This window comes from Sarcophilus harrisii, chromosome 4 (genome assembly GCF_902635505.1).
Source record: "Sarcophilus harrisii chromosome 4, mSarHar1.11, whole genome shotgun sequence".
Taxonomy (NCBI): Eukaryota; Metazoa; Chordata; class Mammalia; order Dasyuromorphia; family Dasyuridae; genus Sarcophilus; species Sarcophilus harrisii.
In genome coordinates, this window is record NC_045429.1 from 132,665,209 (window position 1) to 133,241,924 (window position 576,716).

Below are 576,716 nucleotides of genomic sequence, written 5' to 3' on the forward strand. Positions count from 1 at the left end.
GGGTGTTTGGGGCAATTACACCTACACTCAGGAGTCACTCCAAATCACATACAGAAAGAATTTATTAGAATCTCGAAAAGCAGACCGTCCTGGTCTGTGGGCCCGAAAGGACAGCAAAGATACCCACAGGAAGAGAGTCATTCACTTGAATATGCTTACAACTTTTATACATTTCAGACAAAGAATCCCCAAAATCCCACCCTCTATAGGTTGTGATTGGTTAAATAAACCTTTATCTCCCTATTTGGTCAGTGGAATGCAGTGACAAAGGTGATATACACCTTCGGCCACTTAATTCCTTCTTTGGACAATGGAATGCAGTTCAGGTAGTGACTGGGGCCTATAGGCCTGATCTACTTTAGTTAACAGTCTCTGATCAATATGTGCTTAATCTGTAAGTTCTTCACCTTTCCACACAAGGAGAACAGGCTTGCAGATTCAGTTGCCTTTGTTGCTGTCCATTTGCCCCTAAACTTCACTCCATTGACTTACAATGCAGAAACTAAACATTATTTTAAAATATGGTGAAGTATCTGAGCTGCCATCAAGTCAATGTGTTTTTTACATCCTGGTGATTCTCAAAGATATGCTTCCTTAGAAAATCGTATGTGCTGGTCAACTACTTGCTGTAAATGGCAGTGAGTACACTGCCAAGTACTATAATTATTTTAAATTGCTTTGCCATATAGACTGCACATTGATTGTACAAAATAAAGCAGTGTGTATCACCATGACCTATTTTTGACTGAATAAGATAGTCTCATTTAAAGCTGAAAAATTCAAAAGCTCCATTTTAGGAATCAGTTTAAAGAAATCTTGTGGAGAGAACTAAAAAAAGTGATAAATATGCTAAACAAAAAAAATCAAAATATATCAATAATATTAATCAAAAAGAGGCAGCCTGGTATAGAATATAAATTGTATTTGTTTGTGTTTGTATAATTAAATTAATTTGAGGTTTAGAGACAGGAAACAATAGATTTTTGTTTATTTGTGTTTATATACGTATATTGCTTTAAGGTCTGCAAAATATTTTACAGATATCTCATTGTATCCTCACAACTTAGAAGATAGATGCTATTATTTGCCCATTTCATGAATGAGAAACTTAAGTCAAACAAAAATTAAAGAGTTGCCCGGGGATGCACAGCCTAATAATTGTAGAAAGATTTGAATACAAATATTCCTAAATCCAGGTCCAAAGCTCTATCCACTGTGTCACCTACCTCAAACATTCAGTAGTTGGGAAATCCTGGGTCAGTGATTTAAATTTGTGGTGCTTAAGACATTAACTATTAAATGGATTTAATGATGAATGAATCCTTATTCAACTGGGAAGAACTAGGAAATTCATCTCCTGTCTTTGTACCTTTGTGCTGATAACCCCTATGCCTGAAATTTCCTCCTTTCTCACCTCCACTTCATAAAATACTTCTCTTCAAAATGAACCTTGTATTCAAAGCCTTTCCAGGTCCCCCAATTGTTTTTCTGAATATTTTGAACTTATTTTGTATCTAATATGTACATATTTGTTCTATATTTACTTATAATACATACAGATTGATTAATTCGATAGAATGCAAACTTCTTGATATGAGGAAATATTCTTTATGTTTGTATCCTATATTCTCAGAGCTTAGCATATCCCTTGGCACAGTAGACTCTTCATGAATTCTTGATTATCTACTACTGACAAAATCATAGATCCTGCACAAACAGACCTAAAAGTATTATTAATTCATTTTGCAACAACAAATTAAAAAATATTTACTGCTATCTTTTCTATACATAACACTGTATAAAGTCTTTGAGAATATACAAAGTTTGGAGAAATGTTTTCTGTCATCAGGGAGCTTACAGTCTGATAATTACGTAGATAATTATAATATAAATTATAAAGTTACAATTACATAAAAAAATACATTGGTCAACTGTATCCATTTATCCATTTATATTTCTGCCAGTGCATATATAAGAGGGAACAAGTGTATATAATTCTGGTTACTCAGGTAGCAATAGATAAAATTTAAAGTTTAAAATTAGGCAAGATGAAGAAAATTGGCACTTTGGATATTACCAGAATAGAGTCAGTCAATAAACATTTAAACACTTATAATGTGCAAGGCACTGTGTTAAGTGCTAGAAATACAAAAAGAGGGAGCCCTTGCCAAGATAATTTTTATTTCTAACTTAGCAGCTACACTTATGACAAACCAATAAATAGTCAAATTGTCATCTTCTAATGAATCTACAATTTTAACATTGTGGGAATTCTTTCTATTAGCACAAAAAAGCACAAATTGTGTGCTTCTCATCATAAGCATTTTAAAATCTATGTTCTTCAGTAAATCTTCTATAGAAAATTCATCAAATATGGCAAAATTTTCAACTATATCTTTTATTATCTTATGGATACCAGTGAATCACTCATAAGACAGTTCATATGTTTTACCTTGCTGCTTTTGTATCACCAACTCTGTTTCTTTTTGGTCACACATGTATTTCACAATGTCAGGAACAGAAGATGCTGAGCTTGCAGAAAAGAAGACTTAGTAGGGACATGATAGTTATATTTGGAATGCTGCTAGAGTGGGGAAAGGATTAAATTGGCTTTCATGGGCTCCAAAGATTTAGGCATAATGTTAAGAAAAAATTTTCTAACAACTCTAGCAATCCAAATATGGAAGAATGGATGACTTGGCAGGTTATCTCTGCTGTATTGTAGCAACATTTGTGGTTGTGTATGGATTGGATTAGATGGTCTTTGAAATTGCTTCCAACTTTGTTTCTATTACTGTATATTTTTTGCGCCATTTCAAGTCCTATTCTTGGAGAATCATAGACTCAGAAATGAAAAGGACCTTAGCAGAAACCTAGTCTATTCCTAAAACTATATTATAAAGCAGCAGTCATCAAAACTATACTGGCTATGAAATAGAGTAGTTGATCAGTGGAATAGGTTGGGATCACAGGACAAAATAGTCAATAATTATAACAATCTAGTGTTTGACAAACCCAAAGACCCCAGATTTGGGGATAGGAACTCACTATTTGACAAAAACTGCTGGGAAAATTGGAAACTAGTATGGAAGAAACTAGACATTGGCCCACACCTAACATTACATACCAAGATAAGGACAAAATAGGTTCATTATTTAGACATAAAGAGTGATACTAGAATTCTACAGATAATTGACTGCCAGATGCCAATCTGTCAGTCTGCGATGATTGGGTTTCCAAGACACATAGTGGGGGTTGGTGGAACTGGGGTCTGTGGTTTCTGCTCATTACTTTAAGTAGCATTATCCTGTCATCTGCTTGCTTATTCACTTAATCATTATAATAGTTCAAGATTTCTTAGCTAAAGTGGTCCCTCAAAGGAAGTGACAGGAAGTGACGTGATCCACAGGAAGCAGCCAACATTGCTGACCATTGGTTAATAATTGTGATGACTGTATTTTAAAATCAGCTGGAGTCAGGAATTCAGGTTAAGGGAAAATCTTCAACCTTTATTCTTTTTGAGGTGAAGGGGGATTGTGATAGCAATATGGGCAGCTGTGACAGGAACCAGTCAGCAGAGTGTAAAGGGGGATTGTGATAGCAATGTGAGCAGCTGCGACAAGACGCCAGCCAGCCATCTCTTTCCGCTCCTCTCTCCGCCCCCTGCCTCCACCCAACAAAATCGACATTTCCTATACAACACATCAAAGAGTGGGCGGGGGCCATTCTTTCTCCAAGCATATATATTAATAGAGTATGGTCCAATTACTATTTAGCCTCACGTGCTTGGGACTTCAGTGCATCAACTCGAGCTTCAGCCCATTACAAATAATGATTATTTCCTTTTTAGTCCATCCAATGAAAAGACTTGGGTCTTTTGCTAGTTAGCCAGATTGATTATTTCCAGCTCCCCAGGCCAGACACTTGCTAGGAGATGGGAGCTATCAGGCTCTATATCTGCTCAGGTATGTTTGGGCTTCTCCTTGCAAGGACTTAATAAATGCTTTCTCTTTGTATGTGAAGATGTCTCTAGTTAATTTGGGTAAGGGGAGTGTCTATCACCTGTCCCACACATTACTTAAGACTTTCTTCTGGGTCCTCATCTCCCTCGATACCAAATGAAATTTATAAAAATACAATAAAACAATGTTAATTCGGTTCTTTTCTTTTTTTAAAAAAAATAAAAGCATGGCTCACAAAAATTTATTTTTATTTTGATTCCTATTTGATATTTGATATCACTAACCTCATGTACTCTCATGATCGCATTACCCCGTGGATTCAACTATCATTTCTGTGTAAAAATTTGTCCATATTTGACCATATATATCCAGTCCTAACCTCTCTCCAGACCTCCAGTTTCATATCTCCAACTGCCAAAAAACATCTTGAATTCAATATGTCTAAAACAGAAAAAATTATCTTTCCCTCCAATCTCTCCCTTCCTCCTAACTTCTCTACTACTGTCAAGGGACCACTATATGCCCAATCACCTGATCTCACACACTTGGTGTCATCCTCAAATCCTTAATTCTCTCTCACCCTTACAAACCAAGTTTTGTCATTTTTGCTTTTGAACATCTCCAGTATACACCCCTTTCTCTTCTCTGACACTGTTTCCACCCTGGACAGGCCTTCATCATCTCATGTCTAGAATGTTAGTAACCAATTAGTTGATCTCCTTGACTTGTCTCTCTCCATTCTCTCTAATCAGCTGTCAAACCGAAGTGAAGACCTTACCATGTTACTACTTCTATTTGATAAACTCCAGTGGTTCCCTATTGCCTGTAGAATCAAATACAAAACCTATTTGTCTTCTAAAATCCCCCAAATCCTAGTCCTTATCTTTTTCAGTCATCTTATGTTTTACATACTATTCCCTCTACCTCATACTCTGGAATACAGTAATACTGATCTTATGTTTTTCACCCCAAGACTCCATTTCCTTACTCCAGACATTTTCACTAGCCGTTTTCTGTGCCTGAAAGTCTCTCTATTCTCACCTTTGTCTTCTAGCTTCCTTGGCTTCCATCAAATCTGAGCTAATGTTTCACTTTCTTATGCTTAGTATCTTCCCTCTGCTAATTATCTCTAATTTATTGCATTTATACCTAGGTTAGCACATACTTGGTATATTATCTCCATTTGAATATAAGCTCCTTGAGAAGAATTGGTTCTTTTTCCTTTGTGTTCCCAAGGATTAGCATAGTGTTCAGCACATAATAGGAACTTAATAAATGCTAGTTGAATGACTGATCATAATCTTTTATCAAACATCTTTCTTTATGATTTACAATTCCTGGCTCTGTCCTTTATCCTCATTGTGATCTTTATTCCCATTATCCCTCTCTTCTTTACCAGGCTATCCCCACCTACCCTAATTGCAATTTCTTCTCCCTAAAAAAGACCCCTTGGGGAACCAAATCAATTCTACACATTACTCCATTCTTGCATCCCTTGTTCCTTTGTTCTATCCCTGATCCCACTTTACCAAAAGCCAACTCTGGATTACTCCATCATTTGTATTTGTTCTCACTCATGAAGATGAACAGAATTAGGCTGATTGCACACACAACAAATGGGTACCACATAATTCTAACTGGTCTTTCGCTGCAGCAAGACAATTCTATAATCGGTTTTCTATTTCGCTCCTTACAGCGACTATCGCAAACATTATCTTTCTTCAAGTCTTCCAAGGCAAGATGCTCAGCTAAGGTACTTCACTGAAAAAATTGAGACTATTTGCCAAGAATATGCTCTTCCTGACATCATTCAAAAAAAAAAAAATCTTCCTGCAGATTTCTTCACACAAATCTCAGAGAAAGTGACCCTTCTCCTTGCCCGCCAGTCTCTCCACTGCATCCCGTCCCCATCCCTTCCCCGGCAGAGCCAGCCCAGCGCGCGGCCCATTGCAGGCTTTTGGCCAACGCTGATTGGTCGGCCAGCACTACACAGGTGGCCTCGCCCGGATGCTGCTTGTATTGAGGAAGAAGGAGACTTTCTCTCCCAGCATTTCGCTTTGCCCGCGATACCGTGAGCCCCCCGAGCCCAGAGAGACCGCGGCCTTTCTGAGAACCCCCCGCCCCCCGGGCCGCGGCCCCCCACTCGGGGGAAGGTAAGCGGCCCCGCCCTCCCGGCCGGTGTCCTGTTGCGACTACTCCCGGGCAACTTGGCAACGCGCGGAAGCCGTTTCCATGGATCCCAGCAACTCTCCTGCCCCTCCGCCCGGCCCGGCCGCCCCGGGGAACTCCGGGAAGGGAAGAGACTCGGCCGGGAAAGCCGCGCCTGCGCCGAAAGTCCCGGGACCCCAGCCAGCCACGGGAAACTGACAGGTGAATGGGAAAGTGCAGCATCATAAAGCGCCGAGCCTGAGCCCGCCAGCCCATAATGCCGCGAGGGGCGGGGCCGGGGCTCCGGGAGGGGCGGGGCCGGGGCTCCGGGAGGGGCGGGGCCGGGGAAGGGCCGGGCTCTCGGAGAACGGCGATCAGTAGGCACTGCGCAGGCGCAGTAGGTTGTACTCGCCCAGACAGCGGCGGCTGAGCAGAGAAGATGGACGATATCCAGGCTTCTGAGGAGGTGAGGCGTCCGAGGTCCGGGATCCAGCGGCTGAGGGAGGGAGGTGACGGGCGGCGGCGGCGAGGGCCGAGGGGCAGCGGCGGATCTTGGCCGGGGCGGGGGCCGCGCAGTCGCAGTCCTTTGTCGGGGACCGGACCGACTCTGGCGGCCTCCGCCCCTCTAACCTCCTCCTGTTCTCCCCCCCCCCCCGGCCCCGCTCCTGACTGGGAGAGCGCGGCTGCGGTCCGGGCCCCCCCCCCCCCTGGGGGGGGGGTGAGCGCGTCCGAGGAGAAAGCGGGGGTCTTCTCGGACCCGCGGCCTCCCGCCCCCCGCCCCCCGTCCCCCGTTCCGGGCAACTGGTGTATGGAGAGAGGCTTGTGGGGAAGCGTTCGTTCCTTTACTCACGGTTATAAACATAGTTTAACCACCAGCTATTTTTAAAAATTTTTGTTTTTACATCTCCATGTACCCTAGCGCGCCGTCCCTTATAACCAAGATTATTATTATTTTTTATTATAATGACTTTTTATCGACAGAACCCATGCCAGGGTAACTTTTTTTTACAACATTATCCCTTGCACTCACTTCTGTTCCGACTTTTCCCCTCCCTCCCTCCACCCCCTCCCCCAGAGGGCAAGCAGCCCTATATGTGTTGAATATGTTTATAACCAAGATTATTAACACAAAACAGACCTCGGCCAGCCTGGGCAATCCGTGTGTGACCCTGTGTGCAAATGTGCACCGCGTCCTATAAAAGGGACCCGCTCCGAACTCAAAACGGTCTGGAAGCGGGGAGGTGCCCCTAGTGAGCTCCGATCTCCCGGGAAGCCGGCCTGGCGCCGTGATTATTGGTGCCCTTTCCCTCCTGCCTACAAGGGGGACTCGCCCACTTCTGCCAGCGCTTGGCGTGCTTAACCCATCCATTCATGTAAAGGAATAATGGAAGGGAAGAAATTACTCCTTTAACCCGAATGCTGAATCTTACCCCCTACACTTCCCCCCGCCCCCATACTCCTTATTTTTAGGGGCGTGGTAGCACCAAGCACCTGTGGGCTAAATTAGTCTTAAAAGTAGACTATTCCTCTAAAAAAGCCTTTCTCAGTGATGCTCTTTTTTCAAGGGTGTGGTCTCACAAATCATGTCAGGTATTGATCTTAACCTAGACTACCCGCAAATGATCCCTAGCTGTGGATTTGCCATCTAATACAGTGCAGAAATGCTTGATATGAAGGGCTTCCTTTGTCTTCTTTCCTGGAAGGTACATCCAGGATTCACCGGTAGATTTTTGTATTTCGCTGTAAAGTTAACCCATGCATATATCCTGTAAATAAAAGGCTATTAAATTAAAAAAAAAAAAGATTTTTTGTATTTCAATGTTTTTGACTTTGATAATAGCACAATCTTTTACTGATTCTCCCCAGAAAATGCTATAAGGATTCATTTGCATAAGAAGATAAGGGTTTTTTTTTGTTTTTTTTTTAACCATGGTGTCTTACTATGGATTTGCTGCAATGTGTGATGAACACTTACTGTAATGGTAGATCTTAACTGTTTGACAGTTACTTATTGCTTTTTTTTTTTTTTCTTAAAATTCAAGCAAAATTTATGTTCTAGTGAAATTTACAAGTGATTTTTTTTAAAAGTGTTTGCCACTTTTTTCCACTTGAAATAATTTGTATTTTCATAGTTAAGATTGAATAGTCAATTTTCTATCAGTGCAACATTTCTTAATGAAATATTAATGATAATTTTAATATTTGTGAAAATATTTAACTGAGGACCTTTGATGATGTGCCTTTATAATCTTGGGAAATGGCAATGATACACAATATGGTCTAATTTTTTGAAAACTGAATTTTTAACCCGGATATTCATCCATGGTCTTTTACAATTGGACTATTAAGTTATTCCTGATGTTTTGTAGAAGAAATTACCCAGTAAATTTAAGAAAGGCCTAGACTCAAGTCCAGTCCAATGTATTACATTTTTGAGTGGCTTTTCCTTCTCCCTCCCTTTCCCTCCTTTTCTTCTCTCCCTTTTCCCCCTCTTCCTCTCTTCCTTATCTTTTCTGGTTCAGATTTCATGAAAACTATTTCTCAAGGAACTTTTTAGACTTCTTGGAATGAGAAAAAAGTCTGACAGGATCATAGAATCCTGTTATACTTGCTTAGGAATGCATGTGGAAAAGTAATAATTAAGTTCTGCTCCAATATCTTGTGGCATGAAGGGGACTGGTTTGTCAGAGTTTTGATGCTAGCACTTCCTAAGCTGTGACAGGCCTAACAAACTAGAAAGGCTTTTAGTATAAGCTTTTATGACAAGTTCCATCAACAGATTGAGTACAGGGTAATTAATTTTTTTGATCACTACAAAAACCTTTTCAAAGACCTTCTACTAAAGTATAAAGCAATTGATTGAATTCAGCATCAATCAAAATAGAGACTTCTAATGCTTTTCATTTTCAAAAAGATTGCTTAAAGCTAGAGTATCAAAATTTACTCCATCCACTATTGCCTATAAATGCTAAGCTAAATAACTTAAAATAATTGAGCCAGTATAATTATAGGTATAGGTTGGTTAACAATAAAATCTGATGGTCTTCAGGTTTTGTTGTATAATTAAAAACAAAAATAAAACCACATGAACAGAAGTCCTGTATTCTAGTTCAGCCACTAATAATAGCACTTTGGGGAAGTCATTTTGCTTTTGAGTGTTTTCTTCCATCAGTAAAATGGGAGGAGGGGGAGAGAAGAGAGTGAAAGAAAGAGTTTGACTCAGATAACCTTAAAATCCCTTCCATTTCTAAAAATTCTGTAATCATTATCCAACTTCATTTTAAATGTAAAAACTTATGTAAAATGGAATCAAATCTTTTACACAATTTTAATTTTACTCATTCTTTTTCTTGTCAGACTTCTTTTGTGGTTGATGAAGTGAGTAACATTGTAAAAGAGGTAAGATATAAACAATAAGTTTCTAAATTTTAAATTTAAATAGTTGGTAAAGTAGCAGTGTTAATGGTTTAACATTCTGCATTAATTAAGAAAGAAAATTTTACAAATTTTTTTGAAGTTATTTAAAGCAGTACTATATAATATTAGCTATGACCTTCACAACTTATTGTTACATGAATTTCTAAATTATACATGATGCTTAACCCCCATACATAGGATGTAAATTTTGTATTTAAAAATGACAGAGGTCAATGGAATAGGTTAGGTTCAAAGGACAAAACGGCCAATAACTTTAGTAATCTAGTGTTTGACAAACCCAAAGACCCCAGTTTTGGGAATAAGAATTCATTATTAGACAAAAATTGCTGGGAAAATTGGAAATTTGTATGGCAGAAACTAGGCATTGACCCACAATTAACACCTTACACCAAGATAAGGTCAAAATGGGTTCATGACCTAGGCATAAAGAATGAAATTATAAATAAATTGGAAGAGCATAGGATAATTTACCTCTCAGACCTGTGGAAGAGGAAGGAATTTATAACCAAAGAACTAGAGATCATTATTGATCACAAAATAGAAAATTTTGATTATATCAAATTGAAAAGTTTTTGTACAAACAAAACTAATGCAGACAAGATTAGAAGGGAAGCAATAAACTGGGAAAACATTTTTACAGTCAAAGCTTCTGATAAAGGCCTCATTTCCAAAATATATAGATAATTGACTCTAATTTATAAGAAATCAAGCCATTCTCTAATGGATAAATGGTCAAAGGATATGAACAGACAATTCTCAGACGAAGAAATTGAAACTATTTCTAGCCATATGAAAAGATGCTCCAAGTCATTATTAATCAAAGAAATGCAAATTAAGACAACTCTGAGATACCACTACACACCTGTCAGATTGGCTAGAATGACAGGGAAAGATAATGTGGAATGTGGGAGGGGATGTGGGAAAACAGGGACACTGATACATTGTTGGTAGAATTGTGAATACATCCAGCCATTCTGGAGAGCAATTTGGAACTATGCTCAAAAAGTTATCAAACTGTGCATACCCTTTGATCCAGCAGTGTTACTACTGGGCTTATATCCCAAACAGATCATAAAGAAGGGAAAGGGACCTGTATGTACACGAATGTTTGTGGCAGCCCTCTTTGTAGTGGCCAGAAACTGGGAACTGAGTCGATGCCCATCAATTGGAGAATGACTGAATAAATTGTGGTATATGAATATTATGGAACATTTTTGTTTGGTAAGAAATGACCAGCACAATGATTTCAGAATGGCCTGGAGAGACTTATATGAACCAATGCTGAGTGAAATGAGCAGGACTAGGAGATCGTTACATACTTCAACAACAATACTATATGATGATCAATTCTGATGGATGTAGCCATCTCCAGCAATGAGATATGAACCAAATCAGTTCCAGTAGAGCAGTAATAAATTGAACCAGCTACACCCAGCAAAAGAACTCTGAGAGATAACTATGAACCATTACATAGAATTCCCAATCCCTCTATTTTTGTCCTCCTGCATTTTTGATTTCCTTCACAGGCTAATCGTACGATATTTCAGAGTCTGATTCTTTTTGTACAGCAAAATAACTGTATGGACATGTATACTTTATTATATTTAATTTATACTTTAACATATTTAACATGTATTGGTCAACCTGCCATTGAGGGGAGGGAATGGGGGGAAGGAGGGGAAAAATTGGAACAAAAGGTTTGGCAATTGTCAATGCTGTAAAATTACCCATGCATATAACTTGTAAATAAAAAGCTATAATAAAAAAAAAAGAAAAAAAAACGATAGAGTTAAGATGTGTTTATTGATTGTAGGTTTGACTTGAGTGCCATAGATGGGAAATTTCATATGTACAAAATAAATTTGTTTTTTAAATAACTTTCTGTAATATGGAAACTAGTTTGCCATCAGTAGCACCTAATTTGAATATAAAATGGGGTTAAAAGGAAATGATAATTTAATAAGTAAATGATCTAATTTCATGATTAATCTTAAAAATTAAAAATTAAAAATTAATCTTTTATTCTTGATTTTTCCAAAGTGAATTTTTAATTTTACTTGTTCATTTCTTTGTTTCACTGATAGTTTTTGAACTCTCAACTTTTGCCAACTAACAATATTTATTAGTATTTTTACTAAAAGTTGATGAGGGTAAGAGAAAAAGGAGATTATGAAAATCAAAACTAGTCCTAATTGTTAGATTTCATATCATGTTTGTTAAAGTGATTGTAAGTTATCTAAAGTTTATTTTTCTGTTTCTCTTTTCTGTCACTACACATAATTTAGAATTCTAACATTAAATAATTGGTAAAATATACTTGAATTATAAGAAGTTACACAAGGTAAACCTGAAAAAGGCAAATTCTTTTTTCCTTAATAGTAGTTAATTATTTAGTTAAATTAGTAGTTAAATTTGTCATGTCCTACCATTGAAAAATCAGGCATTTGGGGCAGTTAGGGGATGCAGTGGATAGAGCACCAGCCCTGAAGTCAGGAGGACCTGAGTTCAAATGTGGGTTCAGACACTTCATGTTTCCTAGCTGTGTGACCCTGGGCAAGTGACTTAACACCCCAATTGCTTCAGTAAAAAAAAAAGAAAAGAAAAATCAGGCATTTTCATGTTGCCATCACAATTTATTGTTTTTCTAAATATCTAGACTAAGACACTAACTTACACAATTACTAAAATAATGGAAATGAGAGCAAAACTAAAATGTTAGCTGAACTGTGATTAATTGGACTGACCAATATTAGTCCTGGAGAATATGTCATCTTTCCAGATCATTGGAGAAGGGAGAGACTACAGGTAGATAGAAGGTTGTATATGTTATTCCCCATGGTCACGATGTTGTTTTTCTGTAGTTTTTCTTTGTGATAGTGAAAGGTTCAGTGGGGTGAGGAATATGGGGGAATGGCAATTCTATTTAAAAAAAAAAAAAGGTGTTAACAAAATTATATAAATGCAGTATCAAGGAGTACAAAAGTGAAATAACACCGATACTTGGAAATGGGTATTATGCTGTAAAAAGGAATTGTGCTAAATTAATTTTTTAAAAGTCAGGCATGCCCCAACTTGTCTACTTTATTGTGATGGTTTTTGGTAACTAAACAACGGGCAAAGTTTAAAAAAAAAAAAAAGCACGTGTTCTATATCATTGTTGTCAAACTGAAATACAAATAGAGCTCAGTGATTGTATGTTGACTTAGAAAACCACAAATTATTATTGACCATGTTGTATTTCATCATTTTATTAAATATTTCTTTAAATATTATTAAATATTAAAATTAAATAGTTAATAAATTAAAATAATATAAATTATTAATTATTAAATAAAAAGAAATACTAATTTTAAAATTTTCTGAATTATTAAATAATTCAGGCCTGTTCCAATGATCTTGTGATGAAGAGAGCCATCTCCATCCAGAGGGAGAACTGTGGGAACCGAGTATGGTTCATAACATAGCATTTTCATTCTTTTTGTTGTCGTTTGCTTGAATGTTATTTTCTTTCTCTCTCTCTCTCTCTTTTTTTTTTTTTAACCTTTTAGTCTGATTTTTCTTGTGCAGCAAGATAATTGTATAAATATATATGCATATATTGGATTTAACATATTTTTACCATTTTTAAACTATATTGAATTACATGCCATCTAGGGGTGGCGGGTGAAGGGAACAGGGGATAGAGGATTTTCAGTGATGAAAAAGTGATCTTTGCATGTTTTGAAAATTAAAGTTAAAAAAAAGAAAAATTTAAATAATCAGAATCTTGAACTATAACATCTTCAGCAGTAGTCTTCTATTGCTTAACAGTAACACAAGTCTTAGACTATAGTCTTTTATCTTTAGTAATGGACCTGCTTGCTCTCAAATTATTTTTAATCTCAAAAATTCCAACACTGGGTTACTTTAATCCAAAAAGTAACCATCTCTCCTGTTTCTAAACTAGCAACTGTGTCCCTTGTCTATTGTTCCTTGATTTGATCATAAACTGGATTAAAATGAGGTAGTTACACCAAGTCATCAGCCTCTCTTCTTTCAAAGGCACCTCTGCCTAGTGGCAGAACACAGAGTCAAGACCACTGCTGATGACTCAAGATGAAGTGGATGACTTTGGTGTCCCTGATGTCTAACCAAGCTCTAAGCATACCACAACACCTGCTTCAGCTGCCTTCATGGCCTTTGGAACAAATTGTTCTCATCCTCCCATTACCTCAGGGAAAGTAGGATTTGAAATCCCTTGCTACCCTCAAACCTGGTTTAGCCCATGTGCTAAAATGGTTTACTAGATAGGTACTATGCTTTACAAAAGGATTAGCTTGTATCCTAAGGCAAACATGCAAAAAACTAGCAATATTAATTTGATCTGGAAAATATGCAAATGAACTTTCAAACTGTGTTGTGGCCTTTTTACCACAATTCTACACTTAACTCTGTATGTCCATAGACATACTGTGCATGTTCTTGAAGACACAGGTAAGAGGTTAGGTGGACACCAAAGGTGTAAAGTAGCCTTCACCCCAGAGGAACTAGTTTTTCCTGAACACACCCTACACTCTAGCAACTATGTAGAGTCCTGTAGATAGTTGAATGAATAATAAAATAATACCTAAGCACTCATTATTTTCTGGCCACTGTACTAATACAAATAAATACAAGAAAACAAAACAGTCACTGCCCTCAAAATGTTTCCTTCCTAATGAGGCAAGAAGAAATAAAGAGGGGCTAGAAGGCTGGGAGAGTAGAGTTGGATGCTACATGGCAGAATAGTTTGGAATGACTTATGCAGGCTTGATTCTCTGCAAGATAAGGGGAAAGAACCCAGAGTCTCAGAAGCAAAGGATGTAGAATGTAAATTAGTTTGCTGGCTTAGGTTTTGGAAGAACTCTTAAGAAAGAGCTAAGTATATTAGGGTACTTTCTGGTCATCAGACTCCATTCCCTCTGTGCTCAGCCTAAATTTTTGGAATTTGGATGGCTGATTCTTAAATGTGACAGCTTGGAAATGGAAAGAGTATTGGTCTATGGACATACAGAGTTAAGTGTAGAATTGTGGTAAAAAGGCCACAACACAGTTTGAAAGTTCATTTGCATATTTTCCAGATCAAATTAATATTGCTAGTTTTTTGCATGTTTGCCTTAGGATACAAGCTAATCCTTTTGTAAAGCATAGTATCTATCTGTAATGGGCTAAAGCTCCAAGTGATGCACTGAGGTCCCAAGCACGTGAGGCTAAATAGTAATTGGACCATACTCTTATTAATATGCTTGGAGAAAGAATGGCCCCGCCCACTCTTTATGTAAGTCCTGATGTGTTGTATAGGAAATGACGTAGAGACGATTTTGGTGGTTGGAGAGAGAGGGGCTGGGAGAGGCAGAAAGACTGCTGGCCGGGTTCTTGTCGTGGCTGTTCACATTCCTATCGCCATCCCCCTTCACCTCCACAGAGAATAAATATCGAGGATTTTCCCTTAACCTGAATTCCTGACTCCAGCTGATTTTAAAATAAGTGGTCATCACACCAATCCTTTAATAAGTGTTTAATGTTTGAACTTAAGTCATCCAAGAGCAGCTAGATGGTGCAGTGGATAGAGCACCACCAGCCCTGGAATCAGGAGGACTTGTTCAAATCCAACTTCAGGCACTTAATACTTTCTAGCTGTGTGACCTTAGGGAAGTTACTTAATTCCAATTGCCTCAGCAAAAAAAAAGAATTTAAGTCATCTAGTTTAATCTTTTATCATTAAATTGAGGAGGAATATTGTGGCCGATTCATCTCTTTACTAAATTCAGTTCTAATGTGTATGTATGAGTGAACTCAGTGGGTAGCAAGCTACCTTGGAGTAAGAGACTTGTTCAAGTCCTTTGCTATGTCTTGGCTCTGAGATCCTGGACAAGTAGTAATCTCTCTGTGTCCCAGGCATTCTTTGAGACTCAAAAGTTACAGATTAGTTGCTGGTCTTAATTGGAGAGAGTGTGCAAAGTATACTCTTCACATGCTGGGAGTAGTGGAAATCAGGACATGGACCCCAGAAATAGTTACATACTTGCAATTGAGACAACTTGATACAGTAGCAAAAGCACTTGATTTCTATAGAGCTAGAACTGATTTAAAGTTTGAACTCTGCCACTTATTATGTACATAAAAGATGATACAACTAATGCCACCTTATCTTTCGAATTCTTAAGATAGGATAATAGTAGCCATACTAACTTGGTCATAGAGTTGTAAAAAGGTTGAAATGGAATTAGGTATATACTATGTTATGATTATCTTTGTATCCCAACATCTAGCACACTGCCTGCAGGTATCAATAATATATTAATGATTGAATGTGCTTGCATTCAAACAAACCTAATCGAAAAAGCTTTAGAATAGAAAGGTAGAAGGAGAAAACAGTGTGGCCCCAACACCTACACACATTCTCTCTCTCTCTCTCTCTCTCTCTCTCTCTCCCTCCCTCCCTCCCTCCATCCCTCCATCAAGCTTGGGTGTCCTAGGGACAGTAGCTACAAAAATAGGAAGAATAGCAGAAATGGTCCAAAAAACAAAACCCAAGAAAGCCAACAATCAAACCCATGTCCTTGGATGTCTACACTAAAATGTATCTTAGTATAAGAAAACAAGCTAGGTTAATGGACTGGAAAGTCTAAGGCAAAGGAGAAAATTGGATACTTGTATGTGTCCTTGAGGATTAGAAGGAGATTCATGACTGGCCAGTGGCTTGAGAAGAGCCATAAAAGGATTATAGGATTGTCAGTACAGCTGGAGCAGACTTTTGTTTGCATTTGTACAAATGAAGCTGAAGCCCAGAGAGCAAAGTGGAAAGGGCAGGTACAGATTAGCAGGATATATGAAGATACACATAGAAGAGAACATTTGGGGCATCAGTAGAGGCAAAACCAGAAGGAACATTGTAACATAGCGACATACTATGGACCATCTGACCCAAAAAGGAAAAGTGCAAAGAGCATTGAATTTGTAGTTGAGTACTTGGATCTCACAGGAGGAATTCTTGACCTCAACATTGTTTTCATCTGTAAGATAAGAAGTTTGAATCAGATGATCTCCAATGTTCCTTTCAACTTAAAAAAAACCACCTCAAACTTAAGATGCTGTGAGGCATTTGGGGTTGGGGGGAGGTGGATCCCAAGCCTCTGCTTAAGGTCATGATCATAATAGTGAGGGAGACTTAAATTATTTGGACATCTGGTAGTGTTCTATACAAAGCAGAACAGTTGATTTCCTTTTCTGATACTTCCATCCTTCAAAATGTGGATAAGGGACAATTTTATTGTGATTTTGAGTTTCACCAATAAGAAAGAACTGGTTTGCAGAGAACTTGAGTAAAGTGACCATGCCATCTAAAAGGACCAGATTCTTATAAAGCTATATAATGGCTTACTTGACAGATCTCACATGGCACAATGTTAGGAAAGATAGCCATAATGGATGAAAGCTAGGATCCCAGCACATCTGTCAGGCTATAAAATTGGGCTCAAACAAATAAAGATATTTAGGATTACAAATTTAAAGCTGGAAAAGAAGCTTTGAGGTCATCTAGTTCATTTTTTTTTTTTTAAGGATGAAGAACCTTAGGGTAAGAATTTAAATGACTTGGCCAGGGTCACATAGATGGAGTCATTGTTCAAAACCAGGACTTCTGACTCCAAATCCAGTGAGTCTTAACGCTGGAATTTTTTTTTTAAATTGGCTTTAAAATGTACAAGATGGGGTTTAGAAAGCAGTGTATCTGCAAAAGATCTTTTGGTTTTAGTTTACAAGCTTCATTTGATATTTTAGCTGTATTATGAGGAAGATATTGTGTTTAGGACTTTGGAACCATGATTGCCCTACTACTATGGCCTGACATATAATCAGTTCTGGGAATATATTTTAGGAAGGACATTGATAATAGAGCCAGAGCAGGTCAGCTAGGATGGTGAGTTGACTTCATACTTAAAGATCATTTGAAGAAATGTAGATTGTTTAGCCTGAAGAAAGTAAGTCTTGGGGGGGGAGAGTCACAGTAGCTTAAAGGATGGTGACTTGAAAAATATTGTACTTGGTCCTAGAAGATATAACTAGGAATAGTTAGTGGAAATTGCAAAAGAGGAAAATTTGAGGTTTGAATAGGAAAAATGTTCCTAATACTAAAAGCTGTCTAAATGTGAAAGGAGCATCTTTGAAAGGTAGTGGATCTGGTCTTTAAGGAAAAGCTGCCTAATTATGTAGGGTATTTTCTTTTTTGAAAATTTTATTTTATTATTATAGCTTCTTATTTGCAAAACATATGCATGTGTAATTTTTCAACACTGACCCTTTCAAAATCTTCTGTTCCAATTTTTCCCCTCCTTCCCTCCAGCTCCTCCCCTAGATGGCAGGCAGTCCCCTACATGTTAAATATATTAAAGTATATGTTAAATACAATATATGTATATATATTTATACATTTGTCTTACTGTACAAAAAAAATCGGATCTAGAAAGAAAAAAAAACCTGAGAAGAAAAACAAAAATGCAAGCAAACAATAACGGAAAGAGTGAAAATGCTGTGTTGTGGTCCACACTCATTTCCCAGTGTTTTTTCTCTGGGTATAGCTGATTCTCTTTACTGAACAATTGGAACTGGTTTGAATCATCTTGTTGAAGAATCATGTCCATATGTAGGGTATTTTCTAGGTATTTCTTGTTTAAGTAGAAGCATAACTTAAGCTGCCTCCAAAATCCCTTCCAACTCTGAATTTTTTGAATATATTTGGCATATATTCGTTATAACTTTTCTTGAAAAATAATGCTAATGTTTACTTATGAACTTTTATGTCATTGAAATTTGCAAATGTTAGATTTGTCATAAACTACTTGGGTGGTTATGTTTAACTGTATTCTGTCCACTGCTTCCTTAGGCCATAGAAAGCGCAATTGGCGGTAATGCTTACCAACACAGCAAAGTCAATCAGTGGACCACAAATGTAGTGGAACAAACTTTGAGTCAACTTACCAAGTTGGGGAAACCTTTCAAGTACATTGGTAAGAACTTTTAAACAATACATTTAAAGTGGATGCACAGAGAAGCAATGTTTTATTGTCACATGGGTTTTCCTAATGGATGTTTGTTTCTCTTTTATTAAGTGACCTGTGTGATTATGCAGAAAAATGGAGCTGGGCTACATACAGCAAGCTCTTGCTTTTGGGATAACACCAGTGATGGTATGAAATTATTTTAATTTTCTTGCACAAGAATTGTCATATTTATTCTTATTGAAAGTCTAAAAGATTAGGTTAAGAGAATTTTGATAATTACATTTTTATTACAATGTAAATTACATTTACATGGATGTGATTAAATTGAAATTGTAAATTAAATAAAGTGAAGGAGACAATGATGACCTGAAGTGTTGGCATAGTAGAATAAAAAGATTATTATTTTTTATTTTAAAGAGGAGACCCAGGCAGTTAGTTAAGATGGAGAGATCAAAAGACCCATTGAAAAAGTGGTTTCTTGGAACCAGGTTATAGAGGGAGATGGGATGGAGATATTTTAACAAAGAAAGAACTAAAGATAGAAGAGGTACAAAGGAGACAAAGTGCTTAAATATATCCCAAACTTGATAATGTCAAATAGAAATACCAAAATTGTATTATATGTACTTCATTAAAACAATTTTTAAATTTAAAATGCTAAATGTGCTTTTTTTATTGTTTCCATAGGAAGCTGTACTGTGAGATGGGAGAACAAGACTATGTACTGTATCGTCAGTGCCTTTGGATTGTCAATTTAACTTTGTTCAAATTGTGTAGCCTCATGTTTTTGTTTTTGTTTTCAACCATTTCCATTCTGTAGTCTACCTACATACTGTGAATTCATCTTCAAGCTTTTAAAGGGTTTGAAAAGTATCTTCTACTTTCAAATTGTAGGGGAAAAAAGTCCAATGGCCACACTGTTACATGGGTTGCATACTTCACTTTGTTCACTGTAAGTTGACATATCCAGTATTGTTACCTTGTCTTAACTCTTCAATATTTCCAAATATTCAAAGGTGCTAAAAGATGAAATCTGCTGCAGCATGACTTTTTCTAATTTCTGAAATGATTTATATAACACACTAACTTCCCACTTTATACTTTTCTTAGTAGAATAATAAATTATTAAAATTCATAAATTGTGTTTTTTTAAAACCTTCTGGAAATTCTATATAGTCCTAGGTATCGAGTTGAAAAATCATTTGTAGTAGCTTATTTGACTAAATACTGTAATAAAGGGATAGGTAGTGCCTAGAAATGGGATGTCGACTTTTGGATAAGGAAATGTTAACATTTTATTTGTCTGAAGGCTTAAGATAGATGGTGGTAAGGGGCTAATACTAAAGCAGTCAAAAATATTCATAGACTGCTACTGTGACAGCTTTTGAACTGAGATCAACCTTATGTGAAGGTTTTCCAATCAAAATAGCAACAATTGTAGTATTAGAACTAGAGGCTGGACCTGTAAGGCTTTTGCCAGGTAAGGAAAAGTCCTCCCAATGTGTTAAGACCTCTCTGCAAGTTTGTAGCTTAGTAGCCTAGAAGCAGTGCCCAGGGCAAGTTTAAAGCCAGCCTTCCCACTATAACAAACATAGTACCTCTCAACATTAGTGAATGTAGTGTTATGTCCTTTCCATTCCAAGTAGATTAAACCAAGTAGAAATGAAATAAAGATGAATTCAGTTGACTTTACAGCTGTCAAGAAGAGGTAGAAATATTTATGAAGCCCCCACAAACAAATATACAACTCTGAATCTTTAAAGAAGTTTTCATTTTTCAAAATTTTCTTATTCTGAATAAGTTTGCAAGGATTAGAAGTAACTATGTAGAGACAGACAGCTTCCTTCTTAATCATACCCTAATCTCACACCTACTTTTTAGGATCTTAAAATAATTGTTTCTTTCAAATTGTAACACTGCAAAGACAAGGGTGGGAGGGAAACTACATTTTACTGAATCAAAACCTGAAGCCAATATTTGTAACAATGATATCAAGACTAGTGACTTTTTTTCGTAATGCCTTTAAATCTTTCATCTTGAGTGGGTCAAATTAATTTCTTATACAAAAAAGGGAAATAAAATCTAGATACAAATTTGATGGCAGAATATATAAAAGTTTATGAATTTAGAAGCTAAGATAAAAGATTTGCTAAAAGCAAACTATTTGATATGACAGAATGCCATTTCTTGAATGTGATAACCCTCCTTAAAAGTTGTGTTGAGAACTTTTCATTAACACAGTTCATTAACATATCACATACAATCCTTCCTTTTGATAGACAAGTTTAAATATAATTTTATTTTATAAATATTACAATTTTATTTAAAAAGTTTGTAATAGTACAAGTCCCTTCTGTATTTCACAGCACTATATGTTTAGAATCAAGATCAAACAAGAATAAAAAGATGGCACTGCATAAAATAAATTCCCTTTGACCTAGAGAAGGAATTATTAGATTCTTTAAAAAAATCTAACTTAAAAGGTCAATTTCAGAATATTCCCTTATTTAAGAAAAAGCATAGACTTGCACATATGCAAAAGTGAGAGCTTATACACTGGCTTCCCTGGATAACAAGAGTAGGAAAAAAGTAATTTCCCAAGCAGTATTTTAAGTTAAATTTGTATACTTTAGTAAAAAGTGTTAGTCCAAATATTAGACTGAACTCTACTAAACTGTAGTTTTTCAAAGTAATTTATAAGTAAACACTGAAAAACATGTATTATAAACCAAACTAATGGGGAGTAGGAAAGAGAAAGTGGTTGGGGAAAAAGTCCCAGTGTCTTTAGAGTGATATACTGTGATTCTATCAACATCTGGGGCCAATGATATTGTTCCTACATGGATTACAATTGGCAAAACTGCTATCAAATATTCAAGGAAACAGCTGCAAATATGGCAGCACTATAGCCTTTATTGAAGAGAGTTTATTAGGCTATTCCATTATGTGAGGGAAAGATGATTAAACCAGGAAGGAAAAGGTCTTTATTGCTGTGATTAAATAAAACATATATAAAGTGAAAGCTCTATTTTTCTTCTATTATCAAAACAAAACTTGAGATGTTGATGTCCATCTTCTAGCACATAGCATTATTCTGGCCTAAAGTGCAAAATTCTGTCAAATTTTCCAAAAAAGTCTCCATCTAAGCTGTTACTAAGGAAGAACAAGAAGAGCCAGTTCTTTGGCTTTGTAGTATATATTTGCAAAGTTTGGATTCATGCCCTCAACCCTGTGAAAAAAAAATCAGAAAAAGAGTTCCAAGCAAAATGTAATGTCTAGCTTAATTACTAGGTGGTAAATATTATTCTATGTGTTAAAAGCTGAATAACAGCAAATTTTCTACATGACTGGATAATATAATACTTGAATATAAACATGTTACTCCAAATAAATGGAAAGTGCCTGGTTTAATAAAAAGAGCATTTTCCCCATAAATAGAACTCTTTCATAAATAGTTGGAATGTGAAAAAAAAATTGACAGTATTACATTTGTCAAGTAGGAACTCTATGAAATATGCAAAAATGTAAATATATATCCATTCTCCCACATTTAAGTTCAATGATGTTGACATTTGAAGAATAAAATAATAAAGATGTCAATGGAAAGCTGAATTTCACCTTGCAAGTAAAAAATGATCTTTTCAAAACAGGGCTGTACATGTGGATTTCAAAATCCCCTCACTATTTACATGAAAAACAAGAGCATTCCAAATCACAGATGACAATTATTTATAATGAAACTACTAAAATACATTCTGGAATCTATTACTGGCACAAGCCTTATCTTACCTAAAATTATTTTAAAAGTAGGCCTGATGAAAGATATATTAAAATTCTATTTTAAAAATTATTCATATCACTGACTACACAATAAAATACCAAGTAACTGACATTACAGATAAAAAAAAAACTGTAAACCTTGAATCATCTTTGTGATCTTACAGTAATTTTAATTCCAATATTGATTTTTTTTTTTTAACAAGACTTATAAAAACTACAGAAATCTAAGTGGAAGTCCATATTAAGCAATAGAGGTAATTGACGGTACCATCACATCACTAAAGGTTAACTTATGAAAAAAAGGTAATTGTAGTGTATCACCATGAAGAACATTCCCATGGACAACTGAAGTCCTAGCACTGCAGGTTAAAGAGCATAATTGTAATTGCACACAAGAGACATGTGAATGTGGGTACACAGGAGGAGAAGGGTACTGGACTACTAAGCATGCATCATACTCTTTAATCTATGCCTATTCTCCAGGACATCATCTGTTGGGTTTCCACAGTGCACATCAGGTCAAAGATTAGGAGGAAGATGCAGAAAGAAATGGGAAAGTCATCTGTACTCTGCTTTTAAATTAATCCTTCAGGAAAAGGGGAGTTGAAAATTCTTGAGGACCTTCCACACTGTGTTACCTATGGCACTGGAACTTCAAAACTGACCCATAAATAGTGACTTTTGTTAACATGAAGCTCCAATTGAGTTTCTCGGCAGAATTTTCCCTGAAATTGGTTTTCTGAACAAACTTCGTTAAAAAATTGACATGAAATTTTTAAAATTTTACTGTTTTTTCAATATACATCAGAAAAAACTTTTCAGTATACTGTTCTAGTAATTGTTTTATTTGTGTAGTGGGGCTCTGAAGTTGCATAGCCTCTACTCTATTGGATTTGTCACATTTTCCCTGCCTTAGCCCAACCCCAACATGAGAAGGGAAAATAATGTGCAGGGATCATTTTGCACTTACATGTCCTGGACTAACTGCTTAGCAGTAATACCTTTCCTACTGAAGCTATCAATGATTTAGAATGCCTATATTAGGGGGGGTGGAAGGAGCCAGTCTCTGAGACTAGTGCGTACTTGGAGGTTACACAACCCTCCTGTTGGTAAGGCGGCAGCTGAGCCTCAGCTGAATGCTTTATTTCTAAACTGGAGAATAACTTAACTCCAGCTTCTTAGTGTTTGCCACCAAATGGAGCATACTCCCCCCATGAGGCAGTCACGAGTTCTTAAGTTTCCCTTAGAGTTAAAGAAAAAAATGTCTGTGGAGAGAAGAAAGGAGAACATTGCTATTTTCCTGCATAACCATCCTATCCGGCATTTAGGAAGGGCTGCAAGGTTTGCACAGCATTTTCTCTACCTCGGATCCTTCCAGCCTCACAACCACCTTGTGAGGTAGGTGCTATGACAGGAGCTCCAAGAGGGGATGGGACTTCCTCAGAGTCACACAGCCAGGAAATACTTGAGGCAAGACCCACATGAGCTCATCCTGTCTCCAGCATTCCCTCCATTGGGCCATTTAGTGAGCTTTAAGTGCTTTGACATCACTTTGAGAGAACATGCTACAAAAGACTAGTGCATACAAAGTTAAACTCAAAATGAGGGGGACTGAGAGGCATCGGCAGCTCTGGGACACCACAGGACTTTGAAACCTTCAGTTCAGGAGCAGCTACATTGGCTCCAAGAAAATAATGCTCTGACTTAGGAGTATTCCAAGAGGCCCCCTCCCCCTCTCATCTGGCTATCCTGGTGATGCCGCCTTTGCCCAGCGCTGTCGTTTTTCCTTTGGTCCTGGTTGGTCTTTTAAAAATCAGTAAACACAAAGAGGTAAATGGAAAATGCCTTTGTTGTGAGGAAACCTTCAGCTTTTAGGCAGATGGCTAGGGAAGGCTGGAGAGCTGGAGCACTGATGGAAAACTGTCCAAGGCCTTCTCTAGCCAGCCACACCGGTCTTTGCTGGAGCACCATCAATCGCTGTCAGATTCTTCTCTGTACTTGGCTCGAATGGCCTGGCCGTTCTGCAGGGGCATTTCTTCATAGTCACTCCTATTAACAAAGAGATCTTTGAAAGCATTCCCTTTCTAACAACAGGTATATATTTAATTCTTAACTCCCCAAATGACTCAGCATTCTATGTAGTGCTCATTTCAAGGAAGACTTTGTCTCTTTTTTTTTAATATTCAATTTATATGATCTATATTCTCACCTTCCAACTCATTATACCCAATTCCATATATTCCTGAGAAAATGGCTACTTCTAGTAATCATCCATCTGAGCTTGTGTCAGTGCCCAGGGAATACAAACAGACTGCCCACTTTGTTTCTTGGGGAAATGGCCATTTTAAGTCTACTGCCTAAAAAGTGGAAAATTGTGGAGAAGAATGAAATCACATCACACAGCCTTGCTGGCTTAAGAATGTCTTGAGAGTGATCGAAAAACAATGGAGACATAAAAATGGCCAACAGAATTGCAGTGCCCAATGTTATTTCACAAGAGAAAATTACCTTACCCATAAATCACATCATCATCAGAGTCATTAAGCATGGAAAAGGCTGGATTATCTTTCAACTGTGACTCTGGAAAAAATGAACAAAAATGTCTGTTTAACTAGAAATTCTTATTACTGGTCTAATGAAATATGCAGATACTTAATAAATATGTGGCTATCTCAGCTTCTGCTGATACCTATGCAGTTACTTGGCCAAGAACCCAGAACTGAGGTCACTTACCATAGAGTGCATTCTTAGATGGTGAATACACAAAGGCCAAAGTATAGAGATAAAAGTTCAGCAAGCCATAGAAAGATAAGAATTCCGCTGGTGAGATCAGTCAAGGTTAGTAGTTCAAGTCAAGTAGTTCAAGGACACAACACAACATTTCTGTAAGTTTTCTCCTTCCCAAGCTGGGATGCTTGCTCTCTGAGCTACTCTTCTCAGTGAAACACTCAGAATTAGCCAGGACCATCGGCTTTGCTCAAAACCCCAGTCACTGATTAGGTAACACAGGGCACTGCAACCATTCAAAGTCATGCTAAATAAGATCTCCTCGTGCCCGGTAACCTATCCTCCCAATAAGATAACAATGCAGTGCCGCCTTCCACGCTTAACCAAACAACAGGGCACTCATATGGCAAAGGCACACGTGGTACAAGGTGAACCCATGAACATGCTGGTCCACTCAGCCCTTTAAATGCAATAAGGAATTCTAGGAAAGATAAGCCCTTAAATCACTAACCTCAAATAAGCCCTACAAAGTTTCCTGTGGAAATAATAAAGATATAACCCATCATAAACATTACTAGTTGTGAGATTAACAAGTTATCTTAGAGTCTATAACCAAGTACTTCAATAGCTTTAAAATGATTTCTTTAGCTCTGAAAGGCACAAAAGTGCTGTGGATAGAGAGCTGGCTGGGAGCCAGGAACCTGAATGCAAGTCCTGCCCCCTGACAAGTCCTGATATGACTTTGGGCAAGTCACTGAACTTCACAAAATTCTAGGCAACTTTACAAGGCTCTTAAATTTCACAAAAGGTGCTAACCTGCACTAGTTCAAAGTTCACTTGCCTGGGAGTTGCTTAAACCAGTGAAATCATAAACTTGGTCCCAATCCCTAACACTAGGAATAAAGTTAACTAACTGTCTAACCAGTTAGATTTACATCGCTAATGATGGCCAATACTGTAAAAATCCTTCATTTGAATAATAAAAGAAAAAATATGGAATCCTCAGGATTATTATAATTCAGTCATTTCAGTCATTTTTGACTCTTCATGATCCTATTTTGATTTTCTTGGCAGAGACACTGGAATGGCTGCCATTGCCTTCTCTAGCTCATTTTACAGACGAGGAAACTGAGGTAAAGTTAAGTGACTTGCCCAATATCCCACAACTACTAAGTGTCCATGACCAGATTTAAACTCAGGTCTTCTTGACCCCAACTCGGTACTCTATCCACTGTCAGGATGCCATCCAGTAAAGATCAGAAATTAATCAAATTAGTCCATATCAGTACTATTTTCCCTCAGTTCAAATAATCCAAAACTGAATTTATTAAACTTTTTTTTTATTCTCACAGTTATAGTGGAATTGGAATAACTCACAGTTGGAATAACTGTAACAGAGTCCTATAGACTTAAGGACTTTTGATTTAAAAGGATATAATTCTGGTAGTGATTTGATAGTTCAGCTACAAAATTGTCCTGCAACACTTGTGATCCAAACCTTAGATAAAGTATAACAATGCTGCAAAAGAAGAAAAAAGGAAAACCAAGGAAGTAAACATGTAAAGAATTGGAGTCAGAAGTTTCCACACCAGTAATTTCAGCATGCATTTTTCTCTTTTTTTTTCCCCCAATGTACTGAATGTTCAATTTCCTGAACTCTAATTTTTTTAAAAAAATATCTTTTTATTTTCAATATACATGCAAAGATAGTTTTTTCAACATTTACCCTTGAAAAGCCTTGTATTCCAAATTTTTCTCCCTCCCTTTCCCCTACTCCTTCCCCTAGCTCTAGATAGTAAGTAATCCAATACAGGTTAAACATGTGCAATTTTTATACATATTTCTACTTTTATGATTTTGATCAGTATTTTTTAACATGAGAATTTTTCTTTCCTCCTTTTCCATGGAAGTTTATCTATCTATCTACCTATCTATTTATCTATCTATCCATCTGTCCTCATATCTTTCTCCTCTCTGTACTGTCCCCCTTCATCCCACATATCACCTGTTTCTTTCTTAGAAGATGACCTTACTTCCTCCTTTATTAAAGGAGCCCTCAGTCTTAAATCAGTGTGTAGGAAGATGCTGCAGACGTTTTATCTTTACTAGGCCTTTTCTCCTTTGTATCCTCCACTGGAAAACAGGGTAGCTCTCTTCACTGTCAACATTAATCCTTCACTTGTGTCCACAATTCTATCCACTCCTGTCCCTTTCAAGACTGACCCATTTATTCACTTTCTTAGATCTTTCAATTTCTTTTTCTATCAGCTACTTTCCTACTACCTACAAACATTCTCAGGTCTCTCTAATACTAACAATCTTTACTTGAGCCTTACTCCCTTAAAACTATTTTCAATGTCTTGTTTCCCTTTCACTGTCAAATTGCTTTTTAAAAATCATCTATCCTAACTTTATTTTATTTCCTCACTACCCTCTCATTCCCTTAACCCCTTAAAATTTAACTTTTGACTCCACTACTGTACTGAGATAATTCTTTCAAAGGGTATCAATGGTCTTTTAGTTACAAAATTCTGTGGTTCTTACTCAGTTTTACTTTAATGCTATATACCACTGACCACCCCATCTTTTAATCTTTAGGAATCTGCCCATGGCCCTCTTCTCATCTTCCTCTATATTGTCTCTTCACAAGATTTTATCCATTCCCATTGTTTCATTTATCACCTCTTTGTAGATAAATTTATAGACATCTTGTTTTTCAGTATCTGCCCTGACCTCCATTTTCACTTCACCAGCTGCCCACTGGATAGGTCCACCTATATATTCTACGCTAATAGAACAATTGAGGTATTGATCTCAATTCCAACACATTTGTTCATTTGTATATTCTACCAATACTGCATTCTTCAACATTTGAAATAGAATTCATCTTCCTTTCCCTCAAAATTAAACTTTCTTGACTTTCCTATTGTTGTTGATCACTACGGTCAAAAAAATCCTCAATTATCTTTTGGTTTTTTGCCTTTCCTCTTCCTTTATATTTAATCACAGAATTTCAGTTAGAAGGGACTTTTGAAAACCTAGTTCAACTTATACCTAAATAAGAATTCTTATTACAATGTGACAGACAGCTTCTGCTTAGTAAGAAAAACCTCTTATAGTATTAGGAGGCTAACTTCTAAGGTAGCCCATTCCACTTTTGAATAGCTCTACCAGGAGCCAAGCCAGGTCAATTCTATCTTCACTATATTTTTTGCATGTACCATTCCCCCTCCACCATACTGTAATTACCCTAGCTCGACCTCTTGTCAAATAGTTCTGTGCCTGGTCTCTCTGCCCCTCATCTCTTCCTCTTCAATATTCTTTTATGTAGTTGTCCCTGTAATCCTAAACTTTCATTAACTCTCTACTGTTTCTAGGAAAAATGCATAATTCCCAGTCTAATGCTTAACATCTTTAACAATTTATTTCCTAATTATCTTTTTAGCCTACACTCTGTTCCTTTGAACAGTCTATGTTCCAGTCATACTCAATTTCTAGCCATTCCCCAATTTTGTCCCATACTTCTCTATTGGCATTCATGCCCTTCGGCTCCAGTGACTAGAATGTACTCTCTCTGTGTCTGCGTACTGAAATCCTTCTTTTCTTTCATAGCCCAGTTCAGGTACCACTTCCTCCCATCACAGTCTTCTGCAGGTCTCTGCTGAAAGTGATTTCTCCATTCTCAAATTTCTCTACAGCTTATATCTAGATTTCTTCTTTAATCTTTGTCATGTTCTGCCTGGTTATTGTGCTTATTTATGTCTATGAAATAATCTCCATTACACTGTAAGCCCTTGGGGATCAGAAGAAACTCCGTATTTCTAGTGTTTTGTCCCTAGTAGACATTTTGTAAACATTTGTAAATGAATAACATACATAAGCTTCTACTTCACTAATATCTCATTGTCTGGAAGTAACTTAGCAGAGCCAAACTCTACTCAAGTCAGAAAATGTTTGCATGTAAGACCGGGAACAGATAGATGCTGAGTATGATCTCTGAGGACCAAGCTACCTAAACTCAGAAAGGCTTGCTACCTAAAGCAGGACCCCAAGTAATGATGCTTTTGGTCACAGCAACGTGAAGAGATTCAAATTTGTAGAAACGGAAGGAATACCCACACCAAGGAAATTGCATATCTTTCAAGGTATCATCAAAATGTATGTGCACGTGCATGTGTGACAGAGAGCTCTGATAATCTGTTTCAAATTTTGTTTTGAGGGTAAAGTTCATTCTTTTCTACTCCAGTGTTCCATAAAGAGAGGTTCTATGCAAAAACTGTGATGAGAATAATGGTTTATCTTTTAAAATATTACATATTATATTATGTATCAAAAATAGTTCACAGGGCAATTATCAGAATGAATAAAGGCTTTCATCTCTATTTTGTTCCAAAATTTTCTCAACCCTTTGTTTAAGGAGAATGCCAGTGCAGCATTTTAAATTTCTGTTGACATCTTTTAAGCTTCAAACTGTCTGCTGCCACAATGGTTTACTCAACTACATATTATATGTAGAAGGATACACTAAAACACTGAGCCCCACATTCCCATATGGATGTCTTTACCTTTACATACCAAGGGAATCAGAAGTGAGAGCCACTTCCTTTGAATCCTAGCTACCAGAAAACCATACTGTTTTCTTTTTTTTCCTGTATTCTACTCTGATGAGGAAGAAACCATTGGCAAAAGAATAAGCCAAAACCTGGAAATGATTTTTAAAAATACTTTTGGGGACACTATACTTAATAATCCAAAGTATCACATTTTAGAAAGAAGGCATGATCTAGTGATAGAGGGCAAAACTAAAGTCCTGCCTCTGACACACACTGGCTGGGTGATCCTGCACAAGTCACCAAAGTTTTCAGCACCCAAGAAAAGTCTCCAAAAGGATAAACTGCATAGCAACAGCAGGAGGGAAATTCTTTCTTGAGAGATCTCTATGCTCTTGAAATCCCAGTTCAGCCCTTTCCCTTCTATCTCCCCTATCCACACCCACTCCTCTGCCCCAACATATAACCATATGGTGATAACTAATGTTCAGGATGAATGAATGAATGAAAAGCTGATTATTAAGTGCTTCCCATGTGCCAAGCTAAAGATAGAAAAAGAAATTAGTGTAACTACAAAGCCCTGAAGAGCCAGGAGTGTTCAATGTATTTTACTAGGATTGAATCTTTCTGAAAAATCACTAGGGTACAGAGAACAATTCTTGTAATATTTAATGAATGAAAACATCCTATCCCATGATCATTCAGAATGCCAGGGAGGTGAATGTTCTTGGTTTTGCCAGATGGATGGCAGCGGGCGATGGCTTTTCCTCTCTACCACCCACCTGCTTGGCACCTGGCATTTCTCCCATTTGACATGAGGGAGTTGGAAATCCATCAGCACACTATGACATATCTAGCGGATGAATAAGACACCATTTAGCCCTATGTATTGGGCTAGAACTTTTATGTTGAAACATTATTCAAAAGGAGAAAAGAGAAACAAAAACAAAACAAAACAAAGATTTTTTAGTTATTTTTCTTCTGAATAAAAGGTTTCCTTACCTAATGACAAGTACTACGAAGGTCAATGCAGTCAAGAATTTTAACCTGAGATCTGGAAATGACAAGTCAAAAATGACAATTTAAGACAGTCTCTTAGCAGTAAACATTCCCCTATCATAGAAAACTTTTCATTACAAACTATCCAAATTTGGGCTTTGAACATGCCTCTTTATATCCAAGAAGTATTACTTACTCAAGAATAATAGCTCAATTTTATACTTCACTTTAAGGTTTACAAAGGTAAAATATCAGCTATGTTTGAAAAGCATCTTATAGGCAGGATTATAATTTTTGCTTTGGCAAATATTTAAGTGAGGGAATCCTTGGCTGCTCTTAAAGCAGGAAAAGCTCAGAAATGGCCCCTGTGTTCTTTCAGCATCATGCTGCAGCAGCAGCGGCAGCAGGTATGTGACAACTTTAAAAAGGTCATTGATTGTTTTAAAAAGCATCAGTCCAAAAAGGCCAAGTCTAAATGGCTTCCTCTGGATCCCTCCTGTGCTTCATAATTGAGCATTGTCTAGAACTCTGAGGGTTTCTTAGAAGCTACAGTACTCTGACCCACCTGTCTTGCTCTTGATAAGACTGGAACTGCTCAAAAGACTCCAGGAAAAAAACCTTCATTCATCTGGGCAATCATTAGCTCCCCCAGGCACCAATTTAGGTGGTAACCAATGTCAGGAGAAGACTTACCAACATAAGGCATATGGCGAAGTTCTGAGCAAGCCCTCACAATCAAGAACAAAAGGTATAAAATATACATGCCAGCAACCACCAGAAAAAAAACCTTCATCCCCTGAAAACAAACAAGACATAAGTATCATTTAAACTTTCTCAGCACAGGATCACAGGAGTACCAACTCTTACGGTGTTCAAAAAGGAGGCCAGGAGAAGAGATTTGGGGACTTTGTTGGACTCAGTCCAACATCTTTATTTTATGAATGCATGGAGACTCTTAAAGACTGTTCAAGCTCATATGGTTCTATGCAGTAGAGTCACACCTATACCTCACAACTTCCTGTTCATTAAAATAAAAATGGATTAGGATGTTTAAGAGCAAACTGCAAAAAATAATGACCTTATGTTGGAATGTTGCTTGAGTTTTCTGCATGGCTTTTGGCAAATCATGTAATACTTCTCTCTATGCTAACTGGGAAGAGCAACAAAAATATGTGCTTACAATTGTTGGACATTTTGTACATCATTAGCATCTTTAGAAAAAGCAGACCTGAAACAGAATGATTTGTTTTACAGGAAAGAAAGACAAAATATCCCTTAGATCACTCAGGCCCAGAAACCAAAACTCTCTGGCTTTAATGAGTAGTAGATGAAGGAATCTCAAAAATTGAGAACCTTGTAAAACTTATAAAGAGGTTAGACGATTTAAATAAGGTAAAACCTCAAATTCTTGGTTTGTACATAGGAAATACAGGGTTTCAAATATTACCAGAGGTACTATTGAGTACTATTAAAAAGAAAGATTAGACAGAGAGGAAATTCCTATTCCTGAGTTTCCAGCTTTTCTCCCAACTCACGATTCTCCCTTACTAAACCTCTGTACCCCCATTCTCAACTCATATTCACTACTCACACACTTCTAAACATTTTGTGCAATGAGTGCCTTTCTTCACACCATTTGTCTCCCTTCTTCTCTTCTCAATACAAAAACAAAGTCAAGTATTGCATCACACGCACAATGGAAACATAAATAATGCTGGTGATGACTGCCTATCTCCCAGTCTAGGACAGACCAAAGGAAAGGTTGAGCCCCTGGGACCCCAAGAAGCCTGGTGTCCTATTCTCAGGGGAAGGAGATGTGTCCTTGGCAACATGGCAAGTAAGGAGCATAGAGATATGGAATTGTCTATAACAGGACTTTTTAAACTTTTCCCACTCAAAACCTCTTTTCACCCAAGAAATATTTATGCAACCACAGGTATATAGGTATACAAATCAATCATTTATTGATTACAAATCACAATTTTGTGACCCCCCACATTTAGTGACATGGGGCTGTGAACCACAATTAAAGAAGCTTTGCTCTATAAAAGACCTAATTTACCATCTTGCCTTCCCCCCAAAACCTGAAATTTGGGGAGTTACATTCTCATACTGTAGCATAGTAAGAAAGAACACTTATTGTTATAAGAAATCTGATCTGGAATCCAAACTCCTTATGAAATATGTGACCACAGACAAGTGATTTCACATCTTCCTGAGCCTCTATTTCCTCATCTGTAAAACTGGGATAGTTAACTTGTGGAATCACTGGGATGCTCAAATGAGATACTATAAATAATATACTTGGCAAAACTTAAGACATTACAAAACACACAAGACTTTGTAATTAAGATTTCTACTTCACCTGACGAGAGGGGAAGGAAGCGGCTGGTCACACCTTCACAGGACAATCCTAAGTCTTTCTCAGCAATTACCTGGAGCACGCTGGGTTTATGTGACAGAGAGGTGCCTTGGTTCTGAGGCTTTCCCTACAGTGAGGACAAATTGCTAGGCTTGGCCACAGGGGACATAGCTCTCCGGCTGGCAAGGAGGTGGAGAAAAGCCGAAGATGGAAAAAGGACTTGTATAAGGCATCCTTGCCTAGGATTACAAAGAATGTCTTTGGTCTCAGCCCAATAACTATGGCTAAAAATTCTCTTGATTGTGTGGGTACTGCTTTTCCTGACCAAGTGGTAACTGCCTGAGGACAGACTAAGTGTCTTTGGTTCTTTGCCTTGCTTGCGAGAATGACTTCCCTGTGTAGCTGAAAGAACACTGGTTTGGGAGTTGGGAGGGAGCAGGTAGTGAGAAAAGGAGGGATAAATGATAAATGGGAAGGGGAAGAAAACAAGAAAGGGAAGGAGAGAAGGAAGGATTTGTTATGTGTTTGCTATGTATCAAGCCCTTATAATATTATCACATCTGATTCTCACAATAACCCTGGAAGGCAGGTGCTGTTATTGTCCCCATTTTACACTTAAGGAAACTGAGGCAGAGAGAGATTAATTCTGTTCAGGTTCACACAGCCAATAAAGGGCTGAGGCTGGATTTGAACTCAGGTCTTCCTGACTCGCTCAATCATCTTTCTAGTGTATATACCATATCACCTGGCTGTCTAGGAAGAGGCAACCTTGGTTATAATTTTGGTCTTTGTGATCTTTCATAAATCACTGAATTTATCTGGATTTCAAATTCCTCGCCCATCAGATAAGGGAATCCCTAAGGCAGCTGAGTGGCTCAGAAGAGACAGCACTGAGCCTGTAGACAGGAGTTCAAATCCATCCTAGCTGGGCAAGTCACATCCTCTGCCTGCCTCGGTTTCTTCATCTATAAAGTGGGGATAGATGATGGCTCCTCCCTCTCAGAACTGTTGTAAGGACAAAACGACATAAAAGTTGAAAAGCTCTCAGCCCATAGTAGATGCTTGAGGTTTCTCCTCTCCCATTTCTTTCTAAGTTGAATATTCTATGATTTTCTTCTGAAAAGGCCATACTCTACTGCCAGAAACAGTCTGGCAGCAGGACCCAGATGACTGCTCAGGCGCTCTGCCGTCATTCACATGACAAAAACCCCAGCAACTGCTTCAGAAGCAAGGCCTTGCATCCCCAGGAAACGTTGGCTTGGGCTCAAAGGATCGTCGGGGAATCTGGGGCCCTCTAATGGCCTGCTTTTGCTTCGCTGTCTGAATGGCAGGAAAATCGTAGTTTGGCTTAACTCTTGAAAGTTTACAAAATGCTTGCTTCAAAATCACCTCCTAGAGACAGGCAGTAGGTATGTGTGGCTACCTGGGTGAATGGGTGGGTGGATGTAAGTGTATGTGTGCGCAAGCATGTCTGCATGCACATAGGTCTGTGGGCATGGGTTACTATCCCGATTTTTTAGATTGTTAAAGTGAGTGTCAGAGAAGTTGGGTCTTATTCATGGTCGCACAGCTAACAGCCCAGATCTGAATTCCAGTCTCTTGACTCCTAAATCCAGCCTTCTTTCTGCTACACAATGGAAGAACATACTCTAATATAAAGCAAACTTCTCCCTTCAAGACTGTGAGCTTTAGTAGCTAAAAGTCTCATTTGACCTATTACTGAGCTAAGATCCTGGCACAGGAAGGCTCACACCAATTTTTCAAACAAACTCATCTTCCAATGAAGAAAGGTCTCCCCAGATGCTCAAGCCACAGAATCTCAAAGCATAAGAGGCTCAGAGACCATCTAGCCCAACTCCTGTCTGAACAACACTGCAGACAATCCATCAGCCACCCTTTGCTTGCAGGCCTCCAGTGAGGAAGAGCACATCCCCTTCCTGGGCAACACACTCCACTTGTAAAGAGTCTGGTTTGTTTTTCTTTATCAAGCCCTCTTGAGTCCAAGCAGGACTTCTTCTTGACAGCACTTCAAACACCTGAACCCAACTCTTATATCCCCTCTGAGTCTTCTCTTTTTCAGGTGAAGTACCCCCAATTCCTTCACCTGGTCTTCATTTGGCTCCTTTCTTTGGAATGTGCTCCAACTTACTGTCCTAAAAAATGACCCCCCAGACACTAATACATTGTTGGTGGAATTGTGAACACATCCAGCCATTCTGGAGAGCAGTTTGGAACTATGCTCAAAAAGTTATCAAACTGTGCATATATCCTTTGATCCTTCAGTGTTACTACTGAGCTTATATCCCAGAGAGATCTTAAAGAAGGGAAAGGGACCTGTATGTGCACGAATGTTTGTGGCAGCCCTCTTTGTAGTGGCCAGAAACTGGAAACTGAGTGGATGCCCATCAATTGGAGAATGACTGAATAAATTGCGATATCTGAATGTTATGGAATATTATTTATTTATTTATTTTTTAATTAAATAACTTTTTATTGACAGAACCCATGCCAGGGTAATTTTTAAAAATTTTTTTTAAATTAAATAACTTTTTATTGACAGAACCCATGCCAGGGTAATTTTTTACAACATTATCCCTTGCACTCACTTCTGTTCCGATTTTTCCCCTCCCTCCCTCCACCCTCTCCCCAAGATGGCAAGCAGTCCTATACATGTTAAATAGATTACAGTAGATCTTGGATACAATATATGTGTGCAAAACCAAACAGTTTTCTTGCTGTTCAGGGAGAATTGGATTTAGAAGGTATAAATAACCTGGGAAGAAGAACAAAAATGCAAGCAGTTTACATTTTTTCCCAGTGTTCTTTCTTTGGGTATAGCTGCTTCTGTCCATCCTTGATCAATTGAAACTAAGTTAGATCTTGTCTTTGTTGAAGAAATCCATTTCCATCAGAATACATCCTCATACAGTATCACTGTTGAGGTATATAATGATTTCCTGGTTCTGCTCATTTCGCTCAGCATCAGTTCATGTAAGTCTTGCCAATCCTCTCTGTATTTGTCCTGCTGGTCATTTCTTACTGAACAATAATATTATTATGGAATATTACTGTTCAGTAAGAAATGACCAACAGAATGATTTCAGAAAGGCCTGGAGTCTCTTATGAGCAGGGCCAGGAGATCATTATATACTTCAACAACACTATATGATGATCAATTCTGATGGACCTGGCCATTCTCAGCAATGAGATGAACCAAATCAGTTCCAATAGAGCAGTAATGAACTGAACCAGCTACGCCCAGGGAAAGAACTCTGGGAGATGAGTAGGAATCACTACATAGAATTCCTAATCCCTCTATTTTTGTCCGCCTGCATTTTTGATTTCTTTCACAGACTAATTGTACACGATTTCAAAGTCTGATTCTTTTTATACAGCAAATTGCTGTTAGGACATGTATACTTATATTGTATTTAATTTATACATTAACATATTTAACATGTATTGGTTAACCTGCCATGGGGGGGGGGGGAGGGAGGAGGGGAAAAATTGGAACAAAAGGTTTTGCTATTGTCAATGCTGAAAAAAATTACCCATATATATATATCTTGTAAATAAAAAGCTATAATAAAAAAAATTATAATTGAAAAAAAAAATGACCCCCAGGTCTGAATACGACTTTCAAGGTGTGCTACAATTGAGTCAAAATTCTAAGGGACTAGCACTCTGCCTTTCTTAACACAACTAAGATTACATCTGAGTTTTTGGCTACATTGACTTACACTGACCTTATAGTTCTCTAAATGCCCCTTTTAGGATGAATTGATTTCTTTCTCCATATTGTATTTAGGAAGTTTTGTCTTTTTTTTCCTAACCAAAGGTAAGATTTTAAATTTATTCCTATTAAATTTCATCTTCTTAGCCTGGGCTCAATATTTGGGCCTATCAGGATCTTTTGGAGTATCTCGTTTTCCAATATACTGGGTATCCTTCCTCACATTTGTTCTCTGGCTTTAAGTTTGACCATTAAAATTATAATCAATTAGTCAATAAGTATTTATGAAATGCTTGCTATGTACCAGGCAGTGGAGTAAGTGTTGGGAGTACAAAGAAAGGCAAAAACATGATCCATGCCCTCAAGGAGTTCACATCCTACTGGGGAAAACAATATATAAATAACTGTACATATAAGGCACATACACAGTAGCAGGAGGAGAAATCAGGAAGGACCTGTTGCAGAAGGTGGGATCTGAGCTGGGTCTTGAAGCAGTAAGAGGACTTTGGGAAGAATATTCCAGGTATGAGGGACAGTGAAAAGACAAAAGTCTGGAGGTAGAACACTTAGTGCAAGTAGGTTAATATGGCTGGATTGGAGAGTGTGTGAGGAGGGAAGTAAAGTGTTAAGGAGATTAGAGAGTAATAAAGGGCTTTATTATTTGTTCCTTGAGTTTTTAGTAAGCATGAGGAGGTGGGGAGACAATATGGTCAGATCTATGCTTTAGGAAAATCACTTAGGCGAAAATTGGAATGGGAATATCAGAGTCATGGGGGACCAGCCCAACTCTGTTTATATGCTCAAAGGGAAGGAATGAGTGCCTGAAATCTGGCTAGCAACAGACAACCCAAAGGAAGAATCACAAAATCTGACAGTTATGCACCCTTCCATTCAACTAAAAGACCAATTCAATGAACAATAAAACAAAACTTGTTTTTAAGTTGGCTATGACTGGATAAGAATATAAACAATTTCTTTCTCTTTCTTGGTATATCAGGAATGACCTATCCAAAATCCTGGGAAATGAAAAGCCCGGGTGGAGGATTACATTTCTTACACACTTTTCTCAGGAAGTTTCCTTTTCTGAAACTTTCCTTAACAATTCTAGATATAAAATGACCCCATTCCAAAAGTCTGATTTAAAATTACTTTCTAAGTTCTGATTTCACAAACTACCTTTACCTGAAAATTGCCAGTGTCAACTCTATACTGGTACATTGGGTCATGCAATTCATTTACCCTAAAAAAAAAAAAAAAAAAAAGATCAAACATTATTATATAACCAAATCCTAGATTATTCATTTTTAATAACTATCTGATTTTTGACTGGCTAGTATGACAAAAAATGAAAAATGATAAATGTTTAAAGGGATGTAGGAAAACTGGGACACTACTGTACTGTTGATGAAGTTGCAAAGTGATGCAATCATTCTGGAGAACAATTTGGAATTGTATCTAGAAGGCTTTTTATAAAACTGTACTTATTGAGGTGATTCAGGGCAATTCCAACAGATTTGTGATGGAGAGAGCCATCTACATCTAGAGCCAGAACTATGGGGACTGAATGTTGGTCACAACATAGTATTTTCACCTTTTTTGTTGTTGTTTGCTTGTTTGCTTTTTACTTTGTCATTCCCCGCCCCCCCTTTGATCTGATTTTTCTTGTGCAGCATAATAAATGTGGATGTTAAGAAGAATTGCACATGTTTAACCTATATTGGATTACTTGCTATCTATGGGAGGGGAAAGATGGGGAAGGAGGGAGAAAATTTTGGAACATAAGATTTTGTAAGGATGAATGCTGAAAACTATCTTTGCATGTATTTTGAAAAATAAAACGCTATTATTATATTACAAAAAAACCTGTACATATTCTTTGAACTAGCAATACCACTACTAAGTCTATATTCCAAAGACATTAAAAAAAGGAAAGGATCTATTTGTACAAAAAAATTTATAGAAGTTCTTTTTGTGGTGGCTAAGAATAAGAAATCAAGAGGATGTTCATCAACTTGGGAATGGCTAAACAAGCTGTGGTATATGACTATGATAGAATGTTATTGTGCTATAAAAAATGACAAATGGGATGATTTCAGAAAAGCCTAGAAAGAACTGTAGGAAATTGATGCAAAGTGAAGTGAGCAGAACAAAGAGAATGTTGAACACAGTAACAGCAATAGTGAGCAATGAAGAACTGTGAATGACTTAGCTCATTTTAGCATACAATGACCTAATGCAATCCCAAAGGACTCATGATAAAGCATGCCACCTGTCTCCAGAGAAAGAACTGATGATGTTTGAATACAGACTGAAGCCTACTATTTTTTCTATTCTTTCTTATTTGAGTCCTCTTATACAAAATAACTAGTATTAAAATGTTGTTCATGATTGCTTACCATGTCAGAGAGGGGGGAGAGAAGGAAGGAAAGGAAGAATAGAATCTGGAACTCAAAACTTTAAAAAAATGTTTAAAAATCGTTTCGACATGTAATTAAGAAATATATGTGTGTGTATTTCTAATTATTTGACTTTAAAAAATATCAACACTATCAACAAATTTAAGACTTTAAAAGCAATCCCAAATTTTCCAGAAATCTTAAGCCTCATGCTTTACGTTAAAAAAAATAGTAATTTTGTTAACTCAGGAAAAGTTCACACAATCAGATAAATGTTAAGTGAGTATTCTACAGCCAATAGCAGAATATGGTTTTCAGTGAGAAATATAGCATTTTATCTCATTAAAGTTTCCAATTAAAAGATTATTTCATCTGCAGGTCCTATATTTGACAATTCTTACAAATACCCTTTGATAATATCAGTGTCCCCAAAAAGATAGGTTCAGCTTTTCAGTAGGTCTGAAGGATAAAAGACCATAAAGAAAAATGATGAATCAGAGGAAACATCTAGAATAATTGGCTAACAATAATAATCTTATAGACAAATAAGAACTTAAAGGGAATGAGTTTAGAACTCTGTAATATTATTTGCTATGACATTACATTGGCTACATGATTAGCCAAAGCATGTTCTATAATCTAACATTTACCCTGAGTGTCTCTAATGGCCAACCTATAAAAAGGAACACTATAATTGTACTATGTTTGTATAAGGGTATAAATACTAATGAAGAACATCCACAATAATCTGATTGAAAGAAGTGCTACAGACATAACAAACAAAACAATACCAAGCATGTTAATAATTGACATGGGACAACATCTTTTCTCAACTAAAGCATTTTGCCTATACATCAGAGAGACTCAAATAAAGCTGGTCTTCTCCATCTCTGGCTACCACCATTTCATGTGTCCCTTTAATTCTGAGAATAAAACAGTCATTTAGTAGACATATAAAATGTAGCAGGATCCTTTTAGATGATCTAACACCATATGAAGAGACCACAGATTTTTATGATGGTTGTCTTCCTTTCTAAAGAGAATTTGGTATTGCATTTAGTATACAATGAAATTACTCACGTTTGCCATATTCCTAATGTGACAGAAGCCAACCACAGAAGTCCAACAATAAAGAATTTAGGAAAATAGAATGTTAAGCATTTTCTTTCTCCCTATTGAAATAAAAAGAAAGAAGAAAAATTTTTATCAATGATATTAATTCTAGCCAAAACTTGCCTTTAGATAATTTTACACTGTTAAGCAGAGTAATGAAGATGGTCCCTATAGATGTCCTTGTTTTTGAAAAGCCTGCTCAGAGCAAGAGGGGGGAAAAAAGACCAATGTGGCAATGTTACCTCCTTAGCAGTAAGAAAGGAAAGAATGGCTGGCTTTTTAGAGCTTCCTGTGGGGTAGCTGACTGTCCTCTGCTCACCTGTACCCGGATTCCATGATATACACAGAGCCAGAAGAGTAACAATGCACAGAGGAACACAGACTGGAAGAGGTCATCCAGCATGCCAGGAAACCAACTGTTCACCAAGAAGGAAAGGGGGAAGAATGGATCTGGAAGACAATATTAAAATATCTCATTATAAAAGAGCCAGTAATAACTCACATATATAAAGTGCCTTGTAAAGCACTTTCTTCATAACAAACCAGGGATAAAGCAGGCAATGAAAAGTGTCATTATTCTCATTTCATATATCATGAAACTGAGGCATGGAGAAGCAACGTGTCCAATGTCACATGACTCCATGCTCAGAACCCTTTCTAGTTAACCATGTTGCTTTTTCTAATCATTATTAAGAAGACAGGAGAAGGATGGGGAAAACTCACCACCTACTTTTTATCCCCAAGGCCGATTCAAAGGCTCTGATTTTTTTTTTAAACCTGAGAGCAGATTAACAGATTGTTCTAGCAATAATCACTGAGTGCCGTATGCTGTCGCCACTGGATCCTCGCTGCAGGCTTGGGAATCCAGAATGCTGTCAGCACCAGGAGCATACAAATTTTGGAGCAGATAATGAAGAGCAGACAGCAGCACTTGGCTACCTTCAGCAAAAAATCTTAGAACTGCTGTGTCTGTAGCTCTTCCAAATTTTAACTACCAAAAATGCCACTCATTTGTTAAGGATAATGACTATCAGCTACATGTTGGGCTAAACATGAACCACTACAAGGCAACACATCAGGGATTCAGGCTGGGTAACCATAAGATGAACATCTTATTTCTGAGCCCATGAGTTGGTATTGGAAAGATGAGAGATTAACTGACCTCTAAGGGCCCTTCCAATGCTACATTTTAGGATGATAGGTTCTATGAGATTTGTTAAAGTAAGTCATAAAAATGGGGGAGAAGGGGAGAAAGGTACCCACCATTATAGAGCAGTAGCAGGGGCAACAATATGGACATCCATTTCTGTTCAATTCCCCAGTCTCTCATGGAGAATTTCCGGAGGGAATGTGCAAACAGGCACTGTAAACCAGACGAACAGTTCAGGTTAACTGCTAAAAACAGACACATCTCTGTTCACATCAGTCATGGTGCTCATTACAGCTGTCATTCTTTTCTGAGAGGCATGGTGCCCTATTATTGTTCTAGCCTCCTGAATCAATCGATGGTTTGAGTGTCAGGGTAAGACCTCACTGAGTTTGGTCCTGCAATAAATGAAACACTGTCATCCCCTGGAGTAACCAAATGACAATGGAGATAAGATGGCAAAATTATTGCTAATGGGACCCCCTAACATGACAGGGCATAAATGGCTATCATAAGGGACACAGATAGAATCTGAAATATAACAAACAAATCACTCAGAACAAAATAATCATCCCTCACCACCTCCCTCCTGAGGCAGGCCGATATCATTATTCCTGACTCAGAGATGGAAGAGGCAAAGAAAGGAGGAAGGGCTATGTTCAAAAGCTTAGATACTAAATGGCAGGGCCAGTTTTACATGGTACTGCTTAACTAACTGAGCCACTTTGTCTCCCAAGACAGTTATCTGCAGGGTTCCCTAAACAGCTCTCATGAAAAAGAAACATCAGGGCTACTACAGGAAAAACTTCAATGAATCTGCCTTAGTTTAGCGATTTTCAAAATGCCTCCTTGAAAAAATCTCCAAATTCTCAAAGAATTGACAAAGCTATCCTACCCGTACTACTTTTAAAGAGCAGTGTCTTATAATATGTTGGTCCCACTGACTTTAACAAGGCTGAACCTATACTATCTCCCACAATGCCAACAGAATCAATGAAAATGGATGATCTACTGGCTTTGTGAATGAGCAAACTAAGCTGTTATCAAAGTAGCTCACTTGTTGGAAAGAATGAGAATTTTGTTATGAAGCAAACTTTTTTTTAAAACTATAATTTTGTAAAAATAGAGCTGATACTGACCAATAAGGAGAAACTAGTTGTTGAAGTAGAAGTGGTAGGAATCTTGGGTAAAATAATTATGTCATCTTGGGGTTTGGGATGGAGAAGGAAAGGAAAGCTAGGCATAATTTAATACATATCCAATATGTTATTAGAAGAGATTTTGAAACAGTCATTGAAATATCCAGAGAAAGGACAGAGAGGATCCTGTGGCCTACGTGGATGATCATCAACTAAATCAGATTTAAAAAAAAAGTATAGATTCTGGAAGCTGGGATAAATGACTGAGGATTGGCCTTAATGAAAGAATGATTGCATAAAGATGATGACAAAAGCATTTAGGTTCAAAATGGCCTGAGAAGGGCAAATCATGTCACTTAAGTGGATCTGTAATCTCCCTAATTCAGGAACTCCATTTTAGGATACAGATCAAAATCCAAGTCATTAGTATCTCAAAAGTCTGCTGCAACCAAGGCTTTCTTGCTTCCTCTTGATATCATGAAAGTATTATGCAACATTGCTGCCATGTAACTAATCCATTTTCTCTTTCTATCCTACTTAATGATATAAATTAGTCTTGTTCTCCAGAGTTCCTCATTGATTATTTTGGATCCTGCTCATACCCACCACATCCTTCACTGCCCTTTGTGTAATGTTAGTTTTTAATTCTTTAGGAATAATTACATTCCATGTCTAGCTGCAATGTTGTAATGCCAATAGAATGTTGGTATTAAAAAGATAAGACTTCTACTTTAATGACAAGCTAAGAATCATTAAGGAAGCTTTGCAATTTCTTGAGAGCAATCCAGTCTATTCTCCTCCCTCTCCAACTTTGGATCCAACTCGCTGTCCATTTGTACTATTTATTCCATACATATCTACTGATGGACAAACTTCATGGTGCACCTATCCAAATGAATGTTGAAATGTGGGCAACATTCTTCATTAATTCAGTCTTTCCTGTGTGGATGAACAAGCTAAACTCCTCTGATACAAAGAAAAAAGAGAAACAGTCTCTCTTCTCAAGGAGCTTATAATAGATAGATAGATCGATCAATCCAGCACAATTACCACTCACAATTAAGAATCTCTGGAGGACTCCACCATCCATAAGGAATCCCTCTACTATTTGGATTCTGCATTGAGTCTCCTCCATTATAGTGGTGAATATCTTTAGCAAGTATACATTTACCTGTTTATTGTTCATCTGATGCTTATTATCAGAATAATGTTGAATAGGGTTCTTTCTGGGTTTATATTTTCAAAGAAATCTTAAATATTGTTTATGTACAAGATACCTTGCTGTCAAAGAGCCTATATCAGATGGTATTTTATTTTCCCAAATCAAATGCCTAAGAAAAAAATGCTTTTTAATCATAACAAATAAGTACATTAGGACTTCATATTCATCTCCCTTTTTTAGTTAATTATTAAATAGTTACAATATGGTTCCTTGTTGAATTCTGCTTAGGAAGCCCTGCTTATGAATAATCCTCATTGAAGATGCCTTATGGTTGTACAGAAGACTCATAGATTTTGTATAGATGGGAAAGGAGGCATAGTAATTAGCAGCCATAGTCTTCTTTAGTGCCCCCTTTTTTCCTTCCTATATTAATCAGGTCTGCATCCTTTCATCCTCTGAGACTTCATGTATCAGTCCTTTGATGCTTTCACAACTGCTCAATCTCCAGCACAGATCTTTTGTCTCTCTATTTAGTCCAGTTCAGCTATTTCCCCCCATTTTTGTTCTCTGCAATGCCAGTTCTATTCCTTCTATAAGTATGTGAATTACTGTGATATCTGGATCCAAATGTGGCATTTCCATGGTCTTTGATGGGAGAAAACAGTTTGTTAAAATGACTTTTGCAAATCTTTTCCTTTTGTTTGAAGTCCTTTTATATCCTTGAATTCTCTTGGGATAATTTTATTTAACTGAATATCTAGTCAAGCTTTCTTTAAATTGTCTTTACAATGAAGGGTTTTTTCTCTGCTACGAGATGAGATGGTGCTGCTCAAAAAAACATTTCTTTCCTTCAAAAGCTCTTACCAAAAAAGTTTATTTTTTATCTCAGTGATGTTTACCCATCTTTCTCAGTTTGACAAGAAAGCACTCAAGTATTTTCTGAGATCTTTTGTTCTCCTTTGTTCTGGCAATTAATTTACATTTTTCTACGTGAAAAATGAACCTAAGCTGTGAAGACTGAGTATTTTAAAATCAGCCGGAGTCAGGAATTCAGGTTAGGGGAAAATCGTCAGTCTTTATTCTCAGTGAAGAAAGATTGGAGGTGGAAGAGAATTGGCGATAGCAATGTGTGCAGCTGAGTCAAGAAGCTAGCTGGATCAGCAGCCACACGACCAGCAGCTAGGAGTATGGAACCTAGGCCAATCTCTCCCAGCTTCTCTTCCTGTCTCTCTGTCTCTACCCACTAAAATCGTCATTTCCTATACAACACATCAGGACTTGCACAGAGAGTGGGCAGGGACCATTCTTTATCCAATCATGTATATTAATAGAGTATAGCCCAATTACTATTTAGCCTCACGTACTTGGGACCCTCAGTGCATCAACTCAAACCTCAGCCCATTACACTAAGCTAAGTAAAGTTTAAGTTAAGTTAGGGACAAGAGGAAGACAGAAGAATGTGATAAACTCCCAGATTAAGGTAAATAGGACAGTGATAATGGAGTTAAAACAGAATTAATTCAATTCTTACTCCATTTCTGTTTTCTTTACTAAATTAAATGAATGATTTTTAGACTCCCAGAAAGAATTAAACAACATTGGTTAAAAGAAAAATGAAATTCAAGAGAAGTGAGGAAATGGAGTTATCTAATTGTCCTCAAGGAGTTCAAGTCACAGACCTGGACAAGTTACATCCCAGAGTACTAAAAAAAACCTTGAAGAATAGTGTTAGGAAGTCTTTTTTTGGTGGGTTTCAAGCTCAATAGGAAACAATGCAATAAATTAGCTCTCCACAAAAAGCTAATGTCATCTTGGGCAGCATCAACAGAAGCATAGTGTTGGTCCACAGCCAGGTAGTCCCAAATACTTTGCCTTTATTTGGTGATATCTTAGATCCCATAAGACCAAGGGTTCAGGGATAAGGGAGATCTTGCAGTTTGTCTAGAGCAACCACCTCATGCTAAAACTAAGGAAATAGAAAGCCAAAGAAGTTAGTTAAGTGATTTGCTCAAGGTCACACAGGAAGATGTGGCAGGGATGGATCGAAAGCTCTGACTCCTCAAATAGTGCTCCTTCCATCACTAAGTCCCATATACGAACCAATGTCTGAGATAAAACAGATTTCAGAAATCCTCTAATCCAGCCTTTTCACTTGAGAATAAAGGAAATAAATATGCATAGAGGAGACTTAACTAAAATCCTACAGCAAGTCAGAAATAGAGCTTGGGACTGGGAGCTAGCTCACCAAATGACACTACACTATGCAGCCTCTCTAGAGTAGATACTATCTTAAAAAAATATATGGTTATGTCACTTTTAAAGAGTAGCTTTTGGCTAAGAAGATACATTTGTATTCTTAGTTTAAAATTTTTTATTATAGTCAGCTAAATTGTAGAACCAATATGACTTATATTAAAAAAAAGTTAAAAAAAAAATGTATCTGTTAGCCTCAGGTTTCATTAATAGAAGTACAGTATCTGCAGCTAGGAAATAATAGTCCCCAAAGTACATCTTCATATATACAATGTTAAAACTAGAAGGGACCTCAGAAATCTAGTCTATTCTCCTTACATGAGAAGTATGGAAATCACTGTCTAAAAAAAAAGATCAAAAGTCTTACCTATGAAATATGGCATAGAAATGATATATTTAATGAAATTAAGAACTCAAAGACTATTAGAGTAATGGTTTATGTTTTGTTCTGCTTTCTAAAATGGTCTCTAATGATTTCCAAATGTGTGCTGATGTCAGTCAGAAATAAAACAAAATTGATTTCCAGTGGATTCTTATTTCTTACAATATAATTTCTAACTCACTCCATGTGTCTTTTAAGTATCCTTATGTGTGGACATGATTTTCAGTTCTTTTATCATCCTCATCAGCCAAAAAATAAGAATACTGGGCCCAGCTGTAAAGGCGATGTGAGAACACTTGGCTTTAAAGCCTACTTCATATACTTACTAGTGGTGGATCATGGAAAGTCACTTATTATATTAAAGCCTCAGTTTTTCATCCATAAAATGAAGTTAATAATGGCTATACTACCTGCCTTGCAGCCCTGTTGAAAGAACTTCTGAAACCTTAAAGTGCTCTACAAGCCTGATTATGATGATGTTCTGGCTTGTCAATGTCCTCTTCAAAATGTACCACCCATGACTGAAGATATGCTCTGCCCCCAAAACTGGGGGGATGGTCACTTAGCATCTATACCTGCCCAGGCCCTGGTTTATGGCCCAGACACAAACAAAAAGGCAAAAGCGATCGCTTCTGACAGAGAAGGCATCAGGGACAATGCTGCGTTCCTAGAATTATGCCTATAACACGCTGTAGAAGTGAGGACTTGATCAGAAGCTCAATCTCTCTTGTACACATCCTCAACTCCCAAACAACTACTATCAAATGAGTTCTTTAATGAGGAGATATCCAACATCATAGAGTCCATCACATACTCACATGGGACCTTTGGGTTTTTTCCAACTCTTAAGACTATTTTAGAATGAGAAAGAACCTTAGAGACTGCAGAACCAAAGAACCATAGATTTAAAGATGAAAGAGACCTAGAAGCCATTAAACACATCCCCCTCATTTTAAGGAAACTGAGGTTAAAAGAGTTTAAGTGACTAGCCCAGAATCATACAACTGATAAATATCAGAGGCAGGATTTGAACACAGATGTTCCTGTCTCCCAATCCAGCATTCAACCATTCTACCATACTGTCTCTCTTCAAGAGCCCCTCATGGATATCACCAGAGCAGTGAAGTGAAATGGATCTGAAGTCCAGGGCCTCAGATTCCCAATCTGATATTCCTTCCATTACATCATGTTGCCCACTTTTAAAGAACTTTATGAATATCCCTTGTCTACCATGTTTAGTGGCATCTGAAGGCACATCCACTACTACTAGATGTGTTTAGGGAATGATCCCTGCTGCTCATCCTGTATCAGAGAAAAAAATAATAAAGACTGAAAGACCTCATTTGCAACCTCTTGCAATGTTATTGGGTCAGGGAATATCATTCCACTAGAAGGAATATATTCCTTTCCATTTGTTGTGTGTTTACTTCTTAAAGAATAGGTCATTATGCTCACCTGTTACTTCCAGATTCAGATTCCTAGAAATATTGTTTGTGTTTCCTATGTGGTTTTTGACTTAGTGTAATGTACGGGTTAGCTTTCTGGAGGTCCTCTGGATGGGCCTTGATCTCAGCAGAATAGACACCATGAGGATGGTCAGGAATAGAGTCTAAAGTCTTTATTGTCTTCTTCACAATCTGAGTCTGCCACAGTATGACCCAGTCTTGATCTTATTGGAGGAGTGCAGGAGGCAGGAGAGCCACCAGGAGGATGGTCTAAGATGAAATATCTTGTTTCTAGTCCTTTCAGCCCTCAAATACCTCAGTATGATTACATCATTACAGCACACTATGTATGTGTGAACTAGAGAACCATTATCTCATCAATCACACTGAGTTAACACCTTGTAAGTATCCTTGTTTCAAGTATACTTCTCCAGAGTTCCGGCCCTCTACAACTTAGGAAACAAATTTGGCAAAGAATTCTGCAATGCACACTTTCTAAAACTACCTTTCAATGCCTCATTTGCCATCCAAGTAAAGGAAAGAGTTTCTGGTTTAGGAATTCCTTTCAAATTTGCCAAACCGAAAGCCAAAATGTAGTAGATTCAGATTTGAATTACAGGCATAATTCTTGGAACGCTGCAATGTCTCTGATGCCTTCTCTGTCAGAAGCGATCGCTTTTGCCTTTTTGTTTGTGTCTGGGGCTTAAACCAGGGCCTGGGCAGGTGTAGATGCTAAATGACCATTCCCCCTCCCCCCCCCCCCCAATTTTGGGGGCAAAACATATCTCCACTCATGAGTGGTTGAATCTAATTATAAAATAATTAGGGGATGGGTTCTTAACCTTTTTTTTGTTTCATGGATCTTTGGCAGTTTGGTGAAGCCTACTGACAATTTCTCAGAATAATGTTTTAAAATACATAAAAACAAACTACATAATATTACAAAGGAAATGAATTAAATTGAAACTAGATATATTATGATTAAAAAACAAGTTCACAGAGCACAGATTAAGAACTCTTCCTACAGGAGACAGAGGTAGAAAATAAGGACTGGATCTGAGATTTCACTGTTAACAGAGAATTCCTGAATAAGGAATTCCCTCCACGAATGGAGATCAGCTCCTTTGGTGAAACTCACCATCTTAAAGAAAAATTAAATTAATTACCTGGAATCACACAAATAAAACATAATCAATGTAGAACTTGATCCAAATTCCTTTGGGCCATCTCTCTATCCAACATGTCATACTGTCTCTCCTAGAAATTATGGCCATATTAAGCCATAATCCTCACTAATAGAAACTGCATTACTCTTTACTTGAGAGTCTCTTTTCTTTGATAAGTTGCAGTTTGCTACCAAATACATATCAAATAATGAATTACAAAATACCATTTGGCAGAAGACTCTAAAGAATTTAGTTATACCTTTTTGTTCTTTTTTAAAAATCACTAATTATACTAATTCTATCTTTATTGGAAAAATTTTCAAATGCAGGCTTACAGAAAAGTAGTACTTACAGTGACCATGAATGTAAACACCACAAAAACAAATCGGAACCAAATTTCCATTTGTGAAAAGGATGGATTGTAAGTCCTCCACTGTAAAAGAAAAAAAAAAAAAGAAATTAACAATTTTAAACAGGTATTGCTGAAAATAATTCAAAAATGGTATTTCATTAGATCATAGACCTAGAACATGAAAGGTTTTCTAGATCATTTGGTCCAAACTTTCTTATTTTATGGAAACTGAGGCTCAGAAAGTTTAAACAATCTGTCTGAGATTGCAGTGTTAAATGGCAGTGCAGTCAGGTCAGGTCCTCTGACTCTAAATTCAGCATTCTTTCCACTGTACTACCCTAACTTTGGCAAATCAACTCTCATGTGGATGTGGCATTATTTAAATTTCCAAATACTAAGAGCATCTGTATGTCAAATATTTCACCAGAAAATGAACTCTCCCTGCCCTTTAAAGAAAATATTAACTAGTAAGCAATGGCCAAAAGCCTCAGTGTACTGCCATTTGGTGTAACAGAACAGAACTTCCTGATAAAGCTGCCTCCTTTTAGTTGCAATATCACAAAATACTATGGGAAAAAACAGAGGTCTTTTGTTACAGCAGAAATGCTACTGAAATTAGAGACCTTGCTAAACATGAAAATTACTGGCTTTCTTATGTATGGACATTTCATAGAAATGGGATATTACTGCATTATTTAGGCACCAGTGCAAAAGGCAGGACTGTAGCTAATTTTCTGTTTGATCACCAAATTTCTTTTCTTTCTTTCTTTTTTCTGGGGGGAGGGGTGATGATGGTGGTAGTGGTTGCAGATAAACCTATAATTTTCTCAATATAGTGAACTCTCAGTGAATACTGTCCTTTAACCTGCAGTTTATACTCCCAGAGTAGCCTGGGGCACCAAAAGGTTAAGTGACCTGCCCAAGGTCACACAGTCCCTATGTCAGAGGTAGACTCATCTCCCCGCTGACACTGATGCAAAATCACCTATTAATCACCAAGTGTCTATCCCAACCACAGATGTCAATTCTATCTGAATTAACAGCAGATGCATCTGAGCTATATAAACCCAAGGGCAGTAGTTATCTTTCTATAGTCATTACTCCTCACCAACACTTAGTAAAGAAGTGCTACCATTAACTACTATGGATTTTCTAGAAAGATGCTTAGTATCACATTTCTTACATAAAAAAAAAAAAGTCTCTAATCCAAAAAAGGGGAGGGGGAGAAATAGAGTCAGAAGCTTCCTATCTCAGAAGCAGGTAATCATACTGATGAGGTTTAGGTTTTGGATACTCTTTCATAGGGAACCAAATGATAAGGTCTAGATTTATAGTTATTTATCCCTTGGGAGAGGTCCCTCACTGAGGCAGAGTTGAAGGAGATTTTCTCTTTCAAGGATTTTCCATACGAGGGTAAAAAGTCCTGCTTTTGCATACTCAGTTTTAAGAGTAATAGTGCTGAAGCTATTTCCTCTCCAAGTAAGTGCTCACCTGATGGAGAGCTACAGGAAGGAAAAGGAAAAGAAAAGGAGAAAGAAAAAAGGCAGGGAAAAAAGTCAGGGAGCAATACTTCTGGTACTTGTCCTGGGAATTACACTTATGACACGTTTTAAGAAATATCATGCCTTCCTGGGTTTATCATCTCTTTTTCCCTTTATCCTAAACTTCAAGAATTTTTTCTTCTATCAAGAAGCAGCTTCTTTTGTGATGGGAGAAAACTAGTTGGTCTGAACCAGCTCCTCTAGGTTCAAGGGCACTGTACCTCAACTGAGTGTTTATTTGTGCCCCAATTCTAAGTAGGCTGCAAAATGAAAGTAACAACAGCTTGTTATCTGTGTTCACTTGGGCTGTGGGCACCAGAATATATCATCACAGCCCCATGGAATACAAATGAAGTCTAGCTTAGTTGCCCTAAGTCAGAGGGTATTAAAAATGGAAAGAACATATTTTATAGATGAACAAAGAGAGGCCCAAAAATGTTAAATAATTTGCATAGAATCATACAACTCATTAATATTAGAGTCAGAACAAGAACTTAGAAATAGTACTTTCTGTGTTAGAAATAGACTCTCTCCTTTTACTTTTGAACTTCAAAGATTATTTTAGAAACAATGAATTTTTTCCAAGGAATATTTAGATTTCAGAAAATCTGTGTTAAACTCTGAGAAGCTTCAATTTGCCAGCTCCAGTTTCAGAGTCCCAATGCTATTCAAAAACTATAGGAAAGTTTTCACTTTGTTCTTAAGGGAAGAGAATCAGTTCATTTCATTAGCCTGAAGATCCCTTTTGAAGTCAACGTTTTACTTCATATTTTGAGCCATTCTTCAACACCACAACCCTCAACAAAAATCTTTTTGGTCTAATTGTATTCTTCTGGGGCAAAGGAATCCCCTAACAGGATGAGTAGAAAACACCTCAAGGAATAAATAGGTTAATTGCTATGCATGGCTCTTCAAATGCTTTCATCTAACCTTCAGAAAGTCTGCCCTGAATAGGAAAGCCACAGAGCTACCAAGGGAGTCAATTATGCTTCCCTCTAGAGCTGCTGCCAATATGAGCTCAGAGCTTCTTGCAAATCAAATTCCTAATTTCCTCATTCAGAGATTTCAACGGGGAAATACCACAGTTTGAAGGGAAGTAAATAGATCTCAAAGGAATATCTAAAAAAAATCCACCATACCACATCATTCCTGCCTTCTGAACTCTAAACAACCCTCCCTCCTACCCAACCATTTCATCCTGGAACTTCCCACAGGACCTGGGGCCTGCTCACACTCCTCAGGAGCCCGGTCACCTTGAAAGATCATTCTGTAAGGCCCACTTCCTGTCTCACTTAGCAATGCCTCCGTTTTGTGCAGGGAAGCCCTGTTGCCCTTCGCTCCCCTCCTAGACCCACTCCTGGCTTTCAGACTTCACAAATCATGCTCTCTCTCATGCTGGGCACCCCAGGATTTCACTACCCCCCCCCCTACATACATCCCTCCCCTTTCAGCCCCCTTTGGTGCCTAGTCTTGGTTCTCTTCTTGTTTGTATTCATACCCCCAGCATTTAGTACTTACATGCCAAGTGCTTAATAAGTTTCCTTCCTCCTAAATTTACACCCCTACCCTGTCTTTCCCTTACCCAAAGCTTCCATTGCCAGTGCTGCGTCCTGAAAGCCTTGCTCGGTCCTTATCCAGGCCCTGAGAACTGAAAGTAATAGTAGCACTGACAGGCCAGAAAGTACCCCAAGCCCCGGATGCTTGTGGCTGGCTGGAATCAAACGGATTGCACACTGTCAACAGTTCTGCTCTACCAAAGGCCTCTCCAAGATGGAGCCGGGGGAGATGGGTACTTACTGTGAAGTTCACGTCTTTGATGTGGAGCTCCAGAGCTTTCATGTCCTCAAAGCCCACAATGACAGTGTACTGAGTGTAATTCAAATAGCCAAGATGAGCCACAATGATTTCAGCACATTTCTGCAAATAAAAAAAGAAGTCCTTCACCCAAGATCTACTTCATAGGTAAAGAGAAAGTTAGGTCTCAAAGAGAAGGCACAAGATCAGAACTGGACTGGCAGGAACAATCAGCAGCAGAGCGATGCCATTCAGTTGCCAGATGGCAGCAAAGTGGTGAAGTGGCTACAGAGCCAGGCTCAGGGTCAGTGAGAACCAAACTGAAATCCAACCTCAGCCATTGACTAGTTATGGAACTCAACTTGGGCAACTCAAGAAACCCGTTTGCCTCCATTTCCTCAACTGCAAAATGGTAATGACCACACTACCTCCCTCACCAAATGGGATAATGGTCACAAAGTGTCTGGCACATAGTAGATGTGTCTAAATGCTTATTCCTCTCCCTCTCTCCCATCCTGCATGATTACTGCATCTTCTTAAGTTTAAATTTTAGAAGAAAAAACAAAATGGGGAGGGAGGTTAAAGCTGCAAATGACAGCATTTACAGTTTCTTGAGACTCTAAAATGCATAAATAATAAAACAGATATTTAAAAATCATCAGGGGAATGTTTCAAGCAGAGGCTGGGAGAACAGTTGTCAGGGATAATGTTGAAGAGATTCATGTGTCAAGAAAGGGTCAGAATAGATTGATTCTAGGCTGAAAATAAAAATGCAGATGGGGAGTTTGGACTACAGACTTGTGATTTCATCCAAAACTCAGTGAGGAAACTCTCTCTCAACCAGTGCAAACCAATAACCATTCTAGAACTTCAAGGCTTAAGGAAGTGCCTAGACTGCTGAGATCTTAAGAGATTTTTATTCAGAGGCATAGAGCCAACATGCATCAGAACTTAGTCTTGACCTTAGACGTTCAGGTTTTCTTGAATGCAAAATCCACTCTTTATCCACCACCCCATGCTGTCTCTATACATTTCATATACAATTTTTATATTTAATATTAAATTATATATATATATATATATTTCATTAATGCACTAGAATGCGGAAGGACTGAAAATATATAATAGTTAATCAACAAACTATCACAATCAGTACTGTTAGCCTCAGCTTGACCTTTTCTCCTAAATGTATTTTGGCAATTATAAATTTCATTTAGTAACACGTCTGATGATTTTGTCTCCCTTATTAGGGAGACCATCTTGAATTCCCTGAGCTAAGCCATCCTATGTCTTGACCTGCATTAGATCACCTAGTTTTACCCAAAACAAAAGCTATATGAGCATGACCAGAATCTCTTGACTAAGCATTCTGGGGTATTTATTATGTTAAAATTAAGAATAAGAGTAATTCTTAGCCTCAATGTGTCTATAAACATATCTATTCCAGAATTCAGCAGGGGAGAGATTTAAAGCCAATAAGAAAAATGGAGTACTTAGTCAAGGATACTCACATCTATGGACAAAAAAAAGGGAGGTGGGGAAGAACAAACTGTGAATTGTTGTTCAAGTTGTTTCAGCCATGTCTGACTCTCTGTGATCTCAGTTGGGATTTTTTGGTAAAGACACCGAAGTGACTTGCCGTTCCCTTCTCTAGTTCATTTTACACAAAGTTCTGTGACTTGCCCAGGGTTACACAATGGTAAATATCTGAAGTCTAGTTTGAACTCAGGAAGATAAGTCTTCCAGATTCTAGGCCCAGCATTCCAACCACTGCTCCAGGCTGTGAATAGGAGTAGAATTAATTGTCCCTTTCACTCATAAGCAAAACCAGAGTCCCAGGCTATCCCGAGTAACAATAATTCCCTACTTATCTGAGGACTTAGTCTACCCAGGAGAACGAGAGAAGTAAAAAAAAGGTGGGAAAAGGTGATGGTGAGAAAAGCGTGATGGTGAGAGAGGCCCCAACTCTAAGAAAGTTCTGTGACTTCTCAAGGATACCCAGGAAATACATTCTGCTAGCTGTCTCTGAACATCAAAGCCTCAGTTCCTAACAAAGAGCAGAACCACCCCCTCAAAGTTCAGATAGCAGCAATTAACTTAGGTGATCAAAGCTTCCTCAAGCATGGTAACAAAGAGACCTAGAGAAGAAGTCCATGAGCTGGGAAACGCACAAAACCCCAGTAAAATGCTCTGTGTTTATCAAATGCTCATTCATTTGGGGGGCGGGGGGATAGGAGAGCAATGTGAGTGCAGGGAGTGAGGGAAGGCCAGTCCTACAAAGGCCCATTAAACTGGTGCTCTTTCTACTGCGCCCCAGGTGGGCAGGCATGAGAGGCAGCAGGCAGGCAGGAAAAAAGGAAGGATTTATTTTTATGCCGATCAGAATCAGACTGTGCTAATAATAAGTACTATACAAACACCTTCACTGAAATGGGACAATATCTATACAGAAGCACATCAAAATTAGAGAATGTGACACAGAATTAGAGAATATAACGTAACAGAATTTGGGAGAGTGCTTGGCTTAGAGTACTCCTGATGACAAACGTTTTCTGCTTTAACTTTGGACTCCTGGACAAACAAGAATGATGGATAGACTGGTCCAGAAACAAGCTATAGGAATAGAGGTTCTTTGTGAAGGGAAGGCCCATGCTGAGAGTCTCTTTGGATACTGAATCTTCAAGAGAGGAAACAGCATCTTGAAGTGAGACAATTTAACTGTCATTCGGTGATAGCAAACTGCCACAGCTAGAGAGAAAGTATGTAAGGCACCGAGGGAATTTACTAAGAGAACTTCTTTAATGAGGGAATCACTTAAAACTGAAACCATATTTTGAAAGAATAGAATTTGACTCATCCTATGGAGAAGACAAACCAGGGAAAATTTATCCTAAAAATATTTGGGAGATTACCTGTCATCTTGAGAGCTATGGCATCAGTATCTGTGGAGGAATCCACAGCCCAATTTGATGGTCAGAAGTAAGTTGTAATCTTTACATTGTTACACTGCTAATAAATTGTATAAGACAAAAATAATTATATTTATTTAAGATTATAAGAGTCTTAAAGGGCTCTCTTAAAGAGAAATAAAGTTTATTAAAAACAAAAGTGTATGTATGTTCAGAGCTAATTAATGGAAAGAAAGGTTGCCATTAGTTTTCCAATGTGTAAGTCATCCTTCCCAACTTCACACTGGCAAATTTATAGAGATGCTATTTACATCTTCCTGCTAGTAACTGAAAAAAAGGTCAACAAGTACAATATGCCTACCTCCTCATAACACTAGCAGTTAGGGAAAACATTTTCACAGTTAAAGGTTCTGATAAAGGCCTCATTTCCAAAATATATAGAGAATTGACTCTAATTTATAAGAAGTCAAGCCATTCTCCAACTGATAAATGGTCAAAGGATATGAACAGACAATTTTCAGATGATGAAATTCAAACTGTTTCTACTTTTATGAAAGAGTGTTCCAAATCACTATTGATCAGAGAAATGCAAATTAAGACAACTCTGAGATACCACTACACACCTCTCAGATTGGCTAAGATGACAGAAAAAAATAATGATGAATATTGGAGGGGATGTGGGAAAGCTGGGACATTGATGCATTGTTGGCAAAGTTATGAATGGATCCAACCATTCTGGAGAGCAATCTGGAATTATGCCCCAAAAGTTATCAAACTGTGCATACCCTTTGATCCAGCAGTGCTACTACTGGGCTTATACCCCAAAGAGATACTAAAGAAGGGAAAAGGACCTGTATGTGCCAAAATATTTGTGGCAGGTCTCTTTGTAGTGGCCAGAAACTGGAAAATGAATGGGTGCTCCTCAATTGGAGAAGAGTTGGGTAAATTGTGGTATATGAATGTTATGGAATATTATTGTTCTATAAGAAATGACCAGCAGGATGAATATAGAGAGGCTTGGAGAGACTTATATGAACTGATGCTAAGTGAAATGAGCAGAACCAGGAGATCATTATATACCTCAACAACGATACTGTATGAGGATGTATTCTGATGGAAGTGGATTTCTTCAACAAAGAGAAGATCTAACTCAGTTTCAATTGATCAATGATGGACAGAATCAACTACACCCAAAGAAAGAACACTGGGAAATGAATGTAAACTGTTTGCATTTTGGTTTTTTTCCCCGGGTTATTTTTACCTTCTGAATCCAATTCCCCCTGTGCAACAAGGGAACTGTTCAGTTCTGCACACATATATTGTATCTAGGATACACTGTGACAGATTTAACATGTATAGGACTGCTTGCTATCTGGGGGAGGGGAGGAGGTGGAGGGAGGGAGAGAAAAAAATCGGAACAGAAGTGAGTGCAAGGGATAATGTTTTTTTTTTTTTTAATTTTTATTTTTTTTAATAGCCTTTTATTTACAGGTTATATGTATGGGTAACTTTACAGCACTGACAATTGCCAAACCTCTTGTTCCAATTTTTCACCTCTTACCCCCCACCCCCTCCCCCAGATGGCAGCATGACCAGTAGATGTTAAATATATTTAAATATAAATTAGATGCACAATAAGTATACATGACCAAACCGTTATTTTGCTGTACAAAAAGAATCAGACTCTGAAATATTGTACAATTAGCCTGTGAAGGAAATCAAAAATGCAGGTGGGCAAAAATATAGGGATTGGGAATTCAATGTAATGGTTTTTAGTCATCTCCCAGAGTTCTTTCGCTGAGTGTAGCTGATTCAGTTCATTACTGCTCCATTGGAAATGATTTGGTTGATCTCATTGCTGAGGATGGCCAGGTCCATTAGAACTGTTCATCATGTAGTATTGTTGTTGAAGTATATATAATCATCTCCTGGTCCTGCTCGTTTTACTCAGCATCAGTTCGTGTAAGTCTCTCCAGGCCTTTCTGAAATCATCCTGTTGGTCATTTCTTACAGAACAATAATATTCCATAATATTCATATACCACAATTTATTCAACCATTCTCCAATTGATGGGCAGCCATTCAGTTTCCAGTTTCTAGCCACTACAAAAAGGGCTGCCACAAACATTCGTGCACATACAGGTCCCTTTCCCTTCTTTATGATCTCTTTGGGATATAAGCCCAGAAGTAACACTGCTAGATCAAAGGGTATGCACAGTTTGGTAACTTTTTTGAGCATAGTTCCAAACTGCTCTCCAGAATGGTTAGATTCGTTCACAATTCCACCAACAATGCATTAATGTCCCAGTTTTCCCGCATCCCCTCCAACAATCATCGTTATTTTTTCCTGTCATCTTAGCCAATCTGACAGGTATGTAGTGGTCTCTCAGAGTTGTCTTAATTTGCATTTCTCTGATTAATAATGATTTGGAGCATCTTTTCATATGGCTAGAAATAGTTTCAATTTCTTCATCTGAGAATTGTCTGTTCATATCCTTTGACCATTTTTCAACTGGAGAATGGCTTGATTTTTTATAAATTAGAGTTAATTCTCTATATATTTTGGAAATGAGGCCTTTATCAGAACCTTTGACTGTAAAAATATTTCAAGGGATAATGTTGTAAAAAATTACCCAGGCATGGGTTCTGTCAATAAAAAGTTATAATTATTAAAATAATAATAATAATAAATGTAGTGCAAAAAAAAATACACCAGTAGTTAACAGATCAAAGTATGAAGTGTCTATACATTAAGAGACACCCTGTTTTCCAGAGCTCAAGTTCAGGAAGCAAGAGTTGTGCTCTGAGCTTGGCATAACAACAAGCCTTTGTGCTCACCTTCTAAATTATCTCAGTCATAGCAAAATTCCAGAATTGTTTGTGGTCATGAAGCAATGAATCAAACCTGTCACACTCTTACTGTGTAGCCACAGATATAAGTACACTGCCTCAGGTCCCTCCCATTAGGGACAATGCTCTGGCACATAGGTCCTAGCTTTCAAGTCATTTCCTTCACTTTGAAATTAAACTTCTGTTTTACTTTTGAATCTTTACTCTCTAGCCTGCTTTGTTTGGCTCTAGACATCCACGGGTTCAAATCACAGAATTGAATGGTTCAATTCAGTTGACAGAAGCTTTTAAGTGGGGGAAAATATGTCATCAGCCCTTGGAATACAAAGATTAAAAACAAAACATTTCCTCAAGAAACTTAAAATTGTTCTAAAGGAGGGCTTCTTAACCTGGAGACTATGATTTTGATTTTTTTTAAACTAATAGCATTTTGGTTTTTTCCAATTACATGTAACTATAGTTTCCATCATTCATTTTTGTGAGATTTTGAGTTCTAGATTTTTTTCCTTCTACCCCCACTACTTCCCCCTTTCCCAAGACAGCCAGCAATCTGAGATAGATTATACTTGTATAATCATCTTAAACATATTTCCAAATCAGTCATCTTGAGAAAGAAAGATCAAAACAAAAGGGAAAACCCAAGAGGAAAAAAAGGGAAAATAGCATGCTTTGATCCATATTCAGTCTTCATCATTCTTCCTCTGAATACAGTTGAGATTTTCCATCCCAAATCTAATGGAATCATCTTGGATCATCGTATTGCTGAGAAGAGCTAAATCTACCATAGTTGATCATCACACAATCTTTTAACTATGTACAATATTCTTTTGGATCTGCTCACTTAACTCAGCAACAATTGACATAAATCTTTCCAGGTTTTTTTTTTTTTTAATCAGCCTACTCATCATTTCTTATTGAACAATAATATATTCATATTCCATAATTTATTTAGTCCATTCCTAACTAATAGGCATCCACTCAATTTCCAACTTTTTGCCTCCATAAAGAACTGCTACAAACATTTTTGCACACATAGGCACTTATCCCTTTATTTGTGATCTCTTTGTGATACTCAGTAGTAGTACTGTTGACTCAAAGGGTACACACTGTTTTATAGCCACTTGCACGTAGCTCCAAATTGTTCTCCAGAATGGTTGGATTGACTTTGATTTTTAAAAAAAATTTGATATTTGAATTTCAGCATAACTGCTTTCCTTGGTAATCCTGTTAAACTTTTAAAAATCATCATGAGAAGCAGTGTTTTAGGTTTCACTAGAATTTAAGAACCTTTGTTATAGAGGAATCTAACATGAATGAAAGCAAGTAAATACCACGTAATTTTATGTGACAGCCAATACTAACAATTCAGGGGAATAGAAATTAGACCTTGTCTAGGTAGCAGAAACTAGGGATTCTATGAAGCAGAGGTAAGAAGAGACCTTGTCCTAGACCACTTGAGTAAAAGACATGTAAGCAGGAGTTGGAACATCATATACAAGGAATAGATGAAGTTAAGGATTCAGTTTCCATATAGCATCATTAGCACATACCCCTGCACAGTTGAGGGTCCGCGTCCGATTATGAACATTTTTAGGTACAAATGTCTTGCTTGCCTCTTGGGGTACACCATCTACTTTCACAGTCATAGAAAAGCTTGTCTGGATTGTGGTATCTACAAAAAGGAAAATGAAACAGAAGGAAAAAAGGAGTGTATCAGTAAGCTTTCAGGCCCCAACATGAGAACCAAATTTTATAACCTTGCTAGTTGGCTCAAAGGGTACTAGTGATCTCAAGGTGGTGCTATTGAGATAGTATTAGAAAGCTATACTCCCATCCCCCATAGATATCAAATGCAATGCACTCAAAAGCAAATTATTTCATAATCAGTGAAATTAGATTCTGCCCCTTTACATAATGTTTTCCCACAAAAGAGGGTTATTTTAAGTCTTTGTAGTACTAGCATATGATACTTTACAGAAAAAAAATCTGTCCCCCAGTCTTACCATCTGAATGATCCAGCTGAATAACACATGTCAACCATAACTGCTGATTATAAGTAGAAAGTGGTCCTGACTTGAGAAAAAATGGCTTTAGCTAAAGGGGAAAAAAAAGAACTGAGAATCAGCCACACAGCATCACTTCCTGATTCTATTGAACAAATCACCCTAACATATAGGACTTCCATTTTACATTTCCTGTTGAGGGCTCCAGTTATTGTTCTGAAAACAGAAAAGTATATTTTTCCCCTTTGATGGTATAAATTAAATTGTGCATCAGTGACAAGGCTGGGGGTCTAAAACAAGCTCCAATCAATTTTCTTCCTTTATTAGATCCTGAGAACAGTTTTCCTATCCTAGAGCTCCTAAGAATAAGGGGGAGAGTCCTATTTTTAATCCAGAGAAAATGCAATATATAAAGGAAACCAAAAAAGGGGGAGAGAAAATAGCAAAATGATGAAAAACTTTTAATAAAAATATACAACCAAGAAAATTTTTCAATAATTTATATCAAATTCAGTTTCTTTTCAGGACCATCAATTCTGTACACCATTCTAACCACATCTCTGATGATGTCTGGTTTTTTGTTTGTTTGTTCTATTAAAGATTTGGCATTCTCACCTAAGTTTACAAGGATTAGGGTCATGGTCACGTAGCAAGGTAATCAGAAGATTGGAATTCAAGTCCTAACTCCAACAAAAATGACTCAAATTCAAACCCCAGCTCTGTAATTTATTATTTTATTTTATTACTATTTATTATCTGTATGACTCTGGGCAAATTGTTTAACCACTATGGACCCTCAATTTCTTTATCTATTAAATGAGGCAGTTGGACTGAATGGCTTCTAATATCCCTTCCAGCTTTCACTCTATATTCTAAAAATCTCACTAGTTAAAACTGTAGGCAATTTAAAAAATCTCTATACCTCAGTTTTCTCATTTGTAAAAGGGGTTAGTAATTGTACTTTTACCTATTAATTTACCCATTATAACCAGGTACCTACTAAAGAGGAAAAACATTCTGAAAACCTTAAGAAGAAAATTCTGCTATAATGCTTTTGAAAACGTGAACTTGCTACTGTATTAGGGAACAATTTGGGCATAATAGGAATTTCTCATTTATTTGTACTCTATTTCACCCTTGAGAAAAGGTGTGTACTACCTCACAATAATTCACAAGTTGCGACTCCAATGATATCCCAACCCAGACTGGGAGAACCTCCAGCAGCAGCCTGGAGTTGTGGGAATCAATTCAATGGAACATGAACGTATTTCCTAAACAATTAACACACATAAAACTGGACTACTATTTTTATTAGGATCCTATTTATTCCCTATGTGTCACTGACAAAATTTTTGAGTGTTCTGCTCCTAACCCCATTTTTTCATAAGACCTAAAATTCTCCCTGTAAGGTTTTTCATAGCATGGTAATTTTTAGGAATTTGTGTCACTTTACAGTAGAAGTGACTATATATAAGTGTGAGTTTTTCAAAAGACATTGTATACTAGTAACAGTATTTCAAAACTGAATCTTTTACTAAGTGTAAACTTGATGAAGTTGATCCAATTTTAAAGAAAAAGTTTTGTGGGTTTTTTTTGTCTTTTCTTGGCTTTTCTGATAAGAGATTTATTTTAAGGTATGGAAATACATTCTGAGTCATAGAGTGGCTATCTCTTTGTAGTTTGATTCTTACCTAGAAGCTTCTGTTTCGAGAGGAATTCTCTCTAAAAAGATATCTAAGTATTATTCCATTTTTCCATAGGTCTTATATCCTCTTTGTTCTTCATTTTTATTATCACCTCTAATTTCTGCACCTCTCAGTTCTTTCCAAGATATCATTCATTCACAGAATAGCCTCTACAACCTTCCCCTATTTTGACTTCTTGGTGAATCAACTCAACTCTAAAATATGTTCTGCCCTCAATTTCTTTGACTCCTGGTACTATGTGATCACCCTTAGCAAAGCACCAGCCCTGAATTCTCCCAACATCTACCTCCTTTGTTCTTGTGCACATGCTACTGAATGGAGCTAATGGAGGTGATATATCTTGTGAGAGAAACTATAAGATTAGTATGGCTGGATGATAGATTGCATGGAGGGAAGCAAATGGAAGAAAGAGAGTGAGTTTTGTTTTGGACATAGTAACTTTAATATTCCTATTGGACATCCATTTTGAAATGTTCAAGAGGCAATTGGAGATGTGTGACTACAGCTCAGGAGAAAGACTAGAACTGATAATATATTTATGAATATGACTGTAAATCATTTGTGCAGAGATAATAATTGAACTCATGCTACCCTACAAATGTATGCTATCTAATCTCAAGTAGGTTTCCACTACAGCCTTCTATTCCTCCCTAAACAATTCATTATCCCACTCTGTTCAATAGATATTGCAAACCTTGCTCCATTCACTCTTTTAGCTCACCAAATATTTCACTGAAGAAACTGATCATTTACCTACAGCATTTCCAATATCTCTTCCTCTTCATTTCATTATTCAGACATATTCTTCCAACATATTTTACTTCACAAAGATCTTAGGTGAAGGAGTGGCTCTTCCCTCCAAGGAAAACTCATCAAGTAAATAAATGCAATAAGCATTTGCTAAGTGTCTATTACATACATGCATGCAGCCTTGATACCATCTCCTCTCAAACTCTCCAGCAAATTGTTCCTACTATTAACTCCACTTTCTCATCTTCATACTCTCTCCCTAGCTATCGGTTCCTTTCCTGCTGTCTGCAAATATGCCCATTATCTCCCCCATCCTTAAATCCCTCACTTGATCATTCCATTCCTGCCAGTTATTGTCCTATACACCTAAATACCCCTTCCTGACTAAACTCCTTGGGAGAGTTATCTATATCCAGGGCCTTTCCTCCTTGTACTCTCACAAGATACTAAATGCTCTCAATCTGGCTTCTAATTCTCCAAAGTTACCAATGATCCCTTCTAATTGCCAGATCTAATAGCACTTCTCAACGAACTCTGCAGCATTTGACACTGCTGTTTTGACCTTCTTTGTTCTCCAAGTTTTCCTGACTCTACTCCTCTCATCTACTTTCTTGGTCTTCCTCAGTCTCCTTTTCTGGTTCCTCCTCCCTGCCATCTAAGTTCTGTCCTGAGCCTCTACTCTGTTCTCTCCCTACTCTCTTCACTTGGTGAGCCAGCTCATCAACTCCCATGAGGTTAATTATCATCTCTGGGCAGATGATTTGCAGGCATATGTATCCAGTTCTAGTCTTTCTCCTGAGCTATGGTCAAAATTGCCTGTTGAATATCCCCAAACAGATGTCCAACAGGCTTGTTAAACTCACTCTGTCCAAAACAGAACCCGCTCTTTCTTCCACTTGCTGCCCTCCACACGGACCCTCTTGTACTTCTCTCACCAAGCAATTGCCTCCCCACACTATGCTTTTGCACACCGTATCTGAAACGCTCTCCCCTTCATCTCACCTCTTAGATTCTCCGGCTTCCTTACAGACGCTGCTCAAACAGGACCTTCTAGAAGAAGCCTTTAATGATTCTGGTCCCTCAGAGTCTACCTACACTCTAACTATCTTGAATGCACAACGTTATTTACCTGGGATTTCCTCCAATGTGAGCAGCTTGAAGCCTGGGACAGCATTTTTGCCTTTTTTAGTATTCTCAGCACAGCCCAGCACAAAGTAAGCACTTAACCAATGCTTACTGAGTGAAAGACTTAGGGTATGGGGTTTTACAGACAACAAGGAAGGTTGTGTGATGGTGAAATAAAGGTTAGGGCAAAAAAAACATCGGCTTCTGAGGCAGTTAGTGAAGGGGGAGCACACTAGCCTCAGAGTCAGAAAGACTTGGCTTCAACTTCCACATCACACACTTATTAAATGTGTATCTAAAACAACACCACATCCTTGAGCCTTGGTTTCCTCACCTACAAAATGAGGAGGCTAGACAAGATGAACTGTAAGGCCTCTTAAAACTTTAAATGGATGATTCTAAATGTCAATATTTCAAGATCAGTAATTCCCTCTTTGCTGATTCTGCCTCCACTGATATAAAATAAGCCTGCATTCATAGCACTTCCAGACCAATAAGACTGGCCAGAGCTTGAGCTTCCTGAACATGGTCCAAAGGTCATACTAGAACTAAAAAACAGTGCCTCTGTCTTAAAGGTGGAAGTATTCCCAGTTCTGAGAGGCAGTCTTCTCCTCATGCAAACTGGCCAAGAGCAGCTCAGAATTTCCAAGTTCTCATTTGGCTTGTCACTACCTCCAGTCATGATCATAGATATTAAAATTATCCCAAGTAATTTATTCCAGAAAATATTAAGAAAAGAAAATATGACAAAGCCTTTTAAAATTTCATTGTGGACAACACAAAGAAAAAAAACAGATGGAAAATAATACAATTAGGTGAGGAAAAAAGAAACAAGTATCACCACCACACCAGAATGAGATGCCAGAGTAAGACTTTTGCGGAGAAAGTAAAATAAAATGTCATTTTTAAAAGGTGGCTTTTTAAACAATTGTTCTTGAAAAGTAGGTTATTTGGAAAAAAAAAGTAGGTTAGTTGGGGCAGCTAGTTGGCACAGTAGATAGAGCACCAGCCTTGAAGTCAGGAGGACCTGAGTTCAAATCTGGTCTCAGACCCTTAACACTAACTAGCTGTGTGGCCCTGGGCAAGTCACTTAAACCCAACTGCCTGGGGTGGGGGTGGGGGTGGGTAGGAGGAAGTAGATTAGTTTTTAGACAAGTTGCAGGGTTCACACTAACATTGTACCCCTCATTAGGTATCTTTGCTTCCTAACTCAACAAAGTATGAGAAAGAAAACATCATCCCCAATTCCTCCTACTATGACTTCTATAACACATCACAAATAGCACTGCATCAGAGATAAGGAGTTGGAGTCAAAAGATCAAATTTAAACCTTATTATGCAATTGTGTAAATTCACTTGGCTTTAATTTAGAGATAAATACATCTGACCCAGAAAATCAATTTTAAATTGTACAGAATTTATTCAACAATTTCCAATAATGACACATTTAAATAGCAATTTCAGTTCTACAAAACTCAATCTTCATAACAGCCCTGTAAGGTAAACAGTGTGACCCCCTCCAGTTTATAGATGGGAAAGCCAACAGCCCAGGGGCACACATTCAGTGTCAGAGTCAGCATCAGAACAAAAAACAGACCTTAAGAATTGGAATCCAAAACCTTTCTATGAATCACCACAAAGAATTGCTCATGTTAGAAACTAGAATTAAATTCCAACTCTGAGTCACTCAGAGACAAAAGTTATAAGGAATCAAGTATGACATTGTATAAACTGGAATAGTTGAAATTTGTTTTCGCCTAAAATTCAAATCTTTTTTGAGCCAGGGCATGTTCTCCACAATGAGCTGGTTGACACTGAAAAAGAAAAGGTAATTTTAACCAAAGAATATGACAGTTCAACAGTTAATTCTCCCCAAGGGATAAAAAAGCCCAAACTATATTGAAAACCAAACTGCAGATTCAGAGCTGCTCTGTCTTCAGCATGCTCCAGGCTGACACATTATTTACTAAGATGACAGTTTACAGTCCCCCACTGATCATTACTTAGACAGTCTTACCTTAGAGCTACTGCTATTCACTTGGTGATCTTGTGAAGTAGACTGAATTGCCTGGGGACCTAAATTTTATCAAAACAGGAAAAAAAACAAGTTGTTGAAAATGGATTTGATTAATTGATTCCAATTCAGACTTTTGATGACAGGGGCCAAGATGTGGTTCTTTTCCTTCTGGACTGACCCATTTCAAAACCAAATTCATTTGAACACATTGAAAACATGGCCAGAAGAGTAAAAAATATCTAAGGAGCAACAATGGTGATATGTAGTCCATGTTACTGGTCTTCTGGCCTTCTGCAAAGAATCAAGTAAAATATGTATCAATCCATTTAATTATTGTACTGTGATATATGACAATGTTTTATGTTAACTTTGATGGATCTTTGCTTTGGGGTGAGAAATATCACTTCCTTTTCCTTTGGTAAAGTTTCTCAAGAAGCTGAGCACAATATGTGTCAGATCCATAGGATGCCTAGATTTCAAGTTGTGAGAAAGCAAACAGCAGTAAAATAAAAAGATTCAATGAATATTTACTGGTGCCTACAATGCACATAGTACTGTATTACATCCTATGAAGAATATAAATAGAACTACAGAAAGGGTTGTAGATAGGAATTAGAGTTGATAAGACTCTAGGAATAATTATGCATCATCCCTCTGTTGTGAGTTAGCCAAGGTACCAACCAGGTACCATCACCAATTTAATGCTGACCTGCAGTTTGGCCAGTAGAAAAAATGTCTTGGCCAAGCAGTCTAAGAATGTAAAATATCTACAGCTACAAGAGAAATACCAAAATAATAAGAATGAATCCTTATTCTATTTTTCACTTCCTCCCACCTAAGTGGAATTAGGAGCTTAGTTATAGCCCAGGCATTTCAAAATGAGGCAATGCCAGCTAACATTCCAATGTATTCATAAGCCTGAATACATAGTTCCTAAACTTGAAGAGTTTATAAATAATCAATCAAGGTTTTTCTTGAACAAAAAGATTTAAGTGTACTGAAAATTTAATCTTCACAGGTAGGTACTATACAAATTAAAGCAGAAGTCCAGTGGACAGAATGTAAGGGTTTGGAGAGCCTGGTTTTTTTGTTTATTTGTTTGTTTTTCACCTCTTCTCTTCTCCTTTGCCTAAGTCTTTTTTTTTTTTATAACTTTTTATTGACTGTACGTATGTATAGGTAATTTTTTTACAACATTATCCCGAGCACTCACTTCTGTTCCAACTTTTCCCTTCCCTCCCTCTATCCCCTCTCCTAGATGGCAGGCAGTCTCATACATGTTAAATATGTTATAGTATATCCTAGATACAATATGTGTGCAGAACCGAACAGTACTCTCATGCACAGGAAGAATTGGATTCAGAAGGTAAAAATAACCTGGGAAGAAAAACAAAAATGTAAACCTTTCACACTCATTTCCCAGTGCTCCTTCTCTGGGTGTAGCTGATTCTGTCCATCACTAATCAACTGGAACTGAAATAGATCTTCTCTTTGTTGAAGATAACCATTTCCATCAGAATACATCCTCAAAAAGTATCATTGTTGAAGTGTATAATGATCTCCTGATCCTGCTCATTTCTCTCAGCATCAGTTCATGTAAGTCTCTCCAAGCCTCTCTGTATTCATCCTGCTGGTCATTTCTTACAGAACAATAATATTCCATAACATTCATATACCACAATTTACCCAACCCTTCTCCAATTGAGGAGCATCCATTCATTTTCCAGTTTCTGGCCACTACAAAGAGACCTGCCACAAATATTTTGGCACATACAGGTCCCTTTCCCTTCTTTAGTATCTCCTTGGGATATAAGCCCAGTAGTAGCACTGCTGGATCAAAGGGTATGCACAGTTTGATAACTTTTGGGGCATAATGCCAGATTGCTCTCCAGAATGGTTGGATCCATTCATAACTTTGCCAACAATGCATCAATTTCCCAGTTTTCCCACATCCCCTCCAATATTTATCATTATTTTTTTCTGTCATCTTAGCCAATCTGACAGGTATGTAGTGGTCTCTCAGAGTTGTCTTAATTTGCATTTCTCTGATGAATAGTCATTTGGAACACTCTTTCATATAAATGGAAACAGTTTGAATTTCATCATCTGAAAATTGTCTGTTCATATCCTTTGACCATTTATCAATTGGAGAATGGCTTGACTTCTTATAAATTAGAGTCAATTCTCTATATACTTTGGACATGAAGCCTTTATCAGAACCTTTAACTGTAAAAATGTTTTCCCAGTTTGTTGCTTCCCTTCTAATCTTTTTTGCATTAGTTTTGTTTGTACAAAGGCTTTTTAATTTGATATAACCAAATTTTTCTATTTTGTGATCAATAATGATCTCTAGTTCTTCTTTGGTCACAAATTCCTTCCTCCTCCACAAGTGTGAGAGGTAAACTATCCTATGTTCCTCTGATTTATTTATAATCTTGTTCTTTATGCCTAAGCCTTAGATCCATTTTGATCTTATCAAAGATAAGTATGGTGTATGGTGTTAAGTTTGGGTCCACGCCTAATTTCTGCCATAATAATTTCCAGTTTTCCCAGAAGTTTTTGTCAAATAATGGATTCTTATCCCAATAAGTTGGGATCTTTGGGTTTGTCAAACACTAGATTGTTATAGTTATTGACTATTTTGTCTTGTGAACCTAATCTATTCCACTGATCAACTAATCTATTTCTTAGTCAGTACCAAATGGTTTTGGTGACCGTTGCTTTATAATACAGTTTTAGATCAGGTACAGCTAGGTAACCTTCATTTGATTTTTTCCCCATTAATTCCCTCAAAATTCTTGACCTTTTGTTCTTCTATGAATTTTGTTGTTATTTTTCTAGGTCATTAAAATAGTTTCTTGGGAGTCTGATTGGTATAGCACTAAATAGATTTTAGGAAATATTGCCATCTTTTTTTATATTTGCTTGACCTATCCACAAGCACTTGATATTTTTCCAATTGCTTAGATCTGACTTTATTTGTGTGAAAAGTGTTTTGTAGTTTTGCACATATAATTCCCGACTTTCCTTTGGTAGATAGATTCCCAAATATTTTATGCTATTGACAGTTATTTTGAATGGATTTTCTCTTTTTATCTCTTGCTGTTGGATTTTATTGATGAGGTATAAAAATGCTGAGGATTTATATGGATTTATTTTTGTATCCTGCAATTTTGCTAAAGTTGTGAATTATTTCTAATAGCTTTTTAGTAGAATTGCTGGGGTTCTCTAAGTATACCATCATATTATCTGCAAAGAATGATAATTTGGTTTCCTCATTACCTGCTCTAATTCCTTTAATCTCTTTCTCAACTCTAATTGACGAGGCTAGTGCTTCTAATACAATACTGAATAATAATGGTGATAGTGGGCAACCTTGTTTCACTCCTGATCTTACCTGGAAAGGTTCCAGTTTATCCCCATTACATATGATGCTTACTGATGGTTTTAAATATATGCTCCTGACTATTTTAAGGAAGAGTCCATTTATTCCTATACTCTCAAGTGTTTTTATTAGGAATGGATATTGGATTTTATCAAATGCTTTTTCTGTATCTATTGAGATGATCATATGGTTTTTATTAATTTGGTTATTGATATAGTCAATTATGCTAGTAGTTTTCCTAATATTGAACCAGCTCTGCATTCCTGGTATAAATCCTACTTGGTCATAGTGTATTATCCTGGGGATGATTTTCTGTAATCGTTTTGCTAATATTTTATTTAAGATTTTAGCATCAATATTCATTAGGGATATTGGTCTGTATTTTTTTTTTCTCTGTTTTCAACCTACCTGCTTTAGGTATCAGTACCATGTCTGTGTCATAAAAGGAACTTGGTAGGACTCCTTCAATCTCTATTTTTTCAAATAATTTATATAGCATTGGAGTTAATTGTTCTTTAAATGTTTGGTAGAATTCACATGTAAATCCATCTGGTCCTGGGGATTTTTTCTTAGGGAGTTGATTAATAGGTTGTTCTATTTCTTTTTCTAAGATGGGATTGTTTAACCAATTTACTTCTTTCTCTGTTAATCTGGGCAAGCTATATTTTTGAAGGTGTTCTTCCATTTCATTTAAGTTATTGAATTTATTGGCATAAAGCTGGGCAAAATAATTCCTAATTATGGCTCTAATTTCCTCTTCATTAGTGACGAGTTCTCCCTTTTCATTTTTAAGACTAACAATTTGATTTTCCTCTTTCCTTCTTTTAATTAGATTTACTAAGGTTTTATCTATTTTGTTGGTTTTTTCATAGAACCAACTCTTAGTTTTATTAATTCAATAATTTTTTACTTTCTATTTTATTAATCTCTCCTTTTATTTTTAGAATTTCAAATTTAGTGTTTGACTGGGGGTTTTTAATTTGTTCCTTTTCTAGCATTTTTAGTTGCAAGCCCAATTCATGGACCTTCTCTTTCACTATTTTATGCAAGTAGGCCTCTAGAGACATAAAATTTCCCCTTATTACCGCTTTGGCTACATCCCACACATTTTGGAATGATGTCTCATTATTGTCATTTTCATGGGTGAAGTTATTATGTCTATGATTTGTTGTTTCACCCAATCATTCTTTAGTATGAGATTATTTAGTTTTCAATTATTTTTTGGTCTATTTTCCCCTGACTTTTTTATTGAATGTAATTTTCATTATTGCTTCATGGTTTGAAAAGGATGCATTTACTATTTCTGACTTACTGCATTTGAAGTTGAGGTTTTTATGTCCTAATATATGGTCAATTTTTGTATAGATTCCATGAACTGCTGAGAAGGAAGTGTACTCCTTTCTGTCTCCATTTAGTTTTCTCCAAAGATCTATCATGTCTAACTTTTCTAGTATTGTATTTACCTTTTTGACTTCTTTTTCTTATTTATTTTGTGGTTTAATTTATCTAATTCTGAGAGTGCAAGATTGAGATCCCCCACTATTATAAGTTTTGCTGTCTATTTCTTCTTGCAGCTCTCAATTTCTCTTAAGAATTTAGATGCTACACCATTTGGTGCATATATGTTTAATATTGATATTGCTTCATTATCTATGCTACCCCTTAGCAAGATAAAGTACCCTTCCTTATCTCTTTTAATTTGCTTTTGCTTGATCTGAGATGAGGATGGCTACTCCTGCTTTTTTTGACTTTACCTAAAGCATAGTAGGTTCTGCTCCAACCTTTTATTTTTACTCTGTATGTATTACCCTGCTTCAAGTATGTTTCCTGTAAACAGCATATTGTGGGATTCTGGCTTTTAATCCAGGCCTGCTAACCATGTCCTCTTTATGGGGGAGTTTACCCCATTCACATTTATGGTTAAAATTACCCATTCTGTATTACTTGCCATTTTTTTTTTGTTTTTTTTTTTGTTTGTTTTTTTTGTTTTTTTGTTTTTTGTTTTTTTTATTTAATAGCCTTTAATTTACAGGATATATACCTGGGTAACTTTACAGCATTAACAATTGCCAAACCTCTTGTTCCAATTTTTCACCTCTTACCCCCCCACCCCCTCCCCTAAATGGCAGGATGACCAGTAGATGTTAAATATATTAAAATATAACTTAGATACACAATAAGTATACATGACCAAAACATTATTTTGCTGTACAAAAAGAATCAGACTCTGAATTATTGTACAATTAGCTTGTGAAGGAAATCAAAGATACTTGCCATTTTTTTAACCCCTGCTTATGCTCTTGTCCTTTCCTTCCCCCTCATCCTCCTCCCCAGTATTAAACTTATGAGCACCACTTGCTTCTCAGTCCTCCCTTTTTAGTATCCTTATCCCCACTTTAGAGTTCCTCCCCCTATCTTACTCTTTTTTCTCACAATTTCTGTATTCCCTTCCGCTTAGCTTACTCCTTCCCTTTTCACTTTTCTCCTCCCACTTTTCAATGAGGTGGGAGAAGTTTCACCATAAATGGAATGTCTAATATTTTTCTCTTTAAGCCAATTCTGACGACAATAAGATACACACTATGTTCATCCCCCTCCATTCTTTCTCTCAAATATAATAGGTTTCCTTTGCCTCTTCGTGAAATGTAGTACCCCCACTTTACCCTTTTTCTGGTACAATTTCCTTTCCACCTCTAGTTTCTAGAACGAATTATACATGTGTTCTTTATATATCTTTATATATATATAAACAGAACGTTTCTGGAGAATTTTGAGGATGTCTCCTCTTGGTAATTATTTGTGGGTTTTTTTCAGTCAAGCACAAATTCCAAGGCTTGTCATGAAGTAAATTATTCTGAGAGAAAAGACAGAACTTAAGTAGAGGTGTGCATCCTCTCCGCCATCTTGGCCAGAGTCCTGTTTTTTTTTTTTTGTTGTTGTTGTTGTTTTATTTTTAATGTTAAATCAACCTTGGTACATCAATCTATTAATCTATGCCAATCTTTTTCCAAGTGGAAAATGAGAACTATAGAACTTGCCACCTCCATACAACAGAGTTTCTGTGTAGTCTAAAGGACTACACAGCATTTTGATAAATGGGCAGTCTCCAATGTAAAAACAGGTTATATGCACCAAACATTCTTCATAAACTACTTGCATAGCACTCAAAAATATATTTTCCCATGGAAAAAGTATTATAAAAGGTATCACTGTTGAACAATAACAAGATTTCAACTACCCACCATAAGACTGTTTTGAGACTCAAATGAAATACTGTATGTAAACTGTTAACCTAACTCCAATAATGGAGATCACATGCCTGCCCATTCTGGCAAGTCTTGTCCATTCTCGTCACAAGGCTGCCACAGTCTCCCCCCTCCTGTTTTCATGTGCTAAGGCCATATTCTAGATCTCTTTATATCACATTTGAACAATAGTGGAGCAAACAGACTGCCCATTCAGTGATTAAGGCTAGGTAGCAACTGAGGCAAAAAAAAAATTTCCTCATTCACCTAGTCCAAAAAATAAACAAAATAAATCTGGGAGAGGAAGTCCCTCAAGGTTTCTAGCCAAAGTGGAAATGAGTGCAATTGACATTCATTCTGAGTCAATCAGAACCCTTTGACTTTTCCTCCCCTCTTCCTTTCTTCCTTCCATTCCTCCTTTCCTCCCTTCTTTCTTCCCTCCTTCCCTTCCTTCCTTCTTTCCTCCCTCCTTTTCTTTCTTTCTTCCTCCCTCCCTTCTAAGGCAGCAATGGTGAGTGAAGTGGTCAATGCACTAAATTTGGAGTCAGCAAAACTTGGTTTCAAATCATGTGTCAACAAGCTAGCTCTGTGACTGTGGGCAAAGCACTTAACCTCCCTGTGCCTCAATCACCTCTTTTGTGTAAACTAAAGGAGGTAAAATCAATGTACTTCAATATTTCTTCCAACTTTGTATGTAATATAAATATAAATAAATATTATATATAAAGTTTCCTTATAATTTTTCCTGATAACCAAAATTTGCATATGAATTTGACCCAGTACCCCCTCCTAGAGTCAAATAAAACTAATCTTTCTTCAATATGGCAACATGAGTATTTTAATTAAGGAGTCAGTCTTTCAACTGATTCTCATATTTAAGTTTCAAAAGGTACTGCCTTCCTGGATGCTTTCTTTTATTTGGAGTTCCTTTTCCCTCCATTCTAATTCTCAAAATCCCTCTGCTATAATGCCTTATTACCTCTCCTTTGCTCCAATATATGTATATCTTGACAATGTAACTCAAGTACTTGGTTTTGTGTGAATAGTCAGGGAAATGTGAGTAGTCATTTTGCCTCTCTCTGAGCCTCAGTTTTTTCATCTGTAAAATGGGCATTTTTAAAGTTTGAGAAGAGAAAAGATTAAAAACTTATGGGTTGAGTAGTGTAAAAGTTATCTCCAGTGTACAAACCAGAAAACTGACAGTCAGAGAAATTAAGTGAATTTTCCAAAGTTAGCAAGTGTTAAAATCAGGGCTCAGAATTCCCAGACTTTTTTCAACATTCTTTTCACTATTTTTACTGAACATTCTATGACAATGATCCTAAATTATTATGTCCACTAAAAATTCCCTTACATTTTCATAAAACCTTGAAATTACTGAGTGGAAAGAAAAGTAAAAAGTTTAGGATTGGAAGAGAGCACAGGCCACCATTGTTATCCTAGGACTAGAAGTTTTCATCCCAAGTTGGGTTTCTCACTATACCTATGGTATGTTTTCAGTAAGAGACTAAACTACAACACATTAATCAGTCAAATACCTGTCATACTACAGAAAGACAGAGGTGAGAGGGACGGGGAAAGGAGGAGATTCAAAGAGGAAGAGGACAGTATGAGGGTTTTTAACATTTTTTTTTCTCATGGAGACCTTTGGCAGCTTTGTGACGCTTATGGACTCCTTAGAATGATGTATTTAAATGAATAAAATACTGAAATAGAATTGTAAAAAAAAAAAAAAAAGGTTTAAACTTGTTCACGCCTGTCTCTTAGCAGTCTTCCTCCTCTTCAGGATGCCTTTGTCCCTCTGGCTCCTTCCTCTGATTGGAGAATTTGTTCTGGAACAGCCATGTGAGGAAGTGTCCAAGTTAGCCATGTTCATTCCTATTTCAGTTCCACTAGTCTTCTGGACTTCTGAACCTTGTTCCTATTTGAGTTTCACTGTTCAGCTCCCTTTAACCTGTTGTTATGTTCCCCTATCAGAATGTAAGCTCCTTGAGATGAAGGTCCTTTTCATCTTTGCCTGTGTCAGAGTTGATTAGAGTGCTTACTAAATTCTTGGTGTTTTAACTATCTTACTATCTATCTTTCTAGAGATTATCTCCCTAATCAGAACTTAAAGGACACTAAACATAAGAAGCCCTAGAGAGGAAGAGGTTTTATACCACCAGCAGCAATGGCCCTAAGCACATGGTAAATGCTTGAAACCACAGCTGATATTAGTAACTGACATTTAGATGGTATTTTCCATGTACTATCTCATTTAATTCTCACAAAAACCCGGCAAGGGAGACAGGGTGAGTATTACCCTCATTTTACAGGTATAGAACCTAAGGATTAGATAGTAAATGATTTGTCTGAGGTTATACAGCAACTTAGGGCAGAGACTTAGACTCTGAGTCTAGTGCCATTTTCATTATACTACTGCTGACTACTTTAAATTGTTTGTATGGCTTTATTAACCAGGAAATGCTATAATTAATCTTAAATGCTACTTTTTCCTTAACCATCATTCAACATGATGAACAAAAAAAAATCTATCAAATGTGAAATTACATATAGCCAAAAAGACAGTATATTTGTTGTCTTTTATTTCATCTTGCCATTATACAGCTTTCTTCTCTTCAAGAAAATTATAAACTATAAATAAACCAACATAGGAAATCCTAGAAAGCAATATAACACACTTATGAATGAGTTATATTCATAAAGTTCATTTTAAAGTCAATCACTTTGAATTCAACAGGAATTTTCTCACAGGAATTTTCTCACAGAAATTGTATCATAAATAATTAAATGCTCAGGTCAGTCCCACAAAAGCCTATTTAAATTTAACAAAGAGTAAAGCTGAATTAGCAGTGTTACTACGGATGGTGCCTTCTGAGTTCCAAATAGAAATAAAGAATATCACCCTATTACCATCACAGTAATAAGAATCCATTTCTACCCAAAAGCAGAGACACTCAAACTATGGAGGGGGAAGTATCTAGCAATCAGCTATTTAAATGTTACTAATCCTTCCTTATGTTCCTCATTAATGGAATATTTTTAAGGAATATAAAGAGATACATAAAAGTTCATTTCTGACCACAATTTCTTCAAAACACCATTGAGGTCAAAAGACACACAAGCAGAGTTGAAAGGGACCTCAAAGTCCATCCAGTGCAACCAAATTCATCAAAAGAATCCTTACTGCAACACAGTGAGTAGGTAGTGAACCAAACTTTACTTGAAGACTTAAATAAGAAGAAATCTAATTCCTCCTAAGACAGCCAATTACCCTTTAGCATAGCTTCCAATATTGGGAAATTTTTTCCTTATTATCAAACCTAAATGTGTGTATACACTTTACATAACATTCCTAGTTCTATGCTCTAGAAACTAAAAAAATTAGTAGAATTTCAAGTAACTGAAAATAATAGCTCTCATAACCTCCTCTCTGCTCTTCTCCAAGTTAAATATATCTTAGTTTCTTCCCCTAATACTCACATGACATAGACCTGAGGTCATCTGTCATTCTAGTTGCCATTCTCTAGACACTCTTCTGCTTACCAATGTCTGTCTTAAATTCTAGGGGCCAGAATTAAACACGATAAGCTACATGTAATCTCCTTAGGACAGAGTCCAATAGAATTAGCCTTTCATTATTCCTAGAAGTTGTGCCTCTCAAGTAGCTCATGTTTTTTAGCTATCATATCATATTGCTGACTTACACTGAGAGCTAGCATTCCATTAAAACTCCAGATCTCTTTTAGAAAAACTTCTCTAACCAAACCTCCCATTTCTTATATTTGTACAGTCAATTTTGTAACTCAAATATAAGATTTTACATTTTTCTCAAACAAATCTATTATTAATTCAGATGTTAATTTCTATGATGTGGAGCATAACTTATCTATGTCTGTCCATCCTATTCAACTCTTGCATGTATCCTACAAATTCACTACAGTGTAGGAGATAACCATCCTCCTCAGTACTTCCTCACATTTCTATTACTGTAAGGATATTACCGAAGAATTCAGGGTAAAAATTTATCTTTTCCTAATCACCATGTCATCAGTCCATCTTAAAAAAAAATCATAAATGATATCCTTTACTCTGCTCTTCAAATTTCCTTATTTGTTATATGTTACAGCCTACTCACATCCTTTCCATTGTTTTCTATGTGCTATTTGTTTTCAATTTTTTAATTACCTCCTATTCCATGACTCACAGTCATTGTATACCAGAAAGCTAATTTTTTTTAATAAGTCTTTTGTTTCTAAAAGAAAGGTAGGCTCAATAAAGAAGCAATTTTCTGAAGAAAACCCAATTTTCTCTCTTCTACCTCCTCTTTAATTCTAGGCCTAACTCCTTCTCTGCTGGCCTGCTGATCCCGGATATAATATTAAGAGAAATTCTTCAAGACCGTGCATGTAGTTGCATGTCATTATCTGAACAATAGACTACATCCATTTGGTTTTTCCTGGGCTGGATAGTGAGGGGAAACTCTTGAGTAATTACAAATCTCATCTGCATAATCAGACAGAGGCAACACCCATTTCCCTTTCATGTTCTCTTATACTGGCAGTCCCCACTGCTTGGAATACTGATCTTCTGGAATTTCTGTTTTTCTTTAAGATTCAGCTCAGGTATGACATCCCCCTCCAGGGCACTTTCTGCCCCAAAACATTCTCTGTTCATTCCACACATGTACTTACCTTCCATTCCTATAAAATGGTAATTGCTAAATCTTTTGGTACCCAGGAACATGCACTTCTTTTGCACTTTTTCCCTTTGACCTAGAAGGATTCTGGCTATGACATTCCTAGGAGTTCTGAGTTAGGAGTTTCTCTTCCTAAGTGTCTGGTGGATTCTATCTTTACTTTGACCCCAAGAATGTGGCAGTTTTCTTTCATGACTGATTGAAAAAAATGTCCAGAGCCTTTTGAGGGGCAGCTGGATGGCACAGTGAGCACTTGGATTCAGGAGAGCCTGAATTCAAATCTGGCTTCAGACCACATTAATTGTGTGACGTCACTGAATCCTATTTACCTCAGTCTCCTCATCTGTAAAATGAATTAAAGGAAATGGGAAACTGTGAAGACTGCGTATTTTAAAATCAGCCAGAGTCAGGAATTCAGGTTAGGGGGAAAATATTCAATCTTTATTCTCAGTAGAGATGAAGAAAAATTGGAGGTAGAAGGGAATCGGCAATAGCAATGTGTGCAGCTAAGTCAAGAAGCTAGCCAGACCAGAAGCCACAAGACCAGCAGCCACCAGAACAGAACCTAGCCAGCCTTCTCTCTCCGCCTCTCTTCCTGCCCCTCTGCCTCCACCCACCAAAATCATCATTTCCTATACAACACATCAGGACTTGCACAGAGAGTGGGCGGGGGCTATTCTTTATCTAAGTATATATATTAATAGAGTATAGTCCAATTACTATTTAGCCTCACGTGCTTGGGTACCAGGTACAAGCCTCCGCCCATTACAGGAAACCAATCCAGTATGCTTGCCAAGAATTCCAAAGGGGTTAAGAAGAGCTGGACACAACTGAAACAACTCAACAGCAACAAAATGGGTCTTCTTTTGGATGGCTTAAGTGGCAAAAAATAATTCATTTGGATTCTTACTCTACTCCAATCAGTATTAATCAATTTGATAAAATCATATTAAAGTTATGTATATAAGGCCCTGAGCTGTGAGTTGCAGATTTTAAGTTCACTTACTTAACTATAGGAAGTTAACTAAAGGCCCTCCACCCTTGTTTTTCCTTTTCATGGTGATCCAGCCCAGCCTGGCTAGGATGACAATACATGGAAAGTTCCCCAAAATATGTTTGAACTTCTGGACCAATCCCTTGTCCAACAGGAGCAGGGGAACATCTCATGACCACTTAGGTCTGTGATAGCTTGTACCATTTTCTCCTGTCAACTTAAGGAGAAGCCTATCCTCCTTGTGTGGAGATATTCCTTACTTCACCCAACTTGTGACTCTGCTGTTACTTGGCTTGTGTCATATGTCAATCAATGGAATTATTTTATATTTGGTATAACTGTTCTTTAATGACTGGATATATAGCTCTATAAAAGGGCCCTGGAAGGAAGAAGCATCTCAGATCATGAGAAAGATTTGAGGTCTACTTCACTGGAGAGGAGCATGGACCCTTTAATAAGGTGCCATTGAATCAGAGCTCTGCTTTAGTCTGTTTTAATATAGATAGGATAATTTTAATCTCTTATCTCAGATAGTCTAAAGATTCTTAAATCCTGAATGAATACATGTTCCAAAAAGCTGTACTAAATCTGTGCAGTTTTCTCCTTCATAACCTTTAAGAGAACAAGAAATGTATCAAATACACTAAAAGAAAGACAAAGGAAAAAAGAGTGGAACAGGAAAAAATTTCTCATTAGGAAACCTCACAAAGTTAAACAGGATTTTGAAAATGCAAACTCAAAGGAACAACCCTCCCCTCCAAAAAAAAGTGTAACAAATATTCATCCACAGAAAATGAAACAACCAAGTAATGAATCACTATTTACATACAGGGACATAGCAAGACCAACATCCCTTAGAAGTCCCACCAGCCTAGGGATAGTTCGAATGAACAAAAAGAGAAAAGTTATGGATTCTGATGTTCAAAAGGAAGTGTTCTAGAGGAAGGAAAGGAAGTGGGGGCACAGAAATGAAGTGACCTTTTTTTTTTTTTTAAAAGAAATCTGGGTTTTATAGGTGAAGGTCACTCAAACAATGAGGTAGAGGGTATGGGGAAGAAAGAAGGCTCATGACTCATAGTCTTATTTATACTACACAAAGAAAAAAAAATATATATATATATATAAATCAGTTAAAATACACTAAGGGAAGGAAAAATAGTGTCTACATAAAATAAAAAGTAGACTTGACTTTTTTTTTTTAAAGCATGAACAAGGGTCTGGACTGATAGACATGAGAGGTAAGATTTTAGAGAGGAAATGGGGAGATAAAGATTATTACATGTGTTTCAAGCAAAACAAGTAATAGCAATTTCGTTTTGATTTTTATCTTTAAAGAGAAAATTTAACAGAAATTAATCGAGGGAAAAATAATTCTATCCTTGAATATTAATAGACAATTCTACACACACACACACACAGCAAATTACAGAATAGATTAGAAAACAGTCCAATTATTTACTTTAGCCAATAAATAAATAATACAAGAAACATAGCTAATATACAAAGGATCATACTTAAAGTGACCAATTGGAGCAAAATTTATTATCCTTCATCTGCATCTAAAAAAAAAGTAGCTATGCAATTTCAGATAAGGTTACAAAACAAAGATATACTATGTTAACAAAGAAATTCAATTGTGCTTAAAAGCATCATAGATAAAACAAATCACAACTATCCTAGTTGTTCTAAGATAAATTAAAATCACAACAACCCCGAGCTTCCACCTCACATTCAAAAAATTGGCAGAAAACTGGAAAAAAAAAAAGTGGAGATGGTTAATGTCTGAAGATTGCGAAAAGATATTATGGCACACTAATTTCTTGGAGGTAAAATTGTGAATTAGTACAATTCTGGAAAATGATTTGGAATGATGCAATTGAAGTGGTTAAAATTCCATCCTTTGACCCAAAGATTCCACTATGGGGTTTATATAGCCCAGTGAGGTCACTGACAAAAAGACTCTGCAAACACCAGAATATTTATAGCAATACATTTCCAGCAAAGAACTGGAAACAAAAGTTAAAGGTTATCTCATTGAGGAATGGCTAAATAAATTATGGCACAAGAATGTAGTAAAATGCTACTATACTGTTTAAGAAACAATAAATATGAATACATAAAAGTTTGGAAAGAACAAGAAACAAGAAAGAAGCAAGCAGAACCAATAAAACAGTATTACACAACGATTATAACAATGCAAATGGAAAGAACCACCACAGCAAAATAATCAAAAATGAAGGCTGTGAAATTATGAAGAACAAGTTTGAAGCCAAATTAGTCAAAGCAACAAGCATTGAGTAAGTACCTACTAAGTACCTATTTATGTACCAGTCACTCTCCTGCTAAATACTGAAAATACCAAAAAAAGGCAAAAAAACAATCTCTGATCTCAAAGGGGTCACAGTCTAATGGGAGAGACAACATGCAAACAACTATATATAAACAGGATATATAAGGATAAAGGGAACATAATCTTAGAGGAAAGGCATTAAGATTGAGGAGGACTGAAAAAGGCTTCCTGAAGAAGTTGGAACTTTAACTGAAACTTAAAGGAAGCCAAGAATAAAGAGATAAGAAAGACATCCTCCCCCTCCCCTGGCATAAGTTGAGAAGGGGAATACACAAATGTGGGACACTGCATATAAAGTCAAGACTTGTTTTTTTCTGATATGCTGACTGGTTTAATTTTTTTTCTTCCTCTATTTTTGAAAAAAAAAAATTATTGGATGGGAGAGCCTTCTGTAAGAGAGAAAGGGAAAAATCTAGAGGATGCAAAAGCAAAATATCAATTAAAATCTGTATTTTAAAATGAAAATAATTGTACATTATGTCAATTCAACTTTATAAAAATAAGCCAATGTAACAGAAAAATAAACAAGAAGGAAATTGTGGCTCTGAATAAATATAACCAACTTTTATAGATTAGTGAACAGAAATATTAATAACTATACATATTTTTTCAGTCTCATACGAGAGCTTTACCAAAATGATCTTGTGCTAATAACTAAAAAATAAATCCAGTAAATTGTGATATACATTCAGAGCTTTTTTATTTTCTGCTTTGTATATGAAAATGGTCATTTTATTTTGTGTTTGCTATAAGTTCAGAATGAAAAAAATAATTGCAAGAAAGACCAGATATAGTAAATATACTGTACATGATTTAAAAATCATGTGATTTTAAAAAAGAACAGAAAGATGGAGTCAAAAGAATGCTATCTACATAATGAGAATAAAGAACAAATTATAGAAACAATAACTACATTACAAGAAAATTATCACTATAAGGAAAACACATCAAAATTTCTGGAATGAAGTCAAAATAGTCCCTAGAGAAAAACAGATTTCTCTGAACATTTATATTGTCAGGAAAGTAAGAAGACAAATGAAATGAACATTCAAATTTTTAAAATTAAAAAAACAACAAACTGATGATCACAAAGTAAATACAAAAGTTGAAAATTTGAAAGCCAAAGTAAGCTAAACAAAATTCAAAATGAGGAATAAACCTGAAATTTTTTTTGGAGGAGGGAGTAGGGTGGAGAACGGGGAAAAAAACAACAAAGCTGATAAATCAAAAGCTAATTTGAACAAGAAAAAAAAACCCAAACTGCCAAGCTAAAAAATAAGCATAGGGAATTAACAATAAATGGAAGAAAATAAACTATATGAATATATGAACTTCAACATATAATGCAACAATGATTGATATTTACATATTGCTTTAAAGTTTAAATGTAAAATACTTTTATACTTTCACTACAATCCTATAAAATAGGTACCAAGGAGGAAATTAAGGTTCAGAAAGATTAAATGACCTGCCCACTGCCATACAGAGTAAACATCAGGGGTAGTACTTGAACTCTGACTCCATACCTAAGACTTTATTTCACTAATTATTTCTTGTCTCCTTTTTAATTTTCTTTCTGTAAACTAATCATTCTACATACTTCTGAATGTATTTTTCCACTTACACATTTGTAGTCATTGTATATCTTGTTTTTCCAGTTACTTTGTTCATTTCACGTTATTTCACATACATCTTTACAGGTACTTTCATGTTCCTCATTCGGCTTTCTCCCTGGGTTCTGATAACACTACCTTTATGGTTTCCTTTTTATCTTGCTGACCACCAATTCATCTTAAGCTTCATCTTTGTCTGGTTCTTCCCTATATGTGGACATATCAGAACTTTGTTCTAAGTCCTCTTCTCTCCCTTCAGCTTCAGTGATCTCATCAGCATCCATGAGTTTAATTATAATTTCTATGCAAATGACTCCCAAATCTATATATCCAGACCTCATTTCTCTCTCTCTCTTTTTTTTAATCATTGGGTGATTACTTTATTTATTTTATTTTTTTTTTAATTTAATAGCCTTTTATTTACAGGAAATATGCATGGGTAACTTTACAGCATTAACAATTGCCAAACCTCTTGTTCCAATTTTTCACCTCTTACCCTCCCCCCCTCCCCTAGATGGCAGGATGACCAGTAGATGTTAAATATATTAAAATATAAATTAGATACACAATAAGTATACATGACCAAAACGTTATTTTGCTGTACAAAAAGAATCAGACTCTGAAATATTGTACAATTAGCTTGTGAAGGAAATAAAAAATGCAGGTGTGCATAAATATAGGGATTGGGAATTCAATGTAATGGTTTTTAGTCATCTCCCAGAGTTCTTTTTCTGGGCATAGCTGGTTCAGTTCATTACTGCTCCATTGGAAATGATTTGGTTGATCTCGTTGCTGAGGATGGCCTGGTCCATCAGAACTGCAGACCTCATTTCTCTTCTGATATCCCTTTCTATCCTCAATTCAACATAATTAAATCAATTCATTTTTTCCCTCTCAAATCCCTCACTCCTTTATTGTATTAAAGGCAACACTGTCCTTTTATTCAGTCTAAAGCAGCCTTAGAGTTACCTTGAATTCTTTACTCTCTCACCCCTCAAATAAAATTAGTTGCCAAGTCTCATTGATTCTGCCTTTTTAATATCGCCACTTCACTCACACATGGATGGTAACTGCCTAAGTTTGGGCCCTTGTCACATGTTCCCTGGACTATTGAAACCACCTCCTAATTGGACTCCTTGCTTTCCAGTTTCTTCCTTCTCTAAATTAATTCACCCTACAGCTGCTAGACTGATTCTACTTAAGTACAGGTCTAATCCTGGCACTCCATTACTCAAGGAGTTTCAGTACCTGTCTACTGCCACTAGAATCAAATTCAAACTCCTATTTGATCTTGAAACCCCTCACTATATGTTTCAAGCCTATCTTACCTGGGTGTTTCAAACATTACTCCATCTCATACACATTAAGTTTGCCAAATTGGCTTACCCAATGTCCACTGCATATAGAATGCCCTCCCTGGGGTGGGGGAAGGGAAAGAAAAATTGGAACAAAAAATTTTGCAAGGGTTAATGTTGAAAAATTATCCATGTATTTTTGTTTGTTTGGTGGTTGTTGCTTTTTTTTTTTTTTTTTGCTGAGGCAATTGGGGTTAAGTGACTTGCCCAGGGTCACACAGTTAGAAAGTGTTAAGTGTCTGAAATCAGATTTGAACTCAGGTTCTCCTGACTTCAGGGTCAGCACTCTATCCACTGCACCACCTACCTGCCCCTCCATGTATATGTTTTGAAAATAAAAAGCTTTGATAAAAAAAATTGAATGCCCTCCCTCTTCACTAAAATTCTAAGATCCCAGAAGGTTCAATTCAGGTATGACCTTCTTCAAGAAGCCTTTTTTCTGATTCTCCCAGCTATTAATTCCCTCCCACCCTGTCCCCCTTTATATGTTTTAATATATTCTCTATTTTCTCACCTTTGAACATACTGTATTTCACACACACACACACACAGAGAGACATAGACACACAACTCAAGCAGAATTATAAGATCTCTTAGAACAAACACTGTCTTGATTTTGTAATTTTATTCCAAGCACTTTACAGAGTTCCTGATACACAGCAAAAGCTTAATAAATGCCTGTCAATAGATCAACTTAATTATTTTTTAGCATTCCATTATGTGAATAGGTTACAATTTATTTAGTTATTCCCCTGGACATGTAGACATTTCAGTTCTTCCTATTTCTTTGCAATGATAAATTGATGCTGCTGTTTGCACTTTGTTCTTGAAGAGGACCAATGACATCAGGAAGGTGATGTCTTTGACTTGCAAGTGAACTAGATTTAAAGAAGGCAGGGATGTACAAAGTCACCAGCCTCATTCTTTCCTCAGGAGTCACCTGGATCTAGTAGCAAGACATAGATCAGAATGACTGGAAATGGTCCCAGATGCCAGTGGGAAACCTTGGTACTTTTAAGCTAAGGTCTTTCCCAGATCTCAGTTTGAGGCAATATCCACTCAATGATTAAGGCTGTGTGCAATAATAAATAATGATGTTATAAAGATATTTGGCTAGATCACATTTTTTAATACTCTTGGTACTTTCATTATCTCCTACATCTCTAATTTCTCAAAGTCCAGTTTGTGAATATTCTCTTGAGGCCTCTTAAGACTATAATAGCCTTAAGATGACAGAAAAAGATAATGATAAATGTTGGAGAGTATGTAGGAAAAGTGGGACACTGATATATTGTTGGTGTAATTGTGAACTGATCCAACCATTATGGAGAGTAATTTGGAACTATGACCCAACAGTGTTTCTAATGGGAAAACTAGAAAGGGACCTACATGTGCAAAAGTTTGTGGCAGCCACTACAAGTGGCTAGAAACTGGAAACTGAGTGAATGCCCATCAGTTAGAGAATGGCTGCGTAAGTTATGATATATGAATGCTATGGAATATTATTGTTATATAAAAAAATGATGAGCAGAATGATTTCAGAAAATCCTGGAAAGACTTGCATGAAGTGATGCCAAGTGAAGTGAGTAGAACCAAGAGAAAATTGCACACCGTTACAAGAAGATTAAGTGATGACCAACTGTGATAGACTTGCCTTTTCTCAACAATGAGGTGATTAAAGATAATTCCAATAGACTTGTGATAGAAAGAGCCATCCATATCCAGAGAGAAGATTATGGAGACTGAATTCAGATCAAAGTATAGTATTCTCATCTTTTTTTGGTGATGGTAGTGTTAATTTGTTTTCTCTCTCATGCTCTTTTCCCCCCCCTTTTGATCTAATGCTTCTTGTGCAACAAGACGAATATGGAAACAGATTTAGAAGAATTGCACATATTTAACCTATAGTGGATTGCTTGCTGTCTAAGGGAGGGAGAAGGGAGAGAAGGAGAAAAATCTGGAACACAAGGTTTTGCAAAGGTAAATGTTGAAAACTATTTTTGCATGTATTTGGAAAAATAAAAAGCTTATTATAAGAAAAAAATTAAAATTAAAATAATGTGTGACAGCCTTAGTAATAATGCAATAATAGCAGTTAACAGTAAATAATAGAATGAACTAGTTGACAGTTAAGGCTTTCATTGACTCTTCAATTTGGAAGAAGTCAGGTCACTCAATCAAACCCCTACCTTGAATGTGAATTCCAACCACAACATTCTCAACCTCTACCCACAGATTTTCAGGGAAATTATTATGTAATAAGGCAGTCCACTCCATTACTGGGCAACTCTAAATAGTAGGAAATTTTTGTCCTTAAGTCAGCTCAAACCTGCTTTTCTATAATGCTTTATATATATATATATATATATATATATATATATATATATATATTTTTCTATAACACTTAACAGGGCTTCACTCTCCCTAATATGGCCAAGAAAAACTACTTTAATCCCTTAGCCAAAAGTTAATACAACAGAATCTTACCTGCAATTCCTATGAAGACAGTCAAGCCAAAACAAATGAAGAACACCACAAAGACCAGAACGAAGTGGCGCTTCGATAGGGTGTACAATCGCATAGGTGCCAACCTAGAGAATGCAAAAGTTAGTAAGTCAAGCTATTAATGGTATACATACAAGGAAATTATACATAAAGACAACAATAAAGATCAAGCACACTGAAACACAAGAAGTGTTTTGTTATCAGCAAGAAGTAAGAGTATAAAGGAATGCAGTCAGTGAAATCTCAATAGAAGGAAGAAGACAGGGTATCCCCAAAGAGTTCAGTTTTAAGCTAGTAATGCTTAAAACTGCACTAAAACTTTTTGGACACCCTGCTATATGAACTGACCCTTCTGTATGTAATTAATGTTATTATTTCTTTGGAAGCACTAAATCAAATGTTCATTGTAAAACTTTCATACTACTTCAACTAGGAGAGAGCTCAAATGTCATACTCTATTATGATGCTCTTTGACAAAAAGAGCAAAATAAAAGAATCCCTCACGTGGACACCTATCTTGAAGTAAAAGGCTTTGGGCTATTCCTAAAGCCACAATCTGCCTCATAAGGGTGTGGGGAGGAAAGTGCTAAGAAATCAATGTAAATTGTTATTATCATAAGCATCATAAACTACATGATAATGCTCCCATGTAAATGCAACTAACTCCCACCACTTGAGAAAGTGCTCACAGTTTTACTGCTTGGTAAATACTAATTCGTAATTTTAAATTAGTATTCTCTGAAAAATTATTGTTGAATTCAATCATTTGGTCCAGTCTTTCACAATTTAGATTAATCCTCTTCTATTTCTTCACTCAGAATGTTACATTCGAATCTTAGGAACTGTCCTCTACAGAGAGATAATTAAGCTGGTTAAGTGGGAGGGTAGAGGTGGACTGGACTCTTTAAAAGGCAGTTGCCTGGATGCTTCACTGGAGGAATTTTGAAGGATATGTCAAGTTTAAATAATGACACGCTTGTTGTGCATAAACTAGTCTAAATATCATTGGATGAAGGGACTTTTTAAAAGGACAAAGATATTTAACAGCAAAAACCAATGCTTGGCAAGAATTCTAAAAAGTGAATATGAGGCTAGGAACCAGCAAGTCCTTCACAATCACATTCTCACCCATTTGTTTACTTCCTATGGCCCAGTCAAACTGGCTGACTTGCTACAGCTCTATATAGGACATTCCATCTCCTATCTGGCAGGCCTTTGCAGAGGCTATAAAAAATTCTGGCTTAATCTAAACCCTCGCTGCCTCTGCCTTTCAGAATCCCTAGTTTCCTTCAAAATTTGAATCATGGACTACCTTCTACATGAAGTCCAGATTAATATTCTCCCTGCCCCAGTAGTTTTGTCCTCAATCCCCAATTTTCCAAAATAGTGCCTTCGTATATATACTTTATTTATAGTGCATTTATGTACTGTTTTCTTCCTCTAGTCTTTTTCTCCCTTCCTTAGACCTTAGAATATAGCTCCTTTAGATTGTTTTTTTGTTACACATATGCTTAATGAATTTTCTCACTTCTGTTCTCAAGGAAACTAAAAATTTGGCAGAGTACAGATGTCTCTAACCAGCTGTAGGAAAACCCCTGATTTGAGGGGCAAAAGGAAAAGAGAATAAAACAAAAACTAATAATAGATGAAATGGAAAATGGGAGGGAAAAAGAAAATATGAAGTAAAAATATGCAAGAATGGGAGTTACCATTCTCTATGCATGAATGTTTCTGTATTAAGATAACTTGTATTAGGTTGTGAAAGAACTTGAAGGCACCAAGATTTTGAGGTCCCATATCCAAGCATAGGGTTTCCTGTCACCTACCACCTACCAACCCCACAATTCAAACAGATAAGGTTCATGAATATAAACCTCCACAAACACAAGTGCCTTCAGCCTTCTGGGTAGTACTAAACCTCACCTTGGGTAATAAGATAGTGGTTTTGAACAAATAGAGATACTCCTGCAGGCCAACCAAGATTATACAGTTTACATGGTCTGGGAAAAAAAACCCAAAAAACTTGTAACAATATCTCTATTCTTCTCAAATATTTTTTTTAAAAGCATGACTTTCTTATAGAAAAACTTCTGCTTTTTAAAAAAATAAATCTGATTTTGGAATCTAATGGGAGAGTGAACAGAAAATAAATCAGCAGTGAAAAGGCTAGCTTAATTAAGAGCAAATCCATTGGTCTTTTCAACAACAAGGTGATTCAGGCCAATTCCAATAGTCTTGTGATAGAGAGAGCTATGTGTCTCCAAAGAGAGGATCTAATAGTTAACATCTACTGGTCATCCTGCCATCTGGGGGAGAGGGTAGGGGGAAGGAGGAGAAAAATTGGAACAAGAGGTTTGGCAATTGTCAAGTTACCCATACATATAACCTGTAAATAAAAGGCTATTAAAAGTAAAAAACAAACAAACAAACAAACAAAAAAAACAAAGAGAGGATCTAATGGGTCTGAATATGGATCACAACATAGTATTTTCACATTTTGTTGTTTTTTGTTTGCTTATTTTTTCTTTCTTATTTCCCCCCTTTTGATATGATTTTTCTTGTGCAGCACAATAAATGTAGAATTATGCTTTAAAAAATTGCTTATGTTTAACCTTAATTTGGAACACAAGGTTTTCCAAGAATGAATGCTGAAAATTATCTTTGCATATATTTTGAAAAATAAAAAACTATTATTATAGTCTAAAAAGACCGAGTCCAGCCCCATATTCTCAAACTTCCTTCCCTTTCATTCCTACAGCACTATTAAAAATAAGTTGGCAGTAAGGTGTTTTGTTTTGTTTTTTTTTTTGGGGGGGAGGTTGTTTTGTTTTTGTGCCAGAGAAGTCTATAGTCAATCAAGAAACATTTATTTAGTGTTTACTCTGCCCTAAGTATAGCTAAGAAAAGAGACAAATAAACCCAGAATAATTTGTAAGGGCAGCTTTTGAACAAGAACTCTTTCACAAGCATGGGTTTTTAACTGAAGTCCAAGGGATATAGGAACCTTTTAAAAATATTTTTTAGTAATAATCATTTAATATTCTAATAGTCTATTTTTAAATGTTCTAATATTCAATATGAATGTTTCTTTTGTAATCCCAGATATTTTATTTTGTGTATTTAAAATCATTACTCTGAAAAGGAGCCCATAGCTTTCACCAGCCTGCCAAAGGGATCCATGACATTAAATAAAAAAAAAAAGTTAAGAATGCATGTCCTAGTGATACTAAGCTATAATAGCTCTCTTAATTGGAAGAAACTGACACTTCCAGGCACATTGTTTATCAATGGCTTCAAAGTTTCACTGGCAATCATTTATGTGTGTATCCATAAGTGTACATGTGTATGTATATATACACGTACATTAAGAGACTTTTTAAGAATGAAGTCAGTGACTCATTTCCAGATTTGTTTATTCAGTGCTTCATAATGACTAGGGTGTGTCCTTTCTGACATTTTCCCTCACTAGAGCCCCAAGATTTAAGATTGAAAGCATAACCTCCTGTGCTTTCTGCCCAGATTGCTATTGCACCCAACAAATAAATAAATAAATAAATCCATGTTGAAGAAGCTGAGAGAATACCTACCCAACTGAAAAGTAACAAAAATTTCTATATCTTCCCACCCACTAAATTAATATGCTTTTCTCTCAGAGGAAAAGTTTTTATGGTATAACTTTCATGGTATAACTCCTTGGGAGAGGACCAAGCTGCCCAAGGTAAGCAAAGTCTGTAGGTAAACATGACTAATGTCAACTTTCCGCTGGACTTTACTATTGGTGCCAATAGATTCTGTCAGCTCTAGACACAATTCTAACCTCCGTGGGTGTTAGTTACCTGCCATTATTTTAAGTCCATGTGTCTCAAATATAGGCTGAGACTCAAAACTTTGATATCAGAAAACTACAAACATTGCTAGCTTGGGTGAAAATCAAAGGCAATTTAAGTGACTTGTTTTTAAGACTTCACACAAAATAGATAAAGGTACAAAATCTCACAGCATAGGATATTAGAATCCAGCTCCTTCATTTTACAGATGAAGAAGCTAAGGCTTTGAAATGACTTGCCTGATGTTAAACAGTAACAAAGCTGGGAACCAAAACCTGAAAGCCAAACACTGTAACTTTTTTCCTAAGAAAAGGCTGAGAAGCAGAAAGAGGTGTTTTCAGGTGAATTCATAAATTGATAACTAGAAGGGACCTTAAAGGTCATCTAGTCCAAATGCCTCAATTTATAGGTGAGGAAACTGAGGTCCAGAGAGATTAAATGACTTATCCCAGGGTCTCACAGGTCGTAAACAGATGAAATGTCAACCCAGGAACTCAAAATCTAGTACTCAATTCTACAGTACCACCTACAGATGGGCATAATCAAGTTGAAAGAAACTGAGATCACACAACTTCCAAGGGGAAAAGGAAAAGTTAGAATTCAGCCAACTCCCCAAGCCACCTCTAGGTGACTTTGCCTTCCTCAAACATTAAGTCTATTTTCTTGGGTGAAGAATTCAACACTTATTTTCAATATTCTGCAAAAGGAAGAATTTACAACTTCTCAGATTCAGGAAGCATGAGTTTACTTTCATTTTGAAAAAAATCACATAGGCAAAGTATCTTTTATGTGCACTCACGTTACACTATTCTCAGGATAACCTGCCGCTCTGGAACAGATACTGTACCAAGATTCTGAGGAACACCAAGAGTTCCCCAAGCAGAGGCTGAAAGCAATAGGAAGAAGAAAACTGAATGTGAAATGGAAACAATCACTTTTTACAGTATAGTTTAATTAAGGTTTAGAATAGAACTCCAGCACCTAGAAACATTCTCAGCACCAAAGTAAAAAGATATATTCACAGAAAAGAAATTAGCAAAGAAAATGACACAGTATCACAACATACATTTCCGGGAAAGACTATACAATACATTTCCTGTTAAGTCTCAAGGAAGCCAATCTTTGGTCTCCTTTGAAATTCTTCCAAAGCATGAATGAATGCCCAGGTTCATCTAAATCTGTGCTAAAAAAGAGGCAGCATGAGTAGTACAGCAGAGTGAGTGCTGGCTTCTGAGCCAGGAAGACATGCATTCAAATCCCAAAGCTGACACAGAGTGAATTCAGGAACCAGACCAAGTCTCCTGACTTCTCAATTACTCCCCAAACTATTTTCTAAGGATGTAGTTGCAGATCAATTGCTGACCTGAATTAGTGGAGGGGAATTCCTTCATCAGGAATTCTCAGAACCTGTGAAATCTCAGGTTGGGAGAAAAAAACAAAAACAAAGAAAATTGAGAAAAGAGGAAAACCAAAACAACATTAGGTTAAAAAAAAAAATCTTTTTATTCTGAAATATTAAGGTTGTTGGGGCCAAGTTGTCCACAGGATTAAATTGGCTGAAGAACTTGACTAAAGTATCTGACCAAGAAAGAAAAAGCAAACTCTTCCCCTGAGCACTACCTTTATCGCAACCAAATCTAAGCTCTAATTCTTGCAGGTTAGTGGGGAGGACTTTGGACAGGCTGTAATAATTATATCAGATAGCATTCCCTGTACTCTATTGTTCTCAGCATCTTACAAGGCTAGTCTGAAAGGATTACAAAGGAAAAAAAAAGTCTGAAATCTCAACATCATTCCTTTATTTAGAACGGCAATAGGTTTAAACTGCTCCCTATTCCCCACCCTCGCACAGTGCTTTAATGAAAAATGTTCTTTTAAAATCTCAAACAATTTTTAAAAGAGCAGGAAGAACCAGAGGTATTTTCACCAGCACTATCCTAACTGCTGTGAGATGTGTGCCTCTGTCCTACAATAATCAGATCTGTGCTTTCTCCAGTGTATCTAATTCATTTACTGCACTGAGCTAGGATACTTCATCTATTGCTCCTGGAACTCTACAAGTCAGGCTACTTGTATCCCAATGCCCAAGCACATCCTGATAACCAACAAAACCTCTGTCCTGAAATTGGCAAAGTGCCTCATGGCTTGGGGTCACAGGACCTACGATCTCATAGTAGGTATTTCCTCCAAGGAGACAAACCAAGATCTATTTAATTCAACAAGCATTCTTTTTTAAACTACTTTCTCAAATACTGGGATTACAATGATAAAAGAAATGAATAAATTTTGCACATCTCCCTTCCCTCAGGAGCCTAGAGCCTCTCCAATACATATTATTTATTCTACCTGTACTTTTTCACCCTCAGTCTCACATTCTTTACATTTTATTACCCTGGCCTACAATATTTTCCTCTTCCTTTCTCTCAATCCCTTAAGACCCAATTTAAGCCTTATCAATCCATGAAGTCTTTCCTAATCATTTCATTCATCAAGATTCTCTCTTCTGATTACCTGTAGTACTTACTAGTAGTGCTCCCATAGTCAATAGCAGTCTTCCAGTATTCTGTCCTATTTTTGTGAATATGTTTATTCAGAAGGGTTTTTAATTAGGTGCAAAAACTATACTTTAGACCTTAAGTTTTAGGCTTTCCATAGCACCTAAAAGAGTAAGTCATGGGAGGCAACTGCTTTACAAACATTGGCTAGCTCATACATCCGGGGTGTGCTGGATCCAGATCATACTGGCTCAAGAGAGCTAACTGTTATATTTTTAGTATAAGAATTTATACGTTGGAAATTGGCAAATGCTACACATCAGGACTTGGTTTGTTGATTTTCTGGGCTTAAAGAGAGCATCAGAGAGAATGTTAATAACGCATATAAAAACTTTGAAGTGTATCATGCTTTTTTCAGAGAACCAATTGTTAAACATTTACCACTAGCCCTGGATACAATACATAATATAGGAGACTGCAAACTCTTTTAGATGGAGGTCATACAATCACAGGTTAGAACTGAAGGGAATCTGAAGAGATTATATAGTTTAATCCTTTTATTTCATAGATGAGAAGAATAAGACCTGGACAGGTGAGGCAAGTGCTAAGTAGAAGCATAGAAAAGAGCCTCTTTCTCCAAATCAGTGCACTAAAGTGTTCTCTCTTGATACTAACTAACCACTTAAATACAGAATGCTTATCATGTGCCAGCATCCAAATTCCTGGCTCCCAATCCAGTATCAAGTATTCCAAATACCCCAGGCTTTATGTATAAAGAATACCTTCTCTTAGCAATAATCACATTTATAATAGAGTTTTAAAGTTTACAAAATGTCTCCTCATAACACTGAACTACGGATAGTACAAGTATGATTAAGCCTCATTTCAGGGAAGAGAAAACTGAAGTTGAGAGCTATAATGAGGACTTGCCCAAAGGTCATACAGATAAATGATAAATGATATGGGTAAGAAGTCGTATTTGACTCATTTAACAAGACGGAAGAATATGCATACAACAGGGAAGACAAATGGATTTAATTCTGCTATTTCATTCCCAAAAGCCGATATTCTGTCTTCATCTTGAAACCATGTCTGGGAGCATGTGAAGACTGAAGCGTCCCTAAGCAATTTTCTTGCAAAGGAATTAAGAAACAACATCTCTCAGGAAACCAGAAAAGGAGGCTGAAAAGGATGTGAATATCCTCTGAGACCTCAAATAGAATAGCAAATGAGGAAAGACAGAATTAAGTATAAGGTAGTTAGGTGGCAAATACGAGCGCTGGGCTTGGGGTCTGGAAAACTTAAATTCAAATCTAGTCTATACTTATATGACCCTGGGCAAATCAATTAACTTCTCCTCACCTCATTTTCTCAAAATAATTTGGGAACAATGATATTGCTGAGGTGAGGATCAAATGAGATAGTAATTGTAAAGGGTTTAAGCATGGGGTAGTTCATAAAAAGAACTATATAAAAGTTAGCTATAATAATAATTACCATTTTATTTTTGCAACATTAACTATCAGGAACACAGCTAAGCACTGGGAAATATGCACAAAAGGGCTCAGAATAAAAGTCAGAAAAATAGTTACACTATTAATATACTAAAGCCTGTCTAGTTTGCTCAAGGGAGATCCCCTCAGAGCCATTTTACTCTTGTTTGATGTATATTAAAAAATGGGAGAAGGAAGTGAGAAGCAATAATTAACAGGCTGAAATAACAGAGGAGGTAGAATGATGTTTAAGAAGGGAAAGCATATATATGATACATGTTAGAAAGAACCCCAATCAAAACACATAATGTATTTTGATTGACTGAAAACAGTTAAAATATCTGTAAAGAAAATTTTGATCTTTATGGAGTAATCTTCATTACTTGAACATTTTACTTAAACACCTTAGTCTCTAAGTGATGCCAGAGAAAAAAAGGTTCATTCTATCTTGATCCTCTGAATCTTCCTCCCCATAACTGAGTCCTAACAAAATTACCCCCTTGTTTGCAATAAATTGTATTGCAGTTTTTCTACCTCTAAAATTAGCCAAGCCATTTCAATCCCAGCAGAGCATCCTCACAACAGAAAAGGTAAAGACTATGTTCTTTGACTTTATTCTAACTGATAGGAAAATAGAAGAAACTGCTGAAATACGGTGATTGTTATCCTTCATTCTCAAAGAGGACCGAAAATGACATTGCTATGTTAGAGTTGAATTATAGTATGTCTAACTGTGGCTGATCAGACCAATATGAGCTCATATTGATAATGATGATGATGATTTAATTCTGCCACAGGTCAGACACAAATAGTCCAGATAAACATTTGAGGTAGCTTCTCTAATTTTGCACATCTCACATTTCCTCTGAGCTAATTCAATTCTGCCTTGCTCATAGAGCACAGCGTCTTCTTTGATGAGGGCACACCATGCTGGGCAGTCCTGTGACCCATGTCATACAATCAATTCTAAAGTTCTTAAGAGAGACCTTGAGAGTCCTTGTATCACTTTTTCCTGATCATTTTGTGAGTGCTTGCCCTATGTGAGTTTTCCATAAAGTAATTTTTTGGCAAAAAAAACAAAAATCAGGAGGGGAAAAAATACTTGTTGACTTTACTGAAATATACCAAGTCACCCTCCATGAAAGACTACTATTAAAATATTTCTCTAGGTTTAGCACTAACTTATATCCAATAAGCATTCAAGGGTCCATTTTTATTGCTACTGTACAAATGACACAATCCCTAAGTTTTTATATCACATTCTTGTCCCATCTATCTGCATCATTTCAATGAGGGCAATCAAGAGGAAGTTGTTTTCTTTAGGATACTTGCATTTCATCTCAGTTTCCTCATTTTTAAAATGAAGGAATAAAATTCTACTTAATCAACTTCATATAGTTGTTTGTAAGAAAAGGGCTTTTGTAAAACTTAGGGTGCTCTATAAATGTGAATCATTATTATCATTAGCACCTTACCTTGGCTCTCACCATACTCTTTCCCATTCTTCTTCACAGACCTAAATTCTGTGCATCTTCCAAATCAACTTTAATTCTTCCTCTTCCTTCTTCAACTTCCCAAGAAACTTTTCAAGCCCAGACTCTCCAGGAAATCCTTTCCCATCCTCACCACTCTTTTATTTCCCAGAATTTCAATTTATCTTTACATATAAAAATGTCTCATCTCTCAAACTAGACTATAAGTTCCTGAATCTACCTTATGGGTTTCTGCATTCTCTCTAATGTCTAGCAAAAAAGTAGGTAGGTGCTCAATAACTTAGTTAATTTTATTTTTATTTACTGTTCATTTGACTTAAAAATAGAGAACATAAACAAAATCTTGGCCCATCATATTAAATACCTAATTATTTTTCAAACATACTTTCCCAACCCCTTATTCCTATATTTGCACTCTGTACCTACTTAGAGGACTTCTGAACACTTCTGAAGAAAGTTATACAATTGGGTGACTCAGCTGACAAAGATTTGTTATCTAATTTTAACTGAGCCCTCATTTCTGTATGCCAATCTTTTTATTCTTCTCACAGCCTGATAGCAACTATTATTGCAAATGTTAACCTCTCTCCTCAGAAATGTCTTCCTTGATCATTCTCAGAAGACCCTGCCTTCTCTTTACTGAAAAAAAGAGATTACCCCACAGAGAATGAGTTCTATACTGTAAAACCCATCTTCTTTCATTCTCTATTCTCTTCCCCTTTGTCCAGTTTTTTGGAAGGGACAAGCATTCTCCTTGGCAAGATAATTCCTCCATTGGTGCTCTGGGTATCTCCTTTCTCTTCCAGATGTTTATCCCTTCTCTCTCATCTTCAACATTTTCTTATCCCTGACTTCTGCTCTGCCTTCTATAAACAAACCATGATCTCTCCCAGTTTTAAAAAATCTTCATTTGATCTTGTCATGTCCTCTAGTTCTCATCCTATCTCTTCTCTGCTTCATAGCTAAATCCCCAGAAAGGGAATATACACTTATTGTTGCCATTTCCTTAACTCCTACTCTTTTCTCAATCCCCAATAATCAGGCACTCAAATAAAATGTATCTAGGATTAATAGTGATCTCTTAGCTGCTGAATCCAATGGTCCTTTTTGGATTTTCATCACTCCTGGTGTCTCTGTAGCTTAGCTTGTCTGACCAACCTTGACTTTTATGATACTATTCTGTGATTCTCCTACTTGCCTAACCACTGCTCAGTGTCCTTTTCTGAATCATCCTTCTTTTGCACATAATGGGTACTTCTCAAGGCTCTATTCTCCCTTGGTGATCTCATAAGCTTTCATGGGTTCCTTCATTTCTCTGGAGATGATTACCAAATCCAGGACTAGACCAAATCTCTCCTGAACGTCTCTCTCACATTGCCAAAAACCTGAGACATTTCAATCACAAAATATCTACATTATGTATTTCCCCTCAAGCCTCCCCCAAACATGCCCCATTTCTATTGACGAAACTATCATTTTCCTAGTCACCTAGGTTAATAAGAGTCATTCTTGATTTCCATCTCCCTCAATTCTCATACCTCATATCACTTGCCACAGCATCTCTCCTATCATCCCCTTATCTCCATTCATACAGCCTAATTTGAGCCTTGATTCTACTGCAAAGGTTATGGTAACAAGCACCATAATGTCTTAACTCCCTCCAGTCTCTCTCTTGAATCAATCCTCCACATACCTGCCAAATCCAAATTCCTAAAATAAATCCATGCATGTCACTTTCTACTCAAAAATCTTCAATGGCTTCTTACTGACTCACAAAAAATGCATTTAGAGCCTTTGACAATCTTTTCCCACCTACTTTCAAGTCCTGTTTCTCTTTACTATCCTTCAAACACTCTTCATTCTAGTCCAATTAGCCTATACAACATTCTGTCTCTGGGCCTGGCACAAGTAGTCTCCCATGAATGGAATATGCACCCCACCTTTCTCCTCTGTCTCATGGAATCTTTAACATCATCAAAGTTCAGTTCAGGTACCATTTCCTGATTCTTTCCTTCCCCTAGTTATTAGCACTCCCCGCCCTTGAAATTACTTTATATATACTTGCATAAATACTGTACTGCTCCCACAGTAGAATGTAAACTCTTTAAGGTAATGAAGTATTTCATTTTTGTCTTTGTATTACCAGTACAACACTGTCTTGCATATAGTGGGCATTTCATAACTGTTTGGAAGTGGATGCTGTAATGCATATTAAATGTATAGATGTGACAAAGGAGAGTTAACATTTTGGATAACAGAGTCAGAATTTTTTTAAAAATCTCAACAAGCTCAACTGTTGGATCAATTTTAATGAGATGAAAATTTAATTGGTAAAAATGTCAAAGTCTTACACTTAGATTCAAAAACTCTACCAAGCAAGTACAAGATAGGAAAGGTAAGTCCAAATATTGGTTCCTATTGAAGACAGCCAAGAATTTGGAGGGTTTTTAGTTGACTTAAAGCTCACTAAGAATCCACACTGCAATTAAGTAGCTCAAAAGCCAAGTTAGAGGGAATTGAGAGACATAATTTCCAGGGGATTAGGGAGGTAATAATCCTGCTATACACTTCATCTCAATCAGAATACTCCTGTGAATTTTGTGTTCAGATATGAATATCATATTTTGCGAGAGCAATTCAATGTAGAGTGACCAGAATGATTATGTCACAAGGGATGGGTTGGATAGTGATATTTGCCAGGGAAAATATATTAGGGAAGTTGTTACAGCTATTTCTAGTATGTAAAAAAGATTTTAGATTTGATCAGCTTGGCCCCAAAGGGTATAACTAGAAGTACTGCTTGAATGTTATAGAAAAAAATTTAGCTTAACATAAGGAAAACTTTCCTAACAAATAGAGCTGTCCCAAAGTGGAATGGGTACTCTCCTTCACTTGAATTGTTTTTGCAAAGTCACAAGGACTATTTTTCAAGTATGCTAGAGAAAGTATCCTTATGCCAACGGTTAAATTAACTACCTGGCCTTTGAGGTCCCTTCCAAGCCTGAAATTCTGTGAAAGAAAGGAAAGAGTAGAACTATCAAAAAGACAGTGTTTAGGACAAAAGAGGAGATTAATGCAAGGCTTTATTCTTAAGTGATGGAGAAGAAAGAAAGAACAGAAAAATACTAAGCAACCTAAGTATAATACTTTAAAAAAAGAAAAAGAAAAAGCAATGAGAATGGTTGTATTTAAAAGTCCTTAAGAGACATGCAGGTAATCTTTTAAAGAAAGTATAATTTCTTATTTTTTCTCTCAGATTCTCAATGAAGACATTCACAGGGTGTAAGAGAATTCTGTGTGGTTTCACAAACTGCTGACACTTTTCATATCCCAACATGCCCTTTAGAACTAACATCTTAGGCATTTAGAACTCAAAGTGACTAAGGGCACATCAAGTCTGACCACTTCACTTTACAATCCAGGTTTCATGTTTTCTAATCTAGTATAAAGAAAGCTACCTTCCTTGGTGTCATTTTTCTCCTTTTTTTCTTTAAAAAGCGTTTTAGTTACTATTATTTCTTAATGCCAACCTTCTATGCATAAAGTTCCACCCACTATGACTAAGAACCAACCTGGTTTGAGCACAGAAGGTTAAACATTAACTCAATCACTAATAACTGAGTCGTTCTAAGAAAATCTCTCACTTAAAAAAAAAAATCTCACTTGGAAGTGTTAAGGACACAACTCAAGACAAAGAATTCCCAAGACTCAATGTGCAAACACAAGCTTTTCCACTGGTGTCATATCCTTTAAATCATTATTTCTCAACAGTCTCTCCTCAGTGAAGTCTCTTCCCTATCTTAACATCTCCCTGCACTGCAGTGAATAAATGTCTGATGTACTTTGAAGTTCTTGATTATTTCTCCACCTGGCTCGAAGTCTCTCCCATGTCATCTCATCTTTGGCTTTTATAATCCACTTCAATAACCCTTCAAGCACCTTGGCTTCAAGTTCTTCAATTTCCTTGACTCATTTTCATCTCTCCCCTATCAACCATACCCTGGCCCTTGGCCATCATCACTAAGACCTGTTCCACTTCCAAAATCTCAGAAGAATGCATTGTTCCAACACTTACTAGTGTAATAACAAGCATGTCATTAAACTTTTTGGAGCCTCAGGTTCCTCATCTGTAAAACGTAAGAAATATTTGTACCACCTTCCTCCCAGGATTTTTTTCTGGGAAAACCATTCTGTAAACTATCAATATAAGACATTATTGTTCAAGCTAGTCTTCACATCCACTGATGATAACAGTTCTTTGATTATTTTTTCTTCTTTTTCTCCCTTTCTTCTTCAGCTAACTTATGGTTTTTCCTCTTTCCCTCTAATCAGCCTTTACAAGAATACTGTGTCTAACACCTCAAACACCCACATTCTTTTTCTTTTCATCAGACCCACCGCACCAATCCACAGATTCAGGTAAACCACACTACCCACTTATTCTATTCCTGCTGTCTGGAATTACTGAAGGAAGCTACTGTGAACTCCTTGAAAGTAAAAACTATCCTTTGCCTTTTTTTGTTTCCCTAGGGCTTTACACAGTGTCTAACACATAAGAGGTTGTGAATAAATAAATGCTCACTAATTAGTTTGAGCTGAAGCTCCACATGGGATTAGATATCATGAGTCTCTAGTATAGTCAATGATGTTTAGGATCATCTCTGGTTGACTCCCTATCCCATTCCCCATAGCTGATGTTCCAACTTATTTTATTCTCTTTTATGTTTGTATTCATATTCCCCAGAACTCAAGACTGCCTAGCACATAATAAATGCTTCCTAAAAGATTAATGAGAAACAGACATAGTGAGGAAAGGAAGAGTGATGATGCAGAATTTATAAGATGGTTGTGGAGCTCACCAGAGATGGTCCCCGGCGGCTCTTCAGTGAAGTTGTGGACTAGAAAATGGGCCTAAGTGTCAGCATTAGAAGATGTGGTAGAATGAGAAGACAAGTGTTTTGTTCAGCTAAAAACATGTGGGACAAGCATCTGGGAAGATGCTATCCACTATGCAACATGTCAATTATTATTCACATCGGTTATTGTTGTTGCTGTTGTTATTAATGAGAATTTAAGTCCAGTGTTCCCACTAACAGTGATATGCTTTTTACAAGTTTAAAGAACACTAGACTAGCCCTAGATTCAAACTTTGTCATAAGTAACTGACAGATGCATAATACATATGATGCATGCATATATATCACCTCAAAGTTTTTAAAGCATTTCGCATATATTCTTTCATTTGATCCAGATTCTGTTGGAGGTCCTCTTCTCTCTCTATACTATTTCACTTGGTGATCTAATCGGTTCCCATGTATTCACTTAGTATCTGTGTGTAGATGGAACCATCTACTTCTATTACTCTAGGCTGAACCTCTCTGGCTCTTTTCTAGCATCTCTGACTGCCTATTGATCATTCAAATTGAATGGCTCATAGACATCTTAAACTCGGCATATCCCAAACTGCCCTCATTATCTTTCCTCCAAAACATCTCCCTCTTTCTAACTTCTCTGTTACTGTTGAGGATGCCATCATCTTCCTAGTCAACCAGACTCAATACTTAAGGGGCGTTCCCAGACCTCTCACAGTCTCCAACCACTACCTGCTCACAGCCACCAAGTCCTTCACCTGTACCTTTAGAAGATCTCTCATGAAGGAAGCCTGGGAAGTCTTAACCTCACTACAACAGCCACTGGTTGTTCTAAATGCCTCAAGTCTCTCCCAACTCCAGTCCATCCTCCACTCAGTCATCAAATTAATCTTTGTAAAGAAAAAAATTCCAACCATGTTACCTCTCTACTGAATCGACTCCAGAACTCCCTGTTATCTCCAGGATCAAATACAGATTACTGTTTCACTTTTAAAGTCCTCCATAGACTGATTGGTTTCTTCCTAATTTTCTAATCTTTCCCCTGTACTGGCTCCCCTCTTGTATTCAGCAATCCAGTGGCCTACTTGCCAGTCCTCCATCTCCTGATTCTGGACACTTTTATCTGCTGTTCCCCATCCCTGGAACTTTTTCATCTCTGCCTACTCACAGGCTCCACTGGCCTCCTTCTAGCCTCAGCTAAAATCTTGCTTTCTGCAAGAAGCCTTTCTTGACCACTTAATAGATTGCTATATTTTCACAATAACACTGTGAGGTCGGTAATGCAAATATTAATTTCATATGACATGAGAAAACATAACCACCAGGAAGTAAAAATGACTTGCCTTGAATCCAACACCTAGAAAATAAGAGAGCTGAGATTAAAATTGAGATTAGGATTTCAAATTCAGTGCTTTTGTACATCTGCTTCTATTTCTTACCACAGTTCTAATAGCTGCTCCTATCCTCCTTTCATCCTTACCAATGCTGCACTTGCTCTCTGAATTCAATTTTAAATTAAAACTAACAAAATCTAGTTAGAACAGCTCCTGATAACTAGTGTGGTGCTTTATACAGCTTCACAACAGACAAAAATGACTCCTCCATGGCAAAACTCCTGGGTCACTGAGTAGAGACAGACACAAATCTCTCTTTTGGTAACATGGACTGGCAAAAAAAAAAAAAAAAAAAAAAAAAAAAAAGATCCTTTTTATGTGTTGGCTTCCCTCACTGGAATCTAAATTATGGGACTGTCTTTCTTTTCTTTCTTGCATTTATATCCCTAGCCTTAACACAATGCCTGCCACAAAATAAGCACTTAATAAATGTTTATTTATTTGGTTTAATCAAGAATGTTGATTCAACCAAGAATTTGCTTCCCTGACAAGATCTTGCACACAGAATCTTGCATATCAGTATCATTGAGATGAAAATTCATTACATTTTTAAAGGTAGTATCAAAATCAGAGACACACATGACATCTTGATTTTATGTCACAGAAGCTACTGCACATAATAACCAAAAAAAAAAAAAAAAAAAAAAAAAAAAAAAAAAAAAAAAAAAAAAAAAAAAAAAAAAAAAAAAAAAAAAGCACAAACTCAAATTATCACATTATTTGTAACTTCTCCATACTCAATGCACTGTGGAATCTCTTAATTCTCTGATCTTCCTTTCTGGATGTTTGCTGAGGGAACCCAGGTGACTCTGGTCCCTTTCAATTAACCTCCACTTCCTGACAAAAGAGTTTTAGAAACTGACACTTTGGGGCCTCAGGGAAGCAAATCAAAGAAACCCAGGAACTTTACAGATGCACTCAGCTCAAAGCAAGCCTCAAAGTCAGCAGTACTTTTAATAGAAAAACTAATAAAACTCAGGGTTTTTCTAACTCCATAAGGCTTTGGTTAAGTTCATCCAGCCCATCATCATCAAAAAGACATTTACAAAGTACCTAATTGTACCTGATGCTGGGTTAGGCACATATGTACAAAGAGTTACAGAAAGCAAATTATGGCATGATGTGTTATGAATCCACCCCTACTCAAAAGGAAAGCCTAAAAATCACTTTGAAGCACAGGAGGTAGGGGAAAGGGATTAAGCAATGAGAAGGAAGAAACAGCATAAAACAATTGATCAGTTAAAAGTAATACAGGAAACAAGCTGTAATGATGCAGGATGCATGAAGGAAATGGATGTGTATAATAATTTTTTTCATAACACCAGTTTACATTTAGATTGTGCCACTCTGACTATTTCCCCAAGGCTTCTCAGGAAATTACTGGTACATAATGATTACCTGCAGCACTTTATATTCACTAAATCTTTTCAACCGATTACTTTTAAATATACAAACTCTTGATGATCCCGGGTTTCACAAAACATTCCCCAACTTCAATCCACATCATCCTATTTTACAAATAGAGTAACTAACAGAGTTCACAACTCCAAAAGAGGAAAAACGAAACCATAAACTTCCCTAGTTCCTCCTTTAACTACTAAATCTACCCTGGATTGTGAATATCAGATTGAAATAAACATCTTAAAAGAGAGTTTTGTAAACATTTACATAGTAAAACACCAAGTATTGACAATAACATCCTCTATCCACATAAACCATGTCCTATCCTTCAAATCTCTCCTCCAAACACCTACTTCCTCAAAATGACATCTTAACCTTAAAATTTCTATTATACTTTGTAGTCAATCAATCAGCATTTATTAAGAATATTTTGTGTAAGGCACTATGCTAAGAGATGCAATTATAGAAAGAGGTAAAAGGCAGTCCCTACTTTTAAGGAGCTTAAAGTATAATGGGAGAGAGAATATGCAAACACAAAGTTAAAGACTTCCAACAGAAAGAGGAATTTTAGTTAGGATTTAGAAGCCAGGTTTTGAATGTCAAACAAAAGAGTTTGTCTTTAATCCCGGAAGCAAGAAAGTCACTTGAATAGGGGATGACCCGATCGGACCCGTGTTTTAGAAAAATGGCTGAAAGGAGGATGGACTTGGAGTGGAGAGAGACTGGCAGTAGGGTGCACAGGTGGAAGGTGATGAGGGCCTGCGTTAAAGGGGGAATACTTGAGAGATGCTGCATAGGTGAAACAGACTGGATATGGAAAGCAAGAGGTAAGTGAGGAGTCCAGGATGCCTACTAAATTGTGAGGCTGAGGGATTGGTGGCAAATAAAGCCCTGGGACCATCACAGATTTTGAAGTGGAAGGAAATTTAAGTCATCAATTCCAATATTTTCATCGGAGTCAGGATTTGAACACAAGTTTTCTTCACTCCAAGAGCCAAGCCCTAAACAACGCTGCACATTATATACACGGTAAACGCGAAGGCAGAGATCGTGTCTTTCTCTATCCAGGGCTTTACACATACTTTTCGTCCTGGTGTAGAAACTCCCCCTACCAATACGAAGCAGCCAACTCCTTCCTGAGTGTGCTCTGAAGCACGGAAACGCAAGGGATTTGGCCCGGTCTCATCGTCAGCGTGATAAATTCCACATTCAAACCCAGGTCTTCCTGTCTCCAAAGACATCCCTCCACTCACACTAGTCCCTTAATAAATGTCTGTTGCCCCTCTCCCCCAATGCTGGACCAGCTGTCAATGAACATCTCCAACACCCAGGGATTCACCACCTGGGCGTTCTTTTGCCCCCACCTTGTCCTCACCCCCATCCCTGTCCGGATCCCCAACTCTTCTAGTCCCAGGAGGTAGGAAGGCTCCACGTGTACACGGAGTCGCCCCTGCCCCATCTCCCTCCCCACCCCGTACCCCGGGTGTGTGCGCTTGCGCGGGGGAGGGGCGCGCTGCCAACCGAAGGCCCCGCAGCTGGGGGCGGCTCAGCAGCGAAGCCCCAGCGGGTGGGGGTCAGCCCCATATGGAGGGAAAGTCATTCCGGACGGAGTGAGGGTAAGGGTGGGAAATGAAGGGACCGCGAGCGGGGTTAAGGAGGGAGGAGGATTCCGGGATAAAATAAGGGTGGGGGTGGAGAAGGAGGGGCCCGCGGGCGAGGATGGGGGGGCGGAAAAACAAACTTGCCTAGGAGCCCCCCACAGTTAGACCCCCGAGACACCCCGGCCCTTTTCCCTCTGCCCACGCCGGGCCCCTTGCGCCCTCTCCCCCTCGCTGGCACTCACGGTTCCATCTCTAGGGCTGCGGCACTCACGCCCGCGGGCGCTCCCCCGGCCCAGGCCCCGAGCGGCGCAGCCCGAGCCCGAGCCGCCGCAGAGGTGGCAGCGGCAGCGAGGGGAGCCCGACCAGCCGGTTCCGCAAACTCATCAGATCGCGACGCCCTCACGCCCGGAGCCGCGGCGTAGCGAGGTCACGTGGCACGGAGGCGGCTCCGGGAGGGGAGGGATGGGGAGGGTGGGGAGCCCCATCATCCGCCCCTACGTCTCGGGCTTCCTTGTCCGCAGCTGCCTCTTACCGGAGGCCCTCCAGAGAGAGAGCCGGGGGGTGAATTTAGATGCCAAAAAAACCCGAAACAAAACCCAAAACTTACTTTCCTTAAATTGTAAACTGGAATTTAGTCTTTTCATGATGAATTTATATAAAAGTACATGATTTAGACATATACTATGAACAAATTTAGGGGAACAAGGAATTAGTTGACTTGTCATCTAGGGAGAAGGAAAGAATCTGTGATCAAATGAGATACAGTACGCAAAATGAATCGTTTTGATTAGACTATATTACAAAAGTTTTGCACAAACAAAAGCAGTGAAGCCAAGATTAGAAGGGAAGCAGAAAGCTGAGAAACAATTTTTATACCGGTGTTTCTGATAGATACTTTATTTCTAAAACATGCAGAGATCTTGATCAAATGTATAAGAATGTATGTATGTAAATGTGTGTATAAGAATATATATGTAAATCATATCTATTGACCATTGATAAAGGTCAAAGGATATGAATAGGCAATATTCAAATGAAGAAATTGAAGCCGTATTCATGTAAAAATGTTCTAAATCCCTATTGATTAGGAAAATGGCAAATTAAAATAACCCTGAGTTGCGACCTCATACTTATTAGATTGCCCAATAAGACAGAAAAAGGAAATGATACATGTTGGAGGTGTGGGGAAATTGAAACATTAATGCATAGTTGGTGGAATTGTGAACTGATTCAACCATTATGGAAAGCGATCTTAACTATAGCTAAAAGAGTATAAAACTGTGCATACTCTGTGATCCAGCAATAGAAAGTATGTATCCCAAAGAGATCTTTAAAAAGGAAAAAGGATATATTTGTATAAAATTAATAGGAGGTTGCTTTTTCTTTTTCTTTTTTTTTTATGCTGGCAAAGAATTGGAAATTGAAGGGATGCCCATCAATTGTAGAATGAAATGTAATGGAATATTATTGTTCTATAAGAAATGATGAGCAGGCTGATTTCAAAAAAAGCCTGGAAAGACTTAAATGAACTGATGTTGAGTGAAGTGAGCAGAACCAGGAGAAGGTTGTACACAGTAACAAGCAACATTGTGAAATGATTAATTGTGATACTTAGCTCTTCTCAGCAGTGCAACCCCAAGGGACTTGTGATGGAAAATGCTGACTAGATGCAGACAAAGAATTATTGAAATTGAATCCAAATCTAAGCATACTATTGTCACTTTTACTTTGCTTTGATTTTTGCTTTCTCATGGTTTTCCCCTTTTGTTCTGATTTTTCTTTTACAACATGCACTCCATTCACTTCACAAAGACTCATACAAAACAAGCTATATTTCCTCCCTAAATTCTAACTAGAATTTAGTCTTTTGGGGGGATGAATTTATTTAAAGGTAAATTTTAAAACATGACTCATATATATGTATATTATATATATATATATATGTAATTTTAATGAATATACATCAGTGTATGGAAGTAATTCTTGATATAATAGCACATATTAATAAAGAAAATAAAGAGGAAATATGACATGGTAGATAACTGGTAGAGTTAGGAAGACAAATTCAAGTCCTGTCTCTGACATATAGTGACTGTGTAACCTTAAGCTAGTCATTTAACCTCTAAATACTCTAATTGACTTTAATTCATTCAATAAACATTAAGTACCTTCTATGTGCCAGGCAGTGTGCAAAGTACTGGACATACTAAAAGTGACAAAAGACAATCCCTTTCCTCAAGGAGTTTATAGTCTAATGGGGAGGAGGCAATAAGCAGACAAATATATACAAAGCAAGCTATATACAGGATTAAAAAAGAAATAATTAAAAGAGGGGAAACACTGGAATCGAATCTAGAAAAGGATTCTTATAGGAGGTGAGATTTTAGGTGAGACTTAAAACTTTAAAAGACTAAGTTACAGAAAAGATGCCAACTTGCATTGGTAGAGGGAACTTCTTACCCAGGAGTTAGCTATGTGAATTAAATCACTAGTGCTTCAGATTCTCCATGAAACACAGTCCCAAAGATAATGCTACTCTTTTCTAATTAGACTTTTAAGTCTCCTATCTCTTGAGCTCATAGTTTGAGCTCTCACAAAAGCATATTAGACATCAAAATCAAAGCATGAAAGGAGGCAGTGAATTGGTGTTATTAACCTATTATATTAAGATGCTAGTGATTGTGCACACATGTAAAAATAATCCTTTATTGCAAGAGCTGATAGTACTTGAGATAAAGTTCATCAATTTAACATTATTCTGATCACATTAAATGAGCTGTCCCTGAAAAAAAGCTATTGAAAGCCTGCTTTTCTATAACATATGGAAGCTGGTATATTTTTTTAAATTGAAATAGTACAACTTTGAATTGCTTATGACATTAAAAAAATATTTATGTTTAACTCATTTCCTAGGAGACAAAAGAAAACAATGTCTTTCTAGGCTTACCTACCCACCTCCCTTATGTATCATGTATTCAAGGAGCAAAAATCATTAACTTATGGATCTTTCACATCTGGAGATTTGTTATTGGAAATGGATGATTCCATGACTCATTAGATGACTCATTTTTCTTCACCCAAGGACATTTCTCTAACAAAATTGCATGGTGTCCCCAATGGAAACTTTAGTGTTCTCTTAAATTATCCAGATTTTAGTGTATTAGCTACGTCTTCATAGTTACTATTACCTAAAATATTTAAAGATTCTCTACTTGCCTGCTTTTCTGAACTAGTTGAACAAGGTTTTTTGTTTTTTCCCCTGGAATCATCTAAAAGTATACTTAGAAACTCAAGCAAATGTAAGACTTTTTTTTTTCTTCCATGAGTTTACTGTCTATGCTCTCAATGATATAGATGCAGTTAAGACAAAACTAGTCATAGCTAGCCTGCTACTTCTAGAAAAGGATGCCATCTTGGTGGAAGACAATGTGAGATAAGCGTCATTTTTCTAATCACTGACATATTCCTCCCTCCATAGTATTACCAGATCTACTTTATGGGACACTGAAGCTGGTTGGAGGCCACTTCTCTGACTCCATTTCACACCTCCTGCCTAACGCCTTAGTTTTGTTGATCAAAATGAACAGTTAATGAAGGAGGCAAAGTACAAAGATAATGAGATCAATTTTGGACATAAACTATTTGAGCTGCTTATGGATTATTCAAGAGATTTGTCCAGCAGTCCATTTGAGACTGGAGCTCAGGAGAGGGAATAGGACTGGATATATAGATTTAGAAGTCATTGACAAACAGATGATGCTTGAAATCATAGGTGCAAAAGAGATCATCAAGGACAGTTTCCCACATCCAAGTAAGGAAAGACCTTGGGATTAATAAGGAATCTACACAGTCATAACACTAGTAAAGAACAAGGGCTAGATATGTGTTTCCTCACTTAGGTTTCTGTGTCTTGTCACTTTTTAACTCCTGTTTCAAAAATTCTTCCACTAGATATAGAGGACTTGATTCAGAAATTCCTCTGAATCTAAGGAAGTTTGGTTAAGGAATTCCTTGGTTAAAGTTCTCTCTCTTCATCTATTTCCTAAGGGGCTATGTGCACTCTTCCATACAGCTTTACTACAGAGAATCAAGTTCTTACATGTATTAAACAGCTTCTCTCTGCTCTCCTAAATCTATTCTCTCTCCCCTTCTCTCTGCTCAGCCTTATAAAAAAATTCAAGGGTATACGTTAGAGGTATGAACTGACCACAAATCAATATTATCCCCAATGGGATATTGGTGGAACAACTTATTTTGAAGATATCAACACAACAGAAAAAAGTCTTCATCTGTGGAGGCAATGTGATATTTAAATCTTAGATAGGGAAATCAGTTTCAGAACAAAGTCTCCATCAGTTAAACAAAGTAGAACTTTTGTACTTTGTATAAAGATGCTAGAACCCATGCTAGAACAAACTCTTCATTAGTGCAGGCAATAAAGGCCCAGGAAAAGATCTAGATGCCCTTCCTACTTCACATTTAAAGGACAGAGACAATTCTACAACAAACAAACAAGAAATGAAAGAAAGTATTAAAAGAATCGGTTCTAGGGAAGGAATGATTTGTATCCTCACAAGTAAACAAATCAGTGATTTGACAGATTCTTATTAGAGTAGAAACTATACCAAACTAAAAAAAAAATCACCTATAAGTAACATAATTCCATTACATATACCATAGAAGGAACAGCTGTCCTCTGGAGAAATGCCAAAGAACAGCTGTTCTCTGGGGAAATGCCTCCTATATAGGCCTTTTGGAATTTAAGAAGCAACCCAAAACATCTAATAGAAACTTACACACTATTTCACATTGGCTAAAGTGGAAATGGATCTGAAAGAAGCAACAGAGTAACACTATGCTAAAGTAATATCATGATTCCACTAGGATACCATATGGGTGATTTCCGTACTAACATGCTTCTCTCCAAAGCAAAAGACCTGCATTCAATTTCCTGACCATGCTTACAGAATTTTCCCAGTGCCTTGTATATAGTGGGCACTTAATAAATGTTGGTTAAGTTGATTTTAATGTCTACCTATGTGGAAATACTTAAGACTAAGAATGAAAGCCTTTGGGTGAAGATAGACTATAAGTATAATATAAAGAAGTTTCCTTAATAGAATGCAGATTCCTTAAAGGTAGAGACTGTTTTGTTTTCATCTTTATGTCCCCTAGGATAACCCTGTGTCTTGCATAATCTAGATATTTAATAAATGTTTGTTGAGTTTTATGACTTGAAAGTTTTTTTCAAATGTTATTGTGGGAGTATAATATATGCCTCTGAGACAGAGGATATGAACAATGTTTTCTAGATATAGATAGCTAAAATAATAAGAGATAAGATTTTTGTAGTAATAGAGTATTCCAAACATCAAGACATTTGCTAGAAGTTTCATTCTATGAAAAACAAAATATCTGAAGAAATATTGACTATTAAATGAAAACAATTTCATTTAAAATGTGGGAAATGAGCGAGATGGATGAATTTAGGAGAGAGATAAGTTCTATTTTTGAACAGTTTGAAATACCAAAGGACATGTGGGTGGAAGTGTCCAGTAAGCAATTGATATGTGGGACTAGAGCTTTATATAGAGATTTGGGTTTCATTATCATAGCAATAATCACTGAATTTGTGAGAGAAGATAATATAATTGAGATAGAGGGAATATATATTCTCTATAAAGAAGGGAAGGGGATACAGGACATAACCTTGGGATCTAGTTACACATTAATGACAGAACCTGAATGATGATCCATCAAAAGAGAATGAGGAACATTAACTATTCATGTAGAAAGAAAACCAAAAGAAGATAGAGTACATAGGAGAAGCTGGTGATCAATATTACCAAATGTTGCAGAAATCAAGAAGGATTAAGATGAGGGGAAAGGAAAGGTCATTGGATTTGTCAATTAAGAGATCAATATTTGCTTTGGAAAGAGAGCAGACTTACTTGAATAACAAGGATTGAATTCAGAATGCAAGGGGTCAAGAAAAGAGTAAGAGAATTTCTGGCCAAAATAGCTGACTGAACAGCCCCCTAATAGCCAAATCCTAGAAATCATAGCAGGCCAAATAATGATCAAGAAATCAAATAATAAACTACTCTAAGTGACTTCTTCCACACAATAACTACACAGCCAGAAGCCTTCAGGCAATCAGAAAGAAGATGTGGGCAATAAAACTAATTCTAGCACAAGGTAACAAGCCAGAAGCCTCTCAGAGTAACTAAAGGTTTGCCAGACATTTGTAGCCTATAGATCTCTGTATCCCAATGCAATATTGGGGGGGGGGGGGAAGAGAGAAAGAAAGAGAGAGGTGGGGGAAGGGAGGGAAGGAGGAAGGAAGGAAGGAAGAAAAAGAACACCTCAAAGAATTCAACAACTTAAAAACAATGTTAAAGGGTCAACAAATTATAAACTCCATAAACTCCAACTAATACTAAATAGAAATTCTGAAAAATCAAAGAAAAGATTCATAAAATTGAATTCAAAAAGATATTGTATTAATTTATAAAACAATATTTTTATAGAAATAAATATAAATATATAAGTAAATATATGTATATATATAATCTAATTAAAAAGAGAAAATTTTCAAAAATAGAAAAAGGAGCAATCACAATAAAAAATAATTTAAAACTATTTTGCCTAATTTATGCCAAAACAACTAACAATTTAAACAAAATGGATGAATATCTATGGCAATGTAACATACTCAGATCAATAAAGCAAGAATTAGGAAATTTAATTGTTTCAGAAAAATAAATAGAATAAACCATAAATGAAATCTCCAAGAAAAAATCCCAAACAAATTCAGATCCAGACAGAATTCCAAATGAATTTGTCAAACATGTAAAAGAGCAATTAACTTCAGTACTATATAAACTGCTTGCAAAAATGGAAGTGGAGGGAGAGACAAAGGAAAGAAAGAATCCTTATCATATTCTTTCTATTATAAAATGCGGTCTCAATAGTTGAACCAGGGAGAGACTGATGAGAGAAAGAAAAACAATGAATATCCTTGATGAATATCAATGCAAACATGATAAATAAAATATTAGCAAAGAGGATACAACACATCAAAAGATTAAATACTATGGCCAGATAATATTTATAAAAGGAATGGTCGAATATTAGGGAAATTATAAATATAATAGTCCATAAATCCCTTCCACACAAAATATAATTAAAAATCACATTAATGGCATGTTTTAGCTATTAGGAAAGAAAGAAAGGAAAAAGAAAGAAAAGAAGGAAGGAATGAAGGGAGAAAGGAAGGAAGGAAGGAAGAAAAGAAGGAAGGAAAGAAGGGAGGAAGGAAGGAAGAAGAAAGAAGTTAATGCAAAATTAATATTAACAGAAGTAGAATGTTCTGTTTTCAAGAGAATAATACTAGATTCTGTGCTGATTAGACCACATGTCTGAGGTATTATGTTTAGTTCTGAGTGGGGTAAGGTTAAGAAAACTTTTTGATAAAGGTGTCTGGGAAGGTGAGAAATTTGAAAATCATATCATGAATGGGTATTTGCTGAACTGGAAGTCTTTGGTAGAGAAGGGAAGATTTAAAGAGTTGGGTATAAGTGTCTTTAAAATTCTGAAAGATTTTCACGTGGAAAAAGGAATAAACTTGTTTCTTCTCATGTCAGAAGACTGATCTAGAACTAGTAGGCCAGAAGAAGACACATTTTGTTCTAACATAAAGAAAATACTAAATAGAAATAACAGTATCTAAGGATACCTTGAGAAATGAGTGAGTTCTTAATCACTAAATGTGTTTAAGTACAGTATAAACAAATATCAGTTCAAATGTATAGTACAAATGATAGTTCTTTATTAGAAAAGTTATATTTGAGGTCCTTTCTAATTCAATTGTATAACCCCAAACTAAATTGTAAGCTCCATGAGGAGAGGGATAAAACTTTGTATCTCACTGGGTGTCTGTCTAATACATAGTTGATGCTTAGTAAATGTTTACTAAATTGAATTGAGCTTTGAGTCTATTCTGTGAGCAGAAAATATGAATAGCAATATCACACCTTAAAATAAATCTTGCCTTTTTAAAAGGTTTTTTGTTGTCATTATATTTGCTACTTGTTTTTCACACCTCCCTAAGAAATCTAATCTTCAAATAATTAAGCTGAAATCCAATTAAAAAAAAAATCCATTATCTCACCATGTAGTCCTCTAGTAGTAGATATACTAGAGGATATCTGTGAATATCTAGTCCATCTAAGAACATGGACAAGAGAAATTACTCGCAATTCTAAATACAGAACATTAGGCCTGAAATAAATGGGAATTGTACACACAATCAGACCATCAACAAGCTGTCAGATCACAGCTAGAGCACAGGAAAATCCTGCTAACTTTTTTATTCCACTTGTAACATTCATTCTTAATGTTGGCTCTCCCTTACTGGCAGAATTGCCAGTCCCTACTGAGCCTGGCAGAGCAGCAGGGCTCTCCCAAAGAACTTTGGATGCTTCCCACACAAGATAATTTATTTTCTCATGATTTTCATGTAGGGAAGACAAAATTTGAAGGTAGTTTTAAGTGCAATAATATTTCCACTTTATGGCAATCAAACTCCAAAAAAAAAAAAAAAAAAAAAAAAAAAAGAATCAGAAACTATGTGACCTGAATATGATAATCTATGAGTCAGTGAAACATATAGGATTTTAGTTCAAAATTTCTTTATATGCCCAATTGCAAGATACCCACAAATATCACTGATTTTGAACTGGCATCTAACGGTTGCTATGAGGCTAGGGCTCCACTGATTACATTATCTCTTAATTAGTTTTGAATTTGAATCATTATTGATTAGAGAAATGCAAATTAAGACAGTTCTGAGGTACCAAGTCACATTTCTCAGATTGGCTAAGATGACAGGAAAAGAGAATAATAAATGTTGGAGGGGATGTGGGAAAACTGGGACACTGATACACTGTTAATGAAGATGTGAACTGATCTAACCATTCTGGAGAGTAATTTGGAACTATTCCCAAAGGACTATCAAACTGCATACTTTTTGATCCAGTGCAGGGGTCCAGCCTCTGCAGGGGATCCAGGGGGTTGAGCAGGAGGAATAGGGTCAGCGTCAAAGGAAGACAGGAGTCCTGGGGTAATTTGAGTGAGAAACTGTTGGAAGTGATGCTCCCACTTCTCTCAGGTTCCTTCAGGCTTTAATTTTTTTATTCTATATCATGATCATATACTTTTCTTTAGGTCAACATAGTCTTCAGACATATGTCTTTCTTATTGACCTTTATATGTTACTACATTTGACATTTAATATTTGAGTAAGTTTTTATGGTTAAGTGTTAATTATTGATTACATTACGTGAAGCCAATAACGAAAGGTAAATGTTATACAAGGTTAAATGTCAGTGAATTTGTTAGTTTATGTCTTCTTTGTCAATTCTATGGATTGTTTGATTCCTCTGACTTGAAACCATATACATAAGCATTTAGGGCAATTCCTAGTTATACTTTAACCATCTTTTGGTTCCCAAGAAAATTGGAACACAAGGTTTTGCAAGGGTTAATGTTGAAAAATTATCCATGCATATGTTTTAAAAATAAAAAGTTTTAATTAAAAACAAAAAAGAGTGAATGTTGAAAACACCTTTGCATGTATTTTGAAAAGTAAAAAGCTATTATTTTTTAAAAAGGAAAAAAACAGTTTTAAAAAAGAAAAAAAATAATTACTTTTGTTAGGTAAGAACACTTTCAAATTAAATCAATCATTCAGCACTGAGGGTGAATGGGACTGAATCAGTCAAAGCCAAAGCCTTTGTATGAAGGAATTGGTCATTCCCTAAAGGATTTATATAAAAGGAAGGAGGTTTCAGAGCCAGATATCAAGATTCCAGGGATCTGGAATCATAGTCAAAATGAGATAGGAATTGGTACATCTAGAGCTGAGCCAAGAAACAGGAACCTAAGGACAGAGGGAAAAGAAAGAGGTCATAAAACTAAACTTTGGCAGAAAAGGAATGTGTCAAGGAGGGTCACTAGCTCTTTAGATACCTTGGAGCCCAAGACCCAGATTGATATTATACTATGAAAAAGTATAGCAGTGTCCTTATATTAATATCTGTTTGAAGGTCACTTAATAGCTTTTTCTGGACATCCAAATTTCCCAAGAAAATGGGAAAAACTTTCATAATTAAAGACTGAGTGAAATCTCCTTAAAAGGCATACTTTCCACCAAAATTACACTTTCAATGCCTGTCTAGCCACACACAGCATAAAATAATCTGGTGTTTTGTTAACAGTGTTTCCAGTGATCTTACCAGAGTTGAACCTCTTAAATAAGAACAATCTTTTCTCAAATGAAAGCTCATAATGATTTTAATTGAATGCCTAACTTTTGTTATTTGTCCTTTTTTCTTGAAGAGGACCATGATATCAGGGAGGTGATGCCATGACATGACAATGAATTGCTTTTCAGTGATGGAGGGCTGGGCAAGGTTACCTACCTCATTTTATCCTCCAGAGTCATCTGAATCCAGTGGCCAGATGGGAGACTTTTAGCTTAAAATAAATTCCCTACAGCTAAAAAAAAAAAAAAGAAAAGAAAAGAAAGAAAGAAACCAAGTGGACTTCAACCAAGTGGATATCACTCCCAGACTTAGTTGAGTTATAATATTGTACAAAATTGTTAAAGAACCAAGAGTAGAAATTTGGATGTCCAGAAAAAGCTATTAAGTGACCTTCAAACAGAAATTAATATAAGGACACTGCTAATAATACAATAAAAATTGCCCACATGATAGTAGGATTCTACAATTTTGATTTCACAAGCATTAGGAGCCTTGGATGAGAATTGTTTTGTTTCATACATGATAATTCAATCCCATCTCCATGACCTTGCACACTCTGTGGTCAATGGCTAGGACATGAGAGTTTCTCACTTTTGTTTCTGACTTCTAAATTTGCTTCAAAGCTCAATTCAACCACAGGACCTTTTGTGATTCCTAAACTGCTAGTGCCTTCTCCCCAAATTTTCTTTCTTTCATTCTGTATAATGGAGAGATAATTGGCCTCAGAGCTGGGAAGACTTGCTATAAACTGATTGCATGAGCCTAGTAAATCACTCAACTTATCATTATTCTGGCAACTTTTAGGTCTCTGATGTGTAGAAAAAATGCTGACTGTGGCAGAGGGAGTTTCCTCATTCATTACTGGATCATTGGATCACTATATTGCTGAGAAGAGCTAAGTTTATGATAGTTGATTGAATCCAATCCTTTCTTTATTCCTATTTGCATATATTTTGTATTTTTACATATGTGGTACCTATATGTGATATGTATGCATACCTAAATGTGTGTGTATATAGATATATGCTCTCTCCCAAAGAGAATGTAAGATCCTTGAAGACAGAGATTTTCATTTTTTTTTTGTCTTTGTGTCTTCAATATTTAACTCGGTGGCAGGCATATAATAGACATTTAGCTAATGCTTGTTGATTGATTGATTGATATGGAAGTTTTCCATATCCTAATCTTTGTCAATATTTTTCTCATGTTTATTTGGGAGTACAGAATAAAGTTACTGAATTATAACTTTTACTGCTTTGGTACATTGAAAGTATAGCAAAAGAAGAAAGAAGAAAGGAAAGAAGGAAGGAAGGAAAGAAGAAAGGAAGGAAGAAAGGAAGGAAGAAAGGAAGGAAGGAAGGAAGGAAGGGAAGAAAGTTGGGAGGGAAAGAGAGAAGGAGGGAGGGAGGGGAGGAAAGAAAGAAGAAAATGTTTCAGCAGCAAAAACTAGCTTTTCAATGTGCTTTCTCCAATTGGTCATGAGGGAGCAATATGGCAGACTAAAAAAGTTCCAGTGTCTAGGGTCAGGAATATCAGGTTTGAATTGAAAAGCTGTGTGACTTTAGGCAAGTCTCTTATTAACTCCTGTTTTCTTACCTGTAAAAAGCAGGATTATGATACTTTCACTTCTTATCTTGTTAATAGAATCATAGATGTCAGAATTGTAAGGTACTTTAGAAATCATACCTAAAGAAAACTCCTCTTTACATCATACTCAATTATTGGTGATCTAGCTTTTACTTGAAGACTTTAAGAGGAAAATATCTACCTCTTGAGGGAGCCTATACTTTGGGATATCCCAAATTGTTAGTATTTCCTTGCATCAAACCTAAATGTGTTTGTCTATAACTTCTACCCAATACTTTGGCCCTTGGGGTAAAGCAGAACATGGTTAATTCAATCACCTTCCAGATACTAAAGAAAGCTATTTTGCTGTCTCTAAATCTCTCTTCCAGGTTAAACCTCTTCAGTTTCTTCAATCAATCCTCATGAAACTCTCTAGGTTGTTCAAATGCAGTGCCCAAAACTCAACACAGTACTCCAGATAGTGCCCAGAGAGGTCAAAGTAGGGCAAGATTGTCATATCACAGGGATCACATCTAAATGAATCAGTGGTGTTTCTCTCTTTGATCCATGTCAGTGTACCCAAAGAATAAGTAAACCTAGTAATAGAAACAGAAAAAAAAACTCATGATTCCTTTTTTTTTTTTCCAATTATTATTAACTCCTGGCTTTTTTTTTTTTTTTTTTTTTTTTACTACCATCTGAGACCATGCCGTGAAGTGGGGGGAAAAAACAATGACTTTGGGATCAGAGGGCTTGATTCAAATTTCACTCTTGCTTCTTTCCACCTTAGTTATTTATAGCAATTCACTTAACCTCCACAGATCTCAGTTTTTTCATCTATAAAGTGTTAGAACTAGCCTTTTAAATCCCTTCTACCTTTATATCTTGGGGTCCTATGTTTGTTTATCTACTCAAGTGTTCAGTCTTGTGAGGACTTGAAATTTTTTCTGGACAAAATGAAATAAAAAAGCAAGTTCTCTTACTGAATCTGGTTTGCATGTGTAATTTTTATATTCCCATGCATTTATAGCCTAGTGAATAATTTTACTGTCTTTGAAGTGACGAGAAAGAGTAGAGAACTCCAAATTTCAGAAACAACGTAAGGGACATCTACCAGGAGTGTATATCCTGGTAGATATACACTTTTTTTTTTGAAAAGAGAAACTTGGAGAAAAAATTATGATACCTGAAGATGAAAGTGATTGGGTTAGTAAAACTGTTGGCTTCAAATTACCCAAGAATAGAGGGTCATGGGAAAAAACTGCTAATTAAATTTCATAAGTAACTCATGTGCATGAATAGAGTCAAAAGTTCATATTAATTTCATAGGACTAATAGATCCTCCAAAGGCTTTAGTAAAAGCAGCTTGAAAGTAAGGTCCAGTCCACATGTACAGAAATTTTTTATAGAAGCTCTTTATGTTACGACAAAGAATTAAAAATTTAGGGGATGCCCATCAATTGGGAAATATTGTATCCTGGTTTCTAGAGCACCCAAGTTGGAGTGACAAAATGTACCATGCTTTCTAGAGCCCCCATGGCCAGGTGATTAAAATATACCGTTCTAGTGGAAAAGTGATGAGGCAGCACTCCCAAGGATGGTGGAAAAATGGAGTTCATTTATTTCAAGGACTTTCCCTTTTTTATACTCTCATACCCTTATGTAACCAAAACAACACTGCGCATGCACCCAGTATATACTGTGTATGTGGGACCACATAAACATTTGCTATTGTATGTAGTTTGCCACCTAGTATCACTCTGCTTCAATCTCAACACAGCTTGTCACCGCCCCCTGACTTCTCAGGAAGGCTGAGAGCCCTTAGGGGAGATGGGGAACCGAACCAGACATTGTCAGCAGGTTCCCTCAGGGCTGAAGGGTCTTATACCTTTCCCAGAGTTCCCCCACTGTCTGTGGCCCTCTACAGGGAAATGGCTGAATAAGTTATGGTAAGTGTAATGTTCTATAAGAAACTATCAGCAGGATGATTTCAGAAAAGCTTTGAAAGACTTATGTGAACTGAATTTGAGTGAAGTGAGAAACAGGGGAACATTACACAGTAACAGCAAGAGTACGTGATCAACTATAATAGACTTAATTCTTCTCAGAAATAACGTGATTCAAAACAGTTCCAAAACTTGTGATGGAAAATGCCAGAGAAAGAACTATGGAAACTAAATGCAGATCAGAGCATAGTATTTTTATTTTTTTAATTTGTTTTTTATTTCTCATGATTTTCCCTTTTTAAAATAATTCTTCTTTCATAATATGACTAATATGTGAACACATTTAACATGACTGTACATGCATAGCCTAAAAGAAAGAAAGTAAGGTCCAAGAGTCTTGGGTTCTAGTTCTAATTCTGCAACAAATTAGTTGTGTGCTCTAGAGAAAATCACTTCACCTCTCTGGTCTGAGGGTCTCCATTGATAAAAAGGAAAAACTTGGATGAAATGACCTTTAAGGTTCTTTACAAATCTAACATTATATGACTGAAGAGCAGAAGAAGTAGCAGTTTTACTTTGTAGCCAGACTGCACACTCTCCAAATAGAAACACAGTAATACATACAGTAGTTGTTTACATTTAATTTAACACTTTTTTTTGCTCTTGTAATTAAAATATCTGCCTAACCCTAACCCTTTAATACTGTGTATTAAAATTATGGCTTATTTTGGATCTCTGATAAATTTTTTTCCTTCTACAAGCCTACATTCTTTGTTGGCTAGGTTTTTTTTTTTTTTTTTTTTTTTTTTTTTTTTTTATTTAAAGAATGACCATTGATGAGAAGTTAGCACTTTCTTTTCTCGCTAAGGACAGTTTTCAATAGCATTGAGATAATTGGTGATATTGATCCTATTGTCTAAATGCATCTTAAGATTGAAAAAATTCAGAAATTCACATGATATTAACCACAAAAATTAGGTCCAAGTTGATGATTAAATGAATAATTATTTAAAGGAATAGGTTTTAAAATAATTTACTTCAGTTCCCTAATGTATTCAGCTTTGGTCGCTACATTTTAACTGATGTTAAAAGTTTCAAGAGATTATCAGGGATGTAAAGAAATTTACATAAGATACAAAGGTTGATTATTGCAAGTGGATACTTTTAGGTTTAGAGATGAAAATATTTGGGGAAGGGAGGCTATTCTAATAGTAAACCTTCAAGTACTTGAATGGACTGCCTTGTAGAAAAGAGAGTAGACTGATGTGTGACTTCAAAATAAGAATTTCCTATCCATTAAAAATATCTGCAAATTAAATGGGCATTTTACAGTGTACTTTATACCACTGAAAGTGTTGAAATAGAGATTGGATACTTTTTGAAAAGGGTATTCATGTATCAGATAGAGTTCTACTATATAACCTCTGGAATACCTTCAAACTCTGAGCATGTATGATTTCATGCTTTTACAACAATTCTGTGAGGAAAGTTGTGACAGTATTATTAGCCCGTTTTATAGCTAAAGAAACTGAGTTACAGGGAGATTAATTGATTTTCCTAAGATCACAAAATTCATAGGTAACAGAGTCAAAGCTAGGAGTTCTTAGTTCCGAGTCTAGTGTTATTTTCACACAATGTCTATTAAGAGAAAACATTTGGATAGTAGATGAGGTCCTTTTTTCTTTATTGTAGAGATTTAAATGTGAAAAAAATGTTCACGGGGTAAACCCATTAGAAAACCAACTGTATTTGGAGTCAGAGAACCTAGATTCAAAACTGGACTCTGCCATTTTTGTGGTCTTAAGCAAGTTACTAAAACTCTATGGACCTTAGTTTCCTCATCTATAAAATGAGGGAATTAGACTAGTTAACTTCTAAGGCCCTTTCTAGCTCTACACTCATTATATATGGACCTAAGAAATCCTAAGGGGCAAGATAAGATATATTCTTGTATTTGCAGGAAGAGGAAAAAGATTGGCCAAAGAAATACATGTGAGATCCTTCTAAGATTGAACCTAAACCCATAGCATTATAGTTGGCTATAGATTACATTGAAAGAGAGTGAATGTCTTATTTTGGGGTGATCCTTAATGAAATGTTTAAAAAGGATGATCATAAAATCATAGATTTAGAACTAAAAGGGATCTTAGAAGCTATCTATTCCAAACCCATCATTTTATAGATGGAGAAACTGAAGTCCTGAGAAACTTACTCATTAGTATATGTGGCCATTAAAATTGAAATTCAAGTGCTGTGACTCCAATTCTAATACTTTCTCTACTTTCTCAAGATCATACCTCTACCCTGTGGGTACCTTTCCCAGAATGGGCAGCTAAGTGGTACAGTAAATAGAGTGTGAGGCCTCGAGTCAGGAAGATTTATCTTCCTGAGTTCAAATCTGGCCTCAGATATTTACCAGCTGTAGCATTCTAGGTAAGTCCCTTAACCCTGTGTGCCTCTGTTTCTTCATCTATAAAATGAGTTGTAGAAGAAAATAACAAACCACTCTAGTATCATTGCCAAGAAAACCCCAAATGGAATAATAAAGAGTTGGACACAACTGAACAACAAAATCAATTAATTCATTTCTCATCTCTAAAAAAAACTATTAAAATTAGATTTGTAGACCTGGAAGAGATCTTGGAAACCATCTAATTCAAGTATTTTACATATGAAGAAAGACATAACTTGTATGTTTATCATAGATAATAACAAAATAATAGGTAACACTTTTATAGCAATTGAAGGTTTGTAAAACATTAGTTTAGATTATATTTGATCCTCACAATGACTTCATGAGGTAGATTACAGATGACATAAAACTGGAAGAGACAGTTAACACACTAGAAGAGAGAGGATCCAAAAAGATTTTTAACAGGCAAGAACATTAATATAATTATAAATTTAAGAAGAAAAGCTATAAAGTGAAGAAAAGATATAAAGTCTTATACTTGGTTAAAATAATCAACTATGCAAGTATATAATGTCCGGACTAGATCCCTGGAGGGCTTCAGGAGCAGTCAGAGTGAGGATCAATCAAAGTCCTTGGTCTTTAGGGAGAGAAATGATGGAGGCAGGCAAGCTGCCACTCCACTTGCCAAGGATGTATCCTGGATTCTGGAGCCTGGAGTTTCCAGTCTCTCTCCTCCTAGTCCTGCAGCCAAGTGACCCTGACCTCTTTCCCTCAACCCTCCAATTTTTGCCTATGATTACCTCACCACCACACAGTCAGCAAATGCCAATCATGAGGAGAGCCATCACATTACCATATCATCTAAGGATATGCTTATGGAGCCATTATCTCACATGGAATAGATAATTAGCCATAAGTGCTCTGCTATCTGATTCAAGTACACCTTTCCAGAGTTTCAGCCCTCTATACAAGTACAAGAAGTAAGTATGATTAGGTCATATGAAAAAGATGTAGAGGTTATAATGGATTGCATAATCAAATAACTCCACAGTGTGATGAAGCAGACAAGAACACTAAAGTGATATTAGGGAGCATCAAGAAAAGCATAATGTTCAGGATTTAGCAGGTAATAGTGCCACTGTATTTTGTTCTGATCAAAACATATTTGGAGTATTCTTCAATGGCTGGGAATATGATTTAATTCTCTGAGCAGCTAGTTGACATCGCAGATAGAACATTGAGCTTGGAGTCAGGAAAACATGAATTCAAATATGGATTCACACATTAACTGTGAGACCCTGAACAAGTCACTCAACACTCTTTGCCTCAGTTTCCTTATCTCTAAAATGAGCTGGAGATGGAAATGAAAATCTATTCCAGTATTATTATCAAAGAAACCCCAAATAGGATCATGAAGAATTGGATACAATTGCACAACAATATTCAATATTGTTAAGTGCATGCCATATCAGGATCAGTAAAAATATTAAAGGATGTTTTAGCCTGATAGGAAAAAACTTAGGAGAAACATGATACAAACATCAATTATTTGAAGGGAATCTAATTATCTTGCTTGTCCCAGAGGGCAGAACTAGGGCAATTGGTTAAAATTGCAGACCAGCAAATTTAGACTTGGTGTAAGGAAAAACTTAATTTGAGGTCTCTGAAAGTGGCGTGGACTGCCTCCAGAGTTCCTCCTCTCTAGAGGTCTTTAAGTAAATGCCTGATCTCCAATATTCAAGTCTGTTGTAGTGGGGATCTTGTTAACATGTAGTTTGGACTAGATGGCCTGTGAGGTCTTTTCCAATTCTGAAATTCTGTGAATTTTAGAAAGGATTTTATTATCATTTAATAAAATTTTTTATTAGGATCACATAGATCTGGAACTAGAATGAAGCTCTTGTCTTGTATCTAGTAGAATGCTTTGTTCCACTATATCAGCCTGCTGTACTGGAAAAATATTCAAGCATTTGTATGGTAGATTATATTATAACAAGATGGAATACTAAACTGAGAAATCTTAAGAGTTTATGGCAATGTTCTACAAGTTCTGACCTTGGATATTACCTTAAATAAGATATCAATAAATAAGGACAAAACACAAAACACAAGGATAACCAAAATAATCACTCTTCAAATATACCCTATCACGGGCTAACCGTATTCATAGGTGGCTGCAGCAAGAATAAGACATAAGCAGGGAACAAGGAAACTAAAAGTGATAGGAAGGCAAAAGAGAAAGAGAAGCAGGAACTGACAGCAGAAGGAAAAAGATGGTGGGAAAGTGGTTAGGGACCCTCCACAGAGATTGTCCAAAGGAGGCACCCCTGACACCCCCACATACTTTTCACAAGAATGAAGAATTGACATTTCGTAGAGAACACAGGGGAGGAGGGGAAATGACTGCAGGATTCCTAGACCAAACCTTCCAGCCTTAGAGATATTCTGAGAATCCCAGATGGGCGAGGACTAAGTCCAAGCTCTGTAACCCTAACATCAGGATAGAGAACTGCTCTCATTCCCAGACATGCCTTGGCAATTCAAATGGTTGGAATATGGTTTCTCCTTTCTGAGCGCCATTTCCCCCCTCCCCTCCCCGCCCCCTCTCCCGGAAAAGAGGTTGGGCCTTTTATCAACCCCTACAGAATCACTAGATTTTCGATACACCTCATTTGCACGTCTATCGGTGTTCTATACATCGCACTGGCGAACAGCAGCAGCAGCTGCCCGACAGCCTCTCTCCCTCCCCTTCCTCAGCCCATCTCCATCTTTCCCTGATGGTGGCAGCTGGCAAGGCAGAGAAAAGCTCTTGTATTGGGGCCGGGTGGGGCATCGGAGAAGGGCACTCAAAGGGCCGCTAGCTCCTCAGGCTTCTTTACCTGTAATAGCGATCATCTTTGTAGGGAGTGAGATCCTCCTTCAGCTCTTGGTACGCCTCACCGAGCCTTTTGCAGAAGTGCTTGAGCTCTCTGCAGAGAGGCTTCTCAAAGGCAGGGTAATCCGCGTCCATCCTCCCCCAGGTCTCCGCCTTCGCCTTCTCCTCCGTTTAGTGTTCTCTGCCTCTAGGTTCGCTCAGCTTTACCCTACCAGTCGCTAACCTGTCCAGGCACAACCAAGTTGCCCTGCTTAGTCCCCGTGGGAACCGCCTTTCTCTCGTCTTGCCTGTGCAGTTGATTGGGAAGCCCTCCTTTTTCTTCTCTTTTTCTGCCTCTGTCCTTCCCTCTTTATTTCTTTTGCCTCTGAGGTCTGGAGTTCCACTGAACAATTAGACTTAAAGGGGAGGAGAAAGAGGAGGAGCAGGTAATGGAGGAAGGGAGGAAGGAAGAGGAGAAAGAAGAGAATCTGTACTCAAAAGACCAGCATCCTTTTTCTCCAGTTCCAGCTTCACACTAAAAGCGTCGCCTCTGGATAAACCTGTAGCCCTAATAAGGGTTGGGTGAAGAATAGGGGGAAGACACTGATGTCCCAAAGAGGGGGCGGACTGAGAAGGGGAGAGGGGCTGCGCCAGTTGATGATGCTGTATCTATCTGCAGAGAAGAGGAGGGGGTCCGAGGGATCAGTATCAGTCCGGCGCAAGTTCATTTTTGCCGCTTTCATTATCATTAGACCATTTACAAAGTAACAAGAGACATTAATACTACTCGTGCTGAAAGGAAGGAAGAAACTAGGGAAACTAAGGCAAGAGAAAGGAGAGGAGAGTACGGAAAAAAGACCTTTTCCTGATGGGAAGGCTAACTACCCATATGTTTCAGCACCATGGACGGAGCCTTGAAGCCTACATTCATTAGCGTTTCTATTCCTGCTCCTCGATTTATGATTATCATCATTAAAAAACGTGTATTAATTTTTTGCTAGGACTACAGGTTTATCCAGAGGCGACGCTTTTAGTGTGAAGCTGGAACTGGAGAAAAAGGATGCTGGTCTTTTGAGTACAGATTCTCTTCTTTCTCCTCTTCCTTCCCAGAGAGGCATTTCATATAACAAAGCTTTTAAAAATATTGTCATTTTAAATAAAGGAGAATAGTAAAGGAAAATAGAATACTAAGGAAAATAAGCAGTATCTAGAAGTCTCTTAACAAAATATCCCAGTTACTGCCTATAAACCCAGACGTATGGGGAAAACAGGGAAAGAGGCATAAGATGCACCATTTTACTAGATTGTTCCACCCTTAAACAATTGTTGTAATTACAAAAGATACAAATACATCTCTATAGAGATATATTTTGTAAAGCTCGGGGTAGTGGGAAGATGGTGGGTTTGGGAGCCAGAGAATCTGGGTTCAAATATCAAATCTGCCTTTATTATCTGTGACTTTGGGTGAATTGCTTCATCTCTCTAGACCTTAATTTCCTCATCTGTGAAATGACATTGGGTGACAAGATGGCCACTAAGGTTTCTGTCAGTTCAAGATCCATGATTTTAAAGCATAATGAAAAGAAAACAAAGCCTGAGTTCAGATCTATCCTGATATCCTTCAAATGTCTTCGTTGGGATGATTAACAAGTTTTGAAATACTATGTTTTTGTTTCCACTTTCAGAAAAGAGTAAGGAGACAGTTGTATCAAAGTTCTTCATGGATTCCCATTTGGATGGACAGTATGGATGAAAAGACTGAGCAATCAGAAGATATTTTATTATGTACATTACTCAGTATCATTATTCTTACCTATTCATGGTGGCCTTCATGTTTTATTTCTTGTTTTCCAACATATTCAGAATAAGTTCCTATTTATTGTAAGAGAGCCTATATTTTTTTTGCTTTTTTTTTTGCTAAATTTCCCATAATTTCTGATTGTTTTGAGTTATACTTTTTAGACTTGAATTATTAACATGAACATTTACACTTCAGGAGGGTTGAAATGGAGAATGGAGTGGACATTATCCAAAAGATGTTGAGAGCAGTGAAAGCACATTGAAAGCAGGGACAGGGGATACCTAGAAAAAATATTAAGCAGGAAGTCTGTCTACGATAAACTCTTAGCTCCCAATTCCATTTATACAGTCTCACCACTACTGACCTCCACTCACTTGCTCTTCCTAGGCAGTGGGTGTCCCATGCACTAAAGATGTCTTTCTTCTTCATCCATCAAAATCCTTATTCCTTAAATATAATTATCTCAACTAGATTTTGATAAGAAATATTTAGTTAATCCACATTATACTGTGAATGGCTAATAGTACAATAAGTTGATACTTCATGGGCTATTTGCACTTCATGCTTTTTAACATAAAAGAATATCTAATGATGAGATTTCAGAAGGCAGCTAAAGTGTGTTGTGTGTGTGTGTGTGTGTGTCTGATACAAACTCACATACAATACTTTGCTTAGTCAAATGCCTTCTTGACACTGCTTTTCAAATCACATTTATCAAATTTACTTTGCTTACCTATGAGGTTGACTACGCTAGAAACTACATCTCCTATTTCTTCTAAATACTAGAACTGGGTACAATAGCAAATACCAAAAAATACTCTTTAATTGACTGATTGAATGTTATAACTTGTCCCCTTTGATTGGTATAGAAATCTAGTTGTAAATAAGAGACTAAAATAAATCAGGGAGTCCTAGAAATCAGGCAGTAGGCTTACAGAGAATAAGAGGGTACAAAGTTTTATCATCACCTTGTGTGTATTTCTATTCCCACATCACCTAGCTTTGTTAGGGATTTCTATTTAAAATGCCATTCAAGTTTGCTGGAGGAAGATGATTTTGTTCCTTAATTTATCCAATAATAAATGCTTGAAGGGATAGAAAGAAATGAGTGAATAGTGTGGAGGGAAATGTAAATTTTATAGGCTGAAGAGTCTGGGGAGACAAATGTTTTCTGAAGATATTTGAAGGGAGATTTCAAAGCCCATATATGGAACTCCATATGGAAGCATGCAGTTGTCTGAAGAAAACAAGATCGATTTTCACATTCAAGCATATAAACACTCCTAATCCTCATCCCAGAAGTTGGGCATAATGAATCTCCCTCACTGGTAGTGAAAGGAAGAAATATGATTAATGTAACAATCATAACTGATGTTTTGAAAACAATGCCCCTAGGAAGTTAGTGGGAGAATTTCCTGATTCAGGGAACACATGAAAAGATGTCACTGTAACAAACAGGGAGTGAAAATAACTAGTAGATAGTAACTTTTATTGATGGACTTACAGGTCTCTTTGTTAAAGTAGGTTCTAAATTGCTTCTAAAGTATGTATTGATCAATGCACCAAAATATGCATCTTTACCTTTTTAAAAATACTCTTAGTTTATAAAACCTTTAAAAAAAAACTGGCATCATCTCTCACAGGAATTCTAGTTGAATTTGAGCTCAGACTATTTTTCTTTGAAAATATTTTAAATGTTTTAGAATTAAGCTTTTCTAGGTTTATGTCATTGAGTATCCCTGTCACATTAAAAAATTGCTTTTTGTGGTGGAATTCTGTTTTTGTATGTTCATTTTTTCAACATGGGATTGATGTTAGGAACAGACTCTCAACACTTCCAGAGGGAAGGTCTGGACTTGTCCTGTTGCTACTTTCTTAGGGGTATTATTGCGTTATTTCAGACTGAAGAACACAACTCAGACTGGGAATCTGCAAGCTTTCAATGTTCCCAAAGGAGTATGATTCAGGCATATGCGTATAAATATTTATTTAACAACTGGCCCTCCTCTCTAAAATGTAAATGATGCATTTTTTTAAGTTTAAATTACATTTTATTAACATTTCCATCATTTTCTTACAATTAGACAACCAACAACAATAAATCCTTGGTTGTAGTGTCTATTTCTGAAGTGTAAATGATCATGTTGTATGTGTTATGCACAAAAGAAATTTGTGTACAATTAGAAGAATGCAATAGGTTATATTCTCTCTGCTTCCTAAAATAAAGATTAATCTTGTCCTTTACGGTCAAAATAGGAATATCTTTAAAACATAAATAGATTCTGGAAAATGTATATATCACTTCAGTCCTACTAATATTTATCAAATTATTAGTCTAAAAGAATTATAGGGAAGATAGATTTTAATAATTGTTTGAGTTAGAAAGAGAGTATAAATGATTTTAACTGAAAATTTACAAAAATGTACCAATTTAAGTATTTGTTGTTCTTTATGTTTGTTATTTTGTTATTTATGTTTGACCAAGGATTCTTAATGTTATTCTGAGAAGTGTACATATATTTCATCAAACTGTCAAAGGGATCTATGAAACAATAAAGGCAAAGAACAGCAATATTAGATGCTCTTTAAACCAGAGAATCTTATCTTTATCCTCCCAACCTCCCTTCCCCAAAGCTTTCTACCCAAATCTCAAACATAACATGGTTCTTTTCTTCTATGAATTTGCATCATAATGGCAAGGGTTTTAAAGTGCCATGGCACATATAGTTCCAAATGTTTTAGATTGTAATCGCAAAATATTAGGTACAAGTTATGGGATATTCAAGAAATTTCAATGAAAATGATCTATTTTAAAAAGGATTTAAGACATTAAAAAGCATTTCAATTCTATAGTTATTAATTTTTCTATTCTGCAAAATTTTATTAAGCAACAGCTGGACAACTCTTACAACTCCAATCATCAAGGAAAAAAAATAGGGCAATTGATCCATCTCAATAATAAAGACAGTAAAGAATTTAGACAAACCACATCTTTTAAAATGGAAACCATTAATACTTTCTTTCTAGGATACATCCTCCTTCACAATCTAATACACAAAATACATAAGGAGAGGCAGATTAGGGTGAGTTATCACAATGTAATGCAGGGTCTGAACAGCTCTTGGTTCAGGAAGTAAAAGAAAGCAAGGCAGTCAACTAAAATATAATGCTATATAATTATGGAAGAGCACACAGCACAGGTGTCCTCTGTTTCCCGAAGGACTGAAAATAGCATGCTGGTCTTGTTTTGTTTGGGACTTATGCACCTTCATAACTGCACACTTAATTTGAAAGAAAAAAGAAAGGAAAAAAGACGAAAACAGTTGTAATAAACTCAGAAATAATGTACAAAGTTACAGTACCAAAGTAATGCATTTATAAACAAATGCAAAGAATATCCCTTTTGATAAACAATAATGCCTTTTTCAGTCAAATGCATACCCATGCTATTCCACAACACTATACATATTTTTATCTACAACAAACAACAAGATCTTAAAGCCCCACCCCACCCCCAAACAGAAATTACAAGAAAAAATTGGGGAAAATATAATTGAAAGTGAACACAAAATTTAAACATATGCACATATATATGTACATATATATTTCTGGAAAAAGAAAACCTTTAAAGTTTTATAAAGCAGAGACAGAAATACATAATGGAGACAAAGTTATGAACTGTGTGCTATTATGAAATTTTATGAACTCAAATATTATTAGTTATATGAAAAAAATTTTCTTTACAATTAAAAAAATTAGAATTATTTTGACTAGCCTTTTAATGAACATTTACATGGCCAAATGAAAAACTTCAATCTTCAAAGCTTCTGTATGAGGAAAGAATCCTCTTATAAGCCAGTGTAACAATGGAGCGAACATTTCAGGAATTCCAGATCTTCTTGGAGATAGATACATGCAAACACATATATATACACATACATATATGTGTGGTGTGTGTGTGTACATATGTGTGTGTGTGTGTGTGTCTGTGTGTGTTTGTGTATTCCCCCTCCCCCCCCATTCTACAACACTATTTTTTAATGGAAATGAGGCAAATAAGGAATGGTGGTTTATCTGCCTTTCAGGCAGGGAAGTAAGCTACACAGGAGACAATTAGAAGGAGACTCCTGTGACATCCTCTTTGGTTCAAGGTCCTGGAGAATTTTTAGAAAAGAAACAATTTTTCAAATCAATTCTTTCCTAGTGACAAATTGTTTAAAGGGATTACATCTTAAAAACAAAATGGATGGATTCCATAGATAGCTCATTAACAGTCCTGGAGAAAGATGTTTCTCTTGAATAAACCTGTATTTCAAATCACCTAAGTAGAACCTTAAAACTGTACCACTTGAAACAAGAGACTCTGTTAAAACTGGAAGGGATCTATCTTCTTTTTACACTGAAAAAACTAAGTTCCAGAGAAGCCAAGCTAGAAAAGGAATAAAGCCAGCATCAGAAGCCATTAGAAATTGGCTCACAGTTTACTGCTCTTTGCATCTTATCACAAAACAATAACACAAGTTTTGGCTTATAGTTCATTCAGTAGGACTACAATTAACAATAGTCTAAGTCAAGAAGAATTAACCTGAAAAACATTTTGGTTTATAATACAATCAAAACTCAGAAAAATGTTTACTTTATTGTTCTCAGTATCATCATGGCCCACATGTAAGGTGTGTGTGTTTGCACAGAAAATCTTATTTTTCTTTGACAATGTTAGAGTAAAATAAACTCAAAATTGGTTCCTAGGTCAAATATATGCACTTTCTTCCATTATATTTTTCTCTTATAATACTAATAATTTTTTTTTTAATTTAGAGCTCCCATTAGGAATTTTCACGTGTGTGTGTATGTATTTATGTATACTGTATATACACACATATAAACTTCTTAACAATAAAGTAATTAGGTCTCTGATAAAAATAATTCTTTTATGAGTAAAAGGATCACTGTTAATCTAAAAACACCCTAGGGTTGAGCTACTATAGACATAAATTTATGCTCTATTTTGGTACCAGGTTATTCTGCCCCTACACTTCATAGAGCAAATGATAAGTGGTAAATGTTAGGTGCATATTGTTTGGTACCTAGACACTGAACTGCAGAGGTCCCAAATGAGAATAAAGCACTAAAAAGTACACAAAGTGATTTGGGGGCAGAACATATTTGTCTTTTGGGGAGCAGACTGAGAATTTGCTAAAAAGCTAATTATCTTTGAAACATAATTTACATACTTATCTGACATAAAAGATTCCAAATAATTCTCTTGTGTATTGACCTTCATTTAGAAAGGCTTTTATTACATAATCCATATATTATCTTTTTATGTCACATTTCAAAAATTAAACAGCGTTTTTAAAAATCTGAAGCAAATTACTTAAAATTCTCTTCTTACTGATATTCCCACTTTCTCATTTTTACCCACTCATAATATTCTATTTTTATTTAAAAAGAAAATTCAGCACAAAAGGAAAACATCTAGGTAAATTACATCATCACATGGAGACCATAGTTTTAATGGATCATATTCAAAGATATTGTTGTTGTTTTTTAACTGCCAAATTAATAACATTTCTTTCCTTAAATTATAAAAAGTTGCAAATTGTCCAGCAAAAACAAAATCTTTCTATACACATTCTGCAATTCTTGCAGCAAAATGTACTGCTATCAAATAATTAGTTACAAGGATGCTCTTTTTATATAAATAAGAAAGTGGGTATAACTCACCAGTACATAGTAATAAAATAATCCCTAAAAACATTTATTCCATTAAGCAAGATAAATAATTTGTCTCTAGGACAATAAGAATTTGCATTTAAATTATTTAAAAAACTAGGCTGTAACAATTATTGCACAACTAAAAATAAGCATTGAAAAGCCATCATCAGGCTACAGAAAACTAATGTATAAAAGAATTAGATAATTCTGGACACATTGCTAAATTCTTCCTAGAAGAACTTATCTATCAAAAAACTGGTTTTTAACGTTTAAATATAAAATGTTATTTCAGTTTTGGCTGGCAAACAGTAACTTTCATAATGTCTTAAAATCATATCAATGTTTTTTAAGGGCCTGAAGAGAATGGCTATTGACAATCTCTTGCTCTGAGCAATGGATAAGTCAGTTTTTGTTTCTAATTTTTATGCCTACATGCTGTTTTAGTGTTCATAAAACCAAACAGGGAATTTAACAATAAATGCTTAAGTCTTGAACTTATTTAATTTTTTTATAACATTTTCCACTTGTCTGTTTCCAAACAAAATCCAAATACAAGACCCTCAACAAGTTGACAAGTTAAAACTAAAATTTTGCATGTTCTCAGGAACACTGTTTAGCAATATCAAACTTGTGTATTCAGAAAAATCAATTAAGATCATGATTTCAGGGCCCAAACATTGCCCAAGAAATCATTCTTCCACTTGGTGGTAGAAAGAGGTACAGAATGAAGGTGATTAAAAAAAAAAAAAAAAAAAAAAGGAGCACTCTGCTATGGAGAGCCATCTTGACTTTGAGTTAAAGGAGGAAGACCAAAAATGACATTTATACTAGTGGTACAAATGGAATGCCCAGATATTCAAAATCATATTTAAAAGAAGCATTAGTGATGGATCTGTTTTGTACTTCACATAGTCATCATTTTATCCTCCTTTCATTTAAGAAGCTTTCATTCAAGTGAATGTACAAAGAAACCCGGGGTGGGTGTAATAGCTTTCTTAATAGCAGCAAACTAGTGGAATAGAAATCCATTGAAAAAAGTTTAAGCAAGTTGTTGATAGTAATTCCTAAGGCTCTCAAAGTGTTGTTGATTTTTGTAAAGGCTTTATTCCTCTGCAAAATACTCTATACTATTAAATAAGTAACTTTATTCATGGGGAACAACAGGACAACTTTCAAAACTTGGTGAAACTAATATCTTTTACTACCCTGCTTAATATGCCCTTATAAATACATGAATTAACAGTTTCCATTCTAATGGAAAATCACTTCAAGGATTTAAAAATTTATATGTAGCAGAGAATAGTAAAGCATACTCTCAAAGGAAAAAATACTTAGGAACACTTTTCTCTTTAAGAGAGAGCAGTGAAGAGACAAATCTGGAGGATGAGGAAATAAATACAAATCATACAGTAACATCTTCTCCATAACCCTGTCCTACCTTCCAGGAGACTGTTGTTGGTTCTCACAGGAATTACAACTACTGACTAGAGAACAATCAATCACTCTTTTCTAACTACAGAATCCCAGAATGACAGAGTTGGGAGGGATCTCGGGAGTCATCTAATCCAACCATCCTGTTCAAAAATATTCCCAGCATAACATACCCGGGGAAAGGGGATTACTAGATCTCTTAAGTTCAGCTTCTGCACCTCCTTTCAGTCAATCATGACAAACAATTGCCATTGCTTTTAGGAAAGAAACTTCCATATTATGCAACTCCTAAAATCACTCACCTTAAACATTAATCACTCAAAGAGCAGTACAGCCCTTTCACTTCATCTACACCAAGACTCAACAGGCCTCTCACTTACATGTACAAACAATACTGTTAACAACATTAGAAAATTGCAGGCCATTTCCTCTTCATATTTCATTACAGAGCAAATTATATTTATCTCAGATCACTTTCAGAAGCAGATTTCTCTCACATAGAATTATTACCAAAATGTCTGTTGGTAATCAATTATTCTCTTGGTAGTAACAACCTAGAATTTAGAAATCACAGTTTGTTCCACCCATGTCAAAAAAGATGCCTGCATTATTCAGGTGCCAATGAATAGAACCTGAATTTTCAAGTATTTTCTGTGAGAGTTTGAATTTTCTTTTTTTGGCTTTTCTTTTTACACCATTGTCAATGTTGGGGGTAGTAATAAAAGGTAGATGCAATGAGGGAATGAAAAATTACATGTATGTTCCTTGTTTTTAAAAGAATAGCATGATACAAGGCAGTCCATCCAAAAAGGATAGTTGTCCTGTTCTCCCACCCCACCCCATTTCCCAGCCCTCCCCCTTCCCTACTAGCTTTACATCAGCAAACACAATAAAACCATTACCACAAGCCAAAGCTACACTTTCCAAAATAACACTGAATGGTTCCAGCCCTTTGCTCTCAAACACCAGCACTATATTTTGCTTTTGTTCTTAAAATAAAAAGGATACTAAAAACCCAAATAAACAATAACAATTACAGTTCAGTGGCCTCTCTAGGGGGCCTGATAGACTTTTCCAGTTTGCTGTTGTCTTCTGGTCCATGCAGGCACCTCTGTTATACCCAACATTGGGTCTGTCAGCATTTTCTGGATTGGACTTCTTTGAAAAGGTTTGTGTTTCTTTTTCCTTTGAGTCATTTTTTTTTTTCATTTGAGGCGCTGAGTCACATTAGCCAGAGCAACTGCAAATGCCTGGACAGCAGAAAAGGGGTATTGAAAGTCCAAAATGTAAGCATTGCCATCAATTCTTCCAAACTGCATTACCTATAATAGGTTAGAGGGGAAGAGGAAACAAAATAAGAAAAAAGAGTTCAACATAAAAGGATTTCAAAATTAGATATACTAATTATGTGATCTATGGGGGAGGGGATAGTTCTAGTCTTGAGTGCTTTTCTGGTTGTCCCTATCACCAAAACTTTCTGAAATTTGACATATTCGGTACTTTGTCCTTATGAAAGACCGAGAATGAAAGTTTACATGGCAATTGCTTTTCATACTCCCTAGCAGGTTTCTACTTTATGCTACTGCAATAATTGCAACTTTTTTTCTTTTAAAATGAAGGATCAGGAACTATGACTAAAAGATTTTAGTAAACAACAGGCCTAACTGGGTCATGATGATTATAATTATAATGGTTTATAATAATTGCTCAATTACAATGTGATCTTACATTTGTTAACAGGCAATTACAACTTCATGAAACTGATATGAAAACTAGGTTTATTACAAGAGAAATGAACATGTATATAGAACCCAAGAAGTTCACAATTTATATAGAAGTTTGCATATTTATGACAGCAAGACAAAGGAAGGAAGAGATATCAGAATCATTACTTAATAGGGCTTGGCATGGGGGAAGAAAGGTATAGTAAAGATTGGAAAGGTTGGAAAAGGGGAGCGGCAAGGCAATATGGAAAAGGCTTGGGAACTGCTCCAGTGGTCCTCAAAGTGTAGTCCAAAGAATTGTTGGGGTCTCTGAAACTCTTTTCAGAGGGTCTACAAATTCAAAATTATTTTTTATTTCTAATATAGTAAATAGCTATAAATATAACCCATGTGAACAAAAACTCTTTGAAAAGATCCTCGATAGTTTTTTAACAACATGAAGATACTGAGAACAAAAGTTTGAGAACCACTGTGCTAGACCATACAGACATGATGGCCCTCCTTATCTACCAAGGGCTAGTTGCACAAGCCTGGTGCAGATTAGTACCTGTCAATTCATAGGGAATTCATTTCGTAATTCAAATAACAACTTATGTCAACTGGGAAGGGGGAAAAGGAAGGGATAAACACTTTGATGCATTGAGGACTTCCTGCATGGTCTAAGTATGAATCCAGTGCCTCTAGAAAATATGGCAATTCAAAAAGATAGGTTCAGAGAAACTTTTAATAGTGAACATTCCACCAAAGATATTCTTACTGTAAATCTTTTATAAAGATTATATAAAAATGAAAAGGATTTAGAGGAAGTTATGAATTAAGTCAAAATTTGAAGTAGATTACCTGAAGTGATATGAAAAATAATTGAAAAATTCAATTCAGCAATTAGATACCAGTAAATATTTAACAGTAGCAATTAAGGTTTTATTTTCCCTAAGCTTGAACAATAATAAAATTCAATTATATGGAAAAGGAATCTCTTTCTCTTCCCTCCCTATTCTCCTTATCTAGGACAATTTCATAGTATTTCTGAGAAACTTGCAAGCTAAACAAATCAACATATAGAATTATAGGATTTAGAGCAAAAAAGAAACAGTGATCACCTGGATAAGTGTATTTTAGAGATCAAGAAACAGAGGTCCAAAGAAGTCAGGTGATTTTTCCTAGTCAGACAGGCCACAGATGAGTTAGTTGAACTCTGAACCTTTGTACTCTTGATTTCTATGATGTCATTAATCATAATATGCCCATTTTGTTTCCTCCCTAATAGAGGAGGCAATATCATAAGCTAATTTTCCTTTCTCTAAAAGATAACTCCCAGTCAGTCAAGGAACAATTACTTGCTGTGAAAATTTTATGGAATCTTTGTGAAAAACTGTCCCTTAAAGCCCAATATCCTTTCAACCCAATTTTTAAAAGCCCCACTGATATACAAGATGATTTTTGTCTTATTCAATCTTGAACAGGATTCTTAAGGGCAAAAAATATGGCTCAACAAGATTGGATGTGGTTATTAATCCTCAAGGAACTGAAAAGGTTTCAGAACCTTGAAATAGACAAACCACTTGAAGAGAAAATACTTTTAGTAGAGCTCAGCCAATTCCTGACATATAAAATCAATCTAAGAAATTCCAAATTTTGATGGAAGTAGCTCATTTATAATAAATTGGCATTTCTATTCCCTTTTCAAATCTAAAAGTACAAAGCAGGGCAGAAATGAAAACTGAATGGGGAAAACAAAAGCAAGCTGAGACTTTCAGAAGCTCAAAATACATTTCTGATGATAGTTTGACAACCTTTCATTTTTGCTTACTGGTATGTCCAAGAAAACTTTTCTACTTTGAATCATTCAGTGTTCAAAGAAGCAGTAATTCTATCAGTCTGCTAACGGTCTTAACAGAATTTCCTAGAAACAAAAAAATCAAAAGCTGACTCATTTTTTCAATCTAGTAATATAGAATCTAATATAAAAAGTTTAATTGGATAAGAAGGCTGTAAAAAGGTAGAAAAGATTTTTTTTTAATTTGAGGTTTAACGTACAGATTCCATGAATGTCGAAGTAAAATCTCACTGCCACAGACCATCTGAGTTTGACCACGTTCAGTCAAAGTCAGCATGGAAAGGAACTCTGCCAGATGAAAGATAATTAGTTATTCAGAAAGCTATAGAATTTCTTATATTGCCAGTCTCCTTTGTGCCCTATTTAATTAATGGTTCAGTTATTGGCATGTAGAACAAAATTCTTGGGGTTTGCTTTTGTACAAAGTTTTATGAACTGTCAATGTTACTAAAGATAATTCACTAAAGCCTTTTCATTGCAGACATTAGTATAAAAATATGTACTGATTTTTCATTCTTATATATTTAGTTTAAATTCATAGTCTGTAATACTAGTTTTTAAGTCACTCTGCATAAGGATTTTTTAAAATTAGAAAGTAAAACATTTCTGTTTTAAAGTGAATCCAAGATGTGGCAGATGCCTGTGATCTGTATTACCAAGTAAACTGAAGCTGATGGATCACTGGAGCTTAAAAGTTCTGAACTGCAACAGAGCTAAAGCTGAACAGGTTCTTACAGTGATGTAGGGAACCACTGGGAACAGGATCCACAAGGTTGCTAAAAGAAAAGGGAATTGGCCTACATTAGTAGGTCAAAGTTTTTGTGCCAGTCAACAATGGATTGGGTTCCATGAGTGGCTGCTGCATTTCTAACTTATGATAAAGAGTGATGGAAAGGGAGGAAAGGAAGAAAGGAAGGAAAGTAAAGAAGAAGGAAGGGGGGGGGGAACGACACAAATTTCTTGATAGAGAAGTAATGGGGTATACACAAGGAATTTTTTTTGCCTGACTATACTTTGGAGTTATAAGGATTCTTTCTTTTCCTTTTTTTCTTAGTAGGTAGTGGGGAGAAAGGAGAGAAAATAACTTTGTTAATTAAAATTAAAAAGCGAGGCAAGAGGATTTCTGGGACTGCACATGGTTTTTCAAAATGAATTAGCTACCACTTTTAAAGCTTTCTTACCTGTCTCCCTTCCAACTCAATCTGAAAGTTTTTTGCTGATTCTTGAGTCACCCGCCCTCCGAAGTCCAGTTGGTACACCTGTGTTGCTTCATTCCACAAAGGCTGCTTGTTAGCCATAACATACACAAACCCCTGACTCCCCAACCTCCCATCCTCCTTTTCATTAGCTTTCCGGCACTTGAATTCCTCCAGCTCACTGGCTGTCCTCAAACTCCTTTTGGTTTTCCATCCCTTTTTGCTACCTTGGCTCTGGTTCATCAGCTCATCCCCACTGATAAACAGTTCTGGCTCACTCTCTGAGCTGTCCTGAAATTCATTTGTCTTATTGAGCTTCTTGGACTTCAACTGATCCTTCTGGCTCTTCACTTTCTTTTTTTCTCTCCCAAGACGGGGGCTGGAGATGAGAGAGTTGAAATCACTCAGAGTCCTGGCCTCCTTTTTCCCTTTGCCCTCTGTGATGGCCTGGACATTCCCTTCTTCAGCACGGCTGTCCAGGTGCTTACGATTCTTCTTCCCAAATTTATCTGTCCGCTGTGGGATAGGACTTTCTGTCAAGGAAAGAACTTCCTGGAAATTGTCTGCAGTCTCCACCATCACTTCTGTACCCAGGTGGCCTTGGTGCTCAGCTGGAGGTGGGGATACAATGGGCTTTTCCACAACCAAGTGTGATTTGGGAGGAAGAGTGCCTTGGGAGTTCTGCACAGGTGGGCACGCACTGTAAGAATTCCAAGGATGCAAGGCAATGGGTGGCAGCTGTAAACTAGAACATGTGCTGCTTCCTGGGTACATGGGTGGCAAGGGGCAATAGGAAAGGTTGGATGAGTACCCTGGCTGAAGTACGACAGTGGGCTCCTGTTGTGCAAATTGTGTGGAGGACAGGGCTTCTTTAGGGGAGCAGGGAGCCTGCATTCCCTGCAAAGGGGGATTATTATAGCTTCCTGGAAAAGGTACTCCCATCCCATAGCCTGTTTGGAAAGTGGCAGTAGGGCTGGTTGGAGACTTGGGGGAAACAAAGGGCACTCGGGACACATCCAGGTGCTGAGCCTGACCAATCATCAGAGGCGGAGGTTTCAGAGGGTTGGGCACTGAACTCTGTGCTGTCCTTTCCTGAGGAACCCAAATATCCTCTCCCAACATAGGGTCCCACTGATAAGGGGGTGGCCGTTTCACTCCCAGGGTTGCCTCAGCTAGCGCTGCATGCCTTACAGACTTTTCTACCTGACAGTGCTGGGATAGGGCCTCATCCTCTGTGAAGGCAGAGTTGACATAGTCTGTCCGATCACGAGAGTTGTCAGGGGGGCTCAGCAGATTGTATGAAGACTGGGAAGTCAAGGGTGAAGTGCTGACCGAGTGTGCAATGACCGAGCTGTGCTGGGAGCTGCCCACAGAGCTCAGATCAGGCCGCACACTGCCACTGAGGCCAGAGGTGCCGCTGTTGGCGCTGGCGCCACTCACACTCCCTCCACCACTGTTCGCCCCACTGCCACTGCACTGGCTGCAGGTGTACAGAGCAGCGGGTGGCCTTGGCTGGTACTGGGCAGTCACCACACTACTCTTGGGTTTTGGCGGGTGCTGCAGAGTAGCCCGCTGACTGTCTGCCAGTTGAGCCATCTTCTGAGCCACCTCTCGGTTGTTTCTGCGCAGAGTTGCATGGATAAGGGTGCTGTCTAATCTCTGGGCAGCTCCTCGCCCGTGTGCTAGCTGGTTAGTAATTTCTGGATAAGGGGGCGGGTCCCCAGATGGGATGGAGTAGCGGGGAACAGTTAACCGGTTGAGGGTCGCACTGGAACAGGGTTGTGGGGCCTTCTTTTGAGTGGCCGTGATCCTCAAGGTGGCTGAGCTTCCAGGACCAGGAAGGGTATAAGTGTTCTGGGCACAAAGCATCCTAGTCCGAGGACGACAGACTTCCTCCACATTACCACTGCTGTCAAATGTGGTGATCCTCTCATAGCCAAGAGGGGTCTGGTAATGTCCCGAAGAGGGGAAAAGAGAGAAATCTCCCTTTTTCAAACAAACATCCACAGGAGGCTGAGGTGGAGGCAGAGGGGGAGGAGGGGCTGCGGTGGTGGGAGCAGCTGGGATAGTTCCTGGGTAAGGAGGTGGCGGGTTCAATTTATTCATCTGGATCTCTTGGGTAGTGTTGAAGACCACAGCATCCCCTTCTGCTGCTAACTGCTGTACTGGCCTTAGGACCTTTGTTGCCTTCTGGAGGTGCTCGTGTTCTCTGTCTCCATGATCGCCCATAGATAGCTGGATTGCTCCCTGTGGTGGCAGGGAAAGCTGAGGAGGTGCCTGAATCATTCGTCCCATTTCTACTCCTCCAAAAATTACCTGTCCCGGACTAGAATACCTATTGGGGACTGGGTATTGGAGAGTGCTATCGCTTGCATGGTCGGCTGCTCCCACAGATGTTGTTTGATTGGTTAGGACATCCAACTGCACATTCTGGTTTGCAAGGAGGGACTGCACCAACCCTATGCTCTGTGTGGGGGACATAGCTTGTGCTGAGCTGTGAATAGGAGCAATGGGAATGTTCACGGTGCAAGGAGGATTGTTCTCAGGTACTCCAGATGCTCCAGTAACTACAAGAAAGAGGAAAAAAACTGGTTACAAAACAGTGAAATGAAATTAGTTCAGAATAAGAATTACATGTCAATCAGGGCAAATTTTTTTTCTTAAAATTACAGAAAATCATCATGACTTGATACTTAGTATCTTAAGACAAGATGAATTCTCTGTGAATGACAGCCCTATTTTTCTTTGTTAGAATGGCCCATTAGGGAATATAAGGAAGCGTCCTTCTTTGTGATTATAAGCCCCTCAATAAAGGAATGCTATGTTCAAACTCTACACAGGGAGGACATTAATTTCATGGATGCATCTTTTCACTCCAGACCTCCTCTGAAAAAAAGAAGCATGCAAGTTTAGTCTTGTTAGCTAAAAACTTTTGCTGTTTCAGGGAAAAGAAGAGTCAACTGGGGCCAGTAGTGGTTGACAATGTGCCACAAGAAAGAAGAGTACTAGATGAAAGGGGGGAAAGAATAAGCATTTATAGTGTCAGACACTGCCCCTTTGACTTTACTTTAAATGCCAACAAGCAATTAGTAGTCAAAGAATGAAGACCAGTGAGAAATAACAGAAAGCTCCCTGGAGTCAGAGTAAAAGCTGGTATTCTAGTGCTGGTGCCAGTGTGTGTTTGCTGTGTGACCCTGAGCAGATCATATGGCCTCTCTGAGGCTATTTCCTTAATTGTGGACAAGCCACCTCAAATGGATTCTGGGAAGACCAAATTAGTTAATATCTGCTTTGTCTTCTTCACTGGAAGGTAAGCTCTGTTAGGACAGGAATTGTTCTGCTTATATTTTGGGATTCTTAGTTTTCTTGAAGTCTGGCACATAAAAGGGACTTTATAAATGTTTGCTGATTGATTGGTATGAAAAGTACTGAGCAGCTTCAGAATGCTATGAAATAGAAGCTATTTCCAACCACAAGCTACTTCCATGTGAAAGTCTGATATTGGTTATATGAACAGACTGTGGAACATGAAGACAATTTTGTCTCAAGGCAGAAGTGCGAATGCATCCAGCACAGAGATAAGTACCACTTTATAGCTGAAACAAGTTTCTGGATTTTTGAAGTGAAATGAATTTGAGATACAGATTGATATTTATGTCACCTATCCCTGTCTCCTCCTGTTTTTCATATAGGACAAAAAGAGTTTTGAAAATGTATACTTTCCTTTGGAACAAAGAATTTTTTTATAAAGAATACTGTCATTTCAGATTTTAGGCAATTCTATACACATAACAACATAAAGAATTATTACAACTCCATCCATAATCTCTGCCAAAGACTAATTTTGAGAATTTTCATTTTTAAAGGGAGTAAATGACAATTTTTTTTAAAAAATGCAAGAATAGATGCAATAGATTTTGTGTAGTTGAGTATATTCTAAGAACTGTATTTTCAATTATATGATGTCAACAAGAATAATGGATTTCCCATAAAAGATGAAATTATTTGCTTGATCTTTCCACACATCTGACTACATCAGGAAATAATATCTAATGCTTCACAATAGAACAGATCTTCATAACTTACCCAAGTGGATAGCAAAGAAGAGAGGGGAAAATTAAGAGAGTGGATTATATATGTCAGGCAGAATACAATGACTATTATACCATCAAATCAACTCCAATTTTATTAGCAGACAAAGAGCTTGAAAAAAGTAGTCATCATATATTTGGAGCTCTAAGGATTGTTTAGCCTGAAACTTTAAACAAGTCAGTCATTCTTCTTTCTAGTTTTCAATTTCCCCAGAGTATATATGTGTAAGGGCTCACTTGTGTGTAGATATTTCTGTATGTATGTGTATATATACATATACATGAAATCGCATGGGTGTTCTTTCAGAAAATCATTACAGAGCAACAATATAGAAATGTAATAGAAAAGACCAAATGTAAGGCCAACAACTATTCTGGCTGAATAATTCACCTGTTAATTATAGTAGATAAAATTTATAGGAGTAAACATTGCATGAAAATTGTTTTGGTCCAATAGCTGTGATGATGTCTGTTCCCACAATAAAAAGTGATGGATTTAGACTCTACAATGTAATTCTGCTTCACGAGAATTCTTGAGGATTTCATCATTTAGCATCAATTAATTTATAGGTAAAGTTTATTCTGTGAGGATCTTCTTAACTTGGAATATCCAACTCCTACAGCCTGCTAATCCTGGAACACCTGTCTACCAGGCTAGACTTCTTCTTTTGTTGGTGAATTCCTCCAGGGGCCTCCATTTTGTAGAAGGATTCAGACTGGCTTTCCCACTCTGCCTCTTACTTTCACACTAGGCTCCCACGTAAGTACTTCTTTTCCCACTTTTTAGTTCTCCTTTGTGGACTACTTTCTTCTGTCAGAATGTAAGCTCCTTAAGGATAGGGACTGTTTTTCTTTTTCCTTGTATTTGCATGCCTAGTGCTAAGCACAGGGACTGGTATATAGGAAGTGCTTAATGCTTTTATAAAGTAGCCATATCCCTGAAAATACTGGATAAATTCCATTTTTGCAAATTTAATTAACTGTATTTGGGAAGTTGTTATTTAAAAAAATAAAATGGTGAATCAATCTGGGTTTGCAGAAATTAATGTTGCTAAAATGAGATTGTTGTTGATATCTAGTAGTTTCAGCTGTTTCTCCTTTTTCATGATATCATGTGGGGTTTTCTTGGTAAAGATATTGGAGTGATCTGCCATATCCTTCAGCAGTTCTTTTTACAGATGAGGAAACTTAGGCAAACAGGATTAAGTGACTTGCCCAGGGTCACCCAGAGAGTGAGACACATTTATTTAACTGGAAGAGAATTATTTAATAAATCTTTTTTTTCTAAATTTCTTTTGGTTTTGTTTTAATTTTTGAGAGGCTTTATTAGGGGTTAAGGGACTTGCCCAGGGGTTATACATCTAGTATCAATTGTCTGAGGCAAGATTTAAACTCAGGTCCCTCTAATTACAGGGTGGGTGCTCTATCTACTGTGTCATCTAACTGCCCTTTAAATAAATCTTTAAGCGCTATACCAATCAGACTCCCAAAAAACTATTTTAATGACCTAGAAAAAATAACAACAAAGTTCATATGGAAAAACAAAAGGTCAAGAATTTCAAGGAAATTAATGAAAAAAAAATCAAATGAAGGTGGCTTAGCTGTACCAGATCTAAAATTATATTATAGAGCAGCAGTTACCAAAACTATTTGGTATTGGCTAAGGAATAGATTAGTTGATCAGTGGAATAGATTAGGTTCAAGGGATAAAACAGTCAACAAATATAGCAACCTAGTCTTTGACAAACCCAAAGATCCCAGCTTTTGGGATAAGAACTTACTGTTTGATAAAAATTGCTGGGAAAATTGGAAACTAATATGGCAGAAACTAGGCATTGATCCATACTTAACACCGTACACCAAGATAAGGTCAAAATGGGTTCATGACCTAGGCATAAAGAATGAAATTATTAATAAATTAGAGGAACATAGGATAGTTTACCTCTCAGACCTGTGGAAGGGGAAGGTCTTTATGACCAAAGCAGAACTAGAGATCATTACTGATCACAAAATAGAAAATTTCGATTATACCAAACTGAAAAGTTTTTGTACAAACAAAACTAATGCAGACAAGATTAGAAGGGAAGCAATAAACTGGGAAAATATTTTTACAGTCAAAGGTTCTGATAAAGGCCTCATTTCCAAAATATATAGAGAATTAACTTTAATTTATAAAAAATCAAGCCATTCTCCAATTGAAAAATGGTCAAAGGATATGAACAGACAATTCTCAGATGAAGAAATTGAAACTATTTCTAGTCATATGAAAAGATGCTCCAAGTCATTATTAATCAGAGAAATGCAAATTAAGACAACTCTAAGATACCACTACACACCTGTCAGATTGGCTAAGATGACAGGAAAAAATAATGATGATTGTTGGAGGGGATGCGGGAAAACTGGGACATTGATGCATTGTTGGTGGAGTTGTGAACGAATCCAACCATTTTGGAGAGTAGTTTGGAACTATGCTCAAAAAGTTATCAAACTGTGCATACCCTTTGATCCAGCAGTGTTACTACTGGGATTATATCCCAAAGAGATTATAAAGAAGGGAAAGGGACCTGTATGTGCACGAATGTTTGTGGCAGCCCTTTTTGTAGTGGCTAGAAACTGGAAACTGAATGGATGTCCATCAGTTGGAGAATGGCTGAATAAATTGTGGTATATGAAAATTATGGAATATTACTGTTCTGTAAGAAATGACCAACAGGATGATTTCAGAAAGGCCTGGAGAGACTTACACGAACTGATGCTGAGTGAAATGAGCAGGACCAGGAGATCATTATATACTTCAACAACAATACTAGATGATGACCAGTTCTGATGGATCAGGCCATCCTCAGCAACGAGATCAACCAAATCATTTCTAATGGAGCAGTAATGAACTGAACTAGCTATACCCAGAAAAAGAACTCTGGGAGATGACTAAAAACCATTACATTGAATTCCTAATCCCTATAGTTATGCACACCTGCATTTTTGATTTCCTTCACAAGCTAATTGTACAATAATTCAGAGTCTGATTCTTTTTGTACAGCAAAATAATGTTTTGGTCATGTATACTTATTGTGTATCTAAGTTATATTTTAATATATTTTAACATCTACTGGTCATCCTGACATTTAGGGGAGGGGGTGGGGGGGTAAGAGGTGAAAAATTGGAACAAGAGGTTTGGCAATTGTTAATGCTGTAAAGTTACCTATGTATATATCCTGTAAATAAAAGGCTATTAAATAAAAAAAAAAATTAAAAAAAAAATAAATAAATCTTTAAATCATTGAAGAGAACTACTTCAAGAGAAAGTTATGTCTTTCCACTATTCATTTAAAGCTTAAATTTGAAATTAATAAGACCCCCATAAATAGATACATGAAATATTTCTAGGAACAAAGCTATTATTTCATACTTTGAGAATCCTTGAGTGAATATTTTGTCAATTTGGTGCATTTAAGTTTACCAAGCTACTTTAACAGTTTCTTCTTCATAGCTAATAGTACTTATCAAAATATAAAATTCACAAAATAGTAGAGTAAGGAGGGACCTTTGAAGTTATCTAGTCTAACTCTTCAATTTATACATGAAGAAAATGAGATCCAGAAAAGTTAAGTCATTTTCTCAATGTTTCATAATTAGCTAGCAGCCAAGACAAGCTGAGAATTCAAGATGTCCTGACTATCATACTTACTGCCCCATATTGTGGTTTGACTCAACACAACAAATACTATGCTTATGGGCAATTATGCACTCACTATAGTGGATGTGTGGGACAAAAGATAAAAACACAAGTTCCTGCAGCAAAGTAGTTTCCATTTGAAGCTGTACCATCCCAGTGCCAGGGGCTTAGCAAATATTCAATATTATCCAGTGACTATTAAAGTCAGGAGTCCTCACCAAAGGTGCCTCCAGAATGAAGGAACAACAGATTAGTTTACTAAAACAGATTAAGAAGTTTAACATAGATTAGTTTAACAAAATTCATATCTGTAGTATCCTTCTTAGGGTCCCTGTTCGGGCACCAAAATGTAACGTCCAGATTAGCTCTCTGGAGGATCTCTGGACGACTCTTGGTCTTAAGTGGAGAAGTGATGAAGGCAGGAGCCAGCAGGATGGTCAAGGATGGAATCTCTATTTCTGTCTCCACCTTCTGTGTCTCTTCTGTGTCTGAGTACTTCTCTGAGCCTGAGTTCTCTCTGTCTCAGTCTCCAGTCCTCTCAGTCCTTAAATATCTCAGTATGATTACATCATACTAAGTATATACCAACTAGAGTGATTACATCATTACATCACATTAAGTATATGTGGACTAGAGAACCATTATATCATCACATCACACACTGAGCAAGTACTAATTATAAGCACCCTGTTTTAAGAATCCTTTGCTTCAAGTGGAACATAGGTGGTCATGCCCTCCTTGATTTCTCAGGAAGGGAGGTAAGAAATTCTGAAGGGAAAATGGGGAGCCAAACCAGATACTGTCAGCGGGTTTCCTCTGAGCTGAAGGGTCTTATACCTCACTCAGAATTCCTCCACTATCTGCGGTCCTCTACACATATTAATCTTTTAACTCTACAACACTATCTTCCTCTTTTATTTTTGTCAGTGTGATCACGATCACAGCCAAGGCAGGCTTGCACTTTTTTGGGGAAAAGGAGTCTCACCTCTTTCCCTAACTTTCCCTGTCTTCCCTTTTGGATATATGATCAGTTCTTCACCAACCTGTATCTAAAATTTAGGGTAGGCACAGTTCTCTGCTAAAGGAAAGGCACATTATTTTGTCTTTTCACCATTATCAGAGATGGGGCACTATGCTACTTTGTTTCTGGACTAACAATGCAAGCCTCAAGGGTCTGTAATTGTGCTGTAGGGGGTGCTTTCTCCTCTGAGGTCGATCACAACCCCCTATAAACTCTGCAAACAGTCTTGCTGTGATTAGAAATAACAGTCAGAGTCCAAGCTTGGGATGAGGCTCTCTCAACGCTGCCAGACTGATTCTTGGGCAAGAAGCAGTACACTAAGCAGTCGACACCTCAAGGTATTGGGTTTGGATTTTTCAGAGCCTGAGCTCTGCTTGTAGACTAACTTTTCATTTTACAAATAGGAAAGCATAGCCCAGAAAAGTAAAGTGATTTTCTCAGTGTTTTTCTTTTTGAGAATGGGGGTCATCTCTGGATAAGATAGCACATCCAAGTAGGCCTTTAATGGAGGCATAACTGATAAGAATGGAAAGCAAAAGCAAAGCATGATGATGGGGATGATGAAAACTATATCTGCAACATTAAAAACATCACAAAGCTACAACAGCCATAATTTATTGGGGAATGAAGGAAGAAGTAACAAAATACTTCTGAATCCACGACACCATCCGAAGTTGTTATATTTTTGCTTCTTAAGTAAAATGATACCAACATTCATAAAAAGAATACTGGGTCGTTTCATTTAAATACTGGGTCTATCTCATCCATATTGGAAGTAATGAGGCTCATATGGAAACCAAACTTATGTGCATGTCCAATGTGCAGTTCACAACTCCTAAGCTTAAGAGATCTATCAGCCTCATGAATAGCCAAACAATAAATCATGTAGGGGGTATGCAAAAAATTCAATTAATAAGAGTTACTAATACAAAATAAGTAATAATTTAGTATCTAGACTTAAGTTTTCCTTTATGTTAATTATAAAAGAAAGTCTTGCTGGAAAAAATGAAATACCTTAAGGAATTGTTTTTGCCTTTTATTTGTATCCCCAATGTTTAGCATAATACCTGGTACATATTAATAATTGAGAATATTATTTTTCTAGGACTTTCAAGCAATTTAGATTTAATACCAAAAAAATCTTATAGGTCAATTTGAAATCAGTCTCATTATAATATCTCTGTCCCCAATAGCAATAATAGCAGCAATAAGAGCAATAGCATTATTTTTATAGTAGTTTAAGATTTCTAAAACACTTTATAAATATTACTTCATTTTATCCTAAGATAAAAACAACCTAAAAACCCTAAGAAGCAGGTCCAATTATTACCTCTATTTTGTAGACATGAAAACGAAAGAAGTTAAATGAGCTGTCTGGGATCAGACAAACTAGGAAGCATTTAAGACATAATTTGAACTCAAGACTCCTTGGGTTTAGTCCAGAGCTCTATCCACAGTGCTATCCAGTTGCTCAACTAATAATATAACTATATTGTATATATTTGTATATATTTTGTATTTACTTGTATAAGTTCCTTAAGAGCAGGGGCTTTCATTTTTGTCTTTGTACTCCCTATATTTACATTTCTAAAGACAAATCATTTAAGCAATCCTATACTAGTCAATACGGTTTACCTAATTCTAATGACGTATTATACATACTTAAAATAATAAAATGATTCTTTTCTTGAACTAGTGTAGCATCACTTTACCCAAGGAACTGAAAGGTACCTGGGAAAGGATGCCAATATGGCAAGGCAAAAATCTTAAATGCAGTTCGATCCAAGGACTAAAAGAACTATGACTGTGTTGAACAAAAGATTCAGCCTTTCTTTCTTCAAATTTTCAGATTAATAAGGCTAGATATGAAAAAGCTTAGAGTGACAACATTTTCTAACAGAAGGGAAAGTAGACTTGTAGTCATAAGGCCTAAGGCCAAAGCCTAGCTCTATCTTTTATCAGTTCTTTGAATAAATCATTTAACCTCTGAGTCTGTGAGGTGAAGAATAATTATACTTGCAATCTCGATCTCAAAAAGTTGCTGGGAGAGCCCTAACCCTGAAGTCAAGAGGACCTGAGTTTAAATTTGGCCTCAGACACTTAATATGTTTTGGTTGTGTGACTGTGGGCAAGTTACTTAACCCAACTGCCTCAGGAAAAAAAAAGATGCTGTGAGAAAAGGACTTTATAAACTATTAAAACATTATATAAATATAAGCTGTGGGAGGTCAAGTCCTATGCAATGTAAAGTATCATTATCATGATTTCTATATCCGTTCATCATCATCTTGTAACAATTTCTCTTTTTTATGGTAGACACAACATTGTGTGATACCTACTGGAGACTGGAATGGCCTGCATCCTTGCTACAGCTGTGGAGCAGTTTATGGTTTTCCACAATACTTTAAATCTATCATGACATTAGTAGATGTGCTATTTACCCTCAGTTGTATTATTTTCTCCTCTTTTCAAAATCCTTGAGTAATGTTTCCTATTTTGGTATTCTGTTATTAAGAAAGAAAATGTGTCTTTGATAAATGAGATAATGGAGTAAAGACAATTATAAATACATGCCCACACCAAAGACCTATACAACTATATAGAAACTACTACATTTTGCATACCTGGCAAATCATCTTCATCTTCACTGAAAACATTAGGGTTGAAGACAGGCAAATTAATATAATCCATGGAAATCTTGCGTACTTCTGGGAGATATATAGTCATCTGTCTAGGTTGAAGATGTAGTAGGCTGGTTTTATAGATTACTAATGGGAAGAAAGAATACAGTGATTAGCAGACATATCATATGAGCAGATTCCAAGTATCAGACCATTCATGAAAATACAAAGAGAAAGGCTGTTGGTTCTAAACCAATGCTTACCAAGGAACTGCAAAATTTCTAATCTTGGTTCTGACACTGACTATGATGGGACTTAAGACAACAATGAACTAAATCTCTAAATTCAAATTTAAAATTGTGGTTCTAGTTATCATTTATCTAGTAGTTTCACACAAAACCAGAGTTTATAATTTTTTTTTTTTTGCTAAAGCAATTGGGGTTCAGTGACTTGCCCAGGGTCACACAATTAGGAAGAGTTAAGTGTCTGAGAACAGATTTGAACTCAGGTCCTCCTGACCTCAAGGCTGCTTCTCTATCCATTGTACTACCTAGCTGCCTCCAAGTTTAGAATATTTTAAAAAAACATTTATAGGAAGACACAAAGCTTAGGTAAAATAGTCAAAACTTCAATAGGTACAGAACCAATAGATTTGATGAGAATGATGTAAGAGAATAAAATAACTAAACAGTATAATTGTGCATTCTCATGTTTAACAAAGATAAGAAACCATGAAAATTACAATGTAGGATGGAAATCATTAGGATCATAGTTGCTTTTTACTATGTGTAATAACTTTTATCTTGATGCTTTGTATACTGGATTGAACACTTCTATCTAATGTAAATTAGAAGATACTAACAATTCTTTCTGATGTGCTCCATCAGCAACCTCCCAAAAAGGGAAAAATGTTGGTAGGTTGCTTACTGGAAGTGTCAAATAATATTTCGAAGCCAAAATATTGGTTCTTAGCACATCTCAGTGATGAATGAGTCCTAGAAAAAGCAGGAAGGACTGGACATTCTAAGGTGGTGGCAAGATTTTGCTGAACATCAATTGATTTCTCTCTTTTGAAAAGGATAACTTCTATCTGAGTGACCCAAGGACATATTACTTATACTCTAAGAAGGATTTAATTCATGTTCCACAAATTGTCAATTTGAAACTGCAATTTCATTCAGACTATTAAACAGAAATAATGTAATCATTTTCTTCCTGTGTTAAATCATAGTTTCCATTTCTTCTTTTACAGCTTGCCTATGTGTATCTTTTACCACTAGTTTAGTGAGGAATGAATCTTATTTTATATATTTATATTAGACTGCACATATCTTGGATTTCAGAAATTTGCTACAAATACTTTTCCTTCTTCTAATATTAACTATATTGATTCAATTTGTACATAAACTTCCAGTGTCATGTAATCAAAAATTTTTATTTTACCTCCTAAGAGCTTTGTTATTATCCCTTGTTGGATTAAGAATTTCTCCTTCTAACCATACTTGTGAAAGGTATCTCTACTGTCTGATCCTTTAATTTATGACATAATCTTTTATAATTAAGTCATTCATTCATTTGAAGTTGTGTGAGATGTTACTTTAAGTCTCTTTTCTCAGAAAGTTTTTTATTTTTCCAAGTAATTTTTGTCAAATAATGAGTCCTCATTCCAGTAGTTAAGTTTTCTTCAATTTTAAAAAAATAAACACCATGTTATTATGCTTTGGGAACTTGTATACCTAATCTGTTTCACCTATACACTTAAAATATGTACATATTTTAATGATTAACAAGTTATTTTGATGATTAAAGCACTGTATGACCATTATTTGAGATCTAGAACCTTTCTTCCCATATAAAAAATTCTTTCTCATAAGATTCTTGATCTTTTGTCACCTTCAGAAAAATTCTATTATAATTTTATCTTGCATAAAGTAATCACTTAGTACATTATAGTAATTGCATTGTATCTGTAAATTATTTATGTAGTAATGCCATTTTATTACATTCTGGTTATGGCATAACCAGAACAATTAATTCTTCTCCAAATATTTAAATAGTTATTTCCATAAAGAGTGTTTCAAAGTTGTATTCATGTAATTTCAGTGCATGTCTTGATGAGTAGACTTTCAAATATTCCTTTCATTTTATAGTTATTTTGAATAAAATATCTTTTTATTTCATATCTAGATTTCGTTGGTAGTATAAGAATGGCTGAAGAGATCTGTGGTATTATTTTATATCTGCTACTTCATTAACATTATTTCTGCTGGTTTTTAATTGAATTTTTAAGGTTTTCTAAATAAAATCACATCATCTGCAAAAAAAGCAATTATTGTTTCTTCTATATATGTACTTTCTTATTTCTCTTAATTGCCTTACTGATATAAATAAAATTTATAAAATCATTTCAAATAATAGCCTGAATAACAACTATTCTTACTTTACTCCAATCTAATTGCAAAGGTCTCTTAGCAGTTTTCCAGCAATGATAATGCTGTTTATTTAGGAAAAGCCCACTTATTCACTTCAATATCTTTTAATATTTTTTTTTTAACATAAATGTGTTACATTTTGTGAAAAGCTTTTTATGAACCTATTATTATTATAATCATATGATTGAGTGTTTTATTATTAATGTGGTTTATTTCATTTATAATTTTCCTAATATTGAACCAAGCTTATATTCTTGGTATAAACACAATCCTGAAAAAAATGTGTTATTGTAGCCTTTTTGCTAATATTTTAAATTCTTTCTATTTTTTATTCAATATTTTCCAATAAATATTCATTAGAGATAATGATCTAGTTTCTTTTGCTAACTTACTGCTTCCTGGTTTAATTATTAGGAGTACTGTATTTGTCTCAAAGAAGGACTTTGGCAGTGTAACAGCTTTCCCTATTTTTGCAGACATTTTATATAATTTTCCTTTGCACATTTGACAGAATTCATTTGCAAATGATTTGTCATGAGATTCTTTACAAAAAAATTTATCTATAACTTACTTTATGTTTTTTTAAGACTGGGCTATATGCGTTATCTATTTTTTAATTTGGATATTTTGTATTTCTGTAAACATCATTTTATTTTATTTATGAGATTTATTGGCATAATTGTGCAAAGTAGTTTCCAATTATTTCCTTTATTCTTTCTTTTCTTGTGTTTCAACTGTCCATAAATAAGCAATAATGCCTAACATATTGAGATGATTGCAGAGAGAATGATATATGAAAATTATCCTATAGATTTTAATTATGCTGGAAGATAGCTTTTACTTAGACAGACTCAAGATTTGAAAATCACACTGAACAAAACTAATAAGAAATGAAGAAAGCAAAACACCAAGAATGATAAAAAATAATGAGCCAATATTGTGAATAAAAATAACTTTAAAATGACAACACAATTTGGATAATATAATAGTCTTTAGAAGCTATAGCTTCCTTCATACTTCCCTCATCAAGATAATACCAAAGACTAAGATTATAAACTGCATTATATACACCATCAGATGCAAGTGCTATGAGATTTGTTTTACTTAACTCATTTTCTTTGTTAAATAAAAAAGTTCTATAGGAGATATAGGAAAATATCTAAAAATTAAAATCAATAAAACATTTTAAAATAAAATTATAGAAACCTTATTAAGACCATATAGGAGTCAAGTCTTCTATATGAGAACTGTGGTAAAATGGTGTCATGTTACACTTTGTTGAAGACCTACATACTCTTGAAAGAATCAATTAAGAATAATCATGCAATATAACACGAAGACCCTTGTGTTATAATTTGTTGTTTTGTTCAGTTGTTTCAGTCATGTCCGCCTCTTTATGACTCCATTTGGGGATTTCTTGGCAAAGATACTGGAATGGTTTACCATTTCCTTCTTCAGCTCATTTTACAGAAGAGGGACTGAGGCAAATGGGGTTAAGTAAGTTGCCCAGGGCCACACAGCTAGGAAATGACTGAGGCCACATTGGAAGTCAAATTTTCCTGATTCCAGACTTAGCCCTCTATCCACTACACTACCTAGCTCTAAACTGCCCTTAAAAAATGATCCTTTGTCATAAATCTTTATATTTAAGGTACATACCTATTTATTATCATTAATGAAACAATCAATCGAGACAGTGTTGACTAAAAAATAATATGCTTGAGGCAGCTAGTTGGTGTAGTGGATACAGCACCAGCCCTGAAGTCAGGAGGACCTGAATTCAAATCTGACCTCAGACACTTAACAGTTTCTGGCTGTGTGACCCTTGACAAATCACTTCACCCCAATTGCCTCAGCAAATATATATGTGCCTGAGATCTCTGTTCTCTACTCCAATTTTGTCTCTAATTTATTCAATGATTCTTGGATAAGTTTTCCATCTTTCTCTTAGACCACATCTAAGGCAAAGAATAAAACTTCTCCTTGAGAAGATTAATTATTAAGCTCAAAACTATATTTATTAAGAGCCATCACTATACTATTTGGCCACACAATCTTCTATTACTGTTTTCTTTCTTACTTTTTTTGGTACTATGTTTCTTTTAACTTACAAGCTTGGAAATAATAATACCACAAAGATATCAAAAACAAAGGTTCAAAAAAAATCCTAAAAGTTTCTTGTGGCTTTAATAGGATATTGTTTCTGTAACTTTAATTATAATCAAGTATCAAAAAATAAAACTCTAATAACCCCCAAAATGCCCTTTCTAAAATTAATTTATATCATTTTCGTTTATGAGTTTTGAGAAACTGTATTATCTAAAAAGGAAGGAATAGGCATGCAATGCCTGCTACGTGCCAGGAATTTTGAGATTAAATACTCATATTATCCTTATTTTATGGGAGATGAAACTGAGGCAAAAAGTTAAGTGACTTGCATAGCATCACAGAGTCAGTAATTGTCTGAGGCCAGATTGTGAACTCAAGTCTTCTTGACTCCAGTTCCTGCTTTCTATCTATTGTACCACCAGCTCAAGATCGAAGGGAAAATAAGACTACAGAACAACAGCAATCCATTTTCCATTTCAAAACCAGATTTGTACATTAACAAATAGAGAACATCAAACAAATTTTTACCTGCACCAAGGTTAGTTGGCAGGAAAGTAGCCAAACCTACAATCTTAAATTTGGTTCCCCAGATATTAGATGTAACCTGAGCAAGATAGTTGTGCTGTGAAGAAAAGAAAAGAAGAATCACAAATCTTTTTATTATTTTCTTATTTGCCAGGAGCACTGAATACATATAATCAATTTTAAAGCAAACTATTTCTCAGAACAAATATCAACTCAAATATGTTCTTTTACAAGCTTCTCCTTTGGGGGACTCTTGTCTAGTGTATTAGGTGTTACAGAAAAATGTCCTCTTCCTCTGGAGCAAATAGAAAAATACTCTTATGTGGGAATGTGTTTTTAATCTTTTTGTCTTGTCTTCCCCACATTTCCCTTATCTGGCCACCACAATGCTATCTGAAAAAACAGCCAGGAAATGTATTTTGACTTTGGAGTCTATTCCCTTATGAAAACTACTTAAAATTACCATTACATAATAAATCTTTTTTAGTAAATCTACATGGTTATTAAATATCAACTCAAATACTACACTGCTAACATTCTTAGAATAGTTACCTTGTAACTGCCAAGGCCAGTCTCAGGGCCAGTTTATATCTGTAATTATCAGCCAGATTTTCAAAGAACATTTAACATCAGTACCTTCTACCTGGAAATAGCATTTCATTTGCAAACTGGAAATGGAAGGACTAGAAGAAAGCCTTTTTCTCTCTGAACACATTTTATTTTTGTTCATTCCATAATTACCTCTCTCTACCCCACCAGCAGTCATCAAGGAAAAAAAAAATACATAAGGAAATCAAAAGACGTATGTAGAGTTTATAAAAACCAGACAGGTGTCATAGATACAAAAAGACAATGTGAGCCTGGGGCGCTAACATTACCTGAGTGATATCTTCTAGTGGAAACTCTCTCCGAGTTAGGCTTGGTGAGCCAATTGATGGTTTCCTAATTGGTAACCGTGGGGACCTGGATATCTCTTGAGCAGCTCGGGTTAACTTTGGAGATTTTCGGGCTTCAATGTTGATTCTGCCAGAAATCAGGGTTAAATATGATTAGACACTTACAGGTAGAAATATTTAAACTACAAAACCACTTATCAAATATTTGTCTCAAACCTATAAAATGTGACTTTTAATACCTTCCTCCCGTGTTAAATAATCATTTGTTTTTCTCATCTATGGACAGTCCTAAAGGCTAGGCTGTCAATTTAGCAAAAATATATCAGTGGCATGATATCCTATTTCCTTTGTTTTTATAAAGAAAAGAAATCAATAGTTGAGTTTATTCAAATAAATGACATCCATATATACTTATTGTGTATCTAAGTTATATTTTAATATATTTAATATCTACTGGTCATCCTGCCATCTAGGGGAGGGGGTGGGGGGGGGGGGTAAGAGGTGAAAAATTGGAACAAGAGGTTTGGCAATTGTTAATGCTGTAAAGTTACCCATGTATAAATCCTGTAAATAAAAGGCTATTAAATAAATAAATAAATAAAAAAATAAAAAAAAACAAAACAAATAAATGACATCAACAATTCCTTCCAAATGTTTTGATATTCAGTGATACAGTGGATAGAGCACTGGATCTGAAAGATACAGTTAAAATTTGAAATTGAATGAATTATCATCTGACTTCAGATACCTACTGTGTGATCCTGGGCAAATCATTTAACCTTTATTTACCTCAGTTTCCTTACCTGTAAAATGGGGGTAATAATATTGCCCACCATCAGAATTGTTACAAGGATCAAACAAATTAAGAATTTTAAAGCACTTAGCACAGTGTTTGGCACACACTAAATGCTAAATTATTACTGTTGTTATAATCTCATCAATTGCAAAGGAATGTATAGAGCTGGACACATTATAGTTGCTGATAAATAATAGAGAAAAAACAATAGTTTTCACTTTTAGTCATATATGTGTATGCACATGTGTATTCATGCATGCATGTGACCTTTGTGGCAAGTATCACATAAAAATAGAATTGAAGCAGATGAGGAAGAATGTGGGAAGACATCTCAATATAGAAAAAAACAAGACAAAACTTTATGTCCTTCATTGTTACACTGATACTTTATTTACATCTTGATTTCAACAGACTGAATTAATAGTGTTTACTACTAGCAACATTTTAAGCAATAAACCTTAAATTATTCTACTATCTGAAGGCAGTTGAGCAAATCCCTGAGGGCCAATTTCTTCATTTAAACATGAAGATGATAGTAAGTAATGTGAATCTTTCTATAAGAAAATGTTATAAAGTTTTAAATAATAGCTACAAAATACAATAGGGAGGGGCTGATAGGTGGTGCAATGGATAGAGCTCTGACTCTGAAACCAAAAGTTCCTGAATTCAAATTTAGCTTCAGACTTTTGACACATATTTGTCATGTAGCTATATGAGACATAGCTGTGTGACTCTGGGCAAACTAAAAAAAAAAAAAAAAAAAAAACAATTCAATACATGATGTTTTAAGAAAAGGAAAGTCCTTTTCCTCATAACAGTCCCATGAAGTAGGTTATGCCACATTACTCCATTTTACAGGCGGAGAAACCGAGTTTCCAAGAGGCTAAGTGACTAGCTCATTATCATACAGCTAATGAGTTTCTGGGCAAGCCTTTGAATCCTGATCTTCTGACTCAAAATTCTAGCACTCTACCCACTACATCCGATGTTCTTGAAATCAAATTACAAGGTAATAAAGGTTTACAAAAAAGGTATAGCCATGGTGTAATAGTGTTGAGACCAAGCCCTATACTGATGATGTCAGAGCATTTTAAAACAGGAAAGGATTTTTGTGATCCTCTAGTACGACCTTCTCATGTTAACAAATGAGTAAACTAAAATCCAAGGAAGATAATTAATTTGTTGCTCACTATCAGACAGCTAGTTAGAAGCAGAATTGGAACTAAAGCTGAGGGCTCCTGACTTCTACTGCTTTGCTCTTTCCACTAACAGTACTTATTCCCATAATGCTTTTATCAGTCTTTAAGAAAATTCCTTAGGGAGCCAGCTACTACTAAACTTTTTTTTTAAATTATATTTCTTTCAATTAGAGGGTTATAGGTATTTCATCTAAATATTCTTCATAATTCTGAACAAATCATGACCTATTTATATTTCTAATTTAAGTTGGAAAAAGTGATTTAGAGGAGTATTCCTACTAAATACAGAGTGGAGTTTCAAGAGCTAGATAGGTCTAATTCTACTCGGTAGAATCTTTCTAATGAAAGATCTTATAAAATCTTTCTCTATCCTAGCCCTTATCCACTCTTTCTTGTAGTTGCTGTAACAATCACAATGACAAGTAATAATGTTTGCATATATATAAATGTACACAGAGATACTTATACAATGACACACACAAAAGCTTATAAAAAGCTGAGATTACCTGGGGAGTTTAGGTGATTTGCTAGCCCTAGAGATTTTGGGAGATTTCTTGGCAGCCCAATCATCACTCAGCTCAATATCACTGGAGTCTGAACAGTTGCAGCTGTCAATCATGGTAGAAAGCAAACTGTTTCCATAGATTTCATCTAGGAAGACAGAATATCCCATCAAATTTAAGTGATACTATGTTAATGTTATGATCATACTCTATTCAAAAACATGTATCAAGCATCCAACAGATTATCTCTATAGGGTAAATCCTTTTACTTACTAAGGCTGGATGTAGAGAAGGGTGTATCCTTTGGGAAATAAGGGTGGTGATTTCAATTTAATGCCTCATAGAATGTGCAAAATAGTATGGCAGTTTTTATTCTATTAACTACTGGAACCAAAGGGGATGACCTGTCTATTATAACTCAAGCGTATAGAGGAAATTCAATTGAGTTCACACCTGGCTCTTAAGACACTCCACTGGAATTTGTGCTAATTCTAGGGACCAATGGAGCCTTCAGGATTTGCCCCAGAGAGCTTGCTCTCTTGTTAAATGTTGTGGGAGGTTTGGTTAGCCCCAGCTCATGCTGGGGATGCAAAAGAAAAAAAGGTCAAATTCAGGGATTCTCAATTTTGAGTTTCTCAATCTGAAAATGTATTTCTTTATAACATCACAAATTATGAAAAGAACAATGAAACTATTTGCTGATAATGAAGCTGGAATGGTAGTAGGTTCAACCTATACTAATTGTGGTGGGATATTTGTACAGAATGCTTAAATAAACCTCAGCAGCAGCAGCAGGAGTCAAGTACATCTTAAACTTTTTCCACTTGCCCAAGTGGATTTTTGACCAAGAATTTTTTGGCCCAAGAAATTTTTATGTGATCTTGGATCTATAGGTATACAAATTAAACATTTACTGATAATAAATCACACTTTTACCACCCCCACATTCAATTGTGAGACCTCACATGAGCTTGCAACTAGTTGGGCTTTGAAGTAATTGTGCTTACCCAATTCCAAATCACCTTGCTAGGTAGCTAATTTTAATCTAAGTAACATACTACTGAGGCAGAGCAAGATGATTTTCAGTGGAAGCAGCTGTGAGCAAAGTTACATAGTTTTAAAACTGTCTTTAGTATCCTTTCTACTACCTTTTCTGCACTTTCTACTCTTATCTCCAGATCTCCAGTACTGTTCAAAGCTATCTACTTCATTTTTGCAGCTTACTCAGGTTGGCCATCCATCCTCCTAAGAACTCCCTTGTAATTAACACTACCATTATCTCAAAGACAATAAATAATCTTAGACAGCCCTAGAAGGAAAAGAAAACAAAAAGAGGATTATTCACACTAAGATTCAAATGACTGAAAGGTTTATTGGGACATTTGAATTTTAAGTCTCCCTCCATGATGCTCAAAAGAATTTACAAAAAATTAGAGGGAAGGATAGTTACTGAGACCAAGGACTTTCAGGTAACCTTTGTTTAATCCAGATTTTCTTTCCTCCCCAAAAGTCCAAATGAGGCTTTGCAATTTGTTATATAACTTTTAAAAGGTTGAAATACTGCTCAAATCAAATTCATCACTGAATTAGAACTTACCCGATTTAGGTTTTGTATATTTTCAGTAGACAAGATGCAAAAATTCATAAGCTTTCTGAGTCTTAAGCACACATTCCAGCTTCCATGGGAGAAGTAATAAAAGGAGAAGAAAGCTAAAGCACTTAGGAAGGCTTTGGAATTTTCAAGAGCAGAGACTGAATATATGAAGGGAAAATTCAGGAGAATTTAACAGAAATTGAAGAAAAATGTAAAGTAGGAATCCAAATGAAAGAAAAGGGTTAGAACTAAAGAAAGAAAAGGAAGTGTAACTGAAGAGTGCTAGGGAAATGATGAAATACTAGTACAGAAGGATATGAAAAGGAAGAGCAGGAATAGGATTAAGAGGTCTTTAGCGAAGGGAGAACAATGAAGATTTAGAACAGGAGATATAAATCTGTTATAAGAATTTTTAAATTTCCTTTTACTAATTTTTATTATGGAGGTTAGCCACCTGTCAAGGTGATTTGGAATTGGCTAAACAGAATTAACTTGAAATCCAACTTCTTAAATTTTGAGTTGCAAGCACATGTGAGGTTTCACAATTGAATGTGGGGGTGATAAAATTATGATTTATTATCAGTAAATGTTTAATTAGTATACCTATATATCCAAGATCACATAAAAATTTCTTGGGCCAAAAGGGTTAGCAAGTGGGAAAAGTTTAAGAAGTACTTGATTCCTGCTGCTGCTGAGGTCTATTTAAGGCTTTAAACATTTCTCAGAAAAGAAGCCAAAAGGGGAGTCAAGACCCACCTCATTTGAGGATAGCAACTCTCTCCAATAGTAGCTACTCTGAGACATCCAAATCTCACCCCTCAAGTGGCCCACAGTTAACCCTCCAAGTGTATTTTAATCTGTAACCTTAGTTAACTACACACTATTTAAGTAGGTCTGTTCCCTCAGAAGAAGTAAGAAATTGTGATCCTGTTTAACTTTATTCAGCTTTTACCACCTAAGATTATATAAAGTTGCTGTATGTCAAATATTATTTTTCTTCCTCTTTAATGTATTATTATTATTATTTTGTCTTTAAAAAGGCTCCTTATGTTGGAAGGGATATGGGAAAACTGGGACACTGATACATTGTTGGAAGAATTGTGAATACATCCAGCCATTCTGGAGAGCAATTTGGAACTATACTCAAAAAGTTATCAAACTGTGCATACCCTTTGACCCAACAGTGTTACTACCGGGCTTATATCCCAAAGAGATCTTAAAGAAGGGAAAGGGACCTGTATGTGCACGAATTGTTTGTGGCAGCCCTCTTTGTAGTGGCTAGAAACTGGAAACTGAGTGGAGGCCCATCAATTGGGGAATGGCTGAATAAATTGTGGGATATGAATGTTATGGAATATTATTGTTCTGTAAGAAATGACCAGCAGGATGATTTCAGAAAGACCTGGAGAGACTTACAGGAACTGATGCTAAATGAAATGAGCAGGACAAGGAGATCATTATATACTTCAACAACAATACTATATGATGATCAATTCTGATACACGTGGCCCTCTTTAATAATGAGATGAACCAAATCAGTTCCAATAGAGCAGTAATGAATTGAACCAGCTACACCCAGCGAAAGAACTCTGGGAAATGAATATGAACCACTTCATAGAATTCCCAATCCCTCTATTTTTGTCCACCTGTATTTTTGATTTCTTTCACAGGCTAATTGTACACTATTTCAAAGTCCAATTCTTTTTGTACAGCAAAATAACTGTATGGACATGTATACATATATTGTATTTAACATATACTTTAACATATTTAACATGTATTGGTCAACCTGCCATCTGGGGGAGAGAGTGGGGGGAAGGAAGGGAAAAATTGGAACAAAAGGTTTGAAATTATTAATGCTGAAAAATTACGCATGCATATATCTTGTAAATAAAAAGCTATAATAAAAAAGGCTCCTTAAAATCTTAATCTTTCTTTGATCAGGGTTATTCTTCTGAATGCACAAATATAATAAAATCTAAGTGTATTTCTCTATGCCTTCTGTGTTATGATAGATTTATTCGATAGCAGTAACCTATCATACAAATTCAGGAAAATATTCTTCCCAGTTTGTAAACTATCTCTTACAGTTTGTAAGAGAAGGTAAGAAGTAAATGAAACAAGGTTTTGCAAGGGTAAATGTTGAAAACTATCTCTGCATGTATTTTGAAAATAAAAAGCTATTCAAAATAACTGTATGGATATGTATACATATATTGTATTTAACATATACTTTAACATATTTAAATGTATGGATCTGCCTGCTGCCATCTAGGGAAGGGGGATGGAGGGAAGGAAGAGGAAACTTGAAAAAGAGAGTTTTGCAAGGGTCAATGCTGGAAAAATTACTCATGCATATATCTTGTAAATAAAAAGCTATAATTTTAAAAAAAAGAAAATAAAAAGCTATTGTTAAAGATTAATTATTTTTTTAAAAAGTGAGTGAAAAAAGGAAAAGGAGGCTACATATGACTGTCAAATTGTTAACAAAGTGCTGACAAGTTGAGAAGAAAAATTAGTTCAAGAGTTAAAGAAATCCACAAGTGATTAGTCACAGCAATTCTCTAGCAAGGCAAAGACTAAGGTTCTCACTTTCCAAAACAAGAGCAGGGAGAATTCTATAGTGATGTGTTGAATGTATGCTTATATTTCTCTCATGGCCAAGTCATGGCTACCAGTGCCATAAGTATAGTTTCATAACCATCTCAGAAAAGATTAAGGGGCTCAGGGATTCCTTTCCCTTTTATGTGTTCCAGGCAAAAAATGATAAGGGCCTGGAATAAGCATGATTGTCATGTAAATGGAAATAAGGAGATGAATATGAAAGATCTTGTTGGCAAATGACAGGATAAGAAAATGAGGAAGGAGAAAGAAGCAAGAATGAATTTGAGGCTGCAAACCTGGGAGATTAGGAGGATGGTGCAAAGAAGGCCCAAGAAGAAAGGAGAATTTGGGGTGGAAGTAGGAGGGAGAGAAAGGGATAGAGAAAATAATTTGTTCTATTTAGATACACTGGATTTGAAATACCTACTTGGAAACATCCAAAGGTCAGGTGGTGATGTGGAACTGATGCTCAAGAGAAAGGGCTGGATAAATAGATCTGAAAGTCAGGTGTATAAAAATAAGAGCTGAACACATATAAGCTGATGAATTTAATGAGGAGGAGAAAGTTGGGAGAGAAGAAAGCTCTAAACTTATACATGGAAGATGAGATATAGGTGATAATCCAGCTAGAGAGACCATGAAGTAGAGGCTAGACAGATAGGAAGGAACTATGTCTATCCTTCTCTATCTTGGCATAAAATATTTAAAATCCTATAAAGCCAGAATTTGCATTTTAAAGCAGCTTTTTATAGAAACACATAAAAATAAACAAGGATTTGGGGGTTCAAATTTCTAAAGACAGTTAATTATCTGAAGTGAAATTTGGTTTTGAATTTCAAATACAAAATAATATCATCATTCTTACTGTACAACCACTGTAGTCTTCCTTAATCAGAAAATTCATGCAACTGCAAAAGCCACTAAGCATGTTACATGTTATGTTATTCCTTAGACTCTACCAGCATTTTAAAAGATCTTAAAACAAAAGCCTACCCAAATTTGAATAAAGTAGCAGAGCTGAGGAATTTACATATTGGTACTAAATTTAAAGGCAGCAAGATGGCTTAGCAAAGAAAGAATTGGGCCTGGAGTCAGGAAGACTTAAGTTCAAATCAGACCTTAGACTAGTTGTAGGATCTTATGCAAGTCATTTAACCTCTGTTTTCCTTAATTCACTAGAGTAGGAAATGGCAAACCATTCCAGTATCCTTATAAAGAAAATCCTATGAATAATATGGTCCATGGAGTCATGAAGAGGTAGATACAACCAAATGAATGAAGTTAATTTTAAAAATGAATATTCTCCAACTGAACTTCAAAAATTATAGTGTACAAAAAATCTGAAAATCAAGTTTATAAGGAAAATTATATTAAATCATTCTAGCCAAAATGTGGTAATAATTCTTAGAGTGGAACAGTTCCTATTGCTATTATCAAAGGCAATGCTGAATAGGTACAATACTTCAATAATTAAAATATACTCAAGGGAATGTGAAAATGTAAATCTGATGAAAAAGAGGATATATCAAACTTTAATTTTCTGAAAGTACATCCAAAGAAATTCTTGGTCAGAGACTGTATATTACATTTTGATGCTATGATTTATGATCTAGCTTTAAGGATTTTTTTTTTGTCCTTAGCCTTTTAAGAGCTTACTTGTTATGAATAAATACTTTTATATTAATAAGATAATCTTAACAGAGTAATTTCTTCTGACCCTTTATTACAATAGCATTTTACACATATATTACTATAACTCTTTAAGGTTCCTAACAACACCCTTCTCCTAAAAAGGCATCCCACCTGTTTTGCCATCTGTTTTTGGATCCATGATGACAAATTCTGGTCGAAGCTTGCTTATACGACGCCCTTTCAGAATGGGTACTAATCCACCAAGATATTCCAAGTAGAGAGTATAACAAGGCCCCCCTACTTCTGGATCATCTTCTGTCCGCTTCATGGTACAATGGAGTCTTTCATTACCGGCAGTTGGGTAGCTGACAAAGTCTCTCATATTGTTGGGGTCTGGAATAGGGGGCTAAAGGTGAACATAGTTAAGAATAGATATTACTTTAGTGAAGGGAGATACAATGGCAGCTAGGTTGTGAATATTAACTTGTAGGTATAACCTAAAAGAGCCAACATGGAAAAGAAGAAAAGGTGCTAGATTTTTAATCTGGAGTTTAAATATCAGTTCTTACCTTTCCTTTTTTCCCCAGGTGACAAGCAAAATTTCTTTTCTTTCCCTTACTTTCCTACAAACCCGAATTATATGATTAAAAAAGGAAAAATAAAATCCTCATAACAACTTAGCACAAATAAAACAAATTCCCAAAGGGGATATGCACTTCTCTGTCTTCACTTTAAGGACATCAGGCATCTGAGAGGAGATAGGGAGCATGTTTTCATCACAGTCCTTCTACTAAGGAGAGTTCTAATTCCTACAGTTTCTAGCTGAGTCCATTAAAGCTGGGTCTCAGTTTCCTCTTCTATAGAATGAGGATATCCCTTATACTTCCGACTTCACCATCTGATCCTCACAATAATCCTTTGAGGAAGATGCTCTTATTATCCTCACTTTAAAGATGAGGAATTTAAAACAGAGAGAAATTAAATCACTTTCCCAAGGACACAGATATTAAGTGCAGGATTTGAACTCAAGTTTTCTTGACTCCAACTCCAGCAATTTATTTACTGTGAAACCCTGCTATTTCATGAGAAATAAGGTTCAATATTGATGTTAAATGTAGTAAGCAATGAAACACAATAGGATTTTGTTACTGTGCCTTTGCCCCTGGCTTTCCATTTTTAATTTGCTCTTTCCTTGTTGGCATCAGCAGGTAGATCTACTTTCTTTGTTCCATGAAGTGCTCCTGTCATTTATTGGAGAGAGGAACAAAATATGAGTGCCCAGAGGAGTGAGGTGTTAGGTTTGTTTTACCTTAATTGTTGGAATGAAGGCAGTAGTGAGGTATGAGCACAGCCTTGGTGGCAGGGTTAACTTGCTGATATCCTTGTCATCCCTAATGGAGCTGGAAATAGCTTGCTGGCACAGGAGTTGAAGACTAGAGACCCGGTGTTCTACACGAACCACGTACAAGGCAGGTCCAGATGCCATAAGTAATCGTGAGTCTCGGTGGCCCCAACAAATTGAGATTATGGGACGCTATAGAAAGAAGATATTATAAAAGTTCATTATTTTATTAAGCAAAGGGGTCTGTTTCCCAGATCTTTTCATAAAACATTATTTAATCAATAATGTTATCTAAACAGTGTTATGGCCCAATATATTTATAATTTAAAATTTGGTCTCAAGAATATCTATTCATTAACAACCATAAACAAGAGAATGGGTGTACCTTAGGTTAGGAATTAAGAGATTTTAAACTTTGGTCTACCTCAGTGCCTGGTACATACCTGGTACATGTACATCCTAGGTACATGTACATGTGTATGTGTATACATATATTGTACTCCAAAGCTCCAACAGCAAAAGTAGAGTTATCATAGCTTCATGGTACTAGTTTCTATTACCTGGGGAAGGGTCCTGGGAGGGAAAGGCAAGGTAATGAGAAAGGATAGATATTTTCTTTCTTTTTACTGAAATGGAAGGGGAAGAGTTAGAAGCAATTTTTTTTTGTTCATTTGCTTGCTATAAATTAATTAATTTACCTATTTATTTCTAAATAGTGCTTTAATTTCTTCCCCGTTGCATGTCAAGAAAAAGTTTATTTTTTTTTTAATAAAACTGTTAGTCTTGATTTTAACATACAAGATTTTGAGTTTCAATTCCCTCCCCGCCTCTCCCCTCCCCTTGTCAGAAGATGGTAGGCATTTTGATGTAGTTATACATGTGCTATCATGTGAAACATATTTACATACTAATCATAGTTGTGAAAAAACCAATTAAAAGGAAAAAATACAAAAAAGAACAAAATTAGTGAAAAAATAAGGTTTGATCTGTATTCAGAGTCCATCTTTATCTGGAAGTGGATAGCATTATCCTTTGTGAATTCTTTGTATTTGTCCTTGACCATTGTGTTACTGAGAAGAGCCGAGTCAGTCATAGTTGATCATCTCACAATGTTGCTGATACTGAGTACAATGTTTTCCTGATTCTGCTCATTTCACTTTGCATCAGTTTATACAAGTTTTTCTAGGTTTTTTTTTTTTTTTAATTTTACCTGTCCATTTCTTATTGCACAAGAGTATTCCATTACATTCACATACCACTGTTTAGTCAGTCATTTCCCAATGAGTATCCCCTCAGTTTCTGATATTTTGCCACCATGAAAAGGGGTTCCTATAAATCTTTTTGTACATATAGGTCCCATAAAAAGGGAAAACTTTTTATGATCTCCTTTTTAGGATACAAACCTAGTTAGCAGAAGTACTGCAGAATCAAAGGGTTGCTTGTCCTTTGGGCAAAGTTCCACATTGATCTCCAGAATAGTTGGACAGGTTCACAACTCCACCAATAATGCATTAGTGTCTCAATTTTCTCACATCCTCTCAACATTTGTCACTTTCCTTTTTTGTCATATCAGCTAATCTGATAGGTGTGAAGTGATATGCCAGAGTTGTTTTAATTTGAACTTCTCTAATCAAAAGTGATTCAGAGCACTTCTTCATATGCCTATAGATATGTTTGATTTCTTTATCTGAAAACTGCCTGTTCATATTTTTTTGACCATTTATCAAGTAGGGAATGCCTTGTATTCTTATAAATTTGCCTCAGTTCTCTATATGAGAAATAAGGCTTTACCATTGTTTCCAACCTTTTTGCTTCCCTTCTAATCTTGGTTGCATTGGTTTTGTTCATACAAAAATTTTTTAATTTAATATAGTCAAAATTATCTACTTTGTATTTTGTAATATTCTTGAGCTCTTGCATCATCATGAATATTTCCTTTTCCCATAGATCTGACAGAGAAACTATTCTTTGCTTTTCTAAATTACTTATGGTACTTAATATTCTATTTACCTCTTCAGTTTCCTGTTTATTTTGTGAATTGGATTTATTGAGTTCTGAGAGGAAACAGTTGAGATTTCCTACTAGTACAGTTTTGAGGTCTATTTCTTTATGTAATTTACTCAACTTCTCCTTTAAAAATCTGGATGATATACCACTTAGGACATATATGTTTAGCATTGTCTATGATAATTTTTAGTAAGATGTAGTTTCCAAAAAAAAAGGTGTAGTTTTCTTCCTTACCTCTTTTAATTACATCTATTTTTGCTTTTACTTTATCTGAGGTCAGGACTGCTGCCCCTGCTTTTTTTTTTAAGTTTCAGCTGAAGCATAATGGATTCTGCTCTAGTTCCCTATCTTTATTCTTTCAGCTTAAAATATGTTTCCTGTAAAAACATAGTGTAGGATTATGGTTTTTGTTCCACTCTGCTATCTACTTCTGCTTTTGAGAAGAGTTCATTCCATTCACATTCACAGTTATGATTATTACTTGTGTATTTCCCTCCACCCTTATTCTTCCTCCTGTTTGTTCTCTTTCCTTTCATCCTTTCCTTCCTGTTAGTAATCACCCTCTACTCTCTTTACTTGATCTTTTCTCTTCCTACTTCCATGATGGATAAGATAGATGTATATATTCAACTGATTGTGTATATTATTCTCTTTTCAAGTCAACATTGATGAGAGTATGGTTCAAGTGATGCTGCTCATTGCTTACCCTTCCATCTTCCCCTTTACTGCAATAGATTTTGCGGCTTCTTCATGTAAAATAATTTACCTCATTCTATCTCTTCCTTATTTCAGTGTATTCTTCTCATCCTTTTTTTTTTTTTTGATACCATTTACTTAACTTCACCTTATACCCATATACCCTATGTATATTCCTTCTAGCTGTACTATTAGTGATACAGTTTTTAAGAATTATAGATATCATCTTCCTGTACAGATATAAACAATGTAGCTCTTCTGAATCTCTTATATCTTCTTTTCCATTTTTATCTGTTTATGCTTTACTTGGGGTCCGGATATTAGAAGTCAAATTTTTGATTTAGTTCTGGTCATCTCCTTATGAAAGCTTGAAACTGTTCTATTTCATTGAATGTCCATTTTTTCCTGTTGATGCATTATTCTTAATTTTGCTTGTTGTTGTAGTCTAAGTACTATATTCCATGACCTTTAGTCCTTTAATGTTGCAGCTGCCAAGTCCTGTGGAATCCTGATTGTAACTCTCTGATATTTGAATTTTTTCTTTCTGGCTACTTGTAGTATTTTTCCCCTCAGCTGATAGTTCAGAAATTCTGATATAATGTTCCTTGGAGTTTGGGGGGGAATCTCTTTCCTTACATGATTAGCGGATTCTTTCCATGTTTATTCTTCCCTCTGGTTCCAGGATATCAGGACAGTTTTCCCTGATAATTTTTTAAAAGATGCTGTCCAGATCCTCCTTTTGATTATGGCTTTCAAGTAGTCCAATGATTCTGATATTGCCTCTCCTGGATCAATTTTCCAGGTCAGTTGTTTTTCCCATGAGGTATTTTATATTTTCTTCCATTTTTTCATTCTTTTGAATTGTTTGATTCTTGATGAAGAATCTTGATGACTCTTGATGAGTTATTAGCTACTACTTGACCAATTCTAATTTTAGGTATTGTTTTTCTTAAGTAGCTTTTGTACTTTCTTTGCCATTTGGCCCATTGTACTCTTTAAGGAATTGTTTTCTTTAGTGGATTTTTAAAAATCTCCCTTTCTATATAGCCACTTTTACTTTTTAAGCAGTTTTCCAAACTGCTGATTCTTTTTTTCCATAATTCTCTTGCATCACTCATTTCTTTTCCCAATTTTTCTTCTACTTCTTTTATATGATTTTTAAGCTCCTTTTTGGGCTCTCCCATGAATTCTTTCTAGGCTTGCGTTCACTTACCATCTTGCTTTGGGGTTTTACCCACTGATGTTTCAACATTGTTTTCTTGTTCTGAGCTTGTTTGGTTTTCCCAGTTACCATAATAACTTTCTATGGTCAGATTCCTTTTTCTTTTCTTTAAAAAATTTTTATCTTTTGACCTTTTACTTTTCTTTTAAATGTGAGCTTTGCTTCCATGGCAGAAGGAGTACTGTCTTAGACTTCTTGTGCCAGTGGCTTAGCTGTTTACCTAGTGCTGCACTGATGTTGCTCTAAGGCTCAAGAAAGGCCTTCAAGTTTGATGCTATGCTGAGAAATTGGGATGGAGGCTGGTTGGCTTTGCTGAAGGCTGTAGAAGTCTGGCAGCTTATCTGTTGCTAAGCTGAGATCCTGCTGGTAGTAACTGGCACATGCTGAGGCCTACTGCAGTGTTTCATGTGCTTCCCTGGAATGACACTAAAGCCCATGGTGGTCCGGCAACTGGAGGATGCTCACCTGTGCCCTTAGTTGTGCCAATGAATATGGTGGTCTGGCATCTAAAGGACACTCACTCAGGGCCTCACCAAAGCATGTGGAGGCCTGGATGCTGAAGGATGCCCATCCACCCAGAGTGATGCCATATCCCCGAGGTAGCTAAGCTTCTGGAAGAGCCATGCCCATCCCAGGGCTACATGAAAGCCCATGCTGGTTCCCTGGCCATATCAAGGGACACAAGGAGTTCTGGTGTTGGTGGTCATCCCCTCTACCACATAGGGGCTCAGAAGGTGGGGCTAGCTGCTGGCTCATGAGGAAGTTGCCTTTCTTGGACTGTGGCTCTCCTAGTCGAATGAAGAAGACCCCTCCTGCTTATCCTCGAAGTTTCCTGGGCTAACATATTGTTTCACCTTCTTCCTCTGCTGGTTCCACCATTCTAGGATCTATCTTGTAGTGCTTTTTTATGGTTTCCGAGAGATGAACATGGAAGAATTACAGCAATTCACTGCTTACTCTGCCACCTTGGCTCCTGGAAGTTTTCTATTGGGATCAGTTTCTAATGTTTCACTTCCTATCTTATGTCTCTTCTTTACAACTACTGACAATGTGGTCACAGATGGGAGGGAAGATTCACAGGGTCAAGAAAATCTATGATTCCTATAAAAATCAAGACTGTTTCTTATAAGAAAATCCAAAGCTCAAAGTTGATATTTGATAAGATTAATCCAGAGAGAAGAATAATGTGAAGAAAATACAGGATAATTTACTAATTCTCATCACAGCCTATGGAATTCTAACTTCACTAAGTCCTGAATGGAGCTCAAAGATGAGAAACTGGGCACCATATATTTTTTTAATTAAGTTTTTATTGGAGTCTTTTAACTTTTCACATCACCATAATTTCTTCTAGTACACTTCCTTATCCCTGCTCTTACAGAACCATTCCTATAAGAAAATTTTGTAAAGACAAAAAGAAAAAAAATCAGCATAACTGATAGATTTCCCCCCCCCAAATCACATGTATGTAATGAATAACACATGCAAAAAAGATAGGGTTAGGCTATCTTCTTGTATCTTTCCTTTCCACGTATGCTTTTTTTTTTTTTTTAAATAATATTGAAACACTGAACTTTTGATATCTTTTCATGGATGTTCTTTTTGCTCACAAAGCTATAGTCATTGTGTGTGTTGTTTTCCTGGCTCTGCTTAATTCACTGTGAAATCAGTTCCTGTAAAAATTTCCATGCATATTGATCATATGCATCATTTCTTACATTATAATCCATTCCCCAACTGATGAATATTTACTTTGTTTGAAATTTTTTATCATCCCAAAATGCTATTACAACTATTACAAAGGTTTTGGTGGATTGGGGACTTTTCTTCTTAATACTTATAAACCCTGTAAAGGACTCTTTAGGTCAAGGAAATACACATTTTAATCACTTTATTTGCAGCATTTAAAAATGCCTTCCAAAATTGCTTTCCTGATTCATAGCTCCAGCAACAATATACTAGTGCATCTATTTTACCCAATCTCTAACATTGATCACTTTCAATTTTTTATCATTTTGTCAATTTGCAGGATGACATGAAATTTCAGAGTAGTTTGGATTTTTTCATTCTTTTTTGTTATTTGTGACATAGGGCATTCTTTCATAAGGTTGCTAACATTTTGCAACTTTTCTTATGAGAAGTGTTTATTCATATTCTTTGACCACTAGTCAATTTGGGAATGTTCTTTGGTTTCACATTACTTGCATATCTTAGATATCAAAGATTTTTTCCCCTTTTAATCATTTCTTTTTTTTATACCAGATACATTAATTTTGTTTGTGCAAAAACTTTTCACTTTCATGTTATCAAGTTATCTACTTTACCTTCTATAATTGACTCTGTCCTCTCAATTGTTTAGAATACATCTTCTACCCATAGCTATGAGATATGTGCCCTCTTGCTCTTCTAATTTCTAATAACATATTTACTTAGAACATAGTATGGAATATGATATTAATTATAATGGTATTAATCATATTGGTCTAAATGTAATTTCTACCAGACTGCTTTCTAGTTTTTCCAGGAGTTTTAAATAAAAAATGTATGTATGTTCAATTTATTGAACACTGGAATACTGCTTCTGATTCTCCTTTGTCTAACAGTTTCATTGATTTTTTATCTTTTCCCACTTGGCTACTATCCTGGACCTGAAGATTTTCAGAAACTCATCATTCTGCATAATGAAATCAACTCTACAATTCTTATCTCTTCAGAATCTGCTGCCACTTGGTACCATCCCTCCTCTCTACCTGGAGAGAATAGAATATGGACACTAGCAACATCATTTCTGGTCCTACACTTTTAAAGAGAAGACTCAGGGAATTCATCTAATTATTTTCCATCTGCCTACTTTCCTGGACTTAAAAAATCTCTAGAAACTAATCATTCTGCAAAATGAAGCAAATTTTGAAATTCTAACCTCCTCAGAACATTTCCTACCCTGGCTGCAGGAATTCATATTGTCCCCAAGTTGGGTAATCTTTTCTTCCTTTTCAGTTTTTTTATATATTGTATTTCTCCATTAGAAATGTGAGTTACCTGAGGGCAGGAACTCTCTTACCCTTTTCTTTGTACCTAAATATTATACTCAATTGTACCTAATTCTTGACACTGTGCCTAGCATATAGTAAATACTTAATAAATGCCTACTGACTCTTATTCCAATCTACTCTTCTAGTTTTTAAACCACACCAAATGGCTTTAATAATTCTTGCATTATAATATAGTCTGAAGTCTTGAAGTACTATCCTCCTTTCATCCCTACCTGTTCTCACAATTTTCTTTGATATTCAAAATCTTTTCTTTTTCCAAATGAATTGTTATTATTGTATTGAATTCTATAAAATAAACTTTGAGAGAGTAGTAAAATCAACTTTGGTACAATTGTCATTTTTATTATTTGAGCAAGTTCAGCTACAAACACTGAATAACTTCTAGCTATTTAAATGGATCATTATTTCTTTAAGGATCTATTCATACTTGAACTCATATAAGTCTTTTGGGTGCTTTGGTAGAATGATTCCCCAGTTTGCAAAGTTATTTAGAATGGGATTTCCCTTTCTATTATTGCTTTTGTGATTTAGTCATTATTATGCTGAAGTGTTCTTCATTTTTAAGGATTTATTTTGCATATAAAATATTTGGGAATTTACTTGCTAAGACAAACCCAGGAACTATATAAACATAATTACAAAACAGCCTTCACAAAATAAAGGTAGATCTAAATAATTAGAAAAATATCAATTGCTCATGGGTAGGCTAAGTGAATATAAGAAGAGTAATAGTTCTGTCTAAATTAATTTACTTATTTAGTGCCATACGAAGTTTCAAAATATTATTGTATAGAGCTAGAAAAAATAACTAACAAAATTCATCTGAAACAACAAAAGGTCAAAAATATCAAGGGAAGTCATGGGAGGAATGGAAAGAAGAGGGCCTAGCTGTAGCAACTATATTATAAAGTGGCAATCATTAAAACTAGTTGACTGACTAAGAAACAGAATGGTGTATCACTGGAGTATGCCATTCACAAGAATAATAGTCAATGGCTATAATAATCTACCATTGATAAACCCAAAGATTCCACCTTCTGAGAAAAACTCACTAGTGACAAAAATTGCTAAGAAAACTGAAAAATAGTATGACAGAAACTAGGCACTGACTAACATCATATACCCTATACCAAAATAAAGCCAAAATGGGTCCATATAGACATTAAAAGATAATATAATAAGCAAATTAGGAGGGCAAGGAATAGTTTATATATTGATCAATGAAGAAAAGAAAAATTCATAACCAATTAAGAGATAGAGAACATTTTGAAATGCAAGACGAGTAATTTTGATTATATTAAATTTAAAAGTTTTTGTACAAACCCAATACAATCAAGATTAGAAGCGAAGTAGAACACTGGGAAATAACTTTTATAGCCAGTTTTCCTGATAAAAGCCTCATTTCTAAAATATATGGAGAACTGAGTCAAATCAATAAGAATACAAGTCATTCCCCAAATGATAAATGGTCACAGAATATGAACAGGTAGGTTTCAGATAATTAAAAATTAAAAATGTTCCAAATTGCAATTTATTAGAGAAATACAAATTAAAACAAATCTGAAATATCATTTCACAACTATCAGATTGGCTAATATAACAGAAAAGGAAAATGATAAATGTCGAAGAGAATGAGTGAAAACTGGAATAGTTAACACATTGTTGGAGTTGTGAATTAATTCAACCATTCTAGAAAACAATTTAGAACTGTGCCCCAAAAGCCATAAAATTGTATACACCCTTTGACTCTGTAACACCTCCAGTAGGTCTGTATCCCAAAGAGATCATAAAAATGAAATTATATACAAAACATGTTCAAAAATGTTTTTCCATCAGCTCTCTCTGTGGTGGCAAAGAACTGAAACAGAAGGGATACTCATCAATAGGAGAATGGCTGAATAAGCAGTGGTTATATATAATAATGTACATGAATGTATAGGAAATGACCAAGATGGTGTTGGGAAAACCTGGAAAGACTTTACAAGAACTGATGCTGAGTGAAGTGAGAAGAACCAGAAGAATATTATTCAGTTATAGCAACACTGCAGATGATCAACTTTGTTAGACTTTGCTATTTTTATCAAGATAGTGATCTAAGACAATTCTAAAATAAGCACCACATGATGGAAAATGCTTTCTACAAAGAAAAAACTACAGTTTGAATGCAGATTGAAAACAGTATTGTTTTCACTTTTTAAATTTTATTCTTTCTCATGGTTTTTCCTTTTTTGTTCTGATTCTTCTTTCATATAACATGACTAATGTGAAAATATATTTTAAATGATTGTATGTGTATAACCTATATCAGATTGCCTTCCCCATCATCATTTTCTATTATATAGTTTTATTCTTCAATTCCTGGTTCTTATACTTATTTATTCCTTCCTTTATTGTCAATATTTATCATGGAATTAATGTTTCTAAAGTAACTATTCTGGTCTCCACTTTGTTGTGCCTCATTATTAACCTTTTCCCTCTCCATGCTTATTTTCCCCTATCTGCCATGCAATCTCCCCCCTACTCCATTCCCATCCATGCCCTCAGGCTCTTCTGGGTGTTGGTTGCCCCAGGACCTCTAATTCTCCTTGTCTTAAGGCATGATAAGTAATCCTTCTAAAAATTTTATTCTTGAAGATTATATCCATATAGAACATCTCTAGTCCCTCATGGAAGCACTGATCGAAGGTAGGTATTCTCTTCCTGGGCAGCTAAGTGATACAGTGGATACAGTGCTTGGCCTGGAGTCAGTAAGACCTGGGTTCAAACCTGACCTCAAACTCTTACGGGCTGAGGGACCCTGAACAAGACATTTAATCTTGTTTGCCTTATTTTCCTCATCTATAAAATAAGCTGGAGAAAGAAATAGAAAAATACTCTAGTATCTTTGCCAAGAAAAAGAGGTTATAAAGAGTTGAACATGATTGAAATGACTTAATTCCCTTTCACCACCAAAATTTCTACTTTTGTTATTGTTTCAATCCTTCCTTTTGTCTCCCCACATATTCTAGAGGCCCTCTTCTTCCTGAAGTTACATGTATGTATGTATGTATGTATGTATATATATATATATATATATATATATTTTTTTTTTTTCCTGCTTTACTTTAGTGTTAGCCTTTTGACTTTATTAGGGTATTTCACATATTCCTCTCTCCTCATATATGTGCTCTCTCCCCCTTTTCTAGTTTAGTCATATATATGCATGCAAATATACTTAGAAGTTGGATGACATAAGATTACTTCTGTTATAAAGGAGTGATTCAGAAACAAATAATTTTGCTTAGGTCTGTTCCCCTCCCCAGAAATATTTTGAATGTCTCTTTATTGAATGTCCTTCTTTTAAAAAATTAAGTACTTAGGCTCAAGTTAGCAGGATAGCTCATGCTAGACTGCCTCATGAATTTCTTTGCTCTTTGGAACTTATTACATTCCCTCCTATGATTTCTGGTGATTTTAAAATAATCTTAAATTACTCAAATTTCCTTTCTTTTATAATTTTCTTTCTTATTATATCTGAAACTCTTTCTTCTGGTTGCTTAATTTGTTGCTGATGGAAATCTCATATTTAACACTATCTTGGAATTTGCAGAGTGTGTGTAGAAGACAATTGTGATTCTTTCAAAATAATAAAAGAGATGACTGGGAGGGAGAACAGACATTTAAGTACCTTCTATGTATCAGACACTGTGCTAAGAATTTTACAAAGATTATCTCGATTGATTGACACTATGTTCTCTGCATTCAAAAGCTATGGACAACTTTTTTAGTATTACAATAGGTTTTTTGATTTGTGTTCTTCTTGGAGATCTGTAATTCTTAAGTTGTTTCTGGATCCTATTTTAAAGATCAGTATATTTTGTTTATATGGATATCATTTTTTCTTTTACTTTCATCGATTTTTGCTTTTTTTCTTCCATAATGCCTTTCACTTCTATGAATCTGAAATCAGTTATTCTTTCTGTTTCTTTGAAGAAACTTGCTTCTATGGATTCAAATTTTTCTATTCTTTGCTAAGGTTCATAAATTCTATTTTCAGAATTCTTATTTCTTTTTAAAACAATTCAGGAACTGATGCTGAGTGAAATGAGCAGGACCAGGAGATCATTATATACTTCAACAACAATACTATATGATGACCAGTTCTGATGGACCAGGCCATCCTCAGCAACGAGATCAACCAAATCATTTCTAATGGAGCAGTAATGAACTGAACCAGCTATACCCAGAAAAAGAACTCTGGGAGATGACTAAAAACCATTACATTGAATTCCCAATCCCTATATTTATGCACACCTGCATTTTTGATTTCCTTCACAAGCTAATTATACAATATTTCAGAGTCTGATTCTTTTTGTACAGCAAAATAACGTTTTGGTCATGTATACTTATTGTGTATCTAATTTATATTTTAATATATTTAACATCTACTGGTCATCCTGCCATCTAGGGGAGGGGGTGGGGGGGGTAAGAGGTGAAAAATTGGAACAAGAGGTTTGGCAATTGTTAATGCTGTAAAGTTACCCATGCATATGTCCTCTAAATAAAAGGCTATTAAATAAAAAATAAAAAAATAAAAAAAACAATTCAGGAACATCTTGTAGTGGTTCCATGATAGGTTAGGACATCATAGGATACTTTGCCTCATCATAAATATTATTTATTCAATGATGACTACTCTTTTAGGTTATATGAAAATCATATTTTCTTCTGTTATTAATATTTTCAAAGTTAGCTAATCTGCTTATGACCAAAATTTTTAATTGACTTTTCTTCCTCTTAAGGTACTTGACAATTTTTTTTGTTATTATCTATTGTTTACTTTCTGATTTCTTCCCCTCTGAGACCATTTTCCCAGGTTACAGGATCTCAAAGTCGAATCTTAAACTAAGCAATTCACATTTCAACAGACTTAGTCTCTGCCCCAAGTAATTTCTGTAGGAACAGAATTGGCCCTATATGAATGCTGGGTTTGATACAGTATATAAGTGTACTGTTTCAGTTTCCAATGTTCCTCAAGCTTTTTGACCAAGCATCGTTACATTAAGAAAGCAGTTTTGTTGCTGTCACAATATAAGTGAGTTTCTGCCTTTAAATTTTTCCCAGAATTGGGAAGCAGAACATTATATTCTGTTGCAATCCATAGGCAGACTTGTGAATCCCTGTCCATTTCTAGGTGAGTGGGGAAGGGGTTGCTGAGTGGATGCATTAGGAGTTAGGGATTAGCGGTCTCTACAATTAGTTCACTGAGTTTTTACATCAATTGAATATCTTGGTAGTCTAGATCATTGAGACAGTTGAAATAGTTTCATTTCTTGTGCATAATTTCAACCTTGAAGAAATATGGGAGGTCATGAGGATCAGAGAAAATGCCCAGTCCTCTATCCTAATGGTCATGACATTTTATATTCCTAAGTGTGGGGTCGACTGAATCCATAAATTATTCTACCTCTCCTAAAATAAGTGACAAAATGCTATAACTCTGATACCTTTTTAAAGACTAAGTAAGAAGTATGAACTAGTTGTAAACCAGTTAGTATCAATCAATCATCATGGTTTTAACCAAGCTTGAAAAATCCTCAAGAATTTCAAAATCCATCATAGCCATTAGATAAAGTGAAATGATATCCCACAGAAAGTACATTTAGCTTGACTAAGGAAACTTAGTCATACCCTATTCTTTTATAAAATAAATATAAAATAAATGTATATATAAGTGAATAGATAAATAAATAAAACAGTAAAGCACTTCAGAACATAGAGAATTAAGTATCTGCCAGCATAGAGGGAAGCATCTTGACAAATTTCTGGGAATGAGACAGAGAATTCTGGTCTTGACCTTCATTTCTTCTCCTTTGACCAAAAGAGCCTGGAATTTTGAACTTTCCATCAACATCCTACCCAATTGGAACAAGTTACATTGTTTGTGTTGGGAGTCAAGGACAAACTAAACAAATGAAATAAGGTAGCTGTAAGACATTAGAAGAATCCCAACAGAGAAGATAAACAATGTTAAAGGACCTTTATTAGTGTCCCACAAAGAAAAGTACTATCAGCAACTAGGAGGTATGAGTTATCTCTGAGTCATGTGAGTTTTCTAGTCTTTGGTCCATTTCCCCCAGGATTTTCTCTTATGGGAGAGTATACGAGAGACGTTTGGCAGGGAGACTGATATTTTGTGACAACTGTTCTTACCAAACATTCTAAGTACACCTCTTTTAAAAATGTAATTAAGTTTGGCTGACTAGCCAATATTAATTGACAAGGGAAGAACCCACTTGTAGGGATACATAAATTAGACTATTCAATAACCTCTCTAGAATTTCTTAGTTATTCTGAAAGCATAGTGATAGAGTAGTATACCAGTCACATTCAAAGGCCTCAAGCCTAGAGTGGTCCTAGAGCATGTGATATAAATGAACGATGATTAAGAATTAATTATATAACACTTCTATGCCAAATAACAGAAAAAAAATACAGGGATGAACATATCTCCAAAGAGTCCCCTATATCAACTAATCCTGCTAGTAACTTGTAAATAGAATATAAAATTTAAGAAAGCATCTTTCTATTTCACTACATAAATCATTACTAAGTCTTTGGGCTATCTAATTCACAAATGGAGAGTATCAATTTGTAAAGTTTCCAACATGGAAATTGTATTATACAGCAATTTGTAATTAGATGTAATACATGATAAATCTGTCTCCAACCTTATTTCTAATTTCTGAACTACCCCCATTAAAAACAAAACAAAAAACCCCAACCCAATCTCAAATCTCCTTATAAGTTAATTTAACCTTCACAATGGGTCACAGAGGGAGACTAAAGGCCAAGGAGTAGTTCTGTTATGACTTAAGAATGGAGAGAAGAATAGGATTATACTGTAAGGGAAGCTAGAAGAAGGTCTTATGAACAAGGAGGAGAAGATTGGGTGGGAACAACTGATACTTGATCCTTATTTTCACCAAAACTGGTCAAAGGAGAAAAAAATACACAAACACACACGTAAAAAGAGTTTGGTACAGAGATACATTTCACTCAACAGTTAAATAGAAAGCAAAAGGGAGAATAGAAAAGGGAAATTAGAGCAAAGGGAGATTGAGGGACTGAATCCTACCTAAAATAAATTCTATATAAAGATGTATGAAAATAGCTCTTTTTGGAGTAAAAAGAATAGGAATATGAAGGGAATGCCTATAAAGCAGAGAACAACTAAGTCATTCCCTACAAGTGATATATAAATGTAATATAATGTTATTGTGCTATAAGAAATGATGAAGAGGATGATTTCAGAGTAACCTGAGAAGACTTGTAAAAACTGATTAAGAGTGAAGTGAACAGAACCAGAACAATTTATATAATGACAACAATATGATAAAGACAACTCTGAAAGAATTAGGAATTCTGAATAATACAATGAACAACCACGATACCAAAGGATTAATGATGAAACATGCTACCCATCTGCTAGACATAATCTTCCATTAACATCTTAAATTCAACATGTCCAAAATAGAATATACTGTCTTCTTTCAAATTCACTGCCATCCAAACTTCCTTATTTCTACTGAAGGCAATATCATCATTCTAGTAACCTGACTTCATAACCTCAGTCATCTTTAACATACCACTCATCTTCACTCCAATATCTAATCCACTGACAAGTCTTGTCATTTCTACCTCTGTATCACCTGCAATATACATCTCTTATCTTTCTGTTCATACTACTTTATTTAGGACCTCTTTAATTTCTGTATGAACTACTGCTAGTTAAATTATTAGTATTTATTTTTAAAACCTGCTAAAACAATCTTCTTGAAGTGTGAGTCTGACATGACTTCATTGGCTCAAGAATCTTCAATGTCTTGCTAATAAAACACATTTCCCCATTTCACTTTTAAAGCCATTTACTGTCTTGTCTCCAGGATACGCTTCCTCATCTATTTCACATGAATCCATCTTTTTATATTTATTCTGTTCTGCTCAAACTGCCTTTTTTTCTGTTCCCTGAATTTTGTGTTCCATTTTCTGTCTTCGTGTTTTTGTATAAAAAATTCCTCATCCTTAGAGTTCATTCCTTTCTCACATCCCCCTTTTAAAACTCTTGGCACTGTGGGAGAGGGAATTATGATTATCTTGTATTTACTTATCTTCCTAAATGAAGAAAGTAAACTCCTTGTGAAAGTTTATTTAAATTTATTTCTTTATCCACAATGCCTGATATGCTTTGCATTGAGTTGTTTAACAAGTACAAGATGAACTGAGTAGAAAAGAATTTAGGCTGAAAAAATGAAGGCTGTAAGAACACTTAATAACAGTTTTGAAGAAATAAATATAGAGAGCAGAAATTCTTGATCTTTTATTTTTTTTGTCATACATAGCCTTTTGAGGAAGTATAAAAAAGTTACAGACTATTTCTCACAAGTGCTTTAAATACATACATAGGATTAAAAAGTTAGCTATCAGTTTCCCTCCATCTCTATACTTAAGTTATTTGATAAGCAATTGGTAAGCAAACAGCAAAGAAATTTTAACCCAGACTCTTCTGAATCCAACGTTAGTGCTATTTCCAGTGTATGAGGCCCTTCTAAGACACGTTACTGGAAATTTTAAATTAATTTTGGGCATCCCAATTGCCCGTTTATACATGGATATACTAGAACAAAGGAAACAAATGCTAATTTAATTTGTTTCTCTTTGGAATGAATCTCCACAGAAAAGGGCAAGCTAGCAAAAATGGTAGAGAGAGAGCATTTTTCATAATGCTTTATAATTATAAGGAAGAATCTCCAGTTGGTTAAGATTACTGTCTCTAGAAGTTTCTGAAAATTCAATATTGATAAACAAACTAATATACTGTCTTAGACAAAGGGATCACTGATTTGGGAATAATCCAACTTCATTTTACATATGAAGAAATTGAGGCCCAGAAAGAAAGTGACTTGTTCAAGGTCATGTAGCTAGTAAACATCAGATGAAGGATTTGAAATCATATCTTCCTGACAATAAGCACTCTATTCACTACCCAATGGCTCGGTGGACAGGGATTCACATACGATCTCTCCACTCTTATGATTTCATACTGAACTAAATTCATTATATAACAGGCAATCCAGATTTTTTTCATTTATTTACATTTTATTGTTGGCTATCATTTTCTTGGGTTATTCATTTGTTAATCCAATTGGATCACCTTATGGAGTTCACAATTTGATAGAGCTTTCAAATACTGTGTGCTCGTGGTTTTAAAAAAGGATATGAGTTTTATAAAACTTTTTGTTACATCAGGATTGCAGACAGCAACCAAGAGCCTAGATAGAACAAGGTTCATATTTTACTTTGTAATCTTTTATTTTATTTTGTTAAATTCATTTTATTTTCAATTTATTTTATTCAATTACCCAAGATCAACTATTAAGAATACTTATCAGGTGCTGACTCATCATTAAACTTAATGCAAACTTAAGTTTCCTAGGAAATTCTCCACATAGTAAGATTACCATTTACATAAAAGGAAGAGTACCAACAATTGCATTTCAATCAACTCTGTAGAAGTACAATAAGAAGGGATTAGTTTTTGTGTTTGGACAGCTGCTGCCTGATAGGGAAAAATTCAGCTATAAATTTTGAAATATACTCTTTTCCTGAAATCATACAAAGCTTCTATTTTCAGAACTGATATCTGAATCTATGAAGCTGAAAATATGCAAGCTTCTGTGTGACCAGGTAAGATAATAATCCAAACACATTGAAAACACACATTAAATGCAAGAAAAAAAAAACTTACAAAATGAACTACATTTTAGTTAAGTGTTTACTTGGATCTTACATAAATTTTTCCTATTTTTAAAAGGATCTCTGGGAATAATGAGAAATTTTTAAAGTAAGAGATATTAGATTTTTTATAAAGCAAGATATATTTTCATTAATAATTTGGAATGGGAGAGAGTTTGTGTTTTAATAGAGCTATCAAAATACTTACAAGTCATTCCTACCCCGCTTTTATTATTTCTCAGAATTTTGAAATTTAGACAATTAAATAGATTGAAAATCACTATGATACAATTTACTTGCAGAACTAGGGAATTTGAAGCTTATTAGTAGATGATTCATCTAAGCAATTAGAGCTATGAAAATGGCATTAGATATAAAATGTTAATAATATCATCTTAGTTCAATAAATAGAATGTTACCTGATGTTCATTAATATGTACAATGTCACCAGTATTAAAATATTTACAGTAAAACAAGATAATATTCATGATTCATATATGATGGAGGGAGTGCACACTAGGCATGAGAGAGAGCCAGTGAAAATGTCTGGAGATGATAATTGAGTAAAAGATAGTCTGAAGTGGGGAAAGACTTATTTCTCTATTTTTCAAAAGTGCACTCAACTGAGTTATTTGCTCTTCTTTTTCTTTTGTTACTTAATTTTTAGAGATAGAGATGTTCTCTAAGGTAGCAGTGTCACCCAGAATCACATTAAAGTGTAATAGAAATATTAAACAAAATAAAAATTAAATATAGCAGAAGTAACGTTAATTTGTCGTTTTCTAAATTAATACAGACCCACAAAGGATCTGTTTCTTTTTGAGTATGACACCACCACTCCACCAGGAGTTTCAGCTGCAGCCCATATTATCTCACTATTGTAATTTTATTTCATGAAGTTTTCTTTTATTTCTAAGATTTGTTCTTCAGTTATTATTTCTTTAAGCTTGTTATTTAATCTCAAATTAATTCTTTCTTCAAAGATTTTTCATTGACTATATTTTATCACATTGTAATCAGTAAAATATGAGATTAATGTCTTACATTTTTGTTAAATTTTTATGTCATAGAAAGTATTTAAACTTTTTCTCTTTCCAGTCAGTAATCACCATAGATCTACCGTATGCAATAATATCTAATAAGTTCCACTTAGATTCTTAACTTCTAATCTTTTCTGTTGAATTTGTCTCTCTGAAAGGAATAAAACTAGTCAGTTTCACTGGTTTTCTTCTCCTTGAATTTTAATTAACTTTTTGGTTAACTATATATATTCTATATCATTTGTGAGTTTATGTGTGTATTTATATATAGGATATTGATTTGTTATATGATAGCTTCAGGCATAATGTATTTTTTCTGCTTATCTTGTTTTATCATGTCTGTATTTGCCAAAGTCTTATCTGAAATCATAATTGCTTCTCATTGTTTTTGAGTTTACCAGAAGCATAATTCTAGTACCATATTTTAAGTCTCTTAGAATCTTTATGTTTCTAGCATTTACACTCTTTCTGTTATTGCTTACTTGCATTTTTGCTTTTCTTCCCAGGTTATTTTTACCTTCTTTCTAAATCTAATTTTTCTTGTGCAGCAAAGATAACTGTATAAATATGTATACATATATTGTATTTAACATATACTTTAATATATTTAACATGTATGGAACTATCTGCCATCTAGGGGAGGGGATAGGGGGAAGGAGGGGAAAAGCTGGAAAAGAAGTTTTTGCAAGGGTCAATATTGAAAAATTACCCCTGCATATGTTTTGTCAATAAAAAGCTATAATAAAAAAAAAGAACCTTTTACATTTCAAGTGTGTTTTTTGTAAAAATATTATAGGATGATGACTTAAAAATTCAATCAGCTTCCATTTTAGGGATGAGTTCATCTCATTCATATCAAAGTCACTACCATTAATTTTACATTTCCCTCCATTGTGTCGTTTTTTTTTTCTAACTTTTTCTTCTGTATCCAATGCCTTGTTTATAAATAAGATAAAAGAGTAAGAGTTTTGCCTAACTCTTTTACTCTACAAACAAGCATCTGCTTCAACTCCATGGTCCTTTTTCTTTGCCTCACCCTGGTCACAGGTTCACTCATATTTATTTTTTCTTTTAAACCTCTCCTTACCTTCTTTAAACACTTGAGGTTGGAGTTTGTTTTGCTTCTGACTAATCCATTATCTGCCTGCCTTTCCTCTTCCCCCTTCACTGTCCTTTTCTATTTCCCTGTTGAATTTAATGTATTTCTATGCCACAATTCTTGTCTCTGTATATTTATTCAATTTTCCTTTGTGTGGTTGAGATGAATGTGAAGTTCATGAAATGTACACACATACACATACCCTCCATATCCAAATACTCTTTAACTCCATGCATCCTTATAAGGACACAGTGATTTTTGTTCCCTTTCTCCTCTTTTCTTCTCCAAGGTAGAAATCCACAATATCATTTCCATTTTCTATAGAGATGATCAAAACAACAAAAAAACACTTCCAGGTCCTCTTGTCTTTTTTACCTCTTCAAGAAACTGAATTTTTTTGGTCATAATTTCAGGTAGTCTTTTAAATTCTGATCTGACTTTTTGATCTGACTTTATAGTTACCTTTTTTTTTTTTTAGTAGAATAAATTCCTTACATTTTTTTGATCAATCTTTTAATTTTGTTTTTACTATTTCTTACTATCTCACTTAAGTCATTGTTGTCTCTTTGGTCCACTCTAATCCTCAGGGCAATTTAGCTCATGCAAATTTTCTGTTTTAGGATATCAATTCTCCTTGACATTCTTTTTCCCACTGCACATTTCATAGCTCATTTCTTTCACATACTCTTACAATTTTTGTGGTCATGACATTTTTTCTCTTTAAGGCTATATTTGTATTTGCTATAGAGTTTCTTTCTTCTTTCAGACTTGCCCGTTGACATTCTCTCATCCCAAGGAACTTTTTCACTGTGTTTAGCATTTCTGTTTTCTGATATCACCTGCCTTACTTTTTAGACCAGGTTCTTGTATTTTGGTCAAACTCTGCTTATATATTAACTGAATGAGTGATTCTTTTTGGTTCTAATTTTGGTAGACTTGTCCATAGTTTGTCTCTTGCTGTTTTAGGCTCCCTGAACACACATCAAATATAGGATGTCTGAATGTTACTTGAAACCCTTTTCTTGGAGGGAGCTTTGAGACATCTGTGAGCTAGCAGGGGGATGCTCTTAAAAACCTTTCTCTTGCTGGATAATCTGTGGATGCCCTGGCTGCAGACCTGAGTTGCTTCATACTGTACCTTCCAACGACCCTGGCTTGCATTTGTTCAGGGTTTCTTCAGGATTCTGGCATTTTTTGTGTGTGTAGTCCTGGATGAAATGGATTTTTAAAATTACTTTCTTTAATTTTTATCACTGTTTACTCCTTCAATTTTAAAATTTATCAGGTTGTCTGTAGGAGGATTTGGGGCCTTTTAGATCCTAATACATCTCTATCTTTTCTACCTTTCATTAATTCTCATCTGGACTATTGCAGCAAATACCTGATTGGTCTCTGCTTCAGGTCTTCCCTGTCACATAATCAACAAAGTAATTTTCCTAAAAGGAAAATCTGATCATGTAACTCACTTGCTCAATAAACTCCAGTAGCTTCCTATTTTTTCTCTAGAATCAGACATGAACTCTTCTCTTTTGCACTCAGTGATCTTCACAACCTGGTCTCTTCCTAACATTCCAATCTTCTTACACTTTATTGTTCTCCTATAACCCAATCTCTACTCAATCTGCACACAGGACATTCTATCTCCCATTTCCATGCTTTTCCACTTGGCTTTCCCTCATACATGAAATGCATTACCTTTTAAACCCTTCAACCCTACATCTTGAGAACCCTGGTTTCCTCTAAAATTCAACTTAAGTGTCAACTTCTATATGAAACCTTTGTTAGTCCCTTAAAATGCTAGTCACCTCCCTCCTATAAGCTTTTGTATTAATTTTCTTTACATTACTTACACCTTAAGAATGTAGATTCCTTGAGAACAGATACTTCTGCTTTTATATTTCTAATCTTACCAATTAATAAATGCTTAACAAATGCTAACTGATTCAATAAATATGACAGTGATGAAACTGTTGCAGGATTTAATTATGACAGCTAACTATAGAAACTCTAGTTTTTATAGCTTCATTAAAAGTTAGAGACCTCCACTATTACCTATGTTTTTCTTTATTGTTTTAAGTTGTACTGGTATGAAAAAAATTCTTTAACCTTCCAAGTAGCATGCTGGCTTTTTTTGATTCAGTTCTCTTATATAATCGTTTAGTAGAACAGAGTGACATTTTCCCATATTCTGTGTTAAAGAAGAAAATAAAACACCATATGTAGGATTTGCCTGCATTAGAATGGTATTTGAATGTAATAAACTTGTTGATCCATGAAGCTATACTATGAAAACCAGATTGTCATCTTGCACATATATTTCAAATTTAGGATAAATTTTATTCTGAATAGCTCAGATCAGAATTAGATGCAATGGTAGAAGCTAAAAGAGACAAGTTTTAAAATATAAACCAAACTTCCAAAGGGGCTAATTTTTTTTTCAATAGAACATATTAGGAAAATAATGAGTACCCTGTCATTTGAGTTTAAGGAAAGACTGCATGATGTCTGTCCACAAACCCCAATCAGCGATTTGGATGATAATTTAGGGATCCTTTCTAATTCTGGATTTGAGATCTCACTGTGGAGTAATGATTAAGGTACTGAACAGGGAACCATAATATTTGGTTTCTAAGACTTGTATCTGACAATAATTACTCATCTGACCTGGAAACAAGTAATTTTTACCTCTCAGAGTTTCAATTTTTCTCACCTACAAAATTGGCAGATTCAACTAAAGGATACTTCCAAATTCTGCCCAGCTCTTCAGGTCAATTATTCTGTATTTTCTTTGATCTTTACAAATATTTACAACTTGTAGTGGTCATTCCCACATAATGCAAAATAAATTCTATTCTCAATTTCTAGATCCTTTCTTTTCTATTTCATGATGTTTTGAAAATACCGAGGACTATATAAAGTGAAGTGAGCAAAAGCAGGAGAACACTGTACACAGTAATAGAAATATTGTAAAAATGATCAACTGTACAGTGACCTAGCTACTCAGATCAAGACAATGACTGAAGATAATTCTGCAGCACCCAGGATGAAAAATGCTATTTGCCTCCAGAATCAATGAACTTTGAATGAAGACTGATACATTCTTTTTTTTTTTTTTAACTTTCTTTTTCTTTTGCCAGTGTTTTCTTTTACAATATGGCTAATATGGAAATATGCTTTGCATGAGTTTACATGTATATTTGATTTCAAATTGCTTTCCTTCTCAAGGCGGGGAAGAAAGAGAATTTCAAATTCAATTTTTTAAAGTGACTGTTAAAGAATTTTACGTGTAATTGGAAAAGATTTAATGAAATAAAAATACATTTTAAAAATATATTTCTAAAAATAATGAAGAACGAAAATGGATTATATGAAACTAATTTTGGTGAATCATCAGAATTCCATTTATTGAATTGTATAAACCTACTCTTTAAATGTTTTTGTGAGAATTGTGAATAGGCTGTAGAGATCCTGAATTCCTTTATTTTTCTTACATCTTATTGCAGCAAAATAAAGACTGTATACAGTATACAAATATCCTCAGTGTACAGTATCTAAATATTCTCATTGTAATTCTGATATTGCATTCAAATTGAGATGAAAGTAAAGTGGTCTTTTCAGAAGTTTGTGTCTTCAGAAACCTGGTCTTCAGGTTGCTGCATTGTGGCTACACTCTTTTTTGTAAAGCTTCACCCTAACTAGCACAAATCTGTGTTGCTTTTAAAAGTATATTTGAGTCCTTTTCCTCTGTTTGACCTCTTTTCTGTATATTTGTAAGGGGTATTTGTCAAAGGATACTTTTAGTTTAGTCACATTTTTAGTTTAATTTCAGGCTGTTTTCCACAATAGCTGGACCAATTCATAAATCTATCAACAATGCACATTAGTGTGTTTGAATTCCGGCAGCAATTCCAATACCCAGAGTAATGGCTATGAAATGTCAGATTCATTTTTAATTTCCACTTCTCTTAGTCTTAGTGATTCAGAAGATTCTCTTATATGATGATTGACAGCTTAATTTTCTTCTTTTGAAAATTGTTCATTTTCTTTAACCACATCTACTGAGGTTTATTCTCAAACTTTAGATATTTAAAGGATTGCCATATAGAACAGGGATTGGTATATATGTAGTAAATCCACATCAATCTTCTCGTACCCAAAGCAGCCAACCTGAGTCAAGAACCAACCTTGAGAAGTGACATGCTTGACCCACCTGAGCAGTGAATCAGTCTGGCAGCAGAGATACCTTGTACTGCAAGTAAGGAAATTACTCTCATCTAATAGCTATGTGATACCTAGAACCAGGAGAAGAGATGTAGCCAGTAAGACCCAATCTACTAGTATATATAAATACAGAGCCAAGATATATATTACATTTCTGTTAGATGTATATACTCTAAAATATAATATTTTATCTCGATTATTGATATATTGATGGTAAGAGATTAATGGATGATAATTACATATAAAATAGAACACCATTATGTCATGGGGTGGCAAGGAATAAATTACTGTCTAATCCTTAAGGAAAGCTTCTGCCATAGGTATCATTGTTATGAGTAAATCAAAAGATCACTTTTCAAGTATATAGTGCCATAAGTTTGTGCTGAGCTTCAGTCTGTACATAGTAATTTACAATCTACTTAACTTTGATATAAAAAATATTATCTAAACTGCAATATGTTTCTTCTAAATAGGACATTAAATTACCTTTCTTCCTGCCATAACAAAGGCCCCAGGCTACCTATAGGGCATACCACTACTGTGATACAGTTCTAAATTTTTTTCTTCAGTAAATTCAACTGATCCAACTCTTTGTGACCACATTTGGGGTTTTCTTGGCAAAGATGCTGAAGTGCTTTGCCATTTCCTTCTCTAGATCATTTTATAGATGAGGAAACTGAGGTAAACCAAGTTAAGTGATTTGCCCAGAGGACTAAGTGTCCAGGCCACATTTGAACTCAGGAAAATGAATTTTCTGGCATCAGATCCAGTACTCCATCCACTGCACTACCATACCAACTACTATAACTACCAACTACTATAGTTGCCTATAGATATTTAAATATTTAGTATCTTTAGTATCAAGACTTTAGTATCATTAAAGAAGCAAGCCATTAACACCTAGTCAGAAAGCAAATTAACTTTTAAATCAACTGAATATTTAGATAGTATCTACCATATGCAAGGCATGAAAGCCTTTGGAGAGAAAAAGACAAAAATAAGAGTCCATATCTTTAAGCAGCTAACATTTGAGAAAGGAGACATGTACAGAAGTAAATACAAAGTATGTTAATTTAATAACCTAATTCCAAGAGGGAGAAAGTGCTAATTGGAGAGGGGTGAGAAGAGAGAGTAATCAGAAAGTGCCTCTTGTAGGAGTTGATACCTTGGCTATTTTAAAGGAAACTAGGGATAATATCAGGAAGTGAAAAGGAGAGGCACACTGGAAAGAAATAGTAGGCGATGTATGGAGAAGAGTTCATAATTCAGTTTGCCTCTAACCCTGATTTCAAGGGGAACAGTAGGAAATTAGGACAGAAAGGAGACTGAATGTGGCTTTTTTTTTTAATAGCTGAAGCTCAGAATTATGTGTTTCATCCTTTTGATCAGGGATTCTAAACCTAAGATTTGTACTTTAAAAAAGATAGCATTTTGATAACAGTATTTCAATATAATTGTTTTTTGTTGTAATGTTATATATTTAATCTTGTGTTTAAAAAAAAAATTCCAAAAAAGTACAGAGACATTGTCTGACTACCAAAAAGGTCAAGAAATCCTGCTATAAGTTTAAAAACATGAGATACCAAAGATTTTTGAGTATGGGAGTAATAAGAGTCAGAACTATGTTTTAGAAAGATCAGCGTCAGCTTTTTTGGAGGTTGGGTTGTTGAGAGAAAAGAATAGAATAGAGACAAGTGAGCCAATCAGAAGACTTATGAAGTAGTCCACATGAGAAGAAATGTGAGCTATAATTAGCAGAATGACTTAGTATAAATAAGGGGGAAGATAAGAGAAGTATGGAGGTATGATCAGTAACATTTGAAAACTAATTAATTACATTTTGAAGCTGAACCAAAGTAAAAGGTTCCTCCAAAATTATGAACCTAAGTAACTAGAAAGATGGTGGTCCCATTAATGGAGACAGGTTTTTGTATTCCAAGAGGCTAGAAGAATGACCTGTAGATATGAAGCAGGCAATGTTTATTTAAGTCAATGAAACTGGAAAATCTCTTGTACAACAAACCAACTAGTAACCTACGTAATCTATTTACCAAAAAAGTGATGAAAAATGGGATATATTCAAAATAATAATAAAAATAGCAAACTTTATATAGCATTTACTATGTATCAAGTCCTGTACTAAGCACTTTACAATAATAATTATGTGATTTGATCCTAACGACAATTCTAGGAAGTATGCACTATTATCTTAGCCATTCAAGAAATAAGGAAATTGAGGCAAACAGTGGGTAAGTGATTGCCCAGTCATATCGCTAGAAACTATCAGACCTCAAATTTTTTAATTTGGTCTTCCTGGTTCTGGGCCTAGCATGCAATTGAGTATGCTACCTAGCTACTCCCAAAAAAATGAGAAACTGGTTATCTTACTTTCATACGTAAGTTCAAACAACGTAAAACAAATGCCACAATAGAACTATCAAAAGACTCTTAAAAGCAAACACCTGACCTTCTTTTAAGACAGATACACAAAACAACCAATTAAAATAATCAGTTTTGAATATTTATTAATTTGTAAAATCTTATGAAAATTGCTAGGTGGTATAGTGGATTGAATGCTAAGCCTGAAGTCAGGAGGATTGGAGTTAAAACCTTGCCTCAGACATTTATACTAGATGTAGTATAGGCAAGTTAGGCAGTAGACAAGTCTTTCTGATTCATTTTTTTTTCCTTTGCAAAGTGGTAATAACATACTTTCCAGAGTTTTTGTAAGGATTAAATGATTATTATCTGTAAAGCACTCTGTAAATCTTGAAGTACTCTATAAATGCTAGCACATTCTCTCTCTCTCTCTCTCTCTCTCTCTCTCTCTCTCTCTCTCTATATATATATATATATATATATATATGTATATACATACACACACACAGACAAATTTGTATATATGTATGAATGTACCCATAATTATGAACACTGCTACCCCCCCCACAAAGTTTTGAAAAGCGGTAGCAAGAAAGAACAGTTTAAAGATTTGGTGAGAGAGCCAACAAAAGAATGTCATTAAGGGAGGAGCTCAAGAAGACAACAAAGGATAGAAGAAGGGATCTTCAATGCTCTAGAAGCCTTCTACTGTGCCACTTAGATGCCCTATTTCATTGGCATAGAAAACTTACAAATGAGGAAAACCTACTTGTTATGGGCCAGAACTCTGTACTTGAAACAAGGCTTCTTACAAGATGTTAACTCAGTGGAATTGACGAGACAATGGTTATCTAGTTTAGCATGGTCATTAATAGTTCTCTAGTTCAGTATGATTGATTTAATCTTATAGCAAATCATGGTTTCCTAGTGATATAATGATTGGTTTGTATTTAGTATATATAAGCATATAAGCTGGGACAAACTCAGTTGGAATCATTTCATCTCCCACCTTTGTGGGAGTCTGCAGCACAAGGCCCCAGACTGAGACAGACTTCAAGACAGGGATCTGTGTGGTCCTCCTGCCTTCCCCACAGAAACCAAGACACATTCTGGAGCACCTCAAGAAAGCTGGCCTGGACCCCAGGCAAAGAAACTAGATGTGAAGGAGATAATAAAGAACTTGGACTTTATCCCTGGATATTCCTGTGGTGATTACTCAGCTAAAACGAAGACTGGTGCACCTCCAGAAAACCAACCAGAACACTACACTTATTAATGTATACCTGTACCTCGTTTGTACCTTACTAAGTTTGTAACTAGTCTAGAATATTGATAGGTCACGTGAATTGCCCAGGATCACAGAGATTTATATTCCAGAGAGGTGACTATATTACTAGCAAAAAAAGGGGGGAGGTAGAGCAACTGAAAGGAAAACAAATACTATTAACCTATATGCCCACTTTCCCATCTGTGTTAGGAATACAATTATCTATAAGAATTCCTTGCCCTTTGGGTTAGATTACCCAGGTAAATATTTCTTCATGGAATTTCTTTTATATGGTATAGCAAGTAAATTTTTTGTTAAAAACAGAATGACCTATTGAGTGTCATTTTGTTTCAATCCCAAACTTGCAGCCTGGTACACCATCTATCTAAAATTTTTATGAAGATAATTTATATACACATCAAGGGCATTCTCAAGGAAGATATTAGTAGAGAATAAGCAGGTTTTTTCTGCAAATGATATTCCATAAGGGACCATATTTTTACAATCAATTATTAAAATATGTAAAACACAAGATACCACTATACTTACTGTCTGATTACTCTAAAAAGCTTTTGATTGATACAGTAAAAGAAACCTTTAAAAACTGTCTCACATGCATATATCAAAGTTATTATTTGAATGACCTGAAAGATAAACTTTCTTAATTACTGTCTGCAAGATTATCAATAAGCAAATAAGATAAGATACATGCTCACCAAAGATGACGGACACCGTTACAGAAAAGATCCCATGCTGATGTTAAATTAAAAGGGGATTTTCTATGGATGATGATGTTCATCAAATGTTTTTATTTTATAAAAGATTCGTAATTGGTTGTATCAAAGCCCAAGACAGAGCAGAGACTCTGGATGAGATCCATACCATACAAACCAATTAACAAACCCTATTTGTCCAGACTATAATTTTCACCTAGATGAACAATGCTTGGGAAACAGGCCCACCATTAATAGATACTGGTGGACAAAAATTACAAATGAACAGAAATTCTACCTGTAATTAAATAGAGATTGGATGGACTTTCAAAAATTAGTGAGAGCTCATGTGATGATTTCAAACTTCTCCCTAATTACAAAGTCTACCTTTTTTAAAAATTAAATTTTTATTTATATCTTTTATAATATCATTTATTTTCACATTGAATCACTACTCTCCTATACAGAGATCTATCCTTTATAACAAAAAATTTAAAAATGGGAAAAAAATTCGGCAAAACTAACGAACATATCAAAAGTCTGATATTACCTGCAGTCTTTCATATTCATAGGCCTCAAGCCCACCTTTTTAATACCAATAGTCTCCTGGTCATTTTGTATATCTGTGGGTCATGTAAAACTATTGCTTCTGAAGAAATAAAATTCAAAATTACTGAGGGGACAATAAAAGTACCTGGGAACAAGCTGCAACATATAACATATTGGAATGACAAAGAAGAAAAGGGGGTGGGATGTCATCATGGAAAAGCATTACCAAAAAGAAAGAATGGCTGGTCATATGTCAAGACTAAAGAATAAATTGTGCATGTTCCTATGATATCCTCATACTGTCAGAAGAGTAAGGTCTCCAGGGGCAAAATTATGAGAGAACACAAAGAAGAGATACATCATGTGGGTAAGTAAGGATGGGTTAAAATCTGAAATACTGGAAGAAATATTCACACTGACAAGGTCACAAATTTATTTGAGTATGAATCTTCCCAGCATCTGGTATAATGTCATATAAATGCTAAATGCAGAATAAATTCTTATGATGAATGAAGAAAGATATTGTAAACAGAAGAACAGTTAAAAGATCATTAGAGCAAACTAGGAAAGATGTGAAAAGAAACTTAATGATAGATCTGGTATAAAAAAGAAAAGAAATGTTGAGAAAAATATTGAGAGGCAAAATCTATATTATTTGACAAATAATTGGATAAAGAAAAAGAATGAAAAGATCAAAAATGGCTCTGGAGTAACATGAGACATGTTAGAGAAGATAGTGGTGAAAGATGGTGTTGACACAAATAGAAACAAAGATTTGAGGGAGGGCAAATCTTTTGAAAGCAACTTAATTTTGGAACAGATTTACAAGTATAATTGGGCATCTAAGTGGTGATACCCACCAGGAAGTTGGACATATGGAACTGGCATTCTAAAGAAAAGTAAGGAGTATAGAGAAAAAATTTGGAGTCACCTACTTAGATAGGATAAATGACAACAGAAGAGTTGGTGAATTTACCTTAATAAGAGAGAAAAGGACAGGAAAATAAGAGGATTAAGTGAAAGACCCCCAAATTTACGTAGTGTGAGAAAAATGAAAAGCTAGAAAATAAGATAAGAAACAGGTAAGAAAGTTTGGAAGAGAACTATAGGATTAAAATGTTACCAAATTGAGGAAGGATAAATTTAAAGATGGAAAAGGTAGCCAAAAGGATCAGATGCTGTAAAAAAGCCAAGTCTAAATAAGAACTAAAAAAAAAAAACCACTTTGGATTTTGAAATAAGAAAGTCATTAAGACCATTAGGAAAAACAATTTCAGCACAGTGGTGAAATGGAAACCAAAATGTGACAGGTTAAGGAGTGAACTGATTTTTCTAGAATTTTTCTAATGAAAAAAAGAAATTACATATTAGATATATCATAATGCAGCTAATCTATCAATATTTATAGAGTTAAGTTTTATTAATCATAAAACACTATACAGTTGTGAGACATTTAGTAGGCTAATTTTTTCTACTGTGACAAATAACTGGAAGACAATGGCATTGACAACAGCATCCTCTTGTTATACATTTCCTTACTTGCACAGGTGTATCCAGAGTGAAGATGTGTTCTCCACGAACGTTATAAAATTTGACCAGAGCACTCTTCAGAAAGGTTCCATTGGCAATTTCAACTAGTTGGTTCTGTTTCTCCATACCAGCTACTGCAAGCAAATCTCCCTGTGTGCACCACTGGACAACCACTTCTGAAATCACAAAAACATATCCAATCGAATTAAGAACAGAAAATTGATTCACCCTTAACTTGTATACAAAAAAAGAGTTATAAGCTTCTTAAGTATTTTTTAAAAATGAAGAATCTATGGAGGAAATGGGAGGAGGAGAAAGAGAAGAGGAAGGAAAGGAGGATGAAAGAAGAGAAGAAAAGAAGGGGAATAAAGGAGAAGGAAATGAAGGAGAAAAGGAAGGGAGAAAGGAAAGACAAAAGAAAGGGTGGAAGAAAAGAGGGAAAAGTGAAAGGAAGTGAAAGATCATGACCTTACCAAAAGTATACACTCTAGATAGTTTTCATTAACATTAGAATTCTGTACAAATTATCTTTCAGTCAATATGGACACCCCATGTTAAATTATACCTCTGAAAAAATAACTATAAAAGGCAAAAATCTGATTTAATATAGTTAGTCTATGTCACTGTGATTCTTTATCTTTCAGTAGTATGTTTCAGGAACTCCATTATATTTTTTAGATAGGGACTTTGAGAATCATTAGAAAATAGCAAGACACATTGTGAATTGTAGAGGTTACAGAATAATTTTCTCACCTTTTTAAGAGATACATTTAGAAATCATAATTAATACCATATAAGAATGGGCTATGAAAAAGAATGACAGAGTAGACATATGGCCACCATGTTTGATCATGTGCATAATCACTTAATCTCTTTGCGTCCAAAGCGACTCTCTGCCATCTTCAGTTATAGCAGACCTGCCAATTTATATTTGTGGAAATTCTAATTCATGTGACAAACTCATTAATGAACAAGGCAAAATATGGCCCTTATCACTATTTGTAAAGCAGGATATGAGTTCAATGCTAAAAATAAAAATAAATAAATAAGAGTACAACTATTAATAACTTCATGTTAACCTATGGTCAGATAAGCCATGTTGTAAAAGATCTGGCCCTGGGCTAAATGTTTAAATTTTTCACAAAACATTTACAAAAGAATGTTAAGTATGCAGCTAATTCTAGACGTAAAAAGGTCTCAGTAGCTAGCTATGATTTTAGTAATAAATATATCTTCTGTCATTCTTTGTAATTCAGTGCTTAGCAGTATCTAATACATAGTAGATGATTAATAAATGTTTGCTGATTGACTAATAAACTATAACAGTTGGGAAAATCCAGAAACAAAGACTGATGTGAAATTCATATTTGTTATTTATCTGGAAAAATGTTTTAAGGTAGCTTTGTCTACAGGAAAAGCTGAAGCAGCAATAATGCCACATACCAAATGTAGAGATAGGATGATCTGGGTTTCTCTGACTTCTATGAGTGTGTTACTATGGGCAAATCAATTAAACAAAAATTCAATTTTTTTCATCTGAAAAAGGAGATATTGTGTACAGTACCCACTTCATAGGGATGTTGTGAGGCTGAAATATGAAATGATTGTAAAGCACTTTGCAAACTACTTGTTATTTGTCTATTATTTTCTTTCTTAATCCTTAAATGATATCTAGCTTAGACCTGTAATTTCCCAAAGGGAAATGACAGCATATTCAATAAAATTCTCTTCATTTTTATTCAAGCACTTAGTGTAATTCTATATATCCATGATAGTTCAAATGAGGTTTAATGAAGTTAGACAGATACCAGTGCAAAGAAAAAAAAATGAACTGGAAAAAAGCTGTTATTTTAAAATAGAGCAAAAAACAAAATATACAAAAGATCTAAGGTATGTAAACAAAGAAGGAAAATAATGGAGCATGGTATACATAAGAATCTTGGGAAAATACAAGTATAAAACATAAGTAGTAAGTTCTACTCAGACCTTGGATTTCTGTGAAGAACCTCAAGTCAACTGAACTCAACATGTACTGACCAACCAACTACCTACAATGTATGAAGTGCTGTGGCGAAGGCTGGACATATATTATTAGTAAATACTAAAAAACTTTAAAATGGAATTTATGAGAAGAGAAAATGAACTTAAATTATCCTTTAATATACTACATTATGAGTTGACCAGAGATGATCATTTGTATACCATTTCTACTTCCATCTTTTCCACTGGGAAAAAAAAATGTAGTATTGAGCTTATTAAAGAGAAAGATAAGAATAATAGGCCTACCATGTTAAAAATATTTACTGATCTCTTCCTGGATTTTAGGAGTTTATTATTGAATAAAGAATTCTTCAAAACTAAGTTTTATACTAGAATGAGATATCTAAGAGGGATACTAAAATAAAGTGTTTTTCTTTCACTTTTGTATGCCAAGAACTTGGTACAGTGCTTAAGTGTTTACTGATCAACAGAGTTTATTGAATTGTTTTTTAAAAATTGTTAAAAGATGTTGTGATGTATTTCTGCCAAAAAAGAAAGACAGTAATATTTGTAGCAAATTGTAATATTACAGTGTAGGGAGTTAAGAACACAACTACATGACAACAAGCTAAGAAGGGACATGTATGGTTCTACCCTTTATCAAAATCTAATCTGGATCTTGATTTTCCAGAGACACTTGAGGCTGAGGACAGAAGGCAAGTCAGATACACAATATTTTTTACATTCCTTCACCCCCTTGATGGTATCATGTAATTATTACCCTCCCATTAAACAGAAAGAATTATCTTCCAAAGATCATGCAGTGTATTGTCAGTAGTAACAAATCTCAAAATGAAAAATATTTTAATTGAAATATTTTTCATGACTGATTTATTCTTGAAACAATAGTATATTTTAAAATTTTATTTTTGAGGGCCACACTACTTTCTCATCAGTGTTAATCTGGTAATAGATAAAAAAAATAAAATTTCCACAAGCATTTCAAGACTACTTTATAATAGCATGAATTTTTTCCCTTTAAAAAACATCAACTAGAATCTTAAAATTATAAACTAATTCATTAAAAATTAATTCTAAAATTAAAAATTTTAAGTTTTATATAAATGAATATTGAAAACTATCTTTACAAGTATTTGGGGAAATAAAATACTATTTTTAAAAAAGAAGGAAGCCAAGTCATTATTAATCAGAGAAATGCAAATTAAGACAACTCTAAGATACCACTATATACCTGTCAGATTGGCTAAGATGACAGGAAAAAATAATGATGATTGTTGGAGGGGATGCGGGAAAACTGGGACATTGATGCATTGTTGGTGGAGTTGTGAACGAACCCAACCATTTTGGAGAGTAGTTTGGAACTATGCTCAAAAAGTTATCAAACTGTGCATACCCTTTGATCCAGCAGTGTTACTACTGGGATTATATCCCAAAGAGATTATAAAGAAGGGAAAGGGACCTGTACGTGCACGAATGTTTGTGGCAGCCCTCTTTGTAGTGGCTAGAAACTGGAAACTGAGTGGATGCCCATCAGTTGAAGAATGGCTGAATAAATTGTGGTATATGAATATTATGGAATATTATTATTCTGTAAGAAATGACCAACAGGATGATTTCAGAAAGGCCTGGAGAGACTTACACGAACTGATGCTGAGTGAAATGAGCAGGACCAGGAGATCATTATATACTTCAACAACAATACTATGATGACCAGTTCTGATGGACCTGGCCATCCTCACAATGAGATCAACCAAATCATTTCCAATGGAGCAGTAATGAACTGAACCGGCTACGCCCAGCGAAAGAACTCTGGGAGATGACTAAAAACCATTACATTGAATTCCCAATCCCTATATTTATGCCCACCTGCATTTTTGATTTCCTTCACAAGCTAATTGTACAATATTTCAGAGTCTGATTCTTTTTGTACAGCAAAATAACGGTTTGGTCATGTATACTTATTGCGTATCTAATTTATATTTTAATATATTTAATATCTACTGGTCATCCTGCCATCTGGGGGAGGGGTGAGGGGTAAGAGGTGAAAAATTGGAAGAAGAGGTTTTGGCAATTGTTAATGCTGTAAAGTTACCCATACATATAACCTGTAAATACAAGGCTATTAAATTAAAAAAAAAAAAAAAAAAAAAAAAAGGAAGCCGAAGAGAATAAGATTTTCTCCCACATGAGAGTAATGTGAACTAATACAGTTAGTGAAAAGATTTTGTATTATAGAAAAGTTCCTAAATGGACCAAAGTCCAAAAAGGCTGAAATACAGAGTTGTAATTTACTAAGATAAAATGATCTCTCAGAGGCTTCTGTGTCAGGTTTCCTCTTTATATAATGAATAGATTGGTAAGAAAGGGGATGCAGGCTTACGTATGAGTTACAATACATTTCTCATATTTGCATTTGATTAAAAAAAAATCATATGTTCCTTACTATTTGTAGCTATGAAGCAATGACAAGCCAGAGTCAACTGCTGGTACAAGTACAAGTAAGTCAGGTACAGAGAAAGAGTTGTACACTCAGGAGACAAATATTTTAATATTCTTCCATTAGATGAGAGGAAGAATGAATGAAATTAATATGTAATTATCAGAAACATTTCTAGAAAATGAAACCATTACTAATTCATCATGATCTTTATTTAGGTTCTCTTAAGAAAAAAACAAGTCACACCAAATGACAGGAATCAATAAATATTGGATCTAAGACACTCTTAGGAAAGTAAGCATACACGTGATTTGTGGGGTGTGGAAGCTAGAAAGTAATACAATAATGGAGGCAAATTCATTTTTTTGTACCTTTCAACCCCGAGCGGATGACAGTAGGAGACAAATCATCATAGTTGTTCATTAAGCTAATGTCTCCTGACGTGAAACTGACAGTAAGAAGTGGTTTGATATTCTGCACCGGTATGGGATATGCTGCTGGACCATCTACAAGAAGAAGAGTGCAGAGTAAGAAAAAGGTGACAATTATATGACACAAATCCAAAATCAAAGTGCTATAATTTAGTATGGAACCACAGAAAAAATTAGAATCTTAGAATGAGCTCTGGCTCAAGCTGTTTTTATGAAAGGCAAGTTTAACATATTTTGGCATTCCTCATTTAGTATAAATGCATACTGCCTTTCACTGTAAACTAAACTGCAAGGGAAAAAGGAGGTGATATAGTGAGATATGTAAGGGTTGCTTAGAGAGAGGGAAGCTGCTCTTATTTCTGAGGGTCCTAAAACCAATTCAACTTAGAAGCTTTCCTAGACAAAAGCCTTGAATTAGATATCTCCCAGTCTACATTCGAACTCCTGGAGAGGTCTTATAGTCTCCCCAAGTACCTAGCTTTTGGAGCACAGGCAACACGAAGGACTTTAGTAATCTAAGTCCTTTTGGCATAAAATGTAGAGGACTATTTCAGAAGCCCATGGGGAATCTCAAAATAATATTGTATTTTAGTAAGCAAAACCCAAAGAATTTATACAAAGAACCACTTAGAAATTATGAAAATTTAAGATCCTCATATTAACAAGAAATAGTTTTCTAATGTATAGTTTCTCCCATGAAGAAAATTTTTTATTCTTATTAGGAATGTCCCCCCAAAGGAAGAAAATGAGAATATTATAATAGCATCAAAAGCACAAACACAAGAAACAAACTAACCACTATACAGGAGAGCTCTGACTGAAGTGCTTACCTACGGCTGTTTCAATCCCATAACCACAAAGAAGCTGTAGCTTTCCACACACAAAATGAAATATATTGCCCTCATTATTCTGGAATTCTCTCACTTTGATATTAATTTCTCAATTTACATATTATGACTTGTAAGAAATAAAGAGAATTCTTAGGCATCAGGATGGGTCTGAGAATTCAAAAAAGCCTGTATACTCAAGATAACTTGAGTTATCTTCCCAAAATATCCTTTTATATAGAACCTAAATAGCCTACTTTATGATATTTCTGTTTCTAATTACATGAAAAAGTGATTATTTCAATTCTTTAATATAAAAAAGACAACAGAGCCAAGATAAATAATTTATTTAATCAAACATTCTGTGTTAAAGTTGTAAAACAACTTTAACATAATGATTAATTTACTAGATGTTAGCCTATATAGCAGCAGCTGTAGTCATTATTTCTCTAATGATTTTCAACATATGACATATAGATTATAGATAGAGTTACAGTTGTATTCCAAGACATTGGTTCCTAGCCCAAATCATGATGTTTCATGTAAGCCTGTCAGAGGGGGTAAAATAGTTTCAAATACTCACAGGGGCTACAAACAGATTTGAAGCATAATTTAATCCCAGGATATGCAAATGATGATTTAAAAGAAATGCTATTCATGTGGTTAGAAAAATCATTAAAGCCTTCCTACATGGTTGTATGAGTCAGGGATATGACCAATAACAGTTTCTGACATACTCATAAAGCTTAATCCAACAGACCATATTCATTGTGAAGGCCTTCATAGAATTCACCCACTCAGAGATGATTCAGGGATCCATAAAAGTATCAACTACTCTTCTTTGTGGCATTTTAAAGATGTTTTGGTTATATTATATTATTCTTTTAAATGCACTACCCCACGATGCCAAGACACTATTGTTTATTTTGCTTTTTTTTTTTTAACATACCCCGATGCTTTTGAGAATGAATTGAGTAATTCAATAAGAGCAGCAGCTTAAAATTCTTTTAGATTTATTACTGAACTTCTACAATTTGATGAACATAAATTCAATCATTATGGGTCACTCTGCATAAGTCTTTCAACAAACTGTAAAATGGAAATCATCTGTGGCATTGTATGTCACAAAGACCACTGGTTAGGAGTCATGAAAATGAGATCTGCTAATTGTCCCATTATTATTTTAATTGTAAATAAGTACCCAACTTCTATATACTTCATACAATATTATGAGGGCATTGGACTTAATTATCTTTAATTTTACTTTCAGCTATTCTTTCCTCTACCTACATCAAAGGAATTAAGAAATGTGCTGAATGTCCAGGACAAAGTATCACATAAGAATATTAGTAACATTTTTTTTCCCAATAAGAGACAGGAAAACAAGAGAGGTGTTAGAAGGCATCTTCCAAAAATACCCTACTCACAGTTATATTAGACACTACTACTCATTTCTTCTTTCATTCTATCTTATTCCTTAAGAATATACTAGACTTAGATTTTAAAGGTGTGTACCCTTGAGAATAGTGAAATGCACTTTTAGAATGACAGCTATGTCTTATTTTCTATTTTTCTTCCACATAAAATAAAAAGCCATTTACTGTTATATTTACATGCAAAAATACATCAATTGCTCCCTACAGTCTTTTTTTTTTAAACACAAACATGCCAGAGAGAAGTATTCATTAAAATTCTAACATGTCTGAGAGTGAATTTAAGACAATGTTTTCTTCCATAAGTATATGAAAAAAAAAAAGGCAGCACAAGAACAGTAAGCATATTAGGTGTAGAGGAGGCAGCTTAAAAGAAAGAAGGTGGCATAAATTCATTTGCACCTTAATATTTTGGCAGTGCCAGGAAAGAGATGTACTCAAGGCATTTATCAATAGTGGATGATCTGCACAGAAATAGAGAGTTAGAAAAGACCTATCAATATGTTGATGTTTTGAAATGTCTTTGTTCTAATCTTCTCAAAATATTATCCCTACTCTTATTTTCCTAGATAACTGTCCTTTAAAAAAGAGTGGTGGTAATAAAGACTAACGAACTATTTTCTAAGGCCTACCGATACAGTTTAGTCTTACTGAAAAATGTAGCACTTGTCAGTAACATAGAAAAAACAATAAGGGAAAAATTCTTTGTTCCAGGCAAAAACTATTATAATAGTAATTATAGAGAAGACCTAGATTCTCTTCTTAAATGGATAAATCTAATAACTCTTATGTGTAACAATAACAAAGTGACAGGACACATACAGAATGCATTCCTCTTGTTGCAATGATAGAACTGCCTTTAAGTGTAAGCAAAACTAATCCTTTCTGATGAAATTTAAATTACTGATCTTAAAACCAATAGGGATTTTAACCTATCATATCATTTGCTATATTAATAGATAATTTCTTCACTGACCTCTTTACATCAATTAACCAGCTAAGCCTTACAAAAATCACTGAAATATCATTTCACAATCCTAATTATATAGTCAGGGAAATTTATACTAAGGGAGACTAATCAATTAGGCCAGGGATTGAGTCAGAGACAGAGAGAAGAAACCAAGGATAAAAATCTGGGGACTCCTCTCTGGAGATTTTGGTTCTATAAGTTTTTCCGGGTCAGCTGAAATATTTTTAAGGTTACTATCAATTGTAGGTATGTATTTACTTGAAAAAATAATAAAGAAAATGAAATCAGCTTCTACCTTGAGGTGGGGAATAGTCATCAGAATCTGTGTCACTTTCACTGCTATCTTCTACCAGGAAACTGGGATAGTTCCAGGACATGCTCAGGATTCCATCTGACTCATGAAGTAGAACATGGGCCAACATCCTGCCATGGCAGTCCATAACAATCACTTGCCCATCAGCAGTGCCAAATAGTACCTGAAAACAAAGTTTCTAAATAGTTACTGAAGGAGGAGAAAGGGAACTTCTATTTCTAGAAAATGCAACTGCCTCACCTCAAGTATAAATGAGTATAGCTCATTTGGCAAAGCATCAGAATTTTTGAGGAAGTACAGTAAATGGTTTTTTAAGTGCTGGGAATGGAATCAAAAGCCCCAGATTTAAATTTCAGAACTATTACAGAGTGAGCCTGGGTAAATCATTTAATCTCTCTAGATCTCAGTTTTCTCACCTGTAAAATCAGGACAATAATAATAGTTTTACATACATTATATCAGTAGATCTTCACAACCATTTCGTGAGGTAAGAAAATATTGAGATTTGAATTTAGGCATTCCTTACAGCAAGCCCATCACCATATTTACTATGCTACACTATCTCTGGGCATAGTTTGAGTAACATAATAAGTTTACAAAGTATTTTTCTGAATATAATCTACATATTTTTAAAGATAACAAACTGAAGATGAGCTTTCTTTCAGTGTCATTACAAGGAACAAGGAAAAAATAAGGCAGCAAATACTCTTAAAGTTAGTCAGTAAAAAGAAGGTAGATATGCAACTAGATAGGATAAAAGGGACAAAAGGTGTTTTCCAAGATAGAAAAGTTCTGTGCATGTTAGAAGATGGGAGAGAAGGAATGATTGGAGAGTAAAAGACTGAAAGAAACAGCAAATGAGAAAGGAAGCTGATCTGGCAATTGTGCAATGAAGATTATAAATTTACGTTTGGGAATGTGATGAAAGCAAGAGACAGAAAAATTACTTCAAATAATAAGTCAACAAATATTTATTAAGTGTGTTATGCTCCAGGCACACAATAAGAAATTCATTTCATTCAGAGGCAATACTACTTCAGAGCAGATCCAGAGCAATACATGAAAGAATTCAAAAGCTCAAGAATACATAACAAAGGAATTTGATCTTCAACTGTGATACACAAATGTTCAGAGCTAATATATAAAGTCTGAAAAAAAGTACTCTTTGTATTCAAAGTTTAAAATATTCTTTGTCCATAAATGACTTTTTTCTTAAGCCATGTGAACTTTCCTTTTAATGCCTATGTGGATCATGAGATGCTGACATTTTGAAGGCTATATTATTGGAGCATAAACTCTAGCAGATTCTACCTAACTTGCAGAACTTTGAGTACAATCCCAGTGACAGATTGATCCTGCTATCTGAGAACTAGAATAATAAAATATGGATAGATCATTACTATAAGTTTGACAACTAGATGATGAAATTACTTGTCCATTTTGTCCCATGAAATTGGTAAAAATACAAACTAGCCCTTGGTATGGTGTGGTCCCTTCTACTATGGACAGTAGTAGAATTTCTAGTGATATATTCTTAGTATTCATGCTTGAAGAAACAAATTTGAACTTTAACACTTTAGAATCTAATGGACTATATGGAAAAGTTAAAAATAGCACAAGAAAATTAATTCAGAGCAGCAATCAGAGTTGGATGTGTATGCGTGTGTGTGTCTACAGATAATTATGTTGCCTCATGAATAGTTTTCATACACACACACACACACACACACACATATATAAAAGAAAACCATGTGTAAAATAACAATTTGGAGGGAGGGGTTGAGGCAATTGGGATTAAGTGACTTGCCCAGGGTCACATAGCTAGGAAGTATTAAATGTCTGAGATCAAATTTGAACTCAGGTTTTCCTGACTTCAGGGCTGGTGCTCTATCCACTGTACCACCTAGCTGTCCCAACAATTTTTAAAAACACTCATGGCGCTGATTTATTTTTTTATTTTATTTTTTCGATTAAACAAACATTAATTTCTCTCCCTTCTACTTCCCCTCCACTAAAAAAAAAAAAGGGGGGGGGGCGAGGAGGAAAAAACAATAGCTTTGTTAAAATACAGAGATAAGCAAAACAAATTCCCACATTGTTAATATTCAAAAATTTATGCCTCATTCTGCATTTTGAATATTATCACTTCTCATTAGAAGGTGGATAGCATGCATAATCATCAGATCCCTGAAATTATAGTTGATTAATACACTGTTCAGAGCTGCTATAGTTTTTTAATACAAGAGTCCTATTGCTCTTTCTTTTTTTAGTAATATTGCTGAGTCATCTGCTGAGTATAACATTTGTTATATTCCTTTTTTCCGAACATGGAATTATATATAAAATGTTATTAAACAGAACATTTCCTTCTATCTAGCTATACTGCTGCTAGGCCTATACCACAAAAGAATTCCAAGACAGAGGAAAAGGTCCTTTATGACAAAGGGGCCCTGAAACTCTCTGAAAACTCCTTCAAGGAGAAATTCTTCTTGAATCCTGGCTCTGTGAGACCCTTCCTAAGGAACCAAGATAAAATGGTTTATCTTGGTGGGACTAATTGAAGTATTCAATTCCAAGATTTTCTACCCCTATTGCTGGCTCAAAACCACTCCCAATAAATAAGTGGTCTCATCTGGGTCTGGCGGGGTAGTGACAGCATTGAGGGAATCCCATTCAATTGAAACTTCTGTCTCAGATTTCTTATAAAAACAACCACTTGGGGTCAGTCCTCACAGAGGACCTAACATGCCATGCCATGCTTTGTCATGCCAAGGAACCTCTGCCCGCTAGAATGATATTCTCTTTCAGCATTACCCTCTCTTAATTCTCACCTATTTCCTAATGAGGGTTTATACCTCTCTGTCTGGATCACTCTACTAGAAACTTTACTTTTCTGCTGGGATCTTGCCACTAAGGAATTCAGCCTGTCTATTCATGCATAGCAATGGCTGACTTCCCAATGCCAATAATAAACTTCTTTTTACCAGTCTAGCTTTTCGGGTTTGTAAATTCCTTTACAAAGGACCTCTGGGCCACCAAAATGGGGTTCCCACAACTCCCTACTTTGCACCAATCCTAAAGGGGATTTAGTGGAGCCAAACTTCTTCATTTGGTTCCCCACCAAACCTGCCACTAACCTTATCATTTAACTCCCTGACCACCAGGAACCCTAATCTCATCATTTTGGTTCTCAAAATCTAAATCTCATCGCTTTATACATACAAATATTTATATCAGTTCTTTCTTTGGTAAAAGACTAGAAAAGTAAATGCCCATCTGTTGGGGAATGGCTTAATAAAATGGTGGTACAGAATAAGATTATGTGGTTGTTGGGCTTGGCTATTTTCGACAAGGTAATTCATAGCAATTCCAATAGACTTGCGATGGAAAGAGCCATCCATATACAGAGAGAAGACTATGAATATAAAGACTGTAGACCACAGTATTGCATTTTCACCTTTTATGTTGTTGTTTTCTGTGTTTTTTTTTTCTCTCTCATCTTTTTTCCCTTTTGATCTGATTTTTCGTGAGCAGCATGATAAATGTGGAAATATATTTAGAAGAAATGCATATGTTTAACTTATATTGGATTACTTGCTGCTCAGGGGAGAGGGGAAAAGGGGAAAGGAAGGGAGAAAAATTTGTAATACAAGGTTTTGCAAGGGTGAATGTTGAAAACTATCTTTGCATGTATTTTGAAAAATAAAAAAGCTATTATTATAAAAAATACAAAAAATAAAAAGGTGATGCATGAATGTGAGGAAATATTATTGTGCTATTAGAAATGAAGAAATAAATGATTTCTAAAAGACAGGCACAAACTTCTACCTAACTGATGTCGAGTATAGTGAGGATAACTAAAAGAATAATTTATAGTATAATATCAGTAATAAAACAATGAACAATTTTAAAGATTTTTGTAATCTGATAAAAAATGAAATCAGAAAAAACAGAACAATTTATTCAATAAATAACAACAATGCTGTAAAAATAGCTTTCTTTAAAAGCTATGTTGAGTACAATGTCCATCTGTGATTCTAAAGAATTAATGTTAAATCATGCTATCTATTAGAGAGAGGTGGTAGATTTCAGGTGCAAAATTTGACATATTTTTGTATGTATTCTTTGAGGGAATCTGTTTTATTTGAATATGTATAACAAGAAATTCGTTATACTCTGATTAGGGCTGAAGAAAGAGAAAAAGATTTCTGTTATTTTTTTTTAAAGACCAAAGACATTTTGCATGCATTTTCAGATGACTTCCCTATTTAATTTAAGTTTTATTGATGTGTTTTTACATCACAAACATTTATAATGTAACTCCCACTTTATGAAAGGTGTTTTATTATAAAATAAAAAGTCATGGCGCTAATTTTTTTATTTTACTTTTTCAATTAAACAGACATTAATTTCTCCCCCTTCTACTTCCCCTCCCCTACTTCCCTCCCCTGGAGTGGGGGGGGGGGGGGAAAGGGAAACAATAGCTTTGTTAAAATACAGAAGTAAGCAAAAGAAATTCCCACATTGTCAATATTCAAAAACTTATGTCTCATTCTGCATTTTGAAATGCAAAGAGTAAATTTATTTTTACAACTTCCTGTCAGTCATAATGAGCTGAGTACAGCCAATGTCATAAGTCTTGTCCTTTTTTTCTGAGATAACCCACTTCAACCTCTTCCTTCTCTGCCATACCTTAGCTCTATTTTTCTCCTTCAAGGTTCTCATTTCATTCTTTCCAGTTGAGCACATTAAGTTTTTTTCCCCCTCAATAATATTTTATTTTTCCAAATATACATGTAAAAATGGTTTTCAACATTCATTTTTTTTGTGTTTGTTTTTGTTTTTTAATAACTTTTTATTGATAGAACCCATGCCAGGGTAATTTTTTACAACATCATCCCTTGCCAATATTCATTTTTGTAAGATTTTGTGTTCCAAATTTTTCTTCCTCTGTTACTTTCTCCCTCCAAAACACAGCAAGCAATCTAATATAAATTATACTTGTACAATCCTTTTAAACATATTTCTATATTTGTCATGTTGTACAAAAAACATCAGACCAAATGGGAAAAAATTCATGAGAAAGAAAAAGCAAACAGATTTTAAAAAAGGTAAAAATATTATGCTTCAATTCACATTCATTCTCTATGGTCCTTTCCTAGAAATGGATGGCATTTTCCATCCCAAGTCTATTGGAATTGTGTAGGATCACCGCACTGCTGAGAAGAGTTAAGTATAAAACAATTGAACATCCCACAATATTGCTATTACCATATCCAATATTCTCCTGGTTCTGCTCATTTCACTCAGCATCTGCTGGGTATTAAATTTTTCCATGCTTTTCTGAAACCAACCTGCTCATTATTTTTTATAGAATAATATTCCTTTATGTTCATATACCATAATTTATTCAGCCATTTCCCAATTGATGGGCATCCACTCAATTTCCAGTTTCTTGACACTACAAAAAGATACCACAAATGTTTTTGCACATGTGGATCCTTTTCCATCTTTTCTGATCTCTTTGGGATACAGACTTAGTGATGGCAACTACTGGATCAATTGGTATGCACAATTTGATAGCCTTTTGGGCTTCGTTCCAAATTTGAACACATTAAGTTTGAGGCAAGACCAAAAATGCTGTGCCTTACTTCTACTTCTCTTTGCTCTAAAACAAATTTTGAGTCCCTTTTAAAAACTCCCAGACATAATTCAAGTTCTCCTTTTGATATATAGACCTTGACAAACAAAATTGTTTTCAGGGCTACAAAAGAATACTTATCCTCCTGGACTAAAAAAATGCCAAAATGTCAGTCAGTTTTCAAAACTCTATTAAACGTATATTAAGCATCCTCCTATATGCCAGGCTCTGGAAATATAAAGAAAAAGCCAAAAATATCCTTCATTGAGGAGAAAATGAATATATAAATATATATATATATAATAAGTATAAAATATCTACAAACTAAATACAAAGCAATCAGAGGAATGGGAAAATACTTCTAGATTTTTGAGCCAAATCTTGAAGGAAACCAAGTATTATATATTTCAATTTGTTTTTCTTATTCTAACATACTTGAGTATCAAAGTTAAGGGTGGAAGAAATATAAGATAGACAAGAACAACATTAGAAATATAGGCAACTTTGCAAATAAGGTATAAAAGGTACTTGGGAATGACAGGTATACTAACTGGTTGTCATTAAACCTAAATTCAAGTTTTCTACTATTTCCAGAATTTTTGTTCTCTTCAAATCTAACCATTTTGAGTTGAACAATCTGACAAAAATGAACAGCAGGTTATTCAAACTATCAACAGAACAAAAACCATTTCTTACAATTATCCGTTGTTAGTGTATATCTAGGAAAAGAACTTTTTAGAAAAGCTTGTCACAAAAGGTCCTTAATCACTGATAAAATTTATCTTTCCAGTGATGTTCTTCATTATAACCCTAACAATTTATCCTAAACAGTGTCAATAATTAAGTTTTCTTTGAATCTACAGAAGTCTTCTTTTCTTTTTTTGATTTCTTTGCTGGATATCCTCTTTCTCCTTCCACCTTTTAATTTTCAAGATTCATTCAGTAATTTCTTCTGATTTTTCTCCTAACTGGCATTATTTATTTTATCAGCCTCCTTATTGAAGACTCTTAAATCTGCATGCCTAAGGATGCATGTTGAATGCCATTCTGTCACTTGAATTAGTGATTCAGTGACTTATTTCTCAAATGTTGCAAGAATTACATAGAAGAGATTTTAGAAGGAACATTAAAAAAAAACTTGTAAAATTCTGTCTTTAAGCAGATAAAGAATTCTCTCTATATTATAGATGAAACAAGTAAGTTATACCAGAGTGATTCACATAACCACTAAGTAGTTGGTAGGAATTAAAAGAGGCAACAAAAATCCATTTTTCTCTCTTCACTTTCCTAGTTAGGAAAAAACTTAATCATTTGTATGCTTTCCTACATTTTACTAGTAAACTAATTTTCTTAATTTACAGTTTTTATCCTTGTTTTTGTTGTTCACTTATACAAACTATGTTTGATTCTTCCTGATCCCTGAGCCCACAGACCAAAGCACACCAATACTGTCCATGGGGTTTTCTTGGGAAAAATACTGGAATGCTTTGCCATTTCCTTCTCTAATGAATTAAGGCAACCAGAGGTTAAATAACTTTTCTGGTCACACAGATACTAAGTGTCCAAGAAGAGGTCTGAACTCAGGTATTCCTGATTCCATGACCAGCACTCTATCCACCAATCCACTTAGCTGTCTGTCTTCTGTCTTGCCCTTCTTTTAAATATCTTTAATGACACCCTAGTTTCTACATCATTTAATCTCACCTGCCTGGATCTAAGGTTTTTCATTTTCTACTCCCAGTCTACTCCCAGTCTTATTTAACCTTATTTTCCACTGCTGTCTAACATGACCTCTGTTATAATAGGGCTGACCCCAGTGTCTTGTGAATATTACTTTCATTCATACACCCCAGCTTTTATGTTTACTCTTTCTCTCACTTTTTCATTATAAAAATCCTGCCCATTCTTCAAAGTACAATTCTGGATGGAATTTGACCAACTATACCAAAACCTCCCCCTTACCTTTATAACACTAATAATCAAATCAATGTGTGATCTGTTTTTTATCTTTCCCATGGTTTTTCCCTTTCACTGTGATTTTCAAGGAAAGAAGGAAGTCTTTCCCAATCCTTCCTAACTTTACACTTGCAAATAACTTGTTTGTACATATGTGTTTGCTTAATAAGTGCTTGTTTACTGATGGAGAGTACTGACAACAAAATGTTATCTAATCTCATCTAGGGAAAAGTTTTCCCAACCCCTCTTAACTGTAATGCCTTCCTTCTCTTACTTACTTCCTATTTATCCAGTATATAGTTTATGTATATTTTGTTTGCTTGTTTTCTTTCTATTGGACTGAGATCTCCTCAAAGATTGAGACTGTCATTTGCTTCTTATCACATCCCCAGCACTTAGAACAGTACCTGTTGACTGGCTGAATGACAAAGGAAACTATCTGCTGCCAAGACTAAACATCAATTCAGTCTATATTCTACTTGTGACTAAGTCTTCTCTTCTGTTAAATATAGAGGTGCCTTGAATAGTGCTGATTACAAGGTAGAAGATAGAAAGGATGGCCAACCTGGAGGACAAAGATCTAGAGAAGACACAAAAGTTATGTTAAAGTATTTGAAGGGCTAAAAGGCTATAAAACTGCATACCCTTTGACTCAGCAGTGCCATTACTGGGTCTGTCTCCTAAGGAAATCATAAAAGATAGAAAAGGACACACGTGTGCAAAAATGTTTGTAGCAACTCTTTTTTGTGGTACCAAAGAATTGGAAAATGAATAGATGCTCATCAGTTGGGAATGGTCGAACATGTTAAGGTACAGGAAGGTAATGGAATATTAATGTTCTATAAAAATGATGAACAGGCTGATTTTAGAAAGGCCTGAAAAGATTTACATAAACTGATGCTGAGAGAAACAAGCAGAACCAGGAATACATTGTACACAATAACAGCAAGAATGTGCAATGATCAACTATGAAAGACTTGGTTCAGTGATCCAAAGCAATCCCAATAGACTTTGGACAGAAAATGGCATCTGCATCCAGAAAAACAACTAAGAAGACTATGTAAATCAACGCATGCTATGTTCACTTCTTTTTTTTCTGGTTTTTTTTTTTTTTCTCTCTCCCATGGTTTTTCCCTTTTGCTCTAATTTTTCCTCTACCACATGATTCATAAAGCAATGTGTGCTAAAAAGCTAATTAATTAAATAAATACTTAAAGGGCTGCCAAAAAGAAGAGGAATTGGGTTTGTTCTGCCTGGATGCCAAGAAAAGAACTAGGAGCAATGATTAAAAGTTGCAAATAAGAAAACGAGGTTTGATATAAGTGCTTCCTTAACAAGTAGAGCCATCCAAAAATAGAATGAATTACATATGAAGACAGTTTATTCCTGGTCATTACAGATCTTCAAGAAGGGGCTGGCTGACATATGAAAAGATGCTCCAAGTCATTATTAATCAGAGAAATGCAAATTAAGACAACTATGAGAGACCACTACATACCTGTCAGATTGGCTAGAATGACAGGGAAAGATAATGCTGAATGTTGGAGGGGATATGGGAAAACTGGGACACAGATACATTGTTGGTGGAATTGTGAATACATCCAGCCATTCTGAAGAGCGATTTGAAATTATGCTCAAAAAGTTATCAAACTGTACATACCCTTTGATCCAGCAGTGTTACTATTGGGCTTATATCCCAAAGAGATCTTAAAGAAAGGAAAGGAGTCTGTATGTGCAAGAATGTTTGCGGCAGCCCTGTTTGTAGTGGCTAGAAACTGGAAACTGAGTGGATGCCCATTAGTTGAAGAATGGCTGAATAAATTGTGGTATATGAATATTATAGAATATTATTGTTCTGTAAGAAATGACCAGCAGGATGATTTCAGAAAGGCCTGGAGGGACTTACATGAACCGATGCTGAGTGAAATGAGTAGGACCAGGAGATCATTATATACTTCAACAACAACACTATATGATGATCAATTCTGATGGACGTGGCCATCCTCAGCAATGAGATGAACCAAATCAGTTCCAATAGAGCAGTAATGAATTGAACCAGCTACACCCAGCGAAAGAACTCTGGGAGATGAGTATGGATCACTACATAGAATTCCCAATCCCTCTATTTTTGTCCACCTGCATTTTTTATTTCCTTCACAAGTTAATTGTATACTATTTCAAAGTCCGATTCTTTTTGTGCAGCAAAATAACTGTATGGACATCATACATATACTGTATTTAACATGTACTTTAACACAGAGGTCCTCAAACTTTTTAAATAGGGGACCAGTTCACTGTCCCTCAGACTGTTGGAGGGCCGGACTATAGTAAAAATAAAAACTTTGTTTTGTGGGTCTTTAAATAAAGAAACTTCATAGCCCTGGGTAAGGGTAAGGGAGTTAAACATCCTCAGCTGCCTCATCTGGCCTGGGTGTAGTCTGAGGACCCCTGCTTTAACATATTTAACATGTATTGGTCTACCTTCCATCTGCGGGAGGAGGTGGGGGGAAGGAGGGGAAAAGTTGGAACAAAAAGTTTTGCAATTGTCAATGCTGAAAAATTACTTATGTATATATCTTGTAAATAAAAAGTTATAATAAAAAAATAGAAAGAAAGAAAAAAAGGGGGGGGGCGCTGGCTGAGTGTACAAATGCTATAATGGGATCCTTGTGTAAGCATACATTGGACAAGATAGACTCTGAGGGTTCGCCCAACTCTGATATTCTGTGATTCATTTCAACTTATACTCAACTACTTCTTTCCCTAACTTTCATTGTCCTAAGTTTGTATTGTCTACTTTTCAGTTCTACTCTGTTTTATTTCTTTTTTAGTGTTCATTAACTCTTCCTTACTTTTCAACCACTCTAGGCTCTTGCCCATTTTTCTGAACAAATAGTAATAATTTCTTTCCTTTCATTTTATACCTTCTTTTATATAAATCAAAATCTGTGTCCATTTTCTATGAGGAATCCTTCCTCATTAACCTAATCAACTTTCAACCCTACTACAAAATTCTCAACTTTTGCCCTGGTTTTATAAATTTGTTTTAATTATAAGTACTTTCTGTTCCATTTTTCCTTTTAGATTCCCGAGACAAAAACTGTGTTTATTCTTCAGTACGGATAAAAATCATCTAATATATTACTTAGCACTATATATGTTCAGTTAATATGAGTTGAGTGATTCCCTTTGTATCTTCAAATTAATTTTATACCTGATTATCAATGTTCAACATCCTGAGTCATCTTCAATATTTCTTACTCCATGCCATTTTTGTGGATTATAATTTTAAGAGCCAGCTAAAATACTACCATTACAGATAAACAGAACAAGAAAGCCTTAAAATACTTATTAATATGAACATTTGAAAAATTATTGTAGTGGTAACTTCCCATTATCAAAATAGATATTATTGTAAATACTCAAATGCTTATTCCAGCTACAGCAGAATTAGATGTTGCTAATTTGTAAGCAAGTTGTAATTTCCTCACTGACTTTCTTGAAATCTTAAAACAAAACAACACATTGCCAAATTGCTACTAGGTTATTTTGGCAATTGGCACTCATACTTTTTGATAGTACAGTGAAATTCTCTGAATATCTGAGTCTTAAAACTATTTAAAAAATATTTCCTGATGGGATTTGGAGAACCTTAATTTAAAACTCAGGTATTAATATCAAGATTAGCTGGGTATATTTTGCATTATAAAGTACAGAGACACCAAGAAACAAACATCTGTAAAAAAAACAAAACAAAACAAAACAAAACAAAAATAAAAACAAAAACCACACACATACAACCCAAACTATCATACAACTAAATGTCAGAATTTTTCTGGGAAGTCAAGAAGAATTTTGAAAATCTCATAGTTGATGAAACAATTTCTAAAGGGATATATTCGATTACAGATTAATTTTTTTTCCCTGGATTTCAAACGAAACTCTCCAACTGCTTAATAAATATTTCAAACAGGATGACCTAAAGGAATCTTGAATCCAATGTATCCAAAATTGAACACATTATCTTTCCCGATAAATTCAACCCCCTTCTCAAACTCTCTATTACCCTTTTTTTTTTCCTATTGTTAAGGACACTATTATCCTTACATTCTCATAACTTCACAACCTCAGTGTTATCCCGACTCTTCAAATTCTCAACTTTAAATATACAAAAAAAGTTGACAAACCGTACTAATTCTATTTCCACAGTCTCTCTTGAATAAAATACTCTTCTCTCTCTCCTAATCTGGCCCTAACTAACCTAGCTAAACTAGACCCTCATTACTTCTCACCTAGACAACTGCAAGACTCCTAATTGATCTCCTGCCTCAAGGCTCCAACTCTTAACACTCCTACCTTTTAATATTACCTCCCCTTTCCAAACTATCCTTCAGATAGTTGCTAAGTGATTCCTTTAAAAATACAGGTGTAACCACATCAGTCTCTTGTTCAAATCAACAGTAATACAATATTTCTTTTCATGTCTTAAATATAGGGTTTTCTATTCTTCCAATTTGCTTCTCCAAAGTGGCTCCCTTTGGTTCTTCACACACAACTGATATTTCAATTGCATATATTCAGAGGGTTCTTGACCATATCTGATGTATGCTCCCATCTCACTTTTGTCTCTTTGAATCACTTCTTTTTTAAATACTATAGAATTATGATCATTACATTGATGACCATAAACAAAATAGGCTTTCTGAGAATGTAAACAAATTTTTTCTTAGTCATTTGGATTTTGAAATGATGAAAGAACATTCGATTAGAGAAGTTCTGAAGAGAGTGGATCAGTATTCTAAAGCAGACTCCAAAACAGGAGTTAGGAGTTAGATTAAAAGAATTAGTATACAATTAATAGATTTTATGAAGGGAAAGTGATAATTTAACTCTAGCAAAGGATGAATATTTGTAACCTCTCATATTAAAGAGGTGGTATATGGTAGGCTGGAAGAATGGCAGTCAGTCAAAAAAAACAGTAAGATTTTTTCAGAGTCACAAAATACAAGAGTAGAGAAAATATAGAATAGTAAACAGTTATCAGTATTTAATGCTGAAGTCTGAAGAAAATGGATATGTGCCAGACTGGATTGAAATTTGGCCATGTGGAAATGATTGCTTTTGCCAAGAAAATTTAAAAAGAGTAATAAAAATGGAAGCTATGTTATTAAAGAGGTCAAGAATAAAGATGTCCAAATAGAGGAGATAGATATATTTAGAATAGGCAGCTTATGCCTGGAGTGGAATGGAAAAAGAGAGATGAAGTAGTACCTACAAAGAATAGGTTGTAATAAGTCATGAACCTTTGTCTTTTTAAAATAATGAAGCAAAAAAGGCTTATAATTAAATGTCAAGAAAACCACTTTTTCTACTGCTTTAGAATGATGTTTCAAGTATTGTTATAGGAAGATAAATGTCTGGGTAATTTACATTGTCCATAGATTGTTCTAAATTAGAAGGATGAAATCTTATCAGTTTAAAAAAGAAAAAGTGACTTTAGCAAACTACTGATTAACATTTTGGCGAAATAATTCTGGAAGTACAAATTTGTGAGATTGGGAATAAAATTGGATGGGTTTTTTTATCTCAACTTAGGCTGGAAATGAAGTGGCTACTCATGATACCAATCCCTTTAGTGATCAACACAGACATTTTGACCTGCTTCATTTCCAATTTGGATCAATTCGCGGTTGGCTATATTAATGGTGGACTTAGTCTTAGTAGCTAATAACTCCCAAACTCAAACGATTCACCTTCTCTGTAGCAGGGATCACAGATATGTGCCACAATGTGTGGCAGCCATAATATTTTAGAAGATTGACATGTTTTTCTTGTTAAAATCTATTATTGATTTTAAACTATATAAAATTCAATAAATATCATGAAAGATGTTTGTGTTCAGGCATAAGATTTCTAAGTTGAAATAACATTTATGCATTGAAATGTCTCCTTAATCATTAATTCATGAAGCATATCCAAGAGCAGTATAATTAATTTATTGTTTCAAAAGTCTTTTTTTCAAACAATGTGCATATTAAATGCACATTATTTAGTGAATTGTACTATCATTTTATGAATGGAGGCTTTTCTGCACAAGACATTAAAATAAATGTTTTGATTTTTAAAAAAGAATCCCTTGTTTTTTTCAAAATTTTACCAGAGCAGTGCCTTATACATGAAGTCTTTCCTGATTCAATGCCTAATGTCCTCCCATCAATTTACCTTTTATTTTACATATGCTTATTTATCTTTGTATCACCAGTGCTTAGATTAATTTAGAAAGGGCTTAATAAATTTTTGTTGCTCAAAATCCAAAGTAAAAATGACAGGTATGAGAGTTGACTTCAAATGACTATAATAAAGAAATATCAAAATGACAATCTTTGGATGGGACGGGATATTTTGAAGTCATCTTTTACCTGTAAGATGGACTAAATTATTTTAAGATGAGATTATTAGAGCTCTTCAAAGAAGGTGATTATATACCTACTTCAGTAGCAAAATTCAATGTTAAACAATTTTTGGTACTTCTCTAAGGATCAACTGTTAGTTCATTCTCACTTCTTTCAAGTGAAAATCAAGAATGTATTTAGTTTTTTCTATTCAAAACAACAATTCAACCTTACTCAAGAGACATTTCTTTTGGGTAGAAGTCTAGACTGGAAGTCAAAAGCCCTGAGCTCTAACCTTGACCATGCCACTAACATGATGTGAGACTTGAGAGAAATCACTTCATCTTTCTGGACTTCAATTTGTTCAGTTGTAAAATGAAGAAGTTGAACTAGATTACCTCCAAAGTTCCATCCAGATCTAAGATTTTATTATTCTAAATAATATGAAAATGTCATTATTTCTATTGGCAACATTTCTTCTATAACAGAGCTAAAAATAAAATTTAAAAATTTCCAAGTGATTAGAACTCTTCTAAATGACAAAGAGTTATCAAGATGTAGTAGTGACATGAAGGTGACCATTTTATTTACTTTGGCGATAACACAAATGGGTAAGACAGTACAAATTTCACTTCCTCCTCACCTAGGACATTAAATGTTGAGTACAGGTACCTTGTCAAAATCGCAGTATCCAATTCCAGAAAATTGCATGAGAAGCTGCGAAAGCTCTGTTTATGTAATTTGCCATCTGGCCAAATATTAGCATTCAAGTAAAGGTTCTGGGTTAGAACCTTTGCCACAATGCCATCATATTAATCAAGATAAATCTATTTTGGACAACTGAAAGTTAAATGAAATATCAATGGATTTGATTCAAAAAATTGTCTAGCAACATATACTTAAACATAATAGCAAACCACACGCTTTTGAAATTATTTCTCATAATTTTTTCCTAAAATTAGTATAATGAAGGGAATATTAACTTTAAGAAAGAGATGATTTAAGGTGTTTTTGTATTTAATTTTCCTGAAATAGTCTACAATCTGTATATTCAATTTCAATATGATGATCTACAGATAATCTAGCCCCAATAATGCTTTAAAAAAAAAACCTCTACAATTTCAGCAAAATGACTTGAGTATTGGATATTCCTTTATACTTTATATCTTATATATATGTGTCTGACTGCATGTTTATATGTAAATGGAGAGGAGAGAGAAAAAAGAAAATTACTTTGTGAGACAAGAAAAAAATTCTAGTTGTTTACATTTGTGTCATTGAAATTGTTTCCTCCATTAAGAAATACCTCAATAGAAGTAGCACGCACACTCAAAAACAAAAAAATCCTCACACACCTAAAAATTAACTTCAAAATTTATATAATAGTAATTAAGCAGGGCAAAAGGAAATTCTTATATATCCTGTATCCCTTAATTTTCAGTATTTGTTCCAACCTTTCCCCTGACTAATGGAATTTTGCTTAGATAAATCAAAGGGGACAAGATAACTATAAATAAATGAATGATTGTCAAATGTAAGAGATTCATTAAACTTTTTCCTCTTTATTCCAAAGGAGAAAATTAGAATGAAAGGATGTCATGTCAAGTTAAACAGCACTTACTAAATTTTTAATATGTGTCAAGCACTCTGCTAAGTACAGGTGATAAAGAAAGACTAAAACTCTCCTTCTATGAGCTCACAATCTAATGGAAGAAAAGACATGTTAACATCTATGAACAAATGATACACAAACAGAATAAATTGGAGATAATCTCAGAAGAAAGACTTTTTGGAGAATGTACTGGGAAGACAACTGAATTGGCAGATTTCAGATAAATTAAGAAAAAAACATTGTAATAATAAGAGTAATTTAAAAAAAAAAAAAGAATAAGCTTTCTTTTGAAATAATGAGTTCCTTATCATTTAAGGGCTGAATGTACTTATTGAAAAAGTCACAAAAGGGATTCATACCTTGGTTAGAAGGTTGGACGAGGTGACCAAACTTGAGATTCTTTCCAAGTCTAAAAAAAAATTTTTTTTCAAAATGGGTTTTTAACTGTCATTTGTATAACTCCTATTCCTTTACATATGAATACGAGCATTGTACTTGTGTCTATTTCCTGTAAAGTGATTTTAACTGTTTTGGATCAAGAGTAATGAATCACTGCACACTCATTTCTTTCTTAGATTTACAAAAGAACCCTACCATGTTTTTTCTTGGCTGTTCTGAATAACATCTAAAACTTTCAAAGACATTAATTAATATCAGCACAGTAACTACAGAAAACTATAATAAAATCAACACTACCACTGGCTCCAGAAAGTATTATTATTATTATAGTCACCATCCCACTGTCTATCTAAATCTTTCCTTCTCTGATCATTACTCCCTATCAGTGGCTGTCTTATTTTTGTATTTATATTCCTAGTCCTTCAGAGTTTCTGATACATAGTAAGTAGTTAATAAATACTTTTTCATGTATTCATTTCTCCATCTATAAGAAAACAGTAACTAAGGATCATAAGCAAATGCATTAACATGCAATAATTTCAAAAATAAAAGAATATTCAATATAAGTATAAAGAATAAAAATAAAAGAAAGAGGTAGAGTGTAAATATATTTCTCTGCATTTCAGGTGAATTTTTCAAAAAGTAATTTCTATTTGCTCTAATCTGACATCAACTTTCTTTAATTGAATTAAAAAAAAAAGCTTTTACAAGTCTAAATAGACTCAACTAATCTGTCTTGCATTTACGTTTGAAAATTTAATTTCACAAATAAAATAAAAGATGAGGAGCCATGAAGAGACAATATTGTGAGATGGCAACCACGCCTTAAAAAGTGAGTACAATTTTAGACTGCATTAAGTGTCCAGAATGAGGTAGGTGATAGTTCATTCTATTTAGCTCAGGACAGACCACATTGGAGGTACTGCCTTCAGTTATAATTTCCACTATTAGAGAAAGACATGACTAGGAAAGGAGTTGAGAATGGTGATGGAATTGAAGACTGTGACAGATGATACTCAGTGAAAGAAAAAGATAATATTTAACTTTGGGATGAGTGAAGAATAGAATAAATGATAATTGTCTTCAAGTGTCAGAAGATCTATTAGGATAAAGAAGAATACTTTTACTGTTTGACCTGGGAAAATAAGGAGCAAGGCAGAATTAGGTTTAATATTTTAAAAATAAACATAAAAGAAATAACCAAGTATAGAATCAGTTACTGCAGAAATACTCAGGATGTATTCAACAAGCATTTCGTATTTACTGTATGTTAGGTACTGAGCTAAGTGTTTTGCCATGTAAAGGTAAAAATGAAGTAGTTCCTGTTCTCAAGAAACTAACATGCTGTTAAGGGACATAACCTATGCACAGATAAATAAAGACAAATTCTTTGTCAAGAAAATATAAAATGACTTCTAGAGAGAAGAATCTCTCTCTAGAACAGGTTGAACTTGGCATAGGAGGGAGTACTTGAGCTGTGCCTTTAAGGAACTGAGGAGTCTACAGAGTCAAAGTAATTAAACATATTGTAGCCATGGCAATTGCTCATGCAAACGACCAGTAGAGGAGAAAGGAACATCCTGTCCAGGCAATGGCAAAAAAGCCAGTTTGGCTAGAATGTTGAGTACGTGGAAGAGAGTAACACACTAAAACTGGAAACCCAGGCTTTTGTCAGATTTTGGAGGGCTTTAAATGCCAAACAAATAAATTTGTATTTTATCTCAGAAATAAGAGGCTTTAACAAAAAAGGAAAATGGCATAGTAAGAACTGAGCTTTAGGAATATCAAACAAAAAGCTGAGTGGAAACCAAACAGGAAGCAATTTAAAAGTACATGGGGTGAAGAGGGGCTGAATCAGGTTGGTGACTGTATAAGTTCAGGGGGAAAGTACAGAAAGGAGAGACTATGGAGATAAAATCAACAATATCTGACAACTGATTAGATATAAAGGGTAAGGATTAGAGAAATATAAATCAGAGATTACAGATCTGAGTGAATGGAAGGAAAGCTTTATACTCAATAGAAATAGGGAACCTAATAATAACAGAGGCAAATTTTAGGGTATGCAAGGAGCTGTGTGGAACTGTTCTGGACATATGGATTTTGAGATGCCTACATGGTAATACATTTAGAAATGTCTAATTTGCAATTGGTAATGTGGGAGTGGATTTAAGGGGGAAAAAATAGGTCTGTGTGTTTAGATCTAGTGTCATTTGCAAATAGACCAGGATTGAATCATTGGAAATCAATGAGATCACCAAGATATTAGTGTTATTAATGTATGACTATAATAAGTTTATTATGAACTTATTACAATTATTTCTTATGAGTTTTTAATAATTTCTTTAATTTCATATTCATTTACTGTAAATTCTTTAAAAATTTCTGACACTGATAATTAGGTTTTCTTTCTTAGTCAATTAGGTAAGGGCCGATGTCTTTTGGCTAGCTTTTTGCTTTTATTTTCCTTAAAAAGAAGTTCCTTGGTTTTAATTATGAATTAATTTAATGGATTTTTTTCTTCCAAATTTGTTCATTTTCAGAATTTGTATTTTAGTATTTATTTTTAAATTTTTGTGGGTTTCCTAGTTTTTTGTTGCATGTCCAATCCACAGATCCAATTCTTCTGATCTCTTTTGATGATGAAAATGTTTATAGATACAAATATTCCACCAAGGATTGGTATATTAGCTGGATCCCAAAAGTCAAATCAAATCACCAAAAGAACAACATATTATTAAATTTTGGTCTTAAAGTTAGCCTACTACCTTATTCCATATTATAGGTGAGCTCATCCCATTAAATTAAAAGTTATGAGTGTTAAATTTTTATTTCCTTCCATTCTATTCTCTAATATTTTTATTATTTTATTATGTCTTTGCTTCTTATATCTCCATCATTGAAAAAAGAAAAACAAAATTCCTGTTATAAACATGTTCAATCAAGTAAAACAAATTCTCATATTCAGTCCCCTCTTTACAAAGAAGAGAGCACCAAGAGAGGAGTTCACTCAGCGCCAGTGTTTTATATTTTATTCAATGGATAAAATCATATTTCCCTGAATGTCTTCTCCTCAACCCAATCCTATACACAGATTCTTATCAGTTCTTTTTTTAAAGTCTCTCTTAATAAGCTTTCCCTTAATTTTTCCTTCCCTCTTATTTTTCTCTCTTCCTTTCCCGCCTATTTCCAGGCTGGGTGAAATACATTTCTGAGCCCAACTCACTATATTGTATATTTATCCTACCCTCCTTGGACCAATTTACATGAAAGTAATGTTCACCTAAATTGGTCCAAGGAGGGTAGGATAAACATTACTTAGGTAATTCTGAGTACACCTTATATATGCTAAAGAAGTCACACTTCACCTTTTCTCTCCTTTTCTTCTTTGATTTATCTTTTCTTTTTGTTCTTTTTTTTTTTTTAAGAGCATTAAAGTATAACAAAACGAATACTATGAATTATGTATTATTTAACTCCTTCTACATACTTTGTGGTACTGGAAATTCCAAGCGTGATATAGAGATTCTCTTACATATATGACTTATTGACAACATCACCACATTTGAACCATTAAAAAAGTGCTGCTGTAAATAATCTCTTTAAATAAGCTAATTCCTGTTTACATATTAAGGCTTTCAAGATTGCTTGAAAAATAAAAGAAAATATCATGGTCAATGATCTCCCTCTACTCACAAATATTAGATGAAGTATGCTATATATAGCATAAAGATATATGATCAACAAAATTTCATTGTTTTAATAGAGAACATCTAGAAGTTGGAGATAGAGTCCATCTAAATGGCAAGGTCCTCCAAGTGCTCTAGTTTGTAGTTAATGCAGTGCTAGTTTCATTTAGGGTATACTGGGTACATTGCAAGGCCTCATAAACCATTCAAAAAAGTTTGTCTTGATTAATTATATAAGACAAAGTAGATAAAAAATATCTACTGTCCAGATTATTATAATATTCATTGGGATGGATAACTTACTTATGCATAAATATATCTATCAGGTTCAAACAAAGCAGACAGACAACAAGTGGAGCCCAGAACTGAAAACCAAGAGGAGAACAGTTATATCATGTTCAAGAAATAGCAATGACTACATGTTTTCCTCAGAAACAAAAGCTCTTCATTTTAGTACCAATAGTTACTATGATTAGGAGACATTTTTTAAAGTGTTTAAATAATTGAAAATAAATATACAAAAGGCAATGAAAGGGGTACATGGAGGCTATATGCAGGCTGCAATATATGATTAATGAGGAAGGGTCAAAGAAGAACAGAAGTTTAAAAATAAAAAAGCTTTTCAGGGAAATGTCTGCTGAAAAGACATGTTGAGTCTCAGAACTCCTTCTGAAGGCAAGGAAAGGATACACAAGGAAGAGGTAGACAGGGTTAGGATGGTTCGTTTATTAAATTATCCAAAGACATCACCCAGAGTCACACACACATGATTCAAAGCAATAGATGAGATGTGATCTGCATCACCGTAGGGAACAAACATACACAGATCCGACTGAGCACTGAATAATCTATCTGATTATAAAGATTTGATTTGCTATAAGAAAATGAAAGCCTGCCTATTTCATTCTCATATTTTTAAATCAAACATCAGCTATCCTCAATACATATCTATATCATTTACCTAAGATTTAATAAAAATTAGAAAGAAGATATAAATTGGTAATTATTAATGTCTCCTTAATCACTTTTTTGTGCAATTAATATTATTTTTTCCATCATTTAACATCTTCCCATTTCTGAAAAATTGATCTAATACTTTCAAAATTGAGTCACTTCTAACAGATTAATTTTGTTTACTCAGTTCTGTTCAGTTGACATTCATGACTTCATTATATTAATTAAGCATTATTTCAAATTCCTTATATAACTCACAAGGTACAAAAGTATTTCAGTTCCAAATGTGGTAGTGCTCTTGTGTCATTCATATCAAAAATAGATAACTAAAGAAATTCTAGCACATCTATTCTATTTTTCAGCTTTTGTTTTTTGTCCTTCCAATTTAATATATAAATACTTTTGGATATATTCAAACTGCCCTACTAAAGGACCTGATAAAAATTATCCAAAAATTAAGAAGTAATCCCCAAATACAAGATAATTACATTGTCATTCTTTATAAAATTACATATATATATTCTTTGTTTCCTATTGATTCTACTAACTTGGCAAACAATTTTTTATATTTCATGAATGATATCTTATGTATGTTGAAAATTTTACAAATACATTTTAAAAGAAAACTTTACCTGTTGGTCATCTGGAGTCCATATGCCACATGTAATCTGACTTTCCAAATTAATCTCTGATGACCAATGTCTTTGTCCACTGACAGAACCAACCAATACAAATCCATCTCGATATGAGATAAGAGCCTGAGTCCCATCATGACTCCATGTGAAATCACTGACCTTGAGATACACATTTTTTAAAAAAAGGTTAAAAATATATATCAATGGGAAATATTTCTGTAAAAACAAAAAAATGCTTATAACATACAGATTATGGTGAAAAGCTATTAATTTAGTGATGCCCAAATAATGCTTGTCAGAATTACTAAAATGTTCTCACAACAGGTTTTCCTTTAATGATGCTTCAGTCTTGCTCACAATACATAATTGCAAAAGATCAAAGATATTTAAAGATCTTCATCATCTGTCCCCTTCCAGTCTTTTTAATCTTAACACACTCCATAATCCACAAGATCTGTAACCACAAATGCACCTGGGGTGGAGGGTATAGATAAGATTAGGAGGAGGAAAATATTCCAAATTCCACCTGAATAGCTGCTAGTGCCAATGCCCGGGTCCCAGATAAGTTATAATCATCCAGAAAGATTTATTGCTGTCACAAGAGACATTCAGACCTTGCACAAGCACTGGAAGATATGGAAGAAGAAGTGTTATTGGGTGATAACGAATAAAGTGTACTGTATGTTTGTGGCATCAACAAGTCCTTCAATTAGTCACTGTAAGAGAGGGTGGAATCTCAGCCTATTTCCACACACTTAGATAATTAACATTTGGGGACATACTAAAACCTGGTAGGGCTATGGAATAAACTTTGTACATTGTAGCAATATAATAAGCTTTAAAATTAAGAGAAAGAATGGCTTAAGAAACTAATAAAAATATAATGGCATAGTAAAGGCATTCCTTACTAAAAACATTCAATATAGGTTATTAGATAAAATGCCATATTCTTGCTAATGTTGTGGAATGAAAACTGCCCCATAGACTTGTACATGCTCTGACACATGTTAAATGAGTATTAGCATGGCAATCAAATACATATGGAAGTTATCTTCTATACAAGTAAAGAGAAATACATGCAGGGCTGCTATAATGCTCGTTTTGAAATTGCAAATTTGTTCTAATATGATTGATATATTAAGAAATGATTTGACAATAATATGAATTTTTTGTTTGTTTTTCTGTGATTTTATCACCAAGAAGTATCAAGAGGAGAAGAGGAAACTATATCATTACACAATAAACTCACAAGCTGCAACTCTTTCCATATCTACTTCCACAAACAAACCATGTCTTTTTCAAGGTAAAGTGCCATATTTACTTCATATCTTTTGATGCAATAGGAACTGTGGGTTTCCAAGGACTAGTTTGCCCTTCCACTGCCCTATGATGGCAATTCCCTTGATCCTCCTAAATGAGGCATAGCAATCCAGGCTGAGCAACAGCTTCAAGCTGTAGACACTGCCATACTTAGTGTAGTATCTATATATTTCTTAACTATTTAATATGTATAAAAATGGTTCCATTTTTATTAGGTTCTTTCCTAATTCTTTTTCATGAGTCACTAATGAATTTTTTTAGTATTGTGCCCTAACTCCATTTTCCTTGATAAGCTTTGCGTTTTTTATTGTGCAGTTGTATACAGCACAATGATTTTTAGGAATGAGTATATCAAGTCATAGAAGTACTGGAAGAGGAAAACTAATAAATGGGAACAAGTGACAAGTATTCAGATTTATGGAAACTGTTATTGAAGACAGTGTTGTAAATCTTTGGTCAAAGAATAAGCTGTAAAGAAAGGCATAGAGCTTCTTCACATAAACACAAAAGATGTTACAAAAGACAAAAACCCTTTAAAAAAGGATCCCCAAAGTGGTATGCTAATAAGAATGCTCAGAAAATCTGAATTTAACAAGTAATTACAACTCAGAATGACTTCAGTTTTAAATAAATATGAAAACTTGGAGATTTCCCATGACAGCAATATAGCTGAAAAGTAAGTTGTGATTTTCTACCTTCTCTAGGTATGACTATGATGAGAAACAAAAAGCAAAATGCTAATAAATGGCTCAAGAATATTTCAACTGGCTTTTTTCACCATTCTTTTATCAGTAAGACTTTCTTACTCACCTGTGCTCCTCGATCATTCACCAGTTCTACAGACCATCTGCCTTCATACTGAATCCACACAAATATTCCTCCATCTGAATCACAGGTAGCCAATTTCTGGAATGGTTCATTCCACCTTACCAATACAACCTATAAAATAACCAACAAATGAAAACTTATTATTTCTATAATTTCTATATTATTTCTGGAGATCTCAATACACTAATAATCACACAACTTAAGTTAAAATAAAATGCTATGAACAAAAACAAAATATTGATTTGACATATGGGAGAAGTAGAAGAGATTAAGCACCTTTTTGATAAGATAAATTATTGTTAGTATAACCATTGAATTATAGTAGATTTTAAAGGCTTTTTGATAAATGCAACTACATAAAGAATAAAAATAAGCCAGAAATATATTCCATTGCTATAAAAACTTATGTTCCAATGGACATTGGCAATCAGAAAAGGCCCTAAATAAAAGACTTCAAATTTCTATCATATTACAATTGTGAAATTTCTTTCAGATTTTAACCTGTGCATTATATGCTCAATTAGAAAAAGAAAGGAGAAAACATCCTTTCTTCTCTAAAGAACATCTATCCTACTTTGGAATTTAAAATCATTCTATATCTTCACTAGTTATTTCTTTCCCACAAAAGGTTCAATGCCTAAGCATGGGTATTTGAACAATATAAACATGCAGCTGAAATGAATCATCTAAATTTAGAAATTAAAACAAAATATTAAAGCCATTAAACTTTCCAAATTACAATCTGAATAATTAAATCCTATTTATATGAAAAATTGTTTCTTAACACTCATCCAAAATAAACTAAAACAAGAGAAAAATTTGAGTCTGATTTTTACCCTAAATTAAGTATTCTTAAATTTCTGTGTGTGCTATCTCAGGGACCCATATGGTAATTTGGTTCCATACGCTTCACCAAATAGAACCTTTCTCAGAACATTTATAAATGCATAAAATAAAATTAAAAGGATTATAAAGGAAACCAGTTATATTGAAATACTGTGATCAATATAATAGAAAAGCAAATTCACTTACTTTTGATCTAATTGTTGCTATTTCATCAGTCTCCACAGCTAATGGAACACATAATAAATCCAATTTTGTCCCTCACAAAGAATTCTATGGGATGTTTGAGCCAAGTATTTATTATTCCAAAAGCCCCTCCCCACATACTTAAGTGATTTTATAAAAGAACTTTATTTCTATAATTCTTTCACTCAAGGACTTGCTAAGCCAAAACTTGCTGACTTTTATGCGAAGTCTTCTTCAAAGTAGACTCTAGGACTATAAACAATGTCAAATAGTCACCTGTCCCAAAAGAATTCAAAGAATTTTAAAAAGACTTCAAAAAAATCAAATGAGAGATTTAGAGGGCACAATTTTTTTAATCAAAGAAAAACAAAAAGATTATGAAAAGAAAGTCAACCAACTTGAGATTTAGAATCTCAAGGAAGAAAATGATTCCTTGAAATCAGCAAGAAGAAATCAGCGAAATTACAAAAAACTGAGCAACAATAAAATACAAAGAATGAAAAAATAGAAGATAATGGAAAACATTTCATAAGAAAAACAACTGATCTAGAAAACTGATCAAGAAAACATAAAAATATTCAGATTATCTGAAAGATACAATCAACCTATAAAAAGAATCTTGATATAATAATATAAGAAATGATTAAAGAAAATTGTCCTGGAGGATTAGAAGAAGAGAAGGAAATATAAATAGAAAAAATCCACCAATCATCATCTAAAATGGATACTATGAGGAAAATTTACAGGAATATCAAAGCCAAATTCTGAAATCCCAAGCTCAAGGAGAAAATATTACAAGTAACAAGAAAAAAAAATTCAAATATGGCAGAGCCACAATTAGAATCACACAAGACCTTGTAGCTGTCACAATAAAAGATCATAGGCCTTAAAACTCTATACTTCAAAGAGCAAAAGAACTGGAATTGCAGTCAAAAATATCAAACCCAATGAAGTTAAGCATAATCCTAAACAACAACAAAAAAAGATATTCAATGAATTGCCAGAATTTCAGGATTTTATTACAAAAAGACCTGAATGTAACAAAAATTTGACATATAAGATCTAAAAGAAATATAAGGTAAATATCAGAGACTAACAAGGGATTCAATAAGGATAAACTACTTATGTTTTATGTGGAAATATAAATCATATATTTAAGAACGTCATTAGCAAATGGGTAATTCAAAAAAAAAGATTAAATAGAGCTGAGTATAATCTGATTCTAAAATGTAAAACCATGTAGGAAAAGGTAAAAAGAATATTTATCTTATACAAAGGAGGTGCAAGAAGAAGAACTAACACAGAGGAATTAGTTGAAGAGAGGCCAAGTAGTTCTGGAACCTGACTCTCATCAGGAATGGATTAAAGAGGAAAGAATGCATACACATCTAGAAGGATATGAAAATCTTCTAAATTCAGAAAGAAAGAATACTCTAAGGCAGGGGTCCTCAAACTTTTTAAATAGGGGCCAGTTCACTGTCCCTCAAACTGTTGGAGGGCCGGACTATAGTAAAAACAAAAACTTTGTTTTGTGGACCTTTAAATAAAGAAATTTCATAGCCCTGGGTGAGGGGGATAAACATCTTCAGCTGATGCATCTGGCCCGCGGGCTGTAGTTTGAGGACCCCTGCAGGGATAGAGAGGGGAAAGAGAATAAGGTAAAGATTTTTAGAGGGAACTTTATTCACATTAGATACATTTAGAAAAAAATAAAGACTTTCTAAATATATAAAGAAATATCAAGGTGAGAGAATGAAGTAAAGGAGGGAGATAAAGGTGTGTAAATAAATGTAAATGAGATAAAAATGGAGTAACATATATATTTGAAAATTTATAAGAAGTCGTCTTTTTTTTTTATTATTATAGTAACTTTTTATTGACAGAACCCCTATAAGAAGTCTTCTAAACTGAGACAGAAACAAGAGGAAAGGGGGGAAAGGGTTGGGGAAGAGAATAAGAGAGATGGAGAGATGTTAAGTAACAGGAGAGCAAGGTAGCAAGTAGAAGTAAAGCAGAGGAGTCAGGAAAGATAGGGAATAAAGAGATACAGACAAACATAAAATAAAAGTAGAATTTATTAGGTAGTAGAATTAGGTAAAAAAAAAAAACATCAGGGATAGAAATCATAATCTCAGACAAAGTTAAAGTTTAAATAGTTTTGATCAAAAGAGAAAAACAGGGAAATTAAAGATGTATGTGCTAAATGAAGTGAGTAGAACCAGAAGAACAATGAACACAATAATAGCAAGATTATATAATAACCAACTATGATAGTCTTGGCTCTTCTCAGTAGTATATTGATCCAAGACAATTGACCCAAGATCGAAGACTTGAGATGGAAAATGCCATCTGTATCCAGAGAAAAATCTATAAAGACTGAATGTGGATTGAAGCATACTATTTTCTTTTCTTTTTTTTTTTTTATTCATGACCAAATCATTATTTTGCTGTACAAATAGAATCAGACTCTGAAATATTGTACAATTAGCTTGTGAAGGAAATCAAAAATGCAGGTGGGCAAAAATATAGGGATTGGGAATTCAATGTAATGGTCAGTCATCTCCCAGAGTTCTTTCGCTGGGCATAGCTGGTTCAGTTCATTATTGCTCCACTGGAAATGATTTGGTTGATCTCATTGCTGAGGATGGCCAAGTCCATCAGAACTGGTCATCATCTAGTATTATTGTTGAAGTATATAATGATCTCTTGGCCCTGCTCGTTTCACTCAACGTCAGGTCGTGTAAGTCTCTCCAGGCCTTTCTGAAATCATCCTGTTGGTCATTTCTAACAGAATAATAATATTCCATAATATTCATATACCACAATTTATTCAGCCATTCTCCAACTGATGGGTATCCACTCAGTTTCCAGTTTCTAGCCACTACAAAAAGGGCTGCCACAAACATTCATGCACATACAGGTCCCTTTCCCTTCTTTATGATCTCTTTGGGATATAATCCCAGTAGTAACACTGCTGGATCAAAGGGTATGCACAGTTTGATAACTTTTTGAGCATAGTTCCAAATTGCTCTCCAGAATGGTTGGATGTATTCACAGTTCCACCAACAATGTATTAGTGTCCCTGTTTTCCCACATCCCCTCCAACATTCCACATTATCTTTCCCTGTCATCTTAGCCAATCTGACAGGTGTGTAGTGGTATCTCAGAGTTGTCTTAATTTGCATTTCTTTAATTAATAATGACTTGGAGCATCTTTTCATATGGTTAGAAATAGTTTCAATTTCTTCATCTGAGAATTGTCTGTTCATATCCTTTGACCATTTATCAATTGGAGAATGGCTTGATTTTTTATAAATTAGAGTCAATTCTCTATATATTTTGGAAATGAGGCCTTTATCAGAACCTTTGACTGTAAAAATGTTTTCCCAGTTTATTGCTTTCCTTCTAATCTTGTCTGCATTAGTTTTGTTTGTACAAAACCTTTTCAGTTTGATATAGTCGAAATTTTCTATTTTGTGATCAGTAATGATCTCCAGTTCTTCTTTGGTCATAAATTCCTTCCCCTTCCACAGGTCTGAGAGGTAAACTATCCTGTGTTCTTCTAATTTATTTATAATCTCATTCTTTAGAAGCATACTATTTTCATCTTTCTTTGTTGTTTGCTTTTTCTTTCTCATGTTTTTCCCTTTTTTCTTTTTCCCTTTTGTTCTTTTCTTTCACAAAATATATTTTAAATGATTATACATGTATAATCTACATCACATTCCTTGCTGACTTGGAAAAGAGAAAGGTAAAGGAGGGAGGGAGAAAAAAAATTTGGAACACAACATTTTACAAAAATGAATATTGAAAACTATGTTTACATGCAATTGGAAAAAATACTATTGAATTCAAAAGAAAAAAGTGCACGGAGAAGAGTGTATCAGAGAATAAAAGAATGCAAATAAAAAATGGACAGCTCCGAATATAATATACAGCATTTATTATATAGGTTTTTGTGAAATGGAAGTTTATTTCTTTATATTTTGAATCCTCTCTTATGTTGAAAACATGGAAATGTTCCCCCCACTCCCCATTTTGTATTTAGGTTCTAAATAATTTTTTAATTAAAAAAAGAATAAATGAATGAAACTCTAATAGTAGTACTTTCTCTACTTTATCTTATCTCATTTGCTGCATTTCTATTAATCAGGGTTTTGTTTTCATTTTCTTAGCTTGTTTTTTAACTTGCCAATGTTAGAACAAACCAATGTTTAAAAATGACTACTCCATACTTTGCCCAACTTTATGCCAATAAATTTGACAACCTCAGTGAAATGGTAAAATACCCACAAAAATATAAATTGCCCAGATTAACAGAAGAGGAAATAAATTACATAAAAGCCCCATTTTAGAAAAAGAAATAGAAAAAGCTATAAATAAAGTCCTTAAGAAAAAAATCCCCAGGACCAGATGGATTTACATACATGTGAATTCTACCAAACATTTAAAGAACAATTAACTCCAATACTGTATAAACTACTTGGAAAAAATAGGGAATGAAGGACTTCTACCAAATTCCTTTTATGACATAGAGATGGTATTCATACCTAAACTAGGTAGGACGAAAACAGATAAAGAAAATTATAGACCAATTTCACTAATGAATATTGATGCAAAAATCAAATAAAATATTAGCAAAGAGATTATAGAAAATCATCCCCAGGCTAACACTCCAGAAGTGTTATACATCCAAGTAGGATTTATAACAGGATTGCAGGGCTGGTTCAATATTAGGAAAACTATTAACATAATTGACTATACCAATAATCAAATTAACAAAAATCATATGATTATCTCAATAGATGCAGAAAAAGCACTTGATAAAATTGAACATCCATTCCTATTAAAAACACTAGAGAGTATAGGAATAAATGGACTTTTCCTTGAAATAGTCAGTAGCATCTATTTAAAACCATCAGCAAGCATCATGTATAATGGGGATAAACTGGAACCATTCCTAAAATAAGATCAGGGGTGAAACAAATATACCCACTATCACCATTACTATTCAATATTGTATTAGAAATGCCAGCTTTGGCAATAAGAGAAGAAAAACTGATTAAAGGAATTAGACGAGGTAATGAGAAAACCAAATTATCACTCTTTGCAGATGATATGATGGTATACTTAGAGAACTCGAGAGAATCAACTAAAAAACTATTAGAAGCAATCCACAACTTTAACAAAGTTGCAGCATACAATATAAATTCACATAAATCTGATATCAGCATCCTTATACATCACTAACAAAACTACAAAACACTTTCCACACAAATAAAGTCAGATCTAAGCAACTGGAAAAATATCAAATGTTTGTGGATAGGTCAAGCGAATATTAAAAAGATGACAATACTCCCTAAACTAATCTATTTATTTAGTGTTATATCAATCAAACTCTCCAGAAACTATTTTTTCTAACCTAGAAAAAAATAACAACAAAATTCATCTGGAAGAATAAAAGGTCAAGACTTTCAGAGGAATTAATGAAGAGAAAAGCAAATGAAGGTAGCCTAGCTGTACCAGATCTAAAACTATATTATAAAGCAGCAATCATCAAAACCATTTGGTGCTGGCTAAGAAATAGAGAAGTTGATCAATGGAATAGGTTAGGTTCACAGAACAAAATAGTCAATGACTATAGCAAGTATTTGAAATGACTAGTATTTGAAAAACCCAAAACCCCCAGCTTTTGGAATAAGAATTCACTATTTGACAAAAACTGGTGGGAAATTTGGAAACCAGTATAGCATAAAGTAGGCACAGATCCATACCTAACACTATACACCAAGATCAGGTCGAAATGGGTCTAGATATGATGTAGATATAAAGAATGATATTATAAACAAATTAGAAGAACAAGGATAGTTTACCTCTCAGATTTGAGAAGGAAGAAAATTTGTGGCCAAAGAAGAATTAGAGATCATTATTGATCACAAAATTAACAATTTTGATTATATTAAGTTAAAAAGTTTCTATACAAACAAAACTAATGCAGACAAGATTAGAAGGGAAGAATAAACTAGGAAAACATCCAAAGGATCTGATAAAGGCCTCATTTCTAAAATATATATAGACTCAAACTTACAATTTGAGTCATTCAAGCCATTTTCTAATTGATAAATGGTCAAAGGATATGAACAATCTTCAGATGAAGAAATTGAAACTATTTGTAGTCACATGAAAAGGTGCTCCAAATTACTACTGATCAGAGAAATGCAAATTAAGACAACTCTGAGATACCGCTACATACCTGTCAGATTGGCTAAGATGACAGGAAATGATAATGACCAATGTTGGAGGGAATGTTGGAAAACTGGGACATTGATACATTGTTGGTGGACCTGTGAATGGATACAACCATTCTGGAGAGCAGTCTGGAACTATACTCAAAAAGTTATCAAACTTTGCATACCCTTTTATCCATACCCTTTTTAATATTCGCTTGACCTATCCATGATACTACTGGGCTTACATTCCAAGGAGATCTTAAAGAAAGGAAAGGGATCTGTATGTGCAAGAATGTTTGTGGCAGCCCTCTTTGTAGTGGCCAGGAAGTGGAACCTGAGTGGATGCCCATCAATTGGAGAATGGCTGAATAAGTTGTGGTATATGAATGCTATGGAATACTATTGTTCTGTAAGAAATGACCAGCAGGATGATTTCAGGGAGGCTTGGTTAAGACCTACATGAACTGATGCTGAGTGAAGTAAGCAAAACCAGATCATTGTGCATGGCAACAAGAAGACTATATGATGATCAATTCTGATGGACACGTCTCTCTTCAACAATGAGATGGTTCAATCCAGTTCCACTTTTTTAGTGATAAAGAAAGCCATCTACACTCAGAGAGAACCGTGGGAACTGAATGTGGATTACAACATAGCATTCTCACTCTTTCTGTTGTTATTTACTTGCATTTTGTTTTCTTTCTCAGTTTTTCTTTTTCTTCCTTCTTGACATGATTTTTCTTGTGCAACAAGATAACTGTATAAATATGTGTGTATGTGTATATATACACACATATAGTCCAATACATGTTAAATATGTTAAAATACATGTTAAACCCAGTATACACACACACACATATAGATGTATAGATATAGATATAGTTATCTTGCTTAACATGTATTTTAACTTATTTAACATGTATTGGACTACCTGCCAACTAGGGGATGGGTTGGGGGGAAGGAGGGGAAATTTTGGAAGAAAATTGCAAAAGCAAAGGTCACTGTTAGAAAAATTACTCATGCATATGTTTTGTAAATAAAAAGCTTTAATTTTAAAAAATGACTACATTGTTAGTGGAGCTGTGAATGGATCTAACCATTCTGGAGAGCAATTTGGAATTATGCTCAAAAAGTTGTCAAACTGCGCATACCCTTTAAATCCAGCAGTGTTACTACTGGGCTTATATCCCAAAGAGATATTAAAGAAAGGGACCTGTATGTGCAAGAATGTTTGTAGCAGCCATTTCTGTAGTGGCCAGAAACTGCAAATTGCAACGATTCCCATCATTTAGAGAATGACTAAGTAAATTATGCCCGTGCATATGTTTTGTCAATAAAAAGCTTTAATAAAATTTTTTTTTTAAATGGTTACTCCAAATAGCCAGGTAGTATTTCAGTTAGTTATACAAATTTTTCAACATGGTGAGAAATCAAACATTCTAAAGCAGATTGTCTAGTTCAATTTTTCAAAAAAAATTAGGATTTGTGCCAGCTTAATTAGTCAGCAGGAATTTTTGGTATCTACTATGTTCCAGGCACTATGCTAATCTCTGGTGATTCACATACAAAGAAAGGCAAACAATAGTCCCTGCTCTCAAGAAACTCACAGTCTAATGGGGCAGACAACATGCAAACAGCTATGTATAAATAAGATATATGCAAGGTAAATAAGAAATATTCATCAAAAGAAAGATGGAAACATTAAGGACAATGCCAATATTAACAAAAGCCAAAAAAAGCCTTCTTGGAGAAGCTGAGAGTTTGGCTAAGATTTGAAGGAAGTTAGGAGGCACAGCAAGGAAACCTGTCATTGGATTGTACACCATACCTTATACTGTCTTCCAAGGTATAAAAAGACTAGAAAGTTAGGGAGGAGCCAGCTTAAAGTCAATGTCAAACGTCCAACAGGATTGTATAATTATTATATATTTGGGCAACAGAAGTCCCTAGTGTTGACTGAATTGGGGGGTAGGAAATGACAATGACAGACTTGAACTTTAGGATGATTAATTATATAGCTGCATGAGGTAAGAACTGAGAGGGAAGAGATTTGGGGCAAGGGGACCAACTAGTAAGCTACTACAATAGGCTTGAGGGGATCAAAGTTTGCATCAGGGTAGTGTGTGAGAAGAGAAGAATTAGATGTTAAAAAGTACATTACAAAAGTAGAGGCAAAAGGACATTAAACAACTGGATGGTGGTACAGGGTCAGGGGGCAAGTGTGAAAGTGCAGTCAAGAATTACATTCATCCTTCCCAGCCTGTATGACTTCGGAAGATGGTATTACCCACTACAGAAATAAGGAATTTAGGAAGAAGAGAAGAGTACAGGGAGAAAGATAAATTCAGTTTTAGACCTATTAAATTAATGATATCTAGGAGATAACTAGTTTGAAATGTCTAATGGGCAATTGGAGATAGAAAACTTGAAGTCAGAAGAGAAATTAGGATTAAACAAATCAGAAAATGAGTTGTAAAGAGATAATAATTGAATTTGTGGAAACTGATGAGATTACCAAGTCAAAATAAAAAAAAAATGGAGGAAAAAAGAAATGAGGGTCCATTTCTTGAGAGATATCCATAACTCATGGGCATGATCTGAATGAAAAATCCAGCAAAAGAGACTGAGAAAAAATGGTCAATAAGGTTAGAGGAGAGCCAGAGGAGAACTGTTCTTGGGTAGCATCCAAGTCCTCTCAAATAAAGCTCCTAAATTGACCAATCACAATCTAGTCCTTAGCTAGACCACAAAACCACAAAGGGACTCTTACCTTAAAACCTGCACAACACTTACTCTAGTTTAACTTATATAAACCTTAGAAATTATTTGCATATAATCTGCATTGTGGTTTAGCTCCCCATGTTGGGAAATCCAAGTGCATTTTGGAGCACTGCATGCAGGATTCATTCTTCATCCTTTGTTAACATGCCTAAGATTACCTCATCTTCCTGCCAGCACAGCAGTTTTCCTATATTAAAAACTCTACCCCTATCCAGCAAGTGTGCAGCTTTATTAAGGAGAGAAGTCTTCTGGGTGCGTTACCCCAAATAAATCCCTTGATTTGGAAGCTATCTGGACCTGAATTCTTTCAGGAACACCATGAATTACACCTGTTACCTCAACATCATGAAAGCACAGAGAGAAAATAGTAGAAAGAGAAATAGACAATTGACAATGCGAAAATCTATTGAGAGATTAAGGATGAAGATGGAGAAAAAGCCAGTAGATTTGGCAATTCAGAGACTATTGAGAAGAACAATTTTCGTTAAAGGATAACTATAAAGTTAATATGAGAATGAGAAGCAAAGGAAGTGGAGACATCACTTGCAGACCATCTTTGCGCAGAGTTCCTCCGTTAAAAAAACATTAAAATATCTGGTTCTTAGAAACCGGAGAAACTCATGTTTCAAATAACTATTTCACAAAGAATACAGGGACTGGTGAATTCCTTTAAGAATGCAGAAATCAAATGGAACTTTCTAAGAAAAGTAGTTTTGAAGGAAACATTGAAAAATATTTTAATGTGACATATTTTCACTGTGGAACCAGGAAGGTAATGATGTTTTATCACTGATCCATGAAGATCTACAAAGAATCTGTGAAGACAAATGAGAAGGTCCTTCTTCCTTGTTGGAACCATGTTAGCTAGAGTTATAAGAATTCAATGAAGAAAATGTTGAGGAACTAGTTGGCAAAGTATTCTAAAAAAAACTATTTCCTATGATTACTAACACAAAAGGAAAAAAAGATTACTCTTTAGGATCAATATTAGAAACATTCTTAGAAGCCTTTAATCAATATCTGAAGTGAACAGAAAAGCTGAGTTTCTACAAGTGAAGAGGAATTAATTAATTGGAGAGTTTGATGATGTGGGCTCAGAGATTGGTAATTGTCAAAATCTTGTAAATAGTTTGCATGTTTGTGTCTACACAAACACATAAAAAATAAATTTTTATATGTAGACAGAGACAGACAATAATCATAAAATAAATATTTACTGCTAAAAAGACAGTAATTAATTGGAATAGAGACTTGATAATTTATGAAAAAAATTACAATTTTATTCATTTAAAGCATCTCAAAATACTTCTTGATCAATAAAACACATTGGAAGATAAAAATAAATAAAAAGTAAATGACTTGTTGAGACTGAGTGACATACAAAGTAAAGATGATGACACAGATTCTATATGTAACTCCACTTTTATTTTACTTTCACAGCTAAGTGGCACAGAGCAAAACTGCTCTGTTAAGTTCAAATCCAGCCTCAGATACTTACTGTGTGATACTGGGCAAGTCACTTAACCATTGTTTATCTCAGTTTCCTCATCTATAAAATGGATATAATAATAGCACCTAGATCCCCAGGCTGTTGTGAGGATCAAATGAGATAATAATTGTAAAGCACTTAGCATGGTACCTGGAACATATAGTAAATGTGATATAAATATTAACTCTCATTAGTATTATTTCCATGTATAATCTTGATTCCAATGTGTCACTTCAAATATTAAAGATTTTGTTTAGATTTTTTTTTTATTATTTAAGAATACTGGTTAGGGAAAGGATACTTATGCATCCCCCAAAATATGAGTAAGTAATGAATTAAGTAAGTAATTTCCATAATGAAAACCATTTAAGTATTACTGTATAGCATCACAAAATTGAAAGTTTATATGGATAGCAATACAGCACAGTGTCTAGCACATAATAAGATGTTAACAAACAAGTTTTCATTTATTTATTGAAACATTTCTGGGAAGGTTAATGTAATCAGTCCCAAAACTATATTTGCCCAAAACTAGGACATACTTCAAAGCTTTCCTCACCTGATGACAGCAACTTAGCACTGGATTTAAACTCAATTGAGTGAAAAATTTATTTAAGAATACCTTGAAAGCAATAATTCAGGTAACTACAAAAAAGTCATCATTTATGAAATAAACAAAAAACATCTTTATTAAACATTTATTATAGGATGCTAGATACTAAATGCTAGAGTCTCTGTCCAGAAAAATCTCACAGTCAACCAAAAGGCAATATGTAAATAAGTACATATATATATATATATATGGTAAAAGAAAAATAACTTCAGAGGGAAGGCACCAGCAGTGATAGAGAATGGGAAAGGTCTCCTCCACAAGGTAGGATTTGAACTGGATCTTCAGGGAAACCAAAAAATAGAGGAATGGAAGAAAAGTACTGAGAAATAGCAACTGAAAAAGGCAAAGAAATCAGAGTACAAAGAATAGCAAGAAGGCTTGTAAGATTAGATCATAGTATATAGGGAGGAAAGTAAAGTGTAAAACCAAAAAAATAGGAAAGATCCAGGTAGTGAAAGGCTTTAACCAAACAAGATTCTTTTATTTGATCCTTGAATTAAAAGGGTACCAGAGGTAGTGCATATGATATGGCCAGGACTACACCTAGGAAAATGACACTAGCAGAAGAGCAGAGGCCTGGACTTGGGGAGACTTGAGACAAGGAAACTAACCATAAGCTTACTGTGGTAGCCTGGGCATGAGGTGAAAAGCACCTGCACCAGGTTAGGTAATGGTTACATAAGTAGAAAGAAGTGAACAGACATGTTCTCCATACTCCACTACTCCATAGTAGAACAGATGAAACTTGGCAATAGAATGGCGAGGTGCAGTGAGTGTGACCGAAGAACAGAGAAGATCTAAGTTTCCAATCTATATAACTAGGAAGTGGTGGTAACACTTCAAAAGAAGTTAGAAAACAGGAAGAAGATTGGGTTTGGACTGAAAAATAATGGGTTCTGTTTTGGACACCTCGAGTTTGGCTCAAGATTAGGAAAGAGATTAGGAGTGGACATCTGAGAACTATATGCAAGCATATGAAAACTAAACACCTGGGATCTGATGAGATAAGCAAAATGGTAAAGAGGGATATGAAAAGAAAATCAAGGACAATTTAGTATACCTATAGTTAGTGGGAATAACCTGGAGCAAGATGCAGGGGACAGAAAGATGGAAGCTGCCAAGAGATTTTAGGCCAGCACTTCCTGGCTCTGGACATTGCCATAAGGAGGGGTTCTCAACAACTTCTCAGTTAAGAAGCTTATCACCACAAGGTAGTTACTAAAATAAACGATCTAAGAAAATCTAAGTGAAACCCTAGTCTGATCAGGCATCTAAGGTTCTCAAGACAATGAGGGAGAAATGAAAGTGAAAATAATCTGTTCAACAGTCCAACAAAGTATTTCATACTTTGTGTCTTACAATACATATCAATCTTTCAGAACAATATAAAAGAGACTTCACAGTTTCATGTTTTAAATATGTCAATGAATTCCCAACATGCTTTGGTGTTTTAAAGATCTGTTTTATGATGAAGAAAATGGCTATTCTATATCCAGGAGAAAAAGACAGAAAAAAATGGAAGGAAAGGAAGGTAGGAAAAGATAATTATAAAAGAACAGTATCAAACTATAAAACACTTTGTATTTATAATTCAGTAGATGAAAAACTGATATGAAGGAAGATAAATTCTTCAAAACTTTATGTCTAACTATCTATACAACTTATATTACTTGACAAAAGGAGACTCCATGTTAGGATAATACTAAAAACCCAGGCAAAAGCTAAAGGTGACTTTAATTCTTTCCTTTAATACTGCTCTGAGGACCAACCTAGAGCATAGCATGTCCCATAAGAGGAAGCATTTTAAACTTCATCCAAAAGTTGAATACTTCCTTTGGTTCATTTGTGTCTTTTGATTCTCCAATGCTTCTCATTGATATATTGTTACCTTTGTATCTCCCATATTAGTCGACATCATCTAGGTACCATCTCTTACTCAGGAAACAGAATATAATTTATTTCTTGAGTACTTCTGAAAAGAACAGGATTCCACTAGACTTACCCTGGAGAAGGCTGAAATGAATGGGCATCAGTCCCTCTATGTTTTCTCCATTCCATTACCAATCAGTTCTTCATTGGAAAAGTGGCTAGCAGAGTGCCTTCGTTCATAGTTAAATAGGTTCTTAATAAAATGTTTGGGAATGAAATAGTGAGTGTAGGGAAAGGGATCAAACACAAATCAGAAAAATATAGAAATGTATTGTTTTTGATCAAGCCATTCTCCAACTGATAAATGGTCAGAAATTGAAACTATTTCTAGTCATATGAAAAGGAGCCCCAAATCACTACTGAGTAGAAAAATGCAAATTAAGACAACTCTGAGATACCACTACACACTTCTCAGATTGGCGAGGATGACAGGAAAAAATAATGATGGGTAATTTTTCAGCATTGACCCTTGCCAAACATTTTTGTTCCAAATTTTCCCCTCCTTCCCTAGAAAATGCCATCAGTAACCAGAGAGAGAACTATAGATATTGAATGTAAATCAACATATGCTATGTTCACTTCTTTTTTCTGGGTTTTTTTCTTTTGTCATGGTTTTTCCCTTTTGTTCTGATTTTTCTCTCCCAACATGACTCATTAAGAAATGTGTATTTAAAAAGTTAATGTACATGTATAAACAGAAAAAAATAAACCAATTAATAAAAAATGAAAAAATAAAAATAAAAACAGAGAACTCCAAGTGTCCAAACTCCTTTTATGAATGTGAACAAATATACAACTTTATATAGTCTTAGAGAATTGTTTTTGGCATTGAGATATATGAGAAGATAACTTTGATTTAATAGGGTGATACGATTAATATTAGTCTGGCCTTTTGAGATAACTAGATTCCTCAGTGGACAAAGCACTGGGCCTGGATTCAGGAAGACCTAAATTCAAATCTGGCTTCAGCCCTGTAAAAAACAATAAACAGTTATGTTCCCATAGTAGAGGAAAATCAATAGTCTGGAACTTGAAACAGTCCAGAAGAGGAGAGAAGGGAAGTTTCTGAAACCAGTTGAAACCAGGTAAAACTGAACAGAATTAGTTGTGTAATGAAAAAGCTAAAAGTAGGACAAATACCCTATTTTAGCTGGAGTACACAGGCTTAATTCTTTCATAAATATTAACTTCTCCTCCCCCAGAAAGAGCTAAAAGCTCATTATAATGGTCATATAATGTATATAGTGGGAGGGGGGACATATTAAAGAGTGTATGTTGTAGGAGGATCCGGAAAGAATGTTAACTTCATCACCCCAGCCATTGGGAAGATGGGAGAAGGACTTTGCAGCCAGGAGAAATAATAAAAGACTCTGATCTTGCCTCTGTAAAGTGTATGAGAGCTCATTTTGAATGTCACACCCTTTTCCTGCAGGAATGTATTAAAAGTTTAAATCTTATTTTTGTTTCCAACAGACTCGCCAGCTGTTTGACTTTGGACAAGTCACTTAAACTTTCTTTGACTTAATCCACTGAAGAAGGAAATGGCAAACCACCCCATATCTTTGCTTAAAAAAAAAAAAAACCTCACACAGGATCATGAATAGTATGACATGACTGAACTATACCACCATATACATATAAATATGTGTGTATATCTATATTTATATATATATATATATATATATGTTCAAACTATAAAAATATCACATGTGCATAATTCTATAGATAGGGGAAAAACAGACACACTTGCACATATATATCAGTATGTATATGTGTGTTTTTACATATATACTGAACTTTATTCCTGTTCTAGAAACACTATCCCCCACAGGACTTAATAGGAGGTGACACTCAATTTTGTGGTCAGTTTCCACCTAGAATTTATCTTATCAGTCAGTCTATTCCCTGCTGAGCAAAAACACCCTAACGTTCTAAAATTATATCAACTATTAGAAGCTAACAATGATCAAGTGCTACAAAAAACCTGCAGCCATACTACTTCCAGCTGTGTTCAGATCAGATCACAGAATTAAAAGTAGGTGCAGGCAATTTTTCATAGATTTTGAAAGTTTGCTTAAGAGAAAACCAAATATATACAATACATGTAGATAAAAAAGAAAGAAAGAAAAAAAGTCCCTGAGACCACTTTTAACCGTTTTAATTAGAACTATTTAAAAAGCTGTTAAATAGAAATAGATCCCTTAGGCATTTTTCCTATCATTTGAAAGATATATTTCAACACAATATATCTCTTTTTATGTATCCATTAATACAGAACTTTTGTTCTGTTTTGTACCAATGAAGGATCAATTCTCCAAAGCTTTGCACTAGGCCTTCTCCCCTTCTCGCTAAACTCTCTCCCTTGATAGTCTTATCAGCTTCACTGGATTCAGTCTTTTAAACTGATGACTCCCAAAGACTGATGTCCAGCTCTAATCTCTTTTTAAATTCTTCATCACTGGCCAAGTCTAAAAAAATCTCCACTTGGAAGTCTCACAAGTACTTCAAATCAGTAATTTTAAATTAGACTCCATCATCCTCATTAAATCTACACCATCTCTAGGGTAGAAAAATACACACAGGATTGAACTTGGAATCAGGAAGATCGGAATTCAAATAATACCTCAGATACTTACTAATTGTGTGAGCCTGGACCATTTAACCCTTCTATCTCAGTTTCATCATTTGTAAAATGGGGACAAAATCATAGAACCTGCCAGATAGCATAAGGATCAACTTTTAAAAGGGAATATGCACTTATGTTTTTAAAGCACTACAAATTTTATGTGCCATATAAACACAATCTATATTATCACCACCACTATCATCATTATTTCTTTTGAAGATAAAATTTTATCAGTTTCTAATGTTGAGTCATTTGACATTGACAAGAATTTTCACAAGAAATTTCTTTTCTGGGCCTTTAAAAGATGTGGCAGTAGCATCTGAAGGAACAAGTATCAATGTACATCTTCCTGAGATGATTGCTATAGACACTGGGCTAAAAGTACTGTTTTTCCCAAGACTCTACTCATGATGGAATTCTTTGACTACTCCACTTCTCACTCTCAGGAACCTCTTCACTGCTAAATCTCATGAGACAAATTGCAGGATACAATCAGCCTAGTTACTTATAATTCATGAGCATCCTCTGATCAGAGGGTGGAATCAAGAATCACTTCAATGTCCACATAAGGGGGAACACAAGTCAGATACCTATTTCCTTATTCCCTCATTTGGCTATACTCATTTTGGACTTTAACTTCTTCACAATGCCCTCTTTGTCTTTTCAGTTTATTGTGTTATCTTTAGATTGTAACTTATCATTAAGTTATAAGTTCCTTGAAGAGAGGAACTGCTTTTCTTTTTTCATATTTGCCCCTCCGGTGCTTAACACAGTGCTTAACAAGCAGAAGGTACTTAAGAAGGTACTTAAGGAAAATGATTTTAAAAGGTAGGGATGAAGAAAAAATAGTAATTCCAGACCTTAAACTATTTTATAAAGTAGTAGGTACCAACACCTTTTGGTAATGGTTTTAAAATAGATTAGTATCAGTGGAACAATCTAGAAAATAAATAATTGTATAATTCAATAAGCCAGTATTCAATGAACTACGCAAAATAAATTACTTAGGAAAGCTAATACATCACACATTTCTTTCTATACTCTTACCTCTTTTCTTTCATTTTCCTTCCCATTCTGTATAATGGTTCTATAAAAATCATTTATAGGCCCCACCTAAAAAATGGGTTATGAGGTTTAATTTCTTATACAGGCCCTTTACCTCACATCTTTATTTCTGTTAGTCTAGTTTATCTGCGGTCCATTTTTCACTCGTGTCATATTTGCTCATGTTATCTCCTATTTAATAAATTCCATAGGCTCGCTATTAGTTCCAGTATCAAATATAAAGTCTTTGGTCTCATTTTTAACCATTCTTCATAATCTAGCTCCTTCCTACCTCTTCAGTCCTCTTATACTTAACTGCCTGTTAGAATTCAGAAATAATTGTTCCTAGCACATGACACTCAAGTCTGGATTCTGTATATTTCTACAGAATTTCCTCTTTGCTTGGATTTTACTTGCTCCTTATCTTCAACCCCTGGATATCTTCAGTTCCCTTCAGGTTCTGGCTAAAATTCCACCTAATGCAAAAAGTTTTTCACATTCTTACTGCTAATCTTAGTATTTTCCCTTTAAGACTCTCTCCAATTTATGCTGTTTTTATCTCTTTTTGTACATTTTTCTTTGTATGTTACTTTGAGATCAAGCTTTGATTTTTGCCTTTCTTTGTATCTCTAGTGCTTAATACAGTACCTGGCACATAACATGCTTGTAACTTAATGTGGTTTTTCACCATGTTCATCTTTCTTGACATCACTGAAGTCTTTGACTTGATTTTTTTTTTTTTTTTTAGGATTTTATGACACTACTCTCTACTGATTGTCCTCCTTTTCCTCTGACTATGGCTTCTCAAGCCTTGTTGCTGTATCTTCATCTAGTTCATACTTGGTTACCATGAATGTCCCCAAAAATCTCTTTTTTTCCTCCATTGATTCAATATCATCTTTCTGTGGATGGTTCTCAGATCTATTTATCTAGTTCTAACCATTCATGACCTCTAGTTTCACCAAAATCTCCAAATATCTATTGGACACCTCAAACTTTATATCCCCATAGGTATGTCATTCCCCTACTCAATGAACTCTGGTGGTTCCCTATTGCTTCCAGAATAAAATAAAAATTCTCTTCCGCTTTTAAAGTTCTTCTTGCTATACCTTACAAAGGATATTTCATCTCTGGGCTCCATATTTTCATTGGCTGTCCCCTACGTCTTGAGTATTCTTTCCCCTTATATCTTACCTCCTAGTTTCCTTCAAGTCTCAGTCAAAATGTCATTTTTTCCAGTCCCCATTAATTGGTAGTTCCTTTACTTTGAGATTATCTCCATTTTATTATATAGAATACACACACATATATAGTTTGTACATAGTTATTTGCATGTTGTCTCCCCCATTTCAATTTTATTGAGAGCAGTGCTTTTTTCTCCATTCTAGAGTACCTGGAACATAAAGACTTGGACTTTGGAGTCAAAATGTCTAACTCTAATCTTCACAGTGAGGCGCTCGGCCTCAGGCAATAGAACTTTCACAGCTGACTGTGCTTCCCTGGGCAAGGACCCTTCCATTCCCTTCAGGACTATTCACTGCTCAGCTGCTAATACTCACAGCCCCAGGGCGGGTTTAGGCTTGGGGTAGTAAAACTTTCACTGCTAAGAGTCTAGCCCTAGGGGAGTCGTTAACGTGTACAGAGAGGTTCTTTGCAGGGCATTTCTGCAGCTCTGCAGTGCAGGCCTGAATTACTTCCAGGGGAACTCTTTCCCAGAGCACTCCCGTACCTCCCTGCTCTTTGTAGACGGTTGGCAGGACAGTTATCCTTGCTCTGCAGAAGAAGCTGGTAACCTCCTGGCCCTGAAGGCAGACCCTACAGGTTTCAACAAAATGAGTAAAAAAAATCAAAAAGATGATCGATAGCTTCTATACAGAAATAGAGCAGCTTTTCAACCCCGAAGAGACTAATAGCAGACAGTCTCCAGACAATTTTTGGTCTCTAACACAAAAGGCTTTCCTAGAGGAGACTATTCAAAACCTTAAAAGAGAACTAGAAGAAAAATGGGGAAAGGAAAGAGAAGCTATGCAAGAGAGCAGCAACTTCCTGAAGTGTGAATTGGAAAAGGTAAAAAAAACTCCCAAGAAGTGCAGGGAAACAGAATTTATGAATTGGAAAAGGTTAAGAATTCCCAAGAAAGTAGGATTTGTGAATTGGAAAAAGAAAATAATTCACTAAAAAAAAATTAGTGAAACGGAAAAAAATTCCATGGAGCAAAACAACTCATTTAAAAATTCAATTGGACATAAAGAAAAAGAAGTTAAAAAAAAAAAAAAAAAACTAATGAAGAAAATAACTCATTAAAAATCAGAACTGACAAATAGAAATGACTGATTCATTGAAACATCAGGAATCAGTCAAGCAAAACCAAAAAAATGAGAGATTAGAAAAAAAATGTCAAATATTTACACTTGGAAAAACAATAGGCCTGGAAAATAGATCTAGGAGAGAGAACCTGAGGATCATTGGACTACCCGAAAATTATGATGAAAAAAAAGAGCCTAGATACTATTTTACAGGAAATCATCAAAGAGAACTGCCCAGAAGTAATAGAACCAGAAGGTAAAGTAGCCATTGAAAGAATTCATCAAACACCTTCTAAAAAAGACCCTAAAATAAAAACTCGAAGAAATATTGTGGCCAAATTTCAAAACTATCAGACTAAAGAAAAAATATTACAAGCAGCCAGGAAAAAACAACTCAAATACCGAGATGCCATAATAAGGGTCACTCAAGATCTGGCTGCCTCAAAATTAAAGGATCAAAGGGCCTGGAATTTGATATTCCAAAAGGCAAAAGAACTTGGATTGCAGCAAAGAATAAACTACCAAGGTAAGCTGGGCATTTTTTTCCATAGAAGAAGATGGACTTTTAATGAAACAGGAATTCCATTTGTTTCTAAGGAAAAAGCCAGAGTTAAACAAAAAATTTAGTCTCCAACCATAGGACTCAAGAGAAGCAGAAAAAGGTAAAAGGAACTCTTGAGAACTGTATTTCTGTTGTGGATATACAAAAAAACCACATGTATAATTTGATTTTACTGATATACCATAAAAAAGAGAAGTAGAAATTGAAAGGGGATAGTGTCAGAAAAAGGGAAAAGGGGAGCTAAAAAGAGGGAAACTACATCCCACAATGAGGCAAAGGAAACTTATCATAACTGAGGGAACTTGGAAAGGGAGAGGAACATTGTGTGAATCTTACTCTCATCAGAGCTGGCTCAAAGAAAAAATAATTGACATTTATTTGACAGAGAATCTTCTCTCACCTCATTAAAAAGTAGGAGAGAAAAAGGGAAAAGGAAAAAGAGTAATAAGGGAAGGATACAAAAAAGGGAAAGGGATTCAAAGGGAGGAGGGAGGGATACTAAAGAAGGTGAGCTGTGTGACACAAGTGGGGCTCATAAGTTTAATACTAGGGAAGGGGGGGGAAGGGGGTGAAAGAAAAAGAAAAGCAAAATCCGGGGATATTATGATGGCAGGAAATACAGAATTAGTAATTTTAATCACAAATGTGAATGGGATGAACTCTTTCATGAAGCGGAGGCGGATAGCAAACTGGATCAAAACTCAGAACCCTACAATATGTTGTTTACAGGAAACACATTTAAAACAGGGAGATACATACAGAGTAAAGGTAAAAGCTTGGAGCAGAATCTATTATGCTTCAGGTGAAGTCAAAAAAGCAGGAGTAGCCATCCTAATCTCAGATCAAGCAAAAGCAAAAATTGATCTAATTAAAAAAGATAAGGAAGGAAATTATATCTTGCTAAAGGGTGCTATAGACAATGAAGCAATATCAATATTAAGCATATATGTACTAAGTGGTATAGCACCTAACTTCCTAAAGGAGAAGTTAAGAGAGTTGCAAGAAGAATTAGACAGAAAAACTATAATAGTGGAAGATCTCAATCTTGCACTCTCAGAATTAGATAAATCAAACCACAAAACAAATAAGAAAGAAATTAAAGAGGTAAATGGAATATTAGAAAAATTGGGTATGATAGATCTTTGGAGAAAACTGAATGGTGTCAGAAACGAGTATACTTTCTTCTCAGCAGTTCATGGAACCTACAGAAAAACTGACCATATATTAGGACATAAAGACCTCAAAACTAAATGCAGGAAGACAGAAATAGTAAAGGCTTTCTTTTCAGATCACAATGCAATAAAAACTACATTCAACAAAAAGTTAGGGGTAAATAGACCAAAAAGTAATTGGAAACTAAATAATCTCGAGAATCTTAAAGAATGATTGGATGAAACAGCAAATTATAGACACAATTAAAAAGTTCACTCAAGATAATGACAACGATGAGACATCATACCAAAATTTGTGGGTTGCAGCAAAAGCAGTAATAAGGGGAAATTTTATATCCTTAGAGGCTTACTTGAATAAAATAGAGAAAGAGAAGGTCAATGAATTGGGCTTGCAATTTTTAAAAAGCTAGAAAAAGACAAAATTTAAAACCCCCAATCAATTACTAAACTTGAAATTCTAAAATTAAAAGGAGAAATTAATAATATTGAAGGTAAAAAAGCTATTGAACTAACAAATAAAACTAAGAGTTGGTTTTATGAAAAAACCAATAAAATTGATAAATCTTTGGTAAATCTGATTAGAAAAAGGAGAGAAGAAAATCAAATCAGTAGTCTTAAAAATGAAAAGGGAGAACTTTCCACCAATGAAGTGGAAATTAAAGAAATAATAAGGGGTTACTTTGTCCAACTTTATGCCAATAAATTTGATAACCTAAGTGAAATGGATCACTACCTCCAAAAATATAAGCTTCCCAGATTAACAGAGGAGGAATTAAATTGCTTAAATAGTCCTATTTCAGAAAAAGAAATATTATAAGTTATTAATCAACTCCCTAAGAAAAAATCCCCAGAACCAGATGAATTTACATGTGAATTCTACCAAACATTTAAAGAACAATTAGCCCCAATGCTATATACTATTTGAAAAAATAGGGAATGAAGGAGCCCTACCTACCAAATTCCTTTTATGACACAGACATGGTACTGATACCTAAACCAAGTAAGTTGAAAACAAAGAAAGAAAATTATAGACCAATCTCCCTAATGAATATGATGCTAAAATCTTAAATAAGATATTAGCAAAAAGATACAGAAAATCATCCCCAGAATAATACACCACGATCAAGTAGGATTTATACCAGGAATGCAAGGCTGGTTCAATATTGGGAAAACTATCAGTATAATTGACTATACCAAGAACCAAATTAACAAAAACCATATGATCATCTCAACAGATGCAGAAAAAGCATTTGATAAAATCCAATATCCATTACTAGTAAAAACACTTGAGAGTATAGGAATAAATGGACTTTTCCTTAAAATAATCAGTAGCATCTATTTAAAACAATTAGTAAGCATCATATGTAATGGGGACAAACTGTAACCATTCCCAATAAGATCAGGAGTGAAACAAATTAAAGAGTAGGCAATGAGGAAACCAAATTATCACTCTTTGCTGATGATATGATGGTATACACCTTTAGCAAAAAGTTGCAGGATACAAAATAAACCCACATAAGTCATCAGCATTCTTTTATATCACTAACAAAATCCAACAGTTAAGAGTTACAAAGAGAAATTCCATTTAAAGTAACTACTGATAGTATAAAATATTTAGGAATCTATCTGCCAAGGGAAAATAAGAAACTTTATGAGCAAAACTACAAAATACTTTCCACACAAATTAAGTCTGATCTAACCAACTGGAAAAATATTAAATGCTCTTGAATAGGGCGAGCAATTATAAAAAAGATGACAACACTACCTAAACTAATCTATTTATATAGCACTATACCAATCAGACTCCCCAAAAATTATTTTAATGACCTAGAAAAAATAACAACAAAGTTCATATGGAAAAACAAAAAGGTCAAGAATTTCAAGGGAATTAATGAAAAAAAAAATCAAATGAAGGTGGCCTAGCTGTACCAGATCTAAAATTATATTATAAAGCAGCAGTTACCAAAACCATTTGGTATTGGCTAAGAAATAGACGAGTTGATCAATGGAATAGATTAGGTTCAAAGGACAAAACAGCCAATAACTTTAATAATCTAGTATTTGACAAACCCAAAGACCCCAGTTTGGGGGATAAGAACTCACTATTTAACAAAAATTGCTTTGAAAATTGGAAATTAGTATGGCAGAAACTAGGAATTGACCCACACTTCCAACACTGTATACCAAGATAAGATCAAAATGGGTTCATGACCTAGGCATAAAGAATGAGATTATAAATAAATTGAAAGAGCATAGGATAGTTTACCTCTCAGACCTGTGGAAGAGGAAGGAATTTACGATCAAAGAAGAACTGGAGATCATTATTGATCACAAAATAGAAAATTTGGATTATATCAAATTGAAAAGTTTTTGTAAAAACAAAACTAATGCAGACAATATTAGAAAGGAAGCAACAAACTGGGAAAACATTTTTACAGTCAAAGGTTCTGATAAAGGCCTCATTTCCAAAATATATAGAGAATTGACTCTAATCGACTCTAATTTATTCTCCAACTGATAAATGGTCAAAGGATATGAACAGACAATTCTCAAAGAAATTGAAACTATTTCTAGCCATATAAAAGATGCTCCAAATCACTATTAATCAGAGAAATGCAAATTAAGACAACTCTGAGATACCACTACACACCTGTCAGACTGGCTAGAATGACAAGGAAAGATAATGCAGAATGTTGGAGAGGATGTGGGAAAACAGGGATACTAATACATTGTTGGTGGAATTGTGAATATATCCAGTCATTCTGGAGAGCAATTTGGAACTATACTCAAAAAGTTATCAAACTGTGCATACCCTTTGATCCAGCAGTGTTTCTACTAGGCTTATATCCCAAAGAAATCTTAAAGAAGGGAAAAGGACCTGTATGTGCAAGAATGTTTGTGGCAGCCCTGTTTGTAGTGGCCAGAAACTGGAAACTGAGTAGATGCCCATCAATTGGAGAATGGCTGAATAAATTGTGGTATATGAATATCATGGAATAATATTGTTTGTTAAGAAATGACCACAGGAGGATTTCAGAAAGGCCTGGAGAGACTTACATGAACTGTGAAATGAGTGAATGAGTGAAATGAGCAGGACCAGGAGATCATTATATACTTCAACAACAATACTATATGATGATAAATTATGATGGAAATGGCCATCTTCAGTAATGAGATGAACCAAATCAGTTCCAATAGAGCAGTAATGAACTGAAACAGCTACATCCAGCGAAAGAACTCTGGGAGATGACTATGAACCATTACATAGAATTCTCAATCCTTCTATTTTTGTCCGCCTGCATTTTTGATTTCCTTTTGATTTCCTTAAGTACACTATTTCAAACTCTGATTCTTTTTGTACAGCAAAATAACTGTTAGGACATATATGCTTTAACATACTTAACATGTATTGGTCAACCTGTCATCGGGGGGAGGGGATGGGGGGCAGGAGGGGAAAAATTGGAACAAAAGGTTTGGCAATTGTCAATGCTGTAAAATTACCTATGCAAAATTGTAAATAAAAAGCTATAAAAAATTTTTTTTTAAAAAAGAACATTTAAACAACATTTATCCTCCTGGTTTTATTCATTTTTTAAGTAAGTTGTTTTAAAATAAATAATTTATTTTATTTTGACTAGTAGGGGTGTACTTTTTTTCTATTTCTGTAAAAAGAACATATAACCTAGCTTATAGCAATCAGATGCTGTTACAATCTACTTATAGTAACCAAATGCCCCCAATATTACTTTGTTTAAAGAAATATAGACACTTTTTTTTTAAGGAAAAAGCCATTGTCTTCACTTAAAATTATCTCTGTCACAATTTGTATCAACATAGGAAAACAGGCTTTGGAATTTGAATTCAGAATTTCTAAAACACTATTATAGGAAATGTTCCAAGTGGACAGTCTGATTTTGCAGCAATGGCATCCTAAAAATACATTCCAAAAATTTGCTGGATCAGACTGCTGTCTGGTATTTAAATCAACACATTATTTTATGTTCAACATGAAATAAGCGCATAGCTGAAGTTCATATAATCTTTGTTATTCTTTTTCATTAGATCATGATCCTTAAGGATAGAAGGGGGAACAATGAATTACTGGATTTAGGAATGCTGAAATTTCAAATAGAATCAACTGCAACTTTCTAGTTAGGTTTTTGTTTTGTTTTGTTTTTAAACATATGCTTAGCCTAAAGTAGAGGACTGACCAAATAAAACTAATATATTTAATCAGTTGATCAAGAAGATATAAACTTCAAACAGATATAATTTTATTGGGACTCAAACCTCAGCTTCAGATCACTCCCCATAATCATTGCCTTCTCTCTTACAAATATGCTCCTAAAAGAAGATAGAGAAAATCATATAACTGTTCTATTTGGAGCTATTGAAAATTCATGTTACATAACCTTAATTGAGCTCTCACTGCTAAGCACCTTACTTTATCTCCCTCATCAACTTAATATCCTATTCTCCACACTGGTTCTTCCAAACCCTTTTATCCCTTCTCAAGCATCCCATGGTTTGGTTTTCCTCCTCTCTCCTCTCTCAGCAGAGAAGTTCTCATATTTTACATAACAAATGAACTCTTCTCTTTTCCCCTTTTCCTCATATTTCATCCCTCAGGTGCCTTCTGTCATACTCTTTTCCTTCACCCTGTTTCACATGATGAAGTAACCTCACACCTTACCTCTTCTACTTTCCTTCTACCTACTAGCTTGCCTTGCTATTACTATCACTCATCCTTCCACCTCCGTCCAGGATCCCTCCTTTATTCTTCCCCCCCCCCCAATTCCTTTTCTCACTCTTTATTCCATTTCCATTAATCTATACATCTTTCTATATTCTACTTTATCCTACTCCATTCCTCTCATTTCTTTATAAATTTCAAAGTTTTATATCCTTCCAGATATTTATATATAGTTTTCTCTTTAACCCAATCCTGATGTGAGTAGGATTTCAGAACCATCAGCTTTTTCCCTGACTCCTCTGTCAGTTCTTGCTCTTGTACAGTCATATAACATAATCACTATTTTTACATTTTCCTATACAATTTTGTTTTTTAAAATCACATTATACTCAGCTCTATCCCAATTTTCCTTTTCAATTATCCAATTACTAATAATGATCCTAGACATATGGTTTATATTTCCACATATAAGACATAAAACAGTTTGTCCTTATTGAGTTCCTTGGAATTAGTCTTTGACATCTACCTTATATTTCTCTTGGCTCTTGTATGTCAAATTTTCTATTATGTTCAGGTTTTTTTTTTTTTTCTACAACAAAATCCTGAAAATCTGGCAATTAGTTCAATATCTTTTTCTTTTCATTCAGGATTATACTTAATTTTACTGGATATGATATTTTGGGCTGCAACACTAATTCTGTATTCTTCAATATATATTATTCCAAGATCTGCACTCTTTTATTGTAGCTGCAGATCTTAAGTGATTCTAATTGTGACTCCAGTATGGTTGAATTGTTTGGTTATTATTATTATTATTATTTTTTTTTTTTTGGCTTTTAAAATTTTCACTTTGATACAGAAGAGTTTCGAAATTTAGCAATGAATCTCTTTCAGGTACGGGTTATAAGTGGATTTTTTTTTTCTATTTCTACTTCCTCTTTTTGTTCTAATACTTTAGAACAATTTTCTTTATTTCTTATATTACTGTATAAATTTTTTTTTTGGCCATATCTTTCAGGTTGTCCAATTATTTTTGTTTTCTCTTCTTAATCTGTTGTTTTTCTTACAAGATGTCTCAGTCTCTTCTATTTTTTCATTCTTTACATTTTGTTTTATTATTTCATGAGCTCTTATAACTTCACTATCTTCTCCTTCCCAATTGTAATTTTCAAAGAATCATTTTATTCCTTATAAGCATCTAGATCTGGATTTCTTTCTCAGGTCGGATGACTTTTTTTTTCATAATCTTCTTTTCTTGGATTGTTCTTATTTTTTTCTTTTTTAGTTTTTCCTCAACCTCTCTCATTTGATTTTTTATATCTTTTTTGAGTTCTTCTATGAATTTTTTTGGGGGAGCAAGTAATCACTTAACTTTAGGCTTTTTGGGGTAGAAGAGGCTTTTTTTTTTTTTTTTTAACTTCAGTGCCCTCCTCTGAAGATGAATCTCAATCTTCCTTAGTTCCATAATAACTTTCTATTGTTGGATTCTTTCTCCTTTTGCTTTTTTTTTTTTTTTTTAAATAAGAGTTTGTTAAGGTAATCAGCTTTCTTCTGTGGGGGCAGGGGATGGTGCCTCTGGCCTCAGATCCTCCTTCAGTTGTCCCTTCTGTCCTAGAAACCAAAAATCAAGAACTCTACCCTCCTATAAATGTCTACAGCCCACTTCATTGTTTGCTCACTCACCAGGTGTGTGCTGGTTCCTTCTTGCACAAGGCTATGGGCCTGGCATTCCTTATCAGCAGATGTTCCCTTAATCTTCTCTGACTCAAGACACCTGACTTCCTACAATGTCTGGGAAGTAAATGTTCCTGTAGTTAGGGCTGAGGCTACCTCCTCACCCAGGGCTCCCTGCTTGTTGTTTCTGTGGGACAAGCCTGAAGGTATTTACACTTCACAGGGGCCAAAACTCTGTCCTGCAATCTTTCTTCAGATCTTCTCCAGCTGTCCTACAAGGATCACTGTTCTGCCCCATTCCTATTTATTTTTAACTGCTCTATATTCTCCTTGAGGCACTGCTTATATTGTTTGTGGGAGAAATCTGGAGGCCTTGGAATTTTCTGACATCTTCTGCGATCTTCCCAGAATCTTCCCTGGCTTTACTCCTTACCAAGGGTAATCCTATTCAAACCTATTCAAGTAACTCTATTCCATTCTACCTCCTCCAATAGATTGCCCCGTTTTAACTTCCTTATTACTAGATGATAGACAGCAACTCTATTCTCTCAATTCTCCAGGCTTGCAACCTAAGACTTATTGTAGAATCTTCATTGTTGCCAAGGCCTGTCAATTTCACCTTTGCCAAATCTCTTGAAAATGCTTCCCTCTCTCCTCCAAACCTGCTACCACTTTAATATAGGTCCTGGATTACTGCGCCCATCTACTGGTAGGTCTGACTGCTTCAAGTCTCTCTGTACTCCAGTCTATCTCCATTCAGATATTAAAAAGATTTCCTTAAAATGGAGATCCAATCATGTCACTGTCACCATTGCCACTACTGCCATTGCTAGTTACTCCACCACACACACCCCAATAAACTCCAGGGACTTCCTGTTGATTTAAAGAGCAAAATAAAATGCTATGTTTGGTATTCAAAGTCCTTCAAAATGTAGCTCTTTCTTACCTTTCTAGGCTTGTTATACTTCTCTCCCTGACATATACACTGCAATCCAACAATACTGGTCTTATGGATATTTCACAGACATTCCATCACTCAGTTCCAAACATTCTGTCTGCCCTCATGACTGAAATGTTTTTAATCCTAAACTCCAACTACTGACCTCTCTGGGTTCCCTAGAGTCCCAACTAAAATTCCACCTTCTGGAGAAAGCCAATTAATTCCAATATCTTCCTACTGTTGATTATTTCATACTATTTATTCTGTATGTAGCTTGCTTTGTGTGTATTTATTTGCATATTGTCTCTCCAATTAGATTATACACTCCTTAGAGGGCAAGGACTGTCTTTTGTCTTTTTTTGTAACCCTGGTGCTTAGCATTAAGTATGCACTTAATAAATCTAAAAATAAATAAATTTGGTTGGTACAGATATTTCCTTCAATGATGTAGATTTCAACCTTCAAGAAACAATCTTTAGGAACTGCTGTGTCTGAAAAATTCATCAAGCTGAGATCAGCTTGGTGCTAGGCATCTAGGTTGGTCCAAATACAGCTAAAATACAGCAGTGGATATATACTAATAGATTTTCAGCTTGGTAGAAATTGCCAAATTCTTGAGCTTCATTCGGCACAGCTTTTAAGAACCCTGGAAATAATCCATAATGTCCTAACAAGCCATCAGAATAAGACTTAAATGAAAATAAAAACATAAAGGTGAAAGAAACACTTTAAAAACAATACAATCACATACCTAAAAAGAAGAGATTCAATCTTTATAATGAATTTACATGTGGAGAAACCTGGACTTACATATTACCAAAAAAAAATGTTTTTAATAATATTATTTTTGATTCTCACTCCATTGAACCATTAAACCGTTTTGTTTCAATTATTGGCTATACCAAATCATAGGGAAGAAGAGGGGTAATTCAGATTGAGATATTGATTTATTGTGTGTGTGTGTGTGATATTGATCTATTTAGTGTGTGTGTGTATGTGTGTATAAAGTCAACCTCCTTTAAAGATTTTTTATTTTATTTTTTTAATATGGAGAAATATGCATAAGAAAAGTTATCTTTTGGTGAGATTACTTTGTGAAAGTTTTTTTATAATGACTATAAGAAGGTAAGAAACTTGCTTGGGTATGCAATTACTAAGTTTGTTGTAATAAGCATTTAAAACAAACTTTTTTTTTCCCCACCACTAACAGTTGAGCCAACACACTTGAACTTTACAGGATCCTCAATGTGCTTATAGAGGAGATAGAAATGGCACTAAAGAGAATAAAGAGAGGAAAAATGGTCAGAATAAATCAAATACATTCAGGGGAGATCTATGCTAAGACAATACAGATGTGAGGGTATTGAGAGAATAATACACAAGATTAAAGAAGAGGAAGATAACCAAAGAATGGGGAAAAAACTTGGAACCTTATTAATATTCAAAAAACATAACCACTACAGACCTGTATAGTTATATTCCCATGTATACAAAATGAGACTCATCTATACATAATAGGATAGGATATTAGTAGGAAAACAAGGCAACTTTCACAAGTGATGTTCAAAAATAGGAAAATTTTTTTTCTATATCTAATGGTAAGATGTTGAGAATAAAAGACCATACTGTACTTTTAACTGATTTTGAAAAAAAAAAAAACCAACTTTGATTTGGTATAGTAAAATGATAGTTTATAAGATTTGATGCGAGGTTTTTCTCATCCATACATCAAAATTATTCAAGATTTTTGAAAAATATAACAATACAAACAATCCTGTTCAGTAACCCTCTAATAACAAATGGAAGGCGAGGCATAAAACAGAGATACTTTTCAAAGATTTTCTCAAATGTGATGGAGGAAAATTAATATGAAATCCAGAGCAAAGAAAAATTCCTTGTGCATAATGATGTCCTCCAAGATATAGATGAAACAATATTGATTATATCAAGCTGAAAAATAATACTAATAAGCCTCTTGGAAAAAAATTTATGGTCATTCAAATGAGTTTGAAGATCCACTCCAAAAGAACTAACTGACTGAATGGGAATGAATAGTTAATATTTAATAAATAGTGCTTTAAGGTTTACAAAGAGCTTTGTAAATATATCTTTATAAGTGTGAGAAAACTGAGGCAAATAGCAGTTACATGACTAGCAAGTTTCTTGGGCCACATTTGGATTTAGATCTTTCTGACTCTGGGTCTAATATTTTATCCATTCTGCCACCTCACTGCATTATAGATATAGATAATAAACATGAAGAATGTCTATTTCCCAGCTGATGGCATGTATTTGGATGGATTCCCTATGGAGTTAGTCTCTCCATTTCTGTACCATGCCAGACTTCAAATGGCAATGAATTATGGCCAAAAACTGAACAAGGAAAGTAGAATGAACTGCTTTCAAGAACTCCCAAGCTTCTTGAAAACAAAGGCTCATCTTTGCAATATTAAGATTATATAACGAGTGCAACATGACAAAGCATGAAATAAAACTGCTTTTGAAGAATTAAAAATAAGTATCACATACAAGGCAAGAGAGAAGTGTATGATATAAGTAAGCAGGTTTTAACTTATAACCAATGAGGAACAACAAGGAAGAACGGAAATATGTTATCAAGGAATTGTATTACAAGAAGAGGAAATAGGTGGTACTGACAAAAAAGAGAGGACAAGTGGAGAAGCACAGCGATCCACTGACTCCCTCACAATGTCAGGAAAAAAGCCTACTGTGTTAAGTGATTTCTATATGATAAACTCCTGGAAGAACATGAAAATGAAGTGCACAAAAAGCAGGCATGGATGGGTTGTGATTGAAACCATTTGAGTAAACTCAAATTATTTTCACTAATGTACTTGAGTATAGTATCTTTAAACATTGTATAGGTTCTTTATTATCTCTCTGGGTACTATGTATTTTTCTTGTTGCCTTCTCTGTAATTATAATCTCAAACTTACTGTTTTGGAACCATGTGAATTACTGTAAAGTTTGTCCTATTCCCTCATTGTCATATTGTACATGTTTGTTTTAAATATCTGTAGAGTTTGAGATTCTTGTTCATTGTCTTTCATTTTACTGGGAAATTCAATCCATTCATATGTAAGATTACAACTGTTTTAGTGTTTTATTCTTTTGGTGTTTATTTTCTTTCTCCTCTCAAGTTGGTCCCTGAGATTCCTTACTTTTACATGATCCCAGTTTCCTCCCATATACTGTGTCCCATTTCTCTACCTCAAACTAAATTTCTTGATATTTTACTATAATTCTCTAATTTTTTTTTATCCTTTCCACTGTCAAGTCTTTCTTCCTCTGGTTCCAGTACTTTATCCATTGTCCCACCTAGCCGCACTAAGTATACATAACAGACATGAAGAATGCCTATTGTCCAGCTGATAACATGTACTTGAATGGATCTCCTATGGAGTTTCTCTCTCCATTTCTCTATATATGAAAGAGTTCAAATGGGCAAAATATTAGGCCCAGGATTGACCTGGAGATTTTCTACTGAGATAAAAACATGGTTTTAAATAAAAATACATTTACCAACCTGAAAGAGGTGATTATTTTATATTATACAGTTTGAATATTTGTAAACCTAACTGTATTTCTTTCAACCTGTCAAAAAGATGTTTCTTTTTCCTTGAGTGAAGAACAGATTATTATCATACACTTTGATAATTGTAGTCTGTGTGACAACAGTTAATTTTATATGCACTTTGGCTATTAAACCACAAATATCATCACCCACAAAATTAAATGTCATTAATTTAGCATTTCCAAACTTAAACCTGATGAATGAATGGTATTCTGTAATGAAAACATTTCACACATTATCCTGTATTAATTGACATTTGCCTGGATTCTAATTTTTCATTATCATTGCAGATGTGAATATTGTGCAGAGACCTACTTACATAAACATGTATGAAATAGAATTGGAAGTAACTAAGTTCTTGTTGTGTATACATTAGTGACATGACACAGGTATGTGTACATGAAATATACTTCTGGAAACTGGATCTTATTCATCTGTACATGGTTTTACATGAAATTTTTAATCTGTGAGTTTTTTTGTTTCTTGTGTTATATTTACTAAGTATGATCATGTGATCAAGCCTTATATTATGAAAGAGTTTAATTCAGTGTGCACCATATTATCTGAACTCAAAATTAGATGGCAATTGATTCTATTTGTACCTAAAAGTAACTGCAAATGGTAGTGTCTAATAATGTATAAAGTGCATTGGAAAGAGGCTTGTTTCACTGCTGCATTTGTTTTTTAACCTGTTATTAATACTGTTATTAATATATCTAGCAACTATAATGAAATTCTATTATAAAAAGCTATGGATATGAGGAATTCAGAGTAATATGGGACAATCTATACGAAATGCTATTGAATAAATAGAAAAACATATGTACCATAATGTAAACAAAAAGGCAGCCAATCTCTGATTCAATAAAATGACCAACTTTAGACATGAAAAAGAGGTTGAAACACCTGCCTTTTTGCAAGAGATATGGGAGATTCTGGGGACAAAATACAGCATATGTTAAATTGAATGTGGTTATTACTATGTCAGCTGGTCTTGCTTAATCATTTGACTTGTTTAAAAATGAAGGTTTAATAAAAGTGGAAATATATGGAAATAATTCTGGTATAAACCCCCCAAAAAGACAGTAACAAAAATTTCAAAATTATTTTTAAAGATTCTCTTTACTCTCTTTCGTTTTACCCTAATGACATTCATAGTTGATCATCACACATTCTTTTCTTGCTTTCCTAATTTGTTTTTCCTAATTATGCTCAAATCATGTACCTATTTTGACCCAATTTTGGTATGGGGTGTGAGATGTAAGTCCACACTGAGTTTATGACATATTATTTTCTAGTTTCCCCAGCAATTTTTGTCAAATGGTGGGTTCTTATTCCAGAAGCTGAAGTTTGGGAGTTTATCAAATACTAGATTACTATAGGCCTTGATTATTGTGTTGCACATATCTAATCTCTTCCACTGATTCACCATTCTATTTCTTAGCCAGTACCAAATCATTTTGATGACTGCTGCTTTGTAATATAGTTTTAGGTTTGATACTGCATTTTTTCCCAATAATTCCCTTGTTATTCTTGTCCTTTTTTTCTTCCAGATAAATTATTATTTTTTCTAGTTCTATAAAATAATTTTTGGCAGTTTGGTATGGCAGTGAAGAAGTCAACCAATTTAGGCAGAATTTCTCTACAGTTATTTAAAGTGTAATTTCTCCATTTGTTGCTATTGGGCTTTATCAGTAATTATAAAAATGCTGATGACTTGTATGGGTTTATTTTATATCCCACAACTTTGCTAAAGCCACCGTAACATAGCATTTTATAAACATAAAGACCCCAGACTCTAGGGTAAGAACTCACTATTTCACAAAAATTGCTGGGAAAACTGGAAAATAATATGTCAGAAACTCAACATAGACCTACATCTCACATCCCATACTAAAATTGGTCAAAATGGGTACGTGATCAGGGCTTAAAGAGTGCTATCATAAGTAAATTAGAAGAATAAGGGATAGTTTACTGAGAGATCTTTGGGGAAGGGTGGAATTTGTGACCAAAGAATAACTAGGGAACATTACAAAAGGCAAAATGGACAACTTTGATTACATTAAATTAAAAAGTTTCTGCAAAACAAAAACAACACAAACAAGATTCAAAGGGAAGTACAAAGCTGGGGAAAAATTTTACAATCAATGTTTCTGATAAAGGCCTCATTTCTAAAATATATATAGAACTGTTTCAAATTTATAATACAAGTCATTCCCCAATTGATAAATGGTCAAAGAATATAAACAATTTTTAGATGAATGAAATAAAAGCCATCTAGAGTCATATGAAAAGATGCTCTAAATCACTACTGATTAGAGAAATAGAAATTGAAACAACTCTGATGTACTACCTCACTCCTCTCTGATTGGCTAAGATGACAGGAAAAGATAATGATGAATGATGAAGGGAATGTGGGAAAACTGGGACATTGATGCATTGTTGGAAAGTTGTGAACTGATCCAGCTATTCTGGAGAGAAGTGCTATAAAACAGTGCTTATTCTTTAATCCAGCAGCATTACTACTCGGTCTCTATCACAAGGAATCCTAAAAGAGGAGAAAGAACCCACATGTGCAAAAATGTATACAGCATTTTATAAAATAATATAAATAGTTTTATAAATATATACATATTTAAAACATATATTTATAATGTAAATATTTTATAAAATAATTTATTTCAGCTTTTTGGTAGCAAAGAACTGGAAAGTGAGCAGATTCCTATCAATTGGATAGTGGCTTAATAAGTTATGGTATATGAAAGTAATGGAATATTATTGTCCTATAAAAATGATGAACAAGATAATTTTAGAAAGACCTGGAAAAAAAATCACATGAACTGACACTGAGCAAAGGAAGCAGAACCAGAAATAATCATCCTTGCATACAGTAATAGCAAGATTATGCAATGATCAACTTGAAAAGAACTATGGAATTGTGTGTAAATCAATACATGCTGTTATGTCCTCTTCTTTTTTTCTGTTTTTTTGTTCCTCTCCAATGGTGTTTCCCTTTTGTTCTTATTTTTCTTTCCCAACATGATTCATAAAGCAATATGCATTAAAATTAATTAAAAATAAAAAAGGGTGACATTCATTTGATGAATACCTTATCCAAAAAATGTTAATTTACTGCTTTCTTTTTCTAGACTATTCTAGACTCTAAAATTGCCATTCACTGGCTTTATGTCTGTATGTTTCCCCCCCTAATTATCCCTCCTTCAAGGAGGGGATTCTGGAAAATTAGTTTTATTCCATCACCTATTTATCCTATCTATAAATACAACTGCAAATTTCACCTACCCGTTATTTCCTATCATTTTAAAAAAAATTTGTCTGTATTTAGATGGCCTTATTATATTTATTTACATAAGAGGCTATCAATTATGCATGTCCTTTGCCCCTTTCTTCCTCTGTTCTAACCCAAATCACTTTTCCCTGTCTTCATCCACTAAAACCTGTTTTACTTATGGAAATATGGGTTGTGTTCCAAAAAATATGAATTCTTCATTTTTCCCTCCTATGTCTTTTAACTCCCTTAGATCTTTTAATCACGGTTTGTTCTCTTGTTGAACCCTCAGGGTAACACCAAAGGTATTTTTTGAAAAAGTCTTATTTAACCCCAAAAACATAAAAACATTGATTTTCTTGCTTCTCTCTTTTATAAACTATGCTTAGTTACCTTTACTGTATTTCTAATGTTTGAAATAACATATCAAATATCCTGTTTACCACTTTTACTTAGAAGAATCACTCAAGTTCTACCCTTTTGTTTAGTCACATCTTTCTTTCATAGATGATTAAATACAGATTTGTAGAATATGCTTTGTTGTATTTGTAGATAGGAGAGGGTAAATACAGTGCAACATTCCATTAAACCTGAGGGAAAAAACACTACATCCAGCTTCAGCCAATTCTGACCTCCCAAATGTCAGAGACTCAGGTTAGAGAATGACTTGCCCAGCATGGGAGGAGGCTGAGAAGTTTTGAGATCCAATCTCTAAGGAAACCACAATCAGAATACAGTCAGAAAGTGAGCAATTTGAAAAAATAAGAAAGCAGGGATGGGAGGTGGGGGTCCAGAGCATGACACACAGTTCCTTCAGACACAGGAAGGACTGAAATTACCAAAGTTTACAGGAAAAAAGACCTTGAATATAAACAGATAAATCAACAGAGCAATATCAACAGTAGGAAATTTGGTCTTCAAATCTAGTAAGCAAGTCTAGGCATCTATGAATAAAAACTACAAAGCAAACAAACAAACAAAAATTTTGCAACATTTTATGAAAAAGAGGAACCTGGGAAATTTGAGAAGAACACAGAGTACAATGTACTGTTCCTGAGTGGTTCAAGAGTAATGAGAGGTATGAGAACAGAGCTTATTGCTTGCACAGTAAAAATTATGGGTAGAATAGAAAAAACTAGAATCTGGATGGTCAAATTTCACTAAATAAATAAAAATTAGAATTAAAAAATTTGAAAAAAGATGGATAAGCAATAATTAGAATGAAACATTTTTAGAAAGAAAACCAGAACTGAAGAGAATCCTCAAAAACAGAATGTAGGAGTAAATACAGCAGTGAAGAACAGCAATAGTAACAAAAGTGACAGGATTAGGACCAATAGTGACTTCTTCCTTATATGTATATAAGGAGACAAAGATGAAGGTAGAAATCTGGTAGAGATAATAATAGTGAAAAGGCAGATGGCACATTACAGAAAGAACCTGGCAACATCCTGCCTACAGGTAAATTAATGTTCTGTTTTTGTTTTTTGGGTGGAACTATATTACAACATGGAAGGACATGTAAAACAGGAGGACAGTTAACAAGAGGGAGCAAATCAAGTGACAGCAATGGGGACAAGGTGACTTTTGAGATTTCCCTTAAATTTGGAAGGGGAGGAAGAATTGAAAATGAAAAAGAAAAAAAAGAAAGAAGAAAAGATCAGGAACAAGGGGGAAGATCGCTGGACGGGCCTTGGTCTTGGGGGGAGAAGTGAAGAAGGCATGAGAGCCATCACAAGAATGGTTAAGGATGGAATCTGGAGTCTGAGAGCAAGCTCAAGCACACACACACCCTCCTCTCCAGTCCTCTCAGCCCTCAAATACCTTAGTACAATTACATCCCTACAGCACACTGAGCATGTGCCAACTTTAGAACCATTACATCACCATGTCACACTAAGTATATGTGAACTAGAGAACCATTATCTCATCAATCACACTGAGTAAACACACTGCTATAAATATCCTTGCTTCAAGTAGAACACAGGTGGTCACACTCTCCTCGACTTCTCAGGAAAAGGTGTGAGCATCAAGGGAAATAGGGAGCCAAACCAGATATTGTCAGTGGGTTTACTCTGGGCTAAAGAGTCTTATACCTTGCCCCAAATTCCCCCACTATCTACAAAGGGGAAAAGTGGGAACAGGGCCACTTTTAACAAAAGATTAAAGTACCCAAAGGAATATAACACTGGATTTACACCAGAAGAAGGGAGACAAAATTACAACTTGGGAGGGAAAAAAATTAATATTAAGAGATGGATGAAGAAGAATATAAACATAATTTCTACCTTTAAATGTAAACTGATTAAACAATCCAATAAAATGAAAAGGGAATAATATTGACTAAGAAAACAAAATCCCATAATGTTACCTACAAGAAACACATTTAAAAAATAAAGACATACATAAAATAAAACTGAGGGGATAGAAAAAATTTCCTATGTACCAAGTTAATCAAAAATTAGAAGTTGTTAAATATAAATATATAAACATATATTTATATGTAAAAATATAAAAATATATGTATATTCTAGAGCCAAAAATAAAAAACAATTATAAGTTAGACCACTGCTAGACAGTTTTTCTTTTCTTTTCTTTTTTTGGGGGGCAGAGGGGTAATAACCATAGATATAATGAAATTCTCAGGCCTGGATAACAAGGATTTAAAAGAAGTATCCATATCATTATTTTTTATTATTATTATTATAACTTTTTATTGACAGACCCCACGCCTGGGTAATTTTTTTACAACATCATCCCTTGCACTCACTTCTTATCTGACTTTTCCCCTCCCTCCCTTCACCCCCTCCTCCAGATGGTAAGCAGTCCTATACAAGTTAAATATGTCACAGTGTATCCTGGATACAATATATGTGTGCAGAACCGAACAGTTCTCTTATTGCACAAGAAGAATTAGATTCAGAAGGTAGAAATAACCTTGGAAGAAAGACAAAAATGCAAGCAGTTTACATTCATTTCCCAGTGTTCTTTCTTTGGGTGTAGTTCCTTCTGTCCATCCTTGATCAATTGATTCCATCAGAATACATCCTCATACAGTATCGTTGTTGAAGTATATAATGATCTCCTGGTTCTGCTCATTTCACTTAGCATCAGTTCATGTAAGTCTCGCCAATCCTCTCTGTATTCATCCTGCTTATCCATATCATTATAAAAATTTCTCATCAGAAGTTATTATAGACAAGTTCCAATTCTAGTCTCTTGTATTAGGCAAGTCACTTGATCAGTGGCTAAAAGAAATATAATGCCTCACTGGAACAATAGTTTATCATTTTGTGATGCTGAAAGACTGTTCATGGCCATATACTAGCAGTACAAATAACTTGCAGACTGTGGGGCAGATCCCTGGGTAAAAAGTGATATTAAACAACTAATTTTATATACTTCAATTCCTTTGTATAATATAGCTATTTCAATGAAATAGTTGCAGAATCTTCTTTAGAGAAATTGAGTAAAAATAATCTGAAACCAGCTTAGCAAATGGGAGAAATTTGCAAAACAAAGCTCATGAATTTTTCTGAAGCAAAATGGGTAAACTAACTAAAAAACATTCTAGTTATAGGAGACAATGTTGGAATAAGGATATAATTCATCTTTGGACAAATTAACCCTTAAATACTGGAGACATTTACTAGGCAGAAAGAACACAACAAAACATTGGCATGGAAACCCAAAGTACCAGAAGCTGTTTATCAATTAAACAAAGTTATTGATTATTTCCTCCTTAAAGCAAAGTAATCTAGAAAACATATTCAATGTCTCAAACTCCTCATTATGAAATAGGTCAAATCTTCAAACTTAGGAAATTCATTGAAAAAGATGTGGGTCAAAGACCTTTTGTTTGGTATTATTAATTCTACAAAAATAGTCACTTTAAATTTAAAGGTTTTATCTTTTGCTCCCTTTTTCCAATAAAATATACTCAAAACATCATTTGATATGACAATAAGAACAAAAAATAGAAGCAGCATGGATTATTAGTGCAGTTTTTTCACTCATGACCCCTTTTCAACAAAGAAATTTTTATGTCACTATGGGTATACAGGCATGTAAAATAAGTATACAAATCAAACATTTACTAATAATGATAAAGAAATTTATTTTTTAAAACTCCTTTGGTATACATATAATTTTATCATTTATTAAATACAAAAGCAAATTTGTATACTGAGATGGCTATGTTTATTTTTACATAAAGAATTAAATCTTGGTGGAATACTTGATAACTTTTACTGTTGTCAAATTTTTCATGATCTCCACATTCAGTTACATCACCTCATAAGGGGTCACAACCCATAATTTAAGAATCTTTGGATTAGTGAATCAGCATTGGAGTCAGGAAAACGTAGGTTTAAGGTCCTACTTCTAACATACAGGTTAAGCAAGTCACTTAATCTCTCTGCCGCTCAATCTCTGTAAAAAAAGACTGTAAAAATTGGAAAGCTATTTATCTGCAATTCCTCTTCAATGGGAACTGTCTATATCAATGAAAACATAAATCTAGTCCAAAAATAAATATAAACAAAATAAAAGAAAAAGAAAAATAACAATCATTTTAATAACTACCATAAGCAAAATGGCAAAATGATTTCTCCAGGAGTCAAGTATTGTATTTCAATGAAAAGTGCAATATGGAAAGCTACTTTAAAACACTACATCACTTAGAAAGAAATAACAGTAAGAAATAGGAAATGCTTTTATGGTGTATTCCAAGGAATGGATGCTATGCCTGAGGTAAAAGCATAATCATCTGCAGTATGGTAGAGTGAAAATCTGAACTAAAGTAGAATGGCCTAGGTTGAATTCCATTTCTGTTATTTACTACCTGTGCACCGTTGGGCAAATCACAACATCCTTGATCTTTATTTTTTCAAACATAAAAACTGAGTATTGAACTACTTCAGAGATGCCCATTTAGTAGTTCAAACTCCTTGAGACAATGTGATGATGATATGATAATGGTATAGAGGACTAAACTACAAATTCTTTAATAGAGCCTTGTACTCCGATTTCCCAATTATATTACAAACATAATTTTCCTCTTTCACAAGTATATAAGTATTTGAAGCACTATAGGTTTGTTATTACAACTGAAATGTCATGACAATGAACACAATTTTGGTACTGATGCAGCAATTATGTCAAACTCCTCACTGAGTATAGTATGTTTTTGTAGTTTCTTGATCAGGTTATCAAAACATTTCCAAACAACCATAAAGTTTCAACATTTGAGCAAAAAATAACCTCTTAGAACAAACTAATTCCCAACAAAAAGTCAGATGCATGCACACATAACCTCATTTGCCTTCTGTACACTGCACCAGAATAGTTCCCCTTACAACTCAATAATAGTAAATCATCAGCTATGTAATCATGTAATCAAAATGTTATGAACATTTGCATTCTCAGAGTGCAACATCAGTCTATTTGAAGACCATGATTGCTGAATATGAGCATTAAAAACAATCTCAAAATCAACACAATAATACTACTGAACATTTTACTCAATTTTACTACTAAAAATCTGCAGATTTTCAAATGAACTGGTTGGAAACAGCAGTCAGTCATTTGGTAGTTTCTTATGTGAGTGAACCACTAAGTCAATGGCAGAAAAGAAAGTCACCCTGAATTGAAATGGAATGTCTTTTTGATTTTTTGAAGTGAAAGCATTCTTTCCCTACAAAGGTTTATAGATAGATGTATGTATTATACATACATACATACATGTGTGTGTATGTGTATATATATATATATATAAAATATAGTTTTTAAAGAAATATATGTAAATGAATTTTAAATATATTTATTAAATAAAACTTGTTATAAGCCAGTAGAAAAGTAACTATACTGTAACCACCTATTCATTTTTTTGGTTAGTTGACTAAGATTTCAAAAAATTTCTATCTTTCAGCCAAAAGAGCTGTTTGTGTGAGAGATCACTTTCCCCTAATTCTTGTTTTAACAAGTTAAATTCAATGCTGGGGCAGCTAGGTGGCGTAGTGGATAGAGTACCAGCCCTGAAGTCAGGAGGATCTGGGTTCAAATTTGGTCTCAAACACTTAACGCTTCTTAGCTGTGTGACCCTGGACAAGTCACTTAACCCCAATTGCCTCAGGGGGGAAGAAAAAGATAAATTCAATGCAGAACTAGAATTAAGACTGTCTGCTTTATATAAAGTCATATACTTTCAATCTTTGATGAAGTCCAACATCAAAATAAGTGTATATGTGATTATTACAGGATGTTAACTAAGTTCCAAGTTGTAACTTATTTCTTTAAAAATCTTATATTTAATAAAATTTGAAAAATAAATTTAATTTGAAGTTTTAGAATTTAAAAAATGAGGTTTTTCTTTTGAACAGAATAGCTTTTCCCAATAGAGATATGAACATGACTGTCTTGGGCTTATCCCCAAAATGGAGCCCCAGAAGGAAATCACCAATATGGGAAAGTGGCTGACATAGGGGAGAGAAATATGGGAAAGTGGCTGAGCTAGGGGAGAGATACCCCAAGATGAGAGGCATCTTAAGTCATGGTAGCAACGTATGGAGAGTCAGAAACACAGCTGAGAGGAAAATTTAAATTATTTGATTATGATTTTTTTAAATAATATAATTGATGTCAGACTAATTAGGATCAAATAAGATTCAGCAGCAAACAAGTATAATAGCATATTTTGTAGAATCTTTAGTAAAACCAAAGATTTTTAAAAATTTATTTTTTAAAACACTGCTTTATGAATTATATAAGGAGAGAAAAATCATAACAAAAGGGAAAAACTATGGGAGAGGAAAAAAAATAGAAAAAAGAAATGAACATAGCATGTGTTGATTTCCATTCAATCTCCATAGTTCTTTTTATAGATATAGATGGCATGTTCTTTCTAAAACTTATTTGGGATTGCCTTGGATCACTGAACCACTGAGAAGAACCAAGTTTTTCATATTTGTTCATTACACGATCTTGCTGTTCATGTATATACAATGTATTCCTGGTTCTGCTTCTTTTGCTTATTATCAGTTCATGTAAATCTTTCCAGTCCTTTCTAAAATCAGCTTGTTCATCACTTTTTATAGAACGATAATATTCTATAACTTTCATATGCCATAACTTATTCAGCCATTACCCAATTGATGAGTATCTACTCATTTTTTAATTCTTTGCCACCCCAAAAAGAGCTGCTACAAACATTTTTGCACATGTAGGTTATTTTCCCTCCTTTATGATGTTCTTGGGATACAGTTCCAGTAGTGGTACTGCTGAGTGAAAGGGTATGCACAGTTTTATAGCCTTTTGCTCTCCAGAATGGTTGGATTATTTTACAACTCCATCAACAACGCATTAATATCCCAGTTTTCCATCTTCACAGTTAAAGGTTCTGATAAAGGCCTCATTTCCAAAATATATAGAGAACTGACTCTAATTTATAAGAAACCAAGCCATTCTCCAATTGATAAATGGTCAAAGGATATGAACAGACAATTTTCAGATGATGAAATTGAAATTATTACCACTCATATGAGTGTTCCGAATCATTATTATTCAGAGAAATGCAAATTAAGACAACTCTGAGATACCACTACACACCTTTTGGATTGTTGGATTGATAACTTTTTGAGCATAGTTCCAAACTACTCTCCAAAATGGTTGGATTCATTCACAACTCCACCAACAATGCATCAATGTCCCAGTTTTCCCACATCCCCTCCAACAATCATCATTATTTTTTCCTGTCATCTTAGCCAATCTGACAGGTGTGTAGTGGTATCTTAGAGTTGTCTTAATTTGCATTTCTCTGATTAATAATGACTTGGAGCAAATAGATGCTTTTCTGAAACTCAATGGTTTATCCATAATCGAGCAAATGTTGGAAACTTGATCTCTAGTTTCTCTACCTCTTCAAAAGCCAGTCGGCACTTATGGTAATTCTTCGTTACATGTTGCTGAAACCTAGCTTGTCCAATCTTAAACATAACTTTTAACTTCTGTGCGTGAAATGAGTGCAACTGGTTGGTAATATGAACATTGTTTGGAATTGCCCTTTTTAGGAGTAAGATGTAAATTGATTGATCTTTTTCCAATCAAGTACCTCCCTGAGTTTTCCAAATTTGCTTGCTTATTAAGTGTAATATTTTTAACAGCATTATCTTTTTTTAAATTTTAATAGCTTTTTATTTACAAGTTATGTGCATGGGTAATTTTGTAGCATTGACAATTGCCAAACCTTTTGTTCCAATTTTTCCCCACCTTCCCCCCACCCCCTCCCCTAGATGGCAGAATGACCAATACATGTTAAATATATTAAAGTATAAATTAAATACAAAATAAGTATGCATGTCTATTTCAGCATTATCTTTTTGGATTCTTCTCAGTTCTCAGCTGGAATTCATTACTTCCACTAGTTTTACTGTTAGCAATGATTCCTAAGGCTCACTTGACTTAATTCTTCAAGATATATGGCTCTAAATCATTAATCATATTGACTTAGTTATTGGTGATGTTAAGATCTTTCTTATACAGTATTCCTGTGTAGTCTTGCCACTTCTTAAGCTCTTCTACTTCTATTAGATCCTTAACATTTTTTATCTTTTATCATGTTTGTTTTTGCATAAAACTTTTCTTTGTCTTTTCAATTCTAATGCTTTTTTTTTTTAATTCTTTGCCTTTCTCAGTTAAGAAAAACCTCTTATTCCTCATTATTTTCTGGAATTCTGAATTTGAATTCCCTTTACTTTTTGCTTTCCTTCTTTCCTCAGCTATTTGTAAAGCTATGTTTCGTCAGACAGTCATTTTACTTTCTTGTTCTTCTTTTTCATTGTATTTTTCTTTGTTGCTACCTCCTATCCACAGTTTTTCAGGCACTCTAGCTATCAGATCTAATCCCTTCAATCTATTTATTACTTTCATTTTATACTCAAAAGATATTACTTAGATCCTACCTATACATTCTGATTATTTTCTCTGAATTTTGCAATAAGAAGCTAATATCAGTTCTAAGTCTTGTTTTAACTGACATTGCGGCTTCTCTTTTGTCATCTTTGTCAGTTACTTGGATATGAGGTAAAAACTGGATTATTTTTGATATATATTTTATTTTTATCAATGTATTCCCTGAAGCAAGTAGGAAGAGCATTGACAGGCTTATCTTGACTTTAAGTGGGCTCTGATTGCAAGAAGCCCTTGTTAAATTCCTTGCATTGACAAAATTATCATTATGGAATCTAATTAGAGGTCAACTTATAGACATCAACCCCTAAGGTTATTTTTCTCCTATCGAAAAACCTACTCCCTAATTTTTTTTTTTTTAAAGAACTTAGGTTGGTTCCTGAACATCACAACAGCAGGTTCATTAGGAACTGCCAGCCTTAAGGATAGGTCATTAGGAATTTAGCTTGCCTTAAGAAGTTGTTTCCCTTATCAATCACTAATTCCCTTTTAGAACTTAGCTAGCCAATCAATGGCATAATAGTAAAATCTTTGAGTCTTGATTTGAAGTTGTTCTAAGCCTACAAATTCTTTTGTGATAATTTTGCGATAATCTTAATATATTTTGGGGTTCATACCTGAGCCCCATCAGTGCCAGGCTTTGAGTTAGGAAGACCCAAGTTCAAAATCCATCTTCTAGCATTTACCAGTCCTGTGACTCTGAACACTTCACTTAAACTTGTTTGCATCAATTTTCTTATCGGTCAAAAATGAGTTGAAGAAGGAAATGGCAAACTACTCAACTATTTTTGCCAAGAAAACCCCCAAATGGGGTCATGAAGAATGAAGAGTCAGATTCTAATGAAACAATTGAATTGTCAGTTAACAGAACAAAATTTATTATCCTCTGTATTCAATAATTCTTGCTTCTACAAACAACAATCTAAAGACTATATAGTCATATCAAATAAGATTGTTTCCAATCAAATTCATCATTTCATAGTACTATTTTACGTTTATTATAATCAAGTTGATTTCATTTACCATCAGATGTTCTTATTGATTTCAACCCCACAAACATCTTGTCTCCCCCAGGTTGAACTCATCTCCTACAATCTCATCATCCTCAAGTCTGATTCAGCTTTGATACTCAGTACCTCTTCTGCAATTCCAGTTGCCTCTCCCTTGATAGGTGGAATAGAGTACAAAGCAATCAGGTCCTCCTAAGGCTTCCTTTTATAGAGTCCTCAGACTCTTCCAGATAATTTCACTTGCTGTCAGCTGCTCTACTTGCTTTTGATTCTAACACCACAGTCTAGTATTGGGTACCCTCTGGCGTTTCCCCCCTCCTTTCAGCTTCCTTTTGAGCACTGACTTCTGCCATTAACTTGTAAGTTTCTCAAGTGCAAGGACTAAGTTTTTAAAATTATATCCTCAGAACTTTAGCACAATGCCTGGCTCTGTAGGTGTTTAACAAATAATAGGTATTTAATAAAATTTATTATTAACTAAATCATATTCTCAAGTAATAAAAGAACAAACTATGATAAAGTGAAAATAACACAAGATGTATAGACAGAAATTTTAAGTTTAAAGTGTGGCTCTGGTGCTTGCTACAAGCAAGCAAGTCATGCATCCTCCCTGGGCATAGGTTTTTTTAATATATCTAAAAGGAGGAGGCTGAATCTTGGCCCAAGATAAAATATATGGAAATGCATAAGCCTTCTTTCATTGGAAGTAGAAGTGGGAGGAAAATCTTAAGTTGGCACAATGGTGTGGAATACTGATAACCTGTCTAATATAGTTGACATGATGATTGTGCTTAATTTTTGTTGATATTTTTACAAAAGAAAGTGAGAAAAAGCATATTCAGCAACGACTAATGTAAAAATAAAAGGCATCAATAAGAAAAAAGTTTCAAAATAAACAAAATGTAAATGTTGGACTACATGATCACTAGGATCTCTTCTAATTTTAAATCTATGATATTATTCCTATAGAACTAATTAGGTAATTTATCAAAAGAAAAAGCAATATTAGAGATCAAGATGGAAAAAATATAAGAGAATATGCAAGCATATAAACACTTTTTAAAATATTATTAATTCATATATACATAATAATGTTTACAAAATACTTTACTCACAACCTGTATGAACATATTTGAACAGTCTCCAAAAATATACATACTGAAAAGCAAAAACACTGAAACATGTAAGAACAACCTATACTAAAGTTTCTGTTCTCAAAAAGCATTAGGGAAAAAAATGGAATAAATAAAATGATAAATTTTGTGGTAAAAAGTGGTAGAGTGATATTGAGGGTTTACTAAAAAAAAAGAATGAAACTCTTAAGCTTAGCTAAAGATCTTTAAAATATTCAAAAAGCACAAGTTACAGCTGCAGAAAAAAATTTGAAAAAATCTTCTGGGTTTTAATCAAGAACTATTGTAATTTTCACAATTTCATCAATCATTACATCTGATTAAACAGACCAAACTTCATGTGTTTCTGATTAGTTAAAAAATAAAATATAGTGTTTTATTAAGAAATGTGAAGAATTTTATCATTCATCAAGTTATAACATCAGACAATCTCTTTAATCCTGAAATGGAAAGCAAATACAGGCAAAATGCCTGTGAAAAAGGAAAAATGCAAAGTGATAATATCACTGTTAAAGCTTTTGACTGGCTTACAAAATAAACGGTAATGCCTTTGGAATCTGATCTTGAAAAAGGCTTTCAAATGACCCCAAACTTTAAACATTTTGAGGTATTTAGCCAAAGAATGCCATTTCTTTTTTCACTAGTTTTTGTATGACTCCACCTTCAAACTCCTATTGAATAGGATGTACTTGGCATTATTCCCTCTTCCTCACAAGGTGAAATAAATTAATCTATTTATAAACATAAACAAAAATTTTTAAACTAATACTTGAAAGAAGATATAAGCTGATCTAGAAACCTTCACTTCTCAGAACTATGAATATGTATAAAAGTGTTAATGATTTATTCTTTTTGTTCTTGCTTCTTATAAACTGTCAAAAACTCAATGATGCTAGATTGCTTAAAATTTCAGTAACAACAATTCTATTTTATAATAAAAATTAACTATTATTTGAAATAAATTGATTAAAAAATTTATAATTGCTGCCTAAATAAATTATAGACAGCTGGGTGGCATAGTAGAGAGAGAATAGTATCACTCCTGAAATCAGAAAACCTGGAATCAAATCAAGCTTCAAATTTAAATTTACTAGCTATAAAACCTTGAGCAAGTAACTTAATGTTAGTGCTTCAGTTTCCTTATTTATCATGAGCTGGAGAAGGAAATGGCAAACCATTCCAATATCTTTGAAGAATCAGACATGACAAACAACTGAAAAAAAAAAAAAACTAAATCATAATTCTGAATTTCAATATGAATCTGTAAGCGATTCTTTACCTTTATATATTCTAAAATACTTTACTTTATGCAAACAAAAAGAATAAGTTTTCCAAACATTTCTTGTGACATGGATTCATGATTTGAGCATGCATAAGTCTTGAAATCTCAGTGGACGTTTATTGTTTCAGTGACTCAAAAAGCATGCATTTACCATCTACACTACACATACAATGCTATACGTAAGATTGTGACTTTAAATATAAAATAGGGTTCTAGTCTTCAAAACCTTAGCAAATAAAAAGAAAGAATTTTTAAGAGAAGAAAAAGCAATATAAAAAATGAAACCAGAATACTAATTTAATATACAAGTAGGAAAAGGCCTGACAGCAAAAGTGACTATCAGAATGCATTAATCAGAGAAGGCATACAGTTTTATGACCAAAATTAATGTAATTCCTTCAGTATGATAAGCATAGTCAGTAGAATAGTAATTTCCCTATTTCTTTTTTCTTTCCAATTTTTTGATCTAAAAAAAAAAAAACCTTGAAATAATCTATGTAGATATGCCTTTTAAATATTGCATTTACTGTATAAATTTATATAGCTATACTATCAAACATTTAATTCAGTGTAATAATCTATATAGATTTTATTTGGTGTTAGTACTATGTTCTTCCATCAGATTTTATTTATATATTATGTTCTCATCCAAAAAAACTCTATCTTAGAAACTCACATTCAGTGGAACGTACCCTGGATCCCAAGTCAGAGGACATGGGAGCCAAATCCCAGACTGCAGGAAAATTCCAAGAAGGAAAACAGTTAAAAAAAAAAAAATAAACCATATCCTCAAAAGTCTCTACACAAATACACAAGTTAAGACAATGAAGACCTAAAGCAAGGAGATTAAACTGACCTCATAGGTATCACAGAGACTTATGAAATAAAGCTTATATGGGAATATATATGAATGGATATACAAAGTTCAAAGAAAGAGAATAATGAAACAGATAAAAGATAAGTCTATATTAAGCATACCCATGCAAGGAAACTCACTTCTTCCTTTCCCCTCCCTCCATCTCTCTCTCACTCACAAACACTCACAAACACACACACACACCCCCCCCACGCATAAATGATGGTGAACCCTGAGAAAAGGGAATAACAACTCTTTACTGTAGGATTGGGTGGTGAGAGAGAAAGTGAGACCTCTCCTTTAAGTTTTTGCATTTTTAGAGAAAAGAAAAAGAGGCAAGCTAGACAGAGGAATCACCAAAAAGTCACTCATTAATTTAGATGTTTTAAAAATTTATAAAAGTACAAAAAAATAGACATAAAGGCAGATGAGAAAAGATGAACTGTAGAGTCTGGTGTAAGCCTAGAAAAAAGTCATGATATTTCTACTACTCAGATGACTGAACAAGCTTCCACTAATTTATTCAAACAGAAACCTAAAATAGTGCCAGACAAAATAACAATCAAGAAATCCGATAAGAAACTACTTAAAAGTGACCTTATCCACACTAGAACTGCACAAGAAGTTAGTCAGAAGCCTATGGGCAATAGGAAAAGAAGTTTGCCAGAAAAGCTAGTGCCGATGCAAGCAAATTAGGAAGTCACCCAGCAGACCCAGAGTTGGGCCAAAGTCTGAGACACATTGCATGCAAAGTTCTACCCTTAAAAACCACCAATCTGGGCAAAGCTTTCAGATCAGGACATCCCGAGGTTGGTGCCAAAAAAAACCGTGACTATTGAGTATACCAAATGTCAAAGGAAAAAAGAGCATGGCTCACAACCTTCCAGTCCTCCGCCTGAGTGTTCAAAGTAGTAAATAAGATAACCAAGAATAAGATTAAGCATGTTCAACCACCTCACCCAAAAATACAGCCACCTTGGCACAAAGCCCTAGTACAAAACTAACATTGGTAAAAATGAACACAAGACACCAATCATTATAAAGAATTATCATAGAAACCAGTAATATCCAAAACATCCTATAGCAAAGTATAACCCAGAGCTGAACTATCATTGTTGTTGTTTGTCATTATTGAAGAGGACCATGAGATCAGGGAGGAGATGCCAGGACATGCAAGTGGATTGGCCTTAAATGTGGGAAGGCTGTGCTAAGTTCTTGTCTCACTTTCCTCTCTGTAATGGGCTGAGGCTTGAGTTGATGCACTGAGGTTCCAAGCACGTGAGGCTAAATAGTAATTGGACTATACTCTATTAATATACATGATTGGATAAAGAATGGTACCTGCCCACTCTCTGTGCAAGTCCTGATGTGTTGTATAGGAAATGACGATTTTGGGGGGTGGAGGCGGAGAGAGACAGGAAGAGAAGGTGGGAGAGATTGAGCCTGGGTTCCACACTCCCAGCTGCTAGTCGTGTGGTCTCTGGTCTAGCTAGCTTCTTGACTCAGCTACACATTTTGCTATTGCCCATTCTCTTCCACCTCCAATCTTTCTTCACTGAGAATAAAGACTGACGATTTTCCCCTAACCTGAATTCCTGACTCCGGCTGATTTTAAAATACACGGTCTTCACACCCCTCCAGAACTATCTGGGTCCAAAGGCCAGATACAGAACAGGGCACTGGAAATGGTCCTGGATGAAATGGGAGACTTTGGCCTTTTTACTAAGGTCTTCCACAGGTCTCAGTTTGACTGAGCCTGTACCTATTCAGTGACTAAGGCCAGGTAGCAACTGAGGCAAAGAATCTCCTTTTTCACCTAGTCCAAAAAAATCTAAATAAGTAAATTAATCAGAGAATTTCACAGGGGAAGACCTTCAGAGTTTCTGGCCAAAGCAGAAATGACTGTTATCACAGAATGGAGATACCTCCCAAGAATTAGCTTTTTCAGACATGATCACTTTGAGGATTTATATTTTGACCATAATTATTTTTGGCAAGATTTTTGTTTTGCTTTTTAATGGGGACTGGAGAAGAATCGGAGAGAATAAGAAAACTAATAACAATGCCCTAAAAAAGAGAAAAGGAAAATTTACAGAACGAATTACAGGAAATATGATAAAGACAATTTTGAAAACAAGATGTTCAAATAAGCATATACTTTTAAAAAGAGAGAGAAAGAAAGCTCTCCAAAATAGAGATTCCAAGTATAAATAATCCATTTTTACTTCAGAGTAAGTGCTTAATGAATGCTTTTTTATTTTAAATGTTTACTTATTTTTTACACTTTTCCCCAATATATCTCCTCTTCTGCCAAAAGTCATCCCAAATAAAAATACAATTTTTAAGATCTTTAAAAAAAAGAAGGGGGGAAATACACATAACTCATCAAACATCAAAAAAACTCTAAAAATATATGCAACTATACAGCATTTGTGAACTTCTATCAATGCAAAAAGGTGGATTGGGAATGTCTTCTCAGGTCATATCTTTTCAGTCATACCTGTTTTTTTTTTTTTTTTAATAATTTTGCAACATTCACTTTTGACTTTTTGCATATGTAGTTGTTCTTTTTGTCTGCACTATTCTTGGCTTTGCTTATTTCATTCTGCTTGAATTCACGGAAATCTTTCCATGATTTTCTGTATTTATCACAATCATTTCTTACATATCACAGTAATATTCCATAATATTCATGAATCACAATTTGCTTAGCCATTCTCAAATCAAAGAGTATCTCCTTTGTTTCCAATTCTCTACTATCACTGCCACCATAAATTCTGATATATAAGATGATTTTCTTCTTATCAATTACCTCCTTGAAGTATAAGCTCAGTAATGGAATAGTTGATCAGAAAAAGAATATGGATACTTGATGCACTTTATTGTTATAATTCCAAATTATTTCCAAACCAGTTGTACAAATTCATATTGAAAGCTACAATGTATGACTGTGCCTAACCATTAATTCCTTCCTGCATAGAGTGTTCCAATTTCTATCATTTTTGCTAATTTTCTGGGTTTGATGTAGAGTTGTTTTGAATTCCATTTCTCTTATTATGATGATCTGGTGCATTACTTAAAGCAGCACAGGCCTCAAATCTATCAGTGAATTAAGGGGATGTCTACACCCCATGTGAAGACTTCCAGAGGCAGAATGAGCAGATGAGGACAATTTGTTCCAATGGCTATGAAGGGAGATGGAGCAAGTATTATGGACTCCTCAGAGCTTGGTCAGACATCAAAGACACCAAGGCCATCCAATGCATTCCAGGACATCATCACTTGTCCCAGCTTTTGTCTTCCACTGGACACCAATGATTCTGCCAAAGAGAGTGATGCTGATGGTGCAACTTTGCCTCACTTAAATCTAATTCGTTCATATGAAGTTCACACCTCATGATGTCATTGGTCCTCTTCAAAAAGAGAATAGTTGTTCATACTTTGCAATTCTTTTGAAAACTGCTTATTCACATGAATGACTCAGCTCTTCTCAGCAACACAAGGTTCAAAGACAAGCACAAAGGACTCAAAAAGGAAAACGCTATGTACAACCAGATACTGATGGACTCAGAATGCAGGTTGAAGCATACTTTTTTCACTTACCTTATTCTTTCTCCTAGTTTTTTTTTCTTCTACTTCTTTCACAACTTTCACAACTGACTAATATGTAAATGTTTTACATGACAGCACATGTATAAACTATCAAACTGTCTACCATCTTTGGAAAAGAGGAGAGACAGGAAAGGATAAAAATTTTGAACTCAAAATATTATAAAAATGAATGCTAAAGATTTCCTTGACATGTAACTGGGGAAAAATTAAAATAGAATTGAGGTTGTTTTTTTTTTTTTAATAAGAACTGTTTGTTCATAGCCTTTGGCCACTTACTTATCAGACAATGGCTTCTGATTTTACATATCTAAATCTATACTTATATATACACACATATGTGTAGACAAATAGATATTTGTGAATTGTTTATATATCTGGACCAAATCCTTATCACACATATTTGACACTAAATTATTTCATAATCAAATACTTCCCTTCATATTCTAGAGGTATTAATTTTATCTGTGCAATTGCCACAATACCTTATTTTGTTAAGGAAATATTTCAAAGATGTGAAAAGTATATAATGTTTCTTTCTATTTTTTATTTTATGATCTTCCTAACACAGTAGGTGCTATATAAATGTTTATTCCCTCTCTCCCCCACACAATAATGTCATCTGTAAACAGGAATAACAATATCATCTCTTTATCTTTATACCTTCAATATCTTTCAATTATCTTAACTGTTATTGTTCACATTTTTAGAACTATATCAAATAATAGTGGCAAGAACAAGCATTTTTGTTTTAATCCTGCTGTGGTCTCATGTTCTCTAGGAAATATAAAGGGTTTCTCTGCCTCATCAGATGTCGATTCATTCCCTTTTACCTTGCAATATTTATTCATAAATTCCTCAATTCTTCTACTTGATCTGGAGGTAATATTGCCTGCTGCAATTAATATCTTCCCTGTTGGTTTAATTGCTTGTTTAAAATCTTTAATTTTCCTCCTCAGATTTTTGGTCAGTTCAGTTTTTTTTCTTCATTTTCTTCTATTGTTCATTTTCCAACTTCCTCCTCCAGGATTGATTCCCCAGGGGATTGGATCACAAAGTCACTTAAGCCTCCTCTCACAAGTGGCGAATCAATTCACTAACTTTGGACTCTGCCCCAAGTGATTTTTGGGAGGGCCAAACTGGCTTCACCTAGATGCTGGGCATCATCTCTCTGGCTTAATGGAATACTATATCACCACATTCATATCCCTTTTCTCTGTTTCTCAGTTATCTGGATGAATCTCATCAAGCCCTGCCATAATTCATCTCAGCCTCAGTAAATTTCTGCCATTTGAAGACAGTGGGAGTGGACAGAGATCAAGAATGTAGTGTTCTGCTCCTACTAGAAGTCTAACTAAAAAAGGTAACAGAAGTATAGGATAATAGTGTGAAGAGAGTTTTTATTTGTTTTGAGACTGTGTCTTCCTATTTCATCAAGCTTGGAAATGCAACTCATTGACGCAATCCAACTATTAATCAGCATAAGAATTTTTAATTACTCTTTTTCTGACCTGGATCAGTTCACCCATTTATAATAGGCAGCTTATTATAGGCTGCCCTAGAGGACTTACACACCCAATTAGTTAAACCCAGTCTAAAATAGAATTTTAAGTTCAAGTGATCGACCAGCTTAATCGCCTTCCTAGTAGCAGGAATTATAGGCATGTACTACTATCGCTATGCCTGGCTAGTGAAAATGAAAGTTTTTCAAAGATGGTGAAGATGCGTATGGTTTTTAAAGTAGCAAGGAAAGAACTAGTAATAAGAGATTAAAGTTTTTAAAAAGAAGACAGTGAAAAAGACAAAATGCTAAAGAAAAAAAGGAAATGGGGCCTTGTAGAATTGTCTTCAGCAAGGAAAAAAAAGTGCTTGTTAGCAGAGTTTGGAGAGGATAGGGTGGGGGAAAATGTCAAAGAGTTTTGAGATGAAAAAAGGAAAAAAGTTTAAAAGATAGGATGCTAGATGGAAAAGCAGAAGGCATTCATAACTTGAAATAATTTCTTTCTTCTTCAGACTATATCAGAAAATTACTTGACAAAAATAAGCCTAACAATGCCTATTTAGTATTTATCAAGTTTTTAAAGATCTGTAAATAAAAAGAAGCTCAGCAAGTATAAAATATAATAAACTAGGTGGAGGGAAATTTAAAATTATGCCATACTACTCAAAAAAACAAACAAACAAAAACAAAACCAGTAACTTAAGTTACTATCAATCCCCCCCCCAATTAGGAATTCCCTAATTTCAGTCGTTTGAATAAATATTTCACCATTACTGGAAAAGACAGGAATCAAATATTCTTCAGCAATTTCAGTAGTGGAAAAAAAAAGATCTATAATAAGATTTTTATAAATGTTTTACAGCATAAGGAAAGGGGTGATTATTTTTCTTCAAAGTGCTTTAAGACTAGAACAATTATTATAGCCATATCTAGCATGTATTTTCCTAATTAGCCATAAATGACATTTATGATAAATTTCCTGAAGGGGGGGGGGAATCTAAATTTGTGAAGAAAAATCAAATGTAGAAACATGTAACAAATGCTTTGTAGACTTTTATGTTTTCTTAATAACAACAGCAGTAGCAGTACTATTGGTAATAGCATTTGTGTAGTATTTTGACATTTATAAAGCATTTGACATGTTAATATATTTGATCTCCACAACAATCCTGGAAGATTAAGTGCCATTATTAACTCCATTACGGAGATGAGGAAACTGAGTCACAGAGAGAATAAATGATTTGCACAAGCTAATAAGTGCCTTAACTAGGATTGGAACTCAGGTCTTTCTGATTCCAGGACCTGTGCTTTTTAAGTGGCATGCTTCGATGATGGTTTGTTGCTGTTTAGTCATAGCTACTCTTTGTGATCCCATATGGAGTTTTCTTGGTAAAAAAATACTGTAGTGGTTTACCATTTCCTTCTCCAGTGGATTAAGACAAAGAAATTAAGTGACTTGTTCAGTTAGTGTCTGAGGTCACATTAGAACTCAGATCTTCCTGACTCCAAGCCCAGAAGGGTTCTGTCTACCAAGCCTTCTAGCTATAGAATGATGGTTTCTTATAATGATGGTTTCTAGGTCATTAAGATCCCCTTCCAATTCTAAACACTATAATTTTCCTCTAAAACTTAAAAACAATAGAAAAAAATGTTGATGAGGCAGGGTATTAAGAGCTCAGCATTATTTTTTCATTTGAATATAGAATTATGACTATATAGAGAGACTAAAAAGTGAGTGGGCAAAAGTTGAATAGAAAGACTCATATCATCAATAAGCATTTTTTAAAGCACTCACTATGCTGCAGGTAAGGAGCCTGGCTATAGGCATTAAGAAAAAAAGATGACCTGGTAGAACACGTACCAGCCTCTGCATTCAAATAGACAAAATCTAAGTAGGCCAAGTGGAAAAAACAACAAAAGTCTGTAAGAATTCCATAAAACAGCAACAATAAGGAAAAGAAACCAATGTAGGTTGCCAGAATGTACAATAAAAACACACAGCAGCATAATGCTCAGTGAAAGGCACAGACATGTTTGTTTTAGAATCTCAGAGCCAAATGAGTGGGTGGATCTAATTAGAAATCCGAACTGTTGTTGCTTGGTGCAGGCTGGCTTTCCATTTCTCTTTTCTTTCACTGCTTCCCCACTCTTAACTTCTCTAACAATCAATTAGAATTATTTTAATCAATTACTCAACAAAATCCTGCCGTAAGAAGTGTACTACTTATGGACCCAACTCAGTGAACCAGAACTCTATTGAGAAGCCATGTATATGCACATTGAATAGATTTGTCAAAATTCAACTTATTTAGTTTTAAGTAAATGGTGACAAAGTCGATTGTGCAAGAAACCTAGATAAAATGCCATACAGATAAGGCAAAAATCTAATATACAAATAACTGACAATGCTCTACAACTCATTGCAGGTAACTATCCCAGATACTCAAATATTCTTATTCTCCCCAAGTCTCCTCTTAATTCAGATATGTACCAATTACTATCCTGGCCCTATAATCCCACCCGCTTCATGCCTCAGATTCTATTCTCATAATAGTCAACAATCATAAATGCCATTTCAGATCAGGGACACTGGTGGCAACCGTTCATACTATATGTGAGGGACTAGGCTAAGCAGACACTGAAGATGTAAAATAGGTGGAAAATCCAAGAATGACAGTGGAATGCAGTCATATAATTAACAGAGACCACTAATTGTAAGGATCACATATACTTAAAGTCAATAGAACACAAAATGATACCATATTCATCCATTCTTGGGTTTAAGTTAATCAAAAGTAAGGCAACCTTCCTGAAATGCTATGATCAAGTCAAAAAATAATAATAATAATACTGAAACAACGATCATTTTTTTTTTGTTTTCGCACATTTATTATGAAAATGAGAAAAATAGCTTTTTTTTAAAGTTAGCTATAGAGAATAAAACTTCAATTTATCATCAATTCTATTTTTAAAACAAGTTTCTATTTTAAGGGAAGATTTAGAAAAATCTACATTAGGTAAGCTGTGATGATTATAATGGGGAAGAAAGTAGTAAGCATTTATATAGTAGTTACCATATGCCAGGATAGTAATAAGTGCTTTTTTACAAAACTCTCATGTTCCTCACAACAACCCTATGAGATAAGTGCCACTAATGATTCCCATTTGATAACTGAAGAAACTAAGGCAGACAGGGGTTAAGTGAACCAGAGTCACACAGCTAATAAGTATCTAAGGAAGAATTAGAACTCGAATCGTCCTGATTCCAGGCCCACTTGGCTGCCTCTATATAATGCCTCTAATAAATTAAGAGCATCATAAATGCATTAATGACACCACCATCCCCCAGAATCGATAGATCTGGATTCAAATCTCACCTTTGACAATTACATCCTGTGTGATGTTAAGCAAGTCACTTAGATCTAAGTCTCCATATGTCATCATTTGTAAAAGAAGTAGATTGAAATATATAACGTCTAATATCCCTTTCAGCCTAGAATTTTTTGATCTCTTAATTGCCAGATCTTTTCTCAGGCCTGATCTTTGCAGAGACACTGCAGCATGTGACACTAATAACTAACACTAATACTATCTGTGACATTGTTATGTCTCAGTATACATCTGTATTAAGACACTAACTCATCAGCTAGTTAATTTTCCTCTAATATCAGGAAAGTTGTCTTCAAGACAAGCTACAGCTTGAGCTGGTGACGTGGCTTCCTGAGGAACTAGGGCATAAAAAGGCCAGGATACAGGAAGTCAGAACACTTTAAACTGAAATCAACATATCCCTTTGTAAATACATATTTCCATATGGAAATAATGCTGGCTATGTTTACCTGAACCAGCACTGTATCGATGGCTGAACATCCTTTTTATGCCATGACTAAGTAAACATTTTTTACAGTCAAATGGTCTAGAAATATCTCATTTTGTTGCTATACCAAATCTGAACCTCTACAAAAATCTATGTAAGGCCAATAACATTTTCCTCACGTTTCAAACACTCTTTTGTTGGATCATCATCTATATTCTATCAGCTAATTGTGAGTATATTCCAGCTCTTTATCCTGTATCCTCTTCTCTAAGAAATCATATGTGTAAAACATTCTATAAACATTAAAACCCTATAAAATATTAGGTATTATTATTATCACCCCTTCTTATTAATGATCAATATTTCTCATGAGTTTAATGACTATTTCTATGCAGATGACTCCTAGACAAAACACTTCCAGCCTTAGTCTCTTTCTTAACCTCTAGTCCTACATCACCAATAGTTTACTCACAAGATCTCAAACTTAACATTTCCAAAACTCCTTCACCCAAAACTTAGCTCTCCTCCTACTATCCCTAGTCTACACCATCACTCTTCTAGTCAGCGAGACTTAATGATCTCAAAGTAATTCTTGGCTCACTTCCTCCTCATCCCCCATAACCAACTAATTTCCAAGTTTTTTTTTTTTTTATTTTACCTCTATAACATTACGGACAATCCCTACTTTACATATTTATAGGACATCACCCTAGTTCAAGCCTTCATTACTTACCTCTTATTTTTACTGTATCCCCCAGTCTCTTCTCCAAGCCATCTTCCACACTGATACCAAAGTAAACTGCCTAAAGCTCAGGTTCCTGATCATGTCACTCCCCTGTTCAAGAAATTTAAAGGGACAACTAGGTGGCCCAGTGGATAGAGCACCAGCCCTGAAGTCAGGAGGATCGGAGTTCAAATCTGGCCTCAGACGCTTAACACTTCCTATCTGTGTGACTCTGGGCAAGTCACTTAACCCCAACTTCCTGAGCCAAAAAAGAGAAAGAAAGAGAGAGAGAAAGAGAGAGAGATGCTGCTTTAGGCAGTCTTTAAGAAACTCTCTTACATCCAAAGGAAAAAAAATCTAATTCCTCTATTCAACATCAAGTCAGTCCTTCAACACCTAGCTTTAGACTACCTTTCCTAGTATATTATATATATCGCACTCCCCTTTCCAATCAAACTGTCCTACTTGCTTAATATATTGAACATTCCCCCCTCATACCTTCATCTTTTCATAGGCTGTCACTTATCCATGACATTATTATTTATTCTGGGTGTATGTATTTTTAAATTTTTTTATTATATGTACATATTGGTTCCAATGACAGAATGTAAAAATATTTATATAGGTAGGGAATGTTTTATTTTTGTACTAGTTATCTTTAGTTACTAGTATAATATCTTTCATATAGAAAGCATTTAATAAATGTCTGATGATTGAAAAACTATACCTTTTTATCACTTGCTGACTGTACCTATCTATCTAGTTTCTACTACTTTATAAAATATATTATGCCCTCCATTTCAGTTGTGGTCAGATTCTTTATTGTTCCACAAATACATAAGATTCATTATTTTCTCTATGATTCTGCTCATATTGTTCCCCCCACCCTTGTCTAGAATGTATTCCTCTCTTCCCTGGATCTGTGTAAATTCTTCTATTCCCACAAAGCCCAGTTCAAGCCTATCCTCCTCAATGAAGTTGTCTTTTAAAATTAAACAGCCTTTAGAATGTGTATTACATATTTTAGCAACAAATACTTTAGTGTCTTATATGACTTACTTTTTTTCTATTAATATTATCAACCATGAATATGTTACAAACTTATTATCAGTCACTGAATGCAAAGAAAAGCACAAAAATAGTCCCTGTACTCAAAAAGCTTAGTCTAATGTGAAAAATAACCATGTATGAGCAAGATATATACAGGATAAACTGAAATAAATCAGAAGGAGGAAGACACCATGTCCTGCATAACTATCTTCTGTATTCTAAAACTAATGAGTGCACGGTTCTAATAATAATATAGTAGCTTCTTGTCAATGTAATTAAATGCCATAAATTTAAAATATATTTTATAATTCATTTTAACCAGATTATCTATATTAAGAATCAGGAGAGCTTGGCTTTAACCCCAATGCTTGCCTTTAACTGTATGATCTTAAGGAAGTCATTTCTTCTCAGGTTTGTGACCTGAACAATGTAGTACAACTAGAAGACCTCTAGCATTCTCTTTAAGTCTATAGTTCTCTGATTTATCTCTCCATGTTTCTTTTCTCTATAGGCCTCTCAAATCCAATTGTACCTAACCATTTAAACTGACAATAAAACAATACTGGATGAAACATTAAAATCTAATAGTTAAATTAAGCCAAAACCTGAAGTCAACAATTATTCTTGTTAAGATCCTGCAGTTTAGCTCCTATATGAGTTACAGAGAACTAAAATTCCTTAAACCAAATTCATATTAATGGGAGGCCTTCTTATAATAGAAAACATAGAAAATAAGCAACTATTTCTGAGTATAGAAGGAGAGGACTAAGTAGAAGGGAGAAAGGAGAAGCCTTAAAATCTCAATACTCCAAATAGTACTATTAGATTAAAATAAAATAAACAAAATACTTAAGTAACTTAGTAACAGGTGATTTTTAAAAACTGAAATCACTAAATATTTATTTTAATTCTATAGCAAAGTTCACAAACACATTATTCTATGATTCTTTAAATCTAGATTACAGAGGTGACAAAGCCAACATGGCTCGCCTGAGCTCTCCCCCAAATCCCTTCAAATACCTTTACATAATGACTTTAAATAAATTTTAGAGCATCAAAATCCACAAGAAGACAGAGTGGAACAATTTCCACCTAAAGACAGCTTTGGCAGTTTGGCAGGAAAGGTATGTTGCGCCAAAGTAGGACTGTAACAGTAGGGCCCCAGCAAACCAGGAGCAGCCTTGGGGCCTTTGAGCCAGCAGCAAGCAAGATTTCCAGACCTTTCAGTCCAGAGGTGCCAAGGAAAACCTGGAAGGTCAGCAGGAAAGGTTTGTTGCACTAGCATGTGAGGGGAGCCCCTACAAGCCAGGAACAAGCTTTGGGAGCCACAGTTTTTTTTGGCAACGTCAGGGGCAGCAGCAGCAGGAATGAAGCAACAGAGACTTCCAGAGACTTCAGCCTGCAAGTGGCAAGGGCAGCAAAATGGCTGGAGATTGAGGGGACCCCTTTGCATTGATGCAGGACTGTTGCTTTTCCCATCCTCAGATCTGGGTAGTAGTGCTAATTCATAGTACAGAACTCTAAAAGGATCTCTGAAAACAGCTGCACAAAAAACCCTTGATGTTTGAGACGTACTCTCCACCCTGGAAATAGAGCCCCACTTTTAACAGAGTTAAAAGCCAAGTAATAGAGTGGGAAAATCAGGAAACAACAGCAAAAGATCCTGACCACAGAAAAGTTCAAAATATACACGCAGAATAAAATAACAAAGTCAAAGCTCCTACATCCAAAGCCACCAAAAAAAAAAAAAAAAAAAAAAAAAAAAAAAAGAATTGGTCTTAGACCATAGAAGAGCCCAAAAATGGATTTCAAAAATCAAGTAAGAGAGACGGATGAAAAATTGGGAGGAGAAATGAGAGTGCAAAAAGAATTACAAAAAGACAATGAGAAGAATGCTTTAAAACCCAAAACTGGCCAAATGTGAAAGGAAGTACCAAAAAAATCAAAGAAAATAATTCCTTAAAAATTAGAATTGAGTAAATGGAAGCTAATGACTTTATGAGAAATCAAGAAACAATAAGATAAAATCAAAAGAATGAAAAAAATAGAGATCAATGGGCTCAATGAAAAAACAGTTGACCTGGAAAATAGATCCAGGAGAGAAAATTTTTAAAATATTAGTCTACCTGAAAGCCATGATCACAAAAAAGAGCCTCCTCATCATTTTTCAAGAAATTATCATATAAACTATCCTGATATTCTAGAACTGGAGGGGGAAATAATGATTGAAAGAATCCACCAATTACCTCTTGAAATAAATCCTAATATGAAAACTCCCAGGAATTTATAGCCAAATTCCAGAACTCCCAGGTCAAGGAGAAAATATTGCAAGCATCCAGAAAGAAACAATGCCAAGTATAGTGGAGCAATAATCAGGTAAGACAAGATTTAGCAGCTTCTACATTAAAGAATTGGACGGCTTGGAATATAACATTCAGAAGAGCAATGGAAGTAGAATTACAATCAAGAATCAACTATTCAACAAAAATGATATAATTCTTCAAGAGAAAAGGTGGATATTTAATGAAATAGAGGACTTTCAAGCATTTGTACTGAAAAAAAAACCAGAGCTAAATAAAAAATTTGATTTTAAAATACAGAACTCAGGAGAAGCATAAGAAGGTAATCAGGAAGAGGAAATCATAAGGAACTTAATTAATAACATTATCTATTTACATCCCTACAAGTAGGAATGATACTTGCAGTTCATAATAACTTTCTCATTATTATGGCATTAGAAGGAGTATATCTAGAAAGAAAACACAGATGTGAGTGAAGGAATAATATCTAAAAAAATAAAATTAAGGGGTGAGAGAGATATACTAGAAGAATGGGAAAGAGAATGGTATAAATTATCTTCCATAAAAAAGGCAAAGAAAAAAAGCTTTTACAGTGAAAGGGAAGAAGAGAAGAGGGGAACTGAGTGAACCCTACTCAGATTAGAATTGGCTCATAGAGGAAATAATATACACACTCACTATGAATACAGAAATCTATCTTGCCTTACAAGAAAGTCAGAGGGGAAGGGAATATGAGAAGTAGGGAGAATGAAAGAAAAGAAGGCATATTGGGGTAGGGAGTAGTCAAAAGCTAAACACTTTTGAGGAAGGATAAGGTAAAAGGAAAGAAATAATACAATTAGGGGAGGAGAAGAAAAACAGTTAGCAATAATAATTATTAAAAGAGTTTTGAAGCAAGTGTCTCTGATGGAAAGCCTTATTTCTCAAATGTATAGGGAGCTATAACACTTATATTTTTAGCTATCCTACAATTGATAAATGATCAAAGATATGAACTATGCTGAAATGGCTATAAAACCACGCATATCCTTTGCTCTAACCTTTACCATTATTAGGCATGCATCCCAAAAGAGATTTTAAAAAAAAAAAGAAAAAGGACCTATATGTACAAAAATATTTATAGCAGTTCTTTTCATAGGAAAAAGGACTGGAAATTGATGTCCATCAATTGGGGAATGACTAAATAAATTTTGATATGTGACAATGATAATAAAATAATAAATTATAATAATAAAAGATAATAAATGATAAAAAGATAATAAGAAATGATCAGGATGTACACAAAAAAATCTGTAAAGTCCTCCCTGAGCTCAAGCAAAGTGAAATATATATTGTGTATAAATAACAATGTTGTGGTGATCACCTGTGAATGATTTTGCTATTCTTAGTGATACAATGATCTAAGAGGTCTCTGAAGGACTTAAGATGAGAAATACTATCCATACCCACAGAAAGAACTGATTGTGTCTGAATTAAACACTAAAGCATTTTTTTCTTATGGGTTTTGGGGGGAGGTTTTCAAGGGAGGGAGGGATATTGATGTTTTCTTTTAAAACATGACTTGTATGGAAATGTTTTGCATAACTTCACATGTGCCTTCTCAATACGGGGTAAAGGGATGAGAAGAAAGGGAGAGAATCTGGAACTCAGAAAGTTTTAAAAATAAATGTAAAGACAAAAAAAAAAAAACTAGATAGATAAATAGATAAATATAAAGGGACAGCTAGTTGTGTAGTAGATAGAGCACCACCCCTGAAGTCAAGAGACCCTTAATTCAAATCTGGCCTCAGACACTTAACACTTCCTGGCTGTGTGACCCTGGGTAAATCACTTAACCCCAATTGCCTCAGTTAAAAATAAATGTAAAAATTGTTTTACATATTACTGGGGAAAATAAAAAAAATGTATTAAAACAAAAACAAATCTAGACTACAAAAAAAATTTGCAACCTCAGATAGAATGTATATGATGTATATAAATATCCAAACCATACTTCTGAATTATTTTCCGAGTCAGTTATTAAGGAGAGCATTTTATTCCAACCTTCTACCACTGAAACTAATCAAACTATAGACTACCTGACTGAAAAATAACCAAATAAAGCACCACAAAGATTTCAAAGCATAACTGAAATGAAAGGAGAAAATCATTATAGGTCAAGTAAAGCTATTTTGTTTTAGGACAGGAAAAAAATTAAAAGGTACTTGTCCTCAGGTCATCAATAGACTTCCGACAACTGCTTTAACACAGTTTTAAAGTCTTTTGAGAACTGAGGTAAACTGTTTTGTCCCCTCAAAAGCAGAAAAAACTCTTCATTAAAGGTAGTTTCTCATTTTATCCTTTTAAAACACAAAAATAATAACTCTGTGATTTCTTAAATATCATTTGTCAATGAAAGAATTCAAAAAATATTCCTCTGCTCCTGAACCCAAGGCAAAATAACTGGGGCAAAATATAAAAATATTAGTACATAGAGGACACAGTATTAATACTGAATCAATTATACTGAAGGAATCAAAATGTAGAAAATGGGATATATAGGATGTGTCACAGTAAAGGAAATATTTTAAAGAAATATATATAGATTACCATTATGTATATTATACACACACACACACACACACACACACACACACACACAAAAGAAACAGAGATATATATAGGTGTGTATACATATACTTATTACATATCCATTTATGTATATGTATAGCTATAAAAGTTTTAAGCTGCACTAAGATTTTTAGGGCACTCTGATATTTACTCCAGATTTCTTCATCAAAATGGCATCTTTCACAAAAAGGAATATAAAAAGTTGAAGTGAAAGATTTTACTCATATAGTTAACGAAATGATTATTTAATTTCTTAATTCTTCCTGTGATATTTTGAGCCTATATTATGTTAGGTTCTTAGTTTTGTTTTTTTGGTTTTTTTTAAAACATACTTTAAAAAAAACACCTGAGCCAATGAAGTTCTAGGCACTTTATTAAGGGCAAGGGGGTTCAAAAATACTCTATCATCATAATTCTAGCCACCAAGGTTCAAAATGTATTCATCAACTTCACTTCCTTTTCCCTCCTTCCTCCCCATTACACCAAGTTCAATTACCCACTTCAATTCTTTTTTTTCCAAGTTATCTTCCACAGAGATGCCAAAGCTTTCTAAAGAAAAAGACTAGCCATTTCACTCCTTTGATTAAAAATATTCTAGGTGTAATGTACCTCCCTTCCTTCTTCGCAGAGGTGGAAGACTGTGAGTGTAAATGGTATAGAATATTGCTACTAGAATCAGTTGCTATATTAGCTTAGCTAATTTTTCCCCCATTTCATTCTTTATTACAAGAAATGGCTCAGTTAAGAAAGGGATATATTCAGAAGGAAAGCAATATAAAAACAAAGCAAAAAATTAATTTAAATATTCATCTTCTAATAATAAGAATTGGAATCCAAAGAATGAGGCTTTTACTTCACATTGGCAGACTGAAAGACTTAGACTAAGGAAGATCTTGTTTCAAATCGGACCTTTGTTTATTACTAGCTTCTCCTCAATGATTCAAGATATTTAGCATTTCTGAACCATTTTTAATTTATTTTTAAAACAGGGATGATAATAATGGCTACAACAATTATCACCCAAAACTGGCATCAGTTCAATTGAAATAATGTATATAAAATACTTTATAAATAGCAGTAAACATTATGTGTCAATTATTATGATAATACACAGGTTGTTTTGTTTATAAAAATTATTTTCTAAGATTTCCATGATCATTATAACAAAAAATGGCCAAAGAATTTAAAAAGCTGAATGCAAAGTTAAAGACCAGTTAGACATTTGTGTCTGAAAATAAATTTCATAGTCCATTATTCCTACTAAGTATATCACCATACAGGAATGCAAGAGAAACATAATCAAGATGATAGAGTAACAGGAAAATGTATAGATCAGCTTTTCTACCATAACCCTCCAAAAAGACCTAGAAAATGTTAGACTTAAAAGTCTACCGGACTGGAAGATCTCATAGAACTACACAAAAATTGACCATATATTAGGACAGAGACCTTAAAATTAAATGCAGAAAGGCAGAAATAGTAAATGCATTATTTTCAGATAATGATGCAATTTAAAAACTACATTCAACAAAAAGCTAGGGGAAAATAGACCAAAAAGCAATTGAAACTAAATAATCTTATCCTAAAGAACGAATGGGTGAAATAGCAAATCATAAACACAATTAATAATTTCACCTAAGAGAATGACAACAATAAGATGGCATACCAAAATTTGTGGGATGCAGCCAAAGTGGCAATAAGGGGAAATTTTATATTTCTAGAGGCTTACTTGAATAAAATAGAGAAAGAGAAGATCAATGAATTGGGCTTGCAACTTAAAAAGCTAGAAAAAGAGCAAATTAAAAACCCCCAAACAAATACTAAACTTGAAATTCTAAAAATAAAAGGAAATCAATAAAAGTGAAAGTTAAAAAACTATTGAATTAATAAATAAAACTAAGAGTTGGTTTTATGAAAAAACCAACAAAATAGACTCTTGGTAAATTTGATTAGAAAAAGGAAAGAGGAAAATCAAATTGTTAGTCTTAAAAATGAAAAGGGAGAACTCTTCACTAATGAAGATGACATTAGAGCAATAATTACAAGTTACTTTGCCCAACTTTATGCCAATAAATTTGATAACCTAGGGGAAATGGATGACAACCTTCAAAAATATAGGCTACCCGGATTAACAGAAGAAGTAAATAGCTTAAATAGTCCCATTTTAGAAAAAGAAATAGAACAAGCTATTAATCAACTCCCTAAGAAAAAAACCCCAGGACTAGATGAATTCACATGTGAATTTTACCAATTACCATCATTATTATTTAATATTGTATTAGAAATGTTAGCTTTGGCAATAAGAGAAGAAAAAGTGATTAAAGGAATTAGAGTAGGTAATGAGAAAACCAAATTATCCCTCTTTGCCGATGATATGATGGTATACTTAAGAGAACCCCAGAGATTGTACTAAAAAGCTATTAGAAATAATCCACAACTTTAGCAGAGTTGCAGGATATAAAATAAATCCACATAAATCATTAGCATTCTTATAGATCACTAATAAAATCCAACAGCAAGAGATACAAAGAGAAATTCTATTTAAAATAACTGCTTATAGTATGAAATACTTAGGAATCTATCTGCCAAGGGAAAGTCAGGAACTATATGAGCAAAACTATAAAACACTTTCCACACAAATAAAGTCAGATCTAAGCAAATGGAAAAATATTAAGTGCTTTTGGAAAGGTCGAGCAAATATAAAAAAGATGGCAATACTACTAATCTATTTATTTAGTGTTATATCAATCAGACTCCCAAAAAACTATTTTAATGACCTGGAAAAAATAACAGCCAAATTCATCTGGAAGAACAAAAGGTCAAGACTTTCAAGGGAACTAATGAAAAAAAAAAAATCAAATGAAGGTGGCCTAGCTCTACCAGACTTAAAACTATATTATAAAGTAGCAGTCACTAAAACCATCTAGTATTGGCTAAGAAATAGACCAGTTGATCAGTGGAATAGGTTAGGTTCACAGAACAAAATAGTCAATAACTATAATAATCTAGTGTTTGACAAACCCAAAGACCCCAGCTTTTGGGATAAAAATTCACGTTTTGACAAAAACAGCTGGGAAAATTGGAAATTAGTATGGCAGAAACTAGGCATGGACCCACACTTAACACTGTACACAAAGATAAGGTCAAAATAGATTCATGATCTAGACATAAAGAATGAGGTTATAAATAAATTAGAAGAACATAAGATAGTTTACCTCTCCTGTGGAGGAGGAAGGAATTTGTAACCAAAGAAGAACTAGAGATCATTATTGGTCACAAAATAGAAAAAGTTGATTATATCAAGTTAAAAAGTTTTTGTACAAACAAAACTAATGCAGACAAGATTAGAAGGAAAGCAATAAACTAGGAAAACATTTTTACAGTCAAAGGTTCTGATAAAGGCCTCATTTCTAAAATATATAGAAAATCAACTCTAATTTGTAAGAAATCAAGCCATTCTCCAATTGATAAATGATCAAAGGATATGAAGAATTTTCAGATGAAGAAATGGAAACTATTTCTAGCCATATGAAATCATTATTGATGAGAGAAATGCAAATTAAGAGAACTCTAAGATACCTCTCAGATTGGCTACGGTGACAGGAAAAGATAATAATGAATATTGGGAGGAGATGTGGGAAAAGTGGGACACTGATACATTATTGGTAGAATTGTGAATGCATCCAACCATTCTGGAGAGCAATTTGGAACTATGCTCAAAAAGTTATCAAACTCTTCATACCCTTTGATCCAGCAGTGTTACTACTTATATCCCAAAAAGATCTTAAAGAAGGGAAAGGAAAAAAAAAAGAAGGAAAAGGGGCCTGTATGTGCAAAAATGTTTGTGGCAGTCCTTTTTGTAGTGACTAAAAACTGGAAATTAAATGGATGCCCATCAATTAGAGAATGGCTGGGTAAATCGTGCTATATGAATGTTATGGAATATTATTGTTCTGTAAGAAATGACCAGTAGAATGAATACAGAAGAGGCTTGGAGAGACTTACATGAACTGATGCTAAGTGAAATGAGCAGAACTAGGAGATTATTATACACTTCAACAACAATACTATATGAGGATCAATTCTGATGGAAGTGGCTATCTTCAACAATGAGGGGATTCAAATCAGTTCCAATTGATCAGTAATATAATAAAATAATTTGACTTAAAAAACCCCTAATTATAAATATCAAAAATGAAAAAAGGTTAATTTACCATTAATGAAAATGAAATATTTTGTCCAATTATATGTCAATAAAACTAATATTCTTAAAAAAAGAATATTTACAAAAATTTAAGTTGCCTGGATAAAAAAAGAGAGAGAATAGAATACTTAAATAACCCTCTTAGAAAAAAAAATTTAGACAAAAGATAAACAAGTCTTCTCATTTAATTTTCTTCATAAATAATAAGGGGAAATCCAAGATCAAATGTATTTATAAGGAAATTCTACCAAACATTTAAAGAATAATTAATGCTAGTATTATATAGACTATTAGAAAAATGGTAAAGAAAAAATCCTACCAAATTTCTTTTTTTCGATACAAATGTAGTTTTGATACCTAAACCATGAGAGGGAAAACTATATACCAATTTCACCAAAGAATACTGATGCAAATTTCCTGCAGGGCTCCTTAAGTATTAGGAAAACTAAAAAGATAATTTACCATAACACGAAACCAACAAAAATCATCTAATTATTTCAAAAGATAAAAAAAAAAATGCTTTTGATAAAACAATACCCATTCCTGTTCAGAAACACCAGAAAAGTACAAAAGAAAATGCAACTTTCCTTAAAATGTTAAGTAGTATTTGGGGTGTATAGATGTTAAGGAAAGATTAGTGTCTTTGGTGTGAGGACTGCCAAATCATTTTCAGGGCTACTTTCCTTCTTTGTTGTTCACATAATTCACCCTACTCTCACCTGTGCTCCAAGAAGCTATAGTATGTGCAATTGTCACAATTTCTAATCATTTCAGCAAATGAACTAAAACAGGATGAAAGTAACCAAGGGATCTCAAAGCTATCAGTAAGTTAGGGGGCTGTCTATCCCAAGCATGTGAAGACTTCCCCCAGCAGAATAGGAGGTTTTCATTTGCTCTTCTTTGTCATCTAGAATAGGACAGCATGTTTACAGCAAAATATGAGTATATAAGTGTTTGTCTCTGGCTTAAAAACAGGAGCAAAAATCTGACAAACTTTCAACTCTAATCTGGGAAAGAAGAAAAATGCAACAGAGGTCTGACAGGAAAAACATCTTAAGGAAGTAGAAAAGGAACTGACATCTTGAAAGATTAGAATAGTATTTTTTGCATATACATATTGTATTTCACATTTTAAAATATTATCACTGACTCTGAAATACCACTACACACCTCTGAGATTGGCTAGAATGACAGGAAAAGATAATGATGAATGTTGGAGGGGATGTGGGAAAACTGGGACACTGATAAGTTGTTGGTGGAATTGTGAATGCTATCAAACTGTACATACCTTTTGATCTAGCAGTTTTACTACTGGGCTTGTATCCCAAAGAGATCTTAAAGAAGGGAAAGGAACCTGTATGTGCAAAAATGTTTGTGGCAACCCTTTTTATAATGGGTAGAAAATGTAAATTGAATGGCTGCCTATCTATTGGAGAATGGCTGAATAAATTGTGGTATATGAATGTTATTGAATATTATTATTCTGTAAGAAATGACCAACAGGAGGATTTAAGAAAGGCCTTGAGAGACATGAATTGATGCTAAGTGAAATGAGCAGAACCAGGAGATTATTATATACTTTAACAACAATACTATATGCTGATCAATTCTGATTGACGTGGCTTTCTTCAACAATGAGATGATCCAAACCAGATCTTTCTTGAGCAGCAAGATAACTGTATAAATTTATACATATTATATTTAACATATGCTTTAACATATTTAACATGTATTGGACTACCTGCCATCTAGGGAAGGGGGTGAGGGGAAGGAGGAGAAAAATTGGAACAGAAGGTTTTGCAAAAGTCAATATTGAAAAACTACCCATGCATATGTTTTGCAAATAAAAAGCTATAATTAAAAAAAAAAAACTAATCTAGTCAACAAGTTTGCTTGGCTCCCAAAAAAGAATGAACAACAGGCTCCTGGCAATACGATTGCCACTTGCAGTAAAGTGCCACACCGCCACATCATCAGTACCTACGCTGAAGAAACAAAGCAGAATTCCAGGAGTTCAAAAGAAATGTGAGATGTTTAAAGATACCTCCATTCCAAATGTTTATATGGATTATTTGTATCCAACCTGTGGTAGAGCTGAATTCATACTGGTCTGATCAGCCCCATTGTACCTTGATTCCAACCTAAGTGATATCAAGTTGGGTCTTCTTCAAACATTAAGGACAACCACCAAAGAAGTAGTATTTATGTAAAACTAAAAGCAAACATTATCCATTATGTAAACTAACAGCCATTATTAAGCTTAGGGGTAAAGCAAGGATGTTCATTCAATATTGCACTAGAAATCTTCACTTTAGCAGTAGACAGCAAGAAAAAGAAACTAAAGGAATTAGAACAGGCAATGAGAAAATGAAGTATCACTTTTTACAAATGATAGGACAACATGCTTAAAGAACCCTCGAAATTAATCTAAAGAAAATCAGTCAAAACAATGAACTTTAGTTTAATGACACGATATAAAATAAACCCTTATAAAATCCTATATACTATTCCTATATACTAACAACAAAACACAGCAGAAAAAAGATAGGAGAAATACAATTTACAATAAATTAGGACAGTATAAAATACTTGGGAGTCTATCAGCAAAGATAAACCCAGAAATTACATAAAAAGCACAATTAAAAAATACTTCCACACAAAGACAAATCCAAACAAGCAAAGAAATATTAATTGCTTATGGGTAGGCCAACACAATGAAATAAAAATGACAATTCTACCTAAATTAATTTACTTATTCAATACAATAACAATCAAACCACAAAAGAATGATTTTACAGAGCTGGAAAAAACAATAACAATATTAATCTGGAAGAAAAAGTCAAACATATCAAAGGAATTGATTTTTTTAAAAATGAAGGAAGGCAGCCTAGCAGTACTAGATTTTAAAATATATTACAAAGCAGTAATTATCCAAATAAACTGGTATTAGATAAGAAACAAGATAATTGCTCAGTGGAATAGATTAGTCCATAATATAGAGAACTAAATTAACCAAAGTAATCTAGTATTTAATAAACTCAAACATTTAAACTTTTGGCTCTAGAATTCACTATTCCATAGAAATTGATAGGAAAACTGAAAAGCAGAAACTAGACATAGCCAATATCTCATATTTAGACTCATTTGGACATAAAAAATATCATCATAAGCAAATTGGGGAAACATGGAAAAAATTCCCTATTATATTTTTGAATAAGAATTTATGACCAAACAAGAGACAATATCCACAGAAAGTAAAATGTATAATTTTGATTACATAAAACTAAAAAGGTTTTGCATAAACAAAACCAACATAGCAAAAAGGAAAATAGGGAACGAGTAAAAAAAAAATTTACAATAAATTTTCTCTAATAAAGGTCTCTTTCTCAAACATAATACAAAATTAAGCAAAATATATTTTAAAATATGAATGAGCTAATTCCTAATTTACAAATAGTCAAAGGATATGAACAGGCAGTTTTTAGAAGAAAAAAATCAAAACAATGGTCATATGAAAAAATGCTCTAAATCACTATAAGGCAAATGCAAAACTCTGAGGTACCACATGTCCATGAAACAGACTAATATAACCAAAAAGGAAAATGACAAATGCTGGAGAAGATATGGTAAAATAGAGACACAAATGTACTGCTGCAGCTGAGAACAGGCATCACCATTCTAGCAACAATTTGGAACTCTGCCCAAAGGGCTATAAAATTATGCATACCCTTTGATCCAGCAATACTACTAATAGGTCTATATCCCACAGATATCAAGAAAAAGGAAAATACCACATATACGTACAAAAATATTTGTAGCACCAATTTCTGTGGTGCAAAGAATTTGCAAACTGATGAAAAATGTTATCCTCCTCCAGAAAAAGAACTGATGAACTCTGAATGCAGAATGAAGCATATTTTTACTTTTTTTACTTTTCTTACTTTCCCCCTGCAATATAATTAACATGGAAATATTTTATATGAATTTCATATGTATAATGGACAATATATTGTTTGCATTCTCAGTGAGTGAGGAAGGATCTAGAGGAAGGGTAAGATAATCTCAAAATTCTGAAAAATGAATATTAAAAACTAAATATTTATTGTTATAAAAATACTTAACTACTCTAATTAATACAATCATTCTTAACAATTCCAAAGGACTTTTGATGAAAAATGCTGTCACTTCCAGAGAGAAATCTGATGAACTTCAGGCGCAGAATAAACATTTTGCACTTTATTTTTCGTGACTTTTTTCCCTTACAACATGGCTAATATGAATGTTTTGTACAACGTCACATAAAATTCTTGCCTTCTCAATGGGAATGTAGAGGAACAAAAAGAAAAAGAATTTGAAAGTGAATTTTTTTTTAAATTAAAAAGGAAATATGTCAGAACTGGCAAAATGGTAAAATATATTTATAAGAGTCACTGTATCTTTCCATCGAAATTTTTATTCTTCCTAGATTGTGGTGTTCAATAACTAGTATCCACAAAGTATTAATGGAAGAATGGCAGTATGAAATTAGTGAACTAACATACTACTTCTATACTGAGGTGGAATTAATTTGGAACTTGGTATAGGACTGACTGAATCCCAGAATCTATTTTCCTAGGCTTATTTCAGTATGATGGTCCCATACTCAAATTGCTACCTCCCAACATTAATAGGAAAATTAGAAAATGGGAAGAAGTCAGAGTAAAGATAATCAATTCAGTTTTTGGATTTGTTGATTTAAGACGCTTATAAGACATCCTGTTTGAGATATCCATTAAGCAATTGGAGACCCAAAAATGGAGGTCAAAAGAGGACAGGGCTGGTAAATTTATCTGAGGATCATTTGCATAGAGATGATAACTAAACATCTGGGAGTTGATAAGAAGAGAGGAGAAAGAGAGAGGGAGAGGAGAGACAGGGGAAGAGGGGAGAGGGGGGAAGGGAAGGAGGAGAAGAAAGGGGAAGGGGGAAAGAGAAAGAAGAAAGAGTAGAATAAAAAAAAAATCCATGATTATTAGAGGGCATGACTTGGAAGATTTAGCAAATGAGACACTTCTTTTTCACTCAGGGAGGCAGGAAAAAAAGCAACAGAGAGCGTTATCATGAAAATTTAGCAAGAAGAATCAGCATCAAAGGCTACAGAAAGGTCAAGAAAGATAAGAACTGAAAAAAATGATCTTTAGATCTTTGGCAATTATGGAGGCAGTTATGTAATGCAATAGATAGAGCAATAGGCCTGGAGTAAGGAAAAACTGAATTGTAATCCAGTTTCAAACACTTACTAGTTGTGTGATCCTGGACAAGTCATTTAACCTCTAACTAACTCAATTTCCTCAACTATAAAATGAGGATAATAACATAGGATTATTGTGAGAATCAAATGACATATTTGCAAAGTGCTTAGCACAGTACCAATCACACAGTAGGCATTATATAAATGTCCTATCCGTCCCACTCAAGAGTTCATTGGAATAGTTTCAGTTGAATGATTAGGTGGGAAATCAGGTACAGATAGTTAAGAAGAAAAATAAGAAAAAAAGTGGATGTACCAATTATAGGGGGTTTTCTCAAGAAATTTAGCCATCAGAGAGAAGACATATAGGAGGATAGCTAGCAGGGATGGACATTTCAAATGAAGGTTTTTTAAAGACAGAAAATACATTGGCACATTTGTAGGCACAAGGAAAACAAGCAGTACACAGAGAGAAATTGAGGAATGAGGGAAACAATCTGTTGGATTGTAATCCAGTATACCATCCTAACAGGATGGACTAGGACCACTTGAGCAGATAGAGGGATTAGCTTTGGCAAAGAGAAAGGCAACCTCTTCATGTGAGGCAGGGCTAAAGAAGATAGTAGCACGCCCAGAGAAAGAATTCTGGGTGATGACTAAAAACCATTACATTGAACTCCCAATCCCTATATTTATGCCCACCTGCATTTTTTATTTCCTTCACAAGTTAATTGTACAATATTTCAGAGTCTGATTCTTTTTGTACAGCAAAATAACGGTTTGGTCATGTATACTTATTGTGTATCTAATTTATATTTTAATATATTTAACATCTACTGGTCATCCTGCCATCTGGGGGTGGGGTGGGGGGGGTAAGAGGTGAAAAATTGGAACAAAAGATTTGGCAATTGTTAATGCTGTAAAGTTACCCATGCATATAACCTGTAAATAAAAGGCTATTAAATAAATAAATAATTTTAAAAAAAAAAGATAGTAGCAGAAGATAGAAGATAGAAGCATCTCAATGATGTGAGATAAGAGAGGGGCAAAAAGGAAGAGCTCTCAAAGAACTCTCAATTTTTTCAGTGAAATATTTAACAAGGTTCTCAGATTAAAGACTGGAGGGGAAAGGGACTTTTGGAAGAGTTAAGGAATGATGAAAAGGTTGGAAGAAGTCATGAGTGGGATAATGAATTGTTTAGAAAATGTAAAGGGATTGCCTTGCTACAATTGTATGACAAATTAAGCAGTTTCATAATTTTCTCCAGTTCTCTTCTTTTCAACATCATAAGAGCTAGCAGATGGCAGGAGCAATCCAAGGTTGAAGTTTGCCAGAATAGGATTTTCAATAGTGGCAAAGAATGCTAAAGAAAACAACAGTATAGAATTGAACGGGCTCTCCAAGTACAGTCAGTGATAGACTGGGAAAAAAATGAAGACTAGAGAGATAAGAGGTTATGGTGAATCAGTCATTCAATAAGCATGTGGACAAAGAATAGGTTGAAGTTGCAAGGTAAAGGTAAAGGCAGAGATAAAATGATGATAGAATTTCACAGTTCATAAATCTAGAAATGAATATTTATAGGTGATTCCAAGATCAAGGATATTCCTATTTCTGCATGTAACTGTGGTGAAGCCAAGGAGTAAGTTACTGGAAAAGAAAAAAACTGAAGAACCAGAAGGTTAGAGTGATTCAGAGAGTACTGATATGTGGATAAAAGTCGTTCCCCCTACCTCCTCCCATAAGGGCAGGATTTGGAGAGGAGAAAAACACTGAGCCAGGCACTGAACTCATTGAAGAAGAAAGGAAAGTATCTTGGAAGTCAGTAGAAAATAGTCACTGAAATTTTGATTTGGTGAAAAATATTAGCTTTTTTTGAAGTGCTTCAGTTAGCCTTAGGAGATTAAAGACAAAGTAAAATAATACATGCTACCAAAATATTTTTTGCAATTGTACTTATACTGTACCGTGTATCTGTAGCACTTTTAATTGTGTCAAAGAACCAAAAATACATAAGTATTTATCAAATAGCATATCACTGAACAAATTATGGTATATGAATGTAATGGAGTATTATGGCACTTTAAGAAATTATGAAAGGTATAAATTCAGAGAAATATGGAAATACATATATAAATTGAAAAAGAATAAAGTGAGAAGAATCAACAAAACTACTATAATGACTACAACACTGTAAGGGTAAAGAACTTGGAAGAACTTAAGTACTCTACAACCAATCATACTGAAGAAACATGGCTTTCACTTCTTGGTGAAGTGAACTATAAGTACAGATTGAGACACATTTCCAGACACAACTTTACAATACAAATTTATTTTGCTTGATCATATTTTTGTTATAAGGAAGGGCTTTTATTTGTGTGTGCAAAAAGGTTACAAGAACAGCAAGGAGTACTGAGAGTGAAGTTTTTAAAAAAGGAGGGGATTTTTCATACATTTTAAAAATAATGAGAGGAGATCTGAGAGAAGTTTAGAAGGTCCACAGATAAGCAGTGGAAAATTAGTACTATCACATTAAATTTAAAGCATATTACTTAAAAGGATTGAGTTGTATGTCATAAATTTACAATTCCATGTGTAATCCTATTTATTGCCTTCTTTGTGAAGCTATGTTTGTGGTGGTTGATGATTTTCTAGTTCAAAATAAAATTTTCTTTAAGTAAATAGCTAATCTGCCTTATTTATTTTAATCAGGGTCCAACCTCGAGTCACTGACACAGACTCACATATTCTTATTCTCAGAGTGGTTTCTCAAACTCACGATAAACCAGTTTTATTAAGTTTTACAAACCTAGATATTTAAACTTTTATGCAATCAAGGCTTTTGTCTTCCATACTAAGTTAGTTAATTCTATCCCAAGTCTAAGCAACGACCAACAGGCACATAAGCTATCTCTATAAGAAAATAACATGTTCTTCAACGAAGAAAAAAATACCATTTTTTGCTAAGTAATTACCTTATTAGAAAATAGTAAATCCTTGCAGTGATAAAAAGGTAAGTAATCAAGGATCAGATAATCTTAATTAAAAAAGACTTTAAGTCATTTATTCTGAACATCCATTCAATGCATTTAATACCATATACAATATCCCTGATGGATTCAGCCACCTTTCTTATTTCCAATGAACCAGTGTTGAATAATTTTTAGAAAGGAATACAAAAGGATAGTGTTGGAGTATACTTGTTACATGACATAGCTGGACAAAAATACTCAATCTCACTAAAACTTTTCCAGTTGGAATCTAGAAAAATCAATGGTGCTGGAAAATTACTTATCAATAATAGATCCAGTAAAGCAAAATCACAACATTCTTTGAATTAAAAGGATATGGTTTTAAATCAAGGTAGACTCACTTCTGAGCATATAATGTTTCAGAATATCTTTTTAAATGAAAAAATAAAACAATTTACTCACCTCACTGTTATGGCCTCTTAAGTTGAAGTTTATTCTCTGAGGAGTGTTTCTATCCCTCCTACAGTGGCTTGAAGTGAATGTCACCCCTACAACTCCTCGACCATTTCCTGTAGCCAGCCATCCTTCCTCATAATACCGCCTCCTGCACACTGGCTTTTCCTTCTCACTCTTAGGAACTCTACCTTTCCAGGAGAGGCATAGAATATTTGAATCGCTGCAAAGGACAGGCCCATGTTCCACTGCTGCATACATGCTTTTTTATTAATATTTTTACAAAAAATTAATGTTTAGTGCAGAAAAAATTTAAACCAATTTCTTTTTTGTTGTTTTGATTTGCTTTTTTTCTCCTTTAAAACATAAATACTGACCTGGCACACATCATAGGGTCAGTGTTTTATAAATATCCACCAAATGCATAGTGAAAAATTCCTCTATAAAAGATGATGGCAGTCAGCTAAGAAAAAGTAACACTTAAAAAAAACTTCAGGTTCATTTTTATTTTCGAGTCCTTAGAGTGAGGGTTCACATATCCTTTGGAGAAACAGCATGGTTAAGAAGTGGTGATCAAGAAACAGGTGCGTCTTCTTTTTTGCTCAACTTGTTTATCTTTATACAGCCTGAGATTCCAGTTTAGGGTAATACAATTCCAGAGACAAAGGGTTGCAAATGTGTAGATTTCAAGTAACTTAAGGCTTTAAGAATTCCTCTAGTTGGATTTTCTCTTCAGGAGTTCAAATGCAGAAATTGAATATATATAATCACTGTTTCTGAGCCACCCTCTAGCATGTTTTCTGAACTAGACAAATTTCTGCTGCTAAAGCTGAAAAAGATTGCATAAAGGGAAAAAAAGGCACACAAACCGTGCAAAACAGACCAGAGCTTGTGCAGGTAGGTGCACACCAGTCCAAATTTGGGAAAAGGTGTTTCCTTCTCCCTTCACAACCAAGAAACCCACTGGATTCTATGGCTTTTGTAATTCAAAGCCAGTCCCGCATTCATGGCAGGTCTTTGCTTCCACCTGGAACTTAACATACCCTGAACTGTTTATCACGTTTTTTCCGCCTGCTTTCTCACTTCTTGCTGCCATAGAGGCACAAAAAAAGAAAATCCCTCTTTCATTTAGCAGAATCAGAAATGCTTTAAAGCTTTTAATGTAGTAAAAAGCATTTGCCTTCAATAAATCATTAAGTCTTCACTTTCTCTTTTAAAAACAGGGCTACACTTCAGCTTTGAGTTTTCCCCCACTTCTACCCCGACTTTAAACTCCCCCAGCTTTTTCCTCTATTCTGCTACAAAGATCACGTGTTTTTCCCATTGTGGTATAAAAACAAGTCCCAGAATTAAGCACATAAGTAATCTCCCACTCATCTGCAAGTCTTCTAGGATTCAAGAGAGGAAAATGGTTATTTAAAACAAAAGTGCACACACACAAAAATCAGATTTCTTTTTTTCCACTGTTGCCCTGATGATGTCTCATAGCTTGTCCGATGAATTCTTTCAGCTCAAATTCAGAAAGGATGCTCCAAATGCCACAATTGTAGTCCAGTAAAAAGGAAAGTTACTGTTTGGTTTTTCTTCATCTCTGCTTTTTAATTATTGGTTTAGATTACAATTTAAAATATTTATCCTATAGATGCAGGAAAAAAAAGGGGAAATAAATTATATTTTCACAAATACTTTTAACAAAAAGAAAGAAAAAAGCAAACAAATCAGTTCAATGTCCAAACTTGTTCCGTCACTCCTGAATTTACTTTCTTCCAGTCACAACCACAAAGTAATGGTTAATAGGCAGTTCAGGAAATAAAAAAGAGTTCAATTCATTGAACCCCCTGAAAAAACAAAGTACCAAGGACAGCACATGATCATACTCATGGTACTAAAAGACAAATTTCTCCCCCTCCCAACCCTGTCACCTTCTCATTTAGCATATTCTTTTAAATGTGGAGGTATTTTGGGGACTTGATCTGTGAAGAATTTTTTTTCCTCTTTTTGCAAACTTTCTTCACGCATGAAGACCATATGGAAAGTTGACCTTTAGCAATATGTTTTTCTCCCTGGACTCCTGAGCCCAGTGTTGCCAAGTTGCCCCATCTGATTCTTAAATTTATTTTCATCAGTTGTAAAAGTTTTGAAAAGGGGCCAAAGTGAGTGCATGTTATTGTAAATGTGTGCGTATGTATATGTCCTTATGTATATATATATATATGTCTAGCTATACGTAGTACTAAATATACATACGCGCACACAAACACAGACACACACACTTCTTCAGCCTGACACTTGAAGTTGCCTCTGTTTTTCCGGTCAGTTGCCATGAAGGGTTATGTCATTGAAGAATCCATACTAGTAACCACAGCTTTCAGTCCAGGCTCCTTCCACATCTGTAAAAAGAAAACACAGACAAAAAGGTAATACTTTCTTAAAATACTGAAAAATAGAAACTGTAATTACATGTTAGTAATAACAAATTAAGACTTATAGCTCTTTATGTGGTTGACATAGATTTAATCTATTAAATGAATAACGATCAAATAGATTAAAAGGAGACAAGTAAAAGACAAATTAGATGCTAGGCTTGGAGCAAAAAGTCAGTCTTTTATCAAAATCTGCCAAAGGCTGGCTGGATATAAAGCAAATTTTTCCCTGTTACATTTTTCTTGATTAAAAATTATTAAATATTATTTCTTTCTCTCTCGAATTCCACTTCCAAATTTTGCTCACTCTCCAACCCAAATTGTTTAAGAAGTGCATCTATGGTTCTAAGCAGAAATCTATACGATTTACTCAGGAATTCCAATCATTATCATAGAAATGAAAGTTTGTAAATATTTTTTCTGAGTTAACCTAACTCAGATGAGTCATGTTGGGTTTGTGGAGTTTAAAAAAATTGAAAATATTCATATATCAAAAAAGTAAATAAAATATTTCAAACACTGTGGCATATAGAAAAGGAAAAAAAAATATAAAGTCATAACCCAATGCATTCTCTAATGGGGCTAATGTCAACAAACAACATTACCAATAATTTATTAAAGAATTTATGCAAGTTGGAAAATCAACTTTCTACTGAAATCTCTCGTGTTCTGCTGTGTACAGGGAAATGTTTTTTTTTCCCTTTTCTAATTTTGTATTTAAGTTTAAAATGAATTAAAATTTTACCAAAAGGCTAACTGAAGCACTTAAAAAAAAACTAGTTATTTTTCACCAAATCAAAATTTCAGTGACTGTTTTCTATTGACTTCTAAGACACTTTCCTTTCTTCTTCAATGATATCAGTGCCTGACTCAGTCTTTTTCTCCTCTCGAAATCCTGCCCTTATGGAAGGGGGTGGGGGAAACAACTTTAACCCACATATCAACACTCTCTGAATCACTCTAACCTTCTGGTTCTTCAGCTTTTTCTTTTCCAATAACTTACTCCTTGGCTCCACCACAGTTACATGCATGTAACTGAGAATAGGAAAATTCCTTGTTATAATTTTCTGGAAGCTTTCTGATCATTTATTCATAATCAATGTCATTTTGCCTTGAGAATAAAAATGCTAACCTCCACATTCTGGCCTAACCCCATTTCTAATTACTATTCCTACTTTTTAGAGCATTCTTACATGACATAAACTGATGAATAAAAGAATCTACAGGGGCAGCTAGGTGGTACAGTGGATAGAGCACCAACCCTGAAGTCAGGAGAACCTGAGTTCAAATATGACCTCATTCATTTCCTAGCTGTGTGACCCTGGGCAAGTCACTTAACTCCAATTGCCCCAGGGGAAAAAAAGAAGTAAAGAAAAAAGAATCAACAATAGGCATAGGATACATCAATTATAATATGAAGTTAAGAAATTTTTTTTCTATTAACAACAGTTGGTAGCAACAACAGTTTACAGCAAAAAACAAAAACAAAACCCTGTAAACTATGAGAGAATGCATCTATTGGAGAATGGAGAAATAATTTTTCCTCCAGTTCAATCAACTTCCCCAAGACCACTCCCCATCCCCATTCTCCTCCCCCACAAAGCTCATATCCAGAACACTCATTGTCACAGAAATTTTTATCAGATTTGACATTTTCCTTTCATCAGGATCCTCAGCTATTTTTGCCCCTCTGATTGGAGGGCTAAGGAAAAAACTCCTTCCGAAACTTCCATTTAAAGAGGACTCAGAAGTCCAACCAACTCTTCATTCCTTGGATTTAACTATATCGTCACTGTGTTCTTGTGCCTCCTTGTCCCATCGCCAACTCTGTTTTAGCTTCTTTTTGCTGTCAGATTGCTGTCTTCTGTAACCTTTCTTAATCCCAGTGCCTCTTCTCTGTCAATTATTTCCTATTAATCCTGCATATAGCTTGCTTTGTTTGCATGTGCCTCTCCATCAAATTGTAAGTTCCTTCAGAGCAGGGTTGGTCTGCTCATTTTTTTGTATTTCCATCATTAAACAAAGTTCCCGGCATGTAGAAGACACTTAATGAATGATAACTGATTGGTTACTTCATTGGATTTTCCATTTCTTGATGGAAAGGATTGTCTTTATTTTTCTTCTTTGTATCCCCAGTGCTTAATATACTGCCTAGCACACAGCAGGTCTTAATAAATGTGTACTATAGTGCATTATATCATAAATTTTGGTTATCTGAATGTAGTAGAACATAATTGTGCCCTAAAAATGAAAAAATGCCCTAAAAATTCTTTCAGAGAAACCTGGGCCTTGTGTAAATTGATATAGAGCTGAACCAAAAGAAAAACTTCTACAATAACATTATAAGAAAAAATAACACTGAAAGACTTTAGCTGATCAATGCAATAGAAACTGACTTCAGAAAAATGTTACTCAACTTCTCCCAGAGAAGGCATGGACTCAAAATTATGAATGAAATATACAGTTCTAGACATGGCCAATTTGGGAATCTGCTTTGCAGATTTTATGTTATGAAGATTTTGTTTCCTTTTTTTCCCCCTTTTTTTGGTTCAATGGAGGAAGGAGTCTGGGGGGAAGGAAAAAAAATGCCTATATTTAAAACATCTAATATGATGTATTCTTTAGGTGAAAAAAGCTACTTACAATACTATCACTACTTTTAAAGCACTGAAAATTCTTGCATGATATATACATTAATTTTCCAAAAACTGTTTAGGTGACAAGCATAGAACACGATGCTTACTATGTGGATATAAAGGGGGGAAAAGTTCCAATCCTCAAGGAACCTGTATTCTATTAGGGAAACGTAAACAATAATAAACATATACATAAAATAAAGTCAAGGAGCCTAGCAGCCTAAAGAGTCCAGGAAAGGCTTTATTAAGAAGGCAATCTACCAGAAGATATTTGAAAGAAACAGGGCATTCTAAAAGGTGAAGATGAAACAGGAGTGCATTACAGGCATGTTAGACAGCCAGTACAAAAGGGTAGAAATGAGATGGAGATTAATGTGTATGTGACAAGATGATCAATTTAGGTAGACAGGAGAGTGCAGGGACGGGAGTAATATATATATAAATAATAATGTTGAGAAAGTAAGCTTGGGTCAGGCTATGAAAAACTTTAAAGCTAAAGAAAGCTTTTAGTTTATCCCAGAATAATAGGGGGCCCACAATTAATGAGTGGGAAATTGACACAATAAGATCTGCATTTTAGGAAAATCACTGACAACTATATGGAGGATTGAAAAGGACAGATACTTGAGACAAAAATATCAATGAAGAGATTATTCAACGAGGCCTGAACTTGATCATGATTGCATCAGTAAAGAAGAAAACAGGAGATTTAAGAGACATCTTGTTGGATATATGAGATGAAGGAGAGTGAAACATATGAAAAATAGAACAAATGTTTCAACATATTACATATGAAAGAGAAAAACTGCATTGAAGTCTGTATGCCTATGTAGGGGAAAAGATCACAACCACATAAAATTAAGTGGCTGAAGTGAAAATAAAACACAGATTTCCTTAACATGAACACACTCAAATACTCTTAACAAGAATGAAATCCCACTTTTTTTATTTCAAACATGCCATTTTTTCACATCAGTGAAAGTTAAAGGGGGAAAAAAAAAGGGATGTATGTACTTCAGCTACTTTTCTCCATTATAAAGAGAACATATTTTAAATACAGTACACTTTCTCCTCTCTCAGAGGAGTCCTTGGCCATGAAATATACACTCTTACACTTTTCCTAATATCAAATCTAAATTTGCTCCTTTGTTACTTTCTCCTTGGTGCTCCTTTGAAGTCAAAACAGGTCTAGGTCTTGCTCTTCCTCATGCCAGCTCTTCAAATACTTAAAGACATCTCTCCCATGATCCTCCCAATTCTTGTCTTCTCCAAGTTAAACATGTCCCATTCTTTCAACTGATCATCACAGCCCTTCGGTATCCTGCCTTCCCCCTCCTCTGTGTTCTCACCCTCCAATTTATCAATTTTTTTTTTTTTTAAACCTTTGGCTCCCAGAACTGAGAATAACACTCTATAATGCCTTAAAAAAAAAAAAAAAAAAAAGATGGGACCATAACTGTAATGGGCTGAGGTTTGAGTTGATGCACTGAGGTCCCAAGTACGTGAGGCTAAATAGTAATTGGGCTATACTCTATTAATATACATGACTGGATAAAGAATGGTCCCTGCCCACTCTCCGTGCAAGTCCTGATGTGTTGTATAGGAAATGATGATTTTGGTGGGTGGAGGCAGAGAGAGAGACAGGAAGAGAAGCTGGGTGAGATCAGGCCTGGGTTTGAGACTCCGAGCTGCTGGGTGTGTGGCTGCTGGTCGAGCTAGCTTCTTGACTCAGCTGCACACATTGCTATCGCCGATTCTCTTCCACCTCCGATCCTTCTTCACTGAGAATAAAGACTGACGATTTTCCCCTAACCTGAATTCCTGACTCCTGTCGATTTAAAAATACACGATCTTTATACATAACTGTCCCATTCCTGGAAGCTATGATATTCTTAATGCAGTCCAAGATCACATTATATTCTTTGGCTTCCATAGCACACTATTGACTCATAATGAGCTTTAAAATCTACTAAAATCTCCAGATTTTGTCAGAATTCCTGCCTATCCATACCTTTATTATCTTATATTTGTGATTTTTTTTTTTTTGGTATCTAAATGCAACACTTTACAATTATCCTTATTGAATTTAAACTTATTAAATTTAAATTAATGTTCTAATGCCCAAAGATAATTTTGGATCCCAATATCAACCATTCACTATCCCTCTCAGTTTTATAATCTTCTACAAATATAAATAGCATAGTATATTTTCTTCCAATTATTAATTTAAAAAAAAAAAAAAGTTAAACAGGGCCCAGCACAGATCTCTCAGAAACAATACTAGAGACCTTCTGCCATAGTGACATTGATCACTTAAAAATTACTATTTGAATTTTGCCACCAAACAAATTCTGAATCTATTTAATTGTATTATTATCTAATCCACACCTTGCCACCATTTTTGAAATACTTAATCAGAAGCTTTACTAAAAAATCTTGCAGCATTTTCCTCATGTATCAGTTTAGTAATTCTTTAAAAAAAGGAAATAAGACTAACCTGGGATGACATCTACTTGAAGCCATGTGAGCTCTTTGTAATTGTGACTTCCCTTTTTAGACATTCACCAAACATTTCTATATGTTCTAGAATTTTCCTAGAATTTGAATTCAAGTTCACAGGCAAATTTTTTCTTTTTTAAAAAATAAGGACAGTTGTCCTCCCCTCCAATAATGTGCTATCTTTCCCATATCATCTTTCTGTCAATTACAGAATGGCTAAACAAACTGTGGTATAAGAACATAATTGAAATATTACTGCTCTTATAAGAAAAAACTCAGCTATGAGAAATTCTGGGAAATATCAGAAGATTTACATAAACTAATATGAAGTGATATAAGCGAAATCAAGAAAACAATATATACAACCACTACAATAATAAAGATTGCAAGAATAATAAAATGAAACTGAATGCTGGACAATTATAATAACCAAGTCCGACACCAGAGAAGAGTTCAGTAAACTCACATCCCTCCTTTCATTTCTGAGGTAGAAGATTATAGGTGGATAATTCTATATATATTGCCACATCTAAATGATTAGAACATTACCTCATTAATTTAAACTAGTTGTGTTTTTCTTTGTTACAAAAAAAAAAGGTTCACTGGAAGATGGTTGTGTTTGGAAATGTGACATGAGAACAAAAAACATATCAGTTTAAGAAAAAAAGTTTATAAAGCCTGTTAGATGGAATATATTCTCCATTTAAGAAGAAAAAAGTATATATGGTAATAAGAATGCATACAAAAATGATTTAAGTAAAAGTTTGGGTATTTAAAGGAATATGCTTCAATGTAAAAAATGCACTTATGTAAAATACTTCATTTTTGGATAATGGTGAATGGACACTACTGTGTAACAGAATCTGTCTTACAACATTAATGAATATTATTATAAGATTGAATTTAGTTGAGTTGTTGGGAGTATTGTTACAAAAAAAATCACCACTATAAGTTAATACAACCAATTTATTCCAGTCTTTGTATAAACACTAGTAAAAATCTCAAACACCTATCTATGAAAGGAAGGAAAGAGAACAATTATTCACTCAGTACCTTCTATGTGTCAGGCACTATTCTATAAGTGCTTTGAAAATATTACCTCATTTAATTCTCACAGCAACCCTGGGAAAGAGACACTATTATTATTCACATTTTACAAATGAGGAATCTAAGGCAAACAAGGATTAAGTGAACTTGCCCAGAAATTACACAACTAGTAAATATCTGAGGCTAGACTGAACTTAGGTCTTCCTGATTCCAAGCCCAACATTTAAACCTCTGGGCCACTTAGCTGACATAACAAAGAAACAAAACAAAGTATAAGGTTGTTTTTGTAATAAAGAAACCTCATCTTAGTCATGAGTGAATAAATTTCTATACAAAATGGGATTTTTGTTAGCTTAATGAATTAAAGATGGGGCCACAACAACAAACTTTTGCTCCATTCTCAACACTTTATCCCTTCCACCAAAAAATCCATAGGTACCTGGGATAAATTCTGATTTTTTTCCTCTTTGATGTTTCAAATCTTTTGAAGCCTATTTTCATATAACTTAAACACTACATATTACTAAAGAAATGACTAACAGATTCCTCCCCTTTTCTGACTCATCTACTTAATCTATATCTTATGAATAAACTCTTCAATTAGCATAAGAGAAGAGGAAGGGGAAAGAAATGGGGCATGAAAAATCTCCACTTGGCCCAAAAATAGCTATTCTATATTTTAATGTAAATATTTCCAATGTCAGTGGAATTCTTCTATGTGTGTATTAGAATTATACACCCAGAGAACAAACACTGGGAAATGAGTGTGAACTGTTTGAATTTTCGTTTTTCTTCCCAGGTTATTTTTACCTTCTGAATCCAATTCTTCCTGTGCAACAAGAGGATATGGCAGGGGAGGGCAATTAGTTGTGTAGAGTGTTAGAGCAACAGCCCTTAAGTCAGGAGGACCTGATTTCAGATTCTTAACACTTCCTAACTGTGTGACCCTCAGCAAGTCACTTAACCCTAATTGTAGAGGAGAGGAGAGGGTAAAAGGGGGAGGGAGAGAGGGGAAAGTGGGGAGGGGTAGAGGGAGAGAAGGAGAAAGGGAGAGGAAAGGGAGGAGAAGGAAGAAGAGGGGAAGAGAGGGGAGGGGAGGGGAAGCTAAGGGAGGGGAGAAGAGAAGAAAGGATATTGGCCCTTAGACTCCTGCATTTCCCCAATAATAGAGCTACAATTTTCTTCTGGTAGGCCACAACAATAATCTAATCAGTGGTGTCAAACTCAAACAAAAACAAGGGCCACTAAGCAGTACACAGGGTCACTGCAGGCTATATATTACCTAGGTTTTAAACTGTAATATTATCTATGTTTTCTTGAATTTTTATTTATTTTGTTGAATATTTACTGATTACAGTCTAAGGTAGGCCGCACTTGAAGGAAGGCTACTTTTATATTGATTGTTGAAAGAAAAGGGCAGAAGGAAGCAACAAATTTAGTATTGTGAACAATTCTCTGACAAACACATGATAAAAAGATACAAAGACTGAGATTTTCTGCTGGTTAAACAGACACACAAGTGTCCAATCTAAGGCTGGATAATCCCTCATAAGGAATGTTACACAAGAGCAGTATTCATGCATGGACCATCCTTCCAATTTTTTTTTAAAAAGTTTTAAATAATATCTCTTTTATTTTCAAATTACATGCAAAATTTTTATTTTTCTTCCCAGGTTATTTTTATCTTTGTAAATCCGATTTTTCTTGTGCAACAAGAATACTGTATAAATGTGTACATATATATTGTATTTAAGATATACTTTAACATGTTTAACATGTATGAGACTGCCTGCCATCTAGGGAAGGGGGATTGAGGAAAAGAAGGGAAAAGCTGGAACAGAAGTGTTTGCAAGGGTCAATGTTGAAAAATTACCCATGCATATGTTCTGTCAATAAAAAAACTATAATACTAATAAAATAAATAAATAAAATTTTTAAAATACATGCAAAGATAGCCTTCAACACTCCTCCCTGAAAAACACATGCCTCATATTTTTATCCCCTTTCCTTCCAAGCCCCACTAGACAGCAAGCAAGATTAAATATGTGTAATTCCTCCAAACATACCTCTACACTTATGCTGCACAAGAAAAATAAGGTCAACAAAGAAAAACTAGATCATTATTGATCACAAAATAGAAAATTTTGATTATATTAAATTAAAAAGCCTTTGCACAAACAAAACTAATGCAAACAAGATTAGAAGGGAAGCAACAAACAGAAAACATTTTTACAGTTAAAGGTTCTGACAAAGGCCTCAAAATATATAGAGAACTGACTCTAATTTATAAGAAATCAAGCCATTCTCCAATTGATAAATGGTCAAAGGATAAGAACAGACAATTTTCAGATGATGAAATTGAAATTATTTCCACTCATATGAAAGTGTTCTAAATCACTATTGATCAGAGAAATGTAAATTAAGACAACTCTGATATAACACTACACACCTGTCAGATTGGCTAAGATGACAGGAAAAAATAATGATGAATGTTGGAGGGGATGCGGGAAAACTGGGACACTGATGCATCGTTGGTGGAGTTGTGAACAAATCTAACCATTCTGGAGAGCAATCTGGAATTATGCCCCAAAAGTTATCAAACTGTGCAGACCCTTTGATCTAGCAGTGCTACTACTGGGCTTATATCCCAAAGAGATACTAAAGAAGGGAAAGAGACCTGTATGTGCCAAAATGTTTGTGGCAGCCCTGTTTGTAGTGGCTAGAAACTGGAAAATGAATGAATGCCCATCAATTGGAGAATGGATGGGTAAATTGTGGTATATGAATGTTATGGACTATAATTGTTCTGTAAGAAATGACCAGCAGGATGAACACAAAGAGGCTTGGAAAGACTTACATGAACTGATGCTAAATGAAATGAGCAGAAACAGGAGATTATTATACACTTCAACAATAATACTGTAGGAGGATGTATTCTGATGAAAGTGGATATCTTCGACAAAGAGAAGATCTAATTCACTTCCAATTGATCAGTGATGGACAGAATCAGCTACACCCAGAGAAGGAACACTGAGAAATGAGTGTGAACTGTTTGAATTTTTGTTTTTCTTCCCAGGTTATTTTTACCTTCTGAATCCAATTTTTCCTGGGCAACAAGAGAACTGTATGGTTCTGCACAAATATATTGTGTCGAGGATATACTATAACATATTTAACATGTATAAGACTGCCTGCCATCTAGGGGAGTGGGTGACGGAGGGAAGGGAAAAGACGGAACAGAAGTGAGTGCAAGGGATAATGTTGTAAAAAATTACCCATGCATATGTTCTGTCAATAAAAAAATTATAATAAAAAAAAAGAAAAATAAGGTCAAAAAGAAAAAAAATGAGAAAGCAAAAACAAAAAAACAAGCAAACAACCACAAAAAATGTGAAAACACTATGTTGCGATCCATATTCAGTCCTCAAAGTCCTCCCTCTGGATGCTGATGGTTATTTATCACAAGTCAATTAGACTTGGCCTGAATCACCTCATTGATGAAAAGAGTCAAGTCTATCACAGTTGATCATCACATAATCTTCTTGCTGTGTACAATATTCTGGATTCTACTCACTTCACTTAGCATCAGTTCATGATGGCCTCTCTAGGCCTTTCTGAAATCATCCTGCTGATCTTTTTTTTTTTTTTTTTTGCTAAAGCAATTGGGGTTAAATGACTTGCCTAGGGTCATACAGCTAGGAAGTGTTAAGTGTCTGAGACCAGATTTGAACTTAGGTCCTCCTGACTTCAGGGCTGGTATTCTATCCACTGCGCCATATAGCTGCCCCTGATCATTTCTTATAAAATACTAATATTTCATTACATTCATATACCATAACTTATTCAGGCATCCACTCAGTTTCCAATTCCTTGCCATTACAAAAAGGGCTACTACAAACATTTTTACACATATTATCCCTTCCAATTTTTAAAATTAAATGATGATCCTGGAGCAACTAACCTGGCTATGCTCCCACCTTGGCACTCATACCCAAGGATTAAGTCCTTTGAAGGCAGCTACCTCAAAAAGGCTTTAAGGTATGGTATATGCAGGCTCAGGCCCCATCCAGTATGTTTTCCACTAACATTCAGCCAGAAGATATTATTAGCTGTTGGCAAAAGTATTTAATAAGAAATCATAGTAAAAAATAGTAACAAAAAACTATTCTATTCTTGCCCCAAATCTGAGGTATATATTCTTCCCCAATACATACGGCATAAATGGAAAGTATAGGCACAAATTTACAATGTAAATAAAATGAGGAAACATTTACTAAGATGCTATAATAAAAGAAGTAGATAAAAGTATTCCTCTCTTAACCCCAGGATGCATTTTGCTACAATTGCACAAAACAATCAAGTATGGGCATATATGTATATATGAACATATTTATACATGTACACACACACATATATATAAATGATTGATAAGATCAGAGAGGATATAAAGAGAACAGCTAGTAAACTATTTACTATATATCAGTTATCCTGATATTTAAAGCCCTTCTCAATCTGTCTCCAGCCTGCCTCTCCAGATAGGCACATTATACCTTCATAAACTTCATAAACTCTACAATCTAGCCAACTATTCTTTCTGTGATTTCCCAGGCACAACTTAACATCTTTGCTTCAACATCTTTGCACAAGTGTTCCCACACCAAGAATACACTTCCTCCTAACCTCTACTTCTTAGAATCCCCATGTTCCCTCAAGCCACAGTTCATGTTTAATCTACTAATAAAAGACTTTCTTCATCTTCTTATTAGAGCTCAATTCTTCTTCTTCAAACAAAAATGTATGTATTTATCACTTTATTATTTTACATGATATGCCTACATAGTAGGCATTTAAGACATGTTTGGTGTATTAACTATTTGCATACAAAAGTATTTTCCAATGAATGGATGCCCATCAGTTGGAGAATGGTTGGGTAAATTGTAGGTATATGAATGTTTTGGAATATTATTGTTCTGTAAGAAATGACCAGCAGGATGAATACAGAGAGGCTTGGAGAGAATTACATGAACTGATGCTAAGTGAAATGAGCAGAACCAAGAGATTATTATATACGTCAACAACGATACTGTATGAAGATGTAATCTGATGGAAGTGGATTTCTTTGACAAAGAGACCTAATTCAGTTCCAATTGATCAATGATGGACAGAAGCAGCTACACCCAAAGAAAAAAAAAACACTGGGAAATGAATGTAAACTGTTTGCATTTTTGTTTTTCTTCCCAGGTTATTTTTTACCTTCGGAACCCAATTCTCCCTGTGCAACAAGAGAACTGTTTGGATCTGCACATATACATTGTATCTAGGATATACTATGACATATTCAACATATATAGGACTGCTTGCCATCTAGGGGAGAGGGTGGAGGATGGGAGGGAAAAATCGGAACAGAAGTGAGTGCAAGGGATAATGTAGAAAAATTACCCTGGCATGGGTTCTGTCAATAAAAAGTTACTGTAATAAAATAAATAAATAAATAAATAAATAAAATAAAATAAAAAGAACATTTGCTTCTTAAAATGTTCTCCTTCATTTGGTTATCTGTTGGAAAGGTAGGGAATGTTTGGTTTTGTTTCCTATGCTGCCTGTTTAGAACTAGTTTTCTATTATTCTGTAATAAAAATGTATGAGTGAAAACAGAGAAAAAAAAAGTATTTTCCATACTTGTAAAAATTAATACTTCTATTATTCATGATAAAAATTATTTAACATTTAAAAAATCAGTTAAAAAGTTGAAATATAATAAAAAAGATCTCCATTCAGTTGTGAACTCACATAATCATTCTGGAGAGCAATTTGGAACTATGCCCAAAGGACAATCAAACCGCATATCTTCTGATCCAGCAATAACACTACTAGGTCTGAATTCCAAAGAGATCCAATTTTTTAAAAAAGGAGGGGAGTAAAGGCCCTATTCATAAAATCTTTTCGTAGTGGCAAAATAATTGGAAGTTGAAGGGATGTTTATCAACTAGAGAATTGAAGAACACAGTTTCGGTGTATGACTGTGATAGAATATTAATGATTTCAAAAAATCTAGAAAGACTTACACAAACTGATACAAAGTAAAGTAATGAGAACCAGAAGAATACTGTATACCCTAACAGCAATACTGTAGGATGATCAAAGTGAAGGATAACTATTCTCAGCAATACAATAATTTAAGACAATACCAAAAGACCCATGAAGAAAAATGCTATCCACATTCACAGCAAGAAATGATGGAGTCTGAATGAAGATTGAAGCATATTATTTTTCACTTTATTTTATATGACTCATAGGAAATATGTTTTACATGATAGCACATATAAAATCTATAATCACATTTCTTAGGGGTAGGGGAGAATTGAAGGAAGGAAAAAATTTGGAACCTGAATTTTTTTAAAATGAGCATTAAAAATTATCTTTAAATGTAATTGGGGAAAAAATTGTAAAATAACATTTTCTTAATTTTTCCCCAAAAAAAATAAAAATAAAAAAGCCTTCCATTGGTAACATTCACATGAACTCAACCAACATTATAGTGATAAATGGCTGAGTAATACAGATTTTTTTATGGAAAACAAAAAATGATAGTAAGATAGTAGTTACTCAAGATTGAGTAATTATGTCCAGAAATAACAAAAAGGTTATCCTTATAAAAAATTTAGATATATTAGCTAATGTAGATCATACAATGAAGTATTAGAAACTGGAATATAAAACTGCAGATAATAAAAATTCAATATCTACTACATAGTTGAAAAGACAAAAACAAGTGGCTAAAATTATAAACCATAAGCTCCCTATCTTTTTATAAATGAAAGGACAACAAATTTCTATACCACAAACAAAAACTACAAAATGCTCTTGAAAATTTAACAAATAAATTGTATTGGAAATAGAATTTAAATACAGACAGAATTCTTGTCCCAAATTACTAGTTGAAACAATGAGCCATAAAAATTGGCATAAGAATGCCAATAATGATATTACTATATCAAATTCTCAATCTCTAAAAACTATGGAATGAAAAATTCTCAAAACAGAGAGACCTAGAAGGATGAAAACCAAATGGGACAAGATACACGTTTCCTGTCATCTACTCAAGTTGTCACAAACTTATGAGTCCAGAGAAAATGGACTTAGATGCTAACTCTTATTCTTTCACAAAAAGGAGGCATGTTATGCAATTACACAATGGTCGTCAGAACAATAACTATAAGAATAACTGGATAGCAGTTTGTCCTCAAACTGTATCTATCTATAAACTCCATCAAAAAAAAGTAAGAACAAGCTAACAATGATAACACTAGACATTGTATATCTATATGTATGTATGAATTATATAATGTATTATAGAGCAGCAGTTACCAAAACTATTTGGTATTGGCTAAGGAATAGATTAGTTGATCAGTGGAACAGATTAGGTTCAAGGGATAAAACAGTCAACAAATATAGCAACCTAGTCTTTGACAAACCCAAAGACCCCAGCTTTTGGGATAAGAACTTACTGTTTGATAAAAATTGCTGGGAATATTGGAAACTAATATGGCAGAAACTAGGCATTGATCCATACTTAACACCGTACACCAAGATAAGGTCAAAATGGGTTCACAACCTAGACATAAAGAATGAAATTATTAATAAATTAGAGGAACACAGGATAGTTTACCTCTCAGAACTGTGGAAGGGGAAGGTCTTTATGACCAAAGCAGAACTAGAGATCATTACTGATCACAAAATAGAAAATTTCGATTATACCAAACTGAAAAGTTTTTGTACAAACAAAACTAATGCAGACAAGATTAGAAGGGAAGCAATAAACTGGGAAAATATTTTTACAGTCAAAGGTTCTGATAAAGGCCTCATTTCCAAAATATATAGAGAATTAACTCTAATTTATAAAAAATCAAGCCATTCTCCAATTGAAAAATGGTCAAAGGATATGAACAGACAATTCTCAGATGAAGAAATTGAAACTATTTCTAGTCATATGAAAAGATGCTCCAAGTCATTATTAATCAGAGAAATGCAAATTAAGACAACTCTAAGTGTACCACTACACATCTGTCAGATTGGCTAAGATGACAGGAAAAAATAATGATGATCGTTGGAGGGGATGCAGGAAAACTGGGACATTGATGCATTATTGGTGGAGTTGTGAACGAATCCAACCATTTTGGAGAGTAGTTTGGAACTATGCTCAAAAAGTTATCAAACTGTGCATACCCTTTGATCCAGCAGTGTTACTACTGGGATTATATCCCAAAGAGATTATAAAGAAGGGAAAGGGACCTGTATGTGCATGAATGTTTATGGTAGCCCTTTTTGTAGTGACTAAAAACTGGAAACTGAATGGATGTCCATCAGTTGGAGAATGGCTAAATAAATCGTGGTATATGAATATTTTGGAATATTACTGTTCTGTAAGAAATGACCAACAGGATGATTTCAGAAAGGCCTGGAGAGACTTACACGAACTGATGCTGACTGAAATGAGCAGGACCAGAAGATCATTATATACTTCAACAACAATACTATATGATGACCAGTTCTGATGGATCAGGCCATCCTCAGCAACGAGATCAACCAAATCATTTCCAATGGAGCAGTAATGAACTGAACCAGCTATGCCCAGAAAAAGAACTCTGGGAGATGACTAAAAACCATTACATTGAATTCCCAATCCCTATATTTATACACACATGCATTTTTTATTTCCTTCACAAGCTAATTGTACAATATTTCAGAGTCTGATTCTTTTTATACAGCAAAATAATGTTTTGGTCATGTATACTTATTGTGTATCTAATTTATATTTTAATGTATTTAACATCTACTGATCATCCTGCCATCTAGAGGAGGGGTGGGGGGGTAAGAGGTGAAAAATTGGAACAAGAGGTTTGGCAATTGTTAATGCTGTAAAGTTACCCATGCATATATCCTGTAAATAAAATCCTGTATTAAATTTAAAAAAAAAATGAATTATATAATGAAAGAACTAAATTTATAAAAGTAAATGATATTATTCCAACTTACACAATAAGCTGAAGTTCCTTGAGGTTAAGTAATTTGCCCAAGATCACACAGCTAATATGTATCTGAGACAAAACTTTAAAATGGCTCCTTGATAAAATCAAATATTGTGTCCACTATACTATTCTGACTCTCTATCCTCTATACAATATCATACATAACAGTCACAAATAATGTTCAGTTGTCATGCCTGACAAATACAGAACTGTAGCTAACTGGGAAACCATCTGGGAGTTCAGAAGAGAGAGAAGGTATAGTTTTGATCCTTAAAAACAATTAATAATTTCCCTTTCAATACATACTAATTTTCCTCAAACTATTAATGTCTGATCAGTTCTGTCCTGCCATTAATAATTCTCAAATATTGCAACATAAACAGAATAATTCTATACTACTCAAAAAACACTGTTGATTTTTGAACAGCTCTTGAACAGATGGCAACTCAGAAGAGTCTTGTTCCAATTATGGCAACTTTAGCAGTATGCTCACCTCCTGCTACCTGAAACACCAATACCACCTATCTCTATTCAAAAAAAAGCTTCTAATCAAAACTATCATTCTACATAACTCCTGGTCCTCATTCCTTAAATTATAAGTAAAAAATGAATTTCATTATAATTCTACTAATTAAAACGAGCAGGAATCATCACAGTACTATTATACGCTGTATTTTTTGCATAATTACACTGGGATGTAATAAAGTTTTGCTTCCTATGCATGTAGGGTCAGAAATAAGATCTTATTACACTGATACAGGAGGAACTTGGAAATGTTAGGAGTTTAATCTCAAAGACATTAAAACATTACAAAGTTATTTAATATGAAAGTTATTCCTGGTTTTACACAGATATGCATATATATTTTTAAATTTTTCTTCTTAAGTAACCAAAGACTAAGATTATGACACCAAAATATGTAAAGGGTCACAGACAGTGGGGGAACTCTGGGCAAGGTATAAGACCCTTCAGCCCAGAGGAAATCTGTTAGGCTCCCTATATTCCCTAAGGGCTCTCAGCCTTCCTGAGAAGTCAAAGGGTGGTGACAACCTGTGTTGTAACTGAAGCAGAGTGATACCAGGAGGCAAACTACATATAATAGCAAAGTTGTTTATGTGGTCCCAGTATATACTTAGCGCATGCCCAGGGTTGTTTTTGTTTCATAAGGGTATGAGGGAATATAAGGATGAGAGAAATGGGAATAAATGGACTCCATATTTCCACTATCCTTGGGAGTCTCGCCTTATCACTTCTCCACTAAGACAATATATTTTAATCACTCCAGCGTGGAGGCTCTAGAAAGTATAGTAAGTTTTGTCACCCCAACTTGGGGGGGCTCTAGAAAGCAGCACACACGCAACAAAAATATAAAATATCAATCAGAAAACAGTTAAATTTATGTACAGTCTGAGTAAGAAAGCCAAGGAAACTATAATTTATTCTATTTATCAGGTTTATAGACAAAATGCTCCCCTGGGCATTTAATAAACACAAACACAATCTAGTAACCAATTTTGCCTTCTGACCACCAAGAAAAAACCTGAAGTTTGCTGATTTCGTGAGGCCATTAAGCAGTTCATTACAGTGGTAATGAGATAATGAAAAGATAATAGAGATTTTTGAGAACCTAGATATAGAAAAAAGATTAGGGCTCTTATTTATCTAATCTGAAAAATGTGACAAGCTACTTATATGAATGGCAATGGGCACCTGCCAATAAATTTTAAAGTTTGTATTTATTTAGATGAAGAACCCAAAGAGAAAAGTTTCAATAAAACCTTCTAATTCTCCACAATGGTGAAGGTTCCTATATTAATTTCACAAAAACTGCTCTTAGAGGTTTTATAATGTCTTGAAAATCATAGCCATCATCGACTACATGAACACAATGTACCATTATTTTCTTTAAACATTTAACAACTTAATTTGCTAGGTACCTTGCCATTCTGTTTGGGCTCTTAGCAATTTGTCATTTGATCTTAACAAATCTTTTTTTCCCCTATCTTTACACAGAGTAGGGAGTTATCCTAAATCTCTGCTGTTTTTCATCATATGTTTTCAATTTAAAAAACAATATCTATATACAAAAGATTCTTAAGTTCAGTCCTTCTATCTCTTTCTACAATTCATTCTAGCAAAAATATCCAAAAACAGCCATTATAATGCAAAATATACAACCCAGTACAGAACCTAAAATAAATATTTATGGAACTTGAATATACTTACCATTTCTCAATTATTAGTTCAGAAAGGGATACAGATAAATGGAGTGAATGGCAGTGGAGCAGTCTAGTATTCCCAGTCCAATATTCTACTAGACTTAACTGCCTCTGCAAAAAATACAAATCAAAAACATATAAATCATCCATAAGTTACCAAAAAATTTGGCAGATAAAAATAAAAACACAGCGTTCCACAAAATTAAGTATAAACACAATTCTGATGACTTTTAAATTTAGAATTAAAGCAAAAACAGCAATCACTTCATAATGTGTAAGGAGACTATCATTATACTTCTACATCATAATTATAATGTTCAGAATGAAGCAATATTTGAAAAATGTTCTTTCTCTTCTACTGTCTTAAAAGCTTCTATGTACAATTTTTAAAAGTTTAAATGAATAAATCTTTCAAAAACAAACATTCAAAAATAAAATCTTGAGAAAGTAGTGTCAGAAAGTGAAGACAAAACTCATGTCTTCAGTAAAGTAAAAACTAATACTAATTCTTCTTTTTTTTTTTTTTTTGCTGAGGCAATTGGGGTTAAGTGACTTGCCCAGGGTCACACAGCTGGGAAGTGGAAATGTCTGAGACCAGATTTGAACTCAGGTCCTCCTGACTTCAGGACTGGTGCTCTATCCACTGCACCACCTAGATGCCCCACTAATAACTAATTAATCAAAACTGAAATAGTTTTGATCCTGGGGTAACTTTAAAATGTTGAGAGTTTAATCTTAAAGACATTAAAACATTACAATAAAGTTACTTAATTTGAGGGTCCTATAGATAAGAAATTCATGGAAGTCTTGGGACCTCCTATTAATGCTATACCAACCTACTCTGAATGTCTTCCCTCCCTGTGTCTATGGTCAATTAAGATAGAAATGGAGCAACTTAAATAGTTATAGTCAGATTTAGTTTCCTCCCTATCCTTCCCACTCAGTTCTACTCAATAGCACTACTCTTAAAGTCAAGTAAGAACTATGCAAAAAAAAAAAAAAAACAGATAATAACTTTCAAATTCACATAACTAAAAAATAAGTATTAATTTTTGAAGCAAAGTATAGTACATTTTAAAAAAAGATATTGGTCTTCCCTAATCCCAAAGCTGCAAAGGATAAGGGAAAAGACTTTCTAGGTTTTCATGTTAGCTCTTTTTTGTCATCTAGAATATGAAAGACTTCTTTACAGCAAAAATGACCATATTAAGTGTCTGTCTCTTTCTCTGGCTTAAAAACAGGAGCAAAAATCTGACAAACTTTCAACTCTAGTCTGGAAAAAAAAATGCAACACAGGTCTGATAGGAAAAACATCTTAGGGAAGTGGAAAAGGAGCTGACATCTTGGAAGATTAGAAGAGATTGGCTAGGATGACAGGAAAAGAGAATGATGAATGTTGGTGGGGATATGGGAAAATTGGGACACTGATACATGTTGGTGGAATTGTGAATGCCATTCTGGAGAGCAATTTGGAATTATGCTCAAAAAGTTATCAAACTGTACATACCCTTTGATCCAGCAGTGTTACTACTGGGCTTATATCCCAAAGAGATCTTAAAGAAGGGAAAGGGACCTGTATGTGCCAAAATGTTTGTGGCAACCCTCTTTGTAGTGGCCAGAAACTGGAAACTGAGTGGATGCCCATCAACTGGAGAATGGCTGAATAAGTTATGGTATATGAATGTTATGGAATATTATTGTTCTGTAAGAAATGACCAACAGGATGATTTCAGAGAGGCCTGAAGAACTTACATGAACTGATGCTGAGGGAAATGAGCAGAACCAGGAGATCATTATATACTTCAACAACAACACTATATGATGATCAATTCTGACGGATGTGGCCCTCTTCAACAATGAGATGAAACAAATCAGCTCTAATAGCACAATAATGAATTTAACCAGCTATACCCAGAGAAAGAATTCAGGGAAATGAGTGTGAACCACTACATAGAATTCCCAATCCTATTTTTGCCACCTGCATTTTTGATTTCCTTCACAGGTTAATTGCTAGACATTTTCCACTTAAGTCCATTTATAGTTAACTCCATTTCCTATGAGCAGCTCTGGTTAACACTACCCCTACACCAGGTGTTCCTTTGGGTTCTTCCCTCCCCTTTTTAGCTTCCTTTTGTACATTGTCTTCTTCCATAAAATCGTAAACTCCTTGAGGGAAGGGAATGTCTCTTTTTCTAATTTGTATGCCCACAACTTAGCACAAAGATTAAGAGATGTTCATTGAACTGTATTAACTGAAATTAAGTCCTTAAGATATTTTTCAATTTATTAAGCACTTATTAAGCACACTGGGGATATAAATGTAAAAAAAAATGTTGTAGTCCCTGCCCTCAAATACTTAAATCTGTTAATATATACAAATAATTATGATACAAAATAGAATGTGATAACTACATAAAAGAAGTAAACTATTAAGGAGAGAATGATCACTTCTAGCTAGAGAAAAGCTTTCCATCCTGAGATGGAAAAAATAAAGTAAAAGGTTTTCAAGAGTCAGAGACCTGGAAAGTCTATTCCAAGAATAGGGAAAATATTCATAAATGAATTGAGGAAGTGCAGAATAGAATGAGATTGTGAAATAACTGACTAGTCAGTCCATGGGTACATTAGATATCAAGATAAGCAATTTACATAGTATCCCACAATCAACAGGGAACACTAAATCAATCTAATCAGAGTACTAACATTAAAACTGCATATTACGGCAGATTACTTTGGTAGTAGTGTGAAGTATACAACTGCACAAAGAAGAAAGACGAAAATATTTTCCATGGGAAAAATAAGTAACAGCCAAATTGGGGTAGTGATAGTAGGAATGGAAAGAAGGGCATGAAGGAATAAATACTGTAGAAGTCAAAATAACATGACTGGAGTAATAATTGATCGGAAAAATATGTTCAGAGGGGATAATCAACAACAATATAGAAGCTAGGAGGAAGGGCAAGTTCCAAGAAGGAAAAGGGAAATGAATAAATGAGCATTTATCAAGCACTTTCTATGTGCAAAAGACTGATAAATGCTGGTGACACAAAAAGACACTCCTTGCTTTCAGTTAGCTCACATTCAGCACATAGGGAAAGTTTTAGTTTCAAGACAAATGGAAAGATCCTATGCAGCAGCAAAGTAGATGGTAACGCTTCTTCAATATCATTTACAAGGCGAGAGTATAGAAATTTCCAATGCTGAACCATTTGATAGTGGCAAGAACTTTCTTCCCAATAAGAAGACTCTGCACAGGGAAAGTTTCCCTGGATAAGGAAAAACTGAAAGCACAGCTGTAGCAGGGTCAGAGAGGAAATGGTGGTACAGGTGGTAGTGGTACAATTGCCTATACAAGCTGCCTGCTAGCCATCCCTCAAAAAGTGCCTCTGTTTCAGCCAATCTGGCTGGACTCTTCTCCACTGGAGTTACCGCTTTGAGTGATAGCTGCTGAGGATGAGACAGTAAGCAAAACTGATAGTCTGGGAGACGCTGCCACTCCCATATTTCATATTCCTAATTACCAAGGCAGTTATTCAGCATTTGTCATTGAGAGTGATAAGAAAGACAGATCCCCTCTCCACAATGATTTCTCAATAATAGTTTTGGGGGCTGGTCTCAAAGCAAGTTTAGTAGTTTAGAGATTCCTGCTATTCCCAAGGCTATTGGGCTCAGGATCCTGTCTCCATCAGGGTCTAAGGGAAAAAAGAAGTCAAAGTTATAGAAATAGTTTGACTTATTTGGCACATGCTGCCTCCTGAGACTCCCTCAGAATGTCTAGCTGAAATAATGAACTTGCACTTAAGGTATCAAAAGGGAATCTAGCTACAAGTATTCACAGATAAGCAATTAATACTGGAATTAAGAGTTTGGGGTTACACTTATAGATTTGAAACTCACATGTAGATAGGAGAATAAAATACAGTAAAATACAAAATACATACATTCAAATGTATGAAATCACCAAAGGAAAATATAGACTATAGAAAAGGACTAGGTCTTGACAGATGCCAAGATTTTGGATATGTAAAGAGGAATTGATAAAGATGGCTAAAACGTATCCATCAAACAGGTACAAAAATCAGAACAGGGCTAGGTCAAAGAAGTAGAAACCCAAACAATTTCAAATGCAGCACAAAACTCAAAGAGACTGCAAACTTTAAAGACCACTGAATATGGTAACCATGGGAAAAAATGGTTTCAATAGAATAATGGAAATAAAAGCCAGACTGCAATTAGTTACAAGGAAATATTAACTACTCTTCCTAAGCACTTAAGGGGAAGAGAAAGAGAAGAAAACCACAGACAAGAAAAAGGTTTGGAGTTGGAGGTTTGTTTGTGTTTTCTTTTGTTTTTTGGAGACAAGAAACCTGTACGTATTAATAGGCAAAGGAAAAAGGACTAATCAAGAGGGAAGAGAATGTATGACAAAATGGAGCAAGATCCTGGAGACAAAAAAGGATGGTTTCAATAGCATAGAGTGATTAGTGTAGACAAGATTAGCTCATCCTCTAAGACAGGAGGGAGGGAAGAAGGGATTCATGACAACAGAAAAGTTTTCAAAAAGTAGAAGAGAGTGCTTACAAATAGCTTCAATTTTTCCAAAGTATGAGGTAAAATCTTCTGCTGAGACAAAAGGCAGTGGGGAGGGAAATGATGTGGAACAGCTACTCTGAGAAGTGTTATGAAGTTAGAGGTCAATATATTAAAATTAGTTTTCTGTTTATGTCATATGAAATAGGAATCACTTCATCTCATGATACATTCTATTATTATCCACTCTTCACTATGTTTAATCCCACAAAACGAGGCTATTATCTTGTGGGTTTGTTACTTTTGTTCCACCACTCATGTTTAAAATTACTTCCTATGCTCCAAAATTCAATCCAACCGGATCACTTCCTTCCTTTCTAGATGAATTCAAAAAAGTAAAACCTACTCCCCTAGACATTTCCCTAAAGTATTCATGTATGAAAAGCAGAAGTAGCTAAAATCAGAGTCAGTGATTAAGAAAGGGAATATGACAGAATTCCTTGGACTTAGCTAAAATTGTATTCAAGATTTAATGATAGCTGGAATAGGGAATACATCACCACTCATGTTTTCCATCTCCAACCATGATCCCTTGTTGTTCTCCTTGCAAAAATCAACTTCTTTATGTATAGTGTTAATTTTTTTAAAAAAATGGCTAAATTTGGTTAAATTTGACCAAAATTCAATCAATAAGAATGTATTCAACACTTCCTATGTATCAGGCACTATGATAAGTGCTGGTGATAGAATAGGCAGAAAACAGTCCTTGACCTCAAGGAGCTTACAACCTAAAGAAGACAACAAGCAAAGTTAGTACCTAGGTTGCAAGCCTGGGGAGACTAAGAGGAATGATAATGCCTTTGATAGTATTCAGAGAGTTTGGAAGAAGATGGGTTTAGGGGTAGAGACAAAGAATTCAGTTTTGGACATATTAAGTTTAAGATGCCTACTGGACATCCAATTTGAGATGTATAAAACACTAGGGAGTTGTTAGACTGAAGGTCAGCAGAGATTAGGGCAGGATAAGTATACTTACAGAATCATCAACAAAGAGATGATAATTAGATCCTTGGAGGCTAATGAAATTACCAACAAGAACAGAAAGAGAAGAGAGCTCAAGACAAAGACCAGCAGCTTGAGACAACTAGTTCTAAAGGAATGATAATGAAACATCCCTCATCTTGGTAAAGTAGTAGATTACTGGCGGGAAATGTTCCATTTGCTGTGAGGCATGGATGCTGTGACAATTGGTTTTGCTTAATTATTTTTTATTATGAGGAAGGAGTGGAGTGGTTTTAAAACAAATTCAATGTACATGTTTAACCTATATTGGATTACTTGCTGTCCAGGAGAAGAGGGAGGTAGCAAAGAAGGGAGAAAAATAGAGAACACAGGGTTTTGCAGGGGCGAATGTTGAAGACTATCACTGCATGTATTTTGAAAAATAAAAAGCTAATACAAATTTTAAAAGGAGAAAAAAAATTTAATCTCCATATTAAAAATAAAGAAAAAATTGAGGCATGGGGACTACATATACATTTCATACATCAATTTTCTTTTCACCCTCCATTGATAATACAAAGTTATCTGTCTGCTATAAGACTGGAGGTGGAACTTCCCCAAATGTGAGCACAAAAAACCAATACTACTTATATACAGAAAGAAAAAATTCAACTTCTTGGTAAGGGAACAAGAAAGCCTGAGATATCTGGTTTTACAACATTATCATCAACATATTGGTGACAAGGAAACTATATTAATTTGGAAAGATTGGAGGAGGTCATATAATGCCCCAACAATTTCAAGATGCAGAGAGTGATCATACTATGTCTCCACCTTCATTTTACCCCAAGTTATGTCCAATATTCTATTATGCCTTGAGATTTCCTTAATCAAGTATTTTCACTTGAATTATCTATGTTTTCAAAAAGCTAATTCCAAAGAATTTTATAAATATTTCTGTCCGACTCTTCTGTGAGGAAGAGTATAAAATGCATTTAATCCATAAGGAACCTATAACGTGCTTAATATTTCTGTCACTTTAGGAACATAAATGATTCAAGATGCACACATGTCTTGATTCAACAAGGTTAGCTGATCAAAACATAATTATTTCCATTTGGTTTCACCAAATGGGAAGAGAAAAAATTCTCAAAAAAAGTTTTACTTAAATTTAAAAATTAATGTGTGTATATGTGCCATGCCACATGGCACATGGAAGGAGGAAGAAAGAAAAGAGACCTGCTATGCAATCCAACAAATAAAAACTCTTAAAAAAGTTGGAAATCACTGATCTGGTAAGTTATTATAGGTGGATTCTAGGCAGCATGCCAAGGCTACTTTATTTTTTCCCCTGCATCTTAGAAAAAAATTTGTGTAAAAACAGAAAACAAAACTTTTGTCACTTTTTATCTTAGTTGGATTTCAGTATTACAATATAAAATAGATATGTGCAAATTGTATTTCTCTCCCCTTTGATGTTAGTGTTATATTTAATTCATAAGCATTTTTAAGTATTTCAGAATTTATTTCATTCATCAGTTATAACCAAATAAAGAAAAATCCTTATGTACTTGACACTTCTTCATTTCTCATTTCATTAGAAATTTTGGCAAAAACAAGAAAGAGGCAAAGAGATTCAGGGAAAGGGAGAAAAAAAATAGTTCAATCTATTTGGGAAAAAAAATCTATTTTTTTCTGATGCCCTTCCTATACTTCACTTTCTCTGATACAGAAAGTAGTAAGAGTACTTAAACACTTGCATTTTTAGCATTTATATATAATTTTAAATCTACTATTTACAAGTGCCAAATGTTTTTAAACTTTCTTGAATATTTGCTAATTTTAAGTTATTTTGACAACCTAAAAGACAAAGTTTGACTAACCAAAGCATTTGAATGGCACAAGTCACAACTTTTTATCAAGCAGTATTTGCTATTCCAATTACTGACACTAAATGCTCTGTGTCACCTGGCTTTCCATGTCAACTTTAAGGAAGATCAGTCAATCAACAAGCATCTTGTAAATGTCAGCTCACTATGTTAGTAAAAGAATTTGTCTTAGCCTCTGGAAGTTGATAATTGACTGCCACTAGGTTTAAATTCTTAGTTCTTTCAACAGGTAGCAACAGTGCTGATCAACTTTCTAGAGCCATAGTTATATACCATCACTAAAAACTCACTATTTTCCATTTGGATCCAAATGGTATTGCTGTTATCAAAGCTAGCAGTAACAGCAATGATCTACCTGAAGTTTTTCCATGGAACTAAAAGGTAATTTTACTAACTAGAGATGAGGAATTAATAGCATATGGAGTTAATGTGATAATACTGTGCCAAAAGGGTTATTTAAGCCCTCATAAAACACATCTTTCTGATAATGACTTCTTCTGCAAAGAACTTTTGTCTACAATGATACTAACTTGAAGATGTCCAATTTCTTGTGATCATGGAAGTTGATCTGAGGAACTAAGGAATAGGGGGATTAAGTGGTAAGGCTGGAGCTTAGCTAGTGATTATGCCTTCCATATCATAACTTTGCCCAACACAGATATATAGTGGCTTGGAATAAGAAAATATAGAGGAATTTCTGAAACTTTTACAGAAGCCACAGATGATACACAAAAGCCTGCCAATAACACACACACAAAAAAAAAAACCTTAGAAACTTTTAAGAAATGCATGAAATATGTGCATAATATTGTATAACATCAACATGTTTTATTTTTTAATACCATATTCAGACTTATCAAATACAAAGGGAGAGCCAAAAAAATTTTACACAGATATTCTGGAGCTCCAGGGCTCTGTGCCCTTTACTCCCACAATGTAGAACTACTTGTATAGAAACAGCAATATTTGCAGTACAGGGGTGTCACACATGATTCCTAAATGCTGCCCAAATCAGTAATTGGAATTTGTTTAATTAAATAAATAAAAGTACAATCCAACAGAGATAATGTTAATTTGTGATTTTTGAAGTCAGTTCACTGGAAGGGATGCATTTCTATTTGAATTTGGCATTACTAACACACAGTGGATAGAATCTAGGACCAGGAGTTAACAAGACCTGGGTTTAAATCCAGTCTCTGACTCTGATTAACTGTGTAAACCTAAGTAAGTCATTTAACCACTTTGTATCTCTTTCCACATCTGTAAAATGATGAGGTCAGTTTCATCAGCCCTTAAGTTCCCTTATGATCCTATGAGATGAAAATTAGACAATATAATACATCAGAAGAGTAAAGGCTTCAAGAAGTTTAACCTACTTTTAATCATGACACAGTCAATAAATTATTAAGGGAAATATTTAGCAGGATGAAGAAATTCTGAACTCAGTCATGTTAACCTATAAATTTCAAGAGGAATTTTCAAGTATTAAGCAAGCAATAGTTCTTAAAAAGCACATACAAGAGAGGTTTAGAATAAAGTCTTCCAACTAGATGAATCAATAAATGAAACCTGAAAGTAAAAGCTGAGTCTTCTTTTAAAAAAAAAAAAAAAATTCATTAATAATGACTACTCACAAAATAATGCTTTAGAGTTTTCAAAACAATTTTTTAACAACAACCCCATGGAGTAAGATAGTACAGGCACTTTAATATATGATGAAATTAAAATTCAAAGGTAAATTTGCCAAAGTACAGATGACTAGTGAATAGTGAAACCAAGACTCAAATTCATGTTTTCTGATTCCATTATGTAATGGTTGTAACATGCTCATTCCCAAACTGAAAGTGAATGCCCAAAGATAAGTACTGCTAGACAAAGGAAGGTTTAAAGTTGTTCTTTTGATAAAAATAGAAGAATTAATTAAATTTAATAAGAGAATAAATTAAATTTATATGGCACTTCACAAAGAAAGTACTTTTGAACCTCCTAAAACAATGAAGTAGGCCAATATGTATTACCCTTTTTCAGAGACTTAAGTTCAAAGGTTGGCGACTTGATAATAATCACCCAGGCTGCTTGATAATCACACAGGTAGTAGTATCAAAAGAAGGGTTAGAACTCCAATTTTCTCACTCGTGATCCAATGTTCTTTGCACCATACCATACTATTCCTGCTATTAGTAGGAATCAGTGGTAATATTAGTAGGAATAGTATTTTAAACATTGACACTATTATTCTTACTATTTCTTGCTAATTTGTCCCAATAGCTAAATTCAATTCCAAGTGATTTTACAATCCACTATACCACAAATTCTTTTTCTTGTGAACACTACCAATTTATCAATCTAAGGCCTAATATGACATTGATCATGTGTGTTCCACACCACCTAAAGGATAACAGTAATTATTTCTACTCAATGACAATAATATTAAATTCTTGAAAAACCTGTCTCTATCCAATATTTTGAGATTTCTCATTCTCACTGCCATCAGACTTCTGTCCCCAATACTCTATTCAAAATGCTCTTTCACTTACATAAACTGATGCTAAGTGAAATGAGCAGAACCAGTAGATCATTATACACTTCAACAACAATACAATATGAGGATCAATTCTGATGGAAGTAGCTATTTTCAACAATGAGAGGATCCAAATCAGTGCCAATTAATCAGTAATGAACAGAACCAGCTACACCCAGCAAAAGAACACTGGGAAATGAGTGTGGACCACAACATAGCATTTACACTCTTTCTATTATTGTTTGCTTGCATTTATGTTTTTCTTCTCAGGCTATTTTTACCTTCTTTCTAAATCCGATTTTTCTTGTGTAACAAGATAACTGTATAAATATGTATACATATATTGTATTTAACGTATACTTTAACATATTTAACATGTATGGGACTACCTGCCATCTAGGGAAGGGAGGGGAGGGAAGGGGAAAAGTTGGAACAGAAATTTTTGCAAGGGTCAATGTTAAAAAATTATCCATGCATATGTTTTGTCAGTAAAAAGCTATAATAATAAAATTTTTTAAAAAGAAAATGCTTTTTCAAAAAGGTCCCCAATAGCCTCCTATTTACCAAATCTAATGGCCTTTTTTCTGTCTTCATCCTTCTTGAGCTTTCTGAAACTTTCATAACTACTAACTATTCCCTCCTACTGGACACATCCTTCTTGTCTGAGTTCTAATAAACCATGCTTACTCACCAGCCCACCTATCTCCTTCACTGGGTCCTTTTCTTCCAACTCATTAATGTGGATCTTCCCTGCAAAGGTCTATCCAAAGCATACTTTCTTCCTTTCTTTATACTCTCTCCTTTAGCAGTATGACTCACTCCCAAGATTTCAATCACAAGATGACTCTTTCAATCCCTTCCTCTAGTACAGGGATATGCTGGTAAATATTTAACAACTATTTTGATGGGGGGTGGGGGGGAGGGTATGCATGACCCTTTTAAGTTTAAGTTAACATTTTCTTAACTACTTTCTTAACTCTAGACAATTAACAAAGCAGTAAATCAAGACTTGATCTGTAGAGTCAAGACCTAATCTGTAGAGTTTGAAGAACTTTGAGGAGCAAAATGCCCATTCTGAAAATCTGACAATAGGCTCAGCAGCTCAAGTTTCTTCATCATATTCCTGCCATCGTCCAAACCTCTCTTTTGCGCTTTAGGGACATAATTCTAACTGCACAGAAGACATCCTAAACATCTATAACGCTCAAGTATGTCCAAAACCAACATATTTTCCTTAAAATTTGCTCCTCCTCTTGACTTCACTTTTTCTGTGTAGCAACCTAATTCACCCAATCTCCCTAATTTAAAACTCTGGAATTATCCTTGACTTTTCCCTTGATCTCACTTAATCACTTACCAAGATCTTGCCAATTCAATCTCTGTAATTTCTCTCCATTTTCACGACTACAATAACCAAGTACAGGTCTTTGATGAAGACCCACTCAAGCTACTGAAATGATTATTTCCACATAGATCTTCCAGTCACCACTCTCCTCTATCCCAATTCTTCATACCAATGCCAGAATAGTCATCCATATGCACAAATTTAGTCATATTCTTTGTTCAAAAATTTTTGATGGCTCCCTCTTGCTTGTTGAGTGAAGATTAAAATTCCTATCTCTGGCATTCAAAGTCTCCATAATCTTATGTCATTACAACTTCCTAACTTGATTTTCATATACTCATCTCTATCATCTCTCTATTCCAACCTCCAACCAAACTGCTTTGCTCTTTGTCCCACAAATGACAGTTTCATGATTTAGCCACACAGCAGAACAAAATGAACACCCTATTGTCCAAGTTATGTCATTAAGTTTTATAAAGAGCCCACCAAGTTAGCTTTTATATTGTACTGCCTCTACACATGAGGCAATAAGATAGGTTCTGAATTGAATAGTAGGTACAGGGCTGAATTGCATTTGAGAAAATCCCAGTGTTTTCAGAGATCTTAAGCTATTCTTTGGCATATGCCAATAATCAACATCCTCTTTTTAACACCAATGATCTTCCCATGATGCTACTAAATTCCAGTGGTTCCCTAGATCAAATACAAATTCCTTCATTAGCATTTAAAGATCTTCACAATCAATCACCAACATACCTTTCCAGACTGATCACATATTATTCAGCTTCAAAAACATTATAACCAAGTCAAATTGACTTTCTTACAAGACCACTCATCTTCCATCTCTAGGTTTTTGCAATGTGTCCACATGTGGGATGCACTCACTAGTCTCACCTTTTGTCTCTTAAAATCTCTTGTTTCCTTAGCTCAAGTACCAACTTCTACATGAAAATTTTCCTATCTTACCCAGCTCTCTGTATCTACCCTCCAGAATTATCTGGATCATTTAGATATATGCAAAATTTTGCCTATATGGACATCTTCTCCCAAAGGATTGCAAACTACTTCCAGGTGAGAACCACTTAATTTTTGTCTTTGTATCTCAAATGCCTAGGACAATGCTTGGCAAAAAGAAGGCATTTAATAAATGCCTGCCAACTAATGGATATAGTTGCAAATCAGAGACTATAACAGTATCCAAAAAATAAAAATTTCTGGAAGCTTAAAAGGTAACAAAGAGGCAGACTTCAGTAAACACAGACTTTGACTTAGACATAGCATGACTCCCTGAAAAGTAGACTGGGAAAAGGACATGAGCCTGTTATGTTAACTTCATAATAAAACTAAATTAGGTGGGCTTATTTCAAAGGTTAACAGAGAGACTTATTATCTTCTCCTTTAGAATACAAGTAGTTTGCCAGGAAGGGTTGTTTAATTCATTTTATTTGCAGTCTAGCATATAGTAGGCTTCAATAAATGCATGTTGATGATACATATGCAATGTTAAAAGACTGAGAGAAAACCGTTGTACACCCAGGTGGATACTCTTTGGTAGATTTATATGAGGACACAGACGAGAATTACATAACTTAGAGTGTATTGATAAACTACAATCTTCACAAATAGAGGGATATGGATTCAAGAAGACCACAGGTCTACAGAAATATATTTTTTAATCTGTAAGCTATCTCAATTTATAGAATAGCAAAGCAAATTATAACTGAGTTTTATGGTACTTTGAAGATGTCTTTCATAAAACATCATAACAATGCATATCATATGCTGAGTGAAATGAGCAGGACCAGGAGATCATTATATACTTCTACAACAATACTAGATGATGACCAGTTCTGATGGATCAGGCCATCCTCAGCAACGAGATCAACCAAATCATTTCTAATGGAGCAGTAATGAACTGAACTAGCTATACCCAGAAAAAGAACTCTGGGAGATGACTAAAAACCATTACATTGAATTCCCAATCCCTATATTTATGCACACCTGCATTTTTGATTTCCTTCACAAGCTAATTGTACAATAATTCAGAGTCTGATTCTTTTTGTACAGCAAAATAATGTTTTGGTCATGTATACTTATTGTGTATCTAAGTTATATTTTAATATATTTTAACATCTAAAAAAAACAAAAAAAAAAAAACAATGCATATCATAATAATAAAAATGTGGCACAATAAATCCAAAATTATAAATTAAAAAAAAATTCTATAATGTTATTTTGATCTCAGTCACTGAATCTATCTTTAGAAAAATAAGGATGCCTAACTTCTATCCCAGTCTCTGTCTCCTAACTACCTAAATTCATAAAACATACTTGCCAAAAGAGAAAACCTATTTTTAACTCCCTCAGCCCTGTTGCAGACTCCCTATGGTTTTGTGTTGGATGATATTAAAATATGCTTGTTGTACCACTATGCACAGTTTTTATCTTTCACAGGTTAAAACTGCACAATGACTTTTGGGACAACCTGTATTTTTACATTTAAAAATTATTGTTCAACATTTTGCAAAAAGTTGCAATGGATGACAAGACTAGAATTTCTTAATTAAATATCAAATCTACACATTTCACCAGAATAAACAAATTTCATGTCATCTAAGCAAAGCATTTGATTTATTAGGACCAACAAATATATTAGGATTGACCCAAAGGATACATTGTACTATCATTTCTCAAAAAAACATAAAGTTGCCCTTTTTCTGCTTATCTCCCATGAGTGAAAGTTGGCAATAGTTTAAAAATATTCAATAAATGGCTTTATTATCTATTTTCATGCAGAATAAAAATTGTTTCTAATTCATCAACTGTGACACAAAGACCAATGAATCAGAAACTGGAGGTCCTGATCTCAAATCATAGTTCTGTGACTTACTAGATCTGTGAAAATTTTGTTTATCCACTCAAAGCCTTGGTTTCATTGGGGAGAAGAAATTACTAGTTTTTAGAATCTCCTCTGAGACATACAACTATAATTCTATGACTTACTGAAACTTTCACAAAGCTATTATATTAGATTCACTTCCATTATCAACTTTTACACAAATTTTATACAAGTTAATTACCATTTAAATTAAAAAGCTGAATACTAAGTTTGGATGTTCAGGCTTCATTCATATCTCCAAATCAATAAACCATCAGACTAGAAATGACAGAAAACCTCATTTTGTTCTGCATATGAATGTCATTATACATAAACTTCTGAAATTAAGCTTCTAACCTGTCCAGGCAGGCAAGGACAGTATTTAAAGTCACTCTGTAGTCTGCAAGTTTTGTTGTTGTTGTTTTAATTATGTCATTTCACATTCCTCACAACCTTAAAGTTACAATACTTAATGACTGATGTCTTAAGAGTTCTGCAGAAAACATCAATGTAGAATGGATTTGCCTACACATAGTAAAATGAAACCACAGATAAAGGCAAAATCATGGACATATAAAAGAAAAACAAGAGAACCTTATCGTTTTCTTTTTTAAAAAGTTTCCACCTTTAGATTTTAATATTTAAATTTCTCCCTGTGTGTGTACAGACTGACCAGATGGAAGCCCCACCTCTATGAAAGGGATTCTTTGAAAAGTACAAGAAAAAAAAAAAATAATAACAAATAGAGGAAAATAATACACATTCCCCAGAAAATGCCCCATTACCAGTAAACAGACTTCAACTCTAAGGAAAGGAAAGCCAGTCCACCTTAGTAATCAAGCAAAGCTAAGCCGAAAGAGTCTTAAATCGCCCTAAAAACCTCACCACCAGGAAGTCTCTAAAACCACTATCTTGGAGAGGGTCTAATAGGAGTACATACAATCTCAAGACTAATGGGGTCCAACTTTGAGGCTGACATAGTACTTTTTGGGAAGGAGGAAAAGGGCTGGTAATATGAGCGGAGCCTGGGCGATTTGTCAGAGGAAATAGCAGACTCCAGACAACATAAGTGCCAGGATTTCCATGCAGCTGGCACGACAGGTGACTGGGCGCTGCTTTGCAGACACCCCGCTCCCGACGGCCTCCCCGGGTCTTGCTGAAGGTGGGGTAGGGAGGGAAGAGGTAAACGAGACAGGAGGAGAAGGTTTTGAGGAGGGGGGGGACAAGAGGCGGCTCAAAAGAGTGAGAGAAACCTCAACTGGGGGGAAAGGAGTGCAAACCCCAGTTTCTCTAAGGGGGCCGTTTTTGAGGGATTTTCTGCCACCACAATGAAATAAAATGGCTCCAAGCCAAACGCCTCCAGATCATCATCACCACCCCCTTTCCTCCACACTCCCGAGGAAAACGGATTCCTCTTTTGCCCGCTTTTCTCCAGCGTGGAAACAAAAGGCCAAAATAGCTTTAAAAAAGAAACCGGCAGCAACCGCCGCCCAAGCTGCCAGGGTCAGACACCCATATCCCACCCCCTATTTTTTTTTAAGGGCTGAAGCCCCCATACTCCGGCCACGGAGGAGCCTCCCTCCCAGCCCCCAAAGACCACAAGCACTCCCGACCTCCGTCTCGCGTTGGGGGGTGGGTCAGTCTCCCTGTCTGTCTGTGCGTCTGTCTGTCTCCCTCCCCTGGCGGCCGTTGCCGCTCCTCGGCTGCGGACCAAAGCCTGGGCCCTCCTCCCGCGGGGCGGGCAGAGGCTCGCTTCGCTCCCCCCGCCCCAGCGGGGGCCGGAGCGCCCCCTCCCCAGCCCGCGCCCCGGGCGGAGGGGAAAAGGCTGGCAGCGAGAAAACGGCCAGCCCCCAAGGAAGAAGAGAAACCTGGGGTTTGGACAAGACGAGTAGGAGGAGGGGACTTCGGCGGGGGAGGCCAGTGGGGATCCCCCCCACCCGGGCAGTAGCAGCACCAACAGCATCCCGGCCGTGGTCGTGACAGCCGCCCCCCATCGCATCCCTACCGCCCGCCTCGCCTCGCCTCACCTCCTCCGGGGGCGGCGGCGGCGACGGCGCCGTCGGCCACTCGGTGTCTCGTCTCGTCTCCTCTCCTCGGTCGGCGTCGGCGACAGCCAGCGGCACCACCGCCTCCTCCTCCTCCTCCTCCTCCTCCTCCTCCTCCTTCACCACCACCACCACCTCCTCCTCCTCCTCCTCCTCCTCCTCCTCCCTCCTTCTCCTCCTCCACCACCTCCTCCTCCCTCCCTGTGTCTCAGTCTGAGTCTCCGCCTCTCCGCCGCCGGGCCCTGACTGCTGCGCCACGTGATCCGTCACATGACCCTGCACATTTAGCAGGCGCCTCCCCAAACCTCCTCCCGGCTCGGCTCCAATCCTGGCTTCGGGGCCAGGCGAGACCGGACCCGCAGTCCCCAGCAGCCGCCGGGGCCGTCTCCTTCCTTCCTCCCGCCCACCCTCAGCCTCTGCCTCTCTGCTTCCCCCTACCAGCCCGGCCGCTCGCTCTCCGCGCTCCCCCACCAGTCAGTCCCTCCCTGGGCGCTCGCCCTCGCGGAGTTCCTCGTGCCCTCCCCCACCTCCGGCCCGAGACCCCGGCGCGACGCGCCTAGCGAGGGCTGGTACCGCCCTGGCCCGCTAATTCCGAGAGAGTCCCGCCACTTTGCGCGCCTTCCCCTCCCCCCGCTTTTGGCCGGTTTGAGCAGCCCGTCCTCTCCCCTCGCGCGCGCACTCCGCGCGCTGACACTTGTTTGGGGTCCTGGGCAAGGCGCCTCAGTTACCTCAAGCGTCAAACCGGGATAACAGCGTCCGCCTCTCCAGGGTGAGACATTTGAACAGCATTTTCAAATAGCTATTAAAAGATCAAATACTCCAAAGATAATCATATAAAATGTTTTTAATTGAAAAGTTTGCAAACCTTAAAGTACTCTATTAATTTTCTTGTAACCTATATATATATACGTATATATACATATATGTACATATGTATACGTATATATATAGGTTACAAGAAAATTAATATATTAAAATAATATTAATATAATGACATTAATATTAATATATTAAAATTTATTTATTTTTTTTTTGCTGAGGCAATTGGGGTTAAGTGACTTGCCCAGGGTCACACAGCTAGGAAGTGTCAAGTGTCTGAGGCTACATTTGAACTCAGGTCCTCCTGACTTCAGGGCTGGTGCTCTATCTAGCTGCCCCTCTTGTAACCTATAATAACAGTTCAACTACCTACTCTCAAAGAGTCAGGAGGAAAACACTAATAACATAAAATTATTGTTTATTATTATTATTATTATTCTGTCTCAAATACTAGCCGTGTGGTCCTGACCAAGTTACTTCATGCTTTTGCCTTTATTTCCCCATCTGTAAAAGGGAGAGATAATAATAGCACGTCCCTCTGAAGGTGGTGAGAATCAAATGAGATAATAAATGAGTTTAGCACTGTCCCTGCCGCATGAGAAATATAGAAATGTTAGCTATTGTATCTTTCAGAAATGTCTTCCTCTAAACAAACTTAGGAGAAACAATGTTTGTTTCACTTTTTAAAGAGACTCGGATTAATAACCTACCTGTGATCCTTAAAGTTTCAGAATTCAAACTTGAACCCAGGGCTTTCCTACTCTCCCTTGGATTATATCACCTTTGGCTAATTACGTAAATTCTCTGAATCTCCTTAGTCATAGGTTAGAAACGAACTATATTTACCCTTTTTAAGACTGGAAGTAACTAGATGTAAAACGCTATCACCAGTGCCTTGTACCACATAGCCAGATACAAGAAAACAATGAGTCACCTGATGATGTATCTCAGAAACAATACCCTTTTTGTGTAAAGGAAAAGAGAAAGAATTTGGAAAAGGAAATTTACAGTGAATTTTCATTTAGCTTTTAAGGAGAAATTTACTGCTTTTGTTCTGTAAAGGTAGTAGAGTTTGAATTTGGGGAAAATATCTCCCCACAGAAAAAGTAAACCTAAAAGGTTGAATAAAAATAGACCCTTAGGTTATGTTTTAATCAACAGTAGGATAAGCCCATCAATTCTATCCAGTAGAAGCCCTCCACTGTCTTAGAAATTTCCTGTTCCATGTGGGTATCTTAATGGAATTAACTACAGAGAATACATCCCCACAGAACAAACCTAAATTTTTGCAACTCCTGAGACACCCCACACATACACACACACACACACACACCATTAAGGTTCAATTCCAAGATTAATACATTCTCCCCCATATCATTTGATATCATGTCCCTATTACTCAACTTTCCAAATAAGAAAAATAACAGCAGCCACACTTGATAGGCTCCTTTTGCCACCTCTAAGGTTTCCCCCAGGCTTTGTAATATTGTTCCTTAGCTTTCCACTTGGCAAGTGCTAGTTAAAAATTTTTGATCTTCTAGCCTTGCCTTCTGATTTATTAATCTCTCGATTTTAGAAACTCTGGGTTGAGGAATTCCTCAACAATTCCTTTATTAAATGGTGGCCAGACTCTTGAGACTGGCAGATACTAAAACTAGGGCATTATATATTCTCGCAAGACAGCATATACGAATTTTGTACTTAAAAGAATACAGAAATAATTAGGATACATAAACTTGTAAGTAATTTGGGAGAGAAATTGCAGCTGTAGCTTGAAGATCCCCAAATGGTGCAGTGACCCCAAATGACCCAGGGTAGTTATAGCCTTACTATAGTTTTCACCATGTTCAAAGAAATACCATTTCTTACTGTAAGAAAATGAACATACATATAGCTTTAAATAAAATTTTGAACATGATCCATAGACATGAATACATTTGTGGAACATTTTCATTTGCGACCATAACCATTATTTGCAGAACTTATTATATTTCTGAGTTTGCTTGTTTAACTGGGAAGAGGACTGAAATCTATTTCAAACTGAAGACTTCTCTCCCATACTACAAACTCATTGTGGGCAGGATTTGTCCCTTTCCCTAGCATGTCTGGTGGAAGACCCTACTGCTATTCAATGTATGATGGCTAATGATAACAATGATTAAATGTTAGATGTGCAGTGAAAAGTTGTCAGCAGCGATGCTGTTTATAGGCAGAGAAAAATATATTATGATGGATGTAAGGTTCTAATTAGTATGAATTATGAATTCTGTGCCTAAGTTTCATTATGCAAATTTGCACTGCATATTTACATTGGACCATATTACCAATTGCTACTTAACTATACATATATTTACATGCCAATGACAATATGGTACATACTCATAGCTTCAAATGGTACAAATTCAAGTAATTATGATTCCAAGTGATTCTTTATTCTCACTAATCATAACTTTGTGCAAATTATTTATCATTTATACCTAATTACCATGCAACAAAATAACAAATATACGCATATGTATATATATATATATAATATTAAACATATATCTGATTAACTTCTTAAAAGTTTTGATTCAATTCCTATCTCTAATAAATACTAATTATAAGACTCTAGGCAAGTTGCCTTTAGGCAACTCTCTAAAACTAATTTACAGAGAAAGTACTGTTCCATATTTGTTTTAAAAAGCTCCCTACACAGGTGAAATCTTGGTCCAAAAAGAATTTTTTTAAATTACTAAACAGTATACATAAAAGATTAGTTTTAATTTCAAAATCATGTGAACATGTATGATGCTGTACTCAAAACTTTACAAAATTATATGAAACATTAATTGCCAGTAGAAAAAGCATATTCTAAAAGAAAGAAAGAAAGGAAAGCATTTTCTCCCTGGTTTTTGCACCCCAGTTTAGACTCTGTTCTTTCATATGTGCCGAGATTCACAGCTTAAAATGATATTGCTATGGATGCTCACCCAAATCTAAAAATGTGTACAAAGATCTCACTGATTATGAGCTAATTGAGATAGTTTAACAACTTCAATATAACAGCTTGCTCTATTACTGTTAGATTGTTGGTGAATTTTTTTTTTCTTTTTATGAGTTGCAAAAGGGCATTTCAGGACACATGGGTAATATTCAAGAGATTGGTACTCTGCACCAGTTTCTTAAAATAGTTGCCAACCTAATTCCTAGAGTTTCTCTTGATTTGTCTAAGTGCATTCCCCTTTTGTGGTACTCTGCTTAAAAAAAAAAGTAAAATCTACTGTCAAAATGATAATTATGAAAGTATGTCACAAGTAGTCCATAATGCTCCAGAAATGCAAGACAGACTTCATAAAAAGTGAGAGAAGTACAAAGAATAGTAGTAGCCAGGATCTTTATTTTTTTAAAACTTACAGTAATATACTATTCTCTAGACTGCCATATGGAATCCCAAACATTTTCAGCAAATAAAGATCTTCTTCCTTGGTCTAGCAGGAGAAAAAAATGATAAAAAGCAAGGAATTCAAATACAAAAAGCCCAAACATGCAAAGTGTTATTAATTTAAATATATTGTTTCATTGGGGATCTGCCTAAAAACAAAATAGCAAAATTAAAATTTTTTGATCACATTTATGTTAGGGCTTTGGAAACCATAATATCAGGCAGGGGTCCTCAAACTATGGCCGTGGGCCAGATGTGGCAGCTGAAGACGTTTATCCCCCTCACCCAGGGCTATGAAGTTTTTTTATTTAAAGGCCCACAAAAAAAAGTTTTTGTTTTTACTATAGTCCGGCCCTCCAGCAGTCTGAGAGACAATGAACTGGTCCCCTATTTAAAAAGTTTGAGGATCCCTGCTTATGTTGAGGCTTCAATGCAAATGTTTATTTTTACTGCTCTGATCAAGAATGTTGGGAGAGGGAGGAGTTAATCCCTAAGATTACTATTAGAGTTTCCCACACATGTCTTCAATTCCATCCTCCATAGAATACCATTACAGTTTACCATATAAGAATAATTTTAACTCCCAATCAAAATACTTCCAGATTGTAAGTAAAGTGTTCAGTTTTGATTTCTATCTATTTCTGCAGGAGGCATAGAAGAATTTGCCAAAAGAAGATATCTGAGTATAGAAGCAAGTGTCCTCTGTCTTTACACCATAGCATGAGGCATCAGGAAGGAGAAGAAAAGGTATACATATGCCATTTTGAAGTAAATTTGGCAAAGGGGCTAAGGACAGGTGATTTTAGTCAGGCTATTGTTCCCACGATTCCTTAGCAAGGTTATCACTATTTAATATGGATTGAATGCTATAAATGGACACCAAAGTTCTAGATGTTCTGTCAAGTATAAAAACAAATATTATACCATGCTATATACCATTATTGTAGTACATTTTTATATATGTATATACATTTCCTTATTTATCCTTGGGGAATCTATTTTCTGAAAAAACTTATTTTTTTAAGGTTAATAATATAACCTGATATAGAACCATGCTGCCCTCACTTACATTTTGGTTCTTAGTTTGCCCATGTTCCAGGCACTTTGTGGTTCACCGTCCATTCAAAACTATAGCAGAAATACTCCTATTATTGTGTTTATATTACTCAACCAATTAGATGGCACAAAGAGATATAGCACTAAATCACATAGCAATAAAAATGACTAGAAAGATTTTTCTTTACATCAATCTTATACCTCTTACCAGCTACCAGTGAGAGAAAAGATTCACACATGAAATTATGTTTGGCTAGAGAGCACAAGTAGCAGGAAACATGCATGAAGGGCACAGAGAATGGACAGCCAGAAGATCTATATGGCTGTGACAATGCCCACTCTCAGGGCTGTTGGTTGTTTCTCCCACTAAACTACTGATGTCTTTCGGTGATGTCATTAGGTCTTCCTCTTCCTCCTCCTCCTCCTCTTCCTCCTTTTTTCCATTGAGCTTTGATCCTCTGCTGGTCTCTGCTTGATGCTTCTGCTTTTATTCCTCTGGATTAACCACTTATCTCTAGTGTTATTGCTGTTCTCTGCTGGCATTTGCTGGTCAACTGCCGTGTCTCTTCTTTGGGCCCTCTTCCACCATCATCTGGTCTTCTGCTAAATTGCAGCTGCTACACAGATCTTACCTCACAGACGTCTCATCATCCCAGGGGCTACTGCAACTATACTGAGCCAGCTTCCTCCCTTCTCTCTCCTCCCCAAAAAAACAGGCTTTGTCTTTTGAACTCCTTTTCTCCTACTTGAAAAGGATGGGGGCAAAAACTGAGTCTCTCTGTCTAAACTTTGTTAAAAAGTAAGAAAACTATTTTGATTTTCTTTCCATCCCATTTCTATCTCCCTTATCCTAGGTATCTTCCATGCCTGTAATATTCTTCATCCTCATATCTGCCTCCTGGAATCCCCAACTCTCTTCACAGCTTGAATCAAGAACCAATTTCTATGTGAGGTTTTTCCTCATTCCCCTAGTGCTTCTCTACTTTTGAAATGGCCTTGCATTTGTTATATATATGCCTATATATATATATATATATTTATTCTGAATATATACACATATGATGTTCATATATTTATCAGGGTACTGTCTCCCTGATAGAAAATTTAAGGAAAAGGATTGTTTCTTTTTTTTGTTTATTTTGTTTTGTTTTTTTCCCAACAGCTTATATAGCACCTGGCATAGGGTCCTTCATAAATGAGTGTTGGTTGATTGACTGATAATCATCTTATTCCCCAAAATGTTTCCAAACTATATAGTCTATTTATTGATAACACGTTTCATTTTCATTCTATGATTTGTAACCATATAGCATTATTAAGAGAATATTGTTTCTTAAAACAGAAAATTTTATATCATGAAAAAAATTAGGATAGCCAGAAGTGCAAGACCATTCACAAATTTCAATGCATACTTCTTTTGCCCTTTTAATCAAGTTCATCAAATGCAAGGGCCGCCCATTCAACTGCCTATAAGTGTAGAAAATATACATTTTTTCCTAGTTTTTTCCTATATAATTAGGTTGATACCTTTTGAGTAGTTGCAGATATAGTTTATATATCATTTTTAAAATATATACAGTTTAATAATTCTTTTTAAGGCTAATATGTTTAGCTTCTGGGAATTAGGGACTATCTTTGTATTTCCCATAATACCCAGCACTATGCCCTGGGTGGTTTAATCAATATTTTGAGTGAATGACTTCTTGTGAAAGGTTGCAGAATAACATTAGTATTATACCGATTTCTCTGTGAAATAAAGGAATAGTACCTCAGTGGTATCCCACAGGACAGAGCAAAAAGAAGAAAATCTTCAGTTCCCTTTGCTATTGTACATTTTGGAGCAAGTCATTTAACTTTTGCTTCTAGTGGTATGCATCTGCAAATGGAAATGATAATACTCTGGGTTTATGTAATGCTTTTATTCTGAGAACACTTGAATATAGATAAAGAAGTTTGGGGTCTTTGGGAGCTGGACATAAAGAGCACAAAAGTATTTTGACTTTTTACCTAGAAAGCAAACCATGTCTTTTATGAATATCTAACTTTTATTCAGAGATTTAGTGGCTTTATTCATGAATGCAAAGTTATACAGTTTTTATTCAGGAATGAGTAAAAGGTCATTTTACAGAAAGTTCAAAAATCAATATTTTAAAATAATTTTATTATAAAAAATATTAACATTTGATACCTTAACTTGGCTCATATATGACTTTCATTTTTAAAAAGTATCCATTCAAGTGGATATCTTCAACAAAAAGAAGATCCAATTCAGTTCCAATTGATCAGTGGTGAAAAGAATCAGCTACACCCAGAGAAGGAATACTGGGAAATGAATGTGGACTACTTGTATCTTTGTTTTTCTTCCCAGGTTACTTTTACCTTCTGAATCCGATTTTTCTTGTGCAACAAGAGAACTATATGGATCTACACACATATATCTAGGATATAATTTTAACATGTTTAACATGTATGGGACTCCCTGCCATCTAGGAGAGGAGGTGGAGAGAGGGAAGGGAAAAGTTGGAACAGAAGTGAGTGCAAGGGACAATGTTGTAAAAATTACCCATGCATGTGTTCTGTCAATAAAAAGCTATAATTTAAAAAAAAAAGAAGTTAAACATAAAAAATAAAATAAAAAGTATCCATTCATGTTTGGATTAGAGTACAGAATGTCACATACTGTCTTCATTGTTATATAGGTCAATTTTATTTAACTTTTTTTGTTTTGGGTATAAGGTTGGTTATTATGAGGAGATCGTAAAAATTATATAATGTAAAATTGTATTAGTAACACATAAAATTATATTCATCAATATTTGAGTTTTTAATATCACATGAAAGAACTTATAAACTGTCATGTTAAATTTTTTTTATTAAAAGACATCTAATTTTTCTACCTACCATTCTCTCCTACATAAAAAAATATAGGATTACTAATTTATTACATTTCCTTTTAACAAATATGCATAGCCAAATGAAACCAATTCCCAATTAACTCTGCTCAAAAAAATATAAGACTCATTTCTGCACCCTAGATCTATCAAAAAGTGAACAATATGTCATTATCATTCTATGATTTGCAACCATACAGCGTCATAAGGAGAATATTGTTGTTATAACAATGAAATTTTGCATCAAAAAAGTTTAGGATTGCCACAAGTGCTAGACCATTTCATAAATTCAATCCAGATCTCTCTTGCTCTTCTAATCAATTTTGTACAATAATACCAATATACAGACAGAGACAATCAGGCAGGCAGGAAGATAGAGAGTTCTATAATCTGAGAGAGATGGACTAACTCAATGGGCTGCCCGTTCAATTGCCTATCATAATAAAAGGGAAAAAAAGCATTTTTCTATCCTTTTTTTCCACACATTAAATTTTATTAAATTTAGCAGTTTTGGAAAGTATTGTTAAAGCTAGGCTTTGAAAAGTGAACTACCCTAGATTTCACAAATGTCATCCCAATGAAAAAAAAGGAGGAAAATTCTGAGTTTTAATTTAACCTCAGACTAGTTTTGTGAGACTCTAGGCAAGTCATTTAACCCTGTTTGCTTCAGTTTTTCTGTAAAATGAACTGGAGAGGAAAATGGCAAACTATTCCATTGTCTTTGCCAAGAAAACCCCAAATGGGGTCACAAAGACACAACTGAACAACAAAAAAGCTAAGAACACATGGAAAATGTGTGCTGTATAGTAGAGAAACCTGATCTAAGGCTTAGGAGACTTAGGTCATAGTCCTGGTTCTGCTGCTTACTGGTTGGTATGCCCAGAAATTATTCATTTCACTTCTGGACCTGCTTCCTGTTCAGTAAAATGAGCCTGTTGGACTAGGTTATTTCCAAGATCCTTCCCTGTTCTAATACTCTATAATTCTAAGATATTTCACCTTAATACAATATTATTCTAGGAATGAAATTATATCTGAAAAGAAAAGCTAATCTCTGTTTTTACATCTACGGAAAATTGCATTAAGCCATTTATTGATAAATTCGGGAATAGACATTGAGGGACTTAAATTCTTTTTCCAGGGGGACTAATGGAATATATAGCATTTCCCAGCAGGAAATAGGGACTGAATGATCACTAAAAGCAGATGCCATGAAGTGCTGAGGAGCAATAGAGAAGAAAGCAATTACTCCTGGGAAATTTGGATCCCCAGGGTGCTGTGAATGAAGCAGCCAATGACTTGCTGATTGCAAAGGAAGGGCACTGCTACCTCAAATTGAATGCACTCATGAGCCGTTGGAACCCAGCCTAGTTTACTGAACTGCTTAAGGGGTGATCTTCCTGAAAGGTAGTAGGTAGTAGGACTTGGTAAATTTTCTCCCTTTCCTCGTCCTCCCCCTACCTCTACCTGACCAATGCCTGCAAAAGTGATTTCTCTTATTCTCAGGTATTTCCTACTCTTTAAATCTTGTTTATTTTTGTATACAATTTTCTAATAGGCTTTGTTACCATTTGAAGAAAAACTGGTTTTATTTTATTCTGAGCAAGGGTTTGCTTCATATACTTTGCATACTTCACAGTGAAGAAGAACAAAGAAGAACCCCCTGGCCCTAGATGTAACTACACATCTGTATTATATTTCCATGTATCTTTGGAGACACAAAGAAGGGCTTCCCATGCTTGGCCTATGACCTCAGATACAGCTTCTCTTGTGATGATTTAATCTCTTTTTGTGAGTAAAGGAGAGGATCTTGTAATCTCTATAACTGTTTTAAAGTAAAAAGAAGAGAACAAATAGAGATGAGCAAATATTTGAGGCACAAAAATCTTTGACCTTTAAACAATAGCCTCAAAAAAAGGTAGAAAAGAAATGTGACTATTTATCGTACCTGGATTTATTTTATGCATTGGTAAAAGATTGTCTCATTTCAACATAAACTAAGCTTCTCAGTCAATTAGCTATCAAGTTTGATCTTTAAAGTCAAATCAATAAATATTTATTAAGCATTCATTATGTGCCAAGAAAACCCCAAATGGAGTCCCTAAGAGTCGGAAAACAACTAAACAACAATGTTTTAGGCAATGTGCTGTCAAGTATATAAATGTAAGCAAAAAGAAACATAACTCCATTGTCTCAAGGAGCTTAAATTCCAATGGGAAAAAGGTGACACATTAAAAGGGACTTGAAAAGCAGTGGAGGCATAGGAGTGGGAGGGAAGAATGGAGTAAGGGAAGAAGATAAACTTTTGGAGTAGAGCCAGGTGAGGAATGAAAGAGAAAATAAGCATGGATGGTCTGATCACTTTTTCAAAATGAACATTCCAGAAGGAACTCAGTATTGGGGAGAAGAAAGAGCTGTAAGGGAAGAGGAATTGTTGGGAAATGGAGGAGTCAAGAGTGGAGCCAAGAGATAAGAGAAATTTGGGAAACGAAATGTATTTATTGCAAGGGACTTTTGTTCTAGGAAAAAAATAATCTTTTGTAAGAGCAGTAGATTTCATAGAGGAGATAGATATATCAGGATTGTAATGCTTAATGGAGAAAAAAAGAAGGGATGGTAAGTTGTTTAGGCTGCAGGAGAAATGGGTACTGAGATACCAGAGAATAGAGTAAAATTTCTAAAATTTTGGGTTAGAGTTCCCTCTACTGGCATTCCCTATATATTACAGCACATTATTCAGATTTACCTGATGTGAAATTCACAATTTTCTTACAAAGCTTTAGTACTTATATAAACCTTTAATACTTGTTTGGCAAGAATACTTTAATAATTAAGTAATTAATTATTTTTTCATTTTAAAAGTTCATGAGCCACCTTCCTTTTTGATTTCCTTTTTCCTAACAAGTAGCTAGTGTTACTTCATTTTTAGAAGCAAGTGATTTATTTACATCATAAGCTTAAAGCTAGAAAGAGCAAAAATTAATAATACAAATTGACATATCTATTAAGAGAATAGTTAATAAAATTGGAAGAACTTAGAATATGTTGATATGAATCTTCAAGCAGTGTTTAAAAAGCAATTACCTATTTTGCTTATGATCTTTCAAGTCTTCCCTATCTAGTTTAATGCATTTTAAAAATATATTTTAAGGGTTATTTAAAATCAGAGTTATAGCTAGTTCAAATAAAATTTGGTTTTGATGCATTACCCTGACATCTGAGAGAAGTCAACCTCTCATAAAGGAGTCATTTTCTCCATGCAATGACCTTTCTTCTTGAAATGTATTTTGTCTTCATGGAGCTTACATTCCACTATAAAGAAACCACATGCGTTGGAAATTGAGTGGTTGTCCATTAGTTGGGAAATATCTGAATAAGTTATGGTATATGAATATAATGGAATATTGTAGTTCTAAAAGAAATGATCAGCAGGATGATTTCAGAAAGGTCTGGAGAGATTTACATGAACTGATGCTAAGTGAAATGAGTAGGACCAAGAGAACATTGTACACATCAACAAGATTATGTGATGATTAACTGTGATGGACTTGCTCTTTTCAATGAGGTGATTCAGGCCAATTCCAATAGATTTGTGATCCAGAGAGAGGACTATGAGAACTGAATATGGATCACAACATAGTATTTTCACCTTTTGTTTTTTGCTTGCTTTTTTCTTTATCATTTTTTCCCTTTTGATTTGATTTTTCTTGTGCAGCATTATGAATGTGGAAGTAGGTTTAGAAGAATTGCACATGTTTAACCTATACTGGATTGCTTGCTGTCTGGAGGATAGAGGGAGAAAAAAATTGGAATAAAAGGTTTTTGCTAGAATGAATGTTGAAAACTGCATGAATTTTGAAAAGCTATTTTATAAAAAAAAAGATTAATCACATAATAAATGAAGATTTGAACTTTTAAAAAGAAAGAAAGAAAGAAAAAGATCCCAATAGATTGCTTGAACTAATGAAGGGTGCTATGTGGCATCTATGTCACTATTTACCCAATTTGGGGTTATGCATCCAGTGCATAAAGACACTTAATACTTCCTAGTTGTGTGACCCTGGGCAAATCACTTACGCCCAATTGCCTCAGAAAAAAAAAAAAAAAAGAAAGAAAGAAAGAAAAAAAAGAATTATAGAAGAGTTAGAGAAAGCTTTAACCCTCCCCCTCCAAAAAAGATATAAAGTATTTTTTAATTAATTGACATTTTTAGAAGAAAAAATAGGGAAAGAAGCAAGAGCTGAAAAAGAAAAACATGGAAAAAGAATTAGTAACTTGGAAAACTTCTTTAAAAAATGCTCCTTGAAAACTAGATTTGACCAAATAGAAGCTAATGATTTCATGAGATTTCAAGAAATAATAAAACAGAATCAAATAACTGAAAATAAAAAGAAAAAAATGTAAAGTATCTCAATGGAAAAACAACTAACCTGGAAATATATTGAGAAAAGATAATTTAAGTACTATTGGACTACCTAATGGCAATGAAAAAAAAGATCCAAGACAATACTTCAATAAGCCTTAAAGAAAACTACCCAATGTTTTGGAACAAGAAGTAAAATGGATATTATAAGGATCCAGCAGTATTTCTGAAAGAAATTTCCTGAATGACAATTCCCAGGAATATAAACCAAAATCATAGCTCTCAATGTTAAGGAAAATGTACAGCAAACAGCCAAAAAGAAAGAATTCAAGTACCAAGGAATCACAATCAAGATCTCACAAAATTTAGCATCCACCACTATAAAGGCACTATATAAAAATATTAACTAATATTATTATTAATGATAATAATGATCTTTTTTTCACCTGCTAATCCTTCATGGATAGATTGAGCTGAAAGGGTGGTATGTATTTGTGATGGAATTTCACCTAGGTCAACCTATTTTATGGGTAAGGACCTAACATGAAGAAAGGTTAAATGACAGTTCAGTATCCCACAGTTAAATGACAGTTAAGTGTCAGCCAGGATTCAGAACCAGGTTACCATATTTCTCTCAAAATACCACAAATACTTAAAAGTTAGCTTAACCCTTCCTCTATCCACTTCAGCTTTACAAACCTTTCTAGACTAGCATAATTTTCAAGAACATAGTGTTATCTCTTTACCATCATTAGACATTGGAATAGGACTTTAGTGGGATAGCATTATTTCCGATAAATGATAGGGATGGGATGGAGTTTCATTTTTCACAATTCCAATTTTTCCCAATCCCAAGTCTCAGAGAAATTTGATTTTTTCCCCAATGCTCTGCCACCCTCCAAACTCTCAAAATAGATTTTGTCTATTTCTTCTATTTCTACAATGGGTCTATCAAGAATTTATTCACTAAAGTATAAAGCAGTATGGTTTGAAGAGTAATTTGGGTTCAAGTACTGGAAAGCCTTTTATACCAGGCAGAGGAATTTGGTTTGCATTTGGTAAGCAACAGGGAGCAATTAAAAGTTTTAAGGCAAAGAAGTGATATGAAAGATCTGTTTTGAGGGTCATTGTCACTAGCAGTTCCTTTGGGATCATTCAAAGAGCCCTTAATTATATCAAAAGCTTTAGAAGGTTTTCTCTAGAAGCCTCAGTTCTGTAGACACCAAAGTGATTTCAGGACTACCCAATTTTTTCATGTTGGTATAGGGAAATATATAAGGAATCCCAGTAGAGCAGAAGGACACAAGGAGGTAAAAATAAATATTTGCTAAAACTAGGGTTTCCCTCACTCAGGTGTTATTAAGGGTCAGTAATTCATTATAGGTTCGTGGATTTTGAGCTGGAAGGGACCTCATCTAAGCTAATATCTTCATTTTAGAAATGTGAAAACTGAGGCTTGGATTGGGGAAAGATACTTGACCAAGGTCACACAGTGAGTAGCAGAGATATTTTTTAAACATTTATTTTTTAATATTTTTCTCCAGTTACATTTTAATATTTTTTTACATTTGTTTTTAAAACTTTTGAGTTCTAGGTTCCCTCACTTATCTCCACCCCCAATTAAGAAACCCCATGTAAAGTTATGCAAAACATTTCCATAAAAGTCATGTTGTGAAAGAAAACAAAGATCTCCCATCCTAAAAAAAAAAAAAAAACCTCAAGAAAGAGAAAGGGAGCGAGTCGAAGAGAGAGAGAGAAAAAGACAAAGAAAGATAGAGAGTATGCTGCTTCACTCTGTATTCATACAAAATTAGTTCCTTCTCTGGGTACGGACAGGATTTTTCATTATAAATCCTTCAGAGTAGTTGTGGATCATTGTATTGCTGAGAAGAGCAAAGTTATTCACAATTGATCATCCCAGAACATTGCTATTACTTTGTACATAGTACATTTCACTTTGAGTTTCTGGAGGATTTTTAAGATTTTTTTTTTCTGAGAGTATCCTGCTCATCATTTCCCATAGAACAATAATATTCCATCACAAATACATACCACAATTTATTCAGCTATTCCCCAATTGATGGGCATCCTCTCGGTTTCCAATTTTTTGCTCCAAGAAGAGAGCTGCTATAAATATTTTTGTACATATAATTCATTTTCCTTTTTTTAAAAAAAATATCTTTTGGTATTCATGTCCAGTAGAGGTGTTTTTATGTCAAAGAATATGCATGAATTTATAACCCTTTGGGCATAGCTCTTATCTTTTGATAATTTATCAATTGGTAAACGATTCTAATTTTTTATAAAATTCCCTCTATGTTTGAAAAATGAGGCTTTATCAGATAAATTTGCTTCAAAATTCTTTTTACAATTATAATTGCTAACTGCATTTCCCCCCATTTATTCTCTCTCTTCTTTTACCCTGTCTCTCTTAAAAGTGTTTTGCTACTGACTACTCCATCCCCAATATACCCTCTCTTTTATCACACACTGTCAACCTTATCCCATTCCCTTCCTATTTTCCTGCAGGGTAAGAGAAGTTTCTGTGCCCATAGGTATGTATCGGTTATTTCCTCTTTGAGTCAATTCTGATAAGAATAAGGTTCACTTACTCACCCTCTCCTTCCCTTCTTCCCCACCATTATAAAAGCTTTTCCTTGTGTCTTTTTTTTTAATAGCAGTTAATTTCCACCATTCCACTTTTCCCTTTCTCTTTCTCCTAGTATGTTTCTTTCACCCTTTAATTTCCTCATTTTTTATAGCAGATAATTTACACCATTTCACTTCTTCCTTTCTCCTTTCACCCTTTCTCTTTCACCCTTTAATTTCATCATTTTTAAAGATATTATCCCCTCATATTCAACTTGCACCTGTGCCCTTTATCTATATATACTTCTGACTGGAATAAAATGAGAAAGTTCTTATGAATTACAAGTATCATCCTCGTATATAGGGATGTAAAAAGATAAACCTTATTAAGTCTCTTAAGATATTACTTTCCTGATTCCTTCCTTATGTTTCTCCAGAGTCCTATATTTGAAAATCAAATTTTCCATTTGGTCTGGTCGTTTCATGTACAAATGCTTGAAAATCCTTTATCTCATTGAATGACCACCTTTTTCTCTGATAGAATATACTCATTTTTGCTGAGTAAGTGATTCGTGTTTGTAATCCTCACTCCATTGTTCTCTGGAATATCATCTTCCAAGCCCTCCAATTCTTTAGTGTAGAAGCTGCTGAATCTTGTATTATCCTGACTGTAGTTCCACTATACTTGAGTTGTTTCTTTCTGTTTGTTTGCAATATTTTCTCCTTAACTTGAGAGTTCCAGAATTTCCATTTTATTATCTCTTTCAGGAGGTGATAAGTGGATTCTTTCAATTCTATTTTACACTCTGATTCTATAATATTTTCCTTGATGATTTCTTTGAAGATGATGTTCAGGCTCTTTTTTTTATCATGTAGGCCAATAATTTTTAAATGATCTCTCCTGGATCTATTTTCAGGTCAGTTGTTTTTCCAGTGAAACTTTTCCAGTTCACTTTTTTCCTATTTTTCATTCTTTTTTGGTTTTGCTTTATGGTATTTTGATTTCTCATAAAGTCATTAGCTTCCATTTGCTCAATTCTAATTTTTAATGATTTTCCTCAGTGATCTTTTGTATATTCTTCCCTAATTATCCAGTTTTGATTTTTACGGCGTTCTTCTCCTCATAAACCCTTTTTTCTGCTCTGAAACTGTTAGGAGTATCTCCACCCCACCATAGCATTAGATCTAATGTGCTAAAGCAACAGAGTCTTGCTTTGCTGGAGTCAGGGCTGGGGCTGGGAATGGGGCTACAGCTGGGGCTGCATTGAGTAGAGAAAGATTTGTCTAATCCCACACCTAGAATTCTTCACATCACACATTACTCCTGAGCTTACCTACATCATTTGAGGTCATATCCACATGACTAGGATGATGAAATTCAGACTTACAAAAAGTTCCACTTCATTATAGAGCAGTGATCTCTAAATGCTAAATTATCTGTAAAAAGAAATTAGAGTATGTGCCTCCCCTAATATATGGGTTTACTTAATTCTGAATTATATACATGCACAGATATATGAATAATTATGTACATTACAAAAATACACATTTTTAAAAGAATGGAAAAATTTAAAATATTTACCATCAGTACAAAACCCTTTTTGCTTTCACTAATATTTAAATGACAATGTTTTTATGAAAGCAATATAATTAAATATGATTCTTTTTTAAAAAATCATTGTTTAATACTATGTGACAGCAATTCAAAAGATTGGTTCTAACGTCAATTTATTTGGTTTTAATGGCTGTCTTGGATGAAAAAAGATGTCTTATAAATTTGTAGATATCCTAATGGAATAAGTGCATTATTAGCCATACTTACAGAATCATGATACTCTTTTTTTTCCCCAGTCCTATCAACCAGTTGTGCCAAGGTTTTGTGAAATTCAGTTAGTAAATTTCCATTATTCCTCCTCATTCATTTGTTCTTTTTTTATTATTATAGCTTTTTATTTACAAGATATATGCATGGGTAATTTTTCAGCATTGACAGTTGCAAAATCTTTTGTTCCAATTTTTTCCCTCCTTCCCCTCACCCCCTCCCTCAGATAGCAGGTAGACCAATATATGTTAAATATGTTAGAGTATATGTTAAATACAATATATGTATACATGTCTATACAGTTATTTTGCTGTACAAAAAAAATGGACTTTGAAATAGTGTAATATTAGCCTGTGAAGGAAATTAAAAATTCAGGTGGACAAAAATAGAGGGATTGGGAATTCTATGTAGTGGTTCACACTCATTTCCCTGAGTTCTTTCGCTGGGTATAGCTGATTCAATTCATTATTGTTCTATTAGAGCTGATTTGATTCATCTCATTGCTGAGGATGGCCACGTCCATCAGAATTGATCATCATATAGTGTTATTGTTGAAATATATAATGATCTCCTGGTCCTGCTCATTTCACTCAGTATCAGTTCATGTAAGTCTCTCCAGGCCTTTCTGAAATCAACCTGTTGGTTATTTCTTACAGAACAATAATATTCCATAATATTCATATATCACAATTTATTCAGCCATTCTCCAATTGATGGGCATCCATTCATTTTCCAACTTCTAGCCACTACAAACAGGGCTGCCACAAACATTTTGGCACATACAGGTCCCTTTCCCTTCTTTAGTATCTCTTTGGGATATAAGCCCAGTAGTGGCACTGCTGGACCAAAGGGTATGCACAGTTTGATAATTTTTTGAGCATAGTTCCAAATTGCTCTCTAGAATGGCTGGATGTGTTCACAATTCCACCAATAATGTATCAGTGTCCCAGTTTTCCCACATCCCCTCCAACATTCAGCATTATCTTTCCTTGTCATTCTAGCCAATTTGACAGGTATGTAGTAGTATCTCAGAGTTGTCTTAATTTCCATTTCTCTGATTAATAATCAGTCATTTGTTCTTTAAAATTAATTGGAATGTGTTACATTTTCTTATTTTCAACAAATGCTTTTGAACCCACCGAAACTCTTCATTTGGATGATTTTTAAACAGGCTAGAAAACTCTGTTTCCACCTACCTCCCCCTGCTGTCTTCATTAGGCTGTATAGGTATGCACCTTTCTGAGCAGTTATAATTTAACCTAGATCCAGGCAGTTTAGGTGGCACATAAAGTGCTGAGCCTGTAATCAGGAAGAACTGAGTTTAAATCTGGTCTCCACTTACTATCTGTGTGGCCCTGGATAAGTTACTTAACCTCTGTTTGCCTCAAGTTCCTCATCTATAAAATGGAGATTATAATAAGACCTACCTCCCAGGGTAGTTGTGAGAATCAAATGGGATACTACTTGTAAAGTGTTTAGTACAGTATTCTAACTCTTCAAGAATTCTTTGAATCATGATTCTGTCTTTAAATATATTAGCTATCCCTTTGAGCTTTGGGTCATCTGTAAATTTAATAAGTGTAATATCTCTACCTTCATTTAAACCATTTATAAAAATGTTGATCAAAATAGAGTCAAAGAAATACTTGAAATACCCCATTAAAAACTACATATAAGGTAAATCCAATTTATTAATCACTCAAGCAGTTTTAAATCCACCTAACTCTATAATCATCCATCCCACTTCTATCTACCATTTTTTAACAAGAATGTTGTGAGAGATTTAGTAAAATGCCTAGTTGAAATCTAGCTGTACTGTTCCTATGGCAATTCCCACTGTAGTACTACTGTTGGTAGTATTGTACTACTGTAGTAATATTGTTGGAAAAAAAAATTAGGTTACTCTGGCATTACTTATTATTGCAAAACCCATTCTAGCTCTTAACAATTCCTGTTCTTTTCAGTATTTACAAGCCAAATCTTTACCAATGCAATGTAGAATATTTCCTGCTATCAAGGTTAAACTCACTAGTCTATACAATTCTGTTTGTCCTTCTATTTTTAAATTTTCATTGTTTTGGTTACATTTTAAGTTCTGAACTATCTTCTTCTCCACTCTGAACTAGAGAAGACCACCATTTGAAACAAATTTATAAAATATATATAAAACCATACTATGCCTACTTCTATTTATTAGTTCTCTGAAGGTGGATAGCATCTTCCTTAATAGGTCCTCTATAATTTATTGAAGCATAATTCTCAGAATAACTTCGTTGTTCACAATTATTCTTTGAACAATATTGCTGTTACTGTATACTATGTTCTTTTGGTTCTGTTTATTTCACCTTTCATTATTTCATGGAAGTCTTTCTATATTTTTCTAAACTCAACCACCTCATCATTTCTTACAGTAGCATGGCATTACAATCATATACCACAATTTGTTTAACCATTCCCCAATTGATTGGCATGCCCTCAGCTTCCAGTTCTTTACCACCACAAAAAAAAGCTGCTATAAATATTTTAGAACGTATAGATTCTTTTCCTTTTCCCCTTATCACCTTGGGAAATAGATCTACTGGTGGTATTTCTGGGTCAAAAGGTATACAGTTTTATAATTCCTTGGACAAAATTCCAGATTGCTCTCCAAAATGATTGAATCAGTTCACAATTTCTCAATTTTTCCACTCCCAGTCCAACATTTGTCATTTTCCCTATCATTTTAGCTAATCTGACAGATAGGAGATATCTCAAAATTGCTGTTAATTTACATTTCTCTAATGATGGTTAAAAGCATTTTTTTCATATGACTATTTATAGTTTTGATTTCTTCATTGAAAAACTGCCTGTTTATATCCTTTGACCATTTATCAATTGGGGAATGACTCATTCTTATAAATTTAACAAAGTTCTCTGTATATTTGAGATAGAAGACCTTTATCCAAGAAACTATCTGTAAATTTTTTTTATAATTTTATGCTTTTATTATTAGCTATGTTGGTTTTATTTGTACAAAAATCTTTTTAATGTAATATAATTATCAGTTTTATATCTCACAATGCTTTCTACTTATTTGTAAATTCTTCTCTCCATAAGTCTAATAGGTAATATATTCCATATTCTTCTAGCTTTCTTATACTATCTCCCTTTATATCTAGGTCATCTATTTATTTTGACTTTATATTTGGTAAATGGTGCAAGGTGGATTGATCTATACCCAATTTTTCAAACAATTTACCAAATAGTGTATGCTTATTCTCAAGGTGCAAATTTTTGCATTTGTCAAATACATAGTTATTATAACCATTTATTATTGTATATTGTCTCCTCTGTTCCAATGATTTTACTTTTCTATTTTTTGCCAGTACTAGATAGTTTTGATCTTATCCCCTTTTTGGAAAAAAAATATTCTTTTCTCCAGTTTAGAAGCAGCGCTCTCATCATTCCCAAATTTTGAAAAATCACTGACATTTGATATTAGTTCTTTTTGTATTCTATGGTGTATTTTTTTCTAGGTCTAATCACTTGAATTCATTGAGGGTACCTAGGAACTTTGCAGATTTCTTCTCATTTAGTTTAGGTTTTTGATTTCCAAACTATTTTTTGTTTTTTCCTTCCTGTTATGGAGACACATACACACACACACACACACACACACACACACACACACACACACACTTTACCTCTTAAAATCCAAACTCTTTAGGCTGGCATTTAAATCCTCTATAATGTGGCTCTCACCTTTCTAAACGTTTCATCTTATACCTCTTTGTGCACATGTTCCAGTCAAACTGCAGATACTAGTTATATTCTGATTTTTGACATGTCACCTAACTCTGCAAACTGTCCCCTCTGCCGGGAATTCACTCCTTTTTTATCTCTGCTCCTTAGAATCTCTAATTTTCTTTAAGGCTCATCTAAGGTGTCTCCTCCTATGCAAAATTTTGAGTCCTCCTAATTGTTAGAACTCCAAATTACTCTGTATTTACTTCTCTGTATATATGTTGTATCTCCTCAGTAAATTGGAAATTTCATGAAGCAATGGACTCTTTCTTTCATTTGATCTTTGAATCCTTCATCACTTAATATATATTTGTTGAATTGAATTAAGTAGAAAAATAAAGTTCTTCCATTATAACTATCCCATCCAAGTCAAGCAGTAGCCTCATCCCTTTATGCTGTGTGAGTGTACCCTTAATGTTCATTAACATTCTGAGTCTTAATATTCCCTACTCTTTTTTTTTAGGCAATTGGGGTTAAGGGTCACATAGCTAGTAAGTATCTGAGACTGAATTTGAACTCAAATACTTCTGATTCTAGGGCCAGTGCTCTATATACTACACCACCTAGCTTGCTCTTCCTGACTCTATTCTTACATGCCTATGCCATTCTTTTGTATTTATTACCCATGACTTGCTCTTGATTTCATATCTTTTAAAAATTAAAGTTGGTCAATGAATTCCCTGTGCATCCACATTTGCCTCCCTAGATAGAGCTCCCTTTTCTTTCTCTTGCATGTGTTGCTGGAGTGTATTTTTTTTTTAGTAATAGCTTTTTATTTTCAAAATACATGCAAAGATAATTTTCAACTTTCACCTTTGCAAAACTTGTATTCCAAATTTTTCTCCCTCCTTTGTCCCCCATCCCCTTCCCTAGCCAGCAAGTAATCCAACATATGTTAAACATGTGCTGTTCTTCTTTACATTTTCCCCATTTTCATGCTGCACAAAAAAAAAAAAAAAAAAAAAAAAAAAAAAAATCAGATCACAAAAAGGGGGAAAAAGGAAAAAGGAAAAAAAGCAAACAAATAAAAAAGGTGAAAATTCTATGCTGTGATCCACATTCAGTCCCCACAGTCCTCTTTGTGGATGCAGATGCCTCTCTCCATCACAAGTCCATTGGAAATGGCCTGAATCACCTCGTTGTTGAAAAGTCAAGTCCATCACAGTTGATCATCACATAATCTTGTGTACCATGTTCTCTTGCTTTTACTTACTTCATTTAGCATAAGTTCATGTAAATCTCTCCAGGCCTTTCTGCGATCATTTCTTATAGAACAATAATATGGAATATAATCTTAAGAGTATATCATTTCTCTTGAGTGACTTTCCCCAGAGAACTTTGAACCCAAGAATTCTCTATTCTTTCTCTGCATTTTCTGAAATCTGCCACTCTAAAACAAAATATCAAAAAAAAAAAAAACCCACAAAAGAACAAAAAGTAAAATATAAAACTCTGAAAGAGGCTGGTTTTTATTTATTTCTGTTCCCCATAATTTCCATGTTATAGTAAGATATTGGAAAAGAATTTCAGTTGATTTTTTTTTTTTTTTTGCTGAGGCAGTTGGGATTAAGTGACTTGCCCAGGGTCACACAGCTAGGAAGTGCTAAGTGTCTGAGACCAGATTTGAACTCAGGTCCTCCAGATTTTAGGGCTGGTGCTCTATTCACTGTGCCATCTAGCCCCTTAGATTATTTTAAAAAACAAAAAAGAAAAAATAGGATAATTCATTTCAGCTAGCTCATTATCAATTACAGTCAAGAATCCTTTTCCTGACCAGGTACTTTTGTTACTACCAGAATTGTTTGAGATCAGACAACTTATGTGGCTTTATTAAGATTTGAGACATTCTCAGGATCTTGCTGCTATCAGAATGAGGAATATCTTTATTTTATATAGTTTTTCTTGAGGACCATTCATCACATTTCCAAGTTGAACTGTTCAGAATGCTTTCCTAAAAAGATCCTGCACTTGAATTGCTCTGTCAAACTTGTCTTTCCAATTAGATATTAGTGACAGTAAATTAGTCATAGGTTTAGAGTTAGGGGGGATCATAATTTACAAATGAAAAAACTGAGAACCAGTCAGTACTGTAGCAAAGGCTGGGTACACATAGTTTCCCAAGGTTTGGTCAGACTAATCTGACTTAGCAGGGGTAGCAATTCTTGGGGGAGGATGGAAAGGAAGAAATGGTAATTATTGGTATTTGAATACATTGTGAGCTTCTCTACAGTGACCAAAAGGACAAGGAACATTATCTTCAATGTCAGTTCCAAAATGAATCGTAAAACTCACATACTTAAAAAACTAACAAAATCATCAATGTGGATATTCCATCTATCATATCCTCTTAGAAAACAGTCCTCATAAGTTTCTGGGGCCTAAAGATATTAATCATCCAATGTCCTTCTCTTGATGAACTTAGGTAGCTTGGTCCTAGAACAAGCATCACTGAGCCTAGATATACTTGAAGTTTTTCTGACTACTAAGATCTGAAAGAACTAATGTTTCATTTGGATAGCCTTCAGGAATCCAGGGTCATTTCTATGCCATAGTAAGACTTTTCCAGTATGATTTGGAATAAAGATTTTGGGGGAGAATGTTTTTGAGGGATTGAGTACGATCTTTGATTTCATCTGTACAGGGAACTGCTAGAATGAGACCTCACTTCTGTTGTGATCTTAAAGCCAGTTAGATGACACAGTGAATAGGGACTTGAGTCTGGAGTTAGGAAGATCTAAATTAAAATCTGGCCACAGACACTTCTTTGTTTTTTATCAATTCACACATTCCTAAGTTTCTCTAAATCCCTTATATTCATTATTCCTTATTGAACAATGATATGGAATATGGAATATTACTCATACATTATAATTGGTTCAACCAGGTCCTAAAAGATGGGCACTTAGTTTGCTTCCAATTTTTTGGGATTAGATACTTCTCTATTGATAGTAGGTTGTTATTGCAAAAAGGTCAATTTATTATCAGAGACCACCCTTAAAAATAAAACAAACAAACAGAAATACTCAGCTCTCACCTGCCCCTTTCTTTATGCTAGTATTTCTATATTCAACACAAATTTAATGACAGAGGAATAAATATTGTCTATGGCAACATGAACTATTACTGGACGATGTCTTTTAATATTTTTTTCATACTTTGATGGCCCCTAGATCTCCCTAAGCTTAATAAAATTATCTCTAGAGTCCTAAAGACTCATTCCCCTTCTTGAGAGTTACATAAGGGAGTCTACATTTGATGAGACTTCTCTGAAGTATCTATGAATCCAGAAACTTCCTGGAGTGATCACTGCTCAAATCCATATGCCTAGAATTTGTAAGTACAAAGGGAATAGGCCTGAGTAGACACCAGGCTTCAGAGCAATTAAAAACCCACTGTTTCTTGTTGGATGCCATTTGGCAACAAACCAAAGTATTGTGATATCTCTACTGTGACAACTAAGAGGCATTGTCCTTTGATATCCAATCAAAGGCAAATACTTTAGTTAAGGCTTCTTTAGATAGCAGACTAAAATTCAACAAAATAAAGAATATAGTCAGTAAATTTTTTTTCAGTCTATACCAAATAACAGTCTCCTAGACATCTGTTTCTAAAATGATTGAGAGGAGCTAAGGAAGGTAAAAGCAATTATTATTTGTCATTTTTAGTTGTGGGGAAATTTATTTTTAGGTTTTCTGGCTTCTGTCATCATGTTCAATCTGGTGACCTGTTATCATGTTCAATTTGTGGGAAATCTGTGTTTTAAATACTAAAACTTCACAATGATTTCATGAAGGCAGTCAATATAACAATGATTATTTATTATCATTATTATATTATAAATAATAAAATTATTATTTTATATTATATATTAAGTCATATAATAATATATTATAGATTTATTATTTACAGCGATTTGAGGGGAAATCACTTTCAGAAGAGAAAACTAGCTCTAGCAGTACCTTGATAATAGAGCAATTAGAAAAAAATAAATATCAGAACAAAATGTAGAGATTGAACAATGTGATTTTTCTGATTCTGGCCAAAAAGTAAAGGAGAATGTAGTCATCAGCTTTCAAGGTAGATACCATTCACAGCTCATAAAACTGTAATCTCTTTTCCCAGCTTGCTGGGGAAGATATAAAAAAATGCACATAGAACATCCTACAGAAAAAGCACATTTCATTTTTATTCTTTAAAATAAAGTACTCCAGCAGGACGAATACAGAGAGGATTGACGAGACTTATATGAACTGATGCTGAGTGAAATGAGCAGAATCAGGAGATCATTATACCTCAACAACAATACTGCATGAGGATGTATTCTGATGGAAGTGGATTTCTTCAACAAAGAGAAGATCTAATTTAGTTTCAATTGATCAAGGATGGACAGAAGCAGCTACACCCAAAGAAAGAACACTAGGAAATGAATGTAAACTGCTTGCATTTTTGTTCTTCTTCCCAGGTTATTTATACCTTCTAAATCCTATTCTCCCTGAGCAACAAGAGAACTGTTTGGTTCTGCACACATATATTGTATCCAAGATCTACTGTAACCTATTTAACATGTATAGGACTGCTTGCCATCTGGGGGAGAGGTGGGAGGGGAAAAATTGGAACAGAAGTGAGTGCAAGGGATAATGTTGTAAAAAATTACCCTGGCATGGGTTCTGTCAATAAAAAGTTATTAATAAATAAATAAATAAAAAATAAAATAAAATAAAATAAAGTACTAAGTGATAATATAAACCTACATATAGCCACAAATTTAGAATAAAAAACTCAAATGGAAGAAAAATAAAAAATAGAATAACAAATTGAATCAATTTGACCTTAAAAATTGAATAGCTTTATACTTTTCATGAATCTGGAAAGATTACAGACTAAAGGGCCACATGTTTTTACTTACAACTACTAAATTTTTTATTTGTTACTTATAAGAAATTCCCTGATGTCATTGCTTTATTTGAATTTGCAGCAGATATTTCTATCATTTTTTACATAATTATAACTTTGAAAAGTATGAATTCAAATACATAATAACTACTTCAGAAGTTCTAAGAGTTCTAAGAAGTTCTAAGAGAAGTATAGCACAATAGATAGAAGGCTAGCTTAAAAATCAAGTATCCCCTCTAGTAAATACTTGCTGTGTGAATGTGGAAAAATCATGTGATTTTCAGTGTTCCAAACAACTCTTTAAGTTGTAGATGAGTTTTTGACTTGCATCAGCAAGAGAGTTTCCACACTAAAGTTCCTCATACCAATGAAATAAACAAAAACAATAATAATGTAACCTTACAACCTGGTCAACGTAGTATAACTAGGAATTTTTGTATTTAGAACAAGCACCCTTTCAGTTACAGTATGGAGAAGAAATCAGTTGTGATAGAAAAAGTGTAGGAAACAAAGACCTTCACCTTGGGGGAGGCTTCAGTGCAGGAGTAGAGGCTGGAAGAAGTTTAGGTTAGCCCCAATCTGGTACCATTCTATTTTAACTTTTCTTGCTTACTATATAACAAGCTCTATTGATTTTTTAATTGAGATCTACATGCATTTTTATTGAAGTTTTTTATTTTCAAAACATATGTAAAGATGATTTTTCAACATTGACCCTTAAAAAACCCTGTATTCCAATTTCCTTCTCTTTCCCCCATCTCCTCTCCTAGATGGCAAGTAATACAATATATGTTAAACATGGTAAAAAAATATGTTAAATCCAATATAGCATACATATTTATGCAATTATGTTGCTGCACAAGAAAAATCAGATCAAAAAGGAAAAAATGAAAAATAAAACAAAATTCAAGTAAACTACAACAAAAAGAGTGAAAATGCTATGTTGTGATCCACACTCAGTTCCCAGTCTTCTCTCTGGATGTAGATGGCTCTCTTCACCAATGAACAATTGGAACTGGTTTGAATTATCTCATTAAAGTGAGCCACGTCCATCAGAATTGATCATCATATAATCTTGTTGTTGCTGTGTACAATGACCTGCTTCTGCTCATTTCACTTAGCATCAGTTCATGTTTCTTCAGGCCTCATTAAAATTATCCTGCTGATCATTTCTTATAGAACAATATTATTCCATAACATTTATATACCATAATTTATTCAGCCATTCTCCCACTGATGGGCATCCACTAAATTTCCAGTTTCTTGCCATTACAAAAAGGGCTGCTACACACATTTTTGCATATGTGGGTCCCTTTTCCTCCTTTAATATCTCTTAGGGATATAAGCCCAGTAGAAACACAGCTGGATCAAAGGGCATGCACAGCTTGATAGCCCTTCGGGAATAGTTCCAAATTGTTCTCAAGAATGGTTGAATCAGTTCACAACTCTATCAACAATGTATTAGTGTTCCAGTTTTCCCATATCCCCTCCAACATTCACCATTCTCTTTTCCTGTCATCTTAAGTTCTATTATTTCTACTGAAAGAAAGTGCCTTCTAAATTCAGTGTCCTGATATGTGGCCAGACAGGCACACAATCACATTGCTAGTACAATTAAACCATTTAGAATGCCAATGGGGAATTATCAAATAAAAGTGTCTAAGCTATTCATAACTTTTAATCCTATAATCAAGGCATTGAGTATCTACCCCCAAGGAAGTCAAAGACAGAAACAAGATTTCAAATAGCAAAACATTCATAACAGCCCTTTTTGAGATGGCAGAGAATTGAAAACAAAGCTGATACCTAGAATCCAGAAACTGTTGAAGAAACTATGGCATATTAATATGATGGAATATATACATTAGATATACAAACACACACATATTAAATATATATACAAATAAAAATGGTAACCATGAGGAATTTGGAGAAATATAAAAAGATTTTTTTGCAACATGATGAATATTGCAATATGTTTAGAAGACTTGTTTAACCTATATTGGATTGTTTGCTGTCTATTGGAGAGGTTTGGGGGGAGGGAGGAAGAAAAACTTTGGAACACAGATTTTGCAAAGGTGAATGTTGAAAACTATCTTTGAATGTATTTGGAAAAAATAAAAAGCTATTAAGAATAAGAATTCAAGTCAACCTAATATGGAAATATGTTTGAAATGATTGTACATATATAGTTTCTATATGATTGTTTGCTGTCTTGGGGAGAGGGGAAGTAAGGGAGGGAGACAGAAAAAAATTGGAACTCAAAATCTTACAAAGATGAATATTAAAAACTGTCTTTACATGTAATTGGAGAAATAAAATACTATTGTGGGAAAAAAAATTTAAGTTTGTGCTTTAGACAAAGCCCTAGGCACTCTAGGAAGCACTGATGTTTACTTTAGGAGCTTCTACTTAATCATTATTCTTAACAGGGCAATATTATGAATTGTACATAAATTCCTAATTCCTTTTATTTATCCTTATCAGTTAACTCTGGGGAAAGGAAGAAAGGATAAGAATATAAGATGTAGATGAAGAATAAGTGGTCTCTGTCATAGGTAGGAAATATAAGTGGTTAAGGAATAAGAACAATATCAGATATGCCTGCTGTCAAAAGAGACCTTGACTCAGACTCAAGCCAAAAATGAGGGGGTTCACCTACCTTTCTCTTTCTTAAATAAATTTATTTTTTTCTATGATTAAGCATTAATTTTTTTTTCTCCCTCCAAGAAAGAAATAGTAAGACATTAAAAAAAAAAAAAAAGGAAGGAAGGAAGAAAAAGAAAAAGAAAAGGAGGAGGAAATGAACAGAAAGATTGAAAAAGAAAGAAAAAAGGAAAGAAAGGAAGGGAGAGGAGGAGGGAGGGAGGGAAGAAAGAAGTGAAGGAAGAATTATAGAATTCATGTATCACATAAGCATAGTAAAACAAAACAATCCCACAGTAGTCATATTGAAAAATGTTTTCTTAAGGACAGCTAGTTGATGTAGAAAGTAGAACAGCAGCCCTGAAATCAGGAGGACCTGATTTCAAATCGGACCTCAGACATTTAACATTTCCTGGCTGTGTGACCCTGGGCAAATCACTCAACCTCAATTGCTTCAGTTAAAAAAAAAAAAAAAAAAAAAAAGAAAAATGTTTTCTTATTTCTGCATATTTGTCCTAAGGTAAGCAGTATTCTTTTTTTTTTTTTTTTAAATCTTATAGGATCCTGACTGATCACTTAGTTGATCAGAATTCTTAAGTCTTTCAAAATTGTTCATTATTCTTTTATTGATGCTCTGTAGTATAAATTATTAGTTTTCCTCAATTCATTCTACTTCACTCTTCTTTTACTCCCAATGTCTGGTGGGCCAGAGGAGGCTCTCCAAATGTGTCTCATGAATTTTCAGCAATATAGCTTAGTCATTTAATTATTAATCTCATTCTCTCTCATCTCCTTCTGTTGACTTTTGTGAGAAATGGTATCCTTAATTTTTTAATATTGTAAACTAAACAATCATCAACAAATATGAACTTTTTATGTTCAAAGCCCAGGACTTATATATGAATCAGGAATATATTACCTGCATTAATATGGTAGAACTAATAGTATCTTGTTTGTCTCTGTCCCTTTCTGAAATTCTGCTTTCCTCTTTGCATTTTTAATGTTTCATTGATATTCTTTTTAAAAATTATTCTTCCCTAACTTTTACTCTTCTTTATAACTCTCCATCCTCTCTCTTCTCTTCACCAAATAGAAGTCCTCCCTTATAACAAATAAGAGCAAGCAAAACAAATTTGTGTTGTATTGGTCAAAATTTTCCTGATTAGGTTCACTTCCTTAAATCTATTCATAAAGAATTCCTAACAGTGGAGTCTGCTTCACCTTCAGGTGTGTTGAGATTCTGAGATCATTTTAGATCTTGGATCATAATATGCTTGCAAAGCAAAATCATAAAATAACTGTAGCATGGTCCTTGTAAGAGAAATTAAATGGGGCTTTCAATTTGTTAGCTTAGTAATAAATGTGTCTATCTACAATAAATTTGTCTACAAAGCATATGAACTATTAGATAAACTATTAATTCAATAATCATCATATGAATATATAATTATTAATAAGAATAATAGATCTCTGTACACAAAATACATAATAAGTAATGGACCAATACCTTTATACTTGGCCCAGGTGACTTGCCTGAGCATAGCCACATGAACTTAATAACTTCAAATAGAAAGGGAAAAAAAAAAAAAAAGAAGACAACAATGTGGGGGAAAGGGAGAGAACAGCAAAGAGGGAGTTCTGATAGACAAGGATAAACAGCGCGGGGATGTCATGATTTTATTGGCTAGGAAGAAGTAGGAAGAAGAAAAGATGGCAAATCTAGAGACCCTGCCTACTCTTTCACTCATTCCAAGTCACAAAATCCTGTGTTAGAAAAAACTCTAGGGTATACTTTACCATCCACTTACAAGTAGGAAAATACTTCCTACCTCAAACTTTATAAATAGTCAGTTTTCAAAGAAATTGAAACTATTTCTAGGTATATGAAAAGATGCTCCAAGTCATTATTAATCAGAGAAATGCAAATTAAGACAAACTCTGAGATACCACTACATATCTGTCAAATTGGCTAAAATGATAGGGAAAGATAATGTGGAATGTTGGAGGGGATGTGGGAAAACTGGGACAATGATGCATTGTTGGTGGAATTGTGAACACATTCAGCCATTCTGGAGAGCAATTTGGAACTATGCTCAAAAAATTATCAAACTGTGCATACCCTTTGACCCAGCAGTGTTACTACTGGGCTTACATCCCAAAGAGATTTTAAAGAAAGAATAGGGACCTATATATGCACAAATGTTTGTGGCCACTCTTTGTAGTGGCCAGAAACTGGAAACTGAGTAGATGCATATCAATTGGAAAATGGCTGAATAAATTGTGGTATATGAATGTTATGGAATGTTATTGTTCTGTAAGTAATGACCAGCAGGATGATTTCAGAAAAGCCTGGAGAGACTTACATGAACTGATGCTGAGTGAAATGAGCAGGACCAGGAGATTATTATATACTTCAACAACACTATATGATGATCAATTTTGATGGACCTGGCCATCTTCATCAATGAGATGAACCAAATCAGTTCCAATAGAGCAGTAATGAACTGAACCAGTTACACCCAGCGAAAGAACTCTGGGAGATGACTATGAACCACTACATAGAATTCCCAATTCCTCTATTTTTGTCCACCTGCATTTTTGATTTCCTTCACAGGCTGTTATTTCAAAGTCCGATTCTTCTTGTGCAGCAAAATAATTGTCTGGACATGTATACATATATTGTATTTAATATATATATTTTAGCATATTTAACATGTACTGATCTACCTGCCATCTGGGGGAGGGGGAGGGAGAAGGAGGGGAAAATTTTGAACAAATTGCAATTGTCAATGCTGAAAAATTACCCAAGCATATATATCTTGTAAATAAAAAGCTATAATGATAAAAAATATATTAAAAAAATTAAAAAAAGAGTTGGTTTATAAAGAAGGAAATCTAACCCTAAAGCTTAAGTTTATTCCACTTGACTATTAAGTTTCCATAGTATTAAATCATGTATCCTGCTCCAAGACTATAATGGAAAGTTTTTACTTTAATCCTATGATCTTCTTGGAGAATAATCTTGTACTAGAGAAGGAGCAACTTCTTCTACAACCCTTAACCTTCATTCAAATGGTTAGAAGATATCATATGTTAACTATGGCATTTCAAGGGATAGTAAAATAGAGACATAAGCATAAAGAATCAGTTGTTAAATATAAAATTACTAAGAAGGATAGGGCTAGGAACACACTGCACCAAAAGAAAGGAAGGAACATTCCATTCTTCCTTAATCTTTTTGGTGTATTTATACCAGTCCATTAAATGTTCTGCTAAATCAATCACCAAGAAAGTCATAATAATATATATATATATAAATATTCTTTCATTTTAAAATTTGGATACTAAAGATCATGAACAGAAGATTTTTCTAAATTTAGAAAAGGTTATTCCTTTATGTGAATGGTATGGGGATATATCAGGTGTTCAAGGAGGACTAGTACTTCAGGTAGAAGGGCTTGCTGAGACCTTTATGCTCATCTATCTTTGGTGTCTTCCTTGGTCATTTCTCATCTATGACGCCAAGAAGCTGTAATATTTGTAGTAGCTACACAACTTAACTGTCAGGTTAAATTAGGTTAAGAGTAACCAACAGGTCTCAAAAAACCCACAATTAGGAAAATGTCTACCTCAAGCATATAAAAACTTTCTATTGACAGAATGATAGAACAATTTGTTGCAACAGTCAGGAAGATAGTTGAAGCAAACATTGTGGAGCATGGAGAGCTGGAAAGATTTCAAGGTCATCCACTGCATCCTGGGCCATCATCAGTAATCTTGACTTTTGTCTTTCCATTAAACCTTAAATAGCTCTGGAAGAGAGAGTGAGACAACTTTAGGCAACTCTTTTTCATTTAAATCCAATTGTCAAGACGTCATCCTATGGAATCATTACTTCTTTGAAAACAATGGACAAACAACTCCAACAATGAATAGTACAATATTGTATATCATGCAACATACTCCTCCTTCAACAAACTTGGTTTAACTTTCCACAATTATCTGAGGAATAGGACAGGGATTCAAAGATAAATAAGATCATCAGATCCTGCTCTCAAAGAGCTTGCAGTCTAGAAAAGGGATGTTCAGCAATCCATAATCAAATTATTGGTGATTAATTTTACCAAATTTTGTTAGTAGTTGGTTAAAGAATATATAATAGTTCAGTTTCATATATAATCTTCCTTTTTATATTCTAAAATATTTGTTTGTTAATAATTAAGTTTATAATAAAAGGTAAAATTAAAAATCCTTTGCTTGATCTTACCATATCCTCAAATTATTGTTAACCTTTATTTCCTTTTTAATAGCCATACTCCTAAAATAACCTCTCTATATTTTTGCTTCTGCTGTCTCATTTCTCATTCAACTTAAATATATGCATATATATTATTATTACTTAAAAATCTTTTTTGGGACAACTAGATGACTTCCTAACTGTGTGACCCTGGACAAGTCATATAACCCCAACTGCCTCAGCAAAAAAACAACCCTTCTTTTCCTCACTCTTCTAATCCTCTCTCCAAATGACAATGAAACAAAACCAAAAATCACAAAGACAAAGGACTGAGAGATAAAGGACTCAGACTATAGAATGTGATTTCATATGTACACATACACATATAATGTCTATAGAAATGAACAGTTGTATAAATATATATTATATATGAGTATATGTATAAATATGAATACATATATATGGAGACAGAGACAGAGATTCTTCTGCAATTATGGTTGGTCATTACTTTGATTAGAGTTCTGAATTCTTTCGAGTTATTTCTCTTTACCATATTGCTTTCACTGCATGAATTGTTTTCCTTAGTTCTGTTCATTTCTCTTCGCATCTGGTCATATAAGTCTTTCTATGTTTCTATGAAATCATTTCCACTATGTCTTATAGAACAAAAATATTCCATCACATTTTTATGTGCAATTCTTTTAAACATTTTCATATTTTTCATGTTATTCAAGAAAAATCAGATCAAAAAAGAAGAAAAAAACATGAGAAAGAAAAACAAGCAAACAACTAAAAAAGGTGAAAATACTATACTTAGATCTAATCTCTATAATTCTTTCTCTGGATGTGTATGGTGTTTTCTATCCCAAGTCTAGAACCACTACATTGTTGAAAAGAGCCAAGTCTATCACAGTTAATCATCACATAATCTTATTATTGTGTACAATATTCTTATGGTTCTTAGTTCATGTAGGTCTTTCTAGGCTTTTCTGAAATCAGTCTATGTTGGAATCCTTACAAAGTGTTAACTCACTAGGGTTGATAGAGACAATAATTATCTAATTTAGCATGGTTCAGTATGATTGATCTGATCCTATGAGGAGATGTTATGGGCCAGAACTTGAAACAAGGTACTAAGTGGAATTGAGGAAACAATGGTTAAATCTAGTTTAGCATTGATTTAATCATACAACAAATAATGGTTTCCCAGTGATATAATGATTGGTGTGTACTCAGTGAACAGCATATAAGCAAGAAGCTCTCAGAGCCAAAGAATACTGTGGGAGATACAGAAGCCCACAAGCCCACTCTGGGAGGTGAAGTCAGATTCATTCCATCTTCCACCTTTCTGCTGACTGGAGGCTGAAAAAAGCAGAGTCAAAGGACAAGCTGCAAGAGCTCTTGGAACCAAGCAGAGAGATAGGCCTCTAAGAAAGCTAACCAGGCCCAAGGAAAGAGATAAGAAATAAACGTTTGGATTTTATCAGCTGGCTGTATTTGGAGTGATTATTACTCTGAACTGAAACTAAGGCTGCCTCCCAGAAAACCTCCCCAGAAACCTGCTCCTAGAGAGAACCATTATATTTTAAAGAGAACACCACAAGCCTGCTCATTATTTCTTATGGAAAAATAATATTCCATTATATTCCTATACCATAACTTATTCAGCCATTCTCCAACTGATGAGCATCCACTCAATTCTAGTTCCTTGTCACTTCAAAAAGAGCAGCTACAAACATTTTTGCACATGTGGATCCTTTTTCTTCTTTTATGATATCTTTGGAATTCAGATCCAGTAGAGTTCTGTCATATTTCTATACCTTAACTTACTCAGCCATTCTTCAGTTTATGGCCAACATTTTAATGGTCATTCAGATTCCCGTACTTTGACATCTCAAAAAGAGTTATATTTTTTGCATCTTCTTAGAGTTTATTTTGCTTAACTCTAACCCTTAAAGAATCCTTCCACTAAATCCTCCTTTTTTCTTCTTCCATTTCCCAGTTAAGTGATGTGTTTTTTTGTACTTAACACTAATTATTTGCCCTTTCTTTGGTTAATTCAGATAAAAGTGAGGTTAAATGTTACCTGCTTCCTCTCAACCTCTCCTTGTTTGAATAGATATTTACTCGGTAACCTCTGATTATGTAGGACAATTTTTCCCAAACTTTCCCTTTTCCCCCAGTATATTTCTCTTCCACTCCCATTTTTAAAGATCATCAATATATAATAGAAGCATTTCCAAATCTCCCTCTATGAACTGCTATGATATAGTTTGGTGGGGACATATGTATCACTTCCCTATGTTATCCTTATTTAGTACCTTTTTATATTTCTCCTAACTCCTGTCTGAACTTCAAAGTTTCTACACAGCTGTAGTCTTTTCATCAAGAATGCTAGGTGGATAGAGCACCTGCCCTGAAGTCAGAAGGACCGGAGTTCAAATGTGACCTCAGACACTTAACACTTCCTACTTGTGTGACTCTGGGCAAGTCACTTAACCCCAATTGCCTCAATGTGCCGCCAAAAAAAAAAGATAGAGAATCCTCCCTGTGGGATTATACTCAGATTTTCTGGTTGTATTATTCTTGGCTGTACGTCTATATCTTTTGCCTTTAAAATGTAGTATTCCAAATTTTCTGCTCTTTTACAGTGGTGACTGCAAAATTGTGTAAGATTCTGATTGTGGCTCCTCAAAACTAGAGTTCTTTCTTTTTGGTTGCTTTAAGTACTTTTTTTTTTCTTCTATTTTTGGTCCTGGAAGCCCTGGATTTTGTCTATAATGCTCCTGAAAATTTTCATTTGCAAGCTTTTTTTCAAAAGATATCTGATATATTATTTTTATTTCTACTTTGTTCTCTAATTCTAAGACCCCCAAGCAATTTAAAATTTTTTTTGAAACATATTATCTGTATTTCTATTTTCTTAGGTTTTTTTTTTTTGTTGTTGTTGTTGTTGTTTTTTTTTTTTTTTTGCTATGAGATACTACTTATACTTTCTTTTCTTTCTTTTTTCTCTATTTATATGTGACATTGCTTTAATAGTTCTCATTTCTCATGGAGTCCTCGACTTTTATTTTGTCAATTCTTATTTTAAAGGAGTTTGTTGATTGAGCAAGCTTTTGTATCTTTTGGGCCAAACAATCAAGTTCCTCTTCAAGTCTTTCTTCCACAACTCTTGTTTAATTTCTAATTGTTTACTTCTAGCAGCCTAATTTCATTGGAAAAAAAACATTTTTCAAGTCAGTTGTAAATCTTGCTTCATCTCTTTGGAGAATTCTAGTTGAGATTGTACCCATTCTCTATTTTTGAGGCTTTAGATACTTTAGAGTCATTCTCTTCTGGATTTATGTCTTGATCATTCCAAATCAATACTTTTACTATAATAGCTTTTTATAATAAGATCGTTTTTTTGTTTGCTTGCTTAATTCAGTCTACTTTTTGACTTCAAACTTGATATTAGGACTATGCATATTTCTGGAGAAAAGATATGGGTATGGGCTAGACCTGTTATTGATTTCTTGAAGATACTGAGTGTTGTATTCTTCCAGGATCTCAGGAAAAGCTGGGAACTTTTAAATTGTCATTGTTCTCAAAGTAGTCTGATTCAAATAAAATCTGATTGCCGCATCAAGCCTTCTATATAAGTTCTGCATGCTCCTTCTCTGTCAATGCTACTGGACGCAGTCACTTTTAGTCAGAAGACTCCATAATCTATATTTCCAATCTTCTATTTTTTCTCTATTTACACATCTCCAAATGCTGGCTGACCATCTCTTTCTGGATATCTTGTAGGCATCAAGGTCAAAACTGATCTCTTTTTACCCATTTCTCCAAATAATTTTCCTATTCTGTTGAGGATATCACCATTCTTTCAGTCTATGCGGTTCGTAATATAGGAATCAACTTGTGAGGGATGTAGAAGACCCTTACCCAAAAATGACTACTCAGAGATTACTCAGTAGAAGGCAGAAAAGTTGTTTATTGAAAACCTCCGGAGGATGAGCCGTCCCATCACGAGATAAGAAAGAGAAAGCTCGAGGTAGGAGGGCTAAAGAAGTAGTAAAGATACATAGCTTACAAGAAATTACATCACAAGTAAGAGAGCATTGAGAAGGGGAGGGGGAGGCATCTAATTGGTTGTTGCTATTTGGGGAGATTGGAATGGAAGGTTTCTGTTTCCCTTAAATCTCCTGATTTCAAGGAAACAGAAAGTCAGACCTTCAGGCTTAATCAACCAGACAGTGGTCCAGCTAATAGACTAAATATCGATAAATGTCAAATACCAATAAATGTCATCAGCTCAGGTTAAGTAAATATGTTTCTAGCTGGCCAAGGCTCAAGTATATATGAGCCTGCACATATTATACAGGTTGTAGGGGAAACACAGAAATAATGAAAATAAAATACAGAAAAAGAATTCATACATCCCTGTAAGTTCTTCACCTTATCTCTCTCTATTCCATATAAACTTTACCTTTTTATTTTCACTCAACCCCCCATATTAAATTCCTCAAAAAGTGAAGAATGCATGGAATCATCTGCAATGAATTCATGGACTCAAACCTGTCTTTGAGTCAAGGGGAATTTATTTAGATGAGCATGTAGGCAAAATTCCTGAAGTATCCTTTAGTAAGGAAAAGATGGGAATAATAAGGTGGGCAAAATTCCAAATGAACACACAATTAACAAGGAAGAAGGTAGAACTTTATATGAGAAAAGACATACCAAGATATGCTTGCCTCGGAAAGTAATAACCTAGGCAGAGGTGGGGTTGGGTAGGAGAAAAACTAACATTTGTAACTTGGTCTCCTGATTGTATTTCGTGACTGTGGGATCAAAATAGTCTTGTCAATGCAAGAAATTCAACAAAGGCTCACTTAAATTCAACAAAAGCCCTCTTCTGTCTATGTCTCTATGGCCTACTTAATTACCAGGGACCTGGTCTTTCGTTGGGGTTTTATTCACTAAATCAGAATTAATTGTTAGATATTGTCAATTCTAGCTTCATAATGTCTCTCTCATCAGGACCCTTTACTGTAATCACATTGTAACATCCTACTTGAAGTTTTGATAATCTTTTCACTAGAAATATAGTCTCTAATCAGTCCTTCTCCTCTCCAATTTATCTTTCACAGAGCTACCAAACTAATATTCCTAAAGGACAGTTCTGTCGTAAAGGGCATCAAGAAGCTTTAGTGGATTCCTATTGCTTCGTGGATAAAATTCAATTGGAATTTAAAGTTCTTCATAATCCAATCCCAACCTATCTTTCTAAACTGATTAGATATTGCTCCTGTTCACGTAGCCTATGTTCTATCAGGACTGTCTTACTTTTTGTTCTCTTGAACAAGATATCCCATAGGTCTAGAATGCTCTCTTCCTAAACAAGATCTTTTCAAATTACTTAGCTTCCTTCAAACTCTTACTTAAGCTTGTTGATTGCTATTCTTCTCCTGAGAAAAATTACTTTGTATTTATATTGTATTTACTTATCTGTATGCATGTTACATTTTCTCACTACAGCAGAAAGGAAGCTCCTTTAGTGTAGAGATTTTTTTTTTTTTTTCTTACCATACTATTAGCAGGTACCTGGCCCATAAAAGGAAATTAATAAATACTGCTTGGATTAAAATGAATATAAGGCAAATCACCTGACTTCCCTGGGTCAAGTTTCCCTTATTTGTTAAATGAAATAACTAAACTAATGATCCAGTTTCCATTCCTTCTTGTATAACAGAAGAAATAAGATTTATAGAAAAATAAGCACAATGTCACAAATACAGGGTATTTTTTTTTTCCATTATCTATTCCTGTGATGAAATACTCAGTACACAGGAAGAAATATTTGGGATATAAATAACTTACAGTGAAATCTCTACTTTTAAAAAAGAAAAAACAACACCAGGACATCTCTCAGACTATTTAAAGGATCCAAAATGAGATAACTACCATCAATAAATAGCATGAGCTACTACTGGGGGAAATCAGTTATCTTCTAATTAGCAAGTTTTACCCAAATCAGGCTTCTTGCTGGGCATGCTCAGCACTTCTCTTGGCAGTTAATGAGAACAGCTGTGCTAGTGGAATAGGCTAGTGAAATGCTGAAATTAGAAAAAGAAAAATACTTTATATGCTTTCTCTAACACTCTAATGTAAAGAATAGTGGACTCTAGCTTAGAGATGTAAAAATTCTGGAATTTTTTCCCCATTGCAGTAAAAAGGAAATTTTGGGAGAAAATAAATATGTACAATAAATGACTATAAGTTATGTATTTTACAATAAATGACTATAAGTTATGTATTTATCTAAAAGACATCCTAGGAAAAATTAAAGGAAAAAGTAGCCCAGTTGTATAGTGAGAAAAAGATAGCAGATGGACAATACAAGTAGAGTATGAAAAAACAACTAGAGGAAGGCTTCCAGAGCATTGAGAAGATTCCCTATGGAATTAAAATCTGGCGTCAGACACTAGTTGTGAGACCCTAGACAAGTCACTTAACTGCCTCAGTTCTTTCATCTGTAAAATGAGCTGGAAAAGGAAATGGCAAAAACACTTTTGTAACTTTGCATGGAGGGTCAGATACAATTGAAACAACTGCACAACATAAGAGTTTGCCTGTTCACAATCTAATACCACCTTACCAACTTTTCAACTTTATTTCTTATTATTCCTTTTCACTACTTTCTATCATTGGAGGATAGGCTCTCTACTTTCTTTGATTCCATTTTGTGAATTATCTATTTTAAAATCAGCCAGAGTCAGAAATTCAGGTTAGGGGAAAATCGTCAGTCTTTATTCTCAGTGAAGAAAGATCAGAGGTGGAAGGGAATCGGCAATAGCAATATGTGCAGCTGAGTCAACAAGCTAGTTAGACCAGAAGCCACACGATTAGCAGCTGGGAGTATGGAACCCAGGCTCAATCTCTCCCAGCTTCTCTTCCTGTCTCTCTCCGCCTCCACCCCCCAAAATCGTCATTTCCTATACAACACATCAGGACTTGCACAGAGAGTGGGCGGTGGCCATTCTTTATCCAATCATGTATATTAATAGGGTATAGTCCAATTACTATTTAGCCTCATGTACTTGGGACCTCAGTGCATCAACTCAAACCTCAGCCCATTACACCATTTCTTTATTTATACTGTTCATCCCCCTAATCTGAAAACATGAATCAGTCTTAGAATTCATGTAGCTCAAGTTTTATATTTCACTGAAATACTGTATATATTATGTACTCTACATATTTTACACTATAAGTTCCAGGATGACAAGGCAAATCTTATCCAATCTGCTCTTACAGGGACTTTGATGAATCTGGAAAATAAGGCTGATGACTTTTCAAAGCTTTGCCTCACTTAACTCCAAAACTCTAGTGATGTCATTGGTTCTCTTGGAAAACCAAAGAGAATAACTGGAAGAGGTATTCTGCAAAAGAGAGGACTTCCAGAGCAGGAGATGTGAGTTAAACTTTATCATAAATATTCAAACAGTTTTCTTATCTTGGAAGATTCCTTCATCCTGTTGTTGGGATTTAAAGGGGATCCCAAAATGTTGAGGTTCTAGACCAGCATTGTAAGGTATCTCAAAAGAATTTGCAGGTTTGGACCCATCTCCAAGTCAAGGGGCAAAGTTTATTATAATTGTAATGCCAATTAAAGTGGGCTAAGTTCCAAAAATACTCAACAAAGGACTGGGAGCAGGAAAAGATAAATTTATAGGGAAAAATTAAGAGAAATCAGATGCTTCATGTAACTGATATGCTAATATTATGGTTTAGAGGTGAAGTTGAGGAGTGGTCTGGTTCTGAATTTGTGAACAGTTATAGTACCCATGGGCAGAGTTCATGGGGGAAAACCTTCCAGAAATATGTTTTTAGGCCTGAAACATCATTAAGTCAAATAGCAGATACCTAATTTTGTCCTATGCCTGCTTCAATTTTAAGCACCTCATTATTGTTGCTCTTTAGTCTTAGAAACTCTTATAACTGACCAACAGACTGTTATCTTACAGCCAGTAATATTTGTGGCCATAGCATACTGGTCATATAAACTGGAGCAAGATAATTTAGGGAAAGAAATATATTATTTCTAACTACATCACTCCCAAGGCCAGGTGGCCTGCAGGCTACTGCTACATCTTCCCTAGGAGCCATATCATTATAGCCTTCTTGCCCTGGAAGATCCTTCCTTCTTGAATTTCCTTTTTGATTGGTTATTTCTTTATGGAATATCCATTTTAAGAATCACTGATCCAATTACAATGTAATTAAGTATGTTATGTTGTTACAGTTTTCTCAATAATTCTGTAAATTTTCCTTCTCTAAAGATTTGCAATATTACAGCTAACAAAGCCATTATCTTGTATTATCCTATTTTGCATTTTCTATTCTATATTTTTAAACCAGTACTTACTTTTCTCTATAGAGAGAAATTGTTAAATCAAATTAATACATCAAGGGCATCCTTGATAATAATATTGAAGGGAAACTTTTAGGCTTCCACAAATAATACTCCAAAATAAAACATTTTTATGTTTACACAATTGTTTAACTGGTTTAGGAAATACAGGATCCTACTGTACTTAGTATTATAGTTTTAAAAAAAAATCAAACATTTGATTGGTTAGGGGAAAATGGTGCCTGGACGGATCTCCTTCCAAAAACATGACATTCATATAACTACAAAAATCATACAAGACTCCTTAAATGATGTAAAATAAATTTGTTTTACAACCCTCTATTAGTATCAAGAAAGGAATAAAACAGAAACAGATAATCACCAAAGGTTTTGCCAACAACACAGAGTTCAAGTTGAAGGATTTCCTGTGAATAGAGATATTCTAAGTAACCCTCTGAAGACTGCATGAAGTCTGGGTATAATGGAGAGCTTCCCAAGACTGACAATCACTTAAGGATATTTGGCTTAATTATCCACACAGTAAAAAAGTGGATGAAGAATGCTTATTGCCTACGTAACTATCTGGACAGACAACACAGATTCTATCTCTCAATCTAAATATACATACACATATATATTTATAAATCTTTATGCGTAGTGTTCTCTCTCAAATGTAACACTCTCTGTTTAGGTTTTCTTGGGGTCTCTGGAGGCAGCCTTCGTTTCAGTTCAGTAATCACCACACGAATAGCCAGGGGTTAAACTCCAAATCATTTTTCCAAAGTTCTATCTCCTTCACTTGGGGCTCGACTACTTTTCTTAAGAGGCCTATCTCTCTCCTTGGTTCTGAGAGCTTGAACTCCTGCCTGCCTTCTCTGGCTTCTGAATCTCCCCAAATCCAAAGGTTTATGCTTCAGCCTCCAGCCACTACAACGGTGGATGATGGAATGAATCTGTAGTGCGCTTGTCCTTTCTGGCCCTGAGAGTTTCTAGCTTATATGCCCCACACTGAGTATACACCAATCATTTTATCACTAGGAAACCATTATTTGTTGTAGGATTAAATCAATGCTATACTAGATTTAACCATTGTCTCCTCAATTCCACTTAGTACCTCCTTTCAAGTTCTGCACCATAATATCTCCTTGTAGGATTAAATTAATAATACTGAACCATGCTAAATTAGATAACTATTGTCTCTCTCAATTCCACTGACTTAGTACCTTGTAAGAATCCTTTGTTTCAGAGTTCTGGCACATAACATTTATGTATGTATATATACTCATGATAAACACAGTAAATGGGCAGTGAATTAAGACTAAAATTGAAAAGGAGAGTAGGTTGATTATGTTTGGGAAATAGCATTGTTCTTAAAGACTTATTTTTTAATACCATTATTCTTCTGATAACACATTACTATAAATCATAGAATATTTTATTCTAACATATATATACACATATAAACACATACACATATACACTCTTTCACCTGACAAGATCATTGTGATCATAAAACATCAAGTGGTATTTAAGTATTTATAATGGTAAAAATCTTAAATAATATCAAGTTTTCAAAAAGATTAGAAATTTCAATGAAACACTGATCATTCAAGATTAATGTTTTAAATTTAGAACTGGAGAGATTAAGTAGTTAAAATTGTCATGTCAATACACAAGTTTATTTGCTGGTATTAAGTCTTGGATCAAGTCTTTTTTTCTAAAACCTTAAGAACTGCAGTGGGAAACCGGTTTGATTGGTAAGAATTACCAAGAGACTTGAACTGATTTCTGAGGAAGGGGCTTTACTGTAGCAAAAGCAGAATGGAATAGTATCAGGTCACTAGTTGGTCAGAGGAGGTAGTTTTTGATAGGTATTTATACAGTAAGGCAAGGACTAATGCCTTTAAAGTGGGGGATGTTTATTCTAATCATTAGTCAGAACTTGTGAAAACAAAATTTTGGAAACACATAACACAACCCAAGCTTCCTGCGTCCTGTTTACAGGTCTAAGTTCCCTGAACCTGGCTGGGTGAATAATGGCACCTTGTTTACAACCCAAGCCCCTGCACCTAGCTGGGTGGGCAAAAGCATCTTTTGTTTTTCTGCCCAGCTGCAATTAGTTGCCCACACAGGAACTAAGGAAGGCCTAGCTGGGGACTATTCCACAACCACAGTATTATGATTTTATTGAGTGCATCTTTAGTTTGCATTTCACTCAAAACTATATAGATATATTACTATAAAAGGTAGCATATGTGATCACAGATTTGGATTAGGTCAAGTAATCAAGAGACCACCTATAGTTTCACCCTTTCATTATACAACTGAAGGAACTGAGGTATAAAAAGGCTAAGTGACCTTTCCACATTCATATAACGCTGTATCAGCTGGAATTTGAACCCTGATTCTGACTACAAATCTATAATCTGTATACTACATTGCTTCCCACATCAAAGTATCTAGAGTTGAAAAGGGCCTTTAGAAATGATCTAAATCCAATCTCTTCATTTTACAAAGGACGAAACAAAGGCCAAACCCAGGCCCAAAGAGGAGAAATGACTAGCCCAAAGTCAAGTAAGAAATATTTACTCATCTCACAAAATCAACATTTTAACACATTAAACACTGGCATTCGAAATATGACCACTTATCATACTTATCTTCCTAACATCTTGGCTGCCATCAGCATTCATCAAGCAATCCAAAGCTGATTTCTCAGAACACATTATTACATCAAATATGATGCATATTCAGGATTCCTAAAATTCCAATACAAACCTAGTATTCTTTTCCCTCACTGAAACTTGGTAAGGGCTTGATTTTAGATTATGGCTTCAAATAGAAATCTCATTCCTAAGCCTTTGAAAAAAATTTAATGCAATTTCCTTGGTCTACAGCCACCAATGATTCCCTAACTATTAATACAATTAAAACAAACCACAAATGTATTTTTTGAGAGAAACATACTTCTTGGTGGTATCTGTTTTACCATAAATCCCTTGCTTGAAATGTAAATTTTATCTCTTGACAGTATGTATTAGAAGACTACATAGTTACCACTCAGGATATTTTCTTATGTACTTTAATTTAAAACTCGAAATTTTAGAAGATAGTCTACTTTAAAAGCAATCATAGCAGTGTAAGAATCATTATCTGAGCATGTAAATTTCTACTTAGGTTGGTAATTTATTCCTAGGGTACTTAAGACATTCCTAACTTCATAATTTTTAGGGATTTTAAGAATAATTGACAATTCAGTTCCATTATGCTTCTACTTTACTGCATGGAGCCGAGTTTGGAGCAGGTTCTCAATATAGCTAATCTTTACACAAAGCACAGTCTAAATCAAGCATCTGTTTGTATGATGTTTTTCCTCCTACAGAGAGGTCTCCATTTGTTACTTTTAGTGTTAAAAGTTCTTAAGCTCAGGCAGTTAAAAAAAAAATTCTTTAAAAAAAAAAATTAACTCCATTAGTATTTTTTCTCTCAATCTAGGTTCTACCCTCTATTTCAATTTTTCATAATTTTTTTCCTAAGTCACAAAAAGATACTAATAAGGCAAGTTTAAAAAACCTATTTACATAAATTCATTTAATTTTAATGGGTTAGACCAACCATACGGATTGGAGAATATTGCCTGGTCTCACAACAAAGCAGCATAAACCTAGTTGCCCCTAACTACCATAGGACCTGTAAGCTATGAGGGTGAAGCAAATTTTTATGTAAATTTCCCTTTTCCATGGTAGTCTACTAATCCTTTTTCAGTTGATAGCTCTCATACAGGTAAAAAGAAGATGACATTTCTGATAACTTCTACCTCTCTACCATAATTAGATAAAATACAGTAAATTCCTTAAATGTTTTATAATAAGAGTAGACAAAACATTTAGGTCAGATAAATAATTCAAAAACATATTACATTATATTCCCCTCTTTATTTTCAAAATTTTGTAAAAACAGGAATACATTTAAATTTCTATTGTAATACGCAAACAAAATTCAAATCATAGGGAACTCGAGTAATTTTTATTCATGTTGTCTATGGATTGAACAGAAACCAAACAATACAGGAAACATTTAGTCTCAGAATATGCATATGCAATAACCATTACATAAATGCCTAATTCTCTAGTAATCAGTCTCATAAAATGCTAGATGGAAAAATCTTGGTTTTTTTGTTTGTTGTTTACAATTTCAGAGTTTCTGAGATAGGTCAAGTCCCATTTTCTAGTCTTTTCATTTCTGTGTAATAGGAAAAGAGTTCTGGTCCATTAACTCTCCCACTCGCTCTTGGAGGAAGTTAACCAGCTCTGCCAGTACGAAGACATGGGTGTCATCTATGTCTTGTATGATGAATTTCTTTCCTAAGGCATTTGACTCATCCAAGTACAGCAGAAACTGCTTCATGGCAGGATCACTGTGAAAATAAACATATTACCAAAAGAAACCAAGGAAGTTTTATATAGAATACAAGAATTCTAAAACATTGAAGTTTTAAGACAAACAATGAATTTATTTTTAGTCTCCTCCAACAATGTATTAAATAAGATTCAACTTTGTAACCTTTTACAGGTAAAGATGATAAGTTTTTTTTTTAAATGCACAGGTTATAAACAAGTAATAGAGATTTGAAGCTATGAAATCACTGGAGTCAAAATAATCGTCATTTTTGTTGATAAGATTTTTTAAAAATTACTAGTCAATAATTTAAGTGGTACATGTTAAAATGGATAAAGAAAGAATTAATTCTGAACCCTGAGAGCTTCATAACTTATAATCTTCATAATCCTTGAAGGAAATCTAGAAACTTGGTATATTATAAGCTACAATCAGCAAAGATGATTTAAAAATTTCCCATTGATAGTATGAAGAAAAAGTCATGAATGAAACTTTGCCCAAATGATGAAACTAGAGTCTTTCCTTACTGTTAGTTAGAGTTTTTAAAAAATGACAATTTTTTTGAGCAGCCCAAATCATCCATTATCAGTAGAATGAAGATAAGTATTAAATAGGCAGGCTTTTTTTTTTTTTTGCTTTTAAGACAGCCACTGATAAATTTATACTGCTACTCTCAGTTCATTGAGAACTACTGAGATTTAGAGAGTATTAAAAGATATATAGATTTTTAAAAATGGTGGGGTAGGTCACAAAAAAGAAAATGTACTAAAGTATCATTAATTTGGATAAAATCTGAGAACAATTTAGTCTAAATCAGTGAATCCATTTTACTCAAATGCTAATTAGGTCACTACTTGTAAGTATATCCAGTAATTCAAACTAGGTTAATTAAGATTTTCTCTAGAAAAAAGTCCTTGAAAAACTTTATTTTTAAAGAGATGATCAGATTCATTAAAATCTCAATGAATATAAACCAAAAGTATATAACCTTTAAGAAAGCTAATTTTCCAACTATCTTCAAATACTTAATGCATTTCCCCTCGATACAATCTTTGCAAAGTCCTCAGGTACATTAATGCCCAAATACCAGTCATCAAGTTAGAAGTTGAGGATACAAAGCAAAAAAAACAAAAACAAAAAAACAGAGCTCACATTCTTCTTGTGCTATATGACTTTGATGATCTACTTGGAAACACACATTCTCAAAAAAACACATTTGGAATTAGAGATTTTTAGCTCAAAAGGAACTTTGAGATTACTGAATCCAATCTCTGTATTTTACTAAAGAGACAAGACCCAGAGAGGTCAAGTGATTGATCCAAAGTCACACAGGTTAAGAATACTAAAGTGGCAAAGTGGTAAACCTGAATTTTCATTTTCTTTATTCCTGCATTGCTAGGGCTAACATGTTTAAGTGCAGCTTTAATTTTATTTGGAAAACACACAGAAATCAAGCATTGGAAGGGCAACCTTATAGGTATTCTTTAACATCTTTCAGTACAGGGGAAGCTCACTAGATTTGCTAAACATTTCATTTAAAGCAAATGATTCTTTTAATTGTATTAACTCCTAACTGTCAAGACTACATATCGTGTAAACTATAAATGTACAACCACCTATAGTTTTAATTTGAAAAATTATGCTGCTTATTAGATTTTCATGTTTCACAGTTACAGAAATTGCTCGATTTTGGCAAGAGGAATCTAGAAAGAAAATTCTTTGCTAAAAATAAGTAAATCTGCCCAAAAGGTACTGAGCACAAAATACAATTCATAAAAAAACAAAACTAAGTGAGTTAAACTATATCATTTTCAAAGTATAATCAGTAGAATGGGATTTTAATATTGATCAAGATTTATTTTTCTAACAAGTTTAATAAGATAGTTGATTTTCTAGGAAAGAAAATGAGTAGTGAGGATGTTTCAACTTTATCTAATTCCCATTTATTTACCCTGACTCAATCAGAAAAAAGTGAGTCAAAAACTCTTCCTGCCTTTATCTTTATAAAAGGGATAAAAGTGCAAGATAATAAGAAAAAAGAAGAATCCAAACGAGATTCTCAAGTAGGGAAACGAAAACTTGAAAATAAGAAAAGTCTATGCTTGGAACTTTGGAACTTAATTGCTGCTCTATTTGCTGTTATCCTTAAAGGAAGTTGAAGAACTGAGCTTTATTTCTTTGGGAATTTTTAACCTTGGTGCACACTCTTCCACTCCTGTATTTTATTTTCTTGGTTCTCAAAATGTTTTTTGAAAAAAAAATTTAAAAGGCACTAAGAATTTACAAAGCTTCATGTAAATTTTGTAGCACAGTATAAAGAACTGTTTCTCAACATCCTAAAGGATTGGTAAACTGTAGTTTTAAATCTGATTTAAAAATTGGCATAGGGTTAAAGACAAAATGCAAAAACAAAAAACCATCAAAAAACAAATTAGTATTAACATGTTGTTAACTCCAGTAATATTACACATTACACAGTATTATTTTTATTTCGTATTATTTCACTTTAGCGTCAATAATAACAACAATCATCAAAACACGGTCAGTGTGGGGCAGCTAGGTGGTGTAGTGGATAGAGCATCAGCCCTGAAGTCAGCAAGACCTGAGTTCAAATCAGGATGCAAACACTTAATACTTCCTAGGTGTGTGGCCCTAGGCAAGTCACTTAATTCCAATTGCCTTAGGGGAAAAAACAACAACCACCAAAAAAAAAAAAAAAAAAAAAAAAAAAGAGGAAGAAAAAGAAAAACCACTATTAGTGCTTGGGATTAATTGGGCATTGGGGCTTTTATTTATAAATTTTCTCATCTGAGTAATATCAACTCAATAAACATTTATTATTATTTGCCTAGTATGGTACTGCAATAAAACTAGGGGATACATAGATGAGAAAAAAATACAATGTGTGCATGGAGAAGAGATACACAAAGCCACAATTTAAGAAATATTTAGAAGTATATATGAGATACCCTTTGATCCAGCAGTGTTACTACTGGGCTTATATCCCAAAGAGATTATAAAGAAGGGAAAGGGACCTGTATGTGCACGAATGTTTGTGGCAGCCCTTCTTGTAGTGGCTAGAAACTGGAAACTGAATGGATGTCCATCAGTTAGAGAAGGGCTGAATAAATTGTGGTATATGAATATTATGGAATATTACTGTTCTGTAAGAAATGACCAACAGGATGATTTCAGAAAGGCCTGGAGAGACTTACACGAACTGATGCTGAGTGAAACGAGTAGGACCAGGAGATCATTATATACTTCAACAACAATACTATATGATGACCAGTTCTGATGGACCTGGCCATCCTCAGCAATGAGATGAACCAAATCAGTTCCAGCGGAACAGTAATGAACTGAACCAGCTACGCCCAGCGAAAGAACTCTGGGAGATGACTAAAAACCATTACATTGAATTCCCAATCCCTATATTTATGCCCACCTGCATTTTTGATTTCCTTCACAAGCTAATTGTACAATATTTCAGAGTCCGATTCTTTTTGTACAGCAAAATAATGTTTTGGTCATGTATACTTATTGTGTATCTAATTTATATTTTAATGTATTTAACATCTACTGGTCATCCTGCCATCTAGGGGAGGAGGTGGGGGGTAAGAGGTGAAAAATTGGAACAAGAGGTTTGGCAATTGTTAACGCTGTAAAGTTACCCATGCATATATCCTGTAAATAAAAGATTAAAAAAAAAAAAAAAAAGAAGTATATATGAGAGATGAATCATCTAGCTTTAGGGAAGAAGAAATGGAGGAATGCAGCCTGATCATTGCTTTGAGGATTTTAATCTGTGGAGCTAAAGCTAAAGTTCTAGTTAAAGTTTTCTATGTTACAGAAGTGAGTATTCAAGAGAAACTGGAAAGAGCAAGCAAAGTTGAAGAAATAAAGACTGATATGAGCAGAATATAAAATTTGTACAGGGAAAAAAGACTAGAAAGCTAGCTTAAAATCTAGTTATGGAGTGCCTGGAATATCTGATAAAGATAGCTGTATTTTATTCCAAAGGTAATATGTAACCAATGAAGATTTTTTGAACAGAAGTGCTAAGAATTGATCTATGCATTAGGAATATTGCTTTCTCCCTAATATGAAGAATGGATTGGAGGGGGAGGAACTGGAGCGGGGAGACCAATTCAGAACTACACTATTCCAGGTGAGAAGCCACAGATGGCTGAACTAGCACAGTAGAAGAAAAAAGGGGATCGATGTGAGATGTTTGTATAAACAGAATTAATAGAACTTGGCAATTGACTAGATATTGGAGGATGAAAAAATGGAAACAAAGGTGATTGAGAAGTTGAAGGTTTAAAGGCTGATAAGGGGATTGACAGAAATAGGGAATTTAGGAAAGAGAGGTAAGTAATATTGGATAAAAATAAATTCAGTTTGGGCATACTATGGAATTGAACACATGCAGGGCTGGAAATAACTAAAAGTCATCTGAGATACTAACTAAAGTGACAGAAATAAATACCAATAGGGAGAGAAAACATGGTTAAAGAAAAAGAAAGGGGAAATTCACACTTGCCAAATGGGAAGAATATTTAGGGAAAGAGACAAAAAAAAAAACTACAAAGTTAGGAAAAAACTGGGACAAAATAGGATCACAAGAGTCAAAAGGGATGTCAAAGAAGGATAGAGTAAAAAACAGTGTCATAGATAGTAGAAAAGTCAAGGATAAGGATTAAAAAGCAACTATTGGAATAATCAAACAGGATGGCTTTCCAGAAAATGGTTTCAGTAAGTAGTGGGGATTAAAGAGTTTGTTGAATGATGGAAAACAGATTGTAATGGATGTTGGTGAGGATGTGTATGCAGGAAGCACAGGCCCCTTTACCTAGATTTTCATATAGCCCAGATATACCCAAGAAGGAAAAACTAGAAAAGCACATAGAAGATCCTTCAATAATTTTTCCAATATATTGCAAATCTCTTAACCTTTAAGAAAGTAATGAGATCCTTTAAATATCAAGTATTTTCAACTTCTCACTTCAAAAAATTGCTTGAATACTTTGAATTGAATAGTATTCTTTGCTTCTGGAAAATTAGTTGAGTAAAGGTTTTCTATCTATTTATTTGCATAATCAAGATATCTACATCAATATCTTAAGTCTGTAGAACTTGCATCTTTTTTTTTTTTTAAGTTTCCATTCAAGGGTGGAAAAATTTAATTTAAGAGTATGATGTTTTTCTTTAGAACTTTTATTGTGTGTTCCTGTAGGCCAGCTGAGAATGTTTATTAGCCTTTAAAACATCTATTTCCATTTATGGGTAGTTAGGTGGCACACTGGATAGAGTAGCAGGCCTGTCAAAGACTACATGAGTTCAAGTTCTGGCTCAGACACTAGCTGTGAAACCTTAAGCAAGTCATTCAACCCAGTTTCCTCATCTGTAAAATGAGCTGGAGAGAAAATGGCAAACCAGTCCAGTATCTTTGCCACAAAAACCCTAAATAGGGTCCTGAAGAGATAATGAAATAACTACTACCATTTATAGAGAAAAAACTGAATAGCTGTAGTGGTGGTGTTCTAGGGTGGTAACACCACCAAAACAATCCAGGGCAAACAATTATCCCAGCGCTATTTTATCATCCTCAACCCATGAAAAAATCATTAGCCTTTAAAAAAAGACCTAAAATATATACAGGGTGGTGTTGGTGCTTCTCAGAGGATACAATCTAAATCTAAGGCTCTCATCATCCTGTAAATACATCATTTGATACCAACAGTTTAGCTGGGAATAAGAAACAACTGGTAGTTTCACTTCTAAAAATGTATGATTCTTGCATACTTATTTTGTATCTAATTTATACTTTAACATATTTAACATGTGTTGGTCAACCTGCCATCTAGGGGAGGGGGTGGGGGAAAGGAAGGGAAAAATTGGAACAAAAGGTTTGGCAATTGTCAATGCTGTCAAATTACCCATGCATATATCTTGTAAATAAAAAACTATTAAAAAATAAAAATAAAATAAAAAATAAAATGTATGATTCTAAGTACCAAATTTCAGGACAGGTCAGGACAGGTCATCTAAGTTCAATGACTGTTGAGAGGAAATGGAAGACCAAAAAGGGCTGAAGTGATCAGGAAGAACTTCACTGAAGAAATGGGACTTAGAATCATAAAATCTCAAAGAATAGGCATTGTTCACTGATATCACTGAATCAGACGGTGTAATTTTATAAATGAGGAAACTGATCTACTGGGCTGGATAGGAATACAACTAAACAGAGAGAAAATTAACCCTCAGAAGTGAAAAGTACCCAAACTACTAACCATTCTATAAGCACGCCTTTCAAGACATTCACCATTTTCTCCAAGTTAGAAGGGTCAAATGCTGTCAATGATGGCAACAAAAGGGATGAAGTGAACTAAAATTAAAAAAAAAATCAATAATCAATTTTAATATTTCGCCAAAAAAAGTGATATTAGAAAACACACAACATAAGGATAATGAAAGTGATGGTATTAACGCTTAAAACCCACAAAGACATTTTCAACCCTTCTGATTTAAAGATAAATCACACTTACAAAGAAAATATAGTTGTCATTAACTTTCCTTTAAAATTTAACTTATCATCAAGAATAACTTTCTTCACTACACTGCACACACTAAATATCTGAAATACAAAATTTCAATACTACATTTCTAGTAAAGGCTGGGACATTTTACATTTTTAAAAAACTTAACTTTTAGGGATACTCAGATGTTATTATTAATTTACTTTTTTTTTTTAAATACAATTTAGGGCTGCATCCAACCCAGTTACTGCGGGCACCTGGACACTACACAAATCCAGGGGATGAGAACATGGATGTTTTAGGTTCTGTGCTTGAGATAACCCAGGGCGCGAGGCAATCTATCACTTATGAATCTACACGTGGGTAGAGATAAGTCATGATAAAAAGGGGGCGAGAAGAGGGTTCCTCACAGCACGAGGAAGCAAGACGGAAAGCGCTGAGCAAACCCTAAAGCCCAATACACCAACTCACAGAAAACCCAAGATCCTATGGCGGGGGCCAGGCCCTCCCTTGGCTCTGCCGCTCCTGAGGAAGGAAGCACGGCAAGGAGAGGAGAAGACAGTTCCTCCTCGGCCTAGCCTGCTCCTTTCACCTTCGGGGGCGCAGCTGCACCGCCCACCAACTACCCCGTCACCCCTAACCCTAGGGACGTACCTCCGACCAGCCAGGTTCCGGCTGCAGCTCTTCCGAACTATCAGCAGACTGCGCCTGCGCCGCAGGCCCCTACGTCGGGTCGCGGAGGTTACCCAGAAGGGGCGGAGTCATCTCGTGGGCGGAGCTAGAGGCGGGGTTACGTGCCCGCGCCGGTGGCGGAGGGCTTCCAGGCCCCTGGAGTAGATCAGGGGAGGGTCTTTCCCCTTCCCCTTCCCCTCTTCCCTCCCCCACCTCATTTCCAGATCTCGTTCGGTTCGGGGCGCGGAAGATCCGCGAGCCACTGCCAGGTAGGCAGGTAACAGGGAGGGGGGAAGGGCGAGGAGGGCGTCAGCTGTGGCTCTGTCGGGAGCCGAGGGCCCGGGGAGTCTCGGTTACGTAAAGTCGGGATGGAGCGGGGCAATCGGAGCACGGCCGTTTGAGATGCTGGGGGGGCGGGAGGGAGTCCCCAACTGCCTCTCTGAGGCAGGTTCTGGGCTTCCCCGGCCTTGCCCTGCCAAGCCTTGCCCTTAACTGACCGAGAGTCCAGGAAGGGGGCGTGGCGTGTTCAGCTGTGCGCTGGCTCGTGTTTGGTGCGCGTGCGCGCCTCTGCCCGCTTTCTTTTGCCTCGGCTCCGCTCGCTCCAACCCAACTCCTGGAAAAAAGCTGTCTGCACTTGTGCCTTTTTTCCGTCTCCCTTTCACTTATTTCCATGCAATCTGATTTCCTCGATCAAGCTTTACTGCAACCCTTTCCCGTCTCTTTTTTTCCCCTGTCACTTATGTTTCTCTTCCCTTCTGTGTAGCTGTTTCTCTCCATTTTCTCCCCCGCTCCTGACTGTCTCAGTTTCTCTCTTTGTCTCTTGTCTCTCTCCCCTTTCTGTCTGTCTCCTGTTCTCGCCGTCTCTCTCCCTTGCTGTCTGTCCCTGTTATCTTTCTCCCATTCTTTTTCTCTTTTCTTTCTGTTTCTTGTTTGTCCCTTCTCTGCCTCTTTCTCTCCCTCCCACTTTCTCTTGTCTGTCTCTGTCTCTGTCTCTGTATCTCTCCCTCCTCTCCCCTCTCTCTGTGTCTCTCTGTCTCGTTCTCCAAAGTCACCAGTAATCTCTAATGCAAATACACCCAACTCTGTGACGCTGAGCTACTCACTTAATCTGTCATTCATTAAGCATTAACTCCCTCCTAAGTTCCAGTCATTTGTGTTAAATAATGGCCATGCAAAGACAAACTTTGAAACAGTCCCAGTCTTCAAGGAATATACATTTTAATGAGGAAGATATGTCCATATATAAGTATATGTATAATATACATATTATTATGTATACATATACATAACATACATATACATAATATACGTAACATACATAATATGTACCAGGTGAATAGAAATTAATTACTGGGGAAGGAAGTGTCTGCCACCCGGGAAGATCAGGAAAGGCTTTATGATTAAGGTAGCATTTGAGTTCACTGGGAATTCCAAGAAGTGCAGGTAAGGAGGGAATTCATAGCAGGTAGAAAAGACCAAGTATAGAGGATAAAGTGGTCCATGCATGCAAAGGGGGAAAGTGAAGATAGGATTACTTTACTTACCAGTGAGTAAGACCAGTATGGCTGGATCACAGTACGTGCAGGAGAGCAATGTAGAAGATTGGAAAGGAGAATTGTGAAGAGATGAATGCCAAATAGAGGTGTTAAATATGATCCTTGAAATAATAGGGGATCACTGAAAATTACTTTGCAAGAGGATGTAGCTTACATGTCTTTCCTTTAGGAAATCATTTTGATGCCTGTACAGAGGAGAGCCTGCATTACAGAGAGGCTCGAAATGGGGATAGCAAATTAAGTGAGAGGGTGATGATAGGATTCTAAAACGTGACAGCACTGAAGAAGCTGTGTGAGTGGAGAGGAGGGAAGTATAGGAACAATGTGGAGAGAAGGTAATACTGAGGTCTTGAAACTTGGGTGACTAGAAGGCAAGGAATACTTTCAACAATAATAGTTTTGAGGGAGAAAGAATGAATTTTGTTTTGGGTATATTGAATTTGAGATGCTGATTGGACATTCATTTTGAAGTGCCCTGTAAGGCAGTTTTGAGTATAGTTTTGGAAATTAGGAGGAGACTAACTAAAGTCTCTGAAGGAGTCACCTGCATAGAGATGGTAATGGAGTTCATGGGAGCTAGTAAGGCATTTTAATGAGAGAGTTTGAAGAGAAAAGAGGATTCTACACTGAGCTTGATAAGTCAGAAAAGGAAGCTGAGAGGGACGATTAAAAACTGAAAAAGACCAAAACTTCTAAGAATTGAAAAATCACTTTTATCCTAAATAAGTTATTGACCTTTTTGTTATTGTTTTTTTTTTTTTTAAAAGCCCAAAGAACACAGTTTTCATCTAATTCCAAGGAATTAGATTTTATGTCTATGATTTTTATTTGCCAGTAGCTTTTAGGATCATGGGGCAGCATTTATGGATTACAATTTAGGGTAGAGTACTGTACTAAATGATCTGGAGGGCTGGAGATAAAAACAGTACAGTAAATAATACATACCTTTCAGGACAAATTCCCCCTTATCTAAGGGAATTTGATGACTCTTGTCTATAGCCTTCTATTCTTTAACTACAGATAATTATAGAATTGTAGTCAGCAGTGGAGCTATGCAATATTTTAGGATAAGTTTTGTTTGTGGGACATGTGAAAACTTAGGGATAATCATTAAAAATGAACACATACATATTCAGTATATAATACAATGATTCATAAAGTTATATTTATACTTATTTTCTAATATTTGTGAAACACAAAGTAATTTTTACCAAAATAATTTAACAAGAAGTAGGTGACCTATGGTTATTATGTTTTTTTACTTTAATTGTAGTGTTTCTGATTCCACAAAAATTATTGATGGTGGGGAATCTTTCTTTTTTTTTTTTTTTTAATTTAATAGCCTTTTATTTACAGGATATATATATATGGGTAACTTTACAGCATTAACAATTGCCAAACCTCTTGTTCCAATTTTTCACCTCTTACCCCCACCCCTCCCTAAATGGCAGGATGACCAGTAGATGTTAAATATATTAAAATATAACTTAGATACACAATAAGTATACATGACCAAAACATTATTTTGCTGTACAAAAAGAATCAGACTCTGAATTATTGTACAATTAGCTTGTGAAGGAAATCAAAGATGCAGGTGTGCATAAATATAGGTATTGGGAATTCAATGTAATGGTTTTAGTCATCTCCCAGAGTTCTTTTCTGGGTATAGCTAGTTCAGTTCATTACTGCTCCATTAGAAATGATTTGGTTGATCTCGTTGCTGAGGATGGCCTGATCCATCAGAACTGGTCATCATCTAGTATTGTTGTTGAAGTATATAATGATCTCCTGGTCCTGCTCATTTCACTCAGCATCAGTTCGTGTAAGTCTCTCCAGGCCTTTCTGAAATCATCCTGTTGGTCATTTCTTACAGAACAGTAATATTCCATAATATTCATATACCACAATTTATTCAGCCATTCTCCAACTGATGGACATCCATTCAGTTTCCAGTTTCTAGCCACTACAAAAGGGCTGCCACAAACATTCGTGCACATACAGGTCCCTTTCCTTCTTTATAATCTCTTTGGGATATAATCCCAGTAGTAACACTGCTGGATCAAAGGGTATGCACAGTTTGATAACTTTTTGAGCATAGTTCCAAACTACTCTCCAAAATGGTTGGATTGTTCACAACTCCACCAACAATGAATCAATGTCCCAGTTTTCCCACATCCCTCCAACAATCATCATTATTTTTCCTGTCATCTTAGCCAATCTGACAGGTGTGTAGTGTATCTTAGAGTTGTCTTAATTTGCATTTCTCTGATTAATAATGACTTGGAGCATCTTTTCATATGACTAGAAATAGTTTCAATTTCTTCATCTGAGAATTGTCTGTTCATATCCTTTGAACATTTTTCAATTAGAGAATGGCTTGATTTTTTATAAATTAGAGTTAATTCTCTATATATTTTGGAAATGAGGCCTTTATCAGAACCTTTGACTGTAAAAATATTTTCCCAGTTTATTGCTTCCCTTCTAATCGGTGGGGAATCTTTCTACCTCTCTCTTACTTAACTCATTAATCCTACTCTCCACTTTGTCTCTCCCAAATTCATCCCTTCTAAAATTTTATTTTTGCTATCCTTCCTCTCTTTCTTTTCTGTTAGTCGTTTCCTCTTCTTTTAAGACCATTAAGACATAATAGACATTTTGTCTAATTAGATTCCCTCTATGAACCCTGATGATATAAAAGGTTTAGAGGAAACACATTATCTCCCAATATTAGAATGTAAATAGTTTGTCTCTGGTTTATTATCATTTGCTCATGTTTTTTTTTTTTTTTTTTTTTATGTTTCTTTTAACTCCTACTTAAAAGTTTCTAATTAATTTTGATTTTTTTTATCAGGAATGCTAGGAAGTCCTTAATTTTATTAAAGATCCATTCATTGTTCCCTCTCTAGGAGTCCACTCAGTTTTAATTAGGCAAGTTATTCTTGGTAGTAACCCTATGTCCTTTGTCTTCTAGAATGTGATATTTTAAGCTTTCTGCTCTTGTTTGTTGTTTGTTTCTAAACAGTATACAATCCTAATTGTGGTTTTTAGTATTCGAATTCTTCCTTTGTGACTGTTGGCAGTATTTTTTCCTTTGATCTGGACAGTTTGAATGTTTCTGGGAGTTTTAATTTTGGTCCTTTTTTCAGGAGGCAAGTTGTTGATTCTATTTGTAGTTGTCCTCTGGTTTTAAGATATTGATGCAGTTTAATGATTTCTTGAATAATGATATCTCAACTCTTGTTTCGATCATGGCATTCTGGTACTCCAGTGTTTCTTAAATTTTTTTTTTCTTTAATCTGTTTTCCAGGTCAGTTATTTTTACCAAGAGATACTTTATATTTTTTTTAACTTTTTTTTTACTTTGTTTTAACATTTCAAATCTATTGTCTCATAGCTTTTATTTGTTCTATTCTGATTTTCAGGGAGTTTGTTGTTTGGACAAGGTTTTGTATCTCCTGTGCCAAGATATTAATTTCCTTTTCAAAAATTTCTTTTTCCATAGTTCTAAGTTCTTTTTCAGTTTTTTTCCTTGTACTTTCACTTCATTTACAAAAACATTTTAAACTAAAAAAAAAAAAAAAACAACCTTTCATCAGTTTTGGGAATTATATTTGAATTTGTGCCCAGATTGTACTTATCTTTGAGTTTTGTAGATTTTTTGGTTCTTTATCTATTTTTTGAATTTGTATCTTGACCACCTCTATCACCACAATAACATTTTATGGCAAGATTCTTTTTTTTGCTCATTCTTTCAGTCTACTTTCTGACTTTTGGACTTAATATTAGGACCAGGCCCTATATACTTCTAGAGGGAAGGTCTGAGCTGGTCCTAAGGCTGTTTACTTGGGATAGTGAGCATTTTCTTATTCTACGATCTTGGGACAACAAAGTTTGAGAACCTTCAATTTTCAGTGCTCTTTGAGTAGTTAGATCTACCAGTAAAGTCTGATTATTCCCCCTTTTCCTCCTCTCTCCCTCCCCTCTCTCACCCCCCCCCCCCAAGTTCTACAAGTTCCTAACCTGGGTTTGGGTTGGTTGCCAGATAGTATAGTGAATAGACTGCTGGCCCTAGAACCAGGAAGATCTGAATTCAAATTTGACCTCTAATATTTGCTGTATGACTGGTCAAATCACTTAATCTCTGCCACAACTTCATCTGTTAAATGGGAATAGTAATAGTAAAAAACCCCTACCCCATATGAGGATCAAATGAAATATGTGTAAAGTGCTTAGCAGTATACAGTAGGGATTGTATAATTGCTTTTTCCTTTACCCTTTGGGTCTGAGCAATTGTAGACTGCTGGTGGGCTTAGCCACTCTCAGCCAGCTTGGACCTCTGCAGCTTCAGAATTATACAACTGTAGGCTCCCTATTCCTGAACTGGTTATTTTTGTAACATGACTGCAGTTTGGACTAGAAGCTATAACTGACATCCTGTTCTGTTCTTCTTTACTGAGCTACACTGCTGTTAATTATTTCTGAACTTGTTACTTAGGATCTGGGGCTATACCTTACCCTCAGAATGCTATCTTGGGCACATTCTGCCCTGGAACTGAGTAATAAGTGTCAGAGCTTCCAAATGACATCTTTCTGTTTGGATGGATCTGGGACTTGTTCTTGTCCTGGAGCATAGCTTCTCCCTTGTGCTAGAGTGCTCCATGCAGCATGCATCTCTTATCTTTCTTTTTATTCCAGTTTGGGGTGGAAAGATAACTTACTGTGATTTTTTCTTAGATTTCTTCATCAAGTTTTGGTCTGATGCATTTTAAAAAATTTGTTTGGACGAGTTTTGTGGAGGAGCTGGCTATAACTGCTTCCTGCTACTCTACAAGCTGGACTCTGCCTCCTTTCTTCGCTTGGCATCTTACAAGTGGATGCAACTTGAAGAAGTCCGTGCTAGAAAATAAACTATTCTGTGAAGTCTGTTTTAATTAAATATGGAATTTTTTTCCCTAGAGAAATAAATGCTTAAGGAAAAGCAAACTTGTTTTATTAAGGTGGTGGTGGGGTTTTTCCTAGTGCAGAAAAATTATACTCTTTCAATTCAAAAAGGGCTTCTCTTGCCATGGTATGGTGCATTCTAGTTTTAGGAGAAATGGTAACAAAGTATAAATTAAATAACCTGTACCATTTACTCTGCACAGAATGTCCCTGGCAACTTGTTGTGTAATTTTTTGCCGAAGGATAGGCACTGCAACAAACCCTCAAAAAAGTGATCTGTCCTGGAAAGATATCCGTGAGTACAGTTATGAGAATGTAGTTATCTAGTTACTGCCAGTCCCCAATTTATAAATGTTTGCTTTGTAAGCCAGTGATTTAGAGATTGGAATATAGTTCAATTTCACATAAAGTAATACTGTGCAAAGTGATATTCTCACAACAGCATTTAACTTTAATAATCTAAATAATGCTATGCATCTTAACCTCAATTTCTAATATTCTATTTATGGGAAAAATTATTTTGTATTTAAGTTTGGATGTTCTTCTCAGTGTAGCCTTGACAGATAAAATGTTTCATGTGTCAGAAGATTGGAGAAAAAAGAGGAGGGTCCCAGGTTTTGTAACCTACCACTAATTGTCTTCTCCCAGCCTGTCCATTAGTCCAAAGCTGTTTGGACATTTGCTAAGCTGTGTTCCTTCCCCTTTTGCTGAGAATCTTATTGAAGAGGTTCCTTATATTGGTTAGGAGATTGGCATAGATGACTTATGAAGTTCTAATACTAAGATTTTATAATTCTTATTTGAGTATGAATATAAGAGTATTTAGTGGAATGATGGGAAAGGGAAGATGAGGAATTGCTGGTTGGGTAAAAATAGAATCTATAGAAATATTAGGCATATGTATTTATTCTGTAGAGCTATAAATTAGACTGGGCTAAAGATTAGGAACCTGTGTACTGATGATGTCAGTTTGTCCTACTAAAGGAAGATGACTGATATCCTTACCTATCTATATCTAGTTTTGATAGAAAATCATACTTCTGTTAGTGTTCAGTCAAGTCTTTGTAAGTGTTAATTATCTTTTCTTCTTCTTAAAGGAAATATTATAAAATTTACTGGGCCACTTATTCTAGGGTAAGTACCTATAATACTTAATTTTGCTTGTACTGGAATTTTAAATCATTGTTTTCTATAGAAGCAATTCATAGAAATAATGAGCTTTAATGTATAACTTTTTAGTTTTATATATACATATATATATATACAAGCTAAATGATCTTTTTGTTTGTTTTTTTGCTGAGGCAATTGGGATTAAGTGACTTGTCCAGGGTCACACAACTAGGAAGTGTTAAGTGTCTGAAGCCAGATATGAACTCAGGTCCTCCTGACTTCAGGGCTAGTGCTTTACCTATTGAGCCAGGGAGCCTATTCTGCTTGGGCTTTCAAGAGATTCCTGGAACAATTGTAAATCATTATAAATAGCAGATATACATTTAGTTCTTAGATGTTATCTTAATGTTAAAATGGATTTAAATGCCATCCCCAAAATTATATCTTTTTTTATGCTGACATACCAAGTTTACATCAGGTTTTTTTGTTTTTTTGTTGTCTTTTTAAGAAGTTCTTTATTTATTACCTATGAAGTTTTGGCCTTGAAGAAGTCTGTGACGCTAGATACTCAAGTAGTTGAAAAGGAAAAATTGAAGTCATATATATATTTAGATGCCGTTTCTTTTGATAAAAGAGAAAATCAAGGTAAGTTTATGGGAAAAGTGTGTTTATATTTAAAGTACTTTTAAATCAGAATTGTAATAGCCTTTCTCTAACATGTAAGATAGCTATTGAGTTCAATTTAGAAACTATTTGAAGAATGATTTTGTTAATAAATTCATTAGGATGATTGATCAGGATTATCTAACCTTTGTTTTCAAGACCTGTGCTAAAAGAGCTGCTCATCATGGTGGTTCTATGTTGCTTAGAACCAAGCAAAAACTCTACTTCTAATCTGGAAAAGGTGCAAATTCTACATATATTAATTTTAGCCAGAAAGGATAGCTTATGTTAGGATGGTGCTTCAGACTGAGAAATAATTATATTTTGTTTTGTTTTGTTTTTTTCATCCTGGTGTGGAGGTCTAGGAAAAGTTCTCTGCTCATACGGTGAGGTTAGACTAGGGAAATGGAATGTCCTTCGCAGATGGGCTTTAAGTCTACCAGATTTAAACGAAAGTTCAAAATATATTTCCAAAATATATTTTTTTGGTGTAAGGAATCCTTTAGTAGAAAACTGCTCTTACCAGGGGCATGGAGAACTTAAGTGATTTGCCCAGCATCAAACAGCCCTTATATCTCTAAAAGTGCAGTAGGCCCAGTACTTCTTGATTTAGGTTGCTATTTTATTCACTATATTTTCTAATGTGGTAGAGCCATCTCAAGTAGTCTGGAGAGAGCTGATTGTAAAATTTTCATTGTGAACCTTTGCACATGCCACAGATGAGGGCTTGATTTATTGTCTTGTTGATTGCCTAGACTTTAAGAAGTGATGGAGTAAATTTAATATTGTAGATGAATCTTGTTTAAAAATTTTATGTTTTAAATCTATGAAATGAAACAAGCATTTTCATAACATAGTAGAATAAAAGAGAGATTGCATGTGAAACTGCAAATCTAATAAAATAAAGTCACACAGAATCATCAGAATTTCTATATATTATTGACAAAGCCTAGCAGCAAGAGATAGAAAGAGAAATTTCGTTTAAAATAATTGTAGACAAAATAAAATATTTGGGTATCTTAGCAATATTTGATAAGACAAACCTGGGAACTATATGAACACAATTACAAAACATTTCTCATACAAATAAAGACTGATCTAAACAATTGGAAAAATATTAATTGCTCATGGGTAGGCTGAGCGAATATTATAAAAATGACAACTCTACTTAAATGATCTACTTATTCAGTGCCATACCAATAAAACTATCAAAAAATTATTTTATAGAGTTAGAAAAAATATTAACAAAATTCATCTGGAAGAATAAAAGTGCAAGAATATTAAGAGAATTAAGAGAATATTAAGGAAAAAAATATGAAGGACAGTGGTCTAGCAGTACCAGACCTAAAACTATTATAAAGCAGCAATCACCAAAACCTTTTCATACTGGCTAAGAAATAGAGTGGTAGGTAATAGGAATAGGTTAGATACACATGATCAGTGACTATAGTTCTAATATTTAATAAGCCCCAAAATTCTAGCTTCTGGGATAAGAACTGATGGAAAGTAATATGTCAGAAACTTGGCATAGACCTACATCTCAAACTCTATACCAAAATAACGTCAAAATGGGTACATGATTTGAGCATAAAGGATGATACCATAAGCAAATTAGGAGAGCAAGGGATAATTTACCTATCAGATCTTTGGAGAAAGAAGGAATTTATGACCAAAGAACTATAGAACATTATGAGATGCAAGATGTACAATTTTGATTATCTTAAATTAAAAAGGTTTTGCACAAACAAAACCAACACAAAAGAAGTACAAAGCTGGGGGAAAATCTTTATAGCCACTGTTTCTGATAGACCTCATTTCTAAAATATATAAAGAACTATATCAAATTTATAAGAATACAAGTCATTCCTCAATTGATAAATGATCAAAGTATATGAACATCCAATTTTCAGATGATAAGATTAAAACTATATATAGTCATATGAAAAAATACTCCAAATCAGTATTGATTAGAGAAATGCAAATTAAGAAAACTCTGAGGTACCACTTCACATCTCTCAGATTGGCTAAAATGACAGGAAAAGAAAATGATAAACGTTGGAGGAGATGTGTGAAAACTGGGACACTGATGTATTGTTGCTGGATTTGTGAACTGATCCAACCATTCTGGAAAACAATTTTGAAGTATGTCCAAAGGGCCATCAAACTGCATACCCTTTGATCTAGCAATGTCATTACTGGATCTGTATCCTAAGAAAATCATAAAGGAGGGAAAAGGGCCTCACATGTGCAAAAATGTTTGTAGCAGCTCTTTTTGTGATAGCAAAGAATTGGAAAATGAGTAGATGCACATCAGTTGGAATGGTTGAATAAGTTATGACATATAAAAGTATAATGGGAATATTATTGTTCTATAAAAAATCATGAAAAAGATAATTTTAGAAAGGCCTGGAAAGATTTACATGAATTGATACTGAACAAAATAGTTAGAACCAGGAATACAGTATACAAAATAACAGCAAAATTGTGCAATGATCAATTGTAAAAGACTTGGTTCTTCACAGTTAAGTGATTCAAGGCAATCCCAATAAACTTTGGATAGAAAATAACATCTGCATACAGAGAGAACTATGGAGAATGAATGTAAATCAACACATAGTATATTAACTTTTTTCTTTTTCTTTTTTCTCATGGTTTTTCCTTTCTGTTCTGATTTTTCTTTCTCAACATGATTCATAAAGAAATGTCTATTTAAACAATATATATGTATAACCAGAAAAAAAAATATTTAAAAAAATTTTAAAAGAAACTGCAAATCTATTACATACAACTTGTTATTTCTTTTAAATATGCAATAATTATCATCTAACTTTCTTTTTTTCTCTCCCCCCCACCATGAGATGGCTGCTATTAGACGTGTGTGTGTGTGTGTGTACATATATAGAGTTTTAAATATATATCTATATGTGAAAAAAATCAGGTCTTTCTCTGGATGCAGATAACATCTTCCTTCCTTGGACCTTTTTAGTTAATTTCAATACTTATAAATAGAATGACTTGGTCACTCAAAGTTGTTCTCAAAATGTGTTGCTGTTACTGTTTACAAGAATATTCTTTAAGTTCTGTTCATTTTGTTCTTCATTATTGTAAGTCTTTCCATGTTTTTCTAAAATCATCAAGCTCGTCGTTTCTCATGGCAGAATAGTATTCCGTTATGAATATACATCATAATTTGTTTAGTCATTCCCCAATTGATGGGTTTCCCATAATTTCCAGTTCTGTTCTATCAAAGTTATTCTTAAAAAAATATTGCTGTTATAGTATGTTCTTTTTATTCTGCTCATTTCATTTTTCATTGTTTTGTGCAGGTCAGTCTTTTTTTTTTTTTTTTTTTTAAATCAATGAGCTCATGACATTTATACATTAAATATTAAATGTTAAGCAGAATTAAGAGTAATCTTAAAAGTATGTTGTGTGTACTCCCTTCTCAGCTTCCCCTCTGGAGAGCTATTAAAACATTTACCGGCATACCAAATATACTGCTTTGTTGAAGCATTTTATAATGTTTAAAGTCTAAACAGTTAATTTGCATGTGGAAGATGAACTGCTTATTCTTTTTTTAATAGTATTTTATTTTTTACAATTACATGTAAAACAAAATTTTAAAATTCATTAAAAAGTTCGTAATTTTCTCCTTTCTTCCTTCCCCTCACCTTTCCCTAAGACAGTAAGCAGTGTGATACAAGTTATATATATGCAATCATGGAAAATATGTTTATATATTACTTATGTTGTGAAATAAGAAATAGACCCAAAAAAAGAAAACCACTAGAAAAATAAAATAAAAATAAGATCCTGTAATCTGTGTTCAGACTCCGTTGGTTCTTTCTCTAAATGTGAATAGCAATTTTCATCATGAGGCCTTTGGAATTGTCTTGGATCATTGTGTTGTTAAGAATAGCCAAGTCATTCATAATTGATCATTGTACAATGTTGCTATTACTGTGCACAGTGATCTGGTTCTGCTCACTTTGCTTTAGTTTATGTAAATCTTTCCAGATTTTTCTGAAATCCATCTGTTCATCATGTCTTATAGCCCAGTAGTATTCCATTATATTCATGTACATCTAACTATTCAGCCATTAATGGACATTCCCTCAATTTCCAATTCTTTGCTATCAGAAAAACTACTGTAAGGTTTTTTTTTCCTTAAAATCTCTGGGATACAGATTTAGTAGTGGTATTGCTGATTCCAAGAGTATGCAGTTTCATTGCTCTTTGTGCATAGTTCCAAATTGTTGGATTAGTTTACAACTCCACCAACAGTGCATTAGTATACCAATTTTCCCACATCCTCTCCAACATTTATCATTTTTATCAATCTAATAGGTGTGAAGTAGTATCTCAGAGTTGTTTTAATTTGTATTTCCCTAGTCAGTAGTGATTTAGAGCATATTTTCAAAAGTCTATAGTTAGCTTTGATTTCTTTGAAAACGGCCTGTTCATATTCTTTGATTATTTATCAATTCGGGAATGACTGGTATTCTTATAAATTTGACTCAGTTCTCTACCTATTTAAAAATGAGCCTTTTTTTCAGACACATTTGCTATAAAAATTGTTTCCCAGCTTTCTACTTTCCTTGCAGTGTTGATTGCATTACTTTTGTTTGTGTAACCCCTTTTCAATTTAATATGTTCAAAATTATTCATTTTATTTCTTGTTTGGGCATAAATTTTTACTTTCTCCATAGATTTGACTGTTAGACTATTCTTTATTATCCTTTATGTCTAAATCATATACCTATTTTGATCTTATCTTGATATACAGTATAAGATGTTGATCTGTGTCTAGTATCTGCCATTATGTTTTCTTGTTTTCCCAATAGTTTTTGTCAAATAGTGAGTTCTTATTTCAGAAATTTGGGTTTTTGTGTTTATCAAACAGTAGATTACTATGGTTATTTACTACTCTGTATTGTATACATAATCCATTCCAATAATCTACCACTCTGTTTCTTAGCTAGTACCAGATAGTTTTGATGATTACAGCTTTATGATATAGTTTGAGATCTGATGTGTCCAGGTTCCCTTCTGTTGCATTTTTTTTGTCATTAATTCCCTTTATGTTCTTGATTTTTTTTTTCCAGATGAATTTTGTTATTATTTTGGGGGGTATTCTGTTGGGTGTGGCACTGAATAAATAAATTTAGGTAAAATTGTCACTTTTATTATATTGGCTTAGTTCATCCATGAGCAAATAATACCTTTCCAATTCTTTAGATCTAATTTTATTTGTATGAAAAATGTTTTATGATTGTGTTCATATATTTCGTGTTTGTTTGTTTTTTTTTTTGGGGGGGGGAGGAAAGATTCCCAGGTATTTTATGTTGCCCGCAGTTATTTTAAATGGAATTTATCTCTTGCTTTGGGGGTTTGTGGATTTTATATATAGAAATGCTGATGATTTCTATGGATTTATTTTATATACCACAAATTTGCTAAAGTTGTTCATTCTTTTAAATAGTTTTTTAGTTGATTTTTTAAAGCATAGTATCATATCTGCAAAAAATGACAGTTTCATTTCCTCATTGCCTCTTTCTTATTCCTGGAATTTCTTTTTCTTGTGGCTATAGCTAATAATAGTGATAATGGACACCTTAGCTTCATCTCTCATCTTATTGAGAAGGGCTCTGACTTTATTATAGATAATGCTTGCTGATGATTTTAGATAGAACTTATCATTTTTTTCTTTTTAATAATTATAACTTTTTATTGACAGAACCCATGCCTGGGTAATTTTTTACAACATTATCCCTTGCACTCATTTCTGTTCCGACTTTTCCCCTCCCTCCCTCTACCCTCTCCCCCAGATGGCAAGCAGTCCTATACATGTTAAATATGTCACAGTATGTCCTAGATACAATGTGTGTGCAGAATCGAACAGTTCTCTTGTTGCACAGGAAGAATTGGATTCAGAAGGTAAAAATAACCTGAGAAGAAAAACAAGAATGCAAACAGTTTACATTCAATTTCCCAGTGTTCTTTCTTTGGGTGTAGCTGCTTCTGTCCATCATTGATCAATTGGAACTGAGTTAAATCTTCTCTTTGTCGAAGAAATCCATTTCCATCAGAATACATCCTTATACAGTATCATTGTTGAGGTATATAGTGATCTGTTCTGCTCATTTCGCTTAGCATCAGTTCATGTAAGTTTCTCCAAGCCTCTCTGTATTCATCCTGCTGGTCATTTCTTACAGAACAATAATGTTCCATAACATTCATATACCACAATTTACCTAACCATTCTCCAATTGATGGGCATCCATTCATTTTCCAGTTTCTAGCCACTACAAAGAGGGCTGCCACAAACATTTTGGCACATAAAGGTCACTTTCCCTTCTTTAGTATCTATTTGGGATATAAGTCCAGTAGTACCACTGCTGGATCAAAGGGTAAGGACAGTTTGATAACTTTTTGGGCATAATTCCAGATTGCAGATATTAAAATCATTAGATTATAGTTATCTTACATTAGTTGTCATTTTATTTGGTATCCCTTTATGACATATGTCAACATACCCAGTGGATGGAATGCTGGATTTGGACTTAGGAAGACCTGTGTTTTTCACACCTAATAACAGTGTGGCCATGGGAAAGTTTTGGCACCTCTGATGAGCCTTAAGATTTTAGGTTATAGTCAGCCACAGTGGTACACACCTGTAATGCCAACTACCTAGAAGGAGATTGAGGGATCTCTTGAACTTGAGAATTCTGAGGTACAATGGGGCTATGCTAATCAGGTGTCTGAACTAAATATTGATATGGTTGTGTCCCAGTGTTGGACCACCAAATTGCCTAAGAAGAGACAAACTGGCTGGCCTATACATCAGAAATGGAGCAGATCAAAGTTCCTCTGACAATTGGTAGTGGAATTGGACTTGTGGATAACTGTACTTCCAGTGTGATGGACAAGTTGGATAGACTTTAGTTTGTTTTTTCTTGTTGTTGTTTTTTAAAGAAATAAAAAATAAAAGCATAGTCAGTCTATAGATGGACTGTATTCTGCAGTGATGGAAGGAATTCTTACCCTGAGGAGAATCACAGGTCATTGATGTATGAATATCTTCTTATAAGTTTCTGCAACATCTTCATCTCATTGCTAAGATATTAATAAATTATCTATTTTTAGGTGGTTAATTTCATCTCTTTTATGTTGATTCTTATGTCTGACTCTAAATGATGGCAATGTATCCTATTTGGAGTTGATAGTCTCCTTTACTGATTCTGCTTAAATTTCACAAGTTAACTCTATAAATTGCAATGTAAAATGAATTACTTTGGGGAAAGTTATTTATAGACAGTGAATCCTGCCTTTGGTGTGGAGATTCTCATGTGTTTTTCTCTAGATTTTGGAAATCTTTTTAGTCTGTAGCCTTATGCCCTCTGTGATTCCAATTAGCTGTAATGATAGTTGTGTGAAGGAATTAGATCATAAGCTCCTTGAGAACAGCGATTTTGTGTTGTTTAGCATTGTGCTTTGCATATACAGGCATGTAATATATATTTATTGAATAGAAAATCAAGTGAGTTTTAGTCTTTTTTATATTAAGTGATGTTTCTTGGAATATAATTTGTGTTTTTCTTTGTTGTCTTATAGTTAGATACAATGTTTTGTAATAATTCTTTGTAATACTTCTTATTAGCTATTAATAATACTCATTAATTGTAATGTTTTACTAGCTATATTTAATAATAATGTCTTATTATTAGGCATAAAATTTCAAAAGTGCTTAATTTTTAATTAAATCTGTAATTAATTTCATTCAGGTATTACATACCTGGCAAGGAAGGAACTTCACAAAGCATTAAGAAAAGTATTGACAGCATCAGCCAAATTATTCCGGAATCCTTTTGATGGTATGTGCTTAATACTCAATTCTATAATGTTAATTTTATTCATTTTTCTTAACTTTTTGAAAGAAATATTTGAAAAATTACTTGGTTAACATTTTGGGGAGATTGTATCTAATTTTCAAAATCTGAAGTTTTGGAATATCTATCTCCAGGGTTGTGTTATCATAACATGCAATTATCTACATTTAAGGAAAATATATTTATTAATACAAATGAAATTTGCCTAGTAATACTCTGTTGTGGAAAATGTTTTCACAGCTGTAAGCCAAACTGAGGTGAAAAGCTCATGAATAGCATTCCTGTATCTCTGACAAAATTCTTAATAACTTAGTTGTTGAGACAGCCATATCAACAATGGACTTACTTCAAGGGGAAGGATAATGGTTTTATTTTATTTTTTTTAATTTTTATTTACTTATTTTTTTGGTAGTGAAAGCTGGAGCATGAGCGCAACTATTGAAGAGAATGATTTCAAGATTCTAGTGCTAACTAAGTTAGGGCCCATGGTCTTATTTCCTGGGTTTTGAAAATAGTGGTGGTGAAAAATATCTTTTTTTTTTTTTTTTTTTAACTTTCTTAACACCTGACCACTTAGGACCATATTTTATATCTTCTTGATTTGGCTTTTAAGCTAAATGGATTATCTGGTTGTGAAAAGCAAGAATTGATTTTATTTATCATTGGATAAGAGTAAAAAAAATAGATAGATAGATAGATCTTTCTACATTATCTTTCTTCTTAGTCACTCATGAACCCTCTTTTTTGTTTGGCCTGCCACAACCACTTACCAAATTCATTTTCTCTTTGGAATTGTCAGTATCCCAGTTTGTTTTTGGAAGCTATACACAGGGAGACTTAGATTATATATGCATATTAGAGAAAAATTCCCACATACCTATAAGTAAGCAACTTTTTAGCAGTACCTGCCTGATTTTTATCCTGTTTTCCACCTCCTCCTAATTGAATGTCTGCCCAGTTTTCTTAAAATGTTCATGGTTTATTCTGTCACTTTCCTTTGTTTTCCCTCCTACCCTCCTATCTTTCTCTTTTTTGTTTTGTTTTGTTTGAAACCCTCAATTTCTGATCATATCCATCATCTTAATTGAGTACTATGTTGTACCATAACAATTTCTCTACCTCCAGCTTATCACTCATCTCCTTATAAATACTTGAAAGTGTCCTGAGGTTTGCACTGGAAAACCAAATTTCTTGATTTCATCTTTTCCTTAGCAATCCCATTTTTACCAGCTTCTCATATGAGTATCTATGTCTTTAACTTTGAAATTCTCTAATCATAATCTATTATTTTCCATCTCTTCTCTCTGCCTTGTAGCCCCCAAGATATGTTCTTTGTCCTTACTGTAATCTCCAAGCCCTTGGACTCTGAGTTCCTTCCCAGATCATCACCTTTGCATTGGCTAGACTCTCCTTTCTTTCCTTTCTTCAACTCTTAGTTAAAACAGTTAAAGTCTACAATGTCCTAAAACCTTTGGAGGCAGATAAGTGGAGAAGTAGATAGAGGGCTGGGACTGGAGTTAGGAAGGGGTTCAAATTCAGTTTCAGACATTTATTAGCTGTGTGATCCTGGGCAGATTACTTAATTTCTGTTTACTTTAGTTTACTTAACTATGAAATAAAGCTAAAAGTACCACCTATCTCCCAGGGTGGCGGTGTGAGGCTCAAATATGGTAATATTTGCAAAGTGCTCATTAGGTCAAATTTGTATTTGTATTAAATAATCTCATCTAGATCTTCACTGCTGGAAGGCATTTTTACATCTCCTTAATATTTCACTTACTGCAGCAGTTTTCCCATATCTTTTCATCCTTCCTTACCTGTGGCTGCCCTTTTTAGCTGAGAAACTTATATCCATTTCACATTTGCTAAGAGTTCTTTTTTCTCCCCTCTTCCTCAACTCATAAAATTTACTTGCCATCTGTCACTATTTCTTCCTTTCTAAATCATGTGAAAAGGTAATCCTTTTCCTTGCCAAAACTAACTTTTCTACATGGATTGTTGATTTCATTTCATCTCATATTTCTAATAATTTACACCTTCTATTATTTCCACTTTCCCACTTACCTTCAATCTCCTCCTCTCTACAAGCATACCTATCTCCCCCATTCTTAAAGAAAACTGAAGCCTAAAGCTTTGTATATACTTTAGCAGATAATTTCTGAGAAACCACATTATTTGTCCCACACACCAGTGTGAGTAGGTTTTCAGAATCAGAACTATGAGCCTTCCTCCCTCCTATAATGCCTCTGTGTCTGTTCTTCCTCTGAACCTCATTTGTATAACATGATTACTATTTTTACCTTTACTCTGCCAATCTTTCTTTTGAGCTTACCCTATTGTGTGGCCCAGAATGGTGAATGGTCACCATTTAATAAAAAGCTGGAGAGATCTCTAGGAGCAAAACAGGTTATTGTATGTTCTTGTCAGAAATGGGCTTCCCTCCCCTGTCGAGTAAGCAATTGAAAGGAGGCACCTTTTGGGAGAACTGTCTTGGATTATCTCACCTCATCTCGTTCACTATTGTTGATGGAAATCTTAAACATAAAGTATACATTTCCCATATTAAAAAAATAATTTGTCCACGTTTAAACAGTTTGCCTTGAGTTCCTTAAAATTGCTCTTTGATATTAGGTCTTATATGTTAAATTTTCTGCTAGATTCAGATTTGATTGATAGAAAATTCTGAAAATCTGCAAGTTTGTTGAATGTTCGTTATTTTCATTCAAAATTATAGGTAATTTTGCTGGGTATGATATATTTGGCCATAGGCCTAGCTCTTTTGGTTGTTGGTAGGTATGATTCCAAGATCTGTGGTCTTTTATTGTAGCTGCTACTAAGACTTACACAATTCTAATTGTAGCTCCAGCATATTGGAATTGTTTTTTTCTTGTGTCTTGCAAAATTTTCTCTTTGATCTGAGAGTTTTAAAATTTGGCAATGATATTCTTTTGTGTTTTTCACAAAGGATCTCTTTGAGATGGTGATAGGTGGAATTTTTTTGTTTCTATTTTTCCCTCATGTTCTGTCACTCCAGGACAATTTTCTAGGATTATTTCCTGAATTATAGTGTCAAGGTTCTCTTTTTGGTCACAACTTTCAGGCAGTCCTATTATTCTTCTATTTTTTCTTCTTGATTCTCCAGATCTGTTGTTTTTCTTTTTTCTTTTCTTTTTAAAAAAAAAAATTTCATTTAAGCTTTTTATTTACAAAACATTTGCATGGGTAAATTTTCAACATTGACCCTTGGAAAACCTTCTGTTCCAGATTTTCCCCTCCTTTCTCCCACTCCCTTCCCTATATGGCAGGTAATCCAATACATGTTAAATATGTTAATATATGTTAATATATGTTAAATCTTATATATGTATACATATTTATACAATTATTTTGCTGCATAAGAAAAATCGGATCAAGAAGGGAAAAAAAAAACCAGGAAAGAAATAAAATGCAAGCAAACACCAACAGAAAGAATGAAAATGCTATGTTGTGGGCCACACTCAGTTCCCACAGTCTTTCTCTGGGTGTAGATGTGTCTTTTCATCACAAGATTATTAGAACTGATCTGAACCCACTTTCATCAGAATTGATCATCATATAATATTGTTGTTGCTGTGTACAAGTATCTCCTGGGTCTGCTCATTTCACTTAGCATCAGTTCATGTAAGTCTTTCCAGGCCTCTCTAAAATCATCCTGCTGATTGTTTCTTATAGAACAATAATATTCTATAACATTCATATATCCTAACTTATTCAGTTATTCTCCAACTGATGGGCATCCACTCAGTTTTCAGTTTCTTGCCACTACAAAAAGGGCATCCACAAATATTTTTGCACATGTGGGTCCTTTTCCCTCCTTTAAGATCTCTTTGGGATATAATCCCAATAGAAACACTGCTGGATCAAAGGATTTACACAATTTGAACATAGTTCCAAATTGCTCTCGGTAATGATTGGATCCATTCACAATTCTACCAACAATGCACCAGTGTCCCAGTTTTCTCGCATCCCCTCCAGCATTCATCATTATCTTTTCTTGTCATCTTAGCTCATCTGAGAGGTGTGTAGTGGTATCTTAGATTGGTTGTTTCTTTGGATCTGTTGTTTTTCTTACAAGTTGTTTCACATTCTGTTCTATTTTCTTATGCTTTATAATCTGTTTTGTTATTTCTTGATCTCTCATAGCTTCATAGGCTTCCCCTTGCCTAATTCTAATTTTCAAAAAGTTATTTTCACTTTTGAGATTCTATACTTACTTTTCTAATTAGTTAACTTTTTTTCATAATCATCAATTGGACAAGCCAATTTCACAATCATTCAATCATCAATTGGTTTGAATTTTTTTCTTTAGTTTTTCTCCAATGTCTCTCATTTAACTTTTGAATTCTTTTTTGAGTTCTTCTATAAATTCTCTCTGGGCAGGGAAACCATTTCATATTACTCTTTGGGGTAAAAGTTTTTCTTTTACTACTGTCCTTCTCTGAAGATGAATCTCAGTCTTCCCTGTTCCCATAAAATGTTTCAATGGTAGAATTTTTTCTTCTTTGCCAGTTCATTTTTTTTTTTTTTTTTTAATAAGAGGTATTAGTGTAAGCACCTCTAATCAGAGGATGGGGAAATGATGTCTTAAGTTTCCCTTAAGGTCTCCACTCTGACCAGTAACCCCACACCAAGAGCTCCACCCTCCTGTAAGTGCCCTTAGCCAGCAGTACCCCTGCCCCACTGCCTCTGCCCTTACTTACCAGGTGCTGGTTCCTTAGCTTCTTAGCAGCACAGGTGGGCTTGGCATTTCCTATCAGCAGAGGCTCCCTCAGTCTTCCCCGACTCAAACCCCCACTTGATAAACAGTTTAGGAGGTGAAAGTCTATGGTTCCTGCTAAGGCTCTGGACAGGCCTATCTAGTCCCAGAGATCCCCACTTGATTTTTCTCTATAGCTAACCTGGAGATGTTTGCACTATGGACAGGTTAATCCTAGCCTGAGGGTCTTCAGATCTTGTTGGGTTGTGTTGAGGAGGCCGCTAGTTCTGCACCAAGCCTTCTTGCTTTTTCACCAATCTGTGTTTGCTGTGAGGCACAAATTTATTTTTTTTGTGGGGGAGAAACTGAGGGAGCTTCGAAATTTACCAACCTACTCCTAGAATCCTCTCCTAAGGTTTTTTTTTTAAAAATGTGGTACTCAGCAATGTATTACATCCCTGTGTGATGATAGACAAATGTATGCTGATGATGTAGTGTCATGCTAAAATCCTCAATGAACTTACATGTCATGCATTTTTTAAATTTTTGCCTGAATTGAATGTGACCTACTACTATTTTATAATGCATACTATATTAAATTTTGTATTATTCCATCTCACATTAATAGTGACCTACTTCTATAAAATTTTCTGACATTCAAAACCTTTCATTAGTCTATCTTTCCAGTCTTCTTGTACTTAATTCTCCTCTATATAATGTGCAATCTAGTAACACTGACCTCCAACCCATTTTTCTATTTTCACCACATATGAATGCTTCAGCTAAAATGGATCAAAGTTCACTGCCCCCAGAACATATTTCATCTTGTCTGGCTTTTTTGTCTTTGTTCACACACTTCTGTGAACCTAGAATGCCCTCTCCCCAAATTTCTACCTGTTTAGGATACTACCAATTCATCAAAGTCTAAATTGGGTACCACAACTTGTATTTTATTTATGATGAGGACATGGTAGCTGAATATTCTGAAGTTTAGAAGTTTGTCTTTTTCCCCCTATTAGATTGTTCCATAATAATAACAATAATATTAGTTCATATTTAGAAAATGCTTTTAGATTTTAAAAAATGCCTTCACAAGAACACTGAGGTTGGTAATGCAATTATTATTTTATAGATAAGCATGCTGTAAGTTATAGTTAAATAGATTGTTCTTGGTTGCATAGCTATTAAATGGCAGAGCTAGAACTGGCACCCAAGTCTCCTGATTTTAAGTCCAAGTATAATGCCGGAGAAACTGAAGCAAGACAGAGATTGGTTTTTAATCATTTTAATATGAAGAGTTTAGTCTAGCTGAGGCCAGCTGACTGCATGGGACTCTTGTCTCAAAGCATTCAACAGTGAGCAACGAATTCAAGAGACTTTTATAGCTAAGAGAAACAAAGGCAGATTGGGGGGGGGGGGGGGGGGGGGGGGGGGGCAAGGATATTGAACAAGCCTAAGTTCCAGGAAAGGATCATTACTCTATCCTGACAGGATAAAGGAAGAGTGAGGTAAAGAACCTGGGTGAATGGACAAGATAAGAAGGTTGAGGGCAGGAGATAGCCAGGTGAGCGGCAATACTTAAAGGAAGAGGAATTATCCCAGGGGGCAGATAAGGCACCTGGAGTTTTATGATACAATGGAATGTGTAAAGTGGCCAGAGCTTCTAGGTTCTAATTCTCTGTGTTCTAATGGCTTGGAAGAGGGGAAGGTATCCATAATTTTATTCAGGGCATAATTTTATTATTTTATTATTATATTTATTATTATATTCATTATAATTTTATTCAGGGAAACTGAGGCATTACACAAGAATGTGTCCTAAAGAAAAAAGAGCCTAAACTGAAATAAGAACAATATGTGTTGACATTCTTTCTCTGTTAATAGTTGTTTGTCCTAAGCAAATCCCTTAATTTTTCTGAGCTTGTTTCCTAATTATTAAAATAGTAATTATATTTGTCAGAAGTATATGTTATCAACTATGATAAAATGAGATTATGCAAAGCACATAGCAAACTTTAAAATTGTTATTTTACCGTCGTACCTCCTTGAAGACAAGGATTGTGTTTTGAGCTTTTCTCCTTGTCCAGGATGATGCATTGATATAGTAATAACCTAATGAACCTTTGAATTAATGAAATGTGTTTACTACAATAAATGATCAGTGGATATGTAGAATGCTGAAACTTTTCATCAATGATATTAAAGTCAGTGATTTTTGTGAAGACAGTATTTTTGATACTACAAAAAATAAAAAAAAATTTTTACCTTTGGGAATTTTAAAATTAGTACATGTTTAATACTGGACAGTTAGTTGGCACAATGGATATAGTGCTGGGACTAGAATCAGTAAGCTTCATCTTCATGATTTCAAATTTGGCCTCAAGTAATTTGTCAGCTGTGTGATTCTGGCAAGCTACTTAACCTTGTTTCCTCAATTTCCTTATATGTAAAATGAAATGGAGAAGGAAATAGTAAACCCCTCCAGGATTTTTGGCAAGAAAACCTCAAATGGGATTGTGAAGAGTCAGATACGACTGAAAAACAACTCAGCAACACACATAAGGACTACTTTTAATTAAAAAGCACGTGTATATTCTTGAATTGAGAAAGAATTCTTCAAAACCTTTTATTTTTAACATTTAGAGATTATTATTATTATTTGCTAAGAGAATATAAAAAAAAATGTTTTCTGATTCTTTACCTCTTTTCCTATTTTTGTTTTGCAAAGACCACTTCAGTACAGTTGATTTAGAAGATCATGAATATGGCTTGTGGCTGTTGCTGAAGAAGAGCAAATCAGATGACAAAGTGGTTCGATTGCAAGCAGTGAAAGAGATGGCAGCAAACCATTATTGGCATGGTAACATCTCCTTAAAGACCTTTGCCTTTGAAAAGATGGCAGTGTTATCTACATTTTTACACAGATTTTGCAAAAAAAAATAAACAAAAAACAGGAGGGATTAATGGTTAAGAAAGAAAAAAGAATTCGAGTGTTTCGTTCTTCATAAAAAAACATATACTTAAGTGTTGGAATTAAAAATATTAGAAAATGTGAATATTTACTCTCCATTATAAATGGAACATTTTCAGACTAGCTTTTTCTATGATGAAAACTCTTGATTTTGCTTGTTAATACTTGATGCTGCCCTTTCCTTGTGTTGAAAGTCATTAAGTCATTTCAGTATAATAAGATCTAGATTTTGTGGCTCAGTGTGTGTAAAGATAGATAGGTGTTTTGTTATCTTTTTTTAAAACTCTGTTTAACAGAGTTTGAATTCAAAACTTATTCCTTGTAAATCACTTTTGTAATTTTAGCACAAAGAGCTAATTTGAGGGGGTATAAAATAACTAAAAAAGTTAAAGTGCAAAAAAACTTTCTTACAGAAGAAAAAGAAACATGTGACCTTTTATTCTCTGAACAACATAATGTTATTGTTTCTTTATCTTCTCATTTCTGTTCCATGAGAAAGGAAGAAGAAAATCCTAGAGCAGACCTCTCTAATTAGCTTGAATACTCTAGTTAGGGAGACTAGAATCACCTTTGATTCAGGCCTCAGATAAGTTATAGCTAATTTCTGTAATTGAGATACTGACCAGAAATACTTTGACCCTCAACAATCTTGAAGGTTGATGACTGAATAATACCAAGAAGCGTTGTAAAATCATAGGCTGTTGACCTAGAAAAGATATTAAAGATCATTTTGTCCAACCCAATACTTTACAAGTGAATGGCAGAGAGGAGATAAGACTTACTATAAAGGTGCCAAATGGCAGACCCAGAGATTTGAACCCAAAGCTCCTGATTCCAAAACCTGTATTTGACTTTAGGCTGAGATTTTGTTGGCTGACTTTTTAAAAGGGAAGATTATTATCAAAAGTACTGAATTGTATCCTACATATTTCTTCTGAAGAACTGCTCTAAAAGCTATTTCTACCTTATTGTTTTAATGTGATTTTTCAGTTTTTGGTTGAAGTTTTTTTTTTTTTCCAGAGGTAAAATTCAGAGTGACATTGTCAAATGAAGGGGAAGTACTCAAAAAGTCACCATTTCTCATCTTCTGAATTTTATGTTTATTCTAAATTTAAAATATATTTAGGTGTGTGCCTGGTAGGTAGGTATATTTTGTATTAACTATGAAATAAATCATGTACTCTTTAGGTCTTAGTATTACAGATGTAGATGTATTTAAATAGTTTTAAATGAATTTATGTAACATTTTGTAATTTCCTAAATGTTTTCACATACATTATTTTGTCAATCTGTACAGCCACTAATAGACTAATTCTAGGACACTTGATATGCTTTTACCATAGATTACCAGTATAGGACAATTGCTCAAGCTTGTGATGTGAGGACTGTCATTGGCTTGGCCCGAAGCAAGGAAACAGATCCTCGATTTTTTCTACCACCGCCTCATTTGCCAGAAGTAAAAGAAGTAAGTTTAAAAAGAAATCTGCAACATAGAAAATTAGCTTAGTATGTTAACTTTTACTTTGAATATAATAAATTGAAACTGAAAATAAAGATTTTAGAAAATCACTATTGATTTGACTATATTCGAAATTTTACAATTCCAACGTGAATATGAGGCTAGGATACAATCCAATGCATCAAATATTAATGCTTACTATTTATACAAGACACTAGGGATACAAAGGCAGAACTTAGAACAAGCTTATATTTTTTTGAGGTTACATTAAGTATAAAAGTAACATTCCCCTCAATAAAAGGACTCAATCCATTTGAAAGGTATTTTCTTTTCATATTTTATTCTCCCCTGGTTACTGTGTGCCACTACTGTAGTCTTTTGAGTTAAACTTCAAAAAGTATCAGAATCTTCTTTGAAAATGATCTTACTTCTTTGGATTACAATGAGAAACAAAGCAGAATTTTAAACAGATTTTATTATAAGTATATTAACTTATCAACATAACAATTCAGGTAAACATACTAATTGAGGAATGAAATCTTACATAAAATCATTAATATTTAATGACATAGAAGAAGATCACTTAACAAGCAAATTGATTTTGATCTGTGGCCTTTTTAAGATCTGTTTGAAATTCTATCATCTTTGTCTTTATTTTTTTTTAAAAGCAGTATTTTAAGACCTATTTCCTGATTTCCTGTTTATTTCCAGGACATACATGACTATTGGAAATATTTAAATTTCCTATTATTTAGTTGGCATAGAAAAGAATATATTGGAATTGAGAAAATGGGACATATTAATGAGTGCCAGAAAACAATAGCAATAGATCAATCAACTCATTTAGAAGTAGGCTGACTCACTTTGTTCCAAGATAAAATGAAGTACAAATCTAGACTTCAGTTAAAAACAGGTCTTTCAAGTTGCTACTGGTCAAAATTTAGTATTCATATTAATGATATGTGGAATGATTTGTAGCTGTCTTATTATTAGTTAAACCTACAGATTTATTAACAATAATGATCAAAAATTTAAACTAAAACATTATTGATTTTATTTTTTTTAATTACCAAACATTTTTTCCTCTTACTATTCTGCCTTGAAAACCAAAACCAAAACTCTTATAATAAGTATGCAAATTCAAGCAAAACAAACTCCCATATTGGCTACTTCCAAAAAAAGTATGTCTTAATCTGCACCCTAAGTCCAGGAGGTGGGTAGCATATATTCTCTGGAATCATGGTAGTTTGTTATGTTCATTTTAAAAACTAGTCTATCCTCACTGTCTTTATTAAATGTAAATTCCTTGAAAATAGAGCTTTTATTTTTATTACTGTCTTCAGCATTGCCCAGTGTCTTATGTGTAGTAGACATTTAATATTTATTTAATTGAATTGAGTTCCCATTGGTACTACGTTATTAGTTCTCATCATTATCTATCCAGAATTATTGAAATAGATACCATCCTTCCCTCCATAGCTCTTCCCCTTCTAATTCATCTTTAATCCTGCTTCAGATCTATTTGTGTGATTTCTCTGCTCATAAATCTTCAGTGACTTCATGCTGTATATAAAACTTAAATTCCTTAAAATTAAACATTCTTAGACTCTCTAAGAGGGATTGTCTTAGAGCTCTATTGCTTCATTTACTTTAAACTCTTGTATCAGAGAACACAACTTTTGGAAGTACAAGACCTGGGTTCTTGTCATTCAAACCAAATTAGGCATCCACTAGTTTCAAGTCACAGTTCTTGGCATTAGGGAAACAAAAATAGAAGAAAAGCAATCCTTGCCTTCATGGAGTTTATATGTTACCGGGAGAATAAAACTTGTAGATTCATAAATAAAGAGAATCTAGGAAAATCAGGGGAAAAAAAAATCAAGAAGGAAAAACCTAGAATTGAGGGGAAAAAATGATAGGGATTCTGAAAGATAAAAGATAAAATGATACTCTGTCATTAAGTCCTTGGGCTAGACTTGTCCTTTGCTTAGACCATCCTCCACACTTTATTAGATCCTTCTCTTATTGTTATCCTACATCTCTTTGCCCTTTGTAGCTAAATTTCTTGAAAAGGTCACCTATAATAGATCTCTACTTTCTGTCTTCTCTTTTCTTAATTTATTACAATCTGGTTTCTGACCTCATTCCTCCACCAAAACTGTTCTCTCCAAAATAACAGTGATCCGGCAGCAACATGATTATGTGATGATCAATTCTGGTGGACATGGCTCTCTTCAATAATGAGATGATTCAAACCAGTTCCAATTGTTCAGTGATGAAGAGAGCCATCTACACCCAGAGAGAGAACTGTGGGAACTGAGTGCAGTTCACAACATAACATTTTTACTCTTTTTGTTGTTGTTTACTTGCATTTTATTTTGCTTTGCTTTTTCTCTTGTGCAGCATGATAATTATATAAATATGCATATATTGGATTTAATAAATGTTTCTATTTCTATATATGTTTAACATATATTGGACTACTTGCCATCTAAGGGAGGGCATGGAGAAATGGGGGGGATTGGAACACAGAGCTTTGCAAGGGCTAATGTTGAAGAATTGTCCATGCATGTGGTTTGAAAAATAAAAAGCTTTAATTAAAAAAAAAATTATAGTGATTTTTTAATTGCCAAACCTAATAGCATTTTTCAATGCTCATTTTCCTCAACTTTTCTGCAGCCTTTGATATTATTCATCATTCTCTCTTCCTTAATATTGTTTTCTTCTTCTAGGTTTTACAAGACACCACTTTCTTGATATTAAAACAATCTGTTTGACCAGTTCTTCTCAAATCTCTTTTGATTGATCTTCATCCAGATCATAACTTCCAGGATTCTGTTTTGGGCGCTTTCTCTTTTCCCTCTATACTACTTTACTTGGTTATCTCATTAGCTCCTATGGATTTTACTATCTCTATGTTGATGATTTTAAAAATCATTTTTATTTATGTTGTTAAATGTTTTCCAATTACATGTAAGACAAAATTAACATTGATTTTGTATTCCAAATTCTTTCCCTCCTTCTCAACCTTCTCCTTTCCTTGAGAAGGCAGAAAGTTTGATATTAACATGAAGTCATGCAAAACACATTTCCATATAAGTCATGTTGCAAAAGAAAACAGACAAAAAAAAAAAGAAAAAAAATTTAAAGTATGCTTTAAACTTCATTCAGAGTTCATCAGTCCTCTTCTCTGGTCCTTTGGTCCTTTCTTGATTGGAGTAGCCAAGTCTTTTATAGATGATCATCCTTACAATATTGCTGTTATTGTAAACAGTATTCTCTTGATTCTAATCACTTCACTTTGTCAATGCTGATGATTTTGAAATCTACACATTCTGCCCCAGTCTCTCTGCTGGGGCTGATTTCCAGTTCTGCTTTTCTAACAGCCTTTCAGACATCTTGAATTTACATCTAGTAGACATCTTAAACTCAACATGTCCAAAATGAAATAATTTTTTTCCCCCTAAACTTTTCTCCTCCTAGTTACCTATTATTGTAGAGCAGAGGTTCTTCAACTTTCTCTATTTGAGACCCCTTTTTGTCTGAGAAATTTTTTTGCGACCCTGGGTACATAGGTATATAAAATTGGTATACAAATAAAACACTTACTAATAATAAGTAATAATTTTGGGACCTCTACTTGACCCCACAAGAGGTCAAAACTCACAATTTATTTTTGTTTTTTGCTTTTGCTGAGGCAGTTGGGGTTAAGTGACTTGCCCAGGGTCACACAGCAGGAAGTGTTAAGTATTTAAGGTCAGATTTGAACTCAGGGTCCTCCTGACTTCAGGGAATGCATGATTTAAGAAACTTTGCTATAGAGAACATCACCATCCTCCCAGTTCCTTTATGCTCTTCTGCCAGGACCTTTTGATTTCACTTTGCAACATTTCTCAGTTATTCTTCCTTCTCTTTTCTTCTCTATTCTTCCATGCTGTTATCATCCAGGTACATGTCCTCATCCCCTAATATGGAAACTATTGCAATATCCTCCTGGTATATCTGCCTGCCTAAAGTCTCTTCCTACTCCAATTCATTCGCCATTCACCAAAAGTAATTTTCCTAAAACAGTTTCAATCAAGTCACTATCATCACCTTTTCTCCTACCCCCAAACTCAAACTCCCAATAGCTTCCTATTGCCTCCAAGAGCAAACACAATGTTCCAGTGTTCACAGCCCCTCATGCTGAAGGTCTCCACCCCAACCCCCTTCCCCTATCCCCTGGCTCCTAGTCTTTTGTCCAGTGACTCTGGTCTCTTGATGTTCTACGAACAAGACACTCCATCTTTTGGCTCCTTATATTTCTCTTGCTGATGCCCATTTTCAGAGCACTCATTTCTACCTGCTTCTTTTCCTGGACTTCTTTAAGTCTGTCTGTCTGTCTGTCTCTCTCTCTCTCTCTCTCTTTTTTTTTTAATAGCTTTTTATTTACAAGATATGTGCATGGGTAATTTTTCAGCATTGACCCATAGCAAAAGCTTCTGTTCCAACTTTTCCCCTCCTTTCCTTCACCCCCTCCCCTAGAAGGCAGGTAGATCAATACATTAAATATGTTAAAGTATATGGTTTTTTTTTAAATTTAATATCCTTTTATTTACAGGTTATATGTATGAGTAACTTTACAGCATTAACAATTGCCAAACCTCTTGTTCCAATTTTTCACCTCTTACTCCCCACCCCCTCCCTCAGATGGCAGGATGACCAGTAGATGTTAAATATATTAAAATATAAATTAGATACACAATAAGTATACATGACCAAACTGTTATTTTGCTGTACAAAAAGAATCAGACTCTGAAATATTGTACAATTAGCTTGTGAAGGAAATCAAAAATGCAGGTGGGCATAAATATAGGGATTGGGAATTCAATGTAATGGTTGTTAAAGTATATGTTAAACACAATACATATCCATAGTTATTTTGCTGCACAAGAAAAATCGGACTTAGAAATAAGGTAAAAATAGCCTGAGAAGGAAAACAAAAATGCAAGCAGACAAAAACAGAAGGAGCAGAAATGCTATTTTGTGGTTCGCACTCATTTCCCATAGTTCTTTCTCTGGGTATGCCTGGTTCTCTTCATTATTGAACAATTGGAACTGATTCGGTTCATCTCATTGTTGAAGAGAGCCATGTCCATCAGAATTGATCATCAGATAGTATAATTGTTGGAAGTGTATAATGATCTCCTGGTTCTGCTCATTTAACTCAGCATCAGTTCATATAAGTCTCTCCAAGCCTTTCTGAAATCATCCTGCTGGTCATTTCTTACAGAACAATAATATTCCATAACATTCATATACCATAACTTATTCAACCATTCTCAACTTGATGGGCATCCATTCAATTTCCAATTTCTAGCCACTACAAAAAGGGCTGCCACAAACATTTTTGCACATTTGGGTCCCTTTCCCTTTTTAAGATCTCTTTGGGATATAAGCCCAGTAGAAACACTGCAAGATCAAAGGGTATGTACAGTTTGATAACTTTTTGAGGATAGTTCCAAATTGCTCTCCAGAATGGTTGGATGCATTCACAGTTCCACCAACAATGTATCAGGGTCCCACTTTAAGTCTCATCTAACCTTCCTTCTTGTGAAGAAAGCTTTTTTCAACCTTTCTTGATCCTGAGCCTTTTCTCTCATTTCCTATTTATCTATGCATAGCTTTTTTTGTACATACTTGTTTACTTGTTCCTTACCACCACCACCTTCTCTGATCAGATTGTAAGCTCCTTGAGGTGGAGACTTTACCACTTTTTTGTATCCCTAGCGCAGAGTACAGTTTCTAGATACACTAGTCACTTAAGAAATGTTTATTAATCCGACCAATTCCTATCCTATTCACCACAACTGAAAATATTTTCCTCTTAAGGCTTGTGTAACTCCCCTTTTCCCCATCTTCTTTTTTCACCTACTTTGGGACCAAGATTGCTCATTGCTCATTAAAATTAGTCAGCCTTATTTGTTTACATTATACTTAATATTATCTTGATTTTACTTCCCTCACTTTGCCTTAGTTCATATAAGAACTCCCATCTTTCTCTATATTATTCTTGGTTTCTTATTGCATTATAAAATTCTTTTATATTCATATGGCACAGTTTAATCAGCCATTCCTCAATTGATAGGCACTTATTTTGTTTCCAATTTTTGTTAATGAAAATGTTGCTGTTTGGTATATATGATATTCTTCTGTATTAAACTTTCTTGGGAAGCATAGATAAAGATAGAGATCTACATATTCTCTACATATCTTCCTAATAGCAGTATTTCATTTAACATTTTATTTTTTCACAGTTATATCAAAACAATTTTTAACATATGTTTTTAAAACTGAGTTCTAAATTCTCTTTCTCCTCCACACCCCATCACTGAGAAGACACATGAAGTTGTGTAAAACATTTCCATAAAAGTCACATTGTGAAAGAAAATAGATTTCTTTCTCTCCCTTAAAAAAAAAAAAAAAACCTCAAGAAAAATAAAATTAAAAAAAAAAAGTGTGCTTCAGTCTTTTTTCAGACACAATCTGTTCTTTCTCTGGGGAAGGATAATATTTTTCATTATAAATCCAGAATCAGTCTTGAATCATTGTATTGCTGAGAATAGCAAAGTCATTTGCAGCTGATCATCCTACTCTGTTGTACAGTATGTGTAGTACATTTTACTTTGCTTGAGTTCATGGAAGTCTTTTCAGGTTTTTCTGAGAGCATCCTGCTCATCATTTCTTATATATACAGTAGTATTCTATCATAATCAGGCATTCCCCAGTTGATAGGCATCCCTTCAATTTCCAATTCTTTGTCCTAAGAAATGAAATGCTATAAATATTTTTGTATATACAGGTTCTTTTCATTTAAAAAAAAAATCTCTTTTGGGATATGTGTTTAGTAGTGGTATTATGTCAAAGGGTATGCAAGCTTTTTATAGCCTTTTAGTCATAGTTCCAAATTGTTCTACAGAATGGTTGAATCAGTTCACAGATTTACCAAAAAAGCGTTAATGTTTCATTTTTCCCATGTTCCTTTCAACAGTTGTAATTTTCCTTTTCTCTCCTGTTAGCTAATTTAATATGTATGAGACAGTACCTCAGAATTGTTTTAATGTTATTCTTCAATCAATAGTGAGTATTTTTATGTACCTATAAATAGCTTGAATACTTCATCTGAAAACTCATATTTTTTGATCAGTAGTAGAATTTCTAGGTTAAAGTCCAAGAACAATTTAGTATATTTTCTTTTTAAAATTCCAAATTTTTTAAAAGAACTCTTAGGGCAAGTCATAGCTCTATCAAAGGAACAAAGTATTATTGTCTCTGTCTTCCCACATATGTTATGACATTGACTGTTGTGTTTCTTAGCATCGTCTTTGATTGGTAAGAAATAAACCTCAGTTTTGCTTTAACTTGCATTTCTATTCTTAGTAGAAATTTGAAGCCCTTTTTTTTTTGTATAATTGATGGTTTGTAATTCCTTTTTTGAAAATTATATATATACGTATATATATATATCCTTTGACTATTTATGTATTAGGGAATAGTTCTTGAAACATCCTTAACAAAATTTGGATATTGAACTTTTAGAGATATAATTAGCCTTTGTACTGGGTGGTCTATATCATGGAATTGGATTGATCCAAGACCCTCATCTCTGCTGCCTCCTTTCCCTTTTATTTCAGGATTACTCCATTGAAGAGGAGCTTCGACAGCTGCTGGCATCTTTGCCTCAGACTGAGATAGACCATTGTATCCAATATTTCACATCTTTGGCTCTGAGGGAAAGTAGTCAATCTCTAGCTGCTCAGAAGGTAAATATATTCATACATTCATTCAACAAATATTTATTTGGCACTTTATTAATATATAATTGTGATTACTAGGTGCTTGTTACATATAGTAGAAAAAATACAATAGTTTTTTTAAAGTTATTTATGGGAAAAAAGAGTTCTCAGTTTCAGCTTCAGATGAGTTCGCTATCAGCATCTCTGGGTCCTGAGGAGTCCTTTACATAATAAGCTTCAGTTAACTATTGTCTCTCCCTTCATTCACCTATCCTGAAGCTGCTTTGCTTGAAGGATAGACTATTCCAGTAGCAGCAAGTTATCTTGAGTTATTGTCACCTTGTGATTAAATAGGGAATTATTTGACTGTCTCTTGTATCATCTGCTTTCTTCTATCCTGGGAGCTTCAGGCAACCTCTTTAACTGGTAGATAGAAACATTGTTAACTCACTTTCTCTTTCCCCTTTCTCCTTTCTAAAGTGAACTTAATTAACCTAGTTGATAAAAATAAGAAAAGTGATATTTCTGTATGAGGAATAAGAAATTCATAAGGTTCAAAATTAAATTAGAAATAATAGAGTATCGTATTAACAATTTTGGGAAAACCCCAGGGTAACGAATTTTAAAACTTCTTTTACCTCTTTGCCAGCCTCTAATTAGGCAACTAGATAGCACAGTGTATAGAATGCTGGGTCTGAAGTCAAGAAGACTCATTATTCTGAGTTCAGAACTGGCTTCACATGCTTAACTAAAACTATGTGATCCTGAGCAAGTTATTTAATTCTGTTTGCCTGAGTTTCCCCATCTGAAAAATTATTTGGAAAAGGAAATGGTAAATCAATCCAGTTTCTTCATTAAGAAACTTTTAAGAAACTCTAAATGGGATCACAAAGAGTCAGCCATGATTAAAAAATGACTGGACAACATCTTCTAACTAAACTTTTTTTTTTTTTAAACACATTCAAAGTATTTCTTATTAAATTTCAGTGTTTTGTTTTTTTAAGATTGTTAGCATTGCAACAGTATTCTTTCAATTACATAATGAGTGATATAGATTTTTTGGGGGGGCAGATAGATTAGTTTGTAAAGCTAGCTATCATTTCTATTTCTGTATTTTTGTGTGAAAATCATAATACATAAAGTTTCAATAAATAACCTAGATATAAACTTTTGAAACATGAAAGTTATGAATCTCCTGAAAAGGCATTAAGACAATAAAAAGTTTTCTCTGCATCAGTTCATGTTAGTCTCATATTTTTCTAAATTTTCTATTTCGTAAAGTACTGTTCAATTAAATTTATTTACTCTAACTTGTTTAGCTATTCCCAACAAATAGAAATCTATTTTGTTTCTAATTCTTTGTTACTACAAAAAGTGCTACTATGAATATTGTGGTGTTTTTAAGACTTTCCTTTTTATCTTTGATATCCTTGAAGTATATGCTCAGCTGTGGAATCTCTGTACTAAAGGATATGGACACAAAGTCATGCTTTGAGCATGATTCCAAAATGTTATTCAGAATGGTTGGACCAGCTCACACCTCTATCAACAGTACTCTAATAGCATTGTTGACACCATAAAGTATTTATCTTTACACATCTTCTTCAGCACCATTTCTTTCTCAGTTTTCTTGTCATGAGGTAAAACTTCAAAGTTATTTTGGTCTGAATTTCTCTAATTATTGGTAATTTGGACCAATCTTGAAATTTTCTTGAAATATTTGAATTCATGATTTTACCCCTTAATATTTTCATGGAAATTAAACTAAGGATATAAGTAGTTATTTTTTTTTAATCAAGAAGCTTTTTATTCTGTTATTTTTCACTTTTCATCTTTTGTTTTCAAAGAATATATGTGAGTTATCTTGATGTTAACTATGTTAATATTTCTTTGTGACTTGATTTTTAGAAATGTAGGTCTTCTGAAAATAGTTAAATGGAACAATGGATAGAGTGCCAGGCAGCAAATACTTCCTAGGTGTGTGATCTTCAGCAAATCACTTAACTCTCTAAGCCTCAGTTTCCTCATCTGTAGAACAAGCATAATAATATCTATTCTCAGCATTGTTGTGAAAATCAAATAAGATAATAATTTTAAAGCACTTAGCATAGTGCCTGGCACGTAAGTGCTATTTAAATGTTACTATTATCATCATCAACAATATCATTAAGAGATAATATGAGAAGGAAATCTCAGGTTATCATTTCTGGCACTCAATCTGCATTCAATCTCTATAATTCTTTCTCTGGATTTGGATGACATTTTTCCACCCATCATTAATTCTTTTAGGCTCAGCAGCTCATAAAGATCATCTACTAAATGTGAGGGGATTGCACCTTTACTGATGAAGATTATGCTCTCTTATGGGGGGGGGGGGGGGGGAAAGACAGCTTTTAAAAAATACCCAGTGAAGCAATTACTATCAAGCAGTTAATCAGTGATCATTTCTTTAGTGCCTACTCTGTTTCAGGCTTCTTGCTATGCCACTGAGAATACAAGGACAAAAGGGAAATATTTCCTACACTCATGGAGCTTATATTTTACTGGAAAGTGTAATAGGTACATAGATAAGTAAATGCAGTATGTAGGTAAAATAAATAATACACTGATGAGGAACTAACAGCTGGGTGTTAGAAGAAGAAGCCTTCTGAAGGAGGTGGTATTTGAGTTAAACAATGAAAGAGGAACTAAGACTTCCCAGAAGTAGAAGTGAGAAGGGAGAGTGTATTAATCATGGAAATGGAAGATGTAACATTATCGTTTATAGGGAACAGGAGGCAGACCAGAATGACTAGAACATAGAGTGTGGGAGTGGGAGTAATTTGTAATCCTTTAGAAAGAAAAGCTGGAAAAAAGCAAATCTTGTGTCCCTTGCTTTTCTATTGCTCTGTGACTAAATATTGCCTCTCTGATCAATCATATTTTTAAAGGTTGTAGGGTTTTGCTTTTTTTTTAAAGACTGAAACCATAGTGTGAAAAGCTTCAAATGTCAAATACAGGAATGTATATTTTAGCCAAAAGGCAGTGAGGAGCCACTGAAACTTCTTCAGCAGAGCAGTGGCATGGTCAGATCTTTGTTTTAGGAATATCATTTCAGCATTTATGTGAAGAAAGGATTGGAGAAAAAGATGATGGTTGTAGGGAAGACAGCTATGAGACCATTATAGGAATCCCAGGCACCGGTAATGACTGCTTAGACTATGGTGATTGTAGTGTGAGTAGAAACAGGTAGACATGAAAGAGTGGCTGTCGTCTCTCCAAAAAAGATGATTGTGGGGACTGAATGTGGATCACAACAGGGTATTTAACCTTTTTTTTATTGTTATTTACTTGCTTTTTTTTCCTTTCATTTTTTCCCTTTTTGATTTGATTTTTCTTGTGCAGCATGATAAATGTGTATAGAAGAACACATGGTAAATATGTATAGAAGAATTGCACATATTTAACTCGGATTACTTGCTATCTAGGGGAGGAGGATGGGGAGAAGGGAGGGAAAAAAATTTGAAACAGAGGATTTTACAAGGATGAATGTTGAAAACTATCTATCTTTGTATACATTTTGAAAATAAAAAGCTATTACTATTATTTAAAAAAAAAAAAGGAAAAAAATAGAAAGAGTGGCTGAAAAGGCAGAATCAACCAAACTTGGCTTACTGGTTAGATCTTGGCACTGTAACACTGGTCACAGGGTTGAGGGCAGAATGACTGAGGTAGTGATTGTTATCATTGACCATTATTGGTTTTGTATCCATGAGAATACTGGCTTAAGGATGTTAAATGACTTGCCTAAAGATTTCTAGGTGACAAATCACAGACTTGAAATATGAGCCCCACTATACTAACATTAAAACCATTACTCTTTTCCATTCATATTTTAATAAAATCGGATGTGAAGAAGTACTTTTTCTGGCTTTAAGCTTTTTTGGGGTTATTTGGAAGGATTAACCTTGTTTAGCTTGCTGTTAGAGAAAGGCAGATTTTGCTTCAGTGCAGGAAAAACCTTTCCAACAACCTGAAGGATGTGCTGCATCTCAAGGTAGGTAGTAGGTCTCTCCATAGGAGATGTTTTCAAGAGAAGGCTAAATTCAGTTCAGTAACTAATTATTAGTTATCTAGAGAGAACTTGTTGAAGATAATTGAGAAAAGATTACTATATAATCAACCAGTGAGGGTATATTAAGTGTCCATTATGTGTAAAACTCTATGGATACAAAAGCAAAAGTGCTTACGTTCTAATTGGGAACACAACATGTACATATATAAGTATTTCACACACATATATATATAAAATGAATAAAAGGTAGTTTTGGTGAGTGATAATACTTGGAGCTGTGGGGATCAGTATAGGCTTCTTATAGAGGGTGGTGCTTGAGCGGAGTCTGGAAGGAAATAATTCTAAAAGGCTGAGATGAAAAAGGAGAATATTCCAAGCATGGGGACACCCAGGCCAGAGGCACCAAGATGGACAATGGACTTGTGTGTGGTAGAATTGTAGAGTATGGTATAGTTAAAGTATGGTATAGGTGATTTTTGAGATTCCTTCCACTTTTGAGAATCTTTTATTTCAATTCATGGTAATAGTACATTTGAAATGTTCTTATCTGTGTTTGATTTTTCAATTATAAATCAGATCACAAAAACAAGTTATGAATTTGAATGAGTAACATCCATCCAAATTCTAAGCTTAAGGTACATGAATTAGGTACATAGAAGTAAATCCTATTTTCAGAAATAGAGGTCAGTTTTGTTGTTTTTTTTTTTTTTTTAGAGAATAAAGGTAAAAGGGTGGAGCAAAATTTATTATGCTTCAGCTGAAATTTTAAAAAAAAGCAGTGGTAGGAATTCTTTTTATTATTATTATTATTATAGCTTTTTATTTACAAGTTATATGCATGGGTAATTTTACAGCATTGACAATTGCCAAACCTTTTGTTCCAATTTTTCCCCCCCCCCCCCCCCCCCGGCAGGTTGTAGAGGTCAGATTTCTTAGAGAAACAATCACAAAGTTTTAGAGGGTATTAAGTAAATTTTAGAAATAAATAATGTGATGAATTAGTTAAAAACTCCGGAATATATTTGATGAGGTTCGGCGTAGGGCAGAGTTGTAGGAACCCCCTTCTGGTCAGCGCAGGTCCTTCGTAAATAAATGAACCTGAAAAGTTAGATTGGCAAAAGAAGTTTATTGGCACTGGGAAGTCAGAGTCAGCTTTTGCAAGCTGACTTCCTTAGTAGCAAGGTCCTGTCAGAAAAGTAAAGGTCTAGCAGAGAAGTCTTGGCAGAGAGAGGTAGAAAGTTCTTAGCGGAGAAATCCCAACAGAGGTAAAGAGGGGTGTGGTCCTGTTAGGGAAATGTGTGAGAGAGACAAAGAGGTTAACGCTGAAAAGAGAATGTCTTTTTAGCGGGCAGAATCCCTCATAGTCAGCTATGCTCAAGGGAGGTTCTGTGGCCTAGCATGATTCCTATTTTGGCCTCTCTGCAAGCAATTGAGCCCAGTTGCCCCTTTTTATAATTGAAACTTTAGCTAGTGGCTAGGTGCAGTTTGAGTTGAAATCAGGCAGAAATCTTCAGGAATTGAATAGAAATGAGAGTCCAATGAGGTTACTATCCCCCAGGCCTAGATTTCCAATAGAATGGGACCATTTACTGGGCATGGTCCTGAGCCAATCTTCAGTTCAATAGAGGTCAATAGAAATCTTGATCTCCAGCTTGGGCTAAGTAGGAGTGGTCCTGGAATTGCACATATTTAACTAGTCCCACCAAGATAAACAGAATAAAACCATTTATCTTGATTCCCTGGGCTGGTCTTTTGCAGAGGGAAGGGTTCAATGAAACTCTCCTTCAAGTAGTTTCTATATCATGGCCCCTACTCCCCAAGTCAGAGAGAGAGAGAGAGTTTCGAGGCTCCCCTCGTCATATTGATTAAAAATTATTTTAGAAAACCCTGTTGTTCAAATTATAAGTCTCTCTACTTTATATTTACTGTTCCTTTCTGCTACTATGTGATATGTACATTTATAAATTTATAAACCCCCATCTGTTTGAAGTTACCAGTTTTATGTTATAGTGTTATTCTTTATTTTGTTAAATAAGTTTTTATTGACATATTCTGTCTCTTACATCACCACTGCATGCATGTATTCCTTCTTTGTCCCCTCCCAGAGAGCATTTAATTCTATATGACACTTAGTATTTTTGGAGAGGAAAAAAAGGGAAAAAAAATTATTACAACTAATCAATACATTGAAAAAGTCCAAAAACATGTCATTTTGTAATACTTATGGATCTTCTACCTTCATGAAAGGGTAGATTGAGAGTGTCTTCTTATATCTCTTCATTTGAGGCTCACTTGATCCTTATAATTTTGTTACATGTCCTTTTAAATTTTTGTGTATGTCATTCATTTCAATTGTATATTATTCTCTTGACTCTGCCTACTTTATGTATCATCTATATATATCATGGATACTAAACCCTTATCAGAGAAAATTGATACAAAGATTTTTTTTTTTCATTTGACCACTTCCCTTCTTATCCCTGTGCAGATTCCCTCTTCTGTTGTAAACACTATATTATGTTCCTTTAGTTATTTTACTTTAATCTTTTTTTTTTTAAGTGTCTCTATTCCCACTGGTTTTCTTCCCTTCTCTCCTGATTCACTATTTTCATTTGCTATTCCCCCTTTCTCTCCTCCCCTTCAGCTAATCCTCTTCCTTAGTTTTGTTTGTTTGTTTGTTTTTGCTTAGGTAATTGGGGTTAAGTGACTTGCCCAGAGTCAGGGCTAGGAAGTGTTAAGTGTCTGGGCCTAATTTGAACTCAGGTTCTCCTGACTTCAGGACTGGTGCTATCTACTGTGCCACCTAGCTGCCCCCATTCCTTAGATTTTAAATTTAATTTTTTTTTATGTCCCTTTCCAGAAAGGATTTTTCTTACTCTCTTCATTATCTTCTTTCTATTTAGAACCTCATTCTCTGATTCATAATCCATGTAGTTACCTCACTTCTCTTTTCTCAGTATTTTTCATAAAATCAGTCTTCCAAGATTTCCATTCTGAATTTTCTCTGCACTCTAGGTGTTTTATGCTACTGTCTTATATGAGTTACTCCATGGATTCCCCTTTTCCATTGTACCTCACTCTTAGAACAATACCACTTATTGCAGTTGTCAGCCTCCTCTACCCTCTTCTGTACTCTGATTGATCTTTTTTCTACATTTGCTTGGAAATCTCTTCCTTGGGTTCATGCTTTTCTACTTCTCCAGGTGCCAGTTGCTCCCAGGAGTTCCAACTCCCATCCTCCCAGAACTAACTTTCTCAGAACTTACTCTGATCCATTTCATTTACATTTTTTAAAAGGTATTTGGTAACCTGTAGATGAAATCCAGCATTTCTCTTTATATCCAGTTGCTAAATAAAAACCCTAAGTTATATTTTTTCCTCCCAGTAAACTTTGCTCATTTTTTTCTGATTTTAGGGTGGTTTATGGTGTTTTGGAGGAAATGGACTTCCTTATGCTGAAAGTTTTGGTGAAGTTCCTTCGGCAACAGTAGAGATATTTTGTTTGGAGGCCTTACTGAAACATTCTGAGGTAACTAAACATTTAAAATTTCATTTAACATAAAAAATTCAAATCATATTCTTATATAAATTAAATTCTATAACAATGATTTTTAAACTTTTTCAACTTTGAGACTCATATTGTTTTCAGAAACTTTATTGAGCTATTCAAAGAAGGTTGGGCTGGTAGGTTATCATATGGTAACATGTAAAGTTTCCAACTGAATCATACTTTTTTTAGGGAATTTACAGAGTTGCTTCTTGGAACATTGACATTGCATTTTGAAAATCATGTTTGTTTAATATAACCCTTTTTTCCTGTCATGGGGTTAGGAGCTCAGCACAGAGTAGAGCAAGAATGTATATTTGGACATATAAGGAAACTTAGAAAAGCTAGCTTGAGTTTTGGTGGTTTAAAAATGGGGAATGAATTGATCATGCTCTCTTTCTAGGATTCTTACTCATTTGAATTTTATGATCCAGATTATTAAGATTTGAATATTGAAAGGTAAAAGAAATGTCTTGAAGTCATTCTGTAAAATTAGTGAGTAGTGGAGCTGGTTCAGTGTATGATGGGGGAGTGCAAATGAATTGTAGCATGAAGCAGTTTTTGTTCTGTTGTGCCCCATGTATCCTTTTCTTTTTAATTCTTCTTTGTTTGGCCCTCATCTTTCTCTTTTGTTGTACCTTGTGTCTTATTTTTAAACTTTAAATTACAATTGCAGTTCTGTTTTGTCTTTTTCTCGGATATTCCCTTCTTGATTTTTCCTTTGCCATTGTTTTGGGCTAGTTAGTGGAAGCTGTAGATGTAACTTAGCCTCCTAGTATTTAGGTTCAAAGTTGTTGTTGACACCTGACTATGCTTGTGTAGAAACAAGAGATAATCTTCTTCCATAGTGGAGACTTCAGGAATTAAATGGGGCTTTTACTAAGGTTGGAAAAGAACTTAGACTGAGAATCAACTGCAGAAACCAACTCACAACAAACTGCAGACACCACCTCACAACATAATTTGACATAGAAAGCAGTGTCCTAATTATTTAATCTAAATAAAATTCATAACAAAATGAAGATAGAATGTTGTTTATCACATATTTGTGGGATTTTTTTTTTTTTTTTTTAATGATTCTGACAGTAAGGAACATTTTTTTCTTCCACTTAGGTATGAAATTTGAATCTTTTTTCTTAGCTCAGGTCAAGTAATAAATGAAATGCAATGGTTTTCCAGGTTTGATGATTCATCTGGTCAGTTGCCTGTCCTTAGGATGGTTTTTATATGTGTACTGAAACTTAAATACTTAAATAATATGGTTAGGTCTGTATATTTTATAGCATCCAAATTTAATACATTTTTTATGTTAGATTGCTACACATTGTGATAAAATTGAAGCAAATGGCGGCCTGCAACTACTCCAGAGGATATACCAACTTCACAATGACTGCCCTAAAATACAGAGAAGTATAGTTCGTATTATTGGAAATATGGCATTGCATGAGCATCTTCATTCAGCTATAGTCCATTCAGGTAACAAGTTAATATATTTAAGTATTCTAGGTTTGGAAGTGTTTTTTAATTGCATTATGATTTTAAAAGATAATTAAAATTGATAATAGGAAGTTTAATTGTATATCTTGAAGCCTAAGACATTCTTCTTAGGATAAAGCTATTGATACTTTGAGTTTCTTAGGTAGATTTGGAAGTATAATTCTCAGGCTTATGTTCTTAATTTCATCAATTTATTGTTATGTGCTTTTTGCTAAAGTTCTAACTTCTAATATTTCATGAGACATGGGAGTGATGCTGAGTTCTTTTGAGCATGTATGCAGTTAATAGACTTTTGGTTTGTTGTCTGAGGACCATCCTTGCTAAAGTTGTAGAGGCTCTTTTCATAAGAATTCCCCCCTGCTCCCCCCAAAAAAACTAAAAAAACTACCACCAACAAACAACTAGATATCCTCTGCCAAAGTTGAAGAACCTTAAATAAACATTCAAAGCTGAAGTGTCAACATATTTTGAAATAGGTCATTAATAACATGCAGTAATTTCTTACTTGAGCAAAGCAAAATTTATTAATTTTATTATTTTATTAAATAGCAAACCTATTAGAGGATTGACTATAAGTCTATGAATTATTGTGGGTACTGCAGTTGGTCAAATCATCTACTAAATCACCATGAGAATGATGATTGTATCAGTACAAATACAAATGAAATCACATCCTTGAAATATGATTGATAGAGGTGCTTTATTTTGGTTCTCTAGAAGGCTATACATTATGAATTATTTCTTTTCCTTTCCATTTCTGGTTTAGTAACTACTTTATTAGTTTTTCCTTGAAGTTTATATGCTATTTTCAAAATTGCTGTGTTAATATCTTTAAGGATTTGGGATATTAGAAAGTATCCTTTCATTTTTTTCTTATTTAACAAAATAAAAAACCAATATTTCACAGTTTTTTTTTTCTATTGATTACTCCTTACTAGATTGCCTGTAAGTTTACACACTATGATTTTATTTTTATTTTTCATTTGTTTTATATATTTTTACTTTTCTGAATAGGAAAGGTATTTTTGGGTAAGTTGAAATTACATCCTTGAAATATGATTTACAGAGGTGCTATATTTTGATTCTCTAGAAAGCTATATATTTTGAATTGTGTCTCTTTTCCTTTCCATTTCTGATTTAGTGTCTACTTTATTAGTTTTTCCTTGACGTTTATGTGCAATTTTCAAAATTATTAGTTGTTGGTGTTGTTGTGAAGAATTTGGGATATTGGAAGGTATTCTTTCATCTTTTTTCTTACTTATTTAACAAAATAAAAAACTTTAATATTTGACTGTTTGTTTTTTTCCTATTGATTACAACTTACTAGATTTCCTGTAAGCTTTACACACTATGATTTTAAATATATTTCTTTAAGGTACTTTTGGGTATAATGTTCTGGTTAGCTCTCTGGAGGTCCTCCAAATGGACCTTGGTTTCAGCAGAATAATCACCACAAGAATAGTCAGGAATAAAATCCAAAGTCTTTATTATCTCCTTCACACTCTGTCTTCTTTGCCTGGGGCCAGGCTAGCTTTCTGGGGGACCTGCAGATGAGCCTTGATCTTAGTGAAGGAATGCAAGGAGGCAGGAGAGCCACCAGGATGGTGGGAGATAGAATGTCTTTCTTTGGGTCCTTGTTGGCCCTTATATTTAATAACCTCATTACAGCATACTGATTATGTGTGAACTTAGAAAACCATTACATCACTATGCTAAGTACTAAGTGTATATGTAAACTAGATAACCATTATCTCATCAATTCCTCTGAATTAACACCTTGTTTCAAGTATACTTTTCCAGAGTTCTGGCTCTCTATATTTGGGATTAAGTTTAATAGATGATATAGTTAGATAGTAAATATTTGCTGGTAGTTCATACAATTAACTCAAGCTATTCATAGCAATAAAATTATTTTTTTGTAACAAGGAGACCACAAGATGAGAAATGTTAAGGCTAATAATCATCTGTCAAATTGTATTGGGACCATTTACCTACTACCTTTAGGCAGTGAATTACTTAGCATTTTTTAAGTGCCAACTTTGTGCCAGGCATTGGAAATAAAAAGGAAGGGGAAAAAAATAGTCCCTATCTTTGGGAGCTCACAATCTAATGGGGGAGACAAAAAAATTTGTGCAAACAAGCTAAATATAGAATAAGTAGGAAACCATCAACGGGGGGTGGAGGGGGGAGGGAAGCACCAAAATTAAGAGGCATTAGGAAAAGCCTACTATAAAAATAAAAAGTTGGGTTTTTGTTGGAACATAAGGAATCTAGAGAAGCTAGGAGGCGCATGAAGAAGAAGAGCATTTAAGGTATCAGGAATAGCAGAGGAAATGTCCAGAGCCAAGAGATGGAGTATCTTGTTTGGGAAACAGCAAAGAAGTCACTATCACTTGATTGAAGAGTATGTGGAGGATAAAAGGTATAGGAAGATTGAAAAGGAGTACCTGTGTTTTAGAAAGATCACTGGGCAGCTAAATAGAGAAGGAATGGACTGGAGAGGGGAAAGACTTGTGATAGTTTGGTAATCTGATCAACCAAAAGGCTAGATAGTCTCAGATTTCAGGCTTGGGGTATGGGAAGACAGTGCTGTCTAGATTGTAATGGGCGAATTTACAGGGAATGATAAGGAACTCAGTTTTGGACATCTAGTTCAAGATATCTGAAAGGCAACTGGAGATTTGAGACTGGCAGAGGGGTTATGAAGGGTAAGTAGATATGAAAGTTACCAGCGTAAAGATATTTAAATCCATGGGAACTGATAAGGTCATGAAGTGAAATGGTACAGAGAGAGAGAAAGGTCCCACACAAGAGTCGTGTGTGATAGCCACACTTATTGGGTATGACCTAGATACAGATGCATTGAAAGGACCATATAGTAGTTGAATATTCACTGCTTTTCAGCTCATATGAATCTTGCCAGTTGAAGCTGATCTAATTTTTGTAAGAGGGTTTTAATTTTCTGTCCACCTGAATTATACTACACACTTAGATTAGAATCAAAGCCCCAAATCTCCTTGGTATAATTGGTTTATGACTATGGAAAATGGGTTTATGATTCTGACTCAGCTGGATATGAAAGATGCGATGTTGGGGAAAAGGGAACAGTTTGAAACAAATTATTATCATCCTTAATAATGAAGATAGCTGATAGATGGATAATCAGGTCGCTTTTTTTTTTTTTTGTGAAGATCATTATCCTTTTTCTATGTAGTTTAAAAAAATCTAGGACGATTTGCCTAAGTTAGAAGGCTTGTTTAGATTAAAAAAATAGACCCAGTTAAGCCAATAATACTTTTTCTATGTTTCTTTCCCTCTTATTCTGTCCACTTTAAGTCATTTGAAAGAGTAACCCAAAGGGGAAAGGATAAATTTTTTAAATTAGAAGACTGGAAATATAAAACAATAGGGGAAAAAAAGAAAAAGTGGGGTTCTCTAATATATAGTATAGCTCTTATTGAGGTGATGGAGAAATCTTAGCCTTGATGTTATCTCTTGTAAATAGTGAAGCTGAAGACAAGCCAATTAAATTATACTTTAATAATTCACTGAATTCATGATCTTATAGTTTACTCCCTCCAGTGGTGAAGATTGCTTACCCATTTACTTTTTCTCGCCTCATGCAATTCTTATCCATATTTTTCCTACAGTCAAAGAAAAAAAAAATACTATTACTCTTCTCTGTACTTTGACACAAATATTCGAGAAATAATTTTATGTAATTAACTAAATTTAAACTAATATTTAAGCTTTTGTGTCTTAGAGAGATGTCCTAACATACCCCATGACATATTTTTCACCTGAACAAGTGATTTAACCTTGGTCTGCCTCAGTTTTCTCATCTAAAAAATGGAATAATAATGACATCTACTTCCCAGGGTTATCATTCGTATAAGATGAGATAATATTTTTTAAGCACTTTACAAATCTTAAATGTTAGCTAGTGTGAGGGATGTAGAAGACCCTTACCCAAAATGATTACTCAGAGATCACTCAGTAGAAGGCAGAAAAGTTTTTTATTGAAAACCTCAGGAAGATGAGCCGTCCCTTCGTGAGATAAGAAAGAGAAAGCTCGAGGTAAGAGGGCTAAAGAAGTAGTAAAGATACATAGCTTTTATACAAGAAATTACATCACAAGTAAGAGAGCATTGAGAAGGGGAGAGGGAGGCATCTAATTGGTTGTTGCTATTTGGGGAGGTTGGAATGGAAGGTTTCTGTTTCCCTGAAATCTCCTAATTTCAAGGAAACAGAAAGTCAGGCCTTCAGGCTTAATTAAGCAGATAGTGGTCCAGCTAATAGACTAAATATCGATAAATGTCAAATACCAATAAATGTCATCAGCTCAGGTTAAATAAATATGTTTCTAGCTGGCCAAGGCTCAAGTATATATGAGCCTGCACATATCATACAGGTCATAGGGGAAACAAATAATAAAATACAGAAAAATAATTCATACATTCTTGCAAGTTCTTCACCTTATCTATTCCCCACACTAGTTATTATTAATATCAATATCATCTCCATCACTATCCCAAGGTAAATTTAGCTGCATTTATTGTAATCCTGAATAAGGAAAAGATGATAATATATTAAAATGCATTTTGGATTTAATATGCAAAAACAAAAGTTACTGTGAATTGTGGTGTTCTCTTCTTTTTCATAATATAATGGTTCTTTCTGGGAGCAGATTTCTTGGGGAGGTTTTTCTGGAGGTAGCCTTAGTTTCGGTTCCAAGTAATAATCACTCCAAATGCAGCTAGGTGTTAAAAGTTCAAATCTTTTATTATCTCCGGTTTCTGAATCTTCTTCTTGGGGCCTAGTTAGCTTTCTTAGAGGCCTATCTCTCCTTGGCTCCAAGAGCTCTTGCTGCTAATCTTTTGCCTCTGCCAGCTTCAGCTTCTCTTCTTCCAAAGGTCTCCAGCCAGCACCAAGGTGGAAGATGGAATGAATTTGATTTGCCTCCGAGAGAGGGCTTCTGTACCTCCTAGAGTACCTCTGTGTCTGTCCCAGAGTGCTCTCTGGCCCTAAGAGCTTCTTGCTTATATGAGCTCTCTAAAGGTGTGAACACAAGCATTGTTTCTATCAGTTCCACTTAGTACCTTGTTTCAAGTTCTGGCCCATAACATCTCCTTGTAAGATAGATCAATCATACTGAACCATGCTAAATTAGATAACTGACTTATCACTTTGTAAGGATTCTAACAGGGAATTGACTTCCTAGATCCCCTCAGTTCTCTTAAGAACTCAAAATGACCTTCTGATCAATAGCTTAATCTTTTCTCTTTGGAGGACTTTGAGTCAACCTCTTCAAGGAATTGTGGTGATTAAATAAGTCCCAAGAGACATAATTTTGGGGTAATTTAATCATATTATTAATAAGGCCAGAATTTTTAATAATAAAATGTCCATTGTTTGGCCATTTTTCTTCAACCAAAGACCCCTCATAGTATTGGGCTCATAGTTCATAGAATGCTCTTAGAATAGTAGGTGATCACTACACACCTGTCAGATTGGCTAAGATGACAGGAAAAAATAATGATGATTGTTGGAGGGGATGTGGGAAAACTGGGACATTGATGCATTGTTGGTGGAGTTGTGAACGAATCCAACCATTTTGGAGAGTAGTTTGGAACTATGCTCAAAAAGTTATCAAACTGTGCATACTCTTTGATCCAGCAGTGTTACTACTGGGCTTATATCCCAAAGAGATTATAAAGAAGGGAAAGGGACCTGTATGTGCACGAATGTTTGTGGCAGCCCTTTTTGTAGTGGCTAAAAACTGGAAACTGAATGGATGTCCATCAGTTGGAGAATGGCTGAATAAATTGTGGTATATGAATATTATGGAATATTACTGTTCTGTAAGAAATGACCAACAGGATGATTTCAGAAAGGCCTGGAGAGACTTACACGAACTGATTGAGTGAAATGAGCAGGACCAGGAGATCATTATATACTTCAACAACAATACTATATGATGACCAGTTCTGATGGACCAGGCCATCCTCAGCAACGAGATCAACCAAATCATTTCCAATGGAGCAGTAATGAACTGAACCAGCTATACCCAGAAAAAGAACTCTGGGAGATGACTAAAAACCATTACATTGAATTCCCAATCCCTATATTTATGCACACCTGCATTTTTGATTTCCTTCACAAGCTAATTGTACAATATTTCAGAGTCTGATTCTTTTTGTACAGCAAAATAACGTTTTGGTCATGTATACTTATTGTGTATCTAATTTATATTTTAATATATTTAACATCTACTGGTCATCCTGCCATCTAGGGGAGGGGGTGGGGGGGTAAGAGGTGAAAAATTGGAACAAGAGGTTTGGCAATTGTTAATGCTGTAAAGTTACCCATTCATATATCCTGTAAATAAAAGGCTATTAAAAAATAAAAAATAAAAAAAAAAGAATAGTAGGTGATCCTACTTGGAAGAGTAAGCAATCAACTTTGATTAGTTAATACTTAATGAGAAAATGAATATTATAATGACCAGGGTGGGCTATATTACAAAGAGGGTCTTGGGTATATGGTGGGAATCACTTAACTCTTGGTCAAAGAGATTTGTTCCTTTCCATATCACTTGACAAGAGGGTGGATCCACATTTTCCCAAACCTGTCTAAGCAAGCACAACAAACAGGAATGCACTTATTACCCAAACTTAGAATTCTTTTACTGCCATGGATTAGATCTCAGCTACCTTGAGTGGTATGTCTTTTAGGGGCATTTCCCATACTGATTGATGTCTAGTTGAGACAGTAGAAAAGAGTAAAAACCTTGCTCCTAATATAGCAGTTAGTCATTAAATAAAGAGAGAGAGATAATTTCTCACAGGATAAACTAAAATGAGATTGCTGTTGAGTCAGTAGCCTGATTATTTTGGGGTAGGGAAGGTAACTAGATTAGAGTTGTTTGTTATCACCTTTAATCTCTTTCCTTAAAAAAAAGACATTACCTTTTGTTCTGCTTCCTTTCTGAAAGGTAAAAGTTTTTTAAGGTTTTTTAACCTAGAGAAATGATCTAATAATAATCTATTCTAATTCACTTTTACTAAAAATAGATTTTTTTTTTGGCTGAGTGACTTGCCCAAGGTCACACAGCTAGGAAGTATTAAGTGTCTGAGCTCAGATTTGAATTCAGGTCCTCCTGATTTTAGGACTGGTGCTCTATCCACTGTACCACCTCACTGTCCCTAAAAATATATTTTTAATATGCATCCTCAATAGAGTTCAACTGCTTTCACTGGTGGACTTTCTCTAGGGTTTGTTTGGAGGTTTTTTGTTTTGTTTTTAAATAAATTCTCTTTAATATCCAAATGTAACATTCCTGAATTATCCCTAACTCTTAATATGATGATAGGCTACTTTTCTGAGCCTACATTTCCTGAATGATTTCATTTCTTCCATTTGTCTGATTCAAGTCATCAGTGGGAATATATCTCAGCTTGTATATGTCTAACAAACTACATGGCAGATTATATTGAAGTCTAAACTGGAATTCAGAAATATCTGCCTCTAAAATTATAATTGTTCTGTGACTGTGGCAAGTCCATTATTCCCTGGATAACCTAGGCAATTCCTTGAGATAATACATGGGTGGTTGCAATCTGAATTAATGTAGCTATATCCCACAACTTTTTCAGTCCATCCCCTCCCTTTTCTAATTCTTTGCTACCACAAAAAGAGATAATTAAAAATATTTTTGTATATATAGCTTCTTTTCGTTTTCCTGATCTCTTTGGGGATATAGACCCAGCAGTGCTATTGCTGGATCAAAAGAGTATACACAATTTTATAGCTCTTTGATCATACCTCCAAATTGTTCTCTAAAATGGTTGGTTCAGTTCATAACTCCATCAGCAGTGCATTAGTATAGCTATTTTCTCACATTACTTCCAGCATGTCATTTTCCTTTTCTGTCATCAGCTAATCAGATAGGTATGAGGTAGTATCTCAAAGTTGTTTTAATTTGCATTTCTCAAATGAATAGTGACTTAGAGAATTTTTTTCACGCCAAGAAGCAACAGATGGAACAAAACATGGAACAATTGGTTTAAGATTGGAAGAGAGTATGGCAAGACTGTTTATTGATATCTTATTTATTTAATTTATATGCAGAGTACATCATGTAAAATGCCAGGCTAATTGAATCAAAAGCTGGAATTAAGGTTGCTGAAAGAAATAGCAATAATCTCAGATCTGTAGATACCATTCTGATGGCAGAAAGTGAAGAAGAATAAGAAGTCTTTTGCTGAAGGTGAAAGAAGAGAGCGTTGGAGCTGGCTTGAAGCTTAACATCATAAAACTAACATCGTAGTAACTGGTTCTATCACTTCCTGGCAAATATAAGAAGAATTACTGTAAGATTTTATATGCTTGGGTCCAAAGATCATTGCTGACAGTGCCTGCGGCTATGTGATTAAGACACTTGCTCCATCATCTTGTGAGAGCTGGACTACAGGAAAGTTGAGCACTGCAGAATCAGCTTTTTCAAATTGTAGTGCTGGAGCAAATTTTTGAGAGTCTCTTGGACAGCAAAGAGATCACATCAGTCAATACTTAATTAAATTAGACACTTCACTGAAAGGTCATAAACTGAAGCTGAAACTTTACTACTTCATCTACATAATGAGAAAACTGGACTTTTTTTTTCTTTTTTAAAAGCTTTTAATTTACAAAGCCATATGCATGGGTAATTTTTCCAACATTCACCCTGGTATAACCTTTTGTTCCAAATTTTCCCCTCCTTACCCCCACCCCCTCCCCTAGCTGGCAAGTAGTTTAATACATGTTGAAATACATGTTAGATCCAATATATGTATACATATTTATAGTTACCTTGTTGCACAACAAAAATCAGATCAAGAAGGAAGAAGAAGGAAAAACTGAGAAAGAAAACAAAATGCAAGCAAATAACAACAGAGAGAGTGAAAATGCTGTGTTGTGGTCTACACTCTTGTTCCCATCATTCTCTCTCTGGGCATAGATGGCTCTATTCATCACTGCACAATTGAAACTGGTTTGAATCATCTCATTGCTGAAGAGAACCACATCCATCAGAATTGATCATCTGAGTCTTGTTGCTGTGTACAATGATCTCCTGGTTCTGCTCACTTCATTTAATATCAGTTCATGTAAGTCTCTTTTGGCCTCTCTGAAATCATCCTGCTGGTTGTTTCTTACAGAACAATAGTATTCCATAACATTCATATACCATGATTTATTCAGCCATTCTCCATTTGATGGGCATTCATTCAGTTTCCATTTTCTTGCCACTACAAACAGGGCTGCTACAAACATTTTTGTATATCCAGATCCCTTTCCCTCCTTTAGGATCTCTTTGGGATATAAGCCCAGGAGAAACACTGCTGGGGCAAAGGCTATGCACAATTTAATAAGTTTTTGAACATAGTTCCAGACTGCTCTCCAGAATGGTTGTCTCCGTTCACAATTCTACCAACAATGTATCGGTATCCCAGTTTTTCCACCTCCCCTCCAACATTTGTCATTATCTTTTCCAAGATAGGACTTTTTGGAAAAAACCTTGATGTTAGGAAAGATGGAAGGTAAAAGGAAAAGGAGCAGAGGATGAGATGGCTCTATAGGATCATGGAAACAACAGCCTTGGGCTTGGACAGACTTTGAAAGCCAGTGGAGAAGAGAAGACCACGGTCATGACTGGATGACTGAGCAACAACCACTACCATTTCAGTTCTTGGATTGATAATGGTTTAGTTGGGTGTCATACTATACTTTTAAAAAATTCCTCTCCATCCCTCCCCCCCAACTATGAAATATAATCATTTGTAACATTTTGCAAATAAGTTTATATTCTAAACTGCTGTTAGTTTTAGTGACATGTCTGTCTTTTTTTGGCAAAGAGAGCAAATGTTTTTTCGCTGAGATGATTTCTGTACTCTTTTGCCCTCCTTTCTATTGTGGTCATTTTTTTTTAAACTTTTATAAGAAATGATGATAGTCAATATCTTTTGCTTTTTCTTTGTCCCATTTTCATTTTTAGAAGCTTATTTCAACAGATCAGGATAGAACTTTGCACTACTGCCAAGGTAAGAGCAGTGTCTTTTTTTTTTTTTTTTTTTTTTTTTTTTTTTGTCTTTAGCCATATTTTGGATCTGATATTGATTGTGACTTATGATCTAACTAGTTCATAGTCTGACTGCAAGCAAATTCTTGAATCAGAAATTGTTTCTACTTAGATATCCAATCATTTCCAAGCTACTTAAAATAGCTTCTTGCAAGATTGTTTGGGTACCTTCCTTTCTCTTGTTGAGGAAAATGCTTCATCATATATACATATGAGGCTTCTGGTTCATCTGTAAATTATTTGTCACTTTTTCTTTCCTACTATCAAACTGGAATTTTCATTCTCTGTAACAGATATTATCATTTAAGTTTCCACTTATCTTCATCTTTTTGCTTATGCTTAGCACTGTGAGGTAATACGACCAAGCTTCCTTTGATTTTTGTTGCCTTTGAATACCCAATGAAATTAATTCCCGATTTTACCTCTCCATCATATATAGGTATGGGTCATCTTTTATTCATTGATTCGTTTTACTGGAAGACTTAAAAATCAGGTTTTAGAAATTCATCTTTTTCATCCTCTTTTCTCTGGAAACCCTTCCTCAAATATGAAAGGGAACAAAAACCAAACATGAATAATCAAACCAAATTCCCCCATTGACCATATTAAAAATATATATTTATTTCTTCTCTGCAATGAATCTGTCTCTTCTCTGAAGGTTTGTAGTATCTTTCATTATGAGTTCACTGGAATCAGAATAATTGTGCTGATCATTTCTAAATTTTTTAAAGTTGTTTACTTTTCAATATTGTTGTTATTTATACCTATTATTTTCCTAATTCTCCTTACTTTACTCTGTATCAATTCATGTAAGTTTTTCCAGGTTTCTCTGAAACCATCCCCTTAGTCATTTCTTATAGTACTGTTATATGCCATCAAATTCATATTATAACTTGCTCAACTATTCATTCCTCAAATGATGGGCATCCTTTAACTTTCCATTTATTTACCGCTCCAAAAAGAGATAAAAAGATCTTTGTATATCTTTAAATCCTTTATTGAAGGTTTGTTTTGCTAAGGGTTAATTCCTCTCTTATTACCCCATATCCCTGCTTTCTTTTTCTACTTTTTTCCTCTTGAGTGAATTGTGTTTTTATACCGAATTTTGCATATGTACATGTAAGTGGGTTTTCTGCCATCCTTTCACTAGTTCAGATGAGAGTGATATTCAAGTAACATTTGCTTTCCCTCCCCTTTTTTTCTGTAGACTTCCACTTGTGTGCTCTGATTACATGAAATCATTATTTCCGTCCTTCCTTTTCATTTTCAAACTTCCCTACTGGAGGGGTTGAACTTGACTTTTGTGTATTTCATTAATTCTTAAATGATTTCTCTGTGTTTTTTTTTTTCCTAAGTCAGTTATTTTTGCTATGAGATGTCTTTTCTTTTGGTTTTTAAATCTTTTGATTTTATTTTAATTTTTTTTTTTTTTGTCTAATAGAATCATTTTTTACTTTATTTCATCTTTTCATATGGAAGCTTGTCTTGTTTTCTTTTATAAGTTGCTGTGGCCAAAGATTTTGTTACTTAATGATAGCTTATATTGGGCCCTTCCTTACTTAGCTAGACTTGTCCTTGGATAAGGTGTAGTCTTGTGATGAAAGTCTTTTCTGCTTCTATCAAAAGTTTGCACTCTTGTAATCTGGAAGAGCCAGGTCATCTTCACATCTTGATGAGGTAGTAAACTAGTTCTTTTACTGTGGAATCTCTGAAGGTAACTGACATTAAATTACCAAGTATTATAACTTAATATGAGTATTAGCATATCCAGTGTACTTAGATAAAATTTCGGGCTGCTCTAGTGGATTGAATAGTATATAATATGGATAATTCATACTTAAAGTTTTATGAAGACAAATTTTATAATCTAGCTAGGTAATCAATAAGTCAATATTCATTAAAATAGTTGGTAAACATTATTATGGGAATAATGAGCCACCTGAGAAAGACACAAGACAGTCCCTTCCTCAAAGGAATACATAATTTAATGGATTACATTATCCAAAGGACTTTTCATTAAAGTTTTTTACTATAGCAATTTTCCATTGTCAGCATGTAATTTTAGCAATAATTATCTAGAATAAACATCTGGAAATCTTTCCATTTGCAGATGGAGACTATGCTATAAAATGTAAGTTATCAAAATAAAAATAGCTCGACAGTAGCAAAGTAAACAAACTTTGTTTTAGGTAAAAATTGGTTCTGTTGCTTTTCAGAGATTCATTTTTTTTTTGTTTTATATATTACAAATTATAGAACAATATTTTCATTGTTTCTATTTTTTAAAAAAGTTTTTTATTTTCAAAATATATGGAAAGGTAGTTTTCAACATTCAGCCTTGTAAAACCTTGTATTCCAAATTTTTTCTCCTTCCTCTAGAGAGCAAGTAATCCAGTATATGTTAAACATGTGCAATTCTCTATATATTTTCACAATTATGCTACACAGTTTCTATTCTTTTATAGCATGTGCATACTTTTTTCTTTTAAAAAATTTTATTGTTTTTCACATTTGTATAGGTCTAGTCTTCCTATTTTTAGCTAGATAATGTTAGAAGAAAATAAAATTTTTTTTATAACTTTGATATAATCTGTAACTTTTACCTAAAAAATTATTGAACCAATAGCTGTTGTTTTCATAAGCAGAATCTATTTAAATTTGACTAAGCAATATAATGTTCCCACAGTTCAAAGATATTAAATTAGTGCTTAACTGATTATAATGACTGTGTTTAACTATAAAATAATATGCATATTCTGGAATAAATCAAATTTTTTGATTTGTTTTGACTAGACTAAAATTTTAATTTGTGATCATATCAATGTATGGTTATTCCCTCTATTGCTGCAGATAGCAGCACTTCCATACCGTCTCAATTTGTGTGATGCTTATCTGTATTCTTTCTTAGATTTTCTTAGTTGTTGAGAGTTTTTTTAAGGTCTTTTAAATTTTTCCAGATTTATGCTTGCTGTTACATAGTTACTGTGATTTATAAGCAAGTAATCATACTTTTTTGATTCAGCTTTTTCAAAAACTAAACTAAGTGATGGATGGGAGAATATTATTTTTTTAGACTTTAAAAGAAACATAAACACCTTATATTAGAATTGAAAGTGACCTTAGTCTAGTCTTGTCATTTTATAAGTTAGTAAAGTGAATCATAGAGTAGGGAAGTGTCTTGTTGAAGGTCACATAATCTGTTAGTGACAAACCCTATATCTAGAATCTTTTGATTCTCATTTGAATTCTCATTACAATATGCCACTTTAAATCTGTGACAGCAATAGATATTTAGGAATATAATATGCAGAACATTGTGCTGAGTGTCTGGATAGATATAAAGTTTAGCAAATGCAAATCTCTAGCCCATTTCCAGCTTACATCTTGGGGGTATAGGGGAGCTGCTAAGATGCAAGAACAATTTATGCACCATATATGAGTGAACTAGAGAAGTGCATAATACCATTTTAGGTACAAGGGTCATTTAGAGAATCATGGAAAGTTTCCTAGAGAAAGCAAAATATGAGTGAGCTTTGAAGGGATGACTAGTAATTCAACAGTCTGGTAGGGGAGGAATACTTTTCTTGTATAGGAAAATAGTTTACCAAGAGTATGGACATTTTAGGGCATGTTTGGTTGATAGAGAATGTAATCCAGTTCAATTGAAGTATATAGTACGTGGAAAGAAGTAATATTAGATAAGACTTGAAAAATAAGATTGTAGAAAAGGACCATGTGCAATTCTTCTATACATATTTCCACAATTAATATTCTGCACAAGAAAAACCAGATCAAAAAAGCGGAAAAAAGGCTCTTGATTTTTATACTGTTAAATATTCATAAGCTGATTTTGAAGAAGAATGTTTTTATCAAAGATAAAAGTTCAAATAGTGCAAAATGATTTATAGATTTGCAACTTGTTTAGAAACATTTAGCATAACTAACTTCTCCCATACATGCCTCTAGATTCATTGGATTTAGAAAATTACTATGTTAGAGTAAACTGGTTTCATCGATTTAGGTAAAATCTTATCTCAGGAGAGAGATTTATGTTTGCTTTCAATAACTTCAAATTAAAGTCTTTCCCCAGCTTAATTCTCAACATTATGAGACTTAGTTACATAATAATTGAAGAGGGTTTTTTGTTTTTGTTTTTGATACTAGGCTGGGTTTCCATTCTGGCTGAAGCAGCAAAATCCCCCCAGGTCATTCAGTCTTCATATGCTGCCAGAACCCTGGCTAACTTGGACAGGGAAACTGTACAAGAAAAGTACCAGGATGGAGTGTATGTGCTATATCCCCAGTATCGTACTAGGTAAGAAAGCAGAATGGAATAGAATGACTTCCTTTTCTTGGAGCATGTAAAATGGATAGAACTTGAGAGTTTAATCTTCCTTTCATAAATTAAATAAGTATAGGAAAAAAAAAAAACTAATTCAGTAGGAGTTTTTAAAAAAATATTTATTTTATCTCCCTACTCGAGAACCTTCAGTAGGCTTACTATTTCCTACTATATGAAGGCCATATTCTGTCTTTTTCTAGATCTTTCATAATCTTACCCTACTCTGCAATTCTAACTATTTCTCATTTCTCTTTCTTTTTTGTATGTAAGACATTCTGCTCATTCTTCAAAACTTGAGTTCAATTCCAATATTCATGAATTCATATGTATCTACTTCAGCTTATATTGGTCTCCATTCTTAGTCTCTCATCAATTCCTTATAATTTTGTATTTAATTTTTCAAATTTTCTCTTATAATCTCACATTATTATTTGTTATTATTTAACTTAATAAAACTAAAGTTTATTAGCTTTATTAGCTTATGTAGATTATGCCACCCTTCGGAGCAGGGTTTTATATTTTATTGCTTCCTCTATAGTGCTGCTTACATAAATGCTTATCACTTGATTGATTGACATAGTTTATTAAATAAAATTCTTCTGAGTAACTACTGTGACAGTGGTTGGCTTAATGGTTTGAAGAGAGTGATTGAAAGAATTTATTAACTATAATGATGCTATTTTCTGATTTCATTAGAGAATGAGATGATTGAGTTGAAGCAATTTTATAGATAACTGAAGCCCTTCCCATTGTTGAAATGTTTTCCTTCTAACTATTTTTGATAGAAACATTTTTATTCTAAGATTATATTTAAAATCCTTCACAAAGCAGCTTGATGGCACAGTAGATAGACTGCTAGGCTTGGAGTCAGAAAGACTCAAATTCAATCTGACCTCAAACACTTAGTAGCTGTTTGAGCTGTTGAGTTGAGTTTGTCTCAGTTTTTTCATCTGCCAAATGAAGTGGAGAAGGAAATAGCAAACAACTTCAGTATATTTGTCAAGAAAATCCCAAATAACTCACAGAGAGTCAGATACACAACTGAAACAACTGAATAACAAGTCCCTGACTTGGTGAACAAGAATAGATAAAATATAATTGAATTACTTCTAATAAATTATGAACATCAATTACCATTCTTACTATGAAATACAATGATGCCCTACAAGTAGTCAAGGCAAGTGTGAGGCAGTGTGCTTCTATGCCAAGTGAATTTTGGGTGTCTATTGTTTAGTTGGTGTTTTCCTGTATTTTCCTAAACTGTTGCTGATCTTAGAGTATATGGCAACCTCTTTATTCCCTACTACTTCTGATTTACTTTCTATTATAGCCCAAGAAGTACAGAAAGTTTCCAGAAAGAACAGATAGTCAAAATTTACTAAATAAGTAATAAAAATTTTATAAAGAATATAAAGTTGGCTCTGGTGGTTGTACTCCTACAAACCCAAGAGAATGGTCTTCTAACAGCTGTTTTCTTATTGCTTCAAGGCACTGTTTTCTGTCTTCATGACTATTTGAGATTATTGATGTTGACAGAAATCTGACCATTAGATTGCTGTATATTCATCCATTCAGAATGGATCCAAGAGATTAGGACCTGGAGAAAATTGTATAATTTTGAGAATAATGTAAAAGAAATTCAGTGCTGACAATTTGAGAGCATAATATGTATTAGCTTTTTTATGATCACCATCATCAGATGTACCTTTGCTATGGCAGTGAGTATAGAAAGGGACATTAAGATTTTATAAACTGATTAAATTGGCAGTAGGTTTATGATTTTTGATTTTTCTTTTTTTTTTAATCAGTTGTTTTTAAATAAGTATATGTATCTAGGGAACAATGCATACTGCTTTTTAGTATGAAATCTTAACTATCATTTTAATTTCACTTTGTAAAAAAAATAATAATTTAACAGTGTTTCATACATATAAACTTTGCCACTAAGATATCAACCCCAATCCCTTCTCTCAGGGATTTTGTAGAAATTAATTTGTTTTTTCTGATATAGATCAATTTCTGCTCTGCATCAGTGTCAATTTGCAAAACTTTTATTCCCTTTCACATATAAAGACTATGGAATGACAACATATTCTTATTCTGTTTTTTCATATTCCATTATTGGTTCTCTGAAATATAAAACTCATAAGTTAGGATAAGAGAGTAACCTAATTGGTAGCTGTCACCCCATTTTTTATCATGTTTGATTTGGTTGATCTTGAATGATCAGATGTGTATCTTGGCTATTACTCACTTTTTGGTGTTTATTCATATATATCCTAGGTCAAAGAGGAGGGTAACCTTCCCGATTAAATAAATAAGTGAATGAATGAATAAATAAATATAAATGTGTAAGTGTGTACACACACACACACACATAACATCTACATATTTAACATATACATATACAAAATATATATGTATATATGTTCCCATGAAATATATACTAATGAGGTTTCACTGTGTTACAAATGCTGGGACAGTACCGGGAAAAGAAAGGACATTAGAAGTTCTCATTGGTGCAATAATGTACATATTCTGCTTCTTTTTAAACTTTTTCTCTTATTAGTCAGCCCATTGAAGCAGATGTCCTTTTTATTCATGGCCTTATGGGAGCAGCCTTCAAAACTTGGCGTCAACAGGACTGTGATAACCTTGAAATTGGAAAGGCCTTAGATGAAGAATGTTATACGCAGTGTTGGCCCAAGGTAAGGAAAACATACTAGTTCTTGGGAGGTCGTTGTGTCCAGGGAACACTGCAGAGAGACTCTGATAGTTAGTAAAATTGTGGTATGGTCAAAAGAATGTTGCATTTCTCCCGAGTCTTCTTTTCTTTTCCTTGATGATATCATCAGTATTCACAGATTGAATTATCATATTGGGATTACTCCCCAAATCTATATTATATATTAAACCCAGATCTCTCTCTTGAACTTCAGTTTTTACTATCCTGTAGATATCTAAAACTTTTCAACATGTCCAAAGAAGAACTTATATTTTCTCCCAAAACTGAATTTTTTCCTTCAGACTTAACTATTTCTCTGTTATAAACTTTGATTTGCAAGTTTAGTCAATCTTGACTCTTTTTCCTTCCCCCTTTTTATCTAATCTTTTGGCAATTTTACTTTCATAATGTCTTATGGTCTGTCCCTTTCTCTCCAGTTTCACAATCTATTTTAGTTCCTCATCATTGCAATTATTTCTTAATTTGTCTCTCTGCCTTTAGTCCTTTTTTCCTTCTAATCCAGTTCCCAAACAGTTGCCTGATAGTCAGATTGTATCATGCCACTGCAAAACCAAAACAAACTTTCAGTTCCACATCAGCTTTGGATGAAACATAAAACCTTCAAGCTGACATCTTTAAGGCCCCCTCATATTCTGATTCTTGCCTTTATTTTTAATCTCATTTTCCTTTATGTACTCTATAGTTCAGTCAAGCAGACTTGCTGTTTCTTGTACATGACATTCTTTTTTCATGCCTTTCCAAAGATGCTTCCATATGCTTGTATTTCCTTCTCACTTTTGCCTTATTAAATCCTTAGCTTCCTTCAAAAAACAATTCAGATCCCACCTTTTACAAGAAACCTTCCTTGATACCCCAGCCTACCCTGTTACTGTTTTCTCCTCCTTGAAATAGTTTGGTATATATTTTATATTTACTTACTGAGTTATGTATATTTCCCTTCTTCCCAATACAATATAAGTTTCTTGGAGGAAGGAAATTGTATCCCTAGTACCTTGCACTTATTAGACACTTAATAAATGTTGATTGAAATGAAATAATAAAGGACTCTAAATGTTATTCATCAGCAACTGTGTATCCTAATAATTGTCATCTTTGTGCCATTAACATCAGTCTCTTACCTATTTAGTAACACATATTGTGTAATGTCTTGCATGAGTTAGGATACTGTTACAGTCTGAGGAAAGTAAAAAAGGGAGAAAAATTAGGCCTTTTACATAAGTAAAATATTCCTAATGTAAGTGAAAACTATTTTATTGATAATATAATTAGACTACAGTAATCATTAGTATTCATTAAGGATTAGATGTTGCAACCATTTAGTATCACAATATTAAATTTCTGAGAATTTGAAATAGAAATTTCTGTAGTATCTACAATCAAGAGAACTGTCACATCAATAATTTTTCTATCTTATAAGATCCTTTTTACATAGTAGTAGTATTGTTTGTATTTTATCAGGGCACTGAGGCATAGACATATTTTAACAAGACCAAGATCATATTGTTCCAGAACTGAATCTATAAATATTATCTTGGTCTCCTAGTACCTAACTTTAGTGTCTAGGTCTTTTTTATAGAATTACATTCATCCATTTAAATTCAGCAGGTTTATCACAAAAGGAGTAGTTATTTGAAATTCTTTTTAAGATGGCAGCATGGAATGGTGTAGAGAAACCTGTCTCTCTGAGATACCTTTTAGCAATGCTTTAAAAAGGGCAGCATATTAAGAAATGATGAAGAAACCAAAGGAAAAATTAGTAAGCTTATGCATTCAGTTCAGGATGGCACAAAAACATAGCCAAAAGCCACAGCACTAGAAAAGAGTTGTCACCAAGAAAGTCAGAACAAACTCAATTGATTTAAGCTGGACAACTGCAGCAGGCATTTGACAAGCAATGGTCTTCACCCTTATAGGAGGGTAGAAGACCACAGCAACATCCCCATAAGGGAAGCCTCAAGAGCAACACTGAACAGTCTGCCAGCTCTCTGAGCACATTTGTATCAGGGGAGGTGAAAACCAGTGGCAGGAAATTGAGGTTAAAACAAAAAAAGGTCTGACAAACTCATCTAGACTTAATAGAGGGAATAGAGCTGATCTTGAAACAGTCTCAAATTACAAACTTCAGATAGAGATGAGAGCAAACAAAAGACAACTCTGGATATCATGAAGAGACTCAAGAGCTGTCAGTAGGAAAGCCCTGAAGAAGAGAGTAGCTCCACAAGTCATAAGTATTAGGAAACATAAATGGTTTAACCACATGAATACTTAGAAGAAGAAGAAAGTTTGAAATAAGAAGAAAAAAATTTAAGGAAATAAACAGATTAGAATAGTTCTTGGGGGGGGGGGTTCAGGCAGTTGGGGTTAAGTGACTTGTTTGGGGTCACACACCTAGTAAACCTAGTAAGTGCCATGTTTGAGGCAAGATTTGAACTCAGATCATCCTCTCCAGGGCCAGTATCCTATCCATTGTGCTAACTGCCCTTAGAATAGCTTTTCTAAGTAGAGATAGAACAAGACTGTCGTGGGCCTGTCTCCAAAATGGAGGCCCTGAAAGGAACTCATCAATATGGGAAAGTGGCTGACAGTAGAGGAATGTCCCAGGATGAGAGGCATTTATCTGATTATGGTTTTGTTTCTTCTTTTTTAAATAGGATAATTGTTAAGTCAGACAATTAGAATCATAAAAGATTCAGCAACAAACAAATATAGTAGCATATTTTGGCTTTACCAAAGACTCTTTACGTTCTGAGGTAAGGACTTACTGTTTGGAAATAACTGTTGAGAACACTGGAAAATAGTTTGACAGAAATTAGGGTTTGGATCAGGATCTCATACTCTACACAATAGTCTCAAAATGGATAAAAGACTTGGATATAGAGTCATATCATAATTTGAGTAAAATAGGAAATATCTTTCACAAGTCAGTTAAGAGTCAATAAGCACTTATTAAATACATTGTACAGAGTATTGTACTTAGTGCTAGGAATACAAAGAAAGACTCCTCAAAGAGCTCACATTCTAATGTGAGAGACAACTGTGCATACAAAGTATATATAATATAAATGGGAAATAATCTCAGGTAGTGCAAAATGGGTGAGGTGAATAGAGAATGAGAAAAGTCCTCTTGAAAAAGTTGAGACTTAATCTGTGTGCTCCCAAATTGTACATATACTGTGATTCAGAGCTTCTTAAACTGTGTGTTGTGACCCCATATGGGTCTTTTAACTGAATATGGGGATCCTGAAATTATGATTTATTATCAGTAAATGTTTGATTTGTATATTTCTTATACACCTAACTACCTGGGGTTGCATAAAAATTTCTTGGGCGAAAAAGAGTCATGAATGGAAAAAGTTGAAGAAGCCCTGCTGTGAGTCAATAATATTGTTAATATATGTTCCCCAAAGAGACAAAAGAAAGAGGGAAAGAACCCATAAATAGAAAGTATTCATAGCGGTTACAGCAAAGATATAGAAATTGAACAGGGTGCTAAATCAGTTGTGGGATACTTTTACAAATTATTGTATGTGTACATAATGAAATATTGTGTTGTAATAAATGATGAAAATAACAGATTCAGAGAAACCTGGGATGACTTGTGTATTAGTAACACATAATAAATGAAGTGAATAGAGCCAGTAACAATTTATGTAAGGACTAAGCATTGTAAAGAAAAACAATTTTAAAAGACATAAAAACACTGACCAATGCAATGATTAACCACAATTTCAGAGGATCAAGGAAGAAGGATGCTTCCCAGTTCTTACCTCTTGATAGAGAGGTGAAGGATTATAGATGCAGAATTAGACATATATTTTAAAATTTCATGAGTATATAAATGTTTTTAATTTCCCTATAAACTTGTTAATGATGGGGGGTTTTGTTTTGTTTTTCTTTTTCTTTAAATTGGGGGAAATGAGTTGTGGCACTGGTGAGAAAGAAAGAAAATTAAATAAAGAAGCATTAATTAAACAATGAAAAGTACTCAGAAAAGAATATAAGGAAGCTTGGAGGGAAACAAAAATAAGTGGAATATGTTTTGGAAATAATGTGTTATATTCATTGTATATACTTAAAAAAACCTCATCTCCATGTAATAAAATTCTTGGCTTTCACATACAGTATTTTTTGTTCTTTCTCTATGGAAATGTTTAGGTTTATTGGAGTTAAATTCCAAATAACAAAACTTTTTAGAAAACTGAAATAAGGAGTTGTCTTTTAAAAATGTAATGTGGAACCAGAAAATGGTGTCCTTTTTGAAGAAAAGCATTTAACTTAGTTTCTTCAATGTGAATGAACTTTGTAAGTAAAAATATTGATAAAACTTTGGTTTGTTGACTGAAAAGTCAATAAACATTTATGAAGCACTTCTATATGCAAGGCACTGTGCTAAACACTGGAGATACAAAAGAAAATACAAAATAATCAACAGATAGAAGGCATTAGAATTAAAAGAAATTGGGAATGCTTCTTCCAGAAGGTTAATATTTCAGCTAGGAACTGAAGGAAACTTGGAAAGTCAGGAGGTAGAGATGAGGAGGAAGAGCATTCCAGTTATAAAGGATAGCTAGTGAAAATTCCTGGAGCTGAAATATAGAAATTTGAGGAACATTAAGGAAAGGTGATTATAATTTGGAGTGGAAATGGAATTTATGTCACATTATCATTTCTAATTTGTTCTTTATACTTTAATTAGCTGATAACATATAGCAAGAGGCCACAAGGAATGAATTTTTATTTTATTTTATTTTTTTTATTAAAGCTTTTTATTTTCAATATATATATACTCCCTTCCCCTTCACAGCCTCCCCTAGACAGCAAGTAATCCAATATATGTTAAGCATGTAATTCTTCTATACATATTTCTATAAATATCCTGCTACACACAAAAAAAATCAGATCAAAAAGGGAAAAAATGAGAAAGAAAACAAAATGCAAACAACAAAAAGAGTGAAAATACTATATTGTGGTCCACATTCACTTCTCTTTGTCCTCTCTCTGGTTGCAGATGGTTCTCTTCATCACAAGACCATTGGACCTGGCCTAAATCATCTCATTGTTGATGAGAGCCATGTCCATTAGAATTGATCATTGTATAATCTTCTGTTTAGGCATGAATTTTTATGTGTCTGAATTTGTGAAGTGAAAATTCACCTTCACTCTTTTTTTATTTATTTATTTTATGTAGACATGGTTAGCAAAAGATTGTCCTGCTCTTCGAATTATTTCTGTGGAGTATGATACCAACCTTAGTGACTGGAGAACAAAGTGCCCTGTGGAAAGGTAATAAAAGAAAATTATGTAAACTGAAAAAGAAGAGTAAGGAAAATCAAAATGTACTGACCTCATTAACTGGGTAATTAAGTACTTGAGACAGGAGAATTTCTTCTTCAGAGGAAATATTTTAACTTCATCTTTCTTTTATTAATGACTAGCTATAAGAAAATAGTAAAATTGGTTAAAGTTTAATATGTTCTAATGTTGAACTTTTGATATGGATTTTTTTTGGTTTGTTGCATTAGGATTTCATTGTAACATAATCTCCTTTTTCTGTTAGAAGTTATATTACTAAACGTGTAACATGCAGTAGGTCCTAGGTCCCCATTTTGGAGGAATATTGACAAGTTAGAGTACTTCTAGAGGAGAATGGCTATAGAATAGCAAGGATCAAAACCATATCAAATAAAGAACCTTAAGATTTGTAACCTAAGGAAGATGTAGGGAATATATATATACACATACATATATACATACACACACACACACACACACACACACATATACACACACATAGTTGTCTTTAAATATTTGAAGGGTCTAAAAATGTGGCCAAGATTAGGAAACAATACAGTTGAGCTCTGAGTTTCCACAAAACTCCCATTAGATCTAGAAAATACATCAGACCAAATCCTGATAGAGAAATTCAGAAAAAGGAACAGCAGGTAATTTGTTCAGCTCAGCTAAACCTAGGGAGACAGAGAAGTCTGCAGATACTGGATTGGGATTCATAGCATAAGTGTGTTGGAGGACCCTAGCATCTTAAGAGAGGCAATAAGAGGAAGTCCCAAACAGAAACAATTAGAAAGGGGAAGTAACAACTTGACACAAATGGAAGCCAGTGATTCTTATGAGCAGCAAGAAATATTAAAACAAAGTCAAAAGATTGAAAATGTAAGATATCACATAACAAAAGCAACTGACTTTGAAAATATCTGGAAGAAAGAATTTAAGAATTATTGGACTATGTGAATGCTATGATGGGGGGAAAAAATCTAAACTTCAAATTTCAAGACATCTCCAAAGAAAAATATCTAGGTCTTTTAGAATCAGAAGGCAAAGTGAAATCGGACTCTACCAGCTACCTCTCAAGAGAAACCACAAAATGAAATTTCCAAGAACATCATCAAAATACAAAGTTTCCAGATCAAAGAAAAAATATTGTAAGCTTTCCTAAAGAAAGAGTTCAAGTATTAAATGGCTAGTCAGGATCATATTTGTTTTAGCAACCCTCTTTAGCAGCAAAGAAATTATATTTCAGAAAGCAAAGCATATTAAGTTTATAGCTAAGAATAACATACCCAGCAATCTTGAGTATAATGGTAAAGGAGGAAAAATAAATTTTTAATAAAATAGAGAACTTCCAAGTATTCCTAATGAAAAGACCAGAGTTGTGTAGAACCTTTGAAGTTCAAATATAAGCATTAAGGCGAAAATTAAACAGTAAACCCAAATTAACATGTTTAAAGGGCTAAACAAAGATAAACTGCTTACAATTTATTTTATTTTTTAAATAATAGTTTTTTATTATCAAAATACATGCAAAGATTGCTTTCAACATTCACTCTTGCAAAACCTTGTGTTACAACTTTTTCTCCCTTCTCCCACTCCTTCTCTTAAAAAGTAAGCAATCCAATATATGTTTAAACATTGCAATTCTTCATATTTCCACATTTATTGTGCTACATAAGAAATATCAAATCAAAAAGGAAAAAATGGGTAACACAAAAAGGAACTGCTTATATTTCAATGTGAGGAGGAATACTTGTGTCCCCCCTGAATCCTATTAACATGAAAGATCATAGAGGGAGCATAATTAGACAAATCCTAAACAGTAGGAGTAGTTCTGTCATTTCTTGATAATCTTAAGAAAAGAATTGTATGGGAGGGGAAGGGGAATGCTGTAAGGGGAGAAAGGGAAGGGAAGGTTAGGGAAATTATCTAATATATTCAGTGTGTACCAAGTATATAAATAGATGAAAGAGTGAAGAGAATGGGTGACTCTAGAACCTCATTCATTTGTACTGACCAAAAGAAGGAAGAATACACACACATACATTTGGGTACAGAAGTGTATTTCACTCATCACGGATATATGAGAGAAAAGGGGGAAGAGGGAATTTGTGGTAAAGTTGATTAAATGAATGATTAATCTTACACAAAACAAACTCTAAGGAGTGATAAAAATGGCTTTTTTAAGGTAGCAAATAATAGTAATCTGAGAAGGTGTCTATAAATTGGGCAAATGAATGAATGTTATGGTATATAAATTTGATGGAATGTATTGTGCTGTAAGAAATGATGGAGAAATTTTCAGAAAAACCTTGGGAAGACGTATATGAACCAGTGCAGAATCAAATGAACAAGACTAAGAGAAAATTTATATTACAACAATGTGGTCATTAAACAAAAGTAAAACATGATGAAAAGTTTTTTTTTTTTAATTTAAAACTTAAATGAAAAGCAAGAAAAAACAAAATAGAAAAAGAAAAAAAATGTTTTATGTCCAGCAGCATATGAAAACATTTAAAATAGAAAGGTGATCCCATATGAATGACTTCATTTAGGAAGCATCCTAATTTTCAGTTTGTTATTTTCATGTGAGATAACAGTACAATACAGATAATACAGGGTGAGTCAAAAAAAACAAAAAAACTAAACACTTAAAAGATATATTACTCAAAAAGAAGGAATAGTTAAACATGTAATCAAAACTAATTTGTGAAAGAATTGTAGAAGAAAATTGAGAATTATAAAGAAAATGCTGCAGTTTGGTACATAATGATCTACTTTGAGCTCAGATTTGAACTTTTTAAAGTATTCAATTCTTTTAAAATTATTCTGCATAAGTAAATATACAAAATATAATTTGGGGATGAGGAAGACTTGACTTTGGCGTAGGAGTTCCTAGGTATGTCCCCTGCAATAAGATTAAAATTTGAGTGAGTGAACAATCTCAGAATGCCAAAATGAAGTCTACAGCATACATCCAATTTACCATTTGAAGTGTCTGCTTTGTCTTATCTTTTTTGTACATTTTGTGCTTGTTTTCATTTTATTTAGGAAGTCCATTGCTTACAGAAGTCATGAGCTTCTTGAAAAACTCAGAGCTGCTGGTGTTGGAGATAGGCCAATAATATGGGTGTCACATAGCATGGGAGGTATGTACACTTCTTTTTTTTTTTTTTTCCTTTCTTTTTTTGAATCAAAAAATTTTAATAATAACTTTATTTTCAAAATATATGCAAAAATGGCTTTCGTCATTCATCCTGGCAAAAATCTTGTGTTCCAAATTTTTCTCCCTCCCTTTCCTCCCACTTCTCTTCCCTAGACAGCAAGTGCGTTAAATATGTGCAATTCTGCATTTATCATGCACAAGAAAAATCAGATCAAAAAAGGGGGACAAAAAACAGCCAAGCAAACAACAACAAAAAAAATGAAAATACTATGTTGTGGTTCACATCCATTCCCCACAGTCCTCTCTCTAGATGCAGATGGCTCTCTCCATCACAAGTCTATTGTAATTGACCTGAATTACCTCCTTGTTGAAAAGAGCCAAGTCCATCACAGTTGATCATCACATAATCCTGTTGTTGTTATGTACAACGCTCTCCTGTGAACCAATTTTTCAGATTTGTGTTACTTAAATTTTCAAATAAATAACTTGGACCTTTGAATCCAAAGTGCTAACTGGCATTTTTCTTAATAAGGCATGTAAATTTATGATTGTCTTTATTGACATAGGAAAGTCAGCCTGTCAGATCATATAATCAAAACAACAATCAATGATAAAAATAAAGATAATAATATCTATGAATGCCTTGATAGAATTTTTATTTTACTGGTACCAGTTGGTTGGAAGAAGCGTGATATTTTGCAAAACACTTATAAACTTTTTTTTTTAAAGATTTCCAGATTATATAGTATTTTATTTCCTTTCCATATCTTTGGTGAGGAGATTGAAGAAGCTGTTCATCTAAAAAAGTAAAATTTTCATTACCTAGATATAAGATAAGATGTTAAACAGGATCAAACATTGAACCCCTTACCCTAAATTATGAATTTTTAGCTTTTTAATTTCATTCCTCTTGGGAAGGATATATATATTGTCATGACAGCAAAAGACTTAAACTTCAATTCAGTACTAATTTTTTTTTCTAAACAAGTTTTTATTGATGTATTCTGTTTTTTATATCAATATAGTTCTCCCCAAAATCTTTCCCTCTTCCCTTTCCACTGAGTTCTCCCATATGTGAAATAGTATTGAGACTATACAACATGATCTCCCTTTTCTCCCCTCTTCCTCATCTCATATTATTTATATGCCTTCTTCCACAACTAACTCCTTCACCCTATTTCATACAATGAGAGGTGGACTTACACTTTGCCAAGGCCAACTTCTCTGCTTGTTCAAGTGATCCTGTTCCATCCCTTCTCTTCCAACAGATTGATCCCTCTATTATCCCCATTTTATTTCTAGTCTTCACTCTCTCCCTGTATACTGGCTTCTTCGCTGCATGCCCATGACCCTCCCATCTTTAAAAAGTCTTCACTTAGTGAATAGAACCAGGAGATCATTTTACATGGCAACAAGATATACAATGATCAATTCTGATGGATGTGACTCTCTTCAACAGTGAGATGATTCAGGCCAGTTCAAATGACCTTGTGATGGAGAGAGCCATCTACACCCAGAGAGAGGAGTGGTAGTAATTGAGTGTGGACCACAATATAGTGTTTTCATCTTTTTTGTTTCATTTGTTTGCATTTTTTTTCTCTTTTTTTTCCTTTTTGATCTGATTTTTCTTGTGCAGCATGATATTTGTGGAAATATGTATAGAAGAATTGCACATGTTTAACATATTGGGATTACTTGCTGCTTAGGGAAGAGGGTGGAGGAAGGGAGAAAAATTTGGAACACAAGGTTTTGCAAGGGTGAATATTGAAAACTAACTAAGCATATGTTTTAAAAATAAAAAGCTATTTTTTTTTAATTTTAAGTTTTTACTTAATCCTGCCAACCATGCTAACTATTGTCTTAGATCTTTTCTGCCCTTTGTGACTAAAATCCTTTAAAAGGCCATGAATAATAGGTTGCTTCCATTTTCTCTCTTCTCACTCTCTTCTTTACATCATTATAACCTGGCTTCTTATTTCATCTTTGCACCAACACTGCTCTCTTCAATGTTACTAATATTCTCTTCATTACCCAGTCCAGTGGCATTTTCTCAATCTTCATTGTCCTCAGCTTTTTGCAGCTTTTGATCTGTTGATTTCCTTTTTGATATTCTCTTCTTTCTAGGTTTTTGAGATACCTCTCTTCCCTCTGGTGTCATCTCACACCTGTCACATTGGTTAAGATGACAGGAAAAGATAATGATAAATGATGGAGGGGATGTGGGAAAAATGGGACTTTATGGCTGAGACACTCTCCTAAGGATGGAGTTGTGAGGTGATCCACACATTCTGGAAAGCAATTTGGAACTTTGTTCAAAGGGCTATCAAACTTGCATACCCTTTGATCCAGCAGTGTTTCTACTGAACTTATATTCCAAAGAGATCATAAAGGAGGGAAAAAGACCCATATGTACAGCCCTTTTGTAGTGGCAAGAAACTGGAAACTGAATGGATGCCCATCAGTTGGGGAATGGCTGAATAAGTTATGATATATGAATGTTATGGAAGATTATTGTTCTATAAGAAATGATCAGCAGGATGATTTCAGAAAGTCCTAGAGAGACTGACATGAACTGATGCTCAGTGAAGTGAGTAAAACCAAGAGAACATTGTACACAGCAACAAGGTTATATAACAATTAACAGTGATAGACTTAATTCTCAGCAATAGTGTTCTAAGACAATTCCAACAGACTTTAAATTTTTTTCTGTATTTTTAAATTATAGTTTTTTATTTTCAAAATATATATATACACATGGATAATTTTCGACATTAACCTCTAGAAAACCCTGTGTTGTAATTTTTTCCCCTCTTCTTGCCCCCCATCTCCTCTCCCAACTGGCAAGTGATCCAATATATGTTAATATATGTGCAATTCCTCTATACATGTTTTCACAAATATCATGCTGCACAAGAAAAATCAAATCAAAAAGGGTGGGGAAAAGAGAAAGAAAACAAAATACAAGCATACAACAAAAAGAGTGAAAATACTATGTTGTGGTCCACATTTAGTTCCCACTGTCCTCTCTCTGGGTGCAGATAGCTTTCTTCATCACAAGACAATTGGAACTGGTCTGAACCACCTCGTTGTTGACGAGAGCCATGTCCATCAGAATTGATCATCATGTAATCCAATAGACTTTAGATAGAAAAATGTCATCTGTTTCCAGAGGGAGAACTATGAAGACTGAATTCAGGTCTGTATTTTCACCTTTTTTTGGTTTGCTTTTTTTTTCCCTTCGTGGATTTTCCCTTTTTATTCTGATTTTTCTTTCACAACATAACCAATAAGGAAATATGTTTAAAATGATTATACATGTATAATAAGCTGTACCAGATTGCTTGCTGTCTTGGAGAAGAGGAAAGAAAGGAAAGGAAAACTACCTCTAAATGTAATTGGGAAAATAAAATACTGTTGAAATTCTTTTTAAAAAAAGAGATGACACCCATTTCCCACTATACTCCCATGGAGTTAATTATCATTTCTGTGCTAATGATATTTCTGGGCCTCCTACCTCAATGAAAGGTGAAGGTTAAGAGTGTCTTCTCATGTCTCTTCATTCAAGTATGCACAAGCTTTATGATTTTGTCACCTTCATTTTTGAATTTTGTGTATATATGGTTGTTTTTTTATCTACATTTTTGTTGTTGTATATATTGTTTTCTTGGCTCTCCTAATCTTACTCCATATCACTTCATGAAAATCTTTGCATGTTTTCTATATTCATCACATACATAATTTCTTATAGCAAAGTAATATTCCATTATATGCATGTAACGCAATTTGTTTAGCCATTTCCCCATCAGTGGGCATCTACTTTATTTCCAATTCTTTGCTGTCACAAAATGCACTGCTATAAATATCATGGTGAATTTAGGGACTTCCTTGGCCTAGCAATGAAGTGTCAAAGAGTATAGATACTTAGTCACTTCTTTTGCATAATTTATTTGTATAATTTCATATTGTTTTCTAAAATGGGATGCAACCATTTCACAATTCCATCAATAAAATATTAGCGTTTCTATCATTGCATATCCACTCCAGCCTTGATTCTTGTCATTTTTTTGTCATCTTTAATTATTTTGCTTTATGTGAGGTGTAACTGCAGGGTTGTTTTGATTTGTATTTCTTATTATTAGTGATTTGTAGAGACACTAGCATGTAGAAGCACAGTTGTGAATACTTTTCAATTTTTCTTTTGGGAACTGTTCTTATCCTTAGACTACTTGTCTACTAGTGTTATATGTATTTATTGTTTATATTTTTTGATACCAACCCTTATCAGAGAAATTAGACACAAAAATTTTTTTATTTTTTTAGGTCAGTGAAGTAGCTTTTCCATTTCATGTAATTAAAGCTACATATTTATCTTTTGCAATTTCTTCTCGCTCTCATTTAGTTTAATCTTACTTATTTTAAATGTAATTGAGGGAAAATAAAAATATTAAATAAAAAAAGTACATCTTACCCATAGCTCCGAGAAATATGTGATCAACTTCTCTTCTAATATTGTTATAATACGATCTTTAATATTAAGATTGCAAATCTATTTAGAATGTATTGTAAAACATGGTATGAGGTGATTATCTAAATCTAATTTCTTCCAGACAGCTTTCCAGTTTTTCATGGAGTTTTTCTCCAGGTAATTTGTTTGCCATATTTATCAAATATTGAATTATTGAGTTCCATTATTTCTCATTCTTCCTTGTCTGTCCTGTTCCATTGATCTATCTCTATTTTCTAACCAATATCAGGTGGTTTTGATGAGTACTGCTTTATAATATAGTTTCCATTTAAGCTTGGCACCACTGTTCTAGATCTTTTGTTTTTCCAGATGAACATTGTTAATATTTCCATCAAGTTTCATAAAACATATCTTTGTTAATTTGAACAGTATTGCACTAAAAGCATAAATTAACTTTGATAGTATTTTCATTTTTCATTTATTATTATATTGGCACAGCCAAGCCATTAACTGATTATTTCTCTCTCTATTTAAATTGTTTTCTTTTTTTTTTAAGTATTTCATAATTAAATCTATGCAAATACTTTGTGTGCTTTGGTAGAACGAGTCCCAAATAGTTTATGCATTTTGTAGTTATTTGGAGTGGGATTTCTTTTTTATTGCTTAAGATTTGTTGTTATATAAAAAGGATGTTGATTTTTGAAGTTTTATTTTGTAGGCTGCAACTTTGCTGAATATATTATTTGTCTCAGTTTGTAAATTTACTGATTCTTTAGGGTTTCTAAGACCATTATGTCCTCAGCAAATGGGGGTGGTATGATATCCTGTTACCTATTTTTACATGTTTAATTTCTTTCTTTTGTTTTATGGTTGTTGCTAGTATTTCTGGGACTATGTCAAATAGTATACTTCTATTTCTACAGATTTTGTTGTTTCCTACACTATTAATTTTGACTAACTGCTCTCTTTTGTACCTTCAATTTAATTTCATTTTATATTTGTAAAGATAACAAGAGAGAGAATCCTAACCCTCAGAAATCTTATGTTCTAGTAAGGGAGAAAAAAAAATACACAAAGAATTATAATAGAAATTTGCATAGAAAGTTGTAAAGGGCTGAAACTTTGAATAGGTACACTTGAATCAGACTACCTGAGCACTTAAGGCTAATTACCTATTGGGCAATGACTATTAACATATGTTTGGAATTGTTCTTCTCATAGTTAATGCTGGCTCAATGTTTGGGGTTAAGAGAATTGTAGGTAAGATTAGAGGGTAGGGTGAGAGAGGCAGGTAACTTTACTTTGCATCATGACCAGGAGAAGAGAGATTGGTGGTGAGCCTCATGGCAGTTTTGTCTATCTCTTTCACTTCTCCTCCTAAAGACCAAGGGCTTTTACTTATCTTGACTCTGGCTGATCCTGAGGCCTCCAGGGAGCTAGCCTGGACTTTACGTAAAGTGATGTGAGAAATTTAAGCAGGGAACTGAAAGGACGAGGGAAAACTTCAAGGAAAAGATGATGACAGGGTTTGAACTGCAATTTGAAGGTTGGAAAGGATTTCAACAGTTAATGCTCAGGATTCCATTCCAGGCAGAGGGGGATATTGCGGGTGAAAGGTTGATGCTAGATAGATAAAAGATAAAAATTTGAATTTTGCTGGAATAGTTGTGTGGTAGAGCAGCGATAAAGCTACAAAGTTAAGGAACTAGATTGTTCGGGGTGTTCAATGTGAGTGTCTTAACATATACTTAACATAGAAACTTTTAAATAACTGTTATTTCCCTTTTTTGCTGTTTAACATACCTTATTGTAGGAGGGGACTTTTAATAATTTCCAATAAAAAAGGAAACTGAATTTTTTTTTTTTGAAATATATCTTTGATGAATTATCAGAGGTTCTAGGAAAATAATTCAAGTGTAAGTCACCTTTCTTCATCATTCCTGTTAGGGAATACTGTGCTAAGTGCGAGGGATAGAAAGATTAAGTAAAAGAATTCTTTCTCTTAGGATATCATAATATAATAGGGGAAATAAAATATGCAAGTGACAGGCAGTAGTTAGAATATAAATGCAAAGGAAAACCTCTCTTCTCTTCTTTCCATCTGTATTGTCCCTACTTCCCCAAAACATTACTCCCATCTTTCTCTAATGTCTCCAGTATGGTGTTTAAGGTGTTAAGAATGAACACAGTGAATGAGAAAGAGAGAATGAACTCCACAACTATAGTTCTGTTCTGAGAGCTTCTATAGTTGTAGGTCAATTCATTTCAACAAATATTTAAGACTGTACTATACAAACTGAATATACTAAGGGAGATATAAAAATCATATGACATGGGTCAGCTAGGTGGTGCAGTGGATAGAGCACCAGCCCTGAAGTCAGGAGGACCTGAGTTCAAATCTGGCCTCAAACACTTAACATTTCCTCGCTGTGTGACCCTGGGCTTACTTAGCCCCAGTTGCCTCAGCAAAAAAAAAAAAAAAAAAAAAGAAAAGAAAAGAAAAGAAAAAAAAATTCTGAGGGTGAATAATGTTTGAGATCATAGAAGGCTTCACAAAGAGTAAGCATTAGAATTAGATTTTTAAAAATAGATAGGAATCATATGGACAAAGGGGAAATAGGACAGCCCAAGCACAGGGATGGAGAAATGAAAGTACAGAATATATTCATTTGGTAGTTGTCCTTTGTTCTCAAAGAGGATCAAAATGACATCATTGTTAGTCAAGTGACAGTGTGGCTGCTCAGACCAGTATGAGTCAGAAATCTCTGCCACAGATCGGACACAAATAGTCCTTATGAATTTTTGAGGTGGACTTTACTTATCTTCTGTTTTTTTCTGAGCTAATTCAATTCTACTTTGCTCATAGAGCACACCACCTTCTCTTGATGCGGGTAAACCCATGCTGTGCAGTCCTATGCCAGTGTCTCTCATGTTAATGCAATCAATTTTAGAGTTCCTAAGTGAGATCTTGAGAGTGTCCTTCTATCATTTTTTCTGACCACCACATGAGTAAGCCTCCCAAATACTTTTCACTGGAAGAGTGAAGTGATACATTAGGAATATTAGTATAGCAATAGTATAAAGGCTGTATTAGAATACAGAGAAACTGAAAATGAGAAGACCCGATAGGTTCACAATAGGATGGAATATTAGTGAATTTTTTATGAGAAGCAAAGAGAATAATTATCCCAAAGTTACAAAAGGAAACTGGTGAAATGTGTTCCCATTAAGAAATAAATTAGAAAAACAGGTTTCCTCAGGTAGAGGAAAGAGAATAAGCTCATTTTGGACATAAATTTTTTAGTTGCTGGTGGAAGATTCAGATAGAAATGTTCAATAGACAGTTGGAGCCATGGATATTTAATTCAGAAAAGACATCACTACTTAGTTATCTGCGTAGTAATTGTAATTGAATCATTAAGAATATTTAAAAGGATAAGTGCTTAGAGATAAGATATTAAGGGCAGTGCCTTGAGAAATATTCACCTTAAGGAGTCTAGAAGAAAAGATATCTGTGAGAGAAACATAACCAGGAGAAATGGGAGGATGCCTTCTTTGTATCTTATAGACACATCTAGAACACAAAAAGATTAAGTGATCTTATTAAGGGTCATAAGCCAGTATATGTCAGAGATGAGACTTGAACTCAAGTCTAACCATGCCAGCTTTCACCCAGTTTGCCAAGGTTTGAGGAAAAAGTGAATCGGTGAGTAAGTACCAGGTTTATAGAGCTTTTTCTTTTCTTTTTTTTAAAACTTTTTTTAAATTTAAAACTGAAATACAAAATAAGAAAAAACAAAATAGAAAAAGAAAGATAAAAAAAGGCCCATGATCATGGGGCCAGCAGAACATCAGGGAAGATTCGAAATACATAATAAATTTCCATTTCAAAAAAAGCATATATAATAATAGAAGACATTATATTCACATTTGCCTATCTTTGCGTTGCTTCCTATTCTTTTGTTCTGTTATGTACTATTTACTTAATTTTTTTCCCTTTCACCCTCCCCCACTCCAAGCAGGCTTTATTTAAACATGTATACACATACATATACACACATGCTCACACACATACATGTAATTTATACACACATATATAAAATTTACACATACATAGACATGCATTTAAAACAATGTTAATATGGCTGACATATAATGTAAATTTATCTCTTAATTGAATCTTTTTTGACTTTTTTTCTAGTAAATTCTACTCTCGATCATTGTTATTGTGTTTGTATATATTTTTAATTGCCTATATCTATGAATTCTTCTACTTTAGTTCTACTCCTTAACTTGCCTTTGTATTACTTAACCTCCTCCCATCCATTGATCCCTTCCTTATTTTTTCTGCCCACACTTTTCCTCCCTCTTTATTCTTTTCCCATTAATCTATTTCACTATTATAAACCTATATATTCTTCTCAATCTTATCCTATTCCCTTCCCCCATATTTCTTTATAGATTTTGGAGGATACTGTGCCCTTCCTGGTACACACATACGTGTGTGTGTGTGTGTGTGTCTCCATTCCAGTCCTGATGTGTATAGGTTTCCAGAACTACCAGTGCCCCTCCTTCATCTAATGCCTGTGTCAGTTCTTCCTCTGCACCTCATTTATATAGCATAATTACTATTTTTACCTTTTTAGAGTCAAATGTACTCAGCTCTGTTCCAGGTTTTTTTTTTTTTTTTTTTGACTACCCAATTACTAATGTCAGTTTTAGACATGGTTTACATTTTCATATATAAAACAATTTGACCTTATTGAGTCCTTTAAAATTAGTGACTCTTAAATGTTAAATTTTCAGGTGTGTTTGGGACAAAATCCTGAAAATCTGAGAGTAGAGTTCATTTAATGTCCCTTTTTTTGTTCAATATTATACTTAATTTTGCTGGATTTAATAATTTTGGCCTCAGGCCTGGTTTTTTTTTATTGTCAATATATAATATTCTAGGGTCTCTGGTCTTTTATTGTAGCTATTGATAAATCTTGGATATTTTTGTTTTTTTTAATCTTGGACATTTCTAATTGTAGCTCTAGCATATTTGAATTGTTGTTTTTTTGTTTGTTTCTTATAAAATTTTCTTTGATCTGAGAGATTAGAAATTTAGCAATAATGTTCCTATGTGTTTTTTTAATAGGTTCTCTTTGAAATGGTGATTGGTGGATTTTTTTTCTGTTTCTATTTTCCCCTCTTATTCTTCAGGAAAATTTTCTTTGACTATTTCTTGTATTATTGTGTCAAGATTCATTTTTTGATCACAGCTTTAGGGTAGCCCAGTTATTCTTTTTTTATTTTTGAAATATATCCATAATTTTCAACATTCACCCTTGCAAAACCTTGTGGTCCAAAAATTTTTTCTTGTTCCCTTCCTCTTCCCCCCCCCCCCCAATATGGCAAGTAATCCAATATAGGCTAAACATGTGCAATTCTTCTGTACACATTTCCACAATTATCATGCTGTATAAGAAAAATCAGATCAAAAAGAAAAAAAAATGAGAAAGAAAACAAAAAGCAAGCAAACAACAAAAACAACAACAAAAAGTGGAAATACTATGCTGTGATCCACACTCACTTCTCTGGGGGCAGATGGCTCTCTCCATCACCAGTCCATTGGAACTTAGCCCATTTATTCTTATGTTTTCTTTTCTTGATCTATTCTCCAGATCTGTTGGTTTTTTTATAGGATTTTTTACATTCTCTTCTATTTTTTCATTCTTTATATTTTACTTTGTTATTTTTTGGCCTCTTATAACTTCACTTGCTTCCCCTTACTCATTTTTGATTTTTCAAAGAATCCTTTTCTTCTTTAAGGCTCTGAATCTCCTTTTCTAGTTGGTTGACTTTCCATAATCTTGTTTTTCTTGGATGTTGCTTTTTTTTTTTCCCCCCCCTCCATGTTTCTCATTTGATTTTTAAGTCTTTTTGGAGTTCTTCTCTAAATTCTTTCAGGGCAGGTAGACATTTAACATCTCTTTGGTGTAGGAGAGACCTTTTTTTATTTCAGTATCCTCTGATGAACCCTCATCTTCCCTTATACCCATAGTAACTTTCTATGGTTGCATTTGCATTCTTTCTCCTTTACCTGTTCATTTTTAAAAAATGAGAACTTATTAGTAATCACCTCTAATCTTGTGGTGGGGAGAATGATACTTCTGGTTTCACTTGATTTCTCCCCTCTGGTCTGGAACCCAAAACCAAGAATTCCACTCTCCTGTAAGGGCCTAAAGCCAGTAATTTCTCAGCCCCACTGCTTCTGCACTCATCCAGGGAGCATGTCTGCAGCACAGCTGAGCTTGGCAATTCCAATCAGCCAAGGTTCACTCAGCTTTCCCAGACTTCCTTCCCACATCTCCAGGAGGTGATAGTTCCCAGCTGACCCCAGGGGTACTCACTGTTTCTGCCGAGTTAGTCTGGAGGTGTTCACACTTCATACTAGTGAAACCTCAGTCCTGGGTCTTTCTTTGGGTCTTCTTGGGTTGTCCCATTGGTTGTTCTTATTTGTTTGTTTATTTGTTTTATGTTTGCTCTAAGGTGTAATTTTGTTTTGTGGGGGGAATCTGGAGATTTGGAATTTTCTGACCTACTCCGGCATCTTCTCAAAATCTTCCAGCTCTAGATAGCTTTTTCAAGAAATTTTATAATAAAGGAAAGAAAGAGATGGAATCATAGCTGGCTGAGTCGTAAGAGCCAAAGGAAGTTCCTTTTTCCTTTGGAGCATTCCAGTCAAATCTGTAAGCAGATGGGAAAGAATAAGTGGACTGCCAGAGTTTGAAAATGCGTGAAAGAAAGAAATGGTCCAAGAGACTGGCTTCAGTGAAGAATGGACAGTAAAGATGGCCTCTGTGTGATCTTATTTGGTCCTCACAACATCCTGGGAGGTGGTTACTATTATTTTCATTTTACAGCTGAGGAGAAACTGAGGCAGGATTTAAACTCAAGTTTTCCAAGCTCCAGATTTGGTAATCTTATGAACTGCCACCAGCTGCTTTTGAAACGGAAAATGACCCTCCTGGTGGATGGTGCATTTAGAGCACTGGGCCTCAGGTCAACAAGACTGGAGTTCCATTGTGGCCTTGGGGACTGGCCCACTGTATGACCCTGGAGGAATTTCTTCTTCTCAGTTGTAGTTTCCTCATCTGTAAAATAGGGATAATAATAGCACCAATCTAACAAGGTGGTTGAGATGAAAAAGTGAAATAATATTTGTGGAATGCTTGACACTGTCTGGCACATAGAAAGTGCTTAATAAATGAGTATTCCCTTCCCCAAGTGAGTCTGTTTGGGTTGGAGTATGGAATATGTGGAGGAAAGAAATATGAGAAAACTAGGAAGGGACAAGAATATCAAATTGTGGAGGCTTTGCCATCCCAAAGAAAAATGTTTGATTTATTTAATAGTAGCCAGTGACTATTTTTGAGCAGAGGTATGGCCTGATAATATTTATACATAAGCTAGATTCATCTGGCAATGGTATGAGGATGGTAGCAGGAGAAAGGAGAAACATAAGCACATAGAATGAGGTTCTTGTAGTAGTACAGTTCATTTACTAGCCATTATTAAGTGCCTACTATTTGCCAGCAGGCACTTTGATAAATGACAAGGATGCAAAGCAAAAAGCAAAACTGGTGGTCTTCAAGCAGGAATAGAGACAGCTACAGGAAATGTTGAACTACAGTTAGACGTTCACTTAGGTACTTTGATTATTTTTCTAGATTGAATTTGCAACCCCAAAAGCAACACAACATTTCTAGCCTATTGTCTACTTGCTTAACATGTTTTCTTTTTTGTGTGTGTTTCTTAGGCCTTCTTGTCAAAAAGATGCTGGTGGATGCTTCCAAGAAACCAGAACTTAGTTCCTTAATAAATAATACCCGAGGAATGATTTTTTATAGTGTACCTCACCATGGGTCCCATCTGGCTGAATATTCTGTTAACATCAGATATCTGCTGTTTCCTTCTGTTGAGGTCAAAGAACTCAGCAAGGGTAATACTTATATTGTTACTTCCTGAACAATAAGGATTTTATTACTTTGTTTTCAAAGTAATATTATGTAATTAACAAATAGTTAATAATAAGTAATATTATTATATTGTTTTCAATAAATCAGAACAACTTGAATTTAAAGAATAATTCCTTCAGATTATCTCATTATATATATTTATTATGACTGAGCCTCCTGTGACTTTCTAGTAGTTCTTTATTTTACTTTTTACAAGTTAATGGAAATAGCTGTTAGAAATTAACATAATGCAGCTTTACTAACATGGAAAATCTTTTGTAGAATTGTAATGTTTTTTGGGTTTGGGCATTAGTTTTTGTTGTTACAGTGCTCCTTATCTATGTATGTATGCCTCTCTATTTAATTCTTGTTTATTGATTTAGTGGTTTATTCATGACAAAAACCATAACTTGTAGTTAGACTTTTCCTTGACATTTATTAAATACTCAGCTGGTATATGTTTGCTCAAGGAATAATAATTAATTTTAATATCCTACGCACAATTAGAAAATTAGAAAGGAAAAATGAAAGTGACATGTCTTAGCCACTTTTTTAGAGTGTTAGAGTTCTTTAAGTTTGGAGATTCACAAGTTCAGACATGTTGATATTTTTAACATTCATCTTAATATCCAGTATATTATAATGAGTAGTATTCATTATAGTATTTTAGTGTTTATAGCCTTAGCAGGTAATTTTTCAATACTTCTGTGCATTTCAATTTGTAAGATAATTTTCTCCATTGTTCCTCATCCTTTTTCTCTTCTGCTTTTCTTTAAGGTCATCAAAATAGAATCGAACAACTCCTAAACCCTCTTTCTAAGTAGACTCCCTTGCTGCTGACAGGGTTCAGATGACAAATTTATCATCTCCCCATATTAGAATGAAAATAGTTTGTCTTTGTTTAGTCCCTTATGATTATTCACTCATCTTTTATCTTTTTTTTAATTCCAGTGTTGGCACTTAGTAGCTAATATTTATATTGTGCTTATTGTATGCCAGTTTTCATTTGATCCTCACAACAATCCTGAGAAGTAGGTCCTATTATTATCCTTGTTTTACAAATGAGAAAACGGAGGCAAACAGAGCTTAAATGACTTGCCCAGAGTCACACAGCTAGTAAGTTATTTGAATCAGGATTCGAACTCAGATCTTCATGACTCCAGGCCCATTGCTTTTTTCATCTATAATTTGTAAAAGTCTACTATTTTTTTAAAAGGTTTTTTCCCCTCCTCATAAAATTATAATCATAGGCAAGTTATGCTCAGGATTAAGTTATTCTTGGCTTTATATTTACATCTTTTGCCTTCTGGAATACTGTGTTCCAAGCTCCCTGTTTCTTTATAGTGATGGCTGCCAACTCCTCTGTGATCCCAAAAGAGGCTTCTCAGAGAAGTACATGAATTTTATCTTTCTGAAGTATTTTTGCTTTGAGAAGCTTTAGATTTTGATTCTGATTATGTTCTAAGGAGGTTTCATTTGGGAGTTATAGATGGTGATTAGGTATTCTTTCTATTTGCTGTTGGTTCTAAGAGATCTGAGCAGTTTTACATTTCTTGAAATACGAGGATTTCGGGTAGTCTTATGACTCTTAAATTATCTTTCCCTCAACTATTTTTTAGGTTTTTCTCTGAGTCTTTAGACTTTGTTTTAATATTTCTCATCTAATGGAGTTCTATTTGGTTATTTTCTATTTAGTCCATTTTAATTTTAGGAGATAGTATGTTACTTGAGTAACATATACTCCTTATTCCCAGGTGTTAATTCCTTTTGCAATTTTTTCTTCCTAAACTCTAATTTCTTTTCAGTTTTTCCTCTGCCACTCTTATTTCACTTTCAAAAACATTTTAAGGTTTTTTTTTTAACTTTTGCCCAAATTGTAGCTTTCTTTAAAGTGACTTGTCGATGTTTTGGAGTTATTCTTTTCTGGGTTGTATCTTGAGAGCTTCCAGGAATTCCTTTTTTTGTATGTTTGTTTGTTTTGTTTGTCCATTATTCCAGCTTATTTTCTTACTTTGGTCTTTATATAGAGACTAGGCTCTACATCATTTTGGAGGAAATGGGTTGAATTTGTGTCTTCTAGGTTCTCTTTGTTTCTTAGGTTATTGAGTGTTTTGTTATTCCAGGATTTCAGGGACAGCTGAGGCTGAAGGACCCGCAAGCTTTCAGTACTCACAAGATCCAAGATAAGTGCTACACCTTCCTCCCCTCCCTCTAGTCTCTACCCCATTGATCTGTAGACATAGTCCATTTAGAGTAAAAATATTAGACTCACGAACTATAGATTATGAGCTCTGCTGATTCACTGACAAAATGAGTCTCCCCATTGATCTGGAACTCCTGTTCTGGTTATTGTGCTGCAGGCCTCAGAGTGAACTAGAAGCTGGAATTGAGACCCTCACTCCCTTCCTGGGATTAGAAACACGTTAGCTGTTGCTTGCTTCTGATCTCATCCCTTGCTCAGTATAAAGAATAGAGCCCATGACTGTCCTTTATCCTAAACACCACCCCTAGTTACAGGTCCCTTCCTCAGTTCACCTTGGACCTGTGATAGGGACAGGATCTGCAACTGACAGTGACAGTTGCTCTCTGTAAGCTGTTCCCAGTTAGACCCTGTCCCCTTTTTAACAGACCTCTATTTTTGTCTCTCTCAACCTGGGCTGAAAAAAAAATATGACTGGTTTTTTTATTCTTGGATTTCCTGACTAGGACTCTGGTGCATTTTCTAGATCTGTTATTAAGAAGTTGGCTTGGCTGTACTTCGTATTTCTCCATCATCTTGGCTTCACTAAGGAAGCTTCCAGTATCTCCTTTGGAGGTCCAGCTAGGTCACTATAATTTTACATTAGTCAGTTTCACTTGTTGTTGGTTTTTCCCATATACATTGTTATCATTGTGTACGCTCGGCTTTTCTTTAAGTCAATTCACATAAGTATTCTCTTGCTTCACCATATTCCTAGTTTCATTTACTACTTTTAATATTCTGTTACCATCATGGTATCATACAACTTTTGTTGCTTAGCCCTTTCTTATTCAGTTGGCATCTCTAGTTTTTCTTTTTTTTATTATTTGATGAAAAAGGTGTTTAAGTTCTTGAAGTTAGAAAAAGAATAGTAAAGTCAATTTTTCTTCTCAAAGGGATGAACTTATTTGGAATAGTTGAAATTTGTTTAACAATGGCTTAAACTTTTTTTTGTTTGTTCTAGGAAACCCTGTAATTTAATTTTAATTTTGAATCAGATATAACATTTATGTTGAAACAATACATGAAAAGTAACTAGATGATGTTAAATATATCTGTGAATAAATAAGCATTTATTAAATATTTACTGTGTGCCAGAAAATATTCTAAATTCTGGGAATACAGAAACCAAAGCAAGCCTTTCCCTATTTTCAGAAAATTTACAATTTAAAGATAAATAGCATGTACTTACATAGCTATATATAACAAATGTACAATCAATACAAACTAACTCTAGAAGAGAAGCATTATAAGTTGAGGGGCCTAGGAAGAATATCTTCAGAAAGTGTTGTTTGAGCTGTGACCCAAATAAAAAAGAATCCTGGAGATAGATGAGCTGAGGAGGGTAAGAATACTGCCATGAAGATGGAGATCCAAAGTTTGCTTGAGAAACAGCAATTAGGGCAGTATGGCTGCATTGTAGAGGCTGGGGAGGGAAGTAATATCTCTGAATACTAAAGCAGGGAATGGCAGGAAGGGCCCAGATTATAATTGCTCACAAGAGGTATTTATATTCATGCCTAAAAGTGATACAAAACCTTTAAAGTGTACTGAATAGGAAAATAGGAAGGCAATTTTGTCAGATAAGAGTTTTTCTGTCAATTCTGTAGACCTTAGAATCAAGTGTTTATTTTATATGCATTACTGTGAATGAATATTAAGTGATTTGAAAAAATTTTTGTCATTATTTCCTATAGCAATATAATCCATTATTAATAGGGAGGACCAAAAAAATTCTGACATGAACATTTTTCTTCATCTGTTGGTGGGAAAGCTTTCTATTAAGAATAAGTGGCAAAATTTAAAATGGAACCAGATTTTCATAATATAGCTTTTATCAGCTAATGAATGTAAAGATTACCACTTTTGCAAGATATTCTTTCCTGCTAGGCAGATAATAAGAAAAGCTTAGAAAAGCATAGAAATTAGATCCTCATCAAGTGTGATACAAGTTATTGCAGTGGAGATACAGCCGGCTTCCATAGTCCTTTTCTGTCAGAAAAAATGGAGGAGATAAAGTGGCAGTTCCAGGGACATCATAAGGAGTCGAATGGGGTTGTGACCTGAGATAGCTATCACTAGTGATTTGAATAATTTAATTTTTTTATTTATAAGTTATTGAGTATAGTTTGAAGGCTTTTTGGTGTTTGACTTTTTAATTTTTCAGCTTATTTTTTAAAAAATTCATTGTTTATTTTTAATGTATATTTTTTTAAATTTGAGTTCCTAATTCCCTTTCTTCCTTTAGTCTTCCACTACCCTTTGAGAAGGCAACCAATTATAAATTATACATGTGAAATCATGCAAAACATTTCCATATTAGCCATGTTGCCCAAAAAATTCAGAAAAACAAAGTGAAAAGTTATGCTTTAATTTGCACTCAGGTTTCATACCTGGTTTTATCACTTCACTCTGTATTAGTTCATATAGGTTTTCCCAGGTTTTTCTAAAACCATTCTATTGCAGACCATTTTTTCCCCCACTTAATAGTGTGTTATCTTTTTCAAATTACATGTAAAGATAGTTGTCAATATTAATTTTTGTAACATTTTGAGTTCCAATATCTTCTTCCTTCTCTTCCCAAAATAGTACTGCTAGTCATTTTTTCCAGAACAGGAGTATTCCATTATAATCATATACCACAACTTGTTCAGACATTCTCCAATTGATACATTCTTTCGCTTTCTAATTCTTTGTTACCACAAAAGGAGCTGTTATAAATGATTATTTGTATTTATAGTTCCTTTTCCTTTGATATCTTTGAGATAAAAACCTAGAAGTGCATTTCTGGATCTAAGATCTAACAGATCTAAGGATCTGTTTTATAGCTATTTGGACATAATTCCAAATTCTTCTCCAGAGTAGTTGGACCAGTTCAGAACTCTACCAACAAGGCATTGGTATCCTATTTTTCCACATCTCCTGCAGCCCTTGTCATTTTCCTTTTCAGTCATGATGGTCAATCATATAGGTATGAGGTTGTACTGCAGAGTTGTCTTAATTTGCATTTCTCCAGTACATAGTAATTTAGATCATTTTATCATATAACTATTGAGAGTTTTGATTCCTTCTTCTGAAAACTGCCTGTTCATATCTTTTGACCCTTTATCAGTTAGGGAATAACTCTTGTTTTTATAAACTTTACTCAGTACCCTATGTATCTAAAAAAATGAAGGCTTTATCAGAGAAATAATGTAAAAATTCTTTCCCATTTTCCTGCTTTTCTTTTAATGTTGATTGTGTTGGTTTTATGTAAAAAAATTTTAATTTCATGTAATCAAAATATTCCTTATACTGCCTTCTAATCTTCTCTATCATTTGTTTGGTCATAAACACTTCCCTTAAATATAGCTCTTACAGCTAAACTTTGCCATGATCTCCTAATTTGTTTATAATACCACCTTCTACACTTAAATCATGTACCCAGTTTGATCTTGTTTTAGTAAAGTGTGAGATGTTGGCCCACACCTAGTTTTTTCAAAACTGTTTTTTAATTTTCCCAGCATTTTTTTTCAAACAGTGAGTTCTTGCCTCAAAAGCTTAGGTTTTGGTATTTGTCAAGCGCTACATTACTGTAGTCATTTACTCCTCCTATATGTTGCATATCTGATCCATTTTATTGATCCACCACTTTATTTCTTAGCCTGTATCAGATTGTTTTGATGATCGCTGCTTTGTAATATAATTTGAGATCTTTATTACTAGATTGCCTTCCTTCACATTTTTTCATTGAGTCATTTGATAATTCTTTTTTTTATTTAAAAAAAATGTAGTAATAACTTTTTATTCTCAGAATATATGCAAAAATAGATAGCTTTCAACATTCACACTTGAAAAACTTGGACACAAAATTTTTCTCCCTCTCCCCACTTCCTCCCTTACATAGCAAGTAATCCTATACAGGTTAAATATGTGCATTTCTTCTAAACATATTTCCACATTTATCATGCTGTACAAGAAAAATCAGTTCAAAAAGGGGGGGGGGGGAAGGGGAAAAAAATCAAGCAAATAAGAACAAAAAAAAAAGTAAAAATATTATGTTGTGATCCACATTTAGTCCCCTCAGTCCTCTTTCTGAATGTAGATGGCTCTGTTCATTACAAGTCTATTGGAATTGATCTGAATCATCTCATTGTTAAAATCTCTTGATATTTTTGATCTACAAAGTAAGTCTTTGGTAGTTTGATTGGCATGGCATTGAAGTTTAGGTAGAGTTGTCATTTTTATTATTAATTTAATTATTAATTAAATATTAACCATGAGCAGTTAATATTTCTCCAGTTGTTTAAATCTGTCTTTATTTGTGTAAATTCAATCTTATAATGTATTCATGTAGTTCCTGGGTTTGTCTTGGCAGATAAATTCCCAAGTATTTTATATTGTCTGCCATCTTTCTGTTTCTCTTCCTGCTAAGTCTTGTTGGTTTTAAACACACACACACACACACACACCACGTGTGCACACATATGTGTGTGTGGATGTGTATATACATAGATTTTTTTTTTTTTGCTTAAAATAATCTTCAAACTGTTAAAGAGGGGAAAAAATCTTTTTAGAATAACATTTTATTTGCTTTAGTTTCCCCTTAATTTTTTTTCTTCTGTTTTTTAGGTAATACTTTTTAAAAAGTATTGGTACTGTGTACTAAGGACTGTGTATAGTCCTGTTTTCCATGTCTTGTATTGCTTTAGATAATTGGCTATTAATTTTCTAAGCATATATTAAATATGTACTGCTAGTTAAATTTTAAAAGTGTTTTTTTTTTTATGTGAAAATAAATAAGCATAATGTCCTATATTTATCTTGAATGTTTCCGCAGATAGTCCTGCTCTTAAAGAACTTCATGATGAGTTCCTCACATTTGCTAAGGACAAGAATTTCCAGGTTTTGAATTTTGTAGAAACACTACCGACCTCCATAGGAAGCATGATTAAGTTACATGTGGTGCCAGTAGAATCAGCAGGTAGGTGCTGTTTTGCAACTTAACAGACTTCTTGAGGTACTGTTTATGTGCTGGGGATACAAAATTCCAGCCTTTGAAGAGAACCTATTCTACTGGGGGAGACAACATGCCTCTATATAAAAAATAGATGCTAGAGATTAGGAAAGGCTTCATAGAGAAATTGGGGCTAGTTATTAAATCAGCATTTGGTGTCTATCTTTTATAAAGGGATATGGGAAGATCCAAATAACTATACAAGTAAAAGCCATTTTTTTTTTTAACTTGAAATATAGAAACTAAAATGGTTGATATCAGCCTCACCTTTTTCTGCTGTTCCTATATTTATTTATTTCTTATTTCTTTGTCATTTGTATTCCTTCTCTATCATGTAAAGGTAGCAGTTCTCCTTCCTTCTATTTAATTCTTTTTGTATTCTCCCATCTCATCAAAAGTGGACTTGAAACAGCCATAAGCAAACTTTCTTTACTAACCTAAGAAACATTCAAAAGGTTTTGTGTGTATATGTGGTAGAAGGGAAAATAAGGAAATGAGTCAAGGGAAAAAGTTTGAGAAATCCTAGTTAAATTAAGTTATACAGTCAGATGAAAACCACAAGGATAGTAGCTTTGAGATACCACTAATTATTAAGTTGTCAGAATTGCATATGAAGAATATTAAGGAAAATCACTTCTGAGAACCAGGCTGACATAGCAAAGATATACAGCAAGCTCCACCCATCTTTTTCCTCTCCTGCTCCCCCAAATCTTCCAAACCAAATTCTAATGGAGAAATCTTAGAAAAGAATTACAGTGAGAAATTTATCTGGCCCATGTTGACATAAGGTCGATAGAGAGATATTAGACACTGGGGACAGTATACTATTCAGACAATGCCAATAAAAGGAAAGGTTATAGACCAGGATGAGAAGTCATCTCAAAATTCACAATCCAAGATCCTACATCTGGGTCTGGGACAGAACCAAGGCCAAGTGCAGCTCTTTCATTTACTATTGAGTTCCAGGTACCAATCCAGATCTGACATTTGGAAGGCTGTGACTCTTCTAGTATGGTAATTCTTAAATTAGCCTCTTAAAGTCTTAAAGTATTTTCCTTTAAAGTCTAAAGTATTGTCCTGCTTTTCTTCAGATTTGGGCATTGGAGATCTGATTCCAGTAGCAGTTAATCATTTGAATATTTGCAAGCCAAAGAAGAAGGACACCTTCTTGTACCAACGTACCTTACAGTTCATTCGTGAAACATTAGCCAAAGACCTTGGAAATTAATAGGTCTTAATTCTTCTTGTTCTTTTCTGTTATGTGGACATGATGCTGGGCATTTTTTGAGATCTGTCGAACTAAGAAGACCCCAATAGGTAAAGCACCAAGTCAGTCTGGACTATACTGAAGACAGCAGGATGCTACTTGGAAATATATGAAAGGTAAAGCATAAGCATAGAGGCAGCAATAAAAATTGAATACTAGATTCTCTTCCATTAAAGACATTTTCTGTGCATGAGTTTATAGTCCACACTTTAAAATGATGGCACCTGAAAGAGAGCTATGAAATATTCCTCCTTTTTTGCTGCGACAGACCCTCTGATTCACAGGAAATACATTAGTGCAACTGCAAGGGATTAACTATCTTCTTAACCAGAAAAATCTGCCACTTGGTGAATACTTGAAATAGGGACCAGCTATCACTAAGGACCAAAATAGATTAGATTTAGATTTGGGTCTCACAAATGCAGCAGACTTTTTAAAAAAATAATAAACTTAATTTAGGCTGTCTGCATTTCAAAGCTGGCTTTTTCATGTCTGAATGACTGACTTATCACAAATACAAATTTTATTGTATGCTTCTTTTGCTAAGGATAAATAATTTTCTTGTGTATCAGCTTAGACTAACCTTTTAAATAATGTACTATTCTGCTTTTAATTTATTCTCAAGATGAGGAAGGCCGTTGATTAACATAGGATTTATGTATCAAATAAACCTGTATTAAAAAAAAATCAAACTCATACTTGAGCAACATTTAGAACAACTCAGTGATATTGTATGATACCTAGTTTAGATTTGACAGATCTTTCCTTTCATATAATAGGAAATTTTTTTTTTTAAGAGTGTGGAAGATGAATATATATGTGTAAGAAAACAAATTATTGTTAATCCTACTATTTATCAAAGTAGAAATTGGGCTATCTGAAGGTGGATTGAGGGGAATGTTGTTGCATCATATAGATGTGACAGATGGTTGGAAGTTCAACATATTTAGTTACCCAGTTGTTTGGGAAAGAACTAGACTAGAACTCACGAAAGTAAACCTGTAGGTTTTTCAGGCCCATACCTCTTGTGTCAGTGGGATGTTTTAGTATGGAATATTTCCTTTTTTATCTTGTTTACTAATAACCCACAACTAAAAACACATGGTTTTTAAAAGTACTTTGAAGTAATTCAAAAAAATGATATGCAACTATTTCTAGAAATCTTATTGCAGTAGCTATTCCTCTTATCAAGAATAGGATTTGGGAAAGATGTCCAACCTTTGTTTTAAACTTAAGAGAAATGTACAGGCAAATTACCTTATAGGGTAGTATGTAGGTACACTAAATGTTGATGAAAATACTAATAATTGCATTGAATTCTATAAAGCACTTTAAAATTTGCAGTGTATTTTAAATGCACTATTTTATTTTGAGAATCACAATAGCTCTATGAGGTCAGTAGTTTTACCTGTTGATGAAATGAGAATGTAGTTAGCTACCATTGACTTTTTGAAGATGCATAAATAATGCAGAGTAATAAAAATATCGGTTCGAATCCAGAAAATAGCCATTTTATTAATAAGTTAATTTCACTAATGGCTTGTTTTCAATGCAACTTCTTAATCACCCAAAGTTCCTGACCACATTTTGTGGTTGTTTAAATGATTCTGAGGGTATCCATAATCATGATTATGTTTAGAGACATGCTGGCTAATTGCCAGGTACTATAAGTTCTGCTTAGTTGCTATTTGTTGTTATAGACCTTGACCCATCTCTCTTCCCTTAAAAACCACCAAGTACCACTTTACTGCACATTTATCTTAGGCAGAGGCAGAGCTTGAATTCTCTATTCTCTGGTATCAGTCCTCTTCTGTCTTTGACACTGAGCAGAAGTGCAACCTTATAGTAATACCCAAAAGGAATGTTGAAGATAGGTGTTTTTCTGCCACATGGTGATAGACAAAATACCAGGTACCAGTATTTCACAACTGGAAAGAGAGCACAATAATACAATGATGTTTACAATGTCTTCCCATTTGTGCTGTGTTCATACCTCACAGTGCCTCTGAAGTTCTTTTGTAATTAATTACTGGAATTTGAGGCACAAACCCTGACTTTCCATTTTTCTGTACTGTTGGTATACCATTGTATACTTTTATTGTCATTTTGTGTAATGATTTTGTGCCTGTGGAAGGTGTTTAATAAAAATTTAAAAATACCTACATAATTGATTGAGCCCTTATGTTGGATCTCAAAATAAAACAAATGTCTGTTAAAATGAAGTGGCTAAAAATGTACTAGAAAGTTGCTTTTTAAAAAATCAGATAGTATAATAGAACAAAAATTATCAAAGTAAGTCTAAAAGCATTAAAAACTAAGCAGAAGCTTCAATTCAAGGATTGCCCAAATGAGAATGAGTCACTTTCATAAAAATTTAAATGATGAAATCTATAAGCATATTTCCATAACACAAAGTCATTGGTGATTCTGAGTGGGAGGTGGGGGGGAGGGGGAGGGAGGGAGGGAATGCTATTTATTAACTGTAAATTTATGGTGATTTAATCACTATAAAAATTCATAATAATCACAACTTCACCTCAGACACTTCGGACTGCTTCAAAAAGCAGGTGATTTGATAAGATTTAAATGGAAACACTGAGTCATAGAATGCCATCCTTTTAAATATGGTCATTGGATTTGAATAATTGTATTGGCTCCAAATATAAAAGTACTTTTGTCATAAATCAAAGTGAAATGCAAACAAACATGATGGTATCAAAATATTCCTTATCTCTGTTTATTTAATTCTTAACCTGCTGAGTAAAGTTGCAATGAGGTGGCTCAGTGAATAAAGCACTGGTTCAAATCTGGCCTCAGACAATTAATTGTGTGACCCCTGGACAAATAACTTGACTTTTGCCTTAATCTACTGGAGAAGGAAATGGCTAACTACTCCAGTAGCTTTGCCAAGAAAATCCATGGACAGAAGTGGCATTCTGTGAAACCATGGGATTAGGAAGAATTGGACATGACTAGAATAACATCTTGCAGAAGTATTTGTTATTCTAGTTCAAAAACTTGTGTATTGTTCAAGAAACACATGAATCACCATCTATGAAGATAATAGGAAGATGTTCATATTACAAAGGGCACATCACATATTTAGTTTGGAATCACAGCATTAACTATTATACAAAAAGACACAGGACATGAAAGAATCTTATTATGTTGAGCCTTTCCATTCATTCCCTTCTCTGTAGAGACTGTAATGCACTTAAACTGTCTTGCCCAACAATTTTATTTGGAAAGGATTTCTATTTTCATTTTGCTTAACTGGTAACTGCTAACTTAAGTTTTGCCGCTATAATGTCTGTTTGTCAAGGCAGTAGAAAAAGGCTTCCTTTTCAGCTTTTTCAGAATAGGTCATCTTTTCCCCTTTTAAACTATTTGCCACATGTTTTACAAATGGCTGTGCTACCTAGTTGTTAGGTTGAGGTTGGACTAGAACACCCAAAGCTGACAACTGAAGATTTCCAAAGGCTCTTTCTCTATCTTAAAGTATGAGTTATTCAATTGTTAGTTTTTTTTAAAAAGAAACATTTAATAGACAATATTTACAACTTGAGTACAAAAAAAAATCCACTTCAAATAAAACATCACAGGGTTTTCATCCGCTAAGTAGTTACAATTTACTCAGTAAATCATTCTTAATTCCTTTCTCAACACACTTAATGCATTATTGTGGAGGAAATATTTTAATAAATTACCTTGGATTGGATGAATGTACACACCTGGCAATGCTTTTATTAACAATGTTTCAGCAGCATCAACTGTTCCAAGACTGTTACAGGGATAAATGGTCCTTATTTCAACCACATTTATGTGAATCTTAGCAGAACAAAGAAAAATAGTATATTGTTGTACTTTGGAGAGGACACTGAATTTCGATTTTGTGGACTTGGGTTTGAATCAAGGCTCTGGGCTTCCAATTCCTCACGTATAAAATGAGAGGGAGGTTGGACTATGTGGGTTCTAAATCAATCATCTCCTGTGTTTCAGAAGACGGCACCATAACCCACAAGGCATTAGAGAATATGTATGGAGGCAAACCTAAATTTTCCAAAGTATTTAAATAACTTGGTAGCAATCTGTAGCTTTTACAACCCATCTATATATTACAAGTAGCAGACTAACAGTATTTAGTTTTCAAAGGACTATTTTAGTGGAAAAACTAAAAAGCAAAGTTGCAGAAATAAATTCCTCACAGTGCAGCCTAGAACCAGAGGTTTTAAACTGGGTCCATAAATCTGGTAGGAAAAAAAAGTTTATTTCACTGTAATTGTTTCCCTTTGCAATATATGTAACATTGTTCTTAGGATTCCTTATTCCAACTGCCAAAGGGGTCGATGTCATACCAAAGACCAAGAACCTAGATTTTATCATTCAACTTCTGCTTCTAGTGTAGGGAAGCTAGTTATCATTTTATAAATTGAAACTACCAATTAAAAAATTAAACTATAGGATGGATACCTTCTTTCTGTATAATAATCTGTCTACTCCCTGCTAACACATATACAATTTCTTTTTTCTTTTCACCGGTCAGTACCATCTGCTATTCTAGCAAAAAAAAAATAATAATTTCCTTCATTTCCAGGTAACAAAAAAAAAAAAAAAAAAAATCAACCAACCATATATATTCAGCTTCTTCCAAACTTAACTCATTTTTCCTTCCCAGTTTTTCCTTAGCAGTTTGCTGAACTGAAAGGTGGTTCACTTCTTGGAAAGAACATTGAGCCATGACTCAGAAAATGTGGATTATGCTTCAAGCCTTTACTTGTCCTGAGATGATTTAGCCTCTTAGCTTCAATCTCATTGGTATCAAATGGGGATAATTCACAGGTAGTTTGTCTGCTTCACATCAGAAGCTTGTAAGAATCACGTGAGGAAGTGCACTAAGATTGCTTTTTTCAACTTCCATACGGTTATTTAATAAGCTGGGGTTCCTAACATATCATTTCATCTAAAAACAGATTCAAGGGTATCCATCCTATAGTTCTAAGTGGTGCATCCTAAGTGGTGCAATGAATACAGCACCAGTTCTGAAGTCAGGAGGATCTGAGTTCAAATCTGGGCTCTGACACTTAACACTTCCTAGCTGTGTGACCCTGGGCAAGTCACTTAACCCCAATTGCCTCAAAAGAAAAAATTTGTAAAAACTGACTCAAGATACAAGACATGTCTTTTTCAGGGAAGGCTGGTATTAATTAACTGGGTGTTACAAGAGAGCTATCTCAGAATTAAGAGTCCAGCAGTGTGGTAAGAAGTAAAATAACTTGATTATAATTAGCCTAGTCCTAATCAATCAACCTCACCACAACCAAGTATTTAAAAAAGGGGCCACAGAAAAGGGGAACTCCTCCTTAAAGATATGGATAGAAGGGACATTCTTGGCCATCCCTTGAACCCTGGTTCTGTAGATGATATAGAAGAATGATTATAAATATTCAAAGCATCTCAAAGGGCCAAAATTTTCTGCTAAAATTTAAATAGGCTACTGTAGTATTGTTTTATTCTCTTGTATTAACACCCTACCTACCAGCTTTGGAACCTGTCTTGAAGTCAAAATATTCAAATTTATGAGAACACACTGATGATGTTGCGTTTGAAGCTATTCCTCATAACTCCTAAAAGTAGTTTAACACCATGTTTATCTTCAAAAATTAAAATGAATTAACATTAAGAACTTTGGAAAACTCAATAGTGTTAGAGAACAAGATTACTAGCAACTGGTGCTGTCTATTCCATCCTGTGTCTTATTCCTATGCCATTTCTAAAGTAAAGTTTAACCTTATCTGTGAAGAAACATTGGTCATCTAGGCTGAGCCTGAGTAAACAAGTGGTATTCATTTATCTCTGTACACATATGTGATTACAGTTCTTCCTCTTATTTTCCTTAGGTGATCAATAATAGATTCTACATGAGGAAAATCTGATCAGCTCCAAGCGATAAGCAGAGCCACTCAGACCTAACAATTTTAAAAATGGAAACCCTCCCCTACCACACATTGGAGAGAGCCAGAAATCAATGTGATTTTAGAACTGGAGGGGAAAAAAAGCTAGAACACACTCACACACAAAAAGCCTACCTAAAAGAACAAAGACATTATGTCTTAGGGATTATTTAATGGTGTGACATGTGGTTCTGCCTCTCTGGAAAACTGTGGATAGAAAGGTCAGAATAACGTGGACTCTCAGTTGTGCGTATTCACTAAACAAAAACAACTCATCTTGTGCTTATCCTTGTGTGGAATATATGAGAAAAAGGTTAGTGAGGTTTTATGTGGCTTACTAGTTACATAGTATAAGACACAATTTAAAAACTTCACAGGCCAAGGATCTGTAGCAGTTTAAGGGATCTGCTTCACGTAGTCAGTTTGAGTTAGTGTTTAAATACCAGACATAGGCTCAATATAAATCTATGTTCCTATGCACGTGGACAAGAATCTTATGACACGGGGCCCAAGGGAAAGCACTGGGCATTTGGTTCACTTTTGCTTACCTCTTCCATACGTTTTCAACCACTTTGGTCTCAGGGCTTTTCAGCCAATTAGCTGACTGAAGACTGACAGTTAAAGCAAGGCCAGTTGAAAGGTACTGGTGAGCAATCTATGGTAGTAACAATACGTCAGCTAGATCATACAGAAAACATACTTAACTTGTGACTTGTAACATGCAGTGCAAATTCAAGAACAGAAATCGTATCCTGGGGCAAAATACCCATTAGATTTGCAGTTTTCCCTTAAAAAAAACACACAATGAAACTTTTTTCTTTTTTGGGGGGTGGGGTAGGTCAAAGGTGAGAAAAGAGGCAGGTCCATGAAGAGAAAAAGAACCTGACATGCTCAAACCTGTAACAAAGCATTTTCTCAGAAGCTAAGGTGGAAGAATGACATTGTTCCTACTGATGAAAGATAAAACTATTTTGTACAAGACCAAACAAAAGAATACTTCTATTTTCTCCAACGTCCTGTTAAAACAGAAGAGGAAAAAGGCCCCATTTTACATAGAGGGAATTTCTTATTGATAAGATTTACAATGAATGATATGTTGAGAGGGAATTGGACACACAACTTTACAAGGCAGTGTCTGTAAAGGTCTTTTTGTCATGTTTTTGCCAGTGGATCAAACAGCTGTAATGCTGTCCTCTTGTCTTCCTCATCACTGAACATAACCCAGTTTCCAAAGTCTTTGTGCCCATGGGCTGGTAAAGGTCCCACCCTAGATGCTGGAGCACTCATTTGTGCTGGGCTGGAGAATTCCCTTTCCATATTCGGGGTCACTGGGCCCAAAGGCTCTGTGTTCTTAGTAAACCAGCCGGTGTTCAATATCTTGGGGTGATGGAGGAGGCTCAGGAAGGGATCCTGATGCTCACCAAGAAGGGAGGACGCCTCGGTCTTCACTGCCTTTGTATTGTCAGCATGGATGCTGGGCGCTGGTGAAGTACTAAGAAGGTCTGCTTGGGAAGCAAGGAGGCCCGACTCGGGCCGGTCGCCATCCCGGGAGGGATGGTAGTGGTTGTTATTGTTGTTAGTGCCACAGCAAGTCACATCCTGGAAGAGCAAATTGTTGCCCTGCAAGACCTGGAGATGAAAAGCAGCTGGGGCCGACTTCTTCCTCCTGGGGGGGACCTTGGGCACAAGGGAAGCGGTTTCCGAAGGTGGTGGTGGCCTGGCGGCCTCCCCTTCAGCTGAAACTTGTACTTCACTGCTCAGTCTTCTCTCAGCAGCTCTCCCAGGCTGTAATGTTCGTGGTTTGGGGACAGGAGCAACCTTGGAGGGCACCGCTAGAGTGGGGCTTTCAACAGCAGGCTCTGGGGACCCAATGGTAAACTGGATGACTTGTTGCTCAAACTGCTCTTCTGGGGATAAAGGCTGAAAAAAAGGGGGAGATTAGTGAGCAGCTATGTAAAATAAAGCTTGGAAATTCAGTCACAGAACACCCACAGGGAGAAGAGAACAGAGATGGGAACTAGCATTCTAACAATAAAATGTTGAGAATGACTGGCATGCTGGAAATGGGGATGAGCCAACCACGAAAGAATGGGGAAGCAGAAGGGAACAAAAATGGCAGCTACCTGGGAGTGGGGGCAGGTCCAGCTCATGCAGCAGGGATAGAAATAATGAAATCAAAGGTCATGCTGGATACATCATGGAGGCAAACTTTTTCCAGTGTGCCACATTAGGGATTACAGACTTCTTGCTAAAAATAAATGCCTCTGAAATCATTCCTCTTTTTTGGTGAATACTTTTTCTTTACTCTGCACAACATTAAAAACCTATTAATGTGTGGAGATATACTTATCATGAGGTTACATGTATAACCTATTTCAAATTACTTGCTGTCTTGGGGAGGGAAGGGATGGAGGGGGGAACGATTTGGAACTGAAATCTTACAAAAATGAATGCTGAAAACAATCTTGACATGTAATTGTAAAAAAGTAAAATACTATTAAATGCCAAAAGAATCTATTGGAGATTTAATACTGTAGTTGAGTGGGATGGCACTGAGCAAACTGAAGGACAACTTAATGGATTTCATTTGTTTCACTGATGTCACCACTATTTGAGTTATACATGTGTTTAAAAACAGTTCATCGATATATAAACCTTACATGTCAATTTTACTTCCTGGCTTAAGCTTCAAAATAACCACCCAAAACACACATTACACAGGCTATTTGTGCTAAAGGAATCATCCTTTCCACTGTGAATGCTTATGTTCTCTTTCACGCAGTTGTGATAGCATTTCCTTTGGACTCTTAGAAGAAAAACAACTCAAAACCCACAACTTTTCTAAGTATTTTATTGTACCTCCCTTGTGGCAGCCTGGATATGTGGACACAATGCTGCCTGTTATGTGACTTTTTTTTTTTTTTTTTAAAGAAGAGAATAAAGACATCTCAGGAAGAGGATAAGAGGGAAAAAAAAAAAAAAAAAAAAGAGGATGAAAGCACAGATGAGCAAAAGCACAGCAGAACTAGCGACCAAGAAAAGCAATGTCAAACTAAAGCAACCAAATAACTTCTACTATCTACAAAGGTGAAGAGGTGGCAGATGGTCATGGATGGATTCCAATGATGGCTAGGCCGGTGTTTACCAAATGTCCGGTTAACTAGCACATTCTGAGATCAAACGGGGGATCCAGATGATTCTATGGGTGCAAGTCTTTGTGCTGCTACTGTCCTTACAAATTCATTTCTCTGAAGCAGCAAGCAAGGTGGAGAAGCTCGAGAGTGAGAGCAAAAGACAATCTGCAAGAAAAGCAGCAATAAAAGCTGTCTGACCAACATCCCCAGGCCACAGCCCAGAGTAACTCAAACACAGCTTACCAATGAATATTTTTATCCACTTAAATCATTTTGCAATCAAGAAACAATTTCTGCATGTCAAAACCAGGGTATGTGCATGCTAAGAATAAAGGAAACTGACGAATACTCAAGACTTGGTCACAATTTCCTATTTGGGGCTTTTTTTCCTCATCTAGAGAGAAAACAGTCCATGCAGAGTCCCCATGATAAAAAGGATAATGTTGTGAAAACTGTTCTCCTGTTTATGTCTTGGATTTCTGAATTGGATAATGGAGAAAGACTCAAATTCAAAGGATCCATGATGTCAAAATATATTCTTAACAACAAAAATTTACCTCCCCCCACTCTCCACCCGTAAGCAACTTAAGGAAAGGAACAAGTTTCTTGGTCAGCATCTATCTTACTTTTCCTGTTCTTCGAAGTGTTGGCTTTTTTATCACAGGAACTCTGGGTGCAGGTCGATGAGGGAGGAGCTGACTTGTCTGAGAAGGTCCTGATTTGGGTCCAGTAGATAAGGGCTCTGGTTTGGTGGACACTTGATTCCTTAAGAAAACTGCATTTAGTGCCTCTTCCTGTGTTCCTGAAACAGAATAGCAGCATGTTTGAACAAATTGAAGATCTTTCGCTAAATAAGCATCAGGAACAGGAGATTTGACCAATCTCATTTCCAACCAGGGCCTCAAGCAGCATGGTCTGTTTTCTCGTCAACTTGAGGCTCACCACTTTGGTCAAAGATTTAGTATAAACACATGATCAGCTTAGCCTCCTCCAAAACTCAGCACTTTGGAGATTCAGTAGAATAAGCACTCTTAGTAGAAAGGATTCTTGGTAGAAAGGTCCTCTGCCTCAGCTGTTCACACTGACCACCTCCAATAGAGGTAAATGTGAAGATACTGGGAAGAATCCAATCTCCAGTGAATGGAATTACTTCCACTAAAAGCGTTTTTATTTTTTTATAACAATAACAAACATCTCTCTAATAGAGTTGTAAACCTAGACAGTGACATTAAACTGTATGCACAGAGAATGGAATCGGATTTGCCAAAGTGAAATGTAACTATTTCAATCTGAGAATCACAAAACACAACTAATGGGGAAAAGTGATGGTGAAACTCCAGGTGAGATCACAGACCTAAGAAAATGATGAGTGTCTGTGTTGTCCAGTTATTCTCTGCGGTGACTCGAAAGAGTAGCTTTCTATGTCTTAAATGTCAAACGGAGCCACCAATACCTTATGGCCACAGAACCAACAGAATGAATTAACTGTCTTGCATTGCCAACTCTTAAAATTTATTTTTATTTCAAGCTTTCCCTCTCAAACTGCCGTAATCAAGATTGCATGCTATATACTAGGGGTTTTGAACCATATATTCTTTTAAAGAGAGAAAATGAACCTTAAAATGGCCAAATTCCAAACTCAATAGTACTAAAAGTGAAATCTCTTGAGTGGAATTGCAGAGAATACCAAGGACATTAGGGAATACAAAATTTCATTTCCAAAAGGAAAATGCAGTTCTTTTTCAAGCCATGGTTCTTGGTTGGAGGGAGAAAAAAGAAAACTGAAGCCTTGTAGTTAACTAATGATTTAAAAGCCTAATGGGCTACTCAACTCACCTCCTTTTGCTTCCATGAGGCACCGAATGGCTTCCTCAGCTTCTTGAGCATTAGTAGTTTTGATCTGTTTGACATTATATGGTTTACTTATCCCAGTCCTGGCTTTTGGCTTTTAGATAAACACAAAAGGAAAAGGAGATCAGTAATTTTGTAAGCAAAATCTTCACAGTAGAACATAATGAGCATTGCCAGTTGAACCCAATCAGATTCAATTACCATACAATCCTTTAAAGAAAAAAACATTTTCCTTAAATATAAATCTGATACCTATAGACTAGCCAGGTCACTCATCATTCCTTATGCACACCCTACACCTTCCAATCTCTGTTCCATTACTAAAATTATTTCCTGTGGCAGGACTGCTTTGCCCACATCCTCCTATCTACTAAAATGCCACTTGGCTGAAAATCTAGTTCAAATGCAACCTCCATGAAGCATTCCAAGATAGCTCTGCTCCATTAATAATTACCTTTCTCCACCTTGGCTATCATATATCCTTGTTTTTTTGCATTTAGCATATATTATAATCTTGCCATCCTACCTCCACCACCACTGCCCTCCCACTTGACTTTAAAAGTTCCATGTGGGAATAGATATCTAATCTTTATGTCTTCCTTAGCACTTAGGTTCTCCACACATAATAGATATTTATTGTTTATTGATGAATACAAGAGAAAATATTTGTCAGGTTTCTAGATTTTCCTGTTGTTTGGCTCTGCTCTAATCTGCTAGGCAACCACGAATAAAACAAAGGGAAAACAACTTGAGCTGATGCTACTATCTCCAAAATCCAGTGGATATGGGGTTTTAAAGCAATCAACCCTCTCTTTTTTATGGCCCATTAGTAAAAGAGAAGTAGTAATGAGTTTACAAAAACTACAAAGCAATTATATACAAGGTAGCTTTGTATTAACTTGGCATTCTGGAGAGTATTTTTCTTTAAGAAAAACTTTCTTTGGAACTATGCTCAAAAAGTTATCAAACTGTGCATACCCTTTGATCCAGCAGTGTTACTACTGGGATTATATCCCAAAGAGATTATAAAGAAGGGAAAGGGACCTGTATGTGCACGAATGTTTGTGGCAGCCCTTTTTGTAGTGGCTAGAAACTGGAAACTGAATGGATGTCCATCAGTTGGAGAATGGCTGAATAAATTGTGGTATATGAAAATTATGGAATATTGCTGTTCTGTAAGAAATGACCAACAGGATGATTTCAGAAAGGCCTGGAGAGACTTACACGAACTGATGCTGAGTGAAATGAGCAGGACCAGGGGATCATTATATACTTCAACAACAATACTAGATGATGACCAGTTCTTTTTTTTTATTTTTTTATTTAATAGCCTTTTATTTACAGGATATATACATGGGTAACTTTACAGCATTAACAATTGCCAAACCTCTTGTTCCAATTTTTCACCTCTTACCCCCCACCCCTCCCTAAATGGCAGGATGACCAGTAGATGTTAAATATATTAAAATATAACTTAGATACACAATAAGTATACATGACCAAAACATTATTTTGCTGTACAAAAGAATCAGACTCTGAATTATTGTACAATTAGCTTGTGAAGGAAATCAAAGATGCAGGTGTGCATAAATATAGGTATTGGGAATTCAATGTAATGGTTTTAGTCATCTCCCAGAGTTCTTTTTCTGGGTATAGCTAGTTCAGTTCATTACTGCTCCATTAGAAATGATTTGGTTGATCTCGTTGCTGAGGATGGCCTGATCCATCAGAACTGGTCATCATCTAGTATTGTTGTTGAAGTATATGATGATCTCCTGGTCCTGCTCATTTCACTCAGCATCAGTTCGTGTAAGTCTCTCCAGGCCTTTCTGAAATCATCCTGTTGGTCATTTCTTACAGAACAGTAATATTCCATAATTTTCATATACCACAATTTATTCAGCCATTCTCCAACTGATGGACATCCATTCAGTTTCCAGTTTCTAGCCACTACAAAAAGGGCTGCCACAAACATTCGTGCACATACAGGTCCCTTTCCCTTCTTTATAATCTCTTTGGGATATAATCCCAGTAGTAACACTGCTGGATCAAAGGGTATGCACAGTTTGATAACTTTTTGAGCATAGTTCCAAACTACTCTCCAGATGATGACCAGTTCTGATGGATCAGGCCATCCTCAGCAACGAGATCAACCAAATCATTTCTAATGGAGCAGTAATGAACTGAACTAGCTATGCCCAGAAAAATAACTCTGGGAGATGACTAAAAACCATTACATTAAATCCCCAATCCCTATATTTATGCACACATGCATTTTTGATTTCCTTCACAAGCTAATTGTACAATAATTCAGAGTCTGATTTTTTGTACAGCAAAATAATGTTTTAGGTCATGTATATATTGTATCTAAGTTATATTTTAATATATTTAACATCTACTGGTCATCCTGCCATCTAGGGAGGGGGTGGGGTAAGAGGTGAAAAATTGGAACAAGAGGTTTGGCAATTGTTAATGCTGTAAAGTTACCCATGTATAAATCCTGTAAATAAAAGGCTATTAAATAAAAAAATAAAAAAAAATAAAAAAAAACTTTCTTGGGTGGTGCAATGGATAGAGCACCAGCCCTGAAATCAGAAGGACCCAAGTTCAAATTTGGCCTCAGACACTTAACACTTCCTAGCTGTGTGACCCTGGGCAAGTCATTTAACCCCAACTGCCTCAGCAAAACAAAACAAAAAAAACTTTCTATACTCAAACTTTTTAAAAGCCCAAATGAAAAAAATCCACTATTTATGGTATAGCAGAATGAGTTGGGTTATTTTGTTTTTGTGCAAGAGAAAGAGGAGAAAATATGTCTGCTTTAAAATCCAGCACAGTACCTTTGTATCAAGGAAGTATCCAATATGTTTATTGAATTAAAAAGGATCTTAAACTTCTATTAACTAAAGATAATCTCCTCTCAACTCTAAAGTGGGAAACAAGGCATAAGAACAATTCTTGGAATTAGGTTTTTACCATTTTGGATTGAGAAAAAGGGAGAACTCACTGGCTGCTGAGGTGCTCCTGGAAGAAGTTTAGCTGTCTGTAAGATGGAATATTGCCCATGAGTGCCACAGGAAATAGATGCATCAGAAGCAGACTTTTTCACCATTAAACCAGCTGGAAGAAAAAAAAAAGGTACATCCTCAAATCTTAGTGTTCAAGGGCATGATGAAAGGTCCAATGAGCCATCAAGAGAACAAGGCTGATGGCCTAGAAAATTAGAAGCAAGACCTTTTTTAGTAATATTACTTATTTGGCACGTAAGTATTCATAGATAAAGAAATGTATCACTTGCCAGTAATTTCCCCCTTTTCATTCAGTAATAGATTACTATAATTCAGCTAGGATAGGTACTAACTACCTAGTGAGAAATTAACTTCTCAGATTATGGTTAGAATTTTTTTTTCTAACAAAAAGTCTTTCAGTTTGAGTAACTTTTATATTATCATTTTGTATTTATATTTAAAACTTTATCTTTTTAAAAGCCTTGTGGTTCAGTTTCCTTTTGCAATTGAGATTGCTTTGGAATAAACAAAGGCTAGTGAAAAATCCAATTATCAGAATCGGAGGACATGGAAGTCTTATGGGTTTTTTTTTTAAAGACAGACAAAAGCAACACTGCTTCCCTCAAAAAAAAAAAAAAAATCAGAAGAGAAACAGAAAATGGCAGGGCAAAATTATATTTTCAGAAAGCCAAAAGTAGCATTATGGGCAAAGGAGTCATTTTTAGAAAGCTAAAGAAGGCCACTAGAACCATATCAAGTGACATGTTTTTCTAGTCTAAGTAGATGTTATTAACAGCCACATTGCTACTAGAATACTACTGACAGAAGACAGTGTCAGTACCTGAATTATAGGCATACAGTACTACTTAAATAAACAACATAGGACCATACATGATGAGTTGGATGGGATAAAGGTTATCCTGTAATCCATTTCCTTCATCTAAGAGATGAGAAAACTGAAGCTCAGGGACTTGCCCATGTCACACAAATAGGACTGGGATTACCAGACTTATTTTACAATGTGACATTTCATTCTTTATCAGTTCTGTACAGTTTTAATACAGTGAAGACACGAATTGGTGGCCATCAAGCATACAGAATAAGGGAGATAGACAAAGTCTGACTTCCAGTGATGCGTGGGGAAAGAGAATCAATTAGCTGTGACTAAAATGAGGAAATTCCCTGCTGGGGTGATTTCTGCTTAAAAGTGAAAAGGCTAGAATAAATAACAGTTCTGAAAAATCCATCACTTCAGTTACTCCTGGAAATGTCTTGTGCTATCCCAGAGACAGCTAACATGACATTGGTTTCAACAGCAATACTCTTTGAGTTGTTTCACAATAAAAAAGGAAAATAAGTGATTGTGCAAAAACAAACAGTTCAAAAGATACCTGGATTCTGTATTTTTTTCCCCACTGATAATACAGAGGCAAGTATTCCCAGCAGGCATTGTGGCAAACTAAGAACAAGTGAAGTCTTACTTGGAGGGGGGGGTCTCTGTGGTGGGTGAGGTGGCCGAGGCCTGTTAGGAACAGACAGAGACCTGCTTGGAGAACGATGGCGGAAGTCCCCAACAGCTTCCAGCTCCTGCTTTAACTCTGCCAGGTCGGCATCATCTGGAGGATATGGCGGAATACGAAGAAGATGGGCATTCAAAAATGTAAGACTCTCGGAAGGGTCAAAATGTCAGCTCTTTTTAAAAGCATGGGTAACAGAGATCGAAGCAACAGAGGTTGAAAGGGGAAGGGAGCAGGACCATTTGGAAAAAAGAAAGCCAGGTGAAAAAGTCAGCATTCCTGCAGGATAACTAATTGCTACCTATCCTGCCCGCGCTTTTGAAGGATGAGAGGATGGAGAAAGGAGGAAGGGAAGGGAGGGATGAGGATGAATATCAATGCCTGCTTGGAACATTCAGTGAACCCAAGATAAAGTTAGTTTGGCAAATATACCAAGAGATTCAGAGTTTTGGAAGTTGCTGCAGTTTGAAAGGAATAATAGTTCACCACCAAAAAGAGTGTTATAAAAACTGCTGAAAACCAGGACTCCTAAAATGGTGATTTTCAAGAGGCTAAAGCCATTCTCATCATTTGTTTGCCAGGTGGAAATTAAATGTTCCTGTTCTCTCTGTTGGGAAAAAGCCAGTAATTAAGGAGTTTTCATCAGGGCTTAGTATCTGGAATTTAAACACTTGACTGAGCTAAAACAATTAGAGAGAAACAGTTCTTCTGCTTCGTCACATAGGCAGAAGAGATGGGACATAAAATCCAAAATGTATTTAAGTCCTTTCCCTTCATACAAGGGAAAAGGAAGATAATAAGAATTTATATGGTGTCTATTATGTGCCAGGCATTATACAAATATTTTATCTTCACAACACTTTTGGGAAGTAAGGGGTGTTATTATCCCCATTTTACAATTGAAGAAACTGAGGCAGGCAGAGGTTAAGTAACTTCCCCAGAATCACACTGGGATAGTGAGACTGAAGTATTCCTGTCTAAGCCCAATGCTCTAAACTATTGCACAACTTAGCTGCCTTGTACTATCAGGCTCTTGACTATGACAGCTTAATTTTAAAATCCATGTACCTCAGACTAAAGTTGGGGGAGAGGAGGAGAAACTCAACTTCTTCAACTAGATGAAGGGTGTAATTAGATGCACAAAAGTCCCTATTTTTCTTTTAAATACTAAATACTCAACAACCCCAATATATACATTTTCACCAGATGGCATAATAGGATCAAGTTAACAAGATTAAGACTTCAACAGTCCTCCCCATCTGAATATTGTCCACCATTTAACAGACACATTTAGAAAACTGATGTGTTCTTGGATGAGTAATGTTACATTGAGAAAAAAGCCTTTTTTCTTTAAGGACTATCATGTTTTCAGTAATGTCTGTATCTCTAGTTAAGAGAGCAGAAATTCTTCTGAATGGAGAATCCTCTATAAGTTTATGAAATCTGAAACAGTCCACAAGGACTTCCTTGCTGCTCCTCTAAACATCTCTATACATCCACTACACAAAACTCCCTTAAGAAGTACTATCACCTTGACTATTCCCATGCTCAATATTCAGGACCTTCCACAAAGGGATTCTGGTACAGAAGGACCTCTACAATAGCTGAATGTATATGCTCATACTTTATGGGCTCACTACTGTCAAAATCCTTACTACTGTGAGAAGTAACCTAATGTTGTTCATGGAATTATCTCAAATAGACCGAACACTGAAACCTGAACTATAGGAAATTATCTGATTCTTCTCTGCCCCATGTGTATGTGCATATTCATTACACATGTGAAACATGTATATATAGAGGTAAATGCTATTTTATCTATTATATTTATGTGTACAGTGGGAAACTGTTCAAGCAGACTCCTTTTGGCATTTTACTCTCTGAAATTACAAGACGGCAGCCTGAGAAAGGGAAACCATAACCCAAGACCAGAGTGTTCCAAGGACTGGACAGAAAGGTCCTCCAAGCTACCTTTGTATGGGCGAGATTTCTTTTTAGTCAACGCTGGAGATTTGCTGGGAGGTGCTCCTGCTGTAGAATAGCCTGAGGCTTCCAAATAATCATCCCCTGACAATTCTGTGTCAGTGAGGAAAGTGGGCTGTTGTTCTTCAATCAAATAGTCCTCATCCTCATCAAGAATGTCTCCTACAAAGAGAAAACAAAACAATCTCTAAGATGAAAGGAGCTCATTTCATTTTTTGCAACAGAATTCATTTCAGCTTCAAGGCCAGCTTTCTATATACGTACAGTTTGAGGAAACTTCCAAACACACATACTGCATTTGAAACTACTACAGTACTGCTTATTGTGACTACCAAATTACCATACACACCTCCTACAGCTCTAAACTACAGAACCTCAACATGGTTTTTGGAATCTTCCAAGATGTGTCTATGTATATGACACAATTCCTACACATGGACATTGGTTGTTCTATCACTAAGGAATTAAGAATAACCCCAAGAGATTAGTTATTAAAAAAAAACAACAACAACAAAACTCTTTACTTCTTGATTCTATCCAACTTCCAATTCTAAAGTTGGGATTTACTTTTCCTTCTCCACCACTGCCCATAAGGAGGTCACTGGATAGCTGCTAACCTTCTGATTCATAGTCCAAACTGGAGAAATCAAAGTTTTCTTCTAACAGACAGGAGTTGGCCGTGGGGGACATAGATACAATGCTATCTCGTTTCCGGACAATTTCTTCTTGAAGACCTTTTAGCCAATCCTTTGTTTTTGGTCTGATCTTCACTGCCCTTCCTTTTACCTGAAAAAGCAGGAAGATATCAAACATGTTAGTTTTTAGGGAAAGAAGGAAGGGAATAAATATTTCTTAAGCACCTAATCTGTATCAGACATTGTGCTAAGTATTTGGCAAATATCTCATTTTTACCCTCACAACAACCCTAAAAAGAAAGTACTTAAATAAGTCCCATTTTCTAGCTGAGGAAACTAGGCTAGAGGTTAAGTGAATACAGAGAGAAGTTAAATGAACTTATCACAAATGTGTCACACTAAATCAGGTTTCATTTTATTATTGTTATTCATTTAGTATTTTATTTTTCCCCAATTACATGTAAAAAACCCTGATTTTTAGCACTTATTTTTAAAAATTTTGTGTTCCAAATTCTTTCTTCCTCTCCCCCACATTGAGAAAGTAAATAATTTGATATGTTATACACATGTAATCATGCAAAACATACTTATATATTAGTCACATTGTAAATGAAAACAGACAAAAAAAAAAAAAGAAGAAACCAAAAAAATTAAAAAAAACAAAAAACAAAAAAAGTATGCTTGGATCTATATGTAGACTCATCACTTCTTGCTGTGGGTATGGATAGCATTTTTCAACTTAAGTCCTTCAGAGTTTCTTGTATCATTACATTGCCCAAAATTGCTATATTATTCCCAGTTGATGATCATTCAGTATTGTTACTATGTAAAATTTTGCTCTAGTTCTGTTCATTTCACTCTGCAAAAGGTAATGTTAAATCTTTCCAAGTTTTTTGGAGAGCATATTGCTCATCATTTGTTACAGTAAACAGTATTCCATTACAATCATATTACAACTTGTGTAGCCATTTCCCAATTGTTGGACATTCTTTAAATTTCTAATTCTTTGCCACCGGAAAAAAACTGCTTTAATATTTTTGTAGGGATACAGAATCATAGTGTTTTCTGGGTCAAAGAGTACGCATTGCTTTACAGAATGGTTGAATCAATTCATAACTCCATTAGTGGAGCATAAGTGCATCAGTTTCCCCAAATCCCCTCCAATATTTATCTTTTTTTGGGGGGGAGGAGTGCAAGGTAATTAAGGTTGTGACTTGCCCAGTATCACATAAGCTATTAAGTGTTAAGTGTTTGAAATCATATTTGAACTCAGGTCCTTCTGACTTGAGGGCTGGTGCTCTGTCCATTGTCCATCTATAGCTGCCCCACAATTTTCTTTTTCTGTCATGTAAGTCAAGCTGATACTTGTGAGGTGGTACTTTAGAACTGTTTTATTCATCTGTAGCTCTCCAAACAATAGTATAAATCAGGCTTCCTAACCCTATAAGCTGTAAACTTGTTTTTTATTTTATAATGATAGTTTTTCAAAATCTATGTACTTTATGCATTTAAAAACATTATCCCAAGAAGGAATATAAAGGCTTCACCAGATAACCAAAGGGGTCGTCCATGAAACAAAAAAAGTTAAAAATCATGCTCTACACGCTGATTTCAGAAAAACTTGGAAAGATTTACATGAATAGATTCAGAGTGAAATAAGCAGAACCAGGAGAACATTGTACAAGGTAATAACAAAGCTGTACGATGACTAATTGTGAATGACTTAGCTGTTCTCCCAAGACTATCCCAAAGGACTCATGATGAAAAATGCTATTTGCCTCTAAAGAATGAACTGATAAGAGTCTGAATATAGGCATACTATTTTTCCACTTTCTTTTTTTCTTTTTCTGGTTCAAGTTTTCTTCCAAAAAATGTCTATGGAAATATTTTGCATGACTGCACATGTATCACCTATATCAAATTGCTAACTGTCTCAAGAGAGGGGAGAAAAGAAAAAGGAGAGAGAGAATTTGGAATTCAAAATTAAAAAAAAAAAAAGGAATGTTAAAATTGTTTTTACATGTAGTTGTGGAAGAAATAAAATATTACTTTAAAAAAGGAATACTTTAAATTCCAAAATATTTATGTGCAGTGGGAAGCTGAATAATAGGTAACATTTCAGTTAAATCAAAACATTTAGATCCTAACTGAACCTCAGCATAAGGAAAAAAGTATTGAATAGAAAAGGCTACAACAGCATTTTTGTAGTAGCAAAAAATGGGAACCAAGTAGGCACCCATCAATTGCGAAGTGATCAAAAAGAAAATAAATGGAATAGATGAAAAAATAAATAGATTAGTGTTGTCAGAAAGGATAGTCATGAAGTATTCAAAACCAGGACATGTCTTTCTTCTCTTTTTGTATTCCTGGTGTTTAGCACCTGCATAATAACTGCTTAATGTATGTTTACTGATTGATGTGAGAAGATGTGTATAAAGCAATGTTGTACAAAGCAAGAATCAGGAGAACAGGAAACATGATTACAATGATATAAGTGAAATTTACACTCCAAGGCAGCTTAATTGTAATGACCAATCTCAATCCTGGAGAACAAGATAATGAAATGCACTTCCCTCCTTTAAGTGGAGCTGTGTATATCAGACAAGTGATGTTTAGTTTTATTTATTTTTATTTTGCAAAACTTGAGCAAATATTCCCATCTCTGTCTTCTTCAGCACTAAGCTACTGACTACTTCCTTCTTCAGGATTCTTCTTTCATTTCAGAGATACCAAATCCTTTTCATACCTTTACTACCAGCCTTCCCTTCCTGACATGGGCTTGGCTTAAGTCCACAAAGTTTAGATCTCTATCCTGTTTTCTTCTTCCTACTATACTCTCCTTTTTCACAAATCTTATTTTTTGCCATTATCTTCAAGCAGCATTTCTATGCAAATGATTGACAAACGATTATCTTCAATCTTGGCCTTATCCCCAAGTCGTAGACCTGCAACTCTAGACATACTAGACACATCTTCTCTTGGATATCCCATTAGTCAGTGGGTCAATGTATCTAAAAATGGAAATTATCTTTCCTCAAAAACCTTCTTCCTCAATGATTTTCCTATTTATGTCCATGGCACCACCATTTGGTTTCCCATGTTTGAAACTTTGTGTCATCTTTGATTTTTCTCTCTCCTAGTATGTCTAGTCAACTGTCAAATTTTATCATCTTTGCCAATTTTTCTAGCATCCTTCTCTATGCTCCCCCTTTCTCCCCATTCTATCCTAATTCTCATGATCGCCTACTTGAACTATTGAAATAGCTTTCTGTTTATTCCCACCTTCTTTATTCCATCCTACATACAGCTGCCAAAATGATCTTTCTAAAGCGAATCCTGCTCAGAAAGAGTCAATGATTGGCTTCTTATTGCCTTTAAGATAAAAAATATAAATTCTTCACTGGACATTTAAACTCTTCAGAATCTGGCTCCACATTAGCTTTCAAAATTCATGATCTATTATTCCCCATCACTTAATCTAAGATCTAGCCAAATTGATCTATGAGGTATTCCTTCACATATAACATTCCATCTTTCTTCTCCATCCTTAGAATGCACACTCTTTTCCTGTTGGCCTCTCAGCATCCCTAGATTCCTTCAATTTTCAGCTCAGTTAACTCCTACATGAGGTCTTTGAATTTAGGAGATTCAAAAGAAGGTCAGAGCTTATAGTGCTCTCTCTCTGAAATTACTCTGTATCACCTCATCTGTGTACATGCTGTCTCCCCCAATACAATGTGAAATCCTTTAGTAGAGATAATTTCATTTCCCTCTGTATCCCCTGCCTCTCACAGGATGCCTGGCACATGCTATGTGTTTAATAAATACTTATCAAGTTGATTGTTCAATAGCTCTCAATCACTTGAGTAAACTCTCTAGTAAAAGAGTACAAGGCTGTCCAAAATGTAAGCACCACCCAGTTTTTCCAATATTCTCTCACGTCACTCCTCTATCAGTGTGCTCCATGTTGTTCAAACTGAAACTTTATATTCCTGCAATGGCACATCCCATTTATGTGCCTTCAATCACGTAATTCCTCATGTCTAGATTGCTCTGTCCCTTATTCCTAACAAATTCCTACCATTTAATGTAGAAAACACTCATCAAGAATAACCTCAAAAAAAAAAAAAAAAAAAAAAAAAAAAGCAGATTCCTGTGTAAAGAATTGTAGATGAAGGTCACTTAGGTGGCTCAGTGGAAAATGTATGTTTTAATTGTGTGATCTGAGGTGAGGTATTTAAACTCACCTAGTAAGCCTTGGTTAAGTAAAGAAGCCATTGTTCATAATGAGGTAAGGGAACAGTTACTCTTATAAGCCCAAAAGATGGAAAGAAAAATGGGAGGAAATATCACACACAGAAATCTATAGGCTATCGACCCTCCCCACAGAGATTTACCTTCATACCATCCACATCTAAGACATTAAGAGCTGACCGGCTATCTGCAAAAGTCACCAACATTTGCCCTTGATTGATCCTAGAAAGAAGTGACACAAAGAGTTTATAAGATGAATGAAAAAAAAAAAAACAACCCAACAGAACTAGCTGCCAACTTCCAGGTTAATCTCTGACCTTATGTGTGGGGTGAATTTTCTATTAATTTGTACTGTCACTTCATAAAATTTCCCCCCAATACAAGTCTTGATTGTTAGGACAAGATAGAATAGGGAATGGAGAAATAACCTTAGAGTAGGAGAAGACTTGGGGTTGTAAGTCTTGTGACTCAAATCACTTAAAAGCATTCAGTGCTCCAGATAATTCTCTAGGATTGCTAAATCTACAGAGGAGATTCCAATCTGTGTCAATAAAGGAAATTTCTTCCTTTAGAAATGGTCTTACAGCAATGAAATCAATCTGGTGCAAGCCTGGATTCCAGAGGATCATTTCTTAGGGAAGAGGGTTTGATATATGGGAGACAATAAGGAGGGAAGGGAAACCACAATATAGAGGGGAAGAAGAGAAGGAAAATAGAAATGAGGGGAAAAGGAAGAAAGGTAGGGAAAGAAGGGGAACGAGGGAGAACAAAGAGGAAAGGGAGAAGGCCAGAGAAAAGAAGGAAAAACAGAAGTTGAAGAGGAAGGGAAAGAAAAGGCAGAAGAAGAAGCAGACAAGAAATAGGAAAAGAGGATTTCCAGGGATATTGAGATTTTCTGAACATAAATGAGGTATACACAAAGACCCAAAGCAGTATGAAAGAGATAGCTTTAAAAGTTTAGAGAAAAAAGAGTCTCTATTCTAATATTGGTAGTCAGGGTTAGGAAAGAGGACCTATAAAAAGGCAATTGAGTCTGGCATGAGGGAGGTATACAGCCTGAGATCCACAATGAAAAAAAAAAAGTACTTTTCAAATCATAGATTCCTATGTAAGGACTGGGGAAAAAAGATTGCAGAAGGCAAATATATTATTCTTATTAGATAAAATTTTCCAGATGGAGAGAAAACAAAACAAATAAACAAATCACCTAACATTTAAATATAAGACCTGGCATATAAGTTAAATCAGGAAAAAGGAGAAGAATAGAATATGTTCCTACAGATAGCCTGTATAGCCATGACTCATTCTTAAGACAACAGTAAACTTGTAAACATCCTATTTATGTTGTTGTTAAACTCATTAATCTTGTTCCTTAAGATATATAATAATCAATCTTTCTTTTAAGCCTCAAGAAGGGTTCAATGCTACTTTGGAGGGGAGGAAGAGGAATTAGAGAAAAGAATATGGTCCTATTTTCTCCCTTAATTCTAGGCTTTATAGCCAAGGAGAAGGCAGAAAACAAGAGAGAGGGAGAAAAACTAATGGGTCAAATCCTGCTCTTGCCAAGAATAGAAATGAGTGGTCCCCTACTGAGTACTACTAGGATGTCCAACACACAGATTTAGCCTTCATCAATTTTTACCTGACAAGAATTATGGTCCCATAATTCCCTAAGGTTTGCATAAGCTCGGCCCGCAAATCCTCAGGGAACTCATTTTTTTCTTCTAGGGTTGGTGACTGTAAGTTTACTACTACTGTAGCATCCAGGGGTCCTTGGAAAGATGACACTTCCTGGAAGACTCTCTCCCGAGCATCTACATCCACTTCTTGGACTTCCACTTCCACAACAGCCAACACGGGCCTATGAAACACACAGACAAGATAATACAAAGGTGACTTCAAGGAAAGAAACTCACTGAACAGAATACTGCTAAAGAAGTGCAGTCTTGTTGCCCGGACAAATTTAAATCCCAACCTTTTGTCCCTGAGATAGGAACCCCCCTTGCCTTTTCTATTTTGTGGATGAGTAAGCTTTTTTGTTTTCATTTTTTGGTGGAAGAGGACCTGGAAGAAGAATATTACTGCTCTTTAATTATTTAGTCAGCCCTTAGAAGATAATCATCTCAGCTGGATCTTAATGACTGTTTAATTATTGAGGACTAAAACTTAAGCTTAGTCAACTTAGTGTTTAGGAGCTTATGGACAAAATGAAGGACTTTGCAATTGGGTAGTGAAGGAAAGGTATACCTTCCTCATTTTCAATTAAGAAATAAATTGGTGATACTTAACTGAGGAATCACCGGCACGTAAGGCAGAGTACCTGCCCTGGAATCAAGAAGATTCATTTGCCTGAATCAAATGTGGCCTCGGACTATGTGTGACCCTGCACAAGTCACTTAACCCTGTTTGCCTTAGTTTCCTCATCTGTCAAATGAGCTAGAAAAGGCAATGACAAACCTCTCCAGTGTTTTTTTGGCCAAGAAAACTCCAAATGAGTTTACAAAGAGTTGGACATGACTGAAATGACTAACAACTGAGGGATAGACCAGACCAAGGGAAAAGGGTGGCAGAAGTACTGATATTTACACTTTGGAAAGTCATAGGATTGAGTGCTAGAAAGGAGCTTAAGGAGAATCTTTCACTTCACCAGCCCACCAAAAAATTTCACCTAGTTATCACTAGAAAGTGAATTGTCCTTTTTGCCCTTTCTTGAATTGCATATGTTTAACAAATATTGGATTACTTGTTATCTAAGGGAGGAGTTGAGAGGGAGGGAGAAAAAAATTGAAACACAAAGTTTTGCAAGGATGAATGTTGAAAACTATCTATGCATATATTTTGGAAATAAAAAGCACACCTTCTTGACATCAAAACATCAAAGAAATGTTATTTAGTGTTGATTAGGCTGAATGGCTAAGATCAACTGTTATTATATCATTATTTTAATTGATCCAGGACTATCTTGTTTTAGGTGCTGACTCTTCCCATACAGATGGCAACCTCTCCCCACCCTCCAACCTTGCTGGCCTCCCCCACCCTGCAAGACTTCTCATCCTGTGGGATTCTTAAGTGTCTTCCATAGATCCTCCATAGAAGATCTATTCAAGACACTAGTCATCCTCCTTTTTCAGAAAAGCATTTTCAGGAATATGAATATACTGCATGTGTGATCCATTTCTCACAATGCATTCCAATTCAATAAACTCAAGGAACTTTTGTTCTTAAATTTTATGAGGATGAAAAATTCACAAAAGGCTATTTAAAATAATATTTATGATATCTCATTCAGGAAACAGCACAACCATCTTTTGTTTTAACTGGTAGCTTTGAAATTAAGAAGTTTACGAAAGCTTGCAGGTAATTTGGATGCCATTAATTCAGAATGTTTTTCAATAAGACTTTTGGGGGAAGGATGAACTTAGAGCAAAAGTGAGTGTTCCCAAACACAAATTTAGAGTAGGTTAGAATTGGAAGCTAGCTCAAAGGCCATCCAATCTAATCTTGTTGAAGCTCAGGAACAATAAAAGACATGCTCTTGTTCATCCACTAACTAAGCATTAGAGACATCTGGGGTTCTTTCCACTACATTATTCTAAAACCACTTTAGCAGCACCTAAATAATTTATTAATTTTATCTTTTTATGAGAGTAGATACAAACCTCTTAGGCATTAGCTTTAGTTATGTGAAAGAATGAAATCTACTTTTTTTTAAGGGAAGGGAAGTGAGAATTCCCCAAAACGAAGGTATAAATAGGTTATGGTATTATTTCCAATCATGATCTATATTCAGGAAGTAGTCCATGAGATTTTGTCCAGAAAATGTATGACTAGAAAGAGATGTGTTGGTTATATATAAAGTGAGCATAAGGAGATAATAGTCAGTCTAAATTGCCTTCAAAATATAACTAAAAAACCTAGAAAAGGAACAAATTTAAAATTCTCAATTAAACATCAAATTGGAAATCCTGAAAATCAAAGGAGAGATGAATAAAATTGAAAGTAAGAAAATAATAAATAAAACTAGGAGTTTGTTTTATTAAAAAAAAAAAAAAAACTCCACAATAAAATATGACAAATCATTGGTTAATTTGATTTAAAATAAAAACAATAGTATCAAAAATGAAAAGGAGGAATTTTACCAATGAAGGAAAAATTGATTAGGAGATATTTTGCCCAATTATATGACAATAAATCTGACAATCTAAGAGAAGTGGACGAATATTTACAAAAATATAAACTGACCAGATTTAACAGAAAAGGAAATAGAATATAAAGTATAATTGAGTATATGTATATTGAAGACCTATGTGGGACACAGACAAAATATGAGAAAAGTCTGGATGGAATGTGAACTATACTCAGAGGAAATATGTAAATTAATTTGATCACAGATCCAATTAAAGCATTAAATATCCAATAATTAAATATTTTTCAATAATTCAGATTGTTCTTTTCCCACACTAGTCTGAATTACTAAAAAATCATCTGTTCTGGGAAACATAACAAGTTCCTTATAATAAATTTTAGGCTCCAGCTTCTTTGATATTTCAACAATTAGCAAAATCTCTAAATTGTACCAGAGGACAAAGGAATCAAAGGAAATACAAATAAAGTCAACTGAGCAAGCATCTGGAGGTAGGGAAGAGATTGTTACAGCCAAAGCACACAAAGGAAATTATTACTGACAGAAACCATTCTAAAAACTTTTATGTATATAAATATATATGTAACTAAATATACCTCTATATATTAATATACATATCAAAACTCTATTTCAAGGCAGTTGAAAAAAAATAAACAGGTGTCTAACAAAGGTGACTTTATATTACTTTAACTGTACTGAAGGTCAACACATTTTTAAAATCACCAACTCCTTTACCTTTTGGTTCCAGTCCTTGTAGAGTAAACGTTCTTAATTAAGGACCTTGAATTTGAAAGGGGGAAAATAATTAACATCTTTCTATTTTCATAAACCTCTAAATGATATTCAATTATAAATGTGTATAACAAATCATTATTTTGAGAAGGGGTCAACAGCCTTCACCTGGATTGCCAGAGGTGCCTAGGAGCAAAAAAAGGTTAACAACCCTTGGCATAGAGGATGCTACTGCTCTTGTATAATATTGTTTTTGTTATATTTCTAAGAATTTCTATTCTTTCCCTCTCATTTGCCTTCACCAGCTATCTCCTTTGTACCAAAGACAAAAGACAAAGGAGTGTACAAAAGACCCACTTTCTTTTGTAGCCCATAGTATCCTCACATGTCAAACAGAGAACAATGTTTCTTTCTCTATGTATAAGGCCTCCAGCTGTGAGACAGCTGGCAAAGATGTAAGAGATCAGAACTGGCATTTTCAAATCATGTAAGAGACCACAATAAAGTCCAAGTACAAGCTATTAAAAACCTGAAGGTAAAAACATTTTGAGGGATCAGAGCCCCTGAAAGGACATTACCTGTGATCAGAAGCCTGAAGTTCTGCTCGACCATAGTACATAAGAGCACCAGGAGACCAGGTGTGCTTGATTTTCATGTCAACGTTTAAATCGTTGTCTAGAAGGTTGAGTTCTCCCGCTAAAAGGATATTTCATTTATGAAATGTACAATTAAAAAATATGTACATATATATACACATACATACACATATACATTAAAATATAATACTTAAAAATAAATCCAAAATGAAGAAGATTATTGTATTTATGAATCCCTTTACTATTTCCAAAATACCAGGTGAGTTTATTTAGTCTTCACTTAGGAAATGAAATTATCATTCTCATCTTACAAGGCAGAAAACAAATACTTATGTGATCACTTATGTGATTTTCTGATTCCTCATATCTTTATATTCCATCACAGGTATTTCCCTTATTCTAGGAAAATACTTTAGTTCTCTTAGTATCCTCCACTTCCATTGAAAACCTGTATGTATAATCCTACCCCATCAAAAACAAAACAAAACAAAACAAAACAAAAAAAACCCACTATAGCTCTCTTTCTTCCTTTAACTGCTACTGTCTCTACTTTCTTAAGTAACACTTGTGGTATGGCTCAGACCTCTAAAGAAACTCTTCAAAGGCTCCAGTGACTAAATTTCTAAATCACTAGAATAAAAGCTTCCATATATGTTCAACATGGCCAAAATGAAATTAATCTAATCCATAAAATCTGCTCTCCTAACTTTTCAATTTTAGTAATAGTGTTTCTAACCTCTTAGACATATAGGCTAGAAGATAGATCATCACCTTGATTCCTTTTCCCATATCCCCTAAATCTGATTAGTTATCAATTGATTGTACGTCTATAAAATCCACATCATGACCAACCTAATTCAAAGCCCTTATTCTTCAATTCAAAGTCCTTATTCTTCCTCTTGCTTCCTCTTGACTACTGTTAACAGCCTACTAAATGATCTCCAGCTTCCCCAAAATATCCTAAAAACATTTACAACAGCCAAAATAACTAATAAATAAGTTTAATATGATTTCCTTGGTTAAAAATCTTTAGTAGCTCTTGATCATCTAGGGGACAAAATACAGAGTCTTAGCATCCAACACTGACTACTGAAATTTAAGACCTTTCACGTAGTCTGGTTTTGACCTACTTTTACTGACATGTTACTTCCCTCTTCCCTTTCATGCACCCACTCAAACTGGACTCAACTTCCCTGTCTGTGTCTGCATTTGTGCAGGTTACTCTCATTTTCTCCACATCTCTGGCTACAGGAATCTTTCTTTCCTTTTAAGGGCCACCTAAGTAGTTCTTTTAAGATCCACTTAAGAAGATGCCTTGTCTGATACTCTTAGCAGAAAGCAATCTCTGCCTCACTTCCAATGGCATTAGCTGCACTTTGCCTAGACCCAAAATGACATTCTTCTTTGTATGATAATTATCTTCTGTATCTATTCCCTTCCTTATTAAAGATTGTAGCCTCCTAAGAGGCTAGTAGCTGTCACTTTTCATTTTTTGATCCATAGTGCCTAGTATAGCATCTTCCTTATTACATATTGTTTAATTGAATGTGGTTAAAAAAAAAAAAAAAACCAACACTAAGCTAACACCATCTCAAACTATTCACACCAGCATATAAGTTCAAATTTGGGAGATGCGGGCTCATGCAGATATATTTATATCATAACAAAGGGCACCATGAATTTAATATTGCTTGCATTTCTTTGTAGCATAAGCGGAATAAAATTCTTTCTAGGTCCATCAAGCTTATCATTCAAATTTGATGGCACCCTTCACTATATATAGAGATTAAACATTTTGCTTAGGGAATAAACTTGGGAATGAAATTGCTCCGTGAGTCTGAGAATATTTATTCTGACAAGCCCCACTTCAAAGAGCTTGGCATAGTGACATATAACACAACTGCTGAGTAAATATTAACTGACAGAAAATGGACTTTTTTTTATCTGAGCGTACACATTTCCTAGCACTGAATTCTAGCATATTTCCCACGAGAGAAGCTTAGTTTGAATATCTTGCTTGTTAAAAAGCATGTCCATTTCTCACAATTTTTATCCATCTTGAATGCCCAGCAGGGCACATAAGAAGTATCTGTAGGGTGCTGAAATAGTTAAACTGTCTACCCAGCTAAATCTTGACTTATGTTCATCTTTTCACTTTTGAATTGGCAGAATTTAGCCAAACAGAATAAGAAGGCAAAGATTTGAATAAGCCAGATAAAAAGATGCATGTGTAAATGTACGTGAAAGGGTAAAATTAAAGAGTGCCAAAGAAGGCGAAAGATGAAAAGTCACATCTTTTGAAATTAACATCCTCTTTCCTTGGACAGAACTAAAATGTGATGGTAGCACAGTGAAAAATTAAAAAGGGTGGCAGCAGACCTCATGCCCTAAAGACAGCCCAGGTGGAGATGGTCCAACATTATCTCCCAAAACTTAATGTCCAACTTAAGGGGCTTTGGATATTCTAGGCATGCATTATGTATCTTTCACAACAAAAATCTGATATGATTTTTGGATAAAAGGTGTGCTTAGTACACATGAGACTGTTTTAAAAAACTATCACTCTGAGGTGCCCAACATTTCTAAGTCTTTCATTTTCACTGACCTGTTTTATCAAGAGGATGTTTCTTCCTCCACCATAGCACCCTGTCAGTCCAGGCTGGGGTACGACACTTATCACTTGTATCATAAGCTTCTGAGCCAACATCATATTTGTACGTGGGTCCAAAATTAATGGTACCTTCATGAAAATCCTTAAAAATCTATCAAGAAAAAAATCAAATTGCCATCTTAATTCTTCTTGATTTTCTGTGTCAAATGCAAAAATATTGTATTACCAAAACACTATATGTTAATATAGCTTAATACATTCTTTAAACTATAAGTGCCTAAAAACAATGCTGAAAATGGGAATAGGAGTTTTAAAAAAAATACAAGAGCAAAAAATGTTGTCCAATGGGTTGAATGTTTCAATAAGTTAATAATTGCTAATAATGAAATAATCACGAATAACTAATATTAAATAATTAAAGTAAGTAGGCAAAATAATGCCATATAAGAAGTGCTGCTTTTGAAACCAAGGGACATGGTCCTAATACTTTTTACCTAGATAACACTGGGCAAGCCACTGTATCTCTGTGCCTCAATTTCCTCCTCTGTAAAATGAAGATATTAGCTCTCTTAAGATTCCCCTCAGCTCTTTAGCCTTATGATCCCATTCTCCATTTCCCTGCCTTTCTTCAACATAAAGTTTCTCCTAACAATAGCAATGCTTGGGATATGGTGAGAGCTGGCCCAGGTATAACCTTATGACTTTCAGAGTTCACCAGACATGGAAATGGGAAAGTAAAAAAAATATCATTAAGCAATACCTATGGAATGGATTTCTTTGTATATATAAAGCTCTTCGCTATCAGTGCTGCTGATTAGGACAGAGACAGCATAGCAGGAAATTTCAGAGAAATTTCATTATGGTTAATAAGTCAGTCTTCCATTTGAAAACTACTTATTGGGACCATTATCAGGTGGAACTCCATGAAACTTGTGCTTTCTGCTTTGGCCCATCCTACCAAAATAATAATAAAAGCTAATCTATGGCACATTTTACATATACTGTCTCTTTTGATCCTCTCCATATCCCTATTGTTGTTCCTACTTTACAGATAAGGAAGCAGAGACTGTAGGGTTGTACATCTGGCAAATATCTGAGGCCAGATTCAAAGTCAACACAAGTCTGGCATTCTATCCACGGTGTAACTTAACTGCCTTGATAATACTAATCAGTTATTGAAAGAGTTGAAAAGAAGAAAGATACTGAATGATAGAGAATTAACATCCCCTACATAATTCAGAATATCTACAGCATTTCTCTTACTGATATTCATGATATAAGGAACCCCTGAAATGTATACAGTCCTATGTTAGAAAACAGGAAGAGATTCAAATGATAATAGTATTATGTAGAATTGGAGACAAAAGGAAACAATGAAGTCTCCTACTCTAACTCCTTCATTTTCCAGACACAGAAAGTGAGGTCTAGAGACATTAACTGACTTAGTAGTAAAATGGCAGCACCATGATTCAAACTTTGGCCTTTTGCCTCCCAATATAGCATTCTTTCTATCATGCCATACTGTCTCCTCTAGACCAAATCTCCAGGCAAATGTATTTTGAAAACTGTTAGAAATATAGGTTAGCATTTTAAGTCCTAGGGGTGAAAACATCCCATTCCATTTTATCAATAAAATAATCCCCTGTGTTTAATATATTATGAATGTACATAAAGTCATACTGAATACTAAATATATTCAGCCTCTCCACACAAATACCAATTTTAATCAAAGCTCCCCAAACGGCATTATTTTATGACCCTTGTGCAGATGCACTCCTAGCTCAAGAGTCTCTGTCCAAGTATGGAGAATTATTTATGGTCACTCTGATAAGTTACAACAGACTTTAATAAAGTAGAACAAAATACCATGCTTGCTGTGCCTATTTTTGAGACTTGCAGCATTATGAACTTTATTTTATTGGCAGCCAAAGCTAGTTTCCACTTGGACAAAAATTTCCCTGCTTAGCTGGAGTCAGAAGTAACTTTCTCTTTGTATAATTGTCAACTCTTCTTCAAAGTTCTCCAAAACGTATCCCTTCATTTGAAACTACTCTTTTTGATCTGGAAATGAACAATTTTTTTTTTTGCTGTGAGTCATATTACACTTGAGTGAGCAGAGCAGGGTAGGGGAGGAATATGTGTCAGTATGAGAAATATAACATAACAACCACATACAGACTCATTTTTGTTGTTCAGACATTTTCAATCTTGTCCAACTCTCCCTGAATCTATGTAGGGTTTTCTTGGCAAAGATACCAGTAGGGTTTGCCATTTCCTTCTCTAACTTATCTTTTACAGATAACATAGGCAAGTAGGGTTAAGTGACTTCCTCAGGGTTACATAGCTAGTAAGTATCTAAGGCTGAATTTGAACATCTTCCAGACTCTAGGCCTGGAGATCTATCCATTGTACCACCTAATTCATATATACTTTCTACCTAATTAGAAATACTTAGATTCATAGGATTTAGGGCTGAAAGAGTCATCATCTAGTCTAACCTCCATTTATAAATAATGAACCTGAAATTCAGAGTCCAACATCTCCTTCCTTCATTCCTCTCTAGGTTATATTCCTCCCTGTTCAGGTCTCTCTCTATAATGTCCCAGAAACCCCTTCTACTCATGGAGACTCATTCTATCCCAGAAACAACTTCCTCCCCTGAGGTCTCTCCCTTAGATTGTCTGGACCCTCTCAAGGTCCCTTCAAGAACAAGTATCTTCATCTCTTTCCACTCTTATTGCCTTTTCAATTCTCTTTCATGGGTAGTCTTCTACCATTAGAATGTAGTAAGCTCCTCGAGAGGAGGGACTGTTTGCCAGATCTTAAAACAGTGACTGGTCCTTTTTGGCTTGATATCACAGAGATACTAAAAGGCAAATAAAGGTTTTGAGCTTAGAATCTCCTATCTGATTGATTACTCATTGAAATAAGCCAGTTCAAACTAGCTTTCAGGAATGAGTGTTCTAAAATAAAGTATCTAACCCCAAAGTGGCTTACTTTTCCGCTGGATTTCTGCAGCTGTAGCTGATCAAATTCTAAAAGTTTCTTCCAGTCTTGTCGTTTAACAAAATAGAAGACTTCTTCATAAGTAAGATCAATTCGATAATTGAAATCTCCACACCAGAATACATAGTCATGAGAAAAGACACTTCTTCCCTGGTTGTGTAAAAACAAACAAACTGTTAAGAAAAGCATATTTTCATAGAAGTTGATACCAAAGGGAGGGCAGATACAGAAACATATTGTAAAATTGGTCAATCAAAATGGCACATAGAATCAGTCTCTTTAAAAAGAAACAAAAACAAAAACTTTTTTTACTTCAAAAACCTAAATTTCCTTCTTAGATATTTCCAACTAAATGCTCTATTTTAGATTAGTTATCATCAAGTATTTTGGAAATGAGTTTCAATTGCAAATGGAAAACATCTACAGCAATTTTTAAAATCAATAATAAATTAATAAGCACTTTTTAAAAAAAAGTTCAACCTCACTAAAATTAAGAAAAAATGTAAGTTAAACTCTGAAGTATTATTTTGTAGCCATCAAATTAACAAAAAATATAAAGACACAATGAAATTACACTCTGGCAGAGTCGGGGAGAAACAGATACAGTCATTCACTGATGGGAGAATCACAAACTTGCTGAATTTTTTGGGAGAGTAATCATTATGCAATATCAGCTCAAAGTTTTCAAAGCAACACTTATTTGTAAAAAAAAAAAAAAAAATTAGAAGCAACTTAAGTGATCAACAGTAAGAGAATGGCTAAATAAATTGCTAAGGAAGGGCAGTTGGGGAGTGCAGTGGATAGAGTACCAAGCTTGAAGAACTGAATTCATATCCAGCCCAAGATTATCTACTAACTATGTGATCCTGGGCAAGTCACTTGCCTCAGTTTCCTCACCTGTAAAATGGAGAAGGAAATGGCAAACCACTCCAGTATCTCTGCCAAGAAAGGGTCACAAAGAGTCGGACAGGATTATAAAATAACTGAACAATAATGCTTCTTTCAATGTGGCTACCTGTCCTAGCGGATGAAGCACTGAATTTGGAATCAGGATAATATGAGTTCAAGTTCTACTTAAGATAGATTTCCACTGTGATTTCCTTTACTTTAGTAATATATTTTACATTTTAAAATGACAGATTAACCCAAGCACTTAATATAACTTAGCAAAATGAAATTTATGAAAATTGTCACAAACTTCCTATTGATGCCATTTAAGCATCTCACCATTACCTGCAGATACAGCATATTCCTCTATCTATGAATATGCAGCTTCCCCACAGCAGGCAGTCAGACAGTCTGAGGGAGCTTAAACAACAATGGGTTAAGATCAGTCTTTTATCTAAATATTTTGTCTAAAATTTTTTGCACAGTGTCCTGACAAATTATACAATAGATGCTTATTAGATTGACCCTCTAGAATAGTGGTTTCCAAACTGTAAATTGTAGAATTACTTTAAGCAGTTTCCAAGTCCAACTGGACACCAAGAGTAAGGTCATGAGGCTCTTTACTTTTGCCACTATAAATTTTCTCAATCCAAACAGCATATTAGCTGAACTAACAGTACGGCTATCCCATCCCTACCACCAAGCTCATTGTTACTCCCACACAACCCCCAACCCCAAATAAAAATAAGCGTACATATGTATGTATGTGTGGTGTATAAAATGTAACTGTTATATAACTATAGGTAGAAATAAATATATGTAGTCACATATACATATGTGTATATCTGTATATATGTGTATTCACACATAATACACACATTTATTCTGTTAAGAGGGACACATCAGTGGATTGAATTTGAGAATGAGGAAGATCTAAGTTCAAATTCTACATCAATCCTTTACTATGTGACTTGGGGTTGGGGACCTCTTAGCCTGTTTCCTCAACTCTAAAATGGGGATAATTAGAACACTACTTCATAGGATTGTTATGAGAATCAAATGAGTGAGATAAAATAAAGCAAATTGCAAACATTTAAAGCACTACACAAATGGTAGTTATGGTAATATATGTGTGTATGTATGTATGTATATTTATAGCAATTGTTATTAATGGCACATATATATATATATATATATATATATACACACACATACACACACACACTAACTACACATAACTATTAACTATAAATGTGAATATTCAATAGCTATACTAACTATAAAGCAAAATCTTTTTTCTTTTAAAGAATATTTTTAAAAGAATTTTTAAAAATCTGACACTTTTGGGTTTCAGATGGGCCACTAAAATGATTTTTTTCCCCAAAAGCTCAGCAAGAAATAAAATCATACATTTATAAAAACAGAGTGCAATGAAGAATTTAGAAAGCATAAATCACATGGCAAACTATATCCTAAATTATTTTGTATTTTTCCTTATCTAATGCACCCAATACAACAAAAGTCATGACACAAAATAATGAAGAGAAATTTTAGCAGTGAAATTTTATATGCAACATACAACCCAGTTAGAATATAGACAAAGAAAATAAAGTCACTGTCAAAGGCTCGATATCAACATGACAACTCCACGAGCAGACGTCAACTAAATTATCTGTTCATAAGAACCAAAAGAATGTGTAAATGGATAAGTGCAAAATCTAACCCCACTGGGACAATCCAGGGTTTTTCTAATAGAAAGCAATAGTACAATTCCAATTTCCTTACTTGGGAAAACACCACAGACCCCCATATGGTCACTAGAGGGCAACATTGTGTATGTTATGGTCAGCTTCTCACAGTTGGCTCCCCATTAGGGAATTTTCTAAGAGGTGAGAGAATTATTAAATATGAATCAGCTTTTATAATGCTTCCTATCTGATTTCCATAGGAATAGTAGCCTTACTAATAAGGGCTGAGATGCCTCATAAACACATATGACATTTTGAATCTTGGTGTAATTATACTTTATTCTAATTAGACTCAAGGGTTCTTTGCTTAGTTGCCCAAAATATTAGTGCAAACCACTGAAATGTTTGGGAGTATTTCTTTCTATCCAGCATTTTATCTCTTGGGAAATAAAATAGAAATGACACATCAGGAAATTTACAAAAGGACAGAGATATACAAAGGATGAACATATATAAAAGACAAATGTACTAAGATAGAAATTAAATTCAGTGGGCAGAAGTGACTGCAAAGTCGCATAAATTGTATTCTACTCGCTTCCCTACCACCACCATCATTCCCACACTCCACCAGGCACCTCAAGATAGTTTCAAGGGTCTGCCCACCAAATTCCAATTCCTTAGATGTGGAATTTCTTACCATGGGGAAACTGAGCTTCTGTGTAATCTCTTTATAGTCTTCATTCCTTTCTTTCACCTGTGACTGTCCAGCAGTCAAATGACTACAAATAAAACAGAAGCTAGTGCTGTGGAACTGAAATCGGATGCCAACGGCGCCTTTGTTCCCAGCTTTTCCTCCCATGCCGGTCTTCACTGTATCAATTGCTACATCCCTGGGATTCAAAAACAACAAGGAAAAAAGTTGGTTTGATATTCCTATGTACAGAAAGATAAAACCCAATATAAAAGAGAGCATTCAAAACTTCCTGTATCAATTTGCCAATCACATCTTTAGTAATCAAGAAATACTTTACTATACCCTTGTGAAGACATTCCACTTGTATTATCCTATTATTAAAAAATGTTCTTTAGCCTGATGACTGGTTACTATATGGCAGTGAGAAGGTACAATAGGATTTCAGAGATCTTTATGTCAGGCTTACTTTTAACCAAGCCCTGTATCACAAAAGGTATTTCATAAAACTGAGGAAGCTAAAGATTCATTTACTCTTGCTTTGTACCTGCTTTTTATTGTTTGATCCCACTTTATTCCACTCCCAGAAAAAATATGAATTCATATTTCTGGGAGCACTCAATTTGAATGACATTATTGTGACCCAGAGGTTGCCATGAGTATAAAATATTCAGGAGTGAACATCCAAAAATATGGCATATTTGCAGAACACAGAAAAATGATGGCTACTTGCAAAGGTCTCCAGAGATGGTTTCAAACTAACCTTTGTTGAGTGAGGATTCTTATTCTCAGTTATCTGAACATGAGATAGAGTGGGCAAATCCATGCCATTTCAAGTATATTTTTTAATATTTAAAAAAAATCTTTTAACCTTTTAATGGAAAAAGCCATTGACTGAGAGAGCCGCTGGTATAGCAAAAATTTAAATATTTGTTCCTTCATAATCATTACTCAGATCATAACTTGTCAATGGTACCTTGGGGAAGAGGTGTGCTTAACTCAACAAACCTGAGGCCAAAGGTACTATTAATTCACTGAGGGCACTGGTATTAGTAATCTTATGCCATGTTTCTAAAATGCACAGGATTCACCGAGATCCTTTGCTTTCATTTGAGAACACTAAATCAACCAACTTGGTTATATTAAAAATTATTGTCATCCCACAGGATACCCAGGGTTAAAGGAAAACATATTAAAAGTTTAGTCTTTTGCAATCCTTATTATGGAAAAGGACTAGAATGATTGGAAATCAGGCTGTGGATGTTCAGAAATAAGTGTGCTATTTAAATGTTGCTATGGTTTATGTCCTTAGGGTCCCCTAGGATGCTGGCTGAGGTGTTCAACAAGGGACAAATATATTTAATTAGGGAGGAAAAATCCTTAGATTCAATGATGTGGGGCCATAAATCACATTAACCAGAAGAAACTGGAGTAGATGTAAAATGATGTGCTTGGGGCTAAGACTCAATCAAAAATTAGGCAGATATCTTCAATGAACTCAAGGATAGGTTCATTTAATATAAAAGAACAATGAATACTTCCATTTGAAATAATATAGCAAGTATTTATTAAGCAAACCTATTATGTTTTAGCACTTGGGCTGCCAAAATAAAAGATAAAAATCCCTATTCTGGAAGAGGTTATTATCTATGGAGGTCAGGGAAATGGCAGAGTCTTCTAGGAAGAAAAACTTTCTAAAATTTCTATTTTCAGAAATTTAGAAGATTTTTCACTTTTAGAAAATAACAATGGATGACAACTTTAGAAGCTTTCCAACTGCAAAACATACTTTGGAATCTTTTAAAGAGAGATGAAAGAATTGACATTTTTATTTAGATACTCAACTTTCTTGGTCACAAAGTCTACATTAAAAAAAAAAAATCACTAAGAGATTTCCTTTCCTTTGTCCAAATTAGTGTTATGATTTTAAATATCAATGACAATTTGCTAATATTCATTAAAAATCCAAAGTCAGCTGCCTGGGAAATAGGAGTCTCATTCTCCTACCTAGCATCACACAATTTAATCTTTTAGTCAGGGGGCTTACATAAATCCATATAAAAAACCAGTTAATCTGGGTGAAAGCTATAAGATGGGGAAAACCATCATCAAAAAAAAGGAAAGCTTCTTAAACTGTGGGTAGTGGCCTCCCATAAGGGCACATAACTGAATGTGGGAGATGATGTGAAAAATTTGGCAACAGTAAAACCTTTCTGAACATAATGACCAAAAATTAATTCAAAACCAAACTGTGACAAATCCAAAGTGTTTCTGGCAGCATTTGCCCATGTTGCACTGCTTGACTTCTGAATGGTTCTAAATACAAAACATGCATACTTCTCACTGTGCATGAACAAACACTGCCAGAAATTTGAGACAGGATTGTGTAAAAATTTTTTGGTTGAAAAGAGGTCATGAGTAGAAAAAGTTGAAGTCCTGAAATAGAGTACAAATATTTGTAGCTAACTCCTGGCTCCCCCTTCTCCCCCCACCCAAAACAAAACAAAACAAAAACAACTCCTCTGTAAGTAAATCCAATTTTCTTACCTGATAAATGGAACATGGTAAGGGCGTACAAAGATATAAAGGCAGACGCCTACAAGCTGAGCAGAAGTCAACAGAATGTACCTATGAGACCTTGAGATAGCCTTCTGAAGTTGCTCTCCCCACATTTTTCTATTGGTAGTGCTAGAAGAAAATAAAATACAAAAGAATGCTCACATCAGTCATTTGGCTGGAAGACTGTTTTTATTATTCCAGTTCTCAAAACATCATCTCTTTCTTTCACTATTGAATGCATGTTGTTTAATCCTAAATTATGTAAGCACAAGGTTCTTTGAGGGCAAGGAATGGTGTTTAAAATAAACCATCACAGTGTTTTATTGAGCATTTAAAACTCTTGATAACCTGGACCTTTTCTACCTTTCCTACCTTAATACTTTACTTCTCATTCATTCCATTATCTAGATTCTGTGCTACTCCTTGACTCATAAGCCTCCACTTCCCATTTCCTACTCATCTCAACCGCTTTCCTTCCCTCTTTTCCATTACATTCTACTTTCTTCAGGAGGCCTTTCTTGATTCCCTCTCCAAGCACTGGCTTTCTGTCTCAGATTCTATTCCAGCTACTCTCAGAATTTACCTTGGTAAATTCTTAGTCACTTATGGTAAACTTAGTCACTTATGTGCTCTGTCCCTCATTAGAATGAAAACCTTTCTTCATATTCTCAATATTTAGTACAGCTCCTGGCACACAGCAAATAATTAAGTCTTGTTGTATGACTATTGTCTTTAGTTTTTATATTATGTTTCTTCCCCTAAACATACCCTTCCTCCCCTACCCAGAAAGCTGTCATATTTATTTATCTCTCTATCCCATCCTATTCTGACCACCATATTGGGTATGATAACTTGCAGAAAGCAGATGGAGATGGAGGTTTCAATAAATATCTGCTGAACAAAGGAACTCAACAAATATTCTGATATTAAACATGACCACTAAATTAAGGTAAGGGTTCAGATTATATGGCTCTCTGATATCTTCCAGAACTCTTTTCTTCTCCCAGTAGAAAAATCTGTCAGTTATTTTTGCCTTAAAGTAAATTTATAAAGGGCCACTTTTCCACTTTGTCTGGGTATCTGAAATTAAAGTGGATTCTGACTCAATATGTGTTATGTGCAATATGACTGTTTAACACACACAGTGTTTCTCTCATCATCATTCTTCTCCTCTTCCTCCTCATCTCTCTGGGGGAAATTACTTTGGTTTTGGGGAAGCTTAACTAAGGTATATCCTATCACTTCAGAATCAGGGTCACTTCAGAATTTATTAAATAGGTTCCTAAGAAATTTTAACGAACAATCTCAGAGGATATGACTGAAACAGTATGCTTTAAGCACTAAAATTAACTTAAAAATGAAGTTACTAATAAATTTTAGTTGGTTGCATTAAAGTTTAATGTTAATATTTAGATAACTTTTTAAAATATCCTAACACATTTATCATGGTCAGATCTCTTGTGTGTGATTCACATTACAATCCCACTCACCCCAACCATGGTACTTTCTTACTTACCTAGCATTGACAATATTTCCTGCACTCAATTCTACCATCTCTTCAAATCCCACTGCAAATATGTCAGCTGGGCTGCTGTCATCTGGGAAGTAGAAATCGAGGGAGAAAGACATAAAAGAAAAAAGTTCAGGTTCTGTGAACCCCAAATTATTTAGAATTGCAGGGTGTCAGCAATGGAAGAAATAATAACATTTTAAAAGTGCTTAGTGTATTCCAGTCACTGTGTCACGTGCTTTACAATTACTATTTCTTTTGAGCCTCCCAACCACCCTGGAAGAAAGGTACTATTATTATGAAAAATATATATATATCAAAAGCATTAATAAAAAAAATTAAGAAGAAAAGCAAAACACATAAAGGAAGTCAATTACATTGAAATATCATTATGAAGATGAAAAATTCATAAACCTCAGTTTTGTAAGAGGAGAAAGGAAGGGAGAACTGGATGGGAGAGAGAAGGTGGGGGGGAAAGAAAATAATGAGATCTGGGGATTCCATGAATTTAATTATTCATCCTATCCTTGTTCTCCAAAGCCAAAAACAATTAAGAGGCAATTACAGCAATTCAATGAACTTCATCCAGCCAGATCATGTCATTCCAACATCAGGTGGCTGGCCCCCAATCTATTAGTAGAAAACATACCTCCCTCTATTCTAGCCCTTCCCATTTCACTCCCAAATATGTAAGGGAGACCTCTGCTAGAGGGATCTCAGTTATCTCCAACTGTATTTTTTTTTTGACTGCTTATTCATTCAACAGGTCAGCCATGAAGTTAACTGGCTTAAAATTTCCACTTCTTAACAGAGTAACTTGGCAGGACTAACTAACATTTCTTTCATTTTCTTAAACCAACGCTTCAGAAGGAAAACTGGAGAGCTTTTCTTACTGCAAACTGATTTCAATTCCATAAAAGGCAATAATTTTAGTATAACCTTCAAGAAGAGTAAAGAGAGTCTATTTCATTGTATTTGGGAGTTTGTCAGTGAAAATCTAATTGGTTTCATGGACTTGGTGTACTAAAGTCTCATAGGTTTTCCAATGCATTCAAAGTTAATAACTGGTATACTATTTACTCCTATAGAAACTCCCATTTAGTTATAGTAAGTAACTTCAACCCCTTATGAATTTCAAGCTCAAACTGTCTCCCTATGCATGAAACAGGAAGGGGGGAAAGGGCAAGAAAGACAGACGGAGAGAAAGGAGAGAGAGAGAGGGAGGGAGAGAGAAAGAGGGAGAGAGGGAGAGAGAGAGATTTACAATGTGTATGTATAAAAGTTCAAGAATGGGACTTAAAATGCAGCCTTGAAAGTTTGCCAAGGGAGCATCTGTCTATAATGTAAATAATCACAAGGCAAGTATGTTAGTGGGATCCACAAAAATACAGCAATGCAATATTGCTAACCTTTTCCAGAACTATAAAGGCATTGAAAATGGACCCAACTCATGAGGGAGGTGTGAAGGGAATTGGGAGAAGAGGGAGAAATGCATTCCTCCAACCCTAAAAGGGTTCTGAGATCATGGACTGGCATGTCAAGGTACTGAGTCATAGATTTAGAGCCGTTAGAGATCATCTGCTCTGGAGATTTTTAACCTCAGGTTTGTGATTTTTTTGTTATTTTGATAATTGTATTTCAGTGAAATTGATTTCCTTTATGTATTGTATTTTATGCATTTAAAAACATTATTTTGGGAAGAGTCCCCTCCCCAGGCTTTGACAGACTACCAAAGGCAAGTCCATGACCTCATGAAAGCCAAAGCCCTGGATGTGGTCTTACTCCTCATTTTACAGAGGAGGAAACTGAGGCCCAGAAAGATTATATGATTTGTCCAAGATGAAGTAAATAGAAAGTGGCAAGACCAGAACCTGAGTCTGGAATTCCCCAACTCCAAATTTAATATTCTTTCCACAGGTATGAACAACCAAAAAGACAAATTGTGTATCAATTTAGAATTACTTTAATTTTGGAGGAATGCAAATGCTTAACTAGCAACATTCATTTTAGCAAAAACCTGGTTAATTTGCTTTGCTAGAAAAATTCCAACCATAACTTAATTTCCAGAGAGAGCAATATTTACTGTTTGTCCATTATAGCAGAAAAGAGTTTAAAGTTTAAAAAAAAAAAAAAAGAAGGGGAAGTGGGAGAGAAACTTAAGATGGTTTTTAACAGGGTTTTTAAAACATTCTGAAGAGTCAAAATTCCAAATACCAAATTCTTAAATATCAGTAATTTCTCAAAAAAAGGTCAGACCTGGGAACTATGTTAGCAGAATTAAGGAAACTTAAACATGGCAGGTCAGTTTTCTGTTCTTACCTTGAAATTCAGTAGCCCCTGAAAGTTTGGGAGAATCCAGCAGCCAGTCAGTTAATTCTCCAGTGCCCAGAAGATTACTTCTGAATTGTTTTCCTCCATTTACATTCCAGGTTCCCATGGCAATCCGAATTCGTTTGAAATTGGTGAATTCTGACTGCCGTTCTGACATGGCTTTTAAGATCCTTGGAGTCACTATGAAGAATATGTAGGGAAAAAATGTTCTGGTGCAATTTGAAACCCGCAAGACATAAAAAGGAAATCAAGTCATCATGGTATCAGTCTGAATCAAATTTGTGAAAATGATGGGAAAGAAAGCAACTTGAAACCACTTAAAAAAAATCCCTAAACCCAGTGATATAATTACCAAGTGTCTACCACAAAAGGATTAAAGAAAAGACCCATATATACCAAAATATTTAGGGAAGCAAAGAAATGAAACCAAAATCGGCATAGGCCAAATGGGGAGAGATGTATGTGAATGTAATGGACAATTACTGAGCCATAAGAAATGAGGAATCCTGGAAGGACTTGAAGGGGCCAGAGATAAATATGGCAATTTCATCATAAGCTCTAAAAAGTCTCTGTATAATGGAAATTCTCAGTTCTATAGACAATCTTCTGATTCTTTGTATAGTGAGACATTTATATTTGTTGAAGTTTGCTTACACAAAAGAATTTTTTGAAAAATGATGGACAAAGTATCTTGAAAGTACAGGCTACTGTATAGCAATGGTACCATTAAGAATTTTCTCTAGTGTCACAGAAACTCAGGACTAGAATATGATCCCACCCAGCAAAATCACCAGGACTCAATGAAAGTGGAGTGTGTGTATATATGCAACTCTTCCAGGAAATCTTCTCCCTAGAGATTACCTAATTTAAAAAACAAAAAACAACAACAACAACAACAACAACAAAACAAACAAACAAACAAACAAAAAACTGTGGTCTTTTTTAAAAAAGGATTTTCTTATTATAGTCAGATTTTAATGATCTACTTTTTATTAACATTCACTGTACTGGATAAAATGCTAGAATCTGCCTCAGACATTTACTAGTTATGTAAATCTAACTATTCTGTGGCTCAGTTTCCTCATCTATAAAAAAGGAATAATAACAAACACCTTACAGAGTTGTTATAAGAATTAAAGGTGATAATATATGCAAAGAACTTTACTAATCTTAAAGTGCTGTGTAAATGGTATAGCTATAATAAACATTTTTTTTAACCAGAACTAGGGATTTAATGGATGTAGGGTATTCCCCCCCCCCCCCATTGAAAAAAATTCTCTATACCCATGAAGGTCAGTACATTTTCTGCAACTTAAACTCAAGAGAGTTCCCTAGGCCACAGAGAGGTTCATTGATTTGTCCAGAGTAACAAGATTAGTTAACAGAGAAAAGACTTCAACCCTCATCCTTGCAAAGTTAGCCCCTGTTTGTCTGTTCCACATTGCCCCTGAGAGGAGGCAAGCATTGGAGGATAAAGCCTTCCCCTTGCATTTATGTGCTTCAAGTACCAAAATTCTTATATATGAAGAGAACTTTTTTTTTCATTTTTATTTTTTGTTGAGGCAATTGGGGTTAAGTGACTTGCCCAGGGTCACACAGCTAGGAAGTGTTAAGTGTCTGAAATTTGAACTCAGGTCCTCCTGACTTCAGGGCTAGTGCTCTATCCATTGTGCCACCTTAGCTACTCCAAAGAAAACATATAATTATTTTTAAAAAAATAGGAAAAAAAAGAATAACTTTTTATTGACAGAACCCATGCCTGGGTAATTTTTTACAACATTATCCCTTGCACTCACTTCTGTTCCGACTTTTCCCCTCCCTCCCTCCGCTTTCCCCAGATGGCAAGCAGTCCTATACATCTTAAATATGTCACAGTATATCCTAGATACAATATATGTGTGAAGAACCAAACAGTTAAGAGAACATATTCTTAACTGGTTAGAGAGAATTCAGTGAATCAGCCTTCAGGAATTTGGGGGGGGGTTTTCTCCCAATTGTGCCATATATTTAAGGGTTACAGAATCCGTTAAAGTGGAAATCATTTACATTTGTGACTAAGCATTTGAGAATTCTCCAATGGGAAGATCTTTTCTAATTATGAAAAGATATATTTCACTAGAAGCTCAATGATGGAGCTCACTAACCACCTCCAGAGAGAGAGGTGATGAATTCCAGATGCAGAATGAGACCCAGCCAATGTGGACATTTGTTTTGTTTAACTATGCAGATTTATTACTAGGGCTTTTTTTTTTTTTTCTTTTTTCCCCCCTCAGTGTGGGAGGGGAAGTAGGAAAATAATAAATTTAAAAGTTTTTTGTTTTTTGTTTTTTAAAAACAATCTAATGATAGAATATCCATACAGCTAACAACTGAGTCTTTAGTTGACTGCCGCTTCCTATCCCAATGGTAGCTATTAAAAACAGGCAAAAAACAGTGAGAAGGACGAAAAAGAGCACTGTTTCTTTGCTGAAAACACTTTCTGCCCTGGTTTTCTTTTATTTTTCGTTTCCTTTAGGATGCAGTGATTGAATTTTCTTGAAAAACCTAAATGATTTTCATGTTCTACTCTCTAAGTCAAAGGAAAAGAAATCTGGAGTCAGTCCTATATCTGATTTTAAAATTTGGCTTCTCTTTTTGCATTGATCAACAATCATATTGCATGTACCAGCTTGTGGGAAAGTGAGGGGGGATAAACAAACAGAAAGGGCAGCTCTTTGGGACCACTGGGAATGAGATCCCGGTAATCTCTACCCATTGGATGGCTTCTCTGAGAACCTCCATTTGGGGAAAATGACTAGTCCTGCCATCCCTTCATTTCTCAATAGGTTGGGCTCCAGACGTCTCCATCATGGACCCTGACCTGACTAGTCACTTCTGCCCCTTATCCTACCTTTTCAGTTTCCTTTTTTTATGTTATCTTTCTGTTTTGAGGGCAACCATTTCTTTTAGTTTGTATTCATAGTTCCAGTGCCTAGCACACACTAGGTATTTAATAAATGCTCTCAGATCAACAATGAGACTCTTGAGAGCTTCTCTGCCCTGTCTAAGAAAGGTTTTCCATGGGCTGGACTTTAAAAAAAAAAAAAATGAAGTGTTTTCAAACACCTCCTAACTTTGCAGTCGTTCCCTCAAAGTCTCCATCCCAATTCTTTGTCCATTCACTTTTACTATTCCTTCATATGGTCACGGCTGTTGTGCACTCTGTTCTTTGTCTAGTTCTGTCATTTCCCTTACACTGTGAATTTCTTGGGAAAAGAAAAGGCTGTTTTTTACCTTCCTTTGTATATCCAGTGCTTAGCCCAGTGCCAGATGTATAATAGTAGGCACTTAATAAATGCTAGTCGACCGACTCTTCTGTGGGTTGGTAACAGTCTTCATTTGATCACTCACTTTCACAATCTTGGGGCTCTTTCCAATAAGACCATATTGCTTTACCTTTTTTTTTTTTTTTTTGTGGGGGAAGCATGGGAGGCTATCTGTGATTTCATTAGTACAGGGAATTCTTGATGAAGAAATTTCCTCCATGAATCCAGATCCATACCAGTTCAGTAACTTCTAATTTTAAGAGTTGCCTGGGATACAGAGAAATTAAGTGACTTGTTTGTCTTATTTTCCTCATCTGTAAAATGAACTGGAGATAGAAATAATAAAGCAATTGCTCCAGTATCTTTGTGAAAAAAACCCCCAAGACCTGAATGAAATGACTGGACAACAACAAAAACCAAACTCAAAGAGTTTGGAAGTGTCAAGGACAGGACGTGAATCCAGGACTTACTGACTATCACACAATATTGCTTCTCCTGTCTATATAACAGTAACAGTATCATGGCATTAACACTAACACAATTTATTTAACTTATTATTGGGCATTTTGGCTTCTTCTAGGCAGCTGGTTTAACTGAAAACATAATGCTGCTACAAAAAAAAATTTTTTTAAAGAGAGCTTTTTTATTATTGTTATCAGAATTTTCAAGGTATGTTTCCAAAAATGAATTAGATCATTCTTTTTCTAATTTGTAATGCTTGTGATGTACTATTATTTCAACATTTTAGCCAACATGTTTGTGATTATCTCACAAGATAAGAGCCTGAGAGCCAGTGTTATATGACAGAAAGATCATTGTATTATATGAAGACTTGGGGTTGTAGTCCCAAACCTCCAAACTGCCTATTTCTGAGTGTCAGACCCATCTCTACTATCTCCATTTTATTCCATATACATCGCATTTGTAGATATGTGTTTGTTTTCATGTTTTCTTCCCTACTAAGTTCTCTCCATAAAGAAAGGGACTACCTTTTACCTTTCTCTGTATTCCCAGGGCTCACTTAGCACAGTGTCTGGCACATAGTAGGTATTTAATAAATTTTTATTGACTTTTTACTTTCTTATTGGAATGTAAGCTCTGTATATTCATAGCATGAAATACAATGCTTGTTAATAAGTGCCTAATTAATAAATGTTTGTTGACTTGAGGTTCGATAGTGTTAGACTCACCCCTTCTGGGGTTTTCTGAGCAAAGATAATGGAGTTTTTTGCCATTGCCTTCTCCAGCTCACTTGATAAGGAAACTGAGTAAACAAAGTCACGTGATTTACCCAAAGTCACACATTTAGTAAATGTTTGAGGATAGAGTTGGACTCAGGAAGATGAATCTTCCCAACTCCAGGCCCACTCTCTATCCAGTGTCACCTAATTGATCTTCCTAACTGACAGATCTATAAAATAAAGGAGCTGTTAGTGACTAGATGGTTAATTAAGGTGTTAGCTAGTCACTAGATGATTTCTGAGAAGTTTCCAGCTTTCAAAAAATTCTTTGTTCCTAAGATTTTCTTCAATCGAATGGAAAGAGCCAAAATGCATTTATACTATTTATTCCATTTGTGAGAAATAAAACTGAGTTTCTCCCTACCCAAGGAGATCTATCTATTCATAGGAAATCATGATCCAGTTGGGAATGCATAAATAAAGTACATGGTGTTAAAAGCATGACACCAAATAATAGATGAATTCAATACAGCAGGGAAAGCCTGCATTTTGGCCTTTACCACCAGATCCAAAAGAGGATGAGGCTACGGAAAGAGAGCTAAAGTGACAAATCTTTAGTTAACCAGAAAGAAGAGCATAGAAATACAGCCAGCAAGTCATGTTTTGGAAGCAACATAAATTTCAAAGTTTCACCAAAAGAAAATCCCCCTTTAATTTTTTTTTTCTCTGATCCATATCCTATATATCTTAAAAGATCAACTTCTTTAGACAACAATACTTCCTTTCTTCTATGACTGAGTTACAGTCTAGAAACGAAATCATTTCTGTTTTGTTAGTAAACAAACCTCAACGGACATGCAATTATTTAAGAGATAATTTCAAAACTTCCTGCACTGCACTGGGATTGTGCCCAGAGTAAAAATCAAATATCACCTTGGCTACTGAAAGCAAAGTAAGAATATACTAGGAAATGAGATTAGGTGGAGGAGGGAAGAAAGAAAGAAATAATTAAATTACATTTTTCTCAGGCATAGATAAATTAGGGGAGAGGGGATGGACCTGTGATTTTATTTGTAGAGGGAGCTCCTCTACAAATTGCAAATTATATTTACCAAAGCTGTTTGCTTTTGCCATAGAAGAAAGGGACTGTGTCACAGTGGAATGAGCAATGGATTTGGGGTCAAGGAGATGGGGTTCTAATCTGTGTTTCTTCAACTATGAAATAATGTGTAGGGGGCTTTAGTCATCTATTCCAAACCTATAGCTATCCTTTTGCAGATCAAAAGACCTTGTCATTTATCCTGATGTAACATTCTCCAAAGAAGAGGTGACAAACCTGTCCTGATTGGTGAATGTCTCATGTAGTCCATTATATGCATTATGTATTATATCTTGAGAGCAAGGACTGTTACTATTGTATCCTGAGCATTTCGCACAGTACTTTGTACACAGTAAGAACTAAATAAGTGCTCATTCATTTATTCAGTATCTTTCTAGCTCCAGTTATGCTTCATCTTCTACTGCAGGTCACCTTTTTGTTATTTCCTCAATTTTTTCCCTAGATATCAATCCCTAAATCTGCTCTGGAACAGAAGTCCAATCAGTATTTCCACAGCTACTGAAAAAGACCTGCTGATTAACTCTTCTACTCACCATCCCCACAACCTCCCAACCTTCCAGGTCATATTCTCCTAAAGTGTTGACTCCTCCTGCTTTTGTCCTTATATCCCTGGGCTTAGCACAGTGTCTGGTTCAGGGCAGGTCCTTAATAAGTATTTCTGACTGATTAATGTTGAACTACAAAAGTTATGATCAAAGACTTGTAGGGTTAACTAGAAGCAGCCTAGTTCTGTAAGAAGCATTAAAGACAATGGAGAGACAGTCCTCATTGTGCTCCTGTACTTCCAGAATATGAACAACAACAACAACAACAAAAAATAAATAAATACAGACAGTTCCTACAATATAACAAAAGATCCAAACTAAGAGAGTAGCAATAAAGGGAGTTCTCAAAGTAGCAGGAAGTAACTAACCTAGTTAAAAGAATCCAGGATTTTAGGGATTTAGTCACAGCCTTTTACTTATTTTGGGAAAAGCAATACAACATAACAGAGGTTCTAGGTAACTAGGTAGGGCTGGCAGAAAAAGCCTGAAGAAACATTTAAGATTATAATATTCCTGAGGTAAGCAGGGAAGGGCACTGATGGGGATCAGCTCAGCCTTACAGTCCCACCCCTGTGGAGGTCTTGGGTAATCCCATCTTAATGTATCCAATCAGAAAGCCAAGTTATGATGTCAAACCCCTGAGGTTAAATTTCCCCCATAAATCTGTCCATGGCCTATGCCATCTTTGCTGAATCCCTTTTGGGTTAGCCTGCCAGTGGTCTGCCTTATGATGTCTAACTCTTCACTCCATCCCTCCCCCATGCTTCATGGTATCTTTCTCCTTGTTTTAGTTAACTCTTTTAAGGTGATAAACTGCTAATCAGTCATGCACTTACATCATATAATGTATTCTCTTTCTCCTAGTTAATTGTGAATTCCACTAAGAAATTTATCTTTTCCCTTGTTAATTGCTAAAAATCCCTTTTCCTTGCTAACTATATGCTCTCCTGATACTATTTCATATTTACCACTTCTGGTGCTTTTTTTACTTCTTCATTTTGTCTATGACTTCTTCTCATAAATAAATGTACCTTTTGGCAAAGGGAAAGGCCCTTGTGAGTTCTTCACATGTGAACTGCCAATGGCCCCAATATGTGGTGTGCCTATATCAATCTCTATTGCTTTCCTAAATCCCATCCACAGATGCCAAGGCTGACTTTAGAGTCAAGAAAATTTGGGTTCAAATTCTGCCTCTGAAACAAAACGGCAAAGTATGCATTTAGGCAAGTCAATAAACTCTACTTGCCCCAGACAATCTTGTAAGTAAGCTGCAAAACACTTGGTGGAGCCTGAATACAGATCAAAGCATTTTTTTTTTACTTTATTTTTCTTCGGTTTTTATTTTGGTTAATCTGTTTTCTTTTATAACATGACTAATATGGAAATGTTTTGCATGACTACACATGTGTAACCTACATCAAACTGCTTGCCTTCTTTATGAGGAGGATGGGAAGAAAATTTGAAACTCAAAATTTTTTAAATGCTGAAAATTATTTTTACATGTAATTGGGGAAAAATAAAATACTAAATTTTAAAAAGACAGTGAGCTACAGAGAGTTGTTAAACTGCATAAATAATAGATGTTGTTGGGGTTTTTTATTTTTTCCATTTAATCATTCATTGTTCTAGGAATTTTTCCTACTAGAAGTTCCCTATAGAGATCACTGTCTGGACCAAAAACAACCCTGAAACTCTACTATATTATCTGGACATTTACTAAAGTCATTGTTGCAATTCTGGGCCTAGCTTACTATTCTTCTTAATTCCTAAAGCTGATTAGCAGCCCCTCTTAAACCAGGTTGCTCATGAGGTCTGGATCCAGGGTCTTTAACCCTCAAAAGCCATTTGTTCAAAATTGAGCCTACGTTAATCCTTGCCAACCATTTTATTTAGTCACCAGTAGGTGACAGAGTGTACCAATGAGAGTAGGGATGGATGCTAATGGACCAATCCACTAGGGTCACTGGAACAAGAATTCAAAATAAAATACTCTGGGTCACCATCTCCCCATATAAATGTATATAAATACACACACACACGTAGATATATATGTGTGTGTGTGTGTGTGCGTCTGTGTGTGTGTGTGTGTGTGTGTGTATAGGAAGGCAGGTGACTGGTTACCTAAAAGGGCTGTGCTGTCCATAAGCATCCTCCCTTTCTCAGCATACTCATCCTTGTAGACATCACCAACCAGCAGCAGTTTGATGGCTTCTTGCTTTACCCCATCAAAGAAATTGGACTGGATGGTTCTAGACACAGACCGAGCCCCGTCCTTGAGCTTCCCGACCTGCAACGAACAAGGGCTCTGAGCAGGTCCGCCTTCCCAGGGGGCCCTCATCAAAGCGCGGCCCTGCTGAGTCCCAGATCCCTTCTTACCTTGGCCTTGCCTTCCAGGGCCCGGCTGCCTGTAAAGACTTTGCTCAGGTTGTGACCATTAAGAGACCACATGGCTTTGTATGACTCCACAAAGCGCTCAATGACTGGCTTTGAATTCAGTCCCAGGCTCTCCAATTGTAAGAGAAGAACCTGAAAGAGACAGGAATAAAAGAGACTTGGTTTCAAGTCAATTCAGCAAAATTAAGTGCCTCTTATATGCAAAACATTGATTAAGGTGCTAGGAGATACACAATATTAGGCAAGAAATGGTCCTTTCCCTCATGGGGCTTTCAGTCTAGTTAATGTATATATAGAGATATAGATATATAGATATGGATAGATATAGATAGATGTAAATATAGAGATATGTAGATATATAGACATAAATATAAATAGATATAGAGAGATATAGTTATCTACATCTGTATCTACAATATGGGAAGGAAGAATAAAAGAGAGATTCAGGAAGTGGAATCAACAGAACTTATATGTTAAATAAGGTCTGAGGAGAAGGTTATTACTTACAGGAGGGATCAGAGAAACTTCATAGAGAGGGTAGCTCGAGTTAAACTTTAAAGGACAGGTAGCTAAATGGTACAATGGAAAAATGTCGGGCCTGAAGTCAAGAATTCTCGAGTTCCATCCACCCACAGACACTTACCAGCTGAGTGACCCTAGATAAGTCACTTTACCCAGTGTCCTCACCTGTAAAAAGAGCTGGAGAAAGAAATGGCAAACCATTGCAGTGTCTTTGCCAAGAAAAACCAAAATGGGGTCACAGAGAGTGGCTGAAATGACTCAACAACAAGGAATTCAAGAGCTGAGAAAGATTAGGATTAGGCAACAAAGGCGTGGAGGCAAGCAAGCATAAAGTGTATTTGGGAGACAGAAGGGTTGAGTCTGGCTAGAACACAAAGAACAAGGAAGGAAGTGGCATGAAACAAGGCTGGAAAGGCAGGGTGGTGCCAAACTGGGGAGACTCTTGAAAATCGGGCGATTTTGGAATTTATTTGACAGATAATACGAAACCCTGATGATTCTGCACAAAAATCTGACATGACCCAAACTATCCTTGGAGAAGGTAAGACTGGCAATGATACAATGGAAAGACAGGAAAGAATAGTTAGAGGGCTGCTGGGGGGTGAGGGGGAGCATCAGAAATTGAAAAGAGCATAAAATGTGAAAAAGGAAGGAGAATGGATAGGATTTGGATAAATAAGGCAGGTAAGGAAAAGAAAGGCAATAATAAAATTTTAAAACATGGAGGATTAGAGTAAATGGCAGTGCCAATAAACAGAAAGTTTAGTCAAAAAGGCAAATGGGTTTGGAAGGAAAATAACAAGCTCCTCTTAAAAAATTTGACCACGATCTCATTTACATAAGTAAAATGAAATGGTAGAAGATTGCATTTCCTGGTTCCAGTCTATATGGTCAGCTTAGGCAGACATATTTCTTCAGCTTAAAGAATTTAGCAAAATAATGTTTCTCAAGACCATTTGAAAAGTGACTACAAGTGAGAGGTACCAAGCTCAAAGTGTACAATAAGACATACATTTTCAGATAGTCAAAGTGGGGATTTGTTTTCTTTGACCATGTGTGTCATCTGTTTTGTTTTTCTTTTTCCTCATCTGGGAGTGGGGGGAGTTGGACAAGATAGCCCCCTCTTACAAAAAAAGATAGGGAAAAAAAAGGTCAGTGAAAAACTTTTTTTTAATAAAGAGATGTGAAAAAAGGGGGAAAAAATCATGAATGAACAGGGTAAGCTTTGAAAGTTACATGTTGAATTTAGTATATATTTTAAAACAAAAGCTACTTGTATATAATAAAGAATAACTTACAAACTTCTCTTTTGTGTTCTGCTAATTTCATGGGAATTCCCATTTTATTCAGTTTGTTCAGGGGAGGGAAGGAAGAAGGAAAGGAGGGAGGGAGGGGGGAAGTGAGAGAGGAAGGAAGAAGGAGAGGGACAGGGAGAAGAAGAGAGACAGGGAAGATGGATGGATGGATGCATGGATGGATAAGAGACACCATAAAGCCATAGACTGACATATAGGTCATAAATTCACAGATGACACAGAAATTAGTCTCTTTATCATCAGTCCTTTCCTGACCACTTACTCCATCCCACCCACCCTGGCAGTTGGCCAAAGAATCAGATAAATCAATTTATCTTTACTCTGGTTCCAAGAAGTCCAACAATGGTAGCCTTTTGGTCACAAGCAAAAAACACTCAGAGATCACAAAATCTTCTAACAACAGGGGACTGACCTCAAGGGCTATAAAGCACTGTACAGTGTTTGTTCGATCCAAGCAGTCCAGACAGTTCATTCGCAAGGTACCTTTCTGGAAACTAAACGAATGATTGGAGGATAGGGGAGAAAAAAACCCATAATGTTACAAAGTTCAATTTACATCAGCAGAAAACTTAGCAAAGTGTCCTAAGTTTGAAAAGGGGAGGGGGAGAGGAAGGAGACAATCCCCTGCACCCTGATCACTTCACACCAGATTCTTGGAAGGACCTTTGATATTACTGATATGCTTGAGTAATAGCTAAGGCACATGAATCAACAATTTACTAAATTACCCAGAATCAATCAAAACTTGGGGTTTCTAGATAAAGGAAGATTTTTCATCCCTTAATGAGCAGAACTGTGTTGAATTCGGCCCTGTGCTTTAATCTAATGAACTCTAATTGCTAAACCTGTTCTGTCAAATGTTAGAATTGGGGTCAGACAATCTGTGATTCAACACTTGCAAATCAGAATTATACATCTATTAAAAAGCTGGCCATATGCCATTGTATTAAATATGTTCCAGACTTCTAAAAAGCCCCACAGAGTTATAGGTGATAGAAATTCATGGTTTCATATGTAATCCTCTTTCCCTGTTCTTTGTATATAGATTTATTCCTATTTATCATATGTATGCTAAAATTCATAATTTAAAAAATGATATGTATCTTTTTATATATATATGTTTTTGTGTAGTATACATATACAAGCATATTTACATATATAATACCTTTTTCTTTAAGTCATGAAGAAGCTAAAGGAGAAGACTAGAACCCAAAATATCCTTGTGGTTCCACCCCAAAATTCTAAGCAAATGATCCAGAAAACCAAAAGGATCCCGTTATAAAATGAACAGAATGTCAGACTCTCTAGTCATAAATCTACTTACAAAAATGAAGCAAACATTGGGACACTTACCGGGGACTTACATTCTTGCCCTTGGCAAAAACGTCAAATTCATCCCAGTGCAACTTTAACTGGGGCCTCAAAAGGTTCTCCAGTTTTTCTATTTTCCCTCCTTTGGCCAACTGATGGAAGTCAAAATTTATCATAGGTGTGTCTCCAGCATGGAAAGAGGCCCAAAGCAACTTCTGAGGAAGGGAAGTGGGGTGAGAAGAGAGAAGAAAAAAAGAAAGAGATGATTGCATATTTCCATTTACTGCTTAGGCTCTTCATGTGGTTAACCACGCAATTGGTTAGGTCAGGTTAGTCTTAAAGCTTATGATGGATAAATTGGTTTATCAGTCCAGCTCTTGAGAAGGAAGTACAGAAGGAAAATATGAAAGAAGACAACAGCACATGAAAAGCACATTTTCTGAAACAGGGCAAAGGGATCATTTAAAAAGAGAGGGAAAGCCAGATGTGGCACGGGCCCCTCCCTAAGCCACCATCTGCAGCCCACGGGCAGGAACAAACATCACATTCTCCCCCAGATCTCTAAGGAAATAAATAAAGTGAGTGAGAAAGGGAGCTATTGCTCTGTTCTTCAAATAGCACAAGGGCTGTAGGTTCACCAAGTGTAGCGCTGTGTTGCAGCTCTGTTCCTAAGAGCTGTTTCCCTGGGAACTATTTGCATGGTTCTTAAGGAAGCACGATGAGCATCTCTGTACATGGAAAGCCACGTCCTGCAGTTCCCCTCTGGGTAGCACCAGGTGATGGTCATACAATGACAAGCCAAGGGGGCGGTCCAGCACAGGTGGGCAGCAGTGCCGTCCTAGACCTCCCTTCTCAAGCACAGCTCCAGCTGTTCAAAGCCACTTACTCATAGCAAATGGAGAGGCTGTGTTAAGCAGCCACAGACCCAGGATTATAAAGAGCTTGGATAGGATGTGTCCATTTGGGCAGTTAAGGAATTATAGCAGTGAGAGGTGAGAGGTACTTTGGAGAATTATGGATTCAATTCTGAATTTTACAGATGAGGAAAACAAGACTTGGAGAGGGAACACATCTAATAATTAGCAAAGTAGAGTTAAAAGGGCAGCCTTGCATCATCACCTTCACTATCTGATATTATCAAGCCTCTACAACATTTCTACCTCCATTTCACTCACCCTTTTTTCAAAGGAATGTTGATATTTAAAGGCTGTCATCTAGATATCTTTGAATCTGAGGAACATTTCCACTAGCTGATAAATGACTTGGGTCAAAAATACTACTGGTTTCCATGTGGGAGGAAAAGAAAAAAGACTTTTTTTTCCCCTTTTTCTATAAAAGTAGCATTGCCAATTAAAAAAAAAAAAAGGAAGATTTAAAAAAAAGCAAAAAAACAGTTCATTTGTTGCTGTTAGCAACAGACAGGAAAAGCAGGTCTGGCCAAATAGAATTGGCCACCAGAATGTCTCTACACCATAGAAATCACAGAACATTAGAGTTGGATGAGATGTTAGAAATCACTTACCCCTCCCCTCCATTACCAACCCCTCTCCCTCATTTTACAGGTGGAGAAATTGAGGCTCCAAGAGAATAAGGAACTTGCCTCAGTCATATAGCTAGTAAACTTGAACTTGGGTTACCCGACTTCCGGGCTAGTGCTAATAGCCAGCCAACAGGCAAGGGTTTGCAAATAAACCAGGCAAACATTCAGCTGGGCTCTGTTCCTGCTCCCCAGATGCTATGCTGCTTGTGGCTTCCTTAGAGTGCTCTCTTTCTTCTGCTGCCTAATAGATATTTATTATCAATTTTCACTGCAAAAAGCTTTCTACTCAGGCCAACAGAAATTCATCTTTGACTTAAAATAAGCCCTGGAGTTTCCTTCTCTAGGGAAGAAATACCTACAAGAAGCAGCCAAGGAAGCTATGTGGTAGGGAAAAAGGGAAAGCTGAGATTAAAGGATCTGGGTTCAAGTCCCATCCTAGCTCCTTCCTTCTGAGAGGGTCTCAGTTTCTTTCCCTTTAAAAGGAGGTGGTGGAATTGGATGGATATAAGGGTCCCTTCCAGCTCTTAAATCCCATGATGGAAAGGTTGTAGAGCAGTAACAGAAGGCCAGACAGTAACCAACAACCTTTAGGAATTTTTTTCCCTCCAAAAAACAAACAGCCTCTTCAGGATATAAGGGGCAAAAAGGTCTTGAGCTTCATTTTACACCAACAGAAAGCTGGGGCAGAGACTGGGAGGGGGTTGGAGAGGGCTGTCAGGGTCATGTAATGTGGCTTATCTGAGGCTACTTCTTCTGTCCTGAAAAATGAAGCATGAGCAGCCCAAGACAGCTTTGCACAAAGGAAGTGTCACCATCCAAGAGACCAAGACAAATAGATGTTAGTTAGAGTGGGTTAAGTGTGAAGATTTTAGAGCTGCAGAGAAAGCAACAGGCAAGTCAATCATTTAACTTTATTGCAGAGCCAAGTCAAGAGGGACTGCCTCAAAGACACAAATACACGCTTAATGTATCACATCAAGTGATGGGGTTATCCTGGACCGGTCCAGGAGAGGAACGGAAAGCAGCAGAGGGACATATGCCACCTAGCAGAAGGAAAGGTGCTTTCCCCACAAGGATTAGAGATACTGGATGAGAGGCTCGTGTGCAGAGTGAGGGATTTGTTTTCCTTCTTTCTCTCTTGATTTTCACTTTGGAAAATGACTCTGAGAAAGCAGTGGGGAGGACACACACCTCTTGTCGGATGAGCCGACTAAGGGTGAAGTCACTGAAAGAGAAAGGTTCTCTCATGACATCAGTTTAGAAAAGTTTATTTTAAATACATTAGTTGGCCAGAAAAAGAAGTATTAAAAGAAGATATAGCAATGTATCTTACAAAACTGCCTTGGGTCCCATCTACAGAAAAATAATCAGCTCAGATTTCACTAAGCCTCTAGAAAAAAATTAAGAGCTTGAAATTAGGGAGCCATTTATTGTATTCTAGAAAAATACACATTGTGGGAAAACTCACAAAACAAAATCATTCCCGTTCTGAGTTAGGGATGGTTTCTTTATGCGTCTGCATCCCTAGTGTCCATCTCTGCAGGGCACAATACTTGGCAGGTTAATAAATGATTGATAAATGAATAGATAGTTAATAAGAGTTGCCTCTTCCCAAACTCATGGGACAGAGAGAAAATCCAAGGGGGTGAAATCACCTACCTTGTTGGAAGTCTTGTTCCCGTTGTTGGAATTGGAGGGCTGCCTGCCAAAATCCCTCTCCCTGACACACCCACCCCCTGGAGTCCCTCAGTATGGAGGAGCAGAAGGGGAGGCCTTGAGAAGCCAGCAGCTGAACAAAAGCTTTACCTTGAAGGCTCTGTTGAGCACCTCCTCTCCTCCTCTGCTTCCCAACAGGTTAACGATCACTTGCTTTCCATACTGCTCTTTCAGAAGCATCATATGCCTGTAACAGCAGCAGCAGCAGCAGCATGATGATGCCATTTCACCAATGAAATAAGACTGACTGCCCGCGGGGTACTACAGAGCCAGAGTGCTCCAGGACAGGGGACATTATCCAAGGCCCAAGATGGCAAGAGACGGTCTAATGAGGGTAGACGGGCTCCACTCTCAGATACAATCATATTTACAGTGTACCAAATACAATTAAAAAAAAATACTACTTTGAACTTAACATGAACTGATGCTGAGTGAAGAACCAGAACCAGGAGCACTTTGTTCACAGTAACACCAAGATTATATGATGATCAACATGATAGACTTAGCTCTTCTCAGCAATTCAGTGATCCAAGACAGTTCCAATAGACTTGGGAGAGAAAAGGCTATCCACATCCAGAGAGAAAACTATGGAGACTGAATGTAGATTGAAGTTTACTATTTTTTCACTTTTTTGTTTTGTTTTGTTTGCTTTTTCATGGTTTTTCTGTTTTGTTCTAAATTTTCTTTCACAACATGATTAATATGGAAATGCATTTAAAATGATTATACATGTATAACCTATATTGACTGCTTTCTGTCTTGGGGAGGGGAGAGATAAAGGAGGAAGAAAAAATCTGGAACTCAAAATCTTACAAAAATGAATGTTAAAAACTATTTTTACATGTAATTGGAAAAATACTATACTACTGAAGAAAAAAATATACTATCATGACCAAGTGACCACACTGTGGAGTAACTGGTGATTAGGCTTGATATTATTGGATTTGGTTTTTGTTTGTTTTTTTTTTAAACTGGTATTAAGATGTTTCAAGTGAAGTGAAAGTGGCTGACTTGAATCTTAATGACTAGGTACCCATAAATGCCACGCTCATACTTCCAACCCCACTAGGCATTCTTCTGAACTCAAAATTAGATCAGTATCAAAAGCTTTCCGAATGGAAGTGCCATCACTTATTCTTTCAAATGATTTCTGTACCCTTCTGAACTGTGAAAATGGAGAGAAAAAAAGGCTATAATCCCCAAGTTTAGTGAGTCTGAACCTGCTTTAGATTCATTTCATCCAAGGAAGAGAGGGGATGTGGTCTAGAAAATGGGTTTTTAACCTGGAGTCCACAGACTCCCTTATAAGGGATCCCTCAGATATTTTTGAGGGTCAGTAAATTTGGATTAGAAAAAAAATACAGCTTTATTTGAATTAACCTCTAACTAAAAATTTGCATTTCCTTCAATGATGAATGTAGGAAAAACCCATTATTTTGTGAAGAGGACCACAGGCTTCAGTAGACTACTAAAAAGGCCCATGACACAAAAGGGGTGAACAAACCCCTGACAAAGTGGATAAAGAGCTGATCTTGAAGCCAAGCAGAACTGATTCATATTCTGCCTCTGATCCATCCCATGTGTGTGATCCCAGGAGCAATCACTTAACCTCTCCTATCAGTGCTCTAGTGAAGGAATTCTCTGCAGAGAAGGACATGTTATATTGATCGAGGTAATCTCCTTACCTGAAAGTCCCTGATACCAACAGGGTTCTCTATTATCAATGAATTCACTGGTCCAAGACCCTAAACCTATAGTCTAGAAAAATACTGAATTTAAACTATAAAAGGTACCAGTGAAACTTTTAACCAGATACTGAAAAGATGCCAATAGCTAAGATATTAAACACAAATATTTTTCCTTTACCATTGGCTTTCTTTTGTTAAAAATTTTGTTTTGAAATTTTAATACGTGTCAAAAACATTTTTTTGTTCATAAGAAAAAAGGAGAAATGCTTCTTTTATTCTGGAACACTTTAAAAAGATTATAAATGACTATTAAACAAAACTTTCTTTTTTTCTCCCTCCTTTTCTCCTTCATCTCTTAGTCTTCTTTCCTTCCTTCCTATGTCCCCTTCTTCTTCTCCTTCCTTCCTTGTATATTTAATAGAATCAATAAGCCAAAAGTTTTATCACCTGTTCAGCTCTCCATTTATTACTGATTCTATAACTCAAAGGATATAGAGGTCTAAGATTTCAGGCCCAAAGAAAACATATGTCACTGGAAATCAGCGTCAGTGTTCAGTTTTTTTTTTTCTTTTGGGGAGATTGGAAGAGCTGGTGACAAAGTTGTGTAGTGGACTTCAGAGATTTTAGGAAACACTCATCAGTCCTGTTTTTGTTCTATGCAGTTGGACATAAATAGCATAATGGATGGCTAAATACAAATTCTACTAACCAGACTTAAAAGACATTAAGGCAATGACTTTCAAAGCATTTTCACATATAAAAACTTCTGATACTCATGATCTTATCCTCATTTTACAGATGAAAAAATCCAGATTCTGAGAAATTATGGGAATTGCCTATGGTCCGAGAGGTAGTAAGATACAAAGTAGGAACTTGAAACAATATCTGACTCTTATGTATTATTCTTCCTACTAGGCAAATACTTGCTGACTTTCAACTAAAGAGTTACAAAGGGATAAAATGGACTAATCAGAATAAAAGTTAAAAATGTGAATGTAACCAGGTTTACTTCTTTCATAACTCACACCAACTCTATTAACAATCTTTTCCCCTCCACCAAAAAAAAAAAATATATCATTAGTAACATTTTTTATATCTTAGACTAATCAAATAAAAATAAAAAATGTGAATATAACCAGGTTGAGCTTTTTCATAACTCATACCAACTCTATTAACAATATTTCCCCCTCTACCAAAAAAAACTCATTAGTAACATTTTTAATACCCCACAATTATATGCAAAACAATTTTTAACATTTGTTTTTAAAACTTTAAGTTTCAAATTCTCTCCCTTCCTCCCTTTCCACTCCTACGCCTCTCATTAAGAAAGCAAAACAAGACAAAAAAAAGAAAATCTCAGAGTTCAGTAATACTATGGCCTTGCCATAAGCAAAGCATTCCCCCATCCCTTCTCTTTTTAAATTTTCTTTGGACAACTTAAGTCTATTCTCATAGCCACAGTATGTTGGCAAGAACTAAATATCAACATACAGAGAACACCAAAGAAAATCCAAGAGTTTGATCGTGTGAACTTCAAAAGAGATTTTTTAAAAAACACTCCGGATCAGCACAGATTTTCAAAAATTCTGTTCTCAGCATATTAAACATTAAAAGACTGAAAAATTAACAGATCCTGGACATGCCACATCAAAGACTAGATCTGGAGACATTTTGTCACAATATGCTTAGGAAGGTCTGTCATATTCCAAATGAAAGATGAAGACATAAGGAACAATAGCACTCCTCCAGAAATTTATGAGAATATCATAGATTAGGAGTTGGAAGGGACCATGGAGTGTACTGTGTCAAACTTCTCATTTTACTGACAGGGAAACTGAAATCCAGGAAACTATAATGGCTCTTCTAGAGTCACAAAGGTACCAAGTATTTCTGGTGGGATCTTCATAATTCCAAGTTCAACACTGATAGGACACAACATCTCACATTAAAAGTCCATGTTTCCCTAAAAGAATAGCGACATTTACTTAGCTCTCTTCAAAAAAAAAGTGGAGTTTTTGTTTAACAGTTTACATGAAATCTACACTGATCTGTTACCAGTGGGATCAATTAAGCCAAATTTCTCATTACTCCACTTTAAAATGCTAATTTAAAAAGAGGAATGCTTCAATATAACAAGGATTTAAATGAATAGTGCTATATAAATTGCTTCCATAAAGAAAATGACAATCTTACATTTCATACCTTAAGGGAGGAAAAAAGGACATTTAGAAAACTCTTCTGATAAGCTATACTTTCAATAACAACTGCTAATAAATAAATAAATAAAATCATGAATGAAGTTTGATTACTATTCACAAGTAAACCCATGAATGTCAGTGGCAGAAGATTGATCATTCTTGCTGAAATTCCCTCACATAACAGTACCATGAACTAGAGAATTTAATAGGTCACACAAAGGTCCCAAAGATATAAAATGCTTAACCCTTAAGCAGGTTCTGTGAAACAGGTCTCTTCCTCTGAGATTCTCAGTACCTAGCATGATGTCTTACCCAGATCATATACCAGCTCTAAAATTTCATTTCCTTAAAGCATAAGTCCTATAATTTAGATTGTCTTTTTTCTTTAATTAGTTCATTTGAGCAAGACTTTACTCATTAGAAAGTATATAACTAGTACTTTCAAAATACTACTCTATCATCATCATTTCCCTTCTGGTAAAGCCTTTGGCAAATAAAATAGTCATTTTGCAAAAAATGCAAACTGAATCACAAAATGGGGACTCGCTCAATGCCTCCTTGATTCAGTAATAAATCCTGATTCAGGACACAAAGTCCAATGTTGTGTTCACTAAGTCAGTCTTTCTGAATGAAGATGATTAGTATTTTGCTAAAAGACAAGTTAAAAAAAAATCCTACCTGTCAAAAGCAGGGGCATTTGCTTCTAGACCTCGATTAAGTTTCAGATGATGAGACCCGACCTAAAAGAGGAAAAAAAGCAAATATGAGTCCCAAATATAGTATTTTCTTTGCAAGCCTTCTTTATTGGGTGTACCAATCAAATATTCTATAAAATTCAAGTCTGGGAGGCAACAGCACTTCTTCCATGTCTATCTGCCAGACGTATGAATTTAGCAGTTCCCCTAAATATACCCTGGAATGGGAAAGGGTGGAGAGTTTTTGCTTCATTCTATGCATATAGTACCTTCAGGGTCAAAGGTGCTCGAAACTCAAGTCCAGGTGTCCCATTTGCTGTAGCTGTATCATCACTCACAAAGAACCCATATGCACAAAGTATATGATATTAAAAGGGGAAGGATAATTACATGAGAAAAATTGCATTTGCAAAGTTTACAATTTCCAACTGTATTATCTCTTCCCTAGGGGCAGAACAAAAATGTCTGAAGAATAATCTTAAAGCCAGGTCTCCAAATGTGGAAATTTCCAGTTCTTTATTAAATAAGGAGAAACTATGGTCGAGGTATTCACTTGAAACCAATGCTTAGCAATTCTGCCTAGGGAAAGACAAATTGCTAAAGGAGATTAGTTGCCCACTTTTGTTCTAATAAGGATGTCCAATCTTTCCTGGAAGTTCCAATTAGCACAATGTATTCAACCAATTCAATACTGAGTACCCACCATATAAAAGGCACAGAGTTGAGTGCTGTGGGAGTTGCAAAGCTATTCCTTGCCATAGAATTTTTAAGTGTATAACTTTAGTAGAAATGCACCAATAATTATAATAAAAGACAAACTGTAAAAGTTCAATAAGAATGTAAATTCCCTGAAGGAAAGGTTCTTTTTATTTATTTATTTTTTTTTTTTGTATCTCTTCCACCAAACCACAATTTTATTTTCTGATCAATATATTTAAAAATTACTGAGAAAATTTCTTTATGTTCCTGGTCATAAAGGTCCTTTAAGTCACCATTCCCAGGATGCCACTGAGTACAAAGATAGATGGTGGCTATGGAAACAGACCTGTGAACAGAGACATTTCTGGGCCAAAGGTGAGAAGTTGAATAAGACCTAGGTCAAAATTATCCAATTGCCTATAACTATCACGTTTTTGTTTTCTGAATACCAACAAAACCTGGCTAAAGAAATGAACTAATGGCTATCACCACATTCAAGTATTTAATTTCAAAGTCTTTTATGGTTAATGTAAAAAAGAGAAATTCCATGCAATCTAAGGAGTTGCTTCATGTCTCTGGAGCTTAAGAGGAAGAAATCCTATCACTATATTGGACCAGAGCTTTCTCATTCCTTCCTTCTTCCCTCCAAGATATCTTCACAGAGCATTCAAAGAAAAGAGCTGGTTTTTCATGTTAGTCTGTCAAATCTCTACTTCCCTTACAGAATGGAGGATTAGATGCAATTTTACTGCCTCATTTTTTAAAATTTAGAACTCTTTTTCATGGGGGCATAGTAAAATATGAGACATTAAAAACTAATTAGGATTTCAGGGATTGGGATGTGTGTCTAAGTAAATATGACAGGACATACACATATGAATATATATATAAATTATATGTAGAGATAGAATGAAATCTGTACACACACACACACACACACACATATATATATGGAAAGATTTAATGTAGATCTGTGAATTACCCTGCTAGATTTCCCCCCCTAAATTATGACATCTTTTAAACAATCAGTAAAGAATATCATGGATGCAAACCTATTATCTTGATCCAATCTGCAGCTAACAACTCTGCCTGGAATCCTATTATTACAATCATATACAGTGCCAAGCACTGTACCAAATATTGTGGGGAGATGCTAAACAAATAAATAAATAAACGAGCATTTATTAAGGGCCACACATACAGAGAAAAGCAAAAACAAAAAAAGACTCAAAAGAAAAACAAAACCAAAAACTCATTTCTTGTTGTCAAGGAGCAGGAACTCTTACTGGGAGATAAAATATGTAAGCAACTACATACCAACCACATATACAGGATAAATTGGAGATAATCTTAAAAGGAAGTTACGATTGAGGAACAAACAAACAAAAAAGTCTTCTTTAATTGAGACTTGAAAGAAGCCAGCGTACCTCAGAGGTGCAGCTGAGAAGGGGAAGATAAATGCCTGGAGTCAGGAGATGGAATGCTATGTATGAGGAGCAGGAATAAGGTGTGATAAGATTGGAAGGGGAGTCAGGGGCCAGGCTGAGAGGGGCTCTGGCGGAGGACACAGAGGCTTTGGGAAGATCAATCTAACGGCTGACCAGAGAATGAACTATAGGGAAAAGAGCCCTTTTAAGTTTGTCTGCCTTTGCTTTACATGTTTTCTGCACTCCTACTCTGAAAGTGAACTCAGGAAGAGAAGTCTCCAACCACTTCCACATGGGCACAGTCAACAGCAGTTATCACTCAGAACTCCAATAAGAAAGAAGTGAGAGGAAAAATAATCTATCTTGCTTTAGCTCAATGTTTTTTCTCTCCCTGTATCCCAAACAAAGGACCAGAAGATCACAGATTTAAATAAAGCTAGAGGGCACTTTGGGGGCCCGCTGGCTCATTTTACAACTGAAGAAACGGAGATGAAGCAATTTACCAAAAAAAAGTGGCTAAACACTAGGAAAAGGATTTCAATCCAGACCCTCTGATTGGACAGCCAGAGTAGAGTTTTTCTATTTCACAATTTAACAGCAGAACAACTAAATCCTGAGGTCATACCAATACTCTCTCAGATGACAAGGCAAAGTTTAGGGAAGGTAGAATGACCTAAAATTGTAGTATCCAGGAAGCTGAGAAATATTTGAATCCCAACAGGAGGAAGAAGTTCCTAAATCCCTAAACCATAGGCATCAGATTACTTTTCCCCTATGTCCCTAAACTGCGAGGGCGTGGAACCAAGGCATTATTAAATCTAGAAGAACAAAAACCACGAGAAAGTTCAAGCTAAAAGTTGGAGCTGAATTCTAGTCGTTGGAAATAAGGAACCCAAGACCTCCAATGAAACAAAAGACAACTCAGATTTGTATAACACATTTGAGTTTATAAAAAAGTGTTTTTACATCAATAATCTCAGGCTTTCATTTTGTAGTCAGTCCCACCTCTTTGGCTCCCACATTCTGTCTTTTCTTATGCACTCACCTGTGCGTCCAGCCCCAGTCCCAGTCTGCCCCATTTCAACACAGAGAATGAACTCTCTATGTGCTCTCGTCACCTTAAGGTCCCTGCTGTCCTCTCACTCCATACCATGTGACCTCAAGCCTGGGGTTTCAGCGTGCATCCTGGAATCAGGTTACTGCTGGCACTCACCTAAGGGAACAGTGACTGTTGCTTCTTTTTTAGTTTCCTTCTTCTTCTCTATTCCCAGTCCCTACTCTCCTTTCTATTGAACCAACTATATATTTGGCCCATTACTCATTCCTCAAACCCTGAAGAAATTACTTTAACAAGACGCTCAGAGTCTCTAATGCTCTCAACAAACACACTGGTATTTCAGACAAAGTGGATTCTTACACACAAACTCCTGGTCACATCAAAAAATCTTTTGGTACTATTGCATCACTTATGACAACCACAAATTTTGAACAGGAAGAGACTTTAGAAGTCATTGAGCTCAGTCCCTCTCGTTTTACAGAGAAGGCTAATGACTTCTTAAGGTAATACAACTAGACAATTTCTGAGGCAGAATTTGAATTCAGGTCTTCCATATCCAATCACACTATGATGGGGTCAGCAAATAGTGGTCTGTGGGCTAAATCTGGCCCCTCCAGCCAAGAATGAGATTTACCTTGATAAATACAACAGAGTACAGTAGTTCGGCCACTCTTGCACTCTTACTACACTGCCCAAAGTCACAGAGAAAATTAACAGCAAGATCCCTTGGCTCCATATCCAGTCCTTTTTGTCATTGCGTTTCATTGTCTTTAGTTCCTTCTGAATTCTTTTCTCTTATTAGCCTTGTCTCTGTTTTGGTTTTCCTAAAACCTCCCTGGCTATTTCCATTCTATTTCCCTGTTTTTAAATCATAATGGGTGGAGAAAGGAATAAAAAAAGACATTTAAAATCAAATAGGCCCCAATCTTTGAGAGTGTGTTTGATAAAGATGTCACTATATGTAAGCGTCATTTCTATTCTTGCTTGTCACTTTAAATAAAACACATTTTAACTATGGGTGCCAAATCTTTTTAATTTCAGCTTACCTAAATAGCCCAGTGGTTCTCAAAAGGATCACTAGAGATCCTAAAAACACTTTCAGAGCATCTGTAGTTGAAACTATTTTCAAAACAACACTAAGAAGTTTTAATTTCTAATATGGTAGATCTAGGTGGATATAACCCACATAAACAAAAGCTCTTTGGGGTCCTGAATAATTTTTAATGATATGAAGGGGTCCTGGCACCAAAAAGTGTGAGAGCAGCTGCTCTAGGCTAATGCTTTACAATCAAGGGAATTAAAAAAACGTATACCAATACAAAGGAATAAAATGCAAACAACAAAAGGAGGTAGTAATGAGGATATAATCATCACAGTCACTATATTTAATCCCTATTTAATTTGCTCCAACCCTTGTTTTTACTTGAACTTGTGACATATGTACTCAGTCACTGATAGGTTTTCTAAAATGACAAGAAAGGTAATGATTTCTTTGACTAGTCTATAAAAAGCCAAATAAAATATGCAAGCAAACAATCCAATCCAAAACAGAGATGAATTTTTGAAAGCAAAACTCTTCTGAGGCTATTTATAACCTGAAAAGTCCATTAATATGTGCAGTTTTTCCCTCTAGTCTTCATGGTTCAGATGCAGTTATTAAAAGCCCATGACTATTAGAAGAAAATGGCATAGCATAGTTCTAAAATTGTCCTTTAAAAGTACAACTTCTAAGGCAGAATATACAGAAACACATTCATATACAATGGACAGGACTAATGATGTTTCTCCAAGGTATGTCTCCTCAAAGACTCAGGAAATGCAAGATGAGTTGAGGTAAAGATCCAAGCTTGGCTTCTTATCATCACCTATAAGCTGAGGGAGGGATCTCTCCAGTAAAGAATGAAAAAAAAGCCAAAATTGACTTTCAGGCCTAAAATTTCAGATGGTCACATTCAAAGAAAGTCTCATCATCCAGTGAATATGGATCACATTTAGGAATTAGGACTTGGTAGGGTTTCTTCTCTTTTAAGTTTTGCTGATGCCCTTGGCTTTTGCATGACAAATATTCCCAGATGGATGTCCTCTCTCTGCAAACCTCTTCCCCAAAGGGAGCATCCTACCACAGCAAGGAAGTACCACTGAGCAGAACCAAGCAACACAGGTACCATGGCCAGCACGGGTAAACCATTATCTCTAACTTCTTCAAGAAAAGGAACATAACTCATTTTCTCATCTTTTTTCTCCAAGACCAAATCTGGCCATTATACCGATAATGATTTTTCATTACTTCTAAAGTAAAATTTATTCAGTGGGTGCTTATTATCCCAACCTTCTATAGCAAGCCTTTTCTAAGCTCCTTTAATTCTAGGATAGATTATTTTCCACTTATCCTGTATAGGGCTTATTTATTCACAGCTATTTGCAGGATGGGGCCATTAGATGGCAAGGTTCCCAAAGACAGGAACTGTCTTATTTTCTTAGTAGACCCAGTACTTTGGTAGCACATCATAAGCTAATTAACTATTGTGTTCTAATCACTTTAGGACCAAAACCCGAGAAATTTAATCTTGACAAGTAAGTTTTTGTTTACTTGGTGGTCCCTTCCCACAAATATACATTTTTGCACTGGAATTAACAATGCTAAGGATGGTTTGATATCTACCTGAAGGGAGGCCTCCAGGGACATGCAGATGAACTTGCCTAACATTTTTATCCATTATTTGAAGACAGATGGTATTTTTAATAAAAAAAAAAAATTGATGATACTAAGATGGGAAAGATAGAAATAAATTATAGAATCAGATTCCTAAAAGATACCAATAGACTAAAATGATGAGCTACATAAAATGCAATGAAAACTTTACTGATTTCAAGAAGAGTAGAGAAGAGTAGAGTAGAGTAGAGTAGAGTAGAGTAGAGAAGAGAAGAGAAGAGAAGAGAAGAGAAGAGAAGAGAAGAGAAGGGGTCTCCCTATTTCAGGTAGCCTGAAATGCAGTGGTCTCTCATAAGCTCACATCCACTGCTGACTGGCATGGAAAGCTTTGACATGCTCCATTTCTGACCTGAGCCAATTTGCTTCTCCTTAGGCAGCCTGGTGGACCCTCTGGCTTGTAGGCTCACCATATTGGTTCCTGTCTTTGTATTAATTATCCTAATTACTTCTATCCCTACTATAACTCAGAACTGTACAGCTCAAGTGACTCACCTTAACCTCCCCAGTAGTAGGGATTACAGGCTAATGATTTAATTATTTCAAAGTTCTGAAATGCATATATTCCCTTTCTCTATGCACATAACATTTTTTTTACAGCCTAGAAGATAAAACTACTGTGGCTAAAAAATAAAACACTTCACTTGTTAACCAACGTTTTGGCAATGAGCCTCCTTGAATTTATCTATGAGGTTCTGTGGATGATAAATGTCGCACTGAGCCTGTTCTCAAAGCCTTTTTAACTGTTGGAGTTTATAGTCCACTGGCACAGCTCCCAAGAACCCATGGTCACCTTCATGCTGTGTCAAAGAATGACATTTTAGCAGAGGAAAGTAGAACACAATAGGGATAAATGTTAAGTTTATTCTTATTAATAGTTGAAGTGAGAAGCAGCATGGAACTGGGTTCAAGCCAAAACTTTGAGAAATACTAAGTGTGGTTCTGGGCAAGTTACTTAGCATCTCAGTGGTCAGTGGTCCAGACAAGTCTCTAGAGACAGCAAGGTACAGTATTGGTAAAAGGAGCTTCCTTCCTAGAAGTTTGTGATAACGAATGAAATCACAAATCCAGTCCCCATTTCCATTCAGAAATCCAAGTCTACAAAGACAAAATGAGAGGAACTGACCTCATGGGTTTTGGAGCCTGGTGCAGATTAAGCTCTTAATAAATGCTTGTTGATTGATTGCTAACTATAACCATAACCTTGGTTACCAGTCTCATGGCTTGGCTTTCATACAAGCTGATGTGGTCATTAGAAACACCAACAGAAATATTAAAATACAGCTTCTTATGGAATTAAAAGTTCACCATGAGAATATAGATTCTTTGGAGGCAAAGACCATCTCAATTTTAAGTACCTCACCTAAGGCTTGACACATATTGGGTGTTTAAAAAAAAAAAAAAAGCTAATTGATTGACTAATTGAATGAAAGTGGTAATATGTTAAAAAATAGGAAACTGAGTAGCTAGAAGAGGGAGAGAGACATGTGGACTCCTTTTGCAGTTCCTATGAGTAGGGAAACAAGTGAGTGTGACCACATTTCTGTAGCGATGACGGGTCTCAGGAATTAGGAGTGGGATTTGTGTGTGAATGCTGGTGGAATGCAATGTCTGACCATTACTTACAGAGCAGAGCAGATGAACAAAAAGAATGTGATAAATGTGTCTGCTGAGGAGGAGACTGGGAATATATGAGGTACACTCCTCATCTGTAGGGTGTGTTCTTAGGGAATCATCATATAGTGACTATGATGATGTCATCTGACAATTATGTAGCACTTTAAGGTTGGAAAATGTCTTAAATGCATGACCTCACATGACCTTGACAAAGGCCCTCTTGGTACTATAGATATTAAAATGAGGAAGTTGAGATTTAGAGAGCTCATCCATCTCTCATGGTCAGGCTTTGGTTAAATGACTATTAAGAAGGGAGAACAAATATGGAAATAATGCTTAAAAGAATTGCACATAGGGTCAAAGCATAGTATTTTCACTTCTTTTTGTGTTTTTTTTTCTTTCACCTAATGATATGATTTTTCTTGTGCAGCAATGTTTATTAACTGAATAACTGATATTTACTTTGGAGAAGAGAAGTCTTGGGGGCTTAGAGGAGAGAAAGAAAGGGTGGCAATGGAATGTACTAATTGTCTTCAAGTACATAAAGGGCTTTCAGATAAGAATAGGTAGATTTTTGATTCAATATAAGAAAGAACTTAGTAATTACAGTTATCTAGAAGTGGAATAGGTTCTCTCAAGAGAATGAGTTTGTTAGAGAAGCTTTTTGTATCAAATGTTTTTCTTTGTCACAAGGGAGGGTTAAATATGGGGGTGGATGTGTTGAAATGATTTCACTGTAAAGACAAATAAAATTAATTTAAAAAAAAAAATAAAAAGCTAGTGACTTCCCATTAGGGAAGAATTCTTAACCAAACAAGAGATACATTATAAAAGAAAACAGACAATTTTTACTACACAAATTTGAATGTTTTTTCATAAATAAGAATCAGTGAAGACACTTGAATCAAGAAGTGGGAGTAGAAAAATATTTGCATAAAATATAACCGATAAAAGTCTGACATCCAAAATATATAAGGAATTGACACTATAAGATTTACACTATGAGAATTAAATACATTAAATATATATATGGGAGATATAACACTTGTATGTGCTCTGTAAGTAATGGTCAGACATTGCATTCCACCAGCATTCACACACAAACAGATATATCACTGAATGTGATCTAAGAATATAATTTTCAAAAGATTTGCTAACTACAAATATTCCCCTAAAAACAAATTCCAAATTACTTAAAAACAATTTTACAATTTTTTTTTTTTTTTTACAAAAACAAACAATTTTGAAGTTTTACTCTGGCATATGAATAAAAATATCAAGACAGTCAATACTGGAAGAGCTGTACAAGGAGATTCATGCATCATTCATGAAACTATTAAGCAGTTAAATTCATTCTGGATTTCAATTTGGAATTATTCAAGAAAAGGGACAAAAAAATACCATATTCTTTGACTCAGAAATCTATCAGACATGGAAACTAAAGGTATAAATAAAACTCCAATACATAACAAAAACAATCATCATAATGAATGTATCATAGTAGCAAAGAACTAGAAATATATAACCAATAATTGGATGATGGTAGAAAAAAATCATGGTATATGAAAGTCACATAGTATTACTGTGCTGAAAGAAATGACAAATATGAGGAATTCAGAGAAATATGGAAAAGTCTGTATAAATTGGTGTAGAGCAAATGAGCAGAACCAAGATTGAACACTACAGTTAATGACTACAATTATGTAAGTAAATAGGTCACTAAAAAGAAACTGAACTCTGAGGAATGGAAAAACCAATAAAGGTCCTGGAAGAGATAACGAAACAGAGAGGTGCCTGAATTGTAGGACAGCATTTTTTTCTGTACTGTTAGTATTTATATTGCAAGTTTGGAGGAGTGTGAGGAGGGTGAGAAATGATTGAAATAAAGCTAAAAGGCATCAACAAAATATTTTTATCTTTGTTTTGTTTTAAAGAGAAAGCTAATGAATTCTGCTGGAAGTGGAAAATCACTTGACAGGAATGCTGTACCAAGATTCAGGATAGGTTTAGACTAAAACAGACTTCGAAATTCTCTTCCAATTCTAGGATTCTATGAAACCTTCAGAAGTTATTTTGAAATTCATGGAGAGAAAGGGGAATTAGTCATCACATAAACTTAATGAATCAAAGCTGTAAGTTGTCTGCTTACAATGTTTACATGAAGAAAGAGCACAGTCCATTTTATTCTGTGCTAGCCAACCTGCATTGAACTATTGGCATTCAAATCTGTATACCACATCTTCAAAATAATATTGACAAATTACTGGGTCTGCACTATAATACAGCTAAAGAAGATAAGAACATTTAGTTTGGATAAGGCAAAGTAATGATGATGATGATAATAAAAAATAATAATAACAATATAATTAGAGGAATCTTTAAAGATTAAAAAAACTGATACAGTAAAAAACTGTATTCTGTGTAGTTCCAGAGAACAAAATTGAATCAACATGTGTAAATTTCTCTTTGATTGTAGCTAACAATGGAATAGATTGCCTCACAATGTAGTGAGTTTTCTGCAAAGAGAAAGTCTTCAAGACCAGAAGTCTATAAGCAGAGCCTGGATGACCATAAGTTAGGGATGCTGCTGCTATCGAAGATTACTGCATTATGTAGGAGACTGGATTAGAAGAGACTATAAGAAGAAATCTAATAGTCAGAAGATTTCATCACCACTGTTCAAATTTTTCAATCTAATTTCCACAGGATATTCAGTCTTTCCATTATTGATCATTTCCCCTTTCCTGTTGAGATCCCAAGTTAGTCTGGCTCAGCATCCACCTGAATAGACAGCTCAATGAACAAGTCAGAATGTCATGTCATCGATGAGCAAAGTATTCTTGGAGCTACCATCACACACACAGATCTCTTCCAGGGAGATAGACATAACTGAAATATCTCGGGGATCGGTCAGTGGCTAAAGTTTCAAATGACAGTGTGTATTTTTAGTAATCATAAGAAAGATGTGTATGAAATTCTCATACAGACCCCCTAACCTTAGATCCAGGATATGTCAGTCTAAGACCTACAAGAAATGGTTAAACGATACCTCTCACTGTCGTTCTGGATATTAAGTTATAACCATTAAGAAAAGCACAAGTCTGATTGTTGTTTTGGAAAAATTGGAATTTAGAATTGCTTTTGCATTTAGGACCTACTCCATAACATCCAAGACAGAATGCATGACTATTCATTTAAGTAGCAGAGAAGGCATTTCAATGTTTTCTGGTCATCAGGAAGAAAGCACATTTTGTAATAAGGAATTATAGAGCAATTCTTTCATATATTTACATGCATGGACTATATACATTTTTGTCTATGCAATCTTTTATAGATCTAAGAAAAATTTAGTTCAATACACTGATGCAGAGACATTTTAGATCAAGAGAAAAGTAAGACATGATGATACCAAAAGTTTTTTTTGTTTGTTGGAAAAGCAAACAGGTTAGATGAAAGGGTAGATAAAATGAAGTATCAATAAATTGCCTCATTACTTACCTGAAGTCCTGGTTGCTCCCAAAACAATGGAACTGAGCCTCTGATCTGGACAAAAGACGACACGCCATCATCCATGTAAATTGTCTATAGCCGCAAGAAAACAGAAAGGGAAAGATACTCTTCAATGAAACTGAACATCCCAGGGCTCTGCAACCAGATACTTCAGCCTGAGACATGAAACCTGAGAGATGAACAAGGAGCTGATTTCAGCACAGTCTAGTCTGACAGAGCTTGGCTGGTTCCTTGCCCTAACATCCTGGCTCAGAGAGGGCCAAAAGGTAGCATGCTTGCTTTCAATTTGCCTCCTAGTGGAACCTCTCTGAAGAGCAGGACTCTAAACTCTAATAAAATAGCCTCCCCTTAGGTTATGATTCCAGAAGAAGATTGTAGTTGGTATCCAGGGTCTAAAAACCATTGTTCCCTGCTTCTCAGTCCAAGTGCTTCCACTGACTGCCTTACAAATGATCTGAAAATTTCTGTAATAAGTTTTAGAAATGGAAGCAATATTTGTTTCATTTTAATAAATGACATTTATTAAATATTTATAGTAAATTAAATATTTGTTAAATATTTATAAGTGATTTAAATAATAAATTAATTAAAAAATAAGCTAAAGAAATTCCTTTCAAGCCTTTATTTTTACCTTGGCAATATCTTCACAGCACTATGGGCAAATAGCTATTTCTTCATCTGTATAAAAGGGAATTAACTTAAATGTCTTTTAAACATTTTTTTTTATTTTTAACTCATGGAATAAAATAAGCATTTCCATGACATAGTACAAGAAAAAGTTGATTGTATATGAAACCGCAAATCTATGTACAACTTTCAAATTCCTTTCAAATACACAACAAAATTAAGATATAAATTTCTTTTTTTCCCTTCCTCCCCACCCATGGCTACCATTAGACACAAATAGGTGTGTGTGTGTGTGTGTATAAAATCAAGATGTCTCTTGAGAACTCTTCCAGTTCTTAAAACCTTTATCCCTATCCCCTTAACAGAGAGATATTTTTAAAAGAGGGCAAATAAAATATTTTTAAAACAAGTCATATCAAAGGTTCTTAACCTAAGTGTCTGTGAACTTGTTTTTAAAAAAAATTTTGATAATTCTATTTCAACAGTTGATTTCCTTTATAATCCTAGTATTTTAGTTAAACTATTTAAAACCATTTTTCTGAAAAGGAGTTGGCACCACACTTCCAACAAAAAGAAGGTTAAGAAAGTCTACTCCAGATGACTACAGGAAGGCTAGCTAGGTGGCCCTTTTCTATCTAAAATATTAAATATATATATATAAACACATAAAATATCTATTATTTATATTTATAATATATAACATGTTAGAAATATATTACTTATATAGATATTGTTAATATACTCAGTCTTTATAACATTGAATCATTTAAAATATAATATGTTCTACATCACACATATAAACAAGTATCTTTATCACATATCACAGATACATATATATATATATCACACATACATATAATATATATGTCACATAAGGATATTATATAATATTACAGGTGGAGAAGGGCCTTGACAAATAGCTCTACATACCTGGTATATAGCCTTATCCCCTCCTACCTTATGTATTCTTATTCTTAAATATATGATACATAGCACAGATATCACATACACATATTTAATCTATAAATTAAATCACATGTAATACATGATATATATTATACTTATGTTACAATGTTAACTCTATTATATATATATAGACATATTATATATGTGCAAATATAAAAAAAATCATAGATGAAAAAGGGCCATACAAATATAGAGGAAATATATTGTATTCTCTCTCTTCTGCCTCTCTCTTTATATACACATATATGTATCTATATCTGTGTCTACATCTATACTTATTTAGATATATCAGCTAATTTGCCCGTCACAGTGAGATTTCCAGAAGGCACTTTTAGGCTAATAATTGGAAACCGAATACTTCTCCCCCCACATGACCATTCCACAGTACATCATCTCCAGATTATATGGAATGAACAAGAAGACTAAGGACAAAAAGTACAGCCCTGAAAAGCACATGGGAAAAGGTTGCCAAGCTCCATCGGATTCTCTGCCTTTTATCTAGGTAACCAGAGCCTGCCTTGGCAGGGCACTGGCCGGAGTAATGTGGTGAGTCTTTTCCATTTCTTCTTACCCGCTGTGCTACCTTACACTGTGGCTTTCCATGGAGAGCTAGACCATGCTCAGATCACCCATGCATTAGTAATTGCTCTCAGTGGAAGACTTGAAAATTAGACGATATAGTTTCCCTGGACTCTGGGAATTATTTGCACCTGGTATCTGGGCCCTCCTCCTGACACTCTTTCAGGTCAGAAGCACTTTGCTTAAAGCATATTTGCTAGTATTTGGAACAGGGAGAAATCTTAACAACTTTATTAGTTAATATCCTCTAAAGTCCCTTCCACTTCTACATTTATGAGTTTATCACATATATTTTGAAGTAGGAAACTCTCAAGCAACTAGAATCAGACTCATCTTCCTGAATTCAAATTTGGCCCCAGACACTAGCTGTGTGATCCTGGGCAAGTCACTTGATCCTGTGTGCCTCAGTTTCCTGACCTGTCAAATGAGTTGGAGAAGGACATGGCAAACCATTCTAGTATCTTTTGCTAAGAAAACCCCAAAGAGGGTCATGAAGAGACACAACTGAAACAGCTTAACAAGGGAACTCTCATTAAAGAAACTCATACCAAGGCAGATCTGAGCCACATTTGGCTGAACTTGAATCCAGGACACTTTCTTACTCTGAAGCCAGATCTCTATCTACTATACCACATTGCCTCTCCTTATTTATGTCATTGGTCACTAATTGCTTAAACTTCTCAAGAGTGGGTAAATGACAATCTCTATATTCCTTTTCTGGGCAACATTTTTGCACCCTGACGGGTCTCAATGAAGCACAGGATCTTGTGCTAATCAACTATCGCCCTTCTCAAGGGGAAAAAATCCAGGCTCTGATGAAATTTGCTAATAGTCTTTCTCTGCCTCCAACATTAACCCAAATTTTTCTTTAGCCAAGACAATGGACTGGGATAGTCTTAGCAAAACTGAGAAAAAGGTTGAAAAATATACTATCCAAAGCTTAAGCTGGCAGACCACAGGGCTCACCCAGAATAAGACTGGCTCATTTTCATAGCTTATGCCTTATCAGCAATGTCTTCTACATTAATTTTCAAAAGGACTATTCCTTTATCTAATCAACAGATGGTCCCAGATTATTAGGGTACTTTTAATTGCTGTTTTGTTTGTAATTTAATAGGGTGTTCCAGAGGAAGACAAAATCATAGCTGAGTACTGAAGGGGAAAAGATTTAAGTAAGGAGGCCTTCAATTCATAATATAGTGTTGGCGATTTTACCTCTTTGTGGGACTGACTGCTATCATATATGTGTAGGGAAAATTTGACCTATTTCAGGGGGATAGTGACTGATGAACACTAGTCAAAAGGCAAGCAGTATAGATTTTTAAAAATTAAATTAGTTTTCCCCAATTAAATCCATTAATAGCATGCACAAAATTATTCCCTTAAATTCTATATAATAGAACAAAAATTTTTTTTACTTAGATCAAAATTTGAAAAGGTCTCAAAATGCTCAACACATTTATAATTTATTTGCAATTATTTTAAATTTATATTTATTGTTGCAGACAAGAATATAAGGACAGAAAGTTTTAAAAAATAGATTCATAAAAGTTTCAGAATCTAAAAGGAAGGAATAAATTGAGGACCCAAAATTATGGCTCAAAAAAAAAATATCTTATTTTTACTGTTGTTCTATGAGATCTTTTTACTATACTAGGGGGTGAGATGAAGAATAAGGGAATAAAGGGAACAAAAATAAATTAGTTGAATGTCAGTTAACTTCCTTACAGGTGGTAAGGTCTATAGAAATGCCACTTGCTAAATAAAGAGTACAATCAGAAGAGTTTGACTTCCTCCAAGAAAAAAAAAAAGTTTTGTATTTTTTTCTTCATTAGCTTCACACCCAGAATTGCAGAAAAGAGAACAGAACAGAACAACACTAAAAAGGAATCACTACCTCCTCCCTGCATCATAAATTAAAGTGAATTTTAAAGAAAGATTTTTACATAATTTTGACACCCCAGAGAGTATGGTCTTTGAAATCTTTCTTTTCTGATCTGCAAGTCTTAAGATATCACTGTGACCCTTGAACCCCTAAGATTAATCAAGAACTTTATCTTTAAAACCCAAACAAGCTTCATGTTTAGCTCTATTTTTTTTTTTAGTAGGCTGAGGGTTTTTTCTTCCATTTTATGTCTACAGAGTGAGTCATAGCTACAAACCAGCCCACCAGATATGATTCACTTCAGAGCTGAAAAGGTACAACTCTGAAGGAAGGCCACAAGCTGTTGGGTCCTGGGACTGGCTGTTTATTCCTCTTAAGGAAAATGAACAGGGGAAAGATTCCTCTATTTTTCAGAAGGCCCAAGTATTTTTATATGCAAGAAAAGACTCAAGAGAGCATGTTAACTAATTAAATGCCCCATCCCACTTTCAAAAAAAACCCAACACAACAAAAGCAAATATATATTCCCCTTTATTTAATTACTGGGTCCAAAGATTACTTCACAGGTAATTAGTCAGCCATGTACTATGAGTTGACTACAGGAATTACACTTCCAAATGATTAATGAATGTTGGTCTAAATAGAGACTGCCCAGGTCTTTGAATTCAACGCCTTCACTTTGTTCCTTTGAACAGCCCCAAGAGAGGAGAAGCAAAACACTTCCCTCAACTTCCTGGAGGCCAACAGCATTTCCTCTCTGTCTCCTCTCTACCCAATAACTATTATGCAGCATCTATGTGCTAGGCAATGGTAAATACTGGGGAAAGGGCAGAGAAAAATGGACAATACTTAAAACATGTATGATTCAGGTAGAATGTGGGAGAAGAGCAAAAGAGACAGACAAAATAAATACTTCAAAGAAAATGTAAGAATGGAGGGGTGACTTTCACTTGGGTTTGGTATGTGAGTGAATCAGGAAAGTCTACATGGTGGAGGTGGTCCCTGAATTAGGTCTTGAAACAGAATTTCAACAGGCAGAAATGAGAACAGAAAGTGAGACAGGGATAGGTAGATAAGTTGAACTAAGACAAAAGTTGAAAAGATGGCAAAATGAGAGTGAATGCTATATAAATTCAATTATTATTAGGTTGAAATGTAATGGGATGCAAATCTGGAAGGGAAGACTGCAGTCAGACTGTAAAAGGCTTCATTGCACTGGTTTAGGAGTCTTTATTTTATCCTAGAGAAAACAGGGAGCCACTAGAGATGTTTGAGCAAGGATATGACATATACTTTAAAAATATTATTGGGCAGATCTGTAAAGAATGAAACGAAAAGGAGAGACTGAAAGCAGAGAGACAAATTAGGAAGTTATTGCAGGAATGGATTGGAAAGGAGAGATTGGAAGAAGAAAGACAGGTTAGGTTACATGTATTTGAAAAAAAAGATAAAAATAAACTAGGAGAAGGGGAAAAACAAAGAAAGACAGGTTAGAAAGGTAATGCAGGAATGAAAGTAATTACAGGAAGGAGAGATTGAAAGCAGAGAGGTTAGGGATCCAGTTGCAGAAATAGATTGGAAAAGAGAGACTGTATAAGCAGAGAGAAAAGTTAGGAAGTTATCACAGTAATAATATAAGTATGAGATAATAAGGGCTGGGACTAGGATAGTGGCTTTTCAAGGGAAGAGAAGAGGACAAGGTGAGAGATGGTGGAAGAAGAATTGATAAGACTCATTCATCGCTTAAATGCAAAGGGAAAAAAAAGGGAGAAGTGGAAAATGACTCTGAGGTTTCAAATCCACTTGTTAGAAAATATTGTGAGTGAAGTACACATCCCTATAATTATTACAAATGACACTTGAATGAATGGAAATGAATTGCTACCCATTAGTCCTAATGGTGAGATTGGAGGACTTTCAAGAGAGGGTCATCTGAAACCAGACTCTGCATGTAAATCCACTGTGGCTCATGAGAAAACCAGCAGAATTTGGGTAAAAGAAGATTATGACCCAAAAGTATTTCAGAAGATTCCATAAGGGAATTCTTATCAGACAAATCAATTCTTCAGAAAGTCCTACATTCGAGTTTAAAAATAATCACCTTCACACTCACAATTCAGGGGAGGCATTGCTCAACAGGACCAGAGGTAGGAATGAGCGAGAAAGGAATCAGAGATGACTAGATTTCCAGCTTGGGTGACTGGGAGGCATCAGCTACTGCAGAGGAAGCTCCGACAGCGATCTTTCCTCCCACCATAGGCTCAGCATTGGTCCTCCCAATCAAACAATTGCTTTCAATCTGCTAGCTTGGCTGGCTGCCCCCACAATCAGAGCAAACTTCAAACCTGACATTTCTCCCACTTAAAAATGTCAAGAATCATTGAGGGGGTAGGGACTTAATTACCTGGAAAAGTCAACCTCAGTTGTCTATATGCGTTTTCAGCCATTTCATCTGAAAAGAGGAGGGATGCTAGGAATCAGAATGCAATTTGTTATTCTACGGAAAACCAATTCTTCCATACACCAGCAAGACATAAAACAGACCTCTGCACTTGCCTCCATGCCCAAGAGAACTCTCATTTGTAACATCTAGGAGGTAGAGAATGACAATCACTTCTTGGAGAACTCTCCAGAAATCCATTTGGAAAACCTGATTCTAAGGAAATGAATGGAAACAATATCACAATACAGGTTTTTGTCCTATATCAACTATATAAATCTAGCTTCATCTTCCTTTGTTCTTACTACATAGGCAGGCCAGACAATAACTGGCCCCCCCAAAAAAATCCACCTTGCTGTTCAATTATAAATTCCAAAGAAATAACACTACCAAAATATAAATTTAAAAAATTTAATCTGAAGTGAGCCAAGAAAATTGGAAATTTCTCTGATAAATATTTAGAATAAGTATCCATATAATTATTTGTTTATTTGTTCCGTTAGGAATAAAGATGTCCAAAGATAACAAATTGACCAGATACTGGAATGGAAAAGATCATCTAATCTCACTGACTTGGAAAGAAAGAGGAAAGGAAGAATCTCCCCCACCCCCCAGCTTTTTGAAAACACAGAAGAATACAAGTTTCATATGATCCTAATGTTAGAGAGAACAGATTTCTAAGAACTCATAAGATCTTGGACAATATATAGGATCCCAGAGCTTAATATTTGACAAAGAAAACTGGCACAAGTGAGATATGTTCCCAAGAACAAAATCCAGAAATAATCCAGAAATCCAAAATACAGAAATAATTCCAGTGAGGGAGAAGAGAAAAAAAGCTACATACAGAAAGTGGAAGGAAGGCAGACAAAAGAGGAAGAAAACAAATATCCCATAAAAACAGTTATCAGGAATGCTATCTAGTGTGGCATTCTGCCAAAGAATGCTAATGACAACAAAAAAAGGCACTATATAGGGAGTAAAAGGAAGACGGAAAGTGGTCTAGAAATGCTACTGAGAGAAAATAAAAAGTAATCAAAAGGTCATCAAACTATTCAAGTCTCGTTCCATTTCTGTTTTTTCTACCAAGAAGAATGAGCTTTAGATTGAGAAGTTAGACATAAGACAAAATTGTTTGAAAGAAAAAAAAAAGAAGAGATGCTGAAATCATACCTAGCTACTCCCAATAAGTTTATGTCTTCCAGTCTAGACCATATTCTAAGAATGGTGTCAAATTCAAAATGAAATGGGGGCCATTAAACTACATAGAAGGTTCCCTGTGGGCCACACATTGACTTAGAAAAACACATATTAATATTACCTATATTGTATCCATATTAATTTTGTTAAATATTTCCAATTATATTTTAATCTGGTTTGGACCTCACTTCAGAGTGTTACAAGCTATTTGTTTGACACCTCTGTTCCAAGAAAGAAGGTGAACAATGGGAGAGAATTCTCTAGGGCCAGAGATGGGCAAACATAGTTTTACTTTTCTCAAATTCTGATTTTTTTCCTAAAAGGGAAAATGATGGAGTTTTCAGGTTATGGTCCTGTAAGCATGGCTTCAATTCCTGGCAAAAATTCTAAAATGTATTATTAATAATTTGTAAACATCTGGAATGGGAAATACCAGCACTGAGCCAGTTTGTATAATAACTTCATCCAAAACATATTATATCAAACTAACTTCATTTCCTTTTTTGACAGAATTGGATTGATAAATCAGGAGAATTCAATTTAATTCAATTAAGCACATATTAAGTGCCAACTATGTGTTAGGTAGTGGATATAAAAATATAAAATGAAACCAGTTCCTGTCCTAAAATCTTATATCCTATCTATTAGGTAGTGGAGAAGGAATATATATAGATGGATAAGCATAGTTTGAAATGGCACAAAACACTAAGGACTTAGGAAGTGAATTGAATCTTGAAGGAAGCTAAGTATTCTAAGAGGCCTAAGGACCAGAGGTTGGAATATAAAGCTTGGGGAAATTAAAGTAGAACTCTTTGGCTGAATCATAGAGTGTATGAAGAAATAGATAGATGGAGAGAGAGAACTGAAAAAACTTTGCAACGTATTAAATATAGGGAGAGGAAAAAAAAAAGAATTAAGGATAACTCAAGTCATGAAGAATAGTACAGTACCCTTAATAGAAATGGGAAAGTTTGGAGGAGGAATGAATTAGGTGGGGAAGATGATGTATTTTGGACTTTTACCAACTGGTATGCAGTTGGAAATGTCCAATAGACCTGGATCTCAGAAGAGTAGAATTAGACCTTGCTCTCAGAAGAGAAAGTAGAATTAGACACATTGGTATGCAAAAAGTAACATGGTACCCTGGATGGAAAAGCCAGTCTCAAAATTAAGAGTTCTAGTTTAAATTCCACCATTGACATTTAATGGCCGTATGATTATGGACAAATCATTTCTGGGCCTTGGCTTTCTCATCTTTAAAAAGAGGATAATACTGTCAATAAAAAGTTATTATAATAAAAATAAATAAATAAAATACAAATAAAAAAAAAGAGGATAATAACAGTAGGTTGCTGTGAGAATCAAATGAGATAATGTTTGTAAAACACTTAGCAGAATGTCATGCACACAAGTGGCACTACATAAATGTCATTGTCGTTGTTGAGTCATTTTTCATTCTACTCTTCAAAATACACCTTTTCCCATTTGAGATTTTCCTGTCAAAGATACTGGAATGATTTGTCATTTCCTTCTCCAGTTCATTTGACAGAGGAGGAAACTAAGACAAACAAGGTTAAGTGACTAACGCAAAGTCAAACAACTGGAAGAAAGTATCTGAGACTAGATTCAAATTCAGGAAGATGAGTTTTCCCAATTTCAGACCTGGCATTTTGTTGCTACTTAGCTGTCCTATATAAATGTTAGATTTTTTTTTTAAATTAATTACTTAACCTTTCAATCTTGAGAAATTCTCTAAAACTAGATTGTAGCTTAGGTGCTGGCCTGCATTGGTAACTTTTCTTATCAGAAGCTCTCTATATCAATGAAATCCTATGGCTAGTTCATAACATTACTTCCTCTGCACAGAAATACCCAATCAGGGGTTGATGAAATAAATGATAAATAGAGGAAAAAGGAGAAGAGAGCTAAGGCACAAAGCTTTGAGGCACCCGTGGTTAGATAGTCACAGACGGAAAGATAACAAGATGGGAATCAATCACAAAAGCTGAGGGAGAATAGCTTGCCTGCAAAAAGGAGTGGTCAATAGTAGCAAAAACTGTAGAAAATTTGAAAAGGAAGAGGACTAAAAGGCTATAGGATTTAGCAATTAACAGATTACTGGTAACCATGGAAACAGCTGTTTCAGTAAACTAGTGGGATCAAAAGCCAGACTGAGAGCAGGTGAAAAACTGGATATGGAACAAACACATGGAAATAATATTTCCTAAGAGTTTGAAGGAAATGGAAGTCATGTAGACATATAGTCCATGAAGGTTAAGAATGGGAGAGAAATGGGCACATTTGTGGGCAGACATGATGAAAAGCAGAGAGAAATAGGATGTTTGAAGGGGTAAGGTCCCAGTGGACATGAGGTTGTTCTTGGCAAAGAGAAAAGCTAATTATTTCTCAAAGACTGAAGCAAAGAAAGAGAAAATAGGGGACAATTCAGAGTAGTTGTGAGTATAGAACAGGATAGGAGAGCTTATGACAGATGGTCTTTAGTTTCTCAGTAAAGTAGGAGCTAAGGTCTTCTGTTGAGAGGGAGGCTAGTGGTGGTGTAGGAAACTTGAGGAAAAAAGGGAGAGATTTGGAACAGCATCTGTGGGAAGTGAAGTAAGGAATCAGTCAGAAAAAAAAAAGGAAAACCATAAAGCAGTAAGGGTACAAGTAAGATTACTTAACATAAATTGGCAATAGACCCCAGTCTATATTGTTGGCAATAGACAACAGTATAGTTGTGTGATTTCTCTATGTAGGTTGGGTTAAGACACAGTAAACATGGGTTTTTAATAACATATTTGACAAAATCCTTCATTATATTCCTATAGAAATGATGGAGAGACAGGAGGGAATGAGAATAATATTAAGATACATTCAGAATTGATAGAACTGGACCAAAAGAATTAACAGATTAATGTTAACCTAAAAGGAATTGAATCCTGCCAATCTAGAACCAAGGACCAAAATTGACAGAGGTCAGACTTAATAAGGCAACACAAATCCAGATCTTCCTCATTCCAAGATCTATCTACACTATGTCACATTATCTCTCCTTTGCTTCTAAAATAAATAAATAAAATAAAATTTAAAAACAAGAGCCCACATCTGTTCTTGTGACCATATCATTTTCTGAGATGGTTGCTACTTAAATCTGTTGGGAGTAAAAATCTGTCCCGAATCCCTTGGTTAGAAAAGCCCTATAGACAAGCAGTGACAGCTTGATAAGAAGTAAAGTCTTGTGTACTAATCAAATTATTTTCCCTTTTATAGACCCTGTTCTCCAATGTCCAAAGTCCTCATAAGAAGCAGCTCAATCACAGATACAAAAGGGAGAAGTCGATAAAAACACCCACAGGCACAAAATAAATATAGGGCATTTGGATGTTGTCACCCATGGCAATGTTCCACCTGTGAATTTTATCAGAACTTTTCTGTTTTAAGTTTGCCACCATCTTACATTTTCTTCTAAAGATTTACCCTGCAGACTTCAAGCTAAAGGCAGAAGTTGTAAACAGCATCCCTGGGAATGAGGACAGAATATAAAAAAAGAAAAATCAATGAAAGATTAAACAGATGGTTCCATTCTAGGGGTATTGAAACCAACTGCTCCCTTACTCTCAGATTCCACAACTCCCAACTGCCATAATTTGCTTTTAGGATGTAGCTTAAAAAAAAAAAAAAATCAATAAAAATGAGAGCATTTTTTTTTTTCTTGCCATATATCTACCCATCTATTGTTGTTCAAAAAACGATATCAAACCAAACTGGCTCATTTGTCTCCTTCTATCAAGAGTCATAACTACTCTTTGCTGAGAATCTAGAAGTTCTGTGTGAATTGCTCTTGAAAAGAAAAAAGGAGGGGGAACATTTGCTATCTAAGGGATGCATTTTCCATCTTCAGAGACGAACCAGAAAGTGAAACAAAAAGTAGCACACAACACAAACCAGAGGCAACAAACTTTCACAAGGAATGTTAAATTATAGAAAGATAAAAGCAGAGTAGGGGAGAAATACTTAAAGAACTCCTTCATGCAGTAACAAAATATGGATAAAGTCTCTGAGTGAGTCATATCCACTCAACTCAAGAAGCACTGAATCACTTGGCACCTCAAATCAGGTTCAGTCACTTACCTGCTCTGTCTCGACAAAATTAGACACATGTCCATCATCATTCACTCCCCTGATGTGAAACCGGGCACCAGCTCGTTCGCAGCTGATCCGAGAGATGAGGCAAGCTTTGGCTTGTTTATGGGAGGCATACACAGTGCGGATGGCCACCACTCCACAGATCACCTTCAACAGCCAATCAGAGCAGTTCACCTGGTAGTGTTTCAAGGGCACATGTAACAGTTGGTTCCTGTAAAATTTTACCAACGATGGATTAATTGATCAAGAAAGACCCAGGAAAAAGAGAGATTTGCCTCCCAATTGAGAATGCAGATTAAGGACTCAATTATGGCCCATCTATGATAAGATTCAAATCAAATCAATTACTCACCTCCCCAGGATCAGGCACTGGGCTGATTGTGGAAGATCACAATAACAAAAACCAAAATAATTCTACCCCTCAAGTTTTCCACTCTGCTAGGGAGTGATGGGTTTATACCACTCTCCTTCATCAACCATAACAATTTGAGTCTTTTTTTCTTCATCTGTACAATGAGGATACTAATAGCACCTATCTCATAGGGTTTCAATACTTGAAAAAAAATTAAGTTTTAAAACTTTACATAATTTCTAGATATTAGAACTATTTATTTATTTTATTTTGGAGAGACAGGAAATAATATAATTAATTACAAAGAAAAAAAGGTGGAAAAGAACATTATAACCAAGAGGCATACAAATCAAGTTTTAAGATAGGTAAGAGGAAAAAACTCCCATTCTGGCAACATTCTTTGTGTTTATGTGATTATGAATTAAAAGTGTTAACCTAAATAAAAACCCTGTGATCTCACTGTTGGGGTTACCATCCTAAGGATGTTATTAAGTAAAAATAGATTCCTTGATATGAAAATATTGATGGAAGCTTCTTATGTACTATTAAAATAAAAATAATAGAAACTGAAAATTTCCAACTGGGGAAATTAAGATCTGAATGGCTAAATAAATGATGGTATATTAATGTAATGTAACATAATATAAAAAGGATAAATTTGAAGAATACAAAGGAATACAAACTTATATGTTAGGCTGAAAATAACAGAAGATATACTTTAAAAAAATTTTTTTTTAAAAATACATACAACCAAGCAAAAGAGATTGAAAGTAAACACAAGGAAATGAGGTCTTTTTTGTTATTATATTAAGTTTAATATGACCTTTTAAAAAATAGTTTGAGTATTTGTGATTTTGTGTATGATTTTGCTTATTTTTCAAACACTTATCTAGTCATTCACTGATTTCACTTTCCTTGTTCTCAACTTGATCCAATTAAATCAACATAGCACTTTTCTCTCCTCTTGAACCCTTTACTTTCTTCTCAAGGCTCACATCTTGCCAAACCCTAATCCTGGGGTAGTTTGGTGGCTCAGTGAAGAGTCTGAAGTTAAGAAAAAGCATCTTCCTGAGTTCAAATCTGACCTCGGATACTTAGTAGCTATATGACCCTGCACAAGTCACTTAATCCTGTTTATCTCATCAGTAAAATGAACTGGAGAAAGAAATGGCAAATCACTCCAGTATCTTTGCCAAGAAAACCAAAAATGGAGTCACAAAAAATAGAGTGAAACTGAAGAAATGACTAAACAACAACAATTCTGGATTACTCCCACTATCTCTTTGTTCAGGAATTCATGAAATCAGCTAATTGGATGCACTATAAATTTATATTATCTAATCTCAACTGAGCCCTCACTGCAGCAAGCAAATCTTTTATTCCTAATTGATTCATCATCACATTTTTCTCCCCATAGGTACTTCTCCCCTCCCCCATAAGTCTCTTGTACTCTGTTAGTAGAAGACTTCACCTCATATCTTACTAAGAAAAATCAAAATCATTTTCCACAAAGCTCCCTCTCTTGCCCTAATTTACATCATCCCCCATTTCTTCCTCCTTTCTTCCTCTTTCCCCAAGGTCAACTCCTTTAGTTGATCCCTACTTTTTGACCGAGGGATTGCCCCATCAATCTCTCCATCTCTCATTCTAATCTTCAGAATCTACTCTCTCTCACTAGTTGATTCACAGTCTGATACTCAGGTCCCTCCTGTTCTTAAAAAAAAAGTAAAATTTAAAAACTCACATCCTATAGCTACCTATTTTCTCCTTTATAGGCAAAAAATCTATATATAGTCTCTAACTCACTGCAAACCACTTCTATATCTTTGCCACCATCCCTCCCCCCAAAAAAACCACAAAATGGGGTCACAAAGAGTCAGATTCAACTGAAAAAAAAATGACTAAACAATTCTGGATTATTCCCCATATTTCTTTCTTCAGGAATTCATGAAATCAGACTAATTAGATCCACTATTAAGTTTATATTATCTAAATCTCTTCTCAATGACTTCTCAGTCCCTCAAAATCTGACTTTTGGCAGTGATCTCAATGATCATATTTAATAACTTCATTCTTCTTAATCTCTGAAATATCCGACATTGCTAATCATTCACTCCTCCTGATTATTCCCTCCTCTTTAGGTTTTTAATGTCTCTCTTGGTTCTCCTATTTCTCTGACAGCTTGTTTTTGGTCTTCTTAGTTGCATGACCATTCACTCCCCTATATGTTGGTGTCCTCTAAGCCTCTATCCTGAGCCCTCTACTCTTCTTAGTGACCTCATCAACTGCCACAAATTCAATGATCATTTCAATGCAAATACCTTTCATATCTTTATGTTTCTCTCCTGAGCTCCATTATCACAACACCAACTATCTATCAGACATCAAACTAGATGCCCTGAAGACATGAAATATGTCTAAAACAGAATTCATCTTTCTCCAACAAACAAAATCTTTTATTTTTCTCGAGAAAAGCCTTGATTCTCCAATCACCCAAGTTTATAAACTTGAAATCATTCTTGACTTCTCACTCTCATCTACCCAACAATCCAATCAGTTGCCAATTATTGTTGATTCTGTCTTCATAATATCATTTATTTTTGACCCCTTCTCTATATTCACACAGCCATTAGCCTAATTCAGACTTTTGTTGTCTTTAAACTGAACTATGCAATAGCCTCCTAATTAGTCTTCCTGCCTCAAATCTCCCTCCTTTCTAGTTCATTCCAACCAGTTGCCAAAGTAATATCCCTGCAACACAGGTCTGACCATATCATTCCTCTGACAAATTCCAGGAGCTCCCCATGACCCCTAGGATCAAATACAAATGACTCTGGCTAATTTCAAGCCCTTCAGAAGCTGGTTCCAACCAGATTTTTCAAGTCCTTTTAAGCATGCCATTCTTGCCCTCTTTAGTCCAATCCAGATGACCTTGATATTTTTCACACACAATATTTCATCTCCTATCTCTGTACCTTTATACAAGTTGTCTCATAGGCTTAGAATGCTTTTATTCTTAATGTTTCAGTTCCAAAATAAGCGTAAATGCTACTTTCCTAATGGCCCCCAATGTGGCAACCCTACCTCCATGCAATCAATCAATTATCCTGCATTTATTTTACATATACTTGTGTGCCCATACGCCATCTCCCAGCTAATGTTCAGTTGTTCCCAATTGTGTCTGACTCTTCGTGATTCCATTTTGAGTTGTCTTGGCAAAGTTATGTTAGAGGTTTACCATTTCCTTTCTCTAGCTTATTTTACAAATGGGGAAACTGAGGATTAAGTGAGTTGCTCAGGGTCACACAGCTAGTAAATGTCTGAAGCCAGATTTGAATTCAAGAAGATGAATTATTTGCTTGTCTGAATTGGACAAATCAAATTTCCTAGTACATATATTACTCCCCAGGGAATGGAAACCAGGAATTTGTTAGTGCTACTAATTTTGACCCCCAAAATTCTACTTCTATCCTCTTCCTTCAGGATGGGGTGAGATGGTTAGTGGACACGCTTTGCCATTAAGTGGCAATTAGTCAAGAACTGCTTCAGCCCACGAGCTAAGAGCCAAAAGAACTAAGTCACCCATATAAAACCTCTAACTCATTCATGAGGAATAAGACTCTATTATTCTTATATAGACAGAATATATATTCTGGGATATTGCTGCATAGAGTATAACTCAGATCACAATGGACTATTTGTATTAAAACAGCAATGAATGACATTATTGCTCTTCGGCTTTTTCAAATACAACACTCTTTCTCACCAGTATTCAATCCCTTGAACTAAAACTAGATAAGTGCTTCCCCAACAGGATGGGCAAGGAAGTTACTTTGTGATGGCACTCCACTCACACTATAGGGATACCTTAGAAAACTAGATTATCTTGACAACCCAGATGGCTCCTCCCAAACAATATTTGTTCTAGAGAGTAATGTAGAAATATTTCAATTTTCCTCTTAACTCAATCTCCTTTTACCAGTCAGGGGTTCAACTAGAATTCTAGCAACACCCTTTGTGTAATTTTTTTGGAGGGAAAGAAGAAAAGCAAATCTGTGATTTCATTAGAGTAGAGAACTGCCAATGAAGAAGCTCCTACTTCAGATAATCTAGAAGGCCACTCTTTCTACCATTTATAATCTTGGGAGACTATACCTGAGGGCAGACATATTCAGTGACTTGACTAAAGTCACAAAGCTAGTAGTAGATATCTAAGTCTTAAGATTGGCTTTCTTCACTGCTTTGCATGAACTCTTGATATTTCACTACAAAAGTCACATCCGATCTAATCCGTTGCTATGTCTTTGTACTTGCGGCAATAAGGAGGGGAAATGAATCACTATTATTCAGGTAATAAACCAAGTTCAAGAAAAGGAAGAATTTCCTAGCAATAAAAGCTGTCTGAAAATGGAATGTTACCTTGCAAGATGATTAAATTTTCTGTCACTGGAGGTATTTAATGAATGACTCACTAGGAATTGTAGAAGATATTTATACTTCAGGTACAGTATGACTAGATGAACTTTGAGTCCTTTTCCCAATTTCAAATTCAAAGAAATGACAATATCAATGAAATGACAAAATTCTACCAACTGGAATGATTCCTTGCTTTCCTCTTTTAATATCTGCTTATAGGGATGAAGTACACTGCAATAAAAAAGCATCTTGGGTTCAATGGATGGATGAAATCATAGGTTCAAGTATTTTATAGGACCAAAGTAGATAGTTCCAACTTGAAAAAAAAAAAAGGTTCTACTATGTGCTGTGAGAAGCTCTCTAGATATTTTTTCACTTCTGATCTCAACAGCTCCCATGGGTCCAATTGTCATCTCTATACAGATAACTCCCAGATGTTTATTCAGACCTAATGTCTCTCCTGAGCTCCAAAATGGTATCAATCACTGCCTTTTTTAATACTTGAAATTAGATGTCCTGTAGACATGTCGCATTCCATAATGTACTTTAAAACTAAACTCATTATCTTTCCAATCAAAATCATTTCCTCTTCCCAGCTTCCCTATCACCACTAAGAGTGGCACCATCCTCAGGCTCCTTAGATGACAAACTCAGTGTTATCTGCAAATTTCAAAAATCAAAATTTCTAATTTCTAAAACTGCTCACTCATGGATCTAATCTCTTCTGTCTCTATGCTCTATTTCAGGTCTTCATCAATTTTTGCTTTTACTATTTCAACAGCCTTATGGTCTTCCTGCCTTAACTCTTTTCCTAATCTAAAGCATCCTTCAGTCAGCTGCCAAAATGATCTTCATGAATTATAGGTATGATAATGTTAATCACTCCTTTCATAAACTTCAATGGTACTTTATTAGCTCCAAGAAGAAACACAGCATAAATGTTCTGTTAGATTTTTAAAGACCTTGACAATCTGGCCCCTTCCTCTAGCTCATTTGACAGATGAGGAAACTGAGGAAAGTAGTGTAGGTGACTTGCCCAAGTGTCTGAGGCTGAATTTGAACTTATCTTTCTGAGGACCAGCATTGTACCCACCGAACCAATTATCTGCTTGTTGACTAATAGGATCATGACTAGACTAACACTCTAACTACTTCTCTAGTTTTCTTACACTTTATTCCCTTTCACAAACTAAACTAATGAGACTGTTGTCGTGTCATTTTTCAATCATGTCTGACTCATCATGACCCTATTTGACATTTTCTTGGCAAAGATACCAGTTTGTCATTTCTTCCTCTAGCTCACTTTACAAATGAGGAAACTGAGATCCAGGGTCCCACAGCTAGTCTCTAGCCTTCCTGCTATTCCTTCTTGCTTCATCTCCAGACTATGTCCTTTCACCAGACATTCCCTCATGCTTGGGATGAACCTTATTCTCCCCAACTTTCTATCTTCTCTGTTGCCCCTCCTGGGATAAGATAAATCTGATTACTTCAAATATCACAAAGCTGCTAACTTAGCCTTGGATACTCAAGACCTTTCCACCTCCCTCAGCCTTGTTTCTCCTCAGATTGGAGAGCTAGAAGGTGAATTACTAAATTCCTCCCAAAGCTTTCCTTTATAAAAGATAGGACCTGACCTTTCAACTTACTCTACTTTCCCATTTGTGGCTCTGCTTAGTTCCTCTGCAGAACAAGATTACAACCATCATCTCCTCCAACTTTGTGGGTACCTCTTTGTCCCCCATCTCCTTTTCAGCTTTCTTTCGTCTGTTGTCTTCTCTCGTTAGATTATAAGCTTCTTGAGGACAAGAACTGACTTTCTTAGTATACTCCTGGCTCATAGGAGCTTAATAAATGTTTGTTGAATTATAAAAGGGCTTTTCCAGTTCCACCCCATACCTTCACTACTAATTCTTTTCCTCTGAGATTACTCTATATTTAAAACACCTCATAAGTACATTTTTAAAAATTATTTTTCCTATTAGACTCTGTGCCCATAAAGATTGGGACTATGCTTTTGCCTTTTTTGCATCCCAGTGTTTACAGTGTTTAGCACAAGGCCAAATTGAAAACTCTTAATAAATGCTTCGTGTTGTCTAGTCATGTCTGACTCTTCATAATCCCACTTGGGGTTTTCTTGGCAAATATTGGGGTGATTTGCTATTGTCTTCTCCAGTTCATTTGACAGAGGAGAAAACTGAGGAAAACAGGGTTAAGGGAGGTAATAGCTAGTGAGTATCTCAGGCTGCATTTGCCTCAGATCTTTCTGACTCCAGGTCCAGCATTGTATCCACCAAGCTATCTAGCTGCTTGTTGACTAACCTAATAGGATCATGGATAAACCAACACTCTACCTATAGATTTAAAGGGGGCAGCTTAGATATTACTTATTCCAACTTTTTCCTTTTACCAATGAGGGAACAGAAGTCCAGAGAAGGTAGAGTGTCACAGAACCAAAAATCTTGCAGAGAAAAAAATTTTTAGACCCCTGACTCCAAAAAACAGGATCTTTGCACTCCAACAGCTGCCTCTCAGGACACTTTATCTCATGAGCAGCAATGGAATTTGTGTTGAACAGGATACTGAGCTACACAAATAATGGGTTGGGGTTGGTTCACTCAGTAGCCAGCTCTAAAGATGTCACATTTAATTCTTATAATTGGGTCTGACCAACCAGAGGAATTTTTTTTCCTTTTAACAAGAGCATTGATTACTACCAACGGTGAGTAAGCAAGGATGTGCTGGGCGTGTACTCTAAATATCTACCCTGATTCACCCATTTCTTGGCAAACAACATTAATGGTAAGAGGGTAAGGCCTCCAGAAAACTCAAGAGTTCCATCAGGCCAGCAATGATTACTGACAGCTGCTATCACTTGGTCTTATTTCACAACTTCTCATTTGCAAATGAGCCAGGAAAAAGAGTAACCTTTTGCCAGACTATGATCCTTGTAGTTTAATTTCTTAGTCACATTTGTTGGCTCTTGGTAGGAACACAAGCCATTTTATTTAGGGAAGAGAAACACAGATTTATTAAAGGAATCAAAGTTTTGAATTTCCCTCTAGGACATTATTGTAATAGTAATTAATATTATTAAAATGAACGATAATGACTAGCATTTATATAGCACTTAAGGTTTTCAAAGTGCCTTACAATATCATCATATTTTACCCTAGTAACAAGAGGTTTTTTAAACCCCATTTTACAAATGAGGAAACTGAGGTAGACAGGAAAGTGACTTGCTCAGGGTCATATACCCAATAAGTTTGAAGCCAGTTTTGAACTGAGTTCTTCCTGATTCCAGGCCCAGAGTTCTCTCAACTACTACATCTATCTCTGACATATGAGATGATAATTATCAGGTACTATAGTACCCAGAGGCTGAGAATATGGACTCACTCTATACAGTGGATAGAGCTCCTGATCTGAAGTCAAGAGAGTTCAAATATGACTTTACACACTTACTAGCTTAGCCATTTCCTCTTCCATAAAATCTCCCCAGAGTGAGTCCACATCTTGTAATCTCTCATGTAGCATTTACTATCTCATTTTGGTGAGAAATGATATTATTTATGTTGTTATTTTTATGTATGTATACTTTTCTAGACAGGTAGATAGATGGTTTGGTGGGTAGAGTGCTGGGCCTAGAATCAGGAAGATCCGAGTTCAAATTCAGCCTCAAACACTGAGCAAGTCATTTAATTTTTGTTTGCCTTAATCCACTGGAGAAGGAACAGGAAAACCACTCCAGGATCTTTGCCAAGAAAACCCCATGAACAATATGGCTCACAGGATCACAAAGAGTGAGACACGATTGAACAACAACAACAACAAATACTTTTCTATCAATCACAATGCTGGCACAAAGGAGTTATTCAATCCAATAATTGACCCCCCAAAATGCCACTGAGTTGTAGAAATTCTGAGGGTTTCTCACAGTCCTTCTCATTCCCAGAGGGGAATATATAAATGTTTTCAAGAATTATTCAATCTCTGACAATCCCTTAGTGCTCTCTGTTTGAGATGGCAATAAGTTAGAAGCCACTGCCTTTAGCCCTCAGACTCAAAGTCTAATGCTTTTTCCTCCCGACAAAGCCTGGGATTTTAGAGCTGGTTATTCAAAGGTGTACCATCTCAACAAATACTTCCAAACCAAAGAAACATATCCTGATCGCTATTAGAAAATAGCTATGGATATGCTGGATTATTACACAAAGAAAGCTTCACTACAACTACTACAGAGAGCAGGGATGTATAAAGAGGCCTAAGGCAACACTATTTACTTATTAAGGATAGCAACTCTAATTCCTTTGCCTGTATTTTCTTATATGAACCTCAGGAATACAAGGAATAAGTATCACGACTCAACTACAGCTTACATTACATGGACTATATCTTGACGTCGCAGATACTCTTTTAAGAGGAAATAACCTACAAAAGCAAGAATGGTTGCCATGTCAATGGCCCAAGCAAAGTCTATCTGAGAGTCTTAGTCCTTCACAGAAATACATAATTTACAGACATTAAAGCACCTTACAGATATCAGACAATCAATAATAATTTCTGGAGTGCTTACTGTGGATCAGGCACTGTGCAAAAAGACCAAAGTGAGTCCCTGCCCCTGAAGAGTCATTTAAAGTCCTATTTCAGCACATCCATCATAGAGTAACAATGTGTGACACAATGGATAACTACCATGGAAATGCAGTGAAGAACTACAATCTCAAGAGAGACTTAGTACATGAGGTACACTGGGGCACTTCCTAATAAGAGGTAATCTTTTATCATCTTTAAAACTTAAAGTATGTTTACTAAAGAACCAGAAAAACAGGCACCATAATCACTTAAAATCTGAGCTACCAGAAGTGGCCACAGGGCCCTCTTCAAAGGGCTATGCATCCCAAGTCAATATCTTTCAAAAAAAAAAAACGTATATAAATAAAAACAGAGAACATCAATTTCCAATTAACTGAGCTAATGTATAAAAGCAGTGTCCCTTAGCAGAGAATACATTTTACTTATCTTTGTAGTTTTCCAGAACCTAAAAGAGTATTTTGTGCATCATCAACATTTAAATAAACCTTTTTTTAATTTACTGAGTATGCTGAGCAGTGGGAGGAATATAGACTCGAGTTTAATATTCTTCCATGAATATTTCACAAAATAGATATTTCCAAAGCAAAAAACTAAGATCTAGCTTCTAAAATAGCTGCCACTTGTGCTATTTGTAAAAAGACTAAAGCTGAAATAAAACACAAGGTACTAACCAGAAAAAGGAATTTCCCAACTCATAATCGTCATCACCCTGCTTTTGAGCTCGGACAGTCAGGTCAAAATTGGAGCCAGCATTGGGCCAGGAGAAATAGAACATCCCAGAGTTGAGAATTTTTTTCAGGGCAGTGAGACGGTCTTCTTCCTTGACAT

At 34.9% G+C, this 576,716-nt stretch overlaps 6 protein-coding genes and 1 long non-coding RNA gene across 19 annotated transcripts in view; 3 read left to right on the forward strand and 4 right to left on the reverse strand.

Moving 5' to 3' along the window:
- Positions 1 to 6,431: 6,431 nt before the first annotated feature.
- DYNLT1 (dynein light chain Tctex-type 1) lies at positions 6,432 to 21,690 on the forward strand. The gene is made up of 5 exons (XM_031937558.1): positions 6,432 to 6,576; positions 9,468 to 9,509; positions 18,451 to 18,574; positions 18,677 to 18,754; positions 19,256 to 21,690. The coding sequence occupies exons 1-5, from the start codon at positions 6,550 to 6,552 to the stop codon at positions 19,324 to 19,326; spliced, it is 342 nt and encodes a 113-aa protein (XP_031793418.1). The 5' UTR covers positions 6,432 to 6,549; the 3' UTR covers positions 19,327 to 21,690.
- Positions 21,691 to 22,497: 807 nt separating this feature from the next.
- TMEM181 (transmembrane protein 181) lies at positions 22,498 to 124,235 on the reverse strand. Of its 4 annotated transcripts, none has more exons than XM_031937557.1 (18): positions 123,823 to 124,235; positions 90,742 to 90,828; positions 86,098 to 86,201; positions 65,970 to 66,028; positions 60,372 to 60,462; positions 59,919 to 60,040; positions 52,613 to 52,732; positions 49,275 to 49,355; positions 41,492 to 41,591; positions 40,548 to 40,678; positions 40,196 to 40,287; positions 37,902 to 37,959; positions 31,318 to 31,420; positions 30,628 to 30,679; positions 26,512 to 26,594; positions 25,082 to 25,171; positions 24,862 to 24,928; positions 22,498 to 24,397 (listed from the first exon to the last, which is right to left on the reverse strand). In XM_031937557.1, exons 1-18 carry the CDS (start codon positions 123,951 to 123,953, stop codon positions 24,319 to 24,321), a joined length of 1,650 nt encoding a protein of 549 aa, XP_031793417.1. In that variant the 5' UTR covers positions 123,954 to 124,235; the 3' UTR covers positions 22,498 to 24,318. The 4 variants fall into 4 exon arrangements, with proteins under 4 accessions (XP_031793417.1, XP_031793415.1, XP_031793414.1 ...); XM_031937555.1 differs by lacking the exon at positions 123,823 to 124,235 and adding an exon at positions 104,933 to 105,118; XM_031937554.1 differs by lacking the exon at positions 90,742 to 90,828 and having other exon boundaries at positions 123,823 to 124,234.
- Positions 124,236 to 128,437: 4,202 nt separating this feature from the next.
- Positions 128,438 to 339,794, reverse strand: TULP4 (TUB like protein 4). 4 transcript variants are annotated; one of them, XM_031937559.1, is made up of 17 exons: positions 339,667 to 339,794; positions 323,482 to 323,585; positions 305,869 to 306,011; positions 303,631 to 305,257; positions 225,916 to 226,044; positions 223,783 to 223,944; positions 202,490 to 202,670; positions 198,905 to 199,039; positions 194,105 to 194,271; positions 164,513 to 164,737; positions 163,375 to 163,609; positions 157,377 to 157,521; positions 154,858 to 155,002; positions 153,983 to 154,076; positions 148,917 to 149,060; positions 137,490 to 140,071; positions 128,438 to 134,069 (listed from the first exon to the last, which is right to left on the reverse strand). In XM_031937559.1, the coding sequence occupies exons 4-17, from the start codon at positions 303,880 to 303,882 to the stop codon at positions 133,953 to 133,955; spliced, it is 4,713 nt and encodes a 1,570-aa protein (XP_031793419.1). In that variant the 5' UTR covers positions 303,883 to 305,257; positions 305,869 to 306,011; positions 323,482 to 323,585; positions 339,667 to 339,794; the 3' UTR covers positions 128,438 to 133,952. The 4 variants fall into 4 exon arrangements, with proteins under 4 accessions (XP_031793419.1, XP_031793420.1, XP_031793421.1 ...); XM_031937560.1 differs by lacking the exon at positions 339,667 to 339,794 and adding an exon at positions 339,253 to 339,334; XM_031937561.1 differs by lacking the exon at positions 198,905 to 199,039.
- A 58-nt stretch (positions 339,795 to 339,852) lies between these two features.
- On the forward strand, positions 339,853 to 347,395 carry LOC116419128. Its single transcript, XR_004229394.1, has 3 exons — positions 339,853 to 340,453; positions 344,575 to 344,674; positions 347,352 to 347,395. It is a non-coding gene; the product is annotated as an uncharacterized LOC116419128 (long non-coding RNA).
- A 37,120-nt stretch (positions 347,396 to 384,515) lies between these two features.
- On the reverse strand, positions 384,516 to 392,284 carry GTF2H5 (general transcription factor IIH subunit 5). 2 transcript variants are annotated; one of them, XM_031937573.1, is made up of 3 exons: positions 392,014 to 392,141; positions 391,297 to 391,391; positions 384,516 to 385,022 (listed from the first exon to the last, which is right to left on the reverse strand). In XM_031937573.1, exons 2-3 carry the CDS (start codon positions 391,329 to 391,331, stop codon positions 384,842 to 384,844), a joined length of 216 nt encoding a protein of 71 aa, XP_031793433.1. In that variant the 5' UTR covers positions 391,332 to 391,391; positions 392,014 to 392,141; the 3' UTR covers positions 384,516 to 384,841. The 2 variants fall into 2 exon arrangements, with proteins under 2 accessions (XP_031793433.1, XP_031793432.1); XM_031937572.1 differs by lacking the exon at positions 392,014 to 392,141 and adding an exon at positions 392,197 to 392,284 and having other exon boundaries at positions 384,521 to 385,022.
- A 38-nt stretch (positions 392,285 to 392,322) lies between these two features.
- Positions 392,323 to 483,884, forward strand: SERAC1 (serine active site containing 1). 3 transcript variants are annotated; one of them, XM_031937569.1, is made up of 17 exons: positions 392,323 to 392,483; positions 398,915 to 399,006; positions 399,809 to 399,845; positions 400,333 to 400,466; positions 408,269 to 408,358; positions 415,837 to 415,968; positions 417,423 to 417,544; positions 425,212 to 425,340; positions 432,783 to 432,896; positions 434,228 to 434,390; positions 448,693 to 448,843; positions 451,440 to 451,578; positions 456,805 to 456,899; positions 459,957 to 460,054; positions 472,341 to 472,523; positions 479,598 to 479,741; positions 480,866 to 483,884. In XM_031937569.1, the coding sequence occupies exons 2-17, from the start codon at positions 398,916 to 398,918 to the stop codon at positions 481,000 to 481,002; spliced, it is 1,959 nt and encodes a 652-aa protein (XP_031793429.1). In that variant the 5' UTR covers positions 392,323 to 392,483; position 398,915; the 3' UTR covers positions 481,003 to 483,884. The 3 variants fall into 3 exon arrangements, with proteins under 3 accessions (XP_031793429.1, XP_031793428.1, XP_031793430.1); XM_031937568.1 differs by having other exon boundaries at positions 400,330 to 400,466; positions 480,866 to 483,883; XM_031937570.1 differs by lacking the exon at positions 472,341 to 472,523 and having other exon boundaries at positions 400,330 to 400,466.
- A 1,593-nt stretch (positions 483,885 to 485,477) lies between these two features.
- The window catches only part of SYNJ2 (synaptojanin 2), a 132,433-nt gene continuing 41,194 nt past the window's right edge, over positions 485,478 to 576,716 (reverse strand). The window contains exons 3-28 of one of the 4 annotated variants that reach the window (XM_031937566.1): positions 576,560 to 576,716; positions 566,510 to 566,735; positions 554,670 to 554,753; positions 543,645 to 543,706; positions 539,171 to 539,267; positions 535,867 to 536,039; positions 534,926 to 535,007; positions 532,658 to 532,807; positions 532,403 to 532,568; positions 524,119 to 524,310; positions 521,806 to 521,887; positions 520,278 to 520,418; positions 517,737 to 517,929; positions 514,455 to 514,613; positions 511,452 to 511,608; positions 508,829 to 508,946; positions 505,017 to 505,235; positions 503,518 to 503,596; positions 499,103 to 499,271; positions 498,474 to 498,647; positions 496,467 to 496,601; positions 494,985 to 495,097; positions 491,963 to 492,071; positions 490,753 to 490,928; positions 490,138 to 490,291; positions 488,795 to 488,912 (exon numbers count right to left, since the gene is read on the reverse strand). The exon at positions 576,560 to 576,716 is cut by the window's right edge and continues 114 nt beyond it. In XM_031937566.1, the coding sequence (XP_031793426.1) occupies positions 490,169 to 490,291; positions 490,753 to 490,928; positions 491,963 to 492,071; positions 494,985 to 495,097; positions 496,467 to 496,601; positions 498,474 to 498,647; positions 499,103 to 499,271; positions 503,518 to 503,596; positions 505,017 to 505,235; positions 508,829 to 508,946; positions 511,452 to 511,608; positions 514,455 to 514,613; positions 517,737 to 517,929; positions 520,278 to 520,418; positions 521,806 to 521,887; positions 524,119 to 524,310; positions 532,403 to 532,568; positions 532,658 to 532,807; positions 534,926 to 535,007; positions 535,867 to 536,039; positions 539,171 to 539,267; positions 543,645 to 543,706; positions 554,670 to 554,753; positions 566,510 to 566,735; positions 576,560 to 576,716 (3,536 nt within the window). In that variant the 3' untranslated portion in view covers positions 488,795 to 488,912; positions 490,138 to 490,168. Of the gene's footprint in view, positions 488,913 to 490,137; positions 490,292 to 490,752; positions 490,929 to 491,962; positions 492,072 to 494,984; positions 495,098 to 496,466; positions 496,602 to 498,473; positions 498,648 to 499,102; positions 499,272 to 503,517; positions 503,597 to 505,016; positions 505,236 to 508,828; positions 508,947 to 511,451; positions 511,609 to 514,454; positions 514,614 to 517,736; positions 517,930 to 520,277; positions 520,419 to 521,805; positions 521,888 to 524,118; positions 524,311 to 532,402; positions 532,569 to 532,657; positions 532,808 to 534,925; positions 535,008 to 535,866; positions 536,040 to 539,170; positions 539,268 to 543,644; positions 543,707 to 554,669; positions 554,754 to 566,509; positions 566,736 to 576,559 lie in introns of all 4 variants that reach the window. The other 3 variants (XM_031937564.1, XM_031937567.1, XM_031937565.1) reach the window with 3 other exon arrangements.

Bases quoted from the DNA above. Each gene is read 5' to 3' on its own strand.
- TULP4 (XM_031937559.1), bottom strand. From the start codon at position 303,882: ATGTATGCAGCAGTGGAACATGGGCCTGTCCTTTGCAGCGATTCAAAT. The intron at 226,045-303,630 runs GTGAGTAAATTG...GTTATTTTATAG, and splicing joins TAAGAGGCCATAACAGTGAG to GTTGTATTGGTAAGGTGGAA. The intron at 154,077-154,857 runs GTAATGTTAGCG...TTTTCTTCACAG, and splicing joins CACTAGAAGATATCACTCAG to CACAACTATCTTGCTCAGGT.
- SERAC1 (XM_031937568.1), top strand. From the start codon at position 398,916: ATGTCCCTGGCAACTTGTTGTGTAATTTTTTGCCGAAGGATAGGCACT. The intron at 400,467-408,268 runs GTAAGTTTATGG...AATTTCATTCAG, and splicing joins TGATAAAAGAGAAAATCAAG to GTATTACATACCTGGCAAGG. The intron at 451,579-456,804 runs GTAAGGAAAACA...TATTTTATGTAG, and splicing joins ATACGCAGTGTTGGCCCAAG to ACATGGTTAGCAAAAGATTG.
- DYNLT1 (XM_031937558.1), top strand. From the start codon at position 6,550: ATGGACGATATCCAGGCTTCTGAGGAG. The intron at 6,577-9,467 runs GTGAGGCGTCCG...TTTTCTTGTCAG, and splicing joins ATATCCAGGCTTCTGAGGAG to ACTTCTTTTGTGGTTGATGA. The intron at 9,510-18,450 runs GTAAGATATAAA...CTGCTTCCTTAG, and splicing joins TGAGTAACATTGTAAAAGAG to GCCATAGAAAGCGCAATTGG.
- TMEM181 (XM_031937557.1), bottom strand. From the start codon at position 123,953: ATGGACGCGGATTACCCTGCCTTTGAGAAGCCTCTCTGCAGAGAGCTC. The intron at 49,356-52,612 runs GTAAGTACCCAT...TTTCTTTTACAG, and splicing joins TCAAAGACGTGAACTTCACA to TGGAGGACTTACAATCCATC. The intron at 24,398-24,861 runs GTAAGGTAATTT...CTTTGTTAATAG, and splicing joins GATGATGATGTGATTTATGG to GAGTGACTATGAAGAAATGC.
- GTF2H5 (XM_031937573.1), bottom strand. From the start codon at position 391,331: ATGGTGAATGTCTTGAAAGGCGTGCTTATAGAATG. The intron at 385,023-391,296 runs GTTAGTAGTTTG...TTATTTTCACAG, and splicing joins AAAGGCGTGCTTATAGAATG to TGATCCTGCCATGAAGCAGT.